At 43.4% G+C, this 576,716-nt stretch overlaps 5 protein-coding genes, 1 long non-coding RNA gene, 1 other non-coding gene and 1 pseudogene across 13 annotated transcripts; 5 read left to right on the plus strand and 3 right to left on the minus strand.

Annotated features, from left to right (window-relative positions):
• Window positions 1-19,188: 19,188 nt before the first annotated feature.
• PSME4 (proteasome activator subunit 4) lies at window positions 19,189-258,020 on the plus strand. 3 transcript variants are annotated; one of them, XM_030557730.1, is made up of 48 exons: window positions 19,189-19,418; window positions 55,780-55,920; window positions 56,498-56,614; window positions 58,737-58,796; window positions 65,332-65,376; window positions 68,247-68,396; window positions 74,200-74,263; window positions 74,980-75,054; window positions 81,597-81,719; window positions 99,313-99,405; window positions 101,116-101,381; window positions 103,090-103,276; window positions 105,111-105,200; window positions 107,012-107,076; window positions 107,169-107,319; window positions 109,371-109,469; window positions 109,948-110,017; window positions 110,602-110,669; window positions 111,284-111,499; window positions 114,563-114,720; window positions 117,932-118,027; window positions 140,730-140,785; window positions 150,396-150,452; window positions 150,726-150,781; window positions 150,864-150,962; window positions 159,772-159,834; window positions 160,010-160,105; window positions 160,809-160,940; window positions 161,923-162,132; window positions 162,952-163,088; window positions 171,681-171,734; window positions 172,571-172,700; window positions 174,792-174,873; window positions 176,519-176,672; window positions 178,418-178,487; window positions 180,980-181,105; window positions 182,769-182,921; window positions 202,610-202,714; window positions 216,446-216,537; window positions 217,562-217,693; window positions 219,745-219,953; window positions 220,336-220,421; window positions 227,574-227,702; window positions 229,487-229,642; window positions 246,987-247,149; window positions 248,128-248,261; window positions 255,595-255,733; window positions 256,322-258,020. In XM_030557730.1, exons 1-47 carry the CDS (start codon window positions 19,210-19,212, stop codon window positions 255,727-255,729), a joined length of 5,559 nt encoding a protein of 1,852 aa, XP_030413590.1. In that variant the 5' UTR covers window positions 19,189-19,209; the 3' UTR covers window positions 255,730-255,733; window positions 256,322-258,020. The 3 variants fall into 3 exon arrangements, with proteins under 3 accessions (XP_030413590.1, XP_030413591.1, XP_030413592.1); XM_030557731.1 differs by lacking the exon at window positions 58,737-58,796; XM_030557732.1 differs by lacking the exons at window positions 248,128-248,261; window positions 255,595-255,733; window positions 256,322-258,020 and adding an exon at window positions 247,554-248,094.
• Window positions 258,021-258,385: 365 nt separating this feature from the next.
• TRNAR-CCU lies at window positions 258,386-258,459 on the plus strand. Its single transcript has one exon. It is a non-coding gene; the product is annotated as a tRNA-Arg (tRNA).
• A 17,540-nt stretch (window positions 258,460-275,999) lies between these two features.
• On the plus strand, window positions 276,000-299,133 carry LOC115649123. Its single transcript, XR_003999766.1, has 3 exons — window positions 276,000-276,242; window positions 287,047-287,051; window positions 299,123-299,133. It is a non-coding gene; the product is annotated as an uncharacterized LOC115649123 (long non-coding RNA).
• On the plus strand, window positions 283,940-288,372 carry GPR75 (G protein-coupled receptor 75). The gene is made up of 2 exons (XM_030557733.1): window positions 283,940-283,994; window positions 284,733-288,372. Exon 2 carries the CDS (start codon window positions 284,837-284,839, stop codon window positions 286,496-286,498), a length of 1,662 nt encoding a protein of 553 aa, XP_030413593.1. The 5' UTR covers window positions 283,940-283,994; window positions 284,733-284,836; the 3' UTR covers window positions 286,499-288,372.
• Window positions 299,134-299,747: 614 nt separating the features above from the next.
• On the minus strand, window positions 299,748-301,911 carry LOC115649429 (annotated as a pseudogene).
• A 42,576-nt stretch (window positions 301,912-344,487) lies between these two features.
• Window positions 344,488-369,068, minus strand: ERLEC1 (endoplasmic reticulum lectin 1). 3 transcript variants are annotated; one of them, XM_030557739.1, is made up of 15 exons: window positions 368,802-368,888; window positions 368,536-368,619; window positions 367,711-367,815; window positions 363,918-363,998; window positions 362,761-362,838; window positions 362,515-362,578; window positions 360,785-360,813; window positions 359,808-360,031; window positions 355,542-355,671; window positions 354,920-355,081; window positions 353,657-353,716; window positions 349,433-349,557; window positions 347,560-347,637; window positions 347,375-347,450; window positions 344,488-344,717 (listed from the first exon to the last, which is right to left on the minus strand). In XM_030557739.1, exons 3-15 carry the CDS (start codon window positions 367,771-367,773, stop codon window positions 344,646-344,648), a joined length of 1,242 nt encoding a protein of 413 aa, XP_030413599.1. In that variant the 5' UTR covers window positions 367,774-367,815; window positions 368,536-368,619; window positions 368,802-368,888; the 3' UTR covers window positions 344,488-344,645. The 3 variants fall into 3 exon arrangements, with proteins under 3 accessions (XP_030413599.1, XP_030413597.1, XP_030413598.1); XM_030557737.1 differs by lacking the exon at window positions 368,536-368,619 and having other exon boundaries at window positions 368,802-369,068; XM_030557738.1 differs by lacking the exons at window positions 347,560-347,637; window positions 368,536-368,619 and having other exon boundaries at window positions 368,802-369,068.
• ASB3 (ankyrin repeat and SOCS box containing 3) lies at window positions 369,065-486,411 on the plus strand. Of its 3 annotated transcripts, XM_030557734.1 has the most exons (11): window positions 369,065-369,144; window positions 370,036-370,106; window positions 420,312-420,523; window positions 424,272-424,430; window positions 446,337-446,449; window positions 447,033-447,168; window positions 451,409-451,586; window positions 454,445-454,642; window positions 464,650-464,901; window positions 467,968-468,101; window positions 484,612-486,411. In XM_030557734.1, the coding sequence occupies exons 3-11, from the start codon at window positions 420,328-420,330 to the stop codon at window positions 484,866-484,868; spliced, it is 1,623 nt and encodes a 540-aa protein (XP_030413594.1). In that variant the 5' UTR covers window positions 369,065-369,144; window positions 370,036-370,106; window positions 420,312-420,327; the 3' UTR covers window positions 484,869-486,411. The 3 variants fall into 3 exon arrangements, with proteins under 3 accessions (XP_030413594.1, XP_030413596.1, XP_030413595.1); XM_030557736.1 differs by lacking the exon at window positions 424,272-424,430; XM_030557735.1 differs by lacking the exons at window positions 369,065-369,144; window positions 370,036-370,106 and adding an exon at window positions 409,469-409,603.
• CHAC2 (ChaC cation transport regulator homolog 2) lies at window positions 382,182-404,817 on the minus strand. The gene is made up of 3 exons (XM_030557740.1): window positions 404,436-404,817; window positions 392,088-392,123; window positions 382,182-383,886 (listed from the first exon to the last, which is right to left on the minus strand). The coding sequence occupies exons 1-3, from the start codon at window positions 404,715-404,717 to the stop codon at window positions 383,503-383,505; spliced, it is 702 nt and encodes a 233-aa protein (XP_030413600.1). The 5' UTR covers window positions 404,718-404,817; the 3' UTR covers window positions 382,182-383,502.
• Window positions 486,412-576,716: the final 90,305 nt, after the last annotated feature.

The following is a 576,716-nucleotide window of genomic DNA, read 5'->3' on the forward strand; positions in this document are numbered from 1 at the left end:
GGAGTGAGTGAAGGGCCCGCCCCTGAAGATCCAGAGCACCGGCGGGTGAGTAAAAGCACCACAGTGGGTGGCGCCTTTTTTTTAATTGCTCCCCATTCCCTCCACCTGGCTATGCCACTGAATATAGCTGCAGCTGGGTGTGTCTCTATCTGTGTGTGTGCTGGAAGGGGGCTTGAGAGCCTGTCACAGTACCACAGAGTAAGGGGAACCTAGGTTGGTGGGATAGGTGGGCTCAGTGGTATCCCAGTTCTAAATGGCACCCAGGGGGAACCTGTCACAAACATTATTTTGTTTTCCAGAATCAAAGACTCAACTAACTAACTTTAGGTCAAATATATCTATTTCCTGTATCCAGACCACAAAATGAGCTCTGAACCCAATCTAACACCCTTTCCAAGAAACGTTATTAAGGGAATCTTTTTTTCCCCATCACCAAAAAAGAGAGTTCATCAAGCTGGCACACTATTCTGGGATCAAGTTGGTGATCTTTTTTATTTTAACTCTTAGGAAACTGATTAATCATTAGGTATGTAAAATCTTAAGGCCTGGCTATTTTCCTGTGATTTTGGAAGAACGGCTAAGGGATACAGTGGAAGAATCGAGTATTTCTAGCTGCTGGGAAGTGAGACCAGATTGGGACATTTGCCTACAGTGTGATCTGATCAGCCATTGCTCTCACCTGCCAGATCCTCAGTTCCAGCCTGCCTTTCTGCTGTGCCATGTCTTCTTTCACAGCTGAATCCCTCCCTCAGGCAGGAAATCAGCAAAGACAAAGTTAGGTTGCAAGATCAGACCAAGGAAAAAGAAGAAATGAAATGGATCCCAGAGTGGGTTCATGCTGGGCATCTAGGATGATAGTAAAGTGTGGTTGGCAGCTTGAGAGACATTCTTCAAAGGAAGAAAGAGATATGGGGATGGGGGCAGTCTTGCTCTCAAAGTAGGAGAGGAGAGGGATAGGAACCAAATCGACTCCTCTTCCGTTTAAAACCATAAGGATGAGAATGTTCATTTTAAGGGTCTGATTGAAAAGTAAAGGGAAGTTTGTCTAACAGTTGATTTAAATAGGCATAGGTCCAGTCACTCAAAACAGTATTAACATTTGGGAAAACCTTGGCTAAGATTTTGCTAAAGATTGCATTGTTTCCTCATATGCAACACAGTAAAAACAAGAAGGTATGGTCATTTAAAGCAATGAGGGTCTCTATTCCTTATATCCACTGGCTCCTGAAAACTGATGAGTTTAAATGTTGCCCTTTCCACAGCCACTAGAGTAGTGATGTCAAATTGTGTGTGGGCTCAGGCTACACAAAAGAACTAGCAAGCACAAAAGAGTGTGGGCTGTCAAAAGAATGGTTCATAATGGAGGTGGGCTGGCAGCTATTACATTTTACAGCATTGTGAAGCTATTTGATTCATTCTCATTAACGACATTAGCCCACTATTTCTGCTTGAAAGCAACAAAGAGAAGCCGTGATTAGTGTTTCAGGATCTTGAAATATATTTGAGGCATATTTCATCAAGTATTTCAGTCAAATCTTACTGACTTGATTATAGTTTCCATTCTGGATGGAGAATTTAAATAGTTTAAATTACAACTCATCTCCGATGGAATGTATTAAATCAAGAATCCACTATTATAATGGAGTCATCTGATAGCCGATGGGGACCCGGAGAATATATGGGTTACAGTTTCTTAAATTTAGCACTACATGTTGGTTATTGCTCAGTCATTTATTCTCTGGGAGGGAGAACATTGTCTTCCAAACATTGTTGCCAGCTTTTACTAATTTATATAGGTGGCTTATGAAGAGTGCCAACAAGTAACCAAAATGTATGAATTGTTTCTTCTCCCACGAGAGAAGAACTTTACCTGGCTAATAGGTAAACTCAAATATGTTTGCAACATTTTCTAGTGTAAGAAAAAGATTGATTGATTGGCTGTGGACTTAAAGTGATTCTAAGATTGAAGACAGACTGTCATCCAGAAGCTGCAAGACTAGAGCTGCACAAAACATTTGCAGGCAATGTGAAATTGGCAAATGCTTGGCTTTTCACCAGTTCCGCTTTACGTGCAAAACATTTTCTCACTTATTGTATGATCTGGACTGATAAACAGCTATGTCCCCTCGGTTCTTCAACCTGAGGTGCCTTTTAAACTACTTTGCTATGATAACTACTACTCCTGGCCTACTCACACACAGCCTCCAGCATGTAAATTATTCCCACTTATATTGTATGAGTGCTATAGCCAGTCACTCATGAATTACACTGCAGACTAACACCAGCAAATTCCCAGTCCCAGACTTTCCCCAGAAATGTACATCTTGTACTGCACAGTCCTTTCCTAGACAATACAAGCTCATATAAAGTCCATCATTTTATTAACAGAAAATGATATGCACAAATCCTGTTATCCCAAATGAAGTTTTCCAAACAAACACACTAGTTTAGATAAATCAGTAAAATAAATTTATTAACTACAGAAAGGTAGATTTTAAATGATTACCAGTAATGAGGCATAAAAGTCAGAACTGGTTACAATAAAAAATAAAATGCAACTAATACCTAACTTACCAAGCTAAGTGAATTCAAAGAAAAGTCTCTCTCACCACGTTTCAGCAGTCTTTGTGGCTGAAATTCTTTCAGTCAGGATCCCTCCCCCAGTCCAAAGCTGTTTCTTTTGTTCTTCAGGTGTTATGGATGCCGTGGACAGAAAGAAAGGGAGAGATAATCTGGGGCATCTGCATCCCCTTCTTACAGTTCTTTTTCTTCTTTGAGAATCATTTCCAGATGAGGTTCAGGAGATGAAAAATCTTTGTGGATGGGAGTCCCCAGCTGTTTCTTTGTCAAGATGTAGATTTTTGCTCACATCCTCTTTCCTACCAAAGAACAGCCACTTAACCAGGTGATGATCCATTTGATTTTGTTGATACCTGGCTGAGATGTCAGTTTTTGTCTCTGGAGAACTGGTTTGTGGCTGCTCCACTGGACTTAGAACACATCTTAGGAATACCATACAGAGGAATCTGATAACTTTATATGCAATGCTGCCACACATATTTTACCAGGACAATAATGATCAGCAAATTATGAGTTTTCAAATGATACCTCACAAATCTTCGTACTTCGTACAAAATTTATCATAGCCCTGTAAAAGTGTGAACATAGTGTATGGCCTGACACACTGTGACAGGGTGCTGGGCTAGGACTCCTGAGCCAGCCCTCTGTCATGCCAGCTCAAATCAAGGGGGTTATATTGGAGCTGCCTAGAGAAACCTGTGCCTGATTGGAAAGGGGGAAACAGCTGCCAGACTGATTAGCTTAGGGCTGCATAAAAGCCTCAGAGGAAGGAAGCCAGGGAAGGCAGACAGAAAGGGGGGAAACTAGAAAATAGAAGCTCTTCTTTCCTGGCTACGAAGGTTGCAAAGTCCTTCAGACTGAAACTCCCATGCTGTATATGGTGAGAAGGTGGTGAGATTTCATGCTGTAAATAAACTGCATTGGTGATGGCTGAGCCTGAAGATCTCTGAGTGGTTTTTGGAGCAGAGGAGAGGCAGGAGCAAAGGGGACCCTGCTATGCCCTGTTTTTTCTAAAACATAAGCTATTTTTTTCTGTTTATGCACCCATTCCTCAGTCAAATGAAAAAAAAAACATGCAAGATATGGCCCTATGATATACCTATAGATATATGTAAAAATCCTTCTCTGATGGGCCTTGTACTCTCCAGCCCCTTTTGACCTGTTTTGTAGACCTCAAACTCCCTGGTGTACAACTGAATACCCCAAAATGTTTTCCTACCACTTGTCATACCACCTTATCCTGTGACCCTATCTGACTTCAGGAACTGAGTACTGTCAACTGGAAATGGAACCCACGTCCCAGCATGGTGTGTAGGGGCATTGTGCTGCTGGAGGTGCCATCTTTCACATGAGGTGTTAAACGGAAGTCCAGACTACTTGTGACCATCAGCAATCTAAAAGCACTTGCTAAATGAAGTGGTAATGCTAGCGTTCTAGCCAAGTTCCAGTTCAAGTAATTACATTCTGCCTCCCACATTCCCCACTGCAATTTTAAGTGAGAGTGGAACTGGAGCTTGTGAGGGAAGCAAATATCTTCACTAGTCCATGTACTGTACCTGTGTCTACCAACACAGGTGGGTGAATGAAAAGGAGCAGAGTGTGTTGCAGTGTCTGGCCTAGCAATTATCTGACAGGGTCTAGAAAGGCTTCTGCAGATTCTACAGTCATCTTTTGTGCAAAACTCACCTAGTGGGGTTCAGCTCCCATATTTTGTCTCTTTAGGCACAAAAATTTCCCAGTGACATCTCTGGGAGGTTCATGAATGGAGAGAGTGAGCGAGCACAGTATCAGAATCAAGTTCTGATCTATCTTCCAATCGGCCAGACCTGCGGACGGGGTAGATAAACAAACCGGCCCGGCCCGCCAGGGGCTTTCCCTACACAAGCAGCGACCCCAGTTTGAGAAACACTGATCTTGATGAAGCTATCTGTGCTTCTCCCAGCTGCTTATCATTCATATATGTAATAAAATCCTTCAGACTTATCAAACTATAACTATTTATTGAGTCACCAAGTCTGTTTTTGTCAACTGGAGTATGAGTAGAGCCCATAAAATAGAGGATTGCTTACATTACAAATCTTGCAAGATGTAAAATTGAAATTGGTTTGTTTACTGCAAACTATCATCATAATATAGTCTGGATAGGCTGAGATTTGGGAATAAATATATCAGAATCTTCTTTAGACACTGATTCTCTTTGTAGGTTGTGTGGGGGATAAATCTCAATGCAGATGATTATTAATTAAATTCTAATTTGCTATTATAATATTAGGTTATTACAAAACTTGCCTGTGCTGTTACTGAATTTTAAGCGATTCTTATAACTATTTTCATACACATGATGTTTGGAGAATATTATTATGTTTTAGTTGCTTATTTTATCATATTAAATGTTCAATTAAGGAAAACTTTTAGGAAATCTGCTTTCTGTCAACCAATGAAAAGGACCAAAAGTGTCAAAGAAGATGACACTGAAATGCAGCTTTATAACTTTTATTTTACTTTAACATTCTATACTATTTTTTCTATACTATGTTTTAGAAGATATATCTAAGTGTTATTCTATATACTACACAAAGCACAATAACTAAGAATCTTTGATTGCAAACGGTAAATGTACGGGAAATCTAGAAACCATTTGATCAAAAGGCACACAAACCAACAAACGTGTTTTATCAAAGAACAGGACACATCCCTCTTCTATAAAATACTAGTTTTGTATGGGTATGGTCTTTATCTCAAGAAAACAGACTTTGTAAGATATTTATGTTTTAGAAAGAGTCCTTGTGGAAAAGAATGTGAGGCTGTTTTTCTCAGGATACTTTAAAGAGGAGGGATGCTTAAGATATGCTAGTGAGGTAAACAGAAAGGAACATAAACAGCCAAATTAACTGTAAAAATGTAATAAGAAAAGCCAAAAAGGAGTTTGAAGAATGGCTAGCCAAAAACTCAAAAGGTAATAACAAAATGTTTTTTAAGTACATCAGAAGCAGGAAGCCTGATAAACAACCAGTGGGTCCCTTGGATGAACGAGATACAAAAAGAGCACTTAAAGACGATAAAGTCGTTATGGAGAAACTAAATTAATTCTTTGCTTCAGTCTTCAAGGCTGAGGATGTTAGGGAGATTCCCAAACCTGAGCCGGTTTTTGTAGGTCACAAATCTGAAGAATTATCACAGATTGAGGTGTCACTAGAGGAGGTTTTGGAATTAATTGATAAACTTTATAGTAACATGTCACCGGGACCAGATGACATTCACCCAAGAGTTCTGAAAGAACTCAAATGTGCAATTGTGGAACTACTAAGTATGATTTGTAACCTGTCCTTTAAATAGGCTTCTGTACCCAGTGACTGGAAGATAGTTAATGTAATGCCAATATTTAAAAAGGACTCTAGAGGTGATCCCGGCAATTACAGACTGGTAAGTCTAACATCAGTACCGGGCAAATCAGTTGAAACAATAGTAAAGAATAAAATTGTCAGATACATAGAAAAACATAAATTGTTGGACAAAAGTCAACATGGATTCTGCAAAGGGAAATCGTGTCTTACTAATCTATTAGAGTTCTTTGAAGGGGTCAACAAACATGTGGACAAGGGGGATCCAGCGGACATAGTGTACTTAGATTTCCAGAAAGCCTTTGACAAGGTCCTTCACCAAAGGCTCTTATGTAAATTAAGTTGTCATGGGATAAGAGGGAAAATCCTTTCATGGATTGAAAACTGTTTAAAAGACAGGGAACAAAGGGTAGGAATAAATGGTAAATATTCAGAATGGAGAGGGGTAACTAGTGGTGTTCCCCAAGGGTCAATCTTAGGACCAATCCTATTCAACGTATTCATAAATGATCTGGAGAAAGGGGTAAACAGTGATGTGGCAAAGTTTGCAGATGATACCAAACTGCTCAAGATAGTTAAGACCAAAGCAGACTGTGAAGAACTTCCAAAAGATCTCACAAAATTAAGTGATTGGGCAACAAAATGGCAAATGAAATTTAATGTGGATAAAAGTAAAGTAATGCACATTGGGAAAAATAACCCCAACTATACATACAATATGATGGGGCTAATTTAGCTACAACTAAACAGGAAAAAGATCTTGTAGTCATCCTGGATAGTTCTCTGAAGACAATCACGCAGTGTGCAGCGGCAGTCAAAAAAGCAAACAGGATGTTAGGAATCATTAAAAAGGGGATAGAGAATAAGATGGATAATACCTTATTGTCCTTCTGTAAATCCATGGTACGCCCACATCTCGAATACTGCGTACAGATGTGGTCTCCTCATCTCAAAAAAGATATACTGGCACTAGAAAAGGTTCAGAGAAGGGCAACTAAAATGATTAGGGGTTTGGAACGGGTCCTGTTAAGGTTTCTTCCCCACTTTGAACTCTAGGGTACACATATGGGGACCTGCATGAAAGCCTTCTAAGCTTATTTATCAGCTTAGGTTAACAGTAAGCTGCCACCACCAAGCGTGCTTCAAATTTTAGGGGAGAGCCACTTGGAACTCTGCCTTTCCCCAAAGATTTCCCAAGTCTCTAACCCCTCCTTTCCTGGGCAGATTTGAGACTAATTCCTCTCCCACCTCCCAACTCCTTACCGCCTTTTCCTGGGTAGGCTTGAGAGTATACCCTCACCAGTTAGTTTTGGTGAACACGGATCCAAAACCCTTGGATTTTAAAACAATGAAAAATTTAAAAAGGTTCTTAAAAGAGGAATTTTAATTAAAGAAAAAGGTAAAAATTATTTTTGTAAAATTAGGATGGAAAATAACTTTACAGCCTAGTGGCTGGAGTCCATTCAATGTGCCCCTAGGGCAGTGTGGCCCAATGGCCAGAGTCTGCCTAATTCTCCTCCTCTAGTGGGATAGCACGGCCTAGTGGCCACAGTCAATATAGCATCCTTTGGAGGCAAAACAGGGGCCCTAGAGTCTGGTGCCTGGGGGCCGTCACAAGGGGGTGACAACCTCCGGTAGGGGGGCACAGGCCAACCCAACTCCACTAGGGCCCTGACAGTGGTGGAGCAGTCCGCCACAGGGTCAGTGGGGAATCCTACCGAAACACACTTACTTCACAAGGGTGGGATGTACCACTCTCTCACCCTCCCTGGGTCACATCCTACTGGCTCTCTTGCAGCAGCATGGTATCAGGGTCTTCAGGATCCTCAGCATCAGACATTCCTTGGGGTTCTGATAGTGGCAGGCCTCTGGTCCAGGTTTCTGGCTCTTCAGCTCTTGTAGGGAAGTGCTGTAACAGCTTCTGGGATGGAGCCCCTGATGAGTGTCCTTCCTCCTCGGCAGTCAGCCCTGACTGAGCAGTTCTGCAGGCTTTTATACCGGACTTCCAGGTGGAGTATGCCCAGCAGAACCTCAAGGGTGGGGTTTCCTCTGCTATGCGGGAAGGATTAAGCCCCTCCATACCAGTGCAGGGTCGAAACGCCCCGTCACAGTGATTAATCGCAGTTTCAATCGCACTGTTAAACAATAGAATACCAAATGAAATTTATTAAATATTTTGGATGTTTTCTACATTTTCAAATATATTGATTTATATTACAACACAGAATACAAAGTGTACACTGGTCACCTTATATTATTTTTATTACATATATTTGCACTATAAAAATGATAAACAAAAAAAAACTCTGAAAAAAGAAATAGTATTTTTCAATTCACCTTATACCAGTACTGTAATGCAATCTCTTTATCATGAAAGTGCAACTTACAAATGCAGATTTCTTTGTGTTACATAACTGCAATCAAAAACAAAACAATGTAAAACTTTAGAGCCAACAAGTCCACTCAGTCCTACTTCTTGTTAAACTAATGGCTAAGAAAAACAAGTTTGTTTACATTTACAGAAGATATGCTGCCCGCTTCTTATTTACAATATCATCTGAAAATGAGAACAGGCGTTGGCATGGCACTTATGTAGGCAGCATTGCAAGGTATTTACATGCCAGATATGCTAAACATTTGTATGCCCCTTCATGCTTTGGCCACCAATCCAGAGGACATGCTTCCATGCTGATGACACTTGTTTAAAAAAAATGTGTTAAATAATTTGTGACTGAACTCCTTGGGGGAGAATTGTATGTCTCCTTCTCTGTTTTACCCACATTCCGCCATATATTTCATTTTATAGCAATCTTGGATGATGACACAGCAAATGTTGTTCATTTTAAGAACACTTTCACTGCAGACTTGACAAAATGCAAAGAAGGTACCAACGTGAGATTTCTAAAGATAGCTACAGTACTTGACCCACGGTTTAAGAATCTGAAGTGCCTTCCAAAATCTGAGAGGGGTGAAGTGTGGAACATGCTTTCAGAAGTCTTTAAAGAGCAATACTCTGAACCACCAAAAAAGAAAATCAACATTCTGCTGGTGATATTTGGCTCTGCTTTGGATCATTATCGAGCAGAACTCGTCATCAGCATGGACGCATGTCCTCAGGAATGGTGGTTGAAACATGAAGGGGCACATGAATCTTTACTGCATGTGGTATGTAAGTATCTTGTGATGTCAGACATAACAGTGACATGTGAACGCCAGTTCTCATTTTCAGGTGACATTGTAAACAAGAAGTGGGCATTGCCTCCTGCAAATGTAAACAAACTTGTTTGTCTTAGCGAATGGCTGAACAAGAAGTAGGACTGAGTGGACTTGAAGGCTCTAAAAGTTTAACATTGTTTTGTTTTTGAATGTAGTTTTTTTTGTATATAATTCTACATGTGTAGATATTTCATGAAAAAGAGATTGCACTACAGTCCTTGTATCAGGTGAATTGAAAAATACTATTTATTTTCTTTTTTACAGTGTAAATATTTGTAATAAAAATGAATATAAAGTGAGCACTTTATACTTTGTATTCTGTGTCGTAAGTGAAATCAATATATTTGAAAATGTAAAAACAACCAAAAATATTTAAATAAATGGTATTCTATTATTTAACAGCACGATTAATTGTGATTACTCTTTTTAATCGCTTGACAGCCCTAATATCAAGGATTTCATAATTTGGTCTTTAATAGTTTCAAGTTAGCTGCTCTCTGTAAATAATCCTCCTAGAAGGTAGTTGGAACTTTTTTACTGAAGTGCTAAAGGAGTCCTATTGTAGGTAGCAAAGAATCCTGTGGCACCTTATAGACTAACAGATGTTTTGGAGCATGAGCTTTCATGGGTGAATATCCACTTCATCAGATGCATGTAGCGGAAATTTCCAGGGACAGGTATATACAAGCAAGCAAGCTAGAGATAACAAGGTTAGTTCAATCAGGGAGGATGAGGCCCTGTTCTAGCAGTTGAGGTGTGAAAACCAAGGGAGGAGAAACTGGTTTTGTAGTTGGCAAGCCATTCACAGTCTCTGTTTAATCCTGAGCTGATGGTGTCAAATTTGCAGATGAGCTGAAGCTCAGCAGTATCTCTTTGAAGTCTGGCCTTGAAGTTTTTTTGCTGCAGGATGGCCACCTTAAAGTCTGCTATAGTGTGGCCAGGGAGGTTGAAGTGTTCTCCTAATATTCCTAATATCTGATTTGTGTCCATTTATCCTTTTCCGTAGAGACTGTCCAGTTTGGCCGATGTACATAGCAAAGGGGCATTGCTGGCATATGATGGCGTATATTACATTGGTGGACATGCAGGTGAATGAACCGGTGATGGTGTGGCTGATCTGGTTAGGTCCTGTGATGGTGTCGCTGGTGTAGATATGTGGGCAGAGTTGGCATTGAGGTTTGTTGCATGGATTGGTTCCAGAGCTAGAGTTACTATGGTGCGGTGTGCAGTTACTGGTGAGAATATGTTTCAGGCTGGCAGGTTGTCTGTGGGCGAGGACTGGCCACAGTTGAGGTCTTCACACCTCAACTGCTAGAACAGGGCCTCATCCTCCCTGACTGAACTAACCTCGTTATCTCTATCTTGCTTGCATATATATACCTGCCCCTGGAAATTTCCACTACATGCATCTGACGAAGTGGGTATTCACCCATGAAAGCTCATGCTCCAAAAGGTCTGTTAGTCTATAAAGTGCCACAGGATTCTTTGCTGCTTTTACAGATCCAGACTAACACGGCTACTCCTCTGATACTATTGTAGGTAGTTGGAAGATGAGCAAATACACAAATCAGGGAAGTGAGAACTGTCTCTAAAGGTCTGACAAATACACCTCTACCCTGATATAACGCTGTCCTCAGGAGCCAAAAAATCTTACTGCGTTATAGGCGAAACTGCGTTATATTGAACTTACTTTGATCCGCTGGAGCATGCAGCCCCACCTCCCTGGAGCGCTGCTTTACCGCATTATATCAGAATTTGTTTTATAGCAGGTTGCATTATATTGGGGTAAAGATGTACATACATTGCTTGTGGGGGATGGAGAGACAGACAGACATAAAAGAGTTGTAGTTAGCCATGCAGTTAAGGTTGAACAGGTCCACAATCAGTTCTGCTTTACTGGCAAAAAAGTGCAGTTGCATGAAACAGCAAAATATTTAATTATTTTTTATGTGAGCGACAGCAGGCTGAGTAGTGACGATATTTCCTGGATTTCCTAGCACAGCAGAATCCCTAGAATTGGCCTTGGCAAGGTCCTTTCCATCACATGTTTTCCTGCAGCTGCTTTCTGTCTAGCAAGTGGATGGGATATAAAGGCAACCAACCTCTCAGTGCTGAAAAGCTAAAAAATGTGACACCTCTTTCCCTAAACTTGGAGGGCTTATTTTATATCAGAGAAACATATGTGATTTTTGAAATCAGCCCCTATAATTTGGTGGCGGCAGCAGTTATTTGGCAAAAATTCAGCTGCAAAACTCACCTAGTGGGGCTCAGCTCCCATATTTTGTCTCCCTAGGCACAAAAATGTCCCAGTGACGTCTCTGGGAGGTTCATGAATGGAGAGAGTGAGTGAGCACAGTATCAGAATCAAGTTCTGATCTGTCTTCTGAGAGAATTTCACTTTTTAAATCACAGCTAATAGTCAGGAAGTCTATTTAAAACCCCCCAGAATTTGGGGAGAGAAATTAAATCCTGATGTAACAATTGATTTCAGTGGAGTTACACCAGCAATGACTTTGGTCTTGTTTTCTAGGGATAGTGGATGTAGATCTGTACTTGATACGTCAGTTTCAGAGTAGCAGCTGTGTTAGTCTGTATCCGCAAAAAGAACAAGAGCACTTGTGGCACCTTAGAGACTAACAAATAAATTTGTTAGTCTCTAAGGTGCCACAAGTACTCCTGTTCTTTTTGCTGATACGTCAGTGTCATTTCTCCACTCCCCTGTTAACTACAGTTAGCTGGGAAGGGATTGAAATTGAGGAGAATCTTGTGATCTATTTTATTTAATCACAGTGTTCTTGTCAAATTTAATCTTCAGCAAACTTAGATAAACAGAACCAGCAAGAGTGTGAAGCTGAGAATGGCAGCGGGACATGCATGCTTTCAGCCTTCTTTACAAAGAAAAATTCTACCAGTTATATAGGAATAACCTCCAGAATGAGTGGCTTTTTTTGGTTTAGTTCAAACCCCTTCCCAAATGATATAAGCTAAACTGAAGAAAGGTGCTTCTAATGGAATGAGTGTCCACACAGAGATATACTGTTATACTGCTTAAATTTACACCTTGTTGTAAATGATTATTGAAGCTCTTGATTTGTGATATATTTTTTTCTATATTGGTGGAGGGAGGAGGAATGGTGGAAAATCTGGGGGCCAACTATTTTGAGAGCATCAAAAAGCAAAAAATACTCTTTTATCTTGTTGTTTATTTATTTTTCTGGGGAGGGGCTTCTGAGGTACAGTAGTCAGATTACCAGTTGGAGGAGGCCTACTGGTTCATATACAATAAGACCATGTATTTCAGGGTGCTTATCCAAATTGCCAAATATTTATTAGTTTGCTTCTCACCAATTTTTACATTTACCTTATTCTACAAAGGGAGATTGGACACTGGACAAAAATTCTCTGTGGGGAAAGCTGGCTGCTTCAGATTGAGATCATAGTCATGTTTTAGGCTCAGAGACAAGTTTCCTAAATACAGGGTGTTGACAATGCCAGTGTTACTTGATCTAAGGCAGCAAGCCATTCAACAAAGGAATGTGTGAACAGTGGGTGATGTGATATAAACCAATGGTAAAATTTGAAATTTCTCATGAATGGAGGGACTGCATTTCCTTCACAGCTAAAACACTTAACTTGGATTCATTGTTTGTTCTCAAGATTTAAAGCCAAAGATGACAGGTGGCACCGTATTTACTGTGCTCTCAATTGATATTCCTCCCACTTAATAAGAGCTGTTGATGCAAGCAGTGCAGATGGATCCCCAGCTCAGAATACTAGCCATCATATGACTCAGGAACCAAATGTGCTTTTACGTGCCAACTGCAGCCAAGATATTTTACAAACCTAAAGCATGGATTTATTTTTGACTCTGTAAAATGTTTCTGTAGAATGTATCATTTAGCTTTTTTAAACAGTTTAGTGTCAGCACACTAGGGAAAAAAGGTTAAAATTATTTCTTTTTTGGAAAGGAGGTAAAAACCAAACAATTCTAATAGTTAATTAATCAATGTATTTAAAATGGATAGATTGTGCAAAACACAGTGTGTGCTCATATGGAAATGGAATTAGAATTATTGTTGTCTAAAACTGTTTTTTTTACCTATTTCAAGTTTTCTGAAAAATATTTATCACATTTGTGAGTGCCAAGAAGGTAAATTAATTTGTACCCGGATTTCTATGTTTTGGTGCTAGCAATGTTTTGTATGTCGATGTACAATGGATAAAATAATGTTTAATTCTAGTTTCAAAACAGCTATGTAGAGTGATCTTGTTGATTTGAAGTAACAGAATACAATTTTAAAATTAACTTGAAAATACCTGCCAATAGCAAAAATGTAATCAAAATTACAATTCAAATCCGAACATTGAGAGTAAATCATGCCTAGTTTTCAAATGTCATAAACATTATCTTGCACTGAAAACTGCTTCTTGCATAAACCAGTCACAATCTACCTATATTCCTGATTGTCGTATTATGTAATTTAATTGGGGTGGCACCAAGTCCCTCAGTGCCAACTGGCAGAAGGCCCACTATACTGTAACTCATATCAGGCCTAACACACTCAACACACTTGTCAGAATATTTAGCCAATGTCCTGTAAGGTATCATAAAAATTGGTGACACACTGATCATGAATATCATTGTGTGATGTATGTTCAAAGAGTTATTTATGTATGCTGGAAGTATGTTCTTAACATGTTTTGACAGCAATGAATAAACCAAGCTTGCCCTAGAAAAAGGAATGTGGAATTACCTATCTGCCTGGCTTGATCACAGGCAGAGGACAATGAAAGTGCATTTACATATAAGGTAAACAACTCAAACTAATGAGTGGTGGAGAAAACATCTTGGTGAGCACAGTGATGGGGAGGAGGTGTACTGAAGTCTGAACCCTCTAGGGGATCTTTCTGACTCTTGAGGCAAAGACAATGAACTCTGGGAAATATAAGGGGAGCAAAAAGACATTTTAGTTATCTATCACTTCGGGAACAAAAGGGACAGCATCTCTAATTCTGTGAACATTGGTTTCTCTTGCTAGAAGGGCTGGAGATGTTGGTAACTTTATAAAAGTGAGAAAGCTGTTTAGGCAAAGATAGTAGCTTGTTAACGTTAAGTCTTGGACACTAGAAAGCATGATTTACTTTGTTTGTTTGTAACCATATCTGTTTCTTACTCTTACTTAGTATCACTTAAATCTATGTTCTTTGTTACTAAACATTCTTAGTTTTATGTAAGCCATCTCAGTGCTGCTATACTAAAGTCAAGTGTTCATCCTCAGCTAACTTAACAGGCTGGTGTGTGCATTGCCTCTTTGGAGGCAGCAAACTTAATTTCTGTGAGTGCCCAGTGAGAGGGACTGGACACTGCAGAGATACATTTCTGGGGAATTCAGGAACTAAGGTTCACTGTATTTTACCTGCAAGGTAAGCTGAAGATGGGCAAAATCTCCAGTTTGTTGATTAGGTGAACAGACTGGTGTGGCAAAAAGCTGACACAGTTTAAGCCCCAGCAAAACTCTCTCTTGCTGAAGCAGACAGGTATTAGTGGCTTACGGTTTTGGGTTTCCTAAGGAGAGTAACACAATTGGGGAGAGGGACATAAAGGAACCATTTTTATTTTTAAACTTCAAAGAGTTCTTAAAATACCCAATTACATTTTAACTAGATTCATACTTAAACATTAGAATGCAGCTTTTAACTTCAGTTTCTGAATGAGCATGGAACATCATTTGTCTAAACTTGCAGCGATATTGTTTTAGCACCATGATATTCAGCTGCATCCTATGCTGTCTTCCTTTTTCAGCCGTGTGTTATTTTTCTAGACTAGACAAGGCTTACCACTTGTTTTATAGTAATGTGTATGATGAGTTGGCTGATGTCTATAGGTAATACTGGCCTTTACTGAATAGAATCAAGATCTTGTGTGAGAGAAAGGAATGTATTAATATGATGACCACCACCCCATTTTCTACCAAAAATTACTACAAATTACAAGCCAGAGAAACAAGGGATGATAGATGGAATATTAATTTTCTCTTAATGCCAGTTCAGAGACGTGACTCCCTACCACACACATTATTTTAGTCACAGGAAGTTTTTACTAAGTAGACATACCATGACTAAAGAGAAGCAAATTTTAATAATTAAGTATTTTTAATAATGAAAAGAAATAAATCACTTGGTTTGTTTAGTATCACTCTCTTCTGCTCTTTCTGGTAGAAACCACGCCTTTAAGCACAGGACTGCCTCATGTGGGGATACTTCTGATTCCCCCCCCCCACACACAAAATAGCCCGAGGCACTAGAGTTCTTCAAATAAATGGTTGAAAATTGATTTAAAAGTAGAAAAATATTTTTTATCCTCATCTCATTCCCTGAAGTGGACAAGCCATTTTTACTGAAGCTTTTTTAAAAAATTGTCTTCAGGCAGAGAATAAGCATGGAAAATTTCATCCCAAATGGTTAAAGTTGGAAAAGTAATAAACAAATGAAAAGATGGGCTTATAATAGAAAGTGTTAGGTAGTCTTAACTGTAGCCATTGTATTAGTTCCACCTATAATTTAAGCACCTAATAGAGTGGTCTTATTTTCAGAGGTGCTGAGCACCCTGAACTTCCATGAATATGGATTTAGATGCCTACTTTTAGGCATTCACGTCTGAAAGTGTTTACCTATATACTTATGATTATAGCAACAGGCATGCTTTGAAAAGTGTGACAGTACTGACATGTCTGTAGTTCTCTCTAAAAGAAACTAACAGTGCTTGCATTGATTTTTTTGACCTTGCCAAACCCGTAGAGTTTTCCTCTTTGGTCACAGATACATATGTGAACATGACGCACACCATTTCTTGCTGCGCCTATTTGTTTTATTATTGTAGAGTGTTAGTCAATAAAAATTTACAACGCTGAAAGAATGGTCAGGAAGGGATTCGGTGTGATTTTTTTTCTTCTGGAAAATTAAACAGCAATCTCTGAGTATCAGAGTTTTGTTTATTTTATGTTTAATTAAGGTTGTCTATTGCATTTCTTCCAGCATCAATACCTATACAATTGTTGCCCATCGTTTCAGCATTCAGAACCAGCCATTTTCCTTTATAAGCAGAACTAGTACAAATGTAAAGATCAGTAAACTGAATTTACCTTTAGTAGTAGCTTTAAATCTAATCAGTAGTTGTTGCCTAGTAATTATGTAATTCTTGAAAGGAATTTCAATTAATTATATTTAGCAGACAACTAGCTGTAACAGCTACCAGTTACTTCTGTCATATACTCAACGTAGGCTTCAAACTACACTCATTAAGTTAGTGGCAGAATCAGGCACTATTTGAACTCCACTTTAATGACTGAAGAAGTTAATAATTAATGGACCTCTGTAACAGAATCTTATTTGATCTGACATTAGACCCCTACTGTTGCCTCAGTTTCTTCACTCTAGTTAACTCACTGTCTCATTATCTGCAGGTCTTCTAGTATTTCAATCTGCTACTCTTGGATAGGCAAATTCTCTCCAGCCGAATCAGAAAGTCCACACCTACTTCAGGGCAGGAGGGAAGGAAGGGACATAGGGAGAAATGGAACCAGAAGTCCCACGAAATAAGACCAACATCCAATGAATTCATACTGGGTGTCCCCTTAGGCCAACTGGATCAAACCTCAAGTCCATACAATGCTTTTGTCCTCAGTGGTCTATATAGGTCCTTTTCTAGACCCTTCCCTTGGGCTCAGCAGTCCATTTGCTCTTTTGACAACAGAAGTGGGACTTTCTCCTCCTACCCTAGCTGGAACCTCAAGCCCATGCCCCTAAGCAAGCATGAGCGTCAACTCCTTCAACTGTTTATACTATCCTGTTCAGGCTATGCTACCTCCTCTTGGATCAATCCTTTCTCAAGGCCTTCTAATTCCCTTTGTATTAGGGCTCCTTCCTCTACCCTTGTATCAGGGCTGCAAGGACCATCTCTCTCAGTACCTTAGTTCCCTTTGAACAAGAGATCTCAGCTGGTCCCACTCCAGGCCTCTTGCTTTAGAAAGACCTTCTCTAGCTCTTTACTAGACCAGTGCCTCCTAAAGAAACTATTTTAAAATTAATTTTATTTGATTTTCCTTCTAACTTAGCAGGCTTCCTCTTATAGGAAGCACCTCCATTCCCCATGATGATTGGTCACGTGACTCAACCACCAGCTCAAATCTATCACCTGGGATGAGCCCAAATACCCTGAAAGGGCCAGTTTATGCTGTGACAACACCTATCACAGCAGATCAATGTCTAATCCAACCCATTTTGTACTAGTGTCTCCCAGTACCAGACTTGTTTTTTTATTTTGTCTTAATAAAAAACAAAATTATTTCAACCTCTTTTATTTAGGGGGCTTGATCAAAGTCTGTCAGAAAAATCTCCTTTGAGGTTGTGAATTATTACAGTATGAACTATTACCCAGGATTTTTGCATTGTAAGTGAATAGCCTGAGAACACTATAGTCAAATATGCCTAATGGATTTGGATGCTCAATTCCTATTTAAAATTCACACTTTCTGGAAAATACCAATATTTAATTCCCCTTTGAACCCAAACAATTTCACAGAAGTTGGAGGAGAAATGTGACTTTGGCCCTCACATCAGGGTAAACCTGCTAAATTAGTTTTTGGTAAACCATGAAGCTACAAAAAGTGGATTTTGAATGTCAGTTGTAGTTACAGGCACTTAGCATTTCTGAAAATCAGTCTTATTTAGGTGCTTACATGGATGGTTCCCTCTTTTCCCACAATTCTCTTGAGCACACAGAAGCCTTTACAAATATCTCACAAGCCATTGCTTCAGGGAGCTGTGCTGAGAACTTGTAGATCAGATACTTAAGAGTGTCATGAAACTGCAATTGTTGATTAAAGTGCTATGTGTAAGCCTGGGTACAAATCCATCCAAAATGAGATAACATGTGGATGCATAGCACCATTGATTCTTACACTGATGAAATCCCACCACTGCTAGAGCAGTCACATTCTCTAGATGATTACACCTCTTGGCCATTTAAGACAACTGCACAGCTTTCTCTATTTACTACAGACTGTGAATGGATCCTGCAGTCCTACAATGTCTGATGTTGATTTTGTCAATAGCAAGACTGTCCTCAAATTAGCATATTTCATTTTTAGATGTCTCTTTATATTGGTTGGAATTAAACTCTCTTAAAAATATACTTTGTGCGATCATTCAGTCAAAATTTCATTCCCTTGTTCCCTTCAGCTCTGGCACAAAAATGTCAGTACAGCTTGTAATTAGGAAAATTATCCTTTGCCTCACTTGCCACGAAGATGAGGGTAAGAGTTTTACACTGTTATTAATACCATATTTGCGTGGATGCTGCAGAAGCAGAAATGAGTATTCCTCTCCCACACTCTGTGTCAAGGGCTGTCAGGGTAGGATAATTTGCATGAAGATTTCTTTTTAAGTGAAATTTTAAATGACCTCATTCAAATGCCCAGCGAATTCCTTCCTAACAAGTCAGAGCGACTTAAATATTGCCAGAATGAATCCAAACCAGACAGAGCTCTAGGGCAGGTCAGCCCTGCTAGGCAGCCAGGGACTCAGCCCCTTCTCTCTTGTCCCTCTCCAGCACAATCCCCACCACACTTGTCTCAGCCTCTACTCCTGCCACCCCTTCAGACACCCAACTGCCTCTCCCTCCAGAGCTCCTTTCAGCTCTGCCTCTTCCCAACCTCCTTCCTCAAACCTCACCTTGAAGTCTCCCTACCACACTCCCCGACCCCCAGAGTGCCGCCCCTGACTCCCCTCAGCTCCCAGAGCCTGCCCCACTCTTCTCTGCCCTTCTCAGGCCCCTGAGCGCCGGCCCCAAAGCGCCTCTCCCACTCCTTCTTCCCCACCCAGCCCCTGCCCGCGGCTGCCTCAGCCCCCTGCCTCCACCTCCCGCTTCCGCTCCCCCCGCCCCCGCGCAGGAAGTGACCTGGCCCGAGCGGGAGGCGGCCGTTCGCTCGGTTGGTTGCTTCGTCACCAGGAGCCGCTGTGTGACTCGTTAGGACGGAGCCGGGCGCAGAGGGCGGCGGCGCCGGCGGCAGCCATGGCCTGGAGCGGGAGCGGGCCGCCTGGGGAGGCGCCGGGCTTCGTGCCGCAGAAGGAGATCGCCTACAACAAGCTGCTGCCGTACGGGGACCGGCTGGAGGCCGAGGCGAGCCGCCTGCTGGCCCAGATCAAAGGCAACCTGGGCCGGGCCGTGCAGCTGCAGGAGCTGTGGCCCGGGGGGCTCTTCTGGACCAGGAAACTCTCCACGTGAGTCCGCCGGCCGGGCCGAGGCAGCGCCTCCCTGCGGGGCGCCGAGCACAAGCCGGGCCGGGGCAGCTGGGATTGGAAGAGCGGCCCCTGCCGCCCCTCTTGGCCGTAGGGCTGCGGGGTCGGTGTGGCTGTGTGTGTACACACCCGCCGTCGGTGCCCCCGGGGTATGGGTGTGTGTGCTGCCGTCGGTGCCCCCGGGGTATGGGTGTGTGTGTGTGTGTGCTGCCGTCGGTGCCCCCGGGGTATGGGGGTGTGTGTGTGTGTGTGTACACACCTGCCGTCGGTGCCCGCGGAGTACGGTGTGTGTGTGTGTGTGTGTGCACATACCTGCTGTCGGTGCCCCCAGGTTATGGGGTGTGTGTACATACCTGTCGTCGGTGCCCCTGGGCTATGGGTGTGTGTGTGTAGTGTGTGTATACACACACCTGCTATCAGTACCCCTGGTGAGTGCATGTACACATGCCATTGGTACCCTGGTCTGTGTATGCCTGCATGTACATACACCATTGGTACTCTTGGTGTCATTTTGTATGTACATATGTCATCGGTCCCCCTGGTGTGTGTGTGTACATGTTATTGGTGTGTCGTCCCCTCTTCCCTGGTGCACGGATGTGTGTTCACGTGCCATCAGTGCCCTGGGGTGTGTGTGTGTTTGTATGTACACGTGCCATCATTGCCTCTGAGGAGTGAGTGTACATGCGCCATAGGCACCCACAGGGTGTGTGCGTGCATGTGTACACACCCACTCTCGGTATTCTCTCACCCCAAGGGGTGTACACACCTACCCTTGGGATCTCCACCCTCCCTGAGGGGGTGTGTGGGTGTGTATGTACGTCTGTCCCTGGTATCTTTCTTGCCTTTGGTCATTATGTGTGTGTGTGTGTACACACTCTCCCTTGGTACCTTCCCTGAGGATTATGTGCACCCATCCTTCTTAACCCTTCCTGCAGTGGTGTACTTGTCCTCCATACGCCTCCCTGGGTGTGTGTGTACTCACTCTCAGTAACACTCTCCTGCACTCAATACTCTTCCCTTCAGGTGTGTGTACTTATCCACTATTTACACACACATAGGTGGTGTGTACCCACCTTTTATTACTCCCACCCCAATGTGTGTGCACCTGGCTATCCTCTAACCTCCGTGTGTGTGTGTGTGTGTGTGTGTGTGTGTGTATACATGCACACATGTGGGTGCCAGGTTTCTCTCTATATCTCGCCCTCCTAGTGTGTATTTGCCCTGCTGTCCTCTGTACCTGCCGCCTGTATGTGTGTACCCTGCTGGTATGGATGCCTTTTGCCCTCTATCCCTTTATTTCCCCAGAGTTTTTGTTCAACATTAATGTGGGGGAAGTCCCTGTGGGCCAAGCAGTCTGCCGGCTGTGAAGGGAGGTCAGTGAAAGCAGCTCAGGCTGTGAGCGGAGACCCTCTTCTTTAGCATATGACAGTGCAGAGGCCGCCAACTCCTGCACAATGAGTCTGTCCTGTGTCCACTAAACTCCAGCCCTCATCCCCCTCTGCCCCCTAGAGCCAGCGGGACCTTTGTCTGGGGCTATTTTTAAAGGTGACACCAGCAGGAGCTGGGACCGGAGCCAGGTTTTTGATTGTTGCAGGTTAAACCCTGTCTTTAAAGTAGCTGGGACTGATGATAGTGCCTCTAGGAGCTACTGGTCTTGTTTGGGGGAAGCTGAGGAGCTTCTGCTGCTGCCTCCGCAACTGGTGCAATTTCCACTGTAGGCTTATATTGCGGTAGAGGCTAGACTCCCATTTCAGGGCTGCTTAGCCCCTTAGTCTCTGTGGAAAAAGGATTTTATTGGCTTTAATGAAGGTAGTTACTCACTAAGCCTTCAGTTATTTAGCCAGAAACTGTACATGACTGCTCCATCTCTCCTGGGAATAAGTTTATACTAGTCATTGCTGCCAAAAGTAGCACCCAGGTTTTTGTTCAGTGGTTTCTTGCACGTCTGTGTATACTTTTGTGGGGAGAGTAGACTGTGATAGGGCAGTTGTTCTACTTTCCAAAGAGAGGTTCAGTTTCAGAGAAACTGAATTAGACTCTGGAATAGGTAACAGATCCAGTGAGTAACTTGTTGAGTTTAACCTCAATCTCTTCTCTGGTACAAAATACTCTTTGTCTCTGCAAATGTATCTAATGTTGTGTGACCATGAATGATACAAAACAGTCAAAGTGTACTTTGGAATAAGAAGTAAGGGCAAAGGCATTTTTGTCTACTGGGAAACTATTAATTTTGTATATTTAAGTGCCTGATGTGAAAATTTGCTTCCTCTCTCACCTTTTCCTTGTTAAAGAAATTGATTAAATTTGTAACCATTTTTCAGTATTGAGAGGGAAACAGGTTTGAAGAGATTTTATCCTTTGGACCCACAGTTAATGAAACCATTTGGGTCAAATGAGTTGCTCAGGCTCCATATTCCATTGTCAGGTCCCTTTTACATCCAAGTTGTTGGGTCTTGAATGGGAGTTTCAAAAGGTGCCTTAGGCTGGGATTTTCAATGGTTCCCAAAAGAGTTAGGGACCCAAATCCACTAGAAATTCAAGAGGTTTTAAATGTCTAATTCCCTTAGTCTCTTGCAAATGTCAGCCTTAGGTGCTTTTGGAAAAAATCCCATATTAATTTATCCTGGGTGTATGATGACAAAAAGCTATTGTTACCAAGTGATGGATGTTTGGATTATGTAAAATGAGTTTATGGGTTCAGTCCAGTTTTGCTACTGGATACACACACATCAAAACTGGGGCCACTTTTTGTTCACAGTCCAAGGTCTGAATGGGCATGGAAATAAAACATATGCCTTTCCATCCAGAGGTGGCAGAGCTTTCTGGGTAAGTTTGCCCTTCTGTTATCCATATTGTAGCTACACTGTTGAAATTCAGTTTCCAGTGCTTTCAAACCAGTGTATCTCATGAACATCAAAAGTACTGAAGTGCTGCCTTTCCAAAAGGGGCATAATTTCAGAAATGAAATTTAACAGTCCCTTCTCCACAGCAAACACATTTGTAGGTGCAGTATTTAAGTATTATAAAACAGTCCATTAACAAAAATTGCATCAGTGCTCCCCCTGGTTCTTTACTGGTGGGAGTATTAGCATAGATTAGGTTCTGGCATTGACTAGCATTTTTGCCACTGTGTTAACAAAGGCCATATGATGGCGAAAAACAGAGCTGCCAGACCCTTGTCTATATTAGGGCTCCTGCTGGTGCTAATGATGGGTCTGGTGGTAACACCAGTGGGAATTTTTTCTAAATTTTCTGGTGTAGATGAAAGTTGGAGGATGTTTTGGGCATTATAGAAATGTGTAAGTACATTTTAAAAAACATAGCCAGTTTCATATTTTCTAATGATCTGTTGTTTTGCCTGGCCATGTATATGATGCCATTTTTATATGGCAACTGCTGCAGTCCTCTAATCAGTGTATCACATCTATATGAATAACATTCTGTCTTTGCTAAGCACTCTGCATCTCTACAGCAGTGACATTTGCTGCGTAATGGAGACTAACGAGTAAGTCAGTTTCTTAGAGATCTGTGACGACTGCATTTGGTAGTCTGGTTCCTAAATTTATTGTAAAGTGGCTCTTCACCTATATCATTAAAAAAAGGCAAAATAGTATTTTTGAAAACTTGGGAATTTAATACGTATATGGTAATTAAAAATCTGGTTTTGACTAATGTCAGTGCAAGTGACCTTGTGTTTACCAAAGAGTATTCTTGGATAGCATTACGTTTCTAGGTGCAAAATGACTCGCATGACTGCATTATGAGATATTTTGAACTTGATTGGTACTGTTTTCCCCCTAGCCATCTGCTAACTCATACTGTTTACAGGGATGCCTGTTGCTTTTAGTCTTATGGCAGAGGTTCATAAGCTGATGCTGTCAAAACATGTTGTGGCATTTGTCAGTGGCTTACAGGAAGGACTGCCTCTGAAGGTAGGGTGACTTTGGCAGCTCATCTGCCCGAGTTAGGCTCTTTGCAGTTTGACAGTGTCTATGTTGAACTAACCATTAGATATCATACTGTAAACTACAACTATTGTAACAATTTAGTCAGTAGGGCAGTAAGTGCATTCCATCTAGAATGATTTGTGCTGCTCTGTGAATCACAAAAGGGACAGGACTAGTATGTTTTGCCACCTCCTCATTGAAGATAGAATCATTATCTGTGTGATGCAGTTAGGTTCTCTCTACCGAAGGGGTAAAAAATGCCCTTTTAGTTAATTCCAAGATTTCTGTGGTACTATAATGCATTGCAGTGATATTGGAACACATTTGCTTAAAAAAAAAACTGAGGGAGAAGTGGAGGTTAACTCTTTATTCCCTCTCCAGCTGGCCTACATAAGTTGCACTCTGATTTTCTGTATTAACTTAATTTTCTATAACCAAAACCAGACAAAAAAAGACAGAATCTTCAGAGTGGTAAAATTGTTTAGTTTTATTGCAGATGTCCAAATTTTAAAATGTTGTATTCTCATAATATTTCATAAAGCAGTTAACTCTACAGAAAACAAAAGACGCACAAACAGTAAATAAAAAAATATATGCACTTATTACATACAGACATATTAAATATTTTATATGTATTATTATACACGTTTTTAAGTGTTTGTGTGTATATAGTGTTTGTGGTACACAAGGAGTACAAGATCAGACCTAAATATATTTTCAGTTGAAAATCAGTTACTGCTTGAGTTCTTGCTGACAACTGCATCTTGTGCAACAGCTGAGAACATCACTAATACACAGGGTGATTTTAGAAATTCAGCTATTTCAGATGTCCATGATGTCATCAGTTGTTTAGAAGAAACTCAAACTGCTGAAATCCGATCTCATCGGGTAAAATGCCCTTCAGGTCACTTTTTAAATGTATTTGGGCTTGATGCTTCATTCCTTGTACACTCAAAATTTTCAGTGAAGTAAATGGACTCTTTAATTGTACCATGTACACATCCTGTAAAGAGAGAGAATTCTCTCTTCCATTAAGACATCAATCCTACAATTACTTTACTCAGGTGAGTAGTCCCATTGACTTCAATGGGACTAATATGAGTGACATTATACTTGTGTTTGAAGAATTGGGGTATAAATTTGTGACTAAGTTCCATTATAAACTCCTATTTTTAATGCCCTTCCAACTTTGGCTAGCAAATTAATTTGTCCTGAAAATTGCCAGTTTTATTCTGAAAGCAAAAGAGAATCTTTTTGAAAAGTTTATAGTCAATTTGAAAATACTTTTTTAAAGTTACAAGTCATCACAAAATTATTCTGATCTAAAAATTTTGACTAGGGTCTGTTTCTAGCTCAAATTTTTTTTTGCTAGTATCACATCAGTTTTTCCACATTGTAATATCTCATTGAAAACTTGTGCATATTCTTTATTTAACAAATATAGATTGTAATTAAATGAAACAAGTTATTAAAGTTCTTATTGTAATTGTTATGACAAACAGTTTTTTTCTTTGGTGGCTGGTGCAGCTTAGGAAGGACATATGGGTCTTTCTATAACTTTATCCCTTAGTAGAGGTAGATGCCTATATTTTTGGAGCAAAAGGACCAAGATTTGTTCCTAGCAACTTAGTTTTGTGTAGCTGAGGTAATTATTGTTGTTAGTAGCAACAGATTTGTTGGCAGAATGCAGGCAGATGCCAATGCATGAAAAATGTGATTCAGCTGTTTGAATTACAGGTTGTACAAAATTAAAATGAATGAAATTCACTCAGTAGGAGAGCTATCTGTATGGTTGCAATTGGTATTTCATTATAAGCTTTGCTTTTAATCCCTATTGTATCTGTGAAGAAATCACGTTTTTCCTGGGCAAAAGTTGGGACTCAAAGGTACACAAGAATTAGGGTAGTTTAAATGGTTTACAAACCATGACTAACACTTATTTTTGCATCTCATATTTAAAAAACTGCTTTTATGGATCCCTGTAGATTTGGGCAGAAAACTATCCTCTGCTACACATGAAAAATGTGTATTGGAAACATTGGAAGATTTTAGAAAAGTTCCTAAATTTATATGTGAAAGCAATTCTCAGTCTTAACCATGGCAGAGCGTCCACCTTTCTCTAATACAGATAATTTTCTGGTACAGTTTAGAATGTTTATTTGATTGTACAGTAAACTTTATAAAAATGAAAATGAGGAAGGCATGTACTCGAACTGTAAAATGAGGGACTGGTGTACACCACATAGGAATAGGGACACTTTTTTTTTTTTAATTTGGTCTTTGAGAGATACGGTGACACTGTACTATGTGAGGAGTAAAAGTTAACTCTGCCTGCATGGGGATGGCAATAAGAATGGGAAAAGTAACCCTGCCGTTTTCAGTGCCCAACTAAACTCTAAATTGGAACCCCTTATCGTATAGTCCCGTCCAGTGGACCTTCACTGTGCAGCACCATTGATCTGGGGATACTTGCAATTGGCTGGCAAGGGCACAGGGAGGAGTAGGGTCCTGTGATGTCACTGATGGACTCCTGAAAGCAGGAATTGAATGGGGCAGTTAAGGTTGTATGAGAAGTGTCACATAACTCACTATTTTATGGTTGTCCAAAGCTGCCTGTTTCACATATTAACCTTCATTACAGGGGACTTCAACTTGAATGTTTCCAGGTTCTCCAATATTTGAGTTTTGGAAATTAAACTCAAATGTCCTGGAAGGGCACAAGGAGAATAGGGTAGTACTGAGTGCCTACTACCTTAATTCCACATTAATATTTCTTGCATGTGAATAAATACACATTCTCAAATGTGGATTCCCAAGAATCCTGTGGGACACCCGGCATACACACTCTCCTTATTAACTGTAATTCTGTGTTCCTTCTGTGGAGACAATTTTTAAGGTGCTTTGAATGCTTTAAAAGTTTCATGTTGATGTTACTTGTGTTGGCTTTTTTTAATCTTGGGGTGCTGCTGAGGGCAGGTTGCTCAGCCCCTTCAAAGGAGGGAGTATTTTAGTGTCTTGATGCACAGTTGGATTAGTTGAAGACAAATGATTTAGAAGCTTAAAAACCTGTTTTTTTCCTCCATTTACATAAAGAAATCTTTTTGAAGCTGTGAAAACAGAAGCCATTTCATTGTCTAGTTCTGCTTCCTGTGCATAGTGATATGCTTATGCTCTGGAGACTGGTCTTCTTATACTCTCTTCCCCTTCTGTTTCTTAAAGGAACAGCATTTAGTTCTGACAAACTGCTGTTACATTTTCTGAAATTGGTTCATGTTTTTCTATTTTCTTATAATGCCATGAGTGTTAACAAAGGCAATGACTCTCCATCCGGACCAGCTGCTGTCCTTTTTCTCAGATTCCTAGTGCCTCAGTTACATTCTCATCTTTCTGACTCCAACCCCTCCTTCCAGAAGTCCAAAATTGTTTTATCTGTTGAACCTTCATTATAATTAGTAATCTTACTAACAGGATTTGGGTCGCTTGAATACATGCAACTGCAAATCCTCTTGGCCTTTCTCTACAATACCTCTTTCTTCTTCTGGAATGGGATAGCTGTAAAGGACACTTCTAATGACGAATTAAAAGTTTTCAAGGAAGACTCTAGAGCAGTGGTTCTTAACCTTTACTGCAGCCTGCACCCCTTTGGTTCTCAAAATATGTTCTCGCACCCCTTATCAAAAATCGAAGTAAGTCAGTTCTTTAAACCTAGATATACACAACTATAGAATGAAAGAGATAGTGGCTAACTTAATTCAAACAAAGCCAAGGCACTGCCACATCATCATCTGTGCATGTGTCAAGAAATACCCCACGACGTGGAGGTACACTGTATTTTGTAGCGAGATAATTTCACTACAATTAGCTTAAAAACTTGAAAATAATTTGTTTATACATTACGGTAATCGTTAAATGTATAGTGTTATATGACAAAGTTCCTCCTCTGCCTTGGTGGATCCTGCGCTTATTGGCAGATTTTGCTCACCTCAGTGATCTTCCGCACAGTCTGGATCAACTCCTCCTGTGTCTGATCAGGAGTTGGGAGGTTTTGGGGGGAACCCAGGTCCGCCCTCTATTCCGGGTACCAGCCAGGGCCCTGTGAATTGCAGCTGTCTATAGTGCCTCTTGTAACAGCTGCATGACAGCTACAACTCCCTGGGCTACTTCCCCATGGCCTCCTCCAAACACCTTCTTTATCCTCACCACAGGACCTTCCTCCTGGTGTCTGGTAACGCTTGTCCTCCAGCAGCACACCCTCTCACTCTCAGCTCCTTGTTCCCAGCTCCTCACATGCACTTCCTCTCCTCTGGCTTCTCCTCGCCTGACTGGAGTGAGCTTCTTTTTAAACCCAGGTGCCCTGATTAGCCTGCCTTGATTGGCTGCAGATGTTCTAATCAGCCTGTCTGCCTTAATTGATTCTAGCAGGTTCCTGATTACTCTAGTGCAGCCCCTGCTCTGGTCCTCAGGGAGCAGAACCCTGCTTCTCCTGGGGCCAGTACTGGCTCTCCCTTTGACCGCTCTGCTGTTGAGCCTGGACAGGAGGAGCCACCTTCCGGCGTCTCAACTATGGAGGCTCCGGATCCTGCCTCTACCTCGTTCCCGGATTCTCTCCCTGATCCCCGCCCTACTCCTATTGGCTCTGTCCTTGTCCCCCCCATCTCCTGTGATGCCAGTGCCGCCCCTGGGAATACCTCCCAGGGAGCGGGTTCACTAGTTTCTTCCTGTCCTGACCCCCCAGGGGCTGCTGTTCTCCTTCCACCGCCCCTTCTTGAATCTGGGAGCGGGGCGGGTCGTGTGGCGTCGGCCCATCTGCTGCCACGTTGGGAGTCTGCCCCCTGCCTACCCGCCTCGGTGGGCCACAGGGCTGTGATGGGGGCCCCACTGGGGGACGGTCATCGATCAGTGACCCCACCCCCCCATGCGCTGAGGGAGGAGCTTCGGGAGTTCCTTGAGGACATCCATGGCTCCCGGAACAAAGTCCATCTTGCGCTCCAGCGGTGGGGGGATTTCCATCAGGTCCTCCGGGCCACGAGGGCCCTCATGGGGGAGGGTAAGAGGACCGGGAAGCAGGCCGCCGCGGCCTACCGGCGGGTCCGTGTCTTCCGTGACTCTTTACTCACCTTCAGGGTTGGTCACGGATTGCTGCGTGGCCTGCTGGAGGCCGTGGGCGTGTCTGCCGGCGAGGATCCCCCCAGCCCTCCTCATGGCGCCAATCGTCCTTGCCACCTTAAACACCTGGGGCTGTAGGATGGGTCTCCGCAGGAGCCAGGTGCTCTCCTTCCTCCGGGAGGGGGGTACTCTGTGGTTTTTCTGCAGGAGACCCATACGGATCCAGCCGCTGAAGCTAGCTGGCGGCTGGAGTGGGGAGACAGGGCCTACTTTAGCCACTTCTCGGTCTGCGCGGCTGGAGTGGTGACCCTGTTCTCCCCCGACCTATGGCCCGAGGTGCTGGGGGTCGCCGAGGCTGTGCCAGGTCGCCTGCTGCACCTCCGGGTCCGCATGGAGGGGCTTGTGGTTAATCTCGTCAACGTTTATGCCCCGACATCGGGCCCGGAGAGGCTACGTTTTTATCAGCAGGCGTCCACCTTCCTCGGCTCCCTGGATCCTCGTGAGTGCCTGGTCCTGGGAGGGGATTTTAACACCACCCTCGAGGAACGGGACCGCTCGGGGACCGAGCAGTGCCCGGCCGCCGCGGACGTCCTCCGGGAGATCGTCGAACACCACTCCCTGGTGGACGTCTGGCGCGACCATCACCCGGACAACGTCTCGACGTTCACCTTCGTCCGGGTGGAGGCCCATCGGTCGCGCCACTCCCGGCTAGACCGTATTTACCTGTCACGTTTCCACCTTTCACAGGCCCACTCCTCCAGCGTTCGGCCGGCCCCCTTTTCAGATCACCACCTTGCCACCGGTACGGCCTCTCTCTGCGCGGAGAGGCCGGGGCCGGCCTATTGGCACTTTAATAATAGTTTGCTGGAGGATGCGGGCTTCGTGGCGTCCTTCCGGGAGTTTTGGCTGGCCTGGCGAGGGCAGAGGCGCGCCTTTTCCTCGGCGCGGCAGTGGTGGGATCTGGGGAAGGTGCGCGCCTGGCTCTTCTGCTGTGACTACACTCGGGGTGCCAGCCGAAGGAGGGATGCTGCGATAGGGTAGTTGGAGCGGGAGGTCTTGGAGCTGGAGAGGCATCTGGCCGCCAGCCCCGAGGATCCATCCCTCTGCGGAGCGTGCCGGGAGAAGCAGGAGGAGCTCCGGGCCCTCGAAGACCATCGGGCCCGGGGTGCTTTTGTTTGATCCCACATCCACCTACTTCGGGAGACGGATCGCGGCTCCCGCTTCTTCTACGCCCTGGAGAAAAGGAGGGGGGCCAAGAAGCACGTCACCTGCCTCCTGGCGGAGGACGGCACCCCCCTCACGGATCCGGGGGAGATGTTCCAGAGGGCCAGGGCCTTCTACGCCACTCTTTTCTCCCCAGATCCGACCGATCCTAACGCTTGCAGAGTGCTCTGGGACGGGCTCCCGACGGTCAGCACAGGTGACCGGGACCGGCTAGAGCTGCCTCTCACTCTGGCCGAGTTCTCGGAAGCCCTCCGTCGCATGCCCACCAATAAATCTCCGGGCTTGGACGGGCTGACCGTGGAGTTCTACCGCATGTTCTGGGATGTCCTCGGCCCAGACCTGGTCACTGTCTGGGCCGAGGCTTTGCAGAGCGGGTCCTCCCTCTCTCGTGCAGGGGAGCCGTGCTGACCTTATTGCCGAAGAGGGGGGACCTCCGCGACTAACGGAATTGGTGTCCCGTCTCGCTCCTCAGCACGGACTACAAAATTGTTGCGAAGGCCATCTCGATGCGGCTAGGGTCCGTGCTGGCGGACGTGGTCCATCCAGACCAGACCTACACCGTCCCGGGCCGTGCCATCTTTGATAACTTGTATCTGGTCCGGGACCTTCTGGAATTGGGGTGTAGGGATGGTCTGTCGTTCGCCCTCTTGTCCCTGGATCAGGAGAAGGCGTTCGACCGGATGGATCACGGGTATCTCCTGTGCACTCTGCGAGCGTTCGGCTTCGGACCCCTGTTTGTGGGTTTTCTCCAGGTGCTGTACGCTTCTTCAGAGTGTCTGGTCAGGCTCAACTGGACCCTGACCGAGCCGGTCAGCTTCGGGCGGGGAGTGCGACAGGGGTGCCCCCTCTCGGGCCAGCTGTACGCTCTGGCGATCGAGCCCTTCCTCTGTCTCCTCCGCAAGAGGTTGACGGGGTTGGTGCTTCGGGAGCTGGGGCTGCGGCTGGTCCTGTCAGCGTACGCTGACGATGTGCTCCTCGTGGTCCAGGACCCGAACGACTTGGCGCGGGTGGAGGCTTGCCAGGCTGTGTACTTGGCGGCCTCGTCCGCCCGGGTCAACTAGGTCAAGAGCTCTGGCCTGGTGGTCGGGGACGGGTGGCAGGCGAGCTCCCTCCCACCCACGCTTCAGGCCATCCAGTGGAGCGCGGGTCCGCTGCTCTATCTCGGCGTTTACCTTTCTGCCACGCATCCGTCTCCGCCGGAGAACTGGCAGGATTTGCAGGGCAGGGTGACAGAGCGGCTCCAGAAATGGACAGGACTACTCCGGTGCCTCTCTGTTCGGGGGAGGGCGCTGGTGCTTAATCAACTGGTCCTGTCCATGCTCTGGTACCGGCTCAACACCCTGGTCCCAGCCCCGTTTTTCCTGGCCAACCTCCGGATGGCGATTCTGGAGTTCTTTTGGCCAGGGACGCACTGGGTCTCTGCAGGGGTCCTCCACCTGCCCCTGGAGGAGGGGGGGCAGGGCCTGAAGTGCTTACGCGCTCAGGTCCATGTCTTCCGCCTCCAGGCCCTGCAGAGGCTCCTGTTTGGTGCGGGTAGTCCGGCGTGGAGCGTATTGGCGCACGCCTTCCTCCGCCGCTTCCGAGGGCTCCGATATGACCGGCAGCTCTTTTACCTCCATCCGAGAGGTCTTCCGCGAGACCTCTCCGGGCTGCCGGTCTTCTACCAAGACCTCCTCCGGACCTGGAAGCTCTTTTCAATGACCAGGTCCGTGGCGGCCACCGTGGGGGTTGACCTCCTCGCGGAGCCCCTGCTACACAATCCCCAGCTTCGTGTGCAGGTGGCAGAGTCCCCCACGGTGTGCCAGAGGTTGGTCTCGGCAGGAGTCACCAGGGTCGGAGACCTCCTGGACTACGACCGGGGAGACTGGCTGGATCCCCTGACGCTCGCTCAGCGCATGGGGCTCTCCAGACCTCGTACTCCCCAGCGCGTACTTCAGGAGGTGAAGGCCTCTTTACTGCCCGCTGCTCGGGCTTACCTCGACCGGGTCCTGCGAGAGGGCACGCCCCGCCCACCCTCCACCCCAGGCCCCGTGGACATTTTTATCGGGCCCCTGCCCCGTGGACCCAATCGGCCCCCTCACCCTTTCACTGCCAGCCGGCTGCATGATCTGCAGCCGGTTTTGTTCCAGACCGTGCCACGGAAACATCTGTACTCGCTCGTGCTCCATACCCTTCACTACCTCACCCTCGCATCCCGCCCCGATACCAAATGGCAGGACCTCCTGCCGCCTCTCGAGGGTGAGGAGCCCCGGTGGGCCAGCTTGTACTCTGCCCTGGTCCCGAGGCCCGCCGGGGATATCAGTTGGCGGCTTCTTCACGGGGCCGTGAGCACGGGCGTGTACTTGGCGCGGTTCACGTCTGTCCCTAGCATCTGCCCTTTCTGTGGTGAGAAGGAGACCTTGGCGCACATTTATTTGGAGTGCGCCAGGTTGCAGCCCCTGTTCTGGCTCCTCTTGAATATTTTCTTGTGTTTTTGGTTGCACTTTTCCCCTCACCTTTTTATCTACACGCTCCCCATCCGTGGCCCCACAAAGTCGCGGGATCTCCTTCTTAACCTCCTTTTGGCCCTGGCCAAACTGGCCATCTACAACACCAGGGAGAGGAGGTTGGCCGACGGGATTTCCTGCGACTGTAGGGCCTATTTCCATTCCTCTGTCTGTTCACGCATCCGGGCAGAGTTCCTATGGGCGGAGTCCACTGGCTCCCTTGATGCCTTTGAGGAGCAGTGGGCCTTGTCCGGGGTTCTCTGCTCGGTGTCCCCATCAGGTTCCCTTCGTTTAGCCCTATGACCTCACTCCCGATCCTGTTTTTTCATTAGTTGTCCCCCGTAATTACTTGGTGTCCCAGACCTGTGGGTCCTCCCCTTAGGCTGGGGGGAGGCCCTTTAGAAGTAGCCGGGCCGCTTCGCCCGCCCACCCCCTCTGGATGCCAATAGGACCGCTCTGCTGTAGAGGAAGGAGGGAGAAGGCGGCTGCTGCTGCTGCTGCTGTTCCTTCTCCTGCTGCTCCCCTGGCTGGGCTAGTCACCACCACCCACCCCACTCTCTGCTGTCTGTTTGCTAGCTGGCTGGTGGTTCCCCCTCACCTCAGTTACTGTTGTTACTCCACCTACAGCCCCTGGGGGGGTTGGGAGGGCAGCTGCTGGCCTGCTTCCCAGAGAGGAGGGGAGTGAGGGACCCCAGCTCTTGTTGCTGAAGACACCACCCTCTGAGCGGGGTCCCTCCTGCCTGGAAACCAGACCACCACCACCACCACCTGGAGCTGCTGGGACTGCTGCTGGGGAGCTGTTGGTGCCTGGAGGAGGAGAGGAAGGAGAAGAGGACGGCCTGCTGCTGGAGACCGTATGAAGACCACTGTGGAGGGGGCTTTTCTGGACTGAGTCTTTTTTGAATTGTGCTCTTGTGGTGGGAGTTTGGACTGTGTGTGCTGGGGCACCGGGGGTGTGGCGTGGAGCCTGCCCCCAGTCCATCCGTGTCCCCTTTCGCCCCCACCACCATTGTTGCCCCCGCCACCACCCCTGCTGGCTGTTTTCCTTCTGCTTCGGCCTCCTGCCTTCGGGACTGAGCTGCTCGCCTGGCTCACCACGCCCACTTCTATCATTTGGGCCTTCAGCAGCAGCAGCCAACCATTGACTTTTTGGCACAAGTGCCTGTGAGCGCACACCCCCCCGCCCCCTGGGCTGACCCTCTCCCCTTTGCCACATTTGTCCGCCCCACCTATTTCCCTCTGCGGCCCTGATAGTCCTACCCCAGCCCTGCAGCTGTCCCCGTGGCCCCTCTACCCCATTCCCAGCTCGCTCTTTTCCCCCCAACCCTGTGCTCCCCCAGCCCTGATTGGTCCCTCTCCTCGCACGCCCACGCCCCCTCCTATGCGCTTGTGCCCTTCCCCATTTGGTTTCCCCTTGTTCACTGCACCCCCCCTCTGCCGTTGTCCCCCCTGATCCCCTAGTGCAACTAGAGGATCCGGAACTCCCCTCTGTGTCGGTGCCCCGAAGCCCTCCCGCCCGTAGGTCCTTGGTTGCTTCCCACACCTCTTTAGCCTTCCCTTTCTGGCGCCCTCCTCTCCTGCCTGCAGCCTAGCGGGGAGGAGTGGTTGCCGCCTCCTCCTTCCCCTCCCCTCGCTGTTTGTCCCCCTCCCCGCTCTCGTTATGGCAGGGGATGCGGCAGGGGAGACCCCTCGCGATGCTCCCACTGCCCCTCCTCCACCTGACCCCGTGTCCGCTGCCCAAGCCTCTACCTCGACCGCCGCTGCCGATCCACCTACCACTGCCCCTGCTGGGGCACTGGCGGTGGCGAGTACTGGGGAGACCTCCACTGCTGCCACATCCCTCGCCCTTGCCGATTCGAGAGGAGCCCCCTCAGCCGGTGGGAAGGGTCGGGGTGGGAAGAAGGGTAAGGGCCCCGCTAGAAAGGCCAGGCCCTCCATGGCGGAGACTGCCCCTGCTGCCGCGGCCCCACTACCATCTGCGGCATCCCTCCCTGCTATTCCCTCCACCAGCTCTGTAGGTGTCCCTCCCCCGGCCCCCAGGGCATACGCCCAGGTGGCAGCGGCCCCCCTGGCTACCGCCGCTCCTTCAACCGCTGCTTCCACTACCATCTACAGTGGCTGGGGCCCCTTTCCCACTTTGACCAGGAAGCACAACGTCCGTTGCCTCCTGGTGCCTGCCTTGCCCCACGTGGAGACCTACGTGCGGGCGTTGGCAAGGGTGGTGGGCCCCACGGCCATCGTGGCGGCCTCCAAAATGTACGGGAAGGTGGTCTTCTTCCTGGCATCGGAGGCCGCCGCCCAGGAGGCGGTAGAGACGGGCCTGGCTGTGGGGGGCGTGTTCGTCCCCCTGGAGCCGTTGGAAGACCTGGGGGTCCGCTTAATCCTGACCTCCATCCCTCCCTTCCTGCCCAATGCCGCCCTGCTGCCCGTCCTTTCTGCCCTGGGACGCTTCATATCCGTCATCAGCCCTCTCCCCTTGGGGTGCAAGGACCCCGCCCTCCGTCACATCCTCTCGTTTTGGTGGCAAGTGCAGTTTCAACTGCCGCCGGCGGCACGTGGCGGAGAGGCGCTCGAGGGGTCCTTTCTGGTCCCCTACCAGGGAGCCCACTACCGGGTGCATTATTTGATGGGGGAGGCCCGGTGCTACCTCTGCCGGGCGATGAGGCACATCTGGAGGGACTGCTCCTTGGCCCAGCATGGAGGAGTGTCTGGTACTGCCGAGCCCCGGCAAGGCGCCGGCCCTGTCATCGCCGATACCCCTGGCTGCCTGGCACCCGAAGCTGCCCCTCCTCCTTCTTCTTGGTCCACTGCTGTGGAGGAGGGTGCGGTGGAGATATCGCCGGACATGGGAGAGGGCTCGCCCCACGGGGAATCCTCCCTTCTTCCTGCTACCCCACCGTTGCTTCCCTGAGTCCCTGAGCCATTGGCCTTGCTCCTCGACCTGACCCCTGTTAGCCAGCCCCTGGATGATGCCATGGAGAGCTGGTCCTTAGTGCAGGAGAAGCGGGGTAAGCGGAAGGCTCGAGTCTCCTTACATCCTTCGGATTCAGAGACCCCCCAGAAGAGCAGGAAGGGGGGCACCGATGATGAGCCTTCTGCCATGCCCCTGATGACTCCCGTTCTGTGGTGCCAGCTGGGGATGTCGTGGCAGCACTGGAAGGTAACTCTGCCCCTCCTCCAGGGTCCCTTTCCGTGGAGACCCCCTAGGGAGCCCCTCCTGGCCCCTTACCATCCAAAGCCCCCGTGAGCGCTGAGGTGGGCGTCGCCTCAGGTGCTGGCGGGGAGGGCCCTTGGGTGGTGGACGGTGTCTCCTGTCCATTTACGAGGAGATAGAGGCCCTGGGTCTGACCCTGGTCACGCAGGGGGAGGACGACCCTCCACCGGCGAGCCTCGATCTGGGCGACCTCACCCCGGTCTCCCTGTTCCCTTCCCCTGACCGCTGCTTTTGCTCCTGCCTCTGAGGGTCCCCTGGAATCTTCCATCACCCCGGCTGTGGGTGGCGCCCTGCTGATGGCCGCCGAGCCCATTGGGGCGGCAGCCGGTGCCCGGCTGCCGGGACCCAGTTCCCAGGGGGTGTCCCTCTTGGGTGTGGAACACCCAACCTCCTTCCCGGGCAGGGAACCCGTTGATGAACATCTATCTCTGGATGCCAGGGCTGCCACACGAACCATAGTGACTGAGCCCGGCATCGTTAGGGGTCCGCTTTCCACTTCCCAGATCCTTGAGCCTAACCGGGAGGAGCCACCTTCCAGTGGCCCGACTGTTGAGGCTCTGGATCCTGCTTTTGCCCCCCTCCCCGATTCTCCTCCTGATCCCCGTCTTACTCCTGACCTCTGACCTATCCCTGATGCCAGACCCATCCTTGTCCTTTCCACCTCCCGTGATGGCATTGCCGCCCCTGGGGTTACCCCCCAGGGAGCGGCTTTGGACGTCTTTCCCTGTCCCGACCCATTGGGGGCTGCTGTTTTCCTTACGCTGCCCCCTATTGAACCGGGGAGCAGGGCAGGTCGTGTGGCTTCAGCCCATCGGACGCCACGTCGGGGTTCTGCCCCTGCCTGCCAGCCTCGGTGGGCCACGGGGCTGTGACAGGGGCCCCACTGGGGGACAGTCATAGATCAGTGACCCCGCCTCCCCATGCACTGAGGGAGGAGCTGCGGGAGTTCCTTGAGGACGTCCGTGGCTCCCGTAACAAAGTCCAGCTTGCGCTCCGGCGGTGGGGGGATTTCCATCTGATCCTCTGGGTCGCGAGGGCCCTCAAGGGGGAGGGTAAGAGGACCGGGAAGTAGGCCACTGTGGCCTACCGGCGGGTCCGCCTCTTCAGCAACTCCTTACTCACCTACGGGGTAGGTAACGGATTGCTGCGCGGCCCGACGGAAGCTGTGGGCGTGTCTGCCGGCCAGGATCTCCCCCCCCAGCTCTCCTCATACCGATCATCTTTGCCACGTTAAACACCTGGGGCTGTACGATGGGTCTCCGCAAGAGCCAGGTGCTCTCCTTCCTTCGTTGATTGCCACTGACAGGAGGCAGGAGAGAGAATGGGGAGGTGTGCTGAGTCCTCGCTCCTCCTCCCTCCCTCCTGCCCAGGGCAATCAGCTGGCTTGCGGCATTCAGGAGGCAGGGGGAAGCTGCTGATCTGTGGGGTCTGCTGGTGGGCTGGAGGCGCTGTTGGGAGGAGTTTGTGTAGGGGGGGCTGCCAGCTGTGGAGAAAGCAGGCAGCCAAACAATGTAAGGGTGAAGCATTGCACAACTTTAAATGAGTATGTTCCCTAATTGATCAGCAATGAAACAACGTTAAGTGGGACAACTTTAAGTGAGGAGTTACTGTAGTAAATATGAAAGACAGGCCCAGTGGTAATACCTAAGTGAGAAGCCCAGCCTCACTGCCCCCAAATGGCATTTCTACCATGTTGTTGTCTTTGGACTGTGCTTTGGGGACTCCATCTTTTGCACTAGCCTCTGGATAGTAGGATACATTTGAAGCTTCACACTCTTCTAGCGCCCCTTCCAGTGTTTCCTAGCTCTTGTGACCTTGCAGAAGCAGCAACTGCATGAAACTGACATGATTAATGACAGTTTCACAGATTTCTATGTAACAGCAGCAAAACTGACTAGTGTAATAATTTCACACTGCTGCTGCTTGGTAAAGTTATGAGTAAGGCTACAGTTTAGTCATGGGTATTTTTAGTAAAAGTCACAGCCTGTGACCTGTTCATGACTTACTAAAATACCAGTGAATAAAATGGGGGGTGTGGGGGAGGAGGGAGAGTGTGTGTAGCTGCGCAGGGGCCCTGCTGGTGCTGGGGAGGGCAGCCTGGCTGCTCGAGGGGGAGGGGGCATGGGTGGTGGTGTGCGGCCCAGGACCCCTGCTGGTGCTGGGGGGATGCTAGTGACAGGCTCCCTACCTGGCTCCATGCCTTCCATACCCTTCAGCAGCAGAGTTTGGGTGGGTGGGGGTTGGGGCACAGGGCTTGGTGAGGTGGGCTCTGGGTGGCATTTATCTGGGGGACTCCGTGCTGCCAGGTGGAGATGTGGCCAGGCAGCTCTGCGCACTGCCTCCACCTGCAGGCACCACCCCCACATCTTCCAGTGATAGCGGTCCTGGCCAATGGGAGCTGCAAAGCCAGCATTCTGGGTGGAGCCAACCAGCAGAGCTGTCTGGCTATGCCTCTGACTAGCAGCTGAGTGAAGGGGATGTCGCCGCTTCCAAGGAGACCCCCAGGTAAGCGCCACCCAGAACCTGCCTCACCTCATCACATGCCCCAACCTCCTGCCCTCTCCACACCCAAACTCTGCAGCTGTTGGGGGTGTGGGGAAGAGGGCGCAGAGGCCCAAGACTGCCCCAGCTCCATGACCTCTGTGACAAACTCGCAGCCTTAGTTATGAGTTACAGCGGCAGAGAAACTGGAACTGAATGCAGACTCAGGAAAACATCACAAGGGCTTCAAATATGTTCTCAATACTTGCTAGTGCAAGGACTAAGTCTACTCACCATGATGAAATCCACTAGTATTTTGAGCCACTCTGTCATAACCATACAGCTACGGTTAGCATAAAATCTCTCTTTACTCTGTAAAGGGTTAATCCCTCCTTTACCTGTAAAGGGTTAGGAACCTCAAATAACTTGGTTGGCACCTAACCAAAAGGACCGATAAGGGGAGAAGATACTTTCAAATCTGTGTGTGTGGGAGGGTTGTTTTGTGTTCCTTTTGTGTTCTCTCCGTCTCAGCAAGGAACCAGGGTAAGGAAAATACATCTTCCTAAGCCAGGAGTCCCCAACATGGTGCCCATGGGTGCCATGGTGCCCGCCGGGGCATCTAAGTGCGCCTGTGTACTAGCCGGCGGACGAGCATCTGCTGAAATGCCACCGACAAGCTTCGTCATCCAGAGGCAGTATTTTTGGTGATATTTGATGCTTCTGGATGATGCTACTTGGCGGCATTTCAGCGGCGACTCCTATTGATGTTGCTGCTTCTCGGCAGAATTTCGATGGATGCTCATCTGCCGTCACGGTCCTCCGTGGCTCGTCAGCTGGCGCCTGCCAGACAAAAAAGGTTGGGGACCAGTGCCCTAAGCTATATCTGAACTAAGCATCTAATATTACAGAAATAGTAAATAATAGCAAGGAAATGTATTAGATTCTTTTTTGTTTTATCTTGTGACTATTCCCTGTGCTAAGAGGGAAGTTTATCCCTGTTTTTGTAACTTAAAAGTTTCACCTAGAGGGGAATCCTCTGTGTTTTAAATCTGATTACCCTATAAATTACCTTCCATCCTGATTTTTACAGAGGTGCTTCTTTTACTTTTCGTTGTAATAAAGTTCTGTTTTTTTAAGAATCTGATTGGGGTTTTTAGTGTCCTAAAAACCCAAGGATCTGGTCTGTGCTTATCTTAGTTACTCTCAAGCCTTCCCAGGAAAGGGGTTGAAGGGGTTTGGGGGGATATTTTGGGGAAACAGGAACTCCAAGTGGTCCTTTTCCTCGATCTTTGTCTAATTCACTTGGTGGTGGCAGCGTATCATCCAAGGGCAAGGAAGAATTTGTGCCTTGGGGAAGTTTTTATCCTAAGCTGGTAGAAATAAGCTTAGGGAGTCTTTCATGCGGGACCCCACATCTGTACCCTAGAGTTTAGAGTGGGGAGGGAACTGTGACACACTCGCCTTCCTTCTGACTAGCAAAAGAATAGAGTAAGCCTGAAGACCTTGTCTCTTGCTAGCTGAATTCTGTGCTCCCAAAAAATCTTGCTGCTCATTCCCCCTAAATACACCAATTAATGCCGGGCTACCCCCCAGCTAAACTGATGTTATGATATTCAAACTCCTCCCACCTTGTCTACCTGCGTGTTTGTCTTTGGAGCTGTTTCTCCGTGGACTTGATTCACTGCATTGGTTCACTTTTGGAAGGTTTTCTTTGCAACCATAAAAGCCACATACTTTTTTTAGTTTTTTTTTTTTTATTTTAATGATACATTAGCTTCTACAAACCTGGGTGAGCGGATTTTTCAAGTTGTAGGCAATCACTGCATCTTTTAACTTTCCAAATGCACTCATAGCTCTTATGGCTGAAAATAACTTGTTTAAATAAAAGCTTAAATTTTGCATAAATTGATGGCGGGTGCCCCCGCACTCTCAGGAGATTTTCCCTTCTGCTATTGGTGAGTGGGCAAGAAGGTTTTTCAAACCTTTTTTGAACAATTTAACATATTTATATTAAACTTGTGATCTTTGGTATCAATTTTTTTTGACACAATACAGTCAATATAACTATTATTCTTGCTTGCACACACAGTTGAATGGATTATTTATGAGATATGACATTTTCCCACTGAAATGAAACCAGGCTATTTTAAGAGGAAAGAATATTTTCTTAATGTCATAAGTCATGTTATAAATCATGTGTGTTTCTGCTGCCAAAGGCAGACTTAATTCCTTGGACAAAGAGAGAAATAGAGCAGTAGTGCAGGTAAAGATATCAGTTTAGAAAGTTAAAACTGCAGTAGTTTGTTACTAGAGGAAAATATGTGTAATATGGAGGTCACAGCCACATTTAAAGGGATGCTGGCAACTAAGAAATCTACTTTTGAGTGAAACCTAAAATTACTATAACTGAAAGATTAGAGAAGAATACATATTTTTTTCAGTTTCTTTACTTTGACTATACATAAGTACTTTCAAATTAAGTCTCACTCTTTCACTAAATAGGCATCTTCCGCTCTATGTGTGGATCTTCTCAACAGGAGTGAATTTAAAAAAAAAAAAAAAAGGAAAATATGTCTAATACCACAAATTGGCAGGTGTACCTTGAAATTACTTTTAAATCACTCTTTATAACTGATTAAACTTCAAGTTGTTCCTCCAAAAATGGTTTATTTTTATGAAGTAGATTGGCATTAAGACATTATCTGTGGTAGATATTTGTTGAGGTAGCTCTTTACTTATAAAGCTTGCTATAGATGCTATTGTTACTATAGAAGGAGATTAACAAGGCTTAACTTCTGTTGAACAATATTTCTCCTTTTTGCACTCCCAAGTTTTTGGGTGAGGCGGCTCACTGAACTCGGGCCCTCATTTTGTCCTCAATCTTGCTTTGTAGCATCATTTCTTTCAAGGAGGGATTGGAGGGAGGCCTGGTCTATCTACACGCACAGTTTAATTAAAGCTGTGTTTTTAAACCTCTTTAGTTAAACTGGTGCAAACCCCTGTGTGGATATGTAATTTGGTTTAAACCAGATTTGTACCATTTTTGCTTGTTAGTAAAACTAAGCCTGATGTACAATAAAAAATTAGATCAACCCAACTACCTGATGTAGTTAAGACAACTTAAGTTCCTATGTGCAAGTTGATGGAAGAATTTTTTTGTTGACCCCCTGCTGCCACTCAGGGAAGTGGATTATCTATGCCAATGGGAGGACCCTTCCTGTTGGTGTAGTTAGTTTTTACACTGAAGCACTACAGCTGTGCTGCTGTAATGTTTCAAGTGTAGACAAGCCCTTACTAGGATTAAATCAGAATTGTAGCCACACAGAGTTTTATATGGTTTAAATTACTTTTTTTTAAAACCTATTAACTGATGGAACATCTGTGTGTAGGCAAGATGAGTCCGTGTTGCTGGAGATGTAGATGGCCTACCATGATGCCTCCACAGTACCTATGTTTGTGTTTTGCTGGTGGTGGGAGGGGAAAAGAAAAAAGTCCTGTCTAGCTACCAAATTATTGTGAGGAAGATGGAGGGAGACTTCTGTGTTACCAAGTAATCTTTTCTTTAAAAACATTTTAAAGGTCACTTCTAGGTTAGCCAAAGGCAGCTTTATAAAAGCTTGTGTGCAGCAAGGAGATCGAGTGAAGTTCTGTGCAATGACAGATGTATGGTGATGCTGCAATAGACACAGCATTGTTCACGTGCAGCTTCTGATGCAATCTTAGCTAAAGTGGCAACACTTCCTTTACTGCAGAGCACTAGTGGATCAAAACTGAAATCCATGTGAAAACATGATCTGGTCCTGTACAGTTATCTCTTGCAGGGCTAACAGCTTAAACTTGTGACCAGTGGAGCAAATAACCCCCCTTCTTGCAAGCAAAAAAATGCTCAAGATGCTAGACCAGCATAAAAAACAGCAATATATCGCTGAGAATAACAAATAAAAATTAGCAATAAACTAGACTGCTACAGATTCCTGCATAGAACTATCATTAGCAGACTATTTCACTACAGTGATATGTGAAAAACCTGTGGCAGATTCTTGCCAAATGCAGTCTCAATAATTGTAATCTAGAGATGGAAATTGGAAGGTGCAAGACACAGACCAAGTCTAGAGAGGAGTAATTATGCAACTATTGCGACAGAAGGATTGAGCCAGAGGGCACTTTATACTCTTGTGTCCAAAATATGAGGGAGTGGAACAAAGAGATTTCCTCAAGTTACTATGAATTCTAAGACTTCTTATCAAAGAGTGATGAGGGAAAAATTGTTCCTAACTCTATGAGCAAGGAGAGAGACAGCAGAGAACATTGCACTAGGTAACAGCCTACCACTGGATCAAGAAAGGACATTAATGACATATGGACTCAGGGGATCCAAATCTCAAGCACAGTGTGAATGCATAAACTGGGTGGATCTTAGCAACTTCTGATTAGCAGACATGAGAGATCTCTCTCTGTAATACAATGTGGCGATGTTCGTATAACTTGCCATGCCAAAAACCTGAGTGATTTGAAACTGAGTAATACATGTTAGAATTGATGGCATGTGGAGAGATTCCTCTGTGTCTGGAGTTTATTCCCCTCTCCTTCCTTTTTCCTACCTTGCCATATGCATGCATACTGGCTCCTCAAATATTGTGAAAGCATACTTGGTGGAGGTAACTTACTTAACAAGATTCTTATGAAGAACTATTTCATTTTTGCCTTGGTAATGAATAAGCTTATGGACTCAGAAACTTTCCCAGGGGAATATGACAAACAGCTTAACTGTGTCTGTAAATTATTCAACTTAAAGACTTCAAATGTAGCTGATATGTTCTGTGGAACTTTCTTTTGCAAGTTTCTTTGGGAAAGCTAGCATAGAATTGGATGTTGGCCTGCAAGAGAGGGAGCATGCTACATTCTTGGTCCACTTCCTGAATCATGAATATGGTGAACAGAGGTGTCTTGTCCTCTTGTATATGGCTGGGAAGGGGAAGATTCTGTAAAATGTATTGTTTAGGATTTTTTTTTACTTGAGTTAACTTCAAGAAGGTGTCACACTGTACTACTACTCTTCCTCTGTCCCTCCCCACTATTATGTGACTCTTTCGTTTGCCAAATTGCCACTGGATGTAGCAGAGATCATAGGACTGGAAGGGACCTCAAGAAGTCATCTAGTTCAGTCCCCTGCGCTCATGGCAGGATTAAGTATTATCTAGACCATTCCCGACAGGTTTTTGTCTAATCTCTTAAAAATCTCCAGTGATTGGAAATTCCACAACCTCCCTAGGCAATTTATTCCAATTGTTAACCACCCTGACATTAGGAAGCTTTTCCTAATGTCCAACCTAAACCTCCCTTGCTGCAATTTAAGCCTATTGCTTCTTGTCCTATCTTCACAGGTTAAAAAGAACAATTCTTCTCCCTCCTTCTTGTAACAACCTTTCATGTACTTGCTATCATGCCCCATCTCAGTCTTCTCTTTTCCAGACTAAACAAACCCAGTTTTTTAAATCTTCCTCAATCTTTTAGACCTTGAATCATTTTTGTTGCTCTCCTCTGGACTCTATCCAGTTTATCCATATCTTTCCTGAAATGTGGCACCCAGAACTGGACACAATACTCCAGTTGAGGCCTAATCAGTGCAGAGTAGAGCAGAAGAATTACTTCCTGTGTCTTGCTTGTAACACTCCTGCTAATACACCCCAGAATGATGTTTGCTTTTTTTGCAACAGTGTTACACTGTTTACTCATATTTGGCTTATGGTCCACTATGACCGCCATGTCACAGTACTCCTTCCTAGGCAGTCATTTCCCATTTTGTGTGTGTGCAACTGATTGTTCGTTCATAAATAGAGTACTTTGCATTTGTCCTTACTGAATTTCATCCTATTTACTTCAGACCATTTCTCCAGTTTGTCCAGATCATTTTGAATTATAACCCTATCCTCCAAAGCACTTGCAACCCCTCCCAGCTTGTTATTCTCTGCAAACTTTTTGTGTGCTCTCTGTGCCATTATTTAAATCATTGATGAAGATATTGAACGGAACCGGACCCAGAACTGATCTCTGCAGGACGCCACTTATTATGCCCTTCCAGCTTGACTGTGAACCACTGATAACTACTCTCTGGGAATGGTTCTCCAATTAGTTTTGCAACCACCCTTATAATAGCTCAATCTAAGTTGCATTTCCCTAGTTTGCTTAAGAGAAAGTCATGTGAGATGGTGTCAAAAGCTTTACTAAAGTTAAGATATACCACGCCTACCCCTTCCCCCCATCCACAAGGCTTGTTACCCTTTGAAAGAAAGCTATCAGGTTGGTTCGACAAGATTTGTTTTTGACAAATCCATACTGACTGTTACTTATCACCTCATTATATTCTAGATGTTTGCAAATTGATTGCTTAATTATTTGCTCCATTATCTTTCTGGGTACAGAAGTTAAGCTGACAGGTCTGTAATTCCCCAGATTGTCTTTATTTCCCTTTTTATAGATTTGCACTATATTTGTCCTTTTCCAGTCTTCTGGAATCTCTCCCGTCTTCCATGACTTTTCAAAGATAATCACTAATGGCTCAGATATCTTCCCAGTCAGCACTTTGAGTATTCTAGGATGCATTTCATCAGGCCCTGGTGACTTGAAGACATCTAACTTGTCTAAGTAATTTTTAACTTTTTCTTTTCCTATTTTTGCCTCTGATCCTATCTCATTTTCACTGACATTCTTTTTGTTAGATGTCCAATCAACACCAGTCATCTTGGTGAAAACCGAAACGAAGTCCTTAAGCACTTCTGTTATTTCTCCCCCGCCCCCTTGAGTAATGGGCCTATCCTGTTCTTAGTCTTCCTCTTGGTTCTAATGTATTTGTAGAATGTTTTCTTGTTACCCTTTACATCTCTAACTAGTTTGATCTCTCTTTGTGCCTTGGCCTTTCAGTTTTGTCCCTACATACTTGTGTTAGTTGTTTATATTCATCCTTTGTAATTTGACCTAATTTCCACTTTTTGTAGCACTCTTTTTGTTGATTTTTAGATAATTGAAGAGCTCCTGGTTAAGCCAGAGTGGTCTCTTGCCATACATCCTGTCTTTCCCACACAGTGGGATAGTTTGCTCTTGTGCCCTTAATAATATCTCTTTGAAAAACTGACAACTGTCTTCAATTGGTTTTCCCCTTAGACTTGCTTCCCGTGAGATCTTACTACTAACTCTCTGAGTTTGCTGAAGTCTGCCTCTTGAAATCCATTGTCTTTATTTTGCTCTTCTCCCTCCTATCATTCCTAAGGCTATATCTACACTACCACGGTAAGTCGACCTAAGCTATGCAACTCACACTATGTGAATAAGGTAGCTGGAGTCAACTTACCGCAGGGTCCACACTACGCTGGGTTGATGGGACACACTCTCATGTCGACTTACTTTACTATTCTCGTTTGGGGTAGAGTAGTGAGGTCGACTGGAGAGCGATCTTGGTCAATCTGGCGGATCTTCATTAGACCCGCTAAATTGACCCCACTGAATCGCTCCCCAGAGCATCAGTCCAGGGGGTAGTGTAGCCTTAGAAACATGAACTCTGCCATTTCATGACCACTTTCACCCAAACTGTCTTCCACTTTCAAATTCTCAACTTGTTCCTCCCTATTTGTCAAAATCAAATCTAGAACAACCTCTCTCCTAGTAGCTTTCTCCACCTTCTGAAATAAAAAATTGTCTCCAATACATTCCAAGAACTTGTTGGATAATCTGTGCCTTGCTTTGTTATTTCCCCAACAGCTGTCTGAGTAGTTGAAGTCCCCCATCGCCATCAAGTCCTGTGCTTTGGATGATTTCATTATTTGCTTAAAAAGAGCCTTATCCAATCTTCTTCATGGTTAGGTGGTCTGTAGTAGACCCCTCCCATGACATCACCCTTGTTTTTACCCCTTTTATCCTTACCCAGAGACTTTCAACAAGTCTGTCTGCTATTTCCATCTCAACCTCAGTCCAAGTGTATACATTTTTAATATATAAGGTAACACCACCTCCTTTTTCCTATCCTTCCAGAGCAAGCTGTATCCTTCTATACCAATATTCCAGTCGTGTATTATTCTGTGATGCCAACTGTCATAGTTCTGTTTTATTTACTAGCATTTCGAGGAGTTCTTGCTTATTCTCCATACTTCTTGCCTTAGTATTGAAGGTACTGATTTGTTTCCTGCTCTCCCCACTTGTGTCTCCTTTATTCCTGCTATTACAGCCCATGCTTCCTGCAAATTCTGACTGTTCTCCCAGGTGTGTCTGTTTTTGACTTACCTGTGTGCTTTGGTCACCTGCCCCTTCGAACCTAGTTTAAAGCCGTCCTTGCTACGTTAACCAGTCTATATCCAGATACGCTCTTCCCCCTTCCTCGATAGGCAGACCCCATTTCTGCTTAACGTTCTTCTTCCTGGAACAGCATCCTGTTGTCAAGGAAGCCGAAGCTCTTTGCAGCCAGGCATTCACCTCCAAGATGCATCCAGAAAATGCTGCAATATCTACTTAAATAGGGAAAATTAAATAGAAAGTTGTGGAGGTGAAGTCCTGCCCCATTGAAATCAATGGGATTTTTGCTATTAACCTCATTGGGTCTGGGATTTCACTGCACATTTCCCCTTAACTATAAATTTCATGCTCTTGTTAGAGTGATACCCATAGGATTACTTAAACATTAAATCTAGAAGCATTCCTTCTAGCAGTGTCAGAGGTGACTTGATGAGATTCTGTTACATATATAGTTTACAGATTTAAAAATGTATTTTTTTCCTCTTAATGACATTAGCAGTACCTGCAAAGTTTTTTGTTAGGTATGTGGGTTTTTTGCTTGTTGTTTTTTTACAATGAGATAACTAACATGCATTAGCTGTCTTACTGTAAAAACATAGGGGAGACAGGCAGTGATGCAGTGCTAAATATTATAGTGCTGGAGCCCAGCAGAAATGACCACAGAGAGGGGTGTGGGAGGGGCAGAGATTCACTGTATGGGGACACTTGCTAGTTCTTCCCTCCCTCCAGTTATACATGGCAGCAGGGTCGCCCTCACCGGCACAAGAGGGCAATTGGCAGTAATGGCTTGCCTGGCTGCCCAGCTGTCTCTAGTGCCATGGGACAATGGCAGCATCATGCCATGGCCAGCATGGACAAGGCCTGAGGGAGATCTCCCCTGAAAGGCAGCAAGTCTGTTCTGCATGTGAACACCAGACCAGGTGCCTGACGTAGAGTAGGCCTGGCTTGGGTGCTGGCTCCCATCATCCTGCTGGGGCCAACTCTCATGCCAGGACAGTGGGTGACATGGCAGGCTGGCAGGGCTTATCCTGGCCCCAGCCCCTGTCCCTGCACCAGCCTTTAATTTTGGTCACAGTATTCAAATAACACTATGGGACCACAAAGCCACTCTGAGTATGCAGCTCCCCCAGACTCACCCAACCCCCCGTGATGCTGACCTCTCCCCATGTGCTCTGTCTTGCTCCTGCGATTCCCACCTCCCTGGCTGTGTAAGCATTCCATGCTCGCCTTACTCCCTGCCTGCCCTTCGGCTGTGTAACCTCACCCTCAGCCCTAGTACCATGGTATGGCTGCCCAGACAGAACATAAGAACATAAAAACGGCCGTACCGGGTCAGACCAAAGGTCCATCTAGCCCAGTATCTGTCTACCGACAGTGGCCAATGCCAGGTGCCCCAGAGGGAGTGAACCTAACAGGGAGTGATCAAGTGATCTCTCTCCTGCTGTCCATCTCCATCCTCTGACAAACAGAGGCTAGGCACACCATTCTTTATCCATCCTGGCTAATAGCCATTTATGGACTTAACCACCATGAATTTATCCAATTCTCTTTTAAGCACTGTTATAGTCCTAGCCTTCACAACCTCCTCAGGTAAGGAGTTCCACAAGTTGACTGTGCGCTGTGTGAAGAAGAATTTCCTTTTATTTGTTTTAAATCTGCTGCCTATTAATTTCATTTGGTGACCCCTAGTTCTTATATTATGGGAATACGTAAATAACTTTTCCTTATCCACTTTCTCCACATCACTCATGATTTTATATACCTCTATCATATCTCCCCTTAATCTCTTCTTTTCCAAGCTGAAGAGAGCTAGCCTCTTTAATCTTTCCTCATATGGGACCCTGTCCAACCCCTAATCATTTTAGTTGCCCTTTTCTGAACCTTTTCTAGTGCTTGAATATCTTTTTTGAGGTGAAGAGACCACATCTGTACACAATATTCAAGATGTGGGAGTACCATGGATTTATATAAGGGCAATAATATAGTCTCAGTCTTATTCTCTATCCCCTTTTTAATGACTTAGGAGTAATTTTGCTGTTTGCTTTTTTGACTACCTCTGCACACTGTGGATATCTTCAGATAACTGTCCACGATGACTCTAAGATCTTTTCCCTGACTCGTTGCCCCCATCATATTGTATGTATAGTTGGGGTTATTTTTTCCAATGTGCATTACTTTACATTTATCCACGTGAAATTTCATATGCCATTTTGTTGCCCGATCACTTAGTTTTGTGAGATCTTTTTGAAGTTCTTCACAATCTGCTTTGGTCTTAACTATCTTGAGTAGTTTAGTATCATCTGCAAACTTTGCCACCTCACTGTTTACCCCTTTCTGCAGATCATTTATGAATAAATTGAATAGGATTGGTCCTAGGACGGACCCTTGGGAAACACCACTAGTTACCCCTCTCCATTCTGAGAATTTACCATTAATTCCTACCCTTTGTTCCCTGTCTTTTAACAGGGGCCCTGGCACCATCTGAAAAACTCCCCAGGAGCCCAGCCAGTCCCACATGCCCACACTGGTTTCAAGTGTGTTTGTGGCTTCTGCTTTGCAGTTCTACAAGCAGCTATGTGTGGCTGGGTGGCCTTATCTGGGGCTTATTTGTGGGGTGTAGGTGATGAGTGGGCACAAAATCATGTGGCAGCCAGATCCTCGCCACATTGAACCCATTCAAAGCACTAGGCCAGGCCCCAGGCAGTGTACCACCTGCCAGAGACACAGCATCTATCGGGTTTACGAACCCTCTCACTTCCCTCCCTTGCAACAAGGGCCAACACTGGCCCTGCAGAGAGTGGGAGATGGCTTCTGATGCAAGTGTGTGGGATTGTAGAGGGAGGGGAGCTGGGACATGGTGTGGGAGGAGGGATGGATTTGTGTGTTGCGTTAGGAGGACAGGGTGGGCCAGCAAGAGATGGATAGGGGAATGGGTCCCCATGGTAGGTCTACAAGGAGCGGTCAGGGGGATGGGTTGGGGTACTTAATCTGTCAGGGATGTTGGAGCTCCCCAGCAGGGTGTCCAGGTTTGTGACAGGGCTCTGGACCACTCAGGCTTGGTTGTGGTGAGGTGAGGTGGCAGCTGATGAAGTCCCTGTGAGAGCCTCCTGGCAGCACTTCAGTCTGCAGTACCTGCTCCACTATCAGCCATGGGGGCACAGCTGGGTCAGCGGTGCCTCTGTAGGAACTGCCGCCCCTACTTTCCCAATGGGGCCTTCCTGGAAGAGGAAGCGCCTGGTTCTGGGAGCCTACCGAGCTACAAAAGGCAGGGACTGGTCTGGCTGTGAGGTGGCCTCAACCCAGCAATACCCTCATCCCTCCCTGAGCCCAGTAGCTTCTGCTTTCCCGAGCCCAGGGAAGCCCCTTCTTGTCTCCCAGGAGCTCCTGTTCTCCTTGAACCCAGCAATCCCTCCAGAATCCAGGGTAGCAAGTTTCTGGCAGGCTGTTTTTGCCTTGCTTGTTCCCATTGAACCCCTGCATCTCATGGTTAGTGCTTCAGCAGAGCCTACTGCCCAGCTCAGGCAGCTCTGCCCCTGGCGAGCAGACAAGATGTTCAGAGAGCTGTGTGTTCCCTACTGGTGGCTAAGGCACAGCATTGATAGCCCTGGCAGAGACAAAGGCCCTGGGGAGCGAGCAGAGTCGGCAGTGCTTGCCGTGGAGCTAGCCCAGAGACTGTATCAATGGGGGTGCAAGCAATACCCCTCTGTAATTCGAAAAAGTTCAGAAATAAAAATATATGTAGATACTGAAGTGCTGGAGTGTATCTTCATCCTGTATTTCAGGTGCTGGACTGATCATAGAATATCAGGGTTGGAAGGGACCTCAGGAGGTCATCTAGTCCAACCCCCTTGCTCAAAGCAGGACCAATCTCCAACTAAATCATCCCAGCCAGGGCTTTGTCAAGTCTGACCGTAAAAACGTCTAAGGAAGGAAATTCCACCAACTCCCTAGGTAACCCATTCCAGTGCTTTACCACCCTCCTAATGAAAAAGTTTTTCCTAATATCCAACCTAAACCTCCCCCACTGCAACTTGAGACCATTACTCCTTGTTCTGCCATCGGCTACTACTGAGAACAGTCTAGATCCATCCTCTTTGGAACCCCCTTTTCAGGTAGTTGAAAGCAGCTGTCAAATCCCCCCTCACTCTTCTCTTTTGCAGACTGAATAATCCCAGTTCCCTCAGCCTCTCCTCATAAGTCATGTGCTCCAGCCTCCTAATCATTTTTGTTGCCCTCTGCTGGACTCTTTTTCCAATTTTTTCACATCCTTTTTGTAGTGTGGAGCCCAGAATTGGACACACTACTCCAGGTGAGGCCTCACCAATGTCGAATAGAGGGGAATGATCACGTCCTTTGATCTGCTGGCAATGCTCCTACTTATACAGCCCAAAATACTGTTTGCCTTCTTGGCAACGAGGAACACTGTTGACTCTTATCCAGCTTCTCTTCCACTGTAACCCCTAGGTCCTTTTCTGCGGAACTGCTGCCTAGCCATTCTGTAGTAGTGCATGGGATTCTTCCTTCCTAAGTGGAGAACTCTGCACTTGTCCTTGTTGAACCTCATCAGATTTCTTTTGGCCTAATCTTCTAATTTGTCTAGGTCCCTCTGTATCCAATCCCTATCTTCCAGCATATCTACCACTCCTCCCAGTTTAGAGTCATCTGCAAACTTGCCGAGGGTGCAATCCATGCCATCCTCCAGATCGTTAATGAAGATATTGAACATTATTGGCCCCAGGACTGACCCTTGGGGCACTCCGCTTGATACCGGCTGCCAACTAGACATGGAGCCATTAATCACTACCCAGTGAGCCCGACAATCTAGCCAGCTTTCTATCCACGTATAGTCCGTTCATCTGACCCATACTTCAACTTGCTGGCAAGAATACTGCAGGACAGCGTATCAAAAGATTTGCTAAAGTCAAGGAATAATAAATCCACTGCTTTCCCCTCATCCCCCTTCCGTCTGGTCTGGCAGCATAACATCTTTGGAGAGAAGGCACTAGTTTTACCCTAAGGTACCACAGGTGGAGTATAGTGTTGACATTGCCTGGGTATCTCATGGCAAAAACTAAAGTATCTTGTCTCCACTAGGGGGTTTACATCAGAATAGCTATGCATGTTAGTTATCCTGTGGTAAAAACACTTTTTTGTAGTGAAGGCAAAGCCTTTGTATCTCAAGATACTTGGCAAAAATCCTTACCAAGAATAGTAATTTTGTAAAGCCTTTTTGAGCCATTGTTTAAATTTTTTTTTTTAAACTATGCACTAACAAGTCAAAACTTGCTTTACAATCACATTGTAAAGTTTTGAAGGCAGCGCCCCGCCAGCAGCAGTGCAGAAGAGTGGCAATATCATACCCTGCCACCTTAGGGTATGTCTACACTACGGGATTATTCCGATTTTACATAAACCGGTTTTATAAAACAGATTGTATAAAGTCGAGTGCACGCGGCCACGCTAAGCACATTAATTCGGCGGTGTGCATCCATGGTCCGAGGCTAGCGTCGATTTCCGGAGTGTTGCACTGTGGGTAACTATTCCGTAGCTATCCCATAGTTCCTGCAGTCTCCCCCGCCCCTTAGAATTCTGGGTTGAGAGCCCAGTGGCTGATGGGGCAAAAATCATTGTCGCGGGTGGTTCTGGGTAAATGTCGTCAGTCATTCCTTCCTCCGGGAAAGCAACAGCAGACAATCATTTCGCGCCCTTTTTCCCTGGATTGCCCTGGCAGACACGATAGCATGGCAAGCATGGAGTCCGTTCAGCTTTTTTTTTTTTTTTACAGTCACCTTATGTGTACTGGATGCCACGGACGGAGGCAATACTCCAGCGCTACACCAGCATTCATTTGCTTTTGCATGATAGCAGAGATAGTTACCAGTCATTCTGTACCGTCTGCTGCCAGTGTAATTTGGCAATGAGATGACGGTTATCTGTCCTTCTGTGCTGTCTGCTGCTATCATGGGTGCCCCTGGTTGAGATCGGCTTGGGGTGCAAAAGCAAAACTGGGAATGACTCCCCGAGTCAATCCCTCCTTTATGGTTTCTAAAAAGAGTCAGTCCTGCCTAGAATATGGGGCATATGTACTAGAGAAGCAGTATATCAGAGAGTACAGCTGCTCCGTGTCAGATCCCGCAGAAATGATGAGCTACATGCCATTCACGGGGGGTGCCCCTGCAACAACCCCACCTGTTGCTTCCCTTCTTCCCCAACCTTCCTGGGCTACCGTGGCAGTGTTCCCCCCATTTGTGTGATGAAGTAATAAAGAATGCAGGAATAAGAAACACTGAGTTTTTAGTGACATAAAATGAGGGGCAGGCAGCCTCCCGGTGCTATGATAGTTCAGGCAGTACAGAATCTTTTCTTTTCACGTGAAAGGGAGGGGGCTGATTGAAACTCAGCCTCCGGTTGCTATGATGAAGACGATTACCAGCCATTCTGTACCATCTACTGGGAATGACCGGGAGTCATTCCTATTTTCACCCAGGCGCCCCCGGCCAGCCTCATCTGAAGCCAACCAGCAGCACTCATGGGTTGATAAGAAGGACAGTTACCAGTCCTACTCCACCGTCTGCCACTGGGGAGGGGAGAGGAGCGGATACTTCTCTTCACTGCTGCAGCATCGCGTCTACCAGCAGCATTCAGTAGACATAGGGTGACATTGAAAGAAGTCAAGAAATGATTTCTTTCCCTTTTCTTTCACGTGGGGGGGGGAGTAAATTGACGAGCTATTCCCTGAACCACGCTGGACAATAGTTTGAACCTACAGGCATTGGAGGCTCAGCCAAGAATGCAAATACTTTTCGGAGATTGCTGGGGACTGTGGGATAGCTGAAGTCCTCAGTACCCCCTCCCTCCCTCCATGAGCGTCCATTTGAGTCTCTGGCTTCCTGTTACGCTTGTCACGCAGCACTGTGTAGCCTGTAGATTTTTTTTTCAAACGCTTTGGCATTTCGTCTTCTGTAACGGAGCTTTGATAGAACAGATTTGTCTCCCCATACAGCAATCAGATTCAGTATCTCCCGTATGGTCCATGCTGGAGCTCTTTTTGGATTTGGGACTACATTGCCACCCGTGCTGATCAGAGCTCCACGCTGGGCAAACAGGAAATGAAAATCAAAATTTCGCGGGGCTTTTCCTGTTTACCTGGCCACTGAATCCAAGCGGAGATTGCTGTCCAGAGCGATCACAGTGGTGCACTGTGGGATACCGCCCGGAGGCCGATACCGTTGATTTGCGGCCACACTAACCCTAATCTGATACGGTAATACCGATTTTAGAGCTACTCCTCTCGTTGGGGAGGAGTACAGAAACCGATTTAAAGAGCCCTTTATATCGATATAAAGGGCCTCGTTGTGTGGACGGGTACAGTGTTAAATTGGTTTAATGCTGCTAAAATCGGTTTAAACGCCTAGTGTAGACCAGGCCTTACTTCTGCACTGCTGCCTTTAGAGCTGGGCTGCCACTGACCAAGGGCCCAGCTGTGAAGGTAGTAGCGCAGAAGTTACTGTGGCAATACCATACCCTGCCATCCTTACTTCTGCACTCTGGCTGGGAGCAGCTCTGCTTTCAGAGCTGGGCTCCCAGCCAGCAGCTGCCACTCTCTCGCCATCCAGTTCTGACAGCAGTGCCACAACCAACAGCTGTGCAGGAGTAATGGTAGCAGCACCACAGCCACCTCTACCTTACGACCCCCTCACCCCACAGCTCCTTTTTTGGTTAGGACCCCTGCAATTACAACTCCGTGAGGTTTCAGATTTAAATAGCTGAAATCATGAAATTTACAAGTTTTAAAATCCTGTGACCGTGAAATTCACGAAAGTGGACTGTGAATTTGGTAGGACCCTAATTATCTGAGACATCCAGGGATCTTCTGCTGCAGTGCAAGGCTTCAATTCTGAAATATAGTCTTCTCCCCCAGCTCAATTTCTCTGAATTTTGTTGGTCCATTTCCTTCCTCTCTCCTGCACCTCACACATCCTGTGTGTGTTTCTATCTTCCTCCTACTTCCTAGACTTTTAAAAATTCCTGGTTTGTCACCTCTTCCTTTTTGTACTACTGCTGGTAACTTTCCCTATCTTCATTTCCCTCCTCCCTACACACAAGTAGGAGGGAGTATCTTCGCTCAGCTCCAGCAAACCTTCTTAGTATATTGATTGTCTGGTCAAAGCAGAGTTGGTAAAGTTATGTCCTGTCCATTATCTTGTGGGTACATGCCAAGTCCTGTTAGCCTATGGTGGATATGCATAACTAGAGGTGGATTCCATGATACAGCATTTTTCATAGCAACAACTTCATAAACACTTCTTTAAAATCAACTAGAATTCATAAGTTGTATGTAGCATTCCCACAGGTGCATATGTATAAAGTAAATAAACTGAAAAATATGGTTTCTGGATTGGATCTTCCTCCCAGTCTAAGTGCTGCATGTCTCTCAGGCCTGTCATTGGGGGGTGGTTGCCTCACTGTCAGTCCTGTCTGCTGACTCACGAAGTAACAGAACTGCCAGAGCTCAGCTTCCTCATATAGCCTCCAACACCATTCCACAGTCCTCACCCCATTATTCCCTGACCTCATGTTCTGCTGCCAGAACAGCCTCCAGTCCATCCTTGCTTCTAGCAACTGCTTACCAGCTACCTGAGCGTACTTCCCTGCTTTTCTCCCCATTTGTCTCTTAATGCTCCCAGAACTTCCTTTCCGCCCTCCCCGACTTGCTGACCCCGAGGACTCCTCTCCCACATGCTTCTTTCTTAGTGAGTGGGTAGAGAAAGCGAGTAAGCATGAATGTGTCAGAGAAAGTGCACCTGTTCATACTCCACCACCATCCATCACACCTTCACTTGTTCTCTTAACTATCCCTCGCATGCAGATTAATGCATGCTCTCTTTGGTCATCACAGTTGCCCATGCTGATACATGCTTGCAGCCCCTCATACCAATGTTGGTGAGGGATAAGGGAGATAGACACTGGAGGAGTAGGAGGAAGAACAAACGTGAATTGCCTTATACTAATTAAATACAAGAAATTGCACTTGTCATCAACTTTTCTGAGTGAGAGGTTAGGGACATTTTACTCTTCTGTGGCAGTATGACATTTTACCTAGATTGCTGTCCCTTCAGTGAGCCAGTATCCATGACCTTCTGGGATGTATCCATTCCAGATGGCCATGAATATTCTCATACGGACTCTTGCTTTTATAGATGGTTTTGTTACAGGAATATATATATAAAAAATAGGAATGGTGGAACTTGTTGGAATGATGTCGTGTTCTTAGAGGTGGTGAGTGCATATTTCCTCTTGTGGGATATGACCCTTGCTGCTCCTGAGCTTCAGGAACTATCTGAAAAAGCAGTGCCCATTGGGGCTGCATGTATGCCCTTATTTGGCAGTTCCTTTCTTTTCACAGCTAGTTGCCTGCATCAGGATTTTCTTTCTTTGTCTAGCATGTTGACCAGACTTTGTGCTTACTGCTAAAGCTCTTGGGTAGTTTTTACTTTGGTCCTCCATGTTTGCACAGTAAGGTTCCTAGATGGGGACTGGCTCAGTTCTTTGGTAGGATGAATATGCTCAGCGCACAACACTGACTCATGTTTTGCTTCTAGGTATATCCGACTATATGGGAGAAAATTTAGCAAAGAAGATCATGTGCTTTTTGTCAAGTTGTTGTACGAGTTAGTAACAATTCCAAAGCTGGAGATCAGCATGATGCAAGGATTTGCACGTCTGTTGATAAACCTGTTAAAGTAAGTACATTTTGCTGACATTCTTCTACTTAAATATTTACATCCATAAATAGAATATTTGATCCTTGACCTACAATATAGTTAACTGCATCATACAAATTACTTCTCTTCCTCTTACCCTGCACAGATCGTTGATAATGGAGGGAAATTTGAGAAAAATGGTCCCTTTTGAGGCTTGATTTCAATATTGATCAAATAGCTAAATATCATATTAGTTTTGTTTTTCTTGCTGTAGAAATCCTATAAGAAGATGGAGAGCTCCAAAAATATGGTCTCAGAACTAAAGTTTAAGAGGAACTATTAAGGGATGCATGTGTCACATGTCATTGAAAGTATTTATTGATGAGTAACATAACTACACTTGGCAATTTTTTGTAGAGACATTATGGATGTCTTGAATTCCAGAAAGAATACTTGTAAGTGAATAGTATTTGACATGTCATTAGTAGTAATTGTGGAAAAAAGACATATATGTTCAAATAATTTTCCGCTGTTCAGTTTTTAGGTATTCTAATGTATGATGAGTGCTGGTAAGGAGAATGTTTAATCCCAAAGTGCACTTCATTTCTTAAATTAGGAAAAAAGAACTTCTTTCAAGAGATGATTTGGAGTTACCATGGAGGCCACTTTATGAAATGTTGGAGAGGATATTGTATTCCAAAACAGAACACCTTGGATTAAATTGGTTTCCTAAGTAAGTTTTTTGTTTTATTGTAGTTTATTGAAGTAATTGCTTTGGTTAAAGGGATCTTTAGAACACTGACAATGTGGTTGAAGATTATTTTTTAATATTTAGATCTCGATATATCAGAAATGAACAAATATATATCTAGACTTTTTATACATTCATGGAAATAAAGGGTAAAAAAAAGACATTATATCATCTTGCATATCCCTCTGACAGTGAATGATTTATTTATGCTATTTCTTTACTTTTCATGTACTTTATCAAGTTCAGTTTTAAGTATGTCAAGTGATGTGTCTTCAGCCACTTCCATTGGGAAAATAAACCACAGTCTAAAACTTCAGTGATACAATTTTTTTTTTTTAATGAAATGTCCTTTGTTTAATTCCATCTCACAACAACAGTTAGGAAAAAGTATCTCTCTTACATGTAAAATGCCTGTGTCACACACAGAGAAATAAAATGTTTTTTGTTGGGGAAGATTATATATTAATTTATACATCAAAAATGCTAATATGATACTATGGGCAAATGCACTTGTTCTACAAAGTTAAAAGTTTTAGAAAACAAATTGTTATTTTTAAGTGGGAAAGAAACTTGAATGTCTAAATTGCACATTGCTTTTTCATAAAGCAAATATGCACTGTGCAAAGTCTAGTTATAAGGACATTAATATGTAATATTTTCTTGGTATCCGCACTCAAAACTTGCAAACCATTCTCAATTCATGTATACTCAAATCCTGAAATTTGGACCTCACCCATACAGAGGTCTGTGTATTTACACTAAACATACAGCACAGTTGGTATTTATCAATCCACAGCCTATACAGTTCATTTTAACCTCTCTGTCCTATCATAAACTTGTTGCCTATTTTGCAGCCATGCAGTGTGCACAAACTTTACAGCTCCATCTTTGGCTGCCTATTGAATTTTCCATTCTTTGTCAGATAAAGGTTCAAAGGCCCCTATGTTACATTTTCTTGATTTTTCTCTGTCCAATTTCCATCATTGCCTATACATACAAGTAGAGTACAGTTAGTTTAAATTTTTCAGGAAGGTGCTGCTAATGTTGTGGAAATCCCATTTTTTGATGGGAAACACTAACCTCAACTTTTGAAAAGTTAGAGTGCAAAAAGGAAATGGAGAGGAAAAAGTAAAGGAAAAGCCCTAGATTATAATAATTTATTTTGCACTCAGTGGCCAAAAAAAAAAAAAAAAAAAAAAAATGGGGGGGGATAAAATAAATGAGGGGGAGGAAAGAACAAAAACAAATTCAGTTTTTTGACAAAAAAAAATTTGAAAACCAAATTGAAATAAAAACTGCAGTTTCAACTGAAATTTTTCCATTTTGAGTTAAAAATTCTCATTTGAAATTTTTCACAGGAAAAAAGTTTTTTGATCAGTGATAGTTGTAAATGACACACACTTTTCCATAAATTTAGAAAAGAACCCTGCCTATGATCTGTGTGTCATGAAGAGAAAACAACCAAATTATTGATGTAATTATATTAGGGAAGACTTCCCTCTGAGATCTTCCAATAGAATATTTTTTTCAGATTATTAAAGGGAAATGGCCAAATTTAAAAATTTGCTCTTCTCTTTGAAAATTGTTTATCTGCTGTTTTTTCAAGTAATACCTAAACAATTACTATATTTAAAAAGTCAGAGGAAAAAATATAATTAGTTATGGAATTACCAACACCTAGTGAAACTGACTATATGCAATTTGCCCCTTTGAGTCAAGTTTTTCCTTTGCTGTGTGAAAAACCCATACAATAACCGAGGAGAGAGAATTTGGAGGGGTGGGGGGCTGTAAAAGCACAAAAATTGGAAGGAGGATTCCAAATGGAGATGATATATCGACTTTTGCTTTTAATTGACTAGATTTGAAGTTTATGGCATCCCGTTTACTATGCAGTGCGATGTGTTCTCATATGGTGTTTTTGCAACATTGTTGAAATTTTCAAATTTGAGTGAATTCCTTTTGCTGGTATATGAAGGGATAATTATTTAAATATTGCCAGGATCATTTAAATATTTTCTGCCTTTAGAGTTACTCTTACACTATATTTGTTGATAGAGCTGCTGTTTTCCATGTCATGTTTTACATCTTTCTTTTTTGCATTCAGTTCATATCGACCAGGCTTGTCTTCACCTAAAACATTTGTGCTTAATGTTTTACATAGGTGGTAAGGATAATGTTTTTTTGTTCAGCTCTGGCCGATGTGTTTATCTTCTGCATGTTCTGTTAGACTGTAACACTTGTCACACAGGTGTAACTTTCTGCATAAATAATTGTACTGGAAAACCAATGTTAACATTACACCACTATTTATGAGAATGTCGCACTGTATTTAAACCTTTCTAATTGTGGAAAAATATACTGTGTGTGACGTGGCTGAGAAAAATGGCTATCTGCTAATTATTTTAACCAACAAACATCAAAGGGTACAACATTAGGTGATTTTAATGTTTGAATAATTATTACATGGAATATGGACAAAATGTGTATTTACATAGCTTTAGAAATGCATGTCTCTTAAATGAATTTAACTTTACTACAAAACATTGAAGTTTGTGGAAAGTGGTTGAGAGCAAGGATAGTGGTACCAGAAACCACATTAAGGAGAAAAATAAAGTAGAAAAGGCAGTATGAAACAAATGTGCCTAGCAGCCTGAAAATTTTGGCTTCTGTGGATTTTTGTCAGTGAAAATTATTTTTTAAAACAGGTTACAAAAATGTAGAAATCATTTGTACTTATGTAAGTATAAAATACAAGTAACCTTCAGAAAGAAATTTCAGTATGGTATTACTTTGAGGAATCATAGAAGTGTAGGTCTGGAAGGGACCTTGATAGGTCATCTAGTTTAGTCTCCTGCACTGAGGCAAGACTAAATATTATCTAGACCAGGGGTTCTCAACTCTCTTTTTTCTTTCTGAGGCCCCTCCAACATGCAATAAAAATTCCATGGCCTACCTGTGTCACAGCAACTGTTATTCTGCGTATAAAAGCCAGGGCAGATGTTAGGGGTAGGAAGCAGGGCATTGCTCGGGCCCCACATTACAGGGGGCACAGCAAAGCTAAGTTGCTTAGGCTTCAGCTTCAGCCATGCGTGGTGTGGCTCAGTGTCCTAGGCTGTAGTCCTTTGTGGTGGGTCTTTGGCTTTATGCCCTTCACACTACAGAGTCTAATGCCCGCCTTGTATGGTGGCCCTCCTAAAACCTGTTCATGGGCCCTCAAGGGGCCCTAGATCCCAGGCTGAGAACCACTATTCTAGACCATCCCTGACAGGTGTTTGGAGGTTTTTAAGAACAGATTACTAAATCCCATTGGTGGTGCTGCCTGGCTAATGCAGGCTAGTCCCTGCCCGTTCTGACACTGCACTCCTCCCCAGAAACTGACTGGAAGCCACCTGAGGTAAACTAATGCTCCAACCCCACACCCCAATCCCCTGCCCCAGCCCTGAGCCCCCCCAAACCCGGAGCCCCTTCCTGAACCCCAAACCCCCTCATTCCCGGCCCCACCCTGCAGCTCTCATCCCTGCACCCCAACCCTCTTCCCTATCTCTGAGCCTCTCCCACACCCCAGCCCCCTCATCCCAAGCTCCGTTGGGTCATGGACATCATCAATTTTCTTCAACGGGGTTGCCAGAAAAAAAGTTTGAAAACCACTGGGTTAGACCAGGGGTGGCCAAACTCACTGACCGTCCGAGCCACATCTGACAATCTTCAGAAGTTTGAGAGCCAGGGCGTGCCTGCTGGGCCTTGGGAGGCACCATAGGCCTGAAACCCCGAGCCCTGGCAGGCATGGCCCGCAGGCCTGAAGCCCCGAGCCCTGGCAAGCACGGCCCGCAGGCCTGAAGCCCCAAGGCCGCCCTCCCCACTGGGCAGAAGCTGAAGGGGACACGTGGGGGTCACACGTTCACCCAGATTATTATTTTTTTGTGGTGCCACCAGCCTCCTCCCTTCATGGCAGCTGCTGGAGCCAGCGAGATGGGAGCTGTGGCCATGGGGAGAGGCAGCAGCAAAAGCTGAGACCTGCAAGGAGAGCTGCTGCTTTTGCTTCTGCCTCTCCCCATGGAGCTAAAGCAGCGGCCTATCCCTGCAGCTCCCAGCTCTTTGCTGCCACCTTTGCATGGGGAGCTAACACCTGGGAGCTGCAGGGTGGGACCATTGAAGGTAAGAGGGTGTGTGTGCCTGGGGGGGTATGACTCAAGCTGTTGGGAGGAGGGCACATGTCTTCCACTCTCAGCAGGCATGAGTCATCTCTGGCAGAAGCCCCTAGCCCCATCACCATGCTGCAGGGCAGAGGCGCTAAGCCTCTCCCCGGCCCAGTCTGGCAGGTGAAGAATGGGGAGAGCCTCAGGGGCTCCGTGAGCTGCACTTTAACTGTAAAAAAGCTACATGCAGCCCGTGAGTTGTAGTTTGGCCATCCTTGGGTTAGCCAATGATGGAGATTTCACAACCTCCCTAGGTAATTTGTTCGAGTACTTAACTACCCTTACAGTTAGGAAGTTTTTGCTAATATCTTACCTAAATCCACTTTGCTGCAATTTAAGCCCATTACTTCTTGTCTGGTCCTCAGTGAATAAGGAGAAGAATTTATCACCCTCCTTTTTATAACCTTTTACATACACCTCTACCTCAATATAACGCTGTCCTTGGGAGCCAAAATATCTTACCATGTTATAGGTGAAACTGTGTTATATCGAACTTGCTTTGATCCACTGGAGTGCGCAGCCCTGCTTCCCCCCCATCCCTCCCAGAGCACTGCTTTACCGCGTTATATCTGAATTCGTGTTATATTGGGTTTTGTTATATCAAGGTAGAGGTGTACTTAAAGACCTGTTTTCCCCCTCAATCTTCTCTTCTCCAGACTAAACAAACCCAGGTTTTTCAATCTCTCCTTGTAGTTCAAGTTTTCTAGACCTTAAGTCATTTTTCTTGCTCTTCTCTGGACTTTCTCCAGTTGTCCACATCTTTCCTGAAGTGTGATGCTGAGAACTGGATGCAGTACTCCCATTGAAGCCTCATCAGTGCTCAGAGTGGAAGAACTACTTCTTGAGTCTTGTTTACAACGCCCTGCTAATACATCCCAGAATGGACATTGGCTTTTTTTGGAGTCATATTATGTTTTTGACTCATTTACTTTGTGATTCACTATAGCCCCCAGATCCTTTTCTGCAGTACTCCTTCCTACATAGTCACTTCCCATTTTATATTTGTGTAATCCTTTCTAAGTGTAGTACTTTGCATTTGTCTTTATTAAATTTCATCCTGTTTATGTCAGACCATTTCTCCAGTTTGTGAAGATCATTTTGAATTATAACCCTGTCCTCCCAAAGCACTTGCAACCCCTCCCAGCTTGGTATTGTCTTAAAACTGAATAAGTATACTCTGTATCCCATTATCCAAATCATTTTATGAAAATATTGAACAGAACTGGACCCAGAACAGATCCTTGTGGGACCCCATTCAACATGCTCTTCCAGCCTGACTCTGAACTATTGATAACTACTCATTGAGTACTGTTGTCAAACCATTTGTGCATCCACCTTATAGTAGGTTCATCTAGGCTATATTTCCCTACTTTGCAGTGTATTTCACTGTTTTTTCGATAATTAGTGAAATATAGACAATATCAGGCTTTTAACTAATTCCTTTTATTTTTAAACAAATGTACACCTAGTCTTGGAAGAATGTACAACAGTTAGATATTACAGGTTAGAGCAGTGGTCCCCAACGCGGTGCCTGCAGGTGCCATGGCACCTGCCGGGGCATCTATGTGTACCTGCGTACTGTCCAGCGGACAAGCATCCACCAAAATGCCACTGAGAAGCAGCATCATCCAGAGGCGTCACCACTGAAATGCCGCTGTTTTTTTGGCAGCGATGCCTCTGGATGCTGCTGCTTGTCAGTAGCATTTTGTTGGCGACGCCTATTGACGTTGCCACTTCTCGGCGGCATTTCAGTGGATGCTTGTCCGCCGGCCATGGTGGCTCGTCGTCCAGCTCTTACCAGACGAAAAAGGTTGGGGACCACTGGGTTAGAGAGATCATATATCCTTTTCCACATAAAGAAAATAAACCCTACAGTACTTAAAACGTGTCCAGGGGTAGGGCTTTACCTGGCTTTTCTTTTTAAAGATAGATACATTACAAGACTCCTAATAATAAGCAAGTCTGTCCACTTTTTGTAATGAGGAAGGAGAGAAGGACTGGTTAAAAAAAATCAAAGAAAGTTTAGTAGGATTTAAAAAATGATCATAGATTTATATGGGTAATATCCACAGTTAACTTTTATATGGGATATTTATAAAGGATATGAACCTTCATGCTTCAAGACATCAGCCAACTATTAAGAAGAGTTAGGAAGAAACTTCCCCAGGAAGTTATTCCTTAAGTCTTCATTACAGAGCCTTTGCCTTGGTGTCCATTATACAGTTCGGTTGACGTAAGGCAGCTTATGTTGACCTAACTATGTCAGTTTACATGCTACAGCCTTGCTCTTGCTGATGTAAGTGCCCTACTACACTGACGTAACTCCACCTCCATGAAAGGCATAGGGCTTATGTTGATATAGTTAGGGCAACACAGTATCCCTGTAGACACTGTGTTATTTACATTTAGCTGTTGGCTCTCGTTTTTATCAATTTCATGGCTCCATGCTGCAGTTGTGAAGTGCACAAGAAAGTCCTCCCCACTCCCAGCTGGACCGCTGCCCAGGCCTTCTGCTCTGAGCCGGGCTGCTGCCTGTGCTCCTGATTCCCTGCTCCCAGCCAGGCTGCTGCCCAGTCTCCCTGCTTGAAGGCAGGCTGCTCCTGGAGTCCTGGCTCTCCGCTAGGAACCCGGCTGGACCGAAGCTCGTGTCTCCCTGCTGTCCTCTAGTTCATTCTTTTTAGCCTCTGTTGTAAAGCTATAATTGTAAGATTAAAATCCTCACCCATCCTTACTTAAGATCTGATGTAAAACTTGTGGGCCTGCTAGACAGGTCTGTGATTTCTGGCATTAGTAGATGAGTCTTATCTCCTTTTCTCCCCGCTTCCTTTTTCCAGCCTCCAAATTCTCCATTGCAATTCCTTTGCTTGAGTACAGTGTGGTGGTATTTTTCCACACTGTGAATAATCTTTAATGTCAATCTTCAACAGCTTAGTATAAAATTATCCAGAAGTGCTGCTGATTTAGGCCTTCTTTGTTGCCTGGTGGAACTGCTGTCATCTAATATAATGAAACCTGACAGTTTTCCAACAATTTGATTTTTCAAGTGCAGTGGCACTTCAATCCGAAGTCTTTGTGTATTAGCAGAATTTGACAATTTGACTTTATTCCATTATTGGCAAAAGGTGGTTGGTCTCTTCTTTTTCTTGTGGCTATTAGAAACTGTTTAGTAAGTCACCAGCTTACCTTGCAGGGATGTTATGGACTCTGGCAATTTGTCAGTTCTGGATAAATCCGCAAAATTCTGTCTTCTACAGAGTGCTGCTTGAAATGCATTCCTGTTGCTGGGGAGAGGGTGAAGGAAACTGCTGATTTGCACTGAACTCAGAGGTAGTGTTGCAGGACTGTAGATCCTTCAAAGGCTTCACTGTGAAAAAGTGCTTTATCCATTTTATATTCTTTTCTGTGAATTTAAGTGGAGGACTTCATATGTACAGTACAGTGTTTAGATGGAGAACACAGAAGGTATTTTAGCTGGACATCAGACCTTTTAGTGGACACTGATTAGTCTTCTCTTTATCCTGAGCACGGCTCCACTTTTCTCTCTCCTTTTTTTTGGTATCATGAGGGTAGGGATGCAGTATTTGTTTTACTTTTAAGCAGTTGGTAAATTATTACAATACAATGATGTTCTGACTTCATAGAATATTTTTATTCAGAGAATTGCCACTGACCAAAATGCAGTCTAGCCTCTGTCTACTATTATGTTAATTACAAAGCCTTGTAAAAAGTGAAAATAAATTTCCTGTCATAGTGCCATTGATGCATGATTCTTCCTTCTTCATCTTTTTGAAAGCATTTACTATTTTGCTTTAATTTAAAAAAATGGTTTGACAAAATTAGATGTTACACATGTGAAGCTTCATGTGAAAATTGCTATTAAAAACCGTCATTGTTAGTCTAATAAAAACAATGTTACCCATAGCTAGGAAAACTTGTTCAGTCAGCTGTTGCTAAGTGTCAGGGAAGCTGTAGAAATAACTAGTGAGTTATAGTTAATTCATTTCTTTTGTTTGGTTAGGAATGTATACAAGTGCATTAGATTCAATTGTGCATAAACAAAAACCAAATCTAAAAAAATTGTTTAGGATTTGGAGTCTGAAATGTACTGAAATATACTGCTCTTCATCTATCTTAAAACTTAACCAATTTTTATGTGATTTTTCTATTATAGTTTCAAGTGTCCATAAAAACTGTTGATCCTGCTTCTTAGTCCATAATAGAATGCAGGATATTACTGTTCAATATGGTACTAATTTTTCACTCTTGATTGAAGTACAGTGAATACTAGAGAGGAGTAAGGAGTAGAATCAGAAATTAAAGCAGTTTTAATCCTTGTGATTAGGTCTGTATGGAACAGAAGGATTAGCCACTGCATGTACACAGATGGTGTCTAATTGCATCAATATCATCTTAGACTTTAAACAATCATAAACTGACTGTTTGTAATTACATTAGTCTGTTTCAAGTACAGCATATAATTTGCTTTTTTCATTTTTGTTTCAGTTCTGTAGAAAGCGTTCTAAAAACACTTGTGAAAAACTGTCGACCGTAAGTTCTTAACTATTTTCCAATCTTTCTGAAGTACATGCCTTTTATTTCTTTTCTGGAACGTGTTAGCTCCTTGGGGGTTCTTTGTACTATCTTGCTATTTTCTTAAAAGTGTAAGCTTTCTGATCCACCCCCACCTCTCTTTCCAATATAACATTTAGCATTTACAGTTGAAGTTTCGAAGTTGAACTGTATTTGGTAACTTATATTTGCTTTTGTTCTAATGAAAAATCATTTGTTAATATTTTCTGGACAAGCCTCCTGTTTTATGGAAATAAAATTATTTCACCATTTTAAACCCACATGATACACTTTTTAATTAGAGCTGAAGTGATGCAAATACATGAAGTTTCTATTATTTCTTCTCTGGAAATATTGTTTAACAATCTTTCAAGTGTGTGCGTTATCTGCTTAACAGAAATAAGTTTAATACATTCTTGCGTCCCTAGTCCTGCTATCCTGAAAGCTGATATCATAATAGAATGGTCTGTTGCTTTACTTGATAAAAGATTACTCTAAATTGTAAGTGAGAAGTTAGAAGACCTACTTTTGGGCCTACTTATGGAAGGGAGTGGGGCAGGTGGGAGGAGGGAGAAGAGTGTAAAACATTGTTTTGATAAATTTTGAATCCTCATTAATCATTTTTCTACATTTGTTGTCTCAAATGTATCAATTTGAGTGATCTTTTACTTTTGGGAGAGATTTTTTATTTAGTTTCCTCAACCACATGTTTGAGCCTGAGATTCCTGTGGTATGTTTTTATAGTAACATGTTTAAAGTGAAATCAAAAGGGCAGTAACTAAGGACATCACTCTTCACAATGTCAAAACAAAGTGTGTGTGTGTTTTAAAATACACTATCTTTTCCTTTAAGCTGAAATCTTAGTTGAAAACTAATAAAAAGTTAAGTGGAAAGCCACATAGCATTAAAAAAAAAAAGAAAGAAAAAAGGCCAGGATATCATTAGATAAATCCTTAATCCATCTTTGTAATCTGCAACAATGATTTTGCCTTTTTCCATATCACCTCAGTCATATCCATTATCCACAGTGCATATGCGCTCACCCTGGTCTAGTGTTTTCTATAGTGCTCTATACTAATTGACTTATAGGAGTCTGAGATATACAAGGAATGCAGTTGAGAGGAGGTCTGGTAGCTCTTTTCTGGTCTATGTGAAATATTGATATTCACTGTCCACTTTGTTGTGAGCAGGTGATCAACATTATAAACCATTGCCACATTTGGCATCTGTTAAGTATTACTGGCAGAGAGACCAAGGTTTGAATGGCTATTTAGAGGTAATTGTCCCAGGTTGGTGTTGAGAAGCATTGGCAGGGCAGGGTGAGGGAATTCTGTACTGATGCTGGTTGTGCAGTACCTTTTTTTGAGAAATGAAGGAATTTGGTTTTTAAGGCTGACAATCTAAGTTCCCTCTAAGCTGCGTGGCTGCACAGCTGCCTATTAAGCCCGCACGGGCTCAGGGCTGCGGTGGGGAGAGGCACCCCTCTCCACCGGCCCCAGCATGGACCTGCCCCAGACTTGCTGCAGCCAGGGGAGAGGAGCCCCTCTCTCGGCCTGGCCCAGCTCCACCAGAGCTGGCGGGGAGAGGTGCGCCTCCCTGCCAAAGCGCGGACCTGCTGCAGTGGGGAAAGGCACCTCTCCCCACCAGCCCCAGCAGGGACCTGCCCCTGACTTGCCACTGCTGGAGGGGAGGAGCCGCTCCCACTGCCCAGCCCAGCCATGCCGGAGCTGCCCCGGTCTGGGAGAGGCGCCTCTCTTCAAGGCCCGAGCTGCTGCAGTGAGAGAGGGCTGGGGGGAGTCCTCGCCCTCCACTGCAGGCCTGGGACAGCCTGTACTCCAAACCCCTCATCCCTGGGCCCCCCCCAGACCCCCCACATCCCAACAGTCTGCCCCAGCCCTGAGCCCACATCAGCACCCCAGAGCCTGCACCCCCAGCCAGAGCCGTCATCCCCCCACATCCCAACCCTCTGCCCCAGACCTGAGCCCCCTCCCACACTCCGAACCTCTCGGCCCCCCGCCCCCCGCTACATGAATTTTGTGATGTGCACTAATATGAAGGTGATGTGTCTGTCACACATCACTTCCATATTGGTGCATATAACAAAATTCCTTCCGCATATGGATGTAAAAAATTAGAGGGAACATTGCTGACAATTTGACATCTTTTATTAGCATCAAATTTACACTTAATATATTATGTATGGTTTTTATTTCAAAATGAAAATGTGAAATTTGATTTAACTTCTGGAAACTCTTTACTCTAAATTTTGCATGGGTGAGGTTGAAGGAGTTGGTGGTATGGCTTTTAAGTAGCCATATTTTATCTGCATTAACTTTTTAATATAAACTAATACCTATTCTTACTACGGAACAAATTCTAAATGCTAATTTTACATGAGTAAGCAACTCCTTCTTAGAAAAGTTCCATATTTGTTATAGGGCTATTCTAGTCTCCCAGATGCACTTTATTAGGAGGAATCAGAACATTAGCTCTACTTCCATTAAGGTCTGTCTTCAATGTAAACATCAGTTGTTTAGTCTCATAGAGTCTTTACACTGAAGCAGTTCTGTATCATGAGGATTTTTTAAGATGTAATGAGAGTAAGAAATTTTATTACAGTTGCACGCTTTGTAGATATGATCCATATTTCCAATCATCTCATCCATCAGACCTTTTTTGAAGGCTGAGTGAGGCTGAGGATTTATTGGGTTACTGGTCTGGTTCTTATCTCTTTCTTTAACAGTATGGCCCTTACACCATAACATCTCCGTGCACAGTTTAGCTTTAAAATTAAAATTCATGGCAAAAATAAATAAATGAAGTGCAAATTAAGACTTTCCCTTTTTTAGGTATTTCCCAGAAAATGCCTCCATGGAGATGCTAGATGAATGGCGGCCTTTAATGTGCCCATTTGATGTTACCATGCAAAAGGCCATCACCTATTTTGAATTATTTCTACCCACTTCCCTTCCTCCAGAACTTCACCATAAAGGTTTTAAGTAAGTATATCTCAAAATTTTAAAGTTATTGTTTTTCTTTGTTGGGTAATACAACATTGCATGGCCAAGGTGTTGCCTGTTAATTGGTGGTTTATGAAGTTGCACATCATGCAAGTAGATTCATATATCGGTTCTGATAAATATGTATATCTGGTACTCATATCTTTTGAAATTGCATTGTAATGAACATCATTCTAGGAGTGCATCTACCAGTTGTAATTTTGCTGCGTTGAAAATTGTAAGCCTTTGACTTCTAGGGCAGGGAAGTAGGCGGTACCTTTGTTGTAGAACATCAGCTGTTACTTATGTTTCCAACCATCCATTCCTTTCTCCATATGAAAAATGGGAAGAGCTCCCCAGGATCACTACTCTGTCCTTTCAGCTCTTCCTTCATTACACCACATGCTTCTTGGTATCTTGTTGCCTTTATTTAAAAAAAGAAGTTTTTAACTTAAAAAATTGAGTCTCTCTTTCTGAATTTACATAAAATACAGTATATAGTCGTTCATAAGCCAAATATGTTTGGTAAAAAAGTGATGCATCAAAGAGCAGGGATCGGCTTATAAATATGTCTACACCAAAATTTGATGATTGTAAACTCTCTAGGGCAGGGATTGGCAACTTTTGGCACACAGCTCCGGTTTGTTTACCTGCCATGTCTGCAGGTTCAGCCGATCGCGGCTCCCACTGGCCGTGGTTTGCCGCTCCAGGCCAATGGGGGCGGCGCAGGCTGAGGGATGTGCTGGCCGCCGCTAGTGTATAGTTCTTGGATCGCTTCTGCAGCCTGACAATCTCTTTTATCAGCACATTGCTTGAAGTATATTAAGCTCATCTTGCATCATGCTAGTTGAAGCTTGGTTCTGTTGCAGAATCCCTGTGGAGTTCTCTGAGCAATGGGGTGTGCTGACTCTTGCCATCTAGATTTGTATTCCAGGCCTTAATGTGTGAGGAAATTGAGTGTGTACTGAAACTCCCAAGGCATTCTGTGTGACTGAACTTGGGTCTATCTGGATTTGATGCCTGCTCCAGCACCATTGACATACCGTCAACATGTGTTAATACAGCAGTTTGGGACATATCTCTGTGATCAAGGTGATAGCAAAAACGGGGACACCCTTAATTTGTTATCTGAAAGTAATATAAGAGGCAGGGATAATCTTCCAAATCTCCCTCTATCTCTGGGGACTAAGGCAAAAGACCAGAACCCCTTTCCTCTGAGTATAAAAATCTTCACCTCTCATTATTGATAGTAGCTACTGTAAGTGCATTGCATTTGGTCCACCAAGGACTCTAAGCTATTTTAGCTTTCCCTACGAATACTGAAATTAGTTCCACTGATGCCTGTAGTTATCAAGTGTCTGAGTGGCTTACTGCATTTGAAACCGCCTACAGGTGCTGGAGCACCCATGCGGGAAAAAATGGCAGCTCCCCTATGAGCTCCCCCCACCCCACAGTTCCTCCCACCTGCCGCGATCAGTTGTTTCGCAGTGTTCAGGAGGCTCGAGAGGGTGGGGGATGGAGCAAGTATATGGCGCACTCTGTGCATGGGGTGGAACTGGTTGGGAAGAGGTGGAATGGGGCGGGGAAGAGTCGGGATGGGGCCTTGGGGGAAGGGGTTGAGTGAGAGTGGGACCTGGGACAGAGCTAGGGGTCGAGCACCCCCTGACACTTTGGAAAGTTGCCACCTGTGAAATTGCCCATTAAGAAGTCTCTCTGGTTACATGTGATATTAAGTTGGTCATTAGAAAACTGATGAAACCTCTTGAATTTCTTGATGTTTGTAACATGGAAGCAGTGACTTCAGTGAGTTTGCTTGAGGTGTTACTGACTTCCGCCCCACCCTGTTTTAAAAGGATAGCGTGATGATATTTCGTTATCCTAAATTCTTCCCCAAAGTGGTGGTGGTGATCTCCCTTAAACAGTCAGTCTTCCTGTCAACATTCTCCCCAGGACTGAAGGCACTTCCTGGGGAACTGTTCTCCACGAACTTGATGTGAAAAGATTATCTGAAGTGGATTAGAGCTCACAGTACACACAGGTGTCAAACTCATTCTGTGAAGAGAGCCATACTGCATTTTTTTATGGTCTGTGATCTGCACCTGTGGTGTTCAGGGTCATACTCTACCCTCTATCCACAGCAGATCTACTGATAACAATAGGAGTTTTGCATAAAGACTGAAGGAGAGTATGGCTCTTATGGAATAATAACTGAACTTCAATAACTGAACAATACTGTTTTGTTTGAAATCACTCAGTGCTGGTTGGAAATGAGACAGAGCAATTTAGGTAATTTGCACGTGCAGTTATCCAACTTCTGAATACAGTTATGGTAATTATGAAAGTTAGGGGCACAGGTATGCCTCTGATTATTAGATAAACTTGCTTTTAGTGACATCAGGTGTCACTGAAATGTATTGGGGCAACTTGCATTTCTCAGAGCTGTTTCAGGCTGTCACTGGAAGTCTCATTTAAATGGCTGTTGGATTGCACATCTCATTGCTATGCTTTTTCAAGCCTACCACTTCAAGGTCATATTAAAGCTGTTGCTTCAACCAGCTTCTGAACAGATCTTGACCAGAAGAATATGCAGGATGGCCTCTTCTTTTTTTTTTAACTATTGTTATCAAGGGACATATTACACCTCTGCCCTGATATAACGCTGTCCTCGGAAGCCAAAAAATCTTACTCCATTATAGGTGAAACTGCGTTACATTGAACTTGCTTTGATCCACTGGAGTGCGCAGCCCCACCACCCTCTGGAGTGCTGCTTTACCACATTATATCAGAATTCGTGTTATATCGGATCAAAGGTGTACCTTATTTTTCCAGACCTTGCTGATGTGGGTCTCTGTATATGGTTCTGTGTTTACACCTATAGTGACATCTTTTTTTGTTGTTGAGCATCTAAAAGTATGGATCTACTGTAAGGCAGTTGCTATTGAATAAGAGAATTTCTTGTAATTCTTTCTTTCTGAGGGTGTTTTGTATTACGTTGATCTCTGCGCAGCCACCTCATAATTGGATTTTTCAGCTATTATGTACACTTCAGTCATGTATTAATCTTTCCACTTTTTCGATGAAAGCAAAGAATATTGGAAACACTAAGGTTAGCTAAGTTTCAGCAGAAGAGTTGGCATGCATTACTGCCTCTTAGAAGCCAGTGGTTTAGAATTTTGTGTTACGGTAATTTTATGAGTCACATTATTACCTAGCAGGCTTAGGGCAGGGATCAGTTATACTGTAAATGCCTTCAGAGAACAAGAATTACAGATAATTAGCTTTTTTTTTTTTTGAGTCACTTCCAAGCCTTCCAGTTCTTCTTACTCTTAAGTTTCCTTTCCTACTTCGTTGTTGCTCCTTCGTTTTCTCTCCTCCTTCTTTCTGTAGGTTTTAATAAAAATTGCAGTCCTGAGAGAGGAGGCTTTTGCTATTTATAGTGTGGTTCATTAGAAGAACAACCTTTTTGTTTTGCTAGAAAATAAATTAAGTTTTTAAGGCTGTGAGTCTATCATGGAAGTCATGAATTCCATGATTTTCTGGGACATCTGTGACTTCTGCAGCAGCTGTTGTGGCTGGTTTGGGGGCCGCTGCTGGGGTAGTCTTGGGCCGCCCCATCCCCCTCCCAGCAGCAGCAGAGGTCTCGAGCCACTGCACCTCTCCACTCCCTAGCAGCAGCGAGGGTCCTGTGCTGTGCACTGCTACCCGGCTTCCCCCCCACCCGCCAGCAGCAGCAAGACTTTGGGTGTGGGAAGGGGCTCAGGGCTGGGGCAGAGGGTTGGGGTGCGGGAGGGGGTGAGGGCTCCGGGTGGCACTTACTTCAGGGAGCTCCCTGGAATTGGTGACATGTTCCTAGGTGGAGGTGTGGCCAGGCAGCTCCACATACTGTCTCCACCTGCAGATGGTTCCCCCAGCCAATGGGAGCTGTGGAGCCAGCCCTCAGGGCTGGGACAGCGCATAGAGCCCCCCTGGCCATGCCTCTGCCTGGGAGCTGAGGGACATGTCACTGCTTCTGGCGATCTTCATGGAGTCAGGAAGGGAGCCAGCCAGTCCCACCAACACCTCCCCACCTCCCCCCCCAGCGGCTGCAGGGGTCGCAAGCTGTATCACCACCCCCTGCCCCAGAGCACCCAACCTTTAGTCAAGGGTATATAGTACACGTCATGGACAGGTCAGGGGACGTAAGTTTTTGTTTATTGCCCGTGACCTGTCTATGACTTTTACTAAAAATACCCGTGACGAAAATGTAGCTTTAATTCAGTTACACTTATAATATTTCTTATGAATACATGAACTATATGGTGGCTTCTTCTGTTCATACATATTCTAAGATGCATTCACTCACCTCATTAAACTTAACTAGCTGAATGAAGTAATTCCTCTGTAGTCAGTTAAAGGTATGGCAGTTACAAATTTGGGAAGCCTGAGATAATGAAGAACTGGAGAGATATAAATCTATGTGCATGTATTAAATGGGCTTTAGAAGAAGGATTTTATTACATTCACATTAGTAAATTTACTGCAACCCCCAAATAACCCCCACTTCTCCTTCCCCACTCAATTACACAAACTCCATGGGACACCACAGGTCTTCCCAACTCCCGCAGCTTCCTTCTCCAGCCTCCAACCCCAATATGCCCAGGTCCCCTTTATGAATTCCCCCTCTGAACCTTGCCCCCCCTTTTAAATATTCCCCCTTCCCTATTGAACCTCAGTGCCCAAGTCCCCCATTAGTCCCAGGAACTCCTTTCCTGTCTCCCCATAGATATTCCCTGGGTGGCCTGAGTGGGGGGTGTTGCAGAGTGAACCCACCCTGCACTTATCCCACAGCAGCAGCTCCTGTCCTGCAGGACTAGCTGGGCTGAGCTCCACGTGTTGTGACTGGATTGGAGTCTTGGGGGATGATCATGCCCCTGAGAGAGGTTGGGGGGAGGCCTGGGTGGGATATTTCTGAGTGAGACCATCCCGCACTCACCCTGCTGCTGCTGCTTCTGTCCCACTGGGCTGCCTGGGCTCAGGCAGTCACTCAATTTTAGTCTCTTCCCCTCCCCTGGTCATGTTGGAGAGGTGGCTGGGCCAAACCTGAGAAGTGCTGTGGACCCTGTGCACCAGGTTGCAATGCCCAGAGCAGGAGCTGCTACTGCAGGTTGAGTTTTCATTTTATGTTGGTTTTTTTTTGTTTTTTTGTTTTTGTTTTGTTGTTGTTTTTGCCTTTGCAAAAACTATATGGGCCTCTAACAATTACATCCCTTATCTTATCTCCAACACTCCTGTTAATACACCCCAGAACTATACAAGTCTTTTTCGTAACTGCATCACGTTGTTGGATTATATTCAATTTTGTGATATACTATTAACTCCCTGATCTTTTTCAGCTGTACTGCCACGAAGCCATTTGTTCCTCATTTAGTAGTTGTGCATTTGATTTTTCCTTCCTGAATGTAGTACTGTGATGCATGACCAGAAAGAGTTAAACATCCTACAGGATGAATGACTCAAATTCAACCCTTAAAGAGGTACGGAGATAATGTTTGTGTATTTACATATCATAGAATCATAGAAGATTAGGGTTGGAAGAGACCTCAGGAGGTCATCTAGTCCAACCTACTGCTCAAGGCAGGACTAACACCAGTGCCAGTCAGTGGGGGGGGGGGGGGGGGGGGGGGGGGGAGGAGGAATACTTGGATTAGTGAAAATGAGACCAGGAGAAAAAGTGCTTGAAACTGCCTGATGAAATGTGTGCCTGATGAAGGAGGAGAGGTTGGTGCAGTGCTGAAATGACTGGCTTGATTTCATTTTCTTGCAGGCTTTGGTTTGATGAATTTATAGGCCTTTGGTTTTCAGTTCAGAATCTTCCACAATGGGAGGGGGTGAGTATTTACTTTTCCTAATCTTGTAGACTAGCAGTGTATAAGTAAAGCTGAAATGTGCTTGTAAATAAACCTGAAATATTTAACTTGAACACTGTCACATCAAGTTTCATTTTTCCTCCCTTTTCTCTAATGTGGGGGAAAGAGGTGGTAATTTCACGATGCCCAACAGACTGTTGCTAATTGAGTAAACAAGCCAGCAGTTTTGCTTGTTGGGCAGTTTATAATTGCTCTCTCATGCAGCTTTCCTTTTTAACCTTTGGAATGTTAGCATTTTCCAGACTACCAGTCAATCCTTATGGGAATGCAAAGGGCTATTGTGATATAGTTCATAGTTCTATGAAATCCCACCAATATAACAGATTCCCATAGTTCAGTATCCCTAATGTGAAAGATAAATGGGGGTAGAGTTTTTTTTTTGTATTTTAGTTATGAGTATTAAAAGAAGTAACAAGTGAGGTGGGGATCTCAGTGCAGGAAGTGTAATGATTTCTCAGATATTTACATTCGGCGTCTTTAACTCCTTACTTATGCTCCGTGTGACATTGGTGGATGTGATCTTAAAATCTCTCTTGCTGAGGTGAACTAATATTTTGCCTGTGTGGCCACTGATGAAATGGGCCTACAGTTCTTCTGTTAGAAATGTATGCTATGGAATATTGACCTGTTTTGTTTTGTTTTGTTTTTTGTTTTGTTTTGTTTTGTTTTCCCTCCAGCATCTAGTAAACCTTTTTGCTCGCTTGGCCACTGACAACATAGGGTACATAGACTGGGATCCGTATGTTCCAAAGGTAATATCTATTATTTTTACAAGTGATATTGTTTACTCTGTAATAATATTACACTGACCCTGAACATATATTTCTGTGTAGGCCAATACCAAACATAAATATTCTCTGTATTCTCTGTTTTGTCCTCATATAACCATATTTTCAAGCTAGGTATGTGCAGTTGAAAATCTGAATTAATTCTCTGTGTATAGCTTTGAGAGTTGGCAGGCTTCATCAGTTGACTCAAAAGGGTATTACTGTGTTGCACCACCCTTCTGTAAACAATTATGCATGTGACTAACTTTAAATGCATAAGTAATCCCACTTGCAAGAATGAGGCCAAGTATGGAACCCCTTTTGAATTAGTTGATGCACAGGACATATGCGCTGAATCTCTGACTTTTGATTTCAAGCTGTTCATAGCATTTTAATACACCTCTACCCCAATATAATGTGACCTGATATAACATGAATTTGGATATAATACAGTAAAACAGCGCTCGGGGGAGGTGGCTGCGCACTCTGGAAGATCAAAGCAAATTCGATATAATGCGGTTTCTCCTATAATGTGGTAAGATTTTTTGGCTCCTGAGGACAGCGTTATATCGGGGTAGAGGTGTATATTAAAATCTTCTGGTGTAAACCAGCTTTTGCCAACTTGGATCAGATTTTTGAGGTAGCATACACATTTTCAGAAGTCCAAAGCTATTTTTGTTTCAAATAATTCTAAATTGGAGTTAATGATATAGTGGTATATTTTCTTTTTCTTTGTTGTCACAATGGTCTGAACACTACAGAATTCAGTCCAGTTTCCTTGAAAATAGTCTAATTGCATATTGGTACTGAGAAGGATCATATTAATGGCTTTGTGAGGCTAAGTGTAAGTTGTAAGAATACCAAAAAGTTGGAAAGAGGGTATTTTGGCCAACATTTTTATGTCTCTTAAACTGCTGGCTCATATAGTCACCTGTCCCTTCTTACTGAGAAAACAATTGAAATTGCGTGACTCTGATACTTTGAGATATTGCTTGCTTTATTAGGGAATTCAGACACAGCTTTTTTCACTGGATATTAAATGTATGAAATAAATATCCAGAGAGCTACTAGTCTCATAACACAAGAACTAGGGGTCACCAAATGAAATTAATGGGCAGCAGGTTTAAAACAAAAGGAAGTATTTTTCACACAATGCAGGAAACCTGTGGAACTCCTTGTCAGAGGATGTTGTGAAGGCCAAGACTATATCAGGATTCAAAAAAGAACTAGATAAGTTCATGGAGGATAAGTCCATCAATGGCTATTAGTCAGGATGGGCAGGGATGGTGTCCCTATCCTCTGTTTGCCAGAAGCTGGGGAATTGGCTACAGGGGATGGATCACTTGATGATCACCTGTTCTGTTCATTCCCTCTGGGGCACCTGGCATTGGCCACTGTCAGAAGACAGGATACTGGGCTAGATGGACCTTTGGTCTGACCCAGTATGGCTGTTCTTATGTTCTTAGTCTCCTCACTTCTAAATGATTATCACCTAAATTTTGAATCCTTCATCAAGGGTAAATATTAACTTCATCAGTCTCCCCAATAATTTGAGTGCTTTATTGCTGAAATTTGGTCTCTTATGAAAAGATTAAATCCAATTTCTCTTGTTCTTCTTTGAGTGATGGTCCCTATGTGAATTCCAATTGCGGGTGCACATTTGCGTCATGCGCCGGAGCTGGAACTGCTCATAGTAGCATCTGTTGACCTGCACATGCGTCAACCGTGTGGCGCATCCGAGGCTTTAAGGAGCTGTGTGGGTCAATGCTGCTCCAGTTCCCTCTTACCACTGCATGGCCAGAGTCGGAACTCCTGTTCTTTGGTGCCCTTAGCTTGCTTTGAGTGCTGCGTTTCTCCTTTATCTCCTGTATATAGTTCTTTCTTAGTGTAGTTGTCTGTCCTAGTTTCCCCATCCTTAGTTAGTTTAGTTAGTAAGAGAGATTAATGAATTAATTTCCCCCTTGGTTGGAACTTACCACAGTCAGGGGACTATGCCCCAGCAAGCCATGTTTAAATGCTGCGCTTATTGCCTTCCCTTGTTCTCTGTGGGCAATAAGCATCCACGCTGCCTCTGCTGCCTCAGCAAGGTACACGCTGCTGTGCATTGCTCCATTTGCTGCTTGTTACCACTCTGAACTCAGGAATCTTGTGAACTTTTTATGGAGGAGGCAATACGCCCCTGTGTGCCACTGGATCCGGCACTGGCAGGTCTGTTGGACTATTGATCAGCACTGGTGGCCATGCTGCTCCTGTCCCATCCTGCCTGGCATTGGTGGCGCTGCTGCATTTGCCCAAGCAGCATTGTGTGCATAAGAAGCACACACATGGGCACAAGGGGATTGCCCCCAAGCGCAGCATTTCCTTCCCAAGCCATGTCAAGTCAGGTGAGAAGTCACACGCTGACAATCAGGCCCCCTCTTCCAAAAGTCACACTCTGAGCATAAGTCCCAGCACCATTCTCCAAAGGCACTGACCTTGGCCTTGGTGACAGCTCTGCTGCCTTTGCCTCCGCTGCTGTCCACACCACCAGGACCATCTTGTGTCTCCTGTCCTGTTCCGCGCACGCTGGGGTGCCTGTTCCTGCTGACACCTGCAGCTTAGCTGAGGCTGCTGTCCCCACTGCAGTCTGCACTGCTGGCTGACCTTGGTCCTCCATCTCTGATTGAAGAGCCTCTCCTGTTGATGGACTGCCCTCCAACGCCTCCCGCTGCTCCACCAGTCCCATTGGTACTGACGGCTCTGCTGCAAACGGACCCATCCTCTGAATCGGACTAGTCCTCTGATACGAACCTCGCCTTCTTGCTGGCCTGTTCTTACAGCCCGGATCCCAGAGGGCAACCCTACCAGCCAACTTCAATGGAGGTTTACCAACCTGTGGTTCACCTACCCAAGGGGTCATCGGTTCCCAGCGCCCCGTAAGCCTGACCCTATTGGGCTGCTTGGGACCCATATCAACACTGAATGCTCCTCAGCCCTCTTCATCCACTACCACCATTTACAATGCTCCTTCAGACATTCCCACTCCACTGGCTCTGCAGGTCTGCATTGGTGCCTTTTTTCATTGCCTGATGAAGTGTTCATTCCTCCCTCATTACATGCATCTGAAGAAGTGGGTATTCACCCACGAAAGCTCATGCTCCAAAACGTCTGTTAGTCTATAAGGTGCCACAGGATTCTTTGCTGCTATTCCTCCCTCTGTCTCGCTTCCCATTGATCATGCCTGGTATCAGGCCCTCCTTCACCATATGGTCACTGCCCTCAGCCTTCCCGTGGCGGACATCCAGGACCCGCAGGACCAGTTCCTTGATATTCTTCAGTCTCCTGGCCCTGCTTGTACTGCCTTGTCCATCCATGACACCATCCTTCACCCAGCACACACTGGCTTCCTGCATACTCACTCCAAAGTAGGCTGAGCATCACTATTTTGTGCCAGCCCAGGGTATGGACTTCCATTTCCAGCACCCACCTCAGAATTCCCTGGTGGTCCAGGCGGCCATGGAGAGCACCCACCACCAACATTTTCGGTCCATGCCTCCTGACCATGTGACCAAAATACTCAACCTCATCAGGCACAAGGTTTACTGCTCTGCAGGCCTCCAGTTATGTATTGCCCGCTACCAAGTGGCCAAATACGACTTCTATTCCTATACCAAACTGACTTTGTTCCTCAACTTCCTTCCCTCATATAAACAGGATTTTCAGGCGCTCATAGAGGAGAGAAAGTTGGTGGCCAGAGTCACCATTCAGACTGCAGTGCACTCCAATGACACTGTCACCTGCTCCCTAGCCTCTGGGGTAGTGCTCCTTTTGACCTACAACCCGCAGTGTGACCCTCTCACCAAACTGGTTCTTCTCCCCACTTCTGTTCTCTCCTCCCTCATTTGGTGTTACAACCCATCCTGGCGGGCATCCCATTCATGTCTGCAGTGCCATGCACCACCCCCACCACTGACGCCTACCTGGAAAGCTGGGGCATGCATGTGGCGGACACGCATCCAGGGCCTCTGGTCGCACAGAGAGGCAAGAATGCACATCAAAGTTCTTGAACTTTGCGCCATTCACTTAGCCTGCTGAATGCTCCTGCCACTCCTCCACTTGCCATGTCCAAGTGCTCTCCGACAACATGCAACGGTTGTCTGTCAACAAGTAGGGTGGGGCAAATTACCCTTCCTGCTATGCAAACGTCGTCCTCCTCTGGAATTGGTGCCTCAAACACGACATGACTCTCCGTGCTGTGCATCTTCCTGGCATGAGTAACTCTCTGGAGGACACCCTCAGTTGCTCCTTCCATGCCAGCCACGAGTGGGAACTCCATGACCCCACATTCCACTCTGTTTTTTGCCAGTGGGGGACACCTCGCTGGGATTTCTTCACCATGACAGATAATCTCAGACTTCCTCTTTTCTGTTCAAGGGAAGCCCTCAGCCTGGGATCTCAGGGTGACGCCCTTCTACTTCTTTGGACCACCTTCCCTTCCTTGTGACTGTGCTTTCCCGCCCATTTCCCTGTTTCCACAAGTCGTACGCAAAATACAATAGGATCAGGCGATCATTGTCTTTGTGGCCCCCACTTGGCCTCACCAGTACTGCTTTACGGACCTCCTCCTCCTCCTCTCCATCTGCCTTCCAGTTCGCCTCCCCCAATCTCCTGACGCAACCCACGGCCTCATCCGACGCCCCAACCCCAACCCTCTTCACCTCATGGGCTGGTATTTGGATGGAGCTCGCAGATAGACATGGCATGCTCTGCTCTGCTCTGCTTCCATCCATGACATCCTTACCCACAGCAGGTAACCGTCCACTAGAGTTTGCTATTAGGTGAAATGGTGCTGCTTCACCATTTCGATGTGTGACCATGGCTATTCCCTGTATGCTATCCCCATGCCCATTATCCTGGTCTACCTCCGGTACTCCGGCCTCGCCCACTCCTCCATTCATGTACACCTGGCAGCACTCTGTGCCTTTCTCCCCCCCAGTGGATTGCTTTTCCGTCTTCATTCACCCAACTACTATCTGCTTCCTCCGTGGCCTTCTCAATGCCTTTTCCTCGATCCACAAGTGGACCCCTACCTGGGGCCTCAGCGGGGTCCTCTCCATCCTTGCTAAGCCACCGTTTGAACCTCTTGCCCCTTGCTCCCTCACCCACCTATCCATGAAGGTGATCATCTTGGTGGCCATTACCTCTGCACTGTGCATCAGCGAACTGATGGCCATGATGGCAGACCTTCCCTTCACTGTCTTGCACAAGGACAATGTCTCCCTCCACCACAATTCTTCCCCAAAGTGGCATCCCCATTCCACCTTAATCAATTAATTCATCTCCCCACCTTCTACCCCAAACTATAAACCTCCTCCAGACACCACGTACTTCATTCCCTGGACATTAGTACGGTGCTGGCACACCTGCAGCTTCCGTGCTTTCTCCTGCCTTTTCATCGCCATTGCCTACCGTTATTGAGGCCGCATGCTCTCCTCACAACGCCTCTCCCGCTGGATTTGCTGCTGTATTGTGGACTGCTATACTATCTCTCATGTTCTTTTGTATTGCTTCATCAAAAAAAGTGGTGGGCATTATTAATCTTGTTATTTATTAAAACCCAGTAGGATGAGAATTTTCTCTTTAATTTCATATTCCTTTTTATGGTTATGGAACTGCATTTGAGTCATACTTGCCTGTTCTTTGTTGTTGTTTTTTTCATTCAAACTCAACATTTCTTTGTTCTCCCATTTCTCTATTTTGCCTTATCTAAGATCCCCAAACACATTTGTATGGTTTGAATCTCCATTATTAGCTGTAACACCTAGTTGCCAACTATAAGGAGATGCATACAAGGACTCTTATGCCCCATCCCCAAGCTTCTGGTGCAGAAGTAGTATGTGGGGATGGGACACTAAGAACTTTCCTTCCATCTACACAAACTATAGGTGCATGGAAGAAACTGCTGCCACCCATTTTCCCTCTCAAACCTATAACATCAACAAAATATTGAATAAAAATAAATAACTCCTTGTTTGTCTATGGTACCTTTTCTAACTGAAAAGAAGTTGCAGTTGGAGTGCCCCACAGCAATTCTTGGAAAACACTTTTGTTTACAGTACACACAAATCATCTGAAATACTATATTAGGTAGAAGTTCAAATTGTAATGATAACCAAACTATTGCATAATTTTTAACCTGATTTTAGTTCTCTAGTACCAGCAGTTTGAATCTGACTGCTGGGTGTTTAGTATCATGGTAGTTCTCCTACGATCATGTATTTAAATGTATTTTAGCTTTATGTGAAAACTGTTTGTCTCAGAGTAACCCCTTGATGCTGGGACCTAAAATTGTATTATGTCCACTGCTAAGAATGGAACCTGCAGTAACTACAAGTAGCTAATGACTAAAGGCATATGTGATATTTTGTTACTCAGATGTTTGTTCTAGCAAATTAATAACAACCATGCAGGAACTGTTGCCCCATTAAAAGTATTGTACAGAAACTTCTTATAAATAGTATTAAGTAACATTAACTTTTTTTTAACAGATATTTACAAGGATTTTGAGAAGTTTGAATCTTCCAGTGGGAAGCGGTCAAGTTTTAGTTCCAAGATTCTTAACAAATGCTTATGATATAGGACATGCAGTAATGTGGATTACAGCCATGATGGTTAGTATTCTTTTTATATAGTATATTAAAAACTGGTAATGAAAAGCTCTGAACAGCTGTGTAGCTAGAATGATTCAAGTGTCTGGGTATTCAGCTTCAGCAGAAGATTATTTCTGAGGCTTTTTTTGCCCAATGTTTATTTAAAAGTAGTGCCTTACGGTTGGTTGGGAATGTGGGACATAAGGCTTATGTCAGGGCTTCTTTAAGTGTCACTTTGGAAATGAGCTGCCAGTTCATTGATTTAAAGTCCAGTACAAGCATGAAGTTTGTCCACAGTGATGTTCTTCAGAGATGCTGAACAAACAGGATTCCCATTCTTGGGTCCTGAGCTTCCATTGTGAGACAGGGAGAACTTCTGTAGCTAAAGGATTTGGGCTTTTTGGGGCGGGGTGGGGGAGGCTTCTGAGGCGCTGGTTGTGGTAATCGTTACTATCACTTTCCAATCCTGGTAGGTATTGTCCTTTATTTATACAAGTCCTTGGTTACAGAAAATTAGTTCTTCTTTGAGTGCTTGCTCATATCAATTATATTCTAGGTGTGCATGCACCCACATGCATGACCCTCTGAGATTTTTGCCTTAGCACTGCACATAGGGCCAGCTGTAGCGCCCTCTAGAGTACCGTGGCATGAGTGCGGTATATCAGGCGCCGCCAGCGCTATGCCCTCTCAGTTCCTTCTTAGCACCCATGGTGGTCAATCGGAGCACCTTTTTTTCTTAGCAGGAGCTAGCCATTGTCTACCATTCTGAACTTCGTGCCTTAAGGCCATTGTACATAGTTTGCTTTTGCTAGTGCTAAGTAGTTAGTACTTGTAAAGTGTTAGTAAGTTAGTAGTTAGTGTCCCAGTGGGATTTTGCCCCAGGCGGGGCATTCCTCTGTCTCCTGGGTTTAAGCCCTTCTCGCACTGCAGCAGGCCTATGCCTGTGAGTGACCCTCACAGCAGCTGCCTGGGGAAGTCGCACGTTAAGGAGCGGTGCCAGTTCTGCAAAAACTTTTGGTCTCACACCCAGAAGGAGCAGGACATCTGCCTCAGGGCTTTCCTGATGGAGTCTGCCCACCTCTTGGCTTCTGAGCCATCCAGGCAGGTCACACCAAGTGCCTCAGTATCTGTGCACTAGCACCCGGCTCCTTCCGGCGCTATTAGCCGTCACCTGTGCCAAAGAGGAAGCCCAAGAAGGACTGCCTGGCACCGAGCAAGAAGGCCCAGGGGTCATCTACCAAGGGTCCCAGACCTGACCACCAAACTGCTCCGGAGCCACACGATCGTGCCTCCCTGGTTGGGGCACCCTTAAAGGTCCATCACCAATTCCTGGGAGCGGTATGGTACCCACACTCCTGCCTGCACCTTTGTCATCTGAGGCTCCCTTGATGCAGAGAGAGCTCAGATCTCCACCTACTCTGATGATGACCCCATTGCCTCAGGACCTGGCCTAAGGCTCCCCCAGAGGGCAAACTCACTATTAAGACCCCTCAGGGGAGAGGGGAACAATGCTGATCACTGGAGAGAAGGCGTCGCTCTTTGCTACTGTGTTGGGAATCCCGGGGCAGATCCTAATTGCATCGGTGGTTGCCCAGATCCCTTCAGTGCTACTCTCTAGCATAGGGTCAGTGCTCCCCTTTCTATTCCTGGCACTGCTCACTTTCTTGATGGTTGTCCTCTAGGCATTGGTCCCGATCACTGGCATGGTGGGAATGTTTCCCATCCCACTGCTTGTCTCCCCGGTACCAGTACCACTCTCCACTCTATAGTTAAGTTTCAGTTAAGTCTGGGCAATGATCACCGATAGCCATGACTAGCAAACAAATGCAGATGTTGTCAGGTCCTCCGTGGTTGCCGGAAGAGCGTTCCTTTGGTACGGAATGCCAGTTCAGCTGATCACCAAGATCTCATTGGCCTGATTGGGCACTGGAGCCCACTCCCTCATCTGCGACACCGCAATGGCAGCATGACCAGTGGCCAGCATGGTGGTCTTATTGGAGTGCATGGGGCATACTGGCTGTGATGATGCCTCCTTCACAGCACTCCTCAGTGGTCATGGCAAGATCGCATGGTGGCTCTACCAGTACCAGACCTGATACCGGAAGCCCATTCTGAGGTCGGGGTGAAGGAACCTGTGCTCATCCCCAAAGTCTCTTTCTCCGACAGTGGTCAACACCGCAGCACCCCCACCGATGGTCCAGTCTTCCTCGTTCTCCCCAAATGAGGTGGTTGCGGGACCTTCCAGAGCTAGGCCACCAATGACTTTAGGGAACATCAAGCCTTTCTCTAGCGCGTGGCTGAGCACTTGGGGCTTGAGGTACAGGCGATAGGGGAGCAGGAGGACATCCTCTTCAACATCTCTCAGCCTCTACGCCTGCCTGGGTCGCCCTGCATGAGGGGGTCCTCAATATAGCCATGGCCTTGTAGCAGACCCCCTCCTCCTCCATCCCACCCACCTCAAAACAGGCCGAGAAAAAGTACTTTGTGCTGGCCAAAAGTTTCGAATACTTCTGTACTCACCCAGCCCCGGGCTTGATGCCTGTATCTGTGGCCAATAAAAAAGACAAGCAGGTCCCTACCTCCTCGACTCCCAAAAACAAAGATGCTAAGAAACTTGATTTATTTGGGAGAAAGATTTATTCTACTGCCAGCCTGCAATTTTGGGTGCCAAACCATCGGGTCCTGCTTTGCCGGTACAATTTTAATCTCTGGGACAGTCTCAAAAAGTTCCAGGAATCCTTCCCTCAGGGTTTGGCCCAAGAGTTTGGCACTCTGGTGGAGGAGGGTACAGCAATGGCCAGATGATCCCTACAAATGGCGTGGAACACGGCGGACTCGACAGCAAGAGTGGCCACATTGCTGGTGGTCATGCGATGTAGTTCCTGGCTCCAGATGGCAGGCCTCTCCCAGGAGATGCAGGCCTCGATCCAGGACCTCTCCTTTGATGGAGGTGGTTTGTTCTTGGATCAAACAGATTCCCAGGCTGCATGGGTTGAAGGACACGAGGGCTACCCTTCCGTTGTTGGGCATGCACATGCTGTAATCAGCCAGGAAGCCTGTCTGGCCACCACCAAGACCCTGGCAGCCTCATCAGGGACCTACAAGGAGAAGGAATGCTAGTTTTAGTAGTCACTGCCTTTCTTCCTCCTGCTTGCCAAACCAGCCTGGGACAGCAAAACACCCAGGGGGCCAGAAGCGATGGTTTTGAGAGTACGCCCAAGAGCGATGCCCCAGTCAGTCAACTGGATCCTACCTGCTTTTTCCTCAACCACCTTTCCCCCTACCGCTCAGCCTGGTTGTGCATTACGTGGGACTGCTGGGTCTTGGACATAGTGGCTTGGGGCTATACCCTGCAGTTCTTGGCTGCCCCTCCTTCCCACCCCCCCATTTCCCCATCTCTTTTCAGAGACTCTTCTCACATGCATCTACTTTTTCAGGAGGTAGAGAAGCTCCTGGACTTGGCTGTGGAGAAGGGTCCTCAGGACATTGAACGAAGAGGATTCTACTCTCGCTACTTCCTAATCCCAAAGGGCAAAGGAGGCCTCATGCCCCTCCTGGACCTGCATGTCTCTCAAGAAATTGAAGTTCTGCATGGTCTCTCTGACTGTCATCATTCCTTCCCTGGATCCGGGGGGCTAGTATGCTGCTCTCGACTTGAAGGACACTTACTTTCATGTCTCCATATTTCTGGGCCACAGGTGCTTTCTGCATTTCATAGTGGCCAGGTGTCACTTCCAGTTCACAGCGTTACCCTTTGGCCTGTCTTCGGCCCCCAGGGTGCTCACAAAGTGTGTGGTGCCGGTAGCGGCTTACCTATGACGTTGGGGGATCCAGATCTTACTGTATCTCCATGACTGGCTCATCAAGGGCAGGTCTCCAGAGCAGGTTTGATGGAGCCTCAACTTGGTGTGGTTCATCTGCAACGAACTGGGCCTGTTTATTAACACAGAAAAGTCCACGTTAACACTGGCCCAACGCATAGAGTTTATTGGAGCGGTTCTCGACTCTACGCGAGCGAGGGCCTTTCTTCTGAAAGATTACTTCCAGGCCATGTTGGACTTGATTGCCCACATGAAGAGCCATCCGCTTACCACAGTTTACCACATGGCCACATGCATGTACATAGTCAGCCATGCCTATATTCATCTACGACCTCTGCAGGCATGGCTGGCCTCGGTCTGTATCCCCAGCAGGTACATCCTGGACCAAGTGGTCACGGTGCTAAGCCATGTCTCTCTTGTCGTTGGACTGGTGGCTGGATCCAGAGTCAGTGCTGCAGGTGGTTCCCTTTGTGACCCCGTCTCCGTCACTTACCCTGGTTTCGGATGCATCTGACCTGGGTTGGGGAGCCCATCTGGGTGAGCTCAACACCCAGGGCCGCTGGCTATACAGCGATCTGGCCCTTCATTTGAATGTCATGGAGGTCAAAGCGGTTTGACTGGTCTTCCAGGATTCTTGTTCCATCTGATGGGTAGGGTGCTGCAGGTTCTGATGGACAATACCACCACGATGTACTACATCAACAAGCAGGAAGTAGCCAGGTCTTGGGCCCTTTATCGGGAAGCGCTCAGCCTCTGGAACTTTTGTGTGCAATATGCCATTCATCTGGTAGCTGCCCACTTGCCTGGAGCCAAGAACATCCTGGCAGATCATGTCAGCAGGATCTTCTCATCTCACCATGAATGGTCACACCATCTAGAGGTGGTCAGCCTGATCTTCCACAGGTCCAGACAGAAAAAGGAGTGCCACGTGTTCTGTTCTCTTCGGGGCAGGAACAAAGGCAGCGATGTACGCTAAAGTCCAATGCTGCCTTCCCACCAGTGCAGTTAATCCACAGAGGCCTGCCCAGAGTCCAGGCCCTGATGTGGCCTCGTCAACACTGGTTCAGCATGCTGCTGAGTCTCTTGGCAGCCACCATGCTGCAGTTACCTCTTCGGCCAGATCTGCTGTCCCAGAACCTCACGCAACCTGCTGCACCCGAACCTGGATGGCTTGGCTGCGGGCACTTGACAACTTGGCTGCTGCGTAGTTGATTGCCGACAAACGGGAGTGTTCCGCTGGTGTCCAGCAGGTCCTGCTGGGCAGTAGAAAACTGTCCACCAGGGCTATATATGTGGCGAAGTGGCAACGATTCATGTGTTGAGTCTCGGACCGAAACATTCGTGCAGAAGAGGCCCTGCTGCAGGACATCCGGGTTTATTTACTGTACCTTAAGCACCAGGGTCTGTTGCCATCTTCGATCAAGGTATACCTGGCAGCCATTTCGGCATTCCACTCTACTCTTCAGGGCCAGTTGGTCTTTGCCCATCCCATGACAGGGAGCTTCCTGAAGGATTTGGAGCACCTTTACCCACATGTTTGAGACCTGGTCCTCCCTTGGGATCTGAATCTTGTGCTGTCCTTGCTCAAATGTCCTCCCTTCATACCCTTGGCTTCCTGCTCCCTTCTGCTTCTCTCCTGGAAGGTCTCCTTCTTGGTCACTGTAACTTCAGCCCATAGGGTGTCCAAGATCAGGACGTTCACGTCAGAGCCACCCTGTGTGGCCTTCTGTAAGGACAAAGTCCAGCTGCATCTGCACCTGGCCTTTCTGCCCAAGGCAGTCTCCCAGTTCCACACTGGTCAATACATTTACTTACCAGTCCTTTGTCCAAAGTCTCATGCGATGGATGAGGAGTGCAGGCTGCATGCCCTCTATGTCAAACAAGTGCTGGCCTTCTACATTGATAGAACAAAGCTGTTCCATAAATCAACACAGTTGTTTGTTTGCTGTCGCTGACAGGATGAAAGGTTGCCCAGTGTCAGCCCAGAGAATCTTGTATTGGATCACGACCTGCATCGGCTACTGCTATGAGCTGGAAAAGTTGCCCCTGCCAGTGATCACGACAGCTTATCTAGCTAGGGCGCAGGTTTTATCAACAGCCTTCCTGGCACAGGTGGCAATCCAAGAGGTTGGTTGGGCTTCAACCTGGTCGTTCGTCTACATATTTGCGTCACACTACACACCGACCCAACAGGCTCGAGATGATGCTGGCTTTGGCAGAGCAGTGTTGCAAGCCCACCTCCATTGATTCTGCTTGTGGGTCACGTAGAATGGAATCGACATCAGCAAGCATTCGAAGAAGAAAGAAAGGTTAGCTACCTTTCGTAACTGTTGTTCTTCGAGGAGATATGTTGCTCATGTCCATTCCATTAGCTACCCTCTTGCCTCTCTCTGGGAGCTGTCGGCAAGAAGGAACAGAGAGGGTGTAGGGCTAGTGGCGCCTGATATACCACGGCATAAGTGAAGTACTCTAGAGGGCACCACAACCAGCCCTAAGGCAAAAATGTCCAATGAGGAGACACATGGGCATGCGCGTACGTGAAATGGAATGGACATGAGCAGCACATCTTGAAGAACAACAGTTACGAAAAGTAGGTAACCTGCCTTCCCACCCTCAACCCATAAATGCCTCATCCATTAGAGTACAGTGGGGAATCCTAATCCTATGTGTCAAGTATCAGAGAGGTAGCCGTGTTAGACTGGATCTGTAAAAGCAGCAAAGAATCCTGTGGCACCTTATAGACTAACAGACTAACTAAGGCCATGTCTACATCTAAAATTTTGCAGCGCTGGTAGTTACAGCTGTATTAGTACAGCTGTATAGGGCCAGCGCTGCAGAGTGGCCACACTTACAGCAACCAGCGCTGCAAGTGGTGTTAGATGTGGCCACACTGCAGCGCTGTTGGGCGGCTTCAAGGGGGGGTTCGGGGAACGGGAGAGCAAACCGGGAAAGGAGACCAGCTTCGCCGCGGTTTGCTCTCGCGTTCCCCGAACCCCCCTGCAAACCGCAGGGAAGGAGACCAGCTTGCTCGGGGTTCGGGGAACGAGAGAGCAAACCGGGAAAGGAGACCCGCTTCGCCGCGGTTTGCTCTCGCGTTCCCGAACCCCCTGCAAACCGCAGGGAAGGAGACCTGCTTGCTCGGGGAACGGAAGGAGACCTGCTTGCTCGGGGTTCCGGGAACGAGAGAGCAAACCGGGAAAGGAGACCCGCTTCGCCGCGGCTTGCTCTCGCGTTCCCGAACCCCCTGCAAACCGCAGGGAAGGAGACCTGCTTGCTCGGGGAACGGGAGAGCAAACCGCGGCGAAGCTGGTCTCCTTTCCCGGTTTGCTCTCTCGTTCCCCGAACCGCCGAGCAAGCGGTTCTCCTTCCCTGCGGTTTGCAGGGTGGCTCCGGGAATGAGAGAGCAAACCGCGGCAAAGCTGGTCTCCTTTCCCGGTTTGCTCTCTCGTTCCCGGAACCCCGAGCAAGCAGGTAAGGAGAACCGCTTGCTCGGCGGTTCGGGGAACGAGAGAGCAAACCGGGAAAGGAGACCAGCTTCGCCGCGGTTTGCTCTCTCGTTCCCGGAACCCCGAGCAAGCAGGTTTCCTTCCCTGCGGTTTGCAGGGTGGCTCCGGGAACGCGAGAGCAAACCGCGGCAAAGCTGGTCTCCTTTCCCGGTTTGCTCTCTCGTTCCCCGAACCGCCGAGCAAGCGGTTCTCCTTACCTGCTTGCTCGGGGTTCCGGGAACGAGAGAGCAAACTGGGAAAGGAGATCAGCTTGATTACCAGAGGCTTCCTCCTTCCACGGAGGTCAAGAAAAGCGCTGGTAAGTGTTTACATTGGATTACCAGCGCTGGATCACCAGCGCTGGATCCTCTACACCCGAGACAAAACGGGAGTACGGCCAGCGCTGCAAACAGGGAGTTGCAGCGCTGGTGATGCCCTGCAGATGTGTACACCTTCAAAGTTGCAGCACTGTAACTCCCTCACCAGCGCTGCAACTTTCTGATGTAGACAAGCCCTAATAGTCTGTTAGTCTATAAGGTGCCACAGGATTCTTCGCTGCTTTTATAAAAGATTATAAATTCCTTATAGCTTCATTGCAGGACAGAGTACATTGTATTGAAATAAAAAACTTCAGATCTGTTTCATTAGAGTTTTATTGTTATTAGAGTTGCAACTTTAGCTCAGCGTTTACAGTCCAAATGTTCATGTGTCTACCTCGCATCCTGTAAGGATAATTAAAGAATCATGAATTTTAATTTTGGATGACGTTACATATGGAGCTGAAATTCACTAAAACGGAGCTATGTTGTTTCATCAAAGAATGTAAAGAAATGCCAACAATAACGTTTACAAAAAGATGATTTCTAGCATTATGCTATAGCCTGCCAACATTACTACAGGGAATGCATTAATCATTCTAAGTAGCAGCCCTGTTCTAAATGGAAGTATCTGTTCAGGAAACATACATTTAGGTTTGTAGTGGTCCCTTGCTCTCAAGGGGGAGGGAGGTTACTCCGCCTAGCTGTGTCAGGCAACCGCATTCAGGCTTGAGTCCTGCTGGTGGGGCCGAGCAGTGAGAAGTCTACAGCTCTGTAGCTGCCTAGGAGAGGCAAACAAGCAGTAACAGTCTGATGCTCTAGCTCCCTCGGGTGAGGTAGAGCAGTGAGCAGTCTTTAGCCTATAGCCTCCTGGCTGGGACTGGCAGTAATTAACAGTCTAGGGCTCTGGCCCTTTGGGTGGGACAGAGTAGGGAGCAGGCTTTAGCCTAAGCCTCCTAGATAAGGCAGCCAGCAAACACACAGTCTAAGTCTCATTGTCTCCTGATGAGGATGAGCCACAAGCCAAACACAGGCCTTCTGGCGTAGGGCTGCAAACACTGCTACTCCTGGGATGGGGTTGGTAGGGGGAGGCGGTAGGGGGACCCGGACCCATCCAACTCCACTGGGTCCCAGCCCAGGGCCCTAATAGTGGTGGAGTGTTCTGCCACTAGGTCAGCGGGTTATCCAGCCACAACACGCTGACCCCTGCTCTGGGAACCAAACCAGACTAAAGTCTGGTTTCCCATGGCTACTTCCTTTCACAGTCTGGAGAGGGGGTTCTGTAGTCCAAGGGTTCTCTGTCTCCTCAGGGTACATTGTGCACAGCAATGCTGGCAACTCCTCTCTAAGGGTGGTTGTGACGGGTTCCCCTTGGGGTGCCACCCGGAACTGGGATACCACCGAGCCCCAGTGAACCACCAGCCTGGGCTCCCTTTACACTGTACTGCTGTGACCAACCTGCACTTTCACCAGCACAGATAGGGGCACACCCAGCTGCAGTTACATGCAGATGCTGTGATCAGCTCTGCATGGGAAAGGTCCTGCTAAGGAACTTTCCAGCTACTCAACACCCCCTATGAAGTGTAAACCCAAAATTATACTGTCTTGCACTGCACAGGGAACTGTATAGTGTAAGCTCATGAAATTTGCCCCCTCCCTCAATGTAGAGAGGAATATACAACAACTTTCTGCCCCGAGTTATGACTCCCATACACATTGGTTTTAGATAAAGCAAAAACAAATTTATTAACTAAAAAAGATAGATTTTAAGTGATTATAAGTGATAGCAAACAGAACAAAGCAGATTACCTAGCAATAAACAAAACATGCAAACTAAACTAGATCAGATATGAATATCAAATCCTCACCCTAAGTGATGATATAAGCAGGCTGCAGATTCTTAAGGGGCAAGCTGTACTAGCTTACAGCTTGGAATCCCCAGGTGTTCTGTTCACAGGCTAAAAATCTCTTTAGCCTAGGTGCGGCACTTCCCCCAGTTCAGTTTTCATTCCTCAGGTGTTTCTAGGAGTCTCATTGTATGGGGAGTCAGTGAAGAACCACGATGATGTCACTCCTCTGCCTTAAATAGCCTTTGCATATGGCAGGAACCCTTTGTTTCAAAGCTTGGTTCCCACGCCAGTCAATGGAAAAACACTCATATCCCAAGATGGAGTTCAGCACCAGGTGAAATGGTCACGTGTCCTTGTAGCGTCATAGCAGCCATGTGTCCGAGGCTGTTTGTAGCGTCCTCTGGAAGGCACCCCAGGTGCAAAATAAGCTTATTGTTCTCCCTACTGATTCATTAACTTGAATGGGCCATCTAGACTGAGTCCTTTGTCTAGTAGGCATTCCCCATGTGTGCTCACATTTGTAACACAGATACATAGTCAATATTCCTAACTTCAGATACAAAAATGATGATATATGCATACAAATAGGATAACCATATTCAGTAAGTCATAACTTTTTCAATGATATCTCAGATGACCTATCTTGCATAAAATACATCAGAATTATGCCATAATCATATCATATATATATATATATAATAATATCTCTGTTAAGAATATGGGGTCCAGTGTCACATAGTCTCCTTCGGATGCAAGGAGCTGCACAGCGTGGGCTTGGCTGTGGCAGCAGACTGGAGAGGTCTATCTTGTTCTGTGGCTCCTGCTCAACTGAGCTGCAGGGCCTTTCCTATAACTTCCAGTCCCACCCCAGTACTTCAGGTCAGGGGGGAGGGGCAGTGGGTTCCTCGCTCTCAAATCTGGAGGGAGGCCACTCTGCCTTGTTACAAGGTTCAAATCTTGTAATTAGCTTTTTATTCTTACTGACTTACAGCTGTGCTGCTTTTAATACTGGGTTAAGATCCATCCTATTAACTTTCTCAGCATATATAGAAATTTGAATATGAATTTCTAAGAGAAATCAGCCACCCCACTTATAATAATGTATATTTATATTTGGCAAAATTTGATTTGTATTTATTTATAATTTTGACCAATAATATTGATGTTTATTTTTAAGCATTTTAATTTTTATCTATTTAAATTTTCACAGTTTTGAGAAATTATGGGAGGGGGTGTCAAACAATAATTATTTAATTGCAGTAGACATTGAGATTTAGTAAAATTAAAGCTTTATAACTGGTAAAACATAAGTTGTCAACATCACATCAGCGTATGGCAAAGCAGATTTTCTTAAACGAAGCTCTGTGTTCTCAAGTAGTATTTTTCTTTCTTAGCCTGTCTGTAAATTTTGATTATCATTCATGGAAATATTTTTTCATTGATTTGTTGATGGTGAAACTGATATAACCCAATAACAATCTAATCCTTCCAAGCCTATGTGTATTTCTTTTAATTATTAAGCTTCCTATGTTTGGTCTTGCGTATTTTTAGTGACATTGCCATTCTTCACTAAAAGCTGAACAAAAGTTCAGTCTCCTTTGCACAGTAATTTGAATTTGTCTTCAATAAAATGTTACCAGAATATTGTAGTTTCCTTTTCCCTGCGCATCTTCCTCAGACGGTAATATTGCATTGCGTTTGTAATATGTAAAAAGATACTTAAGAGAGATCTAAAAATAGACAGTAGGGGAATTCTTGTAAACTTTAAAACTCTTCCTGTTCACAAGAACAGAAGAAAAGCATAGAGAGATAATAGAATGTTCTTCTTCAAGTGCTTGCTCATATCCATTCCAGTTAGGTGTGCGCGCGCCGCATGCACGTTCGTCGGAGATTTTTACCCTAGCAACACTCGGTGGGCCGGCAGGGCGCCCCCTGGAGTGGCGTCGCTATGGCGCCTGATATATACCCCTGCTGGCCCATCCGCTCCTCAGTTCCTTCTTACTGCCCGTGTCGGTCGTTGGAACAGTGGAGCGCGGCTTAGCTGATCTCCACCTCCCTACCTCTTCACTCGTTTATATAGTTATTGTGTACATAGTTCATTTTCTGTAGTTCTAGTTAGCATTTATATTGGTAGTTTTTATAGTATTTGTGTATATAGTTAGAGGGGATCGGGGGCTAGCCACTTCTCCTCCCCCATGGGCACTGGCCCATGCCCAGTTCACTGGGCTTCAAACCCTGCGCGGCCTGTCATCCGCCGATGCCCACAGGAGACCCGCATGACTCCTGTTTTAAAGTGCCTGGGCAAATCCCACCTTGCAGACAAGTGCCAAATCTGCAAGGCTTTCAAGCCCCGGACAAAGGAAGAGCGGGACATTCACCTCAAGCAACTTTTGATGGAGGCAACTCTAACTCCTCCATCCTCGGCACCGACTCCGGCACCGGGGATGAGTGCTCCCTCTGCACCGGAGCGCACGTTTCCAGTAAAGGCTCCTTGGCACCAGCCTTCACCGGCTCAACCTTCTGGCCGGCACCAATCCCTCTCCCCGAGGAGCAAGAGGCACAAGGCTCCTGCAGCACCTGTATCTATGCTGCAGTCGCAGCGTACATCCAAGGCGGACCGCCCGGCACCATCAACTGCTGCGGCACCGCTTGCCTCCGCACCGTTGATTCCGGTCTCTCAGGAGCCGTCGATTCCGGTGCCTACCAGCTCCCCAGCGCACGCTGTGGTCAAGCTCGTCGTGCCCTCGACGCCGGAGACTTTCTCCATGGCTCGGGAACTGATTGCTCTGATGGAGCCTGAGCTACCCTAACCCCCGGCACCGCTGGTGCGGGTTGTTCAGTCATTGGGAAAGCCCGCCATGATGAGGCCATCTTCGCCGGGCACTGCAGAACGCCGCCGGTCCCGATCCAGATCCCGTGGTCACTCTCGGTCGCGCCGTCGCTCTCGATCCTGGCGCCGCTCGCAGTCCCAGTACCGCTCTCCATCCCGGTACAGGTCGTACTCGCGGCACCGCTCGAGATCACGGTCTCCATCACGGTACTCTCTGCACCGGTCCAGATCCTGGCACCGCCGTACCTCTCACAGCCGATCTCGGCATGGAGACGTGAGGCACCGATCGACCTCCCGGCACCGCGCTGGTCGCAGGTCCTGGTCCCGCTCCCAGCACCACTACGACTCTCGGTACCGTTCGCCGGTACCGCACAGACAGGAGTCCAATGGACGCAGAGACCTGGTCCAATCAACTTCAGCTCCTCCGTGGCCCTCACGTTATCCATCTGTCTCCTCCCGTGGGGACAGTGCCTCCTACGGGGACTCGGGTACGCATGCCCATGACCCGGACCATGGACCTCATCAGTGGTCCTTTTGGACACTTTGGGCGTATCATCAAGCCCAAGGCGAACCGACTGGCCCATCATGCTCCGGTCACTCAGAGCACTGTGTGCCCGAGGCCACCGTCAGCCGACCTCCCCCACTGGCACAGAGGAAACCAGTGCACACGCACCGGACCCGCATGACCTTCCGGAGACGGAGGTCCCCCAAGACCAGGCGTCAGTGCAGGACCCTCTCGTCCCAGGGCTGTCGTCATCCTCTTCCCCGGATGAGGCAGTAGCAGGGACGTCATCATCGGGGCCACCTCCGATTGACCTCCGGTCACACAGGACCTTCTGCGGCGTGTAGCCCGGAATATCAACCTGCCTGTAGAGGAGGTTCCAGAGGTGGAGGACCCAGTGATTAGCATCTTGTCTACAGAGACACCCACCAGAGTGGCTCTCCCCTTCATCCATTCGATCCAGGCTAGAGCAGACACTGTCTGGCAATCCCCAGCTTCCATCCCACCCACAGCCAAGGGGGTCGAACGGAAGTACATGGTGCCTTCCAAGGGGTATGAGTACCTCTACGTGCACGCTGGTCCCTGTTCATTGGTGGTACAGTCCGTCAACGAACGGGAGCGCCATGGCCAACAAGCCCCCGCGCCTAAATCTAGGGAGGCCCGGCGCATGGATTTGTTGGGACGGAAAATCTATTCTGCGGGAGGCCTCCAACTCTGCATAGCGAACCAACAAGTCCTCCTGGGCAGATACAATTACAGTACCTGGGAGGCAGTCGGGAAGTTTCCCTAGTTGGTTCCGCAGGGTTCCCGCCAGGAATATGCAGCATTCCTGGAGAAGGGAAAGAGGGACGCGAAGACCTCCTTACAAGCTTTGCTAGATGCCGCTGATTCGGCGGCTAGAACGGTCGCCTCTGGCGTAGCCATGCGCCGTATATCAGGGTTGCAAGTGTTCGGCCTGCCACCTGAGTTGCAACATACCATACGAGACTTGCCGTTTGATGGACAAGACTTGTTCTCGCAAAAGACGGACCCCAGACTGCAGAGTCTAAACTACAATCGAGTAATTATGCGTTCGTTGGGAATGCATATGCCTCAGACTCAAAGACGATCCTTCCACTCCCAACCTCAGTGCCCTTACCCCCTGCCTCGGCCAAGGCAAGACTTTGCCAGAAGACGAGGTCGTATTAATCGCAGACATCAGTCTGGACCTCAAGGGGGTAACAATTCCGGTCCCACCAAACCAACACCGGGACCCAAATCAAACTTTTGAGGGTATGCCTGAGAGCAGTGTACTGATTGCCTCCCCGGATCCCTTTCAGTTCTAAACAGCCTTTCCTCGTTCCTTCCTGCGTGGTCCCAGTTGTCGTCAGAACGTTGGGTCCTACGTACGGTGGAGCTTGGATACCATCTTCAGTTTGTTTCACCCCCTCCCTTCCATCCCCCCTCCTCATCCCTCTTCAGGGACCCCTCTCACGAGCAACTCCTCATCCAGGAGGTCTTCTGGCTCCTCTCAATCGGAGCTATAGAGGAGGTACCGGAGGAGTTAAGGGGCAAGGGGTTTTATTCCCGATACTTCCTAATTCCCAAGGAGAAAGGGGGCCTCCGCCCTATCCTAGACCTGCGAGGACTGAACAAATTCATCAAAAAGTTCAAGTTCCATATGGTATCCCTGGGAACCATCATTCCTTCCCTGGATCCCGGAGATTGGTACTCCGCTCTCGACATGCAGGATGCATATTTCCACATTGCAATTTATCCCCCGCACAGGAGGTATCTTCACTTTGTGATAAATTATCGACACTACCAGTTTACTGTCCTCTCCTTTGGCCTCTCCTCGCCCTGTCGTGTCTTCACGAAGTGTATGGCGGTCATTGCTGCTTCCCTACGCCGTCGTCAGATACACATCTTCCCTTACCTCGATGACTGGCTTATCCGAGGGGCCTCCGAGGCATAAGTCATCAGCCATGTGACCATTATCAAGGACCTCTTTATGCTTCTAGGCCTGATCATCAATTTAGACAAGTCCACTCTGGTGCCTACGCAGAGGATAGAGTTTATCGGGGCGATGCTGAACTCCAGCCTTGCAATGGCCAGTTTACACCCCCACCGGTTTCAGGCCATAGTCTCCATTGTCCAGAGTCTTCAGAGGTTTCCAGCAACCTCTGCCCGCACTTGCCTTGATCTCCTCGGTCACATGGCTGCATGCACATTCGTCACAAAGCACTCCAGGCTGCGAATGCATCCTCTCCAAATCTGGCTCGGCTCCGTCTATCAGCTGGGCAGAGACGCCATAGACATCATTCTGACAGTTCTGCTGGCTCCCTCGACTGGTGGCGAACGTTCTCCCAGGTGTGTGCAGGTCGGCCGTTCCACCCTCCCCAGCCCTCCATGTCCCTGACAACAGACGCGTCCTCCCTGGGCTGGGGCGCTCACCTAGGGCACCTGCGTGCCCAAGGCCTTTGGTCATCCCAGGAGTTGACTACACATCAATGTCCGGGAGCTGAGAGTGGTCCGGCTGGCGTGCCAAACATTCCAGCGCCATCTGCAGGGCCGCTGTGTTGCAGTATTCACGGACAACACAACAGCCATGTATTATATAAACAAACAGGGAGGGACACGGTCCTCCCCCCGTGTCAGCAAACGATCCAACTGTGAGACTTCTGCATAGCCCACTCCATAGACCTAGTAGCCTCCTTCCTCCCAGGAGTCTGGAACACGCTCGCAGATCATCTGAGCAGGTCCTTCCTGGTGCACAAGTGGTCCATCCGTCCGGACATTCTCCATTCAGTTTTCTGGAGGTGGGGCTTTCCCCACATAGACCTCTTTGCCTCCCGGGAGAGTAGGAAATGCCAGGTGTTCTGCTCCCTACAAGGTTGCTCCCAGGCTCCCTGTCGGATGCGTTTCTCATTCCGTGGACGGGCCACCTCTGTTATGCTTTCCCACTGTTTCCTCTTGTCCATCGAGTTCTGCTCAAGATCCGCAGGGACAAAGCCCGCCTTATCTTGATAGCTCCGGCTTCGCCGCGGCAGCATTGGTACACCATGCTGCTCGACCTGTCTCTGTCAGACCCGATTCCCCTGCCACTGTGCCCGGACATGATCACGCAGGACTTCGGCAGGCTGCACCACCTGGACCTACAGTCCCTTCATCTGACTGCATGGCTGTTGGCTGGTTGAGCCAATTGGAGTTGTGTTGTTCCGCTGCAGTGCAACAGGTGCTGCTGGGAAGCAGAAAGCCCTTCACGCAATCAACATACCTTGCTAAATGGAAGCGCTTCTGTCACTGGTGTGCTCAGCAGGACCTTTCTCTGCAGTCTGTATTAGTCCCCACCATCTTGGACTATTTATGGTCTCTCAAAGAGCAAGGTCTAGCGATCTCTTCTCTAAGAGTGCACCTTGCAGCTATTTCCACCTTCCATCCTGGGAAGGCTGGCAGTTCCGTTTTTTCCCATCCTATAGTTTCCAGATTCCTCAAGGGCTTGGAGCGACTCTATCCCCAGGTTAAACGCCCAACCCCTACCTGGGACCTAAACCTCGTCTTAACTAGGCTCATGGGGACCCCCCTTTGAGCCTTTAGCCTCATGCTCGCTGCTGTACCTGTCCTGGAAGACAGCATTCCTAGTCGCTGTCACCTCGGCTAGACAAGTCTCAGAACTTCGAGCTTTGACTGTGGATCCCTCGTATACGGTGTTCCATAAGGACAAGGTACAGCTGCGACCACACCCAGCGTTCCTCCCTAAGGTCGTCTCTGCCTTTCATGTTAATCAGGACATCTTCCTGCCAGTCTTTTTTCCAAAGCCGCACTCATCGCAATGGGAACAGCAGCTGCATACTCTGGATGTCCTCAGGGCTCTCGCCTTTTACATTGAGAGGACCAAACCCTTTTGGCGTTCACCTCAGCTATTTGTAGTGGTGGCAGAACGTATGAAGGGCATGGCAATCTCTTCCCCATGGATTGCATCTTGGGTGACATCCTGTATTCGGACATGCTATGACTTGGCTCACGCTCCGACTGGCCATCTCACCGCGCACTGTACTCGGGCTCAAACCTCATCGGCCGCGTTCTTGGCCCATGTTCCCATACAGGAAATCTGCCGCGCGGCCACCTGGTCTTCCATCCACACCTTTGCATCGCAATATGCATTGGTCCAACAGTCCGGAGACGATGTTGCCTTCGGCTCAGCGGTCTTACATTCTGCAATGTCTCGCTCCGACCCCACCGCCTAGGTAAGGCTTGGGAATCACCTAACTGGAATGAGTATGAGCAAGCACTCGAAGAATAAAAGACGGTTACTCACCTTTGTAACTGTTGTTCTTCGAGATGTGTTGCTCATATCCATTCCACACCCGCCCTCCTTCCCCACTGTCAGAGTAGCCGGCAAGAAGGAACTGAGGAGTGGATGGGCCGGCAGGGGTATATATCAGGCGCCATAGCGGCGCCACTCCAGGGGGCGCCCTGCTGGCCAACCAAGTGTTGCTAGGGTAAAAACCTCCGACAAACGTGCACGCGGCGCGCGCACACCTAACTGGAATGGATATGAGCAACACATCTCGAAGAACAACAGTTACAAAGGTGAGTAACCGTCTTTTTCTGTGACCAAAAACAAGCCCAATGACTTGAGTTAATTGTTTGTTAGTTAAACCATGTTGTCTTTGTTATGGAAGGATATTATATTGATCTTTAACTTGTCTCATGATACTGAATAATCTATTTTGGGTAGGTTAAACTTGTTTTCTGACCTCGACAGTGTCCTTTTTCGTGCTCTGCCTGTTAAGTAGATTGAATATATATGTATTTGGTTTTGGACAGGGTGGACCAAGCAAACTAGTACAGAAGCACTTGTCTGGATTATTTAACAGCATTGCATCTTTTTACCATCCTTCAAATAATGGTCGCTGGCTGGTGAGTTCGTTACGCTTTTATTTTAAGACTAAAGATTTTAAATTTGGAGTGGGATTATAATTTTATCATGAATTTTTCTCTACTGTGCTCTTCACTTTTAATAAAAGAGTATATACTGCTTTATGCAAACAATTTCATCCCATAATAGATTACTATGGACTATGTATGTATCCTTAGAAAATAAACTTCCAAGAAAACACTAGTGTGATGTGTGAAATTAAACTGAAAAGGAACCAGAAAAACACCACTATATGTTAAGAAAACATGGATTATTTTTTAACAGTCTGCAGTACAAGATGTGAAAATGAACTTGTCAGATTAAACTTGCTGTTAGTCTGTATTGTGTCTGTCAGTTTTTCAAGCACCTAGTAAAACCTGATTTTGGAATAATTGATAGTATGATTCTAATGTCTGAAGCACACTTTCTTAGTTAACAGAATATGATACACTGTTGTCCTACATTTTGTAAGTATAGTGGAATCTAACTTTGATTAATCAACGTGAACTGAGCTTTTTTTTAAAAGCACAGCTGAAAATCCACTATTTAACATTTTGTGCTATTTTTGTTCTAATATTTAGTATTAAATTTCAACAGTTTTCACTGTTAAAGTTGATGTTACAATTCTCAACAGAACCAGATTTTTCTATATCTCTCACTGCACAGTACTGTTGGGAAATAAAATGAGTATTTTTTAATCTACAACAATTATTTTTAATTAGAAGTATCCTAGAAAAACACATGAAAAATTATTGGGTCAAATTCTCACTTCAGACAACTTTCATGAATGGGAGTTGCTTGTGTGTAAGTTAGAGCAGAAAGGAGTTTACTGAAAGGCAATTTACTATTGCAGATATCACTGGTGCAGATATTTCTGGTGCAGATATCACTGGTGAACAATTCACTGCACTGAATCCCAGCAGTATTGTCATAAATTAGGTTTGGTTCACAGACCAGGTTAACTTAGTCAGTCTTTCTAGGTGTGTTTTACATTAACTCTTTGTCACTGGGAATAGATATTTCTTGACACATGTGAATAGTGGACACAAGGGCAGGTGCCTTTCCCAACCTGCTCTGCAAATACAGTCCATGAAGTGGGATAGATCCCATAACAACCTTAAAGCTGGGTGTCTTGATCCCCCAGAGGATCCTTGGATGGCTTAGAGGTATTATAGTGAGTGCTCTACCAGGCAGTGCAGGGCTTCTCCCCGATAGCTGGCACAAGTTAGTGGGAAGGCTGCACCAACTCATGCTAGGGGCCTGCCTCATTCCTGAGCAGCTCCAAGATCACAAGGGTGGCTTACATATTCCAGAATATTCCCATAAATGTGAATGTGCAGAGGATGTGCTTGAAGATCTGCATTGCTGGTAAGTAATCTTCATTTATCTGAGGTTTTTTCTAGAGCTGATTTAGTCATTGTAGAAAGTATGTAAGCATGAGTTTTAAATGTTTATAGAAATGATTAGGAATGACAAATACAGTGGAGCTTGTAAAGTTCTGGGAACTGGATTCTCATTGTGAATTCTGAACATTTAGATTTACGACATTCCTGTGGCTCTTATCCATTTTGAGCAGCTGTCTTGAAGTTAACACAGCTTATTTTTGAGTTCCTGGTGTAGGAAGGGATATATCAGGTTTTTGCCACGGTCCATTCTTGCTGCTTATTTCTTGAAATTTATTGATTGTTTCCTCTGATTTATATATCCAACAGAACAAGCTGATGAAACTGCTTCAAAGGTTACCAAGTAGTGTTGTTAGAAGACTGCATCGTGAGCGTTACAAGAAGAATACTTGGCTAACTCCTGTGCCTGATAGCCATAAACTTACTGATCAAGATGTTACAGACTTTGTAGAATGCATTATTCAACCTGTCCTTTTGGCTATGTTTAGTAAAACTGGAAGCCTAGAGGCTGCTCAAGCCTTACAAAATCTTGCACTAATGCGTCCTGAGTTAGTAATTCCACCTGTACTTGAAAAGTAAGTTATAATGAAACAATGAAGAAACATTACTGCAAATAGAAGTTCAGAGCTTGCCCCCCTTGCAGCCATAGTGAACCACAGAAGTATTTCCTTGATGAAAGGGAGTACTTGGACTAGAGGAGCTACTGAATTAGACGGCATACCACACCCATCCCTGCAACTAGGTTAGTTGGGGAGTTGCCAAGTGAAGGAGGAAGTTCTTTTTAGTTTTTGCGTTCAGGCTGCTCTAATTTATGATGGAGATTGTCAACAGACAGTTTCAGGATCAACTGTGAGCCATTTTTTTTACCCCTCACTCCTGAGCTGTGCTGAGCTTTGTCACAACTCAAAATCTAGTCCAAAGTTTAAATAAGTATATTTAATATTATTTGAGTAGCAAGAAGGGTGTAATATATTACATACATATATTGATTTTGCAGTTTTCTTTGACAAATGATAGATTGTATTGTTACAGGTAAGTAAAAAATTTGCTTTGATGTTGCCTTTGATTTTGCAAGTAAACTGCAAAAATAGCACTCACCTGGAATTTTTTGGGCCCCCAACTATAATTGAAATTCACTGTAAACATCAAATGAACTGGCAACAACATAATCCCCTTTACTGTTCTTAACATTTCTCTCCAAATGATCAAAATTGTAAAGGCATTGCACTATCCCCTTCCTGAGAAAATAATTGAACTTTGCAGTGTCTGAAAAATTAACCTCCCACATTCCATATCTTACAATGAGTCATGTGTACATATAGACTTATTTATTTGCTACATTTGTTAAATATATAAAAGTAACATAAATGCTCTTCTAAGTAAGGCAACAGTGGTAATATATTTATTCTGTGTTAGGGATGACTGCAGAATTGAGTGGTGGAGCATAATAAGGCTTATTGCTAAATACTATTGTCTCAATACACTTAATGCAATGCTCTGTTCTGTGTAGGCACATCTGAGACTTGTAATTTAGTGTGTTTTAAATAAAGTAGTGCAGATATAACACGGTGAGTCAGTATGTACTTGAACTGTCCTGACAATAATAGGAATTATTTCACAATTCTCACTATATGGGGTGCTAAAAACATGCCCCATTATAAACAGGCACAGGACAGATAAAATTCAACTCCAATATTTTATTGTGTAATAAATGTGAGCTTTAATTTTTAGCAAGATGTCTTCAAATACAGGGCTTTCTTCAGTTAATGGGTTAATATAAAACTATTAAATGTTACATCTTTATTTAGAGTCAATAAAGACCAAGCTTTTGTCCTACATATAATTTTTAAAATCCATAAGGCTGTCATATTTTAAATATACCTGAATCATTTATTTAGATAGTATTTTAATAATATGGGCCTTTTTGACTTACCCATAGCACCTGTAATGGTCAGTCTTTAGTTTTTGTTTTAAATTTTATAGCCCTGGATGTAGTCCAGAAAATGTACTGGAATCACCCATAATTTATCCAACAATAATTCCGTGGGACCCTGGTGGTGAACATTTCTGTTCAGATGAGGAGCATGTTTTAAAAGAAAGGAGTTATTAAATTTGACTGTACAGTGAAATACAACAAAAGGTTTGGACTATTGGATAATTTCTAAAAGGAACACTTTAAACTGACATAGTATTGTTTATCTAATTTCATCAGATATGGTTTTTCTTTTAGAAGTTAAAAATTTTTAGCTGTTTTTAATCTGGCTTTTTCTTCAATATGTGTAGAACATACCCTGCACTAGAGACATTGACAGAACCTCATCAGCTCACAGCTACTTTAAGCTGCGTAATTGGAGTAGCTCGCAGCCTGGTGTCTGGAGGCAAGTGGTTTCCTGAAGGTCCAACACACATGCTACCTCTGTTGATGAGAGCATTGCCTGGTGTGGATCCAAATGACTTTAGTAAATGCATGGTAAGTATATAAATCTCAGATTTTCCTAAAGTATAAAATACAGTTTGCCTATTTAAGATTACGTCAAAGGCTCTTTAATTTTCATCTCCAAGTAAATGGAGTTTGTTTCCAAAGGATTTTTAGGTCACTCTTCATATTAAGGTTCCATTTATAAAAGTTTAATAAATGATTAATAGATGTTATAAACATATTACAGATATGAATAGTGTGTGTACATAGATAACCATCAGTAAAATGTACAGATTATAAGCAATTTATTGACCTCCATAAAAAATATAACAGTTGATTAACCATTTATAAAATCAGTCATAATTAGGGCTCCGTGTCTGTCATGGAGGTCGTGGAAGTCATGGATTCTGTGATTTTCCGTTACTCCCGTGATTTCTGCAGGTGCCTGACCCCAGTCCTGCCCAAGTAGCTGGCTCTTGGGACAGCCATACCAGCTGCTGCTGGAGCAGCTTGCAATGGGTTGGCTAGCTTATGCTGAAGCCTATGCTGTCATATCTTCATTACTATGATCACCTACACTAACTAGATTAAAGCTGGCACAAGTGCCCCTACCTGCATTACAGTTGCATCTTAATTTGCAGTGTGGACATATCCTAAGGGTATGATCTAAACTTCATTGAAGTAAATGGAAAGGTTCTCATTGACTTCAGTGGGCATTGGGGCAGGTCTTAAATGCACATATCTTAGGGACTCATGCTGATCAAGTATTTAAGTAATGTATACTTGACACCTAATGATGTCACTTTCACATTTGGTGCATCTTTCAATATAGCATTCCTATTGTGACTAGGCAAGGCCAGATGGCTATAGTAAAGTAGTGGGAGACAGATCTATTAGGCACAGGCTAAACAAATCCCTGTTACCAGGATAAGCAAAGGGCAGCTGCTCCAGGTCAATTTAAGACACCTGGGGACAATTAAGATCCTTCCAGAAGGCAGGGAGGACAGCTAGGTTTATTGGGACACCTGAAGCCAATCAGGGGCTGGCTGAAACTAGTTAAAAACCTCCCAGTTAGGTGAGCACATGTGTCAGGAGCTGTAGGAGGAAGCCTTGCTGTTGGAGAGACTGAGCAATACAAACAATATCAGGCACAAGGAAGGAGGCCCTGAGGTAAGGGTGAAGTGGATATTGAGGAATTGGGGGCTGCTGAGGGGAAGTGGCTCAGGGAATTGTACGCGTCCTGTTTCTCAAAAGTCAGCTGCTATAGCTGATACTATTAGGGTCCCTGGGCTGGAGCCTGGAGTAGAGGATGGGTCTGGGCTCCCTTCCTCTTCACCTCTGATTAATCACTGAGACAGGGAGACAACAGAAACTCTGCAAGCGAGGATAGCTTCTCCTCACCTCCCTTGCTGACATATATTGAAAATGGCTCAGTAGGCTGTGTCCCTTGCCTCTGGAAAGAGAAGGGCTACATGGAGGGTCACAGTCAGCCTCTTAGGCTAGCGAAATCTACCAGGAAATGGACCCATGGAGACATGGACAGAGCTTTATCACACTATGCATATTTTACATTTTAGGTTGGAAATCTCTCTTCCTTAAAATTCCATAATTGAATTATACAAAATAAGACAATCTTACTGAAAATGGAATTATTTTCTGTACTTGATTTTGGTAATAACCAGTACAGAAGTTTTCTGCTTTGAATTAAAGATATTAATAAACGTTTCAAAAACAATTTGTCATTTTTTTACGGAAAGTTTGTAAAGGTTTCCTGTAATAATTAATGCCTCAAGCTTTAAATCCCACAGATTGTTTCAAGTCTCATCAGCTTTTAATATATATAATGTGATAATATGCATTGAGATGTATTTGCAACTCCCAACAGATCACATTCCAGTTTATTGCAACATTTTCTACTCTGGTGCCTTTAGTAGATTGTTCATCTGTGCTGCAAGAGAGAGATGATCTCACAGAGGTAAGAATACTTCCTAGACATAAAATATAAGCTACAAAGCACTGCTTACTCTCATAGCACAATAGCGATCTCGCTACAAGAATACAATTTAACAGCCTTCTAGTAAAAGTGTTACCGAGAGTCTTGGAGGAGCATCGTTGCCCTGTATAGTATGCTTGAGAACGTTGCCCTGTATAGTTAAAAACAACATACTTCCTATTAGTAATAGCTTAATATAAGAGAAATAATTTTCAAAATCTTAAATCATTTCAATGTTTAGGTTTACTGAACTGAGCAATGAAAATTGATCCCTTTTGACTTTTCAGTTATTATACATTAATACAATATTGCAGTGTTTGGAGATATTTTAAATCCAAACTGTATTTGATGCTCAAAATAAATAAATAAATTAAAAATCATAGCCTTCTGTTAGTATTAGGTTTTATAAAACCACAGGTAGTCCCCCTTTAATGTGTTTACAATAAATCCAACAAAGCTTGTAGATGACTGAAGACTTGTTAATGAGATATACCACCTCTCATTTTTAGTCCAAATCTGGCCCAACTTGGTATTGACTAAAATGAATAATTTGGCTGTTTGGTAGCCTCTTGGAAAGGAGTTTGAACATTGAGTTCCCACTATTGCCACCTTCACAAATCCAAAAATGGAAACTTTTTTTTTCTTTTTTTAAGAAAATCAAGGCCAGCAAGTGCCTCACTGTGCTCTTTTTTTTGTTTTTGTTTTTTTTTCATCAGTTGTGAACTCTTAGGGGAAATCACCCTTTTTGTGTGTGATCATTTCAGTGGTCATCCTGAAATATACCACATTAACTGAGGGACCTCTTCCCATTCACTTCTATTGGGTAGCTGGGGCCCTTATCCAAAACCATCCCATCCCCAGGCATTGGTCTCAACTCTTTGCTCTGTCCTCTGCTACCCCCTCCCTCCATTTGGGCACTATCCTTCTTGTTCCATCTGCGTCCCCTAAACACTGCTGCCATCCAGCACCCATGCCTGGAAACAGTTCTTGCTGTGCTCCCCTACTTCCCACTCACTTTTGATTCTGTGTCACCTCCTCTCCCCACTTAGTGTTGAATAGAGGAGAGGATTGGGTAGGAGCTGCCCTCTGAGTCATCTCTTTGCCCTGTATCATCCTCTGTTCCCTCCTCCCCCCGCCGCTTCTTTGCTTGCCACACAGTCTGCTGTTCCCATGCTTGACACAAACAGTATAAGCTGGGGTGCAGATGGATTCTACACCGGCCTCTATTGATGGCAGCTGAAGTCCAGTACTTGCAGTTTAGTACCTGAGCAGTGGCCCTTGATGGCTGTGTTCAGAACTGTACCATCAGTTACAGCTCAGGCAGAAATTCTCAGCTGCCAGAGACTTCTCATTCAGAGATGAATTTTAATACTACAAAATCACAGCACTCACGAAAATATAGCAAGAGTTTGCACCCAGAGTTCCTAGTGGACAGATAACATGAAAATCTACCATCACAATTAGCACTAATTGACATCCTTGTTGGAGATAGCAGAAGGGCCAAGGATTTAATGGCCACGGAGAATGAACTAATTCCATCCTCAGAGGTTAAACCACCAGACTGCAGGGCCAGGGATGCTGGTAGGACAGAATAAAGAAGATTGAACTTTGGCTCCCTACTTGGACGGTAGATAAAACGAACTGCAATGCTAAGTTCTTCAATCTGTCGATCCACGTGCTAACCTTACTTAGAAACTATTTTTAAAAGGTATTAATTTATGGAATATAAATATATATTTAATTAGGATAGTTAAATGTTCATAGTCTTTCTTATTTACATTGGAAAACTGTAGGTGGAGAGAGAATTGTGCTCTGCTACTGCTGAATTTGAAGATTTTGTTCTGCAGTTTATGGACAGGTAACTGTATAGACTTAAGATTTTCATGCTGAAGTTAAAGTAAGATTCTTTTTTATTCACTTACTAAATATTGATTTGTTCCAATTGTGTAGATGTTTTGGACTCATAGAAAGCAGCACACTAGAACAAACTAGAGAGGAGACTGAAACTGAGAAGATGACTCATCTAGAGAGTTTAGTGGAATTAGGTCTCTCTTCCACGTTCAGTACAATCCTCACTCAGTGTTCAAAAGAGATATTTAAGGTATGTGGAACTTTTGTACTGAAAAAAGAACATGTTTTCAGTTTTGTACAAGGAGGGTTTTGTTCTGTCTATGATAGCAAAGTGCTTGTACATTTGATGAGTCTTCCTCTCTTGAAAATGACCGCACATTTGGACTTCTGATGAAAACCTGGAGAAGAATAGCTAAATGCTTCATGATGTCTGCTTTGTCAGATACTACAGCGATGTGCTCAGTACAAAACTCTTCGCTAAAACTTACTCTAAAGTGTATGCTCTACACTTAATACCCTTACTAACAGATAAAAAAAAACAATAGTAAAGGTCAATTTTATTTAACAAGGTTCCCCCTTCATCTGCTAGTGGTGACTACTGAAGTCCCAGATACCACCTTCTCTCCCCAGAGGTTTGAAATTGCTATTACTGTGGCTTCTCTGCCCACGAGTGTTATAAGCAAATCCTTCCCTGAATCTTATAGTAAAAACTCTGGCCTTGTGATATTTAAATTACAGTTCATGTGTGTTTGGACATTTGACATACAAAAATTAAGCTGCTTCATCAACCATTCATGAAATGTGGTAGTATGTATGGCTTCTTTTGGTTTAATATGAACCTTCTAAGTGTTGCTTCTGTTATAAAGTATTAATCTATATATCTTCCATTGAATGGGTTAATTGTTTCATTATTTGGATAGTGACTAGTCACTCGCAAGCTGCACTGCATTTTATCTAATTTGTCCTGCAGATGGGTGACAGAATTAAGCTCTCTTCTTTTAAATATCACTTAACAAAATGTTTGAGGCTCTTCTCCTTCTATGGGTCCAGCTTATCAGATGTGAGGAAAAGTAAAGAAGCTTGTATATGGGGTGGGAACTGAACCTCCAGTTTGGAAACCTTCTGAAAAGCCAAAGTGGAGTTAGGGAAAGCAGCTGCTCCAGAATTGGCCCAGCACCATTGCTAGGAACTGGCTCCTTTCTCCCAATATGGTGGCAGGAAAATATGTGTTTTTGGCCACTCAGTTGTGAAGAGGGAGAGGGAGGTAGGTGAGAGCCTACCAGGAAGTGAGAAACTTCTCTGAATAGTTCTATGGCTTACTTGATGAAAGGCTTTTCTTTTTGTCCTCGCTGTGTCTTTTCGGAAGCATCCTAAAGCTGAACTGGATATTGACTTCCCCTGCTAACCAGCAATAAGTCTTTGATTTCCTCTAGCTGCCTTCATTCCCATGGGGGACCCCCCAAGTATATTTGCCCATATTGAGGGCAGTATCCCAATATGGCATCATCTAGGGCACTATTTATGTGTGGTGGTGTTTTGTTTTTTTTCCTACTCCCAGTGTCATCGGACCCCTAACTTTATTAACGAGAAAATACAACCTTACAAAAAATCAAAACGCTTAAAAATATTGCCGTGCTTAATATAAGAGTTTCCTGTATTTGGAGCATTTTCAGTGGTGATGCCCACCCTTTATCTTTTAAGTTGTAGCTGTTGCAGCAAAATTTCTTTGCCATGAGCTTTTTTTTTTCCTTCTCATGTTGTAACAAAGTAAAAAGTTACTTTTGGGAAAATGTTCTCAGACTGTGAAGCTCTTTGCCCCAAACATATTGCCATATTGAAGCATCCTTATCTTCCAACGCACTGAACTTCACGTAGGCTGCAGAAGCTTCCTGTAACAAGACAACCATGCCATACAAGCAAGGAACCATACAGGATTTTCTCTGTCAATAAAAGAAACAAACAAAAAAAAAGCACGTAACGCCCCCCTGCCCCCTCCCCCACTACACAACATCTATAACTAAAGTGAATTGAATGGGTGACCTCTCCATAGTACACTTTCAAGCATTCTGAGTATTTAAAATGATTCTGCAGAATATCTATTTCTGACTTTCCAGGTCCATGTTTCTTCTGCTTTTATTTAACATGTACTTTTGACAGTAACATTTTACAGAATAACGATGAGGACATGATTTGCTGCACACATGCATCAACTCTATTCATATGTGCAGTACTGCAATGCATTGCTCTGTTCAAAAGATGGTGGATGAGAGAAATTATTTTCCTCTTCTGTATTCCACTTAGGTTGCCTTGGAAAAAGTTTTTAACTTTGCTGTTTCAAATATATTTGAGACAAGAGTTGCTGGTCGGATGGTTGCTGACATGTGCCGGGCTGCAGTAAAAGTGAGAAAGAGAGCACTTTTATTTCATTGGGAGTTTAATTTACATACAAGACTATTACTACTTATTGAACCTGCATTACTTTTGTGGAAAACTTTAGATGTGATTGGAAATTTAGGTTTTTCTTACAATCTATCTGTAATTATCCTGCTTAAAATCTGATAGTTGTAATGGGATGAAAATGTAACAGGTTAAATAGTATGTGAGTATAATTTAAAATCCATAGGACTGCAAGTTTGAGATGCAGATTGTATTACACTTTAAATATAACATTCTGCTTGCTGAGAATTTAAAGTGTGGAGTCAAACTCCAACCATTGAAAAGTTTTAGGTTGAATAATAGCTGGAGCTGAGTAAGGTCCTGTTTTTATTTCGTTACTTTTCTGTTGTAAATAATGTTGTGAGATGATGCCGATTATGCTTCATGTTTATCACCATAAGATCTCCTTGTTTAAATTGATTATTTGTGACAATGTTTTCAGTGCTGCCCTGAGGAATCTCTGAAGCTCTTTGTGCCCCATTGCTGCAGTGTTATAACTCATCTTACCATCAGTAAGTTCAGAAGATTTCAAATTGTGTTCCACTAGCCTCATACAGGATGGAGTATTTCAATTCTAAGTTTTAGATCAGGAATTTTAAAACCAGCATCTATTCTTTGGAGAATATTCTGTTTTCTTTTATAAATTAAAGTCATCTGACACGGAAAGAATAAGGGGGAAGAGAGTGCTTTTATTAGGATATGTGTAGAAAGATTCTGTTTGTAAACAAATTCTAAAGAAACATGGTTTCCAAAAGTCATTTCAAGAGAAAAATATTATCAAACTTTTTGCCTGCTATGTTTAATAAAAGTACTTATAAGAATAGGTTTGACTCTCTGATTCCTGAGTTAGTATTAAATAAATGCATTTACTTCTTGACGATCACACTGACTGCATTGGCATCTGGTGGGTGGGAATTACGTATGAATTTGAAGGTTGGAGGTGGTTAAACATTCATAAATGTAGAACTCTGGGTGTGAATGGCTGAGCTGATTTGTAATACTCAAGTGGGTTTAACTTTTGAAATTGGCAAACCTTCAGATATGAACATTTAACTTCCATATAGAAACAGTAGTGCTTAACACTTTTGCTCTTTAGATGATGATGTCTTGCATGATGAAGAGCTAGATAAGGAGCTACTCTGGAACCTTCAGCTTTTGTCAGAGGTATTGCAAAGAATGTTAAAATTTAAATTCCGGTTGTATCTTTGCATGTCTGTTCCATCATTGGCTCAACTTTAGTGCCATTGGGGGGGAAAAAGCAGTTAATTTTTGCTGTTGCACTATTATACTTAAAGTTTCATGTAAGATTTCATATAGTCTTTTTTCCTAAAGACTGCAGAATTAAGTAAGAGTGGGTAATAGATGATATACAGTACAGAAAATGAATGTCTTAATTATATGGGAAATAGATTTAAGTCTTTTTGGTTCTAGTATCAGTAATGGACAGGGGATGAAACTCTGCATGAGAAGATATATATTTTAAAATAAAACTTGAAAAGATCCACTGGTGAAGGCAGAAATCTTGCACATGATGGAGGTTGGACAGCACTGGGACTTGGGGAGGCCATAGAGTCAGGAGTTGCTGTTGCAGTAGTCAAGTTGATATTGTTTCATGTAGCAGCAGAAGTGGATGTTTCTATACAAGTTTAATGGCGCACTACTTTGAGAGAGTTTTATACCAGGTACTGTGGACTTGTGTTTAGCTTGATTATCCTGTGCTACAGCTCTTGAACTTTATTGGTTATGTTTACTTCTGAATGTTTCTACCTTTTTATTAGATCACTCGAGTGGATGGAAAGAAGTTGCTGCCATACAGGGAGCAGCTTGTGAAGATTCTGCAGCGAACCCTACATTTAACCTGTAAGCAGGGTTACATTCTGTCTTGTAACCTACTGCACCATCTTCTTCGTTCTACTACACTTATCTACCCCACAGAATACTGCAGTGTGCCAGGTGGCTTTGACAAGCCTCTTTCTGAATACTTTCCTATCAAGGCAAGGATTTTCATTTATTTAGGATTAGAGGATTTGACAGCCTTTTTAAAAATGCTACTCTATTTTATTTGTTGTTATTTCAAGATTTATCAATACAGTGAATATGGAAAGTGTAATTGAAAGATGCTTTAAACTTTGAAACCTGCATTGCAAATTAGTAGCTATAGTAACTGAAATAAACTTATGCTAGTAGTTGAAAAGATTAATGCTAAATATTATGTTGAATAGCTTAATGACATGGAGCACACTTAGTATTGCTAATGTTCACACTACTATATTTAAATAGTGTAAAGCAAAGCAGATGATCATAGTTTTGTATTATGCCTATATGTAGCAATTTATGATGAGCTGACTTGAGACCTGACAATCATGAGATGCAGTGGTACAAACTGCTGTTAGCTTTAAAGTTGAGCAGCAAAGTTTTGGGTTCCTCAACATTCCACCAGCCCTCTTTTTATGTTTAATAATAATAATAATAATAATTAATTATAGACCTAGAAAATATTAACATATTTGATATGGTCTCCCAAAGCATCATTACCTCACCTCTGTATCTGATGAGTCAGACTTATAGCTCTTCCTGGTTCCTGTTCCCCACATATGGGAGGTATGATTTCATGAACAGTGGAAAATGTATGCAAAATAAGTAAATATGAACTTTTTTTAAACCTGATTTTCCACTGCCTTGCCCTTTGTTTAATCATTTATACCAGTTGAAAGTGGTTGGGAAACAAGACTATTTTATAAAAGGATCAGAACAGAGAAATATTAGACAAATATTTTAGGAGCGATATTTAAAGAAATATCAGAATAATGTACAGTGAAATTACACTGTCACATTTAAAATTCAGTTAAAATATAAATAGATGCAGCAATAGTAACAAAACATTAAATTGCAACTTGAATATTTTGCTGGCCTTTGGTTTTTATCTTTTTTTTGTGTTGACATACTAATAGACAACAATGAGCAAGTTGTCAGCTGGTTTTCAGGTTAAGGGAGCCTTTTTTAGCAATAAAATTATGTTTTTACTTAATCAGATTGTGTTTTGAAAAACTCCAAAATTGTAGTGGATGTCATCTTCACTGGTGGAAGCTAGTGCAGTTTTGTTGTATACATTTGTATGAAAATGAGGTCATGTAGCTTTCTACCACTTGTTACTTCCATTATATGCATGCCTCAAAAAACGTGTGTGTGTGTGTGTGTGTATATGTGTATATATATATGTGCATATATGTATGTGTGTGTGTGTGTGTGTGTATATATATATATATAATATAATATACACACCTACCTGTTGTTCTGAATATTTGTCCTGAAACTGAGAAGAAAACCCAGTATTTCAGAGTTAGTTATGCACACCACATGCTTTCTAAACAGACACTTTATTCCAGCTGCTAATTGTCATAATTATCTATCATATGCTTCTTGTAATGTTTCTGTGTTAACTTGTCATTCTACAAAGTAATATCCATGGAAGACTTGGATATTTTCCAAAGATGACAAGTAACAGCAAGCTCTTTTTTACAAATGGACAATCCCTATAATCTTAACTTTCCTTTTTACTGATTGTTTGTGAGGTCAACCAAACTAAAAGCTTTAGAAGTAATATGCAGTTAGTTAAGAATGTAATCTTACCATGAAGATAGGCAAGAACTGGAGATGAAGAGGGTGTTTGCGAAGAGTTGCCAAGGATATGACAGTTAGTTTATTTAGCGCTCTTGTCTTCATAAGCAGATATCAGCAGGTGTCTGTGAATTTGAAGGAAAGACAGGTGTTTAAGTACATTGATTCTGTACTATGTCTGAACTCTGTCTAGAAATCACAAAATAACAGGTCCCTTCCTATCTCAGGTATGAGTTGCTGCCACACAAAGCTCTTCTAATCTGCTGAGTCATCCCAAAATGTGTTAATGCAAAACTTAACTACAGAATTATCCTCCAAATCTGAGTATCAAATTCCTGAGCCTTTTGAGGGTTTTTATCTTGATTTAAGCAAATAGTGGTTTCTTTAGTAAACGTACATACCCATTCTGACCTAAAAGTAGTTATAATATGATGGCTATTTGCTCTATGTGAAATAAGATGGGATTCCCCAGTGGACGTGTCCACATTGCATTTGGGACCCTTGTTAGAATGTCTTGTCTTGGTCAAGAGGTCAGACACTAAATGACCATAGAGCCTGAAGTACCTTCTTGTTCCTAACAGTGGTTTCACCAGAAAAATATTGAGCTGAATATGAGGAATCTTGTGCTGTCGTTATCTGTTGTGCATCTCTTCTGTAGGTAGATAACTTAGGTTTTAGGTTGTCAGGGGCTGTGTTTATACAGCACTTACCACAGTGGGGACCTAATCCATGGCTGGGGCTCTTGGATTCTACAGAATCTCTCTCAAGTCACACTATCTGGCAGATGTCCTTCTTTTATGTTAACATGACTTCACTTATTTGCATTTGATAACTTTCTTGGCTAAAATCTGGTTGACCTCAGATTACCTTAATTTTTCCAAACTAGACACAACATTAGTGCACCACAGGGGAATTCAAATAAACTTTGTAAATTATTAGACTAAATTTTTGATGATCTGGGATGGGAATGTCAAACTTTAAATTTGTTTTTTATAATGACCTAGTATACCAAATTTCAGGATTGTTTTAAAAGAGTGAGTGATTGAAAACTGATCAAATAGGCTCATCTTTTGGTGACCTCTGATGGAAAGATCAAAAGTCAGAGTTAGAATTTTGAGTATTTTGTATATCTAAGACTTGTAAATGAATGACTGTGTCAAATGGCAACAATCTACTTCAGTGAGAACATCAAAATTGTCAGTGAGTTATTCCTTGCAAGCATATTTTTTATATTCTAGATATTTGTTGCAGTTTTCATATTGTCCTTGGGATTACTAGTAAGATTTGAGTATAAATTTAACTCCTTGAACTGGCAGTTATTTTTACTTATGGGTAGTTGTATATTTGGAATTTGTTATTCACATCTGTTAAATTTTTTAATGAATCTTTGCTTCACATTTTTACTAAGGGGAAATGGCTTTTTGTTTTTGTTCTTATAGGACTGGGGTAAACCAGGTGACTTGTGGAACCTGAATATCCAATGGCATGTTCCTTCGTCTAAGGAAATAACCTTTGCCTATTACTTACTGGATTCTTTTCTTCAGCCAGAGCTCACCAAGCTAGAGCACTATGCAAATGGAAAACAAGAAATGTCCAGGTCAGTAGTATCATGTGGCATACACTAGGTGACTCTATCCATATATATTAGTAGCTTCACTTTGCATTTCTTATGTTCCTAGGCTAGCATCTATTGCATAGGCTATTTCTGGGGAAGTTCTGCACCAAAATATTAAAAATTCCGCACACGATATTTTAAAATTCTGCATATTTTATCGGTCAAAATAACACAAGTAATCATACCAGTTTCAATTATTTTGGTAATTTATTTCAAAATACCGGTCAGCAAGCGTATCTGTAACAGTACAGACAACAATACAGTTTCAGGACAGTTTTTTGACAAATAGATTCCTTACTTGGCATATTAAAACAGGACTTTGAGTAATTCATTTAAACTACAATACAGAACCATATTTCCCGCACCCCTCAGAAGCAGTACAAAGGCTTGGGGGAGTTGGGCGATGGAGGAGCTGAGAGAGAGGGAAGGAGCCTGGGAGTAAACCTGGAGAGTTGTTAGGTATGAGTGGGAGAAGAATGGAACAGGTTTGGAGAGGGAGAGGGATTGTTAGGGAGCTTCCCCCATGCAAATCCGGGCTGACCCTTAGCCTCTTCCATTCAGTCAGCTACATCTGCCTCTGTTCCCATGTTTCCCATGTGTCCTTGCACTCCTAGTCCCTATGTGTCCACCCCCACTCAGACACCCACTTCCCATCCCCATGTGGCCCTGCACCCCCTCAGCCAGTCCCCTCTCCTCATCTCCATGTATTTCTGTGCCCCCACTCAGCCATCCCCCTCCCACATGTGGCCCTGCACCCCCTCCCCTGATGTCCCCTCTGGTGGCCCTGTACCTCCATTCAGCCCTTGCCCCAGTCTGTCCTCCTCTACTAGCCCTTGTTTGTGACCTCCGGAAGCTCCATCTTCCCTGTGCTGTCTCCCCATATCCCCTGTCTCCTGACCTGGCCTGACAGGTGCTGTGAAGAAGGCAGTGCAGGCTCTTTCTCTTCCCTATGGTAGCTGGGGCTGGCTGGGAGTGGGTGCTCTGTTTTAGCGCCATCACGCCCTCTGGTGAGCAAAAGGCGGAACTCCAGTAACTTTCCAACAGAAGCTATTTTCTGCAGAAAAAAATAAAAATATGTGCAGCAGATGAATTATGCATGTGTGCAGTGGTGCAGAATTCCCCCAGGAGTAATAGGCACTGTAAACATTTAAAAAATAATAAAATAAAGCAAACACCATGGTGATGCTTTGCCATGTGACTTCCTGAAATATTTTTCCTGACATCTGTAAAACATCTGTAAATTCTGACAACTCTGGGCATTTTGGTGAATGCTCCTTGCTTTAAATATGTGACAGATTCTTTTGAACTATAGTCAGAAACATCACAATGTAAAAGTCTTTGAACGTAGGGGTCTTTGTTTCAATTTAAGCTTCCTTCTAAAAGACTAAAGTACGTGGACATGTAGTTTTATAACTCATAGGTAATATTCTCTGTTCAAGATAAGCACTAAGTTTTTAGTGGTGTCCTTAACGAAGACAGACGTGTGGCCCCTCTAGCTCTCTGTCCCTGTGAGAGGATTCCCACATTCTCATATATCCACACAACCACTGGCCGCCTCTTACCTGCTCCTTTCAATCATCTCTCTACAGAACTCCAGCCAAAAATATATTTTAAAAAAGAGCTAACCAGAGTAGTATGGGATTTACAAGCCATTTCTCTGGTTAAATATCCCCTGTGTCTGCCTTTTCTATTTATATTGTAAGCTTTTCAGAGCAGGGACCATCTCTGAATCTGTTTATATAGTGTGTAGCATGATGAGGCCTCTGTCTTGGTCAGGGTATATAGGCTCTCACAATTATTAAATATTGAGGGGGGAAAAATAGCAGTAGCAGGGGAATAAATTCAAGAGCTTGAACTCGAAAATGAGAGGGAAAACAGGGCAACAGACCCAACAGAGGCCTTTAGTGGTATTGTGGGTGGCTGGTAGGTAAGGGTTAGAGGTGGATCCTGTATCAGTGCTATTTATCCAGGTACACAGATGTTTGAAATTTGTTAGTACTTGAGTTCCTTTTTCTCCTGAAGTTGCCAACTCCAATAGTTTGATTCCATTGTCTGAGAACTAGAGATCACATTTTTTGTGGATAGTTGTCCTGGAAATAAAAGTACATATTTAGCAGTTTATGCTTAAGCCATATCCAAAAGTCAGTCATGAGGTGTTCTATCTTAGTTAATTTCCTTAATATAAATATTTCCTGGCATTTTATAATGGAGTCATACAAGTGAAGATGAATAAAACATTCAAATGTAGACATCAGTGTTTAAAAACATTAAGGATTCTTCACATTTAATGCATAATAGTTAAGAATTTTGTAATCAAGGAGCACTTCCCCAAAAAATTAGTTAGGAATTCAAAAAACAGTGCCAGAAATTATTTTAAAATGTATAAACTGTGCTCATCACAAGCCTTTTTAATAAAAGGACAGAGGACTAACTTTGTAACTAATGTAAATTTACAATGTAATACGGAGGTCCCCTAATAGATGGAAGCAGTCTAAGTTTTGATTTTAGAAGGCCACTTATTACCAATAGTAAGAAAAAAATTATTTTGCTCTTCAAAATCTACAGTAGCACAGAGATAGCAAAACATTAACACTGTTTAAAAAATCTTCCTGGGAAAATGATCCCCTTCACAATAGAACATTTTATGTACTGAAGAAAACTTTCATTCACTGTCTCCTGTTCACAGTGGGGTGAATTGTCCTTCCCCCGCCACGCCCTCCCCCCCCCCCAAAAAAAAAAGAAAGAAAGAAAGAAAGAAATGTGAGTTTCAGTACAGACTTTGAATATAGGACCAGATAAAATTTTCAGATAATGTTTGGGGTTTGGAAAAATCAGTATTATCTGTGCATTAAATTAGACTCTTCATCTTGTGCCGCTGATTTCCCTCACTATTTCACGATGGTATGCAAAATAAATAATTCAGAAAACTAAACTGTTGAGGATTAGGGTTTTGTGAATGAAGATGTCTCATGAAAGGCTATTTTATGAAATGGTCTTTAAGATTAATGAATTAGAGGATCAGAAACGAATGACTTGCCTGCAGAGCATTTCTAGGGGGGATAAGTTTCTAAGATTAGCCAAGAATAAACATCTTTATTAAAAAAAATTTGATAAAAAGAAAATAAATAGTCTTCGCTTAAAATTTTCTAACATTAAAATTTTTTACTTAAATGTTAACTTCTTTGACTTCCAGAGATGATGTACAGCAGTGTCTCACTATAGTGCACAACTGCCTAATTGGTTCGGGGAACATTCTACCTCCTCTAAAAGGAGAGAGGATAGCTCACCTGTAAGTATTAAAATATTATTAGTAATATATTTTAAGTACTATACTTTTAAACAATATAATATTTAATTTAGTATGCCTATTCTTACTTTTATTATTGCACAGTGAATTCTAAGCCAGATTTTTTTTTTTTACGGTGAATTCTTTGAAAAAAACCTTATCTAATGGCACTAAGGAAAATGCATTGTTTCAGGTTTGTGGTTATATAAATACTTAGGTATTACTTCACATCTTAAATATCTGACATGTACACTTTTCATGCATAGATGTTAATATACTTTATGAAGGTAGGTAATCAGCATTGTGTCATTGTCACCATTATACATATGGGGAAACTGAAGCACAGAAAGGCGAAGTGACTTGCTCAAAATTATATAGTGAGACAGTGGTAGAGTCAGGAATAGAGAGCAGATCTACTGGCTCTCAGGTTGTGACTCTTCCCCTCCCCCAAGCGCACACCCTGGATCAAACGAGCTGTTTCCCTCATGTCAAAATTGTTCAGTGTTCAGACTTTCATTTAAAATTTTTGTATTTTGCCTCATCACAAAGAAAATACGTACAATGTAAGCCAGTGTACTCCTGTCTTGTTCAGATTCTTACTAGACAACCTGAAAGAATAAAGCCATCAGGGCTCTGAGCTTCCCATAGTCTTTATAATGGGATGTTAACTTCAGAAAAGGTCAGAAATTGAATTTTGAGGTCTTTTATTACATTAAAAGAGCAGATTAGTTCCATTCCGATTAGGTTACTGAATACTCATGCAAATATGTAAGACCAGAAGTGAACCTGGCTACCAGCACCTGTGTACTGTGGACTTCAGAAAATATATATTCTCACTACAGTAAATTATAATTGTGAAAGTGAAGGAATGTATTCCTGTTGCATGTTAGTAGTTCAGGCTTTAAATCTGTTCATTGTGCTATTGTTGGGATCATGTCCTCTCTTTTGAAAAATGTTGAAATATGGAAATTTAAATATAATAATGAGTTAAAATGTGTTCCTTCTGATTTCACAAGAGGCTGAAGAACTCTTTACAACATGTAGCGCTCTATTCTGGCTTTTATACCTGGAGCTTGCACTGGGTTGCAAAGTGAGCGCTGAGGTGCTCCGCGCAAACAGCAAGCCTCTGGGAGTGGGAGTCCACAGGGCTGCCCAGAGGGCAGGCAATTTGCCCTGGGCCCCCACGAGAGGTTTCAGCAGGTCCTTCAGTGCTGCCGAACGCACCCGGAGCGAGTGAAGGATCCGCTGCCGAAGACCTGGAGCTTCTTCCGCTCCTGATCTTTGTTGGCAATTTGGCGGCGAGGGCTTCTTCCGCTCTGAGTTTTCAGCAGCAATTTGGCAGTGAGGGCACCTTCCGCTGTGGGTCTTTGCGGCAATTTGGTGGCGGATCCTTCACTTGCTCTGGGATGCGCTGCTGAAGTGCCCCAAAGAGCCGAAGTGGAAGGACCCCTGCCACTGAAGACCCCAGACCCCCTGAATCCTCTGGGTGGCCCTGCAAGTCCATACCAGAATGGGAGCTACAGAAACTTTTGGGAAGGTGTGGAATTGTACTGGTCCTATTCTATTGGCCAGCGTGGGAGGACAGTGGGGCCATGAGTCCCACCACACCCTGTTGCTGTCCTCCCTCCTTGAGGTGCTTCAGTACTAGACACTGGCCAGGAGTGCAAGGATTGAGTCTGAGGCTGCCTTTTCCACTGGGTCACGGAAGAGGAAGAAAGACCTATTAAGTGGTTCCTCCACTATTACGCACTAGCCACAATCTAGTCCACAAGATGTCAAATAGACACAGGAGTGGAACTTCTTTATCTGTGGGACACATAAATATATAAAAAATAAACTCAGTTGGGCAGTTGTTCACTGTCTCTCCCACCCAATACCTAGGCCCTGCTCTGTTTTCTAGAATTGAAGCTTTAATTTGATTCACCATCAAAGTGGAAGCTTCTTTTGTTAGGTGGTAAGATCCTCAGTAGAATCTTTAGTGAGCTGAGGCCAACACTGGTTGGTCAGAAAATGGACAAAGGCTGTTTTGGCTTTACATTGCGGTTGATTGTTTAGTCTCTCTCCTGATTTGGAATTAGTGCTGTTGGCCAATGAAACAGGGCAGTTCTATATCCCTGCTGTCTGGCATCACAGAAACCTGCTCAGACTCCATTGGTTGAATGTCCACACCATGCTGTTTATTTCAGATCCCTCCACCAAGACCTTTACAGTTTTGTGCAGCAGTAATTAGGTTCAATGACCCTGGTATCCTCAGTGTTTCTCCCTGGGCCTACGAGTAGAAGAGGTCTCCCTTCCTGGAGGGCTCTCTGACTCTGGGCTCATCTAGCCCTGCTCTTTTCCCTTACACTTCCTTCCTGTGCCTTTCTATCAGTCCTCAGGTGAGGGGCTAATTAATGCTTTAGCTCACCTAGCCTGCTATCCTGATTAACTAAGTACATTTTGATGCTCCAGTCAGCTCTCTGAGAGGAAGCTAATTTGTGTCAGAATGATCAGAGCGCAGACTCACCTGTTCACGCATTCTGTCACAGGCAATAACTGTAAGTCCCTGCTGGGAGATTTTCTTCTTATCAGATATTTCCTTTTATGCCTCTTTTTCAAATCAGATGAGGCCTGGTCTACCAGTGAAATTTTAAATTACTGTTTATTGCAATATTTTTGGAAGCTTTGCCTTTTCCTGTTCTGGTTTAACAAGTGTGCATTGTTAACTAATATGTATGTTTTTAAAATGTTCATATATAAACAATTGGTGGCCTCAGAAATCAGATATCCCAGATTTCTCTGCATCACAGTGTCTGAATTTTACAACTCAGTAAATGTAACTAGTTTATTCTGTACGTCTGTCAAGTCTCAAATTCCTTCATGCTCTCTCTCTTTTGGCAGCCTATTTCACATATTGATGACCCTTATGAAGAGACTGCTTTTGACATTTCATCTAAGTCTTTTTTCCTTTAGTTGACCTCAGGTGACACCTTTGCCTTGTCATGCGAACAGATTTTTATCTCTAGATCCTTGTATGATGCCATTGAGTCTTATTAAATCCATGATTAAGACAATTCTCAATCATCGCTTTTCAAGGCTTAACTTAGAGCTCTTGAAGTCTGCCCTCCAAATCAGCCCTTCCTTTATCTAAATAGCCCCATAAAATTCTCCCCTCCACTTTAATTAATAAAAGCTGAGTGTTTGATGCTGTGCACTAGTATCCTAAATGTAATCCAGGCTTCTGGGGAAGGGTGAAGACTGATAGAAATACAAGAATCATTTTAGGTTTAGTTTCATGTCAAAATACATTGTCTGTTCCCAGAAGAAAAACATGAAGAGTATTGCAGTATACCAGAATGCACATAAAGTTAATAAATAATAATAAGCTTTCATTTTTATGCCCTTTTTTTTTTACAGCATATGCATTCTTATATACTAGGATATTTTATGTGAATAATAGGCCCTACCAAAAAGGAACCCAAAACAAAAACCAGACAACAGAATTTAGAGATGTAACATCTTTAGGGTCTGGTTCCTTTAGGGAGGAGAATGATCTGAATAGCTGAGGCAACATACAGCTCTGCACACTAGATTGTATTGATGCTGTCTCTTCTGGCCCATGTTCTCCTTACAATTCTGCATCTGGATTGGGTACAGGAACTCTTAACGTTAGGCTAACTGTCAAGAACAGTGAAAAGTTCAGTCATAATTGCACTGAGTTCATTATTGTTTTTCTTTTTTAAATAATGTTATTGATCACATTGTTAGATATGCTGGAAAGCCTGTAGTCACTGAAGCTATAAGTAATTTTCAGGTTTCAAACTTGGATGTGTCAAGATAGAGGGACCAAAAGAAGTGGCCTGATATTTTATTTTTTCCCCAGCAGTGCTAAGCGCACTCAGCTCCTTTCACCAGCTTTGAAGATCAGGCCACATATGTACCTTCATGGAGACAGTCACTGAAGTTTATAACACTTGTATCTGAAAAATTTGGTGCAAATTTTTGCAAAAATGCTTTTAAATACACAAACTAGCTTAGTGGATTCCTTATTGTAATATCACAGTGTTCAGAAGTCCTTCAACACAAAATGTACATATTAAGGTGAGCACATGCATGGCCATCATCCTAAACTTAAGCTTCTGTACTGGCCTGCCTAATATTTAGTACAGATCGGTAGTTGTGCATAGCATTTTACAGAGAGAATAAAAATATTGCCTGCAATGCTTTCAAGAGCTTGTCTACACTGGGGATTCTCTGTGCCAGTATAGCTGATCTGCTGTGGACCTATAGTGAAGAGGTGCTACACTGGTGTAAAAAGTGATTTGGCATTTTGCACCTTACTAGGGTTGGAAACAGGATAATGTACTATTGCGGACCACTCTTTTTTTCTGGCACACTTTGTCTACATTAGAGGTTTGCACCAGTTCAGCATCAAGGGAACTAAGTTAATGTAGCTATACGGGTACAAAAAAACAAGTGTAATGTGGAAGTTAAAGTGGCGGTTTTCAAAATATTGAGTACCAGGTAGTTTTAAAATTAAAATTACCAAAAATTATCAAGGTTAACCATTATGAGAAGCAATAAATGATTAAATAAAAGTATTAACCAACTTACTCTTAGGACTAGTTCCGGGAAAAGAAAATCAACAGATGGAGCTATCTGATCATGAATTTGTGACTCTCCCAGAAAGAGATGGTCCCACATTGGATTAGAGGATGCCAACCAGATAAACAAAGAAATGTGACTTTGAAATAAGGCTTATTATTTAGGAAAAAAAGATCCCTCTAAAATTAACTAAATGGTAACATATGCAAATGATTTACACAGTATAGAAGGTAAATAATTGAGTTTTAAAAAAAATAAAATCCCTGTAAAGAAATGGAAAAATTGATTAAAAACATTAATTTAAACAATTGACAGTCAAATGTGACAAGCAAAATTTAACACCATGATTGAAAATCAGTATCACAAACATAGTAGTAAACTGAAGAAAGTTCAGTATAGTAACTCTTAAAATCACTTAAACTTTCTAAAACTAAACACAGTAGTCAAAATTGATTATAATACAAGACCAAATGGATACCAATAGCTTAGGTTACACCATATTAATTACATAGTGTGTAACCTAACATGTTTCAAAAGTAAAAAATATTAATATTATATCAGTGTGTTAAAACAAAAATGGTCAATGAAGCTAATCTCATTGGCATTCCAAAACAATTTAACAAGAAAAAATCAATATAACCTATCACCATACATATAATGCTGCAAATCACAATTTAAAAGTATGTAACATACAGCAAAATGAATATGGACTATTAATGTTGTTCTAAGCAATTAACCAACCTAACTTTAAGAGCTCAGTGGTAGCCAACTTGGTTTTAAAAAACACCAAAAGATGAGCAGGTTCTGCATTGAAATACAGTGTTTATTAAAACAGCAATTAAATAATGCATAGAAAAACTTAATTCTCAGAACCTGTGACTCAGTTATATTTCTGTCCTAGGCCATGTCTACACTATGGGGACTATAGAATCATAGCTATGGCACTGTACCTATGCTGGCATAACCCCCTGGTGCAGATTCAGTCTACACAAAGGAAGGATTTTTTTCATCACTGTAGGAAAACCACCTGCTTGAGTGAAGGTAGATAGGTTAATGGAAGCATTCTTCTTTCAGCTCAGCTATATCTACACTGGTGATTAGGTTGGAAAAATCCTCCCCCCTCCTCCCCTCCCCCCCCCCGAGTACCGTAGTTACATCAACCTACATTTTAAGTAGAAACCACGTCCTAGTAAACATTTCCTGATCTTAATGCTATTAAATACAATTTTTTCTTTCTTATAATTAGTACAACTTTTCTTTTCTTATCTGGAACTATGGAAGTTGCTTGGGTTATTAAGTCTGTTCCCTCTAGAATGTAGATCTTATCAGCACAGTGGCCTGGTTTATGGAACAAAGGTTTTAATTCCAATTTTTCTAACAATTTAGAAAAGTAGCACCTTCTGTTTTCCTGAGCCAAAATCCTGCCCTCCCTTGGTGGACAGGGCTTACCAATGGAATTTGAAGTGACAAATATTGCTTTGCTTAGGTAGGATAAGGTAGGCTGGCTTGCTTGCTTGTTGGTGTCTTCAGTCTTCAGGAAAGTCTCTCTTTCTCAAGGTAGTTTTGGTTAGGATTTGGAACTAGTACCGCTTGGTTAAAAATGTTCTTCTCTTGATGAGAGGAAGGTTACGTTTCAGGACTGCTTTTATAGGAAGTGGGTAGCTGCTGTCTGGATCCGGACTAACACTGCTCTTTGCTCAGGATCTGATCTTCAAGTGAGGCTGCTTTTATCTTTCAGCTGATTCTTTAATTCTTGTTATAATTTCATGATTCTTGTTGTTAATTGAAAACACAGTGCCAGCAGAATTATTCTAAATCATCTAATTCTGTTTTCTATCAATGTTTGTAACATTTAAAAGCTATGAATCTGTTTGTAATCTGGTGTGTGTGTGTGTGTGTGTGTATATGTACAATACTCTTAAATTCCTTTGATCATGAAGCTTAAAGTTTAATTTTTCATTTACTTATAGCGAACTTTAATGCAAGGTGAGTTTATTCCAGCCTCACGTATTGGAAACTTTATCTCAATTTTGTTCTACACAAAACAATTTCCAGGGTTCATTATCAAATCAACATTCCAATTCCAAACACTAAAATATTCTCTTCCATTTCAAATCAAGCACTTCTGCATTAAACAAGATTGATACAATAAACAATTTGATTAATATTTAATACTTAATTATTAAAACATGTTTCTTCTGTACTTATGAGCATGTATATGCACCGTAACATTTTACTAATACTAAACAACTTTAAAACAATAACATTAACTGCAATTAAACTTTATAACTATTTTAACTTGAATATTTCATAAAATTTAACCCGTAGCTCTATGTTCAGAACTGTAAGTAGTATCTGAACTTTAGGTAGGTACAAAAGGAAAGCCTGTCAGTTAGATTATAGTATTACTGTTAGTAATCTGTCTGTGGTCTATTGGCTTTTATGCTGCAAAAATGAGAAAAGAGGCACTTAGGCTGATGGTACCTAACTCAGAAAGTTGAAGACTTCACCAAGAACCTTATATTGATTGATTTACTTCTTACCAGATATCTTCTAATGGGGACCTATGGTACCTGGTGATTTTATGGGTTCAACTTGTTTGGAGACAAACAGAAGTTGTCTCAAAGCAAGCCTGAAGGTCTGTTTTATTTCAACAGAAATTGCCATTTAATTTCTCCAACAACTTTGACTAAGATTTAATGTCGACCCTCACGTGTGACTCTTGCAAACATACCAGAAATAATTTCTCGTTTGCCTGGTGGACACTCCTAGGTTGTGGTATTCTTTTAACATCTCTCTATGGTACATTAAGCGTCTATTATAGGTATTTACTTTGTGGTTGACACACTTTTCATATTGTGCCTATTTTCTAATACAATCTTGTGAAGATATCTTCGATCCTTAATCTATACTAGTATCTTTGTTGTTTTCACAAATGTTCCCTTTGTTCCAGGTCTACATTAAGCAAATACACTTCTTTTCTACATTCCAATTACCTTTTCTGTTGGATACGGATCACTTGATGAGTACATGTTCTGTTCATTCCTTCTGAAGCATCTGGCATTTGCCACGGTCGAAAGGCAGGATACTGAGCTAGATGAACCATTGATCTGACCCAGAATGGCCGTTCTTATGTTTTTATTGTATTGCTAATTAATATGAGCCATGCTTTCTTAAATTTCATTAATATAATTCAATCAGTCATATTTGTAACTATCAGTGTTACAAAAAAGAGGAGTTCTAATTGTGTAAGGAAGTAAGTTTTTAGATTAAATAAAGGTAAAAAGTGGAAAACTAATTATAAAAATTATAAATCATCCATCCAGATAAAAGTGTCATAGGCTCTGTAACAGAAGGAGCAGCCATTTGCAATAAGGTCAGAATTTCCTGTTATAATTACCCTTTATTTTCATATACAATTGCCATATTTTACATGTGACAAATTTTTCTTACTATGAACTTTTAATTCTTTGTGCAAAAATAGTAGTTATCTAGAGGACTGCCATCTTTAAAATAACACTTGTAAGCAGTTCTGCTTAACCTTTTTTACAAAGAAAAATTGGTTTTAGGGCTTAATAAATTCACTTGTCTTGTTTTTTAAACTAATATTTTATTTGGCTGGACAGATAAAAGACTTTCCTCTTGCATTGCAAGTGTTTAGGATTGATTCCTATTCTTGGTTCCCTGACTTTAGGAGTACTCTTCCTCAGTAGCTGTCCTATGAGAATGAGTTACTGTGGACCCTATTAACGCATAATTCCTTTTTGCTTGTTGATGGGTGAAACTCTCTATTATACCAACACCCTAGCTTGTTTAAAAGATGTTTCTTAAAAAACTGTTTTTATAGTTACTGCAAGTCATTTCTTTCTAGAAATGAGTTGCGTGTTTTGAAATGTTTTCTGTGAGAACTGTTTTGACCCATTTTCAGTTATCTTAATTTGCTGTGAGTTTGTCTAGTTCTGTTTCTGATTTTATTTTTCTCAATGTCAAGTTAATAGAAGCAGCCCAATGACTTCAAACTATACTCTTAGCACCCAGGAGTAATAATCAGATGTATTAAGTGTTCCTCTGATTTCATAGGCTCAGAATCCATGGCCTTTTTTTCATGCCTGATTATTTATCAATTTTTGTCTTATTTTATCCCTTGTTATCCTTTAATGACTGTAGTAGCACCAGTCTTTCAACTACAGGGTTGGTTTAAAAAAAAAAAAGTCCACCAATGCCAACATGTAGCTTGGAGCATCAATTGATTTGTGAGTTGGGTATCTGCTGTTGCGAAGGGCCTGAAGAGCATACCTAACCTAGTTCGTGGTCTCAGGCTTTAATGGTTTAGGTCCTATAATAATCTCACTTTCCTAAACTTGCTTTTCTAAAACTAGGTAATTCCTTTGCTTATAGTTTTTAAGAATGGGATTTTGAAAGGCACCTTTTATGCCTTAGGAGCACGGGTCCCATTGACTTTCCCCTGATTTAAATCACGTAGGCATGTTTGAAATCCCATCCTAAGCAAAAACAAAATACTGGGTGCTCCATTTTAGCTGCACAATCTGTCTCATATGTGAGCAGATAGTGTCTGAAAAAATTACTGACAGGTAAATGTAAAATAAATAAAAGGAAATTAACTGCTGCTTAATGCACATCATATTTGCCATGTAGAATGCGTGACTGCAGGAGGTCAGATGAATACTGTTTCTGTGTTTAAAAAGGAGGTAGATAAATTAATGGCCACCATTTGAAGTTATACTAGCTGAGATACAAGTAAGTGGCTTCAGGCTGTAAGCAGATTGCTCTGGGTACAAGAAGGCATCTTTCTTTCTCCTTTGTCTGAAACATACTTTTTTGCAGGAGGGAGGGATTTTCCATTCTTTCTTCTGAAGTGCCAGATATAGGCCGGTGTTAGAGGCAGAGTAGTGGATTTTATGAATCATTGGCCTAAATAAGCGTGTGCTACTTTCTCCCTTTGAAATGTTCTTTGTATCTGGTAAAGTTAGTGTTTCAGAAATGCTCTTTAACTATTCATATTTCTTAGTCTTTTAATGTAAGAGAAAAAAAATAGTTACTGATCTGATTTTGATGGACTGGGGTGACTTGTGAGTTCTACTCCAGGCCAGATAGAAAATGGAAGGAGGTGATCTGGGCAGCTTCCACCCCACCTAGCACAGGAGTATTGTGGTTGAGTGAAAAATCCTGAGGGATTTAGTATCTCTGTAGTGCTGGTGAGTTAGGGTCCTGAATAGTTAGTCAAAATCTTCAGTGGTGTGTGGTTTATACCCTGGTTGCAGAATATAACATTTTGTGTGATGATTGTCCTCACACACAGTATTTGTGTACATAACAGTTCTACATACCCAATCTCCTATTGTGCTCATGGGGTCTTTGAAACATTCTTAGGGGTTATAAATAACTTAATTTCCTTTTTTATGTAAGCTCATGATGCTGTAAATCAAAAATTTCCAGTACAGTCTATTTATCATGCTCTCAAGTGTTAAAGGGTTAAGACATCTTTCACTGCTGTTTGGTTGTGTTCCTCTCTAGCTTCCCGTTTCCACAGCCTAAGTACTACTTAGTAAGAGTAGCAGCTCTTTTGGGAAAGCAAACAGGGTTACTCACTGAGACCCCATTTTTCCTTTTGAAATACAGCTTGATTAGGGCTTGTATCGCTCCTCCCTCTTTGACACAACTGTTGTACGAGCTTCTTTAGTATCTTTTTCACTCAAGACATTCTGAAGGTCAGAGATGAGAGAGGACCAGTTCTTTTGAATGTGTAAGGTTGTGATGTCATACAATGAGGGGCAGGGCTAGCTAACCTCTCTTGGCATCTCCAGGAAACTACCCAGCTCTGCTGGGGGAGCTGCACACAGAAAAGGCAACAGTTACTACTCCACGGTGAGTAACCCTGTTTTCTCCTTGTTTCACCTTCCAATTGTTTTCTTTGACTTTGACTCTCGTATGTAAAACATAAAAATAATTGGTTTAGCCCATGATTTAATCCTAAACATGGCAAGATACTTATTTGCATTTAGGAAAACTTTCCATTCAATTGGTGGAATGGAGTGAAGCCAACTGGCATTTGTTTTTGAAGCTGCATCTGATGACTAGACTGTGATAGGCACAGAACATCTGTAGAGGATTGGGCGAGGCACATAGTGAAATGTTTTCAAACTAGGGGAATAAAGCCTTATATTTACTGTTTATAAAGGAGATTTTAGGGTTGGTAGTGTGGAGAATAAACTAACAAATTACTCATGATGGCTTCAGTTAATTTGGATTTACATGTTTTCAGCCTACACAAAGTGTAGATTCTTTTAGCTAATCCCTGTTTATTGGATGCAGTTAGTATGGAGTGAAATGGAGTACAACACATGAGATAACATTTAGCTTTGTTGTGTGGTATGACTTGCTTTGTATATAAAATGAAGTATCTTTTTTTAAAATTATATAAGTAGTGTGTCTGAGGGGATCTTGCTTTTCAGCATCAGCTGTAAATATAACAAAAATGCCATGTGCCCCTGATAGTGTGTATACTAGAAAAGCTTGCTTTTCAATAGTTAAAACAAAGCTGCTGACTCAGTAGCTGAGCTTTAGTGCTATGTATTAATAAAGACAAGAATGATAACTTTCGTTGTTTTTAATATAGAACCTTACACTATGACTAGGCTTACTGAGGTCATCGGGACTGCTTGTACAGTAAGATAATACTGTATGAGTAAGGGTATTCCAATCTAGTCCTTGATTATTTTATACTGTTTGAGCTAAGATTATATTAATGGTGTCCAGATCCTGAAGTGTGAAGTAGACAGACTTGAGAGGCTTAAAATGTCCCTTTCCCTTGCTTCATAATTTAGAGATGTTGCTGCAGAACAGGGCTTGTTTGCAGACAATGATGGGTTCTTCTGCCGGCGGACTTCTGCCTGAAATCAGTGGAATGGAAGAAATAAATCCAGTTCAGGAAAAACTCCTGTGCCTATATAATCACAGTTTAATCCTTTTTACTGCGTTGAGTAGAATTGCTACTTATGGACTTACTCTGTCCATTGGTGGCTGGAGAAACAGCTAAAGTATTAATTTTAATACTAGATTTCTTTATATTTTAGAAATATTTTTCCTTATAATTGAGCTAATTTAGTAGTTGACGTTATCCCCAACGTACTGTAATAAAGAAAGCTAATAGCCTAACATCTGTGTTTTGGTTGTTGTTTTTTTACTGATTTAAGTTACTGGTACTACTTTCTTACCTGTCAGAGAGCTGATTGTCTTTTGTTTGGGGACACTGTTAGTCTAACTGAAACCAGATATCTCCCTTTCTTCGGGTGTCTATGCATATTCCCACTTGTGGGGTCTTACATTGCCTAGTGGTGCCTAACAATAGAACCTTCTCCAAGCAATGTCCAGTTAAAGCATGCTGCCTGCTATCTCTCTGCTCAGTGTCTTTGAACATTCTGAGGGAAAGCTATGTAAAGGGCCCTCTACTGCCTAACATTCTTCTAACCATGTGCCAAAGATGGAAGTGAATATCTCTGGTCCATTTAGATCTGTTCTTTTCCCACTCATGGAATCAGAGAAGATTAGGGTTGGAAGGAACCTCAGGAGGTCACGTAGTCCAACTCCCTGCTCAAAACTGGACCAACACCAAATAAATCCATTCTTTGTGTTTTGTTAATTGTTTAACATAGTTTGTAGTTCAGTGATAAGTATAGATAATTAAGTTAGTAGCTCAGATCCAGATTATGGTGGAACCAGATCAAAAGAAGCTGGGGATTCAAGAAATGAGCTTTATGCCCTGCTATCTTCCTGGTGTTGGAGAACCTCACTACATGCCTCCAGTGCTTGGGAAAGGGCCACTCTCCTTTAGGGTGTTCCATCTGCTGGACTTCCATGCCCAGAGCTTGCAAGGAGTGGTAAAACAGTTCACAGGTTCTTCTCCTTAAGAAGGTACTTGAGGCTAACACCTCTGGATCCAGGCATTCGTTGGATCCAGTGTCTAAGAGGCCATTTTCAGTTCCTTTGAGTTCTTCCAGCAAGGTAGAGCAGTTTAAAGGTTCCAGTTGGAACATTCATCAGGTCCAGCTCTGGGGTCCCATTTCTCAAGCAGTCAGGTCTTTGAAAGGTACCATTAATGGAGATGGGAAGATCACCTGTGACAGAATTGAGAGCCATGCTGTTGGCTCTGGCTGTGTCAGTTCCAAAGAAGAATACTGGGAAAAGATGACCGCTGTTAGCAGAATTGGATTCCACGTGTCAGAACCATCCAGTTCTGACAGGGCCTCTCTGGCTCCAAAAACCAAGTCTGGTTCCAGTTTCAAGGATTTGAGTATTTCACCAGATCCTTTGCCATCTAAGTCTTTGTCTCCAGCCTCAACCCCTGCTCCAGTTCCAGTCCATCTTTTCCTCTGAAGAGGATTTTTACTTTGGTGCTTTATGTGCACCGTTTGACGTCTGAACGTTCCTCGGATCTAAATGAGGGTATGTCTACACTATGGGATTATTCCGATTTTACAGAAACCGATATTTGGAAACAGATTGTATAAAGTCGAGTGCATGCGGCCACACTAAGCACATTAATTCGGCGGTGTGCGTACATGTACCAAGGCTAGCGTCGACTTCTGGAGCGTTGCACTGTGGGTAGCTATCCCATAGTTCCCGCAGTCTCCCCTGCCCACTGGAATTCTGTGTTGAGATCACAATGCATAATGAGGCCAAAAATTTGTCGCGGGTGGCTATGGGTAAATGTCATCAGTCAATCCTCCCTGTGTGAAAGCAATGGCAGACAATCTTTTCGTGCCCTTTTCCCTGGATTGTCTGGGCAGACGCCATAGCAAGGCAACCATGGAGCCCAAGCAGCCTTTTTTCACTGTCACCGTTTATCTACTGGATGTTGCTAACAGATGCAGTACTGCAGCGCTACACAGCAGCATCCCTTTGCCTTTGCAAGTTAGCAGAGACAGTTACCAACCCTACTGTAGCATCTGCTGCCTTGCAAGTTGACAATGACCGTTACCAGTCATACTGTACCATCTGCTGCTGTCATGGGCCTGGCCGGCCTCAGTGAGGTCGGTCAGGAGCGCATGAACAAAAATGGGAATGACTCCCCAGGTCATTCCCTTCTTTAAGTTTTGTCTAATGGAGAGTCAGTCCTGCCTAGAATATCAAGCAAGCCTACTAAAGAACCAGAGAGACAAATGGCCGCTCTGGATCAGAGCCCTAGACATCCCACAGAAATGATGAACCGCATGCCATTCGAGGGGGTGCTCCTGCAACAACACCACCCGTTGCTTCCCTCCTCCCCCACTCCTTCTGGGCTACCGTGACAGTTATCCGCCCATTTGTGTGATGAAGTAATAAAGAATGCATGAATAACAACACTGAACTTTATTGCCTCTGCAAGCAGAGATCAAAGGGGGAAGGGGAGGGCAGCCTACAGTTGCTATGATATTCCAGGCAGGAGCGAATCTCCATTAGACAAAGCTTAAAGAAGGGAATGTCCTGGGAGTCATTCCCATTTTTGCCCAGGCGCCCCCGGTCGTCCTCACTGAAGCCAGCCAGGAGCACTCACGGGACAACGATGATGGCTATCAGTCCTACTGTACCATCTGCCGTCTGCAAGGGAAAGGAAGGGGATGCTGCTGTGTAGCGGTGCAGTGCCAAGTCTGCCAGTAGATATACAGTGACATCAAAAAAAGACGAGAGGATTTTTTTCCTTTTGCTTTCACGGAGGGTGGAGTCGGGGGAGGAAGCGGGTGATAACATATACCCTGAACCATCCGCGACAATGTTTTTGACCCTTCAGGCTTTGGGAGCTCAGCCAAGAATTCAAATGGTTTTCGGAGAGTGCGGGAACTGTGGGATAGCTACAGTCGTCAGTTGCCCCTCCCTCTGTGAGCGTCCATTTCATTCTTTGGCTTTCTGGTACACTTGTCTCAGCTCTTTAAGTTTCACTCAGCACTGTGTTGAGTCCCTGTTGTGGCCTCTGTCCATCATAGCCTTGGAGATTTTTTCAAATGTTTTGGCATTTCATCTATTGGAACGGAGTTCTGATAGAACAGATTCATCTCCCCATACAGAGATCAGATTCAGTATCTCCAGTACAGTCCATGCTGGAGCTCTTTTTTGATTCTGGGACTGCACGGTCACCTGTGCTGATCAGCGCTCCACGCTGGGCAAACAGGAAATGAAATTCAAAAGTTTGCGGGGCTTTTCCTGTCTACCTGGCCAGTGCATCCGAGTTCAGATTGCTGTCCAGAGCGGTCACAATGGTGCACTGTGGGATAGCTCCCGGAGGCCAATACCATCAAATTGCGGCCACGCTAACCCTAATTTGAAATGGCAATACCAATTTCAGTGCTACTCCCCTCGTCGGGGTTGAGTACAGATATTGATATTAAGAGTCCTTTATATTAAAATAAAGGGCTTTGTTGTTTGGACAGGTGCAGGGTTAATTCAGTTTGACACTGCTAAATTTGAAATAAACTCATAGTGTAGACCAGGCCTAAGAAACAGATCTTGAGAAACAGACTTGTTTTGCCTGTTCTGAGGTCTGTCATTTTCATCGGAAAAATGGAGAGAAGGGGAGATTATTATGCTTTCTCTTGATCTGTCTATACCTCCTCCTCCTAAAACTCCTATAGGATCATCTCAAAGAGCTTGCTCTCTATTTCTTTGTCCTCCCTCAAGGTCCTTTGCTGTCTTAACTGTGTTCCATTGCGAATCTGAGGCCTGATCCATATCCAGAGGAGGCTAGAAGATGAATAAAGAAACTTGTTTTCTCCTCGTTCATGCCTAGTTTTGGTCCCCATCCTATGGGTATGTTCTGGAATCCCAGTTTCTGGGAAATTGATAGTCCTGGGCTTCATAGCTTTTTACAGGGCTATTACAGTAATTTTTCAGTTGTTATAGGTATGGATAGAGTGGTGATGCTTCATCTGCAGAGAGTCTGGCAGCAGAGAAATCCTTGAATCTGATTCCACTGGATCTATCTGCATCTCAGACAATGGTTCCTGATACTCTATCTGAAGAAGATTGATGAGATATTGCCTCTTTTTGAACAAGAGTGTGCGGACACAGACTACAATCCTGATTTGTCACCAGACAGGCATGACGGAATGGCTTCTGCCTCTTCCCCTTCTGAGGATGCTCTGCGGTTTCATGACCTACTGGATCAGATGGTGTCCACAGTGAACTTACCTTTAGTATCTGTGGAGGGAACCTCCCACCTGGTGTTTGACATTCTTAGGGCTACTTCCAAAAGTAGGCTGTTGTTCCAGTCCTTGATGGTCTACTGCAGCCTGCTAAAACTATCCATGCCTGTAAGCCTAGGAGACAGATTAGCTCAGATGCCTTTGGAAGGGTTTTCGTATTTTCACATATACCTTGTACCTAATTTGCTTCTGGGGGTGGCTGTTTGAATTCTAGACAAGCACATTCCACTCCTGCTGATAGAGAAGGGAAAAAGACTGATTCCCTAGGAAGAAAGGTATTCTCTTCTTCCTTTTTTGGTGTTAGGATTGCAACTTACCAAGCAGTTATGGCCCTCTGTCAATTCCACCTACAGGAAAAGATGTCATTGTTTGTGCAGGTTTTGCCAGATGACAAAAGAAGATTGGCAGTTGTGATCATAGTGGAGAGTCAGAATATGGCAAAGCATGCTCTCAGGGCTTCATTTGATGCCTCGGATTCTTCTGATATAACACTGGCTTCTGCAGTTACTCTGAGGAAACATGCTTAGCTTCCCTCTACTCTGGCTCTGGATACTAGAATTAAGATGGAAGATCTCTCCTTTTGAAGGGGAGGTATTTTCAGTGAAAAGACAGATGCGCTTCTGAAAAAAGATGAATGAGACAGGATCGATGGCTCGCTCTTGGGCTTGATTTCTTCTAGGAGGAGACCTACTTTCCATTTTCAGAGACAGTATTATTTGCAATCTGCCTTGGCTTATTTCTCATCAAGTCAAAAATGTCAGCAACAGCAATAGTAGGCTATGTGCTTCCAGAGCCAGTGCAAAAAGAGGTCTTTTAAATTGAGGCCTAAATCTAAGCAGTCTTCTACTTTCCTCTTGTCTTCATTGAACACCAGGCCTCAGATTTGATGTGAGAATTGAGTTGAACCAGTCAGCGAGGACCCTCCCCGTCCTCTGGTTAGAGACAGGCTACCACATTTTGTCAGCAAATAGAATCTTATTATGTTGGACAAATGGGTCTTAGAAATTACAGAGATGGGCTATGCCATTCTGTTTGAGAAATTTATCCTCTTCCAGTTGCCCCTACCTTTCTCTTTTCTGGGAACCATCTCATGAGACTGTTCTTTCAGAAGTGCACAGATAGAGGCTATCGAGGAGATATCCAAACTCCTGAGAGACAAGGGGCTTTATTCAAGATACTTTCTGGAGCAGAAAAAGAATGGGGGAGTTTCATCCAATTTTAGATTTAAGAAACCTGAACAAGTGCATTTGCAAGATTTGGTCTCTGATGTTCCCCTCTGGTGTTATCTGGACCGGTGATCTGCTAGGTCACTCCAATCCTTGAGTCTGGGAGCCAGCCCTAGCCTGCTCTGTTGTGAAAACCCCCACTCCTGGGCTGTTCACGCACAGCTGCTGGCATGTAAACTGCTCCTTGGATTGTGCAACCGAATGATACTAGCCAGTATCTCCAATCCCAGACATAACCCTAGGAACCTCCATCTTGTAGTGTCCAGTTATGCCCACTGGACACTGCAGGCTTATATGAATTCATCAATTTAACAAAGAAATTGGTATGTACCAGGCTTGTTATCCTATGTGAAGTCTCTGTCACGCTTCAAACCAAATGCATTGCTTCAGGTAGAATAAACAACCAGATTTATGAACTATAAAGATAGATTTTAAGTGATTATAAGTCAAAACTTAAGTCGGATTTGGTCAGATGAAATAAAAGCAAAACACATTCTAAGCTGATCTTAACACTTTCAGTGTCCTTACAAACCTAGATGCTTCTCACCACAGGCTGGCTGGTTGCTCTTCAGTCAGGCTTTCCCCTTTGATCAGCTCTTCAGTCGCTTGGTGTGGTGTCTGTAGATGTAGGTGGAAGAGAGAGAGCAAGCATGGCCAATGTCTCTCCCTTTTATCCTGTTCTTTCTTTCCTCTTGGCTTTTCGCCCCCTCTCTCCCTTCTGAGTCAGGTGAGCATTACCTCATCACCATTCTAAACTGACCAAAGATGTGGGGGTGACTCCCTGGAGAGTCTAACAGATTCTTTTGTTGCTGCCTAGGCCAACGCCATTTGTTCCTATGATGCTGGTCTGGGTTTGTCCCATCCATGCCCTGATGAGGTATGAACTGTCCTCTGCTTCTGGAGAGGGTTCTCAAACTGGGGGTTGGGACCCCCTTGGGGTCACGAGGTTAACCTCCACCCCAAATCATGCTTTGCCTCCAGCATTTTTAATGGTGTTAAATATATTAAAAAGTGTGTTTAATTTATAAGGGAGGTCTCACTCAGAGGCTTGCTATGTGTAAGGGGTCACCAGTAAAAAAAAAAGTTTGAGAGCCACTGTTCTAAGCCAGGAGGATACATTTTCAGCCTCATAACTACATATACGAAATTATAACCTGTTACATTACTATAACATCACTATAACAACCATGCTCAGTGCATCATGAGCCTTCCGAAGACACCCAACATGACAAACTGCACTGGATACCACACAATCATTTTACAAGGATGAACATGGGGATGCTGGATGTTCCCCTGAGGTACAGAGCAACACATGGTCTCGTATGTTAATTCTGGCTCTATAATCCCTTCATTTTCAACTATGGATTAGTTTGCGGCTCTTAATTTAAAGGGCGTGTATTTTCATATCTCCGTTCAACACGGTTATTGAAAGTACCTTCACTTCATGATGGCAGGATGCCATTTCTAGTACAAGGTACTTCCATTTGGCCTGTCCACAGCATTAAAATTTTTTTGCAAAGTGCCTCTCTGTGGTAGCGGCTCATTTGTGAAAGCAGGCTATGTGTATTTACCTGTATTTGGACTATTGGCTGCTGAATGCTGCTATTCATGAGGATCTAGTAAACCACATTGCTTTCACAGCCACGTCTTTTTTTTCTCTTTTCAGGCCTGGGATTGGTTCTGAATGTGAAAAAATTGAATCTCTGTCCCACTCTGAGGAATTTTATTTATAGTCTCCATATTGGACTTGATAGCAGGAAAGCCTGTCTGGCGTGTTGGGGTTATGAGCCATTCAGCTGGCCCTCAGATTGTTTTCTCTCATTTACACAGGAGGGTTGTGCAAATGGTAGTGAATAATTCATCAAGTCTGTATTATGCCAACAAATGGGGGTTCTTTCTCTGCGCAGCTCTGTGCGGAAGCAATCAGTTTATGGGACTGGGGTATTCTCCATGATACTTATTTGGTGGCCCTGCATTTAGCAGGAGAAAATAAGTGATTGCAGATCATCTCACTGGGGACAGTTCTCAAATGTACTAATGACCCCTGAAGGATGAGTTGATTCAGAGCATCTTTTCCAGTTGGGCTCAGTCAGATGTCAATCTGTTTGCTATAAGGTTCAACACTAAATGTCGTGTCTTTTGCTCAAGAGCAGGAAGGGACAGTTAATCCATCTTGGATGCTTTCCTTCTGGACTGGGGAAGCCACCATCTGTACACTTTTTCTCCCCTTTCCATTGATCCAGAGAGTGGTAAGGAAGATATATCAGGACAGATCAAAGATAATTCTCATTTCTCTGGTTTGGCTGCATCAGCAGTGGTTTATGAATCTGCTTCAACTGTCCACCAATGTATTGATATGTTCTCCTCAAGTCTCCAGATTTTCCATCTCAGCAACTAGGGCAGGATTCTTCATCTAGATCCTCAGTCCCTTTACCTCATGTCCTGGGCAGTCGTATTTTGACTCTGATTATTCTTGAACAGTCGTGTTCCTCTTCGGTATTCAATGTACCTCTTAGTTCTAGAAAGCTGTCTACCAGCTGATGATGTTCTTTGAAATGGTCCAGATTTGTGGCTTGGATGCAGGGAAAATCTGATTGTCCTGTCTCAGCTTCCATACCTTGTACTTTAGAATATTTCATGCACAAAAAAACTGAGGTGTTATCTAACTCATATTTGAAAGTTCATTTGGCAGTTCTTTCAGCTTACCGTATTTTGGTTGATGGTAGATCTCTGTTTGTGCCTAACATGAGTAAGAAGTTTATGAAGTTAGCTGATATGTATCCCCCTTTTAGAAATCCTGTCCCTCCTTAGGATCTTAACTCGGTCTTATTTACACTCATGAAACAACCTTTTGAACCGTTGGCTAACTATTCTTTATCTCTTACAACCGCATTCATTATTGCCATAACATCAGTTAGAAGGGTGAGTGAATTAAATGCCTTGATAGCTGATCCTCCAATTATGTCTTTTCATAAAGATAAGGTGGTTTCTTAGGCCTGATCCCAGGTCTTTGCCAAAAGTAGTTTTTGAATTTCATATTAGTCAGACAGTTAATTTGCCAGTCTTTTCCCCAAAGCTGCTTACTAATAAGGGGGAATCTGTTTTATATAGTTTGGATGCAAGAAGTGCTCTTGCATGTTATTTAAGTAAGACTAAAAGTTTTCAAAAATCACGTAGATGATTCATGTTTTATGCTAACAATCATGTGAGTTATACCGTGTCTCCCCAGGTTATTTCTAGATGGATTAAACAACGTATTGTTGAAATGTTATACATTTTCAGGAGTTCCTATACCTATAATGGTATGGACTTGTTCCACCAAAGCTGTGGCAGTGTCTTAAGCAAGTCCCTGTTTCAGAAATATGCAGGGCTGCAACCTGGAGTTTTGTATATGCTTTAGTAAATATTGTGCTCGTGACTGGGCTTCCAGGGCTGATGCTAGATTTAGTAGAGCAGTGTTTCAGTCTCTGTTCGGTTAGGACTATGTTCCCTTCTCCATATTATTTTCAGCACTGTTGATCAAACTACCCATAAGTGGGAGTATGCAGAGTCACTCGAAGAAATGAAAATCACTACTTGTAACCAGTTCTTTGAGATGGCTCTGCATATTCACACTTCCCTCTCACCTTCCTGTCTTTCTCAGAGTCCCCTTGTTCTGTGTCTCTGGATTGTTGGTAGAAGGAACTTAGGTGGTAGAGGCCTCTGGATCCCCTTATAGCCTCATCCTCAAAATGTTCGGAGATGCTGAGGGGAGGTGTAAGAGTCGGAGCACTCTGACACTGCTTAGAGAATGTTCTACCGTTAAACACCAATAGGTGGTGCAGTACCCCATAAGTGGGAATATGCAGAGCCATCTTGAAGAAGTCTGATTATAAATAAGTAATCTTCATTTCTTTAATATTGTTAATATCTTCCAAATTGGAAATATCTATTAGAGAAATATACACATCTGTTTTTAGAAGGATTTATGCTAATTAGCCAGCATTTTTCTAAAAATAGATTTTTCTGTCTAGCACCATCAGTATCTTCTTTTAGAGGGAATCTTACCTTAATGTTGGAGCTGCTCGGGAATCAGTGTTAGTACCCAAACAAATCATTATAACTGGAGCACCCGTATTAATATCAGTTCTTTTCATAGGGAAAAATAAATGAAAAGTTATTAGTATGGAAAGGTGTTTATTTTCAAGCTTCTTATTTAGTGCTATTAGAAGCACAGACAGGAAAATAAAGTGAAAACATTATTATTTTGGTTAAATTGGGAGCTTTTAAAATTTGAACTAAAATGCCTTCCTTTTTAATTGATCTGGGATTTAGATTAATATGTAGATGTGAACATTACAAAAACAATAAAATCAGTCTGTTACCTACAAGACTTTATTTTAGGATTTAGGATGTTGGGATTTTCCTGTTGTTGTTGACATCCTCAGTACCTCACCTAATGTAATGACTGTAGCTTCCTGTTCTGTTTTAGGTATCAGTGATATCAATTATTGTTCTGGGGTAAATATAACCCTCAGTTCTGGTCTTGGCGAGTTAACCTCTCAAACTACCAACTTAAATGTTGAGCTTTGTTTCATTTTATTGTGTTAGGACTATGTGTGCTGATGCTGGTGCTACATGTATAAGCACTTTTTGCCAAGTGGACAAACATCTGTAACAATAAAAGACTGATATTGTTCCTCTTCCCAGTTCTCTAACTTTTTTTGCACCGTTTCCACTGGTGATACAATCCTCAATTCTACAGGAAAATTACATTTAGCAGTATGGACCGTTTGATTATACTGTTCTTGCAACATGTTAGTGCAGTATTTATGTAGCTCCTGAATTTCTTTGAAAAGTATCCTGGTGGTTTTTCCTTCAGGGTTTGAATCCACTTACCCTTACTGTCTATGATGTAGCTTTAGAAACAAAACAGGAAATAAAATTTAATGTATATTCTAATGACTTGGTCTTGCCATTAGATACATTGGCATGCAATGTCACAGTCTGCTGTTTTATTTATGCAACCATGTGCAAAAACCACATCTTACAAGGACTAAGAATGCACAGCTAAAAATGTAGAGTAGAATCAAGTCATAACCAAATCATTGTCTTGATTAAGTTTTTCTTGTCACGTAGATGTATTGTTCTGACTATTATGTACTCTCTTGGCATGGTTATTATTAGTGGTGGGCTTCAGAGATTAGCATTAACAGTTGGGCCTAGGCACATTGCACACCATTTTCTTTATTTAAAGGAAGGACCACAGGTGTGGGGAAAAATAAGCGATTGAATTTATATATTCTGCCTTTCCTGAGATTCTTATTCAGTTCCTTGCTATCCAGTAATCTGATTCACCTGCAATTAATCCAATAAATGGCTGTATCAATGCTACTGTCCCTCATTGTCATGCTGATGTGAACATGCATTGGAAGAAATGAGTCATTTCTAACTCTTGTTAAATGGAACTGGATCAAGATTTTATACTCAAGGGGGCTTTGCCTTGGCTTTCACTCTCTCAAAAAAGGCAAACCACCTGACCAGTATGTATTCCTAGCTTTCAGAATGTTAAAGATAAATAATAAAATTAGTAAATTAAACCTTCTTGGTCATCCACTAGCATCAACCTTACTTTGTAAGTAGAAATTAGTTGTCAATAAAACTCATTTTGTTAGACAGATTTCCTTACCTTGTAATATAGTGTATTTTGTCTTTATGCAGGGTTCCAAGTCTGGTGTCTTTGGAAGAGACAAAACTTTACACTGGCATTAACTATGGTAGGTCAATCCTAACTCTGTTAAATCAAGTCACAAGATAATTAATTTTATACTCTTATTGTTAATGCATAGCCAATTGATTTGATTACATTTGTGGTTCATTATTAAAAATGTTTGAGACCAACTAACCAAGCTTTGCCCAACTTATAGTCTAAAGACAAAGCAGTACAATATAGAAAGGAAAGAGGTTACCATATATACTCAATCATAAGCCGGTTCATTTATAAGCCAACCCTTCTCCCCCACCCCAAGATGAATAAGTAAAAATGGGGAAAAAATTATGACCCGTTCATAAGCCAACCCTATAATTCAGGGGTCAGCAAACTTTGGCTCCTGGGCCATCAGGATAAACCACTGGCGGGCCAAGATGGTTTGTTTACCTCGAGCATCCGCAGACACAGAGATAAACCTAAGTAAACAAAGTGTTCGGGCATGCCAGCTGCTTACCCTGACGGGCCAGGACAACAACTGGTGGGGAAATTTTTTGGGGGGAAGAAGCTGGGGATCAGGGGAGTAACCCCTGTGACCACCCCCCACATGACCCCATCCCTAACCCGGGACCCCACACACACTCCCCATCCCATCCCTTCCCACCTTACCTGCGGAGGGCCAGGGGAGGATGTCTCTGGCCTGGCTAGAGCTGCGCTGGCAGACTGGGCAGTGCGGTCACAGCCTGCTCCAGTGGGCCAGACTGGGCGGTGTGGCTGCAGCATGTTCTAATGGGTTGGGCCGGGCAGCGTGGCCACAGCATGGCAGCCCTGGAGCTGCAGCTGCTTCAGAGACTGGGGACAGAAGTAACCAGAAGTGGAGAGACTCTGGCCCTACCTCTTCCCTTCTGTCTCTGCTGGCTGTTCTGCGTCTCCTCGCTCCCTCTATTGGGGGGAGGGGCTGTGTCCCACCTCTCCCTCTCTCTATCCGTTCATAAGCCGATCCCCTTCTCTAGTGCTTCCCTTTTTTGACTAAAAAAATTCGGCTTATGAATGAGTACATATGGTAATACGTTACCACTCCTTCTGGGAAGCAGTCACATCATTTAGTTCACCTTACACAGAAGCTGTGCTCCGAAATACGCTCCCAAAACTGTCTGTATTTACATTGTAACTGTTTACGAGCAAAAAAACACTCTGTACATCATCCAGGACTAAAATTTACCAAATAAATTTGTACCTTATTTTTCCAGTATCATTTTTCCTTATTCTGTTTTTGGACACATTCCAAAACCAGTTGCCTGTGAAGGCACCTCCCAAACTTGTACCAGGGCAGAGCATTCATGTGTCTTGGTTTTGACAAGTTCTGCATCTACCTATGCGAAGTGCAGAATTGTGCTGTGCAGGGAATTGTGGGCCTCAGCCTGAGTGAGCAGAATACAATTTAGCATGACTTTGTGCTAACATTTTATATAATGTTAATATAATGTGTAATACATATTGATATGGTGTGCAATATGTATAACATATACTTTGGCTAACACTTTTAATGTTGCTGCATTTGCAAAGTATGTCCTGTTTGAGTGCCTAAGTGCAGTGTGGTTCTGGTTCTTCTTCGAGTGATTGCTCATGTGTATTCCACAGTAGGTGTCCATGCTCGCCACATGCACCGGTGTTGGAAGATTTTTCCTTAGCGGTGCCCATGGGCGGGGGGGAGCACCGCGGCGACCCCTGGAGTGGCACCTGTATACCGCACTATAAGGGGGACCATGAGTTCCCCCTATCCTCGGTTCCTTCTTGCCGCCAGTGAAGGTAGTTGGAACTTTGTGCTTCAACTCTTCTACCCGACCTTAGTGGTACCATTTGTGGAATTGTTACTTCAGTTGTTAGAGTGGGCATGCCTGGGGCTTCAAGTCGTGCGACTCCTATTGCTGTTCTATACCTAGGAGTGACCCGCATGCTGAGTGTCTGTGCTGCTTCAGTGAGACTCACATCAGCAAACGTTGTAAGAGCTGCAGGTCATTCAAGCCGCGGACCAAGAAGGAAAGAGACATTAGACTCCATGATCTCCTGATGGAATCGCATTGGCCTCAACTCTGGCACACCAGGTGGACTCGGAACCCGCAGCCGCATCACCAGTGTGTAGCGAGGCCCCCTCTACCAGCTGGCACCGCTCCCCCTCCAAGAAACAGGGAAAGAGCCTACCTTGCAGCAGCGCTGAGATAAGGAAAGAGGGGAGGCTGGTCCCACATCAGGCAGCCCACGGTCCCCCCCACAAGCTCAAGGCCTCCAATTCGTGTTAAGCAGAGCAGCCCGCGCACGGTTCTCCACCGGTGCGGATGCTATTGACGCCAGAGGCGATGCAGGCTGCAAAAGACATTGAGTCTGCTGGTTCCAGGCATGCGGCCCGTGTCGAGCCCCTGGTCCTGCATCAAGCCTCCATTGGGTGCCCATCCAACCTCTCCTGCTTTCACAGTTCCCAGTCCGAGGACTGCTCCCTGCATCGTTTGACGCTCAGCAACTGGTCATCCGGCAGCTCTCGCCCTCCCTCGACTCTGACCAGGCCATCCCATTCACCACCTGGATGGGAATCTGGGGGACCCTCTACGCCGCCTGCCAACGAGCACAGGCATCAAGAGAGGCACCGGGAACATTTACCTTCGCAACGGGAGTATCGCAGCTAGTCTCAACGGGATACACGTCGTCGTTCTCGTTCTGGTTCCCACCAACTAGACGTAGCACTCGAGATTCCCCTCGCGGTGCCTCGGCGCAGGGGCACCAGAGCTCACGATGCCTTAATGGTTACCGAAGCAGCACTTCGGGCAGGTACCGTTCCTCGACATCGAGGTCCAGGTCCCAAGGGAGGTGGCATCACAGGCACCACCGCTTGTACCGTTCCCATGAGACTGTGCGCTCAACGGTGACCTCGGCCTTAGCACCCAGCCACCCATCCTCGGCCCGTGCAGCTCAGCTGAGACAACTACCACCAGTGGGCCCTCAATCGGGTCAATGGCAAGGGACCCCATGGCAGGGACAGTGGTGCCAATGGGCACCATGGCTGCCGATGCCTGTCCAGATGGGGGCCCGCTCAGTCGCTGGAGCATCTCAGGCTCCATTAGCCTCATCTGGCCGCCTAAGAGACAAATCGGTGGACCACAAGTCAGCGGACCCACGCCCAGACTCGGATCTGGGGCTTGACCCCCTGGTACTGACCAAAGCCCACGGCTCCGTGCCGGCTCTTTACACGACACCGGACGGCACCATAATGGCTCCTCCACCGTCAATCCCTTGGAAGGATTTTAAGGCACAGCAAGACCTGCTAAAAAGAATGGCATCCAGCCTCCAACTGCAGGCCGAGGAGATGGAGGGCCCTTCCGATTCCCTCTTTAACATGTTATCTCCCTTGGCACCGGGCTGTGTGGCTCTGCCCCTGCACCAGCGTTTAGCCAACATTTCCAACACCCTGTGGCAAACTCGTGCCTCCTTGGCCCCAATCTCCAAGAAGGCTGAAAGGAAGTACTTTGTGCCAGCCAAGAGTCATGAGTACCTCTATTCCCACCCGGCACCAAACTCACTTGTGGTAGAGCGGTAAACCACAGAGAGCGACAGGGCCAGCCGGCACCTACCCCCCAAAATAAGGACACCAGACGATTGGATTTCTTTGTAGAAAATTTTATTCCTTGGCAAGTTTCCAGCTCAGGGTAGCCAACCACCAGGCCTTAGTGAGGAGATATGACTTTAACCTGTGGGAGTCTCTGCCTAAGTTAGAGCCGCTCCTCCCAGACCAGGACAGGAAGGACTTTAAGGCTCTAGTGGAAGAGGGGGCGGCAGCGGCTAAAGCAGCCCTGCAAGCGGTGTCAGACGCAGCCGACACTGTAGCCCAATCGATGGCCTCAGCGATTTCCACGCGCAGGGTGTCATGGCTCCTCCTGTCTGGACTGTTGACGGAGGCCCAATCCCTTTTATGCAAGACCTCCCGTTTGATGGGAAAGCACTCTTTGCGGACCAGACGGATGTCAGACTGCATGGGATGAAGGATTCCCACACCACCCTGCAGACCTTGGGCCTCTACGTCCATCCAGCTAAGGACAAGGCCAAACCGCAGCCTTTGCTTCAACCTGCAAGGAGCAGATACGAGCCCCTGTATAAGAGACTGAGAGACCAAAAATGCCAGTCTCAACAGCAGTCCCGCTCTGGCCCTCAGGCTGGGCCCTCTCGGGGCAAGAGACAGGGAAAGAGGCAGTTTTGACTATTTGCCATGGGGGCACTGGGCCAGTTGCCAGGGAGACTCCCCCAATTAATGAAGTTTGTGTTCTGCAACTGATTGTCTGCCTTCCACATGGCGTGTTCCCCCATAACATTGGACCGGGGGGGTCCTCAGCACCATTTCCAACCACCATCATGAGTTGCACCCGCCCTCCCCTGTAGGCCCGAGGGACCCAGAGCAGGCACACCTTCTAGGGCAGGAGGTGGACCGTTCACTGTACCTAGGGGCAGTGGAAAGAGTACCTGTAGAATTCCAGGGCAAAGGGTTCTACTCCCGGTACTCCCTGATCCTGATGGCCAAAGGTGCCTCAGGACCATCCTGGACCTGTGGGACCTAAACCATTTTCTGGCCTGCTCCAAGTTCTGCATGGTGTCCCTGGCCTCTGTTATCCCCTCCCTGGACCCCAGGGACTGGTGTGCAGCCCGGGACCTCCAAGACGTGTATTTTCACATCCATGTTTTCGAGGGGCACAGGCACTTCCTCCACTTCCTAGTTTGGCTTCTCAAGGGCAACTCTCGTTCCGAGGTAAAGACCCACGTGGAGCAGCTCCAGTCGACATGCACCAGTCTCGGCCTAGTGGTGAACAAGGCCAAATCAACCTTAGTTCAAGTTTAGCATGTAGAGTTCATTGGGGTGCTGCTGGACTCCTCGAGGGCCACAACCTCTCTCCCCCTGGACAGGTTCGAGACCCTAAGAGGTCTCATCACCTCGGTCATGGCTTTCCCGGTGACAACGGCAAGGGCATGCCTTAGAATTCTAGGGCACATGGCAGCATGCGCATACATGGTCCGCCATGCCAGGCTCCGAATGAGGCTCCTCCAACTCTGGCTAGCCTCCCAATTCTCCCAGACCCAGGACGAGCTGGACAAGGTTCTCACGATTCCGTCCCTGATACTGCCTTCCCTTCAGCGGTGTTATTACCCAAGCAATATGCTGCAAGGAGTTCTCTTTCAGGATGCCAAGCCATCTATGGACCTGGTGATCAGTGCGTCGGATCTAGGTTGGGGAGCCCACACAGGGAACATGCAAACCCAGGGGACATGGTCAATCCCGGATTTGTCCCTTCACATAAATGTCAAAGAGCTCAGGGCAGTACGGTTGGCATGTGTGGCCTTCCACACGCACCTTCACAGCAAGGTGGTCAGGGTCCTCATGGACAACACCGTTGCCATGTACTACATCAAGAGGCAAGGTGGAACTCGCTCCCTAGCCCTCTGCTGGGAAGCCCTGAGCCTATGGGAGTTCTGTTTTTCCCACGATATCTCCCTATGGGTTACACACCTCCCCGGCGTCCACAATATGCAAGCAGATCGCCTCTGCAGGGTTTTCTGCCCCCAGTATGAGTGGTTACTCCACTCGGAGGTCGTTCATGGGCTCTTCCGAGAGTGGGGAGTTCCCCAGGTCGACCTCTTTGCAACTCACCAGAACCGGCGTTGCCCCTGCCTCTGCTCCGGGGAGGAGTGGGGAAGGGTGCGACCTCTGATGTGTTCCTCCTGCAGTGGTCAGGCCAGGTCCTTTACACTTTCCCGCCATTCCACCTCGTTGAGAGAGTCCTACAGAAGGTAAAAGCAGACAAGGCGAGAGTCATCCTTATAGCTCTGGCGTGGGCCTTCCTTCGCCTCTTGGTGGCCCCCCGGATGATGCTGCTGCTTCGCCCAGACCTCTTCTCCCAGGATGGGGGCTGCCTCCACCATCCCAATCTAGCTGTGCTCCACCTGACAGTGTGGTTGCTCCGTGGCTAGACGAGGAGAAGGGCAGGGGTTCAGAGCAGGTGAGGTGGTTCCTCCTGGAAAGTAGGAAGCTGTCCACCCGCCGGACGTACATAGCGAAGTGGTCCAGGTTTTCCAAGTGGGTGAGTGAGTGGGATGTCTTCCCTTCCTACGCACCTTTCCAGCTTATTCTGTACTACCTCCTGTCCCTTAGGATCCAGGGACTGGCACCTGCGTCTGTCAGGGTACACCTGGCAGCCATATCGGCCTTCCACCTGCTGGTGCAAGGGCACTCGACTTTTCCCACCCTATGACCTCCTGTTTCCTGAGGGGCTTTGACCATTCATTCCCATACGCTAGACCCCCTGTGCCTCAGTGGGACCTGAACCTTGTTTTGTCCCAACTCGTGGGTCCTCCCTTTGAGCCTCTGGCCACGTGTATCTGGTCTCGCCTCTCATGGAAGGTAACCTTCCTTGTAGCAATCACGTTGGCCCGACGTGTCTCAGAACTCAGGGCCTTAACCTCGGAACCCCCCTATACAGTCTTCCACAGGGACAAGTCCAGCTTCACCCACGCCCGGCATTCCTTCCAAAGGTGGTCTCCGCCTTCCATATGAAACAGAGCATCTTTCTCCCCGTGCTCTGTCCTAAGCCCCATTCCTCCAACGAGGAACGCTGCCTCCACACGCTCGTTGTACGTAGAGTATTGACCTTTTTATCTGGATCAGACCAAGCCTTTCCGGAAATCTTCTCAACTTTTTGTTGCCTCGGCTGAGTGGGTGAAAGGCAACCTATCTCTACCCAACGTCTTTCTTTCCCGCTGGATCATCTTGTGCATACACACGTGCTATGATCTGGCAGGGGTTCTCCCCCCCCCCACTGATCGTCAGGGCACACTCTATGAGGGCTCAGGCCTCATCAGCTGCCTACATAGCCCATGTCCCTATCCTAGACATTTGTAGAGCAGCCTCTTGGGCCTCTATTCACATATTTACTTCGCATTATGCGATCTTCTCCCAGTCTAGGGATGACGCCAGGTTCGGCAGGGCAGTGCTCCATCCTGGCCTGTCGTGAACTCCTACCCACCTGCAACAGGCATGGCTTGGAATCACCTGCTGTGGAATACACATGAGCAATCACCCGAAGAAGAAAGGACAGTTACCTGTTCCGTAACTGGCGTTCTTCGAGACGTTACTCATGTCTATTCCACACCCTGCCCTCCTTCCCCCCTGTTGGAGTTGTCCAGCAAGGAGCCAAGGGTGGGGGGAGTGCATGGTCCCCCTTATAGCGTGATATACAGGCGCCACTCCAGGGGTCACTGTGGTGTTCCACCAGTACGGGTACTACTAAGGGAAAAACTTCCGACACTGGTGCACGTGGCGAGCACGCACACCTACAGTGGAATAGACATGAGCAACACATCTCAAAGAACGCCAGTTACGGAACAGGTAACTGTCCTTTATTTAGGGTGGTGATCAGTCCTGTATATTTCAGAGAACCTATCTGTGTGTAGTTGGGGTGGAGATTGAGATCAGTTAGGCCAATAGCAGTTAGAACAGTTGGTACAGAGAAGGGCAGGAACACTTCAGAAAAGCTTGGCAACACTGAGGCCACAGTGAAAAATCCATGACTCACAGAAGGGGAAATAGGAAGCCTTAGTTATCATATTAGTAAAACAAAAAAAATATTCCAGAAGTTTACTGAAAGGGGCAGATATTCAAACGCTACTTACAAACAAAGTTGCATTTAATTGTGTTTTTATAGTAAATGATTGGCATGTGAGACCTGAGTCTCTGCCATGTTTACCCTGAGCTCTGAGATTGCATAGTGTGAGGGAGAAGAGCAGCTATTATATAGGTGTCTACCATGTAGCCCAGTAGTTCATAACCTCTTTCTTTTCATGTCTCATAATTTGGGTGCTTCTCAGCTTCAAATCACACCAAGACCTGTGCCAAGTCTTGTATTTAGCTGTCTTAGGCGCTTGAGGAGTCCTGGGGACGAACTGGGAAATATCTGTATTATTTTTTTCAATATGATGCATGCCTACGTGTGTATATTTTTGATGGATTTTGTTATGGAATTAGATCAAAACAAGTTGTTAAAGAAACCAAGCAGGAAACGTAGAACGGTGACTCAGATAAGAAGCCTTGAAGAAACAATGATGAATGGTGTTTTTGGGAATATCTTCTACCTGACTACAGCCAGGCTAAGAGTGGCTTACTCTTCACAAGTCTAAGCCTAGGATCAAAAGATAACAAATCATTAGAGGACCACAGAAAAGGGTTGAGGTTGAATGAGTTGCCAGAGGCTGCCTAGGGAGTCAGCAGGACCTGACAAGGAGACACACACAGACTGAGAGAGCATGCTGTAAGCAGGACAGTCTGCTTTTCAGAACCCAGAGATGGAGGTTAACCTGGCTGAGGAGAGCTTCCAAAGGTAATGGGAAATGTGTATAGGAAGTACTGATATCTGCATTTTACAGATGAGGAACTGAGACACAGAGAAACTGAGTTGCATAATGTGACACTACAGGCTTCTTGTATAACAGGGATTTGCGCCTAGCTCTCCTTCTTGCAGCACTTCTAAAAGAATTAACCTGGCACGTGAAAGGTTCTTGTCAGAGGTGAAGCTCCTCTCTTTGAATAAAACTTTGTCTCCAACCACTGTCCTCAGTGCTTGAAGGGATGGGAAGTTCTTTCTCTTTCTTCCATCTACTATTCCCATTGCCTGGATTGACAAAGTGCTACTTTCCCCTCCCCTCCAAGCAACCAAAGAGAATAGAAATTCCATACTCTCCCCTTCTTAATTGCTTGAAGGATAAAGTCCCACCCCTTGAGCATTCTGCTCTTCTTTCCCACCCCAGTCGGTGTACTCTTCAGAGCTTGTGATATGATGGGCACTCTGCACCACTCTGATGTTGCCCAGAACCAAACTCCTGTTTTGCTCTCCCTCATCTTAGGCAAAGCACTTGACCACTACTAACTCTACTAAGGGTATGTCTACACTGCAATAAAAGACCTGCAGCACAGCCATTGCTCAGGTTGCAGTATAAAAATTGCAGTATAGATGTTTGGGCTCCGACATCCCGCGAGGGGTTGAGTCTCAGAACCTAAGCTCCAGCCCAAGTCCAAACATGGTCACTCTTTTTAGCTCAGCAGCCTGAGCCCCACGAGCCTGAGTCAACTGACCTGAGCTCTGAGACTCGATGCTGCAGGTTTTTTATTGCAGATGTACCCTGAGTGGCAGAACAGAAGCATGTCCCAACTGCATGCCCCTTTGTTTGAAGAACCATTATTGTACTCATTTAGTGAACATGCTTCATGAACTTAAAAGATGTCCTGTTCGGTATTTGGTCTGACGGATGGTGACTGCAACATAGGATTTCAGCGTGATGTGGAAAACTGAGTGGGATACCCCGTGACTTTGTTAAAGAGATGCTAAAGACTGTTTCTATTAAAGTTGTATAAGTGTGTGTGTATATAAAAATATAATATTTTTCCAAAGTCTTTTTATATCACCCTTATAGAGTCCCATACCTCATGATTTGAGGTATGTAAAGAAACTCTGATCTGTTTTTGAGCTTTTGCATGTCATAGTCTGAGTTTCCATTAATTGTGTTTTTCAATTAAGTTTCTCTGTATTTTATAACACTGTGTAACTTAGCAAATATACTTTATATATAATGAATGTTCTTATTATCTTGTGTAGATTTATCAAGAGAGAACCATAGAGAAACCATGGCTAGGGTCATAAGGAAACTGCTGCGTAAGTACATTTTTGTCTCTTGCTCTCATTCCTGTATTTAGTACATATGCAAAGATTTGCTTTAAATGTTATCAGTTTATTGGGCTTTTAACTGTATCAGTATTGTAGAGCAAAGCAAAGAAGCAAAATCTGTTGCCATGAATTATATGGCAACATAAATGACACACAGTTTTGAGCTTTACAAGTAGATAAAATATTTAATTGAGTATAGTTAACTCTTTGAACTGAGCTTCATGTCAGATAACACACTTTTTGTTTCCATTCCAACGGTAGACTATATACTTGACAACTCAGAAGATGATACCAAGTCCTTGTTTCTAATCATAAAGGTATAATAGTAATTTTTATATGTTTTATTTTAATTTGAATGGGTTGATTTGCTTTACATAATATAAAACCATTTGTTTCTAGATCATTGGTGATCTCTTACAATTCCAAGGGTCTCACAAGCATGAGTTTGACTCCCGGTGGAAGAGCTTTAACTTAGTGAAGAAATCGATGGAGAACAGGGTTAGTATCTTGTTTACATAGTTTAGTTAGGAAAAACAACTTTTTTTAAGTTTTAGTTTTGATTGTTTTTTGACCTTAATGTCTTAATGGAACTCTGCATGCATTCCTAGTGAAATTGATATAAGTTACAGTGGGCTGATATATCATGAGAATATTTTTTTGTTACAATAAGTGCCCTTTTTCAAAAGGTTTCAAAGCACTGCACAAATGTTTGTTAAGCCTCATAACATCTCTTTTTATATACTGAATACTGATGCTATTAATGATAGCTCTTTATGTTAATTTGCTAGTCACTAAGAAACTGCATGCTGGAATTTTTTATTTTGGTGATTTAACTGCATGGAAATAATACTGTCCTTGGATATTAAGTTGCTGCTATTGCTAGCACTTGTGAAGCACTAATGATGTTAGATGCCAATTATGTTGAGAAGCATGTAGGAACCAAACTCCTTTCCCTTCGTTTAAATAATATTTAGCACTTCTCATCATTAGATTTCCAAACACTTCTTGAAAGTGGGTAAACATTAATATCTACGTTTTACAAGTTGCGAAATTGAGCCATGGAAAGTTTAAATGAGTTGTCAATGTTATGAGAAGTGAAATCTAGATTATTGAACATGGCTGCTGAGGTAGAGAGCAGAGAAGGCAATCTTTGAGGTAGTTAAGTCCTCACACATTTAAAACAATAAAGATAAGGACCAAGATCTTAAATTGGGCCAGCAGCAAATGTACAGCATGATCATTAGTGAGAATGTGCTCTTGTCAGTCATAGTCATCCACACCAGTAGCATGTGGCCACTGCATGTTCAACCATCTGTAGGTTGCATCTAGTCTTTTGCATTAGTTCATGAGAGAGCATCCTGAAATAACTTAAGGAGATATTGTTTTGAGGTGGCAAAAGTGTTAGATATGTGACAGATTTGGCAGTTTCCATGGAAAACCATATTGAATTAAATTTAAATATTTTGGAGTCCATTGTATTAAAGGGAAAGATTATGTATTATTGTGGGCCTGCACGGTCATAGGACTATATTGAACAATGCGGCAAACAAGCATGATCTTTTTGGACAATACCTGTCAAGTGGAATTCCTGGGAAGTAGCCTGGGGGAGATGAATGCAAATGCCCTCCACCAGTTATGCAGAAACCCAGCCTTTTGAAGCTATGCCCTGAGGAGAGAACCATTGTCTGCTGATTACCTGCTCCCAGAGGTTGGAGATCAGAGTTTCAGAGTTCCAGTCTGTATAAAGAAACAGGCTGGTCTGCACAATTGGGGTGCTTGTTCTGAGCTGTGACTGTTATGAACTTGAAGCCACAGAAAAAACCCTTTGGTGAGATTTGAAAGATTGACTCTGATTGGAGCCCTCCTGGAGTTGGGAGGGAGGGTGATCTCTGATAAACTAATTAGCATGCACATAGGTTCTTGTATTGTTTTTAATGTGTTTTTTCTGTAATGCTTTCACCTTAAGAGTAGATGTGCTTGCTTAGAAAGGTCAGTGTGGAAACTTATAACCATAGCCTCTGAGTAGAAGGCAAAGTGCGGACGCAGGCCTGTCTGGCTTGCTGGGAACTGTGCAGCCTGAAAAAACCCTGGTCAAGAGGGAAGAGAGATGCAGGTCTCGACCTAACAGAGATTACTGCTCAGAAGCTGGGAACCTAGAGTGGATGCCTTTGCTGGACTGCAGAGGGGAAATACAGGTGCAGTTGCCCCAAACTGTGACACAGTAGTTAAGTCTGTATTCGAGTATGTAGTCTCTTAGTTTGCCCAAGGCCTTTCCAAACACTACAGCTATTTCTATGTTTGAGTAGTGAAATATTCACCAGGAACCTGAGATTGCATGCTACCTTGATAACTGGGGGTGGGGGCAAATGCACTCAACATAGTTTTCTTAATTCTTCAAGGATTCCCCTTCCTATCAACAATCACCGCTGCTTTCACTGGATTCGGTTAGAGCCAGCTGTTCTTCATCCCCAAAGTGACTCTTTTCAGGATGTATATCCACTTTGTCTCAGTTAATTAGTCTCAGTTTAGTTAGGTCTACAGGACACTGTGGAGGGAAAGGGTTCTCCCTCTGTGGTTGCTGGCACTGCTAGCTGCTATGGCTGACCATGGCAAATCCTTGTGCTTTAAGAACTTCCCACTCTGTGAAGCAGTCATGCCTCTGAACAATGAATGCACAGTGTTCTGTCTTGGTTAGGGGCATGTTCAGGAACTCTGTAAAATCTGTAGGTACTTCTCAGAGTGGACCCAGCAATCGAGGGTTGTCTTATTGCTTTCCTCATGAGGCAGTGATAAGGCCAATCTCTGACCCTGGACTATAGGCACCTGGATCCTCAGAAGACTGGTGGCTGTTGAAATCTGCCCTGGCTTCATCATCAAAACCAGCCAAATATTCATTCAGTCCTCTGGCTTCCTGATTTGGGAAGCGGAGAAATAGATCAGACTCAGAGCGCAAAAGTCTCCCAAGGAGAAGAGGTGAAGATCATCACCCTCCCTGGATCAGACTTCAAGGTCTCATAAGACTACCATGGAGTTGGACATTAAGGATGCTTCAAAACCTAGGAAAAGTTCCCAAAGCACGAGAGCCCGTACCAGCTGAGTGGATCTAGCCATAATAGAGGTCCCACCTGATGCTGCTGTTTCTGTTTTAGCCTTCTCATTATTGAGGTAGTCAGAAAAAAAGATAGCCCAGTACCTGGTAGAAGCCTGACTGCGGTGCTGGTCATTCTATTGCCCCCAGCACCAGCTCCAGCGCAGTTACTGCTGCTAAGCCAATCTGTTGGTGATCAAGTACTTTGGACCATGCTGACATGGCTGACACCTGTGCAGCTGCTGGAGCTGTATTCACCATGATGCTGTCCAGATTTCTGGACCCAGGGACTTTGATGCTTCCACTGTCTGATCAGGTTCCCCCTAAACCTGCGGGTTGAGCACCATCCTTCTCAGAGGATTGTTTCTGACTCAGAGGAAAGCCATTAGTCATCCCTGGTCAGGTCTTGGTACCCAGCAGTATCAGTCTTATCTGGTGAGTAAGAGGCATGTACCTGTGATGGAGGGCAGAACCAACCCAGTCCAGTACTGGGATCACTGGGATCAAACATCGTGGGGCCTGGTGCCATATGATCCTGGCATGTGGGCCCCCTGGGGACTGCAGTACTATCCAGGACCAGCCTCTCCACCACTCTTATGAGGGAAACAGTCACCCTGTGACAAAGACTGGACCTGTCCCTGCAGCATCCAGGGACCAGGAGTAGGCGGCTTCAGTGCAGCAGATCCAGTGCAAGGGTCAGATAGTACTGACCGTGAGCTCTTCTAGATGATGCCCTTGTTCCAGAACAGTCAGCTGCCACTCTTGAGGACTAGAAGATTTTCCAAGACTTCATGGGACATTGGTGTCAGTGGCCTCGGAGATACCTATGCAGGTGGTGTGGGATATGCCACACAAACTCCTCAATATCCTGTACTTGGTACTGGGACTCATAGTTATCCTGATTTACAAGGGTCTGTTGGAGCCCATGAAAGCCTTATGGCAGACACTAGCATCACTGGCACTGACATCCAAATGGACAGCTGGATGGTACCAGGTCCTGGCTACTGGATATGAACAGAGTTCTATTTGCATCCAGTACCAGTGGCCAATGAGCAATCCCATTAGAACGGTCAGAAATCGACCTCTAAAGATGAGACAGTGAAGCGCTTAAAATGTGGTGGCCAGAAATCCTACTCCACTTCGAGCTTCCAGATGAGGATCTTGAACTACGACGTGGTCTTGGCAAAGTGCGAGCACATCAGCTGCCTGTAGCTTAAAGCTGTTTGACAGACTGCCACACAATTGCAGGGCTGACTTCCAGTCTAGCTGGCGAAAGGTCATGTGGCGGTCAGAACTGTGCTGCAGGTCGCTTTGGACATGCAGGCGCTTTCTCCAGGGTGATAGCAACAACAGTTGCAATGCGCCGCTCCTCCTGGCTGGCCTTGGCAGGCATATCTGAAGGATTTCAAACAGTTATTGAGGACCTGCCACTTGAGGGCTGCTCACTCTTCCACAAGAAGACTGATGAAGCAATGAGATCTGTCATAGGGTCCACTCACCACAGGTGGTGGCTCTTCCTGGTCACTCAGGGACTAGCTCTTTCCAGTTCCAGGGTCCGCTTCTGCTGTCGCGCGCTCTCTCTCTATAACTCCAAGGGCTCCTTCTTTGTGACTTGTCCCTCCAGCCAGGTCCCTGTGTGTTTCCTCCTGGTGGGGTATCAAAGTCCTTTCTTATTAGCAGTCTTCTCATTCATTGCCTATGATGGGATCCCCGGGATGCAACCTGGACTCTGGGATCCCTCTCATTCTGTGGTGCTATGTGTAGAGAGGGTTAATCAGGGTTCGTCCCTCTCTGGGGCGGCAAGGAACCACACTGCCTCCTTACACTGTATCAAGCCACAAACCTCTTGCAGGTATTGCACTTGCACAGACATCCACAGGCAGAGACACACCCAACTGAGTTACATGAATGCTGTCTCAGCCACTCATGAACTAACAAGAGAGAGGCTCCAGCCAATTCCCCCCACTTTCTCAGCCTTGCACCCCAGAACTGTACTGTCTTGCACTGGTCAGAAGCCTGGTTAGTGTAAGTTCATTCCCCAGTCTGCCTCTCCCTTGATGTGGAGAGGACACACGCTAGCCTTTGTAAACTGAGTGAGATTTCCCAAGTACTTCAAAGAAAGCACACTGTTTTAGGTAAAATTTAAAACAGATTTATTAGCTACAGAAAGATAGCTTGATTTTAGGTGATTAGAAGTAGCAAGTGTAGAGATCAAAGTTGATTGCCTAAGAAATAAAAATACATTTGTAGTCTTGATTTCTACAGACTAAGCAGGATTTGAATCAAACAGTGTCTCGACCTGGCAGATAGTACAAACAGATTACAGATCCTGAATACACAGGATGAAACTCTTTCCTAGCCTGGACCACTGTTCCCTTGTTCCAAGTCTTTGTCTTCTAGGTGTTGAGTTGGGCAGGGGGAGCGGCCAAGTGATTGTCACTGTCCCTGTTTTCTAGTTTCTTCCAGCTTGCTGGAAAGATCTTTTGACATGGGGATCAGGCAGTCTAAATTGGTCAAGCAGTCTCCATTGTCTACGTAATCTCTCTGAGAAGTCATCTGGGATAGCCCTCGGGAGAGTGTCAAGGCTGGCCCACAACATTTTGGCACCTGAGGCAAGGAGCTCAAATGACACCCGCATACCCCCTTGGCTTGGGCCAAAACTTTGAAAGATCTTAGTTCTGCCTTCTTCCTGTTCTACTCTCTCATGGTACTGCTCTGCTACCTACCCCAATAAAGGAGAACTAACAACTTAAAATTTTTGAACAAGGCATTTTAAGGTTTCAGAGTAGCAGCCGTGTTAGTCTGTATCCACAAAAAGAACAGGAGTACTTGCGGCACCCTTAGAGACTAACATTTATTTGATCATAAGCTTTCATGGGCTACAGCCCACTTCATCAGATGCATAGAATGGAACATATAATAAAATTATCTATCTATCTATCTATGTATCTATTTAGACAGACAGACAGAGACACACACACACACACACACACACACACACACACACACAGAGGAGGGAAAAAAACTTTTGTAGTGATAATCAAGATGGTCCATTTTAGACTGTTAAAAAGAAGGTGTGAGGATATTTAACATGGGGAAATAAATTCAGTTTGTGTAATGACCCAGCCACTCAGTCTCTATCAAGCCCAAGTTAATGATATCTAGTTTGCAAATGAATTCTAGTTCAGCAGCTTCTCATTGGAGTCTGTTTTTGAAGCTTTTCTGTTGCAAAATTGCCACCTTTAAGTCTGTTACTGAGTGACCAGGGAGGTTGAAGTGTTCTCCTACTGATTTTTGAATGTTATGATGCCTGATGTTAGGTTTGTGTCCATTTATTCTTTGCATAGAAACTGTCTGATGTGGCCAATGTACATAGCAGGGGAGCATTGCTGGTACATGATGGCATATATCACATTGGTAGATGTGCAGGTGAACGAGCCCTGATGGTGTGTCTGATGTGATTAGGTCCTATGATGGTGTCACTTGAATAGATATGTGGACAGAGTTGGCATCAGGCTTTGTTGCAAGGATAGGTTCCTGGATTAGTGTTTCTGTTGTGTGGTATGTGGTTGCTGATGAGTGTTTGCTTCAGATTGGGGGGCTGTCTGTAAGTAGGGCTGGTCTGTCTCCCAAGATCTGTGAGAGTGAGGGATCGTCTTTCAGGATAGGTTGTGGATCTTTGATGATGCGCTAGACAGGTTTTAGTTAGGGGCTGAAGGTGATGGCTAGGGGCATTCTGTTTTCTTTGTTGGGCCTGTCTTACAGTAGGTGACTTCTGGGTACTCTTCTGGCTCTGTCAATCTGTTTTTTTCACTTCAGCAGGTGGGTATTGTAGTTTTAAGGATGCTTGATAGAGACCTTGTAGGTATTTGTCTCTGTCTGAGGGATTGGAGCAAATGGAGTTGTATCTTAGAGCTTGGCTATAGACAATGGATCGTGTGGTATGTCCTGAATGGAATTTTAAGTAACACTTAACTTTCAAGTATCAGAGGAGTAGCCTTATTAGTCTGGATCTGTAAAAAGCAACAATGAGTCCTGTGGCACCTTAAAGACTAACAGATCTCCTATTCTGATACATAAACAAGGATGTAAACAAAGAGTCGTGTTAGTTTCAAACTCCATTAGATACGAAAGCGAAGAAGTTTGCTAAACAATAGAGTATTTTCTTAGCCTCTGAAAGGGCATAATGAAATAAAAATGCTTCATAATCCTGCCTATTGGACTGGAAGATAAGGATGCAGTAAATGCCTGTATATAGGCAGTCTCCCATCTTCCAGATGGGTTTTGTTTGTAACAAAATGGCAGCAACACTATTAACCTCTTGATATTAGATTGATCAGAAGGTCCATCTAAGATCCTAAAGCCATATTTTCACTAGAGATTTTCTGAAACTTTCACATTCTTGCTCTAGCAAATGACAGAAACCAGATTTTTGCACTTAAATGAGGAGACAGTCACAACACTATGCAAAGGTGCCCTTTACGTGGGGCTCTATGTCATGTATTCAGAAAAGCAACTATTTTTCAGAAGAGGTCATAACCAGAATAAGGTGTAAGGAATTACAAAAGCAAATTTCATTCATAAACACGGCTCTGATGCAGAAACAAAGGGCCTGATTCTCCTTGGCACTAATGTCTCTTTATATACTCTGGCAATGTAAAGGGGCATTAACGTGATAATACATGTATCTTAGTCTTATTGCAAGGCCTTCTTACTATGTCAAAGTGTTGTAAAGGAGCCCTAGTATAAAAGTGTATCAAGTCCAAATTTCTTTAGGTTTCTTAGTAAAGTTATAAAGCAAGGTTCTGCAGCAAATTGGTTTGTGGTACTGGCAATAAATAAACCATGAATTTTAAAATAGATACTAACACTGAGTGCATCATAAACACTGTCACAAATACTAAAAGTTTGGTGACTGCTTAATGTTAAAATTAAAAACTGTTTAATATGGTGAGCACACTCTGACCCCCAATGGCAAAACAAAACTGGTGTATATGTGTAAGAGCAGATCTCCTCCATAGAGTTTGAAATAGTGCAACAGGAAATGCTATGTGGACTTGTGTTGAAGAACAGTCTGTAAATGTTATTATCAAATGGGTATATAAGTTGTTTTCCAAACAATCGTTTACTAAACAAGATGTTTAATGTACTGGGATACCTTACAGATAGAACACCATTGATTTTTACCCAACATGCCCCAGAAAGTTTGTCACCAAATGCAAGCACCAGCCCATGAGAATGGTTGAAGAAGTGATGTTGAAACTTCAAAATGCAAGGCTATTATCAATTTTGCATGCAAGCCAAGGATTTTGGCAGGTCTGACTTGATAGGAAGTGCAAAATTGTTCACCTTTTAAGTCCCATTTTTAGTAGATCTGTTTAACTGAGTTTCCTTTGGGATTGCCTCATCACCAAACCTCATGTCCCAAATCTTTGAAGATGTGGATGATGTGGCAGAACTTGATTATTAGTTGATGTTGGGCAAAAATAATCAACATCACAATGAGAGCAAGCAATGTTCTGTAGCATACCAATGAAGATAATCTTAAATTGACCATAAACAAATGCCAGATTTCTTTGACTAAAGTTAGTTATGAAGGGCACATGCTAAGTTCAGCTGGGCATGAGATATAAACTTTTATGTATTGAGGCGTAAGCCAATGTCAAATTGCTGAGGGGTTAGGGAAAAATCTTTCATTATGAACTGGTAATTGTGGTAGATAGATCTGCAGTCTCTCTTCTACCTTCTAAAGCTTACCTTGCTGGCCATTGTCAGAGACCAAACACTAGACTAGATGGGTAACTGGTCTGATTCAATATGGCAATTTCTATTTTCTTAAGAAAGTTGAGGGCAGTTGTACAAATATCTAAGCAAATTAATGCCATGATTTAACACTGTGTAATAAACAAGTGACATATAATAGTGTGTATGAGACTGGTCGTTGTTTCCTCTCTCCAAATATATGACATGGTCAGGGTTACACTTTCACTCCATCACATGACGTGGATCAATATCCACTAACACCAGTTGTGACTGTGCCAGAAGTTTTTTTTTAAAATCCTTTATATAACAGAAGCCCAACAGTCAGAATGTCTCACTGTAGAACCTGCTGATAATATATATTGTGTATCGAAAATGTAAGAGGCGAGAGTTCATATTTACATTGCTAAAGTCGGTGTTGAGATTTGAATCAAATTACTCTGATTTTTTTTCTTGCAGCTTCAAGGAAAGAAGCAGCATATTAGAGCCTTGCTCATTGACAGAGTCATGTTGCAGCATGAGGTAATGTACATTTCTGTACTGCCAGTTTTTGCTCACTACTATACTAGAAAATGTCAATCTGTAACATCTTATTTAACTAAAAGCATTCTCAGTCTCTGCAATAACTTTCCTCTCTTAGATTTGTAAAATTGCAAATGAAGCCTGTCTCTAATTGGGATTTTTCTTCTTCCTTTAGCTGAGAACTCTAACTGTTGAAGGCTGTGAATATAAAAATATACACCAAGACATGATCAGGGATCTTCTGTGTTTGTCTACAAGTTCCTATGGTCAGGTAAGAATATGTCTTCTATGCGAAATTAATGCAGCCATGCATTTCATTTACTGAGCTTATTTTCAACTTGATATTAGCAGTGAAATGTAACATAATATCGCTTTTAATTCCTTGGTAGAATTCAGTGTCACAGTATCTGTTTTTTATTTCAGGCTTCAGTAATGTATGAAACATTTAATTACTCACATAATTCTTTCCAGGTTAGAAAATTCCAGTCCTGGTTAGGCCCAAAATTTCACTGACTTTTGAAATTTGCAGAAGTGAGTTTTGTCCAATGAATTAAAGACTTGCTAAAGTCAGTAGCAGCCGCACACACTCATCCAAAACCAGAATTGGGCCCATAGAACCTTTTGAGTTATTTATTAAACGTTAATCTCATTTGTATTAAGTGTTCCGAAAATGTGCCAGATTGACAGTTGTGGAAACTAAAGTCTTCAGTTCACAAAACAGATGCATCATGGGCCATGGCAAGACTAGCTACTCCACACTGTACCCCCCGTGTGCCTAAAACCTAATTTGGAGAAATCGTCAGAATAGTTGAGCCTCCATGTCCACTGCTGCTAATCTTTTAAAATAAAACAGGATAGATTTCTGTGCACTGACTCACCTTCCTAAGACCTGCACATTAGTAATTGAAGAGAACTGGGATATCATTGCTTTGTATATCCTTTGTGTACTTGAAGATGTGCTTGTCTTTCTACAGGTCAGAAATAAAGCTCAGCAAGCATTCTTCACAGCACTGGGAACATACAACTTTTGTTGCAGAGATATCATTCCTTTGGTTTTGGAGTTTTTGCGGCCAGACCGACACGATGTTACTCAGCAGCAGTTTAAAGTACTATCTCAGTTACTTAATTTCAGATCTGTCTTCAGTTTGTGTGCAAAAATTTTATGGTTAAAATACATGTGGTATGGTGTAAAGATTTTATTAGCATGACTTTGAGATGGTTGAATTACTTGTGAATAGCTAACCTTAAGTGACTTAGGCAGTCATCCCCAAAAAGTGCCCATAAAAATATTTTTATACCATACCCCACCTTCATGAATATACTCCATTTCATCAGGACCTCAGGAATTATGAATGCTTTCTGCTAATAGCTGTTCACTGTTGTTTCCCAATTAAAACAAAAAAATAGTACAAAGCAATAAAATCTCAGCGAACTGTTCTTAGTTCAGTAGTTTTTTAGCAACCCTAGCCAAGCGAGAGAGGAAGGACAAAGATCTGATAAGCAGAAAATCTTATGCTGAGGCTATGTCTCCACTGCCCCACAATTCAGCCTACAGAGATGTGAATAGCAGTGCACACCATTAGTGTAATCCTGTATGAAGAGGATTACATTAATGCAAACTAGGAACCTTTTTTTGTGTGCCTGCAATGTCCACACGACAGAGTTACAGCGCAACACTTTGCACACTTCTGTTCATACCACCCATAGTTCGAATTGCAGGGCAGTGTAGACAGCCTTAAGAAACACAAATTTGTAATTTAAACTACCATAAAAAGGTTTGTAGAAAGGCCAGGTATTTGTTTATTCATTGTGGTTATTGAAATGTGTTCTTTGGTCGTGAGGGAACTATTTCCATTCTATGAAAGAGAAATCCATTTAGTCTGTACTACTTGCACGCACTACTAAAACAAATATTTAATATGTCAAGAATTGTTTGGAAAATTTGTAAATATTAGTGATAAACTGGATTGTTCAATCTCAGTTCGTGTTACAATTTAATAATTGGTAAACTATAGAGCAACTAATTTTTATTCTATATGAATGACTGCTTTATGTAACTTTTAGTATTACAACTCTTGTTTACTATAGGGTGCCTTGTATTGTCTTCTTGGAAACCACAGTGGAGTATGCCTGGCAAATCTTCATGATTGGGACTGTATTGTACAGACTTGGCCAGCAATTGTTTCCTCTGGACTTAGCAAAGCTATGTCTCTGGAAAAACCATCTATAGTGAGACTCTTTGATGACCTAGCAGAAAAGATCCACAGACAGTATGAAACAATTGGACTGGACTTTTCAGTAAGCAAAAAAAATCACTTAAAAGCCAATATCACATTCGGAGGCTGTTTGACTTGTATTTGATCAAATAAGTCAGTCATTTAATAAATTTTACACGTTTTGGTTTAGCTTTGACTACTAATACTGGTATATTGATTTCATTCTGATTTCCAGTATGCAAGAATATAGACAAATATATCAAAGACTGGAATATTATAGATTTCAGTTTAAGTTTATTAGAATTTGACACTTTTTTTTTTTAATTTTTAGAGGCCAGTTATGCAATGGGAATGGAAAGTAACTGATCTTTTAGCTCTTGTCAGGTGTGGTCCCTCCTAATCAAGGTTGTTGTGCACTTGCAGGACAGAGTAGGGAAGCTTGCACTGTCAGTACTTGTGTTGTATCTGTTTTCTTGTTAATCTAACAACTTACACTATACTAAATTTACTTAATAAGTGAAACATTGGGACAGAAACCATTACCTTACATATTTTAGCATTTTTGTTTAACCATAAAATCAGAGTTTGTGCATGGTTTACTCCATGCCTTAAAATATAGGCATGTAATCATAGCTCTATCAGTATTTTAAAACTACTTAATTTTCCTCCATCTCATCATAACAAGACTACTGGCAGCAGTGATTCCTGTCAAATAACAAAGAAGCAACCTGGATTGCCTCTCTAGAGAATTTTGCAAAATATAAAGGGAGGCTTATTTATATCTATGTGGAAGTATGCACACTTCATTTGACTGCCTCTCTGGGAGTCTCCTTTTCCAAAAGGATGGCTAACATTCTTTGGCTGCTATTCAGTTAGAGATGTTTCCATTCTCTCTCAACAGGTTCCAGAGAAATGTGTTGAGATAGCCATTCTAATGCAAAGAGCAAAAAACCCAAGCGCCAGCGGGATGATGCTTAGTTCAGAAGAGATTCAGTTAGGAATTCAACGACAGAAAGAAAAGAATGCTGAAGCCTTGCAGTAAGTTAGATTGGTCTATGTAGATTTCAGTAACTACAGAAGTTGTAGTGCATAATAGTTTTTAATCGATAAACATATACAGTTCATGAGCGATGATGTAAATTTAATCTAAAATCGTACATTAAATGTAATTTTCCAAGAGGATGTGCTGTTTTGAGGCTAATAATTATTTGTGACATCTGTGTGTAAGGTTTTCACTAGCAAAAATGAAGCTGTTTAAAAGTAATCTCTTCTTCATAATGTTTTTTTATACATTAGCCTAAAAGCAACACTGAACTCCAACCATCTTTCTTTCCATTATTGCATCTTTTTAATTTCTTATTGCAGCTATCTTTCAGTAATCCTTAACTGTATTGGAAGGAACATCATTGACTTGTATGAAAACTTATATAGAATGGAATATTCCACATTCTCATCACCATAGTGCCTCAGCACTTTCCAGTAGTGTGTTCACAAAATGGCACTTCATCTCAATATTTTGTATCAGTTATAGTTACAAGTACTTATTAAGATAACAATACTTCAGACCAACGAAAACATTTTTTCAATTGCTTTACTTTGTGCATTTGACTGCTTTGTTTTCAGTCACTTTGTTTGTGCTGGTATACTCCTTCCGTGAGGTCTTCAAGAGAGTACTCACCAATAACAGCAACAGCGAAGCTGAAACAGAAAAGGCAGCAGTGTGCCTGAGTATGAGACAATGGAGTAATAAGGGAATATTGCTTACTTCCGGGGGAATTCTGTGCCAAAAAATAAAAAATTCTGCACGTAATATTTTTAAAATTCTACATATCAAAATAATACAATATAATCAATCACACCAGTTTCAATTACTTTGGTAATTTATTTCAAAATACTTGTCAGCAAGTATGTCTGTAACAGTACAGACAGCAAAAAAGATTCAGGAAATGTTTTTTGACAAATAGATGCCTTACTAGGCATCTTAATGCAGAGCTTTGAATAATTAATTTAAACTACAATACAGAGCCGTATTTCCGGCCCCTCTCAGAAGCAGAAGCAAAGGCTTGGGGGAGTCAGGAGTAAAGGAGGAGTTGAGGGAGAGGGAAGGAGCCTGGAAGTGAACCTGGAGGGTTGTTGGGTGTGGGTGTGAGACGTATGGAACAGGTTTTTTGAGTGGGGCAGGGAGGGATTGTTAGGGAGCCTCCCTCGTGCAGACCCTGGCTGACCCCTAGCCTCTCCCATTCAGTCAGGCACATCTGCCCATGTCCCCATGTGTTTCTGCACCCTGATGTGTCCTTGCATCCTCTTCCCCCTGTCCCCATTTATCCCTCCACCCCACTCAGACACCCACTCCCCCCATTCCTATGTGGCCCTGCATCCCCATTCAGCCACCTCCCATGTGTCCCTGCACCCCCTCAGCCAGCCTCATCCCCATGTGTCCCTGCACCCTCTCTCATGTGTCCCTGTGCCCCTACTCAGCCACCCCCTTCATCCATGTGGCCCTGCACCCCTTCAGCCAGCCCCTTCTCTCCTTCCCACATGTGGCCCTGCAGCCCCTCCCCGTCTTCCTATGGCTCTGTGCCTCCACTCCCATTCAGCCCCTGCCCCAGTCTGTCCTCTCCCATTAGCAGTTATGAATCCAAGTCTGTGACCCACCAGCTGCCCCATGTGCCCCATTCTGTCTGTCTCCCCCCATATCTTTCTACTGAGCTGGCCCCAACAGCAGGGCACTGCCAGGAAGGCAGCCTCCTCTCTTCCTTATCTGGGAGCATCTGCTCTGTTCTAGCACCACAGCATCCCCTGGTGGGCAAAAGGCATAACTTCTGCAACTTTCAGGCAGAAGTTATTTTCTGTGGGGGGGAAAAAAAAATTATGCACGCCACATGAATTATGTGCATGCACAGTGGCTTAGAATTTCCTCAGGAATAATTGCTGCAATAGAAGAGAAGGAATGGATCAGACTTAAATCAATGATGTTTACATCTGGTTTGGAAATTGATATAGAGTGGAGGCTTGGGGGCAGTGTGGTGTGGTATAGAGGGGTTGGAATAATAGAAACAATTTCCCAGTCCCTCCATGTCAGACAACCTTAATGGTGGAGTGTTCCCTGTCTCCCCGGCAACTGGGAGCAGACCAGATCTTTGCTCAGGACCTGGGCTAAGGATCTCCCCTCAGGAAGATACTTCCAAGAATCACACACTGTAGGCTCCAGGACTCCCTTTGTAGCAGAGATTTAATAGGATTTGTGTGTTTAAAAAAAAAAAAAAAAATTAACTAAACGCTCTGTTTCTTCATTGGTTTTGAGATTTTTATCCTCAAAACTGTTAAATCTAGTCCCAACATTATTATTATTTTTTTTTTTGCTGGTTTCTGAGGAGGGTTTGAAGGACAGCACCAATCATCCCTTCCCCCTTAGAAATGGGAGACAGCTGGCCCCACCGGCTAGCCTCAGGAACCCAGCTCCCAGCTAGCATGTTGGCAGGGTCCACAGTGAGACAGTTGAGTAGGCCAGATGGAAGCTCCCTTCACTGAGATGAGGCCAGACTCAGTGGCATGGAACTGGGGATAAGTCTTTTTTCAAACTCCCCTCCCCTTTGCTCCTCTCTCCCCTCAGCTCTCCCCTAGGAATGAGGGTTGCATTTCCCACAGCTTTCAGAGCAAGCCTGAAAGGTTCACTGGAGCCTCTTGAATCTTGGGATAAGAGACACTGTAATCCCAAGGAAGAAATTCCTGTTCCCAGCCAGTGTGTAAGTAAGGTTCATGCTGAGATGGTTGAGAAGGCTGCAAAACATCCCCCTTCCCACAAGCTGTTTTACCTGCAAGGGCTCAGCTGCCATGAAAGTGGGCAGCTCCTCGAATATTTGATACCAATGAGTAGAGCCCTACCAAATTCACAGCTGTGAAAAATGCTTCACGGACCGTGAAATCTGGTCTCACCCCATGCTCACCTTTCTTCTGTGCTGCCTTCAGAGCTGGGTGGCTGGCTGCTGAGCGGCAGCTGCTGGCCAGGCACCCAGCTCTGAAGGCAGTGCCCTGCCAGCATCAACACAGAAGTAAGAGTGGCAATGCCATATCATGCCACCCTTCTGTACTGCTGCTGGCGGTGGCTCTTCCATCAGAGGTGGGCTCCTGGCCAGCAGCCCGCACTCTCCAGCTGCCCAGCTAAGCTTCCCAGAGTGCATGAACGGAGATCTAACTTAACAGGTGCTTATGTTTTTAGAAAATGAACAATCAAAAAAACCTCAAACCCTGCAAAGTTTACTCCTAGGGGAATTCTGCCCCACTGTGCATGCGAAGAATTTGTCCCCTGCAGATTACTTTGCTTCCCTGCAGAAAAATGACTTTCTGCTGGGGAAGCAAAGGGAAACTGCAAGAGCAGTCATTTTTGGGTGCCCTGGGCTGCCAGCAGAGAGGTAAATCACTGTGGGACAGGGGGCGGTACTGGGGAAGACCTGACTGCTGGCTCCTACTCTGCACCAGGCTCATCTGCTAGTCCTGGTTGGGCTGGGGAGAGCAGGACTTCCTCTTCCCCTGCATGGCATCCATGGCCAGGTCAGACCCACCCTCAGATTTCTCCTCAGGCAGCAAAGAAGCTCTGTAAACTCCCCACCCATCTCTCCTCAGCTGCAGGGAGTGGGATCACTGTATGGGGAGCTTCTCCCCCATCTGCCCAATCCCTGTGCATCCAGACCCCCTTATACCCAAATCTCCCCTGCAGAGCCCTATTCCCCCTGCACCTGGATGACCCCAACAAGCTACCCGCACCTGGATCCCCACTCCACCAAGTGCAACCAGCTGCACCTGGATCCCCACCCCAGTGAGCCCCACTCCCCCATCATCTGGATCTCCCCATTGAATCCCCCAACACCCAGACCCCTCTGCTGAGATCTATCCCCCCCCACACCCTGCACTGCTGAGCCCCCACCACCTTCATCTGGACCCCCCTGCAGATTTTCATTATCGTTGCATCCAGAAACCCCCTAACAAGCCCCTGTGCATCCAGAGCACCTCCCGTACCCAGATTGCCCCTCACAGAATCCTCTCAACCCACATCTGGATCCCTCCACACTAAGCCCCTCTACACTTGGATCCTGCCTTGCTGAGCCTGCCTGCCCAAACCTGGTGCAGTTGGCACGGAGGGGCAGGGCCCTGGGGTGTTTCTGGGGCAAGCTCGGTCCTTGCACTGTGCTACAGTTGGGTACAGCCTCACTGCTGAGCCATGTTCCGGGGCAGGAGCTGCAGAGTGATCTCTTACCTCTGTGCAGCCAGTGGCCTGTACTCCCCAATACCATGCTGGAGCCTCCAGGTTTATTTGACAAATAAAACTTGCAGAATTTTAAAGTATTGTGCACAGAATTATTTATTTTTTGGTGCAGAATACCCTTGTGTAGAAATTGAATAGCAATTTGTAATTGTTCTTTGTAATTGTTCTTGCCTTGTTTATGAGGGTGTGATTAAGGTGGAATGGAAATTCCCTATCAAGATTTGTAACTAAAAAGTAAAAGAACTTAATCTGCCTAAGATGAAGCCTGCTGCAACCTCCTAAGTAAAGAGTATCATCATACCAGCTGAGGGAGCATTGCAAACCCACAGATGAGAGTAAAGTTATTACTCAGGCCAAACTTAGATATAGCAGGGTCAACACTGGAACTATTAGCTGCAGTCTGATTGTGCAGTTCTGTGTTCATCTGGGAGGCCATTGGGAGGGTAGATAACCCCACCCCAAAAAACAAAACTCAACAACCCATACATAAAATATACCTTAAACTAGATTTCTGTAGCAGCTTTTATGGGACTGATGCCTCTCCTGACTGTTGTTTGCTGCACATTCAGAACTTCCATATATATGTTGAGGAGACAGTTATAGCTCCACTCAAAGAGATTGGAATTGCAAGCTAATGCTATTATCCTTCTAAATATTTTGTTGGTAAGCTCTTTGAAGAGAATAGAGACAAAGAAGTCACTGAGGCTTTAGACAAGGGAATTGGTCCCTCCATTGTTCCATTGAGAATATCTTCAATCTACCTCATCTCAGCAAGTGTTCCCTTTGAAACTGTTGCTCTTGCAGGTTCCTGCACATTAGGAGGAGGCTTTTGCTATAAAAGGCCACGATTTGTTGAAAAACAATCCAACTCCAAAAGCTGCTCTTGATTTTTGGGTTTCCTGAGTCTGGGAAGATTTCCCCCTTGCAACATCCCTCACCCAGATTTCCTCTAAGTGGCATTTCAGGGTGGACCCTTATCTGGGAGTGAACCACTCAGAAAAAGGATGCTTATCATTTATCATTTTCCCAAAGTAAATTAAAATAAACCAGCACTGTCTCATGCTATGGACCATCAAGCTCACTCTTCCATTTCCAGCAGATGATTCTTCAGAAAATTGTTATTTGTGTACAATTGCTAAGAAGCTAAATGCTCACTACTTAGAGAAGTAGCCTTGTTCATGTCCCGGACATAAGCCCCTACTCTGTTACTCAAAGTTCTGTACCAAGAAGGAAAGTCAGTGTTGGCCAGCTCACCAAGACACATGAAGAACCAAGGGAATGCCATCTAGATCAGTTAGCCTTTCAGTGCATTGCAGGCCAGTTTGGAAGTCTATTGATGGCCCTACTTGCATCCCAGTCCAATTGGACTATCAAGAGGTGCTATGTGAGAAAGAGAGACACCAAAATGTAGGTTGTGGTCCCCTTATCTCAGAGGTGGGCTAAATGGCCTCCTTTATGCTCTCCCCTCTGCCCCGATCGTAAATATTGTAAAGCAGATTGTGAAGGAGCAAGACCACAATAATTGTAACTGCCTTCTCGTTAACTCCCAGATCTTGGTTCTCAGACCCAATTTAAACATAATGGGAACCTCCTCTCAAATTTCACACACACTCACACACACAATGGGGGGCTGATACTGAATCAAAATCCAGTGCTGCCTAACCCATCATCTGGAAAGGAATCAGTCATTCTTTTTGAGAAAGTGGTAAACATCCTTCTAGCATCTTGGAGGAGATTCACAGATTGTCTGGATATCACTTGAGGTTTAGATGTTGATGTTACAAGAGACACAGATCAGAGGAACGTGCTAAAGCTAAGGATATTCTGGTGTTTTTACAAGATAGCCTGACCAGTGGACACATGGACAAGTCAGTGACTTCAGGCATATTGCACTGTAAAGAAACCCACGAGAGTCTCTCCTCACCAGCACGTAACAGATGGCCGAGGACCACCATTCTTACCAATCCTCAGTCAAAACATAGATTCCTTTCATGATCTTGAGCTGCATGCCACAGATCCTAATAAAACTGAGTTTCATATTCATAGTTAGTAGGTCTCTTTCTCCTCTCCCTGAAAGTATTTTGACTACTCACCCCTCCCTGGTACGAAGAGGATTTTGGAGCTTGGTGTGATCTCAATGAAGTCTCAGTTATATGCTATATCAAACATGGTAGTTCTGTGACCTAACCACACCTCCAATGTAACAGCAATCTTCCTTATATAATAGGAAATGGTATTGTTATCCTGGATGAAGCCAAACATCCTAAGGAAGTAAAATTAATAAGTTAGAGGTGAACAAAGCCTACATAAGAATAAAGGTTTATATAGTGGAGGCATTTGGAGCCTGAGGTACAACTCCTCATTACCATGTACCACTCATTCTGTGGAAAAAGCAATTTTTTGGAAAGATCACACAAATTTTATGAGAAGATCTATAAAGCTACTACAGGACCTTCCATCCACATTTTTTCAAACACTGTAGTCAACATCCCCATCCTTACTGAGGCAGCATTTGGTGGAAGGGTGTTACAGAGCAGGGTTTCCCAGTAACTGTTATGTTCCTTTTCAATTCTGCATGGGTAAATTGAACCCTTCTCCCTAGGGATGGCTTCCTGTTTTCTACATCCCACTGGGAAGATTATCTGACATGGAGGGAACTGAGAGAGGGGAAAAGTCAGCCTTACCTTTGAATTTTCATTCTAGGACATTCCATGTTATACAGTCTGACCCTTTCTTGGAGGGGATTGTATTATATCCAATTTTTGTCTGCCAAGGAGAGCCCTAGAATAGAAATTCACGGATAAGACAAGATGTTCCCCTGAATTGAGAGGATAGGGAGAAAATTTTTCCATAACAAGAAATCAAGTCTATCTGAGTTGGAGAGGGGAAGACTGGAACAAAACTGGTTGGGCACAGAGGACTCTGAATGGGTGAGATAGGTGGCTTAAATTTTTCACTAAAAAGTACTAGAAGAGTATTAAGTAAAAAAAGGAGTTGTTAAATGAAGGGACATAAGAGAAGAAAACAGTTGTAGAGCTCATTTCTCCCTGGTGCAAGGGAAAAGTGGCTAGTAGGAAGCTGATTACAACTCTTGATTGTGCATTGGTGCAGCATCTGGCACTGGCCCACTCCCATTATGTCCTCTACCTTCCCCGGCATGGCTTTAAGCCAGGGCTGGGGTCTGGCAAAGGATCCTCATCATCAAGCGTTTACACATCCGCAGAAAGTTCCCCTTCACGTGGGGAATTGTCCATAGGCCATTTACAGCCAGAATCTGGCCACTTTGCAAAGTGGCCAGACAATACTGAAGAATCTAAAATAGAGCACCTTTTATTGGCATGGCAAAGCATAGTGTGTATCCAGGCAGATTATAAAGTACATAAAAAATGAGGCTCTGTACTCCTGTTTCTTTTCTCTTATACCAGCTTTAGGCAGAAAAATCTGTTTACCCCAGTGGAGTTATTCCTGCTTTCTATTAGTCTGTGTGAAGGTGAATCAGAACTTGTGGGCTTGTCAGTAATGTCAAAAACTGAGACTTGCATATCATCAAAATATTCAATTTTATCTAATTAGATAGAGACCAGCTGGTGCATTCTAAGGAAGTGGTTCCCTGATTTTCACACCTCCAAAACACAGTGTAGAAAATGCCACTCAGCTGGGCAAACTAGCTGCCTTTTAAGGCCTTATCTGGATAAAAATTTAAAGGTACAGATGCTCCCCAGGTTATGCAAACTCAACTTACGCAAATCCGCACTTATGGAAAAAGTTCCGTAAGCTTTTTTTGGCGTAATTGTCGGGTATATGTTCCCGACTTAAACAAATTTTGACTTAGGTAAGGCGTTCTGGAATGGAATGCTTGTGTAAGTCAGGGAGCGTCTGTACTATGTTGGATCATGTTAGTTAACTTACTCTAAAACCTAAACTTCTAGTCAAGTCAAGGCAAGTTAAAACTTAAACTCAATCCTTTTAGTATATGCTAAAGTATAGCTTGCCATTTTTTGACTCGAGTTTGAGGGTTTTAATTAGACTTAGCTGACTAGAATGATCCAACATCACACCTTGAAATCCTAGTCTAAACAGAGACACAGTGTGGAGGAATCACCGTAATATTCCTCTTTTGACTCAGCAGCTATTCTCTCCCCTCCGTTCATTCTTCTCAAAAAATTAACATGACATATACACAGTATCTGTAGTGTTAATTGAATTACTAGACATTGTCTGTACTATTTATATCCATTGTGAAAATGAAGAGAAAATATAATGCCTTATTTTGTTCATATAAAGATTCTTTTAAACAGTTCTCTCCATGATGTCTAGTTGACAGTATACTTCAAGTCTGTATACTCATTTTACTTTTGTTTTTTCAGAAACTATGAAAATTTGGTCAACATGCTGTTAGATTGTGTGAATCAAAGAAATCTGTAAGTTTGCCTTTCTCTGAACTTTTTTTTGTGCTAGTATTTCTGAATTTAAAAAATGCACAGTAAAATAGATAGCTTAGATGACTGGAAATAACATATGGAGCCTTGCCTGTGCAGGACTGGTTAAAACGCAGTTCAGATCAGTAGTGATCAAACAGTTGTACTGTCTGACATGAAACATTTGGCCTTGGCCTACTTCTAATGGGCAAGAATCAACATCAGTTGGCATGGATATAGGGACAGAAGGGCCATTTGTAGGGATGTTCAACTCTCTCTCCCAATTGAACAGGAAAGTGTCAGGTCAACATGAGGAATCCTGCATTGCTGTCATCCATCCAATGCCTGAATTATAGGTGAATGTGGCCTTATAGTAATTAATAGTTATTTTCAATATCTCTGTCCATTCCTAACAATTTCTGAGTCCAATTATTTGTCTAGCATAAAGATGGCAATGAAGTTCAAGTACTTTTAAATTACTGTTAACCAGGTAATTTATTTTTACAATACTACCAACTAAATAAAGAGATGTGAGGTCTAATTCTCAGTTGCATTAAGGTAATTTTACACCAATCTACAAGTGTAAAGAGCCTTTAAGTGGATGTAGTTTGCACCCACTTCAAGGCCCATTTTCTCTCCCCAATTGGTGTAGAGGGGCCCTCTTTTAATAAGACTGAGGCCCTTATAGTGTGATTGTAGAATAGAACATTAGTTTTATGGTGGTTAGATAGACCTGCTTAACAGATGGGTTTTTTATTTTAACTATATTCTTATAACTTTTTTTGGACAACAGTGTTACATGCAGCATTCCACTATTCATTGTATATGTTATTTTCTAGCCCCTGGAAGTTCGAACACATAGGCATTGGCTTTCTGTCTCTCCTCCTGAGGGATGATAAGGTTCTGCCTGTCCGTGCCATAAGATTCTTTGTGCAGTGTCTCAACCACGATGCAATAGTGGTTCGCAAGGTACCATTGATTACAATTTCTCTTGCTTTTCCAATCCCTGATCAAATGTTTGTTGTTGTTTGTTATTTAGAGGCCCCAGTTAGGGAGCAGGACCTTGTTTACACATACACGTCCATCCCCCAAATTGCATATGATCTTGGAAGTCCTATGGCAATGGCAGGTGATCTGAGGGCTTTTAGATGAGCAAAAATTTGTACTATTAATTTTGTTTATCCTGCTTGTCAGTGAGACTTGGAAACACTTTCAGCATTGTGGGGGCTTGCGGGGAAGAGGAAACTAGATGGCAGGCTTAGTGCTATGGCATGCCGTGTGGAAGAGGTTTAATTCTGTGTCTCATGCAGTGTTCCTCTAATTTTTTCCCCACACATGTGCAGAATGAATTTTGTTATGTGAACCAGTATGGAGATGATGTATGACACATCACCTCCATATTGGTCCACATAATAAAAGTCAAGTGGCGGAGATGGGCCGAGGGGTTCGGAGTGTGGGAGGGGGCCCAGAGCTGGGGCAGAGGATTGGGTGGTGAGACCTCTGGGGTGGGGCCGGGGATGAGGGGCTCAGGGCTGGGGCAGAAGATTAGGGCGTGGGGGAGTGAGGGCTACAGCTGGGGATGAGGAGTTTGAGATGCAGGAGGAGTCTCTGGGCTGGGGCAAGGGGTTGGGGTGTGGAGCGGGGAGTGAGGGCTCTGGCTGGGGGTATGATCTCTGGGGTGGGGCCAGGGCTTGGAGTGCAGGCTGCCCTAGGGCTATGGTAGGGAGAGAGGACTATCTGCAGCTCTCTCTCTCCCTGCAATAGCACCTGGGCTCGGGGTGGGGGAGGGAGATGAGGCACCTCTCCCCTCTGGGACAACTCCAGGGCTGGGGCTGCGGGATAGGTGCATCTCCCCCGGCCTCGGCAGCTCTGGGGCTGGGGGAGAGTGTCCCTCCTCACTTCTCGCTGCCATGGCAGCTCTGGGGTTGGCCTGGGTTGGGGCTGGGAGAGGGGTGCCTCTCCCCATCGCAACAGGTCCAGGAGGAGCTGAAGGAGAGGCATCTCTCCCCGCTGCAGCCCTGAGCGCCTGCGCGGCACTTAATGGGCTGCTGTGCGGCTGTGCATCTTAGAGGGAATTTAGGTCTTGTGTTCTCTGTGATGAGGGGGCTGAGATGGCTGTGGAGGAAGTAATCTCATCTGCTAGTGTGACTAAGTGCCATATGATGATGTTGACTGACTTTAAAGGGAGTGCTATTCACCATGCACTTGGGAGGATGAGGATTAGTGTGCAGAGGCGGTCAAAAGTGTGCAGAGGTGGTCAAAAAAGCAAACAGGATGTTTGGAATCATTAAAAAGGGGATAGAGAATAAGACTGAGAATATATTATTGCCCTTATATAAATCAATGGTGTGCCCACATCTCGAATACTGCGTACAGATGTGGTCTCCTCATCTCAAAAAAGATATACTGGCACTAGGAAAGGTTCAGAAAAGGGCAACTAAAATGATTAGGGGTTTGGAGAGGGTCCCGTATGAGGAAAGATTAGAGGTTAGGACTCTTCAGCTTGGAATAGAGGCAACTAAGGGGGGATATCACATCAGTGATGTGGAGAAAGTGGATAAGGAAAAGTTATTTACTTATTCTCATAATACAAGAACTAGGGGTCACCAAATGAAATTAATAGGCAGCAGGTTTAAAACATATAAAAGGAAGTTCTTCTTCACGTAGCGCACAGTCATCTTGTGGAGCTCCTTACCTGAGGAGATTGTGAAGGCTAGGCCTATAACAGCGTTTAAAAGAGAACTGGATAAATTCATGGTGATTAAGTCCATAAATGGCTATTAGCCAAGATGGGTAAGGAATGGTATCCCTAGCCTCTGTTTGTGAGAGGATGGAGATGGATGGCAGGAGAGAGATCACTTGATCATTGCCTATTAGGTTCACTCCCTCTGGGGCACCTGGCATTGGCCACTGTCGGTAGACAGATACTGGGCTAGATGGACCTTTGGTCTGACCCAGTATGGCCGTTCTTATGTTCTTATGACTATGACGTGAATGACTAGACAAATCCTTGCACTGAAAATGTGAAATGGATGAATTAATCCTCATTCTCCTTTTTAGATGGCTATCTCAGCTGTTGCTGGCATCCTCAAGCAGTTAAAGAGAACCCACAAAAAGGTGGCCATCTGCCCTTATGAAGTCAGTAAGTGTTTAAGAAGAGATTTCAGATCCTAAATACCTAAATTTATCCTGAAGCTTTCAGGAAATATATTTTCCCACCTACCTTACCAACAGAAAACACATGTTCTCTGTTATTATGGTATAAACAAAATGGGTAACCTAACTAAAACATTTTTCACTTGCCTTTAAAACAAAAGGTATTCACATCTAACAAGTAGATGTGTACTTGTAGTTTATTCAGCTGGTTGTAGGGAGGGGTGTGTGTGTGTGTGTACACATTTTATATATAGACACAAAGCCTGATCCTTCTCCCTTTGAAGACAGTGGGAGCCTTGCAGTTAACTTGAATGAGAACAAGATCAGACTTGCATATGCCATTAGGTGCCTCTGCTTTCTATTCATTCCTTACTCCTTTTATCATCCAGATTATGATGAACACTGTGTATAAACAAATATTAAATAACATTCTTTTTATATTATTTCTGTATTTGTCAGTGGGACAGATTTTTATTTTTCTTGGTTCCATGGGTCCTAAGAACCCAACATTCAATTATTTTAAACATTTTAAACCTTAGTTGAGGAAGTTCTTTCCCTTTTGTGCATGCATGCATTACAAATAGGAACAGGTAGAGAACTTCACATGTACCTTAAACAAGACTTCACAGGCTCGAGTGTTGTTTAAGTCATTTTTACTACAGGATTTCAGTGTGCTGTTTTGACTTCTCTCAATGGTGCTTCATAGTACACCACACATGAAGGAAAAATCAAATCTCTTCTTTATATTAGTAGGGGTTAGTTAAAGTTGTAAATCTTGTGATTTAATAGTATCTTTGTAACAGATTTTCTTAGTTTGAAAAATTGATGTGCTAACAAGTTGACTCCCTACTTCAAACTACGTGCTTATCCCTTTCTGTATTGCACCACTTGTGACCAAAACCTTCCCAAAAACAAGATATGGAAAATGAACTGGAAGCTGGAAGATAAATGTAAGCAGAACTGCTGGAGGATGAGCAGCATTCAAAAAAGTATTTGAAAGAAAATATGTTTGTCTTTTAAACTGAACACCCAAACAAATTTTACAGATATTGGTCCTGTCTAGACTAGACTTCTTGGTTGTGTTATAACTCTAGTTAACTGATATGATTGTAAGCACAAGTATGTGCTCCATGACTAAGGTTGCTACTGTACATGTTTTTGAAGGATAATCGATTATTATTATTTTTTTATGTAAAAGTTCTGGGCAGTCTGCAAGGTTACTCAGTATGCACTACCAGCTGTTCAGTTTTATGGGCTCAGGATCATCCCGGATGTCCTGTTGTTTTTGTACCTCAGAGGTAGCAACCCTATCCAGGACAACACTTGTTCCTAGCCATGAAGTGTCTATATTTGCATTTACAGTTGTGTTAACTGCACTTAATTTCCAATCAGTTAGCTCTAGTTAGAATAGAACTAAAAACTCTAGTTTAGCAGGTCCTGTTTGTACAAAGGTATTGTTGTTAAACTTCTGTGGAAAATTTCATATGGAGAAATTTTTACAAGTGACACACAGACTCTTGAAATGGCACTCTCATGAAAAAGCTGACAGTAAATTATAACCGTGAGGGTCTTTTAACAAGTATGGGCTTGTGAGCAAATCTGATACAACATTATTTCATCTTTAAAAATAGGTGGAGTCCCCAAGCCTTCCAGCATTCAGGCTGGTGACAGATCTGATAACCAGTGGCTGCATTTCAATAGTGAGAGTTTACCAAAGACTAAACAAGCTTGGGAGTCATGTTGTTTTGTGGAGAAAACACACTGGGGATACTATACCTGGCCTCAGTGAGTACTATTAAATTATGTGCATTGTGGGCAAAATTGTATAAGAAAAACAGAAAGTTTGACTAATACTGTTGAAGTTAAAGGGACACTATTAGATTAAAAATAATATTTTTAATTTTCTTAACTATAATTAAAACTGAATTTTTTTTTGCACTTCTCCGGGCATGTACAATGAAAATAGTCTCCATTTCCATGTTTATTGCAAAACAGTTTCCAGCCAATTGTGATATGAGCTTTTTGTGTGCTGCAAACATTGTGGGGTATATTTTTTGTTTAACTATTTCTGTTGGAATTGCATCTCTTAGTCTTGGATTTTGTAAAAGATTGTTTTACAGTCAATCATTACAAAAATATTGGGGGTCTAAATTTGCCCCAATAATGCCCTTTTTTAACGCTAGGTTTGAGAAGTGTTTATTGTCATCAGATTAAGCTCATGTCACGTGGTATGAAAGTATAGAGGATTGCTGAAAAGCGTGTGCATGGAATGGTTGAAATGTGAAAGGGTCAGTATGGATTCATGCTGGGAAGGACACAGTTAGTGACATATTTGCTCTATGAATCCTCATGGAGAAGTTCAGAGAAAAGAGATAGCAACTGGGTATAATCTTTGTGGACTTGAAGCAGGCATACATTCATCTGATTAAAGTTTGTGACAGAGGTGTGCCAGAAAGATACATCCAGTTAAACCAGGATATGTATGAAGGAGTGATTGCTGTAGTCAAAACTAAATTGGGCTTCCGTAGAGAATTTCCAGTAAACATTGGCCTACACTGAGCGTCAGCATTGAGCCCCCTTTTATTTGCAGTTGTTATGGATGTGGTGAGAATATACAAAGTTGGAACCAGCTTGGAACATGATGTTTGCTGATGACTTGGTAATATGTGTGGAAGATTGTGAGACCTGGCAAGCCAGTTTTGAATAGTGACAGCATAGCTTTGAGCAGGCAGGGCCTAGCACCAATGCCGGTAAGACTGAGGCTTTCATGAATGAGGGAAAAGGACTCACCATAGAGGAGAATGCAGGCAGAGAGATTAGAAGAGTGAAACAATTTAAATACCTAGGATTACTTGTTGTTGACGATTGAACCATCAAGTGATACCCAGCATTACACTAAAGCTGTATAGTGCAAATGGTGGGAGCTGACTCCAGTTCTCTGTGACAAAAAGATGCTGTTAAAGTGTATAAAACTGTATTTGACCCATCTTAATGTACAGAAGAGAGACTTATCCAGTCACAAGAAAAGAAATCTGTATGCTCTTCACCATGAAAATGAAGATGTCAGGATTATCCAGTGGTTGGACACTTCATGACAGGGAACAGAACGAGGTTGTAAGAGGGCTTAATGTGGGTTGCTCCAGCTGAACACAAGTTTAGGAAGACTATTATACATTGGTATAGGCATATCCAACAGAGACCAGAGTGTTATGTCAGTAGGATGGCTCTCGCAGTGAGTGTGGATGGAAGATGCCCAAAGGGGAGACCAAAGATGCTGGATATCAGCAGATGTCAGAGATCGGTCTGCACAACAGCCTGATGTACAATCATGTGTTTTGGAAGAAGGCTGTAAGTGTCACCAACCTCAAACAGTGGTGGCAAGAAAGAAGAAATTTGCTTTAGATTTTGGTGTTGGAGACCACAAATTTAATTTGATATCAGTATATAAAATGTAGAGAATTAACATAATTGTTTTTTGTTCTTCCATTTATTTGGGAAGTACGCTAATATATATTTCCTCTAATATTTAGAAATATGGTAGTTTATGCTTCAGCTGAGCAACAGCCAAAGCTTGGGAGGAGGAGAGAGGAGTTGTTAGAGGTAAGCATGCTAGGATTTTTTTAAGCTCTTTTGAAAGTCTGGATTGTTCTGTTTCAAGACTGGCACAGATTATTTGACTTTTAAGTCATCAGAGCACTGAACAATCATCAAGATAATATTTGAAATAAGTTGATGGCCACATTGAATGGCTAATTACTAGGGCTGTCAATTAATCATGGCTAACACATGCAATTAACTCAAAACAAATTAATTTGTTAATCACACACCACGGTGCCATGCTCAGGGGGGCGCTGCTGCCTGCCCTCTCCTTCTGCCGGCCTGTTCCACTGCTGCTCCCACCTCCTCCTTCCTTCCCCCATGGAGCTGCCACTGGCCAAGCTGCTCCAGACAGGGAACCTGCCTGCTGCACAGAGCAGAAGAGTGGGTGGTATCTGGGGGTCCCTGTGTACTCATTTGCTGCTGATCTGGGGCTGGGGAACACACGGAGCCTGGCTGCTGCTGCTAGCCTTAGGGGTGGGCAGGCTGGGCCACTGCCCAGGGCACCAGGGGCGCCTCTGGAGCAGGGTGCCCCTCCTCCCCCCACTGCTGTGCTCTACTCTGCAGCTGCCACTGCTCCTGTTCCCCACCCCAAGGTGCTTGGCACCAAGAGCCGCCTGTCTGCTGTGCAGAGTGGGAGAGGGTGATGTTGGAGTGTCCCTGTCTTCCTGCCCATGTACCCAGTCTCTGCTAAGCTGCAGTGAGTTGACAGGGAGCCTCTGGGTCAGGACTGGGAGCAGCTGGTGCTGTCTGAACAAGCGTTCAGGCTGGGAAGTGCTCTGCTTAAAGAGACAGTGTGCTGAACACACTCACTTTCCCCAACACACACAAACTGTGTCTCGCAGAATCCCTCAACACACACACACTCACACACAATTTGTCTTTCACTCACCTACACACTCCCCCAGCACACACATACTCTCTCTCTCTCTGTCTCACATGTTCACCCAACACACACACACGGTCTCTCATACACAAACATGCTTGCCCCAAATTTACATGATATTCTGTTGTTAATAGTGAAATTAAAACTGCAATTAATCACAATTTATTTTAATCTCGCAATTAATTGTGATTAATATTTGTAATCCTTTGACAGCCCTACCAATTACCAATTTTGCTGATTATAGTTGATAGCATCGGCAAGGAGGTGAGTGTGGACACTGAACTTTACCCTAAAGGTGGCTCTTCCAGAACAGATTTGATGCATAATGGCAACATGGTGTGGAAGGCCTGTTACTCCCGTTCTGTGGATAAACAGGATTTCTGCCTCAGATGCTGTCAGACCAGCCCTTTCACAATCATTACTTTTATCTGAAACTAAAGTTTCTTAGTCTATGGTTATCATGCTAAATAAGCCTTACAATTTGTTTTTAATTCATGTAACCAAATATATATTTTTGCAGATGTTGCACCATCTCTAATCTTCCTCTTTTGAGAAAGGTTAGTGAGTCCTAGAGCTACCTTGCAGTACCATCATCTTGATCCTTCCAGTCTGCTAGTTTTGGTAGTCGATCTCCTCCTGATGTCGAGCAAAGATCAGATAATCTAAAAGTCAATCAGTTGCCTTTGATGCCTCTGCCACATTGTGGTGTTTAATGTACTTGCTGATGCTGGTGTGGGTGTGGACTGGTGGAGTTTCCTTGGAATGCAAAGACTTGAGTGAAGTACTGATGGTGTTGGTGCCTATTTAAAAAAAAAAAAAAAAAAAAAAGTAGGGGCACCTAGAATTATGTAGTGGGTTCACAGCAGTATATGCATTATGAAACAAAGTATTTCTGAGATGTTTTAATCCTTTCCAGTCAGGCATAGTCTGGATTTGTAGAGACATATAAAATAAGAATATAGAATTTGACTTCCTGGTGTATGCAATATGTGGACACCCTTTTAAACATGGGAATAATCCCACTGACTTAATTTGGACATGCTTAAAGGTAAGGGTATTCTCAAGTGCCTTACTGAATTGGAGCTTCTTTGAGGGGAAAGAATAAAAATGAGAAATTACTGAATGTATGAAATCAAAATAAATTTTAAAAAATACCATGGAAAATTGCTATGCAGGGGATCCAAGTTTCAGATTAGTTGGGATACATTTTGCTTAAAAATGTGACCGTGTCAGTGCCCTCATAGTTTCCCTAATAAGTGATTCATGAAATGATGATAAAGATTTTGAAGTGATCAGGAGAGTGCTCATAAGTACAGAGCTGGTGCACCGTAGTCAGTGCCATTGGAAATGGCTGCTTTGAAGGCATTATGTTAGTGGAAGGAAAGATGGCCCAGCATCACTATAGGAGTAAAAGCCTCATGGCACTAAGATGTTGACCTAATGCTTGTTTGGGGAAAATGGAGACTGCATGCATGATTTGGCAAAAGTTTAAAAAATAAAAAAAAATTAAGACTTGGAAAGATTTTTTCCTCCCAAATGAGACTCTTATCATTGTGGTAGTTAAGCACCTTGAATTTAAACTAAGGCTTATCACTGTTTTCTTTTACAGGCAGAACAAATCATATATGATCACTTTTCCGATCCAAAATTTGTTGAGCAGTTAATAAAGTTTCTATCTCTAGAAGACAGAAAAGGAAAAGACAAATTTAATCCTCGCAGATTTTGCCTTTTCAAGGTAACTAGATTTTTATGGATAAGTTACTTCCCATTTATAGATAATTATCAAATCAATGTGAAAAGCATTGCATTCAGTGACCCAGGTAATCACTGTTATTAAATGTTGAGAGAAGGTATGCCCTAAGCACCACTGCGACCAACCTCATTATACTGTCTTCTGATTTCTCCAAATATATTTTTCTCTAATAGTGGTGATATAGAGAGGGCATATACACTTGGGGATAATTCTATTTTGAACATATGAGAAACATTACCTAACTATATACTTAAACTTTAAATTTGCTTCTCAATCTCCTATGTCTCTTACGGAGAAAATATTGTTAAGATCAGTGGCTCCATGTCTAGTTGGCATCGAGTATCAAGCGGAGTGCCCCAAGGGTCAGTCCTGGGGCCAGTAATGTTCAATATCTTCATTAATGATCTGGAGGATGGCGTGGACTGCACTCTCCGCAAGTTTGCAGATGACACTAAACTGGGAGGCGTGGTAGATATGCTGGAGGATAGGGTTAAGATACAGAGGGACTTAGACAAATTAGAGGACTGGGCCAAAAGAAACCTGATGAGGTGCAACAAGAACAAGTGCAGAGTCCTGCACTTAGGAAGAATCCCATGCACTGCTACAGACTAGCGCCCAAATGACTAGGCAGCAGTTCTGTAGAAAAGAACCTAGAGGTTACAGTAGACAAGAAGCTGAATATGAGTCAACAGTGTGCCCTTGTTGCCAAGAAGGCTAATGGCATTTTGGGCTGTATATGTAGGAGCTTTGCCAGCAGATCAAGGGACATGATCATTCCCCTCTCTTTGGCATTGGTGAAGCCTCATCTGGAGTACTGCGTCCAGTTTTGGCCCCCACACTACAAAAAGGATGCGGAAAAATTGGAAAGAGTCCAGCGGAGGGTAACAAAAATGATTAGGGGGCTGGAGCACATGACTTATGAGGAGAGGCTGGGGGAACTGGGATTGTTTAGTCTGCAGAAGGGAAGAATAAGCGGGGATTTGATAACGGCTTTCAACTACCTGAAGAGGGGTTCAAAAAGGATGGATCTAGACTGTTCTCAGCGGAAGCAGATGACAGAACAAGGAGTAATGGTCTCAAGTTGCAGTGGGGGAGGTTTAGGTTGGATATTAGGAAAAACTTTTTCACTAGAAGGGTGAAGCACAGGAATGGTTTACCTAAGGAGGTGGTGGAATCTCCTTCCTTAGAGGTTTTTAAGGTCAGGCTTGACAAAGCCCTGGCTGGGATGATTTAGTTGGGAATTAGTCCTGCTTTGAGCAGGGCATTGGACTAGATGACCTCATGAGATCCCTTCCAACCCTGATATTCTATGATTCTATGACTCATAACACTGTTAATATTTATAAATTTGGTTAAATAATTAAAAACTTGTACAACTCAAAATGATGCATCATGTATGTGTACTATCCATATTTGTATATTGTATCTGCTATAGCCGTAGATGGGTCCAAATTCTGAGGTGTTTGGGACACTAAATAGGAAAAGGAATATTCCATACAGAATTAACACTACTAGTTTTTCAGTGACAGTAGCAATACAAGCTGGTGCTCTTATTAGCCTGGGAATATTAATATAAATTGTATGCAATGTTAAAGGTTAAAAATATTTTAAGTGAAACATTTTTAAGTGTAATCTTGTTTAACAGGGCATATTCAGAAACTTTGATGATGCCTTCTTGCCAGTTCTGAAGCCCCACTTGGAACATCTGGTAGCAGACTCTCATGAAAGTACCCAACGATGTGTAGCTGAAATTATAGCTGGCCTGATAAGAGGCTCTAAACACTGGACATTTGAAAAGGTGTGTACCTAACATTTTTGAGTGATCTGCAAAAGTAAAGGGATCGGTTCCAGTTGTTTAATCAGCATGTGCTCATCAACTGAATGACCAGGTTGAAGGTCTTTCAGCATATTACTTAAAAACTATGCTATCTTAAAAATGCATTTCTACTCTGAAAAGTGACTCTCTTTACATAATATTGTGGAATCCCAAGTTAATTGGGTCTCAGTGGTTTCCGTATTTAAATGTGCTCAGTATGCAAGAAAAAAAAATTTTTTTTTGTAACTTCCAGCCCTGTAAACTCAGTCTGAGGTCTGAAAGTCAACGTGTTCTTTCCATATAGTGCTTCATCAGCAGTAATGAAGATCCTGCAGGCCAGATTAAATACATCATTTATGCCTATGCAACTACATAGTTTGCTGATTATACTCATTGACACTTGCACAAAACCGTAGCCTTGAACTTTTCCATAAATATATACATTCATACATAGCTTTAGACATTGCCATTGATGTGCAAGGTAGAATAAAATCCAGGTCGCTGACTCTTAGCTGTGTTGGTTCAGTAATGCTAAAATAAGCACTGATTTATTTGTTAAAATAAACAGAAATAACTCTGGATACACAGAGCAAACATGAATTAGGAGGCACCAGTTTCACTTTTCAGAGTAAACAGCATTTTAAAAGGTCAAAGAAAAATAATGTGCTGAATGGAGCTGGGTGATTTTTCAGTTCAGCCAGAAAGTGGAAAAATTCAGGGAAAATATTCAGTTTGGTTCTGAAAATAATTCAGAATTTGGAAAAGTCCATTTTGGGACTGCAAACTTGATGGGTCAGGTGGTGTTCCTTTATAACCTATGGCCCAGTGGTTTGGGCACTGCCTGGGATGTGGGAGATCCAGATTTGAATCCACTCTGGAGCAGGGATTTGAACTCAAGATTCCATAAATGTCTCAGATGAGCATCCTAACAACCAAGCTATAGGTGTGTTGCTTTTATTCTCTATTGTTGAAGCTGTTAAAGTTTGTAGATGCAGATTCAAATCTTTGTGCCTGATCCAGAGGAAGGAATAAAATCCATAACTCCTACCTCCTAGGTGAGCGCCTTAATCATCAGGCTATCGAGTTGCTCTCTCTCTTCCCAGCGAATATTTAAGTGTTTCTACATAGTGGAACAACTACAACGGGAGAGATTAAGAACAACAGTCCCGTAGTCTGGTGGTTAAGATGCTCAGGTAAGGTGGGGGCATTGAGGGGGCAGATCTTTGTTCCAGTCGTGCTCCAGATTTAGGGGTTCAGACCTCAGTCTTCCACATCCCAGCCAAGTGCCCTGATCAGGGCCCACGTTACCTAAATTGCATCCTTAGTGAGGCGGGGGAGTGGAGCTGGGTGAGAGATGGAGCTCGGCTGCGGGTGGAGTGGAGGTACAGGTGGACTGGGGCTAGAAGTGAAGCTGGGAGTGGAGCGGGGGATGGAGGTGGATCAGGTCTGGAGGCAGAGCTGGGAGTGGGGCAAGAACATGGAGTGGAGGTGCAGGCAAAGCCAGGGATGAGGGCAAAGCAGGGGTGCAGGCGGAGCGGGGGATGGGGGCAGATGAAAGCTGGGGGAGGAGCTGGGCGGGAGGCAGCAGGACTGGCGCTAGGGGTTTGAGTGTCCTAGGCGCATGGCAATTTCGCCGCCCCACGCGCTGGTCCTGCTGCTCCGGTGGAGCTGCCGCAGTGGTGCCTGCGAAGGGTCCAGTGCTCCGTGGCTCCAGTGGAGCTGCCGCAGTCATGCCTGTGGGCGGTCCACCGACTGTCTGCAGGCACGACTGCAGCAGCTCCACCGGACCAGCAGACCCTCCGCAGGCACCACTGCGGCAGCTCCACCGGAGCCGCCTGCTGCCCCCTCCGGCAGAACGGCGCCCACCAATTATTCTGGCGCCCTAGGCGATTGCTTAGACTACCTAAATGGTAGCGCCGGCCCTGGGAGGCAGGCCAGATTGGAGGTGCAGGTGGTGCAGGAGTTGGGGGCAGAGCGAGGCTGGAGGTGGACTGTGGGCTGTGGCTGTGAGGATCAGAGTGGCAGGGGGCTGTTACTGTGACACTCTCTCTTGACAGCCACCCTACCATGGCACCCTGAGCAGTTGCTCAAGCTAAGGTCAGCCCTGGCACTAACCACTAGGCTAAAGGTGTCAAAGAACAGACTCTCTGCTGAAACACTTTTTTCCCCAGCTGAAACTGATCAGTCAAATTCACAGTTATAGGTCATCTGACATTTCATTTTTGTGTGAATAGGCTATTTTTCAAAAAAAAATCACCCTGCTGTAGTGCTGAATGTATTTTTAGGTTTCCTAGAATTTGAATCTTCACTTCTGCAAATTAACTTTAAACTTTTGTCTCACATCGAGAGTTAGGCCTTGTCTACACCACAAAGTTTTGTTGGCAAAAGCTGCCTTTTGCCAACAAAACAGGGGAGGTGTACACACTACAAAGCTACTTTTGGTGGCAAAACAAAATCACCTCAACATAAAGCCTTTTGCGGCAAAGTTAAAGCGACAAAGCATCAGTGTAGACATTTCTGTTAGTTTTGTTGACAGAACTGGCTTTCCCCAGTATCCCACAATGCCTGCCGTGACTACTCTGCTCACTGTGTTGATCTCTGCTGTGCTGCAGGCATGCACTTCTCTCCTTTCAAAGCTCCAGGAAGTATCTAACAGCTCAGTGTGCTGCTCCACTTGGGGAACAAAGAACAAATAATTGGAAAGCACCTGTTCTTCTTCGAGTGATTGCTCATATCCATTCCAGTTAGGTGTACGCGCCGCGCGTGCACATTCGTCGGAAAACTTTTACCCTAGCAACTCAGTGGGCCGGCAGGTCGCCCCCTAGAGTGGCGCCACCATGGCGCTCCATATATACTCCTGCCGGCCCACCCGCTCCTCAGTTCCTTCTTACCGCCCGTGTCGGTCGTTGGAACAGTGGAGCGCGGCTTAGCTGACCTCCACTTCCCTAGCTACTCGTTTTCTCGTATATAATTATGCAGTTATAACACTTTTATATATATATTTGTATGGTTATACGTGTTTTCTTTGCTAACATGGTTAGTTTAGTTAGCGGGGTTCAGGAAGTAGCCCCTTCCATGAGCCCAGTGCCGGAGCCATGCATGGCTCACCGGGTTTTCAAAAGGGGCCCGGCTTGCCAGAAGCCGCGGCCGAAGAGAGATCTACATGACTCCTGTTTGAAGTGCCTCAGGGAATCACACTTGACAGATAAGTGCCCCATTTGCAAGGCTTTTAAGCCGAGAACAAAAAGGTGCGGGACTTTCACTTGCCCCTCCACCTTGGGCGCGGAGCGATGTTCAAGCGGCGGGCAGAAGCGCCTCCTCGGCACCGGACCCCGCCGGTACCACCAAGGCCTTTCGGCACCGACCGTCGCCGGCACCGATGTCGACTCGGCACCGTTCCCTTCTTCCGAGGTCGAGAGAGTCTACGATTCCTGCTGGTGCCTGGCGGCTCCCCGGCACGCGCCGTGGTTGAGCCCCCTGCTCCCGTTACTTCCGTGCCACCTGCATCGCAGCCAGAGAGCTCGCCTCAGTTGCGTTATCCGGCCTGCAGAGGCACCGATGACTTCGGCTCCGTCGATTCCAGTCCCCCAGGACCAGGGAATCCGGTGCCTGGCAGCTCCCCGGCTCGCGCCGTGGTAGAGCTTACTGCCCCTGCTGCTTCTGTGCCAGCTGCACCACAGCTAGACAGCTCGTCTAAGATGGCTCGCCCGGCACCGACGACGTCGGCACCGTCGATCCCGGTCCCACGAGGGCCGTAGAATCCGGTGCCTGACGGCTCCCCGGCACGCGCCGTGGTTGAGCGTATTGCTCCTGCTGCTTCCGTGCCAGCGGCACCGCAGCCAGAGAGCTCGTCTAGTCGGATCGCCCGGCGCTGACACCTACTACGGCACCGATGACGTCGTCACCGTCGATCCCGGTCCCATAAGGGCCGTAGAATCCGGTGCCTGACGGCTCCCCGGCACACGCCGTGGTTGAGCGTCTTGCTCCTGCTGCTTCCGTGCCAGCGGCACCGCAGCCAGAGAGCTCGTCTAGTCGGATTGCCCGGCGCTGACGCCTGCTACGGCACCGATGACGTCGTCACCGTCGATCCCGGTCCCACAAGGGCCGTGGAATCCGGTGCCTGACGGCTCCCCGGCACGCGCCGTGGTTGAGCGTATTGCTCCTGCTGCTTCCGTGCCAGCGGCACCGCAGCCAGAGGGCTCGTCTACGTCGGATCGCCCGGCACCGACGCCTGCTGCGGCACCGATGGCGTCGGCACCATCGATCCCGGTCCCACACGGGCCGTAGAATCCGGTGCCTGACGGCTCCCCGGCACGCGCCGTGGTTGAGCGTATTGCTCCGGCTGCTTCCGTGCCAACGGCACCGCAGCCAGAGGGCTCGTCTACGTCGGATCGCCCGGCACCGACACCTGCTGCGGCACCGATGGCGTCGGCACCGTCGATCCCGGTCCCACACGGGCCGTAGAATGCGGTGCCTGACGGCTCCCCGGCACGCGCCGTGGTTGAGCGTATTGCTCCGGCTGCTTCCGTGCCAACGGCACCGCAGCCAGAGAGCTCGTCTACGTCGGATCGCCCGGCACCGACACCTGCTGCGGCACCGATGACGTCGGCACCGTCGATCCCGGTCCCGCAAGGGCCGTAGTATCCAGTGCCTGACGGCTCCCCGGCACGCGCCGTGGTCGAGCTAATTCTCCGGCTGCTTCCGTGCCAACGGCACCACGGCCAGAGGGCTAGTCTAAGTCGGATCGCCCGGCACCGACACCTGCTGCGGCACCGATGACGTCGGCACCGTCGATCCCGGTCCCGCAAGGGCCGTAGAATCCGGTGCCTGACGGCTCCCAGGCACGCGCCGTGGTTGAGCTCCTGTTCCGGCTGCTTCCATCGGCACCGTCGATTCCAGTCCCACAAGGGCTATCGAATCCGGTGCCCGACGGCTCCCCGGCACGCGCCGTGGTTGAGCGTATTACTCCCGCTGCTTCAGTGCTGACGGCACCCCAGCCAGACGGCTTATCCAACTCGGTTCTCCCGGCACCGGCACCTACCGAAGCTCTGCTGACCTCGGTACCATGGATCCCGGCCCCACGAGGGCCGTCGAATCCGGTGCCTGACAGCTCCCCAGTACGCACTGTGGTTGAGCCTGCTGTTCCCTGCGCGCCGGAGATGTTACCAACGGCGAGGGCTCTCAGTGCCATGACGGAGTCAGTGCTGCCTGACCTGGGCACCGCCGGTACGGGTAATACAGTCTCTTCAAGGGACTGTCCCCTGTCAGTACAGCAGAGCGGCACCGTCCATGATCACGGTCCCGCAGACGCTCCAAGTCCTGTCGGCACGCCGGACACCACTGGCAGTCCCGGTACTGTTTTCCTCGGTACTGGTCACACTCACTGCACCGGTCGGTATCCCGTTCGCCGTCCCGCTATCGGCACCGTTCCGACATCTGGCACCGGGGCAGGTACCTTGACTCCTGTAGCTCTTCTCCGAGCCTCGAGATCTCGGTCGACCTCCCGACACCGTTCTGGTTGCGGGTCTGGATCTCGTTCCAGGTACCGATACGCCTTCCGATGCCGGTCCCCGGTGCCGAGTTGGGCAAGGTCCGAGTGAGTCAGAGACTCGGCCCGTGCCCTCTTTTAGTACCTCCATGGCCGTCCGGACACGCATCCGTGTCACCCCATATGCGCGGATTTTATGCTCAGGACCACGATCCTGATATCATGGCCAGCGGGCGCCAGCCCCGAAGCAGAAAGAGCCTTGGCGAATGCAAGGTGTACTCTGCAGGGGCCCTGCGCCTCTGGGTAGCAAAGCAACAAGCCTTGCTTAGCTGCGATAATTATAGCACCTGGGTGGAGGAGTTTCTCCCTCGAACCTCCCACCTAGAGTTTGCTGCCGTCTTGGAGGACGGGGGAAAGAATTTACCCTTTGTTGGTAAAGGCATCTTCGCGGCAGAGACAGCCCCAGACTGCGAAGCCTGCTGGACAATAGGGTCCTAATGCGTCTCAGCATGTATACGCCTGCGACCAAACGCAGGCCTTTATGGCCCCAGCCGCCATACTCTGTGCCTAGCCAGAGGCAGAACTCTGGAAAACGGCAAGGCCAAGGTGGTCGCAGACAAACGTCAGGCCCCCTAAAAAGCCAAAGTCAAGGTCCCTCGCAATTACCACTGGGACCAAAGACGGACCTTCCAAGGTTCGCCGGAGGGCGGTGTACCAGTCGCAGGACGGGATCCTGATCCCGCTTTCTCCTGGCATGGCCCCAGTTACTTTTAGATCGCTGGGTCCTGCGCACGATGGAGCATAGGTACCACCTTTAAATTGCTCCAGCCCTGTCCCCCTTCAGCGGACGAAAGGGGCTAGGGGGTTTACTCCCGTTATGCCCTAGTCCCCCACTCGACCACAGGTCTCAGACCTCCCTGGTCCTGCGTGGACTCAACCGGTTTGGGATAAGGTTGAAGTTCTGCATGGTATCCCTGGGAACCATTATTCCATCCTTGCCTCCGGGGGGCTACTATGCCGCCCTGGATAGGAAGGACGCGTACTTTCGCAATGCCATCTTTCCTCCGCATGGGAGATGCCTCCGCTTTATAGCCAGCGGTGAATACTCCTGGTTTACGGCCATAGTCGCCGCCTACCGTAGCTATGTCGGATATGCGTTTTTCCGTATTGGGACGATTCGCTTATCCGAGGAGACTCTGACACACAAACCACTCAGCCCGTGGGCATCGTCACGGTCTTATTCACAGATCAAGGCCTGATGATTACTATAGAGCAATCCGCTCTGGTTCCCACGCAGAGGTTGGGCTTCCTAGGGGCTATCTTGGTCTCCTACCTAGCCGGAGCCTGCTTATCGCAACTGCGGTTTTAGGCGATGGCATCAATCATCTGAGGTCTGAAGGCTTTCCCAACGACCTCAGCTCGTTCTTGTCTCAGTCTCCTGGGTCCATGGTTGCCCGCAAGTTTGTAACCAAAAGCGCCAAGCTCCGCCTCCGTCCTCTCCAAGTCCGGCCCACCTCGGCGTACCGCTTGGACAGGGAGCCAATGGTCATGGTAGTCACCGTTCCCTCGAACGCCTTAGGCTCCCTAGAGTGGTGGCTAACTCCCTCCTTGGTGTGGACAGGATGCGGTTTCATCCGCCCCAGCCCTCACTGCCCCTGACGGCGGACGCATCATCTCTCTGCTCGAGTGCTCATGGTCACCTCCGAGCTTAAGGCCTTCGGTCTTCTAGGGAGCTGGCATTCCTCATTAATGCCCCAAAAATGAGAGTAGTCCGCCTGGCATGCCAGGGGTTCCAGCGGCAGCTGCGAGGCCGTTGTATCTCGGTGTTTACAGCCAACACAATGGCCAGGTGCTTCATAAGCATTCAGGGGGGACATAGTCCTCCCCCCTTTTTTGTCAGGAGGCCATCCATTTCCGGGTCTTTTGCATGGCCCACTCGATGGAGCTGGCGACGTCCTTTCTCCCAGGCGTTCGGAACGTCTTATCTCTTTGACTCAGCAGGTCTTTCCTGTCTTACGAGTCATCACTCTGCCCCATGTGAGGCGTCCCGCTTTCCGGAAGTGGAAATGGTTCCTCACACAGACCTGTTCGCTCACCGCGAGTGCAGGAAATGCCAGGTGTTCTGCTCCTTCCAAGGTCTCTCCTCGGAATCGATCTTGGACGCATTCCTGATGCCGTGGAACGGCCAACTGCATTATGCCTTCCCGCTGTTCCCACTGGTTCGTTACGCACTGACATACCACGTTGCTCGGCCTGTCAGCCCAGACCTCATCACTCAGGGCAATGACAGGCTTCGTCACTTGGACCTGCAGCCTCTTCGCCTCACGTACCTGAGTCGGGGTGACAGGCAGCCTTCCGCCTGGTCAACGTACCGAGCCAGGTGGAAGCGTTTCCTTTACAGCTGCAGTACGCTCGATCTTGCTCCTGCTGAGGTCTCGATCCCCTCTATTTGGCCTGCCTCTGGCCTTCAGCGGCAGGATCTGGCGGTATCATCGCTGAGGATGCTCTCAGCAGCCATCCCTACCTTCCAGCAGGCTAAGATGGACGTTCAGTGTCCCACTATGGGTTCGAGGTCCCTCAAGGGCTTGGAGCGCTTGCACCCTCGGGTGCGCCGCCCAGCCCCGCCCTGGGGCCTCAACCTAGTCTTGGCCAGACGGGTCTCTGAGATCAGAGCTCTTACGAAGGTTCCACTAAGACAAGGTGCAGTTATGACCGCACCCGGCTTTCCTCCCTAAGGTGTTTTGGCCTTTCATGTTACCCACAGCTCAACGCAATGGGCATAACCGTTGCACTCCTTGGACATCTGTGGAGTGCTCGCATTATGTTGTGCTGACAGAATCATTTCCTAAGGTGCCCCAGCTCTGCCCCGGTAGCGGGCCAAAGGGAGGGCTTGCTTGTTTTCCTCTCAGAGGATCTCATCTTGGGTGATGGCGGACATCCCCACTTGTTATGATTTGGCTCATATTTCCCCAAGCCACATCACCGTGCATTCTACCAGGGCTCAGGCTTCATCTGCCGCCTTGCTGGCTCGTGTTTCTACCTACGAGACCTGTCGCGAAGCTCCATTGGTCCTCGGTCCTTACCTTTGCTTCGCAGTATGCCCTGGTTCAAGAGAGGCTGTAGCCTCTGGCTCGGCAGTTTTATTCTGCCACATTTCACTCCGACCCCACCGCCTTTGTAAGGCTTGGGATTCACCTAACTGGAATGGATATGAGCAATCACTCGAAGAAGAAAAGACGGTTACTCACCTTTGTAACTGTTGTTCTTCGAGATGTGTTGCTCATATCCATTCCGCACCCGCCCTCCTTCCCCACTGTCGGAGTAGCCGGCAAGAAGGAACTGAGGAGCGGGTGGGCCGGCAGGAGTATATATGGAGCGCCATGGTGGCGCCACTCTAGGGGGCGACCTGCCGGCCCACTGAGTTGCTAGGGTAAAAGTTTTCCGACGAATGTGCACGCGCGGCGCGTACACCTAACTGGAATGGATATGAGCAACACATCTCGAAGAACAACAGTTACAAAGGTGAGTAACCGTCTTTTCTGCCCTTCACTAGGAACACCAAGGCAGGCCGACTGCTGCTGCAGGGAGCAAGGTGGGGTTGGGTTGGGGGAGGAGAGGACTGCTGTGCTGTGTTGATGTTCCCCAGGACATCTGAGGAGGCTGTGGGATAACTGAGGAACTCACAAAACCATAGGCAGGGAGGCAGAGTGGGCTGCTTCTGGAAAGACTCTTGTGCCAAGCAGAGCCGGGGGCTGACATGGCGGGGTGTCCCCCTGCCTCAGGATCAGCCTGCTGTTGGTCAGCCTGCTGTTTCCCTTTCCCCAGGCACACCACTCTCCTCTCCCTCACCCTACATACTTCAGTTGAAAAAGCAACTGACAGTCTACTAGGATGCCCCTGGAAGGGAACGATGGGATTGATAAACCTGCATCCTGTGATGCTGAACCTGCCCCATGAGGCAATGCAACTCTTCCCAAAACACCCTGTGGCCAGTTGCATAGTGGGATAGCTACCACAGTGCACTGCTCTCTGTGTCAAAGCAAGAGCAGCTAGTGTGGATGCACTCTGCTGACACAAGGGGTTAGTGCGGACATGCAACAGCAGTTTTAATTTAAGTGGCATAACTTTTGCCAACAACATTTTGTAATGTAAACAAGACCTTAAATGAATTTTAACATAATTAGCTATACATTGCTTATTACTGCATTAAAAAAAATTAAGAGTACTGTGTTGCAAACATGGGAATAAAGTATCTGAGACTGGAGACTACAAAAGTGCCCTGTCATTTGTTGGGATTTTCCTTTATGCTCTAAAACAATTATGTAGAATACTGAGTCGTGTTATCTTGAATCAACTGATCAATCTCTAGAAAGTGTACTAAACAAGTAAAACCTCTTGACGTACACCCAAACCTCAACACCATCTAGTAATAGAGAAAATGAGTCATTAACAGTCTTTGAAGTGTTTAAGAAATTAAGAGATTGTTAAAAAGGGAATTCAAGTCTCTTAATTAAAAAATGTTGTACTCAACAAAATATACATTCTAGATTTTGCTCCTTACATAGGTCACTACATTTCAGAGTGCTTTGGGATGAAAGGCACCATGTAAATGTAAGATAATTTCATCCATAAGATAATGGAAGATTTGCCTTGAAGGCTGATCTCATGGCAAATCCCATTGTTGGGACTACTTGCTACAGTTTATATATGGCAGCTGGAAACATTAGGAATTATATCTCACAATTATAAATCAAAAGATCTGGGTTCTATTGGTGCCTCTTGCACTGAGTGATTTCCAGGGATTAGCTGTGTGACCTTGGGCAAGTGATTTGACTTACTCAATTTCCTCATGGAAATAACACTTCCCTACCCTACATCAAAAGTATTGTGAGGCTTAATTCACTGAAGTTTTGTAAGCGCTTTGCATTTCCACGTATATTCTGTTCAAAGATCTCAGTGTATTGCTGCTGCTGTTATATTTCCCTTTTATAGCACCTCATACAAACTGCTTCCCAAAACTCTTTGCAGATCTGAATTTGGGGGTTTGGCTGAGCTTGTGAGGTTTTACACTTAATTTGGTGGCATCTCTCTGTTTAGACCAGTGATACTTAGGCTGAGGTGCCTGAGCCACACGTGGCTCTTTAATGTATCTCCTACAGTTCTTTGCAGCACGTGATATTAAAACACTTATTAACCAATCTAAGTTGTTAACTAATTTGGATGCTTTTGCTATATTATTAACCTCTTGTAGTTAATGAAATAATAATTGTTCTTCAGTCATTTTGCTGTGAGAATAATATATATTGTTGACAAAGTTCCTCCTCTACCTTGGTGGGTCCTGCGCTTATTTGACAGATTTGCTCACCTCAGTGATCTCCCCCACAGTCTGGGTCAACTTCTCCTGTGTCTGATCAGGAGTTGGCAGGTTTGTGGGGAACCCGGGCCTGCCCTCTACTCCAGGTTCCAGCCCAGGGCCCTATGGATTGCAGCTGTCTATAGTGCCTCCTGTAACAGCTGCTTCTTCTTCGAGTGCTGTCCCTGTGGGTGCTCCACTCTAGGTGACAGTGCGTCCCAGCGCTGTTGATCGGAGATTTTCGGTGGCACGCACCCAGATGGTATCTCCCGTCTAGTTGGAATCTTCCTGAGTGCGTGCGCTCCACACCCTCCTCAGTTCCTTCTCAACCGTCCTTGGCTGAAGACGGGACTCGGGGCAGTGCTACTTTCTCTTCCCTGATCTCTATAGGAAACAGTAACAAAGAACATAGAAATAATTATTAATTACTTCCCAGTTGTTTCCCTTCCTTTAGTATAGTTACATAGTTAGTTACTTTGTTAAAAAAAAACCCAAAAAACTCCTCAGGCTTGTCTCCCATTGAGACTCTCTTCTCTTACTCATAATGCCAGGACCTTCAGGTTTCAAAAGATGCATCTCCTGTCAGGACTCCATGCCATGCTCAGATGGCCATTCTCATTGTGTGAAGTGCCTCAGGGACACCCACATCCCCGCGAAGTGCCTCCATTGTGTGAGCCTCAGGTCAAGAGCTCGTCGTGACAGGGATCTGCGCCTCAAGATCATCATGATGGAAAAATCCCTGCAGCCGCTGTCGGAGACAGGAAAGGTAGAACCCGCTCCCACACGCTCCCCAGCCAGATCGGAACCGGTGGGGAACGTTGCTTCACCCTCCCTGGAGCGGAGGCAAGAAGCTCAGCAGTCTCACAAATGAGATGCTAACAAGGGTAGGGGGTCTCCAGCGAGATCCCTACCCCCTGTGCTGACAGCCAGAAAGACAGCTGTTTCAGCCTCTCCTAATGCCTCAGGAACCGCTCTGACTGACAGAGCTTAGAGGCAGGGACCGCGCGGGGAAGGCACCTACTGACTCGGTCCCCTCAGCGCCGCAAACGACTGCGGCGCCGACACCTCACTCCTCTTCGGCACCGAGGAAGGCTACAGCACCGGCACCACGTTCCTCCTTGGCACCGACATTGACCGCGGTGCTGGCAGCGCATTCGGCTCCGAGACCCAGAACGACCGCGGCACTTACAGCCTGGTCAATTTCAGCGCTAAAAGCGGCCGCGGTGCCGCCAGCGCGCTCAGCCTCAGCGACGAAAATAGTTGCGGTGCCGACACTGCGATCAGCCTCGGCACCGCGAAGAGGGTCGGCACCCAGCCACTCTTCTGCCTGCGCACCAGCAGCAAACCCCCTGCAGAGCACCTCGAGGCTCAACACAGCAGGACACTCTCTGCCACTCTCTCCTACTAAAGAACCAGAGCAGAGAGCAGGCTTAGATCAGCCTAGAGAGCAGGAGCAACAGCTTCTCACTCAAAGTGACCTTCTAGTGCCACCTGAGCCTCACTCTCCGCTCCTAGACACAGAGGACTCCTTTCTTGACCTGCCACTTTCTCCACCTGAACTGGCTTTCACCGACGGTGACCTTGAGCTACAACAGCAAGCGGAGTTCTCCCCTCCTGCTTCTCCTCCACAGGCACCTTTACCACCTCAGGTTACGGCTCAAGCCCAGCAGCCTCATTTTCCCTATGTTGTCCCCCCGTGGGTGATGCCTGGGTTCTCCTATCCCTTGCCTTGGCCTCAGTGGTACCCGTGGCAGAATCCTCCTACCAATCATCTTCCTTCGGTGCCTCAATCTCCTGCTCCATCCACTTCCCGGGTGCCTGAGCCCCCTCCAGAGTCTGGGAGCTATGCACCATATCCTGACTCGCCTAACCCTAACTCTCCATTAGCCTCAGATGAAGCCATCCTCCCTCCACCTCCACGGTCCGTGGATGACTGCAAACAATTTCAAGAACTTTTCAGGAGAGTTGCAATCAGTCAGGATATCCCTTTAGAAGAGGTTCAGAAGAATCAGCACAAACTCCTCAAAATTCTTCAACCATCTGCGCCCTCGAAAATCGCGCTCCCTATAAATGAAGCACTCATGGAGCCAGCTGACACCCTCTGGCAAACCCCAGCTTCTCTAGTACCAACTTGTAAGAAGATCAAACGTAAATACTACGTTCCTGCAAAGGATGCAGACTTCCTATTTTCTCATCCACCACCGAACTCTCTTGTCATTGATACAGTTACACAGCGAACTAAACAGACACAATATCGACCAACCCCACAAGACAAGGATCTTAGACGCCTTGATGTCCTGGGCCACAAGGTTTATACATCCTCTACACTACAGTTCAGGATTGCAAACTATTCTGCTCTCCTCGCCAGCTATGATTTTGATAATTATAATAAGCTTCTCGAATTTGCCTCATATATCCCAGAGGACAGAAGAGCAGACTTCAAATCAATCCTGTCTGAGGGACAACTGATCTCCAGAAAGGCCCTACAAGCGTCCTTAGACACAGCGGACACAGCAGCCCATACCACTGCAACTGCTGTGGTTATGCGCAGATTCTCATGGCTGTCTGCGTCAGGCATTCCTAAAGAGCTGCAGACCAAAGTGGAGGACCTCCCCTTTGATAAGGACAAACTCTTTTAAAAAAAAAAACTGATGAACTCCTCCACACCACGAAAGATTCGAGAGCGACACTGCTCACCCTGGGCATTCATCCACCACTTCCCAGGAAACAACGATACCAACCATACCAAAGACCACGCACACATCAGTACTGTCGCCCTCAATCCAGACTATATGACGCAACTAGGAATCGTACTAGACCGCCCAAACGCAGACAAAATCAAAATCAAGCCACCACCTTCCGTTTACCAGGCAATAAACAACAGTTTTGAAGCTTTGGTCAAGGGTCTGCACGACCACCCCTTGATTCCACCACTTACCTGTCCATTTGGCCACCGCCTCCAGTATTTCCAACATGCTTGGCAGCGGATTACACAGGACCATTGGGTCCTCGAAATAGTTCGGACCAGTTACTCCATCCCATTCATATCCTACCCTCCTACCCTTTCCCCTTCCCCGTCCCTCTTCAGGGACCCCTCTCACGAACAATTACTTCGCACAGAAGTGGCACACCTTCTGCAACTAGGCGCAGTGGAACCTGTGCCGCCGCAACATCAAGGGACAGGGTTTTACTCCCATTACTTTCTAACGCAGAAGAAAACCGGGGGATGGAGGCCTATACTAGACCTATGCCGACTGAACAAATTTGTGAAGACACAAAGATTTAAGATGGTCACATTGGGCACAATAATACCTGCATTGGATCAAGGGGACTGGTTCACAGCCCTCGACCTACAAGATGCTTACTTCCATATATCAATACATCCAGCTCACAGACGCTTCCTACGATTCACAATCAGTCAGGATCACTTCCAATACAGAGTTCTCCCTTTCGGACTCTCCACAGCTCCAAGAGTTTTTTCCCAAAACCCTAGCCGTGGTTGTGGCTCACCTCCGCAAACACGGGGTCACACTTTTCCCCTGCCTGGACAATTGCCTCATCAGGGGCAACTCCTATGGCGAGACACTTCAAGCCACGTGCTTCGCCATCTCCATTTTTCACAACCTAGGCCTCCAAATAAACATTCAAAAATCTACCCTGATACCTATGCAACAGATCGAATTCATTGGAGCTTATCTCGACTCAACTCAGAGCAAGGCCTCGCTCCCATACAACAGATTCCTCGCTATCACGCGGCTCATACATACGTTCTCTATTCGTCCCAGGACGCAAGCAAGAATCTGCCTACAGCTCCTTGGTCACATGGCAGCTACCACCTTTGTGGTCAAGACGCCAGGCTACATATGCGATGCCTCCAGGGCTGGCTCAACTCCAATTTCAAACCCAGCAGATATCCCTTAGGGATGCTGCTAACTCCTCCACCTCATGTTATAGATTCCCTACAATGGTGGACAAGTCCAGAAAACCTCTGCACAGGGGTTTCCTTCCAGCAACGATCCCCAACGCTCATGCTCACCACGGACACTTCCCTGATTGGTTGGGGAGCGCATCTAGGGGAACACAGGGCACAAGGCAGGTGGTCTGCATCAGAGACACATCTACACATAAATCTCTTAGAGCTCAGAGCAGTGAGGAGAGCATGCCTTCACTTTCTTCCCCTCATAAAGAACAAATACCTGCGAGTCTTGACAACATAGCATGTATGTATTACATAAACAGACAAGGGGGAGCACGATCACATTCCCTCTGCATGGAAGCCATTTGACTATGGAATTGGTGCATACGACATCGAATACAGATCATTGCTTCCTATCTACCAGGCTGTCACAACACGACTGCCGACGCACTCAGCAGACACTTCTCGATGGAACACGAATGGGAACTGCACCCTGCAGTACTCCAACAGCTCTTCTCCCACTGGGGCACGCCGTCCATAGATCCCTTTGCCACGAATCGAAACCGGAAATGCCCTCTGTTTTGCTCCAGGGCGGGACTCGGGATTGCATCCTTAGGGGATGCATTCCTCATCCCATGGCACAACTGCCTCCTGTATGCCTTCCCACGTATCCCTCTACTACACACTGTTCTTCGGAAGATCGCGGACGACAAGGCCTAGGTCATCCTTATAGCCCTGGCTTGGCCAAGACAGACGTGGTACCCCTACCTCCTCCGCATGTCCTCCTGTCACCCATGGGATCTCCCCAAGAGACCAGACCTCCTTTACCAGGACAAACGGACAAGTCCTTCACCCCCAGCTCCAAAAGCTCCACCTCACAGCCTGGTTCCTTCATGGTTCCAAACCCATGAACTAGCCTGTTCCGAGCAGGTCCAATACATCCTCCTGCACAGCCGGAGAGACTCCACTCATAAAACCTACCTTTCAGAAGTAGAGACATTTCGCTCTTTGGTGCTCGCATAAACATTTAGCACCCAATAATGTGACCCTCCCTAACATTCTAGACTACCTCCTGAAACTAAAACAAGACGGACTCTCGATCAGCTCCATCAAAGTGCACCTGGCGGTGCTTACCACCTTCCATGACCTATTGGATGGGTACTCACTCTTTACACACCCCACCATTAAACGCTTTCTCGCTGGCCTGCAAAATCTTTACCATGAGATTCACCCAACAGTGGCTACATGGAATCTTCACCTCGTACTTCATGCCCTCATGAAACCTCCATTTGAGCCGTTGGCTACCTCCTCTCACCTCCATATGTCCATGAAGGTGGCTTTCCTAGTCGCCATAACATCAGCGAGGAGAGTTGGTGAAATGAGCGCCCTCATGGCCCACCCTCCCTACACAATCTTCTCCAAAGATAAAGTCACTTTGAGACCACATCCTAAATTTCTTCCTACGGTGGTGTCAACCTTCCACGTCAACCAACCTATATACCTATCTAATTTCTATCCCAAACCTCGCAAAACTCTGCAGGAAGCAACCCTGCATACTCTCGACGTGAGGAGAGCAATTGCCTTTTATTTAGAACGGACTAAACCATTTCGCAAGTCTCCACGACTCTTCGTTTCCATTGCCGAAAGATCAAGGGGCACGGCTATCTCTAAACAACGTCTATCCAAGTGGATCTCTGACTGCATCAGATCCTGTTACCGTGCGAAGAATCTTCAACCGCCCGATAACATTAGAACTCATTCCACTAGAGCCATATCGGCATCCATTGCCTTCTTACACAACGTTCCCATTCCTGATATCTGCAAGGCGGCTACATGGTCATCCGAACATACGTTTGCAAAACACTATGCTCTCACGCAAGACACCATGGCAGACGCAATAGTAGGCCATACAGTACTATCTTCAGTACTCCCTGCCGCATCTCCAAAGTCCCACCAGCCTTAGTGGGTACTGCTACACATTCACCTAGAGTGGAGCACCCACAGGCACAGCACTCGAAGAAGAGAAAGTTACTCACCTTGCAGTAACTGAAGTTCTTCGAGATGTGTGTCCCTGTGGGTGCTCCACTCCCCGCCCACCTCCCCTCTACTTTGGAGTACTAGTATGATGCTCTACGGTAGAGAAGGAACTGAGGAGGGTGTGGGCGCACGCACTCAGGAAGATTCCAACTAGACGGGAGATACCATCTGGGTGCATGCACCCCAACCAGGCACTGCTACCGAAAATCTCCGATCAACAGCACCGGGATGCACTGTCACCTAGAGTGGAGCACCCACAGGGACACACATCTCGAAGAACTTCAGTTACTGCAAGGTGAATAACTTTCTCATGACAGCTACAACTCCCTGGGCTACTTCCCCATGGCCTCCTCCAAACACCTTCTTTCTCCTCACCACAGGACCTTCCTCTTGGTGTCTGATAATGCTTGTACTCCTTAGTCCTGTAGCAGCACACCCTCTCACTGTCAGCTCCTTGCACCTCTTGCTCCCAGCTCCTCACATGCACTTCCTCTCCTCTGGCTCCCCCCTTGCTGACTGGAGTGAGCTCCTTTTTAAACCCATGTGCCCTGATTAGCCTGCCTTGATTGGCTGCAGGTGTTCTAATCAGCTTGTCTGCCTGAATTGGTTCTAGCAGGTTCCTGATTACTCTAGTGCAGCCCCTGCTCTGGTCACTCAGGGAACAGAAAACTACTCAGCCCGTGACCAGTATATTTGCCCTCTACCAGACTCCTTTTACCCCACTGGCCTGGGTCTGTCACAATATATAAAATAATTCCCCTGGCATACTGCTTAAATATGAATATATAGTACTATAGTAAATGAAAGTGTATTCACACTACTGTGACTCTTTTGGGTAATGTTGATTGCCAGTTTGGCTCCTGAACCATTGAGGTCTGAATATCACTGATTTAGACAACTTTTGAGTGCCACATTCAATCAATTTTAAAATTTCAGAGAATATTCTATGTAGTGTAGTCCTAGCATGTTTGTCCCAGGATATCAGAGAGATAAGATGGGTGAGGTAATATCTTTTATTGGACCAACTTCTGTTGATGAGAGCGACAAGCTTTTGAGGTCTGGGCCTGAAAAGGAGCTTTTTTTGGCTTGAAAGCTTGTTTCACTCAACACAAGTTGGTCTAATAAAAGATATTACCTCACTCAGGGAATAGTCTGGGCATCAATGGGCAGAACTGTACTGATTTTGGTGAAAATTGGAAAACCAGAAGGTGGAAATGGGGGGGAACGCACAGAACCTCTCTCATCTGGTTAGTAGACCCAGCACCTTAAACCACTTGTGTAATTGTTACTTCTGGGGGAATTCTGCGCCTAAAAATTAAAAATTTTGCACACAGGGTTTTAAAATTCTGCAAATTTTATTTTGTCAAAGTAAAGCTGTATAATCATGCCAGTTTCATTTTTTTTGGTAATTTATTTCAAAATACCTGTCAGCAAGTATGTTTGTATCAATACAGACACACACAAAAATTCCCCCAGAAATAGAGTTAAAGAAACTCCTATGACAACCCAGTTCCTGTTTCTCTGCCCCTTTCCCCACAGAGCCCAGCCAGGGGGCCAGATACTTACCCCCCCCCGCAGAGCCCAGCCATGGGGCCCTCCTTGGCCCAGACACTCACATCCCCTACCCCCCAGAGGCCAGCTGCGGGCGGCCCCCAGCCCATAAACTCTCACCTCCCCTCCCAAAGCCCAGCTGCATCCGCCCCAGCTCAGACACTCACCCTCTGCCCCCCAGAGGCCAGCTGCAGCCACATCCTCCCTAGCCCAGGCACTCACATCCCCTACACCCAGAGCCCAGCTGTTGGCCCCCCTCCAGCCCAGACATTCTCTCATACCCCCTACTTCCCAGATCCCAGGGATCCAGAGAGAGAAACAGCCTGATGCTGGGTCTGGGCTTATACGCAGTTTCCTGCATGCCACCGCCTCCGTCCTTCATGGCATGCTAAGTACTGCAGTTGCTGGGAATCCTCTGGATCTCTTTCTGGCCCCTTCCCAGCCCCCAACCCCTGGCCTTGTCTTCTATTTGCGAGTTGGGCTGCGCCAGGTCAGCGGCCCCTAGTGGTGGCCAACATCTCTGCAGCCCATTTGGGAGGGGGTGAATTCTGTGTGCACAACATTAATTTCTGCAAAATTCTACGTTGCGCAGTGGTGCAGAATTCCCCCTGGAGTAAATAATTGTCTATAGATCAAAAAGCTGGTTGATGGCAGCCAGTAACACCTTTCAGTGTAACAAAACCCCCATCTCAGTTCTGCCTATCTTCTCAATACAGTTTTAAAATGTAGACATCCTGAAAGAGAGGAGATGGAAGGAAGAGGAAAGAATAAGAATGGTGCGGAGAATGGAGTGAATGGGGATGACACAGAGCCCCTGGCACAGGAGGGAAGGAGGGATTGGGGAACACACAGAACCTTTGGCATGGGAAGACATGGGGTGAGAATGGGGGGCACACAGAGACCCGTCATGGAGGATGGGGTGGGTGATTGCAGAAATAGAAGGGGATGGGAGGGTGGCACACAAGGAATGTGGGGAAAGACTAGATGAATGTAAGGAGCCCCTGGTGTGCACAAAGCACTCAGCCTGCAGAAACAACAAAGTCTGCAATCCTGTAGTAGTATTGTACTTAGACTGAAATGACCCAACAGGCCACATATGTGTGAACTTGACTGAGCAGTAGTTCAGAGTACCCTCTAAATAAAGTAGAAAGAGATGTTGGCAGTTTGAATTGTTGCCTTTCCTGGTAATTTTTTTCAGGATTCTAATAATGTTGAGCTACTGTAAGAAGCAAATTTCTCTTTGAGGGGTTGGGAGTTATAGAAGTTAAGTAGGAGTCATACATGGCAAAATCCATAATCTCACCTTTTGCTTTTCTGTTGAGTAGGTAGAGAAACTTTGGAAGCTTTTGTGCCCACTACTTCGAACAGCTTTATCCAATATTACCGTGGAAACATATAATGATTGGGGAACATGTATAGCAACTTCCTGTGTAAGTTCTCCATATTTTTTAGCTTTGCTCATTATTCATGTTAAAATAAATTAAATGCACATTTTTGGTAATATGTAAACAAGAATTTTATGAAGAAAAATATTTAGATTTATTGTATTAGGATTAAATTCAGAGTAGTAAATACAACCTAAAAATTGCATTACATACTAATCCTTGTAGTCCCACAGAAAAGAGTAAAATGCATTTTCTCATTCACAATTGTGGATGCTTTTTCTTCTGGAAGTGTAGTTCACACTTCCATCTGCTTTCTAGTTTTGTGATAACTGTGTAAGAACTAGCTGTCAATTACATTAATCTCTGCACTTACTGTAAAATCTTGTACCATTAGTGCTGAATTTTTCCTTGATCTCCTTTTGAAGCTCATACCACAGAACTGTCCTCAGTTTATAAAATAAAAAGTGCAAAGTTTAATCATGTGCATATTGAAAAGGATCTGGAAAATATATAGATGCAGATTAACATTGTATAGGGTGGCCTTTTGACCTTTAAGGGCTTGTCTGCACTTGAAATGCTACAGCAACATAGCTGCACCACTTCAGTGTAGAGCAGTGGTTCTCAACCAGGGTACATGTGCCCCTGGGGGTACGCAGAGGTCTTCCAGGGGGTACATCAACTCATCCAGATATTTGCCTAGTTTTACAATAGACTACATAAAACACACTAGCAAATTCAGTACAAACTAAAATTTCATACAGACAATGACTTGTTTTATACTGTTCTATATAATATACGCTGAAATGTAAGCACAATATTTATATTGCAGTTTGTTTATTTTATGATATGGTAAAAATGAGAAAGCAAGCAATTTTTCAGTATTAGTGTGCCGTGAACGCTTTTTTGTATTTTTATGTCTGATTTTGTAAGCAAGTAGTTTTTAAGTGAGGTGAAACTTGGGGGTTATGCAAGACAAATCAGACTCCTGAAAAGGGTACAGTAGTCTGGAAAGGTTGAGAACCACTGGTGTAGAGGCTGCCCACAACGATGGGAGGAGTTCTTCCAACGGTGTAGTAATCCACCTCCCCAAGAGGCAGTAGCTAGAGTTGACAGAAGAATTCTTCCTTTAACCTAGCACGGTCTACCGGTATGGGGTGGGTAGGTCTGCTTAACGCCGCCGCTCAGGTGTATGGATTTTTCATACCTCTGAGCAACATAGTTAAGATTATTTAATTCTTCTTTGAGTGCTTGCTCATGTCAATTCCGTTCTAGGTGTGCACGTGCCTATATGCACAGTCGTCTGAGATTTTTGCCTTGGTGGTATCCGTAGGGTCAGATGCAGCTCCCTCTTGAGTGCTGCGCTCATGCGTTGGTATATTAATCACTGTCAGCCCTATGCCCTCTCAGTTTCTTCTTACCGCCTGTGACGGTTGGTCAGAGCGCCTTGTCTTGCGTCACAAGAGCGTTAGTTAGTTCTTACAGTCCATTGTTGTCTCCTTCGTTGTCAGTTGATAGGTACTTAGACCTGTAAGTTAAGTGTTAAAGTAGTTGTTTAGGAGTTGAGAGTCCCGGCTGGGACTTCACCTTGGAGTGGGGCATGCGCCATTCTGCACGCTTTAAGCCATGTTCATTGTACAGCAGACTGATGCCCATTAGTGACCCCCACAAGAGCTGTTTAAAGTGTTTGGGGGAGTCCCACAGAAACAGGATCTGCAAATGCTTTCACACTCGAACTCGGAGTGGGATATCCGCTTAAGGATCTTTCTCATGGAGGCTACGCTTCCTCCTACCTCGGAGCCCTCTTGGTCAGGCTCCATGCCCAGCACCTCAGCATTGGCGTGCAATGCCCCACGGCACCAGAACCCACCTGGGACCATTCTCCCTTCCCAGTGCCTAAGAAGTGGTCGAAGTCGACGGGCCCATTGGCACTGCAGAAAAAGGGGGCTTTGGGCAAAGGACCTGTGTTAGGCCAGGTGCCTGCCCCGGAGCTGCTCAGGAGAACCGCTGTAGTCGGCCCCCCAGTCCAGCCAGGGACTTGCCTCCGACATGCAGGAGCAGTAAGAGGTCCCGGCCGCTAGTAGGGGTCATCTTTGCCCAAAGCAGGCCCAGCAGCCAAAGAGCAAGTACGCTGACCACTATTGCAGACACCAACCAAGGTGATGGACCTGGCGAAGGCCCTTGCATCTATAGGCAAGCCGGTTAGGGAACCATCCCCTAAAGCAGTGAAGCATCCCCGATCCCCGGACTGCAGGCGTCAGTCCCCATCACCGTATCCCCGGCACCACAGCCTTGGTCCGCAGTTAGAAGACACAGGTCCCTGATGTCAAGGCACAGGACATCTGAGTCGCGACACTGATCTGGGTACCCATAGTACCATCAGCTCTCCCACCAGAGTTCACCACAGCTCAGATCACCATAACCTAGGCGGTCTCCTAGGTGTCAATCCCCCCCAGTGCGAGATCATTCCCGGTCACGGCACCGGTCTCCGGCTTACCAGTACCTCTCGTCAGGCAGGCACCGGTCCTCGCCCTCTGACTGGTCGCCAACAAGAGTCAGTCGGCAGACTCAGGCATCTACAGCTCCGCCCTGGTCAGCAGAAGGGCAATGGTCCAAGCCTGAAAGGGAGTTCTGCCCCTCGCCTATAAAAGGCAAATTGCCTTCGGCCTATGAGACTGGCGCGGTTCCTCCAGCAGCGATGTGGAGGCAGGGGCAATGGTCCACTCAGTGGCAGTACTGGAACCTGTGGGGTGTACCTGTTATGCCGGTCCCATACTCCCACTGTTCCTCCCAGGCCACATCAGACAAGCTGCCCTGGCATAGCTGGCACCCAAGTCGGAGCACAGTGCAGAATCCGACACGGGGGCAACACAGCAGGCACTGACACCCAAGGAGGCATCCCCAGATGAGCAAGGAGTAGCTGTACCTCCCCCTGCTGTGCAGTCAATGGCAGGACCCTCGCAAACAAGCAGCTCCCCCAGCCCCCTGACGACGTCAAGGAGCACCGGACCCTGCTCAAAATGGTGGCTGCCAACCTACTTGGAGGTCAAGGAGCTAGCAGGGGGTCCAACGACCTCTTTAATGTTATATCTCATTTACCCTGGCCCAGGTCGCGTTGCCCGTCCACCCAGGGGTCCTTAAAATTGCCAAGTGTATGTGGCAGACCCCCCTCTTCCATCCCACCTATCTCCAAAAGGCAGAAGAGAAGTACTTTGTCCCTGCAAAGGGGGTTGAGTACTGCCACCCACCCTCCAGGGGGATCCGTGGTTGTGACTGCTGGCAACGAAAGGACAGGTGAGTGGCACACTGAAAAATTAAGACACCAAGAGGCTGGACTTGTTTGGCAAGAAAATTTATTTGACCACCAGTCTGCAATTTCAGGTGTCTAACCATCAGGGCCTGCTAGGCAGGTACAAGTTCAACCTGTGGGACTCCATCAGCATGTTCAAGGAGGGCCTCTCAAAGGACCAAGCCCAGGAGTTCGCTGTCTTGGTGGATGAGGGCAATACAGTGGTGAGAGGCACCCTCCAGATCACCTGAGATGCTACAGACTCAGCGATCAGGTAGTCACCTCCGCAGTGTTCATGAGGCTGAGCTCGTGATTACAGTCCTCTGGGTTGTCCCAGGAGATGCAGAGTATCCTTCAGGACCTTTCATTTGAGGGAACTGACTGACGCCTGGCTCCATGGCCTTACACTCATGTGCCACCCTCCATTTCCTGGGCTTTCACACCTCTCAGAAGGCTAGAAAGCCATTCTGTCCCCCACTGCCTCCGTCGAGGTCCTGCGGCGTCCCCCAGTCCAGCTTCTACAGGGAGAAGGACAGAGACAAAGGATTTCAATGGTGTCACCCTTCATCTTCCCATTCCTCGCCCAGCCTAGTTCTTCTAGAGGTCCAGGAAGCCAAAAACTGGTGTTTTGAGGATGCACACAAGGGCAGCACCCCAGTCACTCCCTAGAAGCCACCCCCTGCTCTTTTCTCAACTTCCTGCATCCCTTCCAGTCAGCCTGGTTGTGGCTGACCTCAGACCGTTGGGTGCTCGACATAATATCTTCAGCTTTAACCCTGCAGTTCGTGGCCGACTCTCTCTCCCACTCCCCTACCCTGTCCCTCTTTAGGGACTCATTTCATGAGCAACTCCTCTGTCAGAAAATTGAGAGTCTCCTACACCTGGAGATCCCTCCAGACATGAGGGGAAAAGGGTTCTTGTCCCGCTGTTTCCTAATCCCAAAGCAGAAGGGTGCCTCAGACCCATTGTGGACCTGCACTGCCTCAACAAGTCTCTCAAGAAGTTAAAGTTTTGCATGGTCTCGCTGTCCTCCATTATTCCCTCCCTGGATCCGGTAGACCGGTGCACCACCCTTGACTTGAGGGATGCATAGTTCCATTTTTCCGGGGCACAGGCATGTCCTCTGTTTTGGGTTGGGCCACTGCCATTTTCAATTCGCTGCCCTTCAGTTTCTGGTCAGCCCTGAGAGTGTTTGCAAAGTGCGTAGCACTAATCACTGCCTACCTGAGGCTCTGAAGGGTGAAAATGTATCCATACCTCGACAACTGGCTAGTGAAGAGCCAGTCCTGGAATCAGATGCGGTAGCATCTCGATCTGGTTTGCTCCACCTTTCGAGACCTGAGGCTGCTGAAAAATGAGAAAAAAATTGGTCTTTAATGCCTGTACAACATGTAGAGTTCATTGGAGTGGTCCTCTACTCTACTCAGGCCAGAATCTTCCTCCCTGAAGCTCAGTTCCAAGCCATGGTGGGCCTGATCTCGTGCATACAAGCCTACCCTCTCGCCACTGCTCTCACATGCCTATGATTGTTGGGCCGCATGGCAGCCTGCACTTACCTGGTCTGGCATGCACGACTCCGCCTCAGGCCCCTACCGGCATGGCTGGCGTTGGTCTCATCCCCAACAGAAACAGCATGCACCATGTGGTCAGGGTCATGCACCACATACTGCTGTCACTCACATGGTGGTGGAATCCTGCATCAGTGTTAGAGAGGGTTCCATTTTGTGGCTCCATCGCCGTTGGTGACCCTTGTCTCTGATGCCTCGGACCTAGCATAGGAACCCACCTGGGAGATCTCAACATGGAAGGTCGTTGGTCAAGTCACAAATGCTCCTTGCGCATCAATATTAAGATGCTCAGAGCAATTCACCTGGCCTGTCAAGCCTTCCTACCTCACATAAAAAGCAAGGTGGTCCAGGTCCTGATGGACAGTACAGAGGATATGTTTTGTATCAACAAGCAAGGCAGTGCCAGGTCATCTGCTCTTTGCCAGGAAGGCCTCAGGCTCTGGAACTACCATGTACAACATGGCATCCATCACGTAGCCGCATGCCTCCCCAGGGCCAGGAACCACTTTGGCAGATTGCCTCAGCAGGACCTTCTCGTCTCGCCACAAATGGTCCCTCTGTTGGCCAGTTTCATCTTCCAGAGGTGGGGAACTCCCCAGGTGGACTTGTTTGCATTCAGGCAGAACACGAAATGCCACGTTTTCTGCTCAATTCTGGGAATTGACAGAGGCTCCCTGTCAGACAGTTTTCTGCTCCTGTGGTCCTCCTCTGTTGTACACCTTCCCTCCGGTGCCGCTGATTCACAGAGTTCTCATGAAAGTCAAGCAGGACAAGGTGAAGGTGATCCTCATAGCACCAGCTTAGGTTCGGCATGCTGCTGGACTTCCTGCTGGCTGCTCTGTTACAGCTGCTGCTCAGGCTGGACCCACTGCCCCAAAACCACAGCAGTCTTCTGCGTCCAAATCTGGTGGCGCTGCACCTGGTTGCTGTCCAGCAGGTCCTGTTGGGCAACAGGAAGGTTGCTCTGCTGGAGGGTTGTCTGGAAGTGGTTCGCTTGTTGGACGTTGGATAAAGTTATTCGGCCCGAGCAGGCTTTGCTGCAGTTGATCCTGAACTACCTTCTGCATCTCAAGCTCCGAGACCTGTCCGTTTCATCTGTCAAGGTCCACTTGGCCACTATTTTGGCCTTCCGTCCGCTGCTCAAGGGTAGGTCAGTTTTCGCCCAGGACATGACTGCCAAGTTCTTCTTCGAGTGATTGCTCACATCCATTCCAGTTAGGTGTGCGCGCCGCGCGTGCACGTTCGTCGGAAACTTTTTACCCTAGCAACTCCAGTGGGCCGGCAGGTCGCCCCCTGGAGTGGCGCCGCCATGGCGCCCAATATATATCCCTGCCGGCCCGCCCGCTCCTCAGTTCCTTCTTACCGCCGTGTCGGTCGTTGGAACTGTGGAGCGCGGCATAGCTGTCCTCCACGTCCCTAGCTCTCCTAGTTATCTATCGTTATCTATTGTTATTCTCTAGTTCCATTACAGTTGTTAAATAGTTTGTTAAGTTGATAGTTAAGTTAATTAGTTATAAAGTACTTCTTCGCCGGGGGCTTAGCCCTTCCCGGCACCCGGCACCGGGCTCATGCCTGGTTCGCCGGGCTTCAAGCAGTGTGCGGCCTGCAAGAAGCCCATGCCTACCAGCGATCCCCACGAAGCGTGCCTGAAGTGCCTCGGGGAGTCGCACAGATCTGACAAGTGCCGCATCTGTAAGGCCTTTAAGCCGAGGACAAAGAAGGAGAGGGATCAAAGGCTCCGAACTCTCCTGATGGAGGCGGCACTTGACCCGGCGGCTTCGCAGGCCGTGGTATCGGCACCGGCACCGGATCGCTCCGGCACCGAGAAGACTCCTCGGCACCGACCCTCTCCGGCACTGGAGCCAGAGCCAAGGCCGTCGAAGTCTAATACTCCGGCCAGGCAGACCCGGCTAGAGCGCCCGGCCTCGACATCAGCCGCGGCGCCGCCGGCACCGTCAGCACCGTTGACTCCGGGCCCGGCGGGTCCGTTGAGTCCGGTGCCGCCGAGCTCCCCCATGAGATCTGGGGTTGAGATAGTGGTCCCATCCACACCGGAGACCTTTGCCTCGGCTCGGGACCTTATTGCCCTGACGGAGCCTACTCGGCTGCCACCCCCGGTACCTCCGGTGCGGGTCGCGTCCAGAGGCAAGCCCATGATGTCGGCACCGCCCACAGACAGTCGTTCGCCATCCAGGTCCCGACGTCTTGGGCGCTCCAGATCCCGACGCCGCTCGCAGTCCCGGCACCGCTCCCCTCAGCGGTACCGGTCGCACTCGCGGCACCGGTCGGCATCGAGACGGTCGCGGTCAGGCTCCAGTCGACACCGGCACCGCGACTCCAGGAGCAGGTCCCGACGCTACTCGCCGCACCGGTCGACCTCCCGGCACCGAGCTGGTGGCAGGTCCCGGTCCCGGTCCCGGTCTCGCTCGACCTCCCGGCACCGAGCTGGTGGCAGGTCCCGGTCGACCTCCCGGCACCGAGCTGGTGGCAGGTCCCGGTCCCGGTCGATCTCCCGGCACCGAGCTGGTAGTAGGTCCCGGCACCGAAGCGGCGCCCGGTACCGAAGCGGCGCCCGGCACCGTGACAGATCCCGGTCCCGGTCCCGATCCCGGCACCGATATGACTCCCGGCACCGGTCCCCGGCACCGAGACGATCCTCCGTGCCGGCCCGCGCAGACCCGTACCATCCAGGGTCGGCCCCGCCGTGGCCCTCGAGGCAGCCGTCCGTATCCTCCCAGACGGACAGCGGCTATGCGCTGGGCACCGACCGGCAGGCGGCGCTGTTTGCTGATCCGCCGCTGCAGGACCAAGGCCCACAACAGTGGGGATTCTGGACACCCTGGGCGTACCATCAGGCCCAGGGCCCCCAGCAGCTCCCTGCTAGGCCGGCGACTGCGGAGCGTAGGGCCCCTGAAGCCTCTTTGTCTCGCCCCCCTCCCTCCCCGGAAGGGGACGAAGGGTCCAAACAGCAGGACTCCGCTGTGGCTCCGGAGACAGAGGCGAGGGCTGAGGAAGGACCCTCAGTTGGACACTATTGTGCCTGGGGTCTCATCATCCTCCTCCCCGGATGAGGCGGTGGCGGGTACCTCCTCCAACAGTCCCCCCCCGCTGGATCTCAGGGCGCACCAGGACCTCCTCAGGCGATTGGCTCAAAACCTGAGTCTGCAGGCAGAGGAGGTCTCGGAGATAGAGGACCCAATTGTCACCATCCTCTCTTCCGATGCTCCCACCAGGGTCGCCCTGCCGTTCATACGGACCATCCAGGCCAATGCCAATACTATCTGGCAGTCCCCGGCCTCCATCCCTCCGACAGCGAAAGGAGTCGAGAGGAAGTACATGGCCCCTTCTAAGGGGTACGAATATTTACATGTTCACCCGACTCCCGGTTCACTGGTAGTGCAATCGGTGAACGATAGGGAGCGTCACGGCCAGGAGGCTCCGGCCCCCAAATCCAGAGAAGCCAGGCGGATGGACCTCCTTGGCCGTAAGGTGTATTCGGCTGGGGCGCTGCAGCTCAGGGTCTCTAACCAGCAGGCCCTGCTGAGCAGATACGCCTTTAACTCCTGGGTGGCAGTGGACAAATTTAAGGAGCTGCTGCCACAGGATGCTCGCCAAGAGTTTACGGCCATCCTGGACGAAGGCAAGAAGGTCGCGCGCACGGCCTTACAAGCCTCCTTGGACGCTGCGGACTCGGCTGCCCGTACCCTCGCGTCAGGAGTTACGATGCGTCGCATCTCCTGGCTGCAGGTTTCCGGCCTTCCGCCAGAGCTCCAGCACACGATACAGGACCTTCCTTTCGAAGGCCAGGGCCTGTTTTCCGATAAGACAGACCCCAGACTTAAGAGTTTAAAGGACAACCGGGTCATTGCGCGGTCCCTCGGGATGCACACCCCCGTGACACAGCGTAGACCCTTTAGGCCGCAACAACAGCAGCACCGTCGGCCGTTTTCCCAGTTCCGCCAGCGGCAGGACCTTTACAGGCGCCGCGGCAGGAACGGGAGGCGCAGGCAGTCGGGGAACCAAGGGGGGCAGAACCAAGGCTCCTCAAAACCCCCGCCTGGTCCTAAGCCTTCATTTTGAAGGTGCGCTCGAGGGCGCAGTAACAGTTTCCCCTATGGATCCTTCCCCCCCGTTTTCCAACCGCCTTTCGTTTTTCCTCCCGGCGTGGTCCCAAATAACATCGGACCGCTGGGTCTTAAGCGTGGTGCAGACGGGGTACCGCCTGCAGTTTGTTTCGTTTCCTCCTTCCCGCCCTCCTTCCTCGTCCCTCTTCAGGGACCCCTCTCACGAGCAATTCCTTCGGCAGGAGGTGCAGACGCTCCTCAGCAAAGGAGCTATAGAGGCGGTTCCCGAAAACGAGAAAGGCAAAGGGTTTTATTCCCGCTATTTTCTGATCCCCAAGGCCAAGGGGGGCCTCAGGCCTATCCTCGACCTGCGAGAGCTCAACAAATACCTCGTGAAGTTGAAGTTCCGCATGGTATCCCTGGGGACCATTATTCCATCCCTGGATCCGGGAGACTGGTACGCCGCCCTCGACATGCAGGACGCGTATTTCCACGTTGCCATTTGGCCACGCCACAGACGCTTCCTCCGCTTCGTTGTGGGGGCTCGTCATTATCAATTTGCGGTCCTCCCGTTTGGCCTGTCCACGGCCCCGAGGGTGTTTACAAAATGCATGGCAGTTGTCGTGGCGCATCTTCGGCGCAACCGTGTTCACGTGTTCCCTTATCTGGACGATTGGTTGATTCGGGGCACGTCGGAACAGCAGGTGTACAGCCATGTCCGCGTGATCACCGGCATGTTTGCGAGTCTGGGCCTCTTGATAAACACAGACAAGTCCACCCTGAGGCCCACTCAGAAGGTGGAATTTATCGGGGCCGTCCTGGACGCCACTGTGGGCAGGGCCTCGCTGCCTCGGCAGCGGTTCCAGACCATGGCGGCGATCGTTCAACGCTTGCGGTCAGCCCCGTTGACGTCAGTGAGGACATGTCTAACCCTGTTAGGCCACATGGCGGCGTGCACTTTTGTGACCGACTACGCTCGGCTCCGCATGAGGCCTCTCCAGTTGTGGCTTATCAGTCATTACAGGCCAAGGCAACCGTTAGACATGTTAATCACAGTCCCCCAGAAGATCTTAGATTCCCTCGGCTGGTGGTTGGACCAGTCCGTATTGTGTGCGGGTCTTCCCTTTCACCCGTCTCAGCCCTCGGTATCCCTGACAACGGATGCCTCAGATCTAGGCTGGGGGGCCCACCTAGGGACCCTGCGGACGCAGGGCCTATGGTCCCAGGAGGAGGTGGGGCTACACATCAACATGAGGGAGTTGAGAGCGGTCCGCCTTGCTTGCCAAACGTTTTGTCATCAGCTTCAGGGTCGTTGTGTAGCCGTGTTCACGGACAACACGACGACCATGTATTATATCAACAAACAGGGCGGCACCAGGTCCTCCTCCCTGTGCCTCGAGGCGATACGACTCTGGGACTTTTGCGTAGCCCACTCCATTCACCTCAGGGCTTCCTTCCTTCCCGGAGTACGGAACACGCTGGCGGATCGATTGAGCAGATCCTTCCTGTCACACGAGTGGTCCCTTCGCCCGGACGTCGCTCTCTCCATTTTCCGGAGGTGGGGTTATCCCCGGGTGGACCTCTTTGCGTCCAAGGGGAACAGGAAGTGCCAAGCGTTCTGCTCCTTTCAGGGCAGGGAGCCGGGGTCGATAGCGGATGCCTTCCTCATCCAGTGGTCGACCCACCTGTACTATGCGTTTCCTCCGTTCCCTCTGGTTCACAAGGTCCTCCTGAAGGTGCGCAGAGACAGGGCTCGTGTGATCATGGTGGCCCCGGCATGGCCCAGACAGCACTGGTACACCATGCTGCTGGACTTGGCCGTAGCCGACCCAGTTCCCCTGCCCCTTCATCCGGACCTGATTACCCAGGACCACGGGTCTCTCTATCACCCAGACCTGCAGTCGCTGCACCTAGCGGCGTGGCTCCTGCATGGCTAACTGGTTCCGAGCTGCGCTGCTCCACGCCTGTGAGAGAGGTGCTCTTGAGCAGCAGGAAACCGTCCACAAGAGCCACATATTCGGCGAAATGGAAACGCTTCTCCTGTTGGTGCGTAGAGAGAAATCTCCGCCCTATGGAAGTTTCGGTAACTGAAATCTTAGACTATGTTTGGTCCCTCAAAGAGCAAGGTCTGGCCTTATCGTCGTTGCGAGTCCATCTAGCAGCTATCTCCACCTTTCACCCGGGTGCGGACGGTCGCTCCGTTTTTTCTCACCCGACAGTGTCGAGATTCCTTAAAGGGCTGGAACGGTTATTCCCTAACGTCCGTCCCCCTGCTCCAACCTGGGATCTTAACCTGGTGTTGTCCCGGCTCATGGGGCCCCCCTTTGAGCCGTTAGCTACTTGCTCCCTGCTTTACCTCTCTTGGAAGGCTGCCTTTCTAGTAGCTATCACCTCAGCTAGACGGGTGTCGGAACTCCGAGCCCTTGTGGTAGACCCCCCATACACGGTCTTCCACAAAGACAAGGTGCAGCTTAGACCACACCCTGCCTTTCTACCCAAGGTGGTCTCAGCCTTCCACGTCAACCAAGAGATTTTCCTCCCGGTTTTTTTCCCAAAACCTCACTCCTCAGGCAGGGAGCAGCAGCTCCACTCGCTGGATGTCCGTAGAGCTCTCGCGTTCTACATAGAGAGGACCAAACCCTTCCGCAAATCCCCCCAGCTTTTCGTGGCGGTAGCGGACCGTATGAAAGGGCTTCCTATCTCCTCCCAGAGGTTATCCTCGTGGGTTGCGTCCTGTATCAGGACCTGTTATGACTTGGCCCATGTCCCTACGGGCCGTGTGACTGCGCATTCTACCAGGGCGCAGGCGTCGTCGCTGGCTTTCCTTGCCCGTGTGCCCATCCAAGAAATCTGTCGGGCAGCGACCTGGTCATCGGTCCACACCTTTGCTTCCCACTACGCCCTGGTACAGCAGTCGAGAGAGGATGCGGCCTTCGGAACTGCAGTGCTCCGTGCCGCGACTTCTCACTCCGACCCCACCGCCTAGGTATGGCTTAGGAGTCACCTAACTGGAATGGATGTGAGCAATCACTCGAAGAAGAAAAGACGGTTACTCACCTTTGTAACTGTTGTTCTTCGAGATGTGTTGCTCACATCCATTCCACACCCGCCCTCCTTCCCCACTGTCGGAGTAGCCGGCAAGAAGGAACTGAGGAGCGGGCGGGCCGGCAGGGATATATATTGGGCGCCATGGCGGCGCCACTCCAGGGGGCGACCTGCCGGCCCACTGGAGTTGCTAGGGTAAAAAGTTTCCGACGAACGTGCACGCGCGGCGCGCACACCTAACTGGAATGGATGTGAGCAACACATCTCGAAGAACAACAGTTACAAAGGTGAGTAACCGTCTTTTCCTCAAGGACCTCAAGTGCCTCTACCCACATGTCAGGGACCCCATTCCACCTTGGGACCTGAATCTTGTGCTGTTACGGCTCACGGGATCCCCCCTTTGAGCCTCTGGCTTCCTGCTCTCTCCTTCTCCTGTGCTGGATGGTTTCATTCCTAGTTGCGATAACATCTGCCCACCAGGTCTCCGAGATTAGGGCTTCTACCTCGGAGCCACCCTATATGGTCTTCTACAAAGACAAGGTCTAGCTGCTGCCACACCCGGCTTTCCTGCCCAAGGTGGTCTCGCAGTTGCATACAGGCCAGGACTTTTACTTATCTGTCTTTTTTCCAAAGTCACATAAGTTGGAGGAGGAGCGTAGATTGCATTCCTGACACGTTAGTAGGGCACTAGCCTTCTACATTGAAAGGACCAAGCCATTCCGCAAGTCGACACAATTGTTCGTCACTGTGCCTGACAGGATGAAAGGTCATCCAGTGTCCACTCAAGGAATTTCTTCTTATATCACTGCCTGTATTCACTGCTGTTATGATCATCTCCGAAAATTGTAACCACGCATTCAACCAGGGTGCAAGCCTCCTTGGCAGCTTTCCTAGCCCAAGTGCCTATCCAGGACAGCTGTAGGGCATCCAGATGGTCGTCTGTCCACATGTTCACGTCTCATTACGCATTTACCCAGCAGGCCTGGGACAATGCTGGCTTCGGTTGAGCAGTACTGCAAGCCATTAGACTGTGAGCTCCAAGCCCACCTCCAAGGATGCTGCTTGTGAGTCACCTAGAATGGAAACGACATGAGCAAGCACTCGAAAAATAAAAAACAGTTACCTACCTTTTTGTAACTGTTGTTCTTTGAGATGTGTTGCTCATGTCCATTCCATTATTGGCTCTCCTGACCCTCTGTTGGAGTTGCCAGCAAGAAGGAACTGAGAGGGTGTAGGGTTGGCAGCACCTAATATACCAATGCATGAGCGCAGCACTCAAGAGGGCACTACAGCTGATCCTACAGATACTGCTAAGGCAAAAATCTCAGACGACTGTGCACATGAGCGCATTCGTACCTAGAATGGAATGGACATGAGGAACACATGTTGAAGAACAACAGTTATGAAAAGGTATGTAACCTTTTTTTTCTAGTGTAGACCAGACCTTATATCTAGTAAGGTTTCTCTACACTGAATGTTTTTCATAACTAGATTACATCCTTTAAGATGTCATAGAAATTAAAATAACACCATTTTAAAATCACTGTAGTTTACCAAGCAATTTGTAATAAATATTTGTATTACTGCACATGCTTAGAATGCCACATATCTCTATGATCCTGATTTTATTTTTCTTGGATTGGACCCTAATTTTGAGAAAAGCAAAACACTCTTCACTTATGTAATAATACATACATAGGAACCTAAAGCACATTTAATACAAATATTTAATTATCTTTCTTTTTAAATGTCTTAAAGTAGAATTATCGAATTCTCTGTATTCCAGTTACTGATTTGTAACTTCCTTTATCAGGAGAGCAGAGATCCTCGGAAACTGCACTGGTTATTTGAGCTGTTGTTGGAGTCTCCTTTGAGTGGTGAAGGAGGATCATTTGTAGATGCATGGTAAAATGTTACTTTCAAACTGCTTTAGAGTTGATGGGTAAAGCACGAACAAATGTAAGAGATGTGGATAAAGTTCACTCAGAGTATATTGTGATTGGCCACTGCAAGGTGGAAGGGCACAGAGTCTAATCCTATACTTGAACATCTCACACAAGAATCTGTCTTAGTTGTAGTTCTTTGTGATGCCCTTCCCCGTCCTATCCGTAGTTCCCCATGGGTACAGTAGGGCCCTGAGGGGAAAAACATTACTTAAAGCACATCACTATGATTAATTGGATTCAGTTAGGACAGCAATTCTCAAACTATGGAGCGCATCTCCTGAATGTGTCAAGGAAGGTGCTAGCTGTGTGTGTGGTTTTTGGGGTTGTTTTTTTTTTGTTTTTTTTAAGAGCTCTGGCTGCCAACCCCTGATGGCTGGGGCTCATTCAGAAGGGCCGTGCACACCCGGGAGGTAGGGATAAAGAGGTCAGCCCTGGAGCAGCAGCAGCACAGAAGGGTGGCAATGGGACGCTGAGTCTGCTATTAACAGTGATATTGGCAAATATCACTTTTCACATTTCCTCCCTTAATTCTGAACTGCTGCACCCTTGCCTCTAAGTCTGCTGTGAAAAGAGATACTTGTCAATAGCACTTTTCACATTGCCATCCTTACTTCTGTGCTTCTGTTGGCATGTAGCTGCCTTCAGAGCTGGGCATTTGACCGGCAGCCGCTGCTCTCCACTCTCTGTTCAGAGTTGGGTGGCAGTATATGTAGTGGGCATGGGGAGGGGCGTGAATTACTACAGACACAAAGAACGGGGGGCTGATTTAAATAAGTTTGAGAACCATAACTATTGTGGAACTGTGGTATCGACATAGCAGTATTGTAGTCGTTACTCTCATTTTGTGATTGAAAAGCTTTTATACTCTTGTGTATCTGTAGTTCATGGATTTATGTAAATCATTAAAAACAAGACTTGGAAAAAATAAGTTGCAATTGTCAATACCATAAAGCTAACTAAAGCCTTCGTGTTCCAATTTCTAGCCGACTCTACGTATTGCAAGGTGGCCTTGCACAGCAAGAATGGAGAGTACCAGAGCTGTTGCACAGGTTACTAAAGTACTTGGAACCTAAACTCACCCAGGTTTACAAAAATGTCAGAGAAAGAATAGGAAGGTTAGTGTTCTCTTCTGAAGAACTTTCTTTATTCTGTTCATATGCATTGAATACTCAAGTATTATTATTTTTCTTTGGATGATGACTATCTTCCTAGGTATGTGAACATGTGTGTACTACCAGAATACAAATAAATAATAATTTCCAAAAATAATGTACCCATAAATTGCTGTTTAAAAGGCACTTTTTCTAAACATAAAGTCATGTCTTGATTCTCATCCTGTTATTTCATGTGACCTCTGATTTTCACACTGGAAGAGCTCTAAAGCTCTAGAAAAAAATGAACTGTACCCAACCCCTGCCAGACCAAATGGGTAAAATTTTCAAAACCATCTGGGCGCCTAAGTGAAAGTCTACTAAATTGTAACAAGTAGAACCTATAACTAATGAATAATGGATCTCAAATGTGCTAGAGTGAGGTTTTTTTAGAAATCTTTATAGTCACAGAATAATCTAGAATCATAGCAATGTAGGGCTGGAAGGTACCTTGAGAGGTCATCTAGTCAGCCCCACATAGTGAAACAGAACCAAATACACAGTCCTAGACTATACATGGCAGGTATTTGACGAACCTGTCCTTAGAAACCTCCAATCACAGGGATTTCACATCTTCCCTTGGAAGCTTATTCCAGTGCTTAACTATCCTTATGATTATAAAGTTTTTCCTAATATCTACTTAAATCTCCTGTTCTGCAGATTATGGTGATTATTTCTTGTCCTGCCTTCAATGGACATGAAGAACAATTGATTACCATCCTTTTTAGAACAGCCCTTAACATATATGAAGATGGTTATCAGGTTTCCCCTCGGTCTTTGTTTCTCAAGACTAAACATGCCCAGTTTTTTGTTTTTTTTTTTAAACCATTTATTACTGTGTGATTCATTTTGTGTGTCTACACAGTTTGCAACCTTCCGGAAAGAGTTATAAGTAAACAGCATATCTTTTCATGTACAGTATGCAAAATAGCATGTTTGTCGGAAATAAGAAAAATAATTCTACTACAGGATATCAAGTTACCTACAGGCCAAATAAGATTCCAAATGCCATAGATAGACATTGTCAAAGATTCAAATGTGAATTCATTAAAAGTAGAAGCCATAGCATTTTTCCCCCTTGATTCTTTCACTTTCTCTCTCATTAAGTGAAAACAGTTCTTAAGGCCTCAATTCATAGTTTTCCTCATTCTCACTGAGGTATAGATGTGTATATATAGTGAAGCGGCTCAGTGTACTGAGTGTATTTGTCTTGGTGCATTTTACTCCTATGGTATAATGCCGTAAATTAAGGCAAAGATCTGAATCACGATGATATGGCAGGTATCAGAGGGGAGCCGTGTTAGTCTGGATCTGTAAAAGCAGCAAAGAGTCCTGTGGCACCTTATAGACTAACTGACGTTTTGGAGCATGAGCTTTTGTGGGGGGGTGTGGGTGTGTGTGTGTGTGTGTGTGTGTGTATATATAGATATATAGATATATAGATAGATATAGATATATAGATATAGATATATATGCAAGCAAGAAGCAGGCTAGAGATAACGAGGTTAGCTCAGTCAGGGAGGATGAAGCCCTCTTCTGCAGTTGAGATGTGAGCTTCAGTTCATCTGCAAATTTGACACCATCAGCTCAGGATTAAACAAAGACTATGAATGGCTTGCCAACTACAAAACCAGTTTCTCCTCCCTTGGTTTTCACACCTCAACTGCTAGAAGAGGGCCTCATCCTCCCTAACCTTGTTATTTCTAGCCTGCTTCTTGCTTGCATATATATACATCTGCCCCTGGAAATTTCCACCACATGCATCCGACGAAGTGGGTATTCACCCACGAAAGCTCATGCTCCAAAACGTCTGTTAGTCTATAAGGTGCCACAGGACTCTTTGCTGCTTTTAATGATATTGCATTCTGTTTCAGATAGCATTTGATTTTATTTATTTTATGTGGCTTACAGGAAGAAATTTTAAATTTCAGAAAAGTATTAAATTTCAACTAGTAAAATGCAGCAAATAGCCACTTAACACATTTAACTGGTTTCTTTATGTTATTCATTTTTAGTGTTTTGACCTACATATTCATGATAGATGTTTCCTTGCCAAATACTGCTTCAACAAAGTCTCCTCATGTCCATGAGTTCACTACACGAATACTTGAAAAACTCAAACCTCTTATGGAAGTGGATGAAGAAATTCAGAACCACGTTATGGAAGAGAATGGAGTTGGTGAACAAGATGAGCGAACTCAGGGCATTAAACTCGTGAAAACCAGTGAGTTATGGAATTTAACTTGTGAAAACAGACAATATGTTTGGCTGCGCAGAATTATGATTGAGTGCTGCAAGTGGCTTACTTACAATGTGCCTTTGTTACATTTGCTTTATACTAAAGAGGTGTCTGTACCTCTTTTAGGTTGGACTGTGTTAATGTATAACTTAGTCCAAATTACATGACCATATCTTGAATAATAATTATTCTAATGAAAACTCATAGGCTCTAACATAAGAATGCAGGGCTAAACTTACTGTTGATGCAACTTCACTGACCTCTGGAAATCTGGTGGGATATGCCAGTAATGAATTTGGCCCATACATTTGTCATTTTGATTGTTGACTTTGCTATTCAGTAAGTATTTCTGTCTTTTTATAAACAGTCCTGAAGTGGTTGATGGCAAGTGCAGGTCGGTCCTTCTCCACAGCTGTCACAGAACAACTCCAACTCTTACCTTTGTTTTTCAAGGTACCCATTTTAATTACTGAGCTTTTAGTCACGTTTGGTTTAAAAACAGGTTATAAAAATAAATGAATAAAAAGCAGTGTTAACAATTGATTTTTTTAAATGTTTTTTTAAAATAGAAAAGAGCAGGAGTGTTCAGCCCACGTCCAGAAGGTCCTACTGGATAGTAGAAAGCCCTCCGCTAGAGCAACCTACCTCGCCAAATGGAAATGATTCACATGCTGGGCTTAGGCCCAATGATAGTTAGCCTGAACAGGCCCCATTACAGGCAATCTTGGACCACCTTATGCATCTCAAGCTCCAGGGCTTATCCCTTTCATCAGTTAAGGTCCTCCTGGTCACCATATCGGTCTTTCACCCTCCATTCCAGGGTAGGTCGGTCTTCATTCATAACATGACTATCCATTTCTTGAAAGGTCTGGAGCAACTCTACCCCCAGGTCCAGAACCCTGTCCCTTGGTGGGACCTGAATCTGGTGCTTGTGCAGCTCATGAGAGCTCTCTTTGACCTCTTGGCATCCTGTTCCCTTCTTCTGCTCCCTGGAAGGTGACATTCCTGGTGGCGATAACTTCTGCCAGAAGAGTCTCCGAGATTAGAGCACTTACCTCAGAGCAGCCCTATACGGTAATTTTCATGGATAAGGTCCAGGTGCAGCCACATCTGGCTTTCCTGTCCAAGGTGGTTTCACAGTTTCACACGATCTGGGACCTATTATTGCTAGTTTGCTTTCCAAAGGCTCATAAGTCTGAGGAGGAATGTAGGTTGCACTCCCTGGACATCAGGAGAGCACCACCTTTCTACATCGAAAGGACCAAACCGATTTTGCTATCATCGGGCAAAAGTGCCTCCACCAGTGATTCTAATCGCCCACTCGATTAGAGTGCAAGCCTCGGCGGCGGCCTTCCTGGCCCATGTGCCAAGTCCAGATATCTGCAGGGCCGCCACTTGGTTGTCCGTTCACAAGTTCACATCTCACTATGCACTTACCCAGCAAGCCTGAGATGACACCAACTTCGGTAGAGTAGTATTACAAGTTGCACATCTGTGAATGCCAAGCCCACCTCCAAGGATACTGCTTGTGAGTCACCTGGAATGGAATCGACATGAGCAAGCACTCCAGAAGGAAAAAATGATTACCTACCTTTTCATAACTGTTGCTCTTTGAGATGTGTTGCTCATGTCCATTCCATTACCAGCCCTCCTGCTGCCTCTGTGAGTTACCAGCAAGAGGGAACTAAGAGGGTGAAGGGCCGTCAGCACCTGATATACCAACGCATGAGCATGGCACTCCACAGGGCACCACAGCTGACCCTACAAATACCGATAAGGCAAAAGTCTCTGACAGCTGTGCTATGGGTGTGCACACATCTAGAATGGAATGGACATGAGCAACACATCTTGAAGGACAACAGTTACAAAAAGGTAGGTAACAGTTTTTTCCTCGGCCACCTTACAGTTTCATATTGCCAATTACCAGGCACTCACGGCAAAGTATGATTACACAAATTACAATAAACTGAATGACATTATTGATAAGTTGCCAGTGAGTCATTGGAAACCCTTCAAGGCCATCATTCAGGAGTCACAACTGGTGGCAAAAACATCACTGCAGTTGGCCTTCCATGCCACCGACATGGCAGCCAGATCCACAGCTGTGGTGATGAAACAAAGTGTCATGGTTCCACTTATCAGTATTCCCAAAGGAGGTGCAGACCACAGTGGAGGATGTGAAGCTCTTTGTTGAGAGACCACCCCTTCCCTCCACACCTTAAAGGATTCCAGGGCCACCTCAGGTCACTGAGAATCTATATGCTGGTACAAAAGAGATCTTGTGGCCCCCAATCCCAACACAGACCTTATTCATCTCAATTCCCTTCACAGCACCATTATGAGCTACAAAGAAAAAAAGGAAAAATCCCAAAACATAAGCCATCTGGTCCACAATCTTCAACCCAGCCCCTGCCTCTCAGCACCACTTTTGATGGGCAGGTTGAGGCACCACAAGACCACTCCCCATTGCTGTCTATGACCATACACCCATTTGGCAGGGTTCCAAAATGCCTGGAAATGCATAATGTTGAACAGATGGGTCCTAGAGATCGTCTGATCCAGGTACTCCATCCACTTCGCCTCTCTACAACACTTTACCCCTTCACTCTTCAGGGACCCTTCTCATGAGAATCTGCTGCAACAGGAGATAATTGACTCCTCCAGTTAGGTGCTATAGAACCAGTTCCTCACATCTACAAGGCAAGGGTTCTATTCTTGTTACTTCCTAATACCCAAAAGGGACGGAGGTTGGAGACCCATACTGGACCTCAGAGCTCTCAACAAGTTTGTCAAAGCTCAGAAGTTCAAGATGGTCACCTTATTGACGATCATTCCATCTCTGGAACCAGGGAGACTGGTTTTCAGGACTTGACTTACAGGACGTCTACTTTCACATTTCAATAATACCATCTAACAGACAATTTTTCAGATTCATTCTGGGATACGCCATTACCAATACAGAGTCCTCCCCTTCAGACCCTCATCGGTCCTTATTCTCTCAATGGTAGCCACTCATACGTTCACAAGGGATAATGATCTACCCTTACCTGGATGATTGTCTCCTCAGAGCCCGATCGCTCCAGGAGGCTCATTGAGCCATCAACACTACTATACATTTGTTTACAGAACTGGGCTTTCAGATCAACACCCAGAAGTTGACCCTCATGCTAGTGCAACACCTGGAATTCATGGGGCTCGACCTGGATGCTCTGTAGGCCAAACGTTCCTACTTCAGCACAGGTTCCTTTCCCTGGTCTCACTCATAGACACGACTTAGTGCAGTCCTCCAGTACCAGCCAGACTCTGCCTCCAACTGTTGGGGCATGTGGCAGTGGGCACGGTTGTGATACTGTACGCCAGACTCTACATGCAATGCCTCCAACTATGGTTCAGTTCAGTTTACAGGCTGAACAAAGACAGTCTGGACAAACCCCTGTCACTACCTACCATGATCAAAAACTCCTTGGACTGGTGGAAGAACCTAGCCAACGTATGTGAAGGAATCCCCTTCTCACAGAGGTCACCATGATCGCTCCCTACTAGTGATGCATCTCTTAGCTATTGGTCACCTGTGACAATATCTCTACACATCAGTCTCCTCAAACTGAGAGTGGTCAGGCATGTCTTCACCTATTTCCTCTCATTGATAGCAGGATCACATACAAAGATCCTAACAGACAACATAGCCTGCATATACTATATATGCCAGGGAGAGACCAGGTCACCCTCCCTATGCACAGAAGCAATGAAATTATGGAATTGGTGCATCTCTTACATCACCATCTTGTCCATGGCTTCCCTTCTGGGCCCACAGAACTTGATAGCGGATGACCTCAGTTGCAAATTCATGCACAATCACAAGTGAGAGATGCACCCATCAGTACTCCATGACTTTTTCACATGATGGGGAACACCATCCACAGACCTTGAACAAGAAGTGGCCATGCTATTGCTCAAGGACAGCACTCTCTGGGCGATGCCCTTCTTTATGCCTTTCCTCCATTTCCTCTACTGCCAAAGGGACTAAGCTTATGTTCCTGATTGCTCCTACTTGGCTAAGATAGACCTGGTACCTTACTTGATACAGCTCACAATGTGGCTTCCAATCTCCCTTCCAACCATTTCACATCTCCTCTCGCAAGATAAAGGGTGTACCCTACATCTCTACTTTGGGATTCTCTGCTTCAAAGCATGGCTCCTGCATAGTGCAGCATCTAGAAAGTTGATGTTCAAAGGAAGTACAAGAGGTTCTAATACACAGTAGAAAGTCCTCCACATGACCTTTATAGTTAGTATTGTCCCTAAGCTCTCTTAGGGTCCATCTAGCAGCTTTCACAGCTTTTCAATAACCTATAGAAGGGTACTCAGTACTATCGCACCCAACCACTAAAAGGTTCCTTAAGGGTATAATAAACTTCTTCCCTCAATCTCAACTCCTACCCTCTCGTGGGACCTAAACCTGGTACTGAAAGGGCTGACTAGGCCCCACTTTGAACCCATGGCCACTGTGACGCTGCACTCCATATAATTTTGTGAAAATATGCTAACGTGTGTGAATATAATGTAAATGGAATATGCTTCATGCAAAAATCTCTTGTAAAGTATCATTACAAAGCTTATCTAATGAGTGTGGTCATCCTATTTGTATAAATGTTTCATTCTTGTATCTGAAACTAGAAATATAAAATATAACTCTGATGTCCTATTGTAATATGCAAAGTGTGGGCCATTAATGGTGGTTTGGAATCTTGATGGCTCCCATCAACTAGGACAATTGGTTGTAAAGGGCTTTGTTTACTTGCAAGCCTTCCTGTGAGTCAGGCCAGGAGCAATGCAGGCTTGGGGGTCTCACAGGACATATGACCATGTCATCTGGTACTGGAATCCATCTTAAAGTTGGTGCTTTTCCGTTTAGAAGGAGGGGTGGGGACCGAGAGAGACAAAAGATTCCTGGCTTGTGCCAAAGCTATATAAAGCGGTAGAACAGAACAAAAGAGGTTCAAGTCATGAGAAATCCCCTAGTTACCACCTGAGCTGGAGCTAACAAGAACTGTACCAGGGGAAAGGATTGGGCCCAGACTAGGAAGGCATCCAGTCTGTGAAAGAAGCTTATTGGAACATCTCTGAGGGTGAGATTTTATCCGTAATCAGTTTCTTAATGTATTAGGCTTAGACTTGCGTGTTTTTTGTTTTATTTTGCTTGGTAACTTACTTTGTTCTGTCTGTATTACTTGGAATCACTTAAATCCTACTTTTTATACTTAATAAAATCACTTTTGCTTGTTAATTAACCCAGAGTAAGTAAGTAATACTTGGGGGAGCAAACAGCTGTGCATTTCTCTCTCTGTTATTGAGGGTGAACAATTTGTGAGTTTACCCTGATTAAGCTTTATACAGAGTAAAACGGATTTATTTGGGGTTTGGATCCCATTGGGAGCTGAGGGTCTGGATGCTGGAGACAGGAGCACTTCTTAACTGAAAACAGCTTAAGTCTGCACCTTTAGGGCATATGATTCAGACCCTGGGTGTGTGTTGCAGCATACTAGCATGTGTGGCTCAACACGGCAGGGTTCTGGAGGCCCAAACTGGCAGAGAAAACGGGCTCAGAGGTAGTCTCAGCATATCAGGTGACAGTCTCAAGGAGGCTTCTGTGATCAAACCCGTCACAGCCACTTGTTCACTAACGTACCTATCAGTGAAAAAAGCCTTCCTGATAGCAGTTATCTCAGTTAGAAGAATAAGGGAGATAGCAGCTTTGATGGCACATCCCCCCTACACAGTATTCTTTCCAGACAAGGTTACAGTCAGGCCACATCCAAAATTGATCCCTAAGGTAACCGCCCCTTTTCACATGAATCAGTCAATCCACCTTATAATCATCTACTGCAAGCCTCACCAAGACAATAAGGGAGGCTATAACTACATACCTTAGATGTTTGGAGAGCTCTAGCATTCTACAAAGGCCTTCAGGAAGTCCCCATGACTTTTCCTTTCTGTGGTGGAAAGATCCAAGAGCTCAGCAGTATCAGCCCAAAGACTCTGTAAGTGGGTCTCGAATTTCATCAGTGCTACCAAATTCGTATTGTGACACACACACACCTGACTTGATCCGTACATATTCCACAATATCGATCTCCTCATTTGTTGCTTTTTTCAAGGACGTCCCTGTCTCAGAAATCTGCAGAGCGGAGACATGAACATCAGGCCACATCTTGCAGAATACTATGTGATCACTTTGGATTCTGCCTCTGATGCCATGTTTGGCTCCACAATACTGTCATCTCTAACTGACCCCACTCTGAAGTCCCAGACGTCGAAAAGGGATACTGGTCAGGAGTCACATGCACAGGAGCACCCATAGGGACACTACTTGAAGAAGTTACTCACCTGGTGCAGTAATGATGGTTCTTCGAAGATGTGTGTCCCTATGGGTGCTCCACAACCTGCCCTTCTCCCCTCTGCTTCAGAGTTCTCGTTATCATTCCATAGTAAAGAAGGAACTGAGGACGGTTATCCCCCACATGCTGGCTAGTCTCGTGGAGCAGCACACCCAATGGATGCTGCTACCAAAGTTCTCCAATCAGCAATGCAGGGACTCAGACATATCTACAGTGGAGCACCCATAAGGACACACATCTCAAAGAACCATCGTTACTGTGTAAGGTGAATGACTTCTTCTGTGTCAGAGATCTTCAGTGAAAGAGATCCTCCATATGTAAGAACAACCTTTAAAACACTGTCATCTTTTCTCAGTCAAGTGACTTATTAGTGCATCTGTTTAGCTAATGGTACTGCAACCAGCAGTTTTCAAATTCAGCCATTATTTTCATTCCAAACCTTGTACAAAGCAAAAGGAGAGAGCCTCTGAGGGAAACAGCCTGGTATCTGAGGAGTTTGAGTTCCCAGAGGTGGGAGAAGGACATATTGAACCTCTCAGCAGACAGCCTAAAAGGGAAAACCCCACACTGTGGGTGACCCAGACTGAGAGAGTTCTGTAGTCTCAGGTCCATTTTTCCTCATCTTTCCTCTATCATCTGCAAAGGACTTCTCTACTGCTGGAGATAGCAACAGCTGACCTCTGTGGGCTAGCAAACCCTTCTTATACAATAGTGACCTGAACAAAAAGTTCTTGTGTGCTTATCTACTGGCAGGGCAGAATTATACCCAAGTGTCTGGACTGGCTTAGAGGATATGAAAGAGAAACTTAACTGGGTATGGAAAACTCTGTTTAAACTGCCATCTACTTTATATCCTTCCTTTTGAATGTTAAAAACATTTTTTCAAATTTTTGCCTTACACCTTAGACACTCATTTACCTTACTTAACAAATTTAGACCACTTGAGCATTTATAGGTAGATAAATTGCACATGTTAAAATATAGAAACTTTAAACTTTCCTAGACACACTCTGAAGTAAATACAACCCCTTGATGACTGACCCAGTTTTAATCTTTGCTACTGAGTTATTGAAACAAATATTTTCCCCCTCGGATAACATATTAATTTCATGTAAAGAAGTTTTTTTTATTTATTTTTCTTTCTTTCTTTCACGATTCTTTTTAGCAATAAATATTTAGTTCTTCCTGACTTCTTCTTATTTTGTAGATTGCACCAGTAGAAAATGACAATAACTATGATGAACTCAAAAGAGATGCTAAGATGTGTTTATCACTAATGTCTCAGGGATTGCTATATCCTCAACAAGTGCCTTTGGTACTCCAGGTGCTAAAACAAGTAAGTTTGATCTACATTGTTTAAATGAATGCATCTCACTTTACAACCTGTTGAGCTTGTTATTAATACTAGGTAACTTGTGAACAATTATGAAACAAAGTATTTCTTATTTCCTGACAGTGCTACATGTACAAAGGTCTTCTGCAGTCTGTATAGTGATACTGTTGCCAGTATAACTACTTTATTCGTTCATTTCTATATTGAAGTGGCATACATATCACCAAAATCATGATGAATGTTTAAGTACTTAGTTAAACTCTTGATTGCAGTACACCAGCCAAAAAGTCAGCACTAAAAAATGCTGACTGCTTTTGCTTTGTAATAAGTTCCATGTTAGTGTTTGATCATCAGGAACAATAATCTGGAACAGAATGAACTTTGTAAATTGGCTTTTGTATCGGCTTCCAATTTTTATTTATTTATTTATTGAATGATTGATTGATTGCCAAGCAGAAATACATACTAATCAAGTATTGGAATCTTTATAAAGAAAGGATTGTTTGTTCACTAAAAATTATACCCAGTATTTGAAAGGATAGTTATCTTAAGCAGAAAAATATTAAATTTACATTTAGGTTCCTATGAGTATAAATCCTGTAAAGGGAAAACACATGAATGTTATGAATGTTTCACCTTTTGTTTCTAACAGAATACTATCACAAAAAAGCTTGGTTCCCAGTTTTATTTTTTTAATTGTCAAATATTTGACCCAGATGGGGTGTAAAATTTATTTTAAGAAATAAAAATAAGTAAGGGTTTAGTAACAAGACGGCTTAAAATAAAAATGTCACTTTGAAAGGGACATAGTTAAGACTAAGATTTAGTCATGGGTATTTTTAGTAAAAGTCATGGACAGGTCACAGGCAATAAACAAAAATTCACGGCCCTGTGACGTGTCCATGACTTGTACTATATACCCCTGATTTAATCTTGGGGGATTCTAGGGGCACTGCAGGTGCTGGGAGAGAGCTCTGGCGACCTCTGTGGCAGACTCGCAGCCTTAGGCGTCAGGAACTGGAACGCCGTTCTATCTCAGAACAAGTTGAAATGTAGTTTCAGAATGCAACATGTTTTCTTGAGTCCCCCTCCTATTTTTTGTGATTTTACAATGTATTTTTCTGCTAAAATGTATGTCTGTCCCACTTATAACTTTGTGAAAAACCCAACAAATGAAAAGGAAAACAGACTATACAGAGAAATGGAGAAACTGATTGTATACAAAGTGCTATCAAGTGCACAAAGTAAAAAAAAATGAGCAAATAGATTTTTTCCTTGAATCTTTCAACCTTCCTCTACTCTAGAAAAATCATCCATTGCTGAAAATGGGTGTCAGCAAGGGATGCAGTCAAAGAGGTGGTACCATTTCAACTTTCAGCCATTGCTTACATCTTTTGTCAGTAACAAGCCTTTTTTTCATAGTTCAAGTCCACTATACAGACAATTGCAATGCAAAGTTGAGCATAACTAACCTTTTTGACCACTTGGAAAAGGCTGGTATCTGAGGTCATGAACATATAGGAAGGTGTGATCTGTTTAGTTTCTCAGTTCTATATCCAGTACTACAAATATTAAGTATTTAGATGCTTTTGAAAGTTAGCCTAAAAGAACAGAAAACAAAACAAAGCTAACTAACTCTAAGGAGGGAAACAACTTTTATGAGTAACTTGCTACAGTAGTACAAAAGGTATAAGTAATGGGGTATGACAATATTTAGAATAAATCAAATGGCTTGTCTACATGCGCTTGTTTTTAATTCTAACTGTTTAATCTTTGTTGCTTTACAGACAGCAAGAAGCAGTTCTTGGCATGCAAAGTACACAATACTAACCTACCTCCAAACTATGGTATTTTATAACCTCTTTATCATCCTCAACAATGAAGAAGCAGTCAATGACATAAGGTGGTTGGTTATAAAGCTTTTGGAGGATGAACAGCTTGAGGTAAACATGAAGTTATACCTATTCCCATGTATTTTGACTTTCAGTGAAAGACATTGAATGTGAATAAAAGAAGCAGAACTGAAGTTTTTTATATTTCTTTATATATCTAGTTTCTCGCCTCTTACTGTGTAACTTCACACAAAGAATAGAAAGTTTTCCATATTTAGCACTAATAGAAAATGCATTTGTTTAATTTCTTGAATATATTGAAAATGCTAACTTGTATAGAATTGCATTCTATATAAAATCCTACTTTCAACAGGAAAACAAAATTATTCCAGAAGGCATTTCATAAGCAATAATCAAATGGCACAAGCCTCACAATGATTTCTACCCTGTTTTAAATACAATTGGAACAGAGATAGTATCATTACAGTACTGAGAACATCATAATTATGAGTAGAAAACCCAACCTTCACATTTAAAATGCATTTCTACTCTAAAATCTGATTATGTAAAAATAACACTTTCTTACTCAGCAGGTGGTTCCTGTGTGTAGTATCAGGGGGTAGCCGTGTTAGTCTGTATCCACAAAAACAGCAAGTAGTCCGGTGGCACTTTAAAGACTAACAGATTGTGATATAGCACGGCCAGAGAGCAGCAGGAGAGTGATGGATGGGAGATATGTAAGCCCCAGGATGATGAGAGTCTTATTCCCTGTAGAGGGAAGAGAGGCTGCTACAGATTAATTAGAACACCTGAAACCAATTAAGCCAATCAGAGAACCTGAAGCCAGTCACCTGATAAAAACCCCTGTTTCAATCAGACAGTTGGAGGAGTTGAAGCAGAGTAGTTTGGTGTTGGAGTGGAGAACAGGTTGGAGAAGTGCTGTGGCGGGCCAGAAGACCGAGACCCTAGGTAAAGGAAAACCCAGCTCGTGCAGAGCAGAGGGACTCTACAGACACAAGGGGTTGGGAGAAACTTGGCCCAAGCGGAGAGAGGGCAGGAAGCTCCACAAGCTGAAGGGCCGGAGGGAGAAGTAGCCCAGGGGAAGGAATCGCTAGCTCAAGTGGTTCACAATTATCCCTAGGGCCCCTGGGCTGGGACCCAGAGTAGGGGATGGGCCCAGGTCCATCCCTCTCCACTCTCCTTTTCTTGGGACACTAGTGGGACAGTTGATACCCCAGTTCAGGTGTGAGAAACGGCTCCCTGAACCCCCACAAGAGGAGAAAGCACGGGACCCATCGTAATAGTCCCGGCAATTTGCTTTCGTGCATCTGAAGAAGTGAGATTTTTTACCCACGAAAGCTTATGCCCAAATAAATCTGTTAGTCTTTAAGGTGCCACCGGACTCCTTGATGTACCTATGTGTATTCATTCACATCAGCTGATTATAGTGACAAAAGTAAGTTTTTTACTACATTTCACTTAAGTTGGCAACACTGTCTCTGCGGTATTATGAGCAAGTGAACTGGATTCTGTCTAGGCTCATACATCAGAAGTAAGTTCCTATTGCAGAACCAAATTCTGCCCTCGGTTCTGATTGTCTTCAGTAGAGTAGCACAGATATAATTTGAAGACAATGGAGTTGCACACATCTGAGGGCAGAATTTGTCTTGCAGAACTGTTATTACTGGTGTGATACATGAGTAAGTTAAAAAACAAAAACAAAAAACCCAAGCCTGACTCAGATTCTAGGTTGAGTCTGCAGGACTGACTGTTAGAAGAAACTTTTTTTTAACCTTGTAAATGGAAAAAATTTGCTATGGAAGCCACTGAAATATAGAAACATAACTTCACAATGGTCTTTTTATAAAGTTTCTTTTCAGAGTAGAAATGAACTTTATCTTCCATTTATCACCACTGTTGAAATAATTGTTAGTTTTGTGTCTTTGAGAGATTATCGGTGTTACTAGGATTTTCCAGAAGTATAATCAGACTGAGGCCAGGTCTACACTATGAAGTTAAGTTGACATCAAGCCTCTGATTTAAGCAAGCTGATCTTGCATGTCAGCATTACGCTCATTGTGTTGGTGGAGTGCATCCTCACTTATCAGAGTTTGTATCGACACATGGAGCGCTGCACGTCCCTCCCTCAAATCAGCAGCAGACAAACCGAGCCTTTTTTGCATCTTTGTTCGTAAACCTAGGTTACCCACATGGATGCGTAGCACGATAAGCATAGACCCTGCTCTGTTGTACGCTGTTGTTGTGAGCATTACAAACACCTTGCGCCTTATCATGCAGTATTTACATAGCCGATACAGGAGCCGCCACGCGGAGCAGTGTGATGCCATGCAACCAACCCTGCTGGAAGGCATAGAGCAGAGCAATTCACCGTTGCTGTTGACAGTCACGCAACACCTTGACAGGGTTGAGTGCCATTTCTGGACCCAGAAAACAAGCACTTACTGGTGGGGCCGCATTGTTGTGCAGCTATGGGAAGACAAGCAGTGGCTGCAGAACTTTTGATTCTGTAAGGCCACTTTCCAGGAACTGTGTGAAGAGCTTTCCTCAGCCGTGAAGCATAGCAATACTATAATGAGAGCTGCTCTGACAGTGGATAAGCGAGTGGCGATAGCTGTGTGGAAGCTTGCAATGCCAGACCGCTACCAGTCAATGGAGCACCAATTTGGAGTGGATAAATCTACCATGTGATCTGTTGTGATCCAAGTTTTTGCAGGGCCATTAACAGACTTCTGCTAAGAAAGATAGTGACTCTGGGCAACATGCAGGACGTAGTGGATTGTTTTTCACTATGGGGTTCCCTAACTGCGGTGGGGCGATAGACAGAACGCATATCCTTATGTTGGCACCAGACCACCTTCCCAAAGAGTACATAAGCTGAAAGAGGGACTTCTCAATGGTGTTACAAGAGCTGGTGGATCACGGGTGGTTTCATCGACTTCAACATGGGATAGTCGGGAAAGGTGCCTGACGCAACTATATTTAGGAACCCAGATCTGTTCAGAAAGTTGCAAGCAGAGACTTTCTTTCCAGACTGCAAAATAACCATTGGTGATGTTGAAATGCCAATCGTGATCCTGGGAGATCCAGCCTACCCCTTACTCCCATGGCGTATGAAGCCGTACACAGGCAGCCTGGACAGTGATAAGGACCGATTCAACTAATGGTTGAGCAAGTGCAGAATGGTGATCAAATGTGCCTTTGGACGTTTAAAGGTCACTGGTGTTGTTTGCTTACTAGGTTAGACCTCAGTGAAAGCAATATCCCCATTGTTGTTGCTGCCTGCTGTGTGCTCAATAATATCTGTGAAACAAAGTGAGAAAAGTTTCTGCCGGGGTGGGGTTTGAGGCAGATTGTCTGGCAGCCAATTTTGAGCAGCCAGACACATTGAGGGGCTTTGTGTCTCCATGAGGCTTTGAAAACCAGTTTCAGCAATGAGCCAGAGTATTGTGACACTTGTGTGTTATTTCTTACCAAACCGCCCCCTCCATTGCATTTTCTCCCCTGTAAACTCCACCCCCACCAAACTCCAGCCCCACCAACCACTGTGTGTTGAATGAATAAAGAGCCTATTTTCCTCAATCCCTTAAGTTTTATTATGCACACAAACATATAGAGACAGCTAAGAAAAGTAAGATAACCTGGGACAAAAGGGCTGATAACACTGGAGGGGGCGTGGGAGGGGGAGGACAAGGAAAGTTTGCTTATAGATGCACTGCAATAACAATCAAAGATGTGGGAATGGGCGCCTCCTGGTCCTTGTACCCTCCCCTGGTGTTGAGTGCCACGGATACCAAACTCCCCACCCCTCCCACCTCATAGGACGGTTGGGGGAGGAGGATGTAGACTTGGGTGCTGATGGCAGCAAGTTCAGCATAAGGACTCTAGCATCCATCTGCCTTTCTTGAGCCTTAACATGTCTGATTGCTCCGTCCTAATCTGCAGCATCTCTTTCTGCGTGACACGCTCTTGTTCCCTGCATGCTCTCCTGTCCATGTCCAGGTTCTAAGACAGTGTAATTGTCCATGCTCTGAGCTCTGTCTTACCACTCTCAGAGGCGCGCATTAACTCATTGAACATGTCCTCTCGAGTTGTCTTTTTCTGCCTTGTAATCTGGGAAAGTCTTTGCCACGGTGTGGAGGATGCGCCAACGGACAAGATTTCAGCTGCAAGGAATGCAAAGCACAAGGGTAGTATTGACAATGCATACATTATTTCTGATGCAAGGTTTTTTTTATTAAAAAAATACCCCTCAGTATACTTCACTGCAAGCTGCAATGTAATCACAGTTGCTAGCTCTTGCAAGAGTCGGTTTGCTGCTCCAGCCATGGTGAGTACGGCCACAAGGAATGGCGAGAAGTGTTGTGCTGCTGCTTTTGTGACACATCCTTGAGATCACAGAGTGGAACTTGAGAAAAGCCTCCTTTCCCTTAGTAACCTGAATGATGCTTGAGGACAGGCACCAGTATAAAACTCCCCAAATAGTTGGGTTTTTTTTACCAAATGACACCGGTGGGGAAGGGAGATAAACAGGAAGCCACCACACACACCCTTTTTTTTTTTTCCAATGCTGCTTGCAATATGTGGTGATCCCTTCCAACTACAAGCACAGCACATTTGGAAAAGCATTGCTGTGTGAACCAGATTTCACTGTGGGGTGGGGAGTGGGAGGAGGGATAGTGAATCACTTGTTGAATTGTTTGCGCTTAAGGGCTAGCACTGAAAACTTCCTCCGTTTCCTCTAGGTGACCCTATATGATATCACTCTCCTGAGGGTAACAGAGATGGCAAAGGAGCAGATGCTGCAATCGTCTGGGTACAAACCTGGTCCTTATGCTGCAAGGGTGTGTGCTGCAATGATACCAGCAGAGTTAGTACTGGAGTGGCATGGGAAAGCATCCTACCGTGGTTGATGAAATAAGGCAGCCTTTCCCAGAAACCTTCTGCAAAGGATTGCAGCATACAGTACCTCCATGAAAGCTTCCTAGAGCTCTCCATGGAGGATTCCCGGGCCATCTACCTGCACACAAACAGTTTTTTTCAGAGAGCGCTTTCTGCATAGCTGGCGTGGCCACCGATACCCACTACACCTATTTTTTTGTTCAGATTAAACATAAAAAGTAATAACGTTACCCCTACAGTTTGATTGGCAGTGTGTAGTCACCAAAGTTGCCTTCTCTGATATCATGCTCTGCCACCATTTGGTCCCGTGAAGGGATGGGCTCCAAGGTTAAAAACATTCTTGGCCATCAGGGAGAATAGATCCTCCACTTTCCTGTCAACAATGTCCTCGCCGTTGTTGCTTGAGGTCACCTGGGGCTCCTGGGAGGTATCCATGGAGCGTTTTGGGGTAGTGGTGGTGTCGCTGCTGAGAATCACATGCAGCTCCTCATAAAAGCGGCATGTCTGTGGGGAAGAACCAGAACGACTGTTCGTCCCCTTGTCTTCTGGTATGCTTGTCAAAGCTCCTTTATTTTCATGCAGTACTGCTGCATTTCCCTTCTCCTCCATGCTCTTTGCAATCTTGGCATAGATGTCAGCTTTTCTTCTGCTAGATCGGAGCTCTGCCTGGACCGACTATTCTTCCCACACAGCAATAAGATCCATCACCTCCTGTGTACTACATGCTGGAGTGCCTTTGTGGCCTTGAGTCTCTATGAGCTCTCCACATGAGCTCTCCATGCTGATCAAACAGGAAATGAAAAATCAAAAGTTCCTGGGGCTTTAACTCCTGGAAGCCAATTCATTCAAATTACACAACGCAGTGTCTACACTATCTCCATGTTGACGCATGGATGTCAGATCAAGCACTACACCTCTCACAGAGGTGGAGCACAGAGGTTGATTTTATGGACCCCTTAGGTCAGTGAAAGGGACTGGGTAGTGTAGACATAACACAGCTTATGTCGACCTAAGTTTGTAGTGTAGACCAGGCCTGAGTCAAATCTAGTCAAAGGACTGAGTTTTCAGACTCAAAATTAATCTTTCTTCTTCAAGTGCTTGCTCATGTCCATTCCAATGTAGGTGTGTGCTCACCCCGAGCACCGCTGCTGGAAAGTTTTTCCCTCAGTGGTATCCATTTTGTCAGCTCTGCTGTCTCCTGGAGTCATGCCCTCATATCACTGGTATATAGGGCCTGGCCACACCCTCAGTTCCTTCTTACTGCCCATGACAGTCGCTGGAACTGATGCTTGTCCTTGTGTTTTTCCTGCAAGGACCTCTCTCTGTTGACTTTGTTGATTATCTATAAATAGTTCTTAATCTTGAGTTTCAGTTAGTTAGTAGCGGACCCTACTTAGCGGGGTTAGCCCTTCCCCGGCGCCAGGTATGCCTCAGTCCCCGTGGTTCAAGCTTGTGTGTTTTGGCATAAGCCGATGCTGGTTAGTGACTTGCATTCCAGCTGCTTCAAGTGTCTAGGGGAGGTTCATGTTCAGGAGTGTTGCAGGATTTGCAAGAGCTTCAGGCCCAGAATGAAGGAGGACAGGGACACTAGAATCAAGTTCTTCCTTATAGAGGCAGCGCTTGGTCCCCCTTCGGAGCTGAGTCATGTTGACCCAACACTGAATACTTTCACTTCAGTAAGAAGTGCCCTGCTGTCTCTAAGGGTGATACAGTGCCATTCCACTATGGGCTGGGACTCCTAGCATTGACACTCCTCTCCAGTGCCATGGAAGACAACTCTGGCACAGGACTCTCAACACTGCTTTCGATCACCAACACCGAGTAAGAATCAGAGAAAAATTGATTTGGGAGTGTTCCCCAACCTTCAGGTCTGCAGGGCATATTGATGCTGACAGAGTGCGACTCGTGCCTGGCCATTCGGAGACACCAGCAGTGTGTAAGGTACTGTTGATTCCAGCCCGAGAAAGGCACCATTGAATCCAGCACCTTTGGACTCTCCACCAAAAGTGAGTCATCGGAGTTCAACAGCCCTGACGCTACCATCCACACCGGAGGCGTTTGAGGCAACGAGGGAGTTAATGTCAATCCCGATACCACGATCTCCCATCATTTGGGAGCTAACACTGGCAGCACCAGAGGCGAGGACTGCCGCAGTACCAAGACTCCAGGTGCCATCAAAGGGCAAGCCGGCCATGATGTCACAGCATCGGTCAACTCCCTCCCGGCACCATTCTCCCACAGGAGCAGACCGCACTCCAATCGGAAATATCCAGTGGCTGAGATGAATCAGGGTATCCTGCCAACATCTTGGCCACCAGTGCAGTGGTAGATGCCACTACTGTGGCCATTCTTGAATCTCTGGACTTTTCAGCCAGTCCAGGGTCCACAGTCCAGAGGTCGTACTCTGTTGTATGAGTTAAGAGCTCCCTCACCAGCTACCTTGGAGCAAGAACCAAGCATTGGTGCCGAGCCTGGTACCGAACTGCAAAACCCAGCACCACAGGACCCAGCCACTGCAGAGGGCAAGGAACAAGGCCCCTACTGATACAGGCATCCTCATCCTCCCCCCAATGAGTTGGTGGCAGGGACAAGTATGAAACCTTCCCAGGACCACTACAGGGTATACCAGGAGCTCCTCAGGAGCATAGCCTGGTGGAGCAGATCTCTGAATCTTTCCATGCCCTGGTAGACATCTTAGCAGCTTCAGGACCATCGCGGGTGGCTCTGCCTTGGAACGATACCATTGTGGACCCCATCAAGGCCTTATGGCAGACTCCTGCGTACCGCCAACCTATTGCAAAGAGGATAGAGAGAAAGTACTTTGTCCCTCCCAAAGGGTACGAATTTCTGTACACACATGCCCCACCAGGCTTGTTGGTTGTTTCAGTGGTAAATGAGCGTGAGCACCAAAGTCAGCAAGGGCCGACTCCCAAGGCCAGAGATGCCAAAAAACTAGACTTTTTTGGCAGGAAGGTGTACTGAACTGGCAGCCTTCAGCTCAACAAGCCCTCCTGAGTCAATATGATTTCAACTCCTGGAGTGCAATAGTGAAATTCAAGGAGCTTTTGCCTCAGGAGTCATGAGACGAGTTCTCAGCCCTAGATTTAGAGGGGAAATCGGTGGCAAGGAAGTCCCCTTCAGGCAGCTTTGGATGTGGCAGACTCTTCAGCCCAATCCATGGCATCAGCTGTGATCATGAGAAGAAGCTCATGGCTTCAGTCCTTGAGGTTGCCCTGTGAGGTGCAGCAGACTGTGCAGGACCTTCCATTTGAAGGCAAGTTGCTCTTTTCTGAGCAAATGGACTTGAAGCTGCATAGTCTGAAAGACTCCAGAGCCACCCTGAAATCCCTGGGATTGCATGTACCGGCTCCTGCCAGGAAGCACTCTAAGCCCCAATCGACGGCCCACTTCCACCAACCACAGCAGAGACAAGACTACAGCAGGAGATGGAGTAGAGGCTATAAGAGAAGTCCTCCGTCCCAGTCCTAGTCTGCCCCGGTGCCTGCCTCCCTCTTCCTCCTCCCGTGCCCCGCTCCCCTGTGCCCTCCTGAGACAATCTGCGGGGTCTAAGCAGGACTTTTGATGGGATATATCAAGGCAATGTGTGGATCTGATTTCTCCTATATTTGTGGACCGGTTAGGATTACAGGCGTGCGTCTATCAAGCGTGGGCCCGCATTACTTCAAATCTCTGGGTGCTACGCACGATAGAACTAGGATATACCCTTCAAGTCAGTTGTTCACCTCCTTCCCATCCCTCTTCAAGCACTTTCTCACAAACAACTTCTGGCCCAGAAGGTGCAGTCACTTCTAAGTGTGGGAGCAGGGGAAGAGATTTCACTGGAGCTAAGAGGGTCAGGGGTTCTGCTACATTTGAACTGCTGGCAATGTGCTCTCTGCTCTATCTGTTCTGGAATGTGTCCTCCCTGGCCATCATTACTTCAGCCAGAAGGGTCTCAGAAATCCAAGCCCTTACTTCAGAACCACCATTCACAGTCTTTTTCAAGGACAAGATGCACCTCTGGCCCCACGCGGCCTTCCTGCCAAAGGTGGTCTCACAATTCCATAGTAACCAGGATATCTTCCTATCCTATTCATTATAAGAAGCCACATGCTAACAGGGAGGAACAGACATTCCATGCGCTGGATGTTAGGCGTGCTCTAGCATTTTACATAGAAAGGACTAAACCCTTTTAGAAATCCACTCAGGTCTTTATAGCCATTGCAGACAGAGTGAAAGGCCGTCCAGTCGCAGCACACAGAATCTCATCGTGGATCACTTCCTGTATCGCACATGCTACGACCTACCAAAGGTCCCAGCTCCTCCACTGACAGCCCTTTCTACAAGAGCCTCAACCATCATCAGCTGCGCCCAAGTTCTGATTCAGGACATCTGTAGGGCAGCAACATAGTCATCAGTCCACACTTTTGCATCCCACTATGCCATCACCCAGCAAGCTAAAGACAATGTGACTTCTGGCCAAGCAGTGTTACAGTCAGTATGCCAATGAACTCCAAACTCTCCACTGGTGCAGCTTCTTGGGAGTCACTACATTGGAATGGACATGCACTCAAAGAAGAAAAAACGGTTACTAGTCTTCTATAACTACCGTTCTTTGAGATGTGTTGCTCATGTCCATTCCAAACCTCTTCCTCCCCCGCCCCCCATCTGCCCTTCTGTTGGAGTTAGCTTGCAAGAAGGAACTGAGGAGGCAGCAGGTCGGTGGGTCCCTATGTACCACCACTATGAGGTGTGACTCCAGGGGGCACCAGAGCCAACCCAACTGATACCACTGAGAGGGAAACTTTCCAGCAGCGGTGTTCAGAGCGAGTAGACACCTCTGTTAGAATGGACATGAGCAACATATCTTGAAGAACAACAGTTACAGAAAATTAGTAACCATTTTTTTCAAGTTCCTAAGTAACTTAAATGCATCGAGCTTAAAAGCCAGGTGTTGATTTGAGAAAACATAGCATCTCATTGGAGAACAGATAGGCCATCAGTATTCTGACCATCAAAGCAGTACTCTGTGTTTTAAAAATGTTGAGAAATTTGGCTTCTAGGAAACTACTATTGCTCAGGATGCACAAACCAAAGAGTCAAACTCAAATGGTGATTTTAATGTATGTGTGCTCTTGAGAACACTAGTGGGCATGAATGTGAGGTGCATTACAAAGAGTGTTTATCAGCAGGTCTTCTAATTTGTGAAATTCTTCCTCTCAGTAAAGCTTTTTAAATTAACATTATATCAATAATGTATTGGATATATTAAAAAGTGTTCTATGAAATCACATGGATTTTTTTATATTACAGTGCAGAATCATAGTGAGAAATGTTAATGTTTCAGCCAGAACTGAGCCCCTTCATCTCTGGTCCCCAAATATCACTTCGTTCTGTGTCTTATTTGCAAAGGACAATTTATCCATAATGCCTAACTAAAAGTTTATTTTCATGTAACGTGTTTCTCTTCCTGGAAGGGCAAGAGGTCCCGCTTGTGTCATGCTCTTGTGTAAAATCTGTTTAAAATTGGGGTGAAAGGTCTCACTATGACAATCTAAGCTGTGAAAAGTGAATTGCAAGAAATTTTTAAAACATAAATATAGAATGAATATTTCAAATTGTGTGAGATTGCACCTTGTATTTAAAGAGCAGCACTTTAACCCTCTGCTCCCAGTGCACTGGCTCCATTCTCCAGCAGGTCTCTTTGGTACCAGTCATGTCACGACATGTTATAGTATTACAGTAAAATAAGAGCTGTGAGCCTAGATAACTTGTTATCCTTACTAATAAAGCACTCATCACGTAATCCCCCGTTTACATAATTTACAAAAATTGCTGTTCACTTTTAATAGTTAAATAGATTTGCAAATAATTAGATAAAACATATGTCCTTGAACTACTGAGGTAGAAATCAGCAAAAGCTATTTTGTGTAATCTCTTGCAATCATGTTGTTTCCATAGAAACCTTACTTTGCTGTAGCAGTAATCTTGCTTTTTCATTATAAGAATTGGCAAGTTCCAGTATGGTAATTACTGAAACATAGCATTGCTTTCATCGTGTTATGTTTAATGAGAAGGTGATTTCAGTACAGAACCTCATTTCTGATAGTCTGTATACCTTGTCTTTCTGTTCTGGGCTGAAACGTGACAGACAAGTTCTTAGTTCTGAAGTGGATTTTCAGGTTAAGTAAAAATGCTAAAATTGATGTTTTTTACCATCACTTCTTTTGCCTCTCTCTTAATGGACTTTTTAAATTTCTAGTATTTCTGATGGGTTCCTCAGGAATCACTTCCACAGTTCTCGCCCAGCCCTCATGTTTGCAGTTTTGTTGTAGCTGTGTTGGTCCCAGGACATGAGAGAGACCAGGGGGATGAGGTAATATCTTTTTTTGGACCAACTTCTGTTGCTTGAAGGGACAAACTTTCAGGCTTCATAGAGCTCTTCCTCAGGTCTGGAAAAGGAGTCTAGCATGTCCAAGCTAAATGCAAAGTGGAACAGACTTAGCATAAGCACTTTGTAGATGACCACTTAAAATGAAATGGTCAATTAACACCTCTGCAGTTGCAGGACAATGACGGGTTCCTAGGCAGCAAGGTGTGTTAAAAGTTGTTGTAATGGGCCATAAAACCCATGTCCTGGGCCTTGTCTATACTACACAGTTCTGTTGACAAAAGTCAGGTTTTGTCATCAAAACAATGGAGGTATGCACACTACAGTGCTACTTCGCTGCCAAAACTCTCCTGTGTTGCTCACAAAATAAAACCACTTTGACAAGAAGCACAGAACTTTTTGCGACAAAGTTGCATCGACAAAGTGCCAGTGTAGATACCCCACTTGGTTATATCGCTGTAAATGACCTCCAGAAGATATCCCACAATGCCTAACCTGACCACTCTCATCAGCCGTTAGAACTCTGCTGCCTTGCACCCAGGTACATAGGCATCCACCCCTCCCCCTTTAAAGGCCAGAGAATTTTTGAAATTCTACTTCCTGTTTACTTGGTGTGGAGAGCTCACATTGCATCTTCCCAGTTGACCATGGCAGCTCCATGAAGCAAACGTTCTCCTGCTTGGAGCACACCTGAATTGCTGGATCTGCTGGCATTTAGGGGAGAGGCAGCTGTGCAGTCCCAGCTCTGCTCCAGTCATATTAACTTCAATACCTATGGGAAGATTTCTCGTGGCTTGTTGGATAAGAGCTGCCAACGGGACACATATCAGTGCCGTGTGAAGATAAAGTAACTGAGGCAGGTGTACCAGAAGGCAAGGGAGGCAAACCATCACTCTGATGCTGCACTGAAGACCTGCCGCTTCTATAAGGAGCTGGGCGCCACTTCGACAGCAACCCCACCTCCACTGGCAAGAGACCTGGAGATACTGTGGGGGGGAGGGGGGCCCTGAAGACAACGGACGGAAGACTCAACCCCTAGGACAAAGTGCGGGACAAGGGGGTTGAGTTGGACGACAAGGTGGGACAGTTGACAGGGTTGTCTAGTACCGTGGTGAGCCAGGACCTCTTCTCCACCCAGGGACAGTGAGAAAGTAATTGTTATGTTAAGAGAGGTGTATTTTACTACAATGATTCTTTGCTGTGCATGAACTAACAATCATACTTCTGTAGAAGCACAGGAAACAATACACAGAGCTGACATTTACACATCGACAGAGGGCCTCTGCCAGATAAGGAAGTGACCAAGGCGGAGCAGGGAGGACATGTTCCAAGAGGTGCTTTAATCCTCAGAAGCCATAAAAAGAGAACGGAGGGAGTGGAGAGAGACCCTGAAGGAAAAATTTTAAAATGGAAAGGCAGGACAGAGAGGAGTGCATTGTAAAGGACTAGGAGCAGATGATAAAAGTGATGGAGGAGCAAACAGAGATATTGAAGTCCCTAATCACTCTCCAGGCAAAACACATGCATGTTTCCCTCCCACCCCAGCCAACACAGAACTGCTTTCCATGCCCTCCCCAAACTCCTCCCACAAATTTCTTGCAACTTCCTGGAACACCTCAGTACCCCATTCATGCCACCCCCATCGGTCAGCTTCCAAAATGATAGCTGGACTTACACACAGCTATGGGACTCTATACTGCCCTTCATTGTTGTCTGCCTTCCCACCAAGCCTTTCATGTGTGTTGTTAATTGGTATTAAATAAAAACAAACTCTCTGAAAGATAACCAATCTTTATTTGTCTCCTACATGTGGCAGTTGCTGTTCGTAATAATACATAGTGGTGATCATTTGCTGACTACAAATCCCAGTCAGGAATCATCACAATTTTCTTGCAAGGCAGCTAGTTAACATAGCATGGCAGAATGCTCTATAGAAAGAGTTGCATTACTAAGCTCATTATCAAAATATTGCTTTAAAACCTCCCTGATTCGAATAGCCCCCCATTGTGCCCCTCTAATAGCGCTGGTGTCTGTCTGCTCCATCCCGGGGGGAACTTTTCACCCTTAGCCTCACAAATATTATGGAGTATCAGCAGACTGCTATGACCATGGGAATGTTTTCCTCGTTTTGGTATAACCTGCCATAAAGGCAGCACGAGCATACTTTTAGTCTGCCAAAGGCACATTCCACAGTCCACTGTGTTCAGCTGCTCCATGAATGCCGGAAGTAATCTGGTGGTGTTTCTTTCCATGACACACAAGCAGGTCAGGCAACTCTGATTCCTGTTCAGATTGGGTGTTTATGATATACTGCATGACCATCTGCAGGGTATTCATAACAGTGACCACAACAGTAGAGCGCAGTGCGGGATCCATCCTTTCACACAAAGATGGTGGGTGCACAATAAACGGGCCATTGAAAAATGCCGCGAAATGCAGTTGGAACCCCATGAATGCTGGGACAGAAAGAACTGCATCATGGGATGATCAGCTTGCCATCCCACAACTCCTATCTGCAGAAGGGGTCAAGTAGGACAATGGGATGGCTATCCACCATGCCCTGCTCTCCTTGTCAATGCTAGAGTACCAAGTGTAGATGCACTCTGCTGACAGAAGGAGCATAGTGTGAAATGCACAAGCAATATAATTATACCCATTTTGATTGTCGGCTTAACTTGCATTGACAAAACTCTGTAGTGCAGACAAGGCCCGAGATGGTCTCTCTGTGAAACTTGAAAGCTTGTCCCTTCCATCAACAGAAGTTGGTCCAATAAAAGACATTACCTCATCCACTGTATCTTTTTTAGGTATCATGGTAGATGACCAAAGGAACATAAACTCTAGTGTAATACCATGGCTCATGATCCTTGGAGAAATATAGAGTAAAAGTAGGGAAGTGATATTGCCTATAGCATTGGTGAGACCACTACTGAAATACTATCCACTTCTGGTGTCCACACTTAAAAAGGATGTTGGGAAAAGATAAAAAGGATTCAGAGAAGAGCTACAAGAATTATTTGAGGTCTGGAAAATACATCTTACAATGAGAAGCTAAAGGACCTCAGTCTATAGTTTATTGAAGAGAAGCTTAAACGTGACTTGATCATGGTCTCAAAGTACCTACAGGGAGAAAATATCTGGATTCTTTAATCTAGCAGACAAAGGTATTAAAAAAAAAATCTAGTGATTACAAAGCTGAAGTTAGCTTAAAAAATAAAAACCTGGAAATTCAGCACAGATTTTTTTCAGTGAGGGCAAGTAACCATTGGAACATCTTATCAAGGGATATGGTAGATTATCTATCCCTTGAAGTCCTTAACTGTAATTTTCAAATGATTTTAGTTCAACCACAGGTAATTAGGTTTGATATGTTAATTAGCGTTTGGAGTTCTGCTGCCTGTGTTATGTAGGAGGTCAAACTAGATCATTATCATGGTCCATTTTTAAAGACTGTTCAAGACAGTCTGCTGGCCTGGGCAAAAGTTCAGTCTGCCATCCCCTTCCTATTCCCAGAACAGAAGTTCTCAACTGGGGTAGAGGGGTGTGCAGTGAGACAAGACGCACCTCCATCATGACGGAGGGACAGGTAGGCCAAATTTGAGTTAATGGCATTGTAACCTGACATGCGGTGTTGCAGTGCCACTCAGGTTGGCCCCAGTTTCCCTAGGCAGAATATGCTGGCCTATGCAGCTGCCTAGTTTGTTTATAACTTATCCATTCTGGTATTAAAATCTGTGAAATTGAAACATCTAGTCTGGGTAAATGGTCCCTTAAAGGGTTAAGGTGTTTCATTAGTTGTTCATGAAGTCAATGTTAAAACAGCTTTTAAATGAACCAAAACATATAAAAAGTACATAATTTACTGTAAGACAACATTGAATCTAATTTATAGAGTTTTTTAATGGGACTTTAATTTTCTCAGTCCTGATCTGCTTTAGGAAAATGTCAAAATGGCAGCTTCATATTTTTTGCTTCTTTTTTGTACTTTATATATTATAAAAGTATATAGTGAAATGTACTGCTTAAAATCTTTTTATTACAATGCAGCTTCCCTTTTAAGAAACTTGCGTGTCTTAGCTTCTTACAGCAAATAGTGCACTGGGAGTACTCTACTAAAACTTCTCATTGTGGTCTGAATTTTTTGTTCTAATTTTCAGTATGTCATTAAACACTTATTACTTACATTTAGAACAAGAAAGCCAACTGCTACAGTTTGACTCCTCCACAAAAAAATTGTAGTTAGAAAATCCTGATGCATGGGAAAGTATTCCACTGAATATGTTTCTACTCTGTAGCTTTTAGATCATCATATAGGCCTGATGGCTTATAAATTCTTAACTATGTGAGATGTTAATGGGCATTGCAATATATATGTATAAAATTATACCTTATTAATGTGATTTTTAAGGACTTTGTTTCTAGGTGTTTCTTGCAGCACAATATTGCCATTCATAAGATTGATTTGACAATATTGAAAATGGATTCTAATACAGTGAACAGTGATGAAAATGATTACCTAGTGAGCCTGCTCACTTTACAGCCAGACTTTCACCTATTCTGGGACTTGCATTAGCACTTAATGTTTCATTTAATAGCTTAGTCCTTAAGAGGCTCGTAAATTGCTGATAAACAGTACTGGCAGACTATTTCACTTCATACTTTACACTATTAATAACAAGGATCATATTTGAATAATATGCTATGGAAATGTAAATGGAAGGAAGTCTCAAGAGCCTATTGTTAACTTACTATGTTTAATTATTACAGCACTTGCTGCTATATTTTATTACTTTGTGGAGGTTCAGAACATTATGTTCAAGGATATAATTTATTATAATCTGCTACATTGGATTCAGAGCATTGGTAGGTGTTTGTACTCTACATAGATGTGCGTTCTGTTTAGTGTAACAGTATGTACTTATTAGTAAATGAGGCAACTGCTGCCAACATTTTAATAAGCTAATTGGGCTTTCAGATTTTTAAATGTTAAAATGTTCTTATGGTCAGTCCATACACCTTGGTTTTTAATAGCAATGGGCCTATTATGACAGGACCAAATTTGAGATGACAAGGCAGAACCTATGTTTCTACAATTAATTTTTTTGTGTAGTTCACTGATTTTAATGGCCTGTTAGGAGTGATGTAGTAACACTGACTAGGCGTAGCTGTTTTTGTAAGCAAACAGTAACTTAATTGTCTGGTGAAATTATTAAAGATTGTAGCATTGTGAATTTGTGGATAATTAGTTGAAATTGATTTGGCTTGTAACTTAGTTACAGAAGAGCGGTGCATGTCTCTATCCTATCTATTTTTACAAGCCAGTTTACTGATGGATTGACCAAGGCTCAAGGCAGTAAAATGAATACTGGAAGGCTACAGAACTGAGTCAGACTGCACACTGCTGACATGATGATATTGCCTAATAACCCAACATGGCTTATAAACATCAGCAAGAATTACAGCATTATGAAGAGTATTGTGGTAATTCAGTCTTAATACGAGGTGGCCTGATAAATTTCCCAAGTTTCAACTCGGACAATGGATATCATGAATATAAAAATTCTTAAACTTGCATACCTCCAAGATGTTCATCCTATGCTATGAAAGGTTTCATATGTAGCAAGGAAAGAAATGAAACACTTTTGGATAAAGGTATACTTTCCCCTGTGTAAACTGATCTTAGTGTACCGATTTCATTAATGGACAAAGCAGGTATCTCTATAATAGTTGTACTATTTTTATATTCTCTATAAAAGCACAATAGCATTATAAATTGTTCTGGATTATATATTTATCACACATGACTATTTTTCAGAATTCGAAATCAGTTGCTGTTTTAGCTTACAACACAAGTTTGACACTGAAATTTTATTGTTTGCTGCAGTCGTGGATCACTAATTTTGTCTACCTGTGTAAAGACAGTTTTAAAATTGTAAATGAATATTGTTTATTGCTTTATTTGTGACACTTTAATATACTAATTGTATTTAATGACCTACTAAGACGAGGTGATAAAAACTTGAAACACCTTTCTCAAGCATAGTATGGCAAGGTAATCCAGCTGATAAGTCCAAAGGGCAGTAATAAAAGTCAGCCATGAATGTTTGCTGTAGTAATTGATGTAGCTGATGTTTCTGCTTCTAGGTGAGAGAAATGGCTGCTACCACACTGAGTGGTCTGCTACAGTGCAACTTCCTCACTATGGATAGCCCTGTGCAGGCTCACTTTGAACAGCTCTGCAAGACAAGACTACCAAAAAAGAGAAAGCGAGACCTTGGCACAGTGGTGGATACCATTCCTTCTGCAGGTAAAGACACTGCCTCAGAGAAGCAAACTGTACATTAAAAAAACTGGTTCAGTTACTTTATTTACATCATCCTTAGACAACCCAGATGGCTAGAATAGGCTCTACAGTTAAGGAGGAATCTTCAAGCAATATACATAAAGAAACAGATCTGATGTGTATGCAAATATTTTATAATACTTTATGTATTTTGTGTATGCAAATATTTTATAAACCATCATGACAAAATATTTTTGTTTATAAATCTGACTTTTTTTGTGCATGTTTGTATTGCTCCTAGCACAATGGGGTCCCAATCCCAATTAGGTATTTTGAGTGCTGATAAATACAAATGTTAAATAACAATATACTACAGAGCAGTTATATGGCTAGATTAATAGGTTTTTGTGGTTTATTCTTATACCTAGGGTGCACTGCTTACCAGTCTCCATGAATGTACATGTATTCAGAGACTCGTCAAAGAGGAAGTGGTTATTTTACCAGTAAGTGTAGTTCTTTGAGGGTTGTCTTAGCAGTCACACTCCTCATCCACCTTCACCTGTGAGGCACCGGAGAAAGGAACTAAGTTAGAGCTTGCCCTCCCTAGAACTTTCACTGGCATTAGACTCTATTTACATGAGCCCCAATAGGAACAGTTTACCAGAAAGTTACAGAACACTGATCCAGGCATTTTTGAGTCCACTGTGTGTAGATTAGCAGAGGCAGCCCTTGAACTGGTAAATAACCTCTCCTTTTTGATTCTTCACAAGAGCCTGTAATGGATAGAAGAGGTGGAGATTAAGAATTCCCCTAGTATGGATGTTAGTTGCACTTTACTGCTCATGACAACTTACATTTAATGTGTATTTATTTTAGTACTTTTCATAAGTTAAAAATAGCTGGAATTACTGAAAGTGAAGTGTCAAGTCTGACTGTGTTATGGAAACATATTCTGAGAGATTTGTATCCTGCCACATGTGTATTACAGTCTTTTCATTGCAGACTTGGTTAAGCGCCATGCTGGTGTGCTTGGACTTAGTGCATGTATTTTGTCAAGCCCTTATGATGTGCCCACTTGGATGCCCCAGCTTCTGATGGACCTCAGTGCCCACCTTAATGATCCTCAGCCTATTGAGGTAAAAATAGTCTGATTCTATTTATTTTTTCTCTTTAATCTAAAACATGTCTATCGTCCTTACAGTAGCTTCCTGAAGAAAGACCGTGAAGGAATATGTTTGTCACAGTGTGACATTTTTTTCTTCAAAAGTTCATAACTTTGCTAAATCCAAACCTGCTTTAACTCAGAGGTACCTTATGAAAGCATGCCAATTCCTTGCCATAGTTCTGTTTCTGCCTCAGTCATTTCTACACTAGAGCCAAAAATAAATTAAGTAGAAAGCTGAGAGTTTTATTTATAATGGGGGGAATTCCCTTACTTTCCTTGTACTCTCTCCCACACACAAAGTATGTGTCTGTCTCTGTTATGTTGTCTCCCCTCCCTCCTGTTCATGCTACCTTGATGAGAGGCTTCATTAACAACATGTTAACCCTTGAGGGCTCATCATTTAGCAGCAAGGCATTCCCTGGGAAATATCCCACCCTCTAACTTCACCACCTCAACCAAGCTTCACAATTATCATTGCTATGTACAGTATTAAATTGTTTGTTTAAAATATATACTGAGTATATATCTATATAATATATAGTTTTTTGTCTGGTGAAAAAAATTTCCCTGGCACCTAACCCCCCCCATTTACATTAATTCTTATGGGGAAATTGGATTCGCTTAACATCTTTTCACTTGGTCGCATTTTTCAGGAACATAACTACAATGTTAAGCAAGAAATTACTGTAGCTGTTGCTAGCACTCCAACTATACTATTGTTATTAACTATAGTGTTTAAACTTTGTGGAGGGGAATTTCCTGGAAAGAGCTAACCAGATCGCTAGGGCTTATTTTTACTGGATTACAAAAATTAAATCTGGAGAGTGTATATAATTCTTTTGCCTTTAAGGTGCACCAAATGAGATCTGTTAAATAATAATAAGAGACAATCCTATTATCATTTAATATATCTCATTTGGTGCACCTCAGAGGCAAAATTACGATATCTCTGGCATAATGATAAACAATATCTCTGGAACATGACACTAAAAGTTTGATCTCCACCCACTTTGCAAGTTGTGTTTGACTGAACAAAAAATATTGTTTAAGCCTTTTACCATCTGTCTGTCCAGCGCTGAAAAACCCAGTAGAGCCTGAGCCCCTACAGTAGCATGAACAAGATTGAAAATTCAAAGGCGGAAGAAGATCAAGATTAATAAGGATTTATCATAGGGCTCCAAAGTTTGCAAAACAAAAAAAAAACCAACTGGCAAAGGTTCTTTCACCTTACGTAAGAGCCTTGACAACACTGATCTAGAGATATTAGAATTTAAAACTAGTTGTAAATGCTACAGTCTTACAGATCTGGACTGGATGAACTTTTGGGGGTCCATTCCATACTTCCCAACTGTCTAAACGTATACAAATGCTAGTTTAGGAGTATCATCAAAATATAGAAGTACCTGTTCTTCTTCGAGTGGAGTCCCTGTGAGAGCTCCACTTCAGGTGATTGTGTGCCCTGCACCTCTAGTCAGAGAATCTCAGTACCTGGCTGGGCCGCAGATGCACTCTCACTCCCTTGTGCCTGCAGTGGCAATTAAGTAGTGCTGTGCAGCCCTTTCACCCACCAGTTCCTTCTCAGTCACCCTTGGTCCGAGTTGGAGCTCCAGCAATGCGCGCTCTCACTTTTACCTCAGATGTAGTTGAATTAAATTAGTCAAGTAGCTTAGTATAATTAGGTTAGTTGGTTAAGAACCCTTTATTTCTTTTTCTCCCCATTAAAAAATAAATAAATAATATTCCTTTCATCCTCTTAAGGGACATTATTTTTCCTCAGAATGCCAGGGTCGCCTGGCTTTAAACACTGCCTCTCTTGTCATGAGGCAATTCTGCTTTCTGATGAACATTCGCAATGTGTCTGGTGCCTGGGGGAAACTTATGTGCCCCAGAAGTGCACCCATTGCCACAGTCTTAAGACCTGGACAAGGAAAGTGAGGGATCTTAAATTGAAACTTATCCTAATGGAGAAGTCTCTCCGTCCCACCTTAGGCTCGGGTTCGCAAACTTCTCCTGCCTCTTTATCACCGCAGGCAGCTTCTGACAGACCCCCCTCCTCCACCCTGAAAGGAAGGGACCTATTTCCTAAAGGACGTGTAGAGAGGAGAGCTAACACGCCCCCTACCAAGACCGCATCAAAGAGGAAACGTTCCCCAACTCCATCCACCACGTCGGTACCGAACATGCCATGGCTTAGTACCTTTGAGTCGGCAGGGATCTCCAGTACCAGCAGTACCATCAGAGCCACAGACACTAAGCAGGCAGGCTCTAAGAAGGAGGGCAGACAGAAGACCACCTCCTCCATCTTGGCACCAGCAGCACAGACAAAGTGCTGCTCCGTAACAAGCAAATTTGCAGTACAAAAGGCAATAGCGCCACCTGCTGGCCCTTTGTTCAGTAGCACAGACACCGCACCGCAGATTGCCACGCCATCCTCAGCATGCTCGCTGTCGGCTCCTTTCCTGCTGGTACCACAAGGTCCCCTGGTACTCCCACTATTCTCTGTACTACCTTTCACACAGGTACCTTCATTGGTACCACAGCCTCAAGAGTTCCTTGCTCTGAAGAACCTGACAATTGCCCCAGTATCACAATCATCTCTTCTCTGTACCGATACTACTTCGGTACTTTTGCTACCACTCACTCCACCAGTTACAGCCGCTCCTCCTTTCTCTAGTGAGGAGGATGAAGATGAAGAAGATGGGAAGTTTTTTCCTCCCAACACTCTTCACTTATGCAAGGCAGTGTTCGGTCCACACATCAGGAATGCCCTTAGCCTCTGCCATGGTCTGAATTTCCAGGGTGATATGCTTACCCCTGGAAACCCCCACCTATGCCCTTCCCATTTCAGTGGGCATTCTGTGACCAATGAGCAGCTTATAGACAGTTTTACCCCAGATCTCTAAGTGGCACCACAGAGGTGCATACGCAGTCTTCACCACAGTCTACAGTGCTACCAGCTGCCCCTCCCAAACAAAGTGTTGCGGGAAGGGAAGACGTTTTAGCTCAGGAGGCAACTCCTGCCACCTGCACTTCGTTGTCACTGGGTGAGAGTATTATACCCCTTACACCGACTGCTGGGGATGATTTCAGGAATTTCCCGGAGCTCTTCAAAAGAATAGCAGACACACTCCAGGTAACCCTAGAGGAGATCTCGGAGTCATGTCACAAGCTTTTGGATATACTTCACATCACTTGCTCCAACATTGCCCTTCAGATTAACTCAGCAATCATGGAACCTGCCACAAACATCTGGCAGACCCCTACTGCTGTCCCACCCACACGTAAGAGAGCGGACAAACAATATTACATCCCTTCAAAAGTCAGTGAACAGGGCAAACAGCATTACTCTAGAACCACCCCTTATGACAGAGTGGAAAAGATGGGACTTACTAGCCGCAAGGCCTATTCATCAGTGACACTGCACTTCCAGATTGCTAATTATGAAGCACTGATGGTGAAGTATGACCATACAAACTATTCCAAATTTTCTGACTTTTTTGTCCTCTGGTATGTAGTCAATAGAGAGCAGTTTACATTGCTCATTTCCGCTCTTGGCTAGAACTGCCCTCCAAGCCTCTTTGGACTCTACTGACACCATGGCAAGGACCATCGTACACACAGCAGCCAAGACAATACAATAACCAGAGGTGTAGACAGAGACCATCCAGACGTAGACTAAGCTCCTCCCAACCCACCACGTCTCAGCGATCAATCTCTAAACAGCAGATTTGAAGGCTTGGTCAAGGGCTTACCAGACGTCCCTCCAACTTTTGCTCCCAATACTACCTTCCATCAACCATCCCTTTACCAATCGTCTAATACTGTTCTATCCAAACCGGCAAACCATCACTTCCAATAGATGGGTACTGGAAATCATCAAGCCTGGCGATGCCCTCCAGTTCCTCTCCATTCCTCCTACTCACCCTGCCATCCTGTCCCTCTTCAGGGACCCCTCTCACGAGCCCTTCTTGAGACAGGAGGAGGAGCATCTCCTACAACAGGGCGCAGTATACATCACAGAGGGAAGGGCTTCTGCCTCTCAGGAATGGTCACCTGTCAGGAATGGTCTAGATAATACTTAGTGCTGCCCCAATGCAGTGGACTGGACTAGATCTCTCGAGCTCTCTTCCAGTTCTATGATTCTATTCTCATTATTTTTTTAACCCAAAAGAAGTCTGGAGGATGGAGACCCATCCTCGATCTCAGGTAGCTAAACAAATTTCTCAGAACACAACATTCAGGATGGTTGTGTTAGCTACAGTCATTCCAGCACTGGAACAAGGGGATTGGTTTGCAACCCTCAACCTGAAAGATGCATATTTTCCTATTTCTATACGCCCTATGCACAGGAAATTTCTTTGGTTTGTACTAGGACAGGGCCATTTCCAATATACAGTACTACCCTTTGCCTCTCCACGGCCCCCTGATTATTTTCCAAAGCCTTTGCTGTGGCGGCAGCTCACCTTCACAAGCACGGAGTTGTGATATACCCCTACTTAGACAACTGTCTAATCAAGGCTCACACTTGGGCAGAAGCCATCACAGTCACGCACCATACAATGTCACTCTTCACCAGTCTCAGTCTACAAATGTCCAAAATTCCACATTAACGCCAGTCCAGAAACTGGACTTAATTGGCGTGCGTCTAAATTCTCTAGAAGCAACAGCATCATTACCTTTTCAGAGATTCACCTCTCTAACGAACCTCATCAATACCTTGGTGCTCAGCCCAAGGATATTGGCCAGGACCTGTCTTCAGGTACTAGATCACATGGCAGTGACCACATACGTGGTGAAACATGCCAGACTGCACATGCGCTCTTGCAGTGTTGGTTCAAGATGGTATTTACACCACACAAGCACAATTTGAACAAACTTCTGAGTATGCCAATGAAAGTCAAGGACTCACTACAATGGTAGACTCACCCACACAACGTTTGTGCAGGTGTTCCTTTCCTTTAGCCTCCTCTCAAATTGATAATCACAACGGATGCCTCTCTACTAGGGTGGGGTGCCCAACTAGGCAAGTTCACAGTACAGAGAAGATGGTCTCCTTCCTAATCAACACTCAGTGTACTGGAATTACATGCAATTCACAAGACCTTTGCACATTTCATGCCTCTGATAAAAGACAAAAACATACAGATCATGATAGGCAATGTAGCCTTCATGTTCTACATAAATAACAGGGAGGAGTAAGATCACACTCGGTATGTATGAAGGCCATAAAACTCTAGACATGGTACATACAACACAAAGTCACCATATCAGCTACCTAGCTGCTGGAATCTCAGAATATCACAGCCGACACATTAAGTCGAAGGTTCTCGAATGGCCACGAGTGGGCAATCAACATCTGCGTGATCCAGATCAAATTGCAACTATGGGGGTTCCCTGCGATAGACCTATTCGCCACAAAATGAAACAGCAAATGTCCAGTCCCGGAGTGGGTCTGGGATCAGGATCCAACGACGATGCATTTTTCATTCCGTGGCATGTACCGTTCCTGTACGCTTTTCTTCCCATCCCATTGCTCTCCAGCGTCCTGAACAAGATCAGAATCAATCAAGCCAAAGTCATCTTGATAGCACCAGCATGACCCAGACAAACCTGGTACCCACACCTGAAAAAGACGACATCATACCCCTGTGTCTTCTCCCACTTCTTCCAAATCTCCTCTCTTAGGACCTGGGTCAGACTCTGCATCCAAACCTGGAGTCGCCCCATCTCATATCTGGCTCCTCAATGGTTCCATGGCAAGGAGATAACGAGTTCTGAGGATATGAAAGACATCCTGCTAAACAGAAGAAGGCCCACTACAGGGGCTACATACCTACCATAAATGGAAGAGATTCCAGATGTGGTGCCTAAACAAATCGACGCCACCACCTCTCCCATATCAGTGGTAATGGACTACATGCTGTACCTGAAGAAATCTGGCCTTTCAGTGAGTTCACTGCGGGTGCATTTGGCAGCCATTACAACATTCTATGACAGTGGACAGCGTTTCGTTCTTTGCTCACCCAGTTGCCAAAAGATTCCTCCAGGGAATGCGCAGCTTCTACCCAGAACTCAGAGCCCCAACGCCCCTGTAGGATCTGACTTGAGTGCTTCGATCTCTCACAACCACCCTATTCAAACCCTTGGCCACATGTTCTCTTCTACATCTTTCCATGAAAGTGGCCTTCCTAGTCACCATCACATAAGAGAAATTTCTGCTCTTATGGCTGGACCACCGTATATGTTTTGTTTTTTGTTTTTTTCAAAAACAAGGTAACTCTGACCTCACCCCAAATTTTTGCCTAAAGTCCTTTCTTCCTTCCACATCAATCAGCCTATCCATCTTCCCACGTTCTTCCCTAAACCTCACAGGGACAGGCAAGAAGCGATTTTCCACACCCTGGACATTAGAAGGGCACTAGCCTTTTATCTTGAACAGACCAAATCATTCAGGAAAACTCCTAAATTGTTCCGCTCCACCTCAGACCGCTTCAAAGGCAAACCCATCTCTAAGCAGAGACTTTCCAGATGGATTTCAGATTGCATTCAGCTCTGTTACTGACAACATGACCTACAATCCCCCTCAAAGGTTAGAACACAGTCCACAAGATATGTATCCACATCAGTTGCCTTCCTGCATGATATGCCTATTACCGACATATGCAATGCAGCTACTTGGACATCTCACACATTCATTCAACACTACATCATCGATCAGGTGTCAGCCTCTGACACTTGACTGGGACAACACCTTCTTATTATCCATTCAGGCCTAGCTCCAAATTACCTCTTTTCCCCTGAGGGGAACTGCTCTATAGTCACCTTAAAGTGGCTCACCCACAGGGACTCCATTCGAAGAAGAGAGGGTTATTCACCTTGTGCAGTAACAGGTTCTTTGAGATGGTTGTCCCTGTGAGTGCTCCACTACCCACGCTCCTCTCCTCTACTTAGGAGTTCCAATTAATTCCTCTGCGGTAGAGAAGGAACTGGGGGTGCGGGGGCTGCACAGCACTAGTTAATCGCCGCTGCAGGCATGAGACGGGGAGAGTGCCCGTGCAGCCCAGCCAAGATTTTTGTCGAAATTCTCTTGACTAGAGGTGCAAGGGCGCACAATCACCTGAAGTGGAGCACCCACAGGGATTCACATCTCAAAAAACCTCAGTTACTGCACAAGGTGAGTAACCCTCTCTTAAATCTGACTATATTTATTACCCCAGTTAGGGAGACTTTCCACAGATGTGAAACCGTTTTTAAAATATATCAAAAATTAATACAGATCTATTTTTTTGTTGCCTGCTATACAGATGACAGTAAAGAAAACACTGTCCAATTTCCGGAGAACGCACCATGACAACTGGCAGGAGCACAAACAGCAGTTCACTGATGACCAGCTGCTTGTCCTTACAGACCTCTTAGTATCACCATGCTATTATGCTTAAATAGGTAAGGCTGTGTTTATTTTGGTTTAATTAGAAAACACTGCCATTTTATGATATCCACTCTAGCCATCCAGTCAAAGTGAAGGAAAGAAGGTCCCAGATCCAGGGAAAAACATTCCCTCCAAACAAAGTCACTATCAGTGCTCAGTGGGGCATCTTCTATTTGTTGAAAACTCTGCTTGTAGTGACCTGCTATTTATCTTTATTGTGCAGTCCCTTATTTTTGTTTGAATGAAGTAAACTAAAAGGCTAGGACTTCAGAAGAAAAGAAGTTTTGTCAACACTTCCTTTGCTCCCAAACCTTCTCAGCCCATAAACTGCCCTCTGCATTTCTGTCAGAGGAGCATCACTAGAGAGACACAAGGTACCTTGAGACTGAGCGTAGCACATTCACGGTGTTCCTGGTACTTGTTGATCTGCAGAACAAGGAATCAGACTTGAATTTGAACCCTGATCTCTTGCAGGGGAATGCTATGTGTTGTTACTGGACCACTGTGCCAGCCGGCAAGGGAATTTTTTAATCATCATTTTCTGTAGTATCACGAGAATATGGATGAAGATAAAATCTTGTTTTTAATTATTTCTGTTTCAGGTTCTTCTTGGAAAACATGAGGACCTAGAAACATTTCTGCAAAAATAAAGGAAACTCAAAACTAATTTATTGTGTATGGAACTTTTAGTCTTGGAAATCGTGATGCCTAATCAAAACCATTTTTTAAATACAAATATTAGGTTCTAACAGAGCTCTATTCATCACGAATTACAACTTCACAGGGAGTAACTATGGGAACCCTGCATTCTTCCATTAGTGCATCTGCAGGACCAGATCATTACTTGTTTCAAAGTGTAATGTCATGGGCCTGCATTATACAACCTTACCACCTTCACTCTCTGCTCACTGGCTTACAACACCCATCTCCTCCTTTTTCTTTCTTATTCCGTGTGCCCAGTCATTTTTTACATCAGTGGATTTGCAGAGCACCCGACTGCAAGTCTGAACATTCTAAGGGAAATGCTCCAGTTTTGGTTGACATTTTTTATCTGATCAACCTGCAGGAGCTGGTGTCTATGAACCTCAAACCCACCTATTCCCATGATAAGAGGCCAGGAACCTATTTTTCTCAAAGGACTTTTTTTCACTGCTTGCATTCAAGTACCCGTTAGGTGACAAACTCTGTACCATTTAATCCAGCTGAGAGTTGGACTACCCTTTTAAATCTTACCTTCTATGGAAATGTAAATATGCATTCTGTCCTATATATCTGAGATCAGTACTATGGAAAGTGAAGCAATTTCCATGGTCTGGCCAAGTTTTAGCAGGTAAACTGACCAGGTGCACAACTTAAACCCATGACCATCTGCAGCTTCCTACTGATGGAAGGTGGTGGATCTTTTCAGATGAATAGAGCCCATAGATATGAATTTTTTGCTATCAAGAAATGTTTTAATTCAGAGACTGAAGAGTATGTACAGTGTGCAAAAGCACTGAATTTTTTTAACAGAATATTCACATTAAAAAGACTATTAGTCACTATTTGGAGAAGCATACCTTGCATAAATGGAAGACTGCTAAGATTGTGAAAGTTATGTTTTTGGTTTTGATTTTTTGCCTGCAACTTTGTTCAGAGACTGATATCTATTGGCTATTTAACGACATGTTTAATATGTGTTACATAGATGTAAAAGACTGTATAAATTGTAGAGGCATTGCTTTGGGAAGACATTGTACAGTTTGCAATCTTTTACATAACATCATTGTGAGATTAATTTGTAAAAATTCACACTTCAATGTTAATACTATAGTGCTTCTGGCTTTTGTATCAAATCAAATGCCATTAGTATTTTTTAAATTATTTTCTTTAGCAAAATATTGTTCCTTGTTTAAAAGGCAGAAATTTTATTTTGTTTTAGTTTTCATTTATCTCATGACTACATCTGAAGAGGATTTTAATGCAGCATTTGTGGCCATCTCTAAGTGCTAACATCACATGTTTTGATGTGATAAGATTACAGAATGCAAGGTACCTCCTGCAGTGAAATAGTTCACAAGTTGATGTGTTTCATCTTTCACACAACCTGTACAGTCTTCCTTACTGGAGCACTACAATACGTTTTGAAGTATCTACCTGCTGATTGAGTGACTCAATACAATTTTAAAGCACAGCAGTGTTCCTAGTACAGTATTTACTAAGTGTCAGCACACAGATGTAACCACTGTATAGCGTAGTGCCAAAATTATTTCAATTGTGTACCTAGTGTAAAACCCAATAAATGAATTTGTTTGTAACATCTGCATTTTTTGTCTTGAGCAGAAGTTCCTACTTTCAGAGTCTAATTTAGGATTGTCTACTCCAATTTTCTATGGGGTTTTTATATCAGATCTATATGCATTGTGGAATTCAGATGAATTCAGGTTGTTTATGTAGTGCAGCCTGTAGGTTGCCATTTTAAAATTTTGTGTATTAACAATAATCTTTTTACCCATTATTGAAATGCACTGCGTCAGGGATAGAACACAGCATCTGTTCTAACATCACACAGCATCACTGTTAAAGACAGCAAGTGAATAATAGTGCATTCATTTGAAATGTGAGTATAATATTAAGTGGGCACAAGGTAATCACACAAATGGAAGTTGGTCAAGATACTGAGATCAGGCACCATGGCTTAGCTGGCTAAAGCACCTGTCTCCTGAACAGGAGATCCTGGGTTCATCTCCCAGTGGTGCCTTGTTGTATGGCTTTTGGGGGGGGGGGGGGGGATAGCTCAGGGGTTTGAGCATTGGCCTGCTAAACCCAGGGTTGTGAGTTCAATCCCTGAGGGGGCCATTAAGGGAACTGGGGTAAAAATCTGGGGATGGTCCTGCTTGGAGCAGGGGGTTGGACTAGATGACCTCCTGAGGTCCCTTCTAACCCTAATAGTCTATGATTCTATGATCAACACCATTCTATTGAGAAAAGTTATTTAGGAATACTTAACCACAGGTGGACACAGCCTCTGTTTTATGACATTTCCTAGAATTAGCATTTCAACAGCAAATTTCCCTTAATACCTTTACTTGAGATATTCAATCGGTACTGCTACAGAGGGAAGAATGCAACTTGTTGAATGACCGGTCCCTACTCCAGTAGGACCTTAGGTTTTCTTTTGTCCTTGCATTGATGTGCTAGGCTTGGGGCATGATATGTGTAGTACAAAGAGAGCCTAAAATATGAGGCCTTGCATAAGAGGCCTGAAGCCTGAACTACAGTAGTGGTCAAGCCTTGCTGATGTAAAGCAAAGTTAGCAAAAGTCAGATTGTGAGCAGAAGTCAGACGCTGTTACAAAACAAGCTTGCTTGCAAGTTCACAGAACCTGGCAAGAACAGGGCTTGCATTACAAAAACACAGACATTCTTAAAAAATACTAGGCACAGGACACTCATGCAAATACATTCCAGAAGGGTAGTACCAGAACACCCCCATACAAGGTTATGGTGTAAACACACTTCCCGAAGAAGGTACAAGGATACACTGACCCCTCTTAAAGATAAAGTCAGGGTAACAGGGTGGTAGATAGAGATGGTTTGATCAAACCAACATATACAAGGTAAAAGGTGAACTAATGATGTCAGAGGGGCAATACATAACTTGGTAGTATCAGTGTATAAAGAGAGATCTCAGAGGGCGTCTTTGGCTGGCCAAGGGAGGAATGGAAAGTCCTGCCATTCACTGAGCTGGTCCATTGTAATAGGCATGCATGTCTTAGTGGTTCTATAGCGTCTACAGGACCATGCTTTGTTGACAATAAACCAGGCAAGCACCTTCGCTACTGAAACAGGTCTGTGATCTTTGTGGGAAGTTTGATCAAGGTTCTGCTGTGTCGGCTATCTGCGCAGAGCTGGGACAGCACACGAAAGAACACACACACAGCCAATGATTAACTACAATATGTTTTGCCAAAACGTTAGATTATGGAACCATTTCATGGGGTACCATCTTTGTTCATTGCTAAAATTTTCTTTTGTGGCTTCCCTCAAGCAACATATAGAAGATTAGGGTTGGAAGAGACCTCAGGAAGTCATCTAGGCCAACTCCTTGCTCAAAGCAGGACCAACCCCAACTAAATCAGATATTCCAAAGCTAATAATCACCAACATATTTCTAACTAGCTTCCACCAGTTTCAGCCATAAAATATTATTTTGAATCCCAACATATCCCTCAGTCTAAGACATTTAGATTGTGCCTCTTCTCAGATACTGGAGGCAGTTCACTTGTTTGTGGGGCTTGGCTCTTCTGCACTTAAGCCAGATTCTGAGGGACTGTTTCAGTGCTTTTACCTTATCATTGCCATTATAGCTTTTAAAGCTGATTGTTCGGGCAGTAGCAAGCAATGTCTTTTCCCCTGGTCTCTGCTCTCCCTTAGGGGACAGAAGTTTCTTGGATTTTGCTCTCCAGAGTGCCTTCTATGTCTCCTCCCAACCATGGTGAGCATGCTAAACAGAGCGAGCAGAAAGCTGAATTGCTCCATCTGCAAGGAGACCCTCTCAGGATCTGCAGAAGAAGTCTCTTCCGCAACTGTTCCCTGCCTGCTCTGACTTGAACATTCCAGCTGAGGTGGATTCTTCCCCAAAGACCCCACAATAAAGAAAATAAAAGGGACTTTGAAGTGGACTCTAAAGCCTCCCTGGCAATCACATTTCACTGCAGCCACATTGTTCTGACACAGTGACCCAAAAACCTCCACATCTGCAATCATGTCAAATTCATATCACTGCTATAAACAATTTCTCTCTGAAGTCTGAGAGAGACTCTATGATGCAGCCAGTGAGAGAGCCGTGTAAGTTAGAGTAGCAGGCACCAGCTCTATCTTAAACTTTGGACAGTGACTCATTACTTGACAGCAATTCCTCTGTGCCTCAGAATTCTCCAACTGAATCCTTTTTGGGGAAGAGCTTATAGACTTTAAGGCCAGAAGGGACCCTCATGATCTAGTCTGACTTGCGCATTGCAACGCACAGAACCTCACCCACCCAGCTCTATCGGGCAGCCAAAACCACAGACAAGCCAAGGTATTTATGCCACCCTCTGGCAAAATTCAAGGACTACAAGCCCTTGTGCACAGGCAGGAGCTCCTTTCATCATTACCCACAGAAAAGGTACCAGAGAGGGGATTTCTCTCATTTCAGGGATAAGATCAGAAGCAACTGGGCAGCCCTGGTCAAGGAATAGGTCCTACATTTCCCTCAGTATGAATGCACCTGGGTCCTTTGTTCAAAAATAGGCCTGGGAGGCCCACTACTCATCTGCCTAGTACTATTCAACTTCAGGCAGGTGGATACTGGACACACTTCAGCATGTTATTCTCTGGAGCACCAATCTCCTTCATAGTCTACTCGGTGTCAAGGGATGTTGCCAAATTTCAAACAGAGATAGCACACCGAGAAGTAAGAGAAGCTGTCTCTGTCTGAAGAGAGATCCTCAGGACTCTGCCCAGCTTTTTTCTTACTATAAAGAAACTGAAGTAGAGTTTGGGCCATGTTAAACTTCAAGAGGCTGAACAGTTCAATGAAGATGACTTACGATCGAAGTGACAACATTTATAGTTTCAGCAGTATGGCCAAGGGAGCTGCTCATGTCAGTGGATTTTTCTAATGCAGACCCAGATTTTTCTCATGTACTTTTCCCCTATATCCCTTTTCTCCAGGTGCAGTTGGTCATTGTTTTTCTTATGTAGGTTCCAAATTAACTCAGCCTGGTTCTACTGCCTCGCTGATAGAATCCCAGTTTATTTAAACTTTTGTACTAATCTTTTAATAGCAGTTTGTCAATTTTAAAACAACTCAGTGGTGCTAAACCCAGAGTTATGAGTTCAATCCTTGAGGGGGCCATTTAGGGATCTGAGGCAAAAAAAATAGTTGGCCTTGGTCCAGCTCTGAGCAGGGGGTTGGACTAGATGACCTCCTGAGGCCCCTTCCAACCCTGATATTCTATGATTCTAATTTCATTCTGCAAGTGGTGAGCTGAGTTAATTTATTTTCATTTTCATTTCACTTTTATTTATATTTTTCAGCACCAGTCTGGAGCTCTTTTAGTAAAGTTGTAAAACACTCACACTCTGTTATAAAGAGGAATGATATTTAAAATTATTTTAAGAAATAATACCCAATCTCATGCAGAAGATATTCACAGGACTTGGCCTTGCATTGGAAAAGCTGCCTTGGGGATCGAGTTTCTTAGAGTAGTAGTTTACCAAAGGAGATGTGTGTGAAGTTTAGTAATGTTAGGATTAAAGACAGTTTTATATTTTAGAAATGCTTATTTTCAAGGGATGTTCTAAGAATACTGTAAAGACTGAGTTCATATCCAAATGTCTCATGAAAGATGCTGCAAAAATTATTGCTATCATGTTTCCTGTCTCACAGACATGAATTGATTTTGCTGTCAGCCATTCTCTTTAAAAGGGGAGGACTAGAGAGAGACTTAGGTTGCCAGTGTAAAAGGATTATGCAGTGTTGTGTCTTGTTCCCATGGAGATCCTTTTTGCCTCAATTCATCTCTTCACTTCCTAAATACAAGACCTGAGTTCTAATGACCCTTCTATCTAGCACATGCCACATTCTGTAATATTCATAGCAGCTCAGCAGACTATGTACAATAGTCCCGTGCTCTGCTTGTTTTATTTTGGTGACTGATATTAAAAACAGCATTTGAACACACAACCTTCTACTTAAATTTTTAAAAGGCTGCCACACTTCTACTAGAAACATTTTGCGCTATGCCCAGAGAGGTATATTTCTACATTTTGGTAACTATGGTACTGGAAAAAAATCTCTCTCCTCTGAGACGTTCCATTTTAATTAATTTATTACCTTTAGCAAAACATTTTTTCATTTTGAGAAAGTGTCCAGTTCACAAAACTTTAACCCTTCACTGTCACCTCTAATGGTCAAAAAATTTCGAACTACAGTTTCTAAAACTAAGCTCCTAGTCCATATTTTGGCATCTCTGGGCTGGATATTCAGAAATGCCTAAGTGACTAAGGAAGTCAATGAGACTTGTGCTCCTAAGCTCTTAAGCACTTTGGAAAACCCCTACCCTAAATAAATAGCCTTATTTTCAAAGTGCTGAGCAGCCTTTTCGCAACCCATTTATGTAGGTGCCCAAATGGGAATTCAGGAGCCTGATTGTAGGCACCCAAGTTTGAAAATATGACCAGTAATAATATTTAGCACTTATACAGCACTTTCCATCCCTAGACCTTAAAGTACTTGCAAAGAATGGCAGTTATCATTTCCACTCTTCAGATGGGGAAACTGAGGCACAGAGGGTTTCCATAACTTACAGACGGTCACATAGTAAGTCAATAGCACATTCAGAAACAGAACCCAGGTCTGATAACTCCAGACAGTGGGCTCTACCCTGTGACCCAGCTGTTTTCTTCACACTGTTGTAAGAATAATAGCAGAAGAAACGTTTAAAGAAGTTATCTGAGCAGCACCAAAAATATTCACACTCTGCTGTAAGTTTTGCACAAACAACCCCTGGTCTTGCATTTATCAGAATCATCCTGTTAGTCCCCAGACATGCTGAATGGCTCTGAAACTGAACAGTATTAATCACTTTGCAGTAACTCCCTTCTGCATTTAGTAAAAGATCAAAGAATGCTTTTTCAGTTGTGTTTAATTATACAATAACGTGTTCTCTGAGGTCTATAGCTAAACTTAAGGGGTGAAATCTTGGCTCCATTGAAGTCAGTGACGAAATCCCAGTGCCTTCAGTGAGGCCAGGATTTCACCCAAGGAAGATAAAGGAACCATGATCAAGGAACATCAACAAGAGAGAGGACAGCTGAGAAAAGCATAATCTGAAGCAACAAGACACAACTGATGCTTTGGGCAACCCTTTCTGCATATCTTGAGAACAGCAACATAAAACAAGCATCTAAGCCAGAAGAGTCTCTTGTTCTTTTAATAACAATGGCCAGGCCAGTGGCCCTTTCCAGGAGGAGACTGACATCTCATTGCTGAACAGCCCTATAATTAATTTCAATAGAAAAATAGCTGAAAGAGAATTTAGCTTACAATGTGGATTGGCCAGGCTGGTGAACTGAGTCATAAGTTTATTGAACAAAAATATTTGCCATATTCTTGGTTTTATAAAGAAATATTTTAAAAATAAATCGACATGTATCTCAGATGAGCTTTCAAACTGTCAGTGCAACTTTACTATGTTGCTGTTTTGTTGCATTTTCAAAGCACTGCAATGCTTTTGTGTGTTTGTCTGGGCTTTTTCCAGTGGTGGATAACAAATTCATACAAACCAGTACAATGCAAGCAATACTAATACATAAAGCAGGAGTCCTTGCACCACAGCAGTTTCATAGCACCTCGCTGCCTTTTTCCAGTCAGATTGATTAATATCTAGGGTGTATTACTGCTGTATGTTTTCAGTGACTAATGACTTTCGGTGCTGTAATTTTTGAATGCCTAACTTGAGACCCCTTGAGGGGGCCTATTTTCAGAAAGCAGGTTCTGAGCATTTCCTGCAGATGAAGCCCATTTAAGTGTGTCTAATTGGGCACCTAAAAATTGAGATACCCAAAATCTCTAGTCACTTTGAAAACTGACCACAATGTTTTGTGAATGGCAAGTAACTTAATGTAGCATTCAAAGGATGAGATACTATTTGTGTTCATTAGTTGTTCTGTGGTAACACCCTGGAGCCCAGGTCATGGACCAAGACCCCACTGTGCTAGGCACTGTACAAAACAGAGCAAAAAGTTGAAGAGCTCAAAACATACGTATAAGACAAGCGACAACAATAGGTGGATACAGAGAGTTGGGGGAGACACTGTATTCAGTTTTCTGAGGTATTTTTTTAAGCCATCTAGATACATTTTCTCCATTGGTAACCTTGGATAATAAACTTTCTTCACAGAAGTGGTGGGAGCCTGATTGCATTCATGTTTGTAAAGTGCTCTGACATCTTTGCATGAAAATTGCTAAAGAAATGCAAGATATTAATACTGAATGCTGTCAAGTGGACCCTCACCAATCCACCCTTTGGCTAATTTCCAGCTCACAGTAAAGATGTAATAGCAGATTCTGCAATGACATTTCATATTATTTGAGATTTCATTATTTTTATTAAATACACTCCAGGGTATTCTGAAGTTTAAATACTACCGTGTAATTGCTATAGAACACATTTTGGAAATATGCTCCACCTTTGGGTGGGGGGAGGGTTGGTTTGATTTTATCATATTTCTTCACTTAGGACCCAATTCGGTGAAGCACTTAAGTGTGTGTTTAGCTTTAAGCCTGTGACTACTTGACTTCAATGGGACTGTAATGGAGGAGGGGAGAGATCTATTCCCTGCTCTGGCATCCCCCAGTGGCAGTGTCTGGGAATTAGCTCTGCCCATTTGGATGCTTTCTTCCTTCACTCACTCGCGACGTGGCCCCTCTTGCGCTCTAGGAATCACAGTACTTTCTCTGCGTGACTCAATCCTATGGCCAGGTCACTACATAGGTTTCCCCTTACAAGGTAACAAAGTTTCACTGAGCCAGCTATCTGGGTGCCATTCCAGGCAGTCGTCTTGTTCAAGATTGTGCCACTTTCCCAGAGGCTCTTAGGGGAACCCAGGCATGCCCACTACTCCAGGTTCCAGCCCAGGGACCCTACAATTGTCAGTCAAGGCTTGCACTGTCTCAAGCCTCTGCCATGTCCGTCTTCCTACTCCACTCTCTGCAGGTTTTCTTCACCACCACCTCTCTGGGTAAAACCCTTCCCTTGGGGTCAAGATCTCAGGGCTTCCACTCCCCCACTGGGTTTCCTCTTTCTCTCTTCACCAGGTCCAGAGCATGACCGCAGACCTCCATGCTGCAGCCACTTCTATTTCCATGTCCTGGCTTTAGACAAGCTCCTGCCCAAATGGGCTCCAGTTTCAATTAGTGCTTGTCAGTCAAGCCTAAGGCTCCCCCAGGTCCAATCTACTAGATTAATTAGCTCCTTCTGAACCACCTTCATCCCTGTGGGGGGGACATCTCAGCATAGAGACTACTCATACACGTAAAGTCAAGCATGTACTTAATTGCTTAATTGCACGTACTTAACTGAGGTCTTGGTGCCAGATTCTGGTATCCTTACATTAGGTAGCACCTTACCCTACAAGTTGTTTCATTGACATTGGGGGAATTATTGGTGGAGTGAGGCACTGGTCAGTGTAAATGTATCAGAATCTGGCCTTTTCTCCCTACCTGAAAAAGTTCACTCATTTAGAACAATTCTCTTAGTAAAAGCAGCAAAGAATCCTGTGGCACCTTATAGACTAACAGACATATTGGAGCATGAGCTTTTGTGGGTGAATACCCACTTCTCTTAGTCGTTAGCTCCCAGCCAATGCCCACTGAAGTCAACGAAGACTTCCAGGCCCTCAGTGAAGTTCCTGCTTTTCATATTTGTAAAGCCATTTCTTAGACCTGGTCTACACTAGCAATTTACTTTGGTAGAGCTAAGTGTCTCTGAGATGTGTAAAATCCATACGCCTGAGAGATGTACCTATACCAACCAAACCCAGTGTAGAGAACACTAGGCTGACAAAAGAATTCTACCATTGACCTAGATACTTTCGGGGAGGTAGATTACCTATGCCAACAAGAGAAGCCCTCCCATCAGCATAGGGTAGTGTCTACACGGAAGCATTGCAGCGGCACAGCTGTAGCATTTTAAATGTAGAAATACCCTTTGTCTTAATCTAACTAAGGAGTATTGATTCCTCCTCTTCTGTTGGTGAGGGGGACTCCTGAAAGGCACTGTCTCAGCCAATCTGTACACTGTGTGCTTCTCAGGCTCTGAGCAGGTCTATGCAAAACAGAGTGCTTTTGCAGCCTGGGGAATCACCATGCAGGAAAAGTTATTAATAGCTTTGTCTCCTTGTTTGAAAATGTTTACCAACACTACTTTGTCACACTGATGTTATTTTTTAAGGCTTCTCATCGAGTGCTTTAATAGAACGCTCAAGACAATGCTGAGGAAATTTCCTTCTCAAGAACTGCAACAGTGCCACCAGCTACTTCTGCCGTTGCTCCTGGCCATCCGTGAGGTACCCCAGTCATCCACCAAATTCTCCCCCTTTGAACTCTCATATAGATGCCAGCCCTATGGAGTACTGGATCTGATGACAGAGACCTGGGAATACACCCCCTCAACCTCCTAGGGGCTCCTCCAATATGTACTGCAATTGCGATCTGGCTTTACCCAGCCAGGACCCTCACCCAAGGAAATCGTCAGGTGGCCCAAGGGATCCAGGAGCGGTGCTATAACCACGGGGCAGGAACAAGAATCTTTGCACCTGGAGACTGGGAACTTCTACTCCTCCCATCAGAAGAGTCAAAGCTCCTGGCTCAGTGACGATGCCCGTATGAAATTGTCTGTCAAGTGGGGCCTGTCATCTATGAGGTTCACCAGCCCGACTGGAGGAAGAAGAAACAGGTGTACCATGTGAACCTCTTGAAACCCTGGCATGCCTGGGAAGGATTGCTAATAGCCCCTACCCACCCGAACCAGCCCTAGGGCCCCAAGTGCCTGAGTTGGACAAGATGGAGAAGCCTCAATTGGGTGACATGCTGTCGGCTGATCAGCAAAAACAAGCTCAGTGCCTCCTGTAAGCCTTCCGGAAGACTTTCACCACATGCCCTAGCCAGACCACCCGTCATACCGCACACAATCCAGACAACCCTGGGACAGGTGTTCCAAGAAGCGACCTGCCCCTTCCCATGGCAGATGCGAGAGATTGTGGAAAAGGATACTCAAACTATGGTAGAATTGAGAGTCATCAAGCGGTCCCAAAGCAAGTGGCGCAGCCCCATTGTATTGGTCCCAAAACCTGATGGGAGCCATCACTTCTGTTTCAACTTTTGGAAGGTAAATGTGATCTCGAAGTTTGATGCTTATCCAATTCCCTGGATTGATGAGCTCCTTGACCATCTTGGAACTGCCAATTATATCACCACACTTGATCTCACAAAAAGGTATTGGCAGATCCCCCTGGACCTGTGTTCCAGAGAGAAGATGGTGTGTGCCACTCCAACGGAGCTGTATCCATTTGTCTGGATGCCTTTCAGCCTTCATGGGGCCCCGGCTACCTTTCAGAGCACAATGGATTATCTCCTGAGTCCACATATAGCCTATCGGCTGCTTACCTAGATGACATTGTTATCTGTTGTCACCATTGGGAAGAACGCTTACTCTGGATAGTGACAGTCCTGTGAACCTTTTGGAAAGCAGACCTCATGGCCAACCCAAAGAAATTCCAGATTGAATGGCAGGAAACTAGCTACCTGGGATATACCCTAGGGGCAGGGCCTTGTACAGCCCCTCGTAGGAAAGGTCCAAGCCCTGCAGGTCTGCCCAGTGCCAACTACAAAGCCGGCAGGTACGGCAGTTTTGGAGCATAGCGGGATACTATCGAGGCTTCATCCGCCAGTTTGCATCCATCGTGGCTCCCCTCATGTCCCTTTACTAAGGACAGCCCACGTCAAGTACGATGGTTGGTGGAATGAGAAGAGGTGTTCCAAACCCTCAAGGAGCGTCTGTGTCGGAAATCTGTACTATTCAGCCCTGATTTTGACTAAGAGTTCCTGGTCAAGACAGATGCTTCAGAGGTAGGGTTATGGGCAGTCTTTTTCCAGGAGGTGGATGGGGAAGAGCACCCTGTCCTCTACATTAGCCGGAAGCTCTTCCCCAGAGAATGCCATTATGCGGTTATAGAAAAGGAGGCCCTTGCCATCAAATGGGTGACTGAGGCCCTCAGATACTACCCTTTCAGGAAACCCTTCATTCTGATAACCGATCATGAGCCCCTAAAGTGGTTGGGTACCATGAAAACTACCAACGCTCAGCTGATAAGGTGGTACCTCACATTGCAGCAGCATGCCTTCACTATGCGATACCATGTGGGGAAACAGAATGCTAATGCAGACTTTCTGTCCTGCCTAGGGGAAAGCCAAGAGCCCAACCCCAAAGATCGGGAGCTAGACTTAAGGGGGGGGGGTATAGTGAGGCAGGGTGGCCTGTGGGAGGGCCCCTGTACTGAACCCTAGTGGGAGAAACCAAGGCCTAGTTGCCCCTCCCCCAGGAAGTGGGAGGGAGGGGCAGGAAGTATGAAAGGCGGCCCAGAAAGCTCAGTAGGGAGGCAACCACTGGAGAGTCCAGACGCCTCCTGAGCTGGGAAGCAGCAGAGGGTGATGAAGGAGCAGAGGACTGGCCTGGGGCCACCGGGGCCGCTAGCTGATTCAGACCTGGAGGAAGCAGACAACTGGACCGGACAGCCCAGACCATTGTCAGACCTGACCCCGGAGGAGATGATGACTGGTTCAGACCCCCAAAGACTTGCTCATGGTCCTGGAAGCCACCGTCAACCTCGACCCCTCCTCAAAACAACAGGTTCATCAAGAAGGGGAGTATGGAAGTGGGCCGGGGTAGCCGCCCCGTGTCTGGCCACAACAGTGACAGAGGGTGAGTCAGCATGTTGCGGCGTGGATCCCCGCTGACCCAGTGACAAAGCACTTTGTCACTGGTAGGGCCCTGGGCCGGGACACAGTGGAGTGGGTGGACCTGCGTCTCCCCGGCCACCACAACCTGGGGGTGGCAGTCTCCCCGTCCATAGGCCAGAAGTCTGAGCCTCAGACTCTTTGCTGTCCTGCCTGGATCCAGGGCTTGGGCTGACTGATTGCTTATTTGCTGCTCAGCCTGCACACAGACCTGAGCCTCAGACTCTTTGCTGTCCCGCCTGGATCCAGGGCCTGGGCTAGCTGATTGCTTATTTGCTGCTCAGCCTGCACACAGACCTGAGCCTCAGACTCTTTGCTGCCCTGCCTTGATCCAGGGCTGAGGCCTATTGACTGCTTGTTTCCCGCCCAGCCTGAGCACAGGTCTGGGCCCAGCTGCGAGTGGAGACCGCTTCATTCCCCACAGCAGCTGAAGTATCAGTGACGTAATGAGGCGAAATGGCCTCCTGAGGACCTGGAGTGGGAGGGCCCCCACACTGAGCCCTTACAGGACCAAAAATACCAAAACAAAACAGCAGAGTAAAAGAGACAAAAAGACATCTTTGGAAGTCAAATCCTACTGAGGAAAATACAAAGAAATATAAACTCTGGCGAGTCAAGTGTAAAAGAATAATTAAGCAGGCCAAAAAGAATTTGAAGAGCAACTAGGAAAAGACACAAAAACTAACAGCAATTTTTGTTTAAATATATCAGAAGCGGGAAGCCAGCCAGACAACCAACGGGTCCACTGGACAATCCAGGTGCTAAAGGAGCCCTCAGGGAAAACAAAGCCATTGTGTAGAAGTTAAGTGAATTATTTGCATTGGTCTTCACTTAAGAAGATGTGAAAGAGGTTCCCACACTTGAGACATTCTTTTTAAGTGACAGATCTGAGGAATTGTCCCAGATTGAGGTGTCAATAGAGCAGGGTGGCCAAACTTTTTGGCCGGAGGGCCACATCTGGGTATGGAAACGTTATGGGGGACCATGAATGCTCACAAAATTGGGGGTTGGGGTGCGGGCTCTGGCTGGGGGTGCAGACTTGGATGGAGCCAGAATTGAGCTCGGTGCAGGAGGGGTCTCCAGGCTGGGGCAGGGTGTTGGAGTGCAGGGGGAGGGGGAAGAGGTGAGGGCTCTGGCTGGGGGTGCGGGCTATGGGGTGGGGCTGGGGAGGAGGCATTGGGGGTGCAGGAGGTTGCTCCGGGCTGGGACAGGAGGGGGATCAAAGCTGGGGCAGGGGGCTGGTGCATGGGAGGGGGTCAGGGGTGCAGACTCTGGCAGGCGCTTACCTCAAGCAGCTCCCAGAAGCAGTGGCATGTCCCCCCAGCGGGATTTGCCCCACTCCACGCAGTTCCCGGCCAATGAGAGCGGCGGAGGCAGCATGTGGAGCCCCCTGGCTTCTCCATGTGTAGGAGTCGGAGGGGGACATGCCGCTGCTTCCTGGAGCCACATGGAGTGGGGCAAATCCCCAATCCTGCTCCCTGGCTAGAGAGCTGGAGCGAGGTTAGCCCCAGACCCCACGCCCCGGCGGGAGCTCAAGAGCCAGATTAAAATGGCTAGAGGACTGAATGTGGCCCCCAGGGCTGTAGTTTGCCCACCCCTGCAATAGACGATGTTTCGGGATAAATTAAATAGTAATAAGTCACCAGGACCATATGGTATTCACTGAAGGAACTCAAATATGAAATTGCAGAAGTACTACCTGCAGTATGTAACCTATCACTTAAATCAGCCTCTGTACCTGGGGACTGGGTGGATAGCTAATGTAACTCTGATTTTTTAAAAAGGCTCCAGAGGCAATCTTAGAAATTAAAGGCCAGAAAGCCAAACTTCAGTACCAGGCATATTGGTTGAAACTATAATAAAGAATAGAATTATTAGACACACAATCTGGAGGACTAAAGAATCACTTCTAATTCAGTAGAATTACAATCATTATGATCTTGATTTATTTAATATTTATAATCTTGATTAGTTAATCCTATAGTACCTTCCATATGAGAGTCTCAAAGCACTTCACAAACATCAGGGTCCCAAATTTGTAACCTTTATTCATGCTGAGTAGTGATTGCTCACACGAATAGTCCCCTTGTACATCTTTTTCTCAAGACACTGCACAGAGCAGAGATGGATTCTTTGTTAAAGATGAGAGGTTGTTATTTTCAAACTTGTCTAAGGCCATGTCTGCACTTGTGGAGGCATGTAGGGTACATGTAGCTACATAGCACAGTGAAAAGCAGGTTGCATCCACACTGGTGTGTAGCTACATGTGGTAGTGAAAGGTTCTGGCAAGGGGGAGGCAGCAGAAAAAGGCACTGGCTGCTGAAACCTTTCCCCATTGCCTTCCCCTTCCAGAGCCTTTCACTGCAGTGAGGCAAGACTCCAGAAGTGGGACACTATACTGCTAAAAATAACAGTGTAGACGGGGGAGGCACTGGTTGGGTGTGTAGAGAGCTGTGTAGGCTACCACCAGGGCCGGCTCTAGGGGTTTTGCCGCTCCAAGCAGCCAAAAAAAAAAAAAAAGCTGCGATTGCGATCTGCAGCAATTCAGCAGGAGGTCCTTCACTCCGAGCGGGAGTAAGGGACCCTCCGCCAAATACGTGAAAGTGCCACCCCTCTCCGGAGTTGCCACCCCAAGCACCTGCTTAATAAGCTGGTGCCTGGAGCCGGCCCTGCATACCACAGGGTTCAGGCATGTCAGGACTCACTAAGTAGTACCTCCCCCAGCTACACTGCTATTTATCCCCATGATAGCTGGGCATGCTGTGTCTGTATTCTACATGCCGCCCTAAGTGTAGACATAACTTATGTGACTTGGGACCACAAGCCCCACTGACATTCAAAAGATGGTTTTCCTCTCACTATTGATCTGAAAAAATGGAACAGATTCATGGAGAAGTTAGCATTCCATGTGTTGCTGCTGGTTCCCATTCCAACACTTTCTCTTCAGGTCTTGACACATGGGGATGAAAGTATTTTAAAACTTTTCAGAACAGCTAGAGGCCTTCCACATGCAGGGTGTGCCATTATGGGGATCCACTGGCAAGACAAAACTACTAGCCATGAAGTTCTCCAAAAGTCAAATGCCACAAGCATCAAGGCCATGCTGATAAAAAGCCCAACTACGCAGGGTTGTACACATCTTCAGGCTCCCTGGACATCAATTCCCCAGAAAAATTTTCTGTGGAAAATTGGCACAAGGAAATTGGAATTAAGGCCACCCCAGAACGCGCTACAAGGACAGCATCAAGAACATCATACACTTTGATACAATAAAACTGGATGATCTCGAGAAGGCTGTGTCAAATAGATCAGCATGGCGACACACAACACTCAGAGCTTTCCAAGCCTTTGAAGAGGACAGAAATAATCGATTGTTACCATACCACTGCAATAGCTACCAAGATGCTCACCAATGACTTTGTCTGCCCGATCTACTCACAAGCATATGCATCACACTTTGGACTTCAGAATCACTCCAGAATCCACAAAATGAGAGAGCATAAAAACATCATAGTCAAACTGACGAACTACACGAGAGAACATATATGGCGTTTGCAACCTGACTGCTTCACAAGATGGTGAAAGTGACTGTCGGAGACGTGATCATTCTGATAATGTTGACGGGGGTGGGGGAAATTCAGGGGGAACCAGTGAATGGATTTGAATAATCATAGATTCCCAGGCCAGAAGGGACAAATTGTGATCATCTTGTCTGACCTCTTGTATAACACCGGTAATAGAACTTCTGCAAAATAATTCCTAGAGCATATCTTTAAAAAAAAATCCAATCTCGATTTGTCGATGTGGTTTCAGGTGTTGAGTGGACACCTTTGTGTAGGCATGTGAGTATCTGAGAATAGCCATGGAATTTCTGCTTTCATTTTTTTAAAGAGAGGACATTTCTAACATTTTTCCTCACAAGAGCCCTGAAAATATAGCTTGATGGAAACTGATCGCTAGGCTTGAAAGGAACAAGCAGCTTGCCTCCCTTTCTGCAATAACTGGGAGGTTGGAGGCTGAAGTGTTCTCTCTCTCTCTCTCTCTCTTTCTCTCTGTCTGCACTGGTGACAACAGTGATGTGTCCATGATTGTATACCAGAGTGTATGCACTTGAGGATGTGGGACTGTGCATTAAGGCAGGATCCAACATGTCAGATAATCCTGGCCCCAAACTTTGCTATTCTATTCCCACCTCAGAATGAGGGAGTCTGAGAGCCTGCAAAGGGGAGACAGCATCTAATTACTAGCCCATCAAATGGCTGTACAGCACAGGGTAGTGCTTCTTTATACAGACAGCAAAATAAATTACATTTTTATTGCTACCAGATTATACTTTTTTAATCGTTTACACAGGCTGAGGAGCCTTCTCAGTAGATCTCTAATAATACTGAGTACAGTGCTTTGAAGATAATATTAGATGTTGTTATATAACTGTTCTTCTAGTAAATGAACTGGTCTCTGCCAGTTGGGGTGAAACAGATAAAACTCTTATAGGTCTTTACAAAGTAAATGCTTGAAAGTAGAATTCAACCATCACGTGCAAATACAATAAGAACTGATACTTGTACGTTGGAAATATCAGACTAAAATAACATGGAATAGAGCCACACCAGAACAAGAGTTAACAGGCTACATTGTGGGTTGGAAAGCACAAGACTGAAGCCCTTCAGCTGCCTGGAAGTTGTATCAATACCTTATCTACTGGTACCCTCAGGGCCGGTGCAACATTTAGGCGGATTAGGTGGTTGCCTAGGGCGCCAAGATTTGGGGGCACCAAAAAGCGGCGCCCCCAATTTTTTTTAAATGGTTGAGCAGCCGCCGCTGCTGGGACAGAGAGGGAATCTGAGCTGCTGGCAGCAGCAGCCACCAGCAGCCCAGAGTGTCCCCTGGGTCAGGGCACCGCCCCGGCAGCCGGCAGCCCGGGGGTTCCCGGGGTCAGTGCGCCGCCGCGGCAGCCGGCAGCCCGGGGCCCCCCTGGGTCAGGGTGCCGCCGCGGCAGCTGGCAGCCCAGGGGTCCCCTGGATCAGCGCGCCGCCGCGGCAGCCAGCAGCCCGGGGCCCCCCTGGGTCAGGGCGTCGCCGCGGCAGCCCAGGGGCCCCTGTGGGTCAGGGCGTCGCCGCGGCAGCCCAGAGGTTCGGGCTGCCCGCGGCGCGCTGACCCAGGGGGAATCCCTGGGCTGTAGATAGAGGCTCAGAATTCCTCTCCCTCCCAGAGCAGGGGCTCCAGCCTGTGCCATTTTTTCTCGTTGCCGGCAGGGGCGCCGGCGGCTGGGCAGAGCTGCGCAGCTCTGCTTAGAGCACATGGCAGGAGCCCTGCGAGGGCAGCACGACACCAGGGCTTCTGGAGGAAAGCGGGGGCTGCCCCCTGGCTTAGCCTCCACGTCAGTCCCAGCGAGGGGCATGGAGAAGAAAAGCGCCTCAGCCATGGTCTGGTGGAGTGGAGAAAGAAAGAGGACCCCGATGCTCATGCGTTGGGCAAGGTAAGAAAGTGCTTCCCCACAGCTTGGCCTCAGGTGCCTGTGCTTCTGCCCCCTTGGTCCTTGGCTGGTCTCTGCTGCTGCTCCCCTTGTGCCTGGATGGCTGGGAGAGAACAGCAGCCTGCAGAGCTGAGCTGCCCCAGTGCCCCCAGGCACCCACCTGACCCCATCCCACCCACAGCCCTGACCTCCAGCTCCAAGCCCAGTCCCTCTGAGCTGGAAACCCCCTGACCCCATCCTCCCCACAGCCCTGACCCCCAGCTCCGAGCCCAGTCTCTCTGAGCTGGAAACCCCTTCACCTCATCCCCGCCACAGCCCTGACCCCCAGCTCCGAGCCCAGTCTCTCTGAGCTGGAAACCCCCTGACCCCATCCTCCCCACAGCCCTGACCTCCAGCTGACAGTTAGTGTCCCTAACACAGTTATTGCTCTTCGCATCCTCTTGACTCTCCCAGTTTCTGTGGCCAGTGGTGAGCGAAGCTTCTCGAAGCTCAAGTTGATAAAAACATACATGCGAACATCAATGTTGCAACAAAGACTTGTTGGGCTATCTACCTTGTCACTAGAACATGACATTGCTCACAGCATTGACTTGGAGGAACTTGTTTCTAAATTTGCTAAACTTAAAGCGCAGAAACATAAATTCTAAATTATAACATGTTACTCTGTGACCGTGTATTGTCTATAATGTATGTGATTTGGGGTGGGGTGGGGGCGCGCAAGATGGAAGTTTCGCCTAGGGCGCAAAATATCCTTGCACCGGCCCTGGGTACCCTGTTGAACTTCCTGCTGTTAGAGTCTAGGGCTCAGTGACCCAAGAAAAGGAGGAGGAAATGGTTAAAAATCAATTTGGGAAAATGTATCTGTGATGTTATTGACATAAATTGTGACCATATAGATCCTTGTTGCAACCAAGGCCCTATAGTTGCACCAAATCTTTTACAAAGGAGGTCAAGTAAGGTGTCTATGAAAAGGTTATAATTTGCTGGTTATGATTATGCTATTTACATGCATGTATCAGTTTTGTATTTAAAGTTACAAGTATTGGCTCTATACTGTCTGTATTTCAAATTTGTGCTGTGCTTCTGAATGACTCCTCAGACAGTTCGGTATCAGGACTGCCTAGCCTGCTTGATGGCCCAGTAAGGACCACCAGTTATACAATTGACTCATTAAGAGAAGGCAGATACACCTTATGATTCAGCAAGGCATGTAGGGACATGCCTATGGAGAGAACTCTGAGGCTTTCAAGCCATGTGCTGGGCAGCTTGTTTTTGAAACAAAGGAAGCACAGGCCGCATGGCAAAATACTATAAAAGCCAGCTGCATCCCCTCCATCTTGTCTTCAATCCTGCTTCTTACCTCTGGAAAAATTTTGCTACACTGAAGCTCTGAACAAAGGACTGAATGACCCATCCAAGCTGTGGATGTACTCCAGAGATTTGATTTGAGCCTACAGTTTATTCCATTACTGCTACAATCCTGAACCAAGAACTTTGCCATTGTTGATTACTTTGACCAATTTTAGCTCTCATCTATATTTTTCTTTTTATGAATAAACCTTTAGATTTCCGATTCTAAAGGATTGGCAACAGCGTGATTTGTGGGTAAGATCTGACTGGTATATTGACCTGGATCTGGGGCTTGATCCTTTGGAATCAGGAGAACCTTTTTTTCTTTTTTCTTTCTTGTATTGGTTTTCATAATCATTCATCCCCATTAGGAGCGGTGCTGGTGGTGATACTGGGAAACTGGAGTGTCTAAGGGAATTGCTTGTATGATTTCTGGTTAGCCAATGGGGTTGTCATGGTATAATTCCCCACTCTGAACTTTAGCATCCAAAAGATGGGGTACCAGCCTGAATTCCTCTAAGCTCAATTACCAGCTTAGTACTTGTAGCGCTGCCACCAACCAGGAATTCCAGTGCCTGGTACACTCTGGTCCCCCCAAGACCTTGCCTGGGGACCCCCAAGACCCAGACCTTCTGAATCTTAACACAAAGAAAGTAAACCCTTTCCCTCACCGTTGCCTCTCCCAGACTTCCCCTCCCTGGGTTACCCTGGAAGATCAGTGTGATTCAAACTCCTTGAACCTTAAAACAGAGAGGAAAATTCACCTTCCCCCCCTCCTTCTCTCTCTCCCTCCCAGACTCTCCCTGAGAGAGAAAGTAATCCTAATATGGAGAGAAATTAACCTTTCTCTCCCCCTTCCCTCCTTTCCCCCCACCAATGTCCTGGTGAATCCAGACCCAGTCCCCTGGGGTCTCACCAGAATAAAAAAAACAATCAGGTTCTTAAACAAGAAAAGCTTTTAATTAAAGAAAGAAAAAACAGTAAAAATTATCTTTGTAAATTTAAGATGGAATATGTTACAGGGTCTTTCAGTTATAGACACTAAGAATACCCTCCCAGTCTAAGTATTCAAGTACAAATTAAAATCCTTTCAGCAAAATACACATTTGCAAATAAAGAAAACAAACATAAGCCTAACTCGCCTTATCACCTAGTACTTACTATTTTGAATCTATAAGAACTTGTATCAGGGAGATTGGAGAGAAACCTAGTTGCATGTCTGGTCACTCTCAGAACCCAGAGAGAACAACAACCAAAATCTAACAGCACACACAAAAACTTCCCTCCCTCAAGATTTGAAAGTATCGTGTCCCCTGATTGGTCCTCTGGTCAGGTGACAGCCAGGCTCACTGATCTTGTTAACCCTTTACAGTCAAAAAGAGACATGAAGTACTCCTGTTCTATTAACCCTTTACTATCTGTTTATGACAGGGGTAAAACTAGAATCCTCTCTGTTTGGCTGGTTTGGGGTGCACAGGACCCCCAGCCTTGGGCTGTGACTGCCCTGCTCTAAGCAATTTGTCCTAAATTGATACTCTCAGTAGTGTCCCGCCAAAGGCTGCTTTGTTACAGTATCCTTCCATTACTAAAAACAGCTCCTACATTAAGGATACAAGAAAAGAGAGGGGGAAAGAGAAGAACTGCTCTGAGGTCAGGCCCAGTATTGTCTCCTCAGCCTGATTTAAAACATCAGCAGAATTGTTTTAACACAATGAGCAGAGGGTCTCTCCTCTCTTTTTAGTGCTCAAGAGTTGGTGCATGTGATAACCCCCAAAACCCTAACTAGCCAGTTACTTTGGTCCACCACTGTGAATAGTCATGCTCTAAGGAACCACAACCTTAACTACAATCAGAAATAAGGGTTCTGTTGTTACCCACAACATGTAGTCTGAGAACTGTAGATGCTATTGTGTTGTATGCTCAGCAGTCCTCCCACAGCCTGACCACTGCTCAGGGACAAATGAGCCTTCAAACTAAATATCCAGCCATTATTCTACTCTTCAGATGAGTCTGGGACTTTGATTTCACTCCAAGCAAAACTTACCCAAGCTGCTTTAACTGACTCCTCTTTCCCCACAGGAAAACTTCTAGGATGTACATCCTGTGTGTTTCCTTGGCAACTAATATGCAGCCTGCATTGCATTCTATGGCACATGCCTCATGAAACCTCACAGGCAGCTCTGAATTATGGAGCTGCCCTCTATGTGAGCCGGGAGATCTTTGCCAGAGACACTCTGTGTGTGTGTGTGTGTGTGTGTGTGTGTGTGTGTGTGTGTGTGTGTGTGTGTGTGTGTGTGTGTGTGTGTGTGTGTGTGTGTGTGTGTGTGTGTGTGTGTGTGTGTGTGTGTGAGAGAGAGAGAGAGAGAGAGAGAGAGAGAGATGCTGATATGGAGACAACAATATATGAGTCACTGGGAAGAAAAGATCAAAAACAAACATCTAAGTTATTACAAATCCCTTCTAGAACTGCCAAGTACACAATTAGTAGGGTGACTGTATATCCCATCTTGTCCTGGACACTCCCTTTTTTAAGCTCCGCCCGGCGGGCTGTCCTAAGTTTTTTTTTTTTTTTGCAAAACTGGGCATTTGTCCTGTTTGCGCTGGTCATCAGTTACAAGAGCAAACCGGACAAATGCAGTTTTGTCAAAAAAGTGGGGTGCAGAGGATGATGTAGAGGAGCAATTGGCAATGCCAACTCCACATGGGAGGGAGAGCTCTGGAGAGCAGAATGGGCCAGGCCAGGCCAGCCCCACACAGGAAAGAGAGCTCAGGAGAGTGGCTTGGACTCGGGCCTGGGCCAGGCCTGCATGTGGGGAGAAGAGGGGGGCTCAGGCCAGCCCCGCACTGTGTCCCATTTTCCCTTTGGGAAAATATGGTCAGCCTGACAATCAGTGAACACAAACTATAGATGGAAACTGGGGGAAACCAATGCAGTGCAGGTCTGGAGGGGAACAACTGAGCAAAGTGACAGAGACAAGATTGAAAGGGAAAGAGACTTTTTTACTCCAGTGTCCAAAGTACACATGAATGTTGGAGAAGTGTTCTCACAGATTATTAGAAACAACAGGAGACTTTCTGTCAGAAAGCAAGCGGGAAACCTGCTTAGCCCTGGCCGGAAGAAGAATGAGTGCATCATGCTATGTAGAAACTTGTAGATAGTAATGACAATGGACAGAGTGTAGCCCACCCACTTTGCTGCAAGGAGTTGCTCTGAGTGCTGTGCACACTGCTCCATTCTAGGTGGCTGCCAACAAATCTGTGTACCATGAGCCCAGAGGCAAGTGCTGCAGGCACTCTGAGCACCAGGCTCTATAGATTCCAGCTCTCAAGAGTCTCCACTGACATTCAAGTAGTTCAAATAAGTAATGGGGTTACTTGGCTGGGTTAGCAAAAGGAAGAAGTGTAAATACCACAGTTATGTCAACGGTTACAACAAAAATCAACCCATGGTTTCTAGCCCAGCCCAGCTCCCAGTACAGGGCTGTAGCTGGAAAAGGGTCTTATTGGGGTCCTCTACACCAGTGGGTCTCAAACTTTTGTACTGGTGACCCCTTTCACATAGCAAGCCTCTGAGTGTGACCCCTCTTACAAATTAAAAACACTTTAAAGTATATTTAACACCACTAAAAATGCTGGTGGCAAAGCGGGGTTTGGGGTGGAGGCTGACAGCTCATGATCCCCCATGTAATAACCTCCAGACCCCCAGTTTGAGAACCCCTGCTCTGCACTCTTCTCCTCCTGCTGCCCATCCCATGGCCCTGCTTGCATGCTGCTGCCACAACAGCTGCCAGCAACAGGTTGCTTCTCTACTCAGCTTTGCCTCTCTTCCCAGCTCAGGGGTGCTAGACAATTTGTATAGGGCAGGTGCTGAGAGCCATTGAACCAAATTGTAAACTCTGTAGATGAAGGAAACCGCTTCAGGTCACGAGGCTCAGCAACACTCCCAGCATTCCTAGTTCCAGTACCTATGTCCCAGTTCTGAGGCTACAGCCGCTAGCCAGCTGCTCCAGCTCACACTCTGCCTCTGATTAGCTGGCATCCTCCTGAGCCTGCTGCCCTCTGACCCAGGCTGTTATTTCTTTTTCCTGTTCACCTGTATTATGGAGCCCTCTGCTGGCTGGAGATTGAACACAGTAAAATACAGCACTTTCCATGCCTTTCCCTCCAACTCAGCCTAGCTGGAGGGAAGGTATCCAGTAGGTTCATCTCTATAGGCCATGGGTGGCCAACCTGAGCCTGAGGAGGAGCTAGAATTTACCAATGTACATTGCCAAAGAGCCACAGTAATACGTCAGCAGCCCCCCATTAGCTCCCCTCCGCCCCTGCTCCCAGTGCCTCCTGCTCACTGCAGCCCCACCGATCAGCGCCTCCCCCTCCCTCCCCGCACCTCCTGATCAGCTATTTTGTGGTGTGCAGGAGGCTCGGGGGGAGGGGAGGAGCAAGGGCCCTGCAGGCTCAGGGGAGGGGGTGGAATGGGGCACGGCTTGTGGCAGAGCCAGGGGTTGAGCAGTGAGCACCCCCCTGGCACATTGGAAAGTTGGTCCCTGTAGCTCCAGCTCTGGAGTTGGTGCCTATACAAGGAACTGCATATTAACTTCTGAAGAGCCGCATGTGGCTCTGGAGCCACAGGTTGGCCACCCCCTGCTATAGGCTAAAACTCCAAACATGCAGCAGGGCCTCATCCTGGGCAGAGACTTTGGGTATGTCTGCACTGCAGAAGAGGTGCATTCTTCACTCGGGTTAGCTAACTTGCGTTCAAACAGCAGCAAAGACACAGCAACTCAGCTTTTATCTCAGGTTAGCAGCTGCCCAACTGGGTTTAACTTGAGCTGCTAAACTGAGTTAAAAGCTGAGTTGCTGTGTCTTCCCCGCTAGTTTAACCCAATTTAGCTAACACAGGTTAAGACCAAACCTTTTTCTGCAGAAATACCCCTAACAGCCCCTTTTGCAGTGTGACACTCACCCTAGCAGATGCCAGTTGTACTATTCCTAACAGGTCTTTTCCCTCTTTTCATTTGTAGCACATGCCAAGGCAACAGAGTATTTGATTCTTGTTGTGCCACTGAGTTGTTGGGAGATGGTAGCTATATCAAGACTAGGAAGCTGACCAGTGCTGAAACCAAGTGTCAAGGTTCACTATTGCCAGGTACAAGAGATCACAAATTATGAGTTGGACCCCAAACAGTCATGAGATTGGACCCCAAATTTATGAGATTTTTTTTAATTACTATATTGTGGGGTTTTCGGTCTTTTTGATTTTTGAACAACTCCTGCCCATCCCATGTGTGAAAGGCAATTAGTGTTGCCCACGCTGCCAGATATATTGGGTAAGGGGATTTTGGCCTCTGCTGACAGAGCTCTCACCCCACCCCCTTCCCAGCCTCACCTCTGCTCCTCCTAGGGTTCTTCATCTTCCTCTCCAGGGTTGCGGGAGGGGCTGCAAGTTGGGTCCCATCTCCCCTTTCTCCCTGTGCCTCTCTGCAGAGGCATGGAGAGGGGGGCACCATCCCATCCGTATTGCTCACAGGATGGGGGAGGGCAGGAGGAAATGGAGCTGCTCTGAGCTGCCAGACTCTTTTGCTCCCTTCTTCCCCCTCCCCACCCCTTTGTGAATGGCTTCAAGTGGGGACGGGGGAGAGACTGCTCTGCCTTCCATAACTCTGGTTTTCCCAGGCGGCAGGCAAGTGGAATGGGCAGCCACTCCAGCTCAGATTTGCTAGAGGGCTGGAGTGTCTTGCCTCATCACAAGACTAGCCCAGTTCTAAGAGAAATCCCATCACTCTGGAAACCCAATCCCCCCCACCACCAGAGTTGGCAACACTGTGAAGACACTTTTGTCCTGGCTACGCTAGGGCTGAACCTATACTGACACAATTCAGACCGGAGCTCTTCACTGGTTTGTAGCAGCGGTGGAATCCGTAGTGTTATCTGGCCCATTTTTAACACTATGGCATCTAGAGCTGCAGGATTACATGACAACGTCCTTCCAATCGTAGCAGGCAACCTACACTAGCACTCCCCCAGTTGTTGTTGATTTATTTTGTATTACAGTAACGCCTAGGATTTCCAGTCCAGGGTGGGGCCCCTTGTTGCTTGGCCGCTGTACAGCCATGTAACAAGGAGACAGTGTCAGTACGCAGAGCTCACTATCCACAGGACAGGGATGCTTTTCCCCAAAATTGCCAGTCTGGAGGCAGCCATAGCGAGTGCTGTTGTGACTCTGACACGGTGTGTGGCTCTAAGACTTTGTTGCTGTAGCGTTTTATGTATTGCCATGTCACCAGCAGTGTTTGTGTGTTGCTGTCACACACCGTGTGGGCTGGAGATGTGTTTTGTTGTGTGTTTGTGTATGTGGTAGCCCTGCTTCTTCTGTGTTGCTATTTGTATGTTGTGCTGCTGTATGTGGTAGTTGTGTGTGATGCTGCTGCCTCTCTCATGTTTCTGTGTAATTGTGTGTTGTATGGTTATGTTACAGTGTCTTGTGACAGTGCCTCTTTTGTATTACAGGGTTGCAGGGCTGTGTTGTGGGGTGATGGGGCTGTGTGTGGTTGTCTTTCTGTATATGGCAGTGTACATCTGTGTGGCTCTGTGAGGTGGGGTTGCTGCATTTGTAGTGCACACACAGATGTGTTGCAGTGTGTGCGCAGTGGTGGTGCAGCATATAGTGATGGTGCACTATGCATGTGGTAGTAGTGCATTATCAGTATGCAAAGGTGATGCAGCATATGGTGGTGGTGCAGTATGTGTGTTGCAACGTGTGTGCATGCCATGGGGGTGCAGTGTATAGTTGTAGTACAGTGTGCATTGCAGTATGGTGGTGGTGTTGCATTGTGCAGGTGTGTTGCAATGTGTGGTGCACTGTGGTGTAGTAGGGTGCAGTGTGGTTGTGGTGCAGTGTGCAGTTGTGGTGCAAGATGTACTGCAGTATGCGGTGGGGCTACAGTGTGGTTGTTGTACAAGGTGTGCATTGCAGTGTATGTTGGGGTGAAATGGTTGTGGTGTGGTGGGGATACAGTATGTGGTTGTGGTGTGGCGTGGATACAGTATGTGGTTGTGGTGCAGTATGTGCATTGCAGTGTGCATGCAGTGTATGGTTGTGGAGCAGTGGGGTACAATATGTGGTTGTGGTGCAATGTGGGTGCAGTATGTGGTTGTGAGGCAGTGTGTGCATTGCAATGTGTGGTGGGGATGCAGTGTGTGATTGTGGTGCAGTTATGTATTGCAGTGTGTGGTTGGGATGCAGTGTGTGGTTGTGGTGCAGCTGTGCATTGTGGATGCAGTGTGTGGTTGTGGTGCAGTTGTGCATTGCAGTAGGCAATGGGGATAAAGTGTGCGATGGGGACGCAGTTGTGCATTTCAGTGTGCGATGGGGATGCAGTAAGCGGTCGTGGTGCAGTTGTGCATTGCAGTGTGCGGTGGGGATGTGCAGTGTGTGGTCGTAGTGCAGTGTGCATTGCGGACGCAGTTGTGTATTTCAGTGTGCGATGGGGATGCAGTGTGCGGTCGTAGTGCAGTGTGCATTGCACTGTGCGATGGGGATGCAGTTGTGTATTTCAGTGTGCGATGGGGATGCAGAGTGCGGTGAGGATGCAGTTGTGCATTTCAGTGTGTGATGGGGATGCAGTAAGCCGTGGGGATGCAGTATGTGGTCGTAGTGCAGTGTGGATAGCACTGTGCGAGGGGGATGCAGTGTGTGCGTGCCCTGGGGTGCCGCGCGTGGCCGGGCTCTGGCTGCAGGTGGCAGTGAGGGGACTGCTCCGCTCCCGCACGTCGGCGATGACTTCAGCAGCCGCCTGTCCCCCAGCCCAGCCCAGCCCGGGAAGGCTCCCGCTCCGCGCTCGCCAGAGAGCCGGGCCGCCCGGGGGCCAGGCCGCCGCCGCCGCAGAGCCGCCGCAAGCAGCGAGGTAAGGGGGCTCCGCGGGTGCGGACTAACCGGCCCGAGTCCCCGCGCCTGGCTGCGCGGATGGCGGCACCCGGGAGGCCGCAGGCGGCGGGGGGGGAGCCTCACATCTGGGAGGAGAAAACAACTGGGCAGGAGGGGCGCGCACAGCGGTGCGGGCACCTGCGGAGCAGGGAGGCTGCGGGGCCGGGCGCCAGGGGCCCTGCGTGCATCCTGCCGGCTGCTCCTGCCTGGCCCCGGCTGGGGAGTCCGGGGTCACCCGCCAGGAGCCGGCCGCGCCGCCCCCTATCCCGGCCCCGGCGCCCGCCTAGGCTCAGCGACTCCCTTTGCCGGGGGCGGGGCGGCGGGGGGCAAGCGGGGCAGCGCTGCCCCCGCCCCAGCGGCTGTGGGTCTGTACCCGCGCTGCGGGAGCGGGGGGGGGCATGCCCCTGTTCACCAGGGAGCCTGTGGGGTGGGGGGAGGGGCCGGCTCTGACTGGGGCCTTTGCCTTCTTTTACCAAGCGGGGGAGGTCTGCCCTGCGTGCAGGGACTGCGGTCTCTCTCTGGCCCCGGTCCTGTCTCTGTAGATGCCTTATTGACTGGGAGGGCTCCTGTACTTCAGGGGGGAACCCTGCCTCAGCCCCTAGGGGATGAGGTGTGTGTCCTGTTAGGTCCCTCTCATTCCTAACATCTGCCGTTCAGTGACTCATGCTCTTTTGTGGGCTAATCTCTGTGCTCTGACTTTTTTTTTCTTTGGGTGGAGGTGTGTACAGGTTTCATCCACCATGGACTCACCTTGCCCCAAACCTCTGAGTTGAGGCACTGGACTCCCCTTCTGGGGGTGGCAGTTTGTTTATTTTTGTGAAAATGAACCTGACGGACAGGCTGCAGCACTGGGCCGACCAAAAGCGCCTAGATCCTTTCAACACCTCGCTACACCTGCTGCACTCTCTCAGTGGGAATTCCACCTCTTCCTCTTTCCAGGGGGATCTCCAGGAGATCATCCACACAGCTACACTGGTCACCTGCACCTTTCTGCTGGCCATCATCTTCTGCCTGGGGTCCTATGGCAACCTTATTGTCTTCTTGTCCTTCTTTGACCCAGCCTTCAGGAAATTCAGGACTAACTTTGACTTTATGATCCTCAACTTGTCCTTCTGCGACCTCTTCATTTGTGTGGTGACTGCCCCCATGTTTGCCTTTGTCCTGTTTTTCAACTCTGTGAATGGTGTTCCTGATGCTTTCTGCTTCACTTTCCACCTCACCAGCTCTGGCTTCATCATCATGTCTCTCAAGACAGTGGCTGTGATTGCCCTGCACCGGCTGCGGATGGTGCTGGGGAAGCAGCCTAACCAAACTGCCTCCTTCCCTTGCACTCTCCTGCTCACCTTGCTCTTGTGGGCCACCAGCTTCACCCTGGCTACCTTGGCCACCCTGAGAACCCGTAAATCCCGCCTCTGCCTCCCCATGTCCAGCCTGATCAGTGGCGAAGGGAAGATCATCCTCTACTTGTATGTGAGTGATTTCATTTGCTGTGTAGCTGTGGTCTCCATCTCCTATATCATGATAGCCCAGACACTGAGGAGAAATGCCCAAGTGAGGAAATGTCCTCCCATCATCACAGTAGATGCCTCCAGACCCCAGCCTTTCATTGGACCTCCTGCTTCAGAAGGGGTCGAGGGGGTGCAGTGTACTGTGCCTGCTTTGTACATGAACCAGAACTACAACAAGTTGCAGAATGTCCAGACCCATGGATACAGTAAGAATCTCAGCCAGCTGCCAGCTCCAGCAGCCGCCAATTGGAGCAGACTCCAACTGGTGTCTGCAGTCAATTTGTCCACAGCTAAAGACTCCAAAGCAGTGGTGACATGTGTGGTCATTGTCCTCTCTATCTTAGTTTGCTGTCTCCCCCTAGGGATCTTTTTAGTGCAGGATGTGCTGTCCAGTAATGGTGGTTTCATCCTCTACCAGTTCGAGTTGTGTGGATTTACCCTCATTTTTTTCAAATCTGGATTAAATCCTTTTATATATTCCCGGAACAGTGCTGGACTTAGGAGGAGAGTCCTTTGGTGTCTCCAATATTTAGCCCTTGGTTTTTTCTGCTGCAAGCAGAAGACAAGGCTTCGAGCAATGGGCAAAGGGAGCTTGGAAGTCAACAGAAACAAGTCATCTCATCATGAAACCAATTCGGCATACATGTTGTCTCCAAAACCTCAGAAAAAGTTTGTGGATCAAGCTTGTGGTCCTAGTCATTCTAAGGAAAGTGTGTTGAGTCCCAAGGCTTCTGTTGGACATCAGCACTGCGCACAGAGCAGCTCAACCCCCATGAATACCCGCATTGAACCTTATTACAGCATCTATAACAGCAGCCCTTCCCAGGAAGTGAGCACCCCAAATAGCTTACAGCCAGTAAAGTCTACTTTTGGATTTGCCAAATCCTATATTGCCATGCATTATCATACCACTAATGACTTGGTGCGAGATTATGACAGCACTTCAGCTAAACAGATTCCTGTCCCCTCTGTTTAACTTGGAGGATGATGTCAGATAAACTTGTCCACACTTCGTCTGGTTCTCTGTCTCCCCTTGTTTGTTTTTGTTTATGATTATTCTAAACTCAAAGGTATAGTGTTTTATCTGATTTTACTATACAGCTGCCAATTTATGAATTACTATTATTGTTAATATTCAGTTTTTTAGAGTTGAACTAAGCAGTAGAATACTGTTTTCATGATATTTTCTTGAAATTGTATGATTTTCCATTAATAAAAAGGGCACCTTTTAAATTTGTACTTGGAATAGTGATATTAGGGTGGTTTTGTTACTAAATTTTATGCTGAACACTGTAAGTGTTGAAAGTGTAGGTTTAATTACATCATGTGGCAAAGTATGTAAAGAAAACAGACTTTGTCAACATTATGGTTTGTTATATATTTGCTGTATTTTTAGGAACATAGAAAACCATGTTTCCAGTGAGTTAGGTGGATGCTTAAGGATTTATCTTGATAATTTAAGTATAAAGTTTGTTTTATTGCAGGAGTTGAAAGCATGAATTATATTCCTATAACAAGTGCCAGACTGAGTAAATTTTTCTGTGGTTCTAACGTGAAATCCTGGCTCTACTGAAGTCAATGGAAAGTTCTCACTGACTTCAGTGGGACCAGGATTTCACTCCTGGTTAGTTATAAATGGCAGTATATCACTACCTATTAGGGATGATCCTTGCAAAAGGCATTGTGCCTTGTTATATGGTAATCTTAATTTTTGTTACACCTTTATTGTAGGCACTGGTGTCATAAAATACCATTTTAGTGGTATATGGAGAAATTATTTTCAACCGATAAAAGTTAACTTGCAATGCCTAAATGATAAGTTTCACTTGAGGATACAAATGACTATTGCAGTATCACAGTGCTGGCATTTATTGCTAATGCAATAGCCTATGTAATTTTCTACTTTACAAACTGTTACTTGAGGAGCAGTGTTGTTGTTTGGCTTTTTGTCTATGACTTTATATGTATTTGGCAGATTAAAATCTGACATTGCCATCAAATGTGGGTAGAAATTACTAATATCTGGAAGAAACAGAATTACCAAATAATCATAATATTACTACTTTTTCAGATTTTCTTATCTACTAAAACATTTTAAAACAGTCTAGTGATGCATTATTTACCTTGAAGTCAGATTATTTGTTTACTTCTGCATTTTATCTATAGCCCTACATAAGCAACAAAATATAGAAATTAAATATTTTTATAATGCTGATCATTAGTTTTATTGTATTATGTGTTGTGGAAATCCCTATTGAAACAGAACAGTTTTAGTTTTAAAATAAAGTTTTTACTATTTAATCTGCAGCCAAAATTTTCAGATTGGTGTTCTTAATGTCAATCACTTAAATAAGTGGTCTGTATTTCAAAAGTGCTGAACCCTCTGAACTCCTATAGCCTTCAGCAGGAGCTCAGGAGCTCTGAAATAATTAAACCACTTACAAGTTTAGGTGCCTCATTTTAGCCACCCAAGTCTGAAAAAGTTGGCGTCTTTAATTAACAGAATTACGTTGTTCAGTTCCAGGGAAATGATTTATTATTTAGAAATAGAAAAACATCCTTTCATAGTAATGTGAATTGTTTTAGCTGGCTTTTTTCGAAACTAAACTATTTTACACTTTTTCCTTTGAAGAATGTCACTTTAATGAACAATTTTCTTAGTTTGAAGAAAATAAAGTGTAATAATCAGTAATTTAAACATGACATAATTTCTTGCAGTAAGCAATCTAAAGAAATGTAAAGTTGAAATAATTTCAGTGGTTCTTTTCTCCCTACCCAGATATTTTTCTCTGTGAATGAATAACATGGTCCTCGCTAAAGTGATGATAAAATATAACTAACTAAAATGTCTCACGTTTGGTATTTTTTCTGTCTTTGGATTACTCCTTAGCATGATTCCCCATAATTTTTTAGGGTGGATATGATGTTGATCCTGCAGCTCTCACTCAGACACCACACTGATTGCACTAAATGAAAGCTTTACTTGAAAAGGACATTAGGACTGGGTCCTGACTCTGAGAAATGGATGTAGGATTGGGTCCTGTATGTACTTAACTTGCACATCTCCTGTTCTGTACGTCCAAACCTCCCACTGAAGTCAGCAAGAGTTGGGGTGTGCAGGTATTGTTAGATCAGGTTTTAAGGTGGTTTGTTTATGCTCCTCAGATTATGCATTTGCTTTGAATCATGTGAGCTCCATAACATGAGTAAAGGTTATGATCACTTTGCTCATAAAAGTAAATGTATTCAATATTTGTGTGATGAGTAAAGTGAGAAAGGGATTGAAATCTTTTCAGAATATTTTATAATGTTTTTTCTTAAGTTAACTGCTGATGTAACTTTGTATTCCTAATATTTTTAAATGTTTGCATATCAGATAATAAAATGTAGCATTTCTGAACTTTTAATTGCAATAGGAACACTGTCCAATTTGAGTTGTCCTACATAATATTAAATAACAAAGCATTTTGTGGAGCTGTATGGATGTGGTAAATAGAAAATATATTATGTTGCTGTAATTTTATTGAAGTGATTCCTTAATTTAAGTATCAGGAGTTATTAGAAGATCACAAAATAAGTGATTTTTATCGCCAGTAGTCTTATTTATTTGTACTATAGTAGTAGCTAACTGGTCCCATCAAATCAGGATACCATTATGCTGGACACTGTACACAGAATAAAACTTGCTTACTTCATAAAAGTGGCAATCTAACTGAGACAAGATGCAGCATGTGAATGGTTAGAGGGGTGGGCCACTCATATTAAGAGATTGAAAAGAATGGAGATGAATAAGAGAGGACATGATAAAAGTATAAAAAATACTGTATGGTTTAGAGAAGGTAGATTTGGAGCTACTGTTCTCCTGGTCTGATAACACAAGAAGATGAAACTGAAAGGTGGCATGTCCTTTTTTATAACACAGAATTAGACTGGAGAACTCATAGCTGCATAATGTCATTGAGACCAAGAATCTGCCAAGATTCAAAGAGGGATTGGACATTTATATGGGTAATAAGAATACCCAGAGTTATAATAGTTAATGCAAGAAATTTTGGAAGGGATATAAAACCTCCTGCTTTGGCCTTTAAAATATTTTCTGATTTAGAGATTAGGATTAGACCTTCATGGGGGGCAGATTATCCTTACTGTGGGTTTACTTCATCTTCCTCTGACACATCTGATGCTGATCAGTGTTAGAGATGAGATACTCTGTAAAATATATATATATATGTGTGCGTGTGTATATATATGTGTGTATGTGTATATGTGTATGTATGTATATATATGTGTGTGTGTGTATATATGTGTGTATATGTGTATGTATATATATATATGTGTGTGTATATATGAGGAGGAAAATAATAATATTAGTCAGATATGTGCACAGCCAGATGATTTTCAGTCGATTAATTTATTTTATAAACTATAAAATAAATCCTTACTGGTCATTTACCTAGTGGTTATAATTTAACAATTTCTCATAGACTGCGTGGTAAAAATAGACCTGGAGAGGAGACCATCAGGGAGCCAAAATAACATGGCTGTCTGAAGCCTGGGCTTTGAGGGGATAGCAAAACAATTTGCCTTCATCAACCCCCACACTCCCAAACCTACTAAACTCCCCACAAAAAGAGACCATACAGTTGCAGAGGATGGATTCTCCAAGGAATTCTGAAAATTTAAAAAGATAACTCACTAAGAAGACTGTTTCTGGCTCACAGCGTGGAGAACTCTCTGACTCCAAGTGAACTCATGGCAGCCAAATTAGACAGAAATGTTAGAGCTGAAGAAAATCAAATGGCAACCAAAGCAGGCATTCAGGAGATGATCTCTGAGTTTAAGGCATGAGAGATGATCTGACAATGAAGCTTCTTGCAATAAAGAAGGAAGTTGCTAACTTGGAAGAGCAAGTCACTGGCCTAAGGGTACGTCTATACTACCTGCCAGTTCAGCGGGCAGCAATCAATCTGGGGGGGGTCGATTTATCCCGTCTAGTCTAGACGCGATAAATCAACCCCCGAGCTCTCTCCCGTCGACTCCTGTACTCCATCGCCGCGAGAGGCACAAGCAGCGTTGACGGGAGAGTGGCAGCAGTCAACTCACCACAGTGAAGACATCACGGTGAGTAGGTCTAAGCACATCAACTTCAGCTACATTATTCAGATAGCTGAAGCTGCGTAACTTAGATCGTTACACCCCCCACCCCCCGTGTAGACCAGGCCTAAGAAAAGCAAGTGAGAGAGAAACAGAGCTACAGAACCACATGGCACTGAGGGCGCAGAGAGAGATGCAGCTTAAATTGAACAATATGGAAAGCAGATCAAGAAGGAACAACATCAGAATTAAGAGTATGCCTGAAAACACTGAAGGAGGAAACCCAATCTGATATGTAGAAACTTTAATTGTAGAGTTGTTACATCTAAGCTCTCTGGGAGAGGTATAAGTGGAGAGAGCACTCAGGGCACTGCTCCCCCTGCCTGGGCCTCATAATAATAATAAAAAACTCAGAGACGTAATTGTGAAATTAGCAGCAGAAAAATTTAATTATGAAAAAAGCCAGAGAGCATTCAGAGTTCATACTCAAAGGCTATAAGCTGCACATTTTCCATAATCTCTCTGCCCTAACCTTAAAAAATTGAAGAGAGCTAGAGGAAATTACAGCAATGCTGAGGAGGACAGATAGCTGCTAGAAATGGGGATTCCCATTTAAATTCTCATTCAGCTTCCAAAGTCAGTATTATACAGTAAGAAACTTTAAACAAGGAAAAAATACAATCCACTTGCTTGTGATAGAAATCAAAATCTCAGACATACAAGAAATCTCTCCAAAGGTAGTAACTAGAGATAAGCTACTGAAAAATTCTTAATAAATGGTGAAACCCAGGAAAAAGAAGAAATGGAAAGAAAAGACAAAAGACTTTAGATGCCATAATGGCAATGGCAGAAGTGAAGGTGAATAAGAGAACTCATATACCTGAGGAGTAATTTAAAGGGACTTCTCAGAAGTCATCAGAAACAAACAGCTGAACAGTAACTGTGTTATTGTTATCAAGAAAATAGTATGACATTTGCTTTATTTGGGATGATCAATAATATCTGTCTTCTGTTAGCCTAATGGTTTAACAAAGCACAGTCATTTGGGGACTGTTTTATAAGTTAAAATGATATTTCTTTTGTGGATTTAGAGTAAGGGGAATGCAAGAGGGGTGGGAACAGAGGAGGCTGGGAAGGGGATTAATACAAGAAATAGATGGAGGTTTACAAACGGACACAAAGCTGTATTCAGGCACACAATCATGAATGCAACATAATTAGAAACAAAAGGTTCATAGACTTGTAGGACTGGAAGGGACCTTGAGCGGTCTTCTAGTCCAGTCCCCTGCACTCTAGTTAGGCTTAAGTATTATCTAGACCAACCCTGAGAACTATTTGTCTAATCTGCTCTTAAAAATATTCAATGATGGCGATTCCACAACCTCCCTAGGCAATTTATTCTAATACTTAACTACTCTGACAGGAAGTTTTTCGCAATGTCCAACCTAAACCTATCTTGCTGCAATTTAAGCCCATTGCTTTTGTTCTATTCTCAGAGGTTAAGAAGAACAATTTTTTGCCCTTATCCATATAACAACCTTTTATGTACTTGAAAACTGTTATCATGTCCCCCCCTCAGTCTTCTCTTCTCCAGACTAAGCAAACCCAGTGTTTTCAATCTTTCCCCATAGGTCATGTTTTCTAGATCTTTAATCATTTTTGTTGCTCTTCTCTGGACTTCCTCCAATTTGTCCACATCTTTCCAGAAATGTGGTCCTCAGAACTGGACACAGTACTCCAGCTGAGGCCTTATGAGTGTGTAGTAGAGTGGAAGAATTATTTCTTGTGTCTTGCTTACAACGCTCCTGTTAATACATCCCAGAAGGATGTTCACTTTTTTTGCAACGGTGTTACACTTTTGACTCATATTTAGCTTGTGATCCACTATGACCTCCCAGATCCCTTTATGCAGTACTCCTTCCTAGGCATCATTTTCCATTTTGCATGTGTGCAACTGATTTGATCCTTCCTAAGTGGACTACTTTGCATTTGTCCTTATTAAATTTTATCCTATTTACTTCAGACCATTTCTTCAGTTTATCCAGATTATTTTGAATTTTAATCCTATCCTCCAAAACATTTGCAATTCCTCTCAGCTTGGCATCGTCTGCAAACTTTATAAGTGTACTCTCTATGCCATTATTTAAATCATTGATAAAGATATTGAACAGAACAAGACCCAGAACTGATCCCTGCGGGACCCCACTCAATATGCCCTTCCGGCTTGCGTGTGAACCACTGATAACTATTCTCTGAGAATGGTTTTCCAACCAGTTATGCACCCACCATATAATAGCTCCATCTAAGTTATATTTCCCTAGTTTGTTAATGAGAAGGTCATATGAGACAGTATCAAAAGCCTTATTAAAGTCAAGATATACCACGTCTACCGTTCCCCCTGCCCCTATCCACAAGGCTTGTTACCCTGTCAAAGAAAGCTATTAGGTTCTGATCAAACAGCTAAAGAATCACAGTAATTTCAATTTTTTCAGTAAGCTAAATAGTTACTCTCAGTGGCTCTTCCTTTTAAAGTAATGTCTTTGAATGTGAAAGGGCTAAATAATTGGAAAAATAGCCTTGGTAGAATTTTTAAAAATCCACCCTCAAATTATTTTACATCAAGAAACTCATTTTCAGGAAGGGCAGGTTACAGGTGTTAAAGGTAATTGATTTCAACAGACATTTTTTGGTTCAACAAAAGTGGAGTGGGCAGATTTGCTAAATACATACCTTTTCAGATTAAAAATCAATTTAAGAATAAGCAAAGATGATTTATATTGTTGAAGGGTACAATTGAGAGCTATACTAACAGCCTTGGTGGGATTTAGGGTTAGTAGTAACAAGGGGTATTAAGTATGCTTCCAACTCAAAGCAAAAAACTTGTTTTAAGGATATTTTTAAAACACTGGAAAGTTTCTGGATTTTCTGTGCCAAATCTGAAATACTAGCTATAAATTTGCCAGATGCTGAAAAGTCACTCCTCCGGAAAACATTTGGGTACAAATGGGCAACAAATTCTGTAAGGTACCTGGGAATTCAAATTACAAACAACATAGAATTTAAATATCTATGATTTAAAAATCTACGATTTAAATATCAAACCACACTTCAGCAAATGGAAAAAGATCTGGAGTGCTGGGGAAGCATATAATTTCTTGGTTGGGAAGATTAGTTACAGTCAAAGTGAACATTGTGCCAAGGATCTCTTTCTTGTCTCAAAATCTTTCTGTGAGTATCCCAGATAAAACACCAGTGGGAATACAGAGCATGTTTGAATATATATGGCATATAAAAAGAACAAGAGTGAGTGCAGATACTTTGTATAGACCTATTAAACAGGGTGAACTAAGGGTAGAGCTATACTACCGGCTGGATCGGCGGAAAGCGATCGACCCAGTGGGGGTCGATTTATCGCGTCTAGTCCAGACATGATAAATTGACCCCTGAGCGCTCTCCCATCAACTCCTGTACTCCACTGCCGTGAGAGGTGCAGGCAGAGTCAACGGGGAAGTGGCAGCAGTTGACTCACTGCAGTGAAGACACCGCAGTGAGTAGGTCTAAGTACGTCAACTTCAGCTATGTATTCACGTAGCTGAAATTGCCTAATTTAGATCAGTCCTCCCCTGCCCCCACACCTCAGTGTAAACCATGCCTAAGTATTCTAGGATACTATTAAGCCAGCCAGCTCAAAGTAGTAGTGAATTGGGGGTGCTCTAACCCAGCTAACCACTGGGCCTTTATTGAACAAGAAAATTGCACAAGAAAATTGTAAACACTGCAAGGCTACTACCGTGGATTAACAAAAAACAAACAACAAAAAAAGCATGCCCTCCAGAAATGTATACACCTCCTTTAGCAAATGCTACTCTGTAGGTTTGGGTTAGAACTGGAAATAAGATACATTTTTTCCCCCTCACCAATGACACCCATTACAAATAATCTAGATCTTAACCCAAATTGTGAACTAGAAAGCTTCAAAGGTTGGGAGAGCCATGGAATACACACAGTTGGCCAACAATTCAGTAAAGAAATTGTCTAATTTATTTAGAGATCAAAACCAAGTTTAACTGACACTCTGTTTCGTGGTACCTGTACTTTCAGGTCAGATATTGTTTCTCAGCTTTCTGGAAAACCTTTTTTATATTAAAAGCTAACTTTAATAGAAGCTATGTGTATTGTCAGGAGACAAAAATTATGACTAATTGATGTCAGTCTTTGTACACAACTCTCCTAACCAAAAAAAAGTAAATGTCCATGTATGAAACGCTGGGAAAAGGATGTGGCTCGACAGATTATGCCAGAGAAATGGGCTTTCATGTGGAAAAGAGGACCGGCAACCTCAATCTATAGCACAATAAAAGAATTTTTTTTTAAGATACTACATCAATGGTACCTCACGCCAGTCAGGTTAAAAAATATAGATAGATTTAATGGGATTAAATGCTGGAGAAATTGTGGTGAAAGAGGAGATTTTATGCATGTATAGTGGATGTGTCCAGTCATTAGAGAGTATTGGGATGCAATCAGGGCTGGCGCTACCATTTAGGCAGCCTAGGCAATCGCCTGGGGCGCCAGAATAATTGGTGGGCACTGTTTTGCCGGAGGGGGCGGCAGGCGGCTCCGGTGGAGCTGCCGCAGTGGTGCCTGCAGAGGGTCCGCTGGTCCGCGGCTCCGGTGGAGCTGCCGCAGTCGTACCTGCGAACGGTCGGCTGCTCGCGCGGCTCCGGTGGACCTCCCGCAGGCACCACTGTGGCAGCTCCACCGGAGCCACGGACCAGCGGACCCTCCGCAGGCACCGCTGCGGCAGTTCCACCAGAGCCGCGGGACCAGCGCGCGGGGCGGCGAAATTACCATCTGCCTAGGGCGCTCAAACCCCTAGCGCCAGTCCTGGATGCAATTAGTAACCAAATATCACAAATTGTTGTATATTTATTACCAAATGGGCCTTTTGTAATCCTTTTAGGGCTCCAGAGTAGAAATGGTCACATAAGAGGAAATGTAGAATTAATTTCCCATCTGCTAATAGCTGCTCAGCTATTGGTAAAGAAAAATAGCTGTTGGTTGCTCCTCTTTCTCTAACGCCATTGTCTCCTTAGACTGTGAGCTCCTAGGGGCAGGGCCATCCCTACTTGATTGAAAAGAACCTAGTACCATAAATAAATCACTAACAATAATAGTTTGAGCAGGGTGTTTTATGCATGAGATGGCATGGAAGAAAGAACAAAGGAGCTTGTGGGAGTAATGGACAAAATCAGTGGTGACTGCCAGATGACTTATGCTTATTTACATGAGCATAATTATAGTTTATAATTTTAAAAATGTTTATGATATTGCAGCAGTTTTTGCAGTTCTTGAATTCCAGTGGTATCGATTAATTTCTTCACCCATTAGGGCAATTGATGCAGTAGTCTCTCTCTATATATTTTTCATTTCTGCACTATAAAAGCTTACGTGTCATGTAATTATTGGAAATACTGTATGTGCATGAGGTCAAGAAGTTATTAGAGAAGGCTTGTCACTTCAGCACTATGTGTGGCCTCTTTACAATAGAACTAAGATAGCAATTTCTAAACTGAAGATCACAGGTCTGAAGATCCTGGGTTCTCTATCCATTGATGACAGTGATGTTTGTATGCATGTTGAGGTGGAATCTTTACAAAGACATAGCAAGAGAAACTATGAGAAAATCCATAGGTTTTCAGTGAAGGCCATAAACAGTACTGAATGTTTAAATAGGTGCACATCTATCTAGCTTGGAGACTTTGACCTAAGAATCAAACCTAAGATTTAAATCTAAAGCCATTGAAGACTGACACAGCCCAGCACTTCAAGTGCAGTGAAATGTAAACTACAGAAGAGAGGGAGCTAAACTAACAGCCCTGGTGGGACTTAGTTATTTAATCTGACTGCAGTTTCATATCCAACTTGCTTTCCTGGACAGAGAGAGAATGTAGTGTTGTAATGGGATAGACTGGGTATGTGTAAACAGATAGTCCTAAAGTAGGAAATCTGGATGGGGAGAAGAGGAGATGCTATTTTTGGAAGCCTGGGCACAGTCAAATCTATGTAGCCATAGAACATTTCTGATTAATCAAACAAATTTTAATTAAGGCAGAATTTATTTAATTATAACTTTGCTAGCTAATACAATTGAAAATAAGTTACTCCATGTTCTTGCCCAAAGAACATTTTGGTTGAAATCCTCGGCTGAGAGGAGTTTAGCAAATAGCTATTATAAATGTTAGAAAATGGACAATTTCCAAAGCTGGGAATGTATAGCTCATAATTGTGAAAATTACTTATGTAACTACCACCATTTTCTTTTAAAATCTCAGAACTCTAAAGCTAATGGTTCAAACCCAGCTCGGGGTAAGAAAGAGCAACTGCCATTGAGTCAATGTACCTGCTCATAACTCATACCAGGCTAAATTTGGCTGGTTGTATTACACTTGCTCATTAATTCATAAGGTTACTATTTCTGCTCTTGGATAACTCAGAATTACGCCTGATTTTATACTGTTGGTAGTGATTGGAGAATCTTGCCCACTGGTGGAGTACCCTCACAATAGGAGTACTTCTGGCTTTTAGCAACACTGAGGCTGTCTTATAATAAAACACATGTAAATTACTTAGTCAGATAGACCAGAGCTGTCTTTTCTGTGGACAACTTCAACATTTGTTTATGGACTACATGAGGTTTGTCATTCATGATGGAAACATTGGACCATCAAGCTTTATAAATGCAAGAAATAAATGGCATGCAAGTCCCATCTACACTAGAACATTGACTCAAATCTGAGAACGTTTGCCAGCAGTAGGTTACTGACTTGGTGTTGAAAACAGTGTTATTTTTAATTTTTAATTTAATTTTTAACGTAGATGAAACAAAAACATTTTTCCACATAAGAACATAAGAATGGCCATACTGGGTCAGACCAAAGGTGCATCAAGCCCAATGTCCTGTCCTCTGACAGTGGCCAATGGCAGGTGCCCCAAAGGGAATGAACAGACAGGTTATCAAGTGATCCATGCCCTGTCACCCAATCCCAGCTTCTGGCAAACAGAGGCTAGGGACACCATTCCTGCCCAATAGCCATTGGTGGACCTATCTTCCATGACTCTATCTAGCTCCCTTTTGAACCCCGTTATAGTATTGGCCTTCACAACACCCTCTGACAAGGAGTTCCAGAGGCTGACAGTGTGTTGTGTGAAAAAATACTTTCTTGTGTTTGTTTTAAATCTGCTACCTATTAATTTCATTTGGTAGTCCCTTGTTCTTGTATTATGAGAAGGAGTAAATGACACATCCTTATTTACTTTCTCTATACCACTCATGATTTTATAGACCTTTATCATATCCCCCCTTAGTCACCTCTTTTCCAAGCTGAAAAGTCCCAGTCTTATTAATCTCTCCTCATACAGATGCTGTTCTGTACCCCTAATAATTTTTGTTGCCCTTTTCTGAACCTTTTCCAGTTCTAATATATCTTTTTTTGAGATGAAGTGACCACATCTGCATGCAGTATTCAAGGTATGGGCGTACCATGGATTTATTTAGAGGCAATATGATATTTTCTGTCTTATTATCTATCCCTTTCTTGATGATTCCCAACATTCTGTTCACTTTGTTGACTGCCTCTGCACATTGAGTGGATGATTTCAGAGAACTATCCACAATGACCCCAAGATCTTTCTTGAGTGGTAACAGCTAATTTATACCCTGTCAGGTTTTTAAAGGGTGTGGGGGGCTTCCAGTCTCCATAGGTAATGGATTTTCTACGTTTGCGCTGTATGAGCCTCAGTATATCAGCCATAGCTCGACATCACTCAGGGAGGTAGTGTTACTGTATCGGCATAATGGAGAGCTTACTTCAGTGGGAGACCAATTTAAGCATAGACGCATGCACAGCTACATCAGTGCAAGGTGGTTTATGTAGACCTATGTAGGGTAGACCAGGCCTAGAAGTAGCATTTCTTATTCCTTTCCTGATCACTCATGATCTGGCAAGAATTAGGTTGAAAAACAAAAGGCATGTAAAATCAGTTAATTTGGTGTCTCCTACAGGCTTTTTTGTTCCCAGTTACAATGTGGTGCTGATCACTGATGTCAGCTGGAATTTCTCCATGTCTCTGCCCTAAGATGAGGTAGTCTGAGTCACCCTGTCCATCACCAATATTTCTCCATTAGCTGCAGAGCATTTCTCTCTCTTGGCCTTCTCTTGCCTTCATGGTCATGGGTTAGAGGCTTTTTCTTCTTGGTACTTTCTTGAGTGTCTGGTTAGATACCTTAGGGGTATCTCTACATACATACATCTAGTTGTCAATGGATATTCTATAGTACCCATCACTGTAATATCTTAACTCTGTTCTATTCCAGTACTTTAGCCATTGAATAAGGGCTCGCAACACAACATGGACTAGGATTTTTTTCCCCCAATGCTTTGTATTAACAGAGTCTTTTAGACTATAAAGTCTTCACGTCTGTAAAAGATTTTGCAAACCATAGATGTGAAGTGTGATTCAATTACTACATATTATTTATTGGGGGAGGGGGTTGTTTTTGTTTTTGGTCTCTAGAAGCAGTTTTCAAAGTGGGCACTGCCAGGTTTGGGAGTGATTGCAAATGTGTTGGTTTCTGAACTGCAACACATTGGTCAGTCTGAATCACAAGAATGTTGTGTTATGACCTTTCTTTTCTGTTCTGTCTTTTCTCATCATGAGCAATATTAGATCTCCATAACGTTAACCACATCTGTGTCTTTTAACCACATTATTTTTGACTAGTTCACCAGAGATTTAGAAAAGATATTTAGAACATATGATATGACTCAAGTTTCTCTTTGCTGATGTTCACTATATTTCCTGAACCCTCACTGGTGAGGTTTAAAATTGTAGACTATCAAACTCTAGGAAATAGTGACATTGATAATATCAAAGCCTTGGTATTCCACATATTAGCTTCTTTTCAAGATGAAATGAATGTACCTGGCACAAACTGCTTAATAATCTCTCATTGGACTGATCAGGTTATAGATTTAATTCCTATTTTGTAAATGGAAAGCTTTGCTGAAATTAAATATGCAAATATGCCTTATTTGACTGTAAATGTTACATCACAAGCTTAATGTATTCTAATAGTCACATTCCATCGCATACATATCTTGTGTCAGTCCATTATCTGATTTCAAAACAAGTGGGTTGTTGGATGTTTTTAAGGCAGCTGTGAGCGGGTGCCAAAAATTTTTCTCTTTGTGTTCATCTGGGCTCCATTTTAAATGGGTTTTCCTTTTCAACCGTTTTCTGAGTTTGCGGGATTTCTGTTACACACTGTTGGTTATGAGGTCTTCCAACATAACCATAATGAGAGAATCTTGATTTTCATTCAGGACCTGCTGTTCAGGAAAATCTAGTTCATATTGACACCAGCAGCTGTTTACAAAGCTGAAAGAGAAAACAAAAAGGACCTTACGGCTGTTCTCTATGCAATAGAAAATATTACCAAGTACCAGATGCCTCAGTTCGAAATCTCTCTCATGGTAACATATTTTAAACCCATTCGTTTCTAGTTTTTCCAGAAAATTCTCTTTAGTCCAACTTGTATCATTTTCACTGTATGAAACGAAGGCATCATAAAACTTATTTTCTGTCCTCTTTTTGCCTTGTTTCCTTTTCACCATGCACCAATTCCAGCCCATTTTTCCAGGGTCCATTCAAATGCCAGATAAGCCTGTTATTACTGACATAGACAATATGTCTGTACAAGCTGTAATAGCCATTTGAACACCAATGGAACAATGCACTCCTTTTATCTGGTGGAAAGCTGCATCTTAGATTTTCTCAGATTTGGTCTATGGATATATGTATTCACAAACCAGTGCAAGTCACAGTTACAAAATGTTTCCCTTGAACAGTTAAAACATTGAATTTTGTCAAACACCCCAAAATGTCTTCCACTATTGTAGTAATGGCATTGTTGCTAATATCTAACTTAATCAAAGATTCTGGAAGCAACCTACTTTGAAGAAATGAGATCTTATTCCCAGATAAATTAAAATATTTCAATATTGGAAGAAATTTTCCAAGACAATCCATTACTGACAAATTATTGGGAGTTCTACAATAGAACAGTTTGACATTTATAAATGATTTACTTTCTCTGGCGGGCTTTCTATAGGTGTACCTTCTTGTCTTCTAATATATGAAATTGCAGCAATACGTATACTTCCAGGTTCAGTTTTGTCTACAACTATTCCAGAGCTGTCTGGATCAGTAGTATAGATGAACTGATTTCCCTGAATATTTATCTTTTCTTAATCAAACAATTTTGCACCAAAACTTTTGCTATTTGATTTATGCTTGTGAAAAACAAATCAATTATCTCAATTGTTGAAGGGAGACATATAGTATCTAAATTGTTTATGGGATTGTTACTAATATTTAAAACAAAAGCTTGCTGGATGTGAAATGACAAATGTTTCTAATATCTACATTGCTAATTGTTATTTTGTTGTAACTAGCATCAATAGACTACATTTTCCATTGGAAGAAAAAGGATAAAATGTGACAAGAGATCAATTTCCAGATTGTTGTGACTAATGTTCAGCTCTAAAATACTGTCCAGCTGATCTTTACAAAGACTGGCATCCGTTTTTTCCTGTCAGATCTTCCTCAGACAGTTTACAGTTTGCATTCCATATTTTGGCATTCTACAGAAAGCATGCCATATCATAGCAGGTGGAAACACAGTTATGTTTTTATCTAGTCTAGTCTAGTCTTTGAAAGTCCCGTATGCTTCACCTGAACTTGGAATGAACATTTAACAAGCCAGATGAACCTTTGGAATATTGCAACCCTTCTGCTGACACAGAAGACTTCAAAGCAGTCTCTGATGATCTTTCAAAATATTTATAATGTGGAAAATCTGCGGTTTCATGTATTTGTAAGAATTTAGGTGAGATGCAAGGTAAGGAATTTCATGCAACTGGTTGTTAAATGAAAGATTTATAGAAATACGGTTGAATACATTCTCAAAGGCACCAGATTCAATTTCCTGAATCTGATTGTAGGAAATGTCTAAAACTTCCAGAGCACCAAACCCTTCAAAGTCTTTTCTGATTATTTTTTCAATAATGTTATGTGAGAAATCAAGGACTCTTGCAGTTTTTGGAGCCTGTACCTCAGATATAGATTAAAGGTTTAAATAGGAGTACAGTAGTTAGAAAATTTGGAGCTAGAGGTATTATAATCTTGATTGAAGAATCCATCCTCATTGAATAAGAAAGAAATTAAATAGAAATAGATTCATAGACTCTAGGACTGGAAGGGACCTTGAGAGGTCATCGAGTCCAGTCCCCTGCCCTCATGGCAGGACCAAATACTGTCTAGACCATCCCTAATAGACATTTATCTAACCTACTCTTAAATATCTCCAGAGATGGAGATTCCACAACTTCCCTAGGCAATCTATTCCAGTGTTTAACTACCCTGACAGTTAGGAACTTTTTCCTAATGTCCACCCTAAATCTCCCTTGCTGCAGTTTAAGCCCATTGCTTCTTGTTCTATCATTGGAGGCTAAGGTGAACAAGTTTTCTCCCTCCTCCTGATGACACCCTTTTAGATACCTGAAAACTGCTATCATGTCCCCTCTCAGTCTTCTCTTTTCCAAACTAAACAAACCCAATTCCTTCAGCCTTCCTTCATAGGTCATGTTCTCAAGACCTTTAATCATTCTTGTTGCTCTTCTCTGGACCCTCTCCAATTTCTCCGCATGTTTCTTGAAATGCAGTGCCCAGAACTGGACACAATACTCCAGTTGAGGCCTAACCAGCGCAGAGTAAAGCAGAAGAATGACTTCTCGTGTCTTGTTTACAACACATCTGTTAATGCATCCCAGAACCATGTTTGCTTTTTTTGCAACAGTATTACACTGTTGACTCATATTAAGCTTGTGGTCTACTATGACCCCTAGATCTCTTTCTGCCATACTCCTTCCTATGGAGTCTCTTCCCATTCTGTATGTGTGAAACTGATTGTTCCTTCCTAAGTGGAGCACTTTGCATTTATCTTTATTGAACTTCATCCTGTTTACCTCAGACCATTTCTCCAATTTGTCCAGATCATTTTGAATTTTGACCCTGTCCTCCAAAGCAGTTGCAGTCCCTCCCAGTTTGGTATCGTCTGCAAACTTAATAAGCGTACTTTCTATGCCAACATCTAAATCGTTGATGAAGATATTGAACAGAGCTGGTCCCAAAACAGACCCCTGCGGAACCCCACTTGTTATACCTTTCCAGCAGGATTGGGAACCATTAATAACTACTTTCTGAGTACGGTTATCCAGCCAGTTATGCACCCACCTTATAGTAGCCCCATCTAAATTGTACTTTCCTAGTTTGTCTATAAGAATATCATGCGAGACCGTATCAAATGCCTTACTAAAGTCTAGGTATATCACATCCACTGCTTCTCCCTTATCCACAAGGCTCGTTATCCTATCAAAGAATGTTATCAGATTAGTTTGACACAATTTGTTCTTTACAAATCCATGCTGGCTATTCCCTATCACCACCTTCCAAGTGTTTGCAGATGATTTCTTTAATTACCTGCTCCATTATCTTCCCTTGCACAGAAGTTAAACTAACTGGTCTGTAGTTTCCCGGGTTGCTTTTATTTCCCTTTTTATAGATGGGCACTATATTTGCCCCCTTCCAGTCTTCTGGAATCTCCCCCGTCTCCCATGATTTCCCAAAGATAATAGCTAGAGGCTCAGATACCTCCTCTATTAACTCCTTGAGTATTCTAGGATGCATTTCATCAGGCCCTGGTGACTTGCAGGCATCTAACTTTTCTAAGTGATTTTTTACTTGCTCTTTTTTATTTTATCTTCTAAACCTACCCTCTTCCTGTAAGCATTCACTATACTAGACATTCCTTCAGACTTCTCAGTGAAGACCGAAACAAAGAAGTCATTAAGCATCTCTGCCATTTCCAAGTCTCCCGTTACTGTTTCCCCCTCCTCACTGAGCAGTGGGCCTACCCTGTCCTTGGTTTTCCTCTTGCTTCTAATGTATTGATAAAAAGTCTTCTTGTTTCCCTTTATTCCCATAGCTAGTTTGAACTCATTTGGTGCCTTTGCCTTTCTAATCTTGCCTCTGCATTCCTGTGTTATTTGCCTATGTTCGTCCTTTGTAATCTGACCTAGTTTCCATTTTTTATATGATGCCTTTTTATTTTGTAGGTCATGCAAGATCTCATGGTTAAGCCAAGGTGGTCTTTTGCCACATTTCCTATCTTTCCTAACCATTGGAATACCTTGCTTTTGGGCCCTTAATAGCGTCCCTTTGAAAAACTGCCAACTCTCCTCAGTTGTTTTTCCCCTCAGTCTTGATTTCCATGGGACCTTACCTATCAGCTCTCTGAGCTTACCAAAATCCGCCTTCCTGAAATCCATTGTCTCTATTTTGCTGTACTCCCTTCTACCCTTCCTTAGAATTGCAAACTCTATGATTTCATGATCACTTTCACTCAAGCTTCCTTCTACTTTCAAATTCTCAACGAGTTCCTCCCTGTTTGTTAAAATCAAGTCTAGAACAGCTTCCCCCCTAGTAGCTTTTTCAACTTTCTGAAATAAAAAGTTGTCTGCAATGCAGTCCAGGAACTTATTGGATAGTCTGTGCCCCGCGGTGTTATTTTCCCAACATATATCTGGATAGTTGAAGTCCCCCATCACCACCAAATCTTGGGCTTTGGATGATTTTGTTAGTTGTTTGAAAAAAGCCTCATCCACCTCTTCCACCTGATTAGGTGGCCTGTAGTAGACGCCCAGCATGACATCACCCGTGTTTTTTACCCTTTTTAGCCTAACCCAGAGACTCTCAACACTTCCATCTCCTATGTCCATCTCCACCTCAGTCCAAGTGTGTACATTTTTAATATATAAGGCAACACTTCCTCCCTTTTTCCCCTGTCTATCCTTCCTGAGAAAACTAGGGAGTTCTCCAGGTGAAGGAGGAGCACAGACAGCATCTGTGGGGTAAGTGACTGTCTGCAGTGTTTGGGTTTGTGTGTGTGTTTGGGGGTTACTTGCTGTGTGCTGAGCTTGTGTTTGTCAGTCTGTTTGGTTTGTTTGTTTGAAGGACCGTGTGCTGTAGCTGGCAGTTGGAGGTGGAGCTACTAGGAAGGTTTGAAAGCTAGAAGCCTCTGGTAATTGGCTGAACCTTAACCAGTGGGCGGGGCATTCACTCAGGCCAGGGCTTTATAAAGCTGCGCACAAGCGACCAGGGAGCTTAGCGAACAGGAGCTGCTAACAGGGAGTTTTGCAAGGGAGTTTGGAAGGGGAGTAGGAAGGGGGGGTGTCCCTTGTCAGTCTCATCTGTGACCCATTGGTCCCCTGAACCCATAACCTGAGCCACATCAAAAATCTTTCTGTTTACAGCAGAGAGGAGCGGACAGGGAACTGTAGACGGGAATTTGCGAGAGTTTGACAGAGGGAAGCTTACAATGGTGAGGAGGACCCGCAACACCTGTGCCAGCACTGCTTCTGTCTCCTCCACCTGCGCCTGTAGCCAGACAGAGCACCAAAGCATGGATGCTTTTACCCAGATTCTGGTGTGGGCTTGCAAAGACTGTAATTTGCAATTTCCACTTACTGATATCCAGGCTGGGGGTGGCATCCAATGTGAAAGGTGCCTGCTGGTGGAATCTCTCAGGCAGCAGGTGGGAGAGCTACAGGAGGAGGTGGCCAGGCTGAGGAACATCTATGTCCATGAGCAATTCCTGGACAGTATTCATGTGGAGACAGCTGATGGTGCTGTCCCAGTTGACAGGACTACCGACACACCACTGGAGGAGGAGATGCCTCAGGGTGTATCTGACACACCAGTGGAGGAGGAGGCTCAGGGTGGACACAGCCAGCTGGTTACTTCTAGCAGCAGGCAGTGCTCCACCGCTGCTGCGAACCCTCCTGTTGTGGTAAAAGATAACTGTTATGCTCTTCTTGATACAGGAGAGAAGAAATCACCCCCAACAGTGAAGGGGGTGAAGCCTCGTACCCCTAAGGCTGGGAGGTCTGCTGCCACCACTGATAAGAAACGTAGGGTAGTGGTGGTTGGAGACTCTCTGCTGAGGGGGACGGAGACACCCATCTGTCGCCCTGACCGTTCATCCCGGGAGGTATGCTGCCTGCCAGGGGCCCGTATCCGAGATGTTACAGAGGCTTTGTCGAGGATTATCCGGCCTTCTGACTACTATCCGGTGCTACTCATCCATGTGGGCACAAATGATACTGCGAGGTGTGACGCTGAGCAGATCAAGAGTGACTACAGGGCTCTGGGAGTACGGGTTAAGGAGTTTGGAGCGCAGGTGGTATTCTCTTCGATTCTTCCTGTTGAAGGTAGGGGTCCGGGCAGAAACAGATGCATCGTGGAGGTGAATGCCTGGCTGCGAAGATGGTGTCGCCAGGAGGGCTTTGGCTTCCTCGACCACGGGATGCTATTTGAGGAAGGACTGCTAGGAACAGATGGCGTTCACCTTTCGAAGCGGGGAAAGGCCTTATTTGCGCACAGACTGGCTAACCTAGTAAGGAGGGCTTTAAACTAGGTTCGGCGGGGACAGGTGAGCAAAGCCCACAGGTAAGTGGGGAACAAGACCTGGGAGATGGGTTGGAAACAGGAGGGAGCACGGGCAATAATGGCAGAGAGGAAGGAGGGTCAGGGCGAAGCTGGGAGGCAAGATCAAACCAGTATCTTAGATGCCTTTATACAAATGCAAGAAGTATGGGTAATAAGCAGGAAGAACTGGAAGTGCTAATAAATAAATACAACTATGATATTATTGGCATTACTGAAACTTGGTGGGATAATACACACGACTGGAATGTTGGTGTGGATGGGTATAGTTTGCTCAGGAAGGATAGACAGGGGAAAAAGGGAGGAGGTGTTGCCTTATATATTAAAAATGTACACACTTGGACTGAGGTGGAGATGGACATAGGAGACGGAAGTGTGGAGAGTCTCTGGGTTAGGCTAAAAGGGGTAAAAAACACAGGTGATGTCGTGCTGGGAGTCTACTACAGGCCACCTAATCAGGCGGAAGAGGTGGATGAGGCTTTTTTCAAACAACTAACAAAATCATCCAAAGCCCAAGATTTGGTGGTGATGGGGGACTTCAACTATCCATATATATGTTGGGAAAATAACACCGCGGGGCACAGACTATCCAATAAGTTCCTGGACTGCATTGCAGACAACTTTTTATTTCAGAAAATTGATAAAGCTACTAGGGGGGAAGCTGTTCTAGACTTGATTTTAACCAACAGGGAGGAACTTGTTGAGAATTTAAAAGTAGAAGGAAGCTTGGGTGAAAGTGATCATGAAATCATAGAATTTGCAATTCTAAGGAAGGGTAGAAAGGAGTACAGCAGAATAGAGACAATGGATTTCAGGAAGGCGGATTTTGGTAAGCTCAGAGAGCTGATAGGCAAGGTCCCATGGGAATCAAAACTGAGGGGAAAAACAACTGAGGAAAGTTGGCAGTTTTTCAAAGGGACGCTATTAAGGGCCCAGAAGCAAGTTATTCCGATGGTTAGGAAAGATAGAAAATGTGGCAAAAGACCACCTTGGCTTACCCTTGAGATCTTGCGTGACCTACAAAATAAAAAGGCGGCATATAAAAAATGGAAACTAGGTCAGATCACGAAGGATGAATATAGGCAAATAACACAGGAATGCAGAGGCAAGATTAGAAAAGCAAAGGCACAAAATGAACTCAAACTAGCTATGGGAATAAAGGGAAACAAGAAGACTTTTTATCAATACATTAGAAGCAAGAGGAAGACTAAGGACAGGGTAGGCCCACTGCTCAATGAGGAGGGGGTAACAGTAACGGGAGACTCGGAAATGGCAGAGATGCTTAATGACTTCTTTGTTTCGGTCTTCACTGAGAAGTCTGAAGGAATGTCTAGTATAGTGAATGCTTACGGGAAAAGGGTAGGTTTAGAAGAGAAAATAAGGAAAGAGCAAGTAAAAAAGCACTTAGAAAAGTTAGATGCCTGCAAGTCACCAGGGCCTGATGAAATGCATCCTAGAATACTCAAGGAGTTAATAGAGGAGGTATCTGAGCCTCTAGCTATTATCTTTGGGAAATCATGGGAGACGGGGGAGATTCCAGAAGACTGGAAGGGGGCAAATATAGTGCCCATCTATAAAAAGGGAAATAAAAACAACCCAGGAAACTACAGACCAGTTAGTTTAACTTCTGTGCCAGGGAAGATAATGGAGCAGGTAATCAAAGAAATCATCTGCAAACACTTGGAAGGTGGTAAGGTGATAGGGAATAGCCAGCATGGATTTGTAAAGAACAAATCGTGTCAAACTAATCTGATAGCGTTCTTTGATAGGATAACGAGCCTTGTGGATAAGGGAGAAGCGGTGGATGTGATATACCTAGACTTTAGTAAGGCATTTGATACAGTTTCGCATGATATTCTTATAGATAAGCTAGGAAAGTACAATTTAGATGGGGCTACTATAAGGTGGGTGCATAACTGGCTGGATAACCGTACTCAGAGAGTAGTTGTTAATGGCTCCCAATCCTGCTGGAAAGGTATAACAAGTGGGGTTCCGCAGGGGTCTGTTTTGGGACCGGTTCTGTTCAATATCTTCATCAACGATTTAGATGTTGGCATAGAAAGTACGCTTATTAAGTTTGCGGACGATACCAAACTGGGAGGGATTGCAACTGCTCTGGAGGACAGGGTCAAAATTCAAAATGATCTGGACAAATTGGAGAAATGGTCTGAGGTAAACAGGATGAAGTTCAATAAAGATAAATGCAAAGTGCTCCACTTAGGAAGGAACAATCAGTTTCACACATACAGAATGGGAAGAGACTGTCTAGGAAGGAGTATGGCAGAAAGAGATCTAGGGGTCATAGTGGACCACAAGCTTAATATGAGTGAACAGTGTGATACTGTTGCAAAAAAAGCAAACATGATTCTGGGATGCATTAACAGGTGTGTTGTAAACAAGACACGAGAAGTCATTCTTCCGCTTTACTCTGCGCTGGTTAGGCCTCAACTGGAGTATTGTGTCCAGTTCTGGGCACTGCATTTCAAGAAAGATGTGGAGAAATTGGAGAGGATCCAGAGAAGAGCAACAAGAATGATTAAAGGTCTTGAGAACATGACCTATGAAGGAAGGCTGAAGGAATTGGGTTTATTTAGTTTGGAAAAGAGAAGACTGAGAAGGGACCTGATATCAGTTTTCAGGTATCTAAAAGGGTGTCATCAGGAGGAGGGAGAAAACTTGTTCACCTTAGCCTCCAATGATAGAACAAGAAGCAATGGGCTTAAACTGCAGCAAGGGAGATTTAGGTTGGACATTAGGAAAAAGTTCCTAACTGTCAGGGTAGTTATACACTGGAATAGATTGCCTAGGGAAGTTGTAGAATCTCCATCGCTGGAGATATTTAAGAGTAGGTTAGATAAATGTCTATTAGGGATGGTTTAGACAGTATTTGGTCCTGCCATGAGGGCAGGGGACTGGACTCGATGACCTCTCGAGGTCCCTTCCAGTCCTAGAGTCTATGAGTCTATGAGTCTATGAGTCTATACCCATCCACACCAACATTCCAGTCGTGTGTATTATCCCACCAAGTTTCAGTAATGCCAACAATGTCATAGTTGTATTTATTTATTAGCACTTCCAGTTCTTCCTGCTTATTACCCATACTTCTTGGTTGGGTGAGGAGTGTGGCAGGGGTCTCAGCAGGGGGTCAGGGTGCAGGGTGTGGTGAGGAACCCCATCCTGGAGAAAAGAAAGGTAAAAGCAATTAGTATTATCCTTTCAACATTACATAGACCCTTGTAGCAATTCAAGTCTTAGTTTACTTTTAACTGTATATATTTTAAAAAGGAGCCAGTTGAGAATATTTGAAAGGAAACACTTGGCCATGCTCTCTTGGAACACTGAGAACTTGTTTATCCTTTCTGTTCAGGCTGGGGTTGAATGGAGTGGAGATGGACGGTCAAGGACTACAATATATTATAGTGATTTAAAAGAAGGATGGAAATGTTTACATCGCACCGTGCTAATTATAACTTGTCATTTTCCTGATTATTTCACCCCTGCATTTTTCAGGATATATTCTGGCACAAATGTACTATTTAATTCAGTGGAACTCTTCCAAAAGTAGAGAAGTACTCATTGTAAGTAAGAATGGCAGAATCTGGTTCTTCGTGGCTACGTACACAGTGTAGAGGTTATTCTCTGTAATAATACACTTGCCTGAAGTTTATATGATGAGTATTGCCAGTGTTTCTGTTCTATAACTTCATAGTATATTTACACTAAAATAAAACCAAAACAAACTAAAATAATCACCAAAGGACCACATGTCATCTGCAAATACTTCCACTGCCCCACATCTATTTTAGGGTTCAGTTTAAATTTATGTAAAATCTTCCATTGATTTGTTCTAGCCTCTCTCACAGACTTTGTGCCTTTCCCTGTATCTAGTGTTAGCCTCCTTTCTATGCCATTATACAGTCAAACTGCAGATGCTGACTCGGCCCTGTGGAATAGCTTCCCAGGATCAGTGTAACCCCCACTATGGTTCTGGGACTAAATGCTTTCATTTGTTTACCACTCAGTCTTTTGGCCTATCTTTTCTCTAATGTCATTTTCAGCACTGGGCTTGTTATTACAAAACAAGAAATTTCACTCAGGTTGTGGGGGGTTAACTAAGGTTATGACCTTACTATATAATTTGCTTCTGCTAGTCTCGTAATCTAAGGGACAGTTTACAATATACTGTTGCAACCACTTCTAACAGGCACTAGACTTGTACCAGTGAGAGACCCTCCGGGCATCTAGCTCCTGTGCTGGGTAATCCCTGCCTTAATGACGGGCTGAGGCATAGGTGCAGTTTGACTTCTATATTGGGGTGGTGGTGGCTCCAGTCAGGCAAATAGGGCCACACGTGGGGAGGGGTGGACAATTCCAAGCCTGCCCAAAGGGGTGCCATTTCAGATTTGGGGGGAGGGTCTCAGCTTTATCCATGATTCCAAGGGCTACTTAGGCAACTGAAAACTCTAGTGTTTTTGCAGATAATAACTTGGCAATATCTATCTGTAGCATTGTATCTGCTTCCTATACCAAGAGAGAATATTAAATACATATTAGACCCACTCAGCTCTAATACTGACATGTTCTGACATCTTGTGGCAAGTCACTTATGGGACACTGGTTTGACTGAAAATTGTAATGTATATTCTCACTCAGATTCTCTTATTAAAGTCAGAAGGGACCATCATGACCATCTAGTCCAGGGGTCTCAAACTCAAAAGACCACAAGGGCCACATTACTGACACCTCCCTCCTGCCGTCACCTGAGATGTGGCAGGGGCTCAGAGCAGGGAGTTGGGATGTGAGGTACAGGAGGGGTGAAGGGTGCAGCAGGGGGTCAGGGTGCAGGGTGTGGCAGGGGCCTCAGGGCAGGGTGCAGGAGGGGTGCGGGGTTCAGGGCAGGGGTTCAGGGTGCAGGGTGCGGTGGAGGCTCACAGAAGGTGGTTGGGGTGCAAGAGGGATGTGGGGTGCAGCAGGGAGTTTGGCTGCAGGAGGGGTTCAGGGGGTCTGGCTCTTGTCCGGCGTCTACTGGGGGCAGGGCAGGCTCCCTGCCTGCCTGCCCTGCCCCCATGCTGCTTTGGGAAGTGGCCGGAAGCTGGGGCAGGAGGGGCACAGGGGTCTGTGTGTTGCTTTTGCTTCAGGCACTGCCCCCAGCAGCTCCCATTGGCCAGGAATGGGGAACTACAGCCAATGGGAGCTGCTGGGGCAGTTCCTGAAGCAAGAGCAACGCAGAGATCCCTGTGCCCACCCCCTTCGCCATGTTCCGGCCGCTTCCTGGAGTGACGTGGGGGCAGGGCAGGCAGGGCGGGAGCGCCACTAGGGGAGGGCAGGAGCGCCGTGAGAAGCTCATGGGCCACAGAAAATAACCCTGTGGGCTGCATGTTTGAGACCCCTGATCTAGTCTGCACATTTCAGGCCACAGAACCTTACCCACCCACTCCAGTAATAGACCCATAACCAGTGACGCTAACTTTCTAATGTGCCAGAGGATGCTCAACCCCCCTTGGCTCTGCCCCAGCCCCTGCTCCCACTCCATCCCTTCCCCCAAACCCCTCCCTGCCTCTTCCCAGCCCTGCTCCACTCCACCCCACTCCACCTCTTCCTGCCACGTTCCTCCCCTCAGGGCCGTAGCAACAAAGAACATGGCCCCCTCAGAACATATGTCCGGGGCCCCTCACAATGCAGAAACTGGAATGCGATATTTATTTTATACAATATACAGGGTTCATATTATGTATACATAGGCCTACAGTGTACATGTATTCCGTATTTACGCAAAGCGCTTCTTTCAAGCCTTGTTCTCCGCAAATTGGTTAATCAATGCGTCATATCCAGAGATCTGGCAATCTTGTTTTCAACTGAGATAACTGCAAGTGCAGAAAGCCTGTCATCTGTCATGGTTGAGCGCAGGATATTCTTGATCAGTTTCATTCTGCTGAAGCTCCTTTCAGCACCAGCAACAGTAACTGGTATGGTCAGAAGAATTCTGATGCAAATGCAAAGGTTCGAATATATCTCCGGAAGGCTGTTCTTGTATATGTACGTTAAAAAATTGTTTGCCGTGACAAGTCCTCTTTCTTTCTCGATGACATAAATAAAATGATTCAATTCCATTATGAGTTCGTTGGCATCAATGTCTCCCATTTTTCTTTCAAAATTTTTGCTGTGATTCTCCAGTTCATTTTCTCTGTGACACTGCTTCAGGCTGTTAGCGTTGTACAGAAATCCAAACAACTTATACCACTCCATGAGTTGGTCAAATCGCGACGAAACAGAAGATATGGCCTGATCAGTGAGAACAAGAAAGAACTGCGATTTTAATTTTTCTTTGGCAGAAAGACGACTCGAATCATCAGCACATTCGTTATCAAACATTCTCTTCTTACATCGCACCCTGGTTTCTGGAAACACCTGCTCAATACCCATATGCTCTGCTATTTCATGTGCATTTGTGACTACAGAGTTATATCCTGTATTTCGATAGTCTTCCAAAAACTTCATTGTAGCACTGACTTCTGCCTGCAGTACGTCAATTGACACATCTGGTGACTGAATTAATTTGCTGGTTTTATTGACGTGAAATAGTATATCGTACCACGTGTATACAGTCAGAACAAAAGGCCACATAGTAACATGGTCTAAAAGCGCACCGGCTTCTGTTGCTGTATTGCCATCTTTCTTTTCGAGTGCATATTCTCGCAAAGATGACAAAGCATTGCACAATTCTTCAAGGTGATAACGCAATGGCTTCACAGCATCAATTCTCGACTCCCAGTGAGTGTCCGATAACACTTTAACAGATATTGGCATATGTTCTTGAAGTATATGCTAACGTGAAGGTGAAGAAGAAAAGATAACCTATATTCTGTTAATTAGACGGAAAAAGTCAACGGCATATTTCGATGACTTTGCCGCGTCTGAGATCACAAGATTCCAAGTGTGAGCTCCACATGGTACATAAAAGGCACAGTCATTTATTTCTAGCATGCGGGCTTGAACTCCTTTATTCTTTCCTCTCATATTTGCGCCGTTATCATAAGCTTGGCCTCTCATGTCAGCACTGTCTATTCCTAAGTTGTTTGCCTTTTCAAGAAACGCTTCCAATAAGCCCTTGCCAGTTGTATCATGAACATTAAGAAAACCAACAAATGCTTCACGAATATTGACACCATCTTCACCGTTGCATTCAACAAAGCATAACACCACAGACATCTGTTCTTCATGTGACACGTCGGGAGTACAGTCCAAAATAACTGAATAATATTTTGCTTTTTTAAGCTGCACTATGTTGGCCTCTTGAATGTTACTGGCAACAAGTTTAATCAGCTCGTTTTGGATCTGTGGACTGAGGTACTGAACATGTGTCTCTGCCTTCTTAATCCTCTGTAAAAGTTCGCTGAGGACAGTATCATACTTTGCAAGCAATTCAAACAGTCTCAAAAAGTTGCCATTCAAAGGATCGCGGAGCTTTTCATTAGTTCCTCGAAATGCCAAGTTTCTTTCGGACAAGAAAATAATGACATCAACCATGCATTTGACAACATTTCTCCAGAAATCTCTTTCTGTCAGAAAAGCCTGCAATTCGAGTTGGTCAATAGATGTATGGTTTACTATGCCTGACCGAAGGTCAAACCATTTCACCATACAGTCTTGATGACCTTTGCCTGTTTCACGCTGCTGAAGTCTTTTTGACAGTGCTTTCCAAGCAGATGTTCCACGATGTAGCGGTATGTCGCCAGTGCCAAATAATTTACCACAAAAACAAAAAATGGATTCTTTCTGAACTGAGTACATTAACCATGAATGTCTTATTTTCTCGCCATTTGCCGTGGTTCGATAGAAATGAGTACTTGTGAACCTCCGTCTTTCCTCGTTAAATGGAAATTCATAACTTTCATTCTGCTGCGGTGGGCCACTTGCAACAATGTCACACACTTGCCTGTCCGATATTATAGATGGCCAATCTCCTGGATCATCAGTCAGTGGTTCAGATTCAGATACTTCTTTCCCAGCAGCAGCTGGAATATCTGTCACAGTTTGTTTGGTAGAACAACTGGCTTCACCTTCGACATCACTTGAAGCACTTTTGGATACTTCTGGATACGATTCGTCGCTGCTAGCGCTGTCCGTTTCATGTGCCTATACCTGTACGCTGGATTGCAGCGCAAAATACGTTGACAACTTTGGAATTTTCTCAAGTTCCTTCTCGGCATCTTTTGCTGCCTTTCGTTTACTAGCTCCGCTCTTATACATTCTGTTAGACATCACAAAGCACACTTCTGCGTTGGAAACGATAAAAAACTAAACAACTAAATTAATAACATCCACCGACCGCCATTATGAATGCAAATACACATTCTTTGAATGGGTCCAACTAAAATTCGAAACTGACCGACAGACAACTGATGTAGCCAATAGCATTATGAGGTATCATAATGACTTCACGGTTTTGTCAGTAAAACCGACATGGATTGTGCAATAGCGTCAATAAATGTCACTTACCTAGTTATACCTTACATTTTTTTTGCCACTTTTAGGGGCCCCCTTCCTTGCGGGGCCCCCTCCGGTCGGAGGGTATGGAGGGCGCTCGCTACGCCTTTGCCTCCCCTGAGTGCACCCCACCCTCACTCCTCCTGTTACTGAAATGTTGAGTCCGCGTAGCTGAGAGCCAATGACAACCAGACGGGGATAAGGAAAGATTGCTTTATTCTGCAGAAGAAAGGAGAGCCTTGTACCTTGGTACAAAAAACTCTGCCTCATACAAATTTCACAAACTTTTTATACACTTTCAGACAAAGACCCTTGCCGTGCTAACACTTGATTGGTGGTTGTCAGACCCCGTACTTCTGTTATCTGGTCAGTAAAAACCAGTTTGGAGCTAGTTTCTCCTGCTTTAAGGCAGAAGAGAAAAGACAGTTCAAAAGTTCAGGTTACTGTGTACATGAGTCTTCTGCTTCCCCCTAATGGCTGAACTGTTAGTTGAAAAGAGGGATCGCCAGCAACTTTCACAGTCCCTGCTTTGGGCCTGACAAGCCCAAATTGTCAGGCCCGTTACGCAATTTGCGATCAAGCTGGAGGGAGAAATATTGTGTTCTCCTATGAAAAGTAGAGCCCTTAGTAACAGCATTACACAAACATTTTGCACATTGCAACATTACCCACATAGAAAGAAAAGAGAGAAAATAATCCATTTGACAATTGTACGGAAAAGGCCAGTAAACCATGACTCAAGGTCTGGGAGGAGGTCATCAAAATTAAGGGTATGATCAAGAGATACAGTGTGGAAAACAACAGCTGCATTTTGTTTACACATAGGTCATCCTGATGTCTTGTTTTTCTCACTTCTGAGAAACGCCAGTCTATCTACACATTATTTATACAAGGTCAAAACAACTTCTTATACAGTTCTTTTCTGCTCGCCTCACACAATCCTTGCTTCTCCAAATCTTGCGTTAGGGTTACAGCTAGCCTAACTCTGGCTAACAAAGACTGTCATGCATTAATATCCCCTATAAATCCCTGTCAGTTCTTTCTGTACTTCCACACTCCACCCTAACCAGTCCAAATGTTTGGAAGGAGCACTGTAAATGTCCACACTTCCACCCAGAAAGTGTCCAAGTATGTCTCCATGATCACAGATCAGATGGTACTCCTGATGTGTCTGTAAGGGCAGTGGGCCAAGTCTGGTGCTCAAGATCACTCTGAATGGCCATCAGCTGGTCATTCAGGAAATCCTGAATTTCCAAACATACTAGATCCCACTGCAATGCCTTCCCAGCCTCAGTGATATTCAATACCATCTTTTCTTGGTGTAGTACTATATCACATTTGTTGTTTAACTATTCTCAGGTACTTTCAAAAGGCATTGACATTAATAGCATAGGAGAGGGATGTATTGCAGTAAGGTACAGGTTACATTATTAGTCACTGGAATGGTTTCAATACAGGTAAAATTTCCAGTGGCAGAACAAACTCTTTGGGTATGTGTTTAATTAATCACTAATTGAGTGACTAAATAACAATAAGGGCCTCTTATATGTAACACAGTATAAGGTCCAGGAATAGCCATCATCTTTACCTCACTATGGAACCCATCAATTTCAATTACAGATCCTTGGGGTTCATTTGTAGTGATATCATATACTTCTATTTCCACTGATCCATTTATTCTCCACTCAATTGTTTGCTTATATGGGATATCCTGAACCTTAAACATATTTTTCCCCAAACAGTCTTTAAATAAATCACTAAAGTGTGAAGGTCTAAGCCACTGGTATATAGCATTGTCTGTATTTGGGTGTATTACAGGGGTAATAGTGTAATGGAGGAGATGGCAGGGGCAGTGGCAAAAAGGTGCCTTTGGTACTTGTCATTTAAAATCCAATTAGGGAGGGCAATACATGCTGAAGGATTTATCTAAAACACAGGGCGCAGTCTGTAGAATAAACCCCAAAATCCAATCAATACCACATTTCCAAGCATGGGTTCCACAAATTTCTTCCTGCCAGTGTATAATTCTTTGTTTCTTCACCAGGATCAGTTCTTAATGTCCTTTCTAGTCAGGAATTCCTGGACTTTGGCAATTTCAGTGGTGCAAGTGTTCTTCCTTCTTCCCCGAAACAGTCGTGTTTCAGCATCCTATAGGGGAGAGGTTACCAGCACATCACCCTGTAATGGTTTTGCTTCTTCTAGAAAAATTCAAAGGCACAGTAGATCTGTCAGTGGACAAGGGAGCGGTTACCAGCACTTCACCTTGTCCTTTTTCCCTGCTGTCCAGAAGGCACAGCAGAGCTAGAAGGAAAAATAGCTAATTATCAGTAGGAGAATCCTCCTGAGGTGGAGGAGTCTTTTTGCAGTGAGAATCATGGGTCCAAGCAGTCAGTCTTTGGCGCTTCACAGCGGTGTTGGTAGTCAGCAGGACTTAATAAGGGCCTTTCCAGCATGGAGCCAAAGCAGTCTTTCATTGGTGGACCTTTACATTGATCCAGTCTCCTGGTTCCAAGGAGTGGCAGGGCTGCTAAGGTCTTTGGGTAGTGCTTCTTTACCTGTGAGAAAAGAAACCTAACACATTTCATTACTGCCTGGTGGTGTTTTGCAGATCTCATAGCTGTTTGGGCACATTCAAGCCCCCCCCCCCCTTGACTGTCAGCCAAGTCTTAGCTGTGAGCAGTGTCCTTGAATGGGGCCAGTGTCTTATCTTTAGACTGAACATACTAGCTGTTTTTTTTTCCCAGTTAATTCATTCTGTTATTTTTCCTTCTCCCCTTCTTGGCTTCTTTTAACCTACAAAGGAAACTTCCACTCTTCACTCATACACTTTTCCCCACAACGAACACATAAACATTGCCATTATATTGTACATTAGTCTTATTATTCAATGTATGCCACATATACCCTTCCATTAAAATAGCTTTATTACAGAGCTTTGGAGCAACAAGCCAGGACAAGCACACCCACTTTGAGGAGTTCACTCAATACAACCTCTAGTCCAATAGCTTGCCACCATCCCCAGCCCTCTGGCTAGAAATCTGAGGTAGCCAGAAGGATCCCATGTACAATATGGGGAGTGGGTTAACTTTTCATGTCCTTGCTTCCAAAGACTGTTGGTATGCAAATTTTAATAACAATTTTTTTTCAATTAACAATCTGGCCAATGAAGTTTCTTTTTCTTACTTAAGCAAATGTATTAGACTTTAGTATATCACATTTTCCTGATTTATCCAAACACTTTGTATTCCAAGTTGAATAAAACAAGCATCTGCAGTCCAATCCAACCCCTCTGCCTGATTCCAAACCAGACCATCCCATGAAAACACTAAACACAACAATTCTGGCCATGAGACAAACACCACAAGACAGAACATAGAACACAAAACATAATTCCTATTGTGCAAGTAAATGTGTGGTACGTTGAATGCTGTTCAGCTGGCATCAGTTTTCTCTGATTATCTGAAAGACAGAAAAACAGAGGTCTGCCCTTCTTCGGCTTGACCGTAACAGTGGAGAGGGCAGCTCCAGAGTCCAGAAGACAAGAATAAATGGTTCTTCTTTGACATTCCTATCTGAACACTGGGTAAAGGCCATTTATTTAATGTGTAATCCAAAGGGCTATCCTTAGAGGGTTTTCTATGAGACCCATTCATCTGTCTTCTGACACTCAAATAGAGAATTAAACAGAGAGCAGAGGGAATTATGGCCTAATCCAGGATTTTCTACTTCTATTACACTGACCGCTACAGGGGATGGGACAGAAGGATCTCAATTCGACCTCAGAGCTTCATCGCACGCTATGGCTTCCACCCTGAGGAATTATGAACAAGAGGTTCAGTTTTGCCCACACACCTAATGTCCAAATGTATACAGCAGAAAAACATTAACCGGTTAACCAAAACAGAACAGAACCAGAACCAGATAGCGTTTCCTTATCCTATTAGGACTCACCTTATTGGAACATGAACCCCAGGGGCCGTGGTGAAGCAGAGAAAGAGGGGCTAAACACCCTGGTGGCGCCGCTCCTAGTTTGCCACAGCCGTCTGGAGTCCGATGTCCGAGCTAGGAGTGTTCCGTCTGGGGTCGCCAGAAACTGTTACCGAAATGTCAGGTCCGCCTAGCTGAGAGCCAATGACAGCCAGACAGGGATAAGGAAAGGCTGCTTTATTCTGCGGAAGAAAGGAGAGCTTTGTACTTTGGTACAAAAAACTCTGCCTCATACAGATTTCACAAACTTTTTATACACTTTCAGACAAAGACCCTTGCTGTGCTAACACTTGATTGGTGGTTGTCAGACCCCGTACTTCTGTTATCTGGTCAGTAAAAACCAGTTTGGAGCTAGTTTCTCCTGCTTTAAGGCAGAAGAGAAAAGACAGTTCAAAAGTTCAGGTTACTGTGTACGTGGGCTTCTGCTTCCCCTTAATGGCTGAACTGTTAGTTGAAATGGGGGGTCACCATCAACTTTCACATCCCCCTCCCATCAGTGCCTCCTGCACACTGTGGAACAGCTGATCAGTGGGGCTGCCAGCAGGCGAGAGGCACTGCGGGTGGCGGGGGGATCTGGCTGAGCACCCACCATTTTCCCCCCTGGGTGTTCCGAGCTGGAGCACCCATGGAGTTGGCACCTATGCCCCTAACCTCTGGCTGGGTTATTGAAGTCCTCAAATCATGGTTTAAAGGTTTAAAATCAAGTTACAGAAAATTCACCATTTATACTAGTTTAAGTCTGCAAGTGACCTATGCTCCCTGCTGCAGAAGAAGGCGAACCCCGTGCCCCCACTGTCTCTGCCAGTCTGACCCAGGAGAAAATTCCTTCCTGACCCCAAATATGGTGATCAGTTAAACCCTGACCATGTGACTCACCAGGCAGATATCTGGGAGAGAATTCTCTGTAGTAACTCGGAGCCCTCTCCATCTAGTGTCCTGACTCCAGCCATTGGGGATTTTTGCTACAGGCAATCACCAGTGGACCACACACCATTGTAGGCAGTCCTAGCATACCACCCCCTCCATAAACTTATCAAACTTATTCTTGAAACCAGTTAGGTTTTTTGCCCCCACTGCTCCCCTTGGGAGATTGCTCCAGAACGTCACTCCTCTGATTGTTAGAAACCTTCACCTAATTTCAAGCCTAAACTTGTTGATGGCCTGTTTATATGCATTTGCTCTGGGGTCCACATTGATGCTTAACTTTAATAACTCCTTTCTCTCCCTGGTATTTATCCCTCGGATGTATTTATAGAGAGCAATCATATCTCGCCTCAACCTTCTATGAGTTAGGCTAATCAAGCCAAGCTCTTTGAGTCTCTTCTCATAAGGTCCATTCCTCAGATTAGCTTAATAGCCTTTCTTTGTACCTGTTCCAGTTTGAATTAATCTTTCTTAAACATGGGAGACCAGAATTTCAACAGTATTCCAGACGAGGTCGCACCACTACCTTGTATAATGGTACTAACAGGGCCGGTGCAACCATTTAGGTGACCTAGGCAGTCACCTAGGGCATTGGGATTTGGGAAGCACCATTTTCTTCAGCAGCGACTGTGGCGGCTGGATCTTCAGCCTCCACGGTCGCTGCGGGCATTTAGGTGGAGGGAGCTGGGGCAGGGGAGTGCGGGGAGGGCTGCCTGCAGCAAATAAGTGGGGGGGCAGCACACAGGGGAACTCCCCGCCTCAGCTCACCCCTGCCCTGCCTCCTCCCCAAGCACGCCATGGCTGCTTCGCTTCTCCCGCCTCCCAGACTTGCTTCGCTAATCAGCTTAGGCGCCGCAAGCCTGGGAGGTGGGAGAAGTGAAGCAGTGAAGGCGTGCTCATGCTCATGCTCCTGCGTGGAGCAGGGTGAGCTGGGGCAGGGGGGACCCCAGGGTGGGCGGGGGTTGCTGCAAGGGGGGTGCCTCAGGGCGGGGGGGAGAGCTGCCACGAGGGGCGCCTCAGGGCGGAGGGGGAAGCTGCTGCTGGGGGGGAGCACCTCAGGGCAGGGGCACAGCGGGGGGCACAAGGTGGAAGTTTCCCCTAGGGTGCGAAAGATCTTTGCACTGGCCCTGAGTACTAACATTTCCCTGTCTCTACTGGAAATATCTTGCCTGATGCATGCTAGGACTGCAATAGCTTTTTTTCACAGCTGCATCACATTGATCACAGGACTGTGAGCCATCAACCAATACACTCAGCTCTTTCTCGTCTTCTGCCACTTCCAACTGATAAATTCCTAGTTTATAGCAAAAATTCTTGTTGTTAGTCCCTAAATGCATCACCTTGCACTTTGCACTATTAAATTTCATCCCATTTCTGTAACTCCAGTTTATAAGGTCATCCTGATCTTCTTGTATAGTATTCCAGTCCCCTTCTGTATTGGTAATAACGCCCAACTTTGTGTTATCTGCAAATTTTATTAGCACACTCCCACTTTTTGTGCCAAGGTCAGCAATAAAAATGTAATTAACATTGGTCCCAAGACTGATCTCTGAGGAACTCCACAAGTAACCTCCCTCTATTCTGTCAGTTCACTTTTCAGTATGGCCTGTTGAGGTCGTCTCCCCTTTAACAGTTCCTTATCCACCTTTCAGTTCTCATATTAATCCCCATCTTCTCCAATTTAACTCATAATTTCTCATGCGGAATTCTATCAAATGGCTTACAGACATCTAGGTAGATTAGATCTACTGCATTTCCTTTGTCTGAAAAAATCAGTTATCTTCTCAAAGAAAGATATTTGTAACTTTGTTACCACCCCTTGAAATACAGCAATTGTAGAAAAATCTATAATTACTTTCTATCATGTAGGGCTTGTCTACACTACACAGCTTTCGGTGACCAGGCTTCTTACTTTTTGCAGTTCATCAGGCTTGGAACAGATCATTTAACTTTAGGAAACATCCCAACAGCCCTTTCTTACCTTAATCACTTATTAATCGCTCTGTTTAAACAAAATTCTGATTCCCTACCTCAGGGGCACATGGTGGGATCAGCACTCTCCTGTCCTTACATTGCACACTCATGCTGCCTCCAAACTCCACCTATGGCCTGAGGAGCCATAGGAAAGGGTCATGAATCTATTGCTGTCCCTGGCCTAAATATTATCTGGGTTAGTGACTTTGGTGTCTCTGTTAGATCTCAGCCCCTTACACTGCCCACCCACCTCTGACCGACACCCAAGGACAACCCTGCAGGTCTGGGGTGTGCCATGCTGTGACTGTGAGGGGAAGTTGGAGCCTGCCTAGCTCTGCCCTTGCTGAGAAGGGAGTGGCCCCAGGAATCAGCACAAGCCCTGATTTCTGCTCTGCAAATAAAATAACAGAGATGTCATTATTTCAATTCCCATGCGTGTATGGAGGAAATATGAATTATAATTCATTTATCTATATTTCTGAGAATTTATTAATATGTCAAATCTTTTATTTACTGCAAAAATAAATAATATTTTAGAGATTTTTTTTTTCAATTTATGATGTAGGGTCAAGATGACCCACTCTGTAATTTTGATAAGCAATAACTCAGCCACAATGAAACACATCTGCCAGCGGCAAGAGCAGCAATGCTAGTGACACATCACTCGAATATACATCAAGGTTGCATAGCTGGAAATTCATGTAAAGTGGAGATATCACGAGTTGATACATGTCAAATGGTCATTTTAACACACGTCGCAGGTAGATGGTTAAGAACTGAGCGGATACTGTGGAAAATTGTGTTTCTTGGTGCCAAAGAATAAAGAATAATGTCTTTCAGCACTATAAATCCAAAGTGTGAGTATCTTTAAACATTATTAAACAACATTATTATCGGGCTGTATAATTATGAACTTTTCTTTGTTTTAATTAGTTCACATGTAATAAATGAGGTCCATAAAAGAAAAGTAACAGCTTTAATGCTTAATAGACTACAAAAGTGATGATGTCATACTCCAAGCAGGTAACCGTGAGGAAGGGGACTATTTTCCAAACAACCAGTGTTGGGTTATAACGTCAAAAGAGGTAATTTTGTTTCCATGTAAATGCTGTAACTAACTGTTTTAATAGGTAAGTGACTGTATGTTACTAATCACTGAACCTTTAAGCAGTGAAAAGATGTGTTAGGATAGCGGCAATGTGGTTTAAATCGCCAACCATGTGGTGTGTCAGCCATCCTTAATGCTATAATGCTTGCTGTCGGGAGCACAGTTAGTGCATAACAATATTCAAATGCCCCATGGCAGAAAGAGGAAAAGAAAACCCTCAGGAGCTGAGTGTTGTAAACAAAAGGCTGAGAAGGAAAAGGACCAAGCAAAACAGCAGGGATCCTTCTTGAAATATCTTCTCTTTAATCCAAATAAAGATGGAAGCAGTTCACAGCATCCAGATGAAGGTCTATTACTTTGGGAGAAGGTTAGCTCACATCCACATAGAACCAGTTTGGAAACTCAAGATGATGGAAACTTACTTCTAGATGAAGGCAGCTCCCAGCATCAGACTGATATGGAAATGGAGAAAATGTATTCACCTTCAGAGACTGTCAAGGTTTTTTCCCCACTTTGAACTTGAGTTCAAGGAGTGGGGACCTGCATTATCACTTTTAAGCTTAACTACTAGCTTAAATCTGGTACGCTGCCACCAGCCAGAAGTAGTGTCTGGCACACTTTCTGTTCCCCCTAAACCTTCCCTGGGGAACCCAAGACCCAAAACCCTTGGGTCTTAAAACAAGGAGAAATGAACCATTCCCCTCCTTTTCCCCCCAGACTCTCCCCTCCCTGGGTTGCCTTGAAAGGCTTACACAGATCCAAACTCCTTGGATCTTAAAACAAAGAGGAATTAACCATCCCCCCTCCTTTCCCCTCACCGATCCATGGTGAGTTGAGACTCAATCCCTTGGATTTTAAAACAAGGAAAAATCAATCAGGTTCTTAAAAAGAAAGCTTTTAATTAAAGATTCATATAGACTAGAGGAATCCCCCCCCAGCCTTAGATTCAAAGTTACAGCAAACAGAGGTAAAAATCCTTCCAGCAAAAAACACCATTTACAAGTTGAGGAAACAAACATAAGACTAATCCGCCTTGCCTGGCTATTACTTACTATTTTGAAACATGAAAGACTGATTCAGAAAGATTGGGAAAGCCTGGAATGATGTCCCATCTCTCTCAGTCCTGAGAGCGAACAACGAACAACACAAAAAGCACAAACAAAGACTTCCCTCCACCAAGATTTGAAAGTATCTTGTCCCCTTATTCGTCCTCTGGTCAGGTGTCAGCCAGGTTCACTGAGCTTCTTAACCCTTTACAGGTAAAAGAGACATTAAATCTTAACCATCTGTTTATGACAGAGACGCATGCAGAAATTGAAGTAAATGAAGTAGAAGGAAGAAAGGATGAGGAAGTTACGAACAAGTTACAGTATGGAGCCCCAGCTTCATGGCCCAGATGTGATGACAGTGTGAGGCAAATTCTCATGGCACATGAACCCGAACAAATTCATGAATTTCCCTTTCCTAAGGATGGAAATAAAAGAAAATTCTCTGCTCGGCATTACAAGAGGAGACTTATTAATTGGGAAGAAATTCATTGAAACTGGTTACAATATTCAGTGTTGAAGGACTCTGTGTTTTGCTTTTGCTGCAAGTTGTTTAGAAATCAATTGGTACATCACTTGCTGAAAATGGTTTGATGGACTGGAAAAACATATCTTCAATTTCTCTTCGCATGAAAGAAGTACAGAATATTTGGAATGTTTTCAAAATTGGAAAGAACTTGAATTATGATTGAAAAAAGGAAAAACTATTGATGAAGAAAAATTACATGTGATCAAGGAAAAAGAAGAATATTGGCAACAAATATTAGAGCGTCTGATTGCTTTAGTGAGAGTTATCAGTGGGCAAAATTTAGCATTCCTTGGCCATGGTAGAAATGAAAAATTATACACTCCAGGTAATGGAAACTTTTTAAAGTTTGTTGAATACCTTGCTTTGTTTGATCCAGTCATGAAGGAACATCTACGTAAAATAACTGTTAATGAAACACAGGTTAATTACTTACGAAAAAATATACAGAATGAACTGATTCAAATCCTAGCAAATTGCATAAAAAAGAAAATTGTAGAAGCTGCCCATTCTGCAAAATACTTTTCAATAATACTGAACTGTTACAACAGATGTGAGGCATGTTGAACAAATGACGATTATTCGTTTTGTGGATATGGAAAAGTCTGCAGATGAAGATAATGTTGAAGTGTTCATAAAGGAACATTTTTTGGGTTTTGTACCACTGAAGGAGACGACTGGAGCATTTATGACTGAAACTATTCTACAAGAGCTTGAAACAATGTCATTATCTGTTGAAAACTTACATGGCCAAGGTTATGTTAATGGGAGTAATATGAAGGGTAAAGAAGATGGTGTGCAAAGGAGAATGATGGAAATCAATCCTAGGGCCTTTTTCATTCCTTGCAGTGTGCATTCTCTGAATTTGGTTGTCAATGATGCTGCTAGATGTTGTTTGGAGGCAGGTGGTTTCTTTGACCTGGTGCAATGTGTTATGTGTTTTTCTCAGGCTCAACATGCCATTGAGAGATTCTGACTCGCCATGTGAATTCTCTAACTGTGAAATCACATAGTCAGACAAGATGGGAGAGTCGCATTGATGCTTTGAAGCCTCTTTGCTATGAACTTGGAAACATTTATGATGCCCTAATTGAAATTTCTGTTGATAATACCTTTACTGGATCATCTGGCAATATGGCACGTTCAGATGCAGAAGCTCTTGCAAATGGCCTTTCCAAGTTCAAATTTGTGACTTCACTCATTTTGTGGTATAATATCCTATTGACATTAATCTCACTAGTAATCAGCTTCAGGAAAAGAACTTGAACATACATTCTGCTATTCAAAAACTTCAGCAAACTAAAAATATTCTGGAGGAATTCAGAAGCGATGAAGGGTTCGAAAGAACACTGGTAGAGTTTCTTGAGCTTGCTGGAGAAATAGACTTTCCGACAGAATTTGAACCAGAGCCAGTTTGCATTCAGCAAAAGAAACAGCAGTTTTCCTATGAAGGACGAGACACACCCATTCAGAACCCAAAACAAAAGTTCAAAGTGAATTTCTACTTTGCAGTTCTTGATACTGCTAGTTGCTAGGTTGATGAAAGATTTCAACAGGTGCAGCAGCTAAAGTCAGTATTTGGCTTTCTATATGATATCCACAGCTTGCAAAAGAAAACAGCAAAACAGATAAGAAAATTTTGTATAAAACTGGAGTCAGCATTGACTCATGAAAATTCAAAAGACATTGATGCTACAGATTTGTGTAGTGAGCTTCAGGCTTTTTGAAGATGACTTAAGAAACATTCCAGTCTTGAAGAAGTACTGAAGTTTGTTTGTGAAAATAAACTCAGACAGTTTTCCAAACATTTTTATAGCTCTATGCATTCTTTTAACTTTGCCAGTTTCTGCAGCTAGTGGGGAACGTAACTTCTCAAAGTTAAAATTGATAAAAACATATCTGCGTTCAACAATAGTGCAACAGAGACTTCTTAGACTTGCCACAATGTCAATAGAACTTGAAATAGCTGGAAAATTGGATCTAAAAGAACTAGTGATTGAATTTTCAAAACTTAAAGCAAGAAAAGTCATCTTTTAAGAGCACAGAGTGTTTTTTACTTGGAGTGTTTTGTAATACAAGTTAAAGTTCATTGAAGAGTTTTCTTATTTGTTTCTATATTGGATGTGGTGGTAATGGCAGTTAAAGCAGGATAGCGTAATGGACGATTTTGGATTGTAATAATAAAAATAATTAACATTTTAATGCATTTTTATTTGAAATCGGACTGAAATATCATCTAGCTGTCGTGTACAAATCTATTCTGAAAATTTTGTGTCTCTATTTTATCTGATCTCAGAAACATTGGTTGGACAGACGGATGGACAAACCAAATAATTAAGCCTCTGTTTAAGAAAAAAAAAAACACTTAAGAAAAACTAAAAGGAAAAAAGGGGCCAAAATGTTTCCCAGTTTACCAAAAACCTCAGCCTAGATCTGCCCTTGCGGTTTGGGGGTGGGGGACGCTGATTGCATGGTTTGCTTAGGGCGCCAGTTGCTGGCAACTAGTCTAGGGCCACCCTTGTCCCTCTGACATGGGGCTGTCATCACAGAGGAATCCTGCCACTGCTATACTAGCAAACAAAGCCACTACATGGGGGGATTTCCCAGCAGCCTCCATGCCTCTTCTGACCTCTGGGCACCACCAAAGAGGGCAGGGGTGGCCCTTGCACAGTAACTTTTCCCCAGCATGCCTTTCTGGGGCTGGTCCTTTACATTTGGCAAGGCCAAACAACCAACCCCTAACATGGCTATTTCCTAACAGAGCTGCTGGTATTTCCCCCTCTTCCCTATAAAGAGTCTCTGTTGTGTTTTTCCCTTCTTACTCTCCAGTCCTGGCACATTGATTTGAATATTAATAATTAAACAAAGCTTTGCAGGGGATGGAAGGGGAAGTTATTTGATATACACTTAAGAGCCTCATTCTAATCTGTTTTAGAAAATGTCTCAGGGTAGCCAACTGCTGTGCTGTTACTGTGCCATAATTTAGAATGAAGATACACATTAGGCATAGGAACTGCTGGAACAGACCATTGACCTATCCTCAGCCATGAATGGCTAACCCTCTGTTTATTATCTCTTGCTGCATTGTGTCTGTTGCAGGCCCAGAACTTTCAAACACTTATGCTGTATTGTTAATCCCAAGCATTTGGACAGCATGAGTGAGGCCCCTCAAATCTGGAGACTGGTTTAACAATCATAGGATTGTAAAAATTGGATGATTTTTTTCTTTGCCTTCTGGATTTTATGCCTTTAGGGTCATGTTTCCAGACTTTTCTCCATAACTGCGAGGTCTAGAAATTTACTTTTTTTTAAATGAAAGCTGAGAATTTTCTGAAATGAAATGGCCCCCAGAGCTGGGCTTTGAACATCCCTCTCCCCCATATCATGAGACTTGTGATAAAATGGTGAGAGCTGGCAATGAACACTGCGTAAGTTATACATCTGCTCATGTGCGACTGCTCATGTTTAATATTAAATGTATGTAAGTTTTGGTAGGATCAGAGCCTTAGGTCATGTCTACACTTTCAAAGTTACAGTGCTGGCAGTTGCAGTGCCACTCAGAGGGCACAGAGGGGAAACCACTGTTGTGTGTTCACACTGACAACTGCCTGTGCAATGGGGGGAGGGATAGCTCTATGGTTTGAGCATTGGCCTACTAAGCCCAGCGTTTTGACCTCAATCCTTGAGGAGGCTACTTAGGGATCTGGGGCAAAAATCTGTCTGGGGATTGGTCCTGCTTTGAGCAGGAAGTTGGACTAGTTGACCTCCTGAGGTCCCTTCCAACCCTGATATTCTATGATAATAGCATATTGACACTTGCAGCAGTATTCAGAGCAGTGCACTCTGGGCAACTATCCCACAGAACACCTCTTTCTCTTTTGCCATTAAGACTTGTGGGAAGGCGGAGGGGGTCACGGGGCATCCTGGGTCCTGTCCCAATGCCCCGTGATGCATTGCTTTGCATCCCAGCAATCCCTATGCTTCCATCCACATTTGGTGCCATCTTTCACCAGTTTGTGTACTGTGCGTCCTGCCTCTTTTGGGCAGCAGGAATGGATCCTGAACTGCTAACCTGTATGCTGCTCGCTCTGACCAACACATCACGAGTAGCAGTGGAGCTATTCCTTAAATTACAAAGGCAAGAGGAGTGTGACATTGATCTCACCACGTGTAGTAGCTACGACACAAGATTGCTTGTGGCATTCACAGAGGTGGAACCACAGTGGAACACTGCTTTTGGGCTCGGTAAACAAGCACTGAGTGGTGGGATCACATCGTGATGCATGTCTGGGATGATGAGCAGTGGCTGCAGAACTTTCGCAAGAGGAAATCCGCATTTATGGGATTGTGTGATGAGCTTGCCCCACTCCTGCAGCACAAGGACACAAGAATGAGAGCTGCCCTGTCGCTAACCAGTTCGGAGTGGGAAAGTTGACCATTGGACTCATGTTGATGGAAGTGTGCAGGGCCATTAATCGCATCCTGCTCCGAAAGACCATGACTCTGGGCAACATGTGTGATATTGGTGTTAGTACCGTTATATGGTGTTAGTACCGTTATATAAGGCGCTGGTGAGACCCCATCTGGAATATTGTGTGCAGTTCTGGTGTCCCATGTTCAAGAAGGATGAATTCAAACTGGAACAGGTCCAGAGACGGGCTACTAGGATGATCCGAGGAATGGAAAACCTGCCTTATGAAAGGAGACTCAAAGAGCTTGGCTTGTTTAGCCTGGCCAAAAGAAGGCCGCGGGGGGATATGCTTGCTCTATATAAATATATCAGGGGGGTTAACGTTAGGGAGGGAGAGGAATTATTTAAGTTTAGTAGTAATGTAGGCACGAGGACGAATGGGTACAAACTGGATATTAGGAAGTTTAGACTTGAAATTAGACGAAGGTTTCTAACCATTAGGGGAGTGAAGTTTTGGAACAGCCTTCCAAGGGAAGTAGTGGGGGCAAAAGACTTATCTGGCTTCAAGACTAAACTTGATAAGTATATGGAGGGGATGTTATGATGGGATAGTTTAATTTGGGCAATTGATCTTGGATTATCACCAGATAAGTCTGCTCAGTGGTTTGCAGGGAGATGTTGGATGGGATGGGATGGGAAGTGAGTTACTGCAGAGAATTCCTTCTTGGGTGCTGGCGGGTGAGTCTTGCCCACATGCTCAGGGTTTAGCTGATCGCCATATTTGGGGTCGGGAAGGAATTTTCCTCCAGGGCGGATTGGCAGGGGCCCTGGAGGTTTTTCGCCTTCCTCTGCAGCGTGGGGCATGGGTCGCTTGCTGGTGGATTCTCTGCAGTTTGAGGTCTTCAAACCAGTTTTGAGGATTTCAATAACTCAGTCCTGGATTAGGGGTTGTTATAAAAGTGGATGGGTAGGGTTCTGTGGCCTGCCTTGTGCAGGAGGTTAGACTAGATGATCATATTGGTCCCTTCTGACCTATGAGTCTATGAGTCTATATTGTGGATGGCTTTATACAAATGGGCTTCTCTAACTGTGGAGGGGTGATAGATGGCACGCACATTCCAATTCTGGCACTAGGCCACCTAGCCACCGAGTACATTAATTGCAAGGGGTATTTCTCAATGGTTCTCCAGGTGCTTGTGGATCATCATGGGCATTTCACAGACATTAACGCAGGCTGATCCAGAAACCCTTTTGGAACACTGGCCTGTTCAAGAAGTTGCAAGCAGGGACTTTCTTCCTGGACTAGAAGATCACCATAGGGGAAGTCAAAATGCCCATTGTAATCCTGGGAGACCCTGCCTACCCCTTAATGTCATGGCTTATGAAGCCATACATGGGGCAACTTGACAGCAGCAAGTAGCGGTTCAACAACAGGCTGAGCAAATGCAGAATTACTGTTGAGTGTGCATTTGGACACTTAAAAGCCCACTGGCAATGCCAGTATGGGCGGCTGGAGCTTGCCGATGACAATATTCCTGTGCTTATAGCTGTGTGCTGTATGTGCCGTAATATTTGTGAAGGGAAGAGTGAAAGCTTCACTCAGGGTTGGACTGCAGAGGCTCAGCGACTGAAGGCTGAGTTTGAACAGCCAGAGACCGGGGCTATTAGAGAGGCACAACTCAGGGCCATAAGAATCAGGCAGCAATTTTCCGCTTGGGGTGGAAAAAAATGCTGGAGCTGGCCTTGTAGATAACAGTGTGTTGGTGGTGTGTGAGGGGTGCATAGGAAAGAGTTTTGTGACTGTGGCTGCAGGGGAGGACTGGTGTGGAGCTGCTCAGATTGAAGAGCTAGAATCGCCTGGAGCATGTCCACTTGGTGCTCCATAAAGTTTAAGAGCTGCTCCGTGGCTTCTTTCTAGTGTGCCGTGTTCTCCTTTCAGTTCCTCTTCTCGCTGTCCCATCACTCCTTCAATTCCTGTTTCTCGGCGGCCGAGTGCATCATAATCTCATGGTGAAAGACCTCCTTAGTTCTTCTTGGCTGCTTTCAAATTCTGTGCAGCTGTTCTGCTGATAACAAAGAGGGAGGCTGGGCTCCCAAGATCATCTCTGTGAAGTTTAAATGCAACATTTTAGGGAAGCAGTATTATTTGCAACACAGAGAACACTGATTCAGTGCTTTAAAACACAGCCAGTACTCACACACCTGTCACTAACTGGCTGACCCCAGGCAATCACACATGAGCCACAAGACCCCAAAATGGTGAGTAGCCGCAGGGGCAGGGTAAATCACTCTTCCTGGAACCTGCTTTACGCTGGGCATGTGGCTTTTGGGGAGAGCCAGCACTGTAGGGGGGCCTGATAATCATTCCTGTCTCCACACTGCCCACAGGAGGTGATCATTATGGAAGATTTCTTGCTGCTGAGGGTGAGCAGGGAATCAAGGAGGGGGGCATTCTCCAAGCCTGCAGTTTCCACCCTAGCGCCTACATGGCTCGCCTGTGTGCAGCAATGGTCCCCCCAACCCCCTTGATGGCAAAGTGGTGCAAGAAAGTTACCGTTAATGGGGCAAGAAACAAAGCAGCTCTGCCAAGGAACCTGCAGCAGCAGATTGCCCAGTATCTCTATGAGAGTTTCCTGGAGATCTCTGAGGGAGAGTCCAGTGAACTGAGGGAGTCAGTCTGCAGCCTGGTCTGCGGCTCAGATTAGGCATGCTATGGGAGACAAGCCTGCTTCCTGCAACCCTCCTGCCCCCAGCAACTTGTTGCATCAATTCCCCAAATCAGATCCACTTACCGGGGCCTCCTCTCCTGTTTGCACTTCCCCAAGATCCAACTAATGTGACTGGCTAGGCTAGGGGTAAAAAAGAGGTCCTGGCTGCATGCATCTCTGGTATCCGAGTCATCTTCTGTCTCTGGGTCCCCTTCCTCCTTTTCATCCAAGATTTCCTCCTCCTGGCTCGGTCCACTCTCGAGTGGCATGCGAGCCAGCCAAGTATCCACTGGGGCCTTTGCAGTGAAGGTGAGGTCACCACTGAGTATCGGGTCCAGCTCTTTGTAGAACTGGCAGCTCGTAGGCACAGCACTGAAGCGGCAGTTTGCCGCCTGCACCTTATGCTAAGAGTTCCTTTACTTTTACTCTACATCGCAATGTGTCCTGGTCATGGCCCCTTTCTATCTTGCATCATTAAATCTGTCCATAGTTGTCATAATTCCTATGGCTGGAGCACAGCTGGGACTGGACAGCCTCCTCTCCCCAAATACCGATGAGGTCCAGCAGCTCGGCATTGTTCCAAGTGGGGGATCGCCTGGTGCGTGGAGCAGGCATGACCACCTGGAAAGATGCATTGAGACCACTGCACGCCTCACCGAGTAAACAGGAAGGGGACTTTCAAATTTGCAAAGGAATGTATGGGGTAAGGATGATGGTTGGTCACCTGACAGCACTAGATAAATTCCTGGAGGATAGGTCCATCAATGGCTATTAGCCAGGATGGGCAGGAATGGTGTCCCTAGCCTCAGTTTGCCAGAAGCTGGGAATGAGTGACAGCAGATAGCTCACTTGATGATTACCTGTTCTGTTCATTCCCTCTGGGGCACCTGGCACTGGCCGCTGTTGGAAGACAGGACACTGGGCTAGATGGACCTTTGTCTGACCCAGTAGGGCAATTCTTATGTTCTTATGAGGCAGGGCAGTAGAGTTCAAACACCAATGACGAGAGAGGTGAGAATAGGCATTGTGGGACACCTCCCGGAGGCCAATCACAGCACTGTAATAGCCATGGTGTCTACACTGTGTGTACGCCTCTCATTGGGGTGACTTTTTTATAGCTCTGCAACTGTGCAGTTTCTGCACACTGAGTAGCTTGGCAGTGTGTATGCCTAGGGAGTTACAGCACAGAAAGCTGCTTTACTGCACAGAAACTTGCCAGTGTAGACAAAGCCTTAGAATGTACGTGTCTTGGGGCAGCGTCATGGTGTAAAGCACCGTGCATGATTATTTAACAACCTCCACTTGTTTGTTTTTGTCTTTTTAAATGATAAGGTCTTTGGGATGGGGCCAACTCTTCCTATATGAGAGCACAGTGCCTAGGACACTTTAGGTGCTACCACAAAGTAAATAATCATCATCATCTTAATAAGAGAATTTCAAATGGAAGAAATTATGTGATGTTTTCCTACTGGCAGTAGTGCTGCTTCGACAGATATCCTCTCTGTTTACATCCAGTGTCACTCAGACAAGAAATCAATAGTGAGACAAACTACACACAAGGTAGATTTTGTCACTAGTTCTGCTCTTCCCTTCTCTTTGAACTTAGCGGCCTCACTCTCCAGCTGCAGGAGACTAAAAGCTATCAGTGAAATCAATGGGAATTACTCATGTCTTATCCTGCCACTTACACTGGCAATTCCAGGACTGCTTCCCATTTGCTTTGCAGTCATCCCTCCCCTGGGGAAACTTTAACTTGCTTCCAGTCTCCTGTCACTTCTCTTAAAGCAATCCAAATTCTCCAGCACAAATTTCCCATCCTGCTTCCACTGCAGTTGTCCCTTCTCCACCAGGACCCTGCAATTAGTCGCTGCTTTTTGGCGGTGGTCATTCATTCTTTCTCTGCACAGATCTGTTCTGATCTCGTTGAGGTGGCAATCCTTCAAATTGCAGCTCTACCTCTTGATGCAGCATCAGCTTCAAGAGGTTGATGGACCTTATTCTGGCAGATCCTACTGAGAGAGTGAAGCATGTTATGAAAGTAATTAAACCGAAAGATGAGTGAAGATGAGTGCTGTGGTGTGTGTGCCAAAATGCTCTGCTGAGATATTATTTCCACTGTCTGTGTTGTGTACTCACAGTATGATGTACCCAATCTTTTATGAGAACTACTTTTTGTTTCACAAACAACCAGCACACTACAAAGTAGTCCTTAAATGTATGACAGAAGCATAAACAGCATATCTGAGAACACAGAGTTTTGTCTCACAGCACAGAGCCAATCATTTGAATCAATACCCAGAACAGCTGTTCCATCTTTTCATTGTTTGCCTCTGAGAGCACATTTTCATTTGTGTTGTAACACTGGTTGACGGGAGTAGAGCCTAGGGGCTCAGCCCTTGGTTAAGGCAGAGCAACTGCAGAGAAAAGGTACAAAGGTGCCTTTTGTACTCCCTCTATCCTGGACTGGCTATACTGTAATTTAGAGTAGCCAGGGATCACAGAAGCAGATGGCAGCTCTGAGAATAGTAGGACCTAACTGCCTAAAGTGGTGGTGTGAGCTATCCGCCATCATCCTCCACCATTCTCCTTTCATATGCTGAGTCTTTGAGCTTAAATTCATAACTTTGCTTGATGTAAAAAATCATGGACTGAACAAAGACACTGGATTTATGGTTTATTACATCAATCTATAGCCCACTAACTCCTTCCTTTTGCTGCTTCCCCTCCTCCTTTCTTCCCTTTGATGAGAGAGGTATGAATGGGCTGTTTCATCTGGAATGGTTCCTTGAAATATGTTAACTACTTGTGCTAAACAATCTGTTCCATGTTGTATTTAACTGTGATACTCTGATTACGTTTTCTAGACCTGAAGAAGAGCTCTGTGAAAGCTTGTCCTTCTCACCAACAGAAGTTGGTCCAATAAAAGCTATTACTTCACCCACCTTGTCTTGCTTATGCATAAATACTTGAGTAACTTTTTGGTCCCCTCTTGCAGTGAATTGGATTCAGGGTGAACATGGCAAGAGTAGATTTGCTGCAGCTTTTCAGTCTGACATTCAGTACCACAAAATATTTTCTCTTCCTCATTTATTTTTAAATATACTTAAAACCAAACAAATCTCAGTTAGGCTGAGATTTCAATACCCTTAATACCTTGGGGCTATATATTACTCTCTGCTAAGAGAAGTAAAGAGGAGCAGATGCTAGTGGACCTATATGACTCTGATGCTTGCTTCCTCCACCTCTTGGGATGCCCCTTTGCCCCATGTCAGTGGCAATGCAGGTACAGAGCTTGGGAGAGGGAGTTCCTGGCACAAGGCCAAAGAAGGCTTTGCCTTCAGTAGTATGCTCCTTTCACAGCCCAGTGTCTATCTGAACAGCAAGCCACATGGGAATTAGTTATTCTAAGGGTATGTCTACACTACGAAATTAGGTCAATTTTATAGAAGTCGATTTTTAAAAATCGATTTTATACAGTCAATTGCTTATGTCCACACTAAGTGCATTAAGTTGGCAGAGTGCGTCCTCACTACCGTGGCTAGCATCGACTTATAGGGTCGTGTACTGTGGGTAGTTATCCCACAGTCTCCGCCGCCCATTAGAATTCTGGATTAAGCACCCAATGCCAGGGAATCCATCACCTCTCTCTGTGTGAAACAGATGCATGTTTATCTATCATTCTCTATAGAGATAGAAAGATAGTCATGTACCTTTATTTGCTATTTTTCTCACTGTCTGATACTATGGGATAGTATTAAAATGGAAAAAAGTCAGTGATGGTTATGAAGGAGATTAGAGAGATACAATGTCTGATAGTAAACAGTCAGTATGAAAGTTTTAGAGTTCACTTAAATAGCTGAAAGCTAAGAAATAAAAATGATGACACAAGATGACAAAGGACCGGGTTTAATTTTTAAAGCAAATTTTACTTAACATTTTCTACCGATGCCCAGGCAAATTTCCATCTATGCAGAGCTGTCAAGGTATTTTTCCCCCAGTTTGAACTTTAGTGTCCAAAAGTGGGGACCTGCATGGACACTTCTAAGCTTAATTCCTAGCTTAGATCTGATAGCACCACCACCAGCCAAAATATAGTGTTTGGCACACTTCCTGTTCCCCCAAAACCATCCCTGGGGAACCCAAGACCCAAACCCCTTGGGTCTTAAAACAAGGAGAAATAAATCATCCTCCTTCCTTTCCCCCTCCCAGACTTTCCCCTCCTGGGTACCCTGAGAGGCTACACTGATCCAAACTCCTTGGATCTTAAAACAGAGAGGAATTAACCACCCCCTATCCTTTCCCCCCACCAATCCCTGGTGAGTTCAGACCCAATCTCCTTGGATCTTAAACAAGGGGGAAAAAATCAATCAGGTTCTTAAAAAAGAAAGCTTTTAATTAAAGAAAGAAAAAGTAAAAATTATCTCTGTAAAATTAGGATGGAAAATGTTTACAGGGTATTCAGCTCATATAGACTAGAGGGACTTCCCCCCTGCAGCCTGAAATTCAAGTTACAGCAAACAGAGGTAAAAATACTTCCAGCAAAATACACATTCACAAGTTAAGAAAACAAACATAAGACTAATCCGCCTTTTCTAGCTAGTACTTACTATTTTGAACATGAGAGACTGTTTCAGAAAGATTGGGGAAACCTGGGGTGCAGGTCTGGTCCCTCTTAGCCCCAAGAGCGAACAACAAACAAAACAAACAGCACAAACAAAGACTTCTCTCCACAGAGATGTGAAAGTATCTTGTCCCCCCATTGGTCCTCTGGTCAGGTGTCAGCCAGGTTCACTGAGCTTCTTAACCCTTTACAGGTAAAAGAGACATTAACCCTTAACCATTTGTTTATGACAAGAGCCCTTCCCTTGTATGGTGACAATGAATGCAGAATGTCAAATAACACAGAGACTGAAACAAAGTTAATGTCAGCTTTTGCCTTTCAGCCCTGTTCCCCCGAACGGAGCCCTGCAACCCCGCGGCCCCGCTATCACGGCCAGAGTCCCACAATCCCGCAGCCCTGCTACCCTGGCCAGGGCCCTGTAGCCCCATTCTCCCAGGTGGAGCCAGGCGGCCCCGCTATCCCGACTGAAGCCCTGCAACCCCGTGGCCCCGCTACCATGGCCAGAGCCCCACAACCCCGCAGGCCCCTCTCCCGGCCGGATCCCTGTAATCCCATGGTCCCGCTTTCCTGGCCAGATCCCCGCAACCCTGCGGTCCTGCTCCTCTTGCTGGAACCCCGCAACCTCGCTGTCACACTACCTCAGCTGAGCGCGGCAACTCCTGCGGCCCCGCTACCCCGGCCAGAGCCCGGCAACCCTGCGGTCCCACTTCCCAGGTCGAGCGCGGCAAGTCCCGCGGCCCCGCTACCCTGGCAGGAGCCCCACAACCCCTCGCTATCACTTTCCCAGCCGGAGCCCGGAGGCCTCTGCTGCCCTGGCTAGAGCCCTGCAGCCCTGGAGACCCGCTGTCCCAGCTGGAGCTCTGCGACCCCACGGTCCTGCTAACCCGGCTAGAGCCCCGCAACCCCGCGGTCCACTACCCCAGCTAGAGCCCCGCAGCCTCAGAGACCCGCTTTCCCAACTGGAACCCCACAACCCCACGGACCGCTACCCCGGCCAGAGCCCTGCAACCCCGTAGCTCTGCTTTCCCGGCTGGATCCCCACAACCCCGTTCCCACCGCCGGAGCCCCGCAACCACGTAGTCCCGCTCTCCTGACTGGATCCCTGCTATCCCACTCCCCCGGCCGGAGCTCCGCAACCCCACGGTCCCGCTGCCCCGGACAAAGCCCCGCAACCGCGTAGCCCTGCTCTCCCAACCAGATCCCCACGATCCCACTTCCCCGGCCGGAGCTCCACAACCTCACGGTCCCGCTGCCCTAGCCAGATCTTCACAACCCCATGGTTGCACTCCCCCAGCCGAGCGCAGCAACTCCTGCAGCTCTGCTACCCTGGCCGAGACCTGCAACACCCGCGATCCCGCTCTCCCAGAGCCCCGCAATCCCGCGTTCCTGCTTCCCCTGCCAGAGCCCCCCAACCGCGCAGTCGTGCTCCCCCGGGTGGAGCCCCGCAGCCCCTAAGCCCCACTCTCCCAGCCGGAGCCACACAACCCCGCAGCCCCGCTCTCCTGGCCTGAGCTCGGCAAGTCCTGCGACCCCAGTCCCCCAGCCCGAGAGTGGCAAGTGCGGCTGCCCTGCTCCCGCGGCAGGAGCCCCGCTACCACCGGGAGCGTGGAAATCCGAAGTGCCCCCTGGAGAGTACATGCCCTGTGAATAGGGCCTCGCACTGGCTAAAGTCGGCCCTGCCTGATGGGGCAAAAACATTGTCGCGAGTGGTTTTGGGTACATGTTGTCAGTCTCCCCTCCCTCCGTGAAAGCAACCGCAGACAATCCTTTCACTCCTTTTTTCCATGCAGCCGCCATACTATAGCAAGCATGCAGCATGCTCAGCTCAGCTCACCAACACCACAGCTGTTGTGTCCTGAGTGCTGCTGGCAGCAGATGGTGCAGTAAGTCTGCAAACCATCGTCATACACCGCTTCCGCTGCAACTCTGCTCTGCTGCTATTGCCTCTATAATGTTGTCTGTCATGGGCTCCTGGGTACGTCTTCTTCCTCAGGAAATGTGTGCTGTGCTAACCATTGTCCTCCACCGCTTCTGCTACAACTCTGTTCTCCTGCTCTTGCCTTCATATCGAATTTCTCCATGTTGTCTGTCATGGGCTCCTGGGTGTGTGTGTTCTTCTTCGGGAAATGTGCGTTGTGCCAGCCGTTATTCTTCACCACGTCAGCTGCAACTCTGCTCTCCTGCAGATGCCATACCACGGCAAGCATGAAGCCCGCTCAGCTCACCGCTACTGTTGTGAGCATTGTAAACACCTCACACATTATCCTGCAGTATGTGCAGAACCTGCAAAAGCAGGCAAGGAGGAGACGACAGTGTGATCACAATAGTGATGAGGACATGGACACAAACATCTCTCAAAGCACGGGCCCTGGCAATTTGGATCTCATGGTGGTAATGGGGTAGGTTCATGCCGTGGAACACCAATTCTGCGCCTGAGAAACAAGCACAGGCTGGTGGGACCGCATAGTATTATGGGTCTGGGATGATTCCCAGTGGCTGCGAAACTTTTGCATGCGTAAGGGCACTTTCATGGAACCATGACTTTCTTTCCCCTGCCCTGAAGTGGAAGAATACCAAGATGAGAGCAGCCCTCACAGCTGAGAAACAAGTGGTGATAGCCCTTTGGAAGCTTGCAACGCCAGACAGCTACCGGTCAGTTGGGAATCAATTTGGAGGGTAAATCTACCATGGGGGCTTCTGTGATCCAAGTAGCCAATGCAATCACCGAGCTGCTGCGATCAAGGGTAGTGACTCTGGGAAATGTTCAGGTCATAATGGATGGCTTTGCTGCAATGGGGTTCCCTAACTGTGGTGGGGCAATAGATGGAACCCATATCCCTATCTTGGGACTGGATCACATTAGCAGCCAGTACGTAGGCTGTAAGGGGTATTTTTCCCTGGTGCTCCAAGCATTGGTGGATCACAAGGGATGTTTCACCAACATCCACGTGGGATGGCTGGGAAAGGTGCATGACGCTCGCATCTTCAGGAACTCTGGTCTGTTTGAACAGCTTCAGGCAGGAACTTACTTCCCAGAGCAGAAAATTATCATTGGGGATGTTGAAATGCCTATAGTTATCCTTGGGGACCCAACCTACCTCTTAATGAAGCCATACACATGCACCCTGGACAGTAGTAAGGAGCAGTTCAACAATAGGCTGAGCAAATGCAGAATGATGGTAGAATGTGCATTTGGGCATTTAAAAGCTCACTGGTGCAGTTTACTGAGTAGGTTAGACCTCAGCGAAATCAGTATTTCCATTGTTATTGCTGCTTGCTGTGTGCTCCACAATATCTGTGAGAGTAAAGCGGAGATCTTTATGGAGAAGCGGGAGGTTGAGGCAAAGTGCCTGGTGGCCAATTACACACAGCTAGTCACCAGGACGATTAGAAGAGCACAGCTGGGCACGCTGCACATCAGAGAAGGTTTGAAAACCAGTTTCATGACTGGCCAGGCTATGGTGTGACAGTTCTCTTTGTTTCTCCTTGATGAAAACCTGCCCCTTTCATTCATTCTACTTCCCTGTAAGCCAACCAACCTTCCCCCTTTGATCACCACTTTCAGAGGCAATAAAAGCATTATTGTTTCAAAATCATGCATTCTTTATTAATTCATCACACAAATAGGGGGAAAACTTGCAAGGTAGCCCAGGAGGGTGAGTGAGTAGGGAAGCACTGGGTCTGGTGGTGGATGAGGGGAGGAGGGCAGGACAAGGCCACGCTACAGTTCAAAACTTATTGAATGCCAGCCTTCTGTTGGTTAGGCAATCCTCTGGGGTGGAGTGGCTGGATGCCCTTAGCCTCCCTCCCCGCACACCCCAGGTTCTTGGGTGTCTGGGTAAGGAGGATATGGAACTTAGGGGAGGAGGGCACGCTGTTATACAGGGGCCGCAGCAGCAGTCTGTGCTCCTGCTGCCTTTCTTCCACCAGACACCTGAGCATGTCAGTTTGCTCCCCCATTAGACTCAGCATTGCATCCTGCCTCCTCTCAGAATGTTCCTCCCTCCTCTCATCGTGTTCATTTAATGCTTTCCTGGACTCTGCCATTGTTTGCCTCCACACATTCTGCTGAGCTCTTTCAGTGCGGGAGTCTAGCAGGGCGGTTCCCTGCTCCTGCCCTGAAGGACTTAAAACAGCCCAAGAGAGGGCTGTGGCTGGGACAAGAAGCCTGGGCTGATTGGGGAAAGTAGGCTCAGCTGTGGCCATGCCCTAATCAGGCCCAGCTGGCCCCTATAAGAGACAGTGAGCCAGTAGCTCAGTCAGTCTCCCTCTGTCTGTAGAGGGAGAAGGGCCTGGCTTTAGAGAGCTGGAAACAGGGTACCTGAGTGGAGTAGGGCTGGGGAAAGGCAGAGGCGCTCCAGCCTGGAAAGCCCCAGGCTGTGGCCTAGCATAAGGCCAAGAGGTACTGGGGGTTGCAGAGGGCAGCCCAGGGGTAGGCCAAGGCAGCAGGTCCAAACCCTCCTTGTTAGTGACGGGTAGGCTGATACTGCAGTCCTGCCCAGGGTGTGGGGCTAGGCAATGGCAGTAGCCTTATACTGAGGTGAGGTGGGAATAGTGGGTGGGGTTCCCCAGGGAGGGGAGACCCTAGGACTGAGGGGTTACTGCCAAGGGGCAGCACCCCAGGTAAAAGGGCACCGGGTCCAGGGAGGGACATGGGAACCAGAAGACAGGCAGATCACTGGCCTGCAGAGGGCACTCTGGAGCTGGAATGAGCTAATTCCCAGAAGTCACCAGCAGGAGGTGCTGCAGAGGTGAGTCTGCTGCTCTACAAGGAGGACTGCATGAGCTCTGAGAACATCTCATTGCTAGTGCATTTTTTGGCCCTCTAATCTGCGCTAGCCTCTGGGACAGAGATGATTGGGGGAGAGTAGAAACATTTGGAGCTGCAGGAGGAAAAAAGGGAGAGTAGTATTTAAAAAGAGACATTTTAGAGAACAAAGGGAAGATTTCACACTGAATCAAGTGATTCACATTACACAGCACATGTGCTTTTGCTACAAAGTTGCATTTTGCCTCTTATATTGAGTGCCTGCTGGCTTGGTCTGAGACAACTGGTTGCTCGGCTGGGCAACAGAATTCAGCTTGCAGGCAGCCATGGTAAGGCAAAGGGTTTCAGCTTTTTCAACCTTCATAACATGTAGGAACAGTTTCAAACAGCATTGCCCTCCTTTCCAATACTGAGCAAAGCCTGTTAGGTTGGCCATTTAAAAGGCGAGGCTGTGGTTTTAGGGTGAATGTGCAGCACAATCCAACCCCCCCCAATTCTCTGGGCTGATTATATTTTTCCCCTCCCCCCATGTGGCTAGTATCAGGGAAGATCCTGGTCAGTCATGAACGGGTCTCCCTTCACCGTGTGACGAAGAGCAGGGATGATTTATTTTCAGCCAAAGGCAAACAGCAAAAGCCTGGGCCCACTCTCTGCAAGGTTTTGTTCTGCAGTGATTCCGGACTACTTGCTACTGGCTTGGTGTGGTAAATTAATCATTAAACATGCTTGCTTTTAAACCTCGTATTATATTTACAAAGGTACACTCAGCAGAAGTTCCTTCTCTGGCTTCGTGGTCTGGGAGCCTGTCTTGGGAGAGTTGGGTGGGTATTGGCTCCAGAGTGATGAACAGTTCCTGGCTGCCAGGGAAGAGGGATTCTCTGCTTGCCTGCTGTGCACTATCCTCAACCTTCTCCTCCTCTGCAGCTTTCTCATCTTCAAACTCCTCATCCCTGTTGCATGAGACTCCCCCCTTGCAAGTGTCCACGGACAGCATTGGGGTGCGGTACTGGTAGGGGCCACCCCTAGAATTGCATGCAGCTCATCATAGAACTGGCATGTATCGGGCTCTGACCTGGAGTAACTGTGTGCATCCTTTGTTTTTTGGTAGGCTTGCCTCAGTGCCTTAACTTTCATGTGGCACTGCTGTGTGTCTCTGTTGTAGCCTCTGCCCATCATGCCCCTGGAGATTTTTGGCAAATATAGTGGCATTTTGTCTTTTGGATTCTTCTCCCCATACAGTGATCTGATCCAGTATCTCCTGTTCAGTCAATGCTAGAGCTCTTGCATGGGACTCCATGGTCACCTGTGCTGATCAGCTCACCACGCTGGCCAAACAGGAACTGGAATTCAGAAGTTCACAGGGCTTTTCCTGTCTACCAGGCCAGTGTATCTGAGTTGAGTGCTTTCCAGAGCAGTCACAATGGAGCACCCTGTGATAGCTCCCGGAGGCCAATACCATCAAATTGTGTCCACACTACCCCAAATTCGACCCATTGAGGTTGATTTTAGCACTAAACTCCTCGCCGAGGAGGAGTACAGAAATAGATTTTAAGAGCCCTTTACGTCGACAAAACAGACTTGGTCGTGTGGACGGGTGCAGGGTTAAATCGACGTAATGCTGCTAAATTCGACCTAAACTTGTAGTGTAGACCAGGGTTAAGGAACTCTAACTCTTGTTCCATTCCTGCATGTGAGCTATCATCCTCCCTCCCCCTCCCCCCAAGGAGAAAGGGTTTAAAAAGTTGTGGATGATACCAAGATGGGAGGGGTTCCAAGTGCTTTAGAGAACAGTATCAGAATGATCTTGACAAACCGGAGACATGGTCTGAAATAAAAGGATGAAGTTCAGTAAGAACAAATGCAAAGTCCTAAGAAGAAATAATCAATTGCACAAATACAAAATTGGAAGTAACTGGGGGTTATAGAAGATCTCAAACTAGGTATGTCTCAACTATGCAATACTGTTGCAAAAAAGAGAAAATTATTCTGGGATGTATGAGCAGGGGTGTTGTAAGCAAGACATCAGACATAATTCTTCCACTCTACTCAGCACTGATAAGATCTCAACTGGAATACTGTACTGTGTCCAGTTCTGAGGACCATACTTTGGGAAAAATGTGAACTAACTGGAGAAAGTCCAGAGGAGAGCAAAAAAATTATTCAAGGTCTAGAAAACATGACCTACATGGAAAGATTGAAAAAACTGGGTTTGTTTAGTCTGGAAAAGAGAAGACTGAGGGGAAACATAAGTCTGTAAGTATGTAAAAGGTTATAAAAAGAAGAGTGATAAATTGTTCTCCCTATCCACTGGGGACAGGACAAGAAGTAATGGGCCTAAATTGCAACAACGGAGATTTCGTTTAGACATTAGCAAAAACATCCTAAGTGTAAGGGTAGTTAAGCACTGGAACAAATTACCTAGGGAGGTTGTGGAATCTCTGTGATGGGAAGTTTAAGAACAGGTTAGACTAACATCGGTCAGGGATGACCTACTTAGTCTTGTCTCAGTATATGGGACTAAACTAGATGACCTGCTGAAGTTCCTTTGAGTCCTACATTTCTATGAAAGTCAGCAGTTCAGTCATAACAATGTTAGATACCAAATACCTAGTTCTAAGTTAGTGGCTTTGGAGTATTTAGCCTATTTCAATTTACTTCTAGAAATTCATAATTCAATACTCATATGAAGTTGCCACACATTCACTTTAATAATTCAGGTGACCCCCCCAAAGGTCTAAATGATGCTTTAGGAATGACAGGAACAAATGACATGGCTGCCATTTTGTATCCTTCACTAAGAGGGTCGGAAGGTTAGTGCAATGATAATCCTTCAAGTCCCCATATGTATCGGAATGATGACCAGGAGTAGTAATCACAGTTTAAACTCATACAAGCAGAGATTAGAAGGCTGTGTTCTGTTTAGTGATTTGTCACAGACTTGCTACGTCCCCAGACTTCTCAACTGTGGTTGCTCAGTTTCCCCTATGTAAAATGGGGAATAATACTTACCTACCTCAGCAGAAATGCTGTGCAATAGATAGCTGTAAAAATAGAAACAGATCCTGGAGGGCAGCCTAGGCTGAAAAAATTAATGAAGGCTGGCATAAAAGTTGGAGGAAAAGATAACATGGAAGAGGACTATGATAAAAATGCAGTTCAGCTGTTTAAAAACTGAGGCAACACAGAAGCTAAACTTGTATTTTGCCTTTTCACATTACAACAGGACAAAACCACAGCTGCTAAATTATTAGAGGCGGTGGGGCAGGGCAATGGGATGGATTGCTCAGTGGCTTGAGCATTGGCCTGCTAAACCCAGGGTTGTGAGTTCAATCCTTGAGGGGGCCACTCAGGGAATCTGGGGCAAAATCAGTACTTGGTCCTGCTAGTGAAGGCAAGGGGCTGGACTCAATGACCCTTCAGGGTCCCTTCCAGTTCTAGGAGATAAATAAATAATGGAGATATACCTATTTATTTATAAGCCCTAAGGCAAGATGCCAGTTTTTAGTCTCTTCTCTTTAAAGATCAGCAGTTAAACTCTTTAGTTGGAATGGGACCTTGCTCATTTGAGGGTTTTTTGTTTTTCTAAAAGTAAAGTTGATGACTTACACCTTACAGAGGAAGATGTCCTACAACATCTATGTAGAACTTTCAATACTCAGTTAAAATTAAAGGTGCAAGACAATATTTTAATCTTTAAAAGTTTATCAATCTCTTATATACACATATATACACAAAGTGGTTCATGAGTCCCTCCTTCTTATATTTATTTTTCTGCTGGCAAGGTTGGCTAGTGAGTATCTCTTGGCTTTCTATAAATCTGATTCATAGACTGTATTATCCTTTCAATTGGGCACTGAAAGGAGCCCATTTTCATCCGCTGTATCCAAGATCTTGCAGATGACTGGAGATTCCACCTGAACAAAAACAAACAAACAAAAAACCCACCAAATGTCAGGTACTTTGAAACACAATGTTGTCAAGTGTTTACAAAAGAAAATGCACAAGAAAGTAATTTGGGCATAACTGTTTTTGTAACTTTTTTGGATAGTTATTTGTATTTGTGAAATCTGTAAGTGCACAGTTTATGTACAATAATTAAATCAAAGTAGCCTTACTCTCTCAAAACAATGCAGATTGACAAAGGGACCACTATTCGCTTAGCGCCAATTATGCACTCAGTGCAAGAGTTCACAAAAGGAGGATGCCTTCAAGAACTTAATGTCTGAGAGCCACATAGGATAGAACACACTGAAATCCACTGGTAGGAATGACTTTTTGAAAGTTAGTAAGTAATTTGTGAGTGAGTTAAAGAGTTGGCTAAAGAAAGGGTGATGGCTTGGTAGGAGATCTGGTAACAGCAAAATTCTATGTTTTTCCTCAGCAAAAAGCACCAGACCCCAAATACGACACCTCTAGAATGCAAAGTATTCCACTCTGGGATCAGAAGGTTCTAAAAAAGCTTTAGTACTTTTAGTTCACAGCTCAAGTGGTGATCTAGGCAAGTCTGAAAACAGTTATAGGCACCTACCATAACACACCCTCCCTTCTCTTGAGAAACACAAGGCAAGTTTGTGAGACATTCTATACCTTGGGGGAGCATCCTATAACCCCCCCCATTCCTTATTTATGTACAATTGTGATATTGCATATAAAGCATGCCATGTGAGGTATCAGGGGAAAGGTTATGATCTGCTGAAAGTCATGTTTTCTATCTAAATATGTATATCTTTAATATGTATGAAGTTATGAGAATGTTGTAGGGTTGTCACTAAAATATGCTGTGGGTTTGGGAGGCACCCAGATACTAGCTCTCCAGAGACAATGACAAGGGAGGTAACCAACACCCAGGTGGGTGTTGCTGAACAGACATCACCAGCCATTGTCCAGCAGAGGAGCTACAATTCAATGACTCACCTGCATGAGGCCATACCAGGGGAATTGCTCAACCTTGCCTGGGGACTCAGCAATGCCCCCAGACATGCCTGGACTTGTGTTGTCCAAGCACATGGGACTGAGGATATAAAACAGCACACAGGGCCCTATGTTTGGCCTTTCTCCTAACCCAGCAAAGACACTCAGAAGAAGACTGAAGACTTCAACAGAGGAGACTGGCCAGGTTTAAGGGACAAATCTGTATGTTAAGGACTGCAGACAGGTGAGGAAAACTGCTTAATCTAGATATTGCCTAGTCTAATAGTGTTGAGAGTTTAGACTGCATGCTTAGATTTTATTTGATTTTGGTAACTAACTCTGACTTTTTGCCTATCACTTGTAATCACTTAAAGTCTATCTTTTGTAGCCAATAAATCTGTTTAACTGTTTCTCTTTACCAATGAATTTGCCTGAAGTGTTTGGTAAGGGTGCTTGCTCAGGTTTATAAAGGCTGGTGTGTATTCACTTTTCACTGATGAAGTGGTGAATCAATTAATAAATTTGCACTGCTCAGCTTGAGCAGTGCAAGATGGTATATTCCTGAAATACCAGGCTGGGAGTTGAGGGCATTTGGCTGGTGCCTTTCTCTGTGTGATTCAGGATCGGCTCTGAGAGCATTCATACATTCTAGCTAGGCATAGACAATAGACCACAGTATTCTGTCCTGATACTATAAGAGGTTATTTCCAGTTCATTAACAAATTGAGATTTGTTACAATTGCTTAAAAATAGATTAACTCAGTCATCTAGAATTTTCTCTGAAGTATTGTAATTTAATTTTTATTTTACGTAATAATTTGAGCATCAACCTCTTGAATTCCATCTCATGAAAAAAAATCTAACATCAGAGTACAACTATATAGGGATACATTTAAAACGTCCTAAGGGAACTAGATCTCCATCTCTAACTTTAGGCTATCTTCCCTCATACCAAAGAGTGCACTCATTCAACCAGAGTGAGTCTAACTGTTATTTTCAGAAAAACAATATTGAGCCATATTTGTCGGGGCCCTGATCAAATCAAATCAGTTTTTATTTAGAAGTTGGAAGTATTAAAATCCCACTAGCTTAATACTATGCTGAATGCCTCACATAGCAAATGAAAAAATATCTGAGATGTAGTTTTTTCCAGGCTTAATGTTTATGATTTAGAACTATTTTAAAATTTTCTTCTGAATGCTTTGTTGAAGGTTACCTACAATGTATTAAAATAAGATCAATTTAAGAGCTCAAGCTATCATGTGCAGACATCACCTTTACAAATACACGTTTTGTTTTCAAATATCTGAAAATCTGGTCCTGTGCTTACCAGCTATCACATAAGGTAGGGTTCTATGTTTCACTTGCAATGGTTAACTACATCACTAATTCTACAAAAGCAACAAGGACCAAAAATCACAAATTTCTGCAGTGCTTCCAGTGGTAGTGGGGAGCCATCAACCTATGCAGCAGAAACTTTGGTTTTGTTAAGTAAAAATCTGTTTAGTTAGCTTTAAATCTCTGGCAGATGCTAGTTAAAAAGGCCGTGTCAAAACTGAATACGCATAATTTCTCTAACTGAAGTCCTGCACCTTGAGAAATCCTATTAGCTAGAAAGAGACTGTGGGCTGAGTGAATTCAAGTGTTTATATTTACATACCCCGAGAATGTATTGACAAGAGTGAGGCTCCAGCATGTATACTGTTACTGCATGAGGGGAATCAGATTCTTTACACCTAAAAATAGGAATGATTTGAGTAAGCATTCTAAAAAACATGAGAACTCTAGTAATGGGTGAAGAGACAAAATGTATGACTAGATGGTTTACTTAAGAGTGTAACTTACTTCAATTTCACAGTCACCTGCCTTGGTTTGTCAGTTAAGTCACAAACATCTCCATTTCCATAGAAATGAGATACCACTCTGCCAGAAAGGTTTGAAATTAGACAAGAATTTGAACACTCAGACAACAATATCACCTTAAATACTGAAAGCAAAGCTGTGAGTTGAGTAATGAGACCTTTCAAACACTCCCGCCCTCTCAAATGCAAGAAACTTAAATCTACATGAGGAAATAGAAAAAGGGAAGAACACACTGACAAGTTACATTTAATTTGTCTACTTCTATAGAAGCAGATATGACTGTGATTAACAATACTATTCTCCTTGCATCACACCTAAGAGACAGATGTTGAATTATAAATAGCTTCTTCTGTATTTTAAGTGAAATGAGTGTCTTATTCAACATACTGTGACAAAGTTCCTCCTCTACCTTGGTGGGTCCTGCACTTATTTGGCAGATTTGCTCACCTCAGTGATCTTCCCCACAGTCTGGGTCAACTTCTCCTGCATCTGATCAGGAGTTGGGAGGTTTGGGGGGAACCCAGGCCCGCCCTCTACTCTGGGTTCCAGCCCAGGGCCCCATGGATTGCAGCTGTCTATAGCGCCTCGTGTAACAGCTGCACGACAGCTACAGCTTCCTGGGCTACTTCCCCATGGCCTCCTCCAAACACCTTCTTTCTCCTCACCACAAGACCTTCCTCCTGGTGTCTGATAACACTTGTACTCCTTAGTCCTCCAGCAGCACACCCTCTCACTGTCAGCTCCTTGCACCTTTTGCTCCCAGCTCCTCACATGCACTTCCTCTCCTCTGGCTCCCCCTCGCCTGACTGGAGTGAGCTCCTTTTTAAACTCAGGTGCCCTGATTAGCCTGCCTTGATTGGCTGCAGGTGTTCTAGTCAGCCTGTCTGCCTTAATTGTTTCTAGCAAGTTCCTTATTACTCTAGTGCAGCCCCTGCTCTGGTCACTCAGGGAACAGAAAATTACTCACCCAGTGACCAGTATATTTGCCCTCTACCAGACTCTTGTACCCCACTGGTTTGGGTCTATCACAATACTCTGATAGTTTATTGTATTGATTAGACTATAGTTTACACAGCCCTGCAGTTTGGGCAGTGGGGGTGTAAACTGCAGTGTGCAGTAGCCTGCTGGGCTATAAATTCCCTGGGTGGATGCTGCTGGTGCAAATTAAGATACCTAGGTTTGTGTTAACACATGGCCATAGTCCAAACTGTGGAGTCATCCAGACAAGCCCTTAGCCTACAGCTTTAAGCCTCTCCCTTTCCCTTCCTCTGCAGCAGTAAATATGAAACCAATTCTAGCGCTCGATGACAACCAGTGGTTCTGGTGGAGGGGACTTGATTGCTCTAATCATTACTAGCTCTAAGCACTCAATATGAGAAATATTAACTTTACAACTTTATTATAGTTTTCATGAGGCAATTCATCCAAAGATTTAAAAAACTTTCCCCATTGAATTAAAACAAATTATATGTGCCACAGAACACAACCTCAGTGAAAACCTTAAAGGCAATAGCAACATGAAGCTAAAGCTTTTGAAAATTTTACCCCATAAGTGTCTACATCATGTAAGTGATTTGAAAATTTTATGCAAGACGAAGTTAGTACTAAATTAAACTGTTTTCAAACTAGTTATAAGTTCAAATGCCACAATTTATTTAAGTTATTTTAAAGGGCGAGGATGAGAATCTAATTTTCTGTTTTTAATATGCAACATTTCCATTCAGAAAGGAAAGTAAGATGTTCTCAATCAATGTGCTAAGAACTGTTTCTCAATACGTAAATGGTTTTTGAACAGCAATTCAAACATGCTGCACTGAAATGACAAGCTCAAAAATCGAATTGACTGTACTCTTACCTAACTGTCTGCATACCATCTTTTCGGAGGTGATAAGCTCTAGCAACATTCTTCCTGGCCCATTCAATGTGTTCTTCTTTGTTCCAGGTACCAACAACTACAGAAGTTTTGCCACTTTCCTTATCCTAAAATAAGAAGAAACAATGATAAAAATCTTGCATCATGAGTTTAATGAGTTTGCTGCAGAGAGATCATTTAAAAAAGATGAGTAGTATTAGGGAGTCAAATTTTTAATAATCCAAAATCTTATCATCAACTAATTGTTGGCTACACATTGTTATTGCAGTCAGGAGCAGCTATGCGAGTATCATTTACTTACCGACAATAGCTTACAAGTGTGCCTCAACAGCCAGAAGAGTTGTCTTATAGCAAGAGACTTTCAGTTTTGACCACTTCTGATGCTGATTAATGGCGGTGCCTGCATTTCATTGCATAAACTGAAATTGTGCCAGCTTGACATAAAATTTCTCCCACCGAAGTCAGGAGTTTTGCCTGGTTAAAATACATAGCCTATGGGCTTCTTCTACACGAACATTTAGTTCATGGCAAGCTAGGCTGAGAATCTACCTCACATTAGCCTGCTGTGTGCTAACTGTACCCGTGGACCCTACTGAGATGCATTAACAGTGAGTGGCTGGTCTACACTAGAAAATTAGACTGACCCAGATACATCCATGTAGAAAGTGCTAGATTGATGGAAGAATTCTTCTGTTGAGCTACCTTCCACCTTTTAGGGAGACTGATTTACCAGAGCAATGGGAGAACCCCATTGTAATAAGAGTCTACACTGAGGTGTTACAGCAACATAGCTGTAGCATTTTAAGCGTAGACATAGCCTAGTTTGCTTTGAAACGGGACTAGATCAAAGTGCACTACCGAACTCTTAATTCACATCAGCAGGCTCTGTATGGACAGCTAGTGTGCAGCAGGTTAGTGTGGAGCAGAATCACACCCAAGCTTGGCTGAAACTGTTTGTGCAGACAAGCCCTAAAAAGTTTTTTATATATTGGTATATAGAATGCGGATATGGTGAAAAGAACATTTCCTATAGCTTGATTGTAAATTAGAGGCTAAATTCCTCTCTTTTGGTCAAATTTACCATACCTACTGCCACATTTCTCCTGGACACTCTCTCCCCAAAAAACCCACAGCAAAGAGCTTGGTAGAGATTATATTTCTTATACATTGTCCCAGATTATATTTCTTATACATCTTAAAAGGCAGTTCTCTAGGTTCCATTACTACTAGAGAAGATGATGAGAATGAACACTAAGGACTTCAACCAGAGAGAAGAAATACAAGGAAAACATGCTGCACAGCTTGTAAAATTAGTTCTTTTCATAAAATCCAAACACAGTAGCTGATTTTAGCAATGTGAGCTCAAGCAGGACCAAACAGTGAAATATGTGCTTTGACAAGTGAACTGGGGACAAGAGAGAAACGAATTCTGCTTGGACTCGCATCATCTCAAAAATACTGTCACTTTCAAAAAAGAGATTGTACAAATATTTAGGACAAAACGATCCCCTCTGTTTTCATGACTGATGCGGACTCAGCTCAGGGGAAGGGAAGGGACATAAGGGAATAGTGCTCTTCCCTCCCCCAGGAGAAGGGCTTCCCTGGGTTAAAAGTGGGAGGAGTCAGTATCAAGTGACATACTACACCCTCTGTGCGTGGTGGACATCTGCACATAAATTAATGTTCATGAAGCAGCATGTAATCCCTGCACCTACACTCTTGCCATTCACAAATTTAAAACATAAGTGTGGGGTGAACCCAGTTTTATAGAAAAACACTGAAAATCCTATAAAACGTACCAAAGGAGTCTAATATTTTTGACATGAATAAGGAGGTGGGGAAATACTAAAACCATCTCAGTTAGGTAGTGAAAATAAGAGTATATTAAGCCTATAGCTTTATTCCTATAGTCTGTCCATTCATGTAAATCAGTGGTCCCCAACACGGTGCCCGCGGGCGCCATGGCGCCCGCCGGGGCATTTATGTGCGCTCGCCTAGTGCTCAGCAGGGGAAAGAAGCCACGACCCTGAGGCTGCCGGGGACAGAGAACTCCAGGGCTGCGGGCACCGGTGCTCTCTGTCCCTGGCAGGTGTAGGGCTGCAGCTTCTTTCCGGCTTCAAGAAGAGAAGCTGTGGCCCCGCACATGCCAGGCATAGAGAACTCTGGGACTGCAGAGAAGCCACGGCCCCATGCCTGCTGGGCACAGAGAACTCCAGGGCTGCAGGTGCCGGTGTTTTCTGTCTCCAGCAGGTGTGGGGCTCGCCTAGTGCCCAGCAGGGGGGAGATATGAGGGCCTCTCGCCTGCTGGGGACAGAGTACTCTGGGGTTGCAGGCTGCACAGCTTCTCTCAGGCTTCTCCCTGCACTGCCCAGAACTGCCGCCAAAAAAACCAAAACAACCACACTCCATCTCTGCAGAATGGACCGAATGCTGCCTTGCAGCATGTGCTGACACAGGCACCTGCTTGCTCCACTGGTGCCTGGAGACAGCCCTGTATGTGAGTATTCTTCCTACACTGATACTGCTGTTTTCTTGTGCTTTGCAATTTATTATTTTTTTTAAACATTTTGCTCCAAAATGAATGGTTCAAATGAGACAACATACGTATTATTTCAACCCAGAGTGGGAAGAATATTAAATATGATGTTTTTCGTATTATTTAATGTACAAATACAAAATAAGCCTTGAAAAATTGTTGGCGTCCACTACCCTCTTCTGAAAACATGAATGTGCTACTGGCCACAAAAAGGTTGGGGACCACTGATGTAAATGGGTCATGTGACAGATACAATGGAGGAGCATATTAGCTTGACATTTCTGGTATTATGACCAGAAATTAAATGGTTAATTTTGGCATTAAAACACTCATTGTACTTCCAAGTTTGTATACTAAAATTAATTTCCATTTAAGTCTGCAAGACAAAAATACATTAATTGATACTGCAAAGCCAACCTTCGAAACAGAAGGACTATTTTCACTTATTCTAAGGGCTTGTCTACATCAGAAAGTTGCAGCGCTGGTGAGGGAGTTACAGCGCTGCAACTTAGGAGGTGTACACATCTGCAGGGCACCACCAGCGCTGCAACTCCCTGTTTGCAGCGCTGGCCGTACTCCCGTTTTGTCTCGGGTGTAGAGGATCCAGCGCTGGTGATCCAGCGCTGGTAATCAAATATAGACACTTACCAGCGCTTTTCTTGACCTCCGTGGAATAAGCAGGTATCCCAGCATACCTGAGGAAGCCTCTGGTAATCAAGCTGATCTCCTTCCCCGGCTTGCTCTCGCGTTCCCCGAACCCCGAGCAAGCAGGTCTCCTTCCCTGAGGTTTGCTGGGTGGTTCCGGGAACGTGAGAGCAAACCGCGGCGAAGCTGGTCTCCTTTCCCGGTTTGCTCTCTCGTTCCCCGAACCCCTGAGCAAGCAGGTCTCCTTCCCTGCGGTTTGCAGGGTGGTTCGGGGAACGCGAGAGCAAACCGCGGCGAAGCTGGTCTCCTTTCCCGGTTTGCTCTCGCGTTCCCCGAACCCCCGAGCAAGCAGGTCTCCTTCCCTGCGGTTTGCAGGGTGGTTCGGGGAACGCGAGAGCAAACCGCGGCGAAGCTGGTCTCCTTTCCCGGTTTGCTCTCTCGTTCCCCGAACCCCCGAGCAAGCAGGTCTCCTTCCCTGCGGTTTGCAGGGTGGTTCGGGGAACGCGAGAGCAAACCGCGGCGAAGCTGGTCTCCTTTCCCGGTTTGCTCTCTCGTTCCCCGAACCCCCGAGCAAGCAGGTCTCCTTCCCTGCGGTTTGCAGGGTGGTTCGGGGAACGCGAGAGCAAACCGCGGCGAAGCTGGTCTCCTTTCCCGGTTTGCTCTCGCGTTCCCTGAACCCCCCTTGAAGCCGCCCAACAGCGCTGCAGTGTGGCCACATCTAACACCACTTGCAGCGCTGGTTGCTGTAAGTGTGGCCATTCTGCAGCGCTGGCCCTGTACAGCTGTACTAATACAGCTGTAACAAACAGCGCTGCAAAATTTTAGATGTAGACATGGCCTAAGGCATCTGTCACAACATCACTTCTATTGACAGTTAAATAGTACGGATTGGAGCAAAGTCTGCAGGAACATGCAACCATCAGTTTCTTTACCAATGGATTTCTATTGCCCCAGCTCATGAACACATTCATAAAGTAACTGTTAGCCATCTAGTGGCAGAAGACTGCAACTGCTATTTAACATACCTCATGATACTGATGTACATATTTGCCATAGCAGAATTCATACTTCCACCAACCAACACCCTGAAAAAATAAATGGGAATAGAGTTCAAATAATGTGAAATACATTTTTATCCTATTGTAGCTTCATAACTGTGTAATATGGAGCATCATTGCTTTATATAGATTATTTGCCACCAACGACACCATCTACGTATGAACTTCTGGAAAGTTGTAAGTATCCAATACAATGTGTTCCTTTGGTCTTTTTCCAGAACCTCTTTTGTATTTCCTCCTATTTCAGACATAGCAGTAGGCACAGATTCCCTCTCTCTGCTACCTACCCTCCCAATTTCTTTGTCTTCCTGCCCTCTTTTCCAATCTTGGCTACCCATTATTTCCTATTTTATGAGGGAGAATCAAAAGAGAGAGAAAGTTCTCTCTCAGCTTTCACATTCCTACTTTTCCTTCCAATCTCTAACTTTCCTTCCAATCTCTAAATTTGGAGAATTTCATTCTCCAAAAGCAGTGTTTAAGACTTCCCTCCTTAATACATTCCACACTCACTTATCTCACCATCCATGCTTCACTACAGAAGACTGAACTTCATTTGGACTTAATCTGAAATGCTAAAAAGATCCTTTAGTAAGATTACTGAAGACTCTTGTTCCACTTTCTACAAAGATTTCTTATTTCATTTCTGTTAAAGCAATAATTTATCAACTAAGAACACCATTAAAACATTTAACAAATCAGTACAGAACTGTGGCTTTCAGAAGGTGGACAAATTCTTATTAAGTACAGCATTTAACTTTATATTTTGATCCAAGTGGACGAGCAAGACAAAAAGACTAAGGTCTGTTCAGAAACCTTTCTAAGCATCAGAGGTGGGAAATGTCACTTCTGAAGAGGGCATTCTGGCTAGCCACTTGAAAGACACGAAATGACTTTCATTGTGGTCTTCAAAGAATCAACCTATCATCTTCTCAGACACAACGTGGTCTTTCAGTTCATCTTAAAGAAGTATCACATTTGATAGAATTACTGTACTAGAGTTTCAGACTGGAAATAACAAACAAAAAATTAAGTTAGCTTTTGAATTTAGTGAAGATAATACCTTCAGGTCAAGCTCTAGTAACTGGCAAATTACTGTGAGAAAAAACACTGATGTGAGAAACACAGCAGGTCTGAGTTACAGGAATTTTTCAGCTAAGTCCACAAAGGAGAATTGAAACGTGAAACAAATATGGATTTAATAAATGCAGTTCTATAGAGTTTATTTCTCACCCCATGGAAGCAGTAAGAACCACTAAGAAACTCCTTTATGAGTTGGTCATCAGTCAGTCTGGAGATGTGTGTTGTTCCAACAGTTACCAACTGTTGGGATCCAACAGCAACTGGCTTATGGATGGAGGAAAATTTCTCTTCTTTTGTTGAATGTATTTCTTCCTGAAATTAAAATTCAGACATATTTAGAGTCTACATATCCTCTACTAAACACATAACTGCATGTTAGAAAGTAACAAGTATTAGAATAAATATCAAATGAGACAAGCAGCTGATAAATGTGCAAGAACTTAATAGGTCAGCCATTTATTTCACTGCGTTGTGCATTAAACACTTGCATCTAAGAATAGCTGAATCAACAGAAAAGATCAAAAAGTAATAGGAGATTTGGGGGTTACAGACTAGTAGCCCTAACTTTAATTTAGAGATTTTTTTTTTTTAAAAATGACTGCAGCTATTGACAATTCCTGCTGGGTTGCCACAGGCTACCTGAAAGATCAATATAATTGTGCAGAGTGACAATCAGGGATATAAACAGTTGCTGTAAATTTAAAGCTGCAAGTACTGTAATAAGGAAAATTAAAAAGCTGTATTTTCCAGTTTAAAATTACAAAACTCCTACCTCCTTAATCCTTCTAAAAGGCATCTTCAGCATTTCTTGTTGTTGCTCCAGCTGTTCCAGATTATGTGGTTTAAGTGGCGATCCTGGCAATGACTGGCAAAATATGTCATTCACAGGAGAAGCCCTGAACCTGTCCAAACAAGTTATAGATATATCACTTGCTTTCTTGTAACACTTATTCCCACTATACGTAAAGGTATGCCAGCACACACACATTTGTTCTCAGTTTAAAAAAATAATATATTAACACTCCAGGGTTAAACTTTCCATACAATGTGTCAGATCAGGATATATATATATATATATTTACTGTTGTTGCTATAAACAGACATTTCAGTTGTAGCAGTGTAAAGAAAATAAAAGTTCACTGGGGAGTGTAAAGAAAATAAAAATTCACTGGGACATAACATTTAACACTCAGGTACCTTCAAAACCACTTTATTAAGAAACCTACCAAGTAATTAGTCAATGCAATCTGCCCTGTTTTAGTTTTCCTCAGATTATATAACATCTTAGTTGCAAAAAGGCAATTTTTGCATGCACTGTTAATGAACTTTAAGGCTGAAAAAACAAGCATTCATAAGTCAGGAAATTCCAAAATTTAAGATTAAATGCTCAGCCTTAACTCAGCATTCTTATACATACATCTTTAAAATATGGTTTAATTATTTTCATCAAATACAACTGAATACAAACTAGACTCTTACACAACCTTTCATATAGTGCACTGACTATATGTGTTACTCATTTAAATTTGTCACTGAATATTTCATTAATTACTTTGGTATTATTAAATTATAAATTGTCTCGTAAATTGAACCTTCACATGGCTAATACACAAGACATATTACAAACATATTTTAATAAAGAGTTCACACCAAATGCTAGTTAAACTTGGGAGAATTACATATGTCTCTAATCCTGTTCAGAATGTTCTAGGGCACTTATCTTCAACAACATAATCTTCACAAAGTAGCAGTACAAGTTCCTTGTGGGAGTGGATACTTGGGACCCTGTTTAAAAAGGAAACTATAAAAACCCTTGAGCAATGCTAGTTTAAAAGGTATTGGAATATAGACAACTACAAGAGATGGCTTCAGAAGGCACAATATCACCGCTCTCTCCTTTTTTCATGCAAATTAAGGCCTCTTCAAAGCACCTGAAAAGCCTGAGTGAAAATTTACAAGTACTAAATATAAGTGGACATATTTTTACAATACTATTGAATAATAGTATGTTAGTGTTGGTTATATTTGCAAAAAATATCAAATTACTGTTTCATACAATTTTGCATTACTTTATACTCATCTGTTTTGTATATACACTTCTAGCAATTTAATAGACTTACAGGTGCTTTTGAAAAAGGGAACTGGCTTTCTGGACTATCATCAGAGTTTGTTATGCAGTAATATGTGCACTGTACAGAAGGATGTATAACAAATTTCAGTTTGTATTTAAGATAACTGAAGTTGCTTCCTGATTAATAAGTAACTATGTTCTAGATTAAATAAACTCCATACCTGAAGGCTGAAGAGTTTGAGTATGGTGTTACTAAATCAAACAGGACTATGAAGCAACTAAATGCAACTATATATTTCTTTTCACCTTTCCCTCCCATCTGTCAGGCATGCTCTATCCCATCCCCCGAAACACGTTCACATGCTTAGGGATAAAGACAGATTGTGCCAACAATAAGAATGGTGTATATTAAATTATATTTAGAACTAAAAAGAATGCTCTTACTCTCCAGCTTCAATTGCATTACTAAGCAGCAAAGATATAAGAATGGGTGGGGAGGGAAAGGATTCATGGCTGAAGTACTGTCCAGAGCCACTTCGAGGAGCAACGTGAAGGCCACTACAGGAAAGAAAAATGTATTTTAATACCCCCACCTGTAGGCTGCTCTGAGCAGGGATTGAGTAGCACTTTGGGTGTGCTACTCATGCCTTTGCCAGTAATAGCATGACTGAATCAGGAGAATGAGCCCTTGTGTGTTTTGTTTTAGATGCATTTTCAAGGCATCCAATATTCTCACTGATGGCCAAGAACCCCTCCTCACCTATCTGGTAGTAAAGTTTTGGGGCTGAACATAGATGATGGGGGAGAGGAAACAGTAACAGCAGCTAGTGGTTTTTAAAAACAAACACAAAAATGAACCAAAACAAACAAGCAAGCAATTTTTCAGCCCACTTTTCCTTCTTCTGGGCAATATTAATACTTCAAATATTACATGAGAATATTTCCAATTTGTAACTTGAATGGAGGTGGGCAGATCTAATCCTTAAATAAAATTTGAAAATTCTTCAAGGTGCATCAAGAGGAGAAGAATTATAGCAATCAAAGTAGAGCAATGTATACATTCACTGGTCAGCCACTGGGATAACTATACTCTGTACAATTGTTATGTAAACCCTTCCCTCTCAGAACATGCTAGCTATATTAGCTAGATAAGGGATTTGCATATTGTACTGCTAGACAATAACTGCAGAAATTATGCAGTTATGCCACCTACCCACAGCCAGAATGTACGCATTTGCATCGGAGAGAAAACTATAATTATACATCAGTAGCTGTACAGCACTGCTGTTTAATGGGGTAGTACAATACACTGACAAACTATTTGACAAATGTAGGACTAGATGTGGATTTACCACTAGCCCGAAATAAGAGATTGGAATTACCTATTAACTCCTTATTGCTTTAGCTAAAGGATGCTGCTGAGCTAAACTCCAAGTGCAGTGAACATTAAATCTGCCTGCTTTAGCTACTGCCTGTTAGCCAAACTTCAGACTTTCAGTGCTCAATTACTGAACATTTTCTTCAAGCTAGGTCCAGTCTGAAATTTCTAACTTCATCCCTTTCTGAGTTGGTTGAGAGTAAAGTTTCTTGAAATTGGAGCATTTTCTATATTTGAGTAATACAGAAGTGGGTGAACCAGTTTTATTCAGCCTCTTCAAGAAAAAAAAATCCCAAATTCACCTTTAGATAGAGACCCAGTCTGGAAAAATTTCAATCTTCAGTGAACTGGAGAAAATTAAGAACAAGTGAAGAGGCCTGGGTGGGTTTAAAATAAGAGCTGGAATTCAAACTAAACTATACCAGTGCTTCTCTTGCATAGAAAGTCAAATGCTCCATTTAAATTAGGAAATTGGTTGGTAAATGATTTGACAGTGTTACTACTTATTCACGGTATTTTGCAACTATGTTTGCATAGTGCATGACTGATGTCCTTACATCAGAGAGTACTTTTATATCAAGTTTAGAATTCTGTGTTAACTCTCCAAGAGCTGACAGCTGAGAGACTGTAAAACACAGGTAAGATTTTTTTTAGGGATGTGTTATGTCAACAATTTGTGCTGGGAAAATAGAATCCTGAACTCAGGTCTTGGCAAGTACTGTTAAATAATGGATTAGTTGATTTTCATGTTTTTAAAGTGTAACCTATAATTAAATCCACAAATACTGGTAAGAGATCTTAACACTTTTTAATAAAGCCTTTAGATGATGTGAATAGGATTAAAGTCTGCAAATACCTAATGTCAATGTAATAGAATGCAGTCCCAGTTCTAAAGCTGACTCCTCTGTGTTAGGTGCACATAAAGTATGCATGTGCAAAAGACGGGACATGATTTCTAAAGTTAAGTGAATAAAAGCTAAATGAACATGGAAGCAGTAGCCTAAGTCCCCTCGTGTATACACAAATAGGTGACCTGCACATGTACATATGGTATTTTGCAGTACTGTCCACCAAAAGCATTCAAATATCATAAGTAAGGTCCCAAAAAGTCATGATTAGCATAATAAGTCTTTTTTGTTTTTGTTGAGTGAGAGAGAAAGTGGGTTAATTTATTTATTTTTTAAAAGAGAACAAATGTTGGACTCTTTCTTTGCCTTCTGAACCATCAGTCTGCAGTCAATTCACATTCCTAAGTTTTTCTTTGCAACCACAATGGCTGGAAACCTACCTTTAAAAAAAATCCAAACCATGAGGCTCTCATGTGATGTCTTAACGTCAACAGCTGGAGCTTTAAAGAAATACTCCAAATATTGTGACACTCAAGTAAAAACTGCAAGAGTTGGCAATACCATATTTGCAAGCATGTTAAGCATATGCAAGGGTAAAAGAATGTGTGTCCAGTTTTGCACAAGAAACCACAAATGGATATACTTTTTGCACACACAAGAGACAGTTGACTGAAAATTTGGCCTTGTATGTGCAAAAGGATCACTAGAGCCAAAATGTTAGCTGAAATTTGGAAACTGTACCTATATTTAGGATGGTTGCATAAGAGAGGTGTCAATATGACCACTTCATATTCACATGTAGTAACTTCTGCTACTGATAGGATCTCATGTTTAGCTTCAGGATGACAGATATACATCACTGTACTTGATCTGGGTAGGTTTTGTCTCAAAGTACAAGGTGTACCATTTCCCATTCCTACAGGATAGTATGGAGTCATCTGCCCTTCTATGTTCTTTGTAGGAATCTAGGTGAAAGCAAAAAAGTTAATCAGAAACTGCAATAGAGCTGTTTCACTTCTCTGTAATGGCAACACTACAGCTCATTAGACTCCATGTTTCAAGAATGTTTTAATCATATTTTCATTTAGGATTTTTTTCTCATTTTGCCAAGAGGTAGAGTATGGTAGTTAGTGGGCAGGAACTTCACAGGCAGAAGAAAGTAGAGTTAAGAATCTTAATGTATAATCAGGCAAAACCAATGTGTGAATGTGTAAAGGTTAGGGGCAATAATGGTTAACAAGATAACGTAAAAGCCCAGGCAACCTTCAGCAATAGATGGATAGAACTGGGGTTGGGATAAACAGAGAAATAAGTGCTACCAGGTCAAAAGATGACTGTATATATGCCCACTTTATAATGCAAGAGCTCACAGGTTCTCACATACCATGGATCTGTCTTAAATTTAGGATTTGTGGTGTTACTAAGAGTTTTTTAGTAAACTTAGCACTTCAAGAAGAATGTGGAAAGTGATTCTTTTAAAAAATAAATTAACCATCACCTTAACCTTAACGTCCAATGTCTTGGGACTGGATAGGGCAAGAAACTCATCGGTGGAAGAGAACAAGTAAGCATCTCCAAAACTGGACCAGTGATCAAAAAGGGGAAAAGATCTTATATTTTCCTCTGACCTGGATTAATGAATTGAACATTTAATCATATCTACATTTAAGTTGCCTCCATTGTTGATGGCAAAAGTGAAAGCAACGTTTTACACTTGCCTCTTTCAGATTTTCCTTTTCATCTTGATCTACAGAATAATACAAGAATGAGAGAAGTGTAAAGGTCTTTAAAAATATATATAAAATAATAAAGATATGAAATTATATACAAAGTTATGCTAGGTAAGAGAATCAGTTTTAGAAATAAAGCCATTTCCTCTCAGCACATCAGCCCTGATAGTCTCATATTGAAAATGTCAATATGGTACAAAGTTTGATTACACAATTATCATTTGCTTAATACTGGTTTTCACTAAAACATGCTTGTACATTAGAAGAATGTTGTCAGATATTACATGGCAATGTTTGTCCTAAAGTACTATAAAACTTTTATAATTGAATGTGTCAAATCTTCTTTTAATCTTACATTTTTACTTATGTTGATACGTCTCTCACTTTGGATTTTTTTCTTTTTAAATGGATTAACTTAAATAATATTTGTTCAAAGATTTTTCTATACTTTGTATTTCACAGCACTTTGTGTACAGTCAGTTTCTCTGCTCAATCTCACCTGTCTGTAGAAGTAGGGGCAAGAAGAAAATGCAGTTGTAAAATGAAGACACTGATAAGGAGACTGAAGCAAGCCAAGTAAACTCTTTTAAAATGACTAGTTTCAAAGTTAGTGTCCCGTTAAACAAAAAAAGCCTCTTATGTTTGGGAACTCAAGACAAGCCAGGTGCGAAGTGACCTTACTGCTGCCCTAAAGGGGCAACTGACCACTTCCTTCATAATGAGGAAATTCTTTTTGCTGGCACAGCAGACTATGCTTACATCTCCTGCCTCTCTCCACTCTCTGTGCTTAGGGAGCATGCAGGAAGCAGGGCCAGAGTGTACTGCATGCCAATGATCACTTTGTTTACTTGCCCCCAGTTGGGTGCTACAAGTTTGTACAGGTCTCAACAGCTTTAGGGTTTTCTAACCTGTGCCAGAGATGGGATCAGCATAATTGCTAGTGAGATAAGAAAGGAGACTTCGGGCCACCCTGACATCTCCCCTTGAGCTGCACCAAGCTTGCTTCAGCACACTTGGGGAGTGAGGCCACAATGTTTTGGGATTTTTTCGTACCCTATTCAAGACTACGCTGGCATCAATTATGTTAATGCACAAGAATAAGGTGAGCCAAGGAATTTCAACTCCATATGAAGCACATAAAATAAAATTGTCACCTAATGGAAAAAGACAGAATAACTCAAAAAAGGATGTTAACATTTCTAAGGTCCCAATCCACCTCCAGAGGTGATGTAAGTTTTACCACTGTGCACTAAATTTTACCCAAAATCTGCTAGGCACTGTACATACAACATAGTCTCTGCCCTGAATTACTTAGAATTTTAAACACAAAAAACAGTCAAAAAGTGAGTTAACAAGCTAGAGCATACAAGCAGAGGGATTAGGACAAAGATTGGCACACAAGTTCATTTTTAATATTTTGTATATATGTTCCATCCCCAACTGCCATTCTACATAGCCATAATTAGTTGCCAGATTTCTTGTAGGTAGTCTGGCTGAACTGATAGGATGGGGTGAAGATGAGGCACCAACAGGAAATTAACACAAAACAATGGAGTTAGGAAAAGTAGCATTCCACCATGTTCTACTTCTCTCTTCCACTGGAAAGCATATTGGACATTTTTCCATACATAAGTTCAAGCATATTTTTGTGAAAACAACAAATAATACCAGAATATATACATCAGTAAAAACCCTACAAACAAAACACAGAGACCAACCTGGGTCTGATAATGGACTCTTTATCAGCATGTTCCCAAGGTAGTACTCTTGGATGTTTATTTTCTACAATCAAAAACAAATACAATTATAGTTTTGTTTTTTAAAGCTAACTTTCCCCACATAAGCTTCAAGTGCGCTTTCTGTTCATTTCTGTCAGAATTCATTTGTAGTAACTTCAGCATCAAAGTGTTAGTTCTAAATTCTTCTATTTTTTGTTTGGGTCTCATAAGCTTGTACAAACATACCTGACCAGTTTCTTTCTCTTCATGGTACTGACGAATATATTTTCCATGGCAGACTTCATAAGTCCAGTAAGATTCAATCTAAAAAAAAAATCATGTTTTAGTCAGCAACACAAGAGTCTGGCAACCAAAACTTTAGCACTTAATTTTGACAGATGAGTAGCAAAATCAACCCTGTCAGTAGGATGATGGAACCCTCGAGCAACAAAAATCTGCAGTGAATTTTCCCAGCATCCTAGGGTTATTAACCATTTTCCAAATATGCACAATGGGTCAAATTACTGGGGTTTTTTTGCTTATGTTGTGAAGCATCTTTCAGGTAGGTGAGAGCCAAATACATCTTCACCAACCCAGGGCCAGATTGTGAGGCCGCAGCACAGACCTGCTGTAGCCACTATTATGGACTATAGGTTGAATTATTAGTTGCAGCCCACTCCCCTTCCCATGCCTCTTGTGTGGAGGTGTTGGGCCACTGGATCTGAACAATAATGGATATGGAATGTACTCTCCCTAGTTCAGTGCTAGCTTGCTGGGGCAAGTATTTAGTTCACTTCCACTTGGTCCAAGGGGCTGTCCCTCCCCTGCTTTGTGGCCACTCTGCCCAGGACAAATGCAGAGATAAGTTCATATGGAGAGACTTTGGTATTTGGATGAATTTCATCCTGTGAAAGAATTCTGGATAGCTAAGGCTTTGATGGTGAGTGAATCTGGTCTAATTACACTTGTCAGAGTTCACTGGCCACTTTTAAATATGTAGCAACTTTTTTTTTTTTAAATGTAGTAATGTCAAGAAGTTATGTTTGAGAGGCAAACTTCTGGGGTCTCTGGAGGCACTTATCTTTTAAAGCCTTGTCATAGATTCAAGGCAGGCCTTGTAACCACAAGCCGTCCTGTATTATGGTTTGCATAATGGAAGTACGATGACAAACTGTTAGTATAATCACCTTATGTACAATTATTTAATTATCTAGAATGCAATTTTTTCAGCAATACTATTAAATATTAATGCTAATGAAGTTTATAAAGCATTCTTGCTTTAACTGTTAAATGGAATCTCATATACATATTTTAATGTATATTGTAGTCAACTGTAAATAGGTGAAATGCAGATGGTTTATTCTGCTAATTTGCAAATTTGAGTGAACACAGAAAGAACATACTCTATATGAACAACTACTTTGTTTGAAAAGAGGTTCCAACAATTCTCCTGGACTAGGCCCTTTGTAATCCTTTTCTTCTTCCTAGAACAAGAAAGGTTTTACACTTTTAGCTATATGTGCAATATTAAAATTAAATGTACAATAGTCAGATCATTCATTTGAATAAGAAAAAAAATCACTTGCAAAGATTAAGATACAGAATCTCTGTCTCCAATAACATGCTGTGTGGTGATTAAAAGAATTTTTAAATTTTTGTTATTAGGAAGGGACACTGAAGAAAAGTATAAAGTCATAAATGAATCAGTCAAATGAAACAAATCCAGGAATTACAGAATTGGAACACAAACTGTAGAAATATGGCTTTTTTGTATTTTTAGAAGTACTAGAGTTCAACCTGCTGATGACAAAATAAGATACAAGCATTCAAACTGAGGTATGAATAATTTCTCTAGCACTGAAAACATTTAACACCCGTTTCCTAATTCAATATTTTTGTTGTAAATGTACACTAAAAAGGTAGCTGTCACCAGGTTTTCACAGAACAAAAATCTGAATCTAATTTAAAAAAAAAAAATGCAGAAGTAAGATTCCGAGAAAAATGATTTGTGATGTGTGCCACTAACATACACACACATACATTAAAGAGATTTCCATTGTACTGTCTGTTAGAACTAGCAAATACTTCTTTTTTGTCAGACTTCTTTATCTGGATACTACTATTGTAGAGGAGAGCAGAAAGGTCAGCAGTACTTATAATGGACATCATATTGCAAATTCAAAGGTTGTGGACAATTAAGGCAATACTCGCTAATGCAAAGTTCTAGGTCTCTGAGACTCCAACCTGACCTGGTTTTCAAACTTTTTTCAAGGCACTTCTTTCTTTCCTTGCAATGGATTTGTAGCAGAACAGACTCCTACAGCTCTTCCGTGCATACCAAATTCTAGCACAGTTGTGGCCTTCTCCCCATCCTCCCTCTCTCATGGCCTTTTCTGTCTCTTTCTGTCAGATTTTCCTTTTCTATTTTATTGTTGTTCTCTCAATTTTTGCTTCTCTTCTCCACACATCTGATTGCCGCTCTGACTCACCTGGTAGAGCTATTGGGCTAGGTGGTATAATCTTGTGAGTGAGCCAAGAGCCACAGAAGAGAAGCTAAACTTGTACACACGCGCTGATCCCACAGCTGGCTGCACAGGCACAATACAAGCAGCCACCTACTATTTTACATGAAGTAGCTGAAGAAGGATATCTTCAACAGGAAGTGAGGTGGATATGAAGTTATGTAGTTTGCCTGTCCACACTGCTGCTTCTCCTTTATCTGCCCCCTCCTGGCTTACTCTTGTGAATAAACCATGTCCCCTATTTGGAGGGAGGGGAGAACCTTCTCATACTTACTTTTACGGGAGAAGATGGGATATTCTGAAAACTTGGGCAGTAGAGTGCTTTGCTCCTACCTAGTCATCCATCATTGCACAGGGAAAAACCCAGTAATGCAGTAGCAGTAGTATTAGCTATAACCTCTGTTGCTACAACCAGTGGTCTCCAAACTGGGGGGGTGCACACCTGAATGTTTGGGAGGCACACGGACGGGCCTGGGCCAGCCCCCACAGGGAGCGGGGAGGGAGCAGCAACCAGCCCTGCTCTACCTCCAGCCCAGCTCCAATCTAAATTGCAGCTCCACGCCACCCTAGCCCAGCTCCAGCCCCAGACAAAGCTCCACTCTGCTCTCCGCTCTGGCCCCAGGCCAGCTCTGTTCTCATCCCCACTCTGCCGTGAGGCCAGCACCGCTTCTAGACACAGCTCCTCCCCCATCCCAACTTCTGCCCCCAGCTCTGCCTTAAGCCCAAGCTCCTCTGAATGGAAGGGAGGACACAGACAGATTCCATTACTGATAAGGGAGGGAGGGGGCACAACAGGAAAAATTTGGGCACTATTGTGTTAAAGTAAGGGGGAAGAACAGCTTCCCGCTACTGTCCTTAGCTGATATAAATAGCTTTCTTCCACAGTTTCCTGCTCCTCCGTGATTCTTGTGCCAAGAGTGCCCCTTGTTATTTCAATCTGCTTTAAATACCACTTATACCTAAGACTACATTTATGTCACGGAGATCATAGAAGTCACGGAATCCATGATTTCCAGAGACCTCCATGACTTTTTCTGCTTCAGTCCCTGGAGTTGCGGGACTGTAACTAGCAGCCAGTGGGGCCCTGGCAGGGTTCCAGTGACAGCCTCTTCAGGGTCCCCCTGGAGATTTCCAGGGACAAGTGACAGCCTCCTCGGTGTTCCAGTGACAGCCTTACGGGGGGAAGAGGGGCGGTGGGAGGGGGAAAGAACCCTGGAGCTCCCAGCCACCACAGTGTCAGGAGAAACTACAGAGCCGCACCAGCAAAAGTCAGACGGGTCATGGCTTCCATGAATTTTTGTTTATTGCTGTGACCTATCTGTGACTTTTACTAAAAACAATGATGACAAAAATCTTAGCCTTACTTAAACCCAAACAAGAGGCAATGTTAGTGGACAACGCATCTCTTCAGCAACACTGGCTACTGCAAGCACATCAAACCTGTCTTTCTACTCTCTATCTTGGCTTCTTATACTATATGATGTCAAGTTCAAGTCACTAAATGGTTTGGGCCTAGAATTTCTAAAAGATTGCCTAAAGCTTCAGGATGAAGACCTTGCTCAACAGCTCCACTCCTCAGGCACAACAGAACTTTCTATTATAAGGATAAGCTAATCTGTGCAGGACACAGAACTCTTCTCAGTTTTCTTGGTTCAAAACTGTGAAATGAACTCCTGGAACTAAGGACCATCACCAGCTTCACCAGGTTCCATTGCAAATGCAAGGTGCATTTTGACCTGCCTTCTCCAATACAAACACAGAGTTGTGTGTACACTAAAAAACAAACAAATGTCCTATACAGTGGCTCTCAAACTTTTGTAGTGGTGACCCTTTCGTACAGCAAGCCTCTGAATGTGACCCCCCCCCCATAAATTAAAAATACTTCTTAAAAATATTTAACACTATTATAAATGCTGGAGGTGAAGTGGGGTTTGGGATGGAGGCTGACAGCTCATGACTCCCTAGGTCATAACCTTGCGACCTTGAGGGGTTCCAATCCCCCCGTTTGAGAACCCCTGCCTGATCAAAACAAAACATTATATTGCATATGCAATTGTTCCGCTGTGGAGAGGATGAGAGAGAGAAAGAGAGAGAATGTTAGCCACACTTCTTAATACACTAGTGCAGGGGTGGGCACCCTCCTGCATCCCAAACTCCTCATCCTCAGCCCCACACTAGAGCCTGCACCCCCAGCCAGAGCCCTCACCCCTCCACCCCCTTTGCCCACACTCTGAACTCCTCATTTCTGGCCCCACCCCAGAATCTGCATGCCCAGCTCAGAGCCCGTATCTCCTCCCACACCCCAACCCCAATTTCACAAGTATTCATGGCCTGCCACCATATAAGTTCTGTAGCCAGATGGGGCCCTCGGGCCAAAAATTTGCCCGCCCCTGCACTAGTGATGAAGATGGCATAAGAATCTGTAGCTCTGGAATTAAGACACATACCTGAGACTAGCCAACGGACCAAACATTTTGCCTAATTAAGGACATCAGGACTGGTTCACACCAAGAACAGAACTACCATAGTGTCTATAATGAACACACTTAATTATAGAACTGCCGTACTGTGAAACATTTTGCAGAGAAATTTTATTTTAAAAATGAAGAAAACTATTTATTTTACAGATGTGTCACTAACAATCTGTAATTGCAACAACTTGATTTAAGCTTACCTCATCTCCATTTGCTATCAGTGGAAGTATACATTTATATTTTTCTTTATCTACAGTTGTCATAATGATGTAATTATCTTCTTTGTACAAAACACCAGCTGTAGGCTAGAAGTAGAACAAAAACAAATCCCATGAAGATGGATTTTTTTTTGAAAATGCTATAAAAACTTAAATATATTCCTAGCCCCAAGTACAAAGTAGGTTATTCAACAGAGTTCGCTGCCTCTTCTCAGTCCTAGGGATGTCAACAGACTGCTTTTTACCATTTTCTCTGGCAGTTTGTCTTCTGATCTTTGTCTTAATCTTTTTTTTGCTCCTCTGCCTTTGTCTAAACTCTCTCTACCCCCATGTTCCTCTACCACCTTTTTTCTTTCATCATATTTACTCATTCCCTCTTTCCCCCCTTCCATAAAAATAAGAGAACTTGCAAGACATAGCTTCCAAATGAATAGAGTGATAATGTTGTACTTCCTTCCTCTACCCTTTCTTTGTATTACCTAGGCTATAAAATCTTCAAGGCAGACACAGCGTCTTCTTTTTACAATGGGCCCCAACCGCCCTTCCAAACAAAGTCTGTAATAAAATATCAGGAGCGTAGAGTAGATTAACATACTTTTCCTTTCTTTTAAATGCACACCCGAATCCCAGACTGCTTCTAACTCTGAAAAAGGCATGGCACGTAGGGGTCCCATCTTTGTATCTCAGTGACTGTCACTGCAAATATACTCAGTTTACAAATGAAGATGGCTTTCCCAACTACAGTCATGCAAATTCAGCCTGGGCTTTCTCTCTAGCTGGTGCACTCCACTCAGGAAGGTTCCTTACATCGAATGCAGTTAGCAGTTACTGTGATGATGTGCAATGCACAGTCCAGCGCCTTCTCCCACAGCAGTGACAAAGGCATCGGAGCTAACGACAGAAACACGGGTCCTTGTCAGAAAACAAAACTGTAACTGAAGACGCACGAGCAGACTCGATGATTTAAAACATTTATCTGGTCACTCTTCTGACCACAACCACACTGCGGGGCTCCCACCGACCGACCCCCCCCAGGAGCACCCCCCGCCCGGCCCGGGCGCTCCCGCACTCACAAGGCTGAAGTCGGTGCCGGGCCAATTCACCCTGAAGGGGACGTCGTCGCTGAGCGGCGGAAGGGCTCGGCCGCCGCCTCCAGCCCCCGCCAGGACCCCGCCCAGCAGCGCCAGCAGCGCCGCCGGTCCCAGCCGCCACCGCCTCATCCCGCCCGGCGGGGGGCTGCAGGGACCGATCGGGAGAGAGACGGCAGCCACCCAGTCACAACCGCGAACAGCCACGTCTGCTTCCGGTGGAGCCCTGAACGCCATTTCCGGGGCGGGCCGAGTGCACATCAACATCCGGGTCACGGAAACCGCCGACCGACTCCCGCTTGTGGCGCGAGGCCGCCAGTCAAACACGGTAAGGGGGGTTGGGTGGTGTCCTATTGCGCTCTGGAGCTTCTGGTGGTACCGGGCTGGTTGGTCCCTAGGCTCCGGTTCCCCAGGCCTGGCTGGGAGCCTCCCGCTGGAGAGAACCATTCTGCTCCGGCCGCGGTGCTCGGCGCTGTACAGAAATGTACCCGTAGCCGGGCCTGCTCGCAGGACGCCGGGACAAACAGCGCCTGTTGGGGCGGTCCCGAGAGGCGGCCTCGCGGTGGCCATGCGCAGGGAGGGAGCGCGCTCTTCGCGGGTTGCGTTTGATTTACAGCCAGATGGCTGGGGCCGGGTGCGCGTGGCGGCCCCGAACTCGCTGCCTGCCCTGGGTCCGTCTTGCGGCGGCCAGGAGGATAACGCTCTACGGAGCCGGCCCAGAGCGCCGCCAGCAGCGGCCAGGTCGGGGGTCGGGCTCTCAGCGTGGCTCATTATCACATTCCCCTGGTTACGTTCAGAAATATGTTCTGCCTCTGGGTCTTCATGTGACCAAGTTCTCCTCAGCTGGCAGAGGAGGGCTGACAAGCGGGCAGCGCTGGCACCAGGGCACAGACAGATCGTCTCTAGTCGGTCTGTCAGCGGCCCTCGGATTGCAAGTGTAACTTCTCTGGCGCGCACACGCAGGTAGTGAGAGTTGGTCGTTAGCCTGAAAGATGCTGCGTGTCCTCATCTCCACTGAAGTCAGTGGGAGTCCAGGGCGCTCAGCACCTCACAGAAGTGGTTTCAGAGTTTGTTTTGATGTATGTGGCTGCGGGTGGGTGGGGAGTGGAAACTTTCTTTGTGCTTGCTGGCGATTTTCAGCTCTTCATAGAAGCCTTATGTTAAGCAAATGGAGTAAAATAAAATAACTTGGCCTTTTTTTTGCTGCCCATTGTTACAGGTAATCCCTAGGGACTCTCTGGCTGTGGAAGTGACGTGTTCACTAATGAAGACTAGATAAGTGTCAAACAGGTAGGTACTCTGTTTTACTTAAACAGCCAAAGGGACTGTAGAGGTTTTTTTTAAGCCCTGTGCTGAAAAATGGACTCTTGGTGGAACTATTCTTTTATTAGAATACTGTCAAGCATAGTGGGGTCTGCCTCTGTCCCCTGGCTGTTGGCTCAGTAAGAATGTTTAATCATAATGTTAGTAGCAGTGATTAAAGACCAAACAGTGAGCCTTATCCAGAGTGTTACATGAATGTAAAGCTGATGTGTGATCAGAATATTAATTGTTTTACTTCTGATTTACATCAGCATGATATTAAAATCAGGCGTTCAGATGCTATTGTGATGGGGGGGCTATATAAATACATAGTAAAATATTATATTATTCTGCAGGGGGAGAAGTATGTTCTATTGAGCATTTAGCTATTATATGGTAAATATCATCTGTTAAGCTTACATTATTGTTTACATCTAAAAGTATAAAATATTTTCTGAGATCTGTGCTGTTTTTAATTAAATAGATTTTATCATGTCATGTTTTTACAAATTTGTGCAGTAGAAATACATTTCTTTAAAAAACTAGAATTGAAATATTTATTGGTGTGCACCCAACACCCCAAATAAACACATTAAGGAGTACCTGGCATGCTTCTAATTAATTGCACACTTGCTTTTCCTCTGCCCCTTCTCTGGAATATATGTGAACTTTTTCAGTACTTCCTATTTGATGCAACACCATAGCATGTGTTGTACTGGTCATTTCATACCTGCCATTGAAGAGTGATGGAGACTGAAGCCTGTGTGCATTGTTGATTATTCTCTCCCCCTTCCCCCCTCCCCTCACAGCCGCCCCTCCATCCACCCACATTGCAAGTTGCTTTTTAATTAAGTTAATATAGTTTGGAGGAGGGGAGGGGGGAGAGGGAAGAAAGAAGGTGTCTTATGTTCTTTCTTTAGGTAGACTCTGGTCTCCAGTACTATTCAGTAATGGATCTGATGCTGCAAGCAGAATTTCAGTATTATAGGCATTTCCGCTGAGGGCTAGTGTATGCCTTGCTTTAGCATTCTGTTCTGTCTCTGCTCAGTTTGATACTGAGAGTTAATCTATATCTTCATTTTCTATTACACTGTTGTTAGTACTAAATATTATAGTATCACCCAGAGGCTCCACTCAGGATAGGGGCCCTGTTGTCTTAGACACTAGATAAGAGAGAATCCTTGCCCTAGAGGTCTTACAGTTTAAATGAAACGGAACAAGTGGAGCATAAGTTCTAGGGATATAACATGCAAGTAAACGAATGTGATGAAGAATTGGCAGAATTTTGTTAGATACACTTTCTAAAAAATAGCTTTAATTGGAAATAGAAGCAGGGTGAGGAATGACAGGAGTGAAGAAGCTGGAAGATTAAGAGAGTAGGAAAAGGAAAGAACGAGAAGACAGTCAGATCTCATCATATGCCTGGAAGGAGTCATGGCAGTGATGAGCTTTAAAGAGGATAAAGTGTGGTAGCTTTATGGCTTATAATATACTCTTCCCCTGCATAAGGGGTGGCATGGGAGAAAGTACAAAGGTGTTCTCTACCAGCCAGTTAGCTTTTCCTATTAAAGACTAAGAACATTGGAGCAAAGTCAAAGGTAGATTTTTCAATAAGTTGTTAGAACAACTAGGTAAGGTAGGACTAAAGCCTGGTCTACTCTTAAGATTTACAATATAACTAATTTGATTAGGAGTGTGTCTTTTTTACTGAAATATCTATACCTGAAAAAACTCTAGTGTGGATGCAATTATGCTTTTATAAAGGTGATTTATACTGGTATATTTTACAGGAATAGCATTTATGCATACTCTCTCTCTCTTTATCTCTCTAGCAACTTTTTACTGATATAACTGCATCCACACTAAGGAGGTTGTACTGCTTTAACTATACTGGTGTACTTTTTAGTGTAGGCAAGCCCTGGGTTATTAAAGGCCTTAAAAGTACAGAAAAGAAGTCTGTGTTTGATGTGGAAGTGAAGGGGAAGTAAGGGGAAGGATCTAAAAAGGGGTTGATGTCAGGTTGAGGAGTGAGGAAGACTATCTTAGGAGCAGATTTTGAGTGGACTTGAGGGGAGCAAGTTTGAGGGGAGTCAGGCCCAAAAGGGAAGAGGTTATAGTAGTTTGGTTGCAAAATGACAGGAATTTGAATCAGAATTTTAGGTGTGCAGAGAGAGGGGAAAGGCCAGGTCTTAAAGATGCTGTGTAGAAAGAAGCAGCAACATTTAGATATGGCCTGAATGTGTGGGCTTAGAGAGAGAGAGTTGAGGCAAAGGTATCGTTCAGGTTATAGTCCTGAGCAACTAGAATGATGATGGTGATTTCCACAGTGTTAAAGGAGGGGGAGAAAGGATGGTGGAAGGTGGCTGTTTTGGCTTGGTGGAGTTTTCACTGATGCGCTGTATATGAATGACAAGGTATCAAGATAAGATACTAGAGTGAATAGAGGAAGATGAGCTAGAAAGGTAGACTGGTGAGTCACTTCTATAAGATGATAGTCAAAGCTATGCTTGTAGAAGAGGAGGTAGCCAAGGACAGAGCCTCGGGGAATTCCTATAGAGAGGGGGAAAGAGGAAGACAACAGCCCACTAAATGAAACACATCACAGCCAGTTGCTGTGAAGGCGATTAATGACATATGCAGAGAATTATTGGGCAAAGGTCAACATGGTTTCTGTAAGCGGATATCATGTCTTACTAATCTATTAGAGTTCTTAGAAGGGATCAGCAAACATGTGGACAGGGGGGATCCAGAGACATAGTGTACTTAGATTTTCAGAAAGCCTTTGACAAGGTCCCACACCAAAGGCTCTTACGTAAATTAAGTTGTCATGGGATAAGAGGGAAGATCCTTTCATGGATTGAGAACTGGTTTAAAAGACAGGGTAGGAATAAATGGTAAATTTTCAGAATGGAAAGGGGTAACTAGTGTTGTTCCCCAAGGGTCAGCCCTAGGACCAATCCTGTTCAACTTATTCATAAATGATCTGGAGAAAGGGGTAAAAAGTGAGGTGGCAAAGTCTGCAGATGATACTAAACTGCTTAAGATAGTTAAGACCAAAGCAGACTGTGAAGAACTTCCAAAAGATCTCACAAAACTGGGCAACAGAATGGCAAATGAAATTTCATGTGGATAAATGTAAAGTAATGCACATTGGGGGAAAAATAACCCCAGCTAAACATAAAATATGATGGGGGGCTAATTTAGCTACAGTAATTAAGAAAAAGATTTTGGAGTCATCGTGGATAGTTCTCTGAAGATGTCCATGCAGTGTGCAGCGGCAGTCAAAAAAGCAAACAGGATGTTAGGAATCATTAAAAAAGGGATAGAGAATAAGATGGAGAATATCTTATTGCCCTTTGTGACAGACCCAAACCAGTGGGGTACAGGAGTCTAGTAGAGGGCAAATATACTGGTCACTGGATGAGTAGTTTTCTGTTCCCTGAATGACCAGAGCAGGGGCTGCACTAGAGTAATTGGGAACCTGCTAGAACCAATGAAGGCAGAGAGGCTGATTAGGACACCTGCAGCCAATCAAGGCAGGCTAATCAGAGCACCTGGGTTTAAAAAGGAGCTCACTCCAGTCAGGCAGAGAGGAGCCAGAGGAGCAGAAGTGCATGTGAGGAGCTGGGAGCAAGAGGTGCAAGGAGCTGAGAGTGAGAGGGTGTGCAGCTGGAGGACTAAGGAGTACAAGCATTATCAGACACCAGGAGGAAGGTCCTGTGGTGAGGAGAAAGAAGGTGTTGGAGGAGGCCATGGGGAAGTAGCCCAGGGAATTGTAGCTGCCATGCAGCTGTTACAGGAGGCACTATAGACAGCTGCAGTCCACAGGGCCCTGGGCTGGAACCTGGAGTAGAGGGTGGGCCCGGGTTCCCCCCAGTCCTCCCAACTCCTGATCAGACACAGGAGTAGTTGACCTAGACTGTGGGGAAGATCACTGAGGTGAGCAAATCTGCCAATAAGCGCAGGACCCACCAAGGTAAAGGAGGAACTTTGTCACACTTCTGTAAATCCATGGTACACTCACATCTTGAATACTGCGTACAGATGTGGTCTCCTCATCTAAAAAAAGATATATACTGGCATTAGAAAAGGTTCAGAGAAGGGCAACTAAAATGACTAGGGGTTTGGAACAGGTCCCATATGAGGAGAGATTAAAGAAGTTAGGACTTTTCAGCTTGGAAAAGAGGAGACTAAGGGGGGATATGATAGAGGTATATAAAATCATGAGTGATGTGGAGAAAGTGAATAAGGAAAAGTTACTTGTTCCCATAATATAAGAACTAGGGGCTACCAAATGAAATTAATGGGCAGCAGGTTTAAAACAAATAAAAGGAAGTTCTTCTTCACACAGCGCACAGTCAACTTGTGGAACTCCTTGCTTGAGGAGGTTGTGAAGGGTAGGACTATAACAGGGTTTAAAAGATAATTGGATAAATTCATGGTGGTTAAGTCCATTCATGGCTATTAGGCAGGATGGGTAAGGAGTGGCGTCCCTAGCCTTTGTTTGTCAGAGGGTGGTGATGGACGGCAGGAGAGTGATCACTTGATCATTACTTGTTAGGTTTACTCCCTCTGGGGCACTTGGCATTGGCCACTGTCGGCAGACAGGATACTGGGCTGGATGGACCTTTGGTCTGACCCAATACGGCCATTCTTATGTTCTTATGATTGTGACCTTAGATGAGGAATAAGCAAGCGGAGATAAGCTTTTAAAGGTATTTTCATGGAAAAGTTGCTAGTAGTAGTTAAGAATGAGGGCAGAAAAAAAATCATAAAGGAAGGAGGCCTCAGTAGCTCTAACATTATGAACCCTTTTTTTGGTTGCTAAAAAATAAACTTTTTAAAAGGGCATACCTCCCTTCTACAAGGTGCCAGCCTGCCAATACTGGAAACCAAAGTCTCCTAACCACAGAACAGATAGATCATGAGCAATGAGAGTGTTTTGCCTCACGCAACCTTGATTATGTTCCTCAACTCTGTTTTAAGACAACTGTAGAGAGAGACAAGTTCAGATTCCATTTCTGTTTGATTTTTAGCATGTGTGAGGAACTGGGCAGCAATGATAGGCATTATGAGGTTAATTTTTAACTGTCTGGATAGCTGTCCACTGAAAATGTGATAAATCTGATTTGTGTAATGCACCAAACAGCTGTCTTACTGTACTTACTACAAATCTTATTATAGACTTCTGATTTAGTGTTGAAAGGACCCGTCAATATGGCCAATTCACTGAGCTATCCAGGCATGAGTTTTTCCTGAATCATCACCAAGGGTATGTGATGAGGATTCTTCCCAACCTGGGGCAATGACAAGCTGGTCTGAGGGCTCTGATTTTCACCCATAGCCCTTCTGCTTTATATTCCATCTTGTACAACAGCAGCAGCTGTAAATGCAACCAAGGCCCCAATTTTCTCTGAGAATATAACATTGTTTTGTGCATGTCACTAGGAATATCTGAGGGACAATGCAGTAATGTTCCTATCTGATTCTCACAGCTCTGCTGGCCTGAAATTCACAGGTCCATAGACTGGCCTCTTGCACATCCCCAGCCTAAAGTTTTTAGCCCCTTACCTAACACATTGTGATGTAAAATCGCTTCCAATTCGGTCAGCATTCAGGAATCTTATTTCTTGTGTAGAGAGTGATCCCATGCAACTCTGACAGTTTGTCACAGGAGGTGTTGCTGATGTTAGATCTTCTCTTGGTATATTCCAGCAAGAGTTCTTTCTTTTAAAAAAGAGAGTTTTGTATTTGTGAATTGTAACTATAAAAATAAAATAAAAATACTGGGTATATTGCCTCTTACAATCTGACTAGTGTCTTGTTCATCATGGTCCTGCACAATCATTTACACCAGTGCAAAATAAGTGCAAAATGTTTCCGCATGTCAATTGTCACATTTTGTACCTCATTAGCAATCAAGTCTGGTCTAAACTTGAAAGTTATACTGGTATAAATATTTCAGATACAAGTGTGAATTTTTACCAAAATAGTTATATTGGTACAAATCCTAGTATGGACTCAGTTAAATTGATATACAGGTGCCTTATACCAATATAGCTTATTTTCTTTCCCACATGAAAATAAGGAGTAATGGTACAATCACATTTATCTCAGTATAACTGCATTCACTTCACCCACTTTAACTACATCTGTATAGTTAGAGCTATACAGCTTTTGTGAGTAAGTGAGCACGTAGTCTTCAAGAGAGACTAACTCAACTTGAATTTGGTGAGAGTTAAACTGAAAGGGGAACAGCATTAAGAACCTCAAAATTAGGAAGGGTCAGTGTTTACATGGAAGATGCACATAAACAGGTTAACCAAATATAGTATCTGACAATAAAGGAAGATGGAAAAAGGAAGTCAGCTGAGTCCTAAAATTAATAAATTGTCTAGAAGAGATTAAATTAACAAATATAATTGTTTTGTAGCACTCACTTCTCTTGAGGGAAAGAAAGATGCAGTTGAGTTGTATCCTTCATAAATGGGAATTTAGAATGACTGGGAAATTATTCTAAGTGAATTTTGAAAAACTTATTAAAAAACATTTGCAGTAAGTGTTTAAGGGTTACATTTCTAAAAAGACCAGAAGTCTGCAGACAAAAATGCATGCACATGCTTCTTTTCCGACAACAGGATATTCAAATTCCTTGCTCTAATTGTTTACTCACATTTGTAGGCATAATTGTGTGTACATTTTTACGTGAGGACTTCTACCTGTTTTGAAATTTTGTCCCGGTCATTCATTTACAGTCACTTGTATTACAGAAATATGTATTTTGTTCTGTTTTGGATTATAGAGATTTACAATTTAAAAGTAAGTCAGGAAATCATAATTACTGTGTCATAATTTCCAGAGCTAAGATATTTGAATGTCCCAGGTGCTTCACAACCTGTTACTCCTAAAGCTGTGTGGCTCACTTTTCTGTTCAAATATCTGGGACCCTGCAGCACTGTGAGTGGAATCATAGAAGATCAGGAGTGGAAAGGACCTCAAGAGGTCATCTGGTCCAGCCCCCTGCTCAAAGCAGGACCAGTCCCCAGACAGATTTTTGCCCTAGATCCCTAAGAGGCCCCCCTCAATGATTGAACTCACAACCCTGGGTTTAGCAGGCCAGTGCCCAAACCACTGAACTATCCCTCCCCCATGCAAGCATACATCTACATCATCAGACAAAACAGAAAGCACTAGACAAACAGTTCTGGTGGGGGAGCTGCTGCATTTAATTTCTCAGCCTCCCTACTCTGCCTCTTACCTTGTAAATGGAGCTTAGCCCAGACACTGGCTATGTCAGTTTTTCACCAGAAGTTAAGAAAGGATGGATGGAATTGGAAGGGATGCAGATCTGATTTCATTAAACTGATGACGTGATGTTGTACTGAATGATTATCAGCTATTGGTGCTGGAGGACAGCATGACATGACTATTTTTGGGCTGTGATGCTTTAGCTTTTAAAACAAAGTAATATTGACCTAAGGTGTTCTTTACTACACAAAGACAGTAAATTGTTCAGGCTATTTTAAGTAAAGTTCAGAAGGGTATCATTTATCCTTTCATATTTCAGATTAACTTTTTCAACACGTAATACATTTGCAAGGGGAAGCAACTTTTATTTTGTTTAGATTTGAAGTGTACGTCTGTAGGATTGATAGTAGGAGTGCCACCTTTTAAGATTCACGCCAACAGTTCTACTAGTTGCAGTGGTACATCTCTCAACTCTCAGAGCTCATAGTTCTATGTTTCTAATGAGAAAAATGTGTTTGAGTGTGCTAATTTCATTGCTTCTCATTTTCTACATTTTTATCAGTGCTTAAAAGATATTGAACACTACATTCTTCTGTATGGTCAAACTAGACTGTTAGTCAACCCTGCCTAAAACAGACCTTCATCAGATTGTCAGCTTCTAGTTAGTGCCTTTATGTACGCTTACAATAAGAGAAAATACAGGGAATAAATATGAGAATATGGGAAGAGTTGAGGAAAGGGTACATGAGCACTGAAGTCTTTATAAAAACATTCTCCTCCCCCTTAGTTAATAAACGATTGCTGTTTTCCAGATTTTCTTCTTTCTTGCCCTTAAAAAGTTGGATCTTCCCAACTTCAGTAATTGCCTCTTGCATAATGACCTTAAGCCTAAATGATAACCTTTTGTGTGTAAAGAATTTTATGGGCCACTTTGATTGCCCCTTCATTATGTCCTTTGGGGTATTCCTCCTCATCCTGGCACATAGCCCTGTCCTTGGTCCCCATCTCCTCTCCCTCCACATCTTGTTTGTTTGTTCAACCTCATCTGAAAACAAATTCAACTAGTATTTCTGTGCAGAGTACTTGCAGATCTACCTACCTGCTCCAGACTTGTCAGCTTCTGTCAAAGCTAAAGTCTCAGCCTGTCTCTCTACATCATCTTTGGATGTGTAGCTGTTAGTTCATGCTCAATGTGGCTAAAACAGAGCTCTTAATCTCTCCCCGCTGCAAGCCCTTCCTGGACAACACCACCATCCTGCCTGTCACTCAGGCCTGTAACCTGGGTGTTCTCTTCAATTAGGACTTCTCTCTAGGTCCTCACACCCAGCTGATGTCCAAGTCTTGCAGATTCTTTCTGCATAACCTCTCTTTAAGATATGGCCTTTTCTATCCATCATCCATGCAGCTAAAATTCTTGTCTAGGCTCTCATCTTGAGCCTCAATTACTGCTACCTACTTTTGTCTGGCCTTGACAAATGCAATCTTGCCCCACTCACATCCATTCAGAATGCTTCTGCACTCTCACTTGAACTACATCACCTCTCTTTTTGCATCGCTCCACTGCACTTCCCTCTTCTCTATTGCATCAAACTATGCTATTTATTGTTATATTCCAGGCCCTTCACAGCCTACCTATCCTTTCTCATTTAGTATTAAGAACTTGACTTCTGCTTACAGTTGCCCATGATGAGAGCCTCCATTGCCCACTTGTTAAATTTAAAAACAAGCATCTTCATGTTTTCTCATGTGCTGCCCCTCATGTAGGAGGAATGCCCTACAAACATCTGCTAAGTCACTTCATTGTTCTCCTTCAAACCTGTCCTTAAACTCTTTGCCATGATGCCTACAAAAAACTTGACAATGCTTAGGCCACTGGTGTTTTGAGACCACTAGGTATCATACCAACAAGTATTATCACACTGTTTCCTTGTAGTATTCATCGTTTGTCTCCTTCCTGCTTTCACTGACTTGGGTTCCTAGGTGCTATGATAATACACATAGGTGGTGGTAGTAGTAGTAGTAGTAGTAGTAATAATAATAATAATAATAATAATAATAATGGTTCTTATAAATAATTTCTAGTATCCTCAAGGGGTCTGTGTGTTGTACTTGTGTGTGGAAGGCAATATGATCTTGAGTAAATGAAAGAATCTAATCACTTCACTGTCTTTTCAGTTGTCTGCTCACCTAGCTTTTATCTGCTTTGTTTCCTGTTCATCTGCAGGAAATGTGAGGCAGGGAAGAATTTGAAAGAAAAAAGCAAGAAAATGAATTTGTTATTAGGGAAGTATAAAGAATCTCATAACTGCAGATCTTTTCTGCTTTTTCATATTTTTCCTCATAACAAGCAGGGCAAATTTACAAGTAAATTGGAGCAAAGTTTTCTGGTTTCTCTGGTTTACAGTAGACACCAGCAAAGGTAGATGTGAAGCACCTCTCTGTTAAATGTTAGTAAGAGTCTGAGAAGATGGAAAAAATATTATATTGCAGTTTCAGGTTAAAGATTTAGATTGCATATTCATCTAGTGCTGTAATTATACATTTTAATAACTGTCTTTATATATGGTGGAGCATTTTTAGTGATCATGTTACAGAATTTCAGGCATAGAAAAGGCTTACGCGTATATAACACGCTGCCTTCTAACTTCACTTTGCAGCACAAATAAAGGTGAGTTCTGTCGTCATTGCAATTCCTGTACTCATCTGAATTTTTACAAAATAACTTAAATTTATATAACTTCTTTTATTGTAGAGCTCCCCAGGTACAACACTAGGGGATGGTCTTGACCAATAGCAGGGCAAGCTCCTCTTACAAAAGGACCATGCATATCAGATAAGACTGTTGTTCTACACAAACTGCATAGTATTTGTTTAATCAGTTTCACAGGTGACCATTTTGGGATTTGAACCTGTGGTGCCAGGGAGTCAAAATCTAACACTTAGACCTTTATGCTGTCTCCTCAGTCATTGTTTTGGAAAGGAGTTTAGAGGTAGATTAGTGGAGTTTTGTTTTTTTTGTAATACAAACATATTTAGGCTAGGATTAAAATCTCTACCTTTGACACAAAAATTAGACACAACATTAACCAAAAGGAAAAAATATCAAGCACATAATATACAGAAGATATGTATAAAATGGCTTGTGGTAAAGAACTGCTCTGATCGCATATTCAGCTCCATGTAATGGACCTTGTTTTGAAAGCAATCGTGAGGCATAGCATTGAGTATGTCTTCTTCCCTAAATGTATTGTTTCTAACCCCTATGCAGCAAAGGGAAAAAAGAGCTTTAACTCCAGTGCTTTAACTGCTATGTTGACATTGCTAATCTGACGGTTTTCTATGAACATAATAATACCTAGCTCTTACGTGGCACTTTCTATCATCATATTTCAACATGCTTTACAAAAGGAAGTAAGTATCATAACCAAGGCATTTATTGTCATAATATTCTGGTATTTTGAAAATGTCCCTCATAGTTGAGTCTGTTCAGTACGAAAGTAAAATTTCTGAAAATCTGTCTCCAACTCCATTAAATAAATACGCAAAGCATTTTATTGTACTGAAGTTATATGCACAAAATGGAATGTATCATTACAGGTATTATTGCAACTATTATGAATCTGGAAAAGAGATTGAACCAACAGTGTTCTGGAGATGAATAAAATTAAATTACCCAACTTAGAGCCATACAGAAGCCCAATGCCCCAACACTAGTGCTTAAATAAGCATAGTATTTAAGAGTATCATCATTGATGTGATTAGGGAGTTCTTGAACTGATAAAGGGATTTATACACTTCCCCCCACCATCTCATGACAAACAAAAATAAGCCTTTGACTGAAGAGAGAAAAATTAATGAAACTGCATAGATTTTACAACTCCATCTGATGTACGCTTTAAATTTACAACCGTGTATTGAAAGCCCAGATATGCACAGGAAAGGAAATGCTGGCCTTTTTGAAAACAAAAATCAGTGTCCCTTTGCAGTGTTTACGTAACATTTTGGGAACATTAAAGTATCCAATTAACATTTTGTGAGTATTTATTCTCCACGTCAAAGGGAATAACTTTTTTTAAAGGATCTTGATACATTGATGTAGGCAAACATTTTCAAACTTTGATGCCTAAAATCCTAAATCCATCTTCAGGCAGCATAAGTGACTGAATTTTTCAGAGGCTCCCATTAGAGTTAGTGGAGATGCATGGACTCATCACCTTTTTAAAATGTGGTCACTTTATTTAGGTGGCTAACATTAGTTACTGAAGTCTGAATATTCTAACCCTATACTTAGCTTTACTGTCCAGGTGAATTTACTGGGCCTGATTCTCAGCTCTGTTATTTCAATCTTGCATCAGTGAAACATAATGGAGAATAAAGACCTTTGAGACCAATAGGATCTATTTCTCATAAATTAGCAAAGAATCAAAGTATTAATGGGAGAACAGGTCCTCAATATATATGATACGAGGCAAATCCCCTGTTCATCTGATTAGACTGGTCCATCAAGTTTGATATCTTATGTACTCCTAATATAGTAGAATTAAAGCATTAACCTTCACTTTTGTTGTCCTGTCATTAGTAGCTTTTGAAAATTTAACAGGTAGACTTGTGCTTCCTAGATCCACATTCCTTTGATAGATGCCAGAAATATGGTGACTAAAATTACAATCCTGGTCTTAAATGCAAAAGCTCTTCGTTTCATGTTTTAAATCAACTGTTTTTTGAATGTATTTTATGTACTTCAGCCTATTTATGTAAGTGTCTGACTTTGAATGTCATTTTGTAACATTCAGTTTACAATTTGTTTTCTATAGGTGGAAAAGTATAAATTATAGCAGTCAGTCATTTTGAGGACTTAACTTTTTTTTGGCCAGCTACAAATATAAAACTGAAAGGAAAAGAGGAAAAGACTACCTGTGTGTGCAAACATAAATCATGTACTGTTTGTGCTATTACTGATGGAAAATAAGACATTTTCATGTGATTATTTAACATACATAAATACTCTTGCTGTATGATGTGGTACTACAATACATTTCAAAGAGAACCTTTTATTATTAAAATACAAAAATATGCTTTGTTAAAAGGATTAAAGAAAATAACTTAAACTCTGAGAAGCAAGAACATTCATAGTTGGGACGGAAACTCCTTATGCCTTTGTATTGCAATAGTTAGGCCAAATTCTGCCCTCAAAAGTTTGAAAAATCCCCTTGATTTTCAGTGGGATTTATGCAGGCATATGAAGGTAAACAGTGATTAAAGATGGGAGTTTCAGAACATTCTTGCTATATTGTGGATTCAAGTCATATCCTCAGTTACTTTAACAATTTAGATTTATTTTTGTTTACAGTAATTTTAAAATAAAAGAAATGAGGCACTGATACGGTATGGCTTATTTGTGTCAGCGTACCGTATTTTTGTTTCTAAGGGTTTGACACCATGAATAACCTAATGCATCAAGGGAAAGAATATTTTTTTGATAACACAACTGTTTGCCCATTGTGTCTAAGGACAAACTGTGATATACCAAGGATAAAACTATTGATTCAATGAAATAGCTTAGTTCTAATGGAGTTGAACCTTTATATGATAAATGTTTTGCCATGTACTTGCCGTACATGTACAGTAGCTACTTAAAACATTTATCTTTTAGCTGCATTAAGGACCTAATCCTGCCGTCTTGACTCAGAGAACTACCACTTTAATGGGAATTTTCAGTGCAGGACTTAGTCCTAAAGGTAGTTTAAAGATAACTATTTTTTTTTTTTGGACCAACTTAAACCTGAAATCATTATTAAAAAAAAAAAAAAAAATTCCTGCAGACAAAAAATAAAGGGCCAAAGTTGATTTTCTTCAAATTTTGAAAAAGATAAATATGCTTTTTGGCTAAAATCTTGTATACCACATTCAAACCTGAAACACCTCTGCCTCCTCCCATTGTTATAAACTCCTGAACATATGGTTTTACAATGGAATCTTCTAGTGACCCTTAACTACAGTGTCTTGAATGCAACATTAAAATAAATAAGATAATGTAGTACAGATAAACATGCCTCCAAATCATATACCCGTTGTGCAATGAAACCGTAATTCTGAAGATGAAAGGAGAAGCTCATTTGAAACTATTAAATTATTTTTATATGCAATTGAGGTTTTGGTTTCTTTCCAAGAGTTCCTTTACTAGTTTCTCTAGAGAGAAGAGATGCTCATCCACATCTTCTGGTACAAGATTCCTGATGGAATTGGCAAGTTCAAACAAGTATTCTGTGTTTCTTCCACTAGGACCAACTGCATTAAAAATCTGTTCAGCAATGTCTTCTAGGGGTGCTGGACCAAGATAGTTAGGATTATCACAAGTTCCAATATATAATAATACATTAAATGGTTTTATTGAGGGATCTTTTGGATAGAAAATGACAGTTGTAGTCCTGTAGCCTCCTTTCTCTCTGAAGTCGAGGTATGCCTTTACTTCAACTTCTTGTCCTGCGGGCAATCTGTAAGCAACACCCCATACACAACCCTGTTGGAGAACACAACCAGAAAGATAAATCCAAACACTGAAAGAATACTAGCAATAAACTAAATGTAAAACATATTTTGTTGGTAGAGCCCTTTCTACAAATAGTTTTCTCCCCATCACCCTCTCCCTTCTTTATTTAGGAAAAGAGCTGAAATCAAAATGGTAGTTTTTGTTTAAGAACTCTCAGCTGATGATGATTATGCCAAATTATTTCTGCGTCCTATTACTGATATTGGGCTTAGTTTTAGAAATAAAGGAAATGTAGTGCAGTTTATTTCTGCTAACATTGTTTAGTTGTTGCATCTGAATTTAGAGCACTAAACACACAGGTTCATTTCTGTTAAATAATGTTTGCTAAAACATCAGCAGAAGGAATATAAAATGAGTTTTCACAATCTCACAGAAATAGATTAAAAATAAATTCCTTAGATGGAGTGGTAGATTTAAAAGTAATTTTCATTAGATTATTCTTTTTAGGTATGTCAAGCTTCATCTCTAAAACCTTGAATATTGCTTTATTCTGATACCTATATTTTAAAGGATTTGTGTTTTAATTTATATGTACCACCAGTGTGTAGAATTAAGAGAGAAGGCTGTCTTAAAGTTTAGCTTTATTTTCTACTACTGGGGAAATTCTACGCATGCACATAATGAGCTGCACATATTTTTAATTTTTTGCACAGAAAAAAGCTGCTGCTGAAAAGTTGCTGCAGTTCCATTTTTTGCCCACCAGAGGGTGCTGTGGTGATAGAATGCAACAGCTCCCAGTCAGTAGGGAAGAGAGAGCGCGCTGCCTTCACAGCACCTGTAGGGCCAGGTCAGGAGACAGGGTTATGGGGAGGCAGATAGCGTGGGGTGATGGGGGTTCAGACAGGGACTCATAAGGGCTATTCAGGGAGGACAGACTGGGGCAGGGGCTGAATGGGAGTGGAGGCACAGAGCCACATGGTGACGGGGGAGTGGCTGAGTGGGGACACAGAGACATATGGGGATGAGGAGAGGGTGTAGGGCTACAGGAGGAGGGGACTGGGGGAGGAGGGACACATGTCTGACTGAATGGGAGAGGCTAAGGTCTTCATGGGGGAAGCTCCCTAACAGCCCCCCCTCTCCCAAAACAAAACCCATACTTCTCCCACCCTCATCCAGCAATCTCCAAGTTCACACCCAGGATCCTTCCCAGCAATTATTTCCCTCTCTCTCAGCTCCTCCATTATCCCTGAGTCCCTCCAGCCTTTGCACTGTTTCTGGGGTGTGTGGGAAATATGGTTCTGTATTGCAGTTTTAAATGAATTATTACTCAGAGTATTAATATGCCTAGTGAAGCATCTATTTGTCAAAAAACATTTCTGAATCTTTTTTGTCTGTATTGTTGCAGGCATACTTGCTGACGGGTATTTTGAAATAAATGACAAAAATAATTGAAACTGATGTGATTATATTGTTGTTTTGACAAAATATGAAGAATTTTGCAGAATTTGAAAATATTGTGCAGAATTAAATTTTTTGGTGCAGAATTCCCCCAGGAGTAATTTTATCAGAACTATACCTTGTATATCAACCCTATATGCCAACAACACTGTTAGCAGAAATGGCATTAGAACATCTTTAAGAATCTGGATGTTTAGCCATGTGTCATAGAGCTAGGTGGGAATTTTCGGAGGAAACGTTTTTTGGTCAGAAAATGCTGATTCATTAAAACCAAAACTTCTAGTGGAAATGTGTGCATTGTTGTTGTGGGTTTTTTTTGTTTTTAAAGAAGGTTGGGGGAACGACAAAAAAACCTGAAGGTTGCGGAGGTCCAGGGTGTATTTTCTGGTCAAAGAAAAACCTGAGCCCAGAACAGCCAACAGTTTCATGCTTGGGGCGTGTGTGTGTGTGTGTGTGTGTGTGTAAAAAAAAAAAAAAAAAAAAAAAAAAAAAAAGGTCTAGGATTTGTTCCAATGAGAAACAAAAACAAGGTTGAATCCTCAGTTCTTCACAAAACAGAATTCTTGATTTCTGGCCAGCGCTAATGTTTTGTCTTCAAAGCTACAATTCCCAGAGCTTTAATTTTTTTTTGGCTTAGAGGTGGTAATCTCTCCCTCCCTTTATATATATTTTCAAACAAGAAGAGAAATCCTAGTGACTGATCCCAGTGAAATCTGTATACATACAGTGACCAGGCCACAAGTGCTTAGCAGTGATTTTTAGATGAGGCCTTAATTTTTTGTTACATTCCCTGTCCAGCTGTCTTCTCCTGCAACTTTACAGAAGGCAGTAAAAAGAAATGGTGATTTCTAGGATACCCATTTATCATAAACAGATAAGTAAGAGTTAATAGAACAGAAGTACTTCATCTCTCTTTTGCCTGTAAAGGGTTAACAAGATCAGTGAGCCAGGCTGTCACCTGACCAGAGGACCAATCAGGGGACAGGATACTTTCAAATCTTGAGGGAGGGAAGTTTTGTGTGTGCTGTTAGATTTTGGTTGTTGTTCACTCTAGGGGCTCAGAGGCATCAGATGTGCAACTAGGTTTCTCTCCAGTCTCTCCGATACAGGCTCTTGTAAGTTCAGAATAGTGAGTACTAGGTAGATAAAGCGAGTTAGGCTTATGGTTGTTTTCTTCATTTGCAAATGTGTATTTGGTTGGAAGGAGTTCAAATGTGTATTTGGCTGAAAGGAGTTCAAATTGGTATTTTGCTGAAAAGATTTTAATTTGTACTTGTATACTTAGGCTGGGAGGGTATTCCCAGTGTCTATAGCTGAAAGACCCTGTACCTATTCCGTCTTAAATTTACAAAGATTTTTACTGTTTTTCCCTCTTCAATTAAAAGCTTTTCTTGTTTAAGAACCTGATTGTTTTTTATGCTGGTGAGACCCCAGGGGACTGGGTCTGAATCCACCAGGGAATTGGTGGGGAGAAAGGGAAGGGGGAGAGAGAGGCTAATTTTATCTCTGTGTCAGGATTACTTTCTCTCTCAGGGAGAATCTGGGAGGGGAAGAGAGAAGGAGGGGAGAAGGTGCATTTTCCTCTGTTTTAAGATTCAAGGAGTTTGAATCACAGTGATCTTCCAAGGAAACCCAGGAAGGGGAAGCATGGGAGAGGCAACGGTGAGGGAAAGGGTTTACTTTCCTTGGGTTAAGATCCAGAGGGTCTGGGTCTTGGGGGTCCCTGGGCAAGGTTTTGGGGGGACCAGAGTGTACCAGGCACTGGAATTCTTGGTTGGTGACAGCGCTACAGGTTCTAAGCTGGTAATTGAGCTTAGAGGAATTCATGCTGGTACCCCATCTTTTGGACGCTAAGGTTCAGAATGGGAAATTATACCATGACACCATTAAGGCAATGATATTGCTTCTTACCAAAGGAAGTTACTTATTTTTTAATTAATTCAGAAATAGCCTCAAATTTAACTTGCCCTTCATAGGATACTACAAGAGGAATCCATTGTTGAGATGAAGTTGGTATAAAAATCCTTGGGAAGTTACTTATTTTGCAGTTATTAGACCATGTTGTGTACAACAAAATATTAAAAATACTTCAGTTAGAAAAAGCAACTACTACATGTGATAGTTACTTGTCATAATGAACTATGTTTTTATTTCCTTCCCCTGGGACTGCATCTGGTTCAACCAGTTTTATCTTTGGCCAATACTACTTCAAATGGGTACGTCAGTACCAGTAACTTCTCCCCAGATTGTTTTCTTATGTGGATAAGCTCTGAGAGTTTGGGTGCAGGAGAAATTTTTGTTTGCTTCTAGATCCAAGTCTCCTCTTGAGCTGTGGGCTACCTCTACTGCTTATGCATACTGATACTGAAACAATGAGAGTATAAGTCTTGTTGTTGCAGGAACACGGATGTTAAAATACAACTGTTATGGGCCAAACAGTTCATAGGCTTGGTATTGGATCTAGAGGAGTATTGGCTCAGATGTCAAAAGGAGGAGGCAATACGACAGTTTCAAGGGTAGCGTTCTGGCTTCTACCCCTTGTTATTTTCCCTTTTAAAAAATAATTTTCAAGGAACTACAAAGGGAGAGTGTTTAATTTGAAAATGTTGTTTTGGAGAACTGCTTTAAAGTTACCTCTCCACCTTTCATTCACTTTTGTTTTAGACATTTGTGCTCAATTTCATTATAAACAAACCATCTGTTGAATCAGTTGACTGTTTGTCTATATATGTGATATTCTCAAAATAACTTAAGGTTGTATCTAAATCAAGATTTAAAAAAAAAATCTGGTGGTTTGCTCTGGGACTCCTGCAATCACAAATAAGTTGGCTTAACAATAGAAATACAGCAAAAACAAACATAACCATTCTTTGCTTATATGGGAGTGTGTGTATAACATAATGGTATCCAACAGTACTGTAGTGTGAAAAAAATTTACCAGAAAGATACAGAAAGTCACACTGACAGACACTGTACTGCATTGTGCTTGTTTTGTCAGCTACAAAAACAGTTGAAGTTTATGACTACAGTTACGTTTACCTCTATTCGTTGCTACCATTTCAGGGAAATGTCAATGTTACAAGTATTTTGCCTCATTGAATAATAATTAAAAGTACAGTGAATCTTCACTGTTATGTCAGGCATGAGCCCTGTTTAGACAAACTCCCTCCAAGGTGCCCAAGCTTCTGCACATTATGTACACTGGCTACAGACCAGGCTCACCCTAGCCCAACAGATAATTAGGCTAGCATGTATGACCTAAAAATGAAAACTTCCTCAGCTCTTTGCAAGGAATTTATTTAAATGAGCTCCCTACCTCGTCTCACACCACTGCTCACTAGGCTTAGTGTCCTCCCTGTCCCAAATTCAGTTGTACTTGATAATCCCCCTTCCTCCTCAATCTAAAATAAATGAAAATCCAAGATGGCTGAGGGAATTTACCAGTGGACTGTTGTGGACCCCTTGTCTAATAAGAGTGGAGTGGTGACTCCTACTATTTCTCTCTTTGCACACTGATTCTTATTTGGGTTTGTGGAAAATCTTATGTTTGGACCCTTGTTTCCCCTCTCTAATTTACCATTGCTCTGGCTCCTCTAACATTTCCTCCATGACTGACTAACAGACATTTATCAGGCAGCTAGGTAAGAATCTGCCTGTCATCTCCCTCCCCATCTAGCCTCTTGGGCCTTACCCACAGTCTCCATCTACATATTCAATTCATCCCTGGAGCCATCTTTTTTCCTGGCAGCAGTGTTAAAGCCAAAACCTGCATTATCATATCAGAGGAAAATCCCTATTGAAAAAGGAGCAGCCTTTGGGTTTACATAGCTTGGGAGGCTCGGGAAGCTTTAGTGGGTCAGCAACCACAAACAATTTTAGGCTGAACAGAGCTGTTAGATGGGAGAAAAGTTTGGCAAACTCTACCTGTTATTTAAATCTTCTTTTGAGATTTTGTTCCCATTCTAAGACCAGTGCTCTGATTTGGGTGTCTTGAAACGAAACCCAAGAGTTGTCATGTAACAATTACAAAAAAGTGTATGCAAGATCTTCCACTATTCACAGGTCTTTTGACAGACTAAAATGGTTCCAAAATTGTCTGTAGACTGCTGATGATCACTTCCAGATGGTTCACAATGGTGAAGCCTCTGTCAGTCTTCAAGCAGTAAATGATTCATGGTAGGTATAGCTTAATGCCAGACTCTTGATGCTTATGGAGGTGTTTTGAATGGCTGAACTTAAACACCCATGCACCTCTGCATCCTGCACAGATTAATGTTTTCTTGTGTGGAAGCTTCTTTGTAAATTTAACTGAAAGTCCTTGGACTGCACCAAAATTGGTGTAGCAAAGGCACAGAATGATAGTGTAAAGTGACCTGGACAAATCAGAGCAGGGGATGCTGCAGGATGGGGGATGTTTGGTACTAATAAATGTAAAATTCTACCCCCAGAGAGAGGAAACGAACAGTAGAGTTACACAACTGGGGATATGGTGGGTTTATAGGTCCCTCACTTCCTGTGAAAGAGTGACAGAGCAGTACTGGCCCAAGGAGGTCCTGCCCCTCAAGAGCTGCAGAGAATGCTCCAAATGGAGGATCTGCTTAAAAGGGGACTCTTGCAGTCAAGTAGGGGCAAAGTGAAGAAGAGGCTGCCTGCAAGAAGGAAGCTAGTTCCTCTTTAGCCAATTCCTCTTCTGGGACAGAGGAATCCACAGGGGGAGGCTTGGACTGTGCGTAAGGCCCAAGAGGCTAGACCTCTTTCCTCCTCTCCCCACCTTTCCCCCTCCCCGACAAAGAAGAATCATTGGACACTGGGAAGGGAGTTGGGAAGCCCCTAATGACTATATGGATAATTGAGACTGTTTGACCAACCTTCCACTGGGAGGGAAGCAGAGTACTGTGACCTCACCCCAAACTGAGGAGACAATAGGAAAGGTAGGACATACCCCACACCAGCGTCCCCTGGGCCATCTCCCTAGAGGGGACTGAGATACTCCTCATGTCTTCTCCCTTGGGCCTGAACTTGGTGGAGAGGGAGGTCCCGGATCCTTGTCCCCTACCTTCTTCCCCTTGTCTGACTGGGGGAACCTAAAGAAGGATGGGCTGTAACTTGGCTGCCAGTCCCTGAGATTGCCCAGCAAGGCCACACAAGGACTTTGGGTGCTGTTGAGCTGTGGCCTTTCCTCTCGGCATGTTGGCTCCTAAGTGAACCCTACTACAGGGGGACAACATGGTCTGCACCTCTGCAATAAACTTTATTTTGTGTTGTCTCATAATATTGTCCTATTATATTGTTTGATTACAAGATGATGTATTGCTTCAAGAAAAGGATGAGAGAGGATATGACCGCAGAAGACTTGATGTGGTGTTAGAACCTCTTAAATATGACATAGCATGTACTCTGCCCAATTCTTTTCAACTGAGGGCCACAATGATAGCACTGTGCATCAGGTGAGAATTGCCTCTAACTCCATTTCAGTCCTATTAATTCCAAACTAAGGGCCTGATCCTGTGATGTGATGATGCAGTTTGGTTGGTATCAGTGGGAGATGAGGACACTCAGTATTCTGCAGGCATGGGCTGTAGAAAAGGACTCCTGCCATACATTTAAATCTGGAAGAGAGGGAAGGAAACACAGCCTTCCCTTAGAACAGCCAGATTCATAATTCATGCACTATGTAAGTCTGAGTGATCCATGCTAGACTATTTGCATTAAGGTCATGGTGTGAAAGGATAAACGAATAACACTCAAATGATTAATCTGGTTTCGTATTGCAGTTAAGACAAATGGCTTGAATGCATACAAACCAACCATAAGCACTGTACCCTTTATAAAGATGACATGCTAAAAGAGGCTAAATAAATCTAGTCCTGCTACATGAGAGCACAGTCCTGTTGTCCTAGCTCATGTGGGTAGTCTGACTGGAAGTCATGGGAATCCTTCAATGGGATGACTAATGGTGAGCAAGAACTACCAGACTAGGCCATAATAAAGCAGTTGCATGTAAAATCATGTTTCCTTGTCACAATTTGACGAGACCAGATATCTGGGCAAAACACCTCTCTTGTCTCCCCCAAAATAAAAATAATACTTCTTGCTACTTTATAAATCAGAAAAAAATGTAGGTTTTCTTTTACATGGACAGATTTAATGCCCAATTCTGCCATTCTTCCATGTGTTTTACTCTGCAAATATTACAATGAGACTTTTCATGGAAAAGGGGCTTGCTCATCTGTAGTAAGACTAGCAGGATCAGACCTCTAGCCATTTCCCAAATGGGGTTTTTGTTTAAGCTCACAATATTCATCAGTTCATCTTTGAATCAAAGAGTTTAAGCAAGAGTTACTGTGGCTTAATCTTGACACAGTCCAGATTGTATTTTAGGGGATGTTCCATCAGAACACTGTCTCAAACTGGTAATAGTGTCCAGGTTGTATAAATGTGGCAGCAGCAAAACTTTGTTTGTTTAAACAAGGCAGGTAATTTGGGTATTCAGGAAGATGCTTAAAACTCTGCCTTCTATAATCATAAAGCCAAAGCACTTCTAGTTGATTTAGACTAAATAGCTAAACTAGATCCGTTGAAAGCCATTATATGTACAATTTTGTATAACATTCAGATTTTAAGAACATGTTTTGAAAGCAGGAAAAAATCAGTTATTTATCTACACACTAAAGACAAGAAAATGCAAATTCATAGAGACCTTAAGTTCTGAATGCAGTAGGACATTCTATAGGCTTAGAATAAATATTACGTACAAAAAAGAAGTACTATACCTCAGGATCTTCAACAAGAGTCACAACTCTTCCAGGCTAAAATGAAGAGAGAGATTGCTAGTTCAGTGAAAAGCTTTTTTTGTCAAATCATTAGCAAAAGTGAACAGTAAAAAAAAAAATTTTTTAAATGGACAGAGAACCAAACAAAGAGTCTCACTGAAGTCTGTCCCTTTAGATGATTGGGGCTCTAGCGCGTGTGTGTGTGTGTGTGAGAGAGCTGTATTAGAAAACAACATGGGAGTTAATTGGTGGTAAATAAAACTGTAACTTTTAAGTGGAAGTGGTAAGAACACAGAAATAAAGTTAAGGTTGGTGTAGACAAACAATTTTGAGTTCCTTACTTTTGAGAGTACTGTTTAGAGCAACTCCTGCTGCCATTAAGACGACAATGGCAATCTTGACTTCACTGATGTAGGATTGCACTCTTACTGCTTTTCCATGAGAAACTAATATGTAATTCCTTTCCCACACATCAATTTTCAATAAGGGTTTATCCAATAATTAACTGTGGTTTAAAAAATTAAGTGGTTTATGAAAATTTTCTGTTGTTGATTTCTGCTTATTTTTGTCATCTTACCATTTTCCAGCAACAAACAGAAACACAAAAATAAGAAAACAACCAAACATGTCCCAATAAGAACACATTCTGGGTACATGAGATTGCAATGAAGTACATACCCTTTGGGTGCTGAAATCACTTACTCCTGCCTTGTAATGGATTTAATGCATGTTTGTGTTTTTGTTAATCACATCCCGTTTTCTAATATTTTCAGATTTTCATTTGCATGACTTGCATTTGCCCCTTCAGTTACCAAACAGTCCAGGGGGAAAAGACACAAAATAAATTAAAACTTTAAATTCAGTGGTAGGCTGTAAAGATGAAGAGTGAGTTTCTGATATTTCCAGTAAGCGTGAATGATGGGGCCAAATTCTACATTCACTTAAATACTTGTCGTTCCTACTGATGTCCATGGGAGCTGTGACATACATCAGAAAGCTGATTTGGCCTTAATGGTTTATAGTACCAGAGGAGTTCTTATCCAGGGAGAGGATAAGGATAACCAGTCCCTCTGGAGTTTTTGCAGTAACATCAGTCTAAGACATTATACTTAAACTCCATCCTTTATCTGACAGTGCCTCTCTCTACAAGGTGCAGGTTTTTAGGCAGACATCTTTATTGCACTGAACTCAATGGGGACTCTCACGTGCATCTAGAAGTAGAGTTTCTCTGTTGTAAGTTGGCCCTAAAATAAAATTTAACTCAACAGGGATGAGCTCTGACCTGTGCATCTTAGTGTATATTGTGAAAAGGGGGAAAACAGGAATTCATCTGTTTTATGCCAACTAGCTAACATAGAGAAAATTAGTAGAATTGAAAAGTATATAACTTTGCTCCTGTACCAATACATTTACTTATAATATAGTGCACAGACTTTGAACATGTAAAGAGCCTAGCTTGTATAGGCCAAAGCAAGATAATCAGACTTCTTGCTGACAGTCCTTGATTCTCAGAAAAAGTTGATGTTACTTTTTATGTGTACTGTAATATCTCAACTCTGATTGCTTTGCTTTCTGTTCTGGGGAAGATTGTTTAATCTACTGTATTTTTTTTAATACTGTAGCACACCTCTACCCCGATATAACGCCACTCGATATAACACGAATTTGGATATAATGCAGTAAAGCAGTGCTCCGGAGGGGAGGGGGGTGGGGCTGCGCGCTCCAGCAGATCAAATCAAGTTGGATATAACGCAGTTTCACCTATAACACAATAAGATTTTTTTGGCTCCTGAGGACAGCGTTATATCGAGGTAGAGGTGTACTAAAAAGCTGTTCCCATTTAACACCATCACACTCTGGAGTTAGACAAAAACAAGAAACAAACAACAATAAATTAAAGTCCAATGGGCCCATTCCTTCCTTCCTTCCTCCTAATTTGACTTTCTTTTTCCTAATATGCCATGTGACCCTTTTTTGCAATATTCATTAGTTGCATTCACTTCTGCTTCAATTCATTACTTTCACATATTTGAATCCTTTGGGTAATCTCCTAGTCCAAAGGACTGTAAGAGACGCATAAATGGAAACAGGTACTAAAATGCATGCTCACTCATCCTGATGCATACTCTTCAGGAAGGAAAGTGATGGCAGAGGAATGAGTTTATCTAAAGGAGGTGCAGAATATTTTAATTGTGTAGAGTGCCTATCTTACATAAAACTACCCATGACTGGCCACATTAAATACTTATTCATGGTCCCTACATTGATGTGAACAATCATCAGTCAGAAATAAGAAAATTACAGTAAAAGCCGTGTTATCCATCCCTGTATCAACGGGAAAACTCTCTAAACTGGAATTTCTAATCTTCATAGAAAGTCTGTCTTATAGCCCAGTTGCCATGGGTCCAGCAGGCTCCCTACCTGGCTTCATGTGGCTCCCTAGAAGTGGCGACATGTTCCTGCCGCTCCTAGGCAGAGGAACGTCCACAAGGGGTTCGGAGTGAGGGAGGAGGTTTGGGGCAGAGGTGTGGGAGGGAGCTGGGGGTGCTGGATCCAGGGGGTGCTCACCTTGGGCTGCTCCCCACAAGTGGCAACCTGTCCTGGCTGCTCCTAGGCGGAGGCGCAGCAGGCAGCTCTGTGCACTGCCTCCGCCCACAGGCGTGACCCCTGCAGCTCCCATTTACCCCAAGCCCCCTCCCGTGCCCCTACCCTCAGCCCCTCCTTCACCCAGACTCCCTCCCAGAGTTGCACCCCACACCCAAATTCCCTCACTCTTAGTTAAGTGGCATTTTTCACTTACTGGCACCCCAATTCCCCCAACATGATGGATAAAACAGCTTTTACTGTAAAAAGAATCAGAAACCATATATGTAAATGTCTTGTGTTGTGCCCTGAACTTTATTAGACAAGGACAAACTTAAAATGAACTTCAGAGTCAGGTTCCTTCAACTGAGAAAGTTCTGCCACTGCTTCTATGGAGTACATCTCCAGGAAGACAGAGGAATCTCCCAGCTGATCTTAATGGCTACAACAGGATATAGTTTGGAGATGGCCTTTCATAACCAGATTCTAAACCATTCATAGCTTTAAGGGCCTCTTCACTTCTGAGAGAAATTCCAGTGCAAATACTAAAGGCCATATGTTTGAGCCCACCTCACTCCAAGTGTGCAGCCATGTTCTGCACTAGCTGGAGTTTCCAGATAAATCTGAAGGGTAATCCCATGCATAGCAGGCCTGGAAGTGACAAGAGGCATGAATGACAACAGTGAGGTCTGCGGTAAAGTGGCCAGTTACCAGGGTGAATAAAAATCAATGATTTAAAATTTTTTTTGTATTTAATTGGATTTTTTGATAGAATGCTTTTTGAGGAAAAAACCTATCTAAAGATAGTTTTAATTAAGATACATTATAGCTGAAAGCTATCTCATCATGGAATAGAGATTTTAAATTCTAATTCTATAGTATGAGACAATATATTCATATAATGTTTAAGAAAAGTTTTGTAAATGAGTTCCAACAGTTCATGGATTAGGGACCCAATCTTATGAGGTTCAGCGGGCTTCTGTATAGATTATTTAGGCTTAATCTTTTTATCTACCCAATGGGACTCAGTGCTCAATCTGGAAGATACCATCAGAAATGCTTAGTTTTGCAGTTCTCAAACTGTGGATTTGTGTCTCCAGAGGTAACATGCTTGCTAATAGCAAAAATATTTAAATAAATAAATAAAATATATTGATGAGAAATAACAGACCTCAACTCTATTGTCCCTTTGCAAATTTGTGTACACACAGTCAATCCCTTACCTCTCTCTAAAAGTACAAAGTTTCAAAAAGTTCAATGGATAGAAGATTGTTGAGGGCAGAATAGATCTGACTAAGAAGTCTAGAGATAAATGTGAGAAGCGGGGAACATATGTTTGTTTTCTTAAAATATTATATATTTGCTGTTGAAGAAAAAAATCCAGAATACTGATAATTTTTTTAAAATTAAAAAATAAGACATCTGATTCTCTTCCCCCACATGCCAACTGTTAGGTCAGATCCTGGTCTTTTTGTATTCTGTAGATCAGAGTAAACTGGAACATTTAATCTAGGTCTGAATTTTGCCACAATCTTCAATTACATCCATGCAAACTCCTGAAAGATGGACACTTGGACATTCCTAGATGGGAATCCTGCCCACAAACTACCAAGATTCTACCTTCCACCTGTATGTTTGGTTAGCTGTCCAACAACTGGTTGACCAGTGCCAATCAGGCACAACACAAAAGGTGCTGTAGTGCTACAACAGTGCTGCACAATATGCCTCTCTATAATCTTTGAATGTTTATGGCTCAAAAGTCAAATGGAGTATTTGATCAGTGGAAAAGATGACATTTGTCTGTAGACCTTTGATGGTGCTTAATCCCATACACTTTAGTTGGCATACTGAATTCTCGTATCACATATGCATTGCAAATATGAGAACACCGTGCAGTCCTTGAAGATATTCTGCCAGATAATCACACCCTCTGGAACATGAGAATTTTACAGATAGAAAACTGATGCACAAAGACAACAGCAAGTCTATGGCAGAGCTAGAAGTAGAACCCTTGACTCCCAAGCTTGCACTTTCAACCCCTAGACAATATTTATTGTTAAACATGCTTAATGTAATTTCTGTGGTCTTCAACAAAGGCATGTTGAAAAAAGTTATTTCATGTTCCACCGTAGGATAGGAAGTGTATCCAAAGCATGGAATTTGAACTCTATTAATAGCATTGAATTTTGTCTCTTATCTCATGAAAGATAGGCCTTGAAGCAGCTGAGGCACAGAAGTCTGAGGAAGTGTCTCAGAAAACAGCTGTGTTTCTGTCTATCCTAGTCTTCAACTAAGTGTCTGATGTGTTACCAGGTTATAAAGGCATTCCAAAGATTCCAGTGATAAACAACAGTGACCATACTTAATATTTATAATCCTGTGTCCTTAAAAATATATACTTTTATGTGAATAAAGCTTATAAAAATAACTTAGAGTGTGTGTACAGGGGGAAATAGTTTACAAACTGTTGATGCATTGCAAAAGCATAACTTACACTGTGTGTGAGGATTCAGTAATTCCCTAGAAGAAACAGATGTTAACTCCTCTGCAAGGCCCTAAATAATCTTGGTCCTGACCAGCAATTTCTTTTACCCTCCTCCCACTCCTTTCACCCCTACAGGCTTCCTTCATCTCCTTTCTTCCAGCTTCACTGCATACTTCCAGCTACATTGCCTCTTATACTTCAAATGTCTTCCTGCCTAGTTTGCTCCTCTAAATCCACTTCTTCCAACAATAACTCTTTTCTTCATCAGTAATCCCCACACGTGACCTACCAATTATTTTTAAGTGACAAGGAACATGTTTTAATTGGTTTGAAGAGTGCCATGTAAATTGCTGTAAGATACTATTTTTCATAACTAAGTGTTTTCTGAATTTTACTCAAATAATTGACTTTTCTGTTTTCACAAAAAAAAATTATACATTCATATCTCTTTCTGGGGAAGGATATGATGTAGCAAACCACTGACTTGTTTTCTGGTACAGAAGTACTCGATCAAATGTCAATGAACATCACATTAATGCCTGCTAATGTACTGGCCACTCTCACGTAAGACTCTCATACTAATCAAATCAGCATCTTAAAATATAATGGAGCTAATTACTTAATGCAATGTGTTTTGCAAGAAGGTATTAATAATAATTTACATTTTTAACTTTGCCTTCATGCACAGTGTTAACAAGGAATATCTTTCTAATGTAGCATCCTATGTACTATATATCATGGCAGTAATAGCAAGCATTGCATTTTTAACTATTGTTTAACTACATTATTACAATAATGTAAATTGAGCAGTTAAAGTATGAATACAAGGTCATCATTATGTTAAGCTGAGTTTTGTACAAAAAAGCTTGCAGTCATTGTTGTGCATAAAAATGCTCATTATGTTGTCTTTGTTGTACTGACTATGGAATGTTGTTGCAGCAAGTATTTTCAGTAGGTTTTTCAACTTGTAGGCTGGTATTACACTGCTATACGTTGAAATGAGATAATAATGTTGAAGGATTGGTTTCACTTGCAATTTACACACCATGAATAAAATTTGTCCCTGGTATAATTTTGGATTTTAATTCAGTGGCGGGCAACCTGCAGACCGCTGGCTGCATGCAGCCCGTCAGGGTAATCCACTGATTGTCCGCAGGCACGACCACCCGCAGCTCCCAGTGGCTGCAGGTCACTCACCACTGTTTTAATGGGTTCACACCAGAGATAAACTGACCCAGTGTAAGGGACACTCCTGACTCTGCATTTGCTTAGTGTATGTTAAAAATAAAGTTATAACATCTTGTATTAGCAGCAGAGTGGCTTTCAGAGCAATTATAAAGTCACACAGAGGGCGCTGTGTGATACATTTGTGTAGTAGGTTACTGGTTGCAAGTGATAAAACTTCAGAACTAATTATAAAACTTAGATAATGTATATTGTGTACTAGCTCAGTTTTATAATAAACCACAGACTGCAGTGTCATCAATCTGACAAGCTAGCAATCAAAGAAATTCAGTTAAAACAAAATCCAGATTGACTTTACGTTCTTAACTCATTTTTTTCTTTAAAGCACCAGCTTATTTAGGGTTAGATTATACTTCTAGATCCAGCCTTGAGCCAGGGTCAGTGTGTAATCTGCTTTGCCCCAGGAGTAGTCCTAGGAGGCATGGTGTCTCAGAGACTCTCCCCTAAGGAACATTTCCCCTGGTGCTCCCTTCTTGTGCAGGAAAACACAAGTGAGAGAGGAATCTGCCACAGCCCTTTTACAGGATTCTTCATCCACGTCCACTGAAAAAGGAGTAGGCAACCTAAGGCACACGAGCTGATTTTCGGTGGCACGAGCTGATTTTCAGTGCCACTCACACTGCCTGGGTCTTGGCCACTGGTCCAGGGGGCTCTGCATTTTAATTTAATTTTAGATGAAGCTTCTTAAACTTTTTCAAACCTTATTTACTTTACATACAGCAATAGTTTAGTTACATATTATAGACTTACAGAAAGAGCCCTTCTAAAAACATTAAAATGTATTACTGGCATGCAGAACCTTAAATCACTTAAACCACTTCTGAAAGGTTGCCGACCCCTGCACTAGAACCCACTTTGCACACTCTTCTGCACAGCCATGATAGATCAGGGCACAATCTAGTCCACAGTAAATTACAGCTATGACTTCTTTAAAGTTGCCCTGAAAAACAAAGAAATTGGGCATGTGCTGTTTTTGCTGCTTTATGGTGTATAAAGGAGGTCCAAAAGGGTTTTACATTAAAAATTTAGATCTTGTCTGTCCTGGAAAATGCTTGTCTTCTATATATCAGGGAATTTTTATAGAAAATTCCACCTGTGTTAGCATCAGTTCAGCTGTATGAACATTAACAAAACTATGAGTGCTAAACACAAAAGTTTCAGCAATTTAATTATGTTGATATAATTAAAGCAGTACAAACCCAGTAACATGGACACAGTTATACTGATATAACAATCTTTTGCTCGTATGGCTTATTCCAGTACAGGAAGGGGAATAAAGCTGTATCAGTAAAGGCATATTTATATCACTAAAAGTGCATCCACATTATGGGAGATGTACCAGTATAACTATTCCAGTAAAGAATTACAGCCATAACCAAAATAGTTATATGGGTACAAAATCTCTATGTAGACCAGGCCTAAGAGGTCTTCCAGCAAATGCAGGGAAGATTGTACTTGATGTTTCCTGTAGATCCGTTTGTAGGTCTGTATTGGCATTCCAGAAGTTCATCCTGGGTTGATAAGGGTCTTAGTAATCTGAAAAAGCTCTTCAGAAATAAAATATGGATCATTATTTTGCTGTTCAATGATGGGATTGTTTTTGTGTTAAAAAGAGAGACATAAAAATGTTGTATACATTAATTACTGCTGATTCATGTTTGCATGAACCTATGCATCCTCCTTTTGAAAAGGCAGCATTTCCTTTTTCAAATAGCATAATTCTTATATCTTCACTAGAGGTGCTCTCTTTCAAAGTCAGACTCCAGTTTTAGTTTGGAGTTGCCAATGATGTGTAAATGAAGTGACTGCTTTGGGGGGAAAAACCTCAATGAACAACAGAAAAGTATATTTTAATAAAATTAAATTAGCATTTACAATTTTTCTTTCATAAAGTAGGGAAACTTACTTGAAAATTTGGCCCATTTTCATATACCAGGTCCAGTATGTTAATGATTAGTTAAGTATTTCAGATGACTAAATCATTAGCTACATATGCAGCTGTAAATAACATAGCCCTGCCCCATCAATGTCATTCCCCTAATTTGCTGGATGTTTCTGTAACCTATTGTTTCCTTAGCATTTGTTGAGCTATTTAGAATTATATAAGGGTGATAGCCCTTGTGCAATGAGAGCGATGCAGGATTTCAAAATTCAGTAAAAATATATTATGCTTCCTTCTGTGGCTTGAAAAATATACTTGTCCGCAGGAAATTGGAAAGGATGCTTACAACTGGAAATTGTTTTTAACTTCATAATCCTGTGGTTTATTTTTGTTAACACCAGATTTAAAAAAAAAAAAGGATAAAATCTCCCCTCTTTTAGTTTTATTAACAGGCTAAAAATTATAAAGCCTATGCAGAAGGAAGTAGTTTGCGCACATCTCTGCTTTGCGTTAGCGTCCTATTTATAGATTCATACTTCCTCCTTTTAAGATTCAACAAAAATGAGATTTATTTTCTCCTGGCTAGATGCACAATGTCGTTTGGGATATGTTTCTTGCTGCCATTACTGTCTTAGAAGTCTTGCATTGCTTAAAAGATGTCCTATAATGTCTATGATTTAGGTACAAAAAATGACTTTAAGACAGTAAGAGTCTCCGAACTATAAAGAGCAGTTAGCACCTAGTACACTAGTGGCATCATACAACCATAACTTGGAAGTCACACCTGAAATGGTCACTTCCTAATACTTATGAAAGGAAACTAGAGTATTTTGAAGCAGAAGGCACGACTTATTCTTAGGATGTGTTTGGTTGTGTATGCAAGGTAGACAGGTTTTCATAAGTTTTGAAAAAGTGCTGAAAAGATCAGTATAAACACAATAAAAATTAATAACATCAGCTTCCACTAGGTATTCTTATTTTAAGTGAACACTTAAAGTATGTCCTTGCACTTCTACCTTAAGTTAAAATAAGTTTCTCTCTACATGTCAGCACGGTGCCCAACACAATGGGGCCTCATTCTCCTCTGGGATCTTCGGGTGTTACCACCATATAACAAATAATGTTGATAATAATCAACTGGCATTGGTCTCTATGTTGGCTTACGATAAACTTAATTATATAAACAGATCAAATTCAAATGTATTTGTCTCAAACTTGGTACCATCACCCTGGTCTTCTTTTCCCTTCTCCATTTTGTTCTTGTTGCATCTTGTCCCTGTAGATGGATGCCACCGAAGTCAATGAGGCTCCACATAGGCACAGGGGAGTCCATCTGTACTGAGCAGCAAAGAGTCCTGTGGCACCTTATAGACTAACAGACATATTGGAGCATGACCTTCCATGGGTGAATACCTACTTCATCGGATGCATGCACGAAAGCTCATGCTCCAATACGTCTGTTAGTCTATAAGGTGCCACAGGACTCTTTGCTGCTTTTACAGATACAGACTAACATGGCTACCCCTATGATACTTGACATCTGTACTGAGGCAGTTGCAGATAGGGATCTTAGACTATAAGCTCCAAGGGGCAGGAACTGTCTTAAGACTGTTTATACAGTGCTCAGGATGGTGAGGCCCTGGTCCTAACTGCAGCCTCCGGGCACAAATACTTTAATATAAAAATAAATAAAAGTATAATAAATACACTGAATTTCAGTGTGTTGTTAAAATTATATAGAACATAGGTTCCTCCAGAGAATAGTGAGTACTGCCCACACTGATGGCAGTGGTGATGGTAATGGGGTGGTTTACACAAGTGGTGAGCCCATGTAATTGAATCCACATGTAACAGGAAAATATTAATTTTGGAGCTTTGCCAGCTTTCTTTAGAAGCTCTTTTCACATTGTGAAGTACTTCAGCTACTCTGATACTACTCAGATTTAGAAGTGAATCAAGGAAGGATCAATTTACTCATTCATGCCAAATGGCAAATAGTATTTGTATACAGTATTTTGGATCAGTAATTCCACTGATAATTGCATCAGTGCTTAAGGTGAGAAATGAACTTCAGTTGAAAGTAGCAGAATGGATTTAGTTTGGGAGGTTACAAAACTAGCACTACAAGATCTGAGGCTTGATCTACACTACCAATTTATGTTGGCATAACTAATCCACACCCCAAGCAACACAGTTATACCAACCTAACTCCCTGGTGTAGATAGCACTACGTCGATGGGGGAAGGCTTCTCCCATCGACATAGCTATCACCTCTCAGGGAGGTAGAGTATGTATGCCAGTGGGAGAAGCTCTCCAGTCAGTGCAGGTAGCGTCTTCAATAAGCACTCTAGCTGTGCCAGTGAAGCGCTGTAAGTGTAGACAAGCCCTAGGTATTGTATTGGAAATATAGGGACATTTTCTAGTTTTGAAAGGCTGCATATGCTGAGTTCTTTGGAAGTTGTGTGGTGTGGCTTTGGGATTTCTGAGGTATAACTATTACTGTAGTACAAGATTTCTCTCATACAAAATCAGAGCCAATAATTTAAAATTTCTAGCTGTGCAGATGATCGTAACATTGTACTTTTAATCATATGAATATTGAAGCTAGTTTTGGCAATTATTCACCAATTGCAGAAATAAAGGTATACTGTGATTCTTTGAACAATGCCATAAGAGTGAACCCATTTTACTTTTCAAAAGTTTACTTTTGTATTTCAATAGACAAAATAGAGAGCTTGTACATTTAGTACACTGCTGCCTGACCACCTTCCTTCTTTAAAGGGATATTGCCAACTCAATTTTTTTAAATTAAGCAATTAAAAAAATTCCAGTTTTAAAGCATTATTGTAATATATTCAGAAATTCTTTTAAAAACATTTCTTTAAAAATAAAGAGTTTCAACTCCTGTTTCAGATTATATAAGGATCTTTTTAGCATGGTTGAAACTGACTGAGGCCCCAGAGTGATTCTGTGAGAAGTCCCCTGTAAATCAAAAGGACTTAAGCACACAATTAACTACTCACTTGTAAATGTTGGCAAGATTGAACCCAAAGGCCTCTGTCTTGCAAGCTGTTTCTGACCCCCTGTGCCAAAGCAGACCTCCATTGTGTTTGGTGGTGTTGCTCTGCATGGTATATACCCGGCAGATCAGCTTTTGTTAGATTGGGGCCTTAATGACTATGGGGGAAAGGGTCAAACTAACTGCACAGAATGCTGACAAACACACAAGATAAACGGGGGTGGGGGGGAATGTTATTTGTTCTTTTAGTGTGTAACAGAAAGCTATTAGTTGTTACATGCAACTAATAGGTACAAAATGTTCAGACCAGTGTGATTCTCCAGCTGGTAGTGCAAAAGATTACCCAGTAACTTTGGCCATGAAGATGATGTAGGAAGGTAAAAGGGGGTGGTGGTTTGTATAAATGTAGGGGTGGAGGACTGTAAAGCTATATATATGAAACTGATATTAAATATGATGCATTTGGAAGGCAGGGGAAAGATAGAGGGTGTTTTAAAATTATGAAGTTTTTAAGCTATGTGAGTGTGTAGTGGAATGGAGATATGAGTGAAAGGAGTTTGATTACGTGTGTGAATGGGACCTGCTGGTACATGAGAGAATGGTTGAACTGTGGAAGTGTCCTTTGGTGCAGAGAGGACGTGGGGTGTGTGTGAGGAGAACCTGTGTGCCTGTAGGGGGGAAGGGAATCTGTTGGGGGTATGTGGGTGCGTGTTGGGGGTGGGGGCTGCATGCAGAAATTGTGTGGGTGTGTGTATTCTAGTGGGAGAGAATGCCTGAACTGAACGTAGGGGTCGCTGGGAGGAGGGGAGGCAAAGGTTGGGGATCTGTGTTTATGGAGGGGAGCTGAAGAGCGGCCCGTGCCCGTATTGGGGGTATGTGGAGAGGTTCCGCTGTGGGATTTGGGTTAATTTCTGTATAAACTCCTGGGGCTCAGCTCAGTGCTCCCTGCTTTGGATGGGACACGGGTCAGCATAGCGTTCCCCCCTCCGCAGCAGATTAAATCTCTGGAACGGGGAGGACAAACAGCAGCTGCCACCGGCACTTCCCCTCTCCCGCCCCCTGCGGGCGGATGATGGGTGCTTCCCTCCCCGCTCGGGGCACCGGCAGGACACGCTCCCTGCTCCCAGCGCTCACCTTGCCCGGCACCCCGCGGTGGTCGGTGCTGCCCTGCCAGAACCTCCTGCTGTAGCCCGTGATGTACCCGACCATCTTGTCTTCGTAGGGGAAATCCACCTTCCAGATGAGGGAGCCGTAGCCGAACACCCACATGGTTCTCGCCCTGCCTGCGTCCCGCCGGCCGGCAGCCGCCCCTGCCGGTCTCTGCTGCGCTTTCCCCGGAATAAGGGCAGAGGGGCCCCGGAGCGCTGCGTGTCGCACAGCGCCGCCTGGCAAAGCACGATGGGGCTTGTAGTGCATGGGGCCCCTGGGCGCCTCTCCCCAGCCGGTGTTCCTGCCCTGCCCCCGCGCGGGCGTTCGACCTTCCGCGCTCACCCCCGGGGCTGAGGCCACGGGCAGAGGCCACCCCACTGGCAGCCCGGTGGTGCTGAAATGGACTACAACTCCCAGCGTCCCTGTGCGTGCCTAGGGCGCCTCCCGCCCGCGCTTCAGAGGGCGGGGCTGGACAGTCCGGGCGGGAGGGGAGAAAGTGGGCAGGCTGGTGCTGCTGGGCGGGCGGGTCTCGCCTGGCTGTTCCAGTCACTGTCTGTCCCTGGCGTGCGGCTAGTCTAGTGCGGGCTACGCGATTGATGGGGCAGTGCAGTGGGTTCTCTACGGGTATTTTTTGTCGCCTACATGTAAGACCGGTGTTTTCTAGGCTGTAGGTTATATGGCATAATAAGTTCCTAAGTAAGGGATTTCGCAGGTCTTCCTTCTGCCCCAGCCCCTCTGTGGGACTCCTTGGATCTCGGTACCCATTTAAAGCCTGCCTTTCCTCTCCTTTGCTGTAGAGCAATGGTTCCCAAACTTTAACAACCTGTGAACCCCTTTCACTAAAATGTCAAATCTTGCAAACTCATGTTCTAAAAAATAATATTTCCAGGGATATTCTCCTTGACCTGAGTATAAATTATGAAGCAGTGATCTTGGAAACATAAATGTTGTTTTTATGACATGCTTATTATGCACTATTTATTATTAGGGCTTGGCTACACTTGAGAGTTAACAGTGCTGGTGGTGGCTTTACAGCGCTGTAACTTACTCCCCGTCCACACTGGCAAGGCACATATAGCGCTGTATCTCCCTGGCTACAGCGCTGGCTGTACTCCACCTTGGCCTGGGCAATAATGACTATAGCGCTGTTCTTGCAGCGCTGGGGTGCCAGTGTAAACAGTGATTAATCTTACTACGCTGTAACTGATCTCGGGAACCTTCCCGTAATGCTTTTTAAGTAAAGATAACACTCTTTGTTTTGTTGTGATGCCTCTCTTTGTTTTGTTGTGAACTCGGGGCTCCTGCAGCTGCGTATCTTAAAAACAAACACAGCTACTGTTTGCTGGAGCAGAGGCAGGCAGGGGGATGAATGTCCACAGCTAGAGAGAAGCAGCCCGGAGGGGGTGAGGGGTGATCCGTTTTGGAGCAGCTTCTTATCTGATCTGAAGGCTATTTGCATTTAGTGAATGAGAGAGGGGTGGGGGAAGGGGTTGAAACTTTTAAAATGATTGAAGGTTGGTGCTGTGTATCTTCAAGTCCTTAGAACTTGCAAGGCAGGGAGCTGACACAGTGTCAGCTCCAAAAATCCACTCTCTCTGTCTCCCCCACGCTCCCTGTCACACTGTACCCCACCTCCCTCTTTTGAAAAGCATGTTGCAGCCACTTGAACACTGGAATAGCTGCCCATAATGCACCACTCCCAACACCGCTGCAAATGTGGCCACACTGCAGTGCTTTCCCTACACAGCTGTATGAAGACGGCTTTAACTCCCAGCGCTGTATAGCTGCAAGTGTAGCCAAAAACTTAATTATCATTTATCGTTACAGTATTTTTATTACATTATGGAAACGGCAACGCACTTCCAAGCTCTCACTTTCGTAGCTTGTGTCACTTTGAATAAGCCTGTGATAAGACAAGGCTCCTAGGTTTCATCAAGGACTATTAGATGTGAAACAGCAGGAAGGTATTTAAGAAACCAACTCACATAGTTCCTCCTACACAAGCAATTAGGTCTTGAGCAGTCCAGGCAAACAATGCACATTACAACAAAGCTTAAACTTGTTTTTCATAGTAATTTTAAAAACAGTGCTAGCTGCCTATTTAATTTAAAAAACAGCAAAAAATATCCACCTTCTTTTCCATTTCTTATAAGGAGTCTTGAAGTTTAAATCTCAGTGTGATAGAGATGCTTGCTTTGATCTGCTTAGCTTTTGGAAGTTGGGAGCTCTGGGCTGCTGACCCCTTGCTACCCAGGGTCCCTAGGGACAGCTTTGTCTGCCATTAGGGAATTTTTTCCCGAGAACCCCCTGTAACATTTTGCGAACCCCTGTTTGGGAACCAGTGCTGTAGAGAATGTTACTAACACATACATCCAGGGGTGCAGTAGTTGGGATTTCTTTAACTTGGATAGTCAATTACTTTTTGTCAAGGTCCAGATTTCTTGGTCAAGATATGATCAAGATCCATACTCCAGAGAACATCATAAAAAACAGCAATGATGGTATTAAGTAATAAAAAGATTTTGGGGTCCATTCAAAAGTGCTTGCTGGTCCAGCTTTGGCCTGCTGTCTACCTGTTGACTACTCTGCTTTAACTGGTGGGTCAGCTTTCAGCAGTGATCTAAATATCAAGTTTGCAGGTCCTAGATTTTATGCAACAACTGATTCAAAGCCAGTGCACAACTCGCTTTAGCCCCTTATTCTAAGCTAAGTTCCTGAAGTTTACTGCATGTAAATTTTTGGACGAGACACTTTTTAAATTACTTACTTGTTTGAACAAAAACAATGAGGAGTCCTTGTGGCACCTTAGAGTTTAGCAAATTTATTTGGTCATAATCTTTCATGGGCTAGAACCCACGTCATCAGATGCATAGAGTGGAAAATACAGTAGAAGATATGTTTATACATAGTACATGAAAAGTACATAGTACATGAAAGGTGAGAGTAACAGAAACTACACACTACACAACAAAAACACTAATCCAGGAACTAAACCCTGCAACAAACCCCAGTGTCCGCATATCTATTCAAGGAATACCATCATAGGACCTAACCACATCAGCCATACCATCAGGGCTCGTTCACCTGCACATATACAATGTGATATATGCCATCATTTGCCGGCAGTGCCCCTTTGCCATGTATCTTGGCCAAACCGGACAGTCTCTACACCAAAGAATAAATGGACACAATTCTGACACCAGGAATTGCATCATTCAAAAACCAGTAGGAGAACACTTCAACCTCCCTGGTCACTCAATAACAGCCTTAAAAGTGGTAATTCTTCTACAAAAAAACTTCAGAAACAGACTCCAATGTGAAACTGTAGAACTGACATTATTTTGCAAACTGGACACCATCAAATTAGGCCTGAATAAAGACTGAGAGTGGATGAGTCATTACAAAACCTAATTTTACCATACTAATTTCCCCCTACTGTTACTCACACCTTCTTGTCAATTGTTTGAAATGGGCCACCCTCATTACCACTACAAAAGTGATTTTTCCTCCATTGGTATTCTACTGTTAATTGAATTGTCTTGTTAGACTGACCCCCTCCCCACCTGGTAAGGCAACTCCCATCTTTTCATACAGTATGTATAAATATACCTGCTACTGTATTTTCCACTCCAAGCATCTGATGAAGTGGGTTTTAGCTCATGAAAGCTTATGCCAAAATAAATTTGTTAGTCTCTAATATGCAACAGGGACGACTCGTTTTTTTTGCTGATACAGATTAACACGGCTACCACTCTGAAACTTGTTACTTGTTTGAGGTGCTGTGCATGGACTTAAAAAGTGGCACGGGGTCTTGTGAAAGTAGAGTTTTGCCTTGATGTCTTCATTGAAAATTTCTCTGCGTTATCATGTGCAATATGCTGTCCCATCATTTTCCACTCCAACACTAGAATTGTTTGTGCACAATGTATGCTTCTGAAAAAGGATGACACCAGAGCATCTGAGACATCAGATGTGCTGGAGTCCTCTCAGAATGAGAAATTTATATACAAATTTAAATAATGTGTAGTGGTAATGTACTTATTTAAATAAGCAATGTAATTTAGTGGTTAGATCATCAGCAGTTGGGAATAATGACTCAGTTCTGCTGCTGACTCATCATGATGTTGTGTACATTAGGGAAACTTTGCAAAAATGTCCCACTCTTGCTAATGCCAGTTCAGTTCCATTGCTGTTAGCATCATTGGAAAGCATAGTGTAGACAAGCTGCTGGGTTCAAATGGTGTTCTGGGTTTGTCCACACAATGGGTTTATTTCAGACTAACTGGCATTTTTTCAAATTAAAAAGGAATGCATCCACACAACACAATTCTTCTGAATTAACTGGCTAGTTAGTGCAAACTGGGTAATCCACTTTAATTCATTCCAAAATGAATTTCCAGTTGGAATATTGTGTGTAATTAATATGGAGTTTGTGTGGCTGCATCAGTATTTCAGGTTAATTTTTCAGTCCTCCCACTGGTAGGACATTGCATTGTTTTGCCCCAGGACTGAACTGTCTGTTCACCTGTGTGCCCTTTACTGCACAGGGATCGTCATGACCAGATGTTACCTCCCTATTTAAATACTGGCGTGCAGCCAGGAACAATCTGTTTATGATTACACACTCCTGGAGCATTACAGCAGTGCTATAGCAGCCATGCCTTGTGTGTCTGTGGAGAGCCTTGCAGAAGTCATGGATTTTCTTGTGATCTGGGGAAAGGAATTGGTGCAGTCCTGCTTTAATATTAGCCACTGTAATAAGAAAATGCTCAAGTATATAGCTAATCAAATGACCAACTGGGGTCACTCCTTGGACTTGGCTCAATGCTGCAATGAAGGGCAGAAGCTTTGTCAGAATTATAAAAAAAATAAATAAATAAACCCAATGACAGAACGAGGACCTTTGGCAGTACTCACACTACCTGCCCCTACTTTGAGGACCTGGATAGGATTTTTACCATCTAGGCCACCATTGAAGCTCAATATGTTATGGAGAACACCAAGGAGAATCCTGACTAGTACTCCGAAGTGGAGGATTCCCTGAAAACCAGGATTTCTTTCCCATGCAAGATCCCAAGCCTGACCTACAGGAACAGACTTCTGATACCGAGGCAGACACCAGACTGACAGATCTGAGGAGGGGATCTCTGCCCGTAAGTATTACGAGCTATATTACAATAAAAATGTATAGGTTATTTTAACATATTGTTGTTCCAGGTGCCCAGTGGAAGCCACCCGTTTGGGTGGATGAGAGCTCAGCTTCTCATCCCCACTTCTTTTACGCAGCATGGTAACTGTGCCAGGGAATTCCAGCTCTGTAGGGATTATATCCCTGATATTATCATTTCTCACAGACATCTGCCACCTCATCTCCCTTCCTGGTCAACTGCCATGGTCTCCCAGGCTTCCTGCCCTGGTTAAATTAGGGCTGCCAGAGTGGTTTAAAAAAAACAACAAAAAACCAACCAAACAAAAAAACACAGCATATAATGCAGGCATGTTTATTGAAATGTCAGTTGCAGAAAAATAATACAGCATAAAAAATACTTTGTTTCAGAGTTTGATCAGTGCCCTGAGCTTTCAGCTATCATAGCATTTGATAAGGTATGTTTCCAAAAAGGTAACAGTAAATGCATAGAGATGCATAGGCATTTGGCTAGCTGTAATAAGACCATCAGCATTGTTAACAATTACAGCAGAACTGTATTTAGCAGTATACTTTTTGCATGTTGGCAGGTGATTTTAAACAGAATTTAAGGCAAAGATAATGCTGCATATTGGCAGAAACATTGCAGAATAACACAGCCTTCTCAGGATTACTTCTGTGGGTAACCTGCCTCTTCCAGTCCTGCAGCATTTCTGGGGGTGAATAAAATCACTGCGTAGATTTCTGGTCTGCTCATCCCCTTTTTCGAAAAGCCTCTTCTCTGCCTCCGTATTAAGGTTGCATTGTCCAATGCTAGGACTGCCTGCAGAAGTGGACGGGCAGACAAAGTATGGCACCTGCAAACATCCTAGGCCCTGTCCTCCTCAGCCCATGTAGACCTCCAAATCCTTCTGTCCATCCCTAGGTTCCTTGCCCATGCAAACCACCAGTCCAAACCCCTGAAACTCTGCTGCCCACCTTAGCCAATCATAGCCAAAGCTCCCATGCAGAGGGAAATTCAGGTGAAACACTTATCTCCCCAACTGGCAAGAGACTTGAAATAGCATTCCAGAACTGAGCATTTTATAATTGTTGCCATGGAAACTTGAATCGCTTCAGTAACTACTTGTTCTGTTTCTCAGCTCCCCCTGCTTCTTCATCTGACACCCTGTGGCCCCCAAGGAGATGAACATTGTCAACTGCAGAATACCTGATTAATCAGAAAAGGGAAGACCAAAGGCGAAGTGTTTGGGGACTTTGTGACAGCATCCCATAAGTGGAGTAAGAAGACAGAAGAGTAAACAGAAATTATTCTTTCAGAGAGACAAGACAGAGGTTCTCCGTGCTGACTGAGAGGAAGGCAAAAAACGTGCATAGACAGGGAGAGATGCTGAGACAGGACTTGGAGCACATGCAAAACCAGACTGTCTTGACTAAGAACATGTTGGCACAATGTTCTGCTACAGCACCACAATCCCAGCACTGACATGTTCTGCAACCGTAGGGAATAACAGGTACTGGGAGCAGCAGTACCATTCCCAAAACTCAAACCACAGGCATTTCCCTCTCTCCACCATACCACAAGAGTCTGGAAACTGTGACTTTTGGGAACCCGCCTTCACCCTTACGATGACAAATGGTAGTTTCTTTTCATGCCATCCACAATCCAAGGCAAAGCCACTGTGCAGAAATCCTGCACATACAGATGCTTGTCATAAGTGTAGCACCAGAACTTTTTTCTAATGTGGTGCATATCTGCACAATGATGTTGTATACAGTTTGCAATGTTTTGCATTGTTTTCACTGTTGTTGTTCATGTTGCAATGGCTAAAAATATAGTTTTATTCAATTAATGTTTTTGTTTGCACTGCTTGATGTTCACTAATAGTTAATTTTGGCAAAAGTTCAATAAAGGTTCATAAAATACCACATATCCCATGTACATACCAAAACACTCTTCCAAAAAAGTTTATTTTGCTTTTTAAAAGGCTTTGTGGTACATCTGTTTAATTAAATCCCTACACACACACTAATGAAACCATGCCACAATTCAGCTGCTAGTCTCAAAGTAGGTGCACAGGGTGTCCTTGACCCTGTGGCCTTGACTATTTGCTGCAGTTTGCAAAGGGAGCCTCTTGGCTGTTCATAGTATCAGTAATGAAAGTGTCTGGACCTCCACCTCCCACCCATCAGTGAGGATCTCACAAATGTCATGCAGACCATAGCAAGCAGTTGTCACATATGGTATATATTGCTCAGCAGTCTTCAGCCTCTCCCTCTCAGATCTGCAAACGCACAGTCCATTGTCATTCTTCAGTTACTCAGGGTATATAGTAGAACAGGTCCTTTCTCTTGTTCAAGTGTCCAGTAAAAAGTTTTATATATAAATCAGGATTAGAAAAATAAGATGAGTCTCCAAGAATGATGGGGGGAATCAGAATACTATTAAGGTCCATAGAGATCCTGCAGCAACTTTTTCCCATACTAGGGAGTCCAATGAGACTGGACTCAATGGTTCCGCCTATGGGAGAGCCAAATGAAGGAGTTGGACATGCTGTCCACTCCTAACACATTAGAGGCTGCCAGGAACCTCATAGAGATGGCAACCCAGCACTCCCCAGCGCTGGCGGGGGGCTGGAATTTCCAAGGACAAACCGGCCATGCTGTGGCACTGTTCGCCCTCTCCTCTGCACTGATCACCGGAACTATCCTGAACAGCACTGCCGTGGAGTCCGAGATCAGACTCGTCCTCCGAGTCGGAGCCAGAATTGTACGTCTTCAGACACAGGTGGCACCAGTCTTGTCGCTCCAGGCAAAATGCGATTCCCTGGCCACCACGTTGGCAGGTGCCTGCTCAGTGGCTGTTCTGGACCTCATGGGCATATCATCAAGCCTAGGGGCCAAGCTCCAGATCCCTTTTGGTTGCCTTGGACAGATGGGGGCCTCCGTCTGCCTCCATGGTGAGGGAACTTCCAAGGGGTTCGGAGCCCTGCTCCTGAGCTGGCACTGAGGCTGATGCTGTGGTTGGCGCCGTACCCAGCACCGAACCTGGTACTGAGTTTGCAGCGATGGGTCTTGAGCATGGTAGAATTGGGATATTCTTTCAAATTGTGTACCCTCCTACTCACGTTCCCCATCCCTCTTCAGGGACCCTTCTCATGAGCAACTTCTAATGCAGGAGGTGCACATGGTCCTACAACTCAGGGTGATAGAAGAGGCACCTATGTAGTTCAGGGGCCGGGAATTCTATTCCTGTTACTTCTTAATCCCCAAAGCCAGAAGTGGGCTTTGGCCTATTTTAGACCTGCGAAACCTCAACAGATTCATGAAGAAGCTGAAGTTTTGCATGATCTCCATGGCTTTCATTATCCGCTCTCTGGATCTGGGGGACTGGTATGCTGTCCTCGACTTGAAGGACACGTACTTCCATGTGTCCATAATCCCATCCCACAGAGGGTTCCTTTGATTCATGGTCAACAACATCCATTATCATTTCACAGTCCTCCCCTTTGGCCTTTTGGTGGCCCCTGAGGTGTTCACCAGGTGCATGGCAGTCGTGACAGCTTCCTGCAGAAGTGGCAGGTGCAAGTATTCCCATACTGGCTGTCTTATCAAGGGCCAGTCTTGGGTCCAAGTGGAGAACCACGTGAGCCTGGTGCGCATGACATTCCTCAGGTTCGGTCTCATTCTAAATGTTGCAAACTCAACATACCACCTACACAAAGGATAATGTGGGCCCTCCTGGACTCCACCCAGGCAAGGGCTTTTCTCATGGATGTTCATTTCCTCGCCATGAGCACCATCATAGAGGATTTCAAGAGATTCCCCACTATGATGGTGTGGACTTGTCTGAAATTGCTTGGGCATATGGCTGCCTGCACGTATGTGATAGTGCATGCCAGGCTCGGACTACGTCCCCTTCAGGCATGGCTAGCCTGAGTTTATAGGCCAAACCGAGACCACATAAACAGACTGATCACTCTTACTCCTCAGGTTCTCGAATTCCTCTGATGGTGGGTCAACCCACAAGCAGTATGTGCGGGAATACCCTTTTCCACACCTTAGCAGTCGCCGTCTCTAGTCACAGATGTGTCGGCGCTGAGATGGGGAGTGCACCTAGGTGAACTCAGGACTCACGGCCTCTGGTCCCATGCAGAACTTTTGCTGCACATCAATGTCAGGGAGCTGTCGACAGCTCACCTTGCTTGACAGACATCTCAAACTCATGTGTAGGGCAGATGTGTATCCGTATTGACAGACAATACCACAGCAATGTTTTATATAAACAGAAAGGGTGGTGCTCGCTTCTCTTCCCTGTGGGACTTCTGCATCACCCACTCGATACATTTGGGGGCCTTGTACCTTCTAGGTTCACAAAACAAACTGGCTGATTGCCTCAGCAGGTTGTTTCACAGCCAGGAGTGGTCCCTTCGCTCAGATGTCCTCATCATCAACATTCCCGAAAGATGGGGATCTCCCCAGATATACCTGTTTGTGATGCAATACAATAGGAAGTGTCAACAGTTCTGCTCCTTCTTGAATCACAACCCTGGCTCGCTCTTGGAGGCCTTCATCCTGTCCTGGAAAGGGCTCCTGCTGTATGCATTCCTGCCCTTCCCACTCATAGATTCATAGATTCTAGGAGTGGAAGGGACCTTGAGAGGTCATTGAGTCCAGCCCCCTGCCCTCATGGCAGGGCCAAATACTGTCTAGACCATCCCTGATAGACATTTATCTAACTTACTCTTAAATATCTCCAGAGATGGAGATTCCACAACCTCCCTAGGCAATTTATTCCAGTGTTTAACAACCCTGACAGTTAGGAAGTTTTTCCTAATGTCCAACCTAAACCTCCCTTGCTGCAGTTTAAGCCCATTGCTGCTTGTTCTGTCCTTAGAGGCTAAGATGAACAAGTTTTCTCCCTCCTCTTTATGACACCCTTTTAGATACCTGAAAACTGCTATCATGTCCCCTCTCAGTCTTCTCTTTTCCAAACTAAACAAACCCAATTCTTTCAGCCTTCCTTCATAGGTCATGTTCTCAAGACCTTTAATCATTCTTGTTCTTCTATGGACCCTCTTCAATTTCTCCACATCTTTCTTGAAATGCAGTGCCCAGAACTGGACACAATACTCCAGTTGAAGCCTAACCAGCGCAGAGTAGAGCAGAAGAATGACTGCTCGTATCTTGCTCACAACACATCTGTTAATGCATCCCAGAATCACGTTTGCTTTTTTTGCAACAGCATCACACTGTTGACTCATATTTAGCTTGTGGTCCACTGTAACCCCTAGATCCCTTTCTGCGGTACTCCTTCCTAGACAGTCTCTTCCCATTCTGTATGTGTGAAACTGATTTTTCCTTCCTAAGTGGAGCACTTTGCGTTTGTCTTTGTTAAACTTCATTCTGTTTACCTCAGACCATTTCTCCAATTTGTCCAGATTATTTTGAATTATGACCCTGTCCTCCAAAGCAGTTGCAGTCCCTCCCAGTTTGGTATCATCTGCAAACTTAATAAGCGTACTTTCTATGCCAATATCTAAGTCTTTGATGAAGATATTGAACAGAGCCGGTCCCAAAACAGACCCCTGTGGAACCCCACTTGTTATACCTTTCCAGCAGGATTGGGAACCATTAATAACTACTCTCTGAGTACCGTTATCAAACCAGTTATGCACCCACCTTATAGTCCATGAAGTCCTCCTCAGGGTATGGCGAGAGAAAGCGTAGTTAATCTTAATAGTACCAGCGTGGCCATGTCAGCACTGGTTCACCACGCTGCTGGACCTGTTAGTGGATATGCCCATGACTTTTCCCCTCGTTCTGGACTTGATCACGCAGGACCATGGCCACCTCCAGCACCCCAACTTAGAATGTCTCTCATCTCATAGCATGGAAACTCCATGGGAACCCGCTAAAACTTACCTGCTCAGACTCAGCTAGGGAGGTTCTCCTAGGCAGCAAGAAACCTTCCACTCTCGCCACTTATCTGGCAAAGTGGAAGAGATTTTCCATTTGGTCCTTACAGAAAGGTACTCCTTCACTGTAGTCCTCGATTCCCTTTATCCTGGACTATTTACTTCCCCTGAAACAACAGAGGCTGGCAGTCTCATCAGTAAAGGTGCATCTGGTGGCAATTTCGGCTTTCCATTTTGTCTCAATGGGCCGCTCAGTGTTTGCTAACCCTCTGGTTGGCTGTTTCCTCAAGAGGTTGGACAGACTGTACCCCCAAGTAAAACAGCCGATCTCTCCATGGGATCTTAACCTGGTGCTCTCAAGGCTCATGAGCTCACCCTTTGAGCCCCTAGCAACATGCTCGCTGCTCTACCTTTCTTGGAAACTGGTATTCCTAATGGCTATAACATCAGCGAGGAGGATGTCTGAGCTCAAGGCTTTGATGTCCGAGCCCCCTTATTCTGTGTTTTATAAGAACAAGGTACAATTTGGCCGCACCTAGCTTTCCTCCCAAGGTAGTTTTGCAATTTGACGCAAATCAGGACATCCTTCTGGCAGTGTTCTACCCTAAGCCGCACGCCAACAACAGGGAATGCATACTTCATTTCCTGGATGTTAGACAGCCGTTAGCCTTTTACATTGAGCGAACAAAGCCGTTTAGGAAGTTGATGTAGCTCTTCATCACTATTGCCGAAAGAATGAAGGGTCTCCCTGTTTCGTCCCAGAGCGTCTCTTCTTGGATGATGGACTGTATCAGAATGTGCTATGACCTAGCAAAGATTCTAGCCCAAGCATTGGCAGCACACTCCACAAGAGCGTATGCTTCATCTGCAGCATTTCTGGCACAAGTCTCCATTCAGGACATGTGCAGGGCAGCAACATGGTAGTGTATCCACACCTTTGTGTTGCACTATGCCATCACGCAGCAGGCTAAAGATTATGCTGCTTTTGGTAGAGCTGTGCTACAGTTTGCAACTCTGTGAACTCCAACCTCTCTTCTGGGGGCTGCTAGAGAGTCAGCTACTTGAAATTGAAATGAGCAATCACTCGAAGAAGAAAAAACAGTTACCTGCCTTTCGTAACTGTTGTATTTCAAGATATGTTGCTCATGTCCATTCCAAGACCCACCCACCTCCCCTCTGTTGGAGTATCCAGCAAGAAGGAACTGAAGAGACGGTGATTTGGCAGGGACCTATATAACCGCCATAAGGATGCCACTCCAGGGGGCTCCACAGCCGACCTGACTGGTACCACTATGGCAGGAGTAGGCAACCTATGGCACGTGTGCCAAAGGCGGCACACGAGCTAATTTTCAATGGCACTCACACTGCCCAGGCCCTGGCCACTGGTCTGCATTTTAATTTAATTTTAAATGAAGCTTCTTAAACATTTTTAAAACCTTATTTACTCTACATACGACAATAGTTTAGTTATATATTATAGACTTATAGAAAGAGAACTTATAAAAATGTTAACATGTATTGCCGGCATGCGAAACCTTAAATTAGAGTGAATAAATGAAGAGTCGGCACACCACTTCTGAAAGGTTGTCGACCCCTGCACTAGGGGAAAAACCTTCCAATGACTGTACACATGGTGCGCACACATCTACTTGGAATGGACGTGAGCAACACTTCTTGAAGAACAACAGTTATGAGAGTTAGGTAACTGTGTTTTTTCCATATCACTCTTAAAAATCTCACTCTTGTCAAGTTGCAAACAAGATAAAAGTTAATAATATAACTGACAAACAAGCAATCTGATGTAATGGAATCATCAAGTTGTGCAGATATCTTGCCTGAGTAACCTCATGTTCTTATTATTGTAACCCCTGAGGTATATCTGAGGTATATATTTTCCCCCCATTACTGTAATAATATAAAGGTATTTAAGGTATTACTCTGCTCAGTATTACAAGACCTAAGTGATGTAGACAGCTAAGTCTCCATGACTAAGTCACTTTTTGAAATAGGATTTAGCTGTCTAAGACTATGTCTGCACTACTGCTCCCCTGAATCGACGCTCTGGGGATTGATGCACTGGGGTCTATTTAGCGGGTTTAGTGAAGTCGACCCCGCTACTCTACCCCGAACGAGAAGAGTAAGGTAGGTTGATGGGGGAGTGTCTCCTATCGACCCAGCGTAGTGTGGACCCTGTTGTAAGTCGACCTAAGCTACATTGACTCCAGCTACATTATTCACATAGGGAGCTGGCTGATGTGATTGCAGAGCCATTGACCATTATCTTTGAAAATTTGTGGCAGTCGGGGGAGGTCCCAGACGATTGGAAAAAGGCAAATATAGTGCCCATATTTAAAAAAGGTAAGAAAGAGAAAAACTACAGATTGGTCAGTCTCACTTCAGTCCCCAGCAAAATCATGGAGCAGGTCCTCAAGGAATCCATTTTGAAGCACTTGGAGGAGAGGAAGGATATCAGGAACAGTCAGCATGGATTCACCAAGGGCAAGTCATGCCTGACCAACCTGATTGCCTTCTGTGATGAGATAACTAGCTCTGTGGATATGGGGAAAGCAGTGGACTTGATATATCTTGACTTTAGCAAAGCTTTTGATATGGTCTCCCACAGTATTCTTACCAGCAAGTTAAAAAAGTATGGATTGGATGAGTGGACTATAAGGTGGATAGAGAGCTGGCTAAATTGTCGGGCTCAACGGGGAGTGATCAATTGCTTAATATCTAGTTGGCAGCTGATATCAAGCGGAGTGCCTCAGGTGTCGGTCCTTGACTGGTTTTGTTCAACATCTTTATTAATGATCTGGATGATGGGATGAATTGCTCCCTCAGCAAGTTTGCAGATGACACTAAGCTGGGGGAGAGGTAGATACGCTGGAGGGTAGGGATAGGGTCCAGAATGACCTAGACAAATTAGAAGATTAGACCAACAGAAATCTAATGAGATTCAACAAGGACAAGTGGAGAGGCCTGCACTTAGGAAGGAAGAATCTCATGCACAACTACAGGCTGGGGGCCGACTGGCTAAGAAGCAGTTCTGCAGAAAAGGACCAGGGATTACAGTGGATGAGAAGTTGGATATGCATCAGCAGTGTGCCCTTGTTGCCAAGAAGGCCAACGGCCTATTGGGCTGTATTAGTAGAGGCATTGCCAGCAGATTGAGGGAAGTGATTATTCCCCTCTGTTCGGCACTGGAGAGGCCACACCTGGACTATTGTGTCCAGTTTTGGTCCCCCACTACAGAAGGGATATGAAAATTGGAGAGAGTCCAGCATAGGGCAATGAAAATGTTCAGGGGGCTAGGTTATGTGACTTACAAGGAGAGGCTGAGGGAACGGGGCTTGTTCAGTCTGCAGAAGAGAAGAGTGAGGGGGGATTTGATAGCAGCCTTCAGCTACCTGAAGGGGGATTCCAAAGAGGCTGGAGCTAGGCTGTTCTCAGTGGTGGCAGAAGCAATGGTCTCAAGTTTCTGTGGGGAAGGTCTAGGTTGGATATCAGGAAACACTGTTTCACTAGGAGGGTGGTGAAGCGCTGGAATGGGTTACCTAGGGAGGTGGTGGAATCTCCATCCTTAGAGGTTTTTAAGGCCCAGCTTGACAAAGCCCTGGCTTGGATGATTTAGTTGGTGTTGGTCCTGCTTTGAGCAGGGGATTGGACTAGATGACCTCCTGAGGTTTCTTCCAACACTAATATTCTATGATTCTGACTTACTGCGGTAGGGAAGACATAGTTTCAATCTCTTTAAGCTTTACAATGATGAGCAGAGCATGCCTTAACTACCTTTTAAAAATCTGGGCATGAACATCCCACAGTCTATAATGTATTCATCCTCACAATACCCCTCTGAGGCAGCAAAGTATGATAGTGCCCTGAGACTAAGGCCTGGTCTACACTAACAAGATAAGTCGATTTAAGTTACGCTATGTAACTTATGTCAACATAGCCTAGATCAATTTACAGAGATGTCTACATGATGCTCTCCCATCGATATAGCTTCTGCCTCTTGGGAAGGTGGAGTACTAAAGTCTATGAGAGAGCACTCTCTCATTGACTTAGTTTGTCTTCACCAGACAGCCTAAATCAATGCCTGCTGCATTGATTACAGAAGCTGGATTTAGCTCGCAATGAAGAAAGCCCTAAATAATTTGTCCTAGGTCACATGGGAGGTTTGTGACAGAGTAGGGAATTGAACCTGGATTTTTGAAGTGTTAGGCTAGCACCCTCGTCACTTGACCACCCTGCCTTACTCTCGCCTATTTTCCCTGTATTGCCTGTTTCATGTCTGTATATCTGCAATCAGATTCATGCAGAGCCGGACTGAAAACTGTAAGATGCTACATGGGTGGAATGGTCTGTGCACTTCTAATTGCAGGATCAGGCCGAAGGTTTGTATATTCTTTTGGCTCAAGGATTGTGTCTTTTTAGTTGTTAATATGAAGTATGTCTTGAGTGTTCAAAAATTAGTAATTTGTAAAGCATTTGAGAAATGGTATCTTTCATTCAAGGATAAGTGTAGAGTACATATTATCCAGGGATGGTGTCAAGATAAACCAGTTTCAAAACAATTTGAAGAAAGACTTTAAATGTCACTGAAACACAAGCAAAATTTTACCTCCCAGGATGGCAATAGTGTAAATACTGCCTAAAATTAACCCCAAAAGGGAGTTCCCATTAGATGAACTAAACTGGGCATACCTGACAATCTTGGCTCAGATTTTAAGAATATGTTGTCTGTTGTAATTACAGATTTGCTGGACTAATAGTAACTTTTTTGCCTTCTATTCTCAGAGTGAGCTCTGGAAGGATGGATTTCACAGAGGCCTATTCAGACAGATGCTCCAGTGTTGGACTTGCAGCTAGAGAAGGAAATGTCAAAAGTTTGAGGAAACTAATTAAACAGGGATATAGCGTTGATGTTCCTGATAACAGAGGATGGATGCCAATCCACGAAGCAGCATTTCACAACTCCAGTGAGTGTCTGAAGCTGTTAATTAATGCAGGTAAGGAAAACTTCATTCAAGATGAGGCAAGTTATTTTTATTTTCCCTGCTTACTTCCCCTATAAATAGAATACGCTGTAACATAAGATAAACCAACCTCATTCACTTTCTGATTTCTTTTGTGAATTTAAATGTGGTTAGGGTCAGAAAAAATATATTATAAAAATGGCACCTTTCTGCTCAAGGGTAGGAATACTCTATGGATGTCTTTGAAATATATATTCTTACTTTTCTGAAAAAAAAAGTTTTCTCTATTGTTAAGCACTGCTGATTGAATTCTGAGATCCCAAGTGGAGTTTGCAGTGCTGAGGTAGTAATTATCTTATTATATTACATAAAAAAAACCATGTTAAAAGAATGTTATTTAGGTTGCAAAGTCAAGCACTCATAAATTAGGAAATGCCAAATTTAAGGTTGCCAGAATTGACCTGTTTACTTCAGATGGAACAGGAAATGCCAAACATTCTGTTCAAGTGGGGTTTACAGCGCAGGCTTTCTTTATCTCATGGACTTTGGTGATAATGTACATGTACAGCATTAATGATCATACTAAGCCTAACTTGACCTACAGGCAACTTTGGTATTTCGACCTCATGAGTCTGTCAGTCCCCAGTAACACTAACTGTCCTACCTGATGTGAGCTCCCATAACAGAGGTCAAATCTTACATTTGAACCCAGCATCATTGCATTTGACAGCGTGGATGCTCTCTGGTTAACTACCATTGGAAGAAGCTGTTCAGCTGAAGTCCAGAACTTATTGATGCATATCCAAGGCCCTCATTTTCAGGGAATGTATTGATCTTTATTACAAAAACTAAAGACTGGTGAAAACTGGTGTACAAAGTTAATTTCAACAGTTTTCTGGATGTAAGTATTAGGGTTAATATTAGGGGAATGGGAGGACAGAAAAAAACAAAATAAATAGAGGAAAATATAAGAGTACTTCTGACCCAGCTCCCCATTCTGGAAAGAGAGATGGCAGCTCGGTAACTTCAGAACTGGGTGTCAGGTCCAGGGGATTGCCTTAGGGTCTGCCTAGGTTACCTATCTGCCATCTTTCCTTTTGCAGTAGGGTCTGGGAAGTTCCAGCATTTCCTTTTTTTGAGGACTCGAGCACTGACATCCATAGGGTGACCACATGTCCCAATATTATCGTGATTGTCTGAATACTGCGTTTTTTTCTTATAGAGGCAATCTATTACCCCCTACTCCTATTGTCTCCCCATCCTGATTTTTCACACTTGCTATCTGGTCAACCTAGAAATACACTTACATACATGTGCATGTGTACCTTCCACTACATTGCCTTACTTTAATAGTCTGATTTACATTTAGACTAATGGATTAGTAACATAAACACATCTACATAATATAATATATTGGTCTTTTTTAACATAATCAGTATTCTCATGTACTTGTGAAGTTCAAAATTAGTGTGAAAATTGGTAAAAACTTAAATAACTTTTATAAAATCTGGGAAATTTTTGCTAAAAATGGTAAATACTGAAAATGAAGAGCCTTGTGCATAGCAGAAAAGACTTGATAGGATGACCTGTGAACTAAATGGAAGAGGTGTTCCCTATTTGGGCAGCAGAACTCCACCTGACTCCCTTAGGAGCCTTAATTCCTATCCATCAGCTGCATAAAGGCACAATTGATAGGAAAATCAGCTCATCATCCTCTCATTCAGGGTCACACCGTACTGTTTCCCACCCTACTGTTGCTAGATTCTTCAGGGACCTCACTCATGTTTTCCCCAGTCTGGGAGCTCCCTCCATCTTGGAACATCAGTATAATTTTAGTTGGTTTAATGAAGACCCCTTTTGAGCCCTGAGCAGCTTGCTCTTCACACTATTTATCTATTTAAACTGCCTTTTTAGTTGCTATACATCAGCTCAAAAGGTAGGGGAAATTCAAGCCCTCATGGGTAGCCTTCCTTACATTGTTACATAAAGACAGTGACTCACCCAAAGTTCTTACCAAAAATGGTCTCAGATTGTCATTTAAATCATGTGATTCACCTGCTGCTTGTCTTTCCCAAGCCTCACTCAAACCCAGGGGAAGCCAAACTGGACCCCTTGGTGTGGTTAGTGCTCTCTTATGTTATTTCAACAGAAAAGACCCTTCAGGAATTCACCAGGCTATTTGTAGCATTTCCAGATAGGGTGAATAGTCAGACAGTAGCTATCCAAAGATTGTCTAGATCAGTGTTTCTCATCCTTTTTGATACCAGGGACTGGCTTGCTGTGTCAGAGAGATCTTAGGGACTGGCGCTGGTCCACAGACTGGTCATTGAGAAACATTGGTCTAAATCAGTACAGCAGTGTTTGTGTTAGACTTTCTAAAGGGACGCAGTGAGCTTTCCCACTAATGTACTGGGTTGCAATGCCACTCATCCAAATTCGGCCTGGCTGCCCGTCCATCTGGCAGGGCCACCCAGAGGATTCAGGGGGCCTGGGGCAGGGCCAGGTCTTCGGTAGCATTTCAGCGGCGGGTCCCTCTCAGAGGGAAGGACCCACCGCCAAATTGCCGCCAAAGAATGAAGCTGCGGCGGTAGAGCAGCCTAAGTGCTGCCGATCGCAGCTTTTTTTTTTTTCTCCCCTGCCGCTTGCAGCGCTTGTACTCACTGGGCGGCGCTCCAAGGCTTTGGCAGCAGTTCAGCGACGGATCCTTCACTTGCTCCGAGTCTTCCGCTGCACTGAAGAACCCGCCGCCGAAGACCCAGAGCGAGTGAAGGGCCCGCTGGGGAAGTGCCGCCAAAAACCCAGAGCGGCTCACAGGGCCCCTGTGGGGCCCGGGGCCTAGGGCAAATTGTCATCCCCCCCCGCCATCTGATGGCATTGCGACTTGGCACAGAAGTTCGCAGTGCCCACCAGCACTCTGATGCTGAAACTGAGAATTACTGCCTGGAAACTTTGCAGATATTTAGATGTATGTGCTTTTAAAGGTTTCCTAGCCTGTGCATGGTTAGACAGCAGAATCAAGGGACTGATTACTTTATTGAGATCAATGTATTAATGGCCCCAGTTCCACCTAGATTACACTGGAACATCCCACGTTATAAATGAGGGGGATGGAAGACTTCAAGTTTAAAAAAAAATAATAAAGCTGGGAGGGAAGGAGGGCTGATTCAAAAAAAGTTGAGATCCCCTGGCCTAGACTGTATTAAATCATTCTGAGCGATAGGTAGTTTAGGTCCACCCATGCTAGTTAGAATCCATTCCAGCAGGGCTCAGGGAGATTCTGCAGCTTCTTTGAAAAGGATCCCTATTTCTTATGTTTTCAGAGCAGTTATGTGGGATGCAGTTTACACTTTCAGCCAACACTATTCCTCAGTTGAAACATCAAAAATCTGATGCCTGCCTTGGCCAAGCTGTCCTGCAGTCATCATTTAAATAGGATTTCTAATACCAGCCTCCTGACTATGAGGTCTTGCTAGTGATCAGAAGTCGAATCCATGTGGACAATCACCAGAGAAGAAAGAACAGTTACTTACGTTACAATAACTGTGGTTCTAGAGAGGTGTTGTCAGCATGGATTCTACAGTCTGCCCTTGTTCTCTGCTACCATGGAGTCTTATACCACCTGGATTATGTCTTGGTGAAGGAATTAAGGGATGGTTGAGCCTGCTTCACTCTTTGTGCCCTTGGGTGGGAGATCCAAGGCACAAGAATCCTGTAAGGCAAGTGACGGTCCTTTTTAGAATTTCGTGTTAGAAAAATCTTTTTTAATTCTTCTTATTCTTAGCTCCAGCTGATAACTACATAAAATCAAAGACATTTGAGGGTACATGTGCATTACATCTTTCCGCAAATAATGGATGTTTGGAAAGCATCAGTGTTCTCTTGGAGGCAGGAGCTGAGACTAATGACGTTACTTATGAAGAAACTACTCCGCTATTCCTAGGTAATGTGTGTGTGTGTGTGTGTGTATATATATATATATATATTTTAAAATCAGACAGTGCTGGATATGTGGAAGAAGTCATGGTATTACCCCACAATTCTTTCACTGTCCAGCAAGTTTCATGTTCTTTTGTGGCCTGTATAGTGGCATGCCTTTGGTTCTGAAATGCAGACGTTGCTGAAAACTTCTTTAACTTTTCTCCTTTTCTATCTCGATTGCATCTGCTTCAGTGTTTTTAAAGGGAACCCACAAAGTGGAAAACGTTTTATTTTATCCCTTTTTGTTTCTTTGAAATATAAACAAAGACTGGAAGTTATATGACTTTTAAATGTAAGTTTTCTTTGTTTTGTTTTATTCCTGCCTACTCTTACATTAGAAATTCAGGTCTGTCCACTTTTGGTCTATTCACTCTTACTCCTAGAAGACTTGTGCATGTTTGTTTATACTGTTAGCATACTGATATTTCTGGACTATGCTGGGCGTTGTTGGGAAAAATTTCCTGTCTTTAAATTGTTAACTTCAGTGCAGCTCCAAGCTAAAATCCTTACACCTGCCAGCATTTTTAAACAACCTAGTAATTAGATCTTTCATAAGCTGAGTTGGACAACATGGTATTAAAGAGTCACTGGCTGTGGGAGCCTTCTCTATGATAGTGCTCCTATGGTCAATATTCATCATGGATCCCCGCTGGAGTTAGCAATGTCAGGATATTTTTGCTAAAAAAAACAAACAAACAAAAAATCCATACCATACACAAAGCCACGTGACTGGAGGACTAGTAAGACTTATGAAGTCATAGGAGTAGGGAGGAAAACTTGAGCAATTGACAGGGGAATGGATTTTTAGTCAGCCGTTTTTAAAACATATTTTATTTTATGTTTACACCACCTAACTCAAATGCCTGATAAGTAATTGGGGGGAAATATTTCTTTTTGTGAAAGGTTCTGCAAAACCATTTCTTCAGTTGAGCGCTGTTCCTATTCCAGTCTGCCACAGAGTCCTGCAGAAAAACACAGAAGAGAGAGCTTGATATTCTTGATATTTCTAAGTTTAGGAAAAAGCTCATCCCTAAAAGGGGTCTTCAGTCATTCCTTGCAATCTACAACCATGATTTCACCCTCTTTAGATTAGGTTGTTATTCACATTCACAACTCACATACCTCTTCAGTCTCCACAGGGCACATGCAACCTTAACTCTAACCACAGACATCAGCTATTGAAAAAACATAACATCACATACTTCTTCACTTACATCAACTAAATAAAACAATTAGAAATATTACAAATGGAAACTTCCCAAAATGATAAACACTATTACAGACTGTTTCCACTTAAAACAATTCTTTTCATTTACCATACTGTAACCCAACACTTAAATATAGCTCTCAGTTAAAAAAAAACAACACATTGTCATGCATACTAACCAGCTACTTCCACAAACACCAATTCAACATTCTGAACAATTGTAAATCATCCATTTTAAACCATTCAACGTGTTGCAGTTAAAAGTTGCATGTTTTGTGTGGAAATGGAGGATGGAGCCACTTATGCTATGATATGAGTGTGGCAACATGGAGAAGGTGAAATCATAGCTATAAATTGCAACGGATAGTTGAAGTTTCAGGGCTCAATCCTGCACCATTGAAGTCAGGAACAGGATCAGACCATTAACGAGGGATTTCCTGGATTTTCATGTTTGTATTGGTGGAATATGAACATGAGCAACTTTTACTAATTATTTTTCGTGAAGATATTTGTTTTATTTATATTCCTCAATCAGTCAGGGATATGTTTTCCTCTGAATCAGAGATTCTTTTTTTGCCTACTTTCATCAATATTGAAAACTGTGGAAGATTTGACATTTGCAAGCAGTGATAATTTATTCATACTTCATTTTTTCCTGCCATCTTTTGTTGTTTTGCTTTTCTGTATGTCATTGGTTTCTTTACTTGTGTTAGTTGTGAGTTCCATTCTTCAAATGATGCACACTTGTAGGGAAATCTCATTATCTCTTGAAAGTAGTTATACATATAATTTCCTTCTGCATTTGTAAGAGAATCAAACTGTTCACATACTGAAGGGAGTAATTTTTTTTTTTCAATTGGCATTGAGTGCTCTAAAAAAGGTTATGGTTGTAGTAAACAATGTCTGTGCAGTGTCAATACCACAGAAAAAATAAACATTTACTCTTGTTGAATGATTGGTTTGCTCCTGTGTTTTGAAATATTAAAGATTATTTTTGACTTTGTAAGCCTGTAGAGTATTTTTAGTGGTCTTCTGGGGCAAAAAATTGCCAATGCACTTGTCAGGGTTCCTTCCCCACTCTGAACTCTGGGGTACAGATGTGGGGACTGGCATGAAAGACTCCCTATGCTTATTTTTACCAGCTTAGGTTAAAACTTTCCTAACGCACAAGTTCCACCTTGTCCTTGATCTCTGCCACCACCAAGAGATTTAAACAAACATTCAGGCAGGGCCACTTGGAGCCCTACCTCCCCCCAAAATATCCCCTCAAGACCCTACACGCCCTTTCCTGGGGAGACTTGAGAATAAAAGTGAGCACAGATCAACCTCCCTGGGTTTTTAAAAAACTGAAAAACAATCAGGTTCTTAAAAGAGGTTTATTTTAAAAAAAGATAAAAGAATCACCTCTGTGAAATCAGGATGGAAGATAAGCTTACAGAGTAACAAGAAGATACCAGACATAGAGGATTTTCCTCTAGGTAAAACTTTAAAGTTACAAAAACAGGGATAAACCTCCCTTTTAGCACAGGGAAAATTCACAAGCTAAAACAAAAGATAATCTAACGCATTTCTTTATTATTACACCTCTACCTCGATATAATGCAACCTGATATAACATGAATTCGGATATAACGTGGTAAAGCAGCGCTCAGAGGGGATGGGGCTGCGTGCTTCGGCGGATCAAAGCAAGTTCAATATAATACTGTTTCACCTATAATGTGGTAAAATTTTTTGGCTCCCGAGGACAGCGTTATATCGGGGTAGAGAGGTACTTACTATTTCTGCAATACTAGATGCTTAGTCCAGATATGGCTTAGGGAGATGTAATAGCCCTGCCCTGGTTCCTTTGCTAACTCCGAGAGAACAAAACAAAGACACAAACAAGAACCTTCCCCCACAGATTTGAAAGTATCTTCTCCTCTTATTGGTCCTTTTGGTCAGGTGCCAACCAGGTTATCTGAGCTTCTTAACCCTTTACAGGTAAAAGAAGAATTAACCCTTTACAGGGTAAAGAGGGATTTTATGCTCCCCTTAGCTGTATGTTTATGACAGCACTGAATTGTAAATTCTCATTGGATTTGGAGGATGAATATTTTTCAGGTTAGTCATACATACATTAATTTAACAAGAGGTAAGTTTGTTCATCACTTGTGAGTCAGCATCAGTTATTGCTATGCTCAAATACTCTTCTCTGATAAAATGGATATAACTTGAATTACAGGAGATTTGCCATAATTGGACCTCTAAAGTCTAATTTGTTGTTTTATAGCCAGTTTATTAGAGTTGGATAAGTTAAAAGCCTTGTTGCCTGTTAGTTGATTTTGGAACCAGGTTTTTAAAATGATCAGAAAACTGAGGTTTTTCATCCCTATTACAATCTGTGTATGTTTGGTTATATTATTAGCATACTAATTAGAAAAATAATTTAGTATTCTGAGGCATTTCTTAGGAATACATGCAAATGAAGAAATGGTTAAAATAACATCATTAGAACTTAATAAACACAATATTGTTTGGCAAGTGAGTACTTGTATTGAACTAAGGAAAATATAAAGTTATATAGTATGTTTAAATAACTTCATACTTGGTCAGGGAATGTATCACTTGATGATTACCTGTTCTGTTCATACCCTCTGGGGCACCTGGCATTGGCCACTGTCAGCAGACAGGATACTGGGCTAGATGGACCTTTGGCCTGACCTAGTATGGCCGGTCTTATGTTCTTATGGTCTCATACTGACATGTAAAAGCATCTGCCTTAACTTTGCATTGCCCAAACAAGGGCAGCTAAGGTCACCAAACTGTTGTTTAAACATAATTTTATGTGAAATTGTCTGCGTATTTGGGATAAATGTGTTAAAGATTAATTTTATATCTATATCTAGACTTTTTAAAGGAACATTATTGACCTGATTAAATATCTGTATTGTTGTGCGTACTCTTTACCCAATCAAACAAAGCTCTGTTTGGTAGATGAGCATTTACCCAACAGAGTATACCTTAATCATAATTAGTTTGCTTTTAAAATAGGTATTTAACTCAATAGGTGTCATAGTTATTAATTATGTTAGTCTGGCTATACCCATGTGTCTAAAATTTCCTAATGAAGCAAAATGGAATCAAAATATCTGACGGGAGAAGGGAGGGGTGTCTGTTCTGAAAAATACTGTGAGCTTAAGAAAACGTGGTCCAAGAAGTACCAACTGTTAGGACACATAATGTGAAAGTCCTGAGTAAATTTCTTAGTGGATGAAGGCACCTCTCAATGCTTCTTTTTAAAAAGGCAAAATGCAGGGTACACCAGGCATTGACTATTTATAAGCCTATTTTTTCCCTTTTTTTTCTTTTTTACAACATTTATTCACTAAAAAAAAAAATTGGGGAAAAAAAATCTTTGAGGCCTTCTGATACTATGATGATGAAAATAGTATAAGTGATTAGGTATGTTAAATCGGACCAAAGGATAGGCTTGAGGTTTCATAGTGACTAGATTAAAAAATAAAAAAGGTTACATTTGGATGAAGTTCAAAATTTCTCTCAGATTATATTGGACCACAGCAAGGCTACAAATTAAAGCTATGGAACAGCCATTATTGGAGACATTAAAAGTACTAGAAGTTGTAGGTACTCATTCTGGGACTGCCCAGGTGTAGGGAGCTTGTGCGTTAACATTCCAAAGAGAATTAAATCAACAGAGAAACTCTATTGGTCATTCACCATATGTTTACTATCAGACTGATGAGCATTCAAAGGCATTCTTTTATGATACCACAAAGCATGTCCTGTTAAGTTAAATTGTGGCAAAAATGGAGGGACTGGTAAATAAACGTGATGGTACTACGTATGCAAAAGCAAATTTTGATCATAAAGTAGAACAAATTTAGGGAAGAGCCTTTCCTGAACCCTTATGCCTGCTCAAAGTCCCATTAAAATCAGTGGGGCTCTATATCAGCATAAGTATTAATTCATGTGGATGACACCAAATGGTTGAGGCTTAGGCAATGAAAATGACACACAAAAATCCTTATGCAATGTTCCTTAAATAAACTCACTCTGCATGTTAATGAAAACACTTGTAAATTAGAAATAGATCTCGCTTCTCTTTTCGAAATACATAATTTTTATTCCATGTTATAGAGTTATTTTCTTTAAAACTTTCCTTTTTAAAGATTATGCTTTCAAAATAATTCCAGTGCGCACACACATCTGAACAACTTTTGTGTATTTAGTTGTTTGCATATATAATATGCTAGAGAATTGCCATCTCTGTTGCACTGGATGCTGAAATTCCTCTTGTTATGTAATCATAAGAGTCACAGAATTTAAGGCCAGAAGAGATTACTAGATCATCTAGTCTGATCTCCTATATATCAGGCCACCAATGCCCCAGCCAGCATCTGCACAATAAACTCAACAATGGACGCGAGACCAAAGTAAATGAGATCCATAGAAGACTCTCTATTATGTGTTACAGGGAGAAAATAGGAGGGACCTAGGTGCACCAGGTCCCTGCAATGCCAGAGAAATGATTAAAGGAGATATGCCCAACTCACCTGATCTACACTCACATGCTGCAGAGCAGTGGCTCTCAACTTTTCCAGACTACTGTACTACTTTCAGGAGTCTGATTTGTTTTGCGTACCCCCAAGTTTCACCTCACTTAAAAACTACTTGCTTATAAAGTCAGACATAAAAATATAAAAGTGTCACAGCACGCTATTACTGAAAAACTGCTTACTTTCTCATTTTTACCATATAATTATAAAATAAATGGACTGGAATGTAAATATTGTACTTACCTTTCAGGGTATAGTATATAGAGCAGAATAAATAAGTCATTATTTGTATAAATTTTTAGTGTGTACTGACTTTGTTAGTACTTTTAGGTAGCTGGTTGTAAAACTAGGCAAATATCTAAATGAGTTGATGTACCCCCTTGGAAGACCTCTGCATGCCTCCAGGGGTATGTGTACCCCTGGTTGAGAACTACTGCTGCAGAGGAAGGCAAAAAATCCCCATGGTCACTTCCAATCTGATCTGGAGGAATTCCTTCCTGACCTTACATATGACGATCAGTTAGACCCTGGGGATGTGAGCAAGAATCAGTTAGCTAAGCCTCTGAGAGAGAGAATGCTTGGTGCCACCTCAGAGCGCTGGCCCAATCCACCCAGTATCTCTTCTCCAGTCATGGCCATCCCTGATGCTTCAAAGGAAGGAGGTGAAAAAATGTCCCCAAATACATTTGGGAGGCAGGCGAGGAAGTGCCATTCTGATGCCTGCTGGTGGCCAGTTGAAACCCTGAAGAATGAGCTTTAGGAATGTTAGATAAAAATCGGAAGGGAATCCTAGGGCTGCCGAGCCCTGTCCCCTGCGATCACAAGTAATTGCACTAATACGTTTATCCATCTCTCTGTTAAAACTAATTTAAGTTGTTTGCCCCCTCAACCTCAGTTGGGAGGCTGTTCCAGTACTTCACCCATCTGATGGTTAGAAAACTTCTTCTAATTTCCAGCTTGAATTTGTTCTTGTGTCAACATTGTCCTTTAGCTTAAATACTCTTCACCCTCTCTGGTATTTGCCCCCTAATATGTTTATAGAGAGCAATCATATCCCCTCTCAACCCTCTTTCTGTGAGACTAAACAAGACAAGCTCTTCTAGTCTCATCTCATAAGAGAGGCCCCACATTCCCTTGATTTTCGTAATAGCTCTTCTCTGCACCTGTTCCAGTTTAAATTAATCTTTTTTGAACGTGGGTGACCAGAATTGTTCACGGTACTCCAGATGAGGTCTTGTACAATGGCATTAACAGTCCTCTATCTCTACTGGACATGCTTTGCCTAATATATCCAAGGATTGCATTTGCCTTTTTAAGAGTCACTTCACATTGGTGACTCACAGTCATCCTGTGATCTACCCACCCACCTTCGTCTCTCTCCTCTGTTGCTTCCAGCTTGTAGCAGAAATTCTTATTATTAGACCCTAAGTGTGCAGGACCTTGGACTTTGTACTAATGAATTGCTTTCCATTTTTGCTACTCCAGTCTTCAAGGTCATCCAGGTCTTCCTGTATAATATTCTGATCCTCCTTTGTACTGATAATGCCTCCCAAATTTGTATCATCAGCAAATTTCATTAGCACACTCCATATTATCATTGTTACTGAAAGCTGAGGTGAAGTGTTCATGTAGTTTTTGGGCTATACCTAGATTATGTGTAATCTCTTTCTTCCCATCAACACAAGAACATAAGAATGGCCATACTAATGATCAGACCAATTGTCCATCTAGCCCAGTACCCTGTCTTCTGAGAGTGGCTAATGCCAGGTACCCCAGACGGAATGAACAGAACAGGCAATTACTGAGTGATCCATCTACCATCATCCACTCCCAGACTCTGGCAGTCAGAGGCTAAGGACACCCAGAGTTTGGAACTGCATCTCAGAGGCTAAGGACACCCAGAGTGTGGAACTGCATCCCAGACTGTCCTTGCTAATAGCCACTGATAGACCTATCTTCTCTGAACTTACCTAATTCTTTGCTGAACCCCATTAGAGTTTTGGCCTTCACAAAACATTCCCTGGCAATGAGTTTCACAGGTTGACTGCACGTTATGTGATGAAATACTTCCTTTTGTTGTTTTATACCTGCAGCTGTTTATTAGACTGCATGGTAGCCCAACCTCATCCTTCCTTATACTCTATTTATTTATATAACTTTTACAGTCCTTCCCCAAAGTGATTTTGACCTAACAGGTTCTGTTTTGTCCATACTATCATTTTTTATTTCTTTACAGTTTACTGCTTTGTTGATGTGCACCTCTACCCCATGAGCTTTATTTTTATTCCTATCTCTCCTAAACAGTGCATGCCCTTCAATACCTGTATTCCAGTCATGACTGCTATTTCACCATATTTCTGTAATCCCTTAAATTTCTGGTTTGACTTCCAGTTTCTCCATTTTCTCGCCCAGATTCCTTGCATTTGTGTACAAGTATTTCACATGCTTCCCTCAGACAACACTCACTTTTCTGGTTTGTTATATTCTATTATCCCTTACTAATCTTCATTTAGCTGATTGATTTTTTTTTCTCTTGTGAAATTTCCACCTCAGACTTCAATACACAAGTCTTTCCCAACCTTCTCCCCTCATCTCCTAATTTAAACCAGTCATGCCAGCCTTGATCCAGAAGATTAATACCCCAGGTTACAAAGTGGAGCCCATCAGTTGAGATGTCTTCTTTCCAAAAATGCTTCCCGGTGGCTGTACAGCATATTGTACAGCATACCATTCTGCATTTTCAGATATATGGGGATTTAAATCAGTTTAGGAATATGTTTCATTATTGTATGATAAACCTTTCTCATAGCACCATCTTTGAGCCATCTGGTGATCTTCATTATTGGGTTACGTCTTCATCCACCTTCTCTAGGGACCAGAAAATCACCTGAGCTTCCATTTCTTTAAGTGTCTTACCCAGCTGAGCATAGTCATCCTTGATCCATTCCATTGGGAATCTAGCAGTGTCTTTTGTCCTGACATGCAGCACAATCAGTGGATTTTTCCCCACTTCCTTGGGGATCCTCTGTAGCCTTTTGTCCACATCTCATATCTTTGTTCCTGGCAGACAATACATTCTTACATTCTCTGGATCTGTTCTGGTGACAGGCCAATTCTTCTGAATATAGAGACCCCAATTCATAGACCTGTCTCTTCCTGGTGTTAATATGAATCTGTTTTATGTCCTCTCTCACGGTCCTTTGAACATCATCCTCATTTTTCTTTAGGCTCTGGTCCATGTTTATTTCCATAATGTCTTCCTCTTTTTTGCAGGGACTGGCTTCCATTCTTTTCTTCCTCACCACACCATTTTATGCCTGTTTCTCTTCCTCATTCCTTAGTGAAGCAAACCTGTTACCCAATTTAATTTCACTACCACTATCTAGTCTCTTCTGTCTTGAGCTTGTGGTTATATTCTTCCATGGATCAGCCTCCTCTTCTGGCAGAATGCCCTCTAGATCCTTTTGTTTGGCAGGTTTCCACAAATCTTGAGTTGTCTGTATCACCTCCTCACTCCTTTCCTGCATCATACTTTCAAATCCCAGTCTGAATGCCATCATTGTCTAACTGCATCTCTAATCCTTGAATCTTCTCTGTCATGACCTCTACCAGATGGCATTTCATGCATAAGTAGCTTCCATCAGATATCCCCTCAAGGGTGATGAACATCCTGCAGCTTCTTCATCCAACTGTCTTCTTTCTCTCCTTTCCTCTCCTCTCCTCCTTGGGGAGCCATCATTATCTTCTCTTCCTAGACCCTATTCTTAGTAAAGAAGAAAGGGGAGGAAAAAGTCCCAAATGCCCACAGAAACTCTACTGTTAGATGATCGTTAATGAACAGTAAAGCATGGGGGGAACTAATTTATGTTTGAAAGAGTACTTCAGTTTCCATTCCCATTCAATTTCTCCCCTTCATTGCTGATGCTACCAGAAGGATGCTAGCCAGTTCCTGTTGTAATGGGACGGCAATATGATGTAGCTGCAAAAAGACTAGTATGATTCTGGAGTGTAATCACAGGAGTGTTGCATGTAAGACCAAGGAAGTAGTTGTCCTGCTCTGCTTGACACTGTGATGTCTCAGCTTGAGTACTATATCCCACTTTAGGAAAGATGTGGACAAATTGGAGAGCATCTCTAGAGGACAGCAACAAAAATGATAAAAGATTTAGAAAACCTGATCTATGAGGGAAGAGTTAAAAAAAAATCCTGAGCATCTTTAGCCTTAAGAAAGGAAGACTGAGCAGGGACCAGATAAGTCTTCAAATATGTCAATGGCTGTTATAAAGAGGATGGTGATCAATTGTTTTCCACATCCACTGAAGTTAGGACAAGAAGTAATGGGCTTAATCTGCAGCGAGGGCGATTTAGGTTAGATTTAGGAAAAACTTTCTAACTAAAGGTAGTTAAGCTCTGGAATAGGCTTCCAAGGTAGGCTATGGAATCCCCATCTTTGGAAGTTTCTAAAAATTGATTGGACAAACAGATTGTCTACGTTTACTTGATCCTGCCACAGTGCAGGGGGCTGGACTTGATGACTTCTTGATGTCCCTTACAGCCCTACATTTCTTTGATTTTTTTTTAATGTTTTTCTATCAGAAAATGGACTGCATTTTTCATATCTACAATTGAACAGCTGGTAACAAGTGACCTAGGCAAGAAAGGTCAGAGCCTGTATCCTGTTATCAACTCTTGAGGTACCCATGTAATGCAAATATAGCCAAACGTTTAAAAAAATAGCGGAAAAAATATTCCTAAACAAAGTGGTAGTATGTCAAGGTTCACCTCAGAGCAGATTTTACTGGCAGATTATAAAAGCTTGAGTAGAGGGCCTTTATAATAGAAGTGCTGACTATTCATATTCAGATACCTGAGGTAACAACATAAAATAGCTGAATAAAATAATAACTAAATTTATAATAACCTGTAGTTTTGAGAATTTTCTTTAAATGCCACCAGATGTCACTGTAACCAAAGGACCTGAAAAATACTCCAGTGGATTAAAATAGCTTTCATTATGGTGTGTTCTTTTGAAGAAAAAAAAAATCAATTCATTTTGACAATGATAAATAAAGTGAGTGTTTTCTTCAGAAAAATATGTATTTGTAACCCCTATTGCACATTAGATGTTTGCTCTATGCAAAAACTTGAGTGTGCCTAGAATTCTGTACTGAGTTATTTTTATGTGCTTATTACATATATGCATAAAACCCGAGCATAGTAAACGGCACATATGTGAAATTAGCAATGATTGGTACCTATACCACAGAAATCATAGATCTTCTACAAATATTAAGATAAACTGTTGCGAAACAGTACAGCACTTCACTACAGCCTTGCTGACCATAGCATTTTCTCAGCAATTTTTATCAAAACCTGGTGTTCTAGATGAGACAATGTTTCTGACATATTGACTTAAAATTCTGTTTCCTGTAGTTCAACATTGGAAAATAATGCATCTTTTTAGCTTTTTGCACTCTTTGGGGTATTCTCACTGAGAATTTTCCTGAACAGTGTTCCCAGGACATGCTTTGTTTGCTTGTGTGGTTTGAACAGAAAAAACATTTTTATTTTCTTCAGTTGTCTTTTTTTTTAAATTTGATACTGAAAAAATCTTAAATATTTTGGCAGATTTTCTGTTTAACATTCATATGTGTGGGATATGGTGCTGTATATAGTACAGGTATCTGTGGGGTTCAGAAAAGGGAGACTTTACACACATTAAGGAGTTACAGCAACAAGGTAACTGGAGATGTGGAAGTTTGTGTTTGTGACGTGATCAGAATCTCTTTGTGTATTAGTTAATTTTGCTTTATTATATTTCTTAGATCATATAATTTTTTTTAAACTTGAGAGACTGATAAATATCTGTTGTCTGAGAAAGTTGGCAGTTGAATAAAGGGGAGCAGAATTGTACTCAGTCTACTTAGGGATATTTTCAGGATAGGAGATTACCCCCATAAGATTTTACTATACAGCATACCATTCTGCATTTTTAGGTATGTGGGGATTTAAATCAGTTTAGGAATACGTTTCATTATTGTATGATAAATTGTGGCATTGGAGATGGCTGAACTTATCAGAAGCCAGACACTATTTAATGTACAATGGGCTTTTTAGTTTATTTGTACAATACGGTCATATTTTAAAAAGTTATAATGTCTGCAGTTCAGTTGAAGGGTTATTTTCAAATACTTATTTGGTTCAGTGCTGGTTTAGGAAGATAAAAGATATAAATACAAACAGCAAATACATTTTGATAGTAATTGTCAAAGGCATTTTCAAAATTGTTCATTTCTCCAGTGAGGGTGGAACTTTCAAAAGCACATGGGTGAACAACTTCCATTAAATTTCCTTTAGGTGCTTCTGAAAATCCCATAGTGAATATCTACCCACAAATATAAGTTTCAACAGTGTTTGAGTGGGCACAGAATTCTTCAGCTTTTGTTTTTTATTTACAAAGCTTCAGAAGGGGCAGCAGAACCTATAGCTTTTCAGATAAAATAATTAAATTCTCATTCATATCCAGTTGCATGATGGAAGGCAAGGGAGAAGAGAAATATATTAATCTCTGGGTTCTGTGTATGGCGTTTACTGCTGTACATCTGCTTTGGGTTCTTGGTTTCTGTGTTTGGATTGGTTTGATCCATTCATGAGTTCCAGTCAGGTTTTTCCTTCACATAGTTGCCCCACCACAAATTCTGGATGGATTCAATGGGCAGATTTATAGTCCCTGAAACTAAGTCAATTAAAGGGCCAATTAGCATAGGAGGATTGGGTATGTATTTGGTGTGATTTATGAACATGTGAGGAACTGTTCCTTCTGTGAATTCCAAAAGAGCCAGTCATTAGAGGCTGATGGAAGGTAAGGTTGGTTAGGCACACAAGGATCTGAGGTTTCAGTATGTGGGAGTGGAGGCCTTCACACTAGTATGCATCAGTGACTGGGCCTTATGACCCTCATGATGCTTTCTGATGGTGCACTGGGGCAGGACCATGGGTTCCCAAATTCAGGGTCAAGTCAAAGGAAAGAGGTGGAGGCAGTTCCTGTCTCTGCAGTGAGTTTGCCAGGGCGCCTAACCTTTGGGCATCTGTCGTTATTGGTTTGGTATTGATAAAGTTTCGGGCAGTTCAGGCAAATTCCTGAAGAATTTATTATGTATCTTCCTTCCCCTTTGTCCAATCAAGTGAAGCTGAATTGCTTGACTCATCTCTCAGCATGCTATGTATTATATAATTACATTATACTGTCTTCATTTTTGTCATGGATTCTGTGCTTTCCATCAAAGAATTTCTGACTTTTAACCCTTGACCCTTTGGGATTTCTGCATATGAGACGTAGAAGCAATGGGTAAACTGTTGAGCTAAACTCACTGAGAAACTTTAATTAAGTCTAGTCAAACTTTGGATTGCATGGGGAATGGGAACTGCTCAACAACATTGTGAAGCACAAACAATCTGACTAGTGAACTCTCACTGAGAGCTTGAATTCCCATTGAGACGATGAAGTTTCTCCCTCACCTAAGTTCAAAAACAACAGCAAAAATTCAATTCTGATATGACAAACTATTGTTCAAATCTATTCGCTGTTACCACAGCATAAGCATAAATCTTTGTTGACTAATATGAACTCTTAAAGTTGTCAAGGCTGATTCCACACTCTGGCACTTCGAGTGCAGAAGGTGGGGACCCGCAAGGATTCTAAAAATTAATACCAGACACTCCAGGCTTGTATTAAACTCCCAAGGTTACAGCTTTTCTCTGACCTTGGATGACAGAAAGAAAAAAGAAAGAAAATACATTTGAAAACTCAGGCTACTGCTAGATTTAAAAAACCCACTTACAATAATTAAGCATCAAGAAAACCCTTTTTGAGTTCCAGCTTAAAGGTTATAAGCAAAACAAGAGCATTTGGGGTTAACACAGAGGAGTCCACAAGCCATAAAAAAAGTAAAAATAAATAAACCTAATTGCGTCTTCCTAGACATTTCCCGATCTACTTACATATCTGGGGGTTTCAAGTGAGTAGTTTCTAGGTATGATTCAGATGATTTTTCATACCTGGCCTCAAACTTCTTACAAAATAGTTCCAGCCCTGGCTCTGCTTCTCCCCAAGAACAACAACAGAACAGACAAAGGGGATGTTTTTTCCCAATTTAAAGAAGTTCTAGCCTTCCCATTGGCTCTTTTGATCAGATGCCCACTCTTTTCCTTTTACCTATGCAGGGAGACTTTTTTAACCCTTTACAGGTAAAGCAAGTAGAGAACAACTACTAAGAGAGATTTTATAGCTAGCTGGATAGCTAGGTGTCCATAAAAGGGAGCTACCCGCACCTTTCAATTATCACAAAAGTGTTACAGGATATGGGACCCTTTTGCCGGTGGGATTTTTCATCTTTTAATTATATTTTTTATGATAATGTGCTCTTCACAATGACCAGTCAATGGCTTTTCCTAAAAATTACCATGATTGAACAGCTGTAACAACTTGCACTTCTGTAGTGTAGACAATCTGGAAGTACTTTATAGACTCTTTTCTCTAGCACAATTCTGAGGCATAGGTAAGTATTGTACCCATTTTATAGGTAAGTAAGCTGGGTCACAGAGACAGTATGATTATCTGTCCATCAGCACACCTTTGTCAATGGCTTAATGAGGGAAGTCTCTCTTTATACCTGTAATATTTGCAGAAGGAATACAGAAAATGACTGATTGGAAATAAATAATTTATTTAGCAAATATCTAATGTGAAAACCACTCTTAGTGCACTTTGTTTTCTAGATACTGGAAAATACAGTATATTCTGTTACATTTTTAGCTCATCTGTGTGTTTTCTCACTAGTCCTGTGTGGTTTTACAGAATTTATATTCCAGTGTTGTTTTTATATGATAATGATATGTATTTATTTATCCACCTACTTATGATTATAAATCTACAAAGTAATTATGATAGACTGAGAGTGGTTTTTACTAATCCGGGTAACAACCAGCTAGAGAAGCTGAAGAACTGAGGCAAAGTCCAAAGAACTCTGATCCTCACCAACCTTTGTTTCATTGGGTATACTCAGCACTAGAGTAGGGAAATGAGCAGAGTTTTTCTGCTTTGTGTTGGTGGCTGACACCCAGAAAAAAAATATTCAGTCGGTAATAGTGAGTCAGTTTGTCTATCATAAGTAGGGTTTTCCAAGGCTTAGATTTACTAATGAAAGGGAGTAGTAGTTAGAGGCGCTAAAATCCATGTTTCCAAGAAGACAGTAGCTAAACTTCCAATTCATTGGGGCCAGAATTTCACCCAGTTGTATGCAGAGGGCACCTGAATGTAGGCATGTATAGAAAGGGATGGTGATAGAGTCACAGAGTTGTGTGGCCATGTGTTTCTCCATCTGGTGAATGCCCAAGTTCCTTCCCTTGAGAAGAACAATATGTAGGAAACTGAGTTTTCCCTCTGTTTATCTGCACTTTTATACCACCTCTTATGAGCTTTTCTTCAGGAGAGGTGATCTGGGCTAAGAGAGTGGGATAGACAAGAAAAGATGAAGGGGTGAGTCCTCCCAATGGGAAAGCGGTGGGACATCAGCAGTAACTAATCACTGAGGGAAGATGAAGTTGTTATTTGTTAACAAATGGCATAAAAGGGCATCAGACATTGCAGCAGAGGGCTTGGGATTTGTAGGTTCAAGAAACCATTACAGCTACCACTTGGCAGGCAGAGGTGAATTTGTAGATAGATGGCCTGCAGCCTGTCCACTTGCTGCAGAAGTTCGTCAACATGCTCACTAAAAACAGGCTGGTGCTTTTCCTTTTTTGTTTGCTTCTACGCAGGATAGGTAGGGTTTGAATAATAACCAAATAATAGCACAGGGATAGGCAACATATGGCATGCATGCCAAAGGCAGCACGCCAGCTGATTTTCAGTTGCATTCCACAGTGCCTGAGTCCTGGCCACTGGTCCGGGGGGCTCTGCATTTTAATTTAATTTTAAATGAAGCTTTTTAAACATTTTAAAAACCTTATTTACTTTACATACAACAATAGATTAGTTATATATTATAGACTTATGGAAAGACTTATAGAAAGAGACCTTCTAAAAACGTTAAAATGTATTATTGGTAAACGAAACCTTAAGTCAGAGTGAATAAATGAAGACTCGGCACACCGGTGCTGAAAAGTTGCCAACCCCTGTAATAGCATGTAAGAATTTTTCCTTTTCATCTCTAAGTTCTGTTGCTGTATCTCAAGTATTCATTAGTAATACGAATGTTAAAGAGAAATTATATATTTTCAGGCCATGATTATTTTGTCAAAAATACATTAAAGTTAGCTAGGGTGTTGCCACAAAGATTTAATAGTACAAAATGTAGTGATGTGTCATTGATGATAAAAATCCATAAATAGTGTAACCAGGGTGCTTTATCTCTACAGTAACATCATTATGTCTAAGAAAAATTGTCCTAAAATTGACAGCCTATTAAATTCATTATTTTCAATACTATGGTGATCTATTGATGAGCAGATTGGTGTGTAGGATAGTAGCCCATTAAGTGATCTAAAGACAAGTTTTTGTGTGAGTAAAAGGAGAGCAAAATTTTGAGGCAAGTAACTTACAATCATATTCACATTACCCTTTGATTTATTTTCCTTCTGTATTTGTCACTTGCTTCTTTGACACAATTTTCTGTTAGTTAGGGCTTGGCCACACTCAAAACTCCAAAGTGCTGCTGTGGGAGCGCTCCCGTGGCAGCGCTTTGAAATGCGAGTGTGGTCGTGGCGCCAGCGCTGGGAGAGAGCTCTCCCAGTGCTGCAGGTACTCTACCTCCCTGTGGGGATTAGCTTGCAGCGCTGGGAGCCGTGCTCCCAGCCCTGGGGCACTGTTTGCACTGACACTTTGCAGCGCTGTAACTTGCTGCGCTCAGGGGTGTGTTTTTTCACACCCCTGAGCAAGAAAGTTGCAGCGCTGTAAAGTGCCAGTGTAGCCAAGGCCTGAGTACCTTTTTTCATTCAGGTTAGGCTGCAAACTGCAGGGAAAAATAGTGCTGTTTTTCCAGTAGGAAACACTTTACTAGTGTTTCTTAGTGAGTGGCAAGGATTCTGCATTCACACTGAGTGAGAGAGACTAGCATCACATTATTATAGTCGGTCTCACTCTCCTCAAGCTCAATCGTTAAAACACTTTTATTAATATTATTATTGGTTATTACTTTTATTATCATAGCAAAATTAGCCTGTCAGCAATGGGTGCAACAAAAATGGTGCTGAACATAATTTAACTGCAAGTGTAGCTAAGGAATTCAGAACCAGCCCAGAATCTGTGGCTAAAAGCAGCCCAACTCACTTTCTGAAATGAAGCTAAAAAGGATTTGTTCTTGGTGTATTTGCATTGAAACTGTGTTCAGCACTAGTTTAGTTTCACTTGTTGGTGACACCTGTTGTCAGTAACAGGACATTTGCTGGTGTAGACAAGGATCTCAGGCAAGAAGCAGCACTATGTTCTTATATTGTTTTGACCTTTGGACCTATGTTGAACAAAGAAGGAAGGTATTGTTTGTCAGGTGAACAGACAACCAAGTTGTTCTCCCCTGTATTCTCTATAATGCTTACTTTAAATATAATTTGCAAATATGTAACCAAAATTTAGCTAAATGTATTTTTATGTTTTGAATGGCTCGGATAGCTAAGGGAGGCCTTTGGCGTGTAATTAACGCTAAACAGATTTTGTCTTTCATTTCAGCATCCTCAAAGTCAAGCTGGCCAGCTCCTGCCGCACTTAACATTGCATCTGCTATGGTGCCTTGTTGGGGAAAATAGAGTTGTCCCAGGGGCTCATGTAAGTGTACTTGTTTATTATATAGCATGGTTTACAAAGTGTTTTGTTTTGTGTTGTTTTATATTTCAAAGGATATAAAAATAATATGAAAGACACCATAAAACTGTGCTATATAATGAAAGGAAAAAAACCACTTGAGCTATCATGAGTCAGTTCCATGCCCAGCATGGTTCTTCAGAGCTTCTGAAATTAAGGCATGCATTGTGTGGGTGTCTGGTGGCTGAAAGAGGGGTCAGCTGGTGTGGCTTTGCAGAGGCTGAAATGAGGTGAAGAGTGCACTTCTTTATACAATCTATGTAGAGTTGTCAGAACATAATATATGCAGCTATGTGTGTTAAGAAAATATTCTCAGCTCACCTTTTAAATTCTACCTCTGTACCCCTTAACATGTACATCAATTGAAATTCTCTCTAATGGCAACTCCACAATTTAAGATGTTTCTATAATTGTGTAAGTTACCATAAGTAAAATATAACAACTGTCTGTCTGTGGTCTAAAGAATTCTGAAGTAGGGGTCTGTCACTGAGAGTAGAGCAACTTTTTTGGTTTGTAAGGAAGCTAGGATGGAGAGAAGACAGATTCATGTTATACCAATTATATTAGATCAATAAAAACCAGCAGGATCTTATTAAAGGGGACAAGACATTTGTCACATTTATTGTAAATACCTTAATAAAACAAAAGACAACAGTAAACAATGTTGTTTGACTACTTGTTCCTATTACTACTTACTTATTTCTTATACACTTTTATATATATATATACACACACACACACACACACACACACACTCATTCGCACAATCATTCATACAAGTTCTGTATAGATGTTATAGTTCCCAGCCTAAAAGTTGCTTGTGACAGAATACTGGGCAGGTATCCTGTACACAAGAGTGGAGCCGAGTCCGGGTCAGGTGTACACCTGATGCTCCTGGAGGGTGGTAGCAGAACCAGAGACTCAAAGACTTATTCTTCAGAGTCCAGTTTTATAGGAATTTATCCCTATGTCAGTCCATGAGAGTTGCTTCATTCTGCTGTTGTTAAATCAATCAGCAGGTGGCTGGCTCCATGTTGTCAGATGTTTGTTTTTCCTTCCTTTAAGGTGGTGGGGTGGATTCCAGTTTGCCCTCCGAGGGTCATCTCGTTGATCCCACTTGACACCATCTTCCGCGGACACTGAATTCTTCAGGCTTGCAACTCCCTAACCATTCATTCATTATTTAAACTAGGCACTGATTCTCATACATTCTCTATCTTAATCCCATCTATTTCACTGTCTCTTTACCTTTCGGGGTATTACCAATTTATGTGAGACTCCCTGTCTTTTATTATTCAAAAATAAAGTGAGATGAAAACTTACAGAGGGTGGAGGCCTCTATGTACTATAACAGCTACTATAACAGTTTTGGCTCACAGCAGCAGTTACAAGTAAAGTAGCGACTACAAAGTGTCACTTAGAGAACAGGCACTTAGAGTCAATTAATGTTTAACAAGTTTTATACAAAGTATTTCTTTGAGCAGGCTTCACACAGACACAGCTGGTGGCTTGCAGGTTAGAGGCTAAATCTCTGGAATCACATTTATTTCTAATATAAACCTTTAGTTATAAAGTATCAACAGTAAATCATTTCTAACAATAAATCATTTTTAACAATAAATCATTTTTCATATAAACCATGTCTAATATAAACCTTCTTTAATATCCCTACATTCATATGGACAAAGGTCACTGTGAGGCCCTCTGATGTAGCCAATACACTGGCCTGCTCCCTGTAGATATATGAATAGCTATTCTATTTTAAATAGAATTCCTATGTGAATAAGTAGAAGTTTTTAGTGTCTAGAATTGTCCAAGTGAGTTGGGTTGGAGAGAATAAAAAACAAAAATAAAGAAAATAAAAAAAGAAATACCATGTATAGGAGAAAACTTTCAAGAATCATTCATCTCTCTGAATGTGACCCCTGTAATACCATCAAAGACAGTGAGACTTATGGTGATAGCCTGGCCACAGTAGTTGTGCTCAGAGGGCTGCTTTAACTTTTGCACATATTCAATTTTTCAAAGATATAAAAACATTTTAGACAAGATAGTATCAGCAGCTTGCTCCAGAGGCCAAGCTCTTTCCTGCTTCCTTCAACTGGAAATGCATAACCTCATATCTCTACCAAAATGTTAAAATGTGCAACACATTCAAGGAGGCAGAATCATAAGTTTTCCTTATTTGCCTCTGAGAAGTACATGTCATCAATTTTAATGAACAGCTGAGGTATATGGATATAAAAAAAAAGGAGAAGAACCTCTCACTTTGCTGTTTTTGCCTTCTAGTTCAACTGTTTTGCTCTTAAAGCCAAACAGTTTTTATTTCAATATAGTGTAAGAAAGTGCTCTGAAGTTTTGGTTTTCCGTAAGTACAGTTTATATGTAATACCAAATTTGGTAAACAGACATCTCAGTAGTGTTCCTATTGTCTTACCTGGCCAGTGGCAATCATGTTTCCAGCTGCTGTAACCAAATTCAGGAGAAAGATAATGCACAAAGCATTGAGTCTTAAGCAGCAGAGTTTTGACTGGAAACAAGAGTAGTTTACTAACTTGTTTTCAGCACCAGGTGAACTATGAGACATGTGACTATTCCATATAGTGGCACAAGTTGGTGGCTGGATAAGTAAATAAGTGGCTATTTTCAGTCTGCAGTGTTTTTTTCTTGAGGTGAGCCTCTTGTCTGATGGGAGGGGTAATGGGGTTCTAGGTTAGCATGTTGTCAGCTAGTTCCAAGGTCAGTGGATAGTAGAGATCTCTGAAAAGATATGTTTGAGTTAATATAGAGGCATACAAGTGTTAATATGCTCCTTTTTGGTTAGAGACTCTTTATACCAAAGTCCAGTATCCTGTAAGATTTAGACCAGGGGTCTCAAAGTCCTGGCCTGCGGGCCATCTGCAGCCCGAGAACCTTCTCACTGTGTCCCAGGGAGGAGAGATGCATGCAGCCACGCTGCCAGTTCTGTCTGCTGCAGGCACCGCCCCACGCAACTCCCATATGTACAATTTTTGTTTGTTTTTAAGTTAAAAATTATTGAGGAAGAGGAGAAATTCAGATTACTAGCAGATGTTTCCTTAATTATGGTTTCCATAGACCTCCACTGCTGGAGAAAGAGATGTTCAGCAAAACTAACATTGGAACTTTTGTTCCCTGTGAAACCACATTATCAGATTGATAGTACTTTATCTCCATTATGAATGTACTGACTATCATATTCTTAAAAGATAGTTATCAATGTCTCCATCTTGGAGCTTATCATAGACTTTAAGGTCAGAAGGGATCATTATGATCATCTAGTCTGACCTCCTGCACAACGCAGATGACAGAATCTCACACACCGATTCCTGTATCAAACCCCTAATCTATGTCTGAGCTATTAAAGTCCTCAAATCATGGTTTAAAGACTTCAAGGTGCAGAGAATCCTCCAGTAAGTGACCTGTGCCCCACGCTGAAGAGGAAGGCGAAAACCCCTCAGGGCCTCTGCCAAGCTGCCCTGGAGAAAAATTCCTTCCCAGCCCCAAATATGGTGATCAGCTAAACCTTGAGCGTGTGGGCGAGACTCACCAACCAGACAGCCAGGAAAGAATTCTCTTTAGTAACTCAGATACCACCCCATCTAACATCTCATCACAGGCCATTGGGCATATTTACCGCTAATAGTCAAAGATCAATTAATTGCCAGAATTAGGCTATCCCATCATACCATCCCTCCAAAAAACTTATCAAGCTTACTCGAAGCCAGATATGTCTTTTGCCCCTACTGCTCCCCTTGGAAGGCTGTTCCAGAACTTCACTCCTCTGATGGTTAGAAACCATCTGATTTCAGATCTAAACTTCCTGATGGCCAGTTTATATCCATTTGTTCTTGTGTTCACATTGGCACTGAGCTTAAATAATTCCTCTCCCTTCCTGGTATTTATTCCTCTGATATATTTATAGAGAGCAATTATATCTTCCCTCAACCTTCTTTTGGTTAGTATAAATGTTTTGCTTCACATGGAAGCAACACTAGATATAATTTCTGTTTCATATGCAGAGCCTTAAAGAGTAGATTTTGTGTGTTTGGGTTTAGATCTGTAATCAAAGCTGCACAGTCACTCAAAGTGAATTAGTTTTGATGTCTATGGAGCTGTAAAACAGTTCTGACTACTGAGGTGAAAATTTGATGACTAAACCAATGAGCTGACCAGTTCCTTCACTTCTGCCTCTTTGGTAAGAGTAATTTTTTACCCCTCTGTTTGAAGCTGTAGAAAATGGACATCTAGAAATTATAAAGCTTCTACTCCAACATGGAGCAAATATTAATGGATCCCATTCTTGGTCTGGATGGAATTCTTTGCACCAAGCTTCTTTTCAGGTAACCTATACATTTATTATTTCATTTCCATGTAGATAGTGTGTTTTACCCTTTAAAAATGACAGGTTGTACAGTTTTTGCTTCCTACCCTGATGATTTATGATTGTTAGGCTGGGCAGAAAAGGCAGTCTAAATGCTAATGATCATTCTGAATATGTCATAGTATGCTACAGCAGCGATAGAAGATGTTAGGCAGCAATGGTTATTTAAATATTAAAAGTACTGCATGTACTTAAGAAGTGATCAGATATAATATTTGGGAAGTAAATCTGTTATAAGATACACTTAATTTTTTGGGGAAGACTTTCATTGTATCATAGATGCGGCCAGCCTAGACTCTTCTGAATTTTATTTTTTATCCAGCATAAAAATTTATCAGACTTATAGTTCCAATATGCTAATTTAATTCTATTTATATTTATTGGGCTGGGTAAATGTGCAAGATGAAATTAAACCTATCTGATGATTCTGCCACAGACTTTCTGAATACCGCAGAATATCTACACAGAGTAAGAATGAAAAAGTAGGGTCATATCAATTCCACTTCTCTTTTTCTAACAAAACAAAAATATATTTATTTCAGGGACATACTGAAATAATAAAATTGCTTCTTGAAAAAGGAGCAAACAAAGAATGTGTGGATGACTTTGGAATCACACCTCTGTTCATTGCTGCTCAGTATGGGAAGCTGGAGAGTTTACGAATACTTATATCACATGGTAATTTTCACCTTTCTTTTAGCATTAGTAATATTTTTATAATGTTAGTGAAATATCAGCTATGAACTAGTATATGAAATTATCACATGAAAAGTATCATATGAAAGTATCTTGCCTTGCTTTCCCTTGAATCAGACCAAGAAACAGGAAATAAAACATAAGTGCTTGTCTACAGCTGAAATGCTACAGTGATATAGGTAATCCACCTCCCCGAAGGGCAGTAGCTAGGTCGATGGAAGAATTCTTAGATTGACTTTGCTCTTTGCTCTATGTGCACCGGGAGTTAGGATTTTTTTTTACACCCCTGACCGACTTAGTTGGGTCGACCTGACTGTTTAGTTAGACCAGGCATAAATAAAGACCTAACCTAGGTAAAGATTAAAGGTCTGATCGTGGAACCCTTAATCACACTGAGTAGTCATTTACTACATGGGAAGTCCAATTAATTTCTATGGATTACTGCAGGAGCAATATACTACTCAGCGTGATAAAGGGTATCACAATCGGATCCTAAAGTTACAGTAGTAATTTCTTCAGAATCTCAGACCAACAGATCTTGGTGTGCATCTCTGAATAGTATGCTCTCACTAACCTTCCCACACAATCAAATGAAAATTAAACAGTCATAACTATTAAACTGATGAGCACCCTAAACTTGACCAAAACCTCACACACAGGTCAACAAATCTAGCATCTCAATACTTGTGGGGCACTATCTACAGAAAGTAATTTCTAACAAAATATTAACTAAATCTTTGAAATTTCTCCATAACATCTGTCATTTATCGGGTATTGCCCTATTCCACTGCGCAGTGTGACAAGTGCTTCCCAGTCGCATACAAAGTCTTTCTCTCATTTTACAGTAGGAGTAAGAAACCTAATGTAAAATTCATCTGTAAAGGTGTAAATAAAAGTAACAACGCTGTGGTTTATGTTTCTGTTTATTAAGTATCTTCTACTATCAATGTATAATGCACTGCTATACCAGAATTCAAGCCCAACAATCTGCCAGCATAGCAGGATTATTGGCATGTTGAATAATGGGAATGTCTTCCTTTGAATGGAAGAAAGTGGTTCAGCTCTCCAGTGTGTAATGTTATTTTAGAGTTTGTTTAATTTATTAGGTACTAATTACTTGCACTGTGCTGGGGATTGCATATTTTTGCTGTATTTGTGATTAACTTAAAATAATGTTTTACATCATTCATTCACTCTGTAACCTCATCAGCGTTTCAGGTGACCCTAAAGGAGAATTTAAGGGACTAGCATTTGACATCAGTGTTTTCTTCCTGTCAGAGTTAAATGAAAACCAAAAATACTTTGAGAACTTTAGTTCTAACCACTTTAGTGTATGAGCAATTTGAAAACACATAGCAGGTTAGTAAAGTAAATATGATTCTTCTTGGAGTGCTTGCTCATGTTGATTTCATTGTAGATGTGCACGCGCACCCACAATTGCAGTCGTTGGAGACTTTTGCCTTAGTGGTGCCTGTAGGGCCAGCTGTGGTGCCCTCTGGATTGCCATGCTCATGCATTGGTATATCTGGCGTGGCTGGTCCTGTGCCCTTTCAGTTCCTTCTTACTGCCTGTGGTGATCAGTCGGAGCCCCTCGGTCCCTTGCTTCACAAGCGGTCAGTGGTTTCTCTTCTGTCTTAGCCTTGTGCTTCTAGCTGTAAATAGTTTAATCACTTGTTAGTTAGTTAGTTAAGTACTCATTAAGTGTTTAGTTAGATACTGTCCTGGCAGGGACTTTGCTCCAGTTTCTGGGTTTCAAGCCCTGCTTTTTATGCCTGGTTGTGACTCGCAAAAGGGCTCACCCCTGGGGAGTTCCTCCCCCTGAAAGGATTTGCCGCTGACTCCAGGGAGTGGTAAAGGGCCCAAACCGACAGCACAGTTGACACGCTCTGAGCCCCCAGCACCTAGAGAACTAAGAGTGCCTCTGTTACAGCTGTCACTGCGTGTGGCAATGGAACCGGCTAAGGCTCCTCATGAGGGCAAGCCCGCCAGCAAGGCCTCACACAAAACATGCGAGTGCCACCAGACCCTGGAGCCAAGACAGAGCCCTAGGTCGCCATGTTCTTAATCTCCGCATCAGCCCAGGTCTCCGGCTCACCGCTACAAGTCATCAGCTCCGCGCTACCGATCCCTGTCTTTGCGCCGGAGCTTGCCCAGGCGTTGATCTCCCCAGCACTGGTCTTTGTCATGTCTTTGGTTGCTGTTGCTGAGACCTCGAGGTTGCTCCCTGGCACGGCGACGCTCGCCCTTCTCCTGGCACCAGTTGGACCATTCCCAGCACCAGTCACTGGCGACGACAGTGAGCTGCCAGACCCAAGCATCCACAGTCCCACCTTGTTCGCTGATCTGGCAGCAGGGCCAGTGGCTGACCCAATGGTCTTATTGGAATGTGTGGGACATTCCCACCATGCCATTGCTCCACTCCCACCAGCCCTCAATCCCCGCGTCAGACAGGCCAAAGTTGGCACCCACGGCAATGATGGCACTGGGTGTGGTGCAGGACATTCTGGCAGCTGCCGTGGGTGAGGAGCTGACCACCCTCTCTGATAGGTGAAGACACCGCCAGACCACCCCGGTTGTCCAATCAACCTCCTCCTTTCAGGACAAGGCGGTGGCGAGCCCCTCCAGACCTAGACCTCCAGATGGTTTTAGGGAGCATCAGGCGCTGCTCCGGTTCGCCTGGCCTGCTTTATTTTCTTGCCCCACCTGGAAGTCAAGGTGGTGCAGATCCTGATGGACAATCATGCCACAAAATATTACATCACTAGGCAGGGTGGCATCAGGTCTTGGACCTTTGTCAGGAAGCACTCAGCCCCAGGGACTTTTATGTGCAGCATGCTATTCATCCTGTGACTACCCACCTGCCCGGAACCAAGAGTGTCCTGGTAGATTGCCTCAGCAAGGCCTTCTTGTCTCACCGCAAATGGTCACTCCATCTGGAGGTGGTCGGCCTAAACTTCTGCAAGTGTGGGACTCCCCCGGTGGACCTGTTTGCATCCTAGCAGAGCAGGAAGTTCCACATGTTCTGTTCTCTGCTGGACAAGGGGGAGGGATAGCTCAGTGGTTTGAGCATTGGCCTGCTAAACCCAGGGTTGTGAGTTCAGTCCTTGAGGGGGCCATTTAGGGGACTGGGTTAAAAATCTGGGGATTGGTCCTGCTTTGAGCAGGGAGTTGGACTAGATGACCTCTTGAGTTTCCTTCCAACCCTGATATTCTATGATTCTGTGGGCTCCCTGTCAGATGCCTTCCTGATCCCGTGGTAGGGAGCGCTGATGGACGCCTTTCTGCTGATACCATTAATCCACAAAGTCCTGCTAAAGGTGAAGCAAGACAAAGCGACAGTCATCCTCATAGTCCCAGTTTGGCCTCATCAACACTGGTTTGGCATGTTACTGAGTCTTTCGGCAGCCACCTCGCTGCAGCTACCTCTTCGGCCGGATTCGCTGTCCCAGAACCATGGCAATCTACTGCATCCGGATCTGGTGGCACTGCACTTGATGACCTGCCTACTGTGTGGCTAAGTGGGAAAAAATGGCGGTGTTCTGCTGTTTCCAGCAGATCCTGCTGGGCAGCAGGAAACCTTCCACCAGGGCTACCTACATGGCAAAGTAGAAACTGTTCTTGTGATGGGCCTCAGGTCAGCACATTTGTGCAGAAGAGGCCCCACTGCAGGACATCCTGGACTATTTGCTGCACCTTAAGCTCCAGGATCTGTTGCTGTTTTCGGTCTAGGTACACCTGGTGGCCATTTCAAGGCAGGTTGGTCTTCGCCCATCCCATGACAGCATGGTCATCCTGCTCCCTCCTGTTTCTCTCCTGGAGGGTCTCCATCCCATTACCTGCCCTCCTGCCCCTCCGTTATCAAGAAGGAACTGAGAGGGCGCAGGGCCGGCAGTCCCTGATATACAATGCCATGAGTGCGGCACTCTAGAGGTTGCCACACCTGTCCCTACAGGTACTGCTAAGGCAAAAGTCTCCAATGACTGCACATGTGAGCATACGCACACCTACAGTGGAATGGATATGAGCAACACATCTCAAAGAACAACCGTTACGAAAGGTAGGTAACAGTTTTTTCTTTAATACCTGTGAGAAAACTTCTGAATGATGAAGCAATTTTGTGAAAGCCAGTGCCTAATTAATGCTGTAATTTGTTTATTCATTTTTGTGGTTTTGCTCTGTTATGATAATCAGGCATCATATTATATGTTTTATTCTGTGTTAGGTGCAAATGTCAATTGTCAAGCCAAGGACAAAGCCACTCCATTATTCATTGCTGCACAGGAAGGCCATGCCGAGTGTGTGGACCTATTGTTATCGAAAGGGGCCAATCCAAATCTCTACTGTAATGAGGAGGAATGGCAGTTGCCTATCCATGCAGCAGCCCAAATGGGCCATAGCAAGTAGGTGATATAAAAATCTAATAAACAATTCTGCTTGCTAAATGGTAATCAAGAATAAGAATTCTCAGCTATAAATGGAAGGGAAATAATGAGTTATGGACTCTTGTTTTTCAGTTTAGAATTTCTTATTCTCTTCACATTACAGTTTCAAAGCCTGACCCTGCAGCTCTTGTCCATGTGGAACTCTCTTGAAGTAAGCAGACATTTTGCATTGGAGTCTGCTCCAACTCCCATTTAAGTCAGTGGATGTCCCACAGAGAGAGGGGCTGCACGATTAGACATCTGCTCACCTGATAAGCATATTACTGTTTTGTTTATTTTATGTTTTAGGTGTAAATAATGATAAAATATTCTTGTCCAAAACTCTTTAGGAGCCCTTAGTTAGAAATACAGTTTTAAATGATAATCATACAGCAGCAAAAATAATCCTATACAAATAACGAATAACTAAATGAGCCAGTAAATCAAAGCAGCAGAACAGTCCATTTATTTCATCCAAGAACATAGCTCCACCCCCTCCCCCAAACAGCAAAACAAAATAATTAAAAAAAAATTGGCTTTTGCAGTAGAGTAGGTAATGAAATTTGAGGTATTTCACAGCAGGGAGTGGGAGGCTAGAAGTTTCAGACCTCTAGGTTCTCACAGAGATCCCTCTGCCAGTAGTCCCCATCTCTTTTATAAACGGGGGATCCAGCTAGAGTGGCTCCACTGAGCGTAGTTTTGGCTGTATATCACATTCTCACATTCCAGACCATTTAAGGCTCTATAGCTCATGATCAACACCTTAAACTCCACCTGAAGAGCCAGCACAGTTCCTGGAGCATTGATGTCACATGTTTCCAGATGCCCTACTCAGTAAATGAGCTGCTGCACTCTGCACCAGCTTCAGTCTGTGAATGATTTTAAGGTGTAGACCCATGTAGAATGCATCTTAGGGGGTGGGGGAAGCATGGAAAACAGTGACAAGGTTCATTTGTGAAATAAAGGATGTAACTTCCTAGCCAGCCTGGTTATAGCTGTCTAACAGTTTCTGTGGGGCATCTAACAGCTTCAAGTGTCATGCTCTGGTGACCAGTGGCAGAAACCCCCAGTCAAATGGGCTAATATTGCCTCTGCCATGTCCTCCAGCTGCTTCATCCAAGCCACCATCACCTGAGCCTTGTTTGGACTGAGCTTCAGCCAGCTCACTCTCATCCATTCCCTAACCTCAAGAAAGCATTGGCTGAGGAAACCTCATTGTCTGGGATCTCATAGATGAGGGGTTCTCAAACGGGGTCATGACCCCTCAGGGTGGGTACATGGCAGTCATGAGCTATCAACTTCATGGGGCTGACAGCTCCCAGCTCCCATTAAATTAAATCAACCCCCAGTTTTTAAAGTAAAGGGGGAGGTCACACTCAGACGCTTGCCCTGTGAAAGGGGTCATCGACACAAAAAGTTTGAAAATCACTGAGATAGACACATACATTTGGTTGTCATCAGTATACTGAAAACACTGCATGCCCATATACATCTGGTTTGGGTGGGGAGGAGAGATGTCAGCATGACATCCTGCAGTAACCTGCACTTGAGAGCCCTTTGGGAAAAGGAGGAAGTGCCCATAATTATGTGGTGCAACCTAGGGAAAAGGAAAACAAAGCTACAGAGGAGCAGAACTCTCCTCTCCCACCAATGTTTGCAGATGAGTCAACAGCATTTCACAATCAGTAGAATGTAATAATACCTGTATGGGGGCTTGATCTTCATCCATTACCAGGAGGAGGTCATTGACCAGCATGACTAGTGAAATTTCTGTGTTCAAACTGATAAGGGAAAAGATGTTTCAGAGGAATCTAGATAGTGTGAGAAATGTCTTGCCACAGCTACTGTCTTTCTCAAAAATGGGAGGTGAATTGGCAAGATTGTCAAGGCATGGCTCCTTGAGCAAAGGCTGTGTTAATACTTCCTTCAGAGCAACAGGCAGGCTGGTTTCTCTAAGGATATGGCTACACTTGAAATTTCAAAGCGCTGCCGTGAAATGTGAGTGTAGTCAGAGTGCCAGCGCTGGGAGAGAGCTCTCCCAGCGCTGCACGTAAACCACATCCCTTACGGGTGTAGCTTGCAGCGCTGATTACACTGAGGCTTTACAGCACTGTATCTTGCAGCGCTCAGGGGGGTGTTTTTTCACACCCCTGAGTGCGAAAGTTGCAGCGCTGTAAAGTGCCAGTGTAGCCATGGCCTAAGAGAAGCTTTGACAATTTCCATCTGCAAAGGACCCACTACTTCCTTACTGATCTTCATTAATCAAGAAGGATATGGGTCCAAAGTACAGAGTGTAACACCAAATTTTCCCACCACTCCCAACATTGAGGCTGAATTCTAACAGAGAAGACATCCCCTTTGTCTACAGTTTGTTAAACCAAACTCCCAGATCTGAACACCCATTCCTACTACTTTGTAAAAGTCTAGATCCAAACTTTGCAGAACAGACATATCTCTATATCAGTGTAAACCAATCTCTGACTAAAACTAATTAGAATCTGAGATATTACAAATACATCAATTCCAGCTAATTTTGAATAACAAATCATAAAAGATTTAGAAGATTATTTCAATTTAAATTTGCAGATAGTTTTGCATTGATGATATTAACAGTTCCATATGCTTAAGCATGTTAGAAGTTTTTTATGTCAAAATGTCTGCTATTATGAATGGGGTTTTTTTACGTATTTATTTAATTAAAAGGATGTGATTACGTTTCATGTGTGATTTTGTTTTAAACAATAATGTCCATGGAAAAAATAGCCAGGAAAAATAGTATCTAATTTTTCCATATATGTAAAAAGACTCCACAATAAACATAGTTTTATATGTTATAGCTTATTGGGATTGCTAATACCAGTTACTGATCGGACCTGTGACACAGGAAAAGACAAAGTGAGCCCTGTCTATTCAGCAGTTTATGGTGGTAATGAAGAGTGCTTGGAAATGTTACTTAAAGAAGGCTATAGCCCAGATGCTCAGAAGTGCCTAATCTTTGGCTGCATATCACCTATGTGCATGGTTTTCCAAAAGAAGTATGTATGATATATCTCTAGTGGTTTTTCATTTGTCATAGGTTAACTATACTTCTCTTTATCTCAGGCTTACTTTTTAAAATATATATGTTTTTTTTTCCCTTCTCAATTCTTGAGACAACAGTGTAAACCTTAAATACCTCTATAGTGCACTAGTTATGGGTCACATACATGAGCTAAAGAACCTTGCTAAAATCTCCTTTGGGAAGCTCTGTTCTTTGAAAAGGAGTCTTGTAAAACATAATTGCAGTCTAGTTTCCTGGCTTTCAAAAGGCCTTATCAACCATCTCAGTCTTCTGGGAACTTGACATGATGCTGTAATTGAATCAAACAGATTCTTAATTAGCTAGATTCTTTTCAGTAAGATTGAGTTCTTGGAAAATACTATTTTACTTTCTCTGCATGCCAGTCTTTTGTGTAAAAAAATAGCAACATAAAATTGTTTTAGACAAGTGCCCCCTCCTCCTCCAAATCCCAGTGTTCCTAGGACAAGACTGTCCCATACCCTGAAAGCAGAGCTTCTGTATGTTACAGCTGTTGTGAACTACCTAAGAATTTATACTTAACTGTAGATTATAAATCCCTTGAGATCATGATCACTATGTCCCATTTGTTCTATACAATGTATATGACACATGCTGTTGGTGCTCAACAAATGGTTGTTTGATACAACAGAGGAAAATTGTAAAATGTAACTACTGTTATTCACATTTTAACTTAATTTACTTGATACTGAAAGTATATTCATGAGGTAGGACTCCCTTCTTCCCTTCAGTTCACTATTTTGTAGTTATTAATTTTATTAATAAAATTGGTAAATCTCTTCTTCCACCTAATTCTGTATATAGTTGGGTTTGTGGGACCTTTGAAAAGTAAAATAAACATGATAATTATCTCATTATTGTGTGTCTATTATTCCCTCCTCCCAAAACTTGTCCTTAGAGAAGATCTGTTACACACTGAACCAAATCTAGATACCAGTGAAAATAATGGTGCAGGATTAGCCCCCAAGACACTTCTTGCGAACTCTGAGCTTCACATGTTATTGTGAGCTGTGTTTTACAAAAGGTATATAGATATGATAGATTTAAATTGGGATACTAAATACAGATATCTTAATGGATCTGATATTGGACTAGGCATTAGAATGATAGAAATATTCAGTACTTGCACATGTTGGAGAATAATATTTGATAAACATGTGCAAATTATTTTTGCAATAACTACATTTATTATTAATTTAATACTTTGACAGAATGCAATTTAACTTGTTTTTTATGTACTGTATATCACAGCAATATTATGCATAGTAATGTTGTGTGGCTAATGTGGTTTTTTTAAAGGGAAATTGTTTAGGCTATTAAATTAGATCTACTTAAAAATCACATTCTAACAGAAGAATGACTCTTTAATACAGGGTTAAATTATTTCCTGGCACAGTGCCACTGAAGTCAAGGAAGTAATGGGAGCAAAGAATTTGGCTTATCTCTAATTTTAAAAAATGCATCACTTAGTTGATCCAAATAGCACCACTTTTTGGTGCTGTCTTCATTTTGTGCATTCAGTGCTTTCATCTCCTCATTCTGATTTCTTGCCCTGTCCTGATAGGGCAAAAGGTGTAACTGCAGCAAATGTCCGGCAGAAATTTTTTCAGCGGACAAAAAAAATATGTGCAGCACATGAACTATACGTGTGCGTGCAGTGATGCACAATTCTCCCAGGAGTAAATATTGGTGGAGGAGCCTTATTTTTAGGCGCCTATGTTTGAAAATATTAGACTGTGTGTATAAAAATAAATCATAAAAACTTCGTTAATGTATTTGAAGTTTAAATAACTTCATTTTTTTCTGATCCAATGTCAGCCTCTGGTGCTGCAGACACTTATGTATATGCATAACTAGAAGCAGATGAGTAGTCCCATATAAGTCAGTGGAACTGTTCATGTGAGTAAAGTTATGTGCCTGTTGAAGTGTTTGCAGGATCAGGACCTGAATTTAATTTTTTTTTCATCTGTGGCAGTTTTGTAAAATTCAAATGAGATACCATACCAGTATTGACATGTTTTGGGGGTTGAGAATACAGGAATTTTGTTCCTTATAAATTTTAATCTAAAGTTGCAATAGCACAGATTTTCAAAGTAGTTTTACAAAGCCTCACATAGTTTAAATTACGATTTAGATTGCTTAATTTAAAAAACCCATGGATTTAAATTGGCTTGATTTAAATCGCTCCACCCTGACTCGATCACATTAATTACTTTGAATTTTCTGAGCACATAGAGAATCTTCTAAGGGTCCATGTCTGAATTTTAAAAACCCTTCTAATTCCATATAGCATATTTGAAGACTGTCTCCTGTGAAACCATCTTGTCTGATTAGCAGTTGGGAGAAATTAAAACCTGTTCAGTATAATTGGTGTTCTGTGGAGAAAGTGTGTTTCATGTGCCAGAACCTCTTTTCTTCCTTGTCTCAGCTTTCCCCTAAGGTTGTTTTTTTTATTTATTTATTTTTTTTGCCATCCCTCTCAGTTTGTATTTCCTTTATTTTATTTTTCACTTAGGGCTGTATTGTGGCTTTGCCACAAATCCCGAGTAAAGGGCAGCATGTAGTTGTGCTGCTCAAGGAACAGACCAGGAACCAAATTATGACTCTGAGTCACAGTCTGATCTCCCATTCCCCACTTGATCTGAGTGGCAAGTAATTTATGCCAACCCTATAAATGACACACATTACTGGTACTTCCACTTCTATGTTGGTTCAGCTGTGCTGGGTAAAGCATTGGGCAGATGAAGTCAAAAGTTCTGCCCACTCTTACTGCTATGGCAATACAGATAGATCATACAGGAGAGAAAGTGGACACTTTACACCTCCTTGCTCCTCTGCATGGACATGTCACTAGAGTCATGATTGTGCCCTTGAGATTTTTTTTCTTGTCTACCTTTCCTTTCTTCCTTCTTTGTCTCTTAGGGTATGTCTACACTACAGGATTATTCCGATTTTACATAAACCGGTTTTGTAAAACAGATTGTATAAAGTCAAGTGCACGCGGCCACACTAAGCACATTAATTCGGTGGTGTGCGTCCATGTACTGAGGCTAGCGTCGATTTCTGGAGCGTTGCACTGTGGGTAGCTATCCCGTAGCTATCCCATAGTTCCCTCAGTCTTCCCCGCCCATTGGAATTCTGGGTTGAGATCCCAATGCATGATGGTGCAAAAATAGTGTCGCGAGTGATTCTGGGTAAATGTCGTCACTCATTCCTTCCTCTGGGAAAGCAACAGCAGACAATCATTTTGCGCCCTTTTTCCCTGGATTGCCCTGGCAGACGCCATAGCATGGCAACCATGGAGTCCGTTTTGCCTTTTGTCACTGTCACCGTATGTGTACTGGATGCCGCTGACAAAGGCGGTACTGCAGCACTACACAGCAGCATTCATTTGCCTTTGCAAGATAGCAGAGATGGTTATCAGTTGTTCTGTACTGTCTGCCATGCCACTGTAAATTGGTGATGAGATGATGGTTATCAGTTGTTCTGTACCGTCTGCTGCTGTCATGGGTGCTCCTGGCTGAGGTCGGCCAGGGGTGCAAAGACAAAAATGGGAATGATCCCCCCGGGTCATTCCCTCCTTTATGGTTTATCTAAAAATAGAATCAGTCCTGCCTAGAATATGAGGCAAGTGTGCTAGAGAGCCAGTGTACCAGAGAGCACAGCTGCTCCGTGTCAGATCCCGCAGAAATGATGAGCTACATGCCATTCTAGGGGGTGCCCCTGCAACAACCCCACCCATTGCTTCCCTGCTCCCCCAACCCTCCTGGGCTACCATTGCAGTGTCCCCCTCATTTGTGTGATGAAGTAATAAAGAATGCAGGAATAAGAAACACTGACTTATTAGTGAGATAAAATGAGGGGGAGGCAACCTCCAGCTGCTATGATAGTCCAGGCAGGACATTAAACGGTGTGGGGGAGAGGAGCCTAGCATCCCGCTGCTATGATAGTCCAGGCAGTACAGAATCTTTTCTTTAGACATAAAAGGAGAGGGCTGATGGAACTCAGTCCCCAGTTGCTATGATGAAGACAGTTACCAGCCATTCTGTACCATCTATTGGGAATGACCGGGAGTCATTCCTGTTTTTACCCAGGCGCCCCCGGCCGACCTCACCTGAGGCCAGCCAGGAGCACTCACGGGCTGATGATGACGATGGATAGCAGTCATATTGTACCGTCTGCCACCAAGGAGGGGAGGCGAGAGGGTGCTGCTGTTCATTGCCCCAGCACCGTGTCTACCAGCAGCATGCAGTAGACATAGGGTGACATATAAAAAAGTCAAGAATCGATTTTTTTCCCTTTTCTTTCACGGGGGGGTGGGGGAGAGGGGGATAAATTGACGAACTATATCCTGAACCACCCTGGACAATGTATTTGACCCTATTGGCATTTGGAGCTCAGCCAATAATGCAAATTCTTTTTGGAGACTGCAGGGACGTGGGATATCTGGAGTCCTCAGTACCCCCTCTTTCCCTCCATGAGCGTCCACTTGATTCTTTGGCTTTCTGTTACCCTTGTCATGCAGCACTATGCTGAGTCCCTGCTGGGGCCTCTGTCTGGAGATTTTTTCAAATGCTTTGGCATTTCTTCTTCTGGAATGGAGCTCTGACAGAACAGATTTGCCTCTCCATACAGTGATCAGATCCAGTATCTCCTGTACAGTCCATGCTGGAGCTCTTTTTGGATTTGGGACTGCATTGCCACTCGTGCTGATCAGAGCTCCACGCTGGGCAAACAGGAAATGAAATTCAAAAGTTCGTGCGGCTTTTCCTGTCTACCTGGCCAGTGCATCCAAGTTCAGATTGCTGTCCAGAGCAGTCACAATGGTGCACTGTGGGATACCGCCCTGAGGCCAATACCGTTGATTTGTGGCCACACTAACCCTAATCCGTTATGGTAATACCAATTTCAGCACTACTCCTCTCGTCAGGGAGGAGTACAGAAACCAGTTTAAAGAGCCCTTTATATCGATATAAAGGCCCTCGTTGTGTGGACAGGTGCAGCGTTAAATCGGTTTAACACTGCTAAAATCAGTATAAACGCGTAGTGTAGACCAGGCCTTACTTTGCTTCCTTCTTTCCTCTGTTTTTCTCTCATTGCTTTTTTCCAACCAGTCCTCTTTTCCCCTTCCATGTTCCCCTTATTTTTAAATGTTAGTTTTTCATAATCTGCTATATATATTATATGTTGTAATGTCATATTATAAAGGGACCTTACAACTCCTTTTTTTCCACATAAAGCCGCATGAACAAAATGTAGCAATCTACCCAAATCAAATTCAAATACAGATCCTTAAGGAAAAGTCCCCTTTGTTTTTTAAGCCGCTTCTAAATGTTTCTTTTTAATTTACTGCTGTTGTCATTTGCTAAGGGAAGGTGTTGCTTCCTTGAGTACTGATTCCAAAGTTACCATGGAGCTATTTCGCCTTTGGTTATTATTTTAAGGCAAAGATAATGATGAAGACTGAATGTGATTTTGATCATTCATGAAGTACCATGTACAGGATATTTAAAGCAAGACAAAATCAAATTAATCAAATTATTTGTACAGTTTATTCAGTTCCTAAATTACCAGAGTATAAAATACATGGCTCTCTATTATCATTTCCTGATGCCTACTATCAGATGAGCTGTATCCACACTACAGAAGACACATTTGTTGTCTCAGATTCTGAAAGAGGTAATTTGGTGATTACCTGCAAAGTTCTCTTATTGTATAGGATGTTGGTCCTGGAGTGGTTGTAACCTTTGATAGGTAGGGAACTGGCAAAAGTGTTCTATGGTGAAGCTTTCAGTAATGTTAGAATTTGTTATCCCTGACAGTTTGATAGTGGCATTGGAGTATGCATCCTATACAGATTGATGTTTAGCTAAATTATGCTCAAATATTAAAATTTTCATGACGTTAAGCATCTAGTGTGTGTATAATATATGTGAAAGTTATAATGTGCATGCATTTCTCTCATCATCAATATTCTTGAGTGTTACATACGTTCTTCAACAGAATAGTAAACTTAAAAAAAAAACCTCTCTAAACATATTGTAAAATTGCTTCACAAGAATCTCTCAATATGTGCCATGTCTCTAGAAGCAGTACAGACTTTTAATAAATAACCTGCCAGTTTAGTAATTTTCCCGAGTGAAAATGCTGCAGCAACATTTGGCTTAAATTTATTCCGCTTCAGCTAAAAGGGCATATTTCAAGGGAGGAAATCAGCAAGGACATAATTTCTTTTTAAACAGTGAAAGCATGTCCCTATGACTGTGCCTATTATAGCTAATGTTTCTCTGGTCAGGCTGCAAATGATTTTGAATTGCTTGAGGCAGGAACTCATGCAGTTCCTGAACTGCGCATGTGAAATCATACATCTGGATAATAGCCAGAATGTGCTCTGCCATGTCTCCTATAAATTATGTATAAGGTTTGCAGTGAAGAAATGCCTAGGGTTTATTGTATTCAATTTCACTGCATACCTCCTAGACCATGTCTTTAAAAATCAATGAGCATCATTTCACTGTTCTGTCCTGTCCTGTTCTTAGTGTATAATAAACATAATTTTTAGAAAATGAATCAGCCCTGCTAATGGTTCTCAAAAATGTTGCTACAAATGAGACAGGCAGCAGAGGATTAAATTCCAAACTGCCTCATAGAAGCCACATTCTGTAATCAAATTATTAACTAAAGGCCACATGTGCAACCAACACACGAATGCTTGGTTATATCATCATTCACTATCACAGTATCATTAATAAAGACTAATTACACAGATGTTAAAATATATCTTGCTGATAATTGCAATGAAGGCAAAGAAAAACTAATGATTGTCACCTTTTTTATCTTTTAAATGAATCAAAGGAATCTAAATAGCTATGTAAGAGGAATAGACTATTTGGATTCAGCTCCTTGTGAATATTTGCACAGGTTTTTTAGCCTGCAAAGTCTTGATTAAAATCCAGTATAGAAAAAAATGGCTCTTAGTTGTGAGATCTTGGGTGGCAGCATTTCAGCATTCCAATACAACTGTTTTCTTTATTCAGGGGTGGCTCTATGTATTTTCCTGCCCCAAGCATGGCAGTCATGCGGCTTTCGGCGGCATGCCTGCGGGAGGTCTGCTGGTAACATGGATTCAGCGGCATGCCTGCTGGAGGTCTGCTGGTCCTGCGCCTTCGGCGTACCCGCCGCAGAATTGCCACTGAAACCGCAGGACCAGTGGACCTCCCGCAGGCATGCTGCCGAAGGCAGCCTGACTGCCGCCCTCACGGCGACCGGCAGGCTGCCCCCACAGCTTGCTGCCTCAGGCACGCGCTTGGTGCCTTGGTGCCTGGATACGCCCCTGTCTTTATTGCTTCCCACAAAGCTTATCTGGACAGCAGATTTTCAAATTAAAAGCAAGATCTTTTTTAAATGGCTCTAATAGAGTTGGGAGCTAACTTAGTGTCTCACACAAATCATGCTAAATATAAACCTTAATTAAAAATGTTGATAGGCTAACTGGTTGTTTGCATTACTCTAACTTCAATACCCAGAAAGACATTGGAAAAAATTATTGAACAATCAGTTTGTTCAAACCTGGAGGATAATAAGTAATAGCCGGCAAGGATTTGTCAAGAATAAATCTTGCCAAACCAACCTACCGTAATTTCCCTCTTTGACAGGATAACTAGCCTACTTGATAGTGGGAAGCAGTAGATATGAGTTATCTGGACTTTAGTAAAGCTTTTGACATATCCTGCATGACATTTCTTAAGCAAACTAGAGAAATATCGTCTAGATGAAATTACTGTAAGGTGGGTGCACAACTGGTTGAAAAACCATGCTAAGAATAATTATTAATGGTTCACTGACAAACTGGGAGGTCATAGCAAGTGGGATCCCACAGGGGTTTGTCTTGGGTCTGGTACTGTTCAAAAATGTAATTAACGACTTGGATGATGGAGTGAAAAATATGAGGCTGTCCCCAAGCTCGGAGCAGTTGCTAGCACTTTGGAGGAGAGTATTAGAATTCTAATACTCTTGGTAAATTGGAGAATTGGTCTGAAATCAACAAGATGAAATTCAATAAAGACAAAGGCAAAGTACTGCACTTAAGAAGAAAAAAAATCAAATGCACAAATAAAAAATAGGAAGTAACTGGCTATGTATTAGTACTGCAGAAAAGGATCTGGGGGTTGTTATAGCAGATGACAAATTGGATGAGAGTCAACAGTGTGATGCTGCAGTAAAAACAGCAAATGTCATCTATGATGTATTAGCAGGAGCATCGTATGTAAAATGTGGGAGATAATTGTTCTATTTTAATGAACACTGGTGAGGCCTTAGCTGAGTATTGTATCCAGTTTTGCGCATCACATTTTAAGAAAGATATGAATAAATTGGAGAGATTCCAGGGGAGAACAACAGAAGTGATGATAAGATTTAGAAAACTTGACTTATGAGGAAAGATTGAAAGAATTGGGCATGTTTAGTCTAGAGAAGAGAAGGCAGGGGAGGCGGAGGGAGGGGAGCCTGAACGCAGTTTTCAAATATGTAAAAGTGGAAGCTGATCAGCTGATTTCCATGTCCACTGAGTGTAGGAGAAGTAATCAACCTAGTTTTCAGTATAGAAGATTCAGGTTAGATATTAAGAAAAACAGTTTAACTATAAGGATAGTTAATCATTGGAACAGGTTACCTAAAGAGATTGTGGAATCCCTGTCAATAGAGGTTTTTAAAAACAGGCTAGACAAATACCTGCCAAGTATGGTCTAGGTCTACTTAATCCTGCCTCAGCACAGGGGATGGACTCACTAGATGACCTCTCAAGGTCCCTTCCAGCATTACACTTCTATGATTCTGTGAATTTCAGGATATTTCCAGGATTCTCAGAATGGGGAGCATTTTGATCAAAATGTTATATACATTGCTATAAAAGTGAATACATTTAATATATTAAAGGGAAGTCTAATGAAGTTTATATCCTGTTTTCTTATAACAGAGACATGGAAGACACAGGCTTTCACTTCTAGGTTACCAATTTAAGTGTGAACGAATATGTGAAAATGTGAAGTTCCGTTCAGTACTTGTCTGGTGTTGGAGAGATGACACCAGTAAACTGTTATTAATTGTTAGTCTCAGTAGAGAGTCTAGGGATTGAGAGGAGAACAACCTTGCTGCATCTAGGTAATCTATACACAGCTGGTTTGAAGCATACTATCAGGACAGTATGAGTAGAGCCTTGCGTTGATAAATATTTGTATCTGCCTCTGATCCACAAACATGATCCACGGATATCTGCAGATTTGAAGGGTTCTAGATACAAAATTTGGAACCACATCCATCCACAATCTACAAACATGGTCCGCCGATATCCACATCCATAGGATATGAAGCAGATATCTGCAGATTTGCAGGGCTGTAAGTATAAGAAAGCTTGACCTGTTGCTTCCTTGGCTTCTGCTGTCCTGTGGATAATTAGAAGGCTTAATTTGATCAGCATCTTTTGCAAACATTACTTAAACTAAAAATTATTGTGAATATACACCTCTACCTTGATATAATGCTGTCCTCGGGAGCCAAAAAAGCTTACCACGTTATAGGTGAAACCACGTTATATCGAACTTGCTTTGATCCGCTGGATTGCGCAGCCCTGCCCCCCCAGAGCACTGCTTTACCATGTTATATTTGAATTAGTGTTATATCGGGTCGTGTTATATCGAGGTAGACGTATAATTGAATTCAGTTTCTTTTTTAAACATTTTCAGGAACAAAAATGCAAACGTTTTAAATTTTAATATGGATCTCTTTTGGGAAGTACAGATTATTTGAGTGACATTTTAAGGTGATGCTTTCTAGAAACAATCACTGTTGCAGTAGTCTAAAATGGTTTGTTACAAAAGGTTCTCTAGTCTGATTCTATAGTAACGTTAGCAGTGTATTTTCAGTATTATTTTAACAAGGTGTCTTGTTTTCTGTGTGATATTGTAGGTTTTATGGTTTAATTCCTATTCTTCTGAAGCATGGGATCCACCTACTCGGGATTAATTTAGGATACTGCCTGCATCACAAGAAGTTTTCTTGGTTTCGACACTTCTTGAAGGTGGGCTGTCCGATGCCTGCTGGGGAACGCTCGCTAGAGTTTACAAAATACGCCGCTAAAGCTCAGGAACAGTACAAAGAATGGCTACCATATCTATTTTTGGCCGGATTTAATCCACTGAATCTGTTGTGCAGACTGTGGTAAGAAATATAATACTGACTTGTATTTTAGATGTTGTGTACTAAATACTGATTTCCAAATCCATGACTAACCTAGTTTAACGAACGCTTTCACTGAGCAGAACATCATAACCAGTGCTTACAGTGTGCCAGGTGACAATGGGTTTCAGACCCAGGAAATCAGATTTCTAACCAGCAAGCCAGATTGCTGAAGGGTGGGTGGCACATTTTAGTGTCTCTGGGGGAAAACATCTTCTGATTTGCTGCTTTGCCCCCCTCCTGAGAAAGAGTAGCCAATCAGAGCTGCTGCAGGAAACAGGTCGCGCTCTCCCTCCTTCTGTCAGGAGCCCGCATTGTTTTCATAGGACAGCAGGGAGCAGGAAGAGACCAGCTGCACAGGATGACTCTTCCCTCTTGCCCCTTTGCGAGCTATTGGACTGCTTCTCTGCTCCCTCCCCTTGCTTTCCCCACTTCCTCCCAGCAACACCCAGCCTGGGAAGAGGGAGAGGTGACCATGCTGCATGCCCGCCTCCTGGGAGAGGTGGGTGGAGAACTGCAGGAGGGACAGAGGTGAGGCTGGAGGGGGCAGGAGTGATGGGGACAAAACAGGTGGGTGCACAATTGATATGGGGACTGGAGGAGGCTAGATTGAGGGGACAGGATTGATTTGGGGATTGTAGGGCAGAATTAATTCACCAGGGGCAAAGGCAGATGTAGAGGTGAGGACAGACCCCTCTACATTTTTCAGATCATTTTAAGCACTGAATTCAGTAATCTAACTCAGGATCATGACTTATAGAGATTTCAAATGTCTTGAGTGAAAAGTTCACACAGAAGAGCAGGGTTCAATGTTATAAAACTTTTCCCATTGTCTGGGAAGAGAGCCAAAGCAAGGCTAGGTCTTTATTTACTCCAGGGAATGGGGTGCTCTGCATTTTTCACTGAACAGTCTTTCTTCCCTATCATTTCCCTCCTCCTGTGAAAATGGTGTGCTGCCAACCCCAAATCAAATGAAAGTATGTAAGTGCAATGAAACAATGATATAAGAAACATCTCAGATAATTCTGGGTCAAATGGGAATTTAAACAGTGTCGGAGGGGGAATTCCTCTAGCATTCAGTTCAGTGGCAGGGGGAGAAGGAAGTGAGTAAAATTACAGATTGTCATTATCACTTGATTTTTTTGCCTTAGTACCATAAATTTTATGTTGTTTTATACAAAGTGTGAATTAATACATTTCCGATTAAAACAAAAAACTAGATTGACTGCTTTTACATTTAATTAGGCATTATAGAAATTATTCTAGTATTTAAAGGAGTCAGTATATTTATATTCTGATTTTTTTTTTTCCTTTTTCCATGTTGTCATGCAGCGTAGAAGCTTTGACTCTGTACTTCCATATGTATGACTTGTAACAAAATAATTTGAAACTATACAAACACATGAAATAGAAATAATGGATTAGACAGAGTCCACTGATTTAGTATATTCACAAAACTTTGCATATCCTGTTAGTAATTCCATTTACATCTAATCTTTAATATGCATAGGAGTTGAATTTTAATGTCCACTCAGTTTTAAACATTGATTTGTTTTAAATTTTATGATGACATTATAGTTGAATTTGTCATACTGCTTACAATGTTAACTTCATCATTTGACTGATTTTCTTGATTTAGTGAAATGTTATATTCATTGATTTTTTAAAGCAACATATTTTAAGCCTGACATGATAAATGGTATTTGTGATTACACTGTACTTACAAATAAAGAGCAGTGTATGATTACAAGAGTAAACACTATAAAAGTCCTAATCTTTTGTGACTCTTGTTGTCCATTTGTATTGTATGTAACATTTTTTTATATTGTCAGCTAAACTATAAGTACTTTTAGACTTTTCTTGACTTATATTGTTTAAAAACATACTTGTTAAAATAACTGCCTATTACAATGTAATCCACAGATTTGATCTATTTTTGCAACTTTAAATGCAATGCCTTTTTTTTTCCTCCTGGAAAATAATGGCAGAATAATAAAAAGTAAATGCCATTTGTGCATATGGTTTATTAATTGTCACTGGCTTATGGTTGTACAAGTGTACAATATAATGGTAAGTGTACTACAGTAACAGTAAATTTTAGTGGGAGTATCAAAAGTGGTAAGCAAACTCACCATTGCATTAAAGAAAGCAATGCAATCAGATTCATTACTCCTGTGCATTGTTCAGATAAATGCATGAAAATGACTCTGTTGGTCACACATGAACTATATTAATGCTGAAAAATGAAATAATAGAAAAAATAGAACAGCAGAAAGGTTAATTATTATTAATTTTAATCACCTAGTACATTTGTGTGTTTCGCAGCATTTTGTTTTATACTATTGGTTGAGTCAGATGAAAATGGAAAAATACGTATACAGCATAGAAATTATGTGAAAATGCAAGTATTGTATTTCAGTACATTTCAAATGCCCTTTTTAAAAATAACTCCTTTAGACTTCCTGTGCAACCCACTTATTCTGTGAAGGCTATTGTTTACCATTTTTTACACATTTTCTTGGAGAAATGAGATATAAATCACCCTAAAATCAGTTCGTGCATAAAGCTCAAAATCTTTTTTTTTTAATTCCTTAGGTTTTGGTTTGATTATTTTTTAAATTAAATAAGCCATTAAACATTTTTCCATATGTCATGGGAAGACTAGGCAATAACGTCAGACACTTATTCACCCTGGTGTTGAGAGACCTTATAAAAACCTAGGTAGAGATGGAATAAGCAATTCTTGCAGAAAAAAATACTGCCTATTACTAAGGCAGATACATTTTAGAGTGTATACTTTCTCTTACAGTGTAGCTTAATTCTAAAAGTAATGGAGGAAGATATAATTGCTTTAGTAAAGTGTTATGCTATCAAAGTTATTTTAGAATTCCCTTTGATGTTTTTTTATGCTTAGGATGTGATTTCCAGGAACTTCTTGTTATAAAAACATAAATCTTTCAATATGTTTCCTCCTCTCCCCCAAGATTATCTTTGTGGTAGTGTGTACAACAGTTGACAATGTTATATGGTAATTTTTTTATCGTGTAGGATTTATTCTGTGAATGATGACATCCTTAATTTCACTCTGGAGTTCACTAACTGGAAAAGGCTTCCTCCAGCTATAGAACAAAATCTCTCTGACCACAAAGAAACCTCCACCTGGGTTCCACGTAACCATTTTGGTAAGTAAAACAATCAATCAGCTAATTTCTGCACATACCAATTTCCAGAATTTAAGAGGGAAATAGCTTTTTGGAACAATATGTGAAGATTGCAGAACGTAAAATTAAATTGGATAGAAATTTTGTGTTCATACCTGGGGAAACCAGTAGTTGTCCTGAGTGAAATACATAATGTGTTTTAAACTGATACTTTTAGTCAAGATTATCCTCTACATGTAATTGCTGTTATACAGATTAAATAAAAAACTGTCTAAGGTCAATACTCCTTTAAGTGCACTGAAACATAAAAAGGCAGCAGGATGGTATCATAACACATATGTATGAAATGAAATTCAGAGAGCCTATTGTTTGGAAAGATTTTGAGCACTGTAAACTAGTTAACTTTGAACTTATTAAGTAACCTTTACAGGTCAAGTATCAGAGGGGTAGCCGTGTTAGTCTGGATCTGTAAAAGCAGCAAAGAATCCTGTGGCACGTTATAGACTAACAGACATTTTGGAGCATGAGCTTTCGTGGGTGAATACCCACTTCTTCAGATGCATGTGGTGGAAATATCCAGGGGCAGGTATATATATGCTAGCAAGCAAGCTAGAGATAACGAGGTCAGTTCAATCAGGGAGGATGAGGCCCTGTTCTAGCAGTTGAGGTGTGAAAACCAAGAGAGGAGAAACTGGTTCTGTAGTTGGCAAGCCATTCACAGTCTTTGTTCAATCCTGAGCTGATGGCGTCAAATTTGCAGATGAACTGAAGCTCAGCAGTTTCTCTTTGAAGTCTGGTCCTGAAGTTTTTTTGCTGTAGGATGGCCACCTTAAGGTCTGCTATAGTGTGGCCAGGGAAGTTGAAGCGTTCTCCTACAGGTTTTTGTATATTGCCATTCCTAATGTCTGATTTGTGTCCATTTATCCTTTTCCGTAGAGACTGTCCAGTTTGGCCGATGTACATAGCAGAGGGGCATTGCTGGCATATGATGGCGTATATTACATTGGTGGATGTGCAGGTGAATGAACCAGTGATGGTGTGGCTGATCTGGTTAGGTCCTGTGATGGTGTCGCTGATGTAGATATGTGGGCAGAGTTGGCATCGAGGTTTGTTGCATGGATCGGTTCCTGAGCTAGAGTTAGTATGGTGCGGTGTGCAGTTACTGGTGAGAATATGTTTCAAGTTGGCAGGTTGTCTGTGGGCAAGGACTGGCCTGCCACCCAAGGCCTGTGAAAGTGTGAGATCATTGTCCAGGATGGGTTGTAGATCCTTGATGATGCGTTGGAGGGGTTTTAGCTGGGGGCTGTATGTGATGGCCAGTGGAGTCCTGTTGGTTTCTTTCTTGGGTTTGTCTTGCAGTAGGAGGCTTCTGGGTACACGTCTGGCTCTGTTGATCTGTTTCCTTATTTCCTCGTGCGGGTATTGTAGTTTTGAGAATGCTTGGTGGAGATTTTGTAGGTGTTGGTCTCTGTCTGAGGGGTTAGAGCAGATGCGGTTGTACCTCAATGTTTGGCTGTAGACAATGGATCGTGTGATGTGTCCGGGATGGAAGCTGGAAGCATGAAGGTAGGCATAGCGGTTGGTAGGTTTTCGATATAGGGTGGTGTTAATGTGACCATCACTTATTTGCACCGTGGTGTCAAGAAAGTGGACATCCCGTGTAGATTGGTCCAGGCTGAGGTTGATGGTGGGGTGGAAGCTGTTGAAATCATGGTGGAATTTTTCCAGAGTCTCCTTCCCATGGGTGACATCTTCATCATCTGGACCCATGGGAAGGAGACTCTGGAAAAATTCCACCATGATTTCAACAGCTTCCACCCCACCATCAACCTCAGCCTGGACCAATCTACACGGGAGGTCCACTTTCTTGACACCACGGTGTAAATAAGTGATGGTCACATTAACACCACCCTATATCAGCTAATGCCCCTCTGCTATGTACATCGGCCAAACTGGACAGTCTCTACGGAAAAGGATAAATGGACACAAATCAGACATTAGGAATGGCAATATACAAAAACCTGTAGGAGAACGCTTCAACCTCCCTGGCCACACTATAGCAGACCTTAAGGTGGCCATCCTACAGCAAAAAAACTTCAGGACCAGACTTCAAAGAGAAGCTGCTGAGCTTCAGTTCATCTGCAAATTTGACACCATCAGCTCAGGATTGAACAAAGACTGTGAATGGCTTGCCAACTACAGAACCAGTTTCTCCTCTCTTGGTTTTCACACCTCAACTGCTAGAACAGGGCCTCATCCTCCCTGATTGAACTGACCTCGTTATCTCTAGCTTGCTTGCTAGCATATATATACCTGCCCCTGGATATTTCCACCACATGCATCTGAGGAAGTGGGTATTCACCCACGAAAGCTCATGCTCCAAAACATCTGTTAGTCTATAAGGTGCCACAGGATTCTTTGCTGCCTTTACAGGTCAGTTAGCTTGATAATTGGTATGGAAAAATCTTAGTAGCTAATTCAGGGGATTAATTAGGTATGCCGTTTGGAGGGTGGGTGTAAAATATATTGTAAGGGCACCAAGTGTAAGTTAATAGTGGACCTTAACAAAATGATTTGTTCTGCCTCTTTGAAGATTCAAGGGGACATGATGGGTACTACCTGATTACTTTTTCTAGACAATGTTCCCCTAACTTTGTTTATTGAATTTGATTTATATACTCAATACAAAAATTCCTATCCACTGATCTAAGCACTTTTGACAGCAATTAAAAATACAAACCATATAAATATTATAATAAATACCTAGAAATCCAGCAGCCTCTCTTCCTTCCTATAATTAAAATATAATCAACCAAAAAAAGAATACATATATTTCCACAAATATTATCTCTTGCCACACAAAGCCAGTCAGAGCAAATGGGCTGTGCAATAGTCAGCTATCTGAAAAATTATGCAATACTCTTTCCTACTGATTCATTGTAAAATTAATTCCTTTTTAAAGCAGTGCTATAACATCTGCAAAGTGCTTGTTTTTGTGTTTGTTATGAGACTTTCCCTGGAGTACTGTATTTAATACTATTCAACATATCTTATTGGAGTGGGAGAAGGCTTTACATGAAGAAATTTACTTGATCAAAGTTTTTCTGTGTTCCCTTAGTTATTAGTGAATATATTTATATTGTAATGAATGCAGCTTTCTTTGTGGTCTATTTCTTCCTCCTGCTTGATCCTTCAGTGGAGTTTTAATTCTGTGTTTTGTTTAGAACATCAGTCTGTTATAGAAATTAACGTGATGTCCTAAATTTAGCATTAGGACTTCACTGCAGGATCTGCTGAGAAAAGACAAGTTATTATTCATAATTACCAAGGATAGAAAGAAATATATGAAAAAACATGAAATGGTTTCGTATATATTTTAATTTTTCCTAGTATGAAAAATTATGAGAATGATTATATATTTAGCAGACTTAAAAGTGTTCCATTTAGGAGCTAGAACGAGTAGGCAACCTATGGCACGCGTGCCGACGGTGGCATGCGAGCTGGTTTTCAGTGGCACTCACACTGCCCGGGTCCTGGCCCGGGTCCATGGAGGTTCTGTATTTTAATTTAATTTTAAATTAAGCTTCTTAAACATTTTAAAAACCTTATTTACTTTACGTACATACAATAGGTTAGTTATATATTATAGACTTATAGAAAGAGAGCTTCTAAAAATGTTAAAATGTATTACTGGCACGCGAAACCTTAAATTAGAGTGAATAAATGAAGACTTGGCACAGCACTTCTGAAAGGTTGCCGACCCCTGAGCTAGAATATGGAGGCAGTTAGTAACTCCTATATTTTTGGTACTCTTCCTTGGTGGTCTTAGTCAAATTGTAGAAGGTAGAAGCAGACCATCCTCAGACAAGTATCAGAGGGTAGCCATGTTAGTCTGGATCTGTAAAAGCAGCAAAGAGTCATGTGGCACCTTATAGACTAACAGACGTTTTGGAGCATGAGCTTTCATGGGTGAATACCCACTTCGTCAGATGCATCTGACGAAGTGGATATTCACCCACGAAAGCTCATGCTCCAAAACGTCTGTTAGCCTATAAGGTGCCACAGGACTCTTTGCTGATTTTACATCCTCAGACAGTGTACCTGATTTCCCAGGGCCAGAATGCTTGCATAATCAAGCCTAGTGAGAAAAGTCAGAGAGAGAGAGAGATCATCCTAAGCACTTCACAATTTTTTTGTTTTTGTTTTTTTATTACTGCTCAATCAGCTCTAGTCAGAGAGCGAGAGGGAAAAACAGGCATGATGAAGTACATCCTGCATGTATGTGGCATGTTATACTGGACATTTGAATGTTACTAGGCCTTGAATGGTACTAAGAATCCCAGAAGATTTACTATCAGAAATAAAAAATGAAGTATTTGTGCTAAATATAAAAGAACCTGTCATTACATCTCAGTTCTGATATGTTTGTTTCAAGCACTCCAGACTGAGAACATTAACCACTGTAAGTGAAATTCACCCCAGTGCAGAGGAATAGTACAGGTCTATGTAGAACTTCTACTCTAGTCCTATTTTGATGCTTTAGTGGATCTCTTTGAGTGTGTCTACACTGTAATTAAAAACCCATGACTGGCCCGTGCCAGCTGACTCGGGCTAAGGGGTTTGGGCTAAGAGGCTGTTTAATTGTGCTGTAGATGTATAGGTTTGGTCTGGAGCCCGGGCACTGGGACCCTCCCTCCATGCAGGGTCTTTTAGCCCAAGGCTCCAGCCTGAGCCCAAACACATAAACTGCAGTTAAACAGCCCCTTAGCCCGAGTCAGCTGGCATGGGCCAGCACAGATCTCTAACTGCAATGTTTATCCTATATCAGTGGTTCTCAAACTTTTGTGCTGGTGACACCTTTCACATAGCAAACCTCTGAGTGTGACACTCCCCCCCCCAAATTAAAAACACGTTTTAAATATATTTAATACCCTTATAAATGCTGGAGGAAAAGTGGGGTTGGGGGTGGAAGCTGGCAGCTTGTGACCCCCTGAAGGGTTCTGACCCCCAGTTTGAGAACCCCTGCCCTATATGGTGTACAGGCAGCATTTGTACTCTTAGGGTTTGTCTACATTGCCATGTAAGCTCAGGGTTTGTAGAACTTGAGTTAGGAGACCCTGGGTTTGTTAACTGAGGGCTTGAGCATCTACATTTATTTGTAACCCCAGGATAGGAATTGTTGAACCATGGGTCGCAACCTGGGGGTCCAGCATCTACACTGCATTATGTGGTCCCAATTCCAACTATCCATATCTCAGACTTTCTAATGCCCTCCCAATCATATGGCCACTCAAGCCCTTTGTTCATGGTACAGCACTGGAAAACTTGACTGTCCAGAGGGCAAAAAAAAGTCAGCCTGTGGGATTGTGTTATACTTTCGGTAGACTCCCAGAGCACGAGTCCAGTGGAGCTGCATCTGTGCTGCAAAATGATAGGACTTGAACCCTGGGTCCCAGCTTGACTGAGACTCGGCCCTCTCCCCTGTGGGGTCCCAGGACCTGAGTACAAGCCCTGGCTTAGCATGATTTGTGTGTGGATGGAAGGAGGATTAGATTTGAGCCTGTGTTTGCAGCCTGGGCTTATACTGCAGTGTAAACATACTTTTAGGCCTTATCTACACTACATAGTTTTGTTGACAAAAGGCAGCTTTTATCGACAAAACAGTAGAGGTGTACACACTACAATGCTACTTTTGCCAACAAAACTCTCTTGTTTAGGCAAGAAAATAAAACCACCTCATCCAGACACAGAGTTTTGTGCGGCAGAGTTTTATCAACAAAGAGTCAGTGTAGACACCACTCTTGGCTTTGTCACTGTAAAAGGGCTCCAGGAGGTGTCTCACAATGCTCATCCTGACTGCTCTGGTCTTCAGTTCAAACTCTGCTGCCCTGCAGCCAGGTAAACAAGCATCTGTCCCTCCCACTTTAAAGGCCTGGGAATTTTTGAAGTTCTACTTCCTGTTAGCTCGGTGTGAAGAGCTCATATTGCATCTTCCCTGCTGACCTTGGCAGCTCCACGCAGCACATGTTCTCCCACTTGGACTACTGCAGAGTTGTTCAATCTGCTGAGTAAATGGGGAGAGGAGGCTATCTAGACCCAGCTCCTCTCTAGCCATAGGAATTTTGATACGTACGGTCAGATTTCTTGTGGTTTGTATGATAAGGGCTCCGAATAGGACACAGTGCAGTATCAAGCGAAGGTAAAGGAGCTGAGGCAGGCGTACCAGAAGGCAAGGGAGGCAAACTGTCACTCCATTGCTATGCCGAAGACCTACCGCTTCTATAAAGAGCTGGACACCATCCTTGGTGATGATCCCACCTTCAGCTCTAAGAGCCCTGTGGATACTTCGGGGGGGCTGGAGATGGCAGACAGTGGACTTAACCCTGAGGACAAAGTCGTGGATGAGGAAGTAGAGGTTGGAGGGCAATGTGGAGCCCATGGCAGGGTTGTCTGGTGGGGCGGTGATTCAGGAACTCTTCTCCACTCTGGAGGTATCTAACCCAGTCCCCCAGCAGTCCTTCTCCGGCAAGCAAGAAGCAGGAGAGGAGATCCCTAGTAAGTGATCTTTTTGAGTTGATGTGCTCATTATATGACGTACGGCTTTCTTTTCCTTTGTATAGTACAGAAGTGGGTGAATGGATAGAAATGTGCAAGACTAGCTGTGTTTGAATGGGCTCCAAATTCCCATGCGTAGCTAAGCAGTCCAGCAGAACAGTATATTGATGCACACCGAGATTTCACGTGAATCCTCCAGAGAGATCTCTAGAAAACTTTCCTGGAGGTACTCGGCAGTCCTCTGATGAAGGTTCCTTGGCAGAGCTGCTTTGTTCCTTCCCCCATTGTAGGAAACTTTCCTGCGCCACTTGCCAATGGGACCAAAGCGGCATACAGGGACCAAAGTGGCACACAGGCGAGCAGCATATGGACTGGGTCAGTAGATGCATCCTTGCTTAACCTCAGCAGTGTGGAAAATGGTGGCAGAATTTGCAATATTGTCCCTACTCATCTGCACTGATCCGCATGAATCATCACCAACACTCTTTGCCCCAGCTTGAACATCCCCCACTCACCCGAGACAAACGCACCATGTTTAGGGTGTTCACCCAGATGTATGTTTGCTAAGGGTCAGTGAGAAGGTGATTGGTATGTTACAAGAGGTGAACTTTACTGTAATGAATCAGTGCTGTGCATGAACTAACAATCATGCTTCTTTGTATTGTATCTTGTGCTTCTGCAGATGTAGAGGGTTCCCCTGAAGGCCACACATCGGCCGATACAGAACTGTTTTCCAGGCCCTCCCTAAACTCCTCCCAAACTGTCCTTTCAACTTTCTGGAACATCTCAGTATCCCGTTCACACCATCCCTTCGGACAGCTTCCAAAATGATAGCTGGACTTACGCACAGCTATGAGAGCCTCTAATATCCTGCACTGCTATCTCTCTTCCCACCAAGCCATGCTAATTGGTGTTTAATAAAAACAAACACCCTGCAAGATAACTAATCTTTATTTGTGTCCTACAAATTGTGATTGTAGCTGATACAAAAACATATACATGCAATGTAATCATTTGCTTACTGCAAATTCTGCTCAGGAATCATCACAAGTGTTAGGCAAACAAACAAAACTCAAATTAATGAAGCACGGCTGTATAGAAATACACAGTACTGGTTCTCATTCTCAGAATGTTGCCTCAAAGCCTCCCTGATTCGAGTGCCCCCTGTTGTGCCCCTCTAATAGCACTGTTATCAGGTTGCTCAAAATCATCAGCCAAGCGATTTGCCTCAGTGTTCCACCCCTGGGCAAACTTTCACCCTTAACCTCATAAATATTATGGAGAGTGCAGCAGGCAGCTATGACCATTGGAATGTTTTCCTCACTTAGATCTAATCTGCCATAGTCGCCAGCATGCTTTTAATTGGCCCATTTCGCATTCCACGGTCATTCTGTACCTATTCAGCCTATTGTTGAAGGGCTCCTTGCTGATATCCAGGTTCCCATGTAAGGCTTCGTGACCCATGGAAGTAAAAGGTACATTAGGTCTCCAGGATCACTATGGGCATTTCAACATCCCCAAATGGAATCTTCTGGTTTGGAAAGAAAGTCCCTGCTTGCAGCTTTCTGTACAGGCCAGTGTTCCTGAAGATGCATGCATCCTGCACCTTCCTGGACCACCCTGGGTTGATGTCAGTGAAATGGCCACGGTGATCAACAAATGCCTGCAATACCATGGAGAAATACCCTTTTCTATTGATGTACTCTGTCATAAGATGGTCTGGTGCCAAAATTGGAATATGCGTTCCATCTATTGCCCCACTGCAGTTAGGGAATCCCATTTCTGCAAAGCCATCCACTATTTCACCCTCATTGCCAAGAGTCACAGTCCTTTGAAGCAGGATGCAGTTAATGGCTCTGCACACTTACATTAACACTGGTCAACTTCCTGACTCCAAACTGATTCGAGACCAACTGGTACCAGTCTGGAGTTGCCAGCTTCCACACTGCCATCGCCACGCACTTCTCTACTGAGAGGGCTGCTCTCATTTTGGTGTCCTTGCACCTCAGGACTGGGGCGAGCTTCCAAAGGAAGGTGGCTTTCTGCATCCGAAAGTTCTGCAGCCGCTGCTGGTCATCTCGGACCTGCATAACAATGCAATCTAACCACTCAAGACTTGTTTCCTGAGCCCAAAAGTAATGGTCCACTGTGTTTAGCTGCTCCATGAATGCCAAAAGTAATCTGATGTCGTTTCTTTCCATAGCACACAGCAAGTCGGGCAATTCTGATACCTGTTCAGATTGAGAGCTCATGATATCCTGCATGACTGGCCGTGATGTGTTAATGACAGTTACCACAACAGCAGAGAGCAGTGCAGGATCCATCTTTTCACACACAGAGGGCAGGCGCACTGTAAATGGGGGCCATTGAAAAATGCTGCAAAATGCAGTCGGAAGCCCATGGAATTCTGGGACAGAAAGAACTGCATTATGGGACATTAAGCCTGCACCCATGATGCACTGTGATCCACTCCACAATCCCACAAGTTCTAGCTGCAGAAGGTGGCAAGTAGCATGGTGGGATGGCTACCCACAGTGCAGTGCTCTCACTGTTGATACTAGAGCACCAACTGTGGACGCGCTCGGCCAATAGGAAGAGCGTAGTGTGACTGTGCAATAGCAATGTTGTTATAGCACTTTTTGATCATCAACATAACTTTTGTTGACAAAACTCTGTAGTATAGACAAGGCCTTAGTGTCTGCATAAGGAAAACTGAAAGTGTAAAGGGAAACCAGGATTGTAATGTGATAATACCAAAATATAGGGTTCTTTAGTGATTTTTTTCCCCTTTAAATGAGCAACTGAGGAAAAAAGAGAAGATGCACAGGTCAGTTTTGGATTTATGGAATTCCTATATTCTTTTTCCATCTCTTCCTCCCTGACTCTTCCAAACCTCTGATTTCCTTCTAATAGTTGTGAGAACTGTGCTTATTTTCAGTCAGAAAGTGGGACAAGCAGCCTCCTCAGAATGTAATGCCACTGCTTTCAAGAGTAGCATTTTTCAAAAAATGACTGATAAAGGGTTACTTTCTTTCTTTCTTTCTTTTTTGGTCCCATCATCATGAGGGCTAAAAGGGACTCTCATCCATTTTAGAAAACACTGCGTTACTGCATTCTATATTTTGTGCTACGTTTCGCATGGGACTGTTTGTTGGGACAGAACACTTCATGTGCAGCAGCAAAGTTGGTTCAGTGTAGTATGAGGGTGAAAGGTGACATCATAACTTTTTTTGAAAAAGTGGAACTTTTTTCTTTGAAGATGCTACATTTTAGAAAGTTTTACCTTAAAAGAATATTGATTTATTGCAGCTATTAAACTGCTCTCCACTGTCTCTGCAATAAATTCATCTTATTTTTGACTTGAGGCTTTTTTAGGGAAAGAGGCTATGTTTTTAAGTCAAATGAAAAAGAGGGAGAAATGAAATGGAACTTGTCTCTTTATAGTTAATGTGACCTTTGAACTGCACTGTACTTTAAGTTGGTTGAAGATCATGGAAAATTTCGATATAACTGACAACCTCTTTTGCTTTTGTAGTTAAAAGGTCTCTTTTTGTGTCTGGTATTTGTGAGGCAATCTTCAGCGTGTATATATGGTATTAAGTATAAAACTATACTAGTAGTAGCATTTTCCAAGAAATAGAAGTATGCTTTATGCCAAAGTAAAAGTGGCATTTTACAACCTATATACAGATTGTGGAACATATAAACATGAGGACTGAAAATAAATGAAATTGAAAGCGCCCAAGGCAAACATCACATTGTATAACCATTAAGTACTGTATACTTGACTGAATATATGAGTAAATTAATTGTTTGGGAACAAAAGGAATAAAGATTAATACAGTAGAACTTCAGAGTTACAAACACCAGAATTAGAAACTGACCAGTCAATCACACACCTCATTTGGAACCGGTAGTACTCAATCACACAGCAGAGACCCAAAAAAGCAAATACTGTACTGTACACTACTGTGTTAAACAAAATACTTTTTTAAAAAAGGGGGGCATTACCTTGACAAGATTTGACAAAGTAAGGAAACTGTTTTTGTGCTTAATTTAAATTAAGATGGTTAAAAGCAGCATTTTTCTTCTGCATAGTAAAGTTGCAAAGTTGTATTAAGTCAGTGTTCAGTGGTAAACATTTGTAAGAACAACCATAATGTTTTGTTCAGTTACCAACATTTCAGAATTATGAACAACCTCCATTCCTGCGGTGTCTGTAACTCTGAGGTTCTACTGTACTCTATAGTACATTACTACGATAGATTGGATATGGAATTCATATTGGGAAAACTATTGCCTCTTGGGTTAAAAACATGATCCTAGGTATTAAAGTGCTGTGGATGATCTTCCTCAGTGGAGACTGATCCCAAAGATTTTTCTTATGTGCTAAAATCCTTATTTTTTGTGTTTCATTCTGTCCCATTGAAATATGTACTATTATCCTGTACTTCTGCTAAGTGTTCTGTACTTTACTCGGAGGGTTATAGTACCTTATGTTTGCCAGTTGTAGAATTCCATAATTAATACTGCTGTTCACAAAGAAAGGAGGCAATTGCACATCTCTTGTAATTACTTAGTATTAAAGTTTCAAGAATTTTGAGAATGTAGCATTACAGTATATGTGTATTTAATGTATTCAGTGACACATTACAAATTATATTAACCTATAGGATAAACAGTCCCTTAGTTACTGTGAGATTGATCCTCAGCTGTTAATCTGTCAGGCTAAGGATCATAGAACCAAAAGCCATGGCAGATGTGTTAGTCTCAACAATAGAACCAAAATGATCCTATTGAAATGTGTCTTCTGAAGTGGGTATTCACCCATGAAAGCTTATAATAATAACTGGAGATATACCTATCTCCTAGAACTGAAAGGGACCTTGAAAGGTCATTGAGTCCAGCCCCCTGCCTTCACTAGCAGGACCAAGTTCTGATTCTTGCCCCAGATCCCTAAGTGGCCCCCTCAAAGATTGAGCTCATAATCCTGGTTTTAGCAGGCCAGTGCTCAAACCACTGAGCTATCCCTCCTCCTCTAAAATTTTAAAGTTATTAGGGAGCCCTTATTCAGCCCTCCATCCCAGATGGGGAATGTGAGTGGCACCGGGTCAGCCCCAGCCCCTAAATTGCCCCCCTTAAGGACTGAGCTCACAACCCTGGATTTAGCAGGCCAATGCTCAAATCACTGAGCTCTCCTTTATGTGGCTTTACATCTGTTAGTCTTTAAGGTGCCACAGGAGACTCTTTGTTGCCTATTGAAATTGGATCCTTGCAATTGTAATACCATCTCTGAGGCATTTTGACCTCAAAATGGCATACCTTTTCCAAAAAATAAAAAAGAAACAAATTGAACTCAAATAACATGTACAATTAATAACAGTACTCTGACTTTAAGATACTATGCAAATAAAAGATAAATTAATCACCAGTAACTGTACTTATTTATTGTGTGTGTGTGTGTACATAAATAAATAAAATATAGTATATATCTGCTTGCAAATCAACATTCTTGGCTTATACAGATCTACTGTTGTGAGCTTGGAAACATCTAAAAAAGCAGTGCTCATTGGGGCCACACGTGTACTGCCATCCCCAGGCATTCAAAAGCAATGAGTCTGACTCCTCAAAACTCATGAGATTGGCTTAAAACTCACAAGATTAAAATAATAAATTTTATTTCATTGTATTTGTTTTGTGCCTTTTGAGTCTTTAGGGTTCACATTTTCAAGGTTTTCTTCACAAATATGAGGGCTAGAAACTTTCTTTTAATTGGTTAGTTGAGATTCTTATGTAATCATAGTACTACAGGAGCTGGGACTTCAAGAAAAACACCAACTATTCTAAGACTTGTGATGAAGTTTCAGAGCTGGCAGCATTGTAAATGCCCCTTTCAGATACAAACAAAGAGAGGCTATAAAAGAAACCTTGGCATGCCTCCATCCACAACCGTTTCTACAAAATTAAAAAAAAAAATTAATGGGTGAGGTAAATGGATCTGCAGATGCAATGTTCCTGAACAACAGATACCAGGAAAAATAACTTTTCTTTCTCCTTTGCTAATTGTTCTGCAGATCCTCAATCACAGGGGATACAGAAAACGAAACCCAACATTAAACACCCAAGAAGCGGAGCAGAGAAGGCCTAATTTAAACATGATTGCAGAATTGCCATCTGAGGGGAGCATTTTAAGAGAGTAATTCCTGACTGGCAATTCATGTAGTTGTTTTACAAATCTTGATCCTAGACACACTAAGCATGCCACTGAAGCTGTAACTAGGTCTACTAAAGTGAAGTATCTGACCCTAAAGAATACCAGCTAGATCATAACAAGCCTGAATATACAGCCTAATTCATTTAAAAAGTCATTCAATATAACTAAGATTCCTTGTAAGATAAGGGTGAAATGAGAGCAGTTGGTGCTGCGGTGCCCTTTTCAATAGTCTCAGTTGCTAAATAGTCTTGCTCAAATTGTTTGGAGGCACTAGTATGCCGGTGGTCTGCTAAACTGTGATGAGGAGGGCTCACACATCATAAAAGTGTGGATCTGTAGAGGGCATTCTGAAGGAGGATCAGTTGCTAAGGCTGTCGCTTCATCTTTAACTCACAGCATACTCTTCAATTTTGCTAAAATCTGCTGGTTTCTTTCTGATATCTGCTGCAATATCTAAGAAACAAGAGCCTCACTCTGAATTTCTTTGCTTTTGTTGGTTTTATGGCAGACCTTTGCTATAGTTTTTGTGTGCAGTGATAAATAATACGTAATCCAGGTCTTGCATTGAGCCATTTTGACAGTTATTGCCATACCAACATTTCTCCACCAATGCTGTAATCTGCACCGTAGGGCCCGCCTCCTTCACTGGAGATCAGGTGAAATATGACATTGCATTGTAGTAGTGCTGTTGTGTGACCTCTTGCAGCTATTCCTCTGTGGCCTCTTGTTTCCTGACTAACTCTTTCTTCTCCTGGAGAATAGAACTGATGTCCACTCCCTTCTGAGGGTATGTCTACACAGCAGCTGGGAGCATACTTGCCAGGGTAGGTGGACAGACACACACTAGCTCTGCTTGAGGTAGTGTGCTAAAAATAGCTCTGTGGCCATGGTGGCCTGGATGGTGGCTTGTATTAGCTACCTGAGTACATAACCTGGGGGTCAGGGAGGTGTGTATAAAGTGGTCATCCCTCTGCCCCATGGAGGAGGAAGAGAATACACAGTTTCCCCTGTTCACATAAGCCAGGAATTGGGGAAAGGAAGAGAACTCCCTCTGCTCATTTTGTGGGAAAGGCCAAAGAGGATTGTCGCCTCAACAAAGCTTGAAAAATATACCCTTACTCATATGAAACTGAGAGAAAAGACAATAAAGAAATGGCAGGAGACAGAGAAAAAACAACTTTAAAGTTAAGACGTTCTAGCTATTCGTATTACTGTCCTTTATTATATTTCCTTGGCAAAAAGGGGACCTCAAAGGCAGGGAATTCCACTTTAAACCCTTGGAGAGACAACAGATTGGTTGTGGCCTGCGAGAAAAGGGACTCTGAGGTGATAGTAGCTGGACAGTAGGGAACATAGATACAAGTTTGTTTTTTTTCCAGTTAGAGCACAGATATTTTATACAAGTTCTTGTTGCTCTGTCACACTCCTGCTCTTGAGATAAAGGTCAGCCAATTACTTATGGAAACCACGTAGCCACACACCACCCATTGGGAGAGTGTGGGTAGGAGTGTGAAGATACAGTATGTGATCGTCATTTGCTAAATAGACCAACAGAAGATGAAATACCATCTTTTAATAGTGAAAAGGTTAAGTTAAACTCTGATCAGAAATTGTTTTTTCCTGTCTTTTGTATGGGTTGGCTAGTATCACGTAATGTCTGCACTTGGATAATAGTTAATTTAGTTAACCTTCACTTTTCTCTCCATATCTTGCCCTCTCTGTTAGCTCACTGAATAGATGGACAATGTCCTCTTTTAATCTTGATTCCTTTTCTCTTATTCCTCCTCATTCCTTTCCTCCCCACCCAGCTCATTTAAACTCTTACCATGTTCCTTTGATCCGGAGTCTTTTTTCCTAACGTTTGAATTCTGATACCCTTCACTAACTCCATTGCTTCTCCTCTTCCTTTCTGCCACTGAGCACTGTTGGCAAAAATCTGGCATGCTGATTCTTTTTATGCTTTTAAATCTACCTTAAATTCCATTCAAACTGGGCTCTTTATTCTGTAAGCAAGTCCTAATGCCGTTCTGGAGACTTGGCATTTAAGGTTTAATGAAGCCTTCCATTTTAAACCAAGTATGGACCTTTTCACTGCACCCAAATTTATCAATCTACCTAACATTTTTGAGGTTTTATGTTTTGCCAGGGCAAAAAATCTTCTAGAGCATCTGAGGCAAATCTGAGAGACTGAGGAGTCCAAAAAATGACACAATCTCACTTTATGGATATATTTCTAATCTATTTATTTAATTTTTGCTCATCATAACTCAAAAATGGGTTGGTCTAGATACTGCTGCTCTGGTTTAAACCTTGGTTTTGGCAAAATTACTGTAGCAGCAGAATTATTGTAGATGATTATACCACTTTGCATTGTCAGACTGGCGGTAAAGAGGCCTTGGTAAAAATGAGAGTCAGATCCTTAAGTGTTTATAAAAGTCATGATTTTTTATAAGATTGTTACCAAGAGATTGTTAGTGAGAAATGCGAGTTTAAAACAAATTTTTGTATAAAATAAGAAGGGGAAGATGAGAGAGAAGGAGGTGAAAGAAGAGAATTATATTATGGAAGACTCAATACAGTTAAGTCTCACGGTCTCCTTTCTCTTATATAATCAGACATATTTTTGTTCTCTTCTGGTTTCTGTCTGAAACAAAAATTGAGCTTGTACCTGGTCATGATATTCCTTAATATAAAGGACTATCTATGGAGACACTGCTGTTTATTCAACTTTTAGCAGATTGGTCGTTCTTAATTAATCAGATCTTATAGCAACATTTTAGGTAAAACAAAATCATAATGTATTATATGAAGGCTTGTAGCTGCATTCCAGCATCTGTGTTATTTATTTATTTGACATATGCAATCTGGTCAAGCCTAACCGCAGTGTTCTTATAAACGATGTTCAAGGCACAAAGACCTCCAGGATGTTGAGTCATTTTGCAGTTTCCAACAATATGTGTCATGGTTTGTGGTTGTCCACATTGACATAATGGACTGTCTGTAAAACGCCACCAAAATTCTGCTGCGGCATCTGTATTAAATAGTAACAACATACTGCAATTATTTTCTCTGCATTAGTACACCACTTGACTCTTGGGCTGCAATTTGACACAGATTCCTATGAGCTATATTGTATCTATATGTGTGGGAGAGAGAGTTCGCAGAGGGACGGTTTATAATTTATAATTTCGCAATAAAACATATTAGCCAACACAACAGGTTAAGACAACTCGTAGGTATGTTTTACAAAAATGTAATTGTGAGTCTTGGTTCATTAAAGGAGAAGCTGACTAGTAATAAGAAAAGATGGCAATCATACTATCATGAACCAACTACTTTTGTCATCAATATTTACTCTTTTCTCCCCACAGTAAATTAGTGTTTCCATTGTTGACTTTCCATCATCTCAATTTAATTTTATCACTCCCTGTGTGTATCTTTATATCTGCTAATCTCTGTTCAAGCAACTGGCGGTTTAGGTGATTTGAGTGGAACTTTTTAGTAAAGGGTGAAATAGTTTGTTTTCATATATGTCAAGATTAAGGTATTTTTATCCAGCTGATACAGGGATATTCTAACATGCTGGTTTTAAAACTGCTAGGCTTCTTCAGACATTAGAACTCTAATTAATCACCTGGCAAGTAGTTTGTTTAATGTTCTTTTATTAAAGGAGAACTGCCTAAGAGAAACAAAATTATAAGAACATAGTTTAATCCCGTAGTTCTTTTCCTCAGTTTGATTTTTTTTTCTTTCATTTTACAGCCTTTATCCCTTCCTTGGCTCACCTTTGTCGTCTTGAGATCCGGTCCATTTTAAAAAGTGAACACCTACAATCCGACCAGTTTATCCGTAAATTGCCCTTGCCCACTTGTCTACAGGACTATCTGCTGTATTTAGATATATTGAGAGTAAATGGCATTCCGGAACTGGTGGATGTTCAAGGTGAGTGGGATGCAGGAACATTTTACCCAACTTATTCCAGTTCAGAAGACACCAAGAAGGGAAGCATGTGTTGCTGATGCTTGATAGTCCAACTGTCTGAGACTGGACCCAAATGTTGCGGACTTTATGAATGTCAATTAGCAGACTCCACAGGAGAGCTACTGTATCTGCATATTTGCTACTCTGGTAAAGGGGTTTTTTCACATTGCAGTTTACATTTTATTAGAAATATGTTTAAGTTATGATGTACTCAGCTACATGGAAAGCTTTAAAAAAAAATCTGTTCTTGTCCCTTCATTTGTATTCTTTCTTTCAAAAGTAAATCCCTTCCTCTTATGTTGGAAAATCAACCTGTTCAGTGAACATAGTTTCTAGATAGCTATCCCTATCAGTCACTAAGTTGATGTGAAAAATCATATTACAGATACTATACATGCCAGACAAAATATGTTTTAAAGTTGAAAATTATATGAGTTTTCTGATTTACACATTGAGAAATGGTCTAGGTGAGCCAGACATCTGAGATCACTGAATGTCCAAAAGGAAAATGCTTGTTGAGGTAGGTCTGATCCTTGTAATAATGGACAATAATCTATTTTAATTTGTATGAATTAATACATCTATAATTAGTTGCTTCTATTCTGCCTTCCATGTAAATGCCTTAAGATATTCATTTTATTATAAAAATATACTTAGTATTTTATTTGCAAACCAATAATACTTCCTCCCTCCCAACTTTAAAGACATGAAAATGAAAATTTTGGTACTTAAGAGATGTAGATCAGGGTTTATGCACATACTCAATAGAAAAAAAAAACAGTATTCAGATTAGTGTTTGAACAGCACATACTACAGTGTTATTTGGAATGATGTTATAGTAGAATTGAAATGCTGCAATAATCCCAAATTTCATGTTCACATTCATGGACTATTTATTTTAATTTCTTAGAAATTAGAGTATAAAAGGAATTCAGGTTCAATATGATTGTGGTGATTTGTCCTATTAACTACTCTAAGAAGTATTTTGGAGTCTTACTAATTCTTTTATCAGGATATTAAGCACCTGCCTGTTCAGTGATCCCATATCTGCTGGTTGCAAAGAGCAGTTTAACCTGCTGAATGTATTTATTTTTTCTTTAATTACATAGCATTGACAATCACTGTTCCGATTGGCAATGACTTGAGTTCTGGCCCTGTTTGGGATATTTCTGGAGATGGATTGTCTGTTCTTGCTAGCTATCCTCACTTCTGCTTTTCTGATACCTAAGTCCCAACTAGGTCATATATCTAGAGCTGACCATGGTCAAGAATGCAAACAATGCTGGATATTGCAGCTTAAATTTAAAAAAAATTACTGCTGGGTTGGAAAAGTTAGCCATCCTTCAGAAATGGAAATGCAAACTATAAACATGAGTGAGAACAATCTACTCAAGTTCCTTCTTGCCTTCAAAAGATCTTATTAGCTTAGGTACCTTTATTTCTGCATGAGGTTTGTACTGAGAGGAATTTAATAACGCTCTAAAGAGATGTGCCTGTGTACTGTGCTATACCAGAGTGCATATGTTCATTGTTAGGATACAATGCTAACGTTGTAATCTTTGGTATTGCCTATATTTTCCATATGTTATCAAACTGTTTGTCTCATTCAATAAACAATTTAAGAAGAAAATGTCCATGTTGGAGTTCTTATCAAATTTCAACATGCTTGCCTTTGGGTTGGTCTCATTTAGTCTCCCTGCAATTGTAATTTTCATAGGAGTGGTTCTCAAACGTTCATAGTATGCACCAATGTTCCCTCTAATTTTTTCCATCCAGGTGCAGAATGAATTTTGTTATGTGCACCAATATCGAGATAATGTGCGGGTGTGCGCCACCAGTAGAAACAAAAACCCTAGATATAATTTTTTTTTAAAGTTACCATAGAGATAATTACTCTAGCCAGGACAGTTTAGGCATTTTAGAACTCACTACTCAAATAATTAAATTTAAGCATAAGAGAGGAAAAAAAATCATGAAATGCATAGACTAAAACTAAAAACTAAAATAACAGCACTTTGAAAGAATAAAATTACAGAGAACATACATGCATTGCAGGAAGTACCAAGAAGTAACAATAACAGCAACACAAGTATGTGTTGGGAAGTGAGTGTGAAAGAGACTCTGTGTGTGTGTGTGTGTGTGTGTGTGTGTGTGTGTGTGTGTGTGTGTGTGTGTGTGTGTGTGTGTGTGTGTGTGTGTGAGAGAGAGAGAGAGAGAGATGGAGACTGCGTGTGTGTGCGTGTGTCAGAGATAGAGACAGACTCTGTGTGTGTGTGTGTGTGTGTGTGAGAGAGAGAGAGAGAGAAAGTGTGGGTGAGCAAGAGAAAGAGAGGCACAGAGACTGTGTGTGTGTGTGCTGGTTGCTAGGGAAGCCTATGAGAGTCTGTGCACTGTCTCTCTGAGTCTAAGGTGCCCACCAGGAAGCTCAGACCTCAGCAGCTGAACTCTCCTGCTCCTGAGCCCTGTCCCGTCTGCCCTGCTCTGCGGAGATGGGGTACATGGGCAATGGGGAAGGGGTCACCCTGACATCAGTGCCCCTTCCCCCCCGCTCTGCATAGCCAGCAGGAGGGTCCTAGGGGCTTCAAGGCAGAGGGTAGGAGCAACGTAGCTGCAGATGAGCCGAGGGAGAGGCACCTGAACACACGCCGCTGTGCACCACTCTGCTAATCAAGTGTACAGCACTTGATTCACTCCTGGGCAGTTGCACAACCACACAGCTTAGAGGGAACACCGGTGTGCACCACATCTTACTAAAAACAGTTTCCTGGATCACATTCATTCACTTTTACAATTGTGCAGCCCATTTTTCACACCTGTAAATGATCACATACGCCCAGTGGCAACACAGCAATTGTTTATATGGAAAAGAAAGAATAAAGTATTATGTGTTTTTTAGCTGTCTCTCAATGAAATTTAGCAGCTTGAAATAGGAGGCGATTGCCAGCCAGCTCCATCTCATTGTGGATCCCAATAGTTGCTCCATAGACCATCAATGGACCAAAGACCGCAGCTGGAGAACCTATGCTTCAGAAACTCATTATGTTTGGTTTAAAACTCAAAATGTTGTTAAATATAAAATAGCGGGTAATTAAAAACAGAAGAGGCCAAATGTAAAGTGAGCTGATAATTGGAATAAAAATATATCCTTTTTACATTATGCTTGTAATGATATCCTTCAAATGCCAAAACAATTGTGTTTTTAGTAATGTAGAGTGCAGGTGTGTGTTTGATAAAATGGTAGAACAGTGTAACACAAATGCATTATTGTGCGGATCTCACCAGTCAAAACTTTCTGTCTCCAGGCTTGTATTTCACATATGCCCATAATAGGTGAAGTGGAACAGGTGGTAATTGCAATTGCAACAATGAGATTCATGAATAATATGTGTTTTGTCTCTCTTTATCAGTTAAGGGTTATCATAACGTTTTACTCACTGGTTTACCATTTGGATGATAAGGCCCATCATGAGTCAGTAAAAAATGCTAATTTTCACTCTGCTTAGAAACAAGACAAAGTATGTGGAGAAGAAGGTATATGTGGTGACCTTATAGGCCAATTGTTTCAGAACTGTAATTAATACAAAATTCTGAGGTTAATATGCATGTTTGGATCAAATAATGTGAATATTCCTCTTGAACTAATTCAGAAGATCACTGCGAAAGGAATTAATAAATAGAGGTTAGTTTGTTAATAGTATTTTCCTTCCCAAAGTGCATACAAAGCTAAATCTCAGGATTTGAGCCCCTCACCGCTCTCTCAAATCCAAATTTCAGAATGGTAGCCGTGTTAGTCTGTATCAGCAAAAAGAACAGGAGTACTTGTGGCACCTTAGAGACTAACACATTTATTTGAGCATAAGCTTTTATGGGCTAAAACCTACTTCATTGGATGCATGGAGTGGAAAATACAGTAGGAAGATATAGATGCACAGAGAACATGAAAAAATGGGTGTTGCCATACCAACTCTAATGAGACTAATCAAGTAAGGTGGGCTATTAGCAGCAGGAGAAGAAAAATCTTTTGTAGTGATAATCAGGATGGCCCATTTTAAACAGTCTCCCCTTCCATTTCTGTTAGCATGTAAAATAGAAAAAAAATCCATTTGCCAAGGCCAAAGTCTGGTAGATTCTGAATTTCAAGACCTTAAATCCAAAGAAACTGCCTCATGACACCTTGTCACTGCTGAGCATTTTGAAATATGAGCACTTATGATGCTCCCATACATTTCTTCAGCTGAATTACCTGCAATCCTTGGAATCCATGCCAGGTAATGTCTTAGAGTGGTTCATCATGGATGAGCATGTCGTGCTCTATGTTCCAGAAATATGGAATGGTATATGGAGTGACATGTACATTGAAACTATCTTCATGAAGTGTGCCATAGTGCTGTCATTTGGATTACTCTGAAACCAGAAACTCTCAAGACTTGAGCTCTTAGCCTCCATATATGCAGCTGCCTGGTGGAAGACACTGCAAACATAAATGACACCTACCAGGCACAAATACAAGAGATCGACAAAGCAGAAATGAAGTCAAGAATTCCTACAGATGCATAGCTCTGGTTTCCTACTAATGGCTTCTCTATCCATTGCATTGATCTGTTAGACCTCCCATTAAGTACCCAGAGGCAATAATAAATGTTGCCAGTGGCAAAGTGGCACTACCATCAGTCAGTGTGGATGATGTACTTATAATTGGAATTGCCAAATGGAAGAATTTGAATGTAGCTGGCCCCACAGGGTTCTGTGATGAAATACTAAGGAAAGTGGAGATGCTGAAAATGACAACAACCACCAAAAAGCATATATATGTTGACCCAGCGAAGGTATTTGACTCTAACCTTATCTATTCAAGAGCGATAGGCCTAACAAACCAGTTCATGAGAGTCTGATGACAAGCATATTTGATCACATATATTGACTCCTGTACCAACAACAGTGTTCAATGACTGGTGACATGAGGATTGCTAAGGCTAACCTAAAAAAGCAACTGCAGACAGTGTTGTCAACTAGATATATTTCACAAGAAGTCACCTGCACGGTCACTAACAGTTCCACAGTTCTTTGGCCAGCAAGTAGTATCATCAAGAACTTTGACCAATTTCAGAGTTTACACTCAACACAAGAGGGCAGCAGATATGTATACCACCTTGTCTTTGACAGGTACAAAGATATGAGCGCAAAGAGTGTCTCAAGATCTAGCAGAGTTACAAAAGCAACCAGAATGCATCAGTTGGGTACAAGTGCACAGGTACCTCTACAGAAAGTTGTCTTGGTGCGTACTGAAAATAAGAAACAGTTGATTTTATATCATTTGTTAAGAACTCATTCAAGACAAGAAGTTTCACCAACGACACATTCTATACCACAAGCTAGACATCACAGGGAGAGACAACAAGCCTGCTGAAATAAAGCAGGAAAGTGTTGTGATTAACAGAGAAGATATGGCCACTTCGCATAAAGAAGTGACAACATTCTTGTATAAGAAATGGTGATGATTACAAAAGAGAAACTGGTGGGAATATCAGTATTATTGGATGACATTGACATATTTGTCGTACTCTTGCACCATTATCTTGAACAGGGCCTAACATCTTTAGTAGTTATGGAACCCCCAGCCCAACCGAATGCTGTAATAGATATCCATGCTACCTCAGAGCAACACTTGAGTATTGTACCAGGACTGTTACTGACCATGCACTCTCAGGCTGTGATACAGTAGCTTCCTGTTTTGACCTCAACAAAGGCACTGTTTTGAAGATTCTGTAAGCTGCTACATGACATCAATGCAGCAATGCTTGGCTGCATGGTACAGACAATTAAATTGTGCCAGCATGGCAGAAATGGGCAGGGAAAATTGGCAAAGGTATCGTGTCAATGCCAAAGCTGAAGCATTTATAGAAAATGTAAAACTAGCTCATATTCAGGCATTTATGTGGAAAAGTGCTGTGGATCTTCTAGATGCATTGCCACTTGATCCACTGCAGTATGGATGGATACACAATGACAGTTCCAAGTCTCTGTTTCCAAAAACTTTACCAGACAACGTTTAACTTGCTCCTTTAGATATTTGAAGTTAATCAAGTGCTCCTGTGAGAGTGATGCACCTTGTAAATGAGATGTTTGTTGTGACAGTGCCAAACGGCCAGGCACCACATTCTTTGGAATGGGAAGTGGCAAGGGGGGATGAAATGTCAATATTTCAAAAGGCTCAACAATGTCATCAGGCAGATTCTTGTGATGTATGGTCTTTAGATACTGAATCCAGAAAAAAATGTCGTGTGGATCCTAAAGGTTGCCCAGAATAGCTGCTGGACTACCAACGCGAGTTGTACATATGAACATCTGACAGAACCGACTGTGCTGTTCCACAAGCAGCCTCCAAAGGGCCTCCTTTGTAGAAAAAGCAGGGATAGCTGAGCAGTACCCCTGTGGCCCACTCGCTGCTGCTTATTCTTCACTTAGCTTGTGGTAAGTCCATGTAACAGTGAGTTCTTACATACTCCACCGCCCTAGCAAGTAGTGGCTGGTACAGGCCAATTGCACAGAGTCACAAATCCAAAGAGCAGTAGATAGGCAACAGTGACAGCAACAGCAGCACTTACCTTTTACAATGAGCAAGGTACCAATACAGCATCCCCCTACTGAGCTGGTCAGGAGTCTAGCTTGTAAAAGTGGACTCCCTCTACTCCAACCAAAGAAAAAGGAGTTAGTTTATTAGTCACTGGTACATGCTACTCATCTCTCTGCTACTACAGTTTGTCATGAGTGAGACAGCTGCCATACAACGCAGCCCCAGTTCCCAAGAGAGATGACACATATATTGGCACACCATGAGCATGTAGGTAGACAGTTGCAGAAAACTTGAGTCCCAGTGCTGCAAACTCCATGCCACAGGAGCAAGGAGGTGAATGTTCCTTGCCACTATCTCCAACTACAACCGTGAAAAGTTAGCCTTCATATTAGCACATAACAAGGAAGAAAATGCAGTGTGATAAACCCAGCCAGCATACAACAGATTGAGTCTAAGAAAAATATGCTCAATATACCATCAAAAGACCCTGATTATTTCACAGGAAGGCAGCCCAGAACTTGAAACAAAAGCCACACATCTGCAAGGTAGCATGACTACAGAACTTTCATAAATCAGTCCCATAGCCACATCTAGCATTGCTGACCTGGAAAATCTACCCCCCTGCATTACTACGAGGAAACTTAGCAATTTTCAGCCTGCACCGCCATCTCTTCCTGGAAAATCTATTGCCAGGAGCTGATGGGGGTGCAGGCTGAAAATTGCTAAGTCTCCTCCTAGTACTGTACTGCAGAGCAGATGCCAAAAAGACTAATGAAAATGATCCCACCTTCCAGTTTTACCTGCAAAGCACTATTAACACCTATAGGCCTGAGTTCACAAAGCAGTAGCACACAGCAGTTCATGGAAACAGACACATAACTATCCAACTGACTTGCAGCTGTAGTCAGAAATAGTGTCATCACCATGTTGCTTGCCAAAGCAACATCTCATAAGCACATTCAGGCATGGCAACAATGGGCTGGACTATTGTTTGTCATATAAAAAGACCTTCTTTTTCACCCACCATCTCTGAAGGACAAGATGGAGAGTGGAAATGCTGGCAGATGAGTGGGGTAACCTAAAGACGCTTCTGTCACATTGCTCCTGCTGATGTAGCTAACATTGTACAGACTGTTATATAAGATGTATTATATAAGTAACTGTCCAAAGGCCTAGACTGTCCCTCCACGATCATTTCACTTGTGATTATGCAATGTAACTATATTGACAGAATAAAGCACAATTTCTGAATGATCAACATACAGTGCTTTTTTATACTGTGTTTTAAAGTCTCTACATTCTGCGCATTGCATGCTCCATTGTGTTTAACTGTGGCGTACTAGTTAATCTGAAGCTATTGCAAAGATTGTCATGTGTCCACTGTACTAATGCAAATATACCTAGGAATCTTACACATGTGAGAGACCACCCATTCTTATAATACTACATGTTGGTTTGCACCTCACTTGTGCTTCATGTTTTAGGAATCGGCTTCTGGTGGGGTTCTGTTCTGTTCTGGCTATGGTGACATGCTCAGGGCAGACGGAGGGAAATTATGGTTAAATTACCACTAACCTAAGGAAAGGAATAGGACTAGACTATCAGGCTACATTTTTCATGCAAACAGCACCATAATTTAGGAGGGTTTGGATGTACTGGGAAACTGAAAAGAAAAATGAGAAAAGGAATGTGTTACAAGGAACTCCCCAAAACCCCTTTTACAAATGAATGATGTCAAAGCAGAAACAAACAGCTCACAGCAGCACTGGTCTCTATTCAAACTAGCCCACACAGCGATTGTCACTACAGGGAATTGTTACAACACATCCAGTGTGCACATGTGTGCGAACAAAGTGCTGATAAGAAAGCCCAGGTGTTCACTTACAATAACACTGTGAGTGTGCAATGTGCAGGTCAATGGTGTTAAATACAGATTTAGAATATTACTCCACTTCATCTTTCTGTCTATCCATGCAGCTACTTATATTCCCTCATCACTGTTGTATCTGAGGATTTGGTGGGTGGAATTTGAGAGAAAGGGGTGGGGTGTTACCTCATAACTTAACTCAGTAACTACAGAGCCATAATGTGCTATCAGGAAGCCATGAGATCACCATCATACCACTACTGTGAGGAAATATAGATGGCAAAATAGATGGTATCTATTTATTTCAGTCAGTTTAACCTCTCATTAGCTCTAAGGGCAGGTGGAAAGATTTTAAAAATAAACAATTTATTTATGCTTTGTAAGGACATTAAAAAAAACCTCCATAAAACCAGATGAAACTCCTCCCAGATATGTTTTTGTAATTAGCCTCATGCTTATGGTGACCATTTTGAGTTTTCTGGGGGAGGGGTATATACAAACAACTACCTGAGGCGGTTATAGGGCAGGTACCTAGACAGATAGTATGACTGACTGCTAAGTGTTAAACACTGAAAATGTCGGTCCTGGTTTTGAGCTGGCTGGATGTAGGGGTGATGATATGTATTATTAATACAACATAAGATTTGTGGCTTCTGCTACAGTGAAATCCTGTGTAATTACAAACACCACCTATTATTAAGGTTGCCCAACACTTCCCATTATAAAGTAAACTGTCAGGCAGGAGAGAGGTTACTAGTGGAGTTCCTAAAGGATTGGTTTTAGGACCAATCTTATTTAACATTTTCATTAATGACCTCGGCACAAAAAGTGGGAGTGTGCTAATAACATTTGTGGATGATGCAGAGTTGAGCGGTATTGCCGATATGGAGGAGGACCGGACCATCATACAAGATTTGGGAAAACTGGAGTAATAGAAATCGGATAAAATTTAATAGTGCAAAGTGCAAGTTAATGCAGTTAGGGACTAACACCAAGAATTTTTGCTATAAGCTGGGGATTTATCAGTTGAAAGCAACAGAGGAGGAGAAAGACCTGGGTGTATTTGTGATCACCTGGTTACAGGATGATTATGAGCTACCAATGTGATGCAGCTATGAAAAATGCTAATTCAGTCCTAGGATACATCAGACAAGGTATTTCCAGTAGATATAAAGTATTATTGCCATTATATAAGGCACTGGTGAGAGCTCATCTGGAATACTGGGTGCAGTTCTGTTCTCCTATCTTTAAGAAAGATTAATTCAACTGATGATCAGAGGAATGGATAATGTATTTTACAAGAGGAGACTCAAAGAACTTGGCTTGTTTAACCTAACCAAAGGAAGGATGAAGGGAGATATGATTGCTCTCTATAAATACATCAGAGAGAGGAATTATTTAAGTTAAGGACCAGTACTGGCACAAGAACAAATTGATATAAACTGGCTATTAATAATTTTAGGTTTGAAATTAGATGAAGGTTTCTAACCATTAAAGGAGTGAAGTTCTGGAACAGCAGTCCAAAGAATGTAGTGGGGCCAAAAAACTTGTTTTAAGGCTGAGCTTGATAAGATTATGGAGAGGATGGCACAATGACACTGCCTGCAGTGGCATATGGCTCATCCACAATTGCTATTAGCAAATATCTTCAATGGCCAGAGATGGGACACTTATGGGGGAGAGCTCTTGAGTTACTACAGAGTATTCTTTCCCCTGTGTCTGGCTGGTGTGTCTTGCCCACATACTCAGGGTCTAAATGATTGCCATATTAGGGATCAGGAAGGAATTTTCCTCCAGGTCAGACTGGCAAAGATCCTGGGGGAGGTTCGCCTTTCTCTGCAGGGTGGGGCCTGGGTCACTTGCTAGTTTGAACTAGAGTAAGTGGTGGATTCTCTGTGACTTGAAGTCTTTGCATCAAGATTTGAGGACTTTGGTAACTTAGCACAGGTTATGAGCCTACTATAGGAGGGATGGATGAGGTTCTGTGGCTTGCAATATGCAGCTCAGACTAGAAGATCATGATGGTTCCTTCTGGAAGATGGTAGAGCAAGGTGACTGGGACTGTGATGGGAGTCCAGAGGAGTGAGACTATAACTTGCTGGGCAAAGAGACTGAGACTAGGATGAGAAGCCTGATGGGTGGAAACTGGCACTGGCTAGATGAAGACAATGGGACTGAGATAAAGAGCCAGGGATGAGAAAGAGGTAGATCTGGAACAAGATTTAGATTGAGAGGGACAGAGCAGAAGGGGTCATGCTTTGGGGGATAGGCATGAGCGTCTGTGTCCCCTAGAGCACACACCATTCCAGAACCTAGAATGGAACCCAAGATTCCCAAGTCTCACCATTCATCTGCTGTCAGCAAATATCTGCAAAACCTACTGGCAATACATGTCTCATCCCTCTCTACTGCTGGGCTACACAGAAGGTGACCGCCTACTTCTGCTGTCAGTTACTCCATTAGCTTAAGTGGCAGAAGTTTGGGCAGTGGAGCTAATGGTCAATATGAGGCCAAAAGATGGAATTTCTGTGTTTTCAGTTTGCTTTTTTAAAAACACATGCAAAAACTATATTAAAAGAAATGCCCCCTGAATAAGAACCTTAAATTAAAAGAACTTTCAGGTTGCAAAATCAAGCACTGGAATATTAGGAAATACCATAACTGAGGTTGCTTGTACAAATCTGCATAATTATGTGGTAGTATCACTACATAAGGCAGGATTCCTCTTTCACTTCACACTCTCCTGTGTGATTCCCTCCACTCTCCCCCAGTTAATAAAAGAGCAATGAAGGCGCCCAAGCAGTACCAATGCAGAAACTAAAACCACAGAAATGTACCATAATATATATGCTACATAAAAAAGCAGCCATGGACAGCAGAGCAAATAAAGCCCAAGCTCCCCCACACCACCACCAATAACAAGAAGCAATATTAAGCCTGTGGAGTGAATACAAAGCCACATCTGTTTCTACTGATTTCCTTTAGAACAACTCCACTTGAAATTAATATTGATCCTCAGAATTAGCTTGCACTTTTCACTAGTTGCAAAAGATGATTTGCATCACAAACTACCAGAAACTTCAGAATGACAGATGGGTCCTTTTACAATGCGATTTTACTCTGCGGGGAAACTGCAATGAGAGCAGTTTTACTACAACAGGAGTAATCATAAATATTTTATGCACAGTTCAGCCTTGGGAGGGGAAGTGGGAGAAGGGAGAACCTCTGCAGAAGGATTTGTACCTTTTCAAAGTGTGTTGGGTAACAGTTCCATTATGTGCTGGAAGCATGGATGTCAAGTGTGATTGATTTCTGGACCTGCAAAAACAAAAACGTATAAAAATTCAAATGGCATTGGCCCATGCACCAAGCTGAACAAATGGAACATGTCAGCAGAATATTTAGGGACAAAGAAATAGGCTTGTCCAGAAGCCCAGGGCTGGGTTAAGAAATAGGCACTAGTGGTCCATGCCCATGTCCCCAACTCGGTGGAGTCATGAGATTACATCAGAATCACAGCTTTTGTTTCCTTATATAAGTTTCTAGCCATCACAGAAAAGCTTGACAATGTGCCCTGAGTGTAACCAAAGCAGCTAGCTGAGTCTGCAGAGAGAATGATACAATAGCTCTGGGAGGGCAACAGCTAGGGTGTTAACTCCAGGGTTCGCTGTTCTGTGGTGTGCCCATCAGCCCTCCCCACAGTGGTCATTCTGTGGCAGGAGGAATAAGAGCTTTAGGAATGGAATACCCACTCAGCTAGATATACTCTGGGTACTAGAATAACTCATGGGGAGCTTCTCTGTTGCAACCCCTGCCTGACTGGGCCTCGGGTGAGGATCCCTGTGGCCAGCTCTGCTGGTTCGGAGAGGAAGAGATACCTGCTTTTGCACCTGGGAGGCAAAATGAGGGATGGGAGGGGGAGGGGTTCCATTCAGCTGCAGCTGCTTGTTTGGCAGGGGAGGGCAGAGTGTGTGTGTTGGGGGGAAACCCCTGCTGCCACAACACCAAGGGGCTTGGGGCCAAGTTGCATGGCAATAGCCAGAGTCACTAAAGGCCCTATGTCATGCTGTATTAAGGTTCCTGAATGCCTGGATCAGGACCTGACGAGTTTAGCATCTTCATTTTGTCTCATTTGTTGTCCTCCAAAGGCTCATTGCCAGCACTAATTGATCATTTAGATCTTGGATGACTATTACCTAGTTATCAATACGGACAATGGTATTTTTCATTTCAGAGCTGCTCTGGCAAAGTCCTTAGACCATCAGCAGAGCATTTAAAAACTAATACAAGTGCTGTTACTAGTTCAGTAATAAAAATGAAATGGGTTGGTAGCCATTCAAGTTGCACACTATGAATTTTATTTTAAGTCTGGGGTCTTGTTAAATATACTTGTTAAAAGCAGGAACTGTTAAATACGTAACTTCTTCTGGGTTCCAGTGCCAGGGAATTCAACAGGAAGCTCTTCATTAACTTCAGTTTGGCCCATAGAGAGAAGGGCAAACTCCTGGGGGCTAATTCTTCAAGCATTACTCATTGACTTCAAAGGGAGTTGTGGCCGAGTAAGGACTGCAGTATTTGGCCTTGTGTGCAATGGGGATAGGATTGTCCTTCCAGTTTTGCAGTGGCCATCCCACCGTTCTTCCACAGGAGATTAGAATGAATGGAAATCTTACAGTCTTTAGGACATAAATGCAAGACTTTTTTCTCTGCCACAGCTTCCACACTAACAATAAAAATGAAATAGATGGGAGGGAAGCAAAGATTAACATCAATTAGGTGACATGGTTAACCCAAATTAATCCTGAAGCCACAGATATGAGCTCAGTATAGACACATTACCTAGAAAGATAGAGTAATGCTGCTTTTCAGCATAATTAAGACTCACTTGGTTACAAGGGAACATGCCATGGAGAATGACTGCTCTCTGCTGTAGCTCTTTCATGTCTCTCATTCTGCCCCTAATTCTTGCAGAGCTCTAATCAAATGAGGTCAAATGCAGATGTTTTTGTGTTGAAACATCCATACAATCCTTGGAAGCAGAAGGAACACACTACAAAAAGAGCTCTTCCCTGCTCTGCATCTGCCTACTCAGTTCAATCTGCACCATCTGGGACATGAGGGCAACACCAGGGCCCTACGATCTTTAACGGGACCACAGTCTTTAAAATTGCTGGAGTAATATCTCCTTGCAACTCAGCTATTTTACATTTTGTATAATTATTTGCTGCTGGGAAAATACACATTTTATATATTGAGATGGAAATAGAGCTTCTGAGTGACAAATGACAAGAAGTGCACTAAAACTACAGCATCACAGAGCTCTCATTTGGAAAGCTTAGGGTGGCCAAACAATGTTCTTGGGGTAGAGAGATGCTCAGAGTGTTTGGCCTGGGAATAAAATCTCTGAGCTCTTTATTTTGAGTCAGGCTGTGTCTGCAATGACATAAGACTACTGTTCTCTAATGGAAAAAATATAATTCAACATAATTTAATCAGGGAAAAGAAAGGCTGCAGCTTGCTGACAACAGCTATCGATTAGTATGTAATTGAGGGCTTGTTGGAAAATTATTGAAAATTAATGACATAATTAGCTTCAAAAATCACTATTCCTTAAAAAAGAAATGGTCCTGTAATCTTTTTTACTGATTTGTTATTTCCTTGCTCTTTTGAGGGCTTGACTTGACAACAGAGAAACTAATGTAAAGGAAGAGCTTTGACGACTAAACAGTCACAGAACACAGCAAGTATCAGGCTAAGATAGAGGGGGAAAAATCCTACTACCCAAAGGAGGCCACAAATCTTCAAGGGAGGGGTTCAGAATGGATGATAAATATTACTGTAGCCTATAGACTGTAGTAGGGATCATGGACTGGCTCCTTCCTTTATGGAAACGACCTATAAAATTTAACCGAAAATTATATCTTTTTGATAGGTGCTTTGGACCATCCTATAGAATTCAGTAGAGAATTCTACATAGCAGCAATATCCCTGCTATATAAATTCTATAGGATGGCTCAAGTAATCTAAGGAAAAGATAAGGAATCTATAAGTTAACAAAGCAGTTTCTAAAGAACTGCATTATATTTCTATAGAACCCTCCTGGTTTCAGAATTCTTAAATTTTAAAGGACTGTTGCATACATGTATGCCAGTTTAATCAGGGTTGGTGCAAGGGATGAGAATTTCACCCCTAGATAGCTGTGAAAACCATCTGTCTTCAAGGAACTTATCTATAGAGCTCTGCATGAATAAAAAATTTGCATCTGCACCTGATCTGCAAACAAGGTCTGTGGATATCCATGGATATAAAGTGGAATCCGCAGATTTGCAGGGCTCTACTTATCTAACACGGGACAAACTCCCATTAACTTCCATATGAATTGGATCAGCTCTAAATGTGCCTCTGCAAACATAATTTGCTTCTGCTTATGCTCAGTACAGTTACCAAATGCTTGCAACTTTGTCTATTTTGTCCTACCATCTCAGGTCTCCATTTGTATCTACTTGCTGCCCCTTCACCACATCAAACACAAACTACTTGGCTTCACTTTTACAGACCTTCATGGCTTAGTCCTATTAACCGTTAAACAGTATTGAGCTGTTGATCTCTGCCTCTGCTTTGCCAATGATGCTAGCCTTAGTTATGCATTAATCAAATTTTCCCACAAGTGCCTTTGCTTTTTCTCCCACACTGCCTCCAGTGCATTGGAGGAGCTCCCCATAAAAATCTACAACACTCCTATGCTGTCCTCCTTCAAATCTCTTCTTAAAATACACTTCCACTTTGATGCCTTCAAAGCACTAGATAATGGCTATGCAGCTGGTGAACTGTCATTTCTGCTTATCTCATTGATGAGTACCTCACTGTTACCTTGTGCTCCCGTCTGTTTGTTGCATCCACTTCTTGTCTTTCATCTTATACGTAGATTGTAAGCATTTTGGGCAGAGGTTGTCTGAACGATATGAATTAGTACAGCACTAGTGGCATGTGATCCCTCCTGTACTACTGCAATACAAATAAATACTAAAAAACCCCCCAACATATTCTTTAGTATCTTGCAGTCATGTAATAGTGCTGCTGCCATGTTTTGGTCGATTTACTATAGAATACTGTGCGGTAGTTTGGCTTTTTTTAAATTTAAGGTATTGATATTTGGTTTCGTCTAGAACGATGCCCAGGTGCTAAGTTGATAAGTGCTGAAAGTATTTTTATTATAATTAATGTACTATAGTCTATTCTGTAAAATCTTTATTATGTGCGATCTTGCTATGACAACTGCATTTCAGTCTTAGCTGAGAAGTGGTATGACACTGTCGGTTTTTCTTTCCCATTTACTAGTATCTATGGGTTTTCTGTACTGTTTCTTGCCATAATGTTTCAGGCTCTGATTCTGCATGCAGATGCCCGAAGGATATCTTTGACTTCTGCTGGGCTTCATACAGGTACAGGTGTGCATCCTAGTCCATCTGACTACCGTTTATGAAACCTATCAAATTTGTGGATTTAGCAAAGTGAGACTGTTTGGTTCTACTGTATTCTAAATTAAGGAAATCACAGGATTCATGACAGCCATAGCAAGGAGCCAGTCTTAATCATTGTTGAATCAATGACATGTACATACATTCCGTAGGCTGATGTGCTACATATTTTAGTCTGAATGGCATGCTAACATGTTGCCTGATTCTGGAGCTACTCTGCAATTAATCAATCTTCTAAACTGACAGCAAGAAAATGAATTTTGAAGGTTTCTGTTGATTTTAGAACAAGGTTTTTAGGCACACCTGTTGGCAGTAGCAAACAAAGGATTTCAAGGTCCTTAAGAGCAGAATTGTGAATTTGAAAATTCTATTCTTGTGTTTTATGCCACACAACAGTAGTTAAGTTACAAAGTACAGAGCTATATAAAAGACTTGAGACCTTGACTTGTTTTGACGGCCTTTAAGATCTGAATTTGGGGGAGGGAGTGATTGTCAAATTAATGCATGAATTTGCTGGCACTGTGTTTCATGGAAGCTTTTGCTTTTTAATTTAATATAGCAGGAATTGCCAACAGAAAGAAAATATACAATCGATAAATATACAATAGCATCCAGGCTGCTAAAGGCCATGTTTGGTACTATGTGGACCAATAGAATACTAATAAATATATGTTCTACACTGGAAAAAAATCCCTTATAAAATATGAATGAAAAGGAGAAAAATCCAAAATATTTTAACAGCAGAGGGAGCCAGATAACCTTCTGTTGGCAACAAGCACACACTACGGGGAAGGTTGATTAAGCACTCCATGGAGATTAAGCATTGTTTGACAGCATATTGCACAATAGACATAAATACAGGTTCCATCATCAAATTATTTTATTAGGATAGCAACTGTTTTGCTATGATGGGAGAGAGGGGTTGCTTTTCAATTTACACTTTCATGATACAGACCCAAGTGCAATCTTTCTGTTGATTACTGATTACTCTCACCCCTCGCTCCACCGATATGGTCACAAGGTGCCCGTTATCTACCGGGTAATGAGCGTTGGGATAGGGTGGAGGTTCGATCACTGGATGCCCTCGGGAGGGGTGACAAGTGCCCCGAAGGTAGCAATGGGGATAACGCAAACAATCAGTCGTGGGGTTAAAAATTGAGGGTTTATTGAATGGGTCACAGGTGAGGATAAGGAACAACTCAATACTAGTTACAACTTGGGCTTACAATATAATACCAGAACAAATAATAAAAATACTGCAATTACAAACAGAAGCTGACCCTGGTACCTCTCTAGGTCCCAGTAGTTATTCAGGTCCTTCCAGGGGTTAGTAAGGGTGCTATTGGTGCTATTATTAAGCATAAATGCAATTACTTGTCTAAATAAAAGCAAAATGCAATAAGACAACTAAAGCTTGCCGTGAGACTCCGGCTTACAACACGATACAGACTCAGTTAGCTAACAAAAATAGCAAAATCAGCACCCAGGCATACTCACACACACAAACCACGAAAGTTTCATCATCACCGGTAATCAGGTAGGCTCCTTAAAACACGCGGCCGAGGGAGACCTCGAGTTGATCAGGCTCGGTTACAAGGTCCAGCTTTTTTCGTTTTCTCCCTGTCCACTGCTTACATGGTGGGCAATTTATAAGGGTAATGACATGTTCAATTTTTTGGCCAGGTTTCTCCTAATTAGGAGACTTGCAGGTGCCTCGTTACCACCCTCGGGGGGGGGGGGGGGGGTTCCTGGAAATGGCTGACCACAAAATTTGCCTAGCACCAACGGTAACTTACAGGAAATGTTTCTCGCTTGAAACTGTGTGCTCGTTTCCTGAACATGGAGGCCAGGGCAAAAAGCTGCTTAAAGCTGCAGCACTAACACAGGCACTAACACTTTCCAGAAACCTAGTGTCTGCAATGCAGGCTGTTGGGCTAGTAAAGTAAAATCTATGCAGCCAGATACAATGATGTATTTTGCTTCTGCTGGGTGATTGGGGATAAAGAGTGGGAACACTGAGAAGAAGTAGGCTAAACTCTCTTTTTCCTCTTCTCTTCTCTTCATGGCTGAAATTCACCCCTGTGCACATGGCTTCTTCAGGCTGCATGTGTAATCTAGTGGTGAGAGATAATGTGTGCTATGTCTGATAATCTGCACAGGAGGTGGGTTTGTTATAGCCCATGGCTACAAAGCCTGGCTGGCTCTTTAGCTTGAACATAGAGGTTCATGCTGGAGGTCCCTGTTTCAAAGGCTTGAATTATCCAAGGTGGTGCCCACCACACATGTATTATGTAAGTCCTCATAATTGGTCTTGAGTGGTGCATAGGGCTCATGCTGGTCCTCTATACAAAGAGGGAACTTCTCTTTGTTTGTGTTTCAAATTTCATTAAACCTATATGAAGTGAGCAGCATGTGAATTACCTTCAAAAGAAATATGGCATTACTTAGCCATGGAAATGATAAAGGGGTGAAAATGGTGTGGTCGTGAAAGATGTTTGGATTCATTATAGAGGAGCCTCCAAAATGTGGCTTCCTGTTATAGGCTATTATTTCAAATAATGATGGCCAACTTTACCTGGAATGTTGAAACCAGAAATAAAAGTCCCACAATATCAGGCAACATTTGAAATTTTCCTTTGAAAAAAAAAAGCTGCACATAAAGAGAAAACCATGACTTGCTGCTCAAGGGCTCTTTTAGGTCCAGATCAGCTAAACTCTCTGTATGTGGGACTCCCATTGACTGCAATAGAAATTTTTGGACTGGAAGGATTTCAGGGCAAAGCCTGAAGCTATGAACACCGTGGCTGCAACTTAGAAAAGCACATCAGCACGTGCTTCCATCTCTATTCAGCAAAGCATTTATGCTTGGGGTTATTTTAAAGCCAACTGGACCAATTCCATCTACAATGTCTGTGGTGGATAATGGGACTTAAAGAACATGATTTGGTTCCAAACACTGAGGTCCTTGAGTGCAGCAACATCACAGGCACTGAAGATTTTATATGAGAGCACAGCTGAAATGATGCAGCCACCTGGTTCATATGTTCGACAGTAGAATACTGACTGCTGTCTTTTATGGAGAATTGCAGATTGGAACTCATTTTAGGGGAAGACCAAGAAACATTACAAAAACACTCTCAAGGCCAACCTCCAATCTTACAGCATTGGCCTTAGCATATGAAAGCTCTTATCCCATTTTCTGAGAGCTTGTGGATTGCTGCAATCAGTAAGGGACGTGTGAGACGTAAAGCTAAAAGCAGCCCACATTCATCTGCAACTGTTTTCATCTGTAGCACTTATGGATGGGGCTGCATGTCTGAAACTGGTCTTTGGTCTCATTTCAGGACCCACAATATTAGTGAGAACATTAATGTCAGAAAATAATGCATTTACGCCCCCCAAACACACACAACTCTGTTCAACGGATTGGTTTGAAATAGTTGTGACTATAAGCAGAAGGCCTAGCCACATACTGTAGTTACATAAGAATGCATCAAGGGCTCATTAATATTTCACAATGAAGTTTTAAAATGAAACACCAGCCTTTTAATGTGTTTAGCAGTGGAAAAACTGCAAGAAGGCAAACTATGGGAAAGCATTAATACAGACTTTACATTTAAATAAAATGTAAGGCGTGAGCAATGGGTTAAAAAAGAGATTAGAAAAAAAGGAAGGCAAGTTTCAGATTCTCTTCCTGGCTTTAACAGCTATGCTTTTGTTTAAATTTATTTTATATACTGCTGAGTAAAGCCAACTAATTATTGAATTGTGTGTATTCACTCAAGCCAAAATGGTCACATTTTGGTGCCTATAGTTAGGCTCTATGATTAGATGCCATAACAAAAGAGGTCGGGTTTTCAGAGCCACTGGTTTTATTGGGAACTGTGGGTGCTCAGCAACTCCGAAAATGAGGCCATTTCATTGAGAAACCAATGATCCGGATTGCAATCTCTTCACTCTCATTGGTGAACAGTGATTGAAATCAATGGGACTGCTCGCCAATGTGGATAAAGTCTCAGTGTGGATTTGGGTGCCTACAATAGCTTTAGGTACTGAAGATTGAAAATGGTGGTTCTAGTGCTTTATAGGACATCAGGTGTACTAGTGCAAAGCAACTGTTTGCATGGAGAGCATTTATTGGTATTTTTTATTTGCATTACAGATAAGTTTCAACTGATATTAGGGCCCAATTGTACTAGGCACAGTAAAAACACAGAGACAATTTGATTTAATGGATAAAACATTGGACTGGGATTCAGGAGAGTTGGCTTCTATTCCTGGCTCTGTCAGTGACCTGCTTGGTGACCACTGACAACTCACTTCAACTCTCTGTGCCTCAGTGTCCCCATCTATAAAGTGGGGAAAATAATACCTACCCCTTTGTAAAATGTTTCAACATCAGCTGATGCAAAGTGCTACAGAAGAGCTAGGTATTATTATTATTTTGTTATTTTATTTTATTATAGTGAGAAAGTTATAATCCAAGAAGAAGTTATAAACCAAACTGACAGAACATGAGAGTGGAAGCAGAGGTTAAATGACTTTTATCCAAGGTCACACAGCCAGTCAGGCAGAACAGAACTTAAGTCTTCAGAAGTCCAGTCTAGTGCCCTACTCACTAGACCACTGTGACATTCCCCATGGTGCAATCCAGGCTGCTGGGTCCCTTTAGCTCTCCAGCCTGGGATGCCTTTTACACTGCTTTGTCTGTGAATGGCAAACCCCTCCAGGCAGCATGTAAGGTCACTCCCAACTGAGTATGTGAATGCTATGCCCAGCCATCGATGAATTACATATAGGACTATGGCTGCATATTCCTAGTCCCAGCCTTGCACCCAGAAATGTGCATTTTATACTGCTCAGTAGTCCCCTGGACAATATAAGCTCATAGATAATCCAGCATTCCAACAATGGGTAATGTTTATACACTAGGCATTTTGTCCTAAGTAGAGGTTTCCTAAACACTTCAAACACACACATTGAACACATTTAGCTAACACAATAAAACAAGTTTATTAACTAGAGAAAGATAGATTTTAAGTGATTATAAGTATAGATGCATATAGGTCAAGGCTGGTTACAGAAGAAATAAAAAGATAAACATGCAAGCTAATTTGTAAATGTTACCAAAGCTAATAGGTTTAAAAGCAAAGGATCTATTGCACTGTAAGGAGTAGTAAAATTTCACAAGCTTCATCTCCTTCCAAGCTGGGACCACTCCCTTCTTTGTTCAGTTCTTTGAGGATTATTGTCGTCATGAGCAGAGAGATGGAAAAGAGAGAGAGGTAGCTAGGGACATTTTTTCTCTCTTCTTATACCTCAACCCTTTGTGCTGGAAAAATCCTTGCTGAGTCAGGGGTGAAGGCAGTTCCATGGTGTACGTGAGCTGCAAACTGCTCTTCAGACGAATTGTAAATTTCTTGTTTGCAACTCTCCTCCTGCTGGAGAATGTCCAATTAAGCCAGTAATGGCTCTTTAGTACTTTGCTGGCGTGCTAGGGTGTCTTTGTCTCTGAGAAATTGATTTGTGGGCATTACCCAGAACTACAACATGTTTCAGTAACAATCATATAGCAAAAATTCATAATTTTACATGAAGTGTTGTTACATACATTTCAATGGGATAATAATATTCAGCAGTTTATGAGTTTTCAAATGAAACCTCACAGGGTATACTTTGTATAAAATATCACATAATCATATAAAATTGGTGAACATGGGATACAGGGTATCAGAACAATTGTCCAAACGTTGTAAATAAACCCCTACAAATAGGACTCAGGCTGTTGATTTTTGTCACCTGATGTCCTCACCAACACATTGGAGCACTTAGGGTATGTCTACACAGCAAAGAAAAACCTGCAGCTGGTCCATGCCATCCAACTTGGGCTCATGGGGCTCAGGCTGCTGGACTGATTCATTGCTGAGTGGACTTCTGGGCTCAGGCTTGGGCTTGGGCTCTAGGACTCTGCTGGGTGGAAAGGTTCCCGAGTTCAGGCTCCAGCCTGAACCTGGAAGTCTACACAACAATGAACCAGTCCCACTGCTCAAGCCCCACAAGCCTGAGTCAGCTGGCCCAGGCCAGCTGCAGGTTTTTCTTTGCTGTGTAGACATACTCTTAGTTTTTTCTTTATGGCCTCAGCAGCTGTCGTCTTGAGGCCTGCCTAGCTGACTTCTGACACACATGAGCTCAGCAACATCTTAATTTTTTACCTGGATTTGGTGATGGATTAGTTCACACGTGCTCACAGTTGCCTTAGTCCTGCCCAATCTCTGATCACATAGGCAAAAGCTCTTCTGCTGTAGCTTCCACCACATGGGGAATAGAAGAAAAGCGATAAGCGCTACCATGGGTACCATGGACTGCATCCTCCTTTCTCAGGAGGATTTTCTTATGGAGCATTCCAATTCTTGCTCAGTCTGTCACAGGCACTGGCTTCCTCCAGGGCCCAGGGGTGCTCACCCCTGCCCTGCCCCAGACCCCACCCCACCCACCCTCTTTCCCCAAGCCCCCACCCTCACTCTGCTCCAGTCCCCACCCCCACCCCTTCTCTCAAGCTCCCAGCCCCATCACACCTCTTCCCATCCCCTCTCCACCCCCACCCCATCTCTTCCTGTCTATGCTATTTCCCCACTCTTCTTTCATGGGCCTGCTTTCCCATGAAGAAATCCCCTCCATTAGCTGACAGACTCACCTAAACCCACCATTTCTACCCTGGAGGAAGCCACAGCCTAAGGAAGAGATTTTGTGAGTCTTGTGTAACCACCCAGAGAAATGGATGGGGAAACTATCCTCACTCACAAACGCTTGGATAGCAGAGCAAAACTCTCCAGTGTTTAAAGTAAATTGACATTGCCTTTCATTTACACCTCACTTGGTAGCATAAGGGCTGGGTATCAACTCTATTTCCCACCATCCCAACCCTTACTTCTCAAGGATAGGTTGAGGGAAAATCCTAGCCTAATTGAAGTCAAAGGGAATTTTGACATTTACTTCAACTGGGCCAGGATTTCAGCCATTGTGTTGAGTGGGGGCTCCAAATGTTGACTGCCTTGAGACCAAATTTAGAGGAAGCAGTTCCTACAGTCCAAAAAAAAGATTTCATAGGAAAGAAATAGGCTCTAAGCTTACTGAGCAGAACAAAGCTGAGAGCAGTGCATTGTGGGCTCTTTCTTGAGAATGCTGTCCTCTTTAGAAACTCGGATTCCCTAACTGAAACCCAGCTGAGGGTCAGGGTCTCTTCCATAACAGAATGCAGCATGAAGTCCATGCTGAGGGCTAAGCAGACTCACTGCTGCATTACAGGATGGATAACATGATACAGCTGGCTGGGATAGATAATGCTGCTAAAGTCAGCTAAAATCTGCTGACTTTCCCCAACAAAATCAAATTCTGACCCTGAGCAGTCAGATACTTAGGCAGTCAGGAAGGGACACTGATCATTAGAAAAGCAGCCAACAAGAAATCGAAGCTTCTATTTCTGCCAGCAAAGAAACCCTACAGTTCCTCCCTGCTCAAGACTTCCTCACTGCTTCTTGCTCCTGGCAGAGGTAAACGGTTTCTATTCTCTCTTGTTTATAAGCTAACCTTCCCTCCCCTCAACCCAAAAAAGTCAGACAGTCAACTGTGTTTGAGGGGAATACAGACCTATTAACTCGCTCTTTCTTTTCTTTCTCTAAGAATAACAATCTGTATATTTATAGGATATGCTGATAGCATGCACATGGAGCCATGTTTATTTTTCCACCCATGCTCACATACATATACCTAAGTCTCTTGTTTTTTCTGGAGCAGGTAAGCTCTTTCTTCCTTCCTTGTTGGTGTTGATTTCTGTGGTAAAAGGCTAGACTGGAAAAAACCCACCACAACTCCAAAACCAAATATACAGAAACCACCTCCTCCTCCTCCCCTCAAATTCTAAAAACAGGGCCATGGAGCAAAACCCAAACTGCATAAAGGTTACTTCTGCTGATTTCCAACATGCCTCCTCTGTGAATTTATTCCTCCATTTACACTGAAATCTGTTTCAGATTTGAAGTCAGACGTACACACTCTGGGTCTGATTCTCTTCTCTCTTACATCTGCTTTACATTGGTGTAAATCTACTGACTTCACTGGAGTACGATAGGGCAAAGTCCCTCTCCTGTCTTCTTCTCTGTTTACACAGGCTATTCGGAGACCTTTCAGTGTTAAACATCACCACCTCTACTGACCCATATAACATGTAATTTACAGCAGTAGTTTCGCCTCAGCCCTCTGCTGAGGAGAGGAGCAGGAAGACAGCGCTCCACCCAGAGATCCGCCTTGGTTCTGGGTCCACTAGTCTTTCTCTCCCCATCACTTCCTTCCTGTGCCTTGTTTGTTTTCTTTTTTTCTCTTTTTTATGTTGAAGCAGATTTGACTGAATAGTCTATAGCTGCCACCAGCTACAATTCCTCAATATGTAGCAGTTTATATCCTCTCGCTCTGCCCTGTGTGTTTCAGGTCATGTAACAAGGCCTTTTTAATAATACCCTTTTGATTTCACTAAATAACAATGTAATTTTTGTTACCTTAAGACATTTGAATTCCTCAGAAAGTTGTTCCCTTTTTTTAATCACAGCCCTTACATATCCCTCAAAGATGACCAATTGTTTCTTCCACCTTACAGAGCGCAAAGTCCATCTTTGTGTCTAGTTATTTGAAAAAGGTTTTTGTTTAAGCCAGTTAGTACTCTAAAATAAAGCACTTCATTAGTCCTAGCCAGGCCATGAAGTATGTTGTTATGTTCAACTCTAGGGCACAATTCAAAAAATTTTCTTCCTTTTTTTCTGTTAATCCAATTTTTTTTTACCATTCCTCTTTTAAATCTTTCTATAGAAGGCTTTTGAATTCTTGTTAATAAAAGGGTATTTCTGTATCAATGCTTTCATTTCTTACAGTGTTTTTAGCTGCTTTATGTGTCATTTCATTCCCTGTTATCCCCAAATGCACTGGGATCCAAGCTAATGCTACATGTATCCTCATCTGTACTAACTGTTATAAGAAATACAATTTAATTGATTAAATGACTTTTACATTCTGAGACAACCTATTTTTATCACCATGAGGCTTGAGATAGAATCTGAAAAAATGACCCTCATTGCTGGGTGGACATCTCAGATCCAATTTAATGCTAGCATTACTGCTACTACTGTCATGACAGCTATGTAATCAGATATTCTCTTAGATGTACTAATTCTCAGTTTTGAGATACAATTTTCTGTCCCTAGTCTTCCTGGGGTGTTTTTTGGACCCATCTCTATATATTTGACAAACCGACGCCACTTTTCCTATATATTCTAGCGTACGTCTTTTTAAATACATAGTGTCTTTTTTACCCTTAAATTTATAGAATAACTCTAAATCCATGTGTGGACATGCAACTTTCCATCCATAACTAATTTTCCCATGACTAAAAGTTTTTACCTCATTCAGCTTTTCCTTGTCTTTCAACTCCTACATCCACACTTAAACTCAGCTGGCAGGTGGAATTCTCACATTGTGTGCTATAGTTCACCTCTTGAATTCCCACAAATCCTCTTACATTTTTTTAGTACTTTCATCATGGCAGTTCCCATTAACTTTGGTCTAGAAAGTTAAGTCCAGTAGTTTCATTGGTAGTGTAAATGGTGTTTCACTAGCAGCTCTCTGTAGTGTGCATATAGGTGTTGTAATAAATGCACTGCAAACAATTCATAGTGCCTGGACTTGTTTTAAATCAAATTTTTTAAATTCTGATTTTGATGCTGATCTAAAAGCTTGGCAGCCATTGCCAATAAATGGTCTGATTAAGGTGCTGTGTATCATCAACAATGTTTTTTCCTGTGCCTGCTTCTACCCTTTGTGTTAATGGGCTAATTAGCTCTCTGGCCTCCCCAGCCCATACTATTCTTCTAATTAGATACTGTCAGTACACTCTGGGGGAGTTAATTAGTGTTTAAGTGATCAGAGTGCTGTCTTAGCCGATGATTCCCAGCGCTCTGTCACATGGAGTCACTAGGGCAGTGGTCCCCAACGTGGTGCCCGCTGGTGCCATGGCGCCCGCTGGGGCATTTATGTGAGTCCACCTAGTGCCCAGCAGGGGAGAGAAGCCATGGCCCCGCACCTGACGGGGACAGAGAAGTCAGGCTGCGAGTGTGGTGTTCTCTGTTCCCAGGAGGCGTGGGGCCAGCCTAGTGACCAGCAGGGGAGAGAAGCCACGGCCCCGCATCTGATGGAGACAGAGAACTCAGGCTGCAAGCACAGTGTTCTCTGTTCCCAGCAGGCACAAGGCCCGCCTAGTGCCCTGCAGGGGAGAGAAGCCACAGCCCAGCACCTGATGTGGACAGAGAACTCCAGGGCTGCAGGCTGCAAGCGCCGGTGTTCTCTGTCCCTGGCAGGCACGGGGTCATGGCTTAAGCCGGAGAGAAGCTGCGGACCCATGCCTGCCGGGGAAGAGAACTCCAGGGCTGCAGGGTGTGGGTGCCAGTGTTCTCGGTCCCTGGCAGGTGTGGGGCCGTGGCTTAAGCTGGAGAGAAGCCGCGGACCCATGCCCGCCTGGGACAGAGAACTCCGGGGCTGCAGGCTGCGGGTGCCGGTGTTCTCTGTCCTCGTGGCTTCTCTCCGGCTTCTCTCTGGATTCATATATTATGTTATATTAAATATGATTTTTTTGTACTATTTAATGTACAAATACAAAATAAGCCTTGAAAAATTGTTGGCATCCGCCACACTCTTCTAAAAACATGAATGTGCTACTGGCCACAAAAAGGTTGGGGACCACTGCACCAGGGTAAATGAGAGGAAAATCAAGCCACCTATTTCCATTGCATTTTATATTCTTATTTTCCCTTGTCAAGGGACTATTTTATCTCTGTTTACTGAGGCCAAAGTGATCAAACCTGGGTGCCTAATGTTAGTCTCCTAAATACTGAGGCACTGAAGCAAAGTGGTATGATTTTTTTTTAAAGTTGCTGAACACCTGAAATTCTCATTGACTTCACTGGGATCTGTGGGTGCTCAACACTTTTGGAACTCAGGCCACTTTAAGTTAAGATTTAGTTGCCAAACTTCAGGCTACCATGCTAAAAAATGTGGCCTCATCTATACCAATAAGAAAAATCTTTGCCTCGTATATTTATTAAACATGGGGCCTCATCCCCAAACTTTGTAGGGGAGTCATTACTCAGATTGAATTTTGCAGCTTGGGCTTAAAGCAATGGGCTTAAACTGCAGCAAGGAAGATTTAGGTTGGACATTAGGAAAAAGTTCCTAACTGTCAGGGTAGTTAAACACTGGAATAGATTGCCTAGGGAAGTTGTGGAATCTCCATCTCTGGAGATATTTAAGAGTAGGTTAGATAAATGTCTATTAGGTATGGTCTAGACAGTATTTGGTCCTGCCATGAGGGCAGGGGACTGGACTTGATGACCTCTCAAAGTCCCTTCCAGTCCTAGAGTCTATGAGTCTATGAGCTTTGGCCCATGTCTAATAGTTATTCATGTCACTTACTAACCCATTTTTTTCCAGTCGTGGTGGAGGGAATATTAAACATTTCATTATGTTTCAGGCATCCTAGTTTTCTTCGTGTATTGATCTGGCTCAAAAATCATCATGGGATACCAGCTAAATCCTATTTATAGAAATGTGTGTGTGACATTTACACACAAACAGCTGCTCTGCTTTCTCACACGTGATGCCATTTAAAGGGCAAGCAGAAACCTAAAAATGAAACCCAACATTTTGGTTTCCTTCTGATAACACAGACATTCAGTGAATGCAGAGATCTGGCAAGAGTTATGGTTAGCAAAAAATATAGAACAAGATTTGTTTCTCAGGCTCAGATGAATTTTACTGAGTTAAATTGTATTTTGGAATAATACAACTGCAGTAATTAGAGCGGACATATTCAGAAGAGTCTGAGAGCTAGGTGCCCAGCTCCTACTGAATTTCAGGGATATTTGGTCTTCAGATTCCCTAACGCTGCTTTGAAAATCCCATCCTGATTTTGAAAACTGAAGAGTGTGCAAAAAGGCACAGGGGGAGGTTTTTAAATGCATAATTGGCACGTCAGAGCTGTAGGAGGCCAGGATACAGAGACAGGTTGGCTCTTCCCCCACCTTGACCACATTGGCTGTTTACAGTTGCTGTGGCTACCACAGCTTTGGGCTCCTGCAGGGCTTGGCAGCTCCCTGCAAGGGTGAAGGGCTTCCGTTCCGTCACGTGCTCCGAGCGCAAGAATAGGAGTGACGTCCGGATGCCCTGAATGGGGAGCTCTACTTCCTACCGCCTTCCTACTACATAAATAAATTACAATGATTTGGTCATGTATATGTGCATATTTATTTGTTTTTCCTACAGTTAATTAAGTATTTTAGGAAAAATTGTCAGAGATGCCACCAGCAAGAGTTGGTGGCAGCACTCTGAAGCCACCAGAAGATTTGTTGTGAGAACCCCTGTTCTATATCATCCACATCCATTGGGTCGTCTCTAGTGTCAGCCTTCTCTGTTCTCTGGTGCACTTAGCACCAGATGGACTTCCAAGAAGTTAGCTTGCATTGACTCTTTCTTTAGTTGTTGTCCCATGGTATTAAATTTATCTTCCATTCTATTGATTCTCCCTCTCTCATGTCATTAGGATCCACATGGACTCAGTGGAAAGTAAATGAAAATCCCAGGCATACTACAGAGATCTTTTGTTCTTTTTGGTGTTCTTTGTCTGGATCACAGATGACCTAAGACATTTGATCATCTCTAAATGTATCATTGCTTACATATTTCACATCTCTGGCCAAAAATCTATCAGCTGCTGAAAAACAAAAGGCTTTATTTCCAAGGTATGATGTTGCTAAGTTGAAAAATTTTATATTAATGAAAAGGATTGTAGTCTGAAAATGGACTAATGCAATTTGTATTCCAATTGACTGAGTCATCTGTTATCAGTCCTACAGTTCCACAATACAACTGTCTGGAAATCAAATTGTAAGTGTAAAAGAGAACTGTAAAGCCCTTACTGCTTCAATACACCTCTACCTCGATATAACATGACCTGATATAACACAAATTCTGATATAATGCAGTAAAGCAGTGCTCCGAGGGGGCAGGGCTGCACACTCAGGCGGATCAAAGCAAGTTTGATATAATGTGGTTTCACCTATAACGCGGTACGATTTTTTGGCTCCTGAGGACAGAGTTTTATCGAGGTAGAGGTGTATCTGATAAACTGTATTTATAAACACGCAAGAGGACATTTTGCATGGAAAAAATATTTTCTAACAAGTATTCAAACATACAATACAAACATAAAATACAATGCAAGGAAACTATGAAAAGTGCTATATTCATGTCAAAGGGCTCAAAGACATTACATATGTTTACACTTTGTTTGCATGTTTACTCTGATGCTATCAAAATCTCTTGCTGTTTCTATGGTCTTACTCATTCTCCCAGTGAACCTCTCTCTTTCCTCAGTGGATAAGATACTGGTGAACTGAATACATTGCCACAGATAAATGTTTTATTACATATAAAATACACCAACCTCAATGAATATTTTCTGATGTTCAGAGTCAAACTAGGATTATCTTTGAAACCTACTGAAGGAAGATTAAAACAAGCTACAGGCAGTCTGGGTTCAAAAGTCAAATAAGTCAAGTGAGATAAGATGTCTGGATCCAATTATGTCCTTTAATCAGGAGCTAATACAATGTTGTTCAATTGGGGAGCCAGAAACTCAGGCTGGGAAAGAGAAAATTTCCTGCACGGCCCCACATAGTACTACCCCCAAAACACATCTAAAACTTTGCCATTCAGAGACCCATTCAAAGGGCAAGGAAGTAGTATGTGAAGTTCAGGCAGGCTGAAGTGTTCAGAATTCAGGTTCAGCTGCACTGAAATATGACAAATTGTATTAATGAGATTTTCGATAAAGCTTCCAAAAGCACATAAGTCACTTTGGCATTGCAAGATTCACCCTGATGCCTCCTGGAATTCACAGCCCCAAGCTCCTTGTGCATTGTGTGGGGAGAGTTGAGTGCTTAGCAGGGATTCTCACAAGCTAGCAAACTGAGCAGGGAGCCACCTAATCCAGCCAACAGTGAATGTCAAGGAAAGGGGAAGGACTTAGAATCCAGGTCTCTAGAGGGACTTAGGTGCCTAATTCCCACAGATCCTTCAGTCCAGCGTCTATCTATATTTGGGATGAAAAGCCATGAACCCTTTTCTGGAGTTAGGCACCTGATCAAGGTCAGCCCTTTCTTGCAAAAAAAAGGGAGAGAGTAAGCCCCATGCCCTGTTATAGCCAATAGCCACAGGGTTATTGCACTCATAGGGGAGACTGGTTTTCAAATTAGTGTTCTGTCTGATTCAGCACAGAACTTGAACTCTGCTTACCATGTCCTCGGGACATGCCCCAGCCATCAAGGCTACTGGGTACAATGGCAGTGGGGGATTAAATCTCTCCGGCTGGAGCTGTTCCACTTTGTATTAATTATTCATTGGACTAGAGAAAGAAAAAGGAAGAGGCTGACTCAAAGCGATTAGGACACTCACCTAGCATGTAGGAGCATCAGGTTCAACTTGCTGCTCCAATTAATATTTATACACATTGAAACAGCTTCAACAGGAGAGATTGAAAAAGCACCACCTGAGCAGACCCAATAGCCTGGTGGTTAGGGCTTTCTCTTGGAACGTAGGAGACAAACGTTGAAGTCCCTACTCCAAAGCAAGCAGAGTCTGGATTCAACTTTGGCCCTTCCAGATGTCAGGTGAATAACTAAACCACTAGGAAAGTGGGTATTTTGGGTGGGACACAGATACTGTCAGCCTGGCCTGCTCACCCTAGCTGTCTTTTGTGCTGGTTAGGCATGCTCTGAGCACAGCTACCAGATCAGGTCCCACAGGTTGGAAAATGCCTCCTTTGAGAATAGTAGCAAGGGTTAAGCATGAGCAAGGGCTCCAAGCAGCTCATTAGGCATGGGTGGGATCAGGAATTAGGAAGCTTTGTGCATTCCCACCAGGAGAAACTTAGGCACCTAAGAGACTTTAAGCACCTACAGGGTTAGGCAGCAGCTTAGCAGTGGTTTTGTGAATGTCAGTGGCAGGACTTAGGTTTGGTGGCTTTAGGTTGCTACATCCCTTGGGAGCTTAAGTCTCAATTTTTTAAAAATCTGCTTTTGAAAACTTTACCCTTCAGCCCCAAATGACAGAAATGTCCTGAGATTCTCAAGGTTATCACTGCAGTTTTTAGTTGCTTCCACACCAGAAAGAATTTTGAAACTAATCTCAAATAAAACCATAAAAGTGAGTTTGGAAGTGGTCATTTGAATTTAGTTCCCTTCTTAGGAAATACTGGTCAGACTTTAAAGCATTGTCAGCAGTATCGAGTGGACCTTTAAAAAACAATGAGATTTACAGAAGCCCCAGCAAGACTTGTAAGCACAGCAAGAAGTGTAAATAGTGATACAGTACAATATAAACAATGCTCACCTATTTTATTAGCTGGCATTGGGATAACAGTATAACATCTGGTATTAAATACATGGTAAAATTTAGATAGATCAATAAACAAAAGAGACAGTATACCAAACAGACCAGCCTCCAAAGGCAGCTGATGGTGAACATCCAGCTGGCTATCCATAAAGATCCATGAAGAAAGAGGGAACAATCAGCATTAGAAGATGTCAGTATGCAGAGCAGAGCAACACAGGTTCAATGCTCTAGGTAGATGATATTGTGGATGGTGCCCTTGGCACTGCTTATTGGCAGACTTATTGGGGCAGAACATCTTCTTAGGCAGTACTGACACCTTGTTGCTGGGGTCTCTTGGAGCCTCAATGGTACCTACTTCGGGACATGAGGTCTGTCATAAACAGATAAGTAAGAGTTAATAGAACAAAACTGCTTCATATCTCTTTTGCCTGGAAAGGGTTAACAAGAACAGTGAGCCTGGCTGTCACCTGACCCAAGGACCAATCAGAGGACAGGATTCTTTCAAATCTTGAGGGAGGGAAGTTTTTGTGCTGTGCTGTTAGTTTTGGTTGTTGTTCACTCTGGGGGCTCAGAGGGATCAGATGTGCAACCAGGTTTCTCTTCAATCTCCCTGATACTGGTTCTTATAGATTCAAAATAGTAAGTACTAGGTGATAAAGCTAGTTAGGCTTATGCTTGTTTTCTTTATTTGCAAATGTGTATTTGGTTGGAAGGAGTTCAAATTGGTATTTTACTGAAAAGATTTTAATTTGTACTTGTATACTTAGGCTGGGAGGGTATTCCAATGTCTATAGCTGAAAGACCCTGTACCTATTCCATTTTAAATTTACAAAGATAATTTTTACTGTTTTTTCTTTCTTTAATTAAAAGCTTTTCTTGTTTAAGAACCTGATTGTTTTTTTATTCTGGTGAGACCCCAGGGGACTGGGTCTGGATTCACCAGGGAATTGGTGGGGAGAAAGGAGGGAAGGGGGAGAGAGAGGCTAAATTCTCTCTGTGTTAGGATTACTGTCTCTCTCAGGGAGAATCTGGGAGGGGAAGAGAGAAGGAGGGGGGAAGGTGCATTTTCCTCTCTGTTTTAAGATTCAAGGAGTTTGAATCACAGTGATCTTCCAGGGTAACCCAGGGAGGGGAAGCCTGGGAGAGGCAACGGTGGGGGAAAGGGTTTACTTTCCTTGTGTTAAGGTCCACAGGGTCTGGGTCTTGGGGGTCCCCGGGCAAGGTTTTGGGGGGACCAGAATGTACCAGGCACTGAAATTCCTGGTTGCTGGCAGCGCTACAGGTTCTAAGCTGGTGATTGAGCTTAGAGGAATTCATGCTGGTACCCCATCTTTTGGACGCTAAGGTTCAGAGTGGGGAATTATACCATGACAAGGTCTCTCTGGAGTTAGCTTTACAAGGTGACTTACTCCTTCTTCTGTAATTTTTTTCTTAGAGCACTTCATCTCTGAGGCAGCCTACATCACTAGGATGGCCTGAATGGAAGAGGCCAAAGTTCAGGAGAAATGGGAGGGACTCAAATCCCATGGACCTTAGTGCTCCATCATTAGGAGCTTCAATCTCACCTTTTTCTTTGTGAGACCTGCTTTTAGACCCTGTGCAAACCTTGCACTTGGAAGGAGTGTAAGAGTTTTCACTGGAGACAGCTGGAGTGCTTGTCACTCTGGGGGGAAAAGCCTATGGCAGGTCTGGCAGGCTTTGAATCTTGGGGACTTTGCCATACCCCAGAAGCTAGGCTGCTAAGAAAAAGGATCAAGCAACTGGTCCCAGCTGGAGAGTGGAGGGACGAGAGGTCTTAAGCATAAATATGTGCTAAACTTAAATTAAACAATTTAAGTAAATTAAAAAAAAATTAAAGTAAAAAGACAACAGAAGAAGCTTCTAGGAAGGAGCAGATACTGCAGTTGCTCTATCTCAAGCCACCAGTGGTTGAGAAGGAACTGGAGTGGCAGCAGGTTCACTAGTTGCCATATTCCCTCACTCTGGAACAGAAGGTTGTATAGTTTTCAGACAGACCACAAACACTGCTGACATAAATCAATAGTCAAGAATGCATGGGTGCATGGATGTCCTACAGTGGAACACCCATAGGGACATATACTTGAAGAAGAACTGGTAGGTAAGGTCCTATGGAAAGAAAAACTAAGTGAAAAAGGAGTTCTGGAGAACTAGCAGTTTCTCAAAGACACAATATTAAAGGCACAGCAGCAAACTATCCCTATGCTAAGGAAAGATAGGACAAATAGTAAGACACCAACATGGCTCCATCAGGAGATCTTTGATTACATGAAAATCAAAAAGGAATTGTACAAAAAGTGGAAACATGGTCAAATTGCTAAGGATGAAAACAAAAGAACAGCGCAAGCATTTAGGGACAAAATCAGAAAGGCTAAGGCACAAAATAAATTACCTCTAGCAAAGGACATAAAAGGCAATAAGAAAATGTTCTATAAATATATTCGGAGCAAGAGAAAACCAAAAGAAAGTGTAAACCCTTTACTTAGCAGGGAAAGAGAGCTATGGCATCAAGAAGGCTGAGGTAATTAATGCCTATTGTGCTTCAGTCTTCATTCACTGAAAAAGGTAAATTGTGATCAAATACTCAACAGAATTATTATGAACAGGGGGTATAAATGCAAGCCACATTAGGGAAAGAACATGTTAAAGATATTTAAATAAATATTTAAGTCAGTAGGGTCTGATGAAATTCATCCTAGAGTACTTAAGGAACTAGCTGTAACAATCTCAGAAATGTCAGCAATTATCTTTGAGAACTCATGGAAGATGGGTGGGGTCACAGAGGACTGGAGAGGAATAAACATAGTATCCTTCTTTTAAAAGGGAAACAAAGAGAACCCACAGAATTATACATCAGTCAACCTAATTTTTGTAAAGATTCCAGAACAAATTAAGCAGTTACTTTCTAATAATGTAGAGGATAATAGGGTTTTTATAATAGCATGGATTTGTCAAGAACAGATCATGCCAAACCAATCTAGTTTCCTTCTTTAACAGAGTTACTGGCCTAGTGAATAGAGAGGAAGCTGTAGATATGATATATCTTGATTTTTAGTAAAGCTTTTGACACAGTTTCATATGACAGTCTCATAAGCAAACTAGAAAAATGTGTTCTAGGTTAAATGTAGTAACGACAGAGGGGAAGCCAGGGCAAACCTGAATGGAGCTGCAACCCCATGTACTGGGTTGCAACTCCTGGAGTGAGGAGCCAGACTCAGCACTACAGGACCAGAGCCACTTCTGACAGGTGAGTCCAGGGCAGGCTCACTCTCCAGCCGACCACTAATGACACAACCCCATCCCTGCTTGCATAATCTGATATAAATCTGACCAAGTTTAAGCCTTTGGAAAAAAACCCCCTCAGTTTGCAGATGCTGAGTAGAGACTTCCATGCATCCGAAGAAGTGGGCTGCAGCTCAAATAAATTTGTTAGTCTCTAAGTTGCCACAAGTACTCCTGTTCTTTTTTTAGTAGAGACTTGTTAGCGTATGGCAACAAATTCTCTTATGATTCCATCTGCACAGAGTACCACCATTACACAGCTCTTACATGCTGACCAGTCTCTGCTTGAGCAATCCCCACAGAGTCACTAAGAATGCTTCATGGAAGGGCTACAAGGAGGGAACAGGTCTTTACTTGCAATTGCTCCTAGTGGAAGTCAGGGGCCGCTTTGGTGTTAGGCACTGAAACTGACAGCAGATAAGCTATCTCTTTTGTACTCAGTATTCCCCCTGCTGGCACCCAAGCTGCAAGGAAGAGGAGAAAAAAGGCCTGATTTGAATGCAAAGAGGTGGGGACCGAGGGGAGGTTGCAAGAACCAGATAGTGATGAGGAGAAAACAGAAGACAGGGTGCACTGACAGAAGCAGGAGAAAGGGTAGGCTGGGGCCACAAGCTTCTTTGAAGTTAGGCTGACTGATCTATAATTCCCTGGGTCCTCCTTGTTCTTTTTAATGATAGGCAAACATCGTATCTTTCTCCAGTCTTCTGGGACCTCTCCATCCTCCAGGAGCTCTCAAAGATAATTGCTAATGGCTCTGAGATTGCTTCAGCTAGTTTTTATGTACTCTAGGATGAATTTCATAAGGCCCTGCTGACTTGAATATATCTAATTTATTTAAATATTCTTTAACCTGTTCTTTCCCTATTTTGGCTTGCATTCCTTCCCCTCATTGTCATTATTAATTATGCTGAGGATCTGGTCATCATTAACCTATTTTAGTGAAAGCTGAAACAAAATAGGCATTAATCATCTCAACCTGGTTGTTGCAATCCATTATTAGCTCTCTTTCCCCACTAAGTAAAGGACTTACACTTCCCTTTGTTTTTCTCTTGCTCCTAAAGTATTTACAGAACCTCTTCTTATTGCCTTTTATGTCTCTTGCCATGTGTAACTAAGTTTTTGCCTCAGCCTTTCTGATTTTGTCCCTACATACTTGTGCTGTTTTTTTGTATTCCTCCTTACCAATTTAACCATGTTCACATTTTTGCAGAATTTCCTTTTGATCTTCATGTCATAGAAGAGCTCCTGATGGAGCCATCTTGGCCTCTTACTATTCTTCCTATCTTTTCTGTGTATATCAGAATAATTTGCAGTTGTGCCTTTCTGCATAGTTGTGCATATTGTCTCCTTGAGGAACTGACAGCTCTCCTGAACTCCTTTTTCCCTTTGATTTTCTTCTCATGGGACTTTACCTATCAGTTCTCTGAGTTTGTTAAAGTCTGCTTTTTGAAGTCCATTATCCTTATTCTGCTGCTCTCACTCTTTCATTTCCTTACAATCCTTGGGTGATTACTGTCACTCAAATTACATTTCACCTTCACATTCTCTACCAGTTCCTCCCTGTTGGTCAGATTGTGGATGACTAAAATCATGTGCTCAATCACAGTCTCTCTTTACAATTCCAGTTAAGCAGTTAAAAGATACTTGCATCCGATAACACCTGATAGAAATAAATAACACGAGGAGAACAATATAGGGCCCACTGAAGTCAGGGGACATTGAATCCTTTATGCTATGGGTTCAATCCAGCACCTTGCAGGATTGCATAAAGCAGGAGTTTCATTTCCAGCCCAGTGTATAAATGTTGGGAGGCAACTGTACTTTCAAGAATCCAGCAAATCCAGTGACTGCAGTTTGGCATTTGAGAATTGTTACTGATTTTGACACTCTTACATATGTTAGGTAGTGCCTTACTCTAATAGTTATCCCCAAGTATCAGAGGGGTAGCCGTGTTAGTCTGGATCTGTAAAAGCAGCGAAGAGTCCTGTGGCACCTTATAGACTAACAGACGTATCGGAGCATGAGCTTGCGTGGGTGACCCCCTTCGTCGTCCGCAACATACTACTTTTTCAGAATAAGAATGCAGAATCACACATTCATTAGTGCATCTTCATTCTGCCTACTAGTAGTAAAAGGAAAATCATTTGCAAAGTCCCTCAAATCAAAAAGGATTTTAATTCAATTTTAAAAAAAGGTACAGCTTTTTAAATTCCTATCTGGGACCCCAGTTAGCTCCAAACTTGCTGATCCAGCCACTGGAGTCAATTAGTCCACCTGCATAAAGCCACAGCTTGCAGCAGCTCTCATTGAATTTAGTGGCACACGTCCCATTCACTTTAATGGAAGACGAATCAGCACTCAGGTGGGACTCATGCTCTTAAATCACTAGTGGCAATAGTATAGGGGGTTACTAGATGATTCTTTTCTGGAAAACTTTCTTACTAGGAGGGTAAGTCTACTCAGCTCTTATGCGTCAACCATCTATAATACATTTATTTTGCATCCTTCTTATAAACTCTAGCCCCAAAGGCTTTCTAGAGAAAATAAGAGCTACAGAGTCACAGATTTTAAACAGAGCAAATGCAGAGTCATATACGTACAGGCAAAGAACAAAAGAAGTCCAAGACTCTCTGCTGTGCCAAGATCCATTCAGTTCTAGAAGGAGGTGGAGGAGATAACAGGACTCCTTGATTCTTAAATTACCCTGGCGATGGCATAATTTAGAGCACCTAGGGGCTGCTTTAATTTATGCCAGCTGATTACAGTCACTAAGAAACTACCATTTAAAAACTGGCCAAATGGAGGCACACTTCACCACACCCCCTCCAGCCTTCCCTAGCAGGAAGAGGGAACGATTGATGTAGGGGCTATGCCCATGCTGGAGGAATTTTCCGCTGGTCAATTGGGGCATGAGCAGCACAAAAATGATGGGAGCAACAGAAGAGAATTTCTCCCTATATGATTTACTTCAGCTGAGAATCTGGATCTAGATCTCTAGGGCCATTTGATTTGGAGGAGAGGCAGGAATTCTTCTCTAACAGCCAAGGAAATGATTTGCAGTGATAGACAGCTGCTGCAGCACCACATGGAGAGAGCTGATGTATTGAACTGTGTGATCTGACAGCTTAGGAGAGACTAGCTTACAACAAATGGCAGAATAAACTCCAACATTTTGAAAACATCTGGATGGCATTTCTGGCTATACACAGTAAAAGGAAATTGACATCAGACCTTGTAATCCTTATATGTAACATATATGCATACTGACCGATCAGTGCAATTCACCATTGTCTACATCAGGTTTCTGTATACCTCCTAAGCATCTATTTATTTTTCCTTTGTCTTACCTTTTTCTCTTTCCTTCTCTCTCTAAATGGGTGGCTACATTTCTTTACCTTCATTCTGCTCTAGTCTCCCTATTCCTCTCCCTTTTTGTATTGTTGTTTTTCTGAACAATTAAAAAAAAGACTTTTTGTATATAAATAAGCATATTAGATTAAATAAGTACTGGAATGTATTTGACTTCATGTAAAGGGATGTCTACGCATTCTGAACTTTTCTGCCCATTTAATATGGTATCCTAGGCAACCTGCATTTTTGTGTTGGGGATAGAAAACATCTGAGCTATTTTTTTTTAAATAAAAAAATTAACCTTTGCACATATGAGAATTTCACAAAGCACACAAGCTGATTATGTCTAACCCCGTGAATTATTCATTTGGCTTCAAGTGAGAGAGATCATCACATTTAATTATGTTCAAGGGGCATCTTCTATAGAACTAGAAGGCAAAATTCTCATTTGTCTACCTAGCAGTTTTGAGTACAACCTATAGTGGGCTTTAAACTGATATATGCATGTTGGAAAGGGTGTTGGTTCAGAAAATTTATGAAGGGAACTAAACAACATATAAATACTAGCCTTAACATTATAGCTGACTACTCATAATCTACTTATGTATTAAATCCAATGAAAGGTTGCCTCTATTGCCACAAAATAAAAACCTGTAATAAATTAGTAATACCAAGATATTTAGAAGGTGATCATGAGGTGTAGTCTCTATGAAATTATTTTTATAAATGAAAAATGCATAATTATGCAAAAACAGCAATAGGCTAATGAAGGATTTATATCAATAGCAGAGTAACTATCTCATGTCACATTTGGCATGCCAGAAATTAGCTTCAAATGCAGGACTTCCATTTAAATAAATATTAGTTGTCTGTATAAATACTTTGCAATACACTTTTTCTGTAAAGTGCTTTGAGATCTACTGATGAGAAGTATTGTAGAAGAGCTCTGTATAACATTATGTAATATTAATGACCCTCTATAGTTTCAAAGGAACTCATTGCCAAATAGCCAAAATTTAAAGTATAATATTGCCTTTCCCCCATGCACACAATTTATATTTTCTGAGACTGATTCACCACTGTTTTACTCTTGTTTTATATGGATGTAACTCAGTCAATTTCCATGGAACTGTGCTGATGTATAACTAGAGTGATGCAGTGAAGAATCAGTCTCTGTATTAATATGTAATTTGCATTTAGTTTTAGAGAATTTCCATTTTAGTTCAATATGGCAGTGATAACGTAACAGGATAGATTTACAAATGAGGACTCCTTTGTTTTTAATGTTTGAAACAAAGAGTTATTTATCTAACAGATCAAAGACCGGTTAACATGGACCTAAAGTCATCTGAAGAAAACAATAAAGGCAGGTGTTTTCAAGGCTCTCAGATTTGCCCTAAGTTTGCTCTCACTGAATTTGGTGGTAGAACTCTCCTTGACTTCAGTAGGAGAAGAGTTAGGCCAGTACTGAGCATTTTCAATAATACTGCCCCATTCCTGCAACTGGAGCCACACAAATGGACCTAAGGGACTCCACACAGACATGAGGGGCCACCTGCATGGATCTCACTGCAGGATTAGGGCCTGAGTGGGGCAAAACAATCTTTGAAATCCTTGCTGTAAAAGAGAAATGAAAATAAAAGTAAAACAGAACCACCACCATTGCCCAACACATTTTGACTAAAATTTCTCACATCACCATGCCCATTTTCCTGGCAGTTAATTTTCACTTAAAATGTCCAATGTGGGAACAGTTTTTAATCCAAACAAGAATGAAAACAAAACACTTGAGGACTGACTTTTAAGAAGGCAAGTAAATAATTTCATGCAAAAACATGAATTTCATTGATTCTAAGACCAGAAGGGACCATTGTGATCATCTAGTTTTATCTCTTGTATAACACAGGTCATACAAAGTCCCAAAATAATTCCTAGGTCATATCTTTTAGAAAAATCTCTTTTTAAATATTGTCAGTGATGGAAATTCCATCATGACCCTTCATAAATTGTTCCAAAGGTTAATTTACACCCTCCGGGGTACTGGAACAATTTGTATAGTGGGGGTGCTGAAAGCCATTGAACCAAACTGTAAACCCTATATATATTGGAAACCACTTCAAGTCAGGGATGTAGCATCACCTCCAGCACCCTTAGTTCCAGCATCTATATACCCTTTATTTCCAGTTTGAATTTGTCTCTCTTCAACTTCCAGCCGTTGTATAATGTTACACCTTTCTCTGCTAGATTGAAGAGCCCATTGTTACATAGTTGTTCCCCATGTAGATACTTACAGACTGTGATCAAGCCACCCCTTTATCTTCTCTGTGCTGAGATAAAGAGATCGAGCTCCTTGAATCTATCACTAGAAGGCAGGTTTTCTCATCCTTGTGGCTCTTCTCTGAGCCCTCTCCAATTTACCAGCAGCCTTCTTGAATTGTGGGCACTAGGCCTGGACACAGTATTCCAGCAATAGTCACACCACTGCCAAATACACGGCTAAAATAACCTCTCTACTCCTACTTGAGATTCTCCTGTTTATGCAACTGAGTGCAACTATATGCTTAGGACCTGATCTTGCCAGGCTTCTATGCTCAGAACGACAATGAAAATCAATGGGAAATCCAAGTGTAGAAAGTTTGAAGGACTGGTCCACTAATGTGAATGCCCAGTTACCCCAGCTGCACATATCAATTGAGTAATTGGAAGTGCTACTGTCCAATTAGGCCTCTTCTTGGCCATTTGAACACTATTTGTATGTACAATTGGATTATCAGGTCACTCTCTGTGCCTCAGTTGCTCCATCTGTAAAATAGAAATAATGATGCTAACATTTAACAAGCATTTTGAGTTCCACTGATGAAAGATATTATTACCTAGGTATTATTGTTTGTGGAGCGGATCTTCAAAGGCCCCTAGGCATCTATTGTTTTTTAGGGGTATGATGAGAGCCTGCCCCGGGGACAGTGGGTCGGGAATTCTCTAACCACCTGTGGAGTCCCAGGCTTCCCATGGCCTGACTGGGCAGGCATGGGGAGCTGCCCAGGGGAGTGCCCTAGCGACTAAATAGTGCAGCCATTTCTACTGACAAGAGCTGCCTCTGGCCAGCACAAACACTGAGGCAGTGCATCTCGCCAACCTTGGTAACAGCTGTTCAGGAGCAACAGCTGGGAGCTGCAGGGAGAGGGTGCTGCTTTGCCCCTCTCTAATCTCTGTCCATGCTTTGGAGGCTGTCATGGCCAAAAAAATCTGCTGGTGGCCACATTTGAGAAATGCTGGTATAGAGTTGACAAAGCATGGGCTAGTCTTCTCTGATGAGAAATATTTGTTTGCATTCAGTGGGCTTGGTCCTTAACTCCTGAAATTTGGTAATCTTCTTTAACTTCAACGGAGCTACAAATTTACACCAATTGAGGATTTGGCTCAATAATCTCCATTTAAGCAGTGGGGATACCGGCCTCCAAGTTCAAAAACAACTGTGTCTAATTCAACAGACTTTCAATTAGGAAAAAACCTGCCCTAGGGTAGGTTTTTCTTAATGCTTGGATGCCTGGCAAATAGTTCCAGTGTGAATTAAAGGAAAGAAGCTGGAGCTATTCTTCAATGAAAGGTGAACATTAAAAAATAAGAGGTGTGTAAACAAACTTACAGGGCTGATGGGCCAATAAGCAAGATGCTCTGTAAGTGGTACTAAATGATGACAAGTGTGACGTAATGGGAATAAGTGAAACCAGTGGGATACTACCATTGGTGAGTATTGTCTGAAGAGGTTTGGAGAGATAGGGAAGAGGAGTTATATAGGTGGCACTATATGTCAAAAGTGTTGTACAAAACCAATGCGATACAACTTAATAGTAAAGCTCATAGCAGCTACTGCAGTGTCTGCCATTAAAGAGTCAAAGTTTGTCAATTACAACACACTGCTACCTAAACCATCACGTTTCCCCATGTATTTAGAATTGGAAATAAGTGATCTCAGATCCCTCTGTGTGATAACTGTTAGGTAGATACTGACTTTTTAAGGGTGATCTGTGTATGCCAGGTAATGTTACAAAGAGCAATTACATTTTGCAGCTGATACACTCCACTCAGACTGGAAAGAGTGGAAACAAACTTACTTCCTGGACCTTAAGTTCCTTAATAATACTTCAGAAAGCAGCTATATCGGCTAAATGCAAAACCATCCTGCATTTACTGCTTGTAATAGGGAGGAGATGACAGAGCATGTAACTGCAACAAGGATCACAAGCCACTTGGATTCAGTGTACAACTAGTATGTGCTATGTGTATTGTAATAGTATCTAAGTCCCCTGATCACAGACCAGGACCCCATTGTGCTAGGTGCTATACAAACACAAAACAAAAAGACATTTTAAAAAGCGATTTAGGCACCTTGCCAATAGGATTTAGGCTCATAAGTGCCTAAATCCTTTTGGAAAATGAGTCTTAGTTTCCTAAATCAGTTAGGCATTGCAATGCTGAACACAGCAATATCTAAATACTTTAAAAATCTGGGCCATAATTCCTAAATCATGTCATCTAGAAGTAAAAAAGCAATGCTTGCTCTAGACAACTAGAGACTCATTCCCCTTAGGTAAGAATGTCCAGGTCCAGGTCTCTCCTTCTGTTGCAAGTGGCCAGGAGAACAAGGTGTATCTATAGCTAGTTTCTTCTTAGCTTTCCTCCCCTTTCCCGTGGGGCTACATATTAGGCTTCAGGGAAGAGGATTTAATATAACTGATGCGCTTCCAGCTTAAGCCTTTCGTAACTGCCCATGGGGGTCTTACGTTCTCAGGGGCAGTTTGCTCTGTCATGCTGTTGTAGTTGCAATGCAATGGCTCCTGTTTGCAATGGGGAGAAACCAGGGGCGGCTCTAGGTATTTTACTGCCCCAGCATGGCAGGCAGCCTGCCTTCGGCGACTTGCCTGCGGGAGGTCCCCAGTCCCGTGGATTTGGCGGCACGCCTGAGGGAGGTCTGCCGAAGCCGCAGGACCAGCGGACCCTCTGCAGGCATACTGTGGAAGGCAACCTGCCTGCCACCCTCGTGGTGACCGGCAGAGCGCCCCCCGTGGTTTGCCGCCCCAGGCATGTGCTTGGTATGCTGGGGCCTGGAGCCACCCCTGGGAGAAACCAATGTAGGTCTCTTTCCTTAGTTCAGATGGACCTGAGTTAAAGACTTGGTCCCTGAGGTTACAACTGGCTCTTGTAAAAGGGGTGTTGGGTGCAGGCTTCCAATGTATGTTTGTTATAAGCTCCAGGCATTCCAAGCAATTGCTTCTTGCAAAACTAGTCTGTTGGCACAGCCTAAAAAGACACCTTAAAAGTGATTTATCTCCTGATTTCTGTTTGGTCTTACACTATGCAGAAGCTTGTGTAACTCTGTTCTGTAAATGGGTGGCCACATGCTGGAGATAAGACAGGTGGATAAAAATACCATTAAAGCACAACTCAGTGTTTTCTTGAGCTCTCCAAAGTGAAAGACAGGAGCTATTGGTGGTTAAACCTACAGCTTGGATTAAAAGTGGATAGTGAACATTCCCTTCCTCTACTACTTTATAGAAAGAAGGTTGAAAGGTAAATACCTCCTTCTCATTTTTTTTCTTAGAAATATCAGGGATAGCAATTTTGATCTTCTCTGTTCTGTGGGAGATTTTTCTTGGAGGACCCAGGAGTGTGGGAGTGCTCTACACCTTAAATGAAAGGACAGGAGTGTTCAGTCTTAACATTTTCAAAAAACAACTCTTATTATTCCAAAAAAATGAAATGAACAAAATAAATAAGTTGGGGGATTTGGGGAAAGTGAAGCACTGAAAAATGTGATTATAAGAACAGCTATGTGGAGATTAAATGGTATACATCTGAGCTCACATGATCAGATACTCACATTTGTACATTTCCTATTATTAAACTGTCATAACCTAGTCCCAGATTTGGACCTTAGCGTCCAAAATATGGGGGTTAGCATGAAAACCTCCAAGCTTAGTTACCAGCTTGGACCTGGTACGGCTGCCACCACCCAAAAAATTAGAGTGTTTTGGGGCACTCTGGTCCCCACAAAAACCTTCCCTGGGGACCCCAAGACCCAAATCCCTTGAGTCTCACAACAAAGGGAAATAATCCTTTTTCCCTTCCCCCCTCCAGGTGCTCCTGGAGAGATACACAGACACAAGCTCTGTGAATCTAAACAGAAGGACTCCCCCCTCCCCGTTTTCCAGTCCTGGAGAACAGAATTACCGAGAGTTAATCTCTCTTTCCCCCCTCACCCAGAGGGTATGCAAAGTCAGGCGAATAAATCTAACACACACAGATCTCCCTCTGACTTCTTCCTCCCACCAATTCCCTGGTGAGTACAGACTCAATTTCCCTGAAGTTTCCCAGTAAAGAAAAACTCCAACAGGTCTCAAAAAGAAAGCTTTATATAAAAAGAAAGAAAAATACATAAAAATGGTCTCTCTGTATTAAGGTGACAAATACAGGGTCAATTGCTTAAAAGAATATTGAATAAACAGCCTTATTCAAAAAGAATACAAATCAAAGCACTCCAGCAACTATAGACATGTAAATACCAAAGAAAAGAAATCATATAACTCACTATTTGATCTCTTTGTCCTTACAACTTGGAAACAGAAGATTAGAAAACAGAAATCACTTCTCAAAGCTGAGAGAAAAGCAGGCAGACAGACAAAGACTCAGACACAAACTTCCCTCCACCCAGAGTTGAAAAAAAAATCCTGTTTCCTGATTGGTCCTCTGGTCAGGTGCTTCAGGTGAAAGAGACATTAACCCTTAGCTATCTGTTTATGACATAAACCGTAACAGATATGTTTGTAATAAGTGCAAAAACTTGCAACGGTGAAAATAAAAAAAATTAAAAAATAGAATATTAAGTGTAAAGGCATCTATACATATTGTATGTCATTACTTCATTTGGGATGACAAACTCTTAAGTACTTAATTACAATCATATAGCTACCGCATGCTGTCACTACAGGGCAGAGTTAAGGTTACCCAAGTGCCTTAACTGTGCATTTCCATACTTTAAGGTGTTTGGATTTAATTTAAGTGTGACCATAACTCTGAATTTCCGAGTGTATAATGCTTAGTTTTGGGATAATACCACCATCCCTGCAATGTTCTTTTTGCCTTTAATTTACTGATCCTTGCTCTGAACCTCCACTCCAACTTCACTTAGTTTTTTGTTTGAGAATATTATATATTGTTAATAATATTTACCTTGGGACAAGAAATATATGAGCAATGTATAGGATAAGATAATAATCAATGACATTTGCAGTATAAAATTAAGTGAATAGATGCAGTTCATTCTTAAAATTAATTGCTGCATATTAGGGAGGCCTGCATTCATTCAGCCCCATCTCCACATGTTGTCAATTGGTGACCTTCCCTAGAAGTCAATGGAGTTTCACTGATTTGCATCAGCTGAGGCATGGGCCCATATATTTTTTATTAATTTAATTACAAAATAGTACTGTGCAGCAACAACAGCCTGATATTTATCCTGTAGGGAAAAGCCAAATGTATCCATGGTTACGGAGAACACTGAGTTAAGAGCGGAGCCCTGGGGGTAACAGAATGCTGGTGGAGGAGTGTAAAATACTGGGGTAACAGGTGGACCTAGGCACAGGAATACGGACCACTACACATGTACACTCATGGGCTGGCATGCACATAGGTACTGTCTCTCAACACCCATGCACTTTTATGCTATATATGTAGAATGTGGTGCTAATAGTGGTTTTGCAAGGAGAGCTCATATATGGCCTCAGCTCCTTCACCACTCCCGACTCCCAACTTTTGAGTAAAAATTACTCCGCTGAGTTCAGGGCTCTTAGGAGCACATTGTGGTTATCTGGTGAGAATTTCATTGCCCATCTGCTCAAAGGGTTCCTTTGCAGGTACTGTACTACTAGCCTAATAGAGGTATTAAAGTTCTTGATGAGGCAGATGAAAAGTGTTGGGCCCACCTTTTGTGCACCTAAGTGCTAGTAGCACCAATTCAGCGAGTATCTAAATCCATTAACCACTGAGCACACACAGCTCTGGCACAGCTAGGCAATTCAAGCGACATGGCAGTTTGTTCCCAAATTTCTCTGCCCTAATTTAATACTGAGATCATGTCAGTAAGAAGAATAGCACTCACTAACTTAACAGAAAAATAATGCTAGAGATAAGTTACTCAGGGTACTAAACGTAGGGTGATAGAGAATGGGTTAAATAAGCATTATAACTAGGAGCAGAATGTAATGTAAATCCAAGGATGTTGCTGCCATGCACTGCAATGGTAGCTGTGGACACAACTATGTAGGTTTCATGAATTAGTAACTGATTAATTAAAAGCCATCTCGACATTGCAGGAGTTCACTAAACAACATAATCTCTCCTGGCTGAAATATTTGTTACATATCAATAACTGAAATGGCATTTATTTTCCTCGGGTTTGATTTTTTTGTTAAAATAGACACTATTTTTACAAACTGGAAAAGTGGGATGGAAACAGAATGAAGAACAATCATCGTTCTGTACATATCTTCACATGACTGTCAGGAGACAATTTTTTTTCCTGGTATTTTTTGCTTATGACTCTTAAATGTACAAGTTAAATAAAAACAACCCAGGAAACTACAGACCAGTTAGTTTAACTTCTGTGCCAAGGAAGATAATGGAGCAAGTAATTAAAGAAATCATCTGCAAACACTTGGAAGGTGGTAAGGTGATAGGGAATAACCAGCATGGATTTGTAAAAAAAAATCGTGTCAAACCAATCTGATAGCTTTCTTTGATGGGATACTGAGTCTTGTGGATAAGGGAGAAGCGGTGGATGTGGTATACCTAGACTTTAGTAAGGCATTTGGTACAGTCTCGCATGATATTCTTATCGATAAACTGGGCAGATACAATTTAGATGGTGCTACTATAAGGTGGGTGCATAACTGGCTGACTAACCGTACTCAGAGAGTAGTTATTAATGGTTCCCAATCCTGCTGGAAAGGTATAACAAGTGGGGTTCCGCAGGGGTCTGTTTTGGGACTGGCTCTGTTCAATATCTTCATCAACGACTTAGATGTTGGCATAGAAAGTACGCTTGTTAAGTTTGCAGATGATACCAAACTGGGAGGGATTGCAACTGCTTTCAAGGACAGGATCATAATTCAAAATGATCTGGACAAATTGGAGAAATGGCCTGAGGTAAACAGGATGAAGTTTAATAAAGACAAATGCAAAGCGCTCCACTTAGGAAGGATCAATCAGTTTCTCACATACAGAATGTGAAGAGACTGTCTAGGAAGAAGTACCGCAGAAAGGGATCTAGGGGTTATAGTGGACCACAAGGTAAATATGAGTCAGCAGTGTAATGCTGTTGCAAAAAAAGCAAACGTGATTCTGGGATGCATTAACAGATGTGTTGTGAGCAAGACACAAGAAGTCATTCTTCTGCTCTATTCTGCGCTGGTTAGGCCTCAACTGGAGTATTGTGTCCAGTTCTGGGCACTGCATTTCAAGAAAGATGTGGAGAAATTGGAGAGGGTCTAGAGAAGAGCAACAAGAATGATTAAAGGTCTTGAGAACATGACCTATGAAGGAAGGCTGAAAGAATTGGGTTTATTTAGTTTGGAAAAGAGAAGACTGAGAGGGGACATGATAGAAGTTTTCAGGTATCTAAAAGAGTGTCATCAGGAGGAGGGAGAAAACTTGTTCACCTTAGCCTCTAATGATGAAGAAGAAGCAATGGGCTTAAACTGCAGCCAGGGAGATTTAGGTTGGACATTAGGAAAAAGTTCCTAACTGTCAGGGTAGTTAAACACTGGAATAAATTGCCTAGGGAGGTTGTGGGGATTGTCTAGACAGTATTTGGTCCTGCCACGAGGGCAGGGGACTGGACTCAATGACCTCTCGAGGTCCTTTTCAGTCCTAGAGTCTATGAATCTATGAATCTATAAGTTACATTTTATTCTTTGTTTTTAACACATACATGACAACTCTTATTAGAATTTGTCTAGATTTTAAATAAAAGGAATTGCGAAATGTATGGAGTCCACATTGACTTACAAGGGACAAATGTGCTTTATCTAGAACTTAATTTTAAACATATACAAATCAGTTGTGCTTAAGATGTTGTACACTGGCCATTTGTACAAAGTACAGAATAGAAACACGTCCCCTGAGGGAGGGAGCCGGGAGAGTTTGTCATGACTGCTTGATCACATTTCTAAACCAGCATATTTACTGTATGATGTCTTGAGTTCCCCACTCTTTTTAATCAGATGCTAAGAAGTTACTCCTACTGGCAAATACCAGCATTTCAAAAAACAAATATAATACATCTCAAAAATGGAAATTTGCTTTCTTATTCATACACTGATTTTTTAGAAATATACATTTGGAATGGAACCTCGCAATCAGAAATGCATTTCTCAACTTGTGAATATTTTTTTCTTCTGCTTTTAAACTAGACTTTCAGGACAGTTATACTCAAAAGGTTCTATAATTTGTTATGCTTCCCTCTATGCCTGGAATTGCATTTTTAATATCTTGGCAGATGGTGTTCAAACACTTATCAATTTTACACCCACAGTTCCCTGGGTGCCAATTTGACATTACTTTTGAGCTGCCTTTTTTTCTTTTCTTTGATTACACCACATTGCAGGGTTTTTTTAAGTCACGTATTTTGCAGTTTGCAGTGCATTAATACACTATGTCACCAGCTTGCTAGATGTATCTTTTCAAATCCCAGATTTTTTCCCCTCCCCATTTATTTGAGTATCTACACTAAAGTCTTGCAGTTCTTTTTAGCTAACAGTACATCTGCTCAAATGGTACAAAGGCACTGCAAGGTTGAGAATGAAAGTAAGAGAATTTAGATTTCAGTGGGTTAAATCTGAGCTGTGCAGGATGCCTAGGTATAAATAAGCCTACAAGCTGGAAATGTAGTTATTTGTTTAAGTTAGAGAAAGGGACAGTGTCGCAGGGTTACTCATTACACTGGTGCCTCCTGCTGGCATTAGGGGAATTAGCTCTGGTCAGCAGGTGTGGTGGTGGTGGTGGCGGCTCTCCCGTCCTTGTCTCTGCTGGCAGATCTACTGTAATTCCAGTCTCACTACCTCTGCTTCATGGCACATCCCTCTGGCTGTGTCACAATCCAGGGGCCCCACAACAGTCTAGCTCAGGGGTCGGCAACCTTTCAGAAGTGGTGTGCCGAGTCTTCATTTATTCACTCTAATTTAAGGTTTTGCGTGCCAGTAATACATTTTAAACTTTTTAGAAGGTCACTTTCTATAAGTCTATAATATATAACTAAACTATAGTTGTATGTAAAGTAAATAAAGTTTCAGAATGTTTAAGAAGTTTCATTTAAAATTAAATTAAAATGCAGAGCCCCCTGGACTGGTGGCCAGGACCCAGGCTGTGTGAGTGCCACTGAAAATCAGCTCGTGTGCTGCCTTCGGCACCCGTGCCATAGGTTGCCTACCCCTGGTCTAGCTGCTTCTTGCAGCGACTTGGCAATCCACAGCTTGACTGCTTATTCAGCAGTGAGTGGGGGGTTGGGGGTGGGGGTGGTGGTGGGGGGTCCAGCCACTGCCCTAATTGGTTGTTTCCTTGCAGCCCCCAAGGCTGGGTTTTAACCCTCTCAGGGTCAGTGCCGGGCAGATACCCTATCACAGACAGGAAGAGAGCTTGCAATGGAATATAAGGAACCCAGGATGACATCATTTATGAACAGCTTAATTTGGAGCCAGATGATATATTGGTAAAATTTAAAAGAGATAAAGAAGAGCTCCAGGATTAGGAGTAGAGAGCTGAACTCCCCTATGCTTGTGAACTTTGGAAGACAAGTCTGAAGACATGCACTCCATGTCTGAAGGGATGACAGGTAGCCAGAAAACACAAACAGAAAATCTGTTCTTGGTCTTAAAATAGTTCAAGAAGCGAATGAAATCGCTCGGACAACCACTATAGCGTGCTTTGATTAGGACTTGGAGAGTGGAAGCTGCGGAACAGTGGTATTGATTCTCTAGTCCCTTGCCTCTTAGTCATTTTCACTGGCATAAAGTGGGTATAAAGAACACTCCTTGTGCCCAGGTATGAGTGACTATACAAAGTGCAAAGCCATGGAGAATCAGGCCCACTATGTTTGAAGGACAGTTGCTCTTTAGGCAGTGTAGCCAACTGTACACACAGATTTTGCTAAACAAAGTTCTCTGGTGAAAGATGTAGCCAGAACTGCCGGAGAAGCCACAGAAACAGTGACCAACAGGAGCCAGCCACAAGGAGCGCTTGCTTTAGATGAAAGGAAATGGAGAAGAAAAGAGGAAATACAGAATCTCTGTGAGACAGCATGTTGTAACAATGGCCATCTTGATCTAAGGCACGTGGAGTGACAGTGCAGACTGGTGGAGTAGCTCACTTTCCATTTACAGGTGCAGTACTTAAGAAACAGCCTTACAAAGGTAAAATGATATGCATTACACATCGAGTCCTAGAGCAAGTTGTTCAGATGTCAGGTCATTAACTACAAAAAATTCCATCCTGCTACCAAAGATTGCTTAACCATGAGGACTGAGTGAGAATTGCTATCAAAATACCCACTCATGTTTATGTACCTGTCTTAATGCTAATACTCTGCTTCTCTCTCTTTACTCCTGAGAGAATTCTGTGCCAAAAAATTAAAAATGATGTGCACAATATTTTAAAAGTCTGCAAATTTTATTTGTCAAAAAATAAATGTGGCTCTAGCACGGCAGTGCGGAGCCTGGGCCACTGGCTGCACTGAGGTGGGAGATGACCCTGAAGTCCTCACCTCCTCTGGTACAGGGACTCGGCAGTGAGGCTGCACCTGACCCTGACACAGTGCAAGGGCTAGGCCTGCCCCAGAAACACCCCAGGGCCCTGCCCCTCTGCGCCAAGTTCATCAAGTGTGGGTGGGCAGGCTCAGCCCAGCAGGATCTAAGCGTGGAGGGGCTTAGTGTGGGCGTAGCCAAGTGTGGGAGGATTCAGATGTGAGGTGAAAGATTTCTCTGTGGGGCAATCTGGCTGTTAGTGACTCAGTGGAGGATCAGATGCACAAAGGCTCATTGGGATGGTGGGGGGGTGTTCCAGATTCCAGGGCAATGGGAATCTGCAGGGGATCCAGGTCAAGGTGATTGGGGCCAGAAGGGGAGGCTGTGGGGGGGTTAGTGGGGGGTCTGGGTGCTGGGGGAGTGTGGCTTGATGGGGTGGGGCTCCAGGTGCAGCTCGTTGGGGATCAGTGGCTTGGGGATCTAGGTCTGGGGGGCTCATCACAGGGGTCCATGTGTAGGGGGGTAGGGCTTGTCAGGGTGAGGGTTTGGTGGGCCTGCTTAATGGGGGAGCCCCAGCTGTTACCAAGGGGATGCTGTATGCTGGGTTCTCACTTCCCCCCATGATTCCCCTATCACCTTTTCTTTTCCATCCCCCTCCCCTCACTCCTACATTCCCCTCCCCCTGCCCTACTCCACCTCTCCTTTCTTCCCCACTGCCTCTCCCCTCATCCCTCCCACCTCATTTCCCACACTCCTCCTTACGCAGCCCACTGCGACCACCCACTGTTGCACAGAAAAGAAAACAGGACGGTTCTCAGGGAGCATGACTGGCACTAGGACCCAGGATGTGTTCAGTTGCAGAATCAGGGGAGCCGAAACACAGCCTCCTTCAGCTGGGCAGCTCTGCACTTGCAGAATGGGGGGAGGGGGTAGTGGCATGTAACCCCATGTATCCCCCCATGCCTTGCCTCTGTTTGGAGGGAGGCAATCCCCCCCAAACTGCACCCATGTCACACCCCCCTCCCGCACTGTCCCCCCACGTGGCTTTTCTTTGCTTCCCTGCCATTTTCTGCAGAGAAGCACAGGAAATCTGCGGGGGAGCCATTTTCTGCAGGTGCACAGTCATGCAGAATCTCCCCAGGAGTATCTTTTGTTATCTTCAGACTATGTCTACAGGATCCAGATGTCAAACTGGGACAGTAGATTTTCCTGCATCAACAATTTGTCCATTGATGAGCTCCTAATAGCTATACAGGAGATACATTCTGCTACTTAAAATATGGCCCATTATTTTCAAATTAGCACTCCAATAAGTGTTTTCAAAGGAATGCGAAAAACCTGTTTATATGCAGTAATACAGTCTTCTGTAGATTAGACGATAATCACAGTTAATTGTAAAAGGATTGTTTTACTACAAACATGGAAAAATGAAATTTAAATACCTTATTTTTTTCCTTTCAGAGTTCATGTGTTTTGCTGTTACGTCTCCCATATCTTTACTAAAACCCATTCCCCAATAAGATTATTATATGTTAGAAGAGTGAAGTTAAAGCCCTGCTGTATTTACTTGGTTTTATTTGTTCCGGATTTAGAATTAAAACCTTCAGTAGACCAAGTGTATCAAGGGCTTTCAGTTTTATATTGTGAAGTGTGTTGTTATGCATAGTTCATTCTGTTAAAAACTAAAACTTGTAAACTTAAATTAAAATGCAAGGACTGGATTATTCAGAAGGGACCTCTGGAAACAGTGCAGAATTTTCTCATTAACTAGAGAAATATTTTAACTGTTGCTTTTTCTCAAGGCGACTGATGAGAAGAACCAGGGTGGCAAGAGTCTTAAAAGCTGCAAGGTGGGGTTCTGACAGTTATGGCTATTTATCTTGTGTTACTTGCCTCTTCGTGCTACCATCTGTCTCAAGACCTAATGGGAACTGACTGTAGTTTCAGGGGTTGGAAAAGATCTGAATTACAAGGGGTTTTAGAGAAAGGATGCACACATTTAATATTTGCAATTTTTCTTTCTTTTAAGTCTCACTTCAAGACTCCATGTGTGATATAAGAAGCAAGAAGATCACGGATTCTTTTTTCTTCAGTTTTTATGGTGTCCTGAAATCTATAATTAAAAATAAAAAGTTTTAACACATTCATTTTCTGACTGTGGAACTGCCATGCCACATCTGTTAGCTCTTCATTATGATTTAGCCTCTTACCAGGGACAGTACTGAGGGAAGTTGTTCAGTTTGATTAAAACTTTCCCAGACAGGCAGATGGAGAGAACTCATTGATGAAGTAATCTTTGTGGTGTTTTGGCACCTGTTGTTAATTCATTATTATTATTTGATTAATGCATGGCACTTTGAACACACACAGTATGGCACATCCCTTTTGTAGCAGGATCTAGGGAATGAGGCAATCTCTGAGATGGCTCGGTTCCAGGCTATATAACATTCTTTTCACGTATTCCAGTTTATCTCTATAATGTGATGAAGAATTCTAGGGGCAGATTTTCAAAGGCAAAAATGGGAGTTAGCTAGCTGCCCAATCCATCGGGTTTCAGTGGGAGCTGGGTACCAAACTTTTCTTTGTGCATTTGAAAATGCACTCACGACTGTGTGAAATAATTCTGTCATACCATATATTTTATTATCTGAACAGTATATTAAGAACATACGAACGGTCTTACTGGATCAGACCAAAGGTCCATTTAGCCCAGTATCCTGTATTCCAACAAGGGCCAAGGCCCAGTGCCTCAGGAGGAATGAACATAACAGGCAATCATCAAGTGATCCATCCCCCATTGCCCATTCCCAGCGTCTGGCAAACAGAAGCTAGGGACACAATCCCTGCCCATCCTGGCTAAAAGCCATTGATGGACCTATCCTCCATGAACTTATCTAGTTCTTTTTTGAACCCTGTTATAGTCTTGGCCTTCAGAACATCCTCCGGCAAGAAGTTTCACAGGCTGAGTGTGAAAAAATACTTCCTTTTGTTTGTTTTAAACCTGCTGCCTTTTAATTCCACTGGTGACCCATAGTTCTTGTGTTATGAGAAGGAGTAAATAACACTTCCTTATTTACTTTCTCCACACCAGCCATGATTTTATAGACCTCCATCATTTCCCCCATTAGTCATCTCTTTTCCAATATATTACACTGGGTAGAGTTATATTAGCATGACAGCCCCAGTTGTGATACACCCACACACAAGGTATTTCACAGTAAGATTTTTTATATCGCTGGTTGTCACTGATGAATTTGCCAACAGAACTTTGTCACACTTGATATCATGTTTCCTCTACACTTCTATATGCAGTACTTCTTATAGTCTCCCATTAAGTCTTTGATTTAGTGCATTGAACAAGTTTGTAGGGATCTGACAAGATGCTTGGTGCCCCTGGGAAGAGAGTGTCTTTGATAGAAGAGCTCTATCATGGAAAACTGTGTTTGAGTCAATGGCAGATATGCAACATGGTTTCCTCTTTCTGTGGGAGCACAGCAAGCTGTGTTCTGTTACCATCATTGTTCAATATCTGCATTGATTGGTTGAAGGATAAGCTTGAGGAGGCAGCTCTTGGTGGAACTGAACTGAACACCTTCTGCTATGAGATCTCAAACACATCAATGATATTGTCCTGTTGTCTCAGTCTGCAGTTGATGGCTGATCTGGTCATGCCAGAAACAGTGTGCATTGGTCTGGTTATTAATCTGAATAAAACTGAGTCATTTGGCACTACCATCAAGCAGCCTCCAGATCCAGATTACAACCAGTTTAGTATTAATCTGTCTGGGTGAGACTCTGAGCAGGTGGCAACTGTCAAATACTTGGAAGTGTGATTGATTGTGCTGGAGGATACTTGAAAGATGTGGACATTCACAAAGCAGCAGCTGAGCCATGTTTTGGTGACTTTGTGGGGACATTGTGACATCAGACTTGCTATATACCCCTGTTATATATTATCTCTGCTGCATGTCAGTCAAAGGCGAGCACTGATGAAGGCCAAAGAGTGGCAGATTAATGTTTTTGATTCTCATCATCTTTGTCAGCTGTCCCAATTTAAGTAGCAGGACAAGATCAAGAATGAAGATTATTAATAGCCAAACCTAGCAATTGCCTCCATCAGCACTGGTTAGATTTTGTACCTTTCTTGGTACAGACATATCATTAGGATTGAAGTCCAAAGAATTATGAAGTTTGTTTACCATGGAATGTTGCTACACAGCCAGTGATCTTGTGGTCACCAAAAGCTTTGGTGGTGCAAGAAGATCACTAGTGATTGACATAAACTGAATATTCAGCCAGACTACCTTAAGGACCTAACTAGAGAGTGATCTAAGTGGCATTTGATCTCCAAGGGGGCTACTTTCCTTTAGGATTTGCCGTGATGATGATGATGGTGATGATACATCTGTTGTAATGTCCTGGGTAGCGTGTACATGGGTCATCCTTAAAAGTTTCCCAATTGTCTTAGTTAATGTAATGATGTGACCATTTTGTTTTACAGTAATCAAGGTATTTCCTATAGTCTATCAGAAAAGTACAGAGAATATTGCAAAATACTGAGGTAACACTGTCTCTTTAGTGAGGGAAAATCAGCAGGGTTTTAAAAATGGCTGCTGTACTTGTACCACTACTCTCTTACTGAGTGGAATGTCAGACCTGTTCAAGTGCGAATATCATAAGCCATAACAGTGTTGCAGCTAAGGAGACTTGACTTTTCCTTTCTGCTCAAGACATCTGTGTATTTGGAGCAAAGCATCTAATGACAAATATACACATTTTAAAATGACAGATCTGATTCTATAGAATTTCTATGCGTCCATGGTGTGCAGGATAGCAATGATTGTGAAATCCCAGACAGCCCTGGACATGTTACACCTTCCATGGTGCCTTATGTCTGTGTGTGGGAGAGAAAGAGCAATGGACAGTTAACTGGGAAATTTTACTTTTAATAAAAACAAGTAATGGAAGTTGTTATGAACGAGAACATGAAAAGCAAGCTCAGTGAATTTTGGTGCTCTATAAATGTTCTTTGCATTCGCATGACAGATATCACCTGACAAGATTTGTCACCATATGACATAGCATTTTAAAATAATGATACCTTTTTGAAGAACTGTGATTAGAGAAATGCATTTTGAAAAGATTATGTCTTTTTTTGTACTTTTAAATAACCCCAAAATAATAATTTTGGCAATTTTTAAAACAAGTTTTGGAACTCTTTTGTGTGTGAGCAATCTTTGCTGGGGACACTCAAATTCTTGCTCTGATCTGTGTCAGCAGCTAATGCCTGTTGTACAGAGAAGCCTTTGTTTTGCAACTCGGTCATATCTATTCTGGAAACGGGTAGGTTTATCTGATGATGTGCAGCTGACAAAACTTGACATGACATACAGTAGCTCAAATGTGTGGTTAGAATAAATGCAAATTTTGATAAGGTTTAGATATTTTCCATGTAGAGTTCTTTTGCTATTAACTAAGTTTTACATCTAGAGGAACTTGGAAGAATATTAAATTATGTTGTGTACTGATTTTTTTTCCTATATGCAGAATAAAGCTTTAGCTCTCTATTAGGCTGGCTTGGTGGCCTGTGGGCTCTTCTTGGGCTTGCAAGGAACTGAACACTGTACACCTGATCCAGCAAAGCACTTAGCATGCAAATAGTAATCTTGACATCAGAGTACACACATGACTAAAGTTAAGCATGTGCTTTATTGAGTTAGGTATTCAGTGCTCAGCACCTTGCTGGATCAAGCTTTTAACCAGGCATCTCTGGATCTTGCAGAGATGTCGAGTTCAGGTCCAGAATTTAGTTTTCCTGTGCTGGGGCTGGTAAAGGGTGGGGGTGGTGTAGTGCCATTCTGTCCCTCTTATGCTGCCAAGTTCTCTTCCTTACACAGGGATGTTCTCTGATGAAATCTGCTGTCATAAACAGATGGTTAAGGGTTAATGTCTCTTTTACCTGTAAAGGGTTAAGAAGCTCAGTGAACCTGGCTGACACCTGACCAGAGGACCAATGGGAGGACAAGATACTTTCAAATCTTGGTGGAGGGAAGTCTTTGTTTGTGCTGTTTGTTTTGTTCTTTGTTCGCTCTTGGGGCTAAGAGGGACCAGACGTACACCCAGGTGTTCCCAATCTTTCTGAATCAGTCTCTCATGTTTCAAAATAGTAAGTAATAGCCAGGAAAGGCAGATTAGTCTTATGTTTGTTTTCTTAACTTGTAAATGTGTCTTTTGCTGGAAGGATTGTTACCTCTGTTTGCTGTAACTTTGAATCTCAGGCTAAGGGGGGGTGGGAGGTCCCTCTAGGCTATATGAATCTGAATACCCTGTAAAACATTTTCCATCCTGATTTTACAGAGATAATTTTTACCTTTTCTTTCTTTAATTAAAAGCTTTCTTTTTAAGAACCTGATTGATTTTTCCTTGTTTTGGAATCCAAGGGATTGAGTCTAAACTCACCAGGGACTGGTGGGGGGAAAAGGAAGGGAAGGTTAATTCCTCTTTGTTTTAAGATCCAAGGAGTTTGGATCAGTGTAGCCTCTCAGGGTAACCCAGGGAGGGAAAAGTCTGTGGGGAAAAAGAGGGAGAAGGCTAATTTCTCCTTGTGTTCAGATCCAAGGGGTTTGTGTCTTGGGTTCCCCAGGGAAGGTTTTGGGGGAACAGGAAGTATGCCAAACACTATATTTTTGGCTGGTGGCAGCATACTAAATATAAGCTGGTAATTAAGCTTAAAAGTGATCATGCAGGTCCCTACTTTTTCGACGCTAAAGTTCAAGGTGGGGAAAAAACCTTGACATCTGCCAACTATGTTAAGCTGTAATATCCATGTTAGCAGCACTGTAGTAATGAGGATTTCAGTGTGTATTCTAATATATGTATTACAAATATTTCCATTTAAAAATCTTCTATGGGTTCAGTCACATGAGACAATATTCCTGTGAAAATCAGCAGAATTTTAATTGGCTTCATTTCTACTAGTCAGCAGATGATGCTCTGCTCGCACTTGTGGTTTATTTAGCAATTTACAATTTTGTTTTCTGCTGTCCATGTGTAGTTGGCTTTGTTAGGGCACAGTGCAATAAATTAAAATAAAAATATTTATGAGCATAACTCATTTGGTAGAATCAAATTATTTTGTCTTCAAAATCATTTAAAAATATGTTATCTTTTCCCACTCAGCATCTTAAGCTAGGAAGTTATTGTCATCAAACTCCATTTAATGAATATTGTTTGTTTATATTAAAAAGTTGGTCTTGACTTGTTTCCTTTAGATTAAAATTTCATGTGGTTGCATCTAGTATTATTATTTAATATTTCTATTATAATCAGATTTGGGATTCCTTTGTGCAAAGTAATTTACAAACACATGCAAGGATGCTGTGCTATCTCTGGCCCCACGAGTCCTGATCCAGTGAACACTTAGGGAACTTGACCTGAATAGCTGTTCCAGGATAGCTCCCTGAGAGGGCGCTCTGTTCTTGAATAAAGTCACTCTTATGTCCACACAGAGTGCTATTCTGGAATAGCTATTCAGGTCAGATTCTTTATGTAGATGAGCCTTTGGGCACACTGTTAGGGGGCTTATTTCTTCACCCTCTCACTTCCCTGGTCGTTTTTGCATGAACAGAGAGCAACAATACCCGAAGTCCAAAGGTGCAAACAATTCAACGTTTATTGGGATGAACTTCCAGTAAGCATGATTCCAGTTTCCTTCTTTAGTGTCCCCTTTCCCAGCGCTGACACCACAGAGCCTTGCCCGTGTCTCTGTTCCTGTTCCCATCCCCTGTTCCCATTCCCCCCTTTAGCAAAACATGATCCCAATTCCACCCCCATCTGCAGCCCCTGTTCCCGTTTCCCCCTTACTTCCTGATTGACTGCAGACTATATAGTAAAACTTGAGTTCTGCTTAGCTATACCATAACCAATTATCTTATTGAAATTTAACTAATCAATCCTAACATATTGTAACATGGTTATTTAACCAATTATATCCCACCACCTTAATTGGTTTACACCCAACAAAATTAATTATACAGCAGACAGAAACAATCACAGCACCAGACAGAGATTATACAGACAAACAATAGGGAAGTGGAGACTACAGTGATAGAACAATACAGAAATGAGGATTTCACATCCCAGCTATTGATAGGTGAGTTCTTGCGAGACAGGAGGTGATAGGAATATCAGGACAGGATTGTATTCCTAACAGCCCAATAGCACCTTATTTCAATGTGACTAGTTTGGAATGTGAGGATGTGACCATACACTTCCCAGCTTATGGCTGGCCTCTGCTGCTTAGCTGAAGGCCTTAGCACGTCACAGCAAGAGAAGGCCATTACACAGACAGACAGTGATTTTGATTCTTTCTTTTATACCTCTATAACTAGCTAAGTGATAAGAATATACCTAAATTCTTAAAGTATAGGCCTTTGCAGACAGGCCTGAATAGCTATATCTTAACACACACACGCACACATAATTATTCATTGAGACTACTCACACAAGTAATATTACTCAAGTATTTAAATGTCTGTAGGACTGGGGCCTTAGAAGACATCTGATATATGGAGGGAGAGGGATACAACCAAATGTGTGCTTTATAACTGTTTATTTCAGAAGTCTGAGAAGTTTTATAAATCACTATTATTCAGGCATCAGAGATAAAATACAAACTATCACAAAAATGAACATATCATTTTTTCTTTAGAGAAATGTTGTACAGGATGATCCTCCCCACATAAACATGACACATTATTTCTGGATGTATTCTTAAATTGAAAGACAATTCTACCTGTATAAATATTAGCAGAATTCAAAGAAACTTGTCAAGTGGGTTGTTTTTTTTTTAATGGAAAGTATACTACATAAATGGTAGCTAAATATTAGAGTATCTATTTGTCCTTTGCCTATTTTGTTTATATGCACTTGGTACATTCATTTTTCATAACAGAAGCATTCCATGTTTTTTGAGCCATTGCTTCTAATTTTGGATTTTTTTTCTTTTCTAAAGAGAATCTGCAAATAATCTAGTAACTACTAGATGAAAGATGACGGTCTTGATCCCAAAAAGCATGTAAGCACATGTGTAACTTTGAGAACCAATACAACTGTTGAAATCAATAGGGCTATCCATGAGCTCCAAGTTATGCATATGCTTAAGAGATTTGCTGGGTTGGGGCCTAGAACTATTTCCCTAAGTTAGACGATTTCCACTAGGAAGCCCCTAAAGGATTATTAATAGAGCATTTAGTTATAAAATATCTAACAATTTGAAATATTGGTGACAAATTGCACCCTACTTCTCTTTAATAACTGAACATACCTTATCCATAGCCTGCTGAATTCAGTGTAAAGTATCCCCCTGGTTTCAATTAGCTTTGGATCAGGCCCCAATCATTTCTTTCCTTCGGTTTCTCTAGCACAGTGGTTCCCAAACTTTTTCTGTCACACTCTCCTTACCCACCATAATGGAATCTGTCCGTGCCCCCTGGGAGCTGTGGCCTGGAGCCAGGCAGGTATTGGAGCTATTGCTGGGGTCAGGAGCTGGGGCCACAGGTGGGAGCAGTGTTGGGCACCAGATGCTGAGGCCAGGGCTGTAGCTGCGGCTGGGACCCAGTTAGGACTGGAAGCTGAGGCCAGAGCTGTGTCTGGGGCTATGGCTGGGAGCAGGGCCACAGCAAGGGCCTGAGGTGTAGAGCTGGGGGACAAGGCCAGGGCTGGAGCTGGGAGCTGAGGCCAAGAGCTGCAGATGGACCTGGAGGTGGAGCAGAGCTAGGGGCAGAGCAGGGCTGGGTGGTGCTTCTTTCCTGCCCCCATAGGGGCTGGGCTGGGTCCCGCCACTCCTTCCCAAACATTCCTCCATGACCCCTACGGGGGGCGCATCTCACAGTTAAGGGACCACGGCTCTAACAGGTCCACTCAGTTTGTGTGCATGTGCATGTGTTTACACATACACAGCGTAAAATACCATTGAATAGTATATTAAGCATTTTTTTCTTATCATACTTCAGATCAAAGCTTATTAATCAACATAACTTGCTATCCAATCTATCATTATGGACAACTTCCTGAGCAAGGAAGTATCAGAAATATTGATATACATTAGTTATTCTTTTGTTTCCTATTAGTCCAGAAGCTATTGCTTCTGTGGGCCAGATTCTGCAACACTTGTTCATATTTAATAGTACTTTATTCCCCACGTAGTTTCACTGAAATCAATGGGATGGAATAAGATACTACTCAACATGAGTAAGGGCCGCAGTATCGGGAGTTATTCAAGTTAGCTTTCTATATAAAACACTTTCCTAGAAAAGTTGAAAGACCTAGGGCAAAATCCTTGTCCCATTAGACTAGAGTCAATGGGATTTTTGCCATTAATTTAACCCTAACTTGTACCAGGATTTCACCTTTTATGCCTCAGTTGAATGTACTGATACCATATAAAGTCTTGGCCTGCACCCTTATTCAAAGAGGGCTGGTAAAGCCACAATGGCTTATCGCTGGGGTGTGAATGAGGCTCGAGTGCATCCAAGAGGATTGGAGGTCCTGCCCCGTGGCCCAGGTGCACCTGGAGGTTGGGGGCCAGTTTGCCTGAAAATGGGTAGAGGTGGTAGAGAAGTTGCCGTACCCAGTGGTCCTGGGGACAAATTGGGACCCTGTCCCAAAGGGGAAAGAAGGCCATGGGAGGGGACCCTCTGGCAGGAAGAGGGGTGAGACCTCATTGAAGGGAGGGGAAACCCCTACAGCCCTTGGCCCCAGTGAGGGGAAGGACCAGGAGCGGCGCCAGGGTTTTTGGCTCCCTAGGCAGGGGTCCTTCCGTGCTCCTGGTCGGCGGCAATTTGGTGGCGGGGGGGGTCCTTCTGTGCTCCTGGTCTTTGGGGCACTTCAGCGGTGGGTCCAGGAGCGAGTGAAGGACCCGTTGCAGAATTGCCGCCAAAGACCCAGAGCGTGGAAGGACCCCCCGCCTCCATATTGCCGCCGAAGACATGGAGCACGGAAGGACCCCCTGCCACCGAATTGCCTCCGAGGGCTGCAAAATGCCGCCCTCCCAAATCCTGGTGCCCTAGGCGACTGCCTAGGTCGCCTAAATGGAAGTGGCAGCTCTGGGGAGGACCCATGCCCCCTGAGGACAGAGCAAAATCCTAGACAACAAAGCCCGAGTGAAGACAGGAGAGAATGAGGGATCAGAGCTCCCCACTATCGAAACCTCTGGGAAGGAGGTCTGACGACAATGCGGGGAAGGCCCCAGGGAATGCCTGGAGGTGGAACCTCCAGGAGAGAAGGGCCAGACTGCCCTGGGCCGAACAGCTGTGCCTGAGGCCCCGAAAGGCCGGGGCAAGGTCCAGATCCACCAGGCTCCCCTGCCAGACAACAAGAGGGAGCAGCCGGTAGAGCGACTGGTGCAAGGGCCTGGGTAGGGATCGTCAAATTGTGGAAGTCAACGAATGGCTACACAGGTGATGTCGGAGAGAAGGCTTTGGATTCTTCGACCATAGGATGGTGTTCCAAGAAGGAGGAGTGCTAGGCAGAGACGGGCTCCACCTAACCAAGAGAGGGAAGAGCATCTTCGCAAGCAGGCTGGCTAACCTAGTGAGGAGGATTTTAAACTAGGTTCACTGGGGAAGGAGACCAAAACCCTGAGGTAAGTGGGGAAATGGGATACCGGGAGGAAGCATGAGCAGGAGAGTGGAAGAGGGGAGGACTCCTGTCTCAGACCGAGAAAGCGGGACAATCAGCGAATTATCTTAAGTGCCTATACACAAATGCAAGAAGCATGGGAAACAGGCAGGGAGAACTGGAAGTCCTGGCACAGTCAAAGAACTATGATGTGATTGGAATAACAGAGACTTGGTGGGATAACTCACACGACTGGAGTACTGTCATGGATGTATATAAACTGTTCAGGAAGGACAGGCAGGGCAGAAAAGGTTGAGGAGTTACATTGTATGTAAGAGAGCAGTATGACTGCTCAGAGCTCCAGTATGAAACTGCAGAAAAACCTGAGTGTCTCTGGATTAAGTTTAGAAGTATGAGCAACAAGGGTGATGTCATGGTGGGAGTCTGCTATAGATCACCAGACCAGGGGGATGAGGTGGACGAGGCTTTCTTCTGGCAACTAGCAGAAGTTACTAGATTGCAAACCTTGGTTCTCATGGGAGACTTTAATCACCCTGATATCTGCTGGGAGAGCAATACAGCGGTGCACAGACAATCCAGGAAGTTTTTGGAAAGTGTAGGGGACAATTTCCTGGTCCAAGTGCTGGAGGAACCAACTAGGGGCAGAGCTCTTCTTGACCTGCTGCTCACAAACAGAGAAGAGTTAGTTCGGGAAGCAAAAGTGGATGGGAACCTGGGAGGCAGTGACCATGAGATGGTTGAGTTCAGGATCCTGACACAAGGAAGAAAGGAAAGCAGCAAAATACAGACCTTGGACTTCAGAAAAGCAGACTTTGACTCCTTCAGGGAGCTGATGGGCAGGATCCCCTGGGAAAATAACATGAGGGGGAAAGGAGTCCAGGAGAGCTGGCTATATTTTAAAGAATCCTTATTGAGGTTGCAGGAAAAAAACATCCCAATGTGTAGGAAGAATAGCAAATATGGCAGGCGACCAGCTTGGCGTAACAGTGTAATCCTTGCTGATCTTAAACACAAAAAAGAAGTTTACAAGAAGTGGAAGCTTGGACAAATGACCAGGGAGGAGTATAAAAATATTGCTCAGGCATGCAGGACTGAAATCTGGAAGGCCAAATCACACTTGGAGTTGCAGCTAGCAGGAGATGTTAAGAGTAACAAGAAGGGTTTCTTCAGGTATGTTAGCAACAAGAAGAAAGTCAAGGAAAGTGTTGGCCCCTTACTGAATGAGGGAGGCAACCTAGTGACAGAGGATATGGAAAAAGCTAATGTACTCAATGTTTTTTTTGCCTCTGTCTTCACAAACAAGGTCAGCTCCTAGACTGCTGCACTGGGCAGCACAGTATGGGGAGAAGGTGACCGGCCCTCTGTGGAGAAAGAAGTGGTTTGGGACTATTTAGAAAAACTGGACGAGCACAAGTCCATGGGGCTGGATGCGCTGCATCCGAGGGTGCTAAAGGAGTTGGCGGATGTGATTGCAGAACCATTGGCCATTATCTTTGAAAACTCATGGTGAACGGGGGAGGTCCCAGATGACTGGAAAAAGGCTACTGTAGTGCCCATCTTTAAAAAAGGGAAGAAGGAGGATCTGGGGATCTACAGACCAGTCAGCCTCACCTCAGTCCCTGTAAAAATCATGGAGCAGGTCCTCAAGAAATCAATTCTGAAGCACTTAGAGGAGAGGAAAGTGATCAGGAACAGTCAGCATGGATTCACCAAGGACAAGTCATGCCTGACTAACCTAATTGCCTTCTATGAGGAAATAACTGGGTCTGTGGATGAGGGGAAAGCAGTGGATGTGTTATTCCTTGACTTTAGCAAAGCTTTTAACATGGTCTCCCACAGTATTCTTGCCAGCAAGTTAAAGAAGTATGAGCTGGATGATGGACTATAAGGTGGATAGAAAGCTGGCTAGATCATCAGGCTCAACGGGTAGTGATCAACGGTTCCATGTCTAGTTGGCAAACGGTTTCAAGTGGAGTGCCCCAAGGGTCAGTCCTGGGGCTGGTTTTGTTCAATATCTTCATTAATAATCTGGAGGATGGCGTGGACTGCACTTGTCATAAACAGATAGCTAAGGGTTAATGTCTCTTTCACCTATAAAGGGTTAACAAACAGTGACCTGCAAACACCTGACCAGAGGACCAATCAGGAGACAAAATACTTTCAAATCTCATGGAGGGAAGCCTTTGTCTGTGGGTTTTGGGTTTGGCTTTGTTCTCTCTGGGTCCTGGATGGGGCTAGAGGTGCAACCAGGTTTCTGCCAATCTCCCTGCTACAGTCTCTTATCTATTCAGAATTGTGAGTAAGAAAAGGCGGTCATAGTTTTTAAATTTGTTTTTTTTTTTCATTTACATATGTGTACTTGCTGGAAGTAGCTTAAATTGTGTTTCTGCTGGAGAAAGTTTCTTTCTATTGTTTATAAGTTGAAAGACCCTGTAACTGTTTACCATCTAAAGTGCAGAGATAAACCTTTTACTTTTTTCTTTCTTTTTTATTAAAAGTTTTGCTTTTTAAGACCTGTTTGATTTTTTTTCTCCTAGTTAAGCTTCAAGGGAATTGTGTCTGTACTCACCAGGAAATTGGTGGGGAGAAGGGAAGGATAAATTTTCTCTTTGTGTTATATTCACGCAGCTTGTATTGCCTCTGGGTGAGGGGGAAGGTAACACTCCTCTCGGTGTGGTGATTCAAGAAGTTGAATCAGGCGATCTCCTAGTGTTCCCAGGGCGAGAAGGAGCTGGGAGGAAGAAGGGAGGGGGAAGGGAATGGTTTGTTTCCCTTTGTTGTGAGACTCAAGGAATCTGGGTCTTGGGGTCCCCTGGAAGGTTTTGGGGGGACCAGAGGGTATCAGGCCCTAAAAAGTCCTGATTGGTGGGAGCCTATCAGATCTAAGCTGGTAATTAAGCTTAGGGGAATTCATGCTAGTACCCATATTTTGGACGCTAAGGTCCAGAATTGGGAATTATACCAAGACAGCACTCTCAGCAAGTTTGCAGATGACACTAAACTTGGAGGAGTGGTAGGTATGCTGGAGGGTAGGAATAGGATACAGAGGGACAAATTAGAGGACTGGGCCAAAAGAAACCTAATGAGGTTCAACAAGGAGAAGTGCAGAATCCTGCACTGAGGACGGAAGAATCCCATTCACTGTTACAGACTAGGGATCGAATGGCTAGGAAGCAGTTCTGCAGAAAAGGACGTAGGGGTTACAGTGGATGAGAAGCTGGATATGAGTCAACAGTGTGCCCTTGTTGCCAAGAAGGCTAATGGCATTTTGGGCAGTATAAGTAGGGGCATTGCCAGCAGATCAAGGGATGTGATAATTTCCCTCTATTTTAATATTGGTGAGGCCTCATCTGGAGTACTGTGTCCAGTTTTGGGCCCCACACTACAAGAAGGATGTGGAAAAATTGGAAAGAGTCCAGCGGAGGGCAACAAAAATGATTAGGGGGCTGGGGCACATGACTTATGAGGAGAGTCTGAGGGAACTGGGATTGTTTAGTCTGCAGAAGAGAAGGATGAGGGGGGATTTGATAGCTGCTTTCAACTACCTGAAAGGGGGTTCCAAAGAGGAAGGATCTAGACTGTTCTCAGTGGTACCCGATGACAGAACAAGGAGTAATGGTCTCAAGTTGCAGTGGGGGAGGTTTAGGTTGGATATTAGTGTAAGCAGAGGATAAGCTCTACCCTGACATCTGGTGGAAAGAATGTCAGAGAGTGTATTTGCATAGGCATGCCTACCCTATCCCAGACTGCTGAGCTGTGGGACTGCTTGGTGACAAATGACTCACCCTCAGTTGGGTGGTACTTGCTAGACAAGGGACATGGGTTCCAAAACCCAGTGAATTGAGAGAGGTTGGGGACAGGTATCTGTGCCTGGTGGTGCAGTCTCCTTGTGGAGCCAGAAGCACCAGTTCCACCCCCTCCTCTCTCCACTGTGGAATGTCAGAGTTGATTTTTTATTCCCTCAAGAATGTAAATACAGGAACTCACTTTGGGCTAATGGTGCACTAGCACTGGGGCTCCCCTACTAAGAGCTGAGATCACTAATCACTAAAGAGCTGAAATTACTGAGCTGAGAGCACTGAGTACTGTGCTAACTAGTGGGGGAGCCTGAAGATATGCTGTGGAACAGAGCGGCTGGCGGAGTGGAGCAGTTGTGGGGACGGCTGGAGCGGATCATGGGACAGCTGGTGGCAGCGGAGTGGCTGGCAGAGTGGAGTAGCTATGGGACGGGTGGAGCGGCCCACAGAGCGAGCGGAGCCAAGCAGTTTGCAGAGAGAACTGGAGCAGCTCATGGAGCAGAGCAGCTGGTGGAGCGGAGCAGTTTCTGAGGACGGCTGGAGGAGCAAAGTGGAGCAGCTGGTAAAGCGGAGCAGTTTGTGGAGAAGGTGGAAGCAGAACCCATGGAGAGGCAGGGCAGTTGGCCCCGGACCACGTAAGGTGCCCCTTTCTACCCAGGCTGGGGGGAGGGACCTCTACAGATAAACTCTCGAACTCTGGGGTGGCGTTGACCAGAGACTTTTGGGTTGTTGGACTCTGGGGTGATTGGACTTAAAACCCTAAGAGGAAAAAGGACAGTGCCAAATGTACTTGGAGGTGGATTTTTGTTTATGGTTTGTGTTATAACCCTGTTTGTGGTGTTTCTCCAATGGGATGCCGCATTGATTCCTTCCTTTATTAAAAAGATTTTGCTACACTCAGACTCCGTGCTTGCGAGAGGGGAAGTATTGCCTCCTAGAGGCGCCCAGGGGGGTGTGGTATGTGAGTGTCCCAGGTCACTGGGTGGGGGCTCGAGCCGGTTATGCATTGTGTTACTGAAACGGAACCCCTGGATACTGAACCCGGCCCTTGTTGCTGCCAACTCAGAGCGGCAGAAGGGTTACATTAGGAAAAACTTTTTCACTCAGAGAGTGGTGAAGCACTGGAATGGGTTACCTAGGGAGGTGGTGGAATCTCCTTCCTTAGAGGTTTTTAAGGTCAGGCTTGACAAAGTCCTGGCTGGGATGATTTAGTTGGGAACTGGTCCTGCTTTGAGCAGGGGATTGGACTAGATGACCTCCTGAGGTCCCTTCCAACCCTGATATTCTATGATTCTATAAGGGCCAGTGGGTAGCTGTAGATATGTGGGGCAGTCCACGCCCTTCCCACTGTACCTTTTGTGGCTGGGGGATGGACAAACCCTGTGAGGAAGACCACAGAGACCTCCCAGTGCAGGGAAGTGGGCCTCCCTGAAGTAACCTCTGGGGCAAGGGGAGAAGGGGCCGAACCAGATCTTCTGTAATTCCATGTATGTTCTAACACTTGCTACAGTTTTATCTGGGATGATTATAAGAGACATTAAAAAAATAAAATAAAAGAGATCCCAGGCAAAATATTGCTCTTGACCATGGTTATTTTCCCTGACTAAGAAATTGCATATTTCTCCAGCATTCCAAAACACTTCAGTTGCTGAAGGCAAAGGTGTGATTTAAATAATAGATAAATCTTTTATGCCAGAGATGTCTATTACTTTGCCAGCTCAATACATTTAGGTGGCTTGCAAGGGATGCTCAGATACTGCAGAATCTTAAAATATTAAGTTTCTAGCTCTCATGGTTGCAAAGATATCCTTCCATATGTGCACGAGTGTAAACCAATGCAACGTTGTCTTCTTGAACTTGCAAACAGCCAGATCTAATTATTTTGAGAGGTGTGAAGTACCCTGCCCAGATGTACACATTGATCTGTCCATGGTTACCTTCAATGCCTAATGATGACGCTTAAAATGTTAGCATTAACTAATTCATTGCTGATCATTTTAGCAGAGGGACTGGAGATGGGATGAACATGAAGCCTATGAGGAATGCGAATTGGGAATTGTTGCAGAGGAAAAACAGGCAGAGGAAAAGATTGGAAAGAGGGGAGAAACTGAGTAAGGAGAATGAGAGATGGCAGAAAAAGTAGTGGTCCTAATGGTTAGCATGCTATCCCCAATGAGTGGTGCTGATTGTGACACTCAGGAACTGAACAATAGCTAATTAATGCTAACATAGTTTGGGTTATTACGTAAAGGGCATAGTTATTCTTGATTTCTGTGAGACCCTCTCACTGACATCTGTCCAAGTTTCTCTGTGGTTTGAAGGTTCTGTGGAGTCCTAAACTTTTAACAAGGCCCATGGGTCATAGTATAAAAATGGAACTCAGTCTCCTCACAGCCCTAATCTGGTATCTGAGATTTGAATTCCTGTGTACCTTACTGAATTTGTTATCCCTCCAGAAAAAGTGGGTGACTTTGTCTCTGGCTAATTTATAGCTAGCCTTTGAGATTTAGCATAAAATATTTTAAAGCCAGACACTTTTCCAAAATCTGAATATCTTGAAATAATAATTGTAGGGAAATGTTTGTATTAGATAAAATACAATACTATGTCATCCAAACATAAAGCTATTAAGTGGTGTATCGCTAACCAGTTTTATTTCAGTAATATAGTTATTGATTGATTTGTATAAAAGACTCCCTGATCAATGGAAAATATGAGAGCCAGTGTTTAGTTCCCCTATAGTGCAAACAGTGGAGATTAGCCAGTGTGCACATTTTTATATCCATATCCATTTGCACACAATGTATTGATCATTAAAAAGAATAATGTCCTAACTAACACTGTCTCACCTTCAAAACAACATTAATTAGCTGAAACAAAGGAATAATCGCTGTCTACATTAAATCAAATTGTTTTCCTACAGCAGCATAAAAGTCAGACAGTCATCAATGAGAGATAAGTGCATTACACACATAGAAAAGAAACACATAGTCTCCAAGAAAACCCAGAAGAGAATAGGAATTAAAACACTTTATTAATGAAAGGTGATACTATAGAAAAATGTCCTCTCTGCATATTATAATATCTTGCAAATAAAAGTTTAAAAAAATTATGTGATATTCCCCCTTACTAATATCTTCCTTTCCTTCTTTAGAATTGCTTCTTGACATAAGAATAAAAACAACAACGAGAGCATGGGTTTAATGATACAGACTAATCATTTCTTCTAATGCGTCTCACAGTACGAATCATTCAGAGGAAGCATGAACTTTTGGCTAAAGCATCGGACTGGGAGTCAGCAGACTTGGATTCTAGTCTCCACATGCTTTCTGTGTGACCTTGGGTACATCACTTATGTCAAAATATTCAAATGTGGGAGTAACAAGATGTTCCCATGGGGTGAAGCCTGGAAGCTGTTGAAGCTGCTATGTCCTCTAACTATTCAGCTGGGTTGGCCTCTCACTCTGCTCTTCTGGTGACATACAGCCCTCCAGGCCCAGTTATCACCCGACATGACAGCAGGTGGCATCACACACCCACCTGAGTCACCTGAGTGCTTTACCCAAGCCACTCATAGACCAGGGCTGGGGTCACCAGTCAGTTTCCCAACTCCCCAGCCTTTCACCCTACTGGAGTATAAAACAAGGATTATACTGTCTTGCACTGCACAGTGATCTGTACAGTGCAAGCTCATTAATTAGTGTGGTCCTCCTTCAATGTGGGGAAGATATGCACCAGCCTTCATTAAAAGAGCTAAGATTCCCTAGCATTTCACTCAAAAACACACTGGTTAAGATAAAACATAAAACAGATTTATTAATTACAGAAAGATAGATTTTAAGTGATAACAAACAGATCAAAGCAGGTTACCTAGGAAATCAATCAATCACAATCTAAGTCTCATATAAACTAGATGGGATTTGAATCAGCAACATCTCACTCTGACTGATGATACTAGCAGGATTACAGATTTTTGAGGTACAGGCTGTATCTGCTTTGCAACCTGGAGTTCTCCTCCCCAGTTCAAAGTCTATTGTCTTCCAGAATTTTCAGGTGTTGAGCTGTAGGGGAGTGAAGACAAGTGATGATGTCACTTCCCACTTTTATAGTCTTTTCCAGCTTTCTGGAAAGTTTATGCATGTGAAGTGGGGGGGGGGGGTCTACCCCCATTGACTAAAGATTCTCCATTGCCTACATACCCCCTCCGAGAAAACAATCTTTACAGAGTTTCTGTGTTAGTGGATTCTTCCCTTAATGGGTGTTGATGACAGCAATTAACACTGTCTGACTACTCCATTTTTGTACCTGAAAGGCTGGTTTGGGGTGTTTCCAACCTTACATCATACTTTAATAACTCACACATAGCAAGATAATAACTTCACATACAATCATAGCAGATACAATCCAATGAGATATTGTTTAGCAGATCAAGAGTTTTAAAATGATACCTCACAAGGCATACTTTGTACAAAACATCATAATTAAATCACTATGGTAAATATGGTGTATTTTAGGGCGCAGAGTATCACAGTGGATGCCTAAAGTTATGGACTTAAATTCATATATAGTCACCCAAATAAGTCGCCTGATTTCCAAAGTTGCTGAGCACCCTCAACTTCATTGATTGCAGTGGGAATGGTGGGTGTTTAGCATCTCTGAAAATTAGGCTACTCTGGTTAGGTACCATTTAAGCAACTATCAGCATTCAGTTTTAAAATATTTGATTTAGCCTTACTTTGCCTCAGCTTGGGCCGAGAGATATGCTGGCTGCCCTTCCCGCAGCTCCCATTGGCCTGGAGTGGCGAACTGCGGCCAGAGAGAGTTGTGATCTGCCAAACCTGCTGACACGGCAGGTAAACAAATGCGCCTTGGGAATTTACAACCTTCTTCTTTCCTGACAGCCCTGGTAAAATACCCTTTCATTTAGCCATGTGTCTGAATTGTTATTGTGACCCACCAGGGCCAGTACTTGTAGGGTCTAGGACTGGAAGTTCCTTCAGTGCTTGATTCTGAGCCCTCTTACTCCTGGCATGCTACTGGTAACTTAGAGGTTTGGTGTGCTATGGAACTAGCAGCTGTGATAATTACACACAATTTTAATGTGAAACTGTGAGGATAAGCCTGGTTCTGATTTTGCATCAGGGTAAATCTGGAACAGCTCCAGTGGTGGATGTCGAACACATGTGGGTCACAGCACTGTGAAATGCTGGGGAAATCCAGGGTTTGGATCTGGGGTTTTGGTTTAAGCTCATCTCTAGAAGGAACAGTGACCCCTGAGATCCACACATAGAGGAGACCCTCCATGAGCTGTATGGGAATGGGTGACAGGGGATGATGGATCACTTGATCATTACCTGTTCTGTTCATTCCCTATGAAGCACCTGGCATTGGCCACTGTCAGGAGACAGGATACTGGGCAAGATGGACTTTTGGTCTGACCCAGTATGGTTGTTCTTATGTAATGGGGCTTAGCAGCCTTCATGGTGATACCTTCCCTTCCCTAAATGCTAAGAACATAAGAATGGCCATACTGGGTCAGACCAAATGTCCATCCAGCCCAGTATCCTGTCTATCAACAGTGGCCAATTCCAGGTGCCCCAGAGGGAGTGAACCTAATAGGTAATGATCAAGTGATCTCTCTCCTGCCATCCATCTCCACCCTCTGACAAACAGAGGCTAGAGACACCATTCCTTACCCATCCTGGCTTAACCTCCATGGATTTATCTAGTTCTCATTTAAACCTTGTTATAGTCTTAGGCTTCACAACCTCCTCAGGCAAGGAGTTCCACAGGTTGACTGTGCGCTGTGTGAAGAAGAACTTCATTTTATATGTTTTAAATCTGCTGCCCATTAATTTCATTTGGTGGCCCCTAGTTCTTATATTATTATATAAATAACTTTTCCTTATTCACTTTCTTCACACCACTCATGATTTTATATACCTCTATCATATCCCCCCTTGGTTTCCTTTTTTCCAAGCTAAAAAGTCCTAGCCTCTTTAATCTGTCCTCATATGGGACCCGTTCCAAACCCCTAATTATTTTAGTTGCCCTTCTCTGAACCTTTTCTAGTGCCAGTATGTCTTTTTTGAGATGAGGCGACCACAACTGTATGCAGTATTGAAGATGTAGGTGTACCATGGGTTTATATAAGGGTGATAGGATATTCTCCATCATATTCTCTATCCCTTTTTTAATGATTCCTAACATCCTGTTTGCTTTTTTGGCTGCCACTGCACACTGCATGGATGTCTTCAGAAAACTATCCATGATGACTCCAAGATCTCTTTACTGATTAGTTGTAGCTAAATTAGCTCTGGTCATATTGTATGTATAGTTGGGTTATTTTTTCCAATGTGCATTACTTTAGATTTATCCACATTAAATTTCATTTGCCATTCTGTTGCTCAATCACTTACTTTTGTGAGGTCTTTTTGAATTTCTTCACAGTCTGCTTTGGTCTTAACTAACTTGAGTAGTTTAGTATCATCTGCAAACTTTGCCACCTCACTGTTTACCCCTTTCTCCAGATCATTTATGAATAAGTTGAATAGGATTGGTCCTAGGACTGACCCTTGGTGAACACCACTAGTTACCCCTCTCCATTCTGAAAATTTACTATTTATTCCTACCGTTTGTTCCTTGTCTTTTAACCAGTTCTCGGTCCATGAAAAGATCTTCCCTCTTATCCCATGGCAACTTAATTTACGTAAGAGCCTTTGGTGAGGGACCTTGTCAAAGGCTTTCTGGAAATCTAAGTTCACTGTGTCCACTGGATCCCCCTTATCCACATGTTTGTTGACCCCTTCAAAGAACTCTAATAGATTGGTAAGACATGATTTCCCTTTACAGAAACCATGTTGACTTTTGCCCAACAATTTATGTTCTTCTATGTGTCTGACAATTGTATTCTTTACTATTGTTTCAACTAGTTTGCCCGGTACTGAGGTTAGACTTACCGGTCTGTAATTGCAGGGATCACCTCTAGAGCCCATTTTTAAATATTGGCATTACATTAGCTATCTTTCAGTCATTGGGTACAGAAGCTGATTTAAAGAACAGATTACAAACCATAGTTAATAGTTCCTCAATTTCACATTTGTATTCTTTTAGAACCCTTGAGTAAATGCCCTCTGGTCCCAGTGACTTGTTACTGTCAAGTTTATCAATTAATTCCAAAAACTCCTCTAGTGACACTTCAATCTGTGACAATTCCTCAGATTTGTCACCTCAGGTTTGGGAATCTCCCTAATATCCTCAGCCGTGAAGCAAAGAATCATTTAGTTTCTCCACAATGATCTTATCATCTTTAAGCACTCCTTTTGTATCTCAATCATCCAGGGGCCCCACTGGTTGTTTAGCAGGATTCCTGCTTCTGACGTACTTAAAAACATTTTGTTATTACCTTTGGAGTTTTTGGCTAGCTGTTCTTCAAACTCCTTTTTGGCTTTTCTTGTTACATTTTTACACTTAATTTGGCAGTGTTGATGCTCCTTTCTATTTACCTCACTAGGATTTAACTTCCACTTTTTAAAAGATGCCTTTTTATCTTTCACTGCTTCTTTTACATGGTTGTTAAGCCATGGTGGCTCTTTTTAAAGTTCTTTTACTGTGTTTTTTAATTTGAGGTATACATTTAAGTATATGCAGACCTCTACAGCCCCCATATCCCTGATTGCAGGTCCCATGGATCTTATGCCATGCTCTGTAGCAGAGATGGGCAATTTCAAGGTTGCAGAGGGCCACAAAATCCACCAAAATACTTTGGCAGGCCATACATTTTTTTAGAGGCTATATAATGCATAACTCAGAAATGTTTGCTAAATACAGCATGTTAACACACAATTGACCATGTATTAATTGTGTAAAATTGAAGTGTTCTTAAATACAGCCCCAGATAGCACAACTTTAAATAATAAAAGAAGTTTAAAACATAAGTCTTTCACTAACCCTTTTTTCAGTGTGCAGAAAAGCAGTGGATTAATAAATGAGAAAAAACAAAAAATGAAGACATCTTTCTTAATGATTTTTTCCCCTTTGCTGCTCTCAGTCTCTGCCTCTACTCTGCTCCCCCATGGCAGAATGGAACATCAACCATTTTGCATCAACCTTTCCACTTCTCCCTTCTCCCTTGGGAATCTTGGGAGGCAACTGTGGACATGGAAAGTTACTGGCAGTGCAACTGCAGTGGAATTTGCACAATGGTGAGGAGAGGCCTGATTTTTACCTCACTTTTGGCAACATTTACACTGCTGTGGCTCCACAGATATCCATGGAGTAGCTCATACTTTATATTGGGGTGAGATTAGAATCTGGCCCCAGGTCTCTTTCAATGTGAAAACAGAAAATGCTTCTTCGTGCCTTCATCAGGTGATAGCACTGCTCCTTATCAGTAGGGCATGTTACTTTTACTGAAATGGTATATCATTATTTATACCCACTCCCTGTTTGAAACGATGGCTTCTGAAGAACGGTTTCTTAGCTTCCTTTTGTAGGGAGAACCTGTGTGAGAAGGTTACCCCTCATTCTAGGGTACTCTTGTTCCCATTACAAAACCCATTATACCCATTTCACTTTAACACACAGTTTGCCATGGCAATCAACCTTATCAAGAGTTATCTCCTATGTTAGTCCAGAAACTACTTATGAGTGTAAAGCTGCCATGCACAACCATGCCTACGGTAGTGACTTAAGAAATAGACCAAAGACTGGTGTTCTTCTTCAAGACCTTTAGCAGTTTTGCTGTCTGCTGAAAAATCATTCTCATATTTAGAGTATTTCCCCATTCACCATTATTGTATGTCATACTGAATTGAATTGTCAAAAGGCAGAAGATTATAATGCTAAACTCCTGATGGGGTTGAATAGGTTTTCAAAATCTCGTCCGTTTCTTGCTACACAACTACTTTGGATCCTGTAACTTAATCTAATTTGTCACTATGTAGTTGAGTTTTATGGCAAGTGCAACTTCTATCTGTCCCTCAAGTATAACTGGAGAATTTGATAGTAAGGTTCATATAAGAGGCAGATTTTATTGTTAAACAGTTTTCTCTAGTGTTTTTCACAAAGAAATGAACCCACTTGAGAGCTCTCATTGACACTTTGGAAATCAGCAATCAAAGCCAGAGCTTTCAGATTCTCAGCATCATGATAATGTGTCTGTTTTGGCTTGCACTAAGAATTCATTAGTGTACAGTAAGTAAACACTTTTTTTTTGCTATTATTGATTTTTTTCTAGCAGTGAATGAATGTATCTATTCAGCCTGTTCATTATCACTGTGAAGCATCTTGACATATTCAATTTTAGAAATACTTAGCAGAAAAACAAGAAACAGGAGTTTGAAGGAGTAGATCACCAGTATTCTCCAATACATCTCAAAATGTGAATTTCATTAGACATCAGAACTAGAAAAAGAAGCAGATTTTACAATAACTCTAAGATTCTAACATAAAATAGTTCAGCAGGCTTGTATCTATTTCTTAAGTATGCAATTCACTCCAGCTGTTTAAATCCTCTTTATTCCATATTCAGGTTCAAGTATAGTTCATGTCATGAATATTACTACTTTTCTGAACTTTCAGAATGCTTCTAATTTATTACTAGAGATGCATAATAATTATAATGCTTTTTGACTAACCTTTCTACAAAGCATAGACATTTACGTTCAGAAATATATAACAGGTGCTATCTTTACAATGTAGCTATGGCATTTTTTTATTCTTACTCTGCAAATAAAGTACAGAAGTAATGAATGTACAGAGTATGAGTTATAATAAAACAAGCTTTTGTATTCTCAGATCTTCTTCATGTAACAGGACTATGCTTCATTTTCATTAGATCATTAGAGCTGCAGTATTCAACGTTCCTGGAGAGCTTTACTTTGTAGTGAGTTGTCAGACCTGTCATTCATTAAATTTATGGAAATCTGTTCCTAAATTTCTTGAGGCCTGAGTTCCTCTGCCTTGCCTGTTGTGTAGTCACTTACCCCTGTGAGGTTAAACCACCATTCTGATTTGGTGGCTCATTTTGCACAGGAGTAAAGTGACACCATTACAAATCAGCAGAGAATCAAACCCTGAGTATTTCGCTTTCACCTGTATAGGGAATGTCTATGCTCCCTGCGTTGATAGCTGCAGAGAACACTAAGGGTTGATTGAGAAAGGCAATAACTTAGTTTGATTAGTTCCTTGAAAAAAGGAGATGCTGTGTTCCTCAAATAAAATTTGGAGACCAGTTTAGACATTAAGTGGAGCTGTCTGTCTGCCTTTTGGCCCAGCTGTGAGGTATTCTGAGCAGGTAGAGAGATAATCATTGTTGTCCAGGTGGGCGACAACTCCATGGATCCCCCTCTTGGTGAGATGGGGACTGCAGGGAGCAATGGAACCAGGTGCATTTTAAAAATCTCTGCTTGGTGTCAAGAACCTGGGGAGACAGAGTTGTCCCTGGTTGACACCCCTCGTTGGCAGATTAAATTAAGATGGAGATTAAAGTCCTGTGATCCACTAGAGATGTTTCCTCCAGCATCTGGTTGAGGCCCGCAGGTGTAAGTCCTGTATTGCTGCCCTCTGCAATGTATTGTTGATACATTTTGCTCCCTAAAACACTCAGCCCATTAGAATACTGAATTTAAATTGCTTTTAAAAATCTTTTCAAGTCTTTAAATTCAAGCTTTAAAACAGTTCAAGTAAGCTCAGAATGAGAATCAGGTAGCCCAATTCCTTACATTAAGACATCCTGTTCCAGAAAATACAGGTTTGTGTGTGAGCTGGTAAAATGTCCACTGCGAGTAGTAAAATAACCAGTTATGCTAAAATGTATTCCTGGAAGAAAACAGTCTGCACAATTCCCATTGGCCTATAAAAATAATAATGATTACTGAAGTTATGGTCAGACTAAATACAACAACCTCTAGCTGATAGCCTCTTTAGTAAGTGACACTACAATGTGCATTTTGGAATAGTGATGAATCATTGTAAATGACAATACATGAATAACATAATGTCAACATTCCCTTTGTTGACACTGTGAATTTTATAAGCCTAGAATATGCCAGCTTTAATTGTAATACTACCATATGGCTGTATACCTATATACCACTTTTGCTTTCACCTCTGTTATTTTGTTGAGGGGATTTTCATATGTATTTAAGATCATTAGTCTTTGGTGCAATTTGTTTAGTAACAGAACTGAGGTCACAAATATAAAATAGACTCTTGGAATGTCAAAGTGAGGCAGCAGAGCTGGCAAATGCTGCGGTGCCAAGTTATACTGCAGAGGAATTGTGGGAGTTGCATAACACTTGGGTTCTTGACAGAGCCAAGATTTTCAGAAGTGACTAGTGATGAGTCCCTCCATTTTTCTTGACCCTTTCTAAATAATCTCTAAAGATTCCTTTTTTAGAAGGTGCTCAGTAACTACCCGATGAAATTTAGACCTTATTAAGGTGTCTTGTTAGGCACCCTAATTCAATTGTCACTATTGAAAATCATGTGTTTGGCAGGTTTTTCGAGGGGAAACAATAATTTAAACTCTGGCTGAATGAATGATCTTTAAATTTATTTAAAAAAAATCTCATTTTCTTTCAATTCATAAATTGTGAACTCTGTGTGTGTGTGTATGTGTTTGAAATTGTTCATGAATTTCTACAAAGAATTCCTGGTCTGCCAATTATTTGTGAACTGTTCATTGCATATATTTAAAATATGAAGTCAATGAGAGTTTTGCCTAATGACTGAAGACTTTGAACCAATGAAAACATGAACTTCAGAGCTCTGTGAGGCATTGATTAATATTATTATAATATTATAACTGATTTCTTCAGCTTGCTGGCAGTGATGTGAAAAGCTTCTAAAGTTGTAATACTTAGGGCCAAGGTTAGATAGTCTTAGGGTTAGAGTTTATGGCTAAAGTAGAGTTAGTTTAGCATTAGAGGGATAGTTTTAACATTCATGTCTACATGGAATCAGGGTTCGGGTTAGGTTGATGCTTAGATTTATGGGTATAATTATAATTGGGATTGGGGATAGGGTTTGATTAGAGTTAAGGGCAGAGCTGGAGTTCCTGAAGTTAAAGATAGTGGTAGTTGAGTCAGAGGGTTAAAGTTGTTAGCATTAGAATTAGGGATAGAATTGTAGTGAGGGTTGGGGTAGATGTAGAGTGAAGGTTCATGTTTAGATTATTGATATACTCATATTTCCATGAGGTAGACTCTGTGTGGTGATACCTATAATGTAACACCACTCATTCTTTCCCTTTTTCCTCTGCCCATGGTGATCAGATATTTCCCTGTGGAAACTTTAGATACTAGTAGAAACCAACATATGAATAAACTAAATTTACGAAAGTGAGACCCAACCTTCCAACCCACCACCCTACTCCTACTTCTAAGGGTATGTCTACAGTACGAAATTAATTCAAACTTATTTTATTCAAATTTTCAGAAGCGATTTTATACTTTCAGTGTTGTGTGTCCCCACTAAAGCATGTGAATTCGGCAGAGTGCATCCACAGTACTGAGGCTAGCATTGAATGTTGAAGCGGTGCACTGTGGTAGCTATCCCACAGTTGCCACAATCTCTGCCGCCCATTGGAATTGTGGGTTAAGCTCCCAGTGCATGATGGAGGCAAAAACATTCTCATCTTTCTATCTACTCTTTCATCTGACCATTTTCTGCCTTTTTTTGGCTACCATGAACAAAGCCGAACAGCTTCTGCCGCTTTTTCCATGTTGTCTGTCCTGGGCTCCCGTGGAAGCTACAGAAGGCAACAATTCCCCATTGTTTTTCGGCCATCGTGAACAGAGCTGCACAGCTTCCACCATAAACTCTGCTCATGTTTCCACTGCATACTGTGCTGTCCTGCTCTTGCAGCTCTAATGAGCTTCCTGACTCCTTGAAAGCTACAGAAGACAACCATTTACCGTCTTTTATCAGCCATCTTGAACCGAACAGCTCATTTCATACCCTTTTTCCAGGATTACCTGTGCAGGCACCATAGCGGGGCAAGCATGGAGCCCGCTCAGATCTTCTCTGCAGTTTTGATGATTCTAAATACCTTGCTCATTATCTAGTAGTATGTGCAGTACATGCAAAATGGGGTGAAGAAGCGATGACAGTGTGATTACTGTACTGATGAGGACATGGACACAGACATTCCTAGAAGCATGGTATGTGGCAATTGGGAGATCATGGTGGCATTGGGCCTGGTTCATGCCATAGAATGCCGATTCTGAGTCCGGAAAACAAGCACAGACTGGTGGGATCGCATAGTATTGAGGTTTGGGATGATTCCCAGTGGCTGCAAAATTTTTGCATGAGTCGGGCCACTTTCACAGAACTTTGTGACTTGCTGTCCCCTGCCCTGAAGCACAAAGACATCAAAATGAGAGCAGCCCTCATAGTTGAGAAGCGAGTGGCCATAGCACTGTGGAAGCTTGCAACACCCAACAGCTACCGGTCAGTCGGGAATCAGTTTGGAATGGGCAAATCTTCCGTGGGGACTGCAGTGCTGCAAGTAGCCAGTGCAATCATTGACCAGCTACTATCAAGGGTAGTGACTCTGGGAAATGTGCAGACCATTGTGGATGGCTTTAATGCACTCAGGTTCCCTAACTGTGGTGGGGCGATAGACGGAATGCATATTCCCATCTTGGCCCTGGCACACCTTGGCAGCCAGTATGTAAACTGCAAGGGGTACTTTTCCAAGGTGCTTCAAGCACTGGTGGATCACAAGTGACGTTTCACTGACATCAACGTGGGATGGCCGGGAAAGGTGCATGACGCTCGCATCTTCCAGAACTCTGGTCTGTCTGAACTGCTGAAGGAAGGGATTTACTTCCCAGACCAGAAAATTACTGTTGGGGATGTTGAAATGCCTATAGTTATCCTCAGGGACCCAGCCTACCCCTTAATGCCGTGGCTTATGAAGCCGTACACAGGCACCCTGGACAATAGTAAGGAGCAGTTCAACTATAGTTTGCAGAAGTGCAGAATAGTGGTAGAATGTGCTTTGGACGTTTGAAAGCTTGCTGGCACAGTTTACTGACTCGGTTAGATCTCAGCACAACCAATATTCCAACTGTAATTGCTGCTTGTTGTGTGCTCCACAATCTCTGTGAGAGTAAGGGGGAGACGTTTATGGCGGGGTGGGAGGTTGAGGCAACTCACCTGGTGGCCAATTTCACACAGTTAGACAACAGGGCAATTAGAAGAGCACAGCAGGGTGCACTGCGCATCAGAGAAGCTTTGAAAGCCAGTTTCATGACTGGTCAGGGTATGGTATGACAGTTGTCTTTGTTTCTCTTGAAGTTACCCGCCCCCTGTATATATGAAAGGAAATAAAGTCTAAATTGTTTAAAAACTGTTCTTTATTATTTGTTGCAAAACACATTGAGAGAAATCAGAAGGCAGACTAGGGGGAGGGAGGGGTTGCCAGCTTTCTTCTGCTTGGGCGATACTCGGGGGTTGAGTGTGTGGGTCCCCATAGCCTCCCCCCTCGTGTTCTTGGGCATCTGGGTGAGGAGGCTATGGAACTTGGAGAGGAGGGAGGGCGGTTATACAGGGGCTGCAGTGGCAGTCTGTGGTCTTGCTGCCTTTCCCACATTAGATCCACCATACAGCGGAGCATGTCAGTTTGCTCCCCCATGAGCTTGACCATAGCGTCCTGCCTGCTCTCATCACGTGCGTCCTTCCTCTCTTTGTGTTCCTGTAATGCTTTACAGGACTCTGCAATTGTTTGCCTCCCTGCATTCAGCTGAGTCCTATCAGTGCGGGAGGACTGCATGAGCTCAGCGGACATGTCTTCCCGAGTTCGTTTTTTCCTACCTTCTAATCTGGACCAGCCTCTGGGACAGAGTAGATAGGGGCCATGCTGAAACATTTGCACCTGTGGGAGGAGAAAAAGTGAGGGTAGTATTTTAAAGTATACATTTCAGAGAACAAAGGGGACACTTTGGTGTGAGTAAGCCATCACACACAGCTGGGCAACAGAATTCAGCTTGCAGGCAGCCGAGGGGCACACGGGGTTCTGCTTCTTCTACATTCATTTCAATGTTTTCAAACTGCTGGGACCCCTTTCCCATAGCAAGCAATGCCTGGTGGGTTTGCCATAAAGGAGGGCCTGCGAGATCTCTGTGATGATCACTTCACACAACCCTTTAAACTATACATGAACAGACCAGCGCAGCTGGGTTTACCCCTGCCCTCCACCATGTGGCTCCGATCAGGCTTTCACTCACCAGAAGTACCTTCTCCAGGGTCATGATCTGGGAGCCTGCACTGGGAGTGGGGGAAGGCTATTGGCTCCAGTGTTAAGCATAATTCCTGGCTAGGGGAGGAAATGGATTCCCCACTTGCCGCCTGTGCTCTGTTGTCCTCCTCCTCGTCCTCCAATGACTCTTCCTTCTCGCTCCGTGCAACTCCCCCCTTGCAGGTGTCCACGGACCGTGGTGGGGTATGGTGGCGTCACCTCCCATAATTGCATGGAGCTTATGGTAGAAGCAGAATGTATAGGGCTGTGACCCAGAGCACCCGTTTGCCTCCCTGGCTTTTTGGTACGCTTGCCTGAGCTACTTGATTTTTGTACGACACTGCTGCGTGGCCCTTAAGTACACTCTTTCCGTCATGGTCCTGGAGACTTTAGCGTACGTATTTGTGTTCCTTTTTTTTTGGAATGTAGTTCTGTCATAACAGACTCGTCTCCCCAACATGCAATGAGATTCAATATCTCTCATTTGGACCATGCTGGAGCTCGTCTGCGAATCCGGGACTGTGTGATCTCTTATGATGGTGGACTCTGCGTGGTCGCCTGTGATGGTGGACTCTGCATGGTTTCCTGTGATGGTGGACTGCGCTGACGGTCATCTGTGCTGTTGGTGATCAAAAAGGAAATGAAATTCAAAAGTTCCCGGGGCTTTTCCTGACCACCTGGCTAGTGCATCGGAGTTGAGAGTGTTGTCCATAGCAGTCACAAGGGAGCATTCTGGGATAGCTCCCACAGGCCAATAACGTTGAATTGTGTCCACAATACCTTTAACATGGGACTGCGATCTCGATTTAAGCGCTACTCCACTTGCCAAGGTGGAGTACAGAAAACAATTTAAAGAGCCCTTTAAGTAAAAAAAAAAACAGTTTGGTCATGTGGATGGAATCATTTTTTTTAATTAACTCAGCTAATTCCAAAATAACAGACTAGTGTAGACTGGATCTAGAGATTTCTTGCAACTCACTTTCTACATACAAGGCTAAAGATCATGCCTTTTATCCATTCACTGTCCCACTACAGGCTACAGCTGTCACTGTACTTTCTATACGATGTACATATTATTGTGTCATTATGAAGTGCAGATAATACTCTCCATATTTTCTTCAGAGCTCTGTCTGCACCCTGTCTGCCCTATACAATGAACAAACAGAGAGTTGTCTTCTTCCACTTGTGTCTGCTGGTATACTTTAGAGCCTTCAAAAATCTACATGGGGTGGGAAAGGAGAGCACAGTACTGGCTGTGCTGAATATTGCTGGGAAAGAGAACAGACCTAAAGTTTATAAAGTAAATAGTTACAATCTGTACTATATGTGTGGAAGGTTGGAATGTGGACAGTGTTTATGGAATTTGAATCTAAATTTCCAGACAATCAAATATTTAGTTTAAGGTACAAGGTAGTAATGGGGGTTCTTTTTAATTCTACTCTGTTCAGTTGTAAGACCTGCTAGCAACTGTCTTGTCTCTAATCCTGCACTTGTGCTGCAGAGCTGTCTGTTTAAAAGAAATCCAACATTAACTCCATCTTAATGAAGGTTTTTGTTTCGGAATAATAAGTCATCACCAGCTTCTTTATTAGTTGTGTTGGGGTATGTATTTTTAAATTAATTCTGGGCACAAACCGATATAAAAATACTGTGGTAACTTGGGAGCTGTTTCATACTCTTGGGTAAACACCATTTAGACTTGTGTAAATATGTATTTAGGTATTTTGACAAAAGTAATATTTACCCATATTATACACATGTACTTACATTGGTACCTGTGCTATATGTATTTGATCAGTTTGCATGTTGTTTAGTTTGTTAAACTGTACTTTGCTTTAAAGCCATTATAACCTACTGGATAAACTATGTTTGGTATGAGCTCAAATTCTTTTGTAAAAAAAAGAATATTTACCCAGTAGAAAGTAGTGGATCCAAATACTGTGACTTGAGTAATTTTGAATGTTAGATAAATATTGTCTGTTTGTCCTTAGAATAAATGTTCCGGGCAAGATTCTCAGTTGTGGCTGAGGAGCAGTTGATATAGGTTGCAAAGGTGTCCTTAGCATTTTCTCATCCTGGAGCCAGTCTAAACCTGTTCAGTCCTCTAGCTCAGCTTACAATAGCCTACTGTCTGTGCCAGTTGCTGGCAGCCCTAAGAGACCATATAGTCTCCACTGATCACTTAAGCATAGGGGAGCAACAGCTATACTCCCTTCCTTGGAAATACTCCTTTCCCCCCAGCTAACAGCCCCTACACCAGCTGCAGAGTAGAATAGGGAGGAAGCTGTTGCTGCTTCTCTGCCACATGAGACATCCACAACACAGGGATGCTCCTTCAGAGGTTGGACCTATAATCCTAGGGCTCTTTAGAGCTGGTGGATTGAAGAAAACTGGCCCATGTCCAAGGATCAGCATCACTTGATGTTCAATTGCTTGTTTAAATTGCAGTATTTGTTTTAGTGGATTGTCAGTGTTAGGATTTAGTGCTGACAGCCTTTCTCAAACAGCAGGCAGGGGGAGAATTTCAACCTAGAATTCTAGGCATTGTGAATGTGTAGCAAGTTATAGCACTTTACAGACAGCATGGAAGTTAGTGGCAGGTCTTACAAAGGAGATATTTTATTTTCAGAAAGAGCATTCAGACAACAAGAGTATGTTTGTAACAAGATGGAAGGGAGGCAAGGGACGAAGCATAATTAGAGAGAGAAAGATGGAAAGAATTAGAGAAGAGGTCCGAAGAGGACTGGGTGAAGAAAATAAACTGGGTAATTAGAGACACATAAAAGGGAGATCTCAGAGTCAGACTATGGCAAAGGTGGAACTAGTGGTGGAAAAGGGAGAGGAAAAAGAGGGGTGGTTGTAATTTCCTGTTTAGGCTATAAGCTCATTGCGGCAAGGTTTGCGTCTTCCTATGAGTTTGTGTAGTTGTAGCACAATGGGGCCCAGATCCTGATTGATGGTTTTGATTGCTACTGCAGTGCAGATACATAATGATAATGTAGAGTCACTTTTGTGCAATGGGTCTAAATGTTTTCCTGGATGTACATTGTGTCCCTCAGATCTCCTAACTGTCAGGAACAGAGTACTAAGTTTCTCTAATATACTGGGTAAAACACAAAACTGCATGGAGAGTTGTCTAAAAATGATCTTGTGAGACTGTCTTGACAGCCCATCTGTGCAGATAGATTAGCAGACTGTTTCATTGCAGATTACAAACAAGGAGGTAAGAAATACAAAGGAAACTCTCGCTTTTAAGGGATTTCTTCATGCACAAGCAAATGAGTTATAGATGCTGAGCCATTTTCAATCTGAAGGAAACCATATTATGCCAAACCAATTATGATGCCAGTCTTCATCACCTATTAATTCAGCTTTCCCTCAAGCACAAGCTTTCTCCAACACTGCCCCTAATGTATCATGAAGCACCCTATAAAAAGTCTGGAAAGCTACAACACTGTCCTCCTAAATCCCTCTGCCCTGATATTTACAAATCACTCAGCAGTCGCTAGGCAGAGGGGTTGAAACAAATTTTTTTTTCTTAGAAAATGTCAATTTGTCAAAATCAACACTTTGCAGGAAACATTTCAGTTTTGACAAAATGTTTGTTGATGAAATTTGTGATCAAAACCAGACAGTTGCTTCAGGAACTTGAACACAAGTCCCCAACATTCTAGAGAAGTGCCCTAACCATTGGGCTATTGGCACACCTCAGAGAGCCTTTTTTTTTTTAATGAAGAAGTTTGCAAGGTCTGAGCTTCGCCCCAATGTGGAACAAAGCCAAATACTGAAACCTCAAAAATCTTCATGAAATAGAATTCTTGGTGGATTTTCTGTGATTTGAAGTCTTTAAATGAAGCTTTGAGGACTTAGCAGTAGCTCAGCCAGAGACTGTGGGCCTATTGCAGGAGTGGGTGGCTGAGATTCTATGGCCTAGATGATCATAATAGTCTCTTCTGCCCTTAAAGTCTGAGTCTTGTTTTCTAGTCAGCTGCAGTGAAACCTCAACATTTTTCAGGAAATGGAATTCTTGTTTTCTGGCCATCCCTGGTTGAGACTGCTATATTTGGACCAAACAACCTTCTCACTTGTCCCCATTTTTCTTTTTCGCTACCTTATACACTAAACTCTTTGGCCTATAGGCAGTATCATAATGAAATATTATTATATTTTTGAGAATAGGTCAGCTTTGTTTAATTGTATTTCCTAAACCGTTGTACCAGGACTGAGGACATTCTGGGTATGGGATAATATAAGGCAAAAACTCTGCAGGCAATTTTATTGCACAAAGATTCTAAAGAGAAACAGGTGGGAGGAATTAAGTATAAAAAGAAAATGGTAAAAGTTTTGCACCCATCAAAATGAAATTGGTACAAACCATCTATGGATAAAAACTAGTTACTCTCAGAGATTATCAGATGGTGAAATCTAAGGAAGCAACAAGCATATCTGGAATAATTAGGGTTTCCTAATTTGTGTCACTTCCATGTAGTCATTTGTTTACTCTCCTCTATCAACATTATCAGACAAATCCCATTAGATCTTACTGGTGTCACTTATGGCCTTGTCAGCATCATGTGATGAGCTGCTAAAGCAGGGTTGGCAACCTTTCAGCAGTGGTGTGCCGAGTCTTCATTTATTCACTCTAATTTAAGGTTTTGCGTGCCAGTAATACATTTTAAACTTTTTAGAAGGTCTCTTTCTATAAGTCTATAATATATAATTAAACTATTGTTGTACGTAAAGTAAATAAGGGTTTTAAAATGTTTATGCAGCTTCATTTAAAACTAAATTAAAATGAAGAGCCCCTGGGACTGGTGGCCAGGACCTGGGCAGTGTGAGTGCCACTGAAAATCAGCTCATGTGCCTCCTTCGGCACGCATGCCATAGGTTGAGTACCCCTGTTGTAAAGGCATTGTTTCTTTCACTATACACTTGTGTTAGAAATCAGCTTTCACAAGTATTTCTTAATTAGCATGGTAGCTGTTGATACAACAGCTGGAACATATATTTCTCTTAGTATAGCACCACAGGAGGTTGTCCTTGTAGTAGCTATGTTGGCATATTTTCAAGAACTGAGAAATCCTTAGAGAATTCATCCCATACCATATTTTGCAACACATTTCTTGATCATCAATATGGCATGACTCTCACTGCTGTTAATATCTACTTGGGATTTGCAACCCCTGTAAAGAAGACTTGATCAAGAGGTACCAAACACACACACACACACAAGAGCAAAATTCAGTCCACTGTCACTTAAACAATGGGACAGATATCTCACTCTGACAGCTCTTTTTGCTCATGAGAAAACAAAACAGTTGCTTAACTGTGTAGCTGTCAAGTAACTCACTAAAGAGATACCAAAATAGTTCTATAATATTCTGTGCTTCAGCAGAGGGGATGACATGTCATAGTGTGTGGAGAAGCAATTAGAAAACATTGAACCATGAAGTTAATGGATTTAAAAAAAAAATCTACTATGCCATCCGGCCTGGTGAAGAATACACAGCCAGCTACAGAGATGGTGGTATTCATCAATACATTCAATGTACTCTTGATAGGATATCATAGTCAAGTTTTCAGGACATGAGTGCAGTTACAGATGTTCCAGGTTCAGTTGCAAATAGATATCTAAGGCCTCAGAGACAGACTGCTCTTTTCTAGCCTGTCAGCTGCATGGGCAGGGCCCTATGTGCAATATGAGTGCATAGCTACATATATGTCTAGTTGGCAGCTGGATGTCTAGTTGGCAGCTAGTATCAAGTGGAGTGCCCCAGGGATTGGTTCTGGGGCTGGTATTGTTTAACATCTTTATTAATTATCTGGATGATTGGAAAGATTTCTCCCTCAGCAAGTTTGCAGGTGATACTAAGCTGGGGGAAGAGGTAGATATGCTGGGGGGTAGGGATAGGGTCCAGAGTGACCTAGACAAATTGGAGGATTGGGCCGAAAGAAATCTGATGAGGTTCAACAAGGATAAGTGCAGAGTCCTGCACATAGGATGGAAGAATCCCATGCACCGCTACAGGCTGGGACCGACTGGCTAAGCAACAGTTCTGCAGAAAAGGGCTTGGGGATTACAGTGGATGAGAAGCTGGATATGAGTCAGCAACGTGCCCTTGTTGCCAAGACGGCTAACTGCATATTGGGCTGTATTAGTAGGAGCATTGCCAGTAGATCAAAGGAAGTGATTATTCCCCTCTATTCGGCACTGGTGAGGTCACATCTGAAGTATTGTGTCCAGTTTTGGCCCCCCCACTACAGAAAGGATGTTGAAAAATTGGAGAGAGTCCAGCAGAGAGAAACAAAAATGATCAGGGGGCTGGAGCACATGAGTTACGAGGAGAGGCTGAGGGAACTGGGCTTGTTTAGTCTGCAGAAGAGAAGAGCGACCAACCGCTAGGGCACTCCACTTGATACCAGCAGCCTTCAACTACCTGAAGGGGTTACAAGGTCCAGGTTGACAAAGCCCTGGCTGGGATGATTTAGTTGGTGTTGGTCCTGCTTTGAGCAGCAGGTTGGACTAGATGACCTCCTGAGGTCTCTTCCAACCCTAATCTTCTATGATTCTGTGATTGTGCTCCCAGAGCCAAGCTTTCCTTTAAAAAAATTCTCTCTACCCCTTCAAAATGTGAAACAAATATATACCAATGAAGTATCCTATTCTTGGTCCTGCATGAAACAACAGCTCTAAGAGGTCCTGTTTATATTAATTCTGAAGTCTAATGATGCTACTTGAAATTCAGGCATTATTTGTGATGATTATTTACTGCAATCATTTTAGCAGAAACATCAAACCATCTTTATTGGCTCTAGTGGCAGACATTAGGATAGGGTGAGATAGAGTTGCTAGTTGCTGTCAAGTTCTGCTGCAGTGGAAAACAGAATTCAGTCCCAGCCCTTTCAGATCTTTCAAATCTCCTCCGCCTATGCTTGAAATGAGGAGACAAAGAGGTGAGGTACCCTTTTTTTCCCGAGTACATAAAGCCTTGAAAGCCACCTGGGTTCCAAAAGACACCAAATGCTCATGTCTCCCAGGTGCAAATAGCCCAACTGTCAAAACCTCCAGCTTCCCCATGGCAACTTCTATAAGGATATATTGTATCTTCAGCACCAAAATCTAGTAAAGTCGAAAAGTGTAAAGTAGTGGGTAGCATAAAATAAATTGATTTTGTTTAAATAAGAGATCTTATACTGGAATGGGGTGGGGTGAGATGGCTTGAAATGATCCCTGCTGTAGATGGTGCAGGGTCTTGACCTGACTGGCAAGGAGAATGATTAAATGAGTTGTGAAAATGTCTCTGATCTAATGTTTTTTGAAAATAAGGTAGGGTTTGAAAGTCCTGGGATTTAGCCTGGGTCAGGAACAGGATGGGAATCATGTGACAAGTTAAATCACATTGTTAGTGGGTCAAGAGACACCTTGTTTGTAACTGGGTCCCCTGGATGTAGTTCTGCTTGTAGTTTACATAGGCTTAAAGATGATCAGGACTCAAACTATACAAAGCATTAAAATGAACATCTTTAACTGTATCTGGAAACAAACTGGTAGCAAGCTCAGTCTATGCAGCATATGGAGTATGGAGTAATTTCCTTTCACGTATAATATTGAAATTTGACATTTTAAAGTCCTATCCCCAATTGAGTTTAGAACCAGGTTTAAAAATGATTCCTGTTGAGTGACACTAACACTGTGATTGTCAACCTGGGTTGTAACATGATTATAACATGCCTCTCTACCTACGCAAGAGAGCTCTTTTGTTATTAATAAAACTGAGTAAAATTTTCCTAAATTTTGAGTTTTTGACAAAAAACACCCCCCAAAACAATCAAAAAACCCAGTCAATTCTCTCAAAAAAAAGTTCTCAAAAAACTTCAGTGATTTCAGCCACTTGTAGAACTGGTTGTTTTATGACAATCAAAAGTTCTGATTTTTTTTTTAATTTTAAGAATTACTAAAAATTGCAAAAAAATTCCTGTGAACTTTTTACTGTTTTTTCTTCCTAAGCAGTTCTTGTTATAGGATAATTTCCCCCAAATATCAGTTTTGATAGTGTACGATCTTATTGTTTCAAATCCTAATATAAACATGGCATAGCCATGCTGTAAAATGGTAATAAGCCATTTAATAGCATGCAATTCGAATTTGACTTCATGGCCTGCTATTATTTCTAATGGGTGGAACCAAATACCCAGATCAAAACACCACTGAATTTTGCATTCATTCTGATCCAAACTTCGTTGTTGAAATCCAACTATTAATAGAAGAGAAATTAAGGATGTTATGTATTTAATTTTTTTAAAGTATATTTTTATCTATGAACAGAGCTAAGAATATCAAACCTGGAATATAGCTAAAAGTTTCTCTGTCAGGTGTGAAATTCATAATTCTACTTAATTACAAGTTTTCTGAAACCATAACCTTGGCTTCTAGATGCAGTGCTATCTTTTCCCTATGTGAACTCCAATTAGTAACTCATCTTGTCATCTGTACAATAATGTCAATTATCCTTTCTTTTCTTTTTGAAAGAAGCCATCCCATAAGTCAATTTTCTTTGCTTGTAAGACAACTTCATTACAAAGTGTTTCTTTGATATATAAATCCTTTATTGTAATGTGAACATATTGTACTTTGTGCACCTCCAGTCAGTGTACACTTTATGGTATTTGTCAGACGCTAAGTAAAGCAATTGTGAATCAAAGTTTCATAAATAATGTATTTATCTGAAACTAACGTTGGTAATCATGTGTTCACAATTTTTATCACAATTTTGACATTTTAATGGGCCCTTAAATACACAGAATCATTAAAGTACAATCCACATGAGGTTTCCAAGTCATTAGATTAATTTCAACAACACCTGCTCCCCCCCCCCGCGCCGCTACCTGTAGAAAGGGGAAAGTTGCTGGTACTAGGAGAGATCTAAACATAGCATTAAAAAAAAAATCCAAAGAGCCAAACTTTGATCCACCTTTATAGATTACTGTTGTTAGACTGAAGTATTTTGAGTCAAAGTCTACACTGCAGCGGGAAATGCTGCTCAGCTTGGGTATATAGACACTCACCAGGTCTGCACAAGCTTGTGTGCTATAAATAGCCAGGTGGCCAGGAGACACATGGGTGGTGGCTTGGGCTAACCTCCTGCATGTATAACTGGGATCTTGGACTCAGGTGGCTAGCCTGAGTTGCCATCCATGATATCCCTGACTACACTGCTATTTTTAGCATGCTAGCTTGAGCAGATCTAGTGCATGTCTGTCTACCCAAAATGGGAAGCATAGTCCCTACTGCAGTGTAACATACCTTTCGGGCTTAGTCCTTCAGCTGCTTACTACTGGGTGTAAAACCTTGCTACTGTGAGTAGATCAGTATTATATTCAAGAGTATATGTTTGCAGATCAGGCCCTAGATAAACTATGTGCAAATGAGGGGAGGAGAACTGCAACACTGTCAACCCCAATTGATAAAAAATCTCTGCATCATGTCCCCCAGAATCATGAGATGTGCTAAATGTATGTATTTCTTTTTATTAACCTTCTAGCTTTGAACCTTTATGGTTCACTTTTAAACTGTTTTCCACAAACACAAAGACTTAGAAACCTCTTTTTAATTACAGATGCTTCTCACCTATTCTTGTGACTGCTGGATTTGGAGTTTTAAGAAAAACACCTAATATTGTAAAACTTGTAATAAAAATCAAGATAGTTGGCAGCACTATGATTGGATGCAATGAAAAACCATGGGATAGAACAGTGAGTCTGGCTAGCTCTGTTAATTTTGTTTGGATTTTTTTCTCTTAAGTTATGTTTCTCTCTTGGTTTATAGGTCTATTGGAAGATGTGTTTTAAAGAGGGTCTTGAAAGAGAAGAGGGTGGAAGCATTGTGGGCTGAGATTATGATAAGTTTCAGGCAGAAGGGATGGTGGGGAGAAAGGCCTGGATGCAAGGGGTTAAATCTTGACCTCACTAAAGTCAGTGAGAGTTTTGCCATTGACTTCAGCGAGTCCAAGATTTCATTCAATAATGGGAAAAAGACATGAAGAACTCCTATGTGCCATGAAAGGAGTGAGATAAGAACAGAGAAGCAGGCAGGAGCAGGCTTTGCAGGGGCTCCAAGGCTGGCACAAGGTGCTTTGATTTTGATGTGGAATATAGGACTGTATCTAATTAGAGTATACTGGGCTCCTGGCCTGAGGAGATGATTTGAGAGAGTGGTTACCATTCCACCTGTTCAGGGAAGGAAATGAAGTAGCCATTGGGAGAGAAGAAGTTGATCCTGGGGAGCAATTAGTGTCTGGAAGAGGGAAGGTTTAGGACTTTCCCAGACCTTTGTTCATTTAGAGGCCTGG

The sequence above is a fragment of the Gopherus evgoodei genome, chromosome 3 (genome assembly GCF_007399415.2).
Source record: "Gopherus evgoodei ecotype Sinaloan lineage chromosome 3, rGopEvg1_v1.p, whole genome shotgun sequence".
Taxonomy (NCBI): Eukaryota; Metazoa; Chordata; order Testudines; family Testudinidae; genus Gopherus; species Gopherus evgoodei.

Excerpts from the sequence above, each read along its gene's own strand:
- PSME4 (XM_030557730.1), top strand. The coding sequence starts at position 19,210 with ATGGCCTGGAGCGGGAGCGGGCCGCCTGGGGAGGCGCCGGGCTTCGTG. Across the intron at positions 74,264-74,979 it reads ATCTTCCACAATGGGAGGGG|CATCTAGTAAACCTTTTTGC; the intron begins GTGAGTATTTAC and ends TTTTCCCTCCAG. Across the intron at positions 247,150-248,127 it reads GGATACCATTCCTTCTGCAG|ACTTGGTTAAGCGCCATGCT; the intron begins GTAAAGACACTG and ends TTTTCATTGCAG.
- GPR75 (XM_030557733.1), top strand. The coding sequence starts at position 284,837 with ATGAACCTGACGGACAGGCTGCAGCACTGGGCCGACCAAAAGCGCCTA.
- ERLEC1 (XM_030557737.1), bottom strand. The coding sequence starts at position 369,053 with ATGGCGTTCAGGGCTCCACCGGAAGCAGACGTGGCTGTTCGCGGTTGT. Across the intron at positions 360,032-360,784 it reads AAAAGGAAAATCTGAAAGAG|ATTCCTACAAAGAACATAGA; the intron begins GCAAGTGTAAAA and ends GCTTTCACCTAG. Across the intron at positions 347,638-349,432 it reads GATGGTATGCAGACAGTTAG|AGTGGTATCTCATTTCTATG; the intron begins GTAAGAGTACAG and ends CCTTTCTGGCAG.
- CHAC2 (XM_030557740.1), bottom strand. The coding sequence starts at position 404,717 with ATGCACTACAAGCCCCATCGTGCTTTGCCAGGCGGCGCTGTGCGACAC. Across the intron at positions 392,124-404,435 it reads ACCGCGGGGTGCCGGGCAAG|CCTGGAAGAGTTGTGACTCT; the intron begins GTGAGCGCTGGG and ends TCTTCATTTTAG. Across the intron at positions 383,887-392,087 it reads CTCTTGTTGAAGATCCTGAG|GGTTGTGTATGGGGTGTTGC; the intron begins GTATAGTACTTC and ends GTTCTCCAACAG.
- ASB3 (XM_030557734.1), top strand. The coding sequence starts at position 420,328 with ATGGATTTCACAGAGGCCTATTCAGACAGATGCTCCAGTGTTGGACTT. Across the intron at positions 424,431-446,336 it reads AACTACTCCGCTATTCCTAG|CTGTAGAAAATGGACATCTA; the intron begins GTAATGTGTGTG and ends CTCTGTTTGAAG. Across the intron at positions 454,643-464,649 it reads TGCATGGTTTTCCAAAAGAA|GTTTTATGGTTTAATTCCTA; the intron begins GTATGTATGATA and ends GTGATATTGTAG.